The sequence below is a fragment of the Ochotona curzoniae genome, unplaced genomic scaffold (genome assembly GCF_017591425.1).
Source record: "Ochotona curzoniae isolate NIBS_2020 unplaced genomic scaffold, NIBS_Ocur_1.0 scaffold_3835, whole genome shotgun sequence".
Classification (NCBI taxonomy): domain Eukaryota; kingdom Metazoa; phylum Chordata; class Mammalia; order Lagomorpha; family Ochotonidae; genus Ochotona; species Ochotona curzoniae.
In genome coordinates, this window is record NW_024467114.1 from 25354674 (window position 1) to 25931389 (window position 576716).

Sequence of the window (576716 nt, forward strand, 5' to 3'; positions counted from 1 at the left end):
AAAGGACCAGTCTGGATCTGATGGAATCAACAGGGAGCCAACTTCCAAAATTCCTGCATCCAGTCAGAAGTCAGGACGAGATGTGCATCCAGGTGCTGGTTGGAAACTTCATCCTTTTTTTCTGGAATGAGGGAGGCATGGGCACCTTGGCCCTAGAGTCCCTGAACTTGCTGAGTCATACTATTCAGGCAAGGCCTTTTGATCTGGACTTTTCTGTGTGGGTTTCATCAGGGACTCCCTTCAGACCTAGGACCTGGACAGTGGTAGCAGAGACAGGGGGCATGCCTCCTGTAGTGCCATTCCTGGTGGTAGATTTTGTCCTTCTGTCCTTTCAGGTGTGAGAGCGTTCTTCTGATCCTCACCATCTATGCCAGGTTATTGTCATTCACATCTATCCATCCTCCAGGAAGCCCCCCGATTCTTTTTACCCAGCAGTTGGCTCCTTGTGTGTGGCATTTCCAACTTTATTTTTTTAAGTGTACGTTTTAGTGAGTTTTTTTTAGAACATCTATAAAGTTGTGCAACCATCACTGCTAACTATTTCCAGAACATGTTTATCATCCCCAGAGGATCCCTTTGCTCTCTGGCAGTCGTTCCCATCATCGCCTCCCCTAGGCAACCATTAACCTACTTTCTGTCTCCATAGACTGGCTATATCTGCATGTTTTGCTCAATGGAAACACATGGTATGTGGCCATTTGCGACTTAATTTCATTCGCTGAGTGTGATGTTTTCAAGATTCACCCATGTCGTAGTGTATATTAGGATTGCATTCTTTTTTACTCTTGAATACTATTCCATTCTTTGCATATATTTAGTCCATTCACAATTGAAAGGCATTTCTGTCATGGGCTTTTTTTATTTGTTATGAATAATACTGCTATGGTCATATGCGATTTCATCTACATTTCTCATGTTTCAACTCAATACCTGGAAGTGGAGCTAATGGGTCATTATAAACCTAAATTTGAGGGAACTCCAAACTTTTTTCCAAAGTAGCTGAGCCATTCCATATTCCCAACAGCAATCAATGCATATTTCAGTCTTAGTATATCCTTCCCAACATTTATTATTGCCAATTTTTTGTTTTTTAAATCATGCCATTTTGGGATCTGATTTTCACTTAAGTGATTTTTGTCTATTCCCCTGTAACTAATGATGTTTAAATATTCTAGCCATCTTCTGTGGAAATATGTCTATCCAAATCCTTCACTCCTTTTAAAATTGAATTGCCTTCCTATTGTCAAAGTTATTACGTTCCTAACAGAAGTTGATTATAAGACACATGCTTTGTAAACAAATAGTCTTTTGCAGATTTCTTATCATTTTCTTCTTAAGATATATCTATTTGAAAAGAGAGTTACAGAGAGACAGGGAAAGACAGAGAGAAGGATCTTCCATACACTAGTTCATTCCCCCAAGTGACTGCACTAGCTGGGGATGGGCCCAGCTGCAACCGGGAGCCTGGAGCTTCTGGGTCTCTCATATGAGTGGCAGGACCGCAAGCATTTGCATCATCTTCTGCTGCTTTCCCAAGCACAATAGCAGGGAACTGGATCGGAAATGGAGCAGCCAGGACCCCAACAGGTGCGCATATGAGATGTTCTCATCATGGGTGGTTTAACCTACCATAGCACAAAACCTGTCCAGTCTTTATTTTCTTGTTGATGACCAATCGGAGCTCAAAATTATTTTAGCTTTGATGATGTCCAATAGATTTTTGTTGTGTTACTTGTGCCTTTGGAGTAAGCTTAGAAATCAATGCCTAATCCAAGATCGCAGAGATTTACTTCTATGCTGCATAATATGTGTGGGAGGATATATTTATTTGAAAGGCAGAGTAACAGAGAGAGAAGGAAAGACAGAGATTCCTTCCACCTGCTGGTTCACACCCGAAAAGGTGTGTCTAATACAGGCCACATCAGGAGCTTGGAACTCCAGCCACATCTCTCATGTAGAGAGCGGGGTCCCAAGCATGGGTAGTGTCTTCCACTGTTTTCCCAAATACATTAGCAAGGAGCTGGTTCGCAAGTTGGAGCAGATGGGACTGAAACCAGCACTCTGGGAGAGCATTTCCATATCAAATGCGGTGATTCAACCTGCTGCAGGGCCATACCAGCTCCAGTTGTGTTTATGAGCTTTGTGTTCTTTGTACAGTGTGACGTTGGGGGAGAAGTTCAATTTCAGTGTTTTACATGTGAAAATCAAATTGTCCCCAGATACTTGTTGAAAAGATGATCATTGTCTGGGCACCATTGTTAAATATCACTTGGCTGTGAGTGTAAGGATGTATGCCTGGATTCTCAATTCCACTTCATTGATCCATATGCCTTCCCTTTCCCAGACCACACTGGCTTAGTGATTTTAATTTTTTTAACGTCAGTTTATTTATTTGGAAGCACAGTGAGAGAGAGGAGAGAAGAAGAGAAGAGAGAGAGCGAGCAAGAGAGACAGATCTGATCTATCTGCTGGTTCTCTAAATGGTCACAGCAATTAGGAGCCAGAAGCTTCATTTGGGTCTCTCAAGTGGGTAGTAGGGACTCCAGTACTTGCGTCATCTTCTGCTGCTTTCTCAAGCTCATTAGCAAGGAAGAGGATCAGAAGTTGCACAGCCAGAACACAAATCCATGCTCATATGGAATGCCAGTGTCGCAAGTGGCAGCTTAACTCACTGAACCATAACACCAGCCCCTAATTATTATAATTTGGTAGTAAATTTTAACATTGGAAAATTTAAGTTATCCAACTTTGTTTTCTTTCAAGAGCACTTTGACTATTCTGGGTCCTTTGTTCAGAGAAGGGACAGCCTCTAGAAGCAGGAAGAGCATGAAGACAGCTTCCCTCTGGGAGTCTCTGCCAGATCCCAGCCCTGGGGAGGCCTCACTTCTTAGCCCAGTGAAGCCTGTTTGGGGCATCTGATCGTTAAAATTGTAAGACAACACATCGGTGTTGTTTAGAGCCGTGGCGTTCATTGCAACTTGCTACAGCAGTAATAGGACACCCATACGGGTGCTTTCCTATGTGTTAGAATACTGTGTCCCTACTGAAAAGAAAGGAGAGCTGCTAGGAAGCTTCACGTGGAAATATCTCCAAGCTGTGTTACTGAATGAAAAAAAAACAGTTTCAGGATAAGTATATCGTGGCAACCCTGAGGAAGCTCCCCTCTCCCTCCTTGGGGTCCATTCTTGTAGCCGTATGGAAAGCCAAATAGGAGAAAGCAGCTGCGTTTGCGGAAGGGTTCCCAGGGAAAAGGGAGTCTTGTCAAAAGATAGACTGACTTTCCCACAACCTAATACATTTTGAGAACATTGAATCACACAACAGAAAACCAGCTTCCGCAGCGAATTCTTTGGGGGATAAGATGCAGACTGCATAGACTAGAGGTCTGTTGCCATCTTGCAGGTGTGTGGGGCTGAGTGTCAAGGGAGAAAAGAGACAACTTTCCCTGACAGCTGCAATGAACCACTGGATGTGAGAATTGCGAGTGCAAGCCTGGAGCAGACAGACTTGAAGGTCACAATAAAAGCCCAAGGTCACTGTCTAGAAAGCAGACAGGAACTTCAGGCTCTGAATCCAACCATCCAAAGAGAAGAAAAACAGGTTGTTTCTTTCCCAGAAGAACACAAGGAAGGCCGTTCAGAGGGGTCTTGTGTTGGGAGACGGAGGCCTAGAACAGGTGTTCAGGTAAGGCTAAAGAAGAAGGTGGGGGCTGTGGAGGGGCAGTCTACACCAGGGTGCACAGTGGGTGCAGCTGTCACCCAGGGCCAGTGGCTGTGTCTCCAGGCCTGAAGGCCTTGCCCTTCTCAGCAGTGATGGCCTCACCATCTGCACGGTGAGGCCACCAGGAACCCTGAGAGGAGCCTGGTAGTCAGGGAACTTAGAGGTTATTGTGGAGAATGAGGATGTATCTTTTGCATTCAGATTTCAGGAATGGTAAAACCACTTCTAAAGCCAACATCCATGCAGGATGTAGGAATGGTGGCCCCTGAGCTGTGGGATGCAGGGCTTTTCAAAGCAAAAGGGCAAAGGAGCCAAACCTAGGTTACTCATAAGCCTGGCTGCTTAACCTCAGGACACTGAGTCCTTCTAAGCCTCAGTTGATGTATCTGTGAAATGGGAGTCAATGACAAAGGATGCCTCTGTGGTGAGGGTGAGCAGGGCTTGGTACTCATTCTCTGACTTGCTATTGGCCTCTCTATGTTCTGCCTCTTTATGAGCTCTTGATCTCTGTGATAGCCGCATGAGGTGGATTTGCTGTTGTTCCCACTTTACAAATGGAGAAATGGAGGTACTCACCATTCCAGCAGGCTGCCAGCCTGATGCAGAGATCTAGTAGCAGAGGCAGGACTTGACCCCAAACCAGTGGGCATTATGGGCTTTATGTTTAAAAACTAAGTTCTACACTTTTTGTAGTAAATGGGGAGGTGAAGGGAGCTGTGCATGCTAATGATTACTACACTGTAAAGACACCATTATTTATCTCCTTAAAAGAAATAACCTGGAGAATCAAGTCAGCGGAATAGGGTAAGAACATGTTTAAACAGAGAAACATTAGCTAGTGTGAAGCAGAGAGGGCACATTCTAGGAAATAGGAAAGGACAGAATGACAGCAGAGGGGTACCTGAAGACTGACAGACACAGGAAAGCAGCAGACACAATGGTGAAATGTTGCAGTGACTGATACTCCAGCGGCATTCAGTAAGGGGGGTTTGGAACTGCACCAGCAGCTGGAAGTCTACCATCAACAATCTATATAAGACTCCTGGTGTCTCCTTAACCTGGGACCTGCTCCAACTGGAAGTGGGAGAAAGATTGTACAGACAATGGTGCAGCCTCAGCATGGTATCACAGAAGGTGGAGAGTTGTGAGCCAGGAGCTGGGGTTACAGAGGCCATGGTGGAAATCTAACATAAGAACTCAGACCTGGAACTCACTGGAGGGAGTGGCACAAGTGAATGCAAACAAAGAGCCATATACCAACCACAAAAAGTAAAATTGAACTGTAGACCTGTGGGTGGCACAGTTTAGAAACCTGCCCCAAGGAGAAGAATCTGATAACCAGAAGAACAATGACCAAGAGCAAAAAAAGAAACAAAGGCACAATGAATATTACTGAAGACTCCCCTGCAAAGGAGCAAAAGCCTTTGCCAATCTCAGAGTTCACTGGGGAAGACATCAAGAAAATGAGGGACACAGAATTTGAAACACTTGTTATAAAGCTTCTTATCAACAACAAGAAGCATGTAATAAAGTAGTTCAAGGAATTTAAGTAATATGTCACAAGGAATTTAAAGAAATTAGTCAAATGAAAGTTGACATATCAGAAATTAAGAATACAATGGAACAAATTAAAAGTACAGTGGAGAGTGTCCAAAATAGAATGAAGTAAGCAGAAGAAAAACAATCTCAGAATTGGAAGATATTTCCTGTCACCAGGAGGAAACAAACAAAAAGCTGGAAGTAGAGCTGGATCAGGCTTAAAAAAAAGTATTCAAGAATTGAAAGACACTATTAAGAGGCCAAATACAAGAGTTATGGGAGTCTCAGAAAGTGCACAAAGAGAAATTTAGTTTAAAAATGTATATAATGAAATAATCAGAGAAAATTTACCTAATATAGAGAAAGAATTGGGAAATAAGATCCAGGAGGGGCACAGAACTCTCAACAGGGTTGACCAAAAGCAATCTTCACCAAGACACATGATAATCAAGCTCTCTTCAATTGAATATAAGGAAAAGATCCTTAAATGTGCATGTGAAAAAATCAATTGACATATAAAGGAATGCCAGTTAAACTCACAGGAAACTCTACAGGCCATAAGAGAATGGAGCAACATATTTCAGATTCTAAATGTGAAAAATTGTTGGCCCAGAATAATGTACCCAGCAAAAATTTCCTTTGTCTTTGAAAATGAAATAAAATTCTTCCACAATAAAGAAAAGTTAAAAGAATATGCCTCTTTCAAACCTTCCCTACAAAGTGTGGGGTCTCCCCCACAGATTCTTCTAGTACCCCATTGCTGGAACAGGTAAGCCTGCTGCCCACCACCCAGCCTCCCAGCGGGCGAGAGACAAACAGACAGATGGGTTCTGTCTAAGAAGTTCCAATTTATTTGGGAAGTACAAATTCTTATATAGGGTAGTGAATATCAGGCCAGGAATCCCAGGAATCCCAGGAGGGGAGAACTAGGAGTCAGTTGTCACCTGCATGACTGCAGAAGCCACCTCCCATAGGTCAGGGGCAGGTGAGCGACATGGCCCTGGCCAATCAGTCTGGCTCTGCCCTTGGCCAGCCATCTTGCTCGCCATACGTAACCCAGTGACCTTGACTGTTACGTCGCCATCTTGTTGACTTAGTGATCTCTTTGTCTCTGAGCCCCATGCAAAGGATACTTTAAAATGTTCTCTTGACAGAGAAGAGGAATAGCACCCACCAAAACCAAAGCATATACGAAGAGCTTCCCAGTAAAATAACAACAGAAGAAAAAATCAATGAACAACTCATTGCGAAAATGACAGGACCAAATTACCACCTATTCATATTAACCCTGAATGTAAATGGCTTAAACTCAGCAATCAAACATCATAGATTAGTAGACTGGATTAAAAAAACAAAACCCATCTATTTGTTGCCTAAAGGAGACATATCTCACCAACAAAGATCAATGGAAAGTATATCTTATGGATTTTGATCTTTTTTTTAGTTTCGGCTCTTCAAAACACTTTCCCATTAAATTCTTCACTGACTTGTAGATCATACAGTAGCATCATTTTTAAGAAGGTTCTTGATTTTTTTTTTTTCGTTTCTTCAGTGACGCATTAGTCATTCAGTAGAATGTTGTTTAATTTCATGGCATTTTTAATTTCTTTTTTCTTCCTGTTGTTGATTATGTTTTGTGGCCTTTCATTTAAGGGGATGTACAGTAACTGTGTAATGGAGACTATCATATCCAGATGTGAGGATACAATGCAGTATGCATCTCTACTTCCAGACCAAAGAAGGAGGACTCCCAATGAAATTGTTAACTATATCTTGACAATAGGATGCTGGACTCTCTGCCATTGTCCATGCATGCAATGACGTACACAAGACTTTATGAAGAAGTATACAATAATAATAATACAGGGGAACTCACGGCGGGGCGGGGGGCGACATGGGGAAGGGAGTAAGGGAAATCCCAGGGCAATAATAATAAATAAATTGAGGTTCAGACTCAAATACGATATCACTGCATTTGTGACCCAATGAGTAGGGTGTCCCCATTCAAATGTCATAGGCTACCTGTCAACCACTGCTCCTGCGTGGCTACTGAAAGACAGAAAAAAGGGACCACTCAAGCATGTCTAAGAAGACAAGTCCAGCAGCTGCCAGGGGTGCCCTGTGCTGCTGGAACTCCCCTCCTCAAGTGCCCATGGTGGAGAAGGCATCGATCAGCCCCCAGGAAATGATACCCCGAAAGCATGGAGACTCCCTAAGAGCCCCAGATTCTCCAGGTGGGGCTGCCAGGGGCAGGCAGTGATGCCGGAAGGCATGATCAGGTCCCCGGCAACACCCAGGTCCTGTCTTGTTTGGATCAGAGAAGGAAGGCACAGAATCAGAGTTTCATCCCTGCAGCCAGGAAAAACCCCCCACTGAAGTCTGCAGCTCACTAAGGCAGAACTTTAAGTCCATGCTGGTTCAAAAAGCTGATTTCAGCTCAGCCTCTGAAACCACGGAAAAGTTAAAAGTTTGCCAAGCTGGGGGCCGGTGCCATAATCTAGCGCCTAAAATCCTCACTTCACATGCGCTTGTGATCACATATGGGTGCCAGTTCATGTCCTGGCTGCTCTGCTTCCATCCAGCTCCCTGCTTGTGTCCTGGGAGAGCAGTAAAAGATGGCCCAAAAAGCTGTGGGACCCTGCACCCGTGTGCAAGAACTGGAAGAAGCTCCTGGCTTCAGTTTGGCTCAGCTCTGGCCATTGTGGCCACTTGGAAAGTGAACCAGTGGAACTTGGGAAGTGAACCAACAGATGTAAGATCTTTCTCTGTGTCTCTCCTCTCTGTAAATCTGACTTTCCAATCAAAAAAACTGCAAACTACACTGTCACTGAAACATAATGTTAAGGGATATTAACAACTGGTAGCACACAGGAAATGTCCTTGTTTGGAAATGGGCTCATTGATTGACCAAGCAGACCTGCTGACCTTTGAACTCATTTCTTCCTTTTGCTGTTTTCTCTGTCCCCTCCCCACCCAGAATCCTCGTCCCAGCTATCTTCCCTTCTTCATGTTGAGTTTGCTTGGTTTTGTGCACTTATTTTAAAAGGATGCATGAATGTGCAGTATAGAAACCCTGTGTGGGTTTCCATACCCATTTTCTATTGGAAGATACTTTCCTGGGACTAACCAAGGGAAGGGAACAAACTAACAAAGGAGGAGATGGAGCAGAGGACAGAGATGGGGTGGGGATGAGGTGTGTCACCATGTGCGTATTTGTTGAGGCTCTCTCGAGTGCAGAGGTATTTACCTGGAGGGGGTGTAAGAGTCAGGGTAGGAGCCTGGAAGAATCTCTTGCCCAAGGCCACATGAAAAAAAGGCAAGGGACAGCAAGTATCCATGGGGGTGATGATAGGATACTGTACACCTGCCAAAAGATCTTGACTTTTTTTTGACCCTTGGGAAGGGTCGAGGATGGGGATAGTGGGTAAGACCCTTGTTTGTACATTTTTTTTCTTCTTCTTCCCATATATAGGGGAGAGGGAAATGCTAGAGGAGAAACCAAGCCCAGCTTCCCAGCTGCCGCATTACCCTGGAGACTGGGGAACTGCCACTCAATGTCATCCCAAGATCCCCATTGTGGAGCATTTTCTGAGGGTTCTGTTCATGTGTTTCAATACTTCTGAGATACTGCTAATATTGCTGCTCCACAGATAGGGAAATCTTTCCAAGGTTAATTGATAGGCTAACATAGTCCACCTCTGAGTCTTCTTTGGCTCAGAAATTTGCTGTCAGATTTCACTGGGGTAGTTGATCAATTTGTTCTGCCCTCCATCCTGAGCAAACCAATGGGTACTTGTAGCTCAGCTCAGCCCTGCCCAATACTTGCTGGGCCCTTATGTAACACAGGGGGAGCTGCAGCCCACTCAGAGTGACAAGACCTTGACATTTAACCCCACAGGGAGGCCCACAAGATGCCAGTGGAGAAGGCCTGGAAGTCCCCCATTTGTTCCAATGTGCTGTCATGAATTGCTCCCTCCTCCTCCTCGCATTGTCCTCGCATGACAATGACCATGAGCACAGAGCTTACCCCCCTCTGTGGGTTTCCTGATCCCACCCAGGACATGCCTTGCCACCCAGCCCTAGCTCATTCCATTTGGTGGAACTTTTCAAGTTTAACCTCTCTTGATCCAGGTCAGGGAGCTTGAATGAGTCAACAAATGCATCTCGCAGCTGATGCTTCTGTTCAAGCACAATGGTAAAATGTTGAACAAACTCAGTGGAGGATTACACTGAATGAATGTTCAGAATGCCAGAACTGCATTGGACTATGAGTAATAGAAACCTGAGAGGCAACGGTTTAAATAAACAGGAACCTATTTTTCTCACCTAGAATATGCAGCCCAGAGATGATCTGGCCACTGTCGTTATGTTCATAAAAGAGCTACTATAGCTCTCACATCATGCTCTTGGAGCCTGAAAGGAAAAGGGCCAATTAGAGACAGTGCCCAGCAGGGGCTGGTGTTGTGCTATAGATGGTAAGGCTACCACCAGTGACACCAACGTCCCATATGCATGCCAGTGCACATCCCACTGGGTTCACTTTCTAGCCAGCACTTTGCTGATGGCCTGGGAAAGAGGGCAGAAGATGAGTTGAGTGTTTGAGTCCTTGCCACACACATGGGAGACCTGCATGGGGCTTCTGGCTCCTGGCTTTGGTTTGGCCAAGCCCTGGCCATTGTACCATGTAAGGAGTGAACTGGCAGATAAAGGATCTTTCTTTCTTCTCTCTCCATAGCTCTGACTTCCAAAACAAATAAACAAATATTATCTTTTTAAAAAAGGAAAACTTTGATGCCCAGCAGTCTAAATCAGTACGGTTTTAAAGAAACTTTCCTAGGAGATCTGTCCAATCATGTTTTACTCATACAGCAATGAACAGACCTTATGCCTTTTGCTATCCTATGCTGCTCTCAAAGGAAGGCTGGGACATGTGAAGGTTCCTTGGGCTCCTCAACATAATGTGTCACAAAGGAGCACAGTGAGAATGGATATTGGAGTGGCCTAGGGGCCTCAGCCACAAGCGCTCTGTGAATGGATGACAATGATCAACAGTAAGGGTGACTGGATGTAGGATGGCAGGAAGAAGGCCATGGAAGAACCCACTGCTCTCTGAGCTCAATGTGTTCATTAGTTCCCGGAGGTGAGAAGATAACCCAGGCTCAGAGTCCCACCCAGCTAGCCAGTTGGACAAGCCTGCACAGCAAGAAGAGATGAACCCTGCTGTTGGCAATTCAGAAGCCAGTTCATACGGTTGCCACTCCCCATTCCCAGGATGAAAAGCAATATAGATATATAGATAGAAGGCCAAGTGATTGAAAAGGCATGATTTTTCCAGGTTGAAAATTTTGCTATTGAATAAGCAACATATTTAAATGAGAATGTTATATCAACTAAATTTCCATTAACTCACTCCTCCACCTTCAAGTCAGTTCTTTATGCTTAACAAGTTGGCATCACTAGTTAACTCAGCACAAAGCACATGGGTTTTTAAGATCACTGAAACATTTCTCTTAAGCAATAATGAACAAGAAAATTAACCAGTCGTTGTGTAAAACAACACTACACTTGCCATCTGTTTTTTTAATACATACTGAGTAACTTAACATGATGGCGTGTTCTTGACTGGCTGCTCTTTGTGTTGCAAACAACCTTTCTTTGCATGTCCCACTCCTCCACTGTCTGCCACACACTCTCCTCCATCTTTCTGACTTAAGCACTGTATAAGGAATGGAAACATTGACAAGGAGCTGAGGTCTTCTTATTTCATAGTAAACAGCTTAGTTTTTACCAGGTACTCAGACACTGGGGTTTTTTAAGTTCCTTTTTTAAATAACTTAATTAAAGTCATTGAATTTTCTTGTCTATATCATCAGCATTCTATATTGCTATCCAACTTGAACTCCTGTGAATATGCATGAGTGTGTGTGTGTGTGTGTGTGCGCACACACACTACCTTTCTTTGGTATGTCTTATTTTAGCAGTAGCATTTTCAACCACTGTTTATAAACTGATGTACTCTGGTAAAACCCAAACCCCTCATTTATTAACCTGTGGGCAAAGGAAAGTGGGAGCTGTCAAACCCTGGTGGTGGATATGTAAATTGGTAAAGTCATTTTGGAAAATGGTTTGGCAGCTTCTACTAAGACTAAACATAGCCTTATTCATGGGCCACACTCACACCCACCAACTCAAAGACTCCCGTTCCCAGGCTAGGCCCTACCCCACATCCCTTCCTCGTCATGGCTCATGATTTTGCAGGTTCAAGTCTGGGATCAGGTGGCCTCATTGGTTTGGCTCCTGGAGGAGGGCAGATGGCAATGGTAGAGGAAGGATCCCATCCGGAGACGGGAAGCAGAGGCAGAACTGGATCCAACTCCAGGTTTTTGGCACAACCTTCTCTCATGAGAATTACCTTTTAAGGGTCCATCTCTGGACCCTTCCTAAGGGTCTCTTCCTAGAGCCCACTAAGAGTATCACCACCCTCCCTAGAGCACTGTCACCTGCCTGCACCCAACAGCATCATCGCAGGACCACACTTTCAACAAATGAGTCTGGAGACAATCAACATTTGAACTAATATTCCAGCCCTAGCAACCAGCGCTAACTGGGCTATGTGCTCCCAAGTCCTGGTAAGAACAGAGCAGGTAACTACTTAGTGAAGGTTCTGAACTCACCTCTCAGCACAGTGTCTGGTCACAGGACTACATCCCAAACCAATCACATTGGCAGCAGAACTACATCTGCCTGCATCCAACAGGCTTAGGCCCCAGGCAAGCCAAAACAGCTCCTGTTACACTTCTCCATGCCACCCTTGTACAACTAAAACATTTACTGAACAGCTTAGAACTAGCAATCCTGGGCAATTTTAACTGCCAATGTCCCTCCTAAAACTTACAGAAAGCTGAGTTAGAAAATATGATGCGTCACAGCATATGTAACACTGGCTTCAGAGAAAATAATAGTGTTTCTATTTTTTTAGATTCATTATATGAAAGCCATAAAACAGAGAGAGAGAGATCTTCCATCTGTTGGTTTATTCCATAAATGCCCATGTCCCATCATCGCTGAGCCAGGCCCATGCCAGGAGCTGGGACTCCATCCATGGGTAACAGAAGCCCAGTTACATGGTCCATCTTCTGCTTTCTCAGGCTTTCAGCAGGAAGCTGGATGGGAAGTGTGTAGTAGCTGGGACTTGAACCGGGCATTCCAATAGGAGATGCAGGTGTCACAGGCAGCAGCTTATTCCTCTGAACCACAGTGCCTACCCTCAGAATCTCATCTTTGGTAAACTCTTCAAGTAGTTTCCTGAGAATCTGAGCAGCATCACACAGCATCTCATTTCATCCTTGGATGCAGGTCAGATCTGTGTTATATTCAATTCACAGATAAGAAGATCTGAGAGAGAGTGACAGACTTAGCCAAGATCAATAGCTTATAAGTACCACAGCTGGCACCAGAAGCTAGGCCTTTGTGACGCTGAACTTGTGGGAAGATTTTTCCCCTGATGGGTCTTTTGGGCCAAGGTATAGAATATAAATGGTTAGGTGCAAATCTGATTGTGGGTCAGAGGGATGAGGACTGAGAGAAGCAGAACTCGGGCTTCTTCATGCAGCAGGAAGACCTCAATGCTGAAAGACCTTGAGGTCCAGCACAGGCAAGACAGAAGGAAATTTCCCCAGTTCTGCCTCTGCTCTCTCTCTCTTTTTTTTTTTTTTCCTTTCCCAATTCCCTTTTTACTAACTTTCCCAAATGCTCTTCCCTGGTGTGCCACTTTCCCAAATACAACTCAAACACTTGTCATGCCCTAGGAGCCATGCAAGTATGAATCCTGATATTTTGTGGGTAGCAGGTAGGGGAGGAAGGGCAAAGTTAAAAAAAAAAAAAAAGCCAGGGTCAAGTGGGGGAGGGTTGGCAGAGGGTAGAGTAGGGATGAGGATGACATGATAGAATAAAGAAATGGAAGTCACAAAAGGGCTCTGACACCAAAGGGTAACTGTCGTCTAAAATGTTGGATGAGTACACATTCTTTTATAAAGATGTGATACCTTTCAGCAGTGTGATTTTCAACTGAAGATCCAAGAGATGTTGGATCTAGGCAGCCCAAACCTATCCACTGAAGGGCTGTGTTAGTTATTGCAAGATGTAGTTGGAGAGTGGTCACACGCTGTAAAACATTGCTCTTCAGAGCACTCAATTTTATTTTATTATTTTTGATGATTTTTACATAGTTGATTAGGGTGGTAAGGGTCAAGGGCTACAGGAAGGTGAATGAGACCATTATTTCAACATTCTCTGTTTTTCCTTCCTGTATTTGGGGGAAAGGGGACAGATAAGGGGAGAGAGGCCACACCCAGCTTCCCAAATGCCTTTGTAACCTGGGATAGAGGACAGCCACCTGACACCTCCCCAGGGACCCTGATGAGAAGGGCATGTTCTGAGGGTCTTGCTCAAGAGGTTTTGATAGTTCAGCAGTTCTGAATTACTGTCAATCTTGCCACTCAAAGCATGATGAAATCTTTCCAGAATCAACTGGTTGACATAGTCTACCTTAGAGTCTCTGTTTGCCCAGATATTTACTGCTAACACTTGGCTGGTGTAGTTGATCCATTTGTTCAATCCTCCGTCCTCTGTTATGGTATTAGGTGTCCTCCACAGACTCCAGTATACTGCCATACTCTCTCTCCATGTGCACCTGGACATGCTGTCCACTGCTCTAAGGCACTGAGGAGGCCCAGCTCTGACACAGCGGCATTTACTACCTCAGCTTGTTGGAAATTCGTTTTAATATAACTCTGGTATATACTGGGGAATATGGAAAGATATTGAGAACCAACACTTGGCAGAGCCTGGAAGATAGTTCTTATTGATGATTTCTTCCCTCTGCTATAAGCACTATCTGAGCAGCTCTGAGGCCATCCTAGTGATCTGCTTCAGCTGTAAAGGACCTGTTTCCACCAAGAGTTAAATAGCGTAGCATCTCATGGTAATGAGGAATGGAGGCAGAATTCTCTGGCTACTCTGGGCTGTTGTTTCAATGTGAGACATATAATTGGTCTACCCTAATAAGAAAAGAAAACGAAGGGTGGGGTCTTGGTCCATCTATGGCCACAAGTGGACCTGTTTGCCTCCCAGAGTTTGTTGCCGTTGTTGTTGAATTGAGAACTTTCAGAGAAAAATATACTTTTAAGTGCTTATTTATTTGAAAGGCAGAGCAACAGAGAAAGAGGTATCTCCTATGCATTGGTATTTACTTCCTGAACGCCTGGGTTAGGCCAGGTCAAAGCCAGGAGTTCATAACTTCATCTGGACTTCCAAGCGGGGTGGCAGGAACTCAGATACTTGAGCCATCTCCTTCTGCCTCCCAGGATACATATTAGCAGGAATCTGGTTCAGAAGCAGAGTAGCTAGGACTTGAACAGCACTCTGATCTGGGGGCTGGTGTTTCAGGGGGCAGCTTAACCCTCTGTGCCACATCGCCGGCCCCACCTTTTCCCAGTATCTCAGCACTCCTCTCCAGTCCACCCCTGGTTGCCACCATTCACATAACACATACAAGTACACCTGAACTTGTCACGTCATTTCCCCAGACTCTGAAAGGCTCCCATGTCTGAGGTTTCTTGGATAAGAACAGCCCTTCAATATATAGGGCAAAACAGAGAAGAGAGTCATTTATCTTGGCGAAGGCATAATGGGGTGGAAATGATAGGAAAGCAAACTGAGTTATAAGACCAAAGGAGAAAGTCTTACAGGGAGAAACTCTGGGGAAGAGCCTGCTTCTGAAGGCCAAAGTAGTCTCCACAAGGGTGTAGCTCTGGGAAAGAGCAGTAGAGTGGCAGAGCTCTTTTAGGTGGTGTTCAGTGGGACTGCTTGGCAACTGAGAGAGAAAACGCAAGCACACAAATCAGCTGAAAAACAACATGATTACAGTCATTACAGGACAGGAGACAAGAACAAAGAGCATGATCAAAGCAGGAGGGGTCACCTTTCTCCCCTGTAGTGATGTCTGCTCCAAAATCCACGGTAGGAAGGTACACAAAGAAGGTGACGAGGTCCAGAATTGGCTGAAGAACAAAGAAGGGCATCTTTAAAAAGATTTGTTTTTTATTTCTTTATTTATTGAAAGGCTGAGTAACAAAGAGAGAGAGAGAGATGAAGAGAGGAAGAATTTTTACCACCTGCTGGCCCAGCAGTTTAAAGCCAAGAGTCAGGAACTCCTTTCAGGTCTCCCATGTTGCATTTAGGTGATCTTCTGGTGCTTTCCCGTGTGCATCAGTAGGAAGCTGCATCAGAAGCAGAGCAGCTAGGACTGGAAGAGGTGATCATAAAGAATACTGGCATCATAGGCAAGGGCTTAATCTGCTGTATCTCCAAGGGAAGCTTTCAAAAATCTTATTCCTCTATAAATTTACTATTCTAACATATTTATTTATTGGCAAGCAGAGACAGCAGATTCATCCCTCCCTCCCCTCCCCGCTCCCCGCCCCCCCAATTCTTTCAGTACTTAGATCTGGGCTAAGGCTGAAACCAGGAGCCAAGCTCTCCATCTAGGTTTCCCAGAGAGGCAGGACCTAGGCACCTGCTGCCTCCAGGGTATGCATTCAAAAGGAGCTAGAATAGAGCCCATACCTGGGACTAAAACTTAGGCACTGCTTACGGGATGTGAGCATCCCAGACAGCAGCATTAAGTGTTGCCAATGCCTACCCCTAAAATCTAACTTTAAAACAAAGTATTTAAGGTCATGCCTCAAGCATGGATGGGAGGGTCCCCTCCATCCATGTGGGAGATCCACACAGAACTTTAGGTCTTGACTTTATGTTCATCCAGCCCTAGCCATTGTATGCATTACCTGGGTGGTGAAATTACTGGATGGGAGATCTCCCCTTCTGTTGTCTGTCTCTAACTCCACCCTTCAAATAAGCATCTCAATCTTTGAAACAATTAAAAGTGTTTAATACTAGAAAACAAGGTTGGTAACAGTGATGAGGAGACCTCCCAAAGGTGTGGGGTGGGACCCACAACGAGAGCCTTTGTAAAGATCCACGCCCTCTCCTTCACCACAAGGCTCCGCAGTGAAGTGTGCTTGGCATTATAGAATGTGTGGCCCCTCTCTCTTCGTGCCGTGACATTGTGAAAATGGCCCTGCCTATGCAAAGTACCTGCTTAACCGCCCTTCCCCCGCTACTTAGGGAGAGACAAGAAAACTGCTATGATCCACAATTTCTACTACAGTCTCTATGTTAATGTCTGTCACCCACAACTTCTAGTATAAATTCTATTTCAACATCCAGGACTCTGGAGTCACACGGACCTGGGTTCAAGTTCTAGTCCCAGCACTTACTAGCTTTAAGGATTTCAATACATTACCTTATTCCCTTGGATCTTATTTTTATCCCACCCCTGGTTGAGGTCTATGAGCATCTGTCCACCCAAGCGTATTTCAAAAACTGCTTCACGCTAAGGCAACTAGTCCAACACCTGACACACTCGGATCTCCATGAATGGTGGTAATGAACTTGAACAACTGTGAAAGGGAAAGGCCTCCCAGCCAGCCTGCAAAAGGGGAGCTGGTGTCAGATCTCATGTCATGGCTGGATGCCCGCATGCCTGCTTATCTCTGTGCAGGGAATAACTTTGTCTGCATCAACAGAGACTAGGAAGTTAGCAAGTCAGGACAAACAAGACAAACATTGTGATCGTGCCTGTTTGAGGTGCAACACAGTGACACTGTAACATCTTCAGAGAGGTCTCAACAGAGGTTGTGCTGCGGCCCTGGGAATAAATAGCTTGTCATCTCACCCATGTTAAGCAATGACTGAAGACTGCCTTTCCTTGAAGTTATGTAAATAAGGACAGGAACCAACAGTTAGGACTTGCCAGAGAATCGAAAACCAGCAATCTCAGATTCATCATAGAAGTGAGTTCAGCCCGGTCACTCGTGTGCAGGCCCAGGACCATCATCTAAGGCAGCAACCTACAAGGAGGAATAGAGTCACCTGTGCAACACCCCAGAGTGTGGCACAGAAACACTAGCTCTAATTTCTGCATTTTGTGCAGGCCCAGGACCATCATCTAAGGCAGCAACCTACAAGGAGGAATAGAGTCACCTGTGCAACACCCCAGAGTGTGGCACAGAAACACTAGCTCTAATTTCTGCATTTAAAAACTAAAAGTTGATGGTTGTTAGGAAAGATTTATTCATGCATTTGAAAGGCAGAATGCAAACGATAGAGAACAATAGGAGAAAGACTTTTCATCTCCTGGCTCACTCCCCAAATGCCAAACAATAGTCAGGCCTGGGACAGGCCAAAGCCAGGAGCCTGGAACTCCACCCCAGATTCCAGCATGGGTGGCAGGGGCCCAAGTACTTGGACCAATTTCTTCTGCCTTCCCGGGTGCATTGGTAGGTGGCCGGGTTGGAAGTAGAGCAACCAGGACTCAAACCAGAGTTCCTACGAGATGCCGGTATTGCAGGCAATGATTCAATAACCTACTTCTGCCATAGTGCCAGCCCCTCGGATCTGTTTTATCATGTGCATTGGAAAATTTGATGCCTATATAACTTATACATAAAAATGTAAATATTCTCAAGATGGAATTCAAATTCTCTTCTTTTTCAACTTTTGCATGGAAAAGGTTCAGGAAGCAGTGGTCTAGAGGAGGAAGAACAGTAAGCCAATGGTCAAAATCTTCTGTAGGGTGAACTTGGCTGGACCTGTTAGGAAAATAATACAGGGAAGGCTTCATGGAGGAGGTGACAGGGTAAGTTGCACAAGTGAGTTGGGGGGAGGGAAAGAGAAAGAAAAACTGACAATGTTTCACAGTTACACAGTGTGTGCAGAGACAAGGTGTCCTGTGCAAGAATAGGGAGTAATTTGACCTTGAACTCTCGGTACATATGAGGCAGGATTGGGAGGCTTATGCAGACAAGTGATCAGAAGTGTCACTCCCACAGAGAGGTTATTCTGATAGCAAAGATTCCTGGGGATCAAACAGAGGGAGCTGTGATCATGCTGCAAGGATCCCCACCTGAAGCTCCAGCCCTGAGTCCCAGAGATGGACTGTAACAGTGAGAGCCAGAGAGACCTCAGAGTGAGCACAAGGAAGGGGCCAGCCAGTTTGGAAGGGATTCAGATTTTCAGCAGGGTGCCTTGCTGGATGAGCATCTATTCTGCCTCCTGACCCTCCTGTGGGCTGTGAGACTCTGGGATTTGTTTATATATATATATATATAATGATGAGTGTCTTTTGGGAGCTGCATTACAGTCAGCATCAACAGGAATTAATCAACCAAATCAACTGAAGGAGCCAGAGCCAGAGAGAGTAGAGACAACAGAGCAACCAGGGTGAGCCACCCTGGCAGATTCCTAGCACCAATTCAGGGAGACCCCCCCAAGACACCTGTTCTTCCCTTCCTCCTGTGAGGACAGCAGGGCAGCAGGGCTGCATAAACCCTGGGGTCACCAACCATGCAGCTGCATACACAAACGGAGCCTTCTGGAGTTGCACAACAGGAGCCTTCTTCAATCAAGACCTGTGAAGTGAAGGCTGGTTGTCATGGCAGCCCTGAGGAACTTGATTTCAAGTCCCAGATTGGGCTGCTCTATGAAGCACTTGTTTCCGTGGGTTTTAGGTTTGGAGCTCTCAGCTAGGGTGGCAATGGGACAAGTGACAGTAAGCACGTGGACCCAGGATTCTCAACTACCATTGCACTTGCTGGCTGCATATTTTACTAAGTTAGTTCTGGAACTCTGAGTACTTCATCGAGTTGGTTGCAGAATGTCATCACCACATAACGGACGAGGGCATGCCAGAGTTTGAGGAGAATAAGATTTCCAAGGTAATGTACATTTTTTTCCATGAACTTTTTGAAGCCCCCGCATCTGTAGCCAGGATAGAAGAAGCCAGATAGAAAACCAGGCATGATGCCTAGCTGTCCAGGTTACAGGTGACTGCCAGCAAGGGAATCTCTTCCTTTATTCTAAGGCCAACCTTTAGCCTTAGTAAAAATGAGGCTGGGAGACAAAAATGAGAATTCCCCAGGGACATGTAAAGCTACTTCCTATCTGAGCTGGAATAAACTCAACAAACGTGGTCACACAATATTAAAAAAAGAAAGAAAGAAACCTCGAGTGGACATTGTTCTATCTGGACAAAGGTGGAGCCTGAAGGATGCAACAGCTGCTGTTGGAGGAAGTGGCAGCCCAGGCTGAGGCCCTGGGTTCATGATCTGTAGCAGGAGGAATGGTGCAAGCTGCTTAGAGGGTCTGTTTATATCTAGCCAACTTGAATGCCTTCACTAGAGGGACCAGGGAAGTGACCCACAAAACTGGAGAAAGCTAGAGTTGAACGCAGTAAAAGTTAGATGCAAAAGAGAACCTACTGTGCACCCAGGTCCTCTTGAAGCACTAACAGATGTCCAGCTTGGGCCATAGGAAGTATGGAGTATTGATGGTCAGAGTATCCCAACGTTAACCACATCCTGAGCGGACAGGGAGACCGGACAGTCGCCGCCTGATGCAAGATCCGTCGCTGCTGGCTTCCGTCGACTCCATAAGATTGACTAATGGGTTCACAGCTTCTGGGACACTGGGCCTTCCGGCTGTTGGGATTCTGTGGCTGCATCCCATGGAACTTGGAATGCCGAGTCTCACACTGTGGTACTCTGTCTGGGCTTATCCACTGGGGCTGGGGAGGACACCACAGCAATGCAGAGAGAAGCTGTCTAAGGGGGATGCTTCAAGCCCACGGCCACTACCAAGGCCTCCAGCTTCCTCACTGTCCCCTTTGAAACTACTGCTACTCTCTGAGCTTTTTGCTTTGCAACTCCAGAGTTTATCAGTCGTCACTTTCTCTTGCATGTGAAGCATTGACAGTATGTATTTTTATAGCTTGGATGTTGACACTACCTATAGGGACACCTTTCAAATGTAGGAACACAAAGGTAAGAATGCATGCCATTGTGGGACAATTCTGTAATGAGTCTGCCTAGGGTGTCCATATTATTGTCCTTATATTGCCTATTCATTCCCTCCTGAATGTAGAGAGAAGAATGCAGAGAGAAAATTGGCTGTGAGAAATTGCCTCTGGCCTCATGGACAAAATGGGGTTTGATAAAGCCATATACCTCACAGGATGACCAGGAATGCTTATGAATACGCAGTTAGGAAAAGGGGCCGAGGCTAGCACTGTGTGCAACTGCTTAAGCTCTGGTTGAGATGAAGATATCCATTGCTGAGTGCCAGGGCCAGTCCCATCTGCTCCATATCTGATCCACTCCCTAATGTGCCTGGGAAGGCAGGAGATGATAGTCCAAGTGCTTGGGCCCCTGCACCCACCTGGGAGACGCAGATGGAGCCCTGATGCCTGGCATCAGCCTGGTCCAGCCCTGGCTGTTGCTAACATTTTAGCGGTAAAGCAGCAAACAGAAATTATCTCTGTCTTTCTTTTTCCCCCTACCCTTGTCATTCTTTTGAGCAAATAAATCAACAAATCTTGAAAAAGGCCTATGAGCAAAATGTCACATAAGCAAAGATTTCATTATAAATTATAAACAAAAGAAGTTAGTGGGGTAGATTATTTCAGGCAAATGAGCTCATTTCCTTGCCAAAAACATTGTCCACATTAGAGAAAATAACTTTAAACCTTAACAGTAAAATTCTTGATCCACTTTCCAAGTCATTTTGACTCACTTCATTAAAAGAAAATATATTTGCTCACAGAGTTTTATTTTAGGAATAATACAACTGATACAGGATAGTGGGGGGCTCTGCTTTCTTCCCCTTCCACCTGCCCATTTCCAGCACTTTCCATGCCATGCTCTTTTTAGAGCTTATGATTCTATTCTGACGGCTTTTCCTCCCAAGGACAAGGCTGCTGCTTCTCCAAGGCTCTTGGTGCTCCCAGATGATGCCTAGCAGGGCAGCTGAGCCCCCATCTGTAGGGAGCGCTATTCTGGCACTGTTTGGGGCTGACTTCTGTTGCACTGCATTTCCATGTTAGTAAGTATGGTGTGTGCCTACTCTGTGCTGAAGGCTTTCCTAGACTGGACACCTCACAGCTGCCAACATTCTAATTCAAGATCGAGAATTCTAACTCCCAGTCTTCAGCCCCCTGTCTGGCCTTGGCCTGCAGCTCCTGCCCATTGGTTCTCTGGCTCATTATCAGGCCCACCAAGGCCCTGTCCTCACCCTCAGCTGAGATGGGAAGCCATTCTTGGCACTTCATTGAACAGAGATTCCCCAGCCCCACCCAAGGCTACTCCTAGCTCAGTCAGTTCCTCACCTTGTGAACTGGAAGTAACCCCAAATGGCCGAGTATGACTGCCCCCGGGTGAAACCTTCTGAAAGGATAGAATTGTTAATCTTTGTCTTATATGAAAAGATTTAACAAACCTTACATTTGAAACAACAGGACACATATAACAGGGCCCAGGACCAGGTGGAGGGGGTAGAGTCTTATTTTCCTAGGTGTGGATACAAAGGTGAAATTTGTTCTCAGCATGCGTGCATTCATAACAAAATGTACCTGTTGGGTCATAAAGAGCTGCTGATGTTACCTGGAGACCTGGCCAAGTGCTTGTTGGGGAATACACACTGTATGGGTAAAAATATGATGGCGTGTAGGGGAGGGGTGGAGTTCCAACATCAGCCTAGGGGCTTAAGGACTCCACAGCACAACTGGTATGCTTGCCCTATGGTGTCATTTCTACTAAAAGCAAACAGGAGGCTTCCACTCCTGGACTCAACCAATGCGCTGTCCTCTTGGTCCCTACAGCAGCCCACTAACAGGTGAATGGCCAGATTTGGGGCACGGTGGTGGGTGCACTGGGATACTGTCATTTGGGGGTAATGAAATTATTTCAGCTTGTGCTTCCCACCCCCCAAGGGGCACACAGCCCTGGGACCCAGGCAAACCCAGTCAAATACACTTGACAACCAATCACTCTATTTTGAAATTTAAATAAAGCTAAGATTTTCTTCTTCTGGCCTAGAGGGAAGGTTCATTAAAATCAATTAGTGCCTACACACCTCTAGGGAACAGGAACTTTTTTTTTTTTTTTAAAGGAAGGTTTCAAGAATAAGATGCACACAATTACCTTAGCCAGATGCTCCCCGGGTCCCCCGTGAATGTCACTCAGGGTCTTACCCAGACAGGTGGCCAGGTGTGACAACGCGTCCCGCCCCCTCCCCCCCAGCGGGGTGGGGGTGGGGGACCCGGACGCTCCTCAGTGGCCACTGTGCGTAACGAACAACCCCGCGCCTCTCTCTACCAGGAGGCGCGGTGTGTCCACGGGCCAGGAGGCTCTGGGCACAGCGCACGTAGCACGAGCCGCCGCCAAGGGCAGGCCGGGCGCGGTCAAGTTGTGGGTTGGGCGCTCCCAGGTGAGGCCGCGCTCGCGCTCGCCGAGGTCGGGGCCCCGCACAGCTGTGGCCGCGCGCCCGGCTCTCCCTCCGCCCAGCTGCGGCGGCCTCCGCACCCCTCCCCCAGGCGCTCCCGACGCCGCCGCCGCTCCCCTCCGCCTGGCCCGTGCCTCGGCGCTCGCTCTCCCTCCGTCCCGTCCTCTCCGCTCCCCTCTGCCCGCCTCTCTCCCCTTCCCCCAGCCCCTCCTCTCCTCACCCCACCCGGCCTCCTTCCCTCCCTCCCTCCTTCCCTCCCTCTCTCCGCCCGCACGCCTGCCTGCCCGCCCGCCCGCCCGCCCGGCGCTCACAGAGCCGACACCACGGGGGCTCTCGATGTAGCACCATGACAGGCATCGCCGCCGCCTCCTTCTTCTCCAATACCTGCCGCTTCGGGGGCTGCGGACTCCACTTCCCCACCCTGGCCGACCTCATCGAGCACATCGAGGACAACCACATCGGTAAATGGCCCGGGGGTGGGCGGGGGTGCAGGGCGCGCAAACTCCTGCCCGGGGTGGGGGTGGGTGGGTAGGTGGGGGCAGAAGCCCCAGCATGACCAAGGGTGGCGGGGAGGGTGTGTGTGTGTGTGTGTGTGTGTGTGTGTGTGTGCGCGCGCGCGCGCCCCGGAGGTGGGGGGGACATGGGGGGCGGCGGATGCGGAGACGCGGGGTGGGGGAGGGGGCGGGCACCCCGAGGTGCGGCGGGCCGGGCTGAGGCGGGGTGCTCGGCGGGGCGTGCGCGGTGGGGATGCGGCCGGCCGGCGGCGCCGGGCTGAGGCGCGGAGTTAGTTGGCCCGGGAGGGAGGGCGGGCGGGCGCTGCACGCCGCCTGCCGCTTCCGCCCCGGCTCGAGCTGTCAGGGCTCGGCGGCGGCGGCGGCTGCAGCCGCTGGGAGGTGGGAGCGGGACGGGGCGGGAGGGGGCGGGGGTGGCTCCACCGCGGCAGCCATTCCGCTTCCTCCTCCCACCGCCGCCGCTGCCACTGCGTCCTGTCAGCGCCCGTTGCTAGGTGTGGTGCGTCGGGAGGGGGCGGCGGGGCCGGCCGAGGACCGGCCGCTCGCCCTGGGCTGCCCGGGGTTTCCGAGTCGTGGGGCCTCCGCCGCCGCCGGGGCACGCACCCCACCCTCCTCCAGCCCCTGTCCTTGGCCTGGCGCGGACGCGGCCGGGACGCTGCGGGCTGAGGTTCCGGGTGCGCCCGCGGGCCGCGCCCAGCGCCGCCAGGCCGGGTGGCCTCGGAGGCCCCTGCGGCTGCGTCTGCGGGAGAGCCCTTTTCCCCTCCGCGGCTGAGGACCGGCTATTTAAATGCGTCCGGGCTATACGATTTGCCTTGCAAATGGTTCTAGGCCCGAGGTGCGCCGGCTGCGCCCAGGGCTAGGTGGAGGCCTGCGCGGCGTGCCCCTCCACCTCCCCTCCCCGGGCGCGGAGTGGGGGACCCGGGTGGGGGTGGGGAGGCACCGCGAGGCCCGGCTCGGGCTTTCCCTGCACACCCTGAACCCCCCTTCAGCACCCACCCACCCCCAGACCTCTCAGCAAGTTCTCAGCTTCGCTCAAGTCCCTGTTACACCTTGACACATTTGGGGAGGGGACATGGGTTGGGCTGCTGTGGCCCGGGCGAGCCAGCCACCTGCGAAGGTGTGGGCAGCATGCGGGAGCTGTGTGTGGGCTGGAAGGTGAAGGGCCGCGGCGTGCCTCATTGCGGCTGTGCCATCCTCAGAACCTGTAACCAGCCCGCATGAATCAACGCTGTGGATGCGGCTCACGTTTCTGCAAAGTTGAGAGGAAATCGCAACCGCCCGTGTATCTGTGCACGAATCAAAAGAGGCAGAACACCAGGTTCCTTGGATTCGTGTCATGCGTGCATACAGTGGGTGCCTCATAGATGCCTGCTTAGAATGGAATGAGGTGGGCCATCTGCTGTGGGAAAGAAGCAGAAATCAACGACTGTCCAAATGCCTTTTTCACAAGATCGTCTTGAGGGATTGCCCAGGTTTAGAGACTTTGAGGGGGTGAGCCCCGCCCGTTTAGTTGCTTCTTGCTTCTCTGATAAAAGTGTGAAGGAAGCAGTGTGCAGGTGCCCTGCATGGAGACACGGATGTGCTGATTCATGACGTGCTGGAGTGGTGGCAGCTGACCCGGCTTGTGGGGGCAGATCGGAGTTGCCCTGATGGTAGTTTACAATGAAGCCCCACCCCAGCAATCGCCTAAAGCTCCAGGCGAGATGGGGGGGGGGGGTCAAATTCTTCCCCTTGCGTTGTCGTAAAATAATACATATATATTATATAAATGTCTCTCAAAACCATGAGCTTCTCCTGACTTAGGGCAAGGCTGTCATTGCATCCCGCTTTCACTCTCATGAGCAGTTATTTCAGGGTAAACTATAATCTGGGGAAGTTGAGTAATAATTTTACCTCATTGCCTGCTTACTTGGACTAGCTAGTTAGAATAGAAATCAGATTTATTCAGATATTTAAAAGACAGTTATCCTTCTTGAGGATTTAGTTTATCTCCAGATGATTTAAAAGCAAATCTTGGCAAATTAACTGTAAGAGTTTTTTTTTTTTAATTTGCAGACTTAAAAAAAAACATTTATTTTTGTTTAAAAAGCAGATCTGCAGAGAGAAGCGGAGACAGTGGGAGATCTTTCACCCATTGCTTCTTTCCCCAAATGGCCAAAATTGCCAGAGCCGAGAGCTTCTTCCAGGTCTCCCACTTGGGTGCAGGTACCCAAGAACTTGAGCTGTCTACAGCTGCTTTCCCAGGTCATAAGCAGGAGCAGAATGGGAAGAACAGCTGGGTCTAGAACCGTTGCCTCTATGGGATGCCACCAGCTCTGCAGGTGGAGGACTAGTGTGCTATGCCACTGCAATATTCCCAACATTATTTTAAGAGTGTGCATTTTAAAAGAGAGTTAAGGGTTCCATAAATTTCCCGAAGCTCAACTTTTCAGTACTAATATCTCACTGCTCAAAGGTCTAGCGTTCTTTTTGGTAAGTGTGGGTATTGGAAAATGTAAATGTAGCACCCCAATAGCTATGGGTTAGGGGAACTGTGTGGCACAGCTACCCATGATTCCTTGGGACACGGTTGGAGCCAGTCAAGTTTATGACAAGTGCCTGAGGCCATGAGCAAACAGTTGAAGTTCCCAGGACGAACAGGCTCGCTTGAACTGCTGCGTGTCCCTGCAGACAAGAGGCCCCTTCCAGTCAAGGGCAGGAGGAGCCCTGCGAGCAGGAGGAGCTAAGGGCCTGGAGGGGCTGGAGGGGAGGAGCCAGGAGAAGCTGGCAGAGGGAAGGCCAGAGGCCTGATGGTGTGGGCCTCAGCTGATGTACAAGTCGTTAGAACGTATAAACCTGAAAATGTGAAATTTCCCTGTCAACAAAAAGGGGAGGGGTGGATAAGAAGAAATGAAAAGCATCCTAGTGAGGAGGTGGTGTGAGGAATATACTTCTGATGAAACGATATGAATAAAATGCATGAAGTTCTGTATAGTCTCTGAACATGAAAAAATGGAATTGAAAGTATGAGTTTATTATGATATAGGAAGCTTTTGAAATGCACACATTGTTTCTCCATCATATGCGTTTTCCACAAATTACTGAAGCAATTTTATTTATTTATTTATTTTTACCAAAAGTAGGCTTTTAATTCCATTTTCCGTGAACTTCTGAATACCCTCATGTTGTTACGGTGGTGACAGCTTGTGATTCATTTGTGCGTTGCTGCAGCTAATTGGACGGTAGTTTTTAGTGATTGCCTCTCTGGTTTCATGGGTCTTAGAGCGGCTACACTAAAAGGATTAACAATTTTTAAAAATAGGGGCCAGTATTATAGCATAGCAGGTTGAACCACTGCCTGCAATTTAGCCATCTCACCCATGTGAGCATCAGCTCCAGGTTTGGCTGCTCCGTTTCTGAGGAAGGTGGCCCACCTGCTTGGGCCTCTGTACTCACGTGGGAGACCGGGAAGAGGCTCTTGGCTTCTGTCAGAATCACTTGAGTCGTAGCCATAGAAGCTATTAGGAAAGAGCCCACTTCTCTCTCTGGCTCTGCCTTTCAGGTAAATAACTTTTTAGGGGGAAAAAAGATTGATGGAAAGTCCAGGAGATGTGCTATCTGTGCCTTTGATTTGTTCCAGGATTGCTCTTCTTAGCACCCATGAGAATGTCTACCATGGTCCCACCTTGAGGTACCATGATTTTTTACCATGTGACAGCTGGTTGGCATCCTTCAGCAGTGCTGGAGTGAAGGGTTTGGAGGACCTGGTGTGTTCTTTCTTGACAAATCTTTTCAGACCTTTAGTTTTCAGGTCCTATAGTTTTTGTTATAGTTGTAGTGTGTTTAATTCTGATTAAGTGCACTAAACTGTGTTGTCTTAATACTATACCGTATCTTTATTCTTGTGTTTTTTTTTAAGGTCTATTATTTATTTATTTATTTATTTATTTATTTATTTATATTGGAAAGGCAGATTTACAGAGGAAAGGCGAGACAGAAAAAGATGTTTCAATCTTCTGGTTTACTCCTCAGGTAGCTGCAATAGCCAGAGCTGAGCTGATCTGAAGCCAAGAGCCAGGAGCCTCTTCCGGGTCTCCCATGTAGGTACAGGGTCCCAGGCTTTGGGCCATCCTCTACTGCTTTCCCAGCCCACAGTCATGGAGCTGGAAGAGAAGTGGAACAGCTGGGACACATACTGGCACCCATATGGGATCCTGAGTGTGCAAGGCAAGGATTTAGCCACTGAGCCACCACCCTGGGCCCAGCTATTGTTTTTAACCTTTTTTCCCTTGCTATAAGGAAAGGGGAATTAGGATTTCAGATTCAAGGGAAGTATAATTTTCTCCCCATTATTTTACTCCTTGCCCTGGGTGGAGGGAGCATGCCATGTTCCTATGTGCATTTCCCTGTTCAAAAGCAGGACTCCCTGGGCTCCCGCATGTCCAGCTGAGTCCCGGCCCTCTCCCTCACTTGCCTACAAGCTCTACAGCTCTGTGAAGCACATCTCTGTGGCTTTGCTGCCATTTCATTCAGAACCCTGGTGCTGCTTCCTGTGAGTAAACTCTTGAGCTTGCAGAAGGAGTGTTGAGAGGTGACGTTAAACAGGTGTCCGGGGCTCCTGGAACACCAAGGGCACTATATTTAGCACCGAAGGTCATGTTCCTCCGACATGCCTGGCTAGACCCTGCATCCTGGTGCTGTGGAGTCTTGGCCATGCAGTTTCAGAGACAGCCATTGAAGCATTCTTACCTGGCATGACTGCTGGGGATGTTTGCACAAGGACCTCTGCACTTGGAATGGATTCCTGCACCTGGTGTCTGTGAGCACCTGCTGTGTGCCAAGCCCAGTTCCAGACCCTTGATGCATTTTGGGAAAGGAAATGAAGTGCCCGGCCTTTGGGGAGCTGATGTTCCCCTGGAAACCAATAATGTAAAACGAAGGGGGTTGGTGATGCTGAAAAGTAAGAGCAGAGTAAGGTGGCCTGGGAGGAAGAGGGGCTGGGATGCTATCGGTGTCAGGATAGACCTCACTGGGAAGCTGCTAGGGGTGCCAGGATCTGCCAGGAGGTGAGAGAATTCCCTGTGAGTCCATTTGGTCCCAGCCAGGAAAGCAGGTGCAAAGACCCCCAGCAGGAGTGTGCCACTTGAGTTGGAGCACAGGTGTGTGATGGCATGATCACTAGATCCTGGGAAGCTACTGAAGCTACAGGTCATTTGGCATCTTTCCCAGGTGGTAGGGGTCTCAGTTTGGCTGTCCATGCAGATTTCCTGCAGGGCCCTGAGAGGGGCCACATGTGGCTTGTGTTCTGCCCTGGAATGCCAGCACTTTTCTTGCAGCTGCTAGTCTTTTTGTGGTTTTCATTTCTAAAACTCAGGTGGTGAATTGATAACACTTCATCTTATAGATCAGGTTCATAATGATCAAAGTTTCTGGAAAGGTGAGTTAGAGTAAGGCAAATTTGATTCCAACGCTGATTGAGCACACGTTCGGGTATCTTCTCAAAGACCAGCATAATGTAGTAAATACAGGTATACTTATGCACCCCATATGATGGATTCTTCGATCCATGACGCACTTCATGTAAGGTGCTGGTGCCTTAAGGTTATATTGCCTGGTGACATTGGGGCCGCTTGACTTGTGTGAGTACATTCTGTGATGTTTGCATAGCAATGAAATCTCCTGGTAGTGAAGCAACACCTGACCACAGTGAGCTGTGCAGTATTCAGTAGTCCCTCACTATTCCCACTTTAGAGGCAAGCACACTGGGACACAGGAGAGGGCTGTAACCCCTTGGTCCCTGTGACTGCTGACATTGGAGTTGCAGACAGGTGTGCAGAGCCAAGCCCGTATCTGATGGCCCACTAAGGTGGAGAGCCTGGGGATGCCCTCCTTATCATGCAGTTTGCCTGTGTGTCTTCTTTGGAAATGAACTGAACCCTTTTTTGGAAACACATTTTTAAAAGCTTACTTAAAAGGTGAGATGAGCACAGGTGCATGTGGGCATGTTTGGGGGCGGAGAGGATCAGGAGGGGAAGGGTGAGAGAAGGGGAGATGCTTCTGCCTTCTGTGTCTGCAGGAAGAGATCCTCCTCTCCCTCCGCATTACCAGTCTGCATGGGCTTAGCAAGAGCAGCAGGTTCACAACGTCAGCACAGGAGTCAGCACTGTAGATGATGTCATCATGCAGTGTGCGCACTGAGGCCAGACCACACACCCAGAGGCCCTGGTCCCTGAGATCGGAGATTCTCAGATGGTTGAGGCCATCACGAGATGAAAAGACTTGCTGCTTGCCCATGCCAAAAGCCACTGGTGGGCCATCTCCATAGTGGGTGCCGCTGCCTGGCTCTGGGAGTCCCAGCACTGGCTCTCCTGGTTCTTCAACCATCTCATCCCCAGCTCCAGCTCTCGCACACCAGCAGGTGCTTTGGTCTGGCCCAGGAAAGCCCACAGCTGCAGCTCTTCCCACGTCAAAAGCCCTAGGTGCCCCCCTGACCTTAGCCCGTGAAGCCAATAAGTGAGTGGCAGCAGTCTACTCATTGCCACCTCCCCTCCTCCCCTGCAGATCTAACATTAAAGAACAGGGTACTGTAACACCAAGGTAGCATGAACCATGCTCACACTGCCCACCAGGTATTGGCTTCTGTTCTCCCAGCAGTGTAACACTTACCCAGACACAAGGGTGTCTCCACTGAACTCTTGCAGGGTGCGTCAGCTGAGAAGCCGTGCAGGGAGCCCCTCCTGCTTGGGGGTGGGCATGAGCTTCTGCTTCCCTCCAGTCAGCCATCTGGTGGGCAACCTCTGTAAAATGAGCATGCTCCCAGCCCCCACCTCGGCGGGTGGTGAAGGAGGGCTAAGTGAGCTCTGTCAAATGCTCGTCTACAACATGACATCATGCAATTCCCTGACATTGGCATGCTTGCTAAACAAGTATGCTTGTCATCCTGCTGTGACAATCTGTACTGGAAGTTGACAGAATCTGAGCTGTGTTCTACTCTTCGAAAGGCTGTTCCTGTGCATTCAACTGCCTTGTGAACTCATTGGCCCTCCCTGGGAGAGACTGAGAAGAGCCAGTATGCATGGCCTTGGTATTGCAGCTTCTGTCTACTTTCTGTGTGGCCACAGGCACTTCAGATGCCCACCAAACCCCGGCCGCGGTGGATTGGGAAAGTGGTGTCCAGACCAGCACCTCCCAACGTGGTCTTTCCCTGTGACCTGGATTTATTTGAATAAGTCAGGATTAGAAAGAGGCACTGTGCCTGGAATGTGTGGGCACAATTGCTCAAGGCTCCTGGCCACGGGAAGAAGGAATGACTGAATGAGTAAACGAATGAATGAAAGGCTTGCCACTGTCTGCCCTGCTCTCTGTCCTCACCCTGTGACTTGGCGGCACCTTTTCCGCTACTCCCTTCCATGGCGGCCAGAAAGGCCCCGGACACAGAGGCAGGCGAGGTTGAGAGCGTGCACAGCATACAGAGGTAGCCAGCGTGGGCAGCTGAAGGAAACCCTCTGCCTGAAGCCTCCAGACTGGGGCTTCCCACCACCCTTTAGGGACCATCCCTGTTGGTTGCACACACTTCTGCTTGCCTTCCCTAGATGTGCCCCCTCCCGTTGCGGACACATACCTGAAATGTGCAGACAGGCAATCCTGCGTAAAGTCGCAGTGCTGACAAGTGCCTCCACGTTCTGTAAAAGATGGTTTCCAGTAGACGTCATATACTTTGAAAACGTCTCCCGTCTTGACGGTTGTAGAAACGCGTGCTGACGGTTTCCCAGCCTGGTGGCTCCCATGGGTGGTAGTGGCGATGCCTCCGGACTGGAACAGGCTGAGGACACTTGGTGAAAGAGGCTTGCCTGGGACCGTTGGAGGCCAGTATCCTTGTGTTGTAGACTGGAATCTGAGAGGGGACAATGCTACTAAGACCCTTACCACCCTTGCTGCTTCTGGTTTTGCCTCACACTCTGCATGAATGTGCTTTCTCTCTCTCCTGCGTGTTTGACCCTGCCTTTAAATCTTCACATTCCCTGGATACTGAAGAAATGCCTTTTGTTTTGTGATATGTTGTAGATTTGTTTTGTGCTGACGTGGTTAACGTGTTCAATTGCAAATGTATATTAAGGATCTGAATGTCAGAAGACAGAAGTGTTAGAAATGCATTACAGTGTTGTGCTTTCAGAATGTCTTTCATTTTAAATGCTAAATCAGCTAAAGAAAATTCTACTTTTCCCATGTAGTTAAGCACTGGAATGTTGTGGTAATTTTCATCTGCATTAAAAAAAATTATTTGGAGCCCAGCAGTGTGGCCTAGTGGCTAAAGTCCTTGCCTTGAACGCTCCGGGATCCCATATGGGCACCGGTTCTAATCCTGGCAGATCCACTTCCCATCCAGCTCCCTGCTTGTGGCCTGGGAAAGCAGTAGAGGACGGCCCAAAGCTTTGGAACCCTGCACCCGTGTGGGAGACCCGGAAGAGGTTTCTGGTTCCCGGCTTTGGATCGGCGCAGTACCCGCCGTTGCGCTCACTTGGGGAGTGAATCATCGGACAGAAGATCTTCCTGTCTGTCTCTCCTCCTCTCTGTGTATCTGACTTTGTAATAAAAATAAATAAATCTTTTTAAAAAATTATTTGAAAGACCGAGAAAAACAGAGAACTTTCATCCCCAAGTGCCCATATCAGCAAGGGCAAGATCAAGCCAACGCCAGAAGACCAAAACTCCATCCAGGTGTCCCAGGTGGGTAGCAGGGATACAGGTACTCAAGCTGTTAATACGTACGCTAGCAGGAAGCTGGATCAGAAGTGGAGTACCTGGGACTCAAACCAGGTTCTTCAGTGTGGGGTGCAGGTGCCAAACACATTCCAGTACTTTTTTTTTTAAATGAGCTGCCAGTAGGGAAAAGATGAATGGCCATTCACTTGAAGGCTCAGTCTTGCACTAATGAGTATTCACTTGAAGGATAATTCTTCATATCTCCATTTTGGCAGGAGTCAGTGAGTTTTCTTGGGTCACAAAGAATAGATAGTCAGTCCTTACTTAACTTTCCTTCTTGGTCTTCTAAAGAAAACCCTGTTCGTTGTCATGCATTTATTTATAAAGCATAAGCATATGTGGATATTTATACTTAAAAACCTCAGGTATAAAAATTTATATATATATATCTACATATGGGATTTTTTTTCCCATTGTTACCAATGGGAACATCTTTTCTCTGTTTATTAAGCGGTACATTTAACAGCTTTTTCACCTGGATGAACACTTACTATCATAGTTTGACCGCAAAGTTAGAAGCTGAGGTGCCTGCCATAGGCAAGCCAGCATGAGTAATGCTATGCTGAATGCATCTTCTCATGGGAGCTTTCTGATACCAGACATCTGGAGTTTGGTGCCAGCTCAGCTTGATGGCCGAGATGTGTCATATAAACTCCTGTGGCTTTAGTGCGTGTCCTTCCTGGATTGGAAACTCCCTGTTACTCACCAGACTCCCACGTGCCCTTCCGGGGCCATATGCAGGTGTCAGACCAACGGTTGGCTCCGGTGATGTGGAGTTACACTTCCCTTTGTGTGTTAGAATCAAGGGAACTGCACTTTGTCGGTCCCTGGAAAGATGGAGATGTCTTCGTTGTTACCTGAAGCACAGGGTAACAGAATGAGATTGATTCTTTTCCTTGGCTTGTGGAAGTCAGCCTTTCTGAGTTGTAAGTTGTTATGCCAGTAGAGCTCACATCAGTGGTTTTCTACAAGGCTTGCTTGGATGAACCTGCAGAAATTCAAGGCGCTGGGGCTGTGCCCCAGAGCTTCTGTTTCAGGTACCATCAGGGCTGCGATCTGACAGTGCACAGGTGGGCCTCAGCAACAATGGGTTGGACACCCATTGTTCATAGTAGCATTATGATGAGGATCATAGAGTTTCCCCAAACCCATGGAAGTTTTCATCTTCCTGGGGGAATACTAAGAACGGGCTTAAAGATACACTCCCATCCCAGTCCTGGATTTAGAGAAGAAGCCAAGAAACCATTAGCCTCAAGTCTCAACCTCAGATGTCTCCAAGATACAATGTGGGAGCCACTTGGTCAAGTTCAATGTAACTGGGAGCAGCTGGCAAACTGGCGAGTCCCAGCTTCACCGGAAAAGGGTGGCTATTTCTCTGTTCCCGCCCAGTGTTGCCAGAGGGCACCTGGGCGGTTTGCCAAGATACTTTCCTCCTCCTGGTATGATGGGAACAAACTGGGAATGATTATTTTCATGTGAAATCTGTCTTTGTGCCATTGAATATCAATGTGTTTAAAACATGCAGTGCTCCGGCCAGCGGAGCCAGTAAGGTGAACAGGGAGAGGCTCTGGGGTTGAAGCACCGACAGGAGACCGGTGATGGTGGCAGTCTCTGCCAAGTCTCTATTATTCCTTTTACACTCTTCCCCTCAAGTCCTTTAGCCAAACAATAGGATGCCAATGAGTCCCGTTAGTCCAGGTGCTTTTAGCAAGCCCGTTTCCTGTTACTGCTCAGCTTACTAAATGCTAACAAACTCCTCAGCCCACAACAATACACAACCAAATACTCCACCCAGTCACTAACAAGAGATATTAATGGTAGGCCATGTGTTTCGATGATGTGCGGGTGAATGATGGCATGCAGAACAAACCCTGAAGACCTTCCTCCTAGCAAGGAAGCTGCAGAATCATCAGCTCTGCATTGTTTTTTTTTTTTTTTTTCTAACATTTGATTACTTTTATTGGCAAGTCAGATTTACAGAGAGGAGAGACAGAAAAATCTCCCATCCAATGATTCACTCCCCAAGTGGCCACAATGGCCAGAACTGAGCATATCCAAAACTAGAAGTCAGGAGCTTCTTCCAGATCTTCCATACAGCTGCAGGGTCCCAAGGCTTTGGGCCATCCTCTGCTGCTTTCCCAGGACATTCAGGGAGCTGGATGGGAAGTAGACCGGCGCCCATATGGGATCCTGGGGTGTGCAAGGCAAGGACTTTAGCCACTAGGCTATTGCACCAGACCCATTGCCTTTTTTTTAAAAGAGGTATGTTTTATGAAATCATGTTACTTATTAAAAAATTTTTTGCTACATTTTAAAAAGATGAACCTTAATCCCAAAAGTGTCCAGCTGGCTTCTGACTTGCATGTCGCACTAGTCTTAACTTTACAGTATACAACAAAAGCCATGTGCACTCCATAGGCTATCTTTGGCATTTTGAATTTTTAGTGTTTTCTTGGGCTGATTCTGTGAGATACAGTCCTCCTGCTGGATCCTGGGGAGCAGTCCCCAGGTTTACCCCGTGGTAACTACAGCCACAGCTAGTCCTCTTCATTGTGTAATGTGGCCGCGCCCTGGTGTCCGGCAGGTGAGGTGAAGTCAGTGGACTTGCCCCTGGGAGACGTTCAGCATAAGGGCCACGCACTTTCCCACTATGTTGCCATCTTGGAAAACAACCCCCCTTTTTTTTTGTGAATGAATGAAGCATGATGCCACTGATCTAGTCCAGGTCGTTAGCTCTCAGAAGAATCTTCAGTGATAATACTGCCAAGATGCTGAGCTGGAGCACTGAGCAGTGGATTAGCTTGTGGCTCCTGGAGTTCTGGCTCTGCTTCTCAAGTTCTAGAACTTGTCTGGGTCTCATTTTCTGCACCTCTAAATGGTGTGGTAGCACCCACATCCCTCAGAGCTTCGTGAGTGCTGTACATGTTCCATGAGTTCGCTGGTCAGTTCTCTCTTGGTCATCTTTGGCTGGAGGCTTGGCCACGGGGGGTTATGTACGCAACTCTGCCTGCCATCTTACTGGCTACATGATGCGAATGCATTTCTCTGGGTCGCACAGGTCTGGGAATAGGACTGTTTCAGAATGTTGATATAAGGGTTGATTAAAAATGTTCATATCTGGACACACCCCATGAATGTTGGCATCAACGGGGCTGGACCATTTATTTTGGCATCTGTGACAACTTTCCCAGTGCCACAGAATCCTCAGATTCTTCTGTCCTCCTCATGTTTCCCTAAGATGGCAGAAGAAAAATAATCCAAACAGCCTTATATGTTTCTGGTTTTCGTTAAACATTTCTACTTGGAGATATTTGATAAACTCAGCAGAGGCTTGGGTTCTGTTTGTGTAAGTCATTCTGAGTGGTCCCAGGAACCCAGAGGATGTTAAAATATTACACACACAAATTCTCACTGTCTCAAAATATACCAGCCTTAATTTAATGTTATTTATGTGGAGTTATATTTTTGAGATTTTAGGTCATGTCATTAGAAAAGTGGCTCCCACATTTAATCAATAAGATTTTCTGTTTAGGAGAAAATACATTTTAGGTGTCTAGACAGTTACTGGCTACATGTTTGTTTGTTTGTTTGTTTTAACTGTATAAAAAGTGGTTTGTTTGTGATGCAGCTGTAACTTGAGACACTGTATCCTGTCTTGGAGTGCTGGTTTAGGTTTCAGCTCCTTGGCTTTCCATCCAGCTTCCTGCCAGGTGCCTAGAAAGGCAGTGGGTGATGGTGCAATACTTGGGTCCCTGCCACCCACGTGGGAAACCTTGATGGAATTCCTGGCTCCTAACTTTGGCCTGGGCCAACTCTGACTCCTGAGATCGTTTGGGAAGTGAACCAGACACAGAGGGAAGGTCTTTGTCTCTGCACTCTACCCTTCAAATAAATGAACCTGTTAAACACACGCACAAGGGGACAGTTTGGTTTTGGATTACAACAACTGAACAATGGAAAACTAGGAAAAAGTGTATGTATGTGGCTATATGTGTGTGTGTGTGTGTGAGGCCAAGAGCCTGGAATTCCACCTGGGTCTCCCACGTGTGTGGTGTGGCCTCAGTATTTGGGCCTTCTGCATCCTGGGTGCGTTAGCAGAGAGCTGGAGTGGAAGCAGGGCCAGGGCACATGACTTGTAGCTCTCACATGGAAAGCTGGTGGCACAGGCTATGGCTTAACCTGTGCCACCACAGTGCCAGCTCGGTGTGTTGTTTTTCAGTCCAGAAAGCAAAGTGCGCTTCATCCTTTGAAATGTGTATTGAAATACAATTTTTTGACCAACACAATTATTCGTGTGATTGCAATTAAATTTAGGGTGGGCTCTTTTACTGCAAACCAGAAGTGATAAGTAAGGATTATTGATAATCACAACATTTTCAGGCTAAGATTTATTTATCTTCATTGAAAAATCAGATTTACAGAGATACAGAGAAATAGAAAGATCTTCCATCCACTGGTTTACTCCCCTGCAACAGTCAGAGCCAAGTTGAGCTGAAGCCAGGAGCCAAGAGCTTCTTCCAGGTCTCCCATGCAGGTGCAGAGTCCCAGGGCTTTTTGGGCCACCCTCCGCTGTCTTCCCAGGCCACAGCAGGGAGCTGGACTGCAAATGGAATAGCTGGGGAACGAACCGGTGCCTATATGAGATGCCAAGGGGAGAATTAACCAATCAAGCCATCATGTCAGGCCCAATCACAACATTTTTAAACAAACGTGCAGTTCAGTTTTAAACTCGGGGATCTTCATTTTTCTTTCAGAGATTTCTCCAGTGTTGTGAAAGCCTGCCTGGATTTTGGGGGCAGTGAGCGTTGGCGGAAGTGGGAGCAGGTGGGAGCAGAGAAGGGAGATGAGTGGCTTAGAGGGGGGAGAAGAGTGACTGCCATGCAGCCTGAAGATACTGTTTCCCCCTCATAGTACATTTTTAAATTGAGAGGTAGCATTTAATAGAACTCTTCATGAAAGCAAACCAGAGTTTTCCTCACAAGAGCTTTCTAGAGAGATGTTAGCCTGAATGTTGCACTGTTGAAAGGAGCCCGTGCTCTCCTGAGGCGGTGTAAGCCTGTTCTTTGCATTTTACACCTCTAGCCTTTACTCCCGTAGGCATCTTTGTTCAGATACGTCACAAATGGCATGTGGCCCTTGAAATTCGAGAGAAAAAGAGCATGAGATCTGCTAAAATACATGTTCGCACCTGTAATTTACCCCTTTAGTTCACCTAAAGTGATGAGCTGCTTGCCAGCAGCTGTCAGGATGACAGCATTGGCAGCTGTCCCTGACTTGGTGGCGTCTGGTTTGCAGAGTGACTGTGGTTTGGCAAGTGGAGGCCTGGTGCATCAGTGTGGTTTGGCTCTAGCCTGCCCATCATCGGCTGTGGGTTGGGCCCACGGGTGCCCCCTCCACCCTGTGTTCATTGTAGGGCCTGGCCGGAAAAGGGCAGTAGCTGCAAGGGGTGTGTTTGTCCCACAGGCAACCACTGGGATTCACTTCAGTTCTCCATTTGCATTGTGCCCCAACCAGGCCTTTGGCCAGTTGGAGTCACACGGGCGATGCTAGAGCTGCAAGTGGTGAGGTGTGGGTATGCACAGCCGTGGTCCAGTCCTGCATGATACCTTTGCATTGGACGTGGGAAAAATCTGAAAGGATTTGCTGTTGACGTACAGAGATCTAGAACAGCCACTGTGTGTGTAAACTGGAGGTTGCTGACCCCGCAGCACTCCTCTTGAGAGCCAGGGAGAGGCACACTTGCGTTTCAGTCAGGAGATTTGAGACTTGGTACTTGCCTGATTTCTGCTTGGCCACACAGAACAGGGACACCTGCTTCTCTGGTTAGGGGTGACTGACTCCCCCCACCCTCTTCAGAGATTCCTTAAGTGTCCAACGCCTTCCAGTACGGTTGCTAAGAGCTCCAGGCTGGTACTCTACATTCCTGAGCTGCTTGGCGAAGCTGAGAGCTGGGCACACACTCCCTATCTGGCTCAGAGAGCATCGGGAGAGCAAGGGATTGGTTGGCTTTGGTGCTGGGTTCTGTGGCTAGAGCTGGTGTCACAGAGCAAGGTAGAGGACTTCCCAGTCCTTCGGGACCTCCCCGTGGTACTGGCCCAGCTCCTGGTGATTGTCACTGGTGTCGCATGTCCATCTTACTTGTGGATGATTTTCAAGGAGTATGAGATCCACTCTAGAGACAGGCCCATGTGAGTTTGAGTTAACATGTAGTAAGTCCCGCCGGTGCCGGGCATGTATTCAATACTGAGTGAACGCGGGCTGCCAGTGCCTTTGCTATAACGCAGCATCACTGATGCAGTGGGGAGCATTCAGTGAGTGCCAGGCCAGTGTGTGTGTGTTTCTTCTCCCTGGTGCCTCTCTGTTGTGTCTCCACTCTGCACGAGTGCATAAGAACTGAAGCCAGTAGCCCCTGGAAGGTGTGTGTCCTCCACTGTGAAGCCTTTGGCTCCAAGGACCAGATTAGATTGCTCCTGAAGACAGAGTCAGTCTTTTTATTTTGACTCTCACATTGTACTTGACACAGAGACTCTTGAAGCTGTAGCAGTTTCAAGGCTTTGAGACAGCCTGTGCTTGGCCTTGGAGGAAACTCTTTCACACACAAAGGGGCAGAGGGTGTGGGGGGCAGAGGGTGTGGGGGGCATAGCTCTTTGTGCTACATCAGAAGAGTCAAAAGAAGTATGGAGGGTAATTTTCATAAAGAGTGTTTAAGGGATGTTCCGTCCCTAACATCGAATGTCCTTTCAGGTTATGGCTGTAATCTTACCATTCAGCTTGTGAAAGATTATTGTTCAATTTTCAGCTGCATCACGCTTGCCAAGGCATAGCCACCCTAGGAGAAAACTCTCAGCTGTTGTAACAACAGCAACGAAGACTCAACCTTACATGGATTCATGGGCATGAGTTGTCTTTTCTGTGAGGATCCAGGGTGAGCAGCAGCAGCAGGTTCATCTCCACAGAGTCTGCCTGAACTCCAGCTGCCTCCTGTCTCATTTCTCTGCCCTCCCTGGCTGTGTGCTGGAGACTGGGATTCCCAAGTTTGATCCCTAAGATGAACCACAAGTGTTCATCTTGTGGTAAGAAAGAGGGCATGGAGGAGTGTACCTGTACCAGGCTGGGGCCTGGGCCTTCATCCTCACGGGCAGCGATCACTTCTGCTGACGTTCTGTCAGTGAGAACCTGGCACTTGAGTGCCTGCAACAGCAAAGGTGCCAGCCCAAGTAGCCCTGCACAGGCCCCCAGGCAGTTCTGCGGAGAAAGCAGGTCCTGCACTGAGTGGAGAGCGAGCAGGTTCCTGGTCTGGTCCAGCCCCTGAGAACTTTGCCTTTGAATCGAATAGCTCACACGTATCTGAGTGGTTTGATGGAGAGTGTGGGTGGTTCTAGTCATGATGAGTGACCATTATTACTGTTGGGCTCTGGCCATGCGTTCAGGACCACTTAGCATGACTGGAACACATTGTCTGCCAGACATTCTCAGAAGGGCTGCTGCCCAGGGGGCTTGGTCTGGTGTCACTTGCATTTCGCAGACCAAGACAGCCTTATGGAGAGATCTCTGCGTGATACCTCCAGGCCTGCTGGACTCTGGAGCTATCTCAGGATTCAAAGATAGCTGTATACTGCTTATGCCTCTGGCTTTTGTAACCTGTCGGCAGGCCCCAGGCTGTCAGGAAAAGCAGCCGGCCTTATGGGAAGAGTCAGAGTGGAGGCTCTGGACCCTGCTGTCAGGGAGGCCACGCAGGGTGCCTGCTTGACACTGCGGCCACTGTGTCCTCTCTGGTTCTCTGAGATCACGTGCTCTGACTGCTCTGTGCTTCCCAGCATTGAATGCCGTTTATGACCCCTCATTCTTGTGACAGCAGGGGAGCCCCATGAGCACGCACAGTCTCTACCAGGGTATTTCAAAACTGGAATTGAAAAGTGAATTTGTTTTGGTGCAACAAAAAAAAAAATTGAAATCCATGTATAGGATTCATGCTGTGTGTGTTCCATGAACTTTTTGGCAGTTGTTTCCGCTTGCTTGGTCAGGAAGAGGCACCTGCAGAGTTGGTGGTTAAGGCTGGAGCTTTCTCCGTGACCTAAATGGTCACTTGGACCTGTGGCCTCCCTCTCCGTGCAAATACAGGTGCATTCGCAGGCCCCATCACAGGTCATCCAGAGGCTCTTTCACCCCCAGTGGAGTTTTCGAATGCAAAAAGGAGTAAAACCACATGACTGGTGACAACAGCGGTGACAGCCAGATAGTGTTGTGGGATCTGCAGTGTGCTCAGCAGTGTCAAGGATCTGACTGCTGATTGCCTTTTGGGAGTGAATTCAGCCCCGGGCTGAGTCACATAGGAGTCCCAGGGTGTGGAAGCTGAGCCTTGGAGAGCCAGCGCAGCTCCCTAAATGTCACCGGAATCCACGCCTGGGCCCGAAAGACCCACAGTTGGTGTCAGATTTCCCCAGATCCAGAAAATACTGTGCGACTATTCTACCTGTGACCGTGGTTAAGTGATCTCAGTGACTGCCTTTTTTTTCCTTTTTTCAGAAACACGAACCAAAGCAACACACAACTCACTCCCTCGTACCCAACAGTTGGCACTGCGTACAAGTTAGAAAGGTCTCCCACTGGTGGTTTTAGAAGGCCTGCCATCTTTTCTCTGTCACCTGATGCAGCACAAAGCTCTTATCTTTCTGGCATTTTTTGGCTACGGAGTTAGCTGCTTTGATAAGTATGCTGAGGTCTTCCTAAAACACAGCCGGCCATGGAGGGGGTGGGGGGTCATTGTCATGAGCAGGGGGCTGCCTTCAGGGGAGATGCTCTTGGTATGCAAGGAATGGCCTACTGGGTAGATCTCAAAGGCTGCACGGTGCCAACAGTGCTTCAAGGACAACACACAGAGTCATAGAACTTCATAGCACAAGGAGGCTTTGAAGACAGCTGTTCTAACTGCAGCTTCTCATCCCACAAGCCTCACCTCCCATGGATCAGCATGGATCAGGCAGTGTTTTGGGTGCTGGGGTACAGCAGTAAATGGAGTCTCTACCCTTTTTTTTTTTTTTAAGATTTATTTATTTTATATTGGAAAGGTGGATATACAGAGAGGAAGATTTTTCATCCAATGGTTCACTCCCCAAGCTACTGCAACAGCTGGAGCTGAGCCAATCAGAAGGCAGGAGCCTAAGTGGGTGCATGGTTCCAAAGCTTTGGGCTGTCCTTGACTGCATTCCCAGGCCACAGGCAGGGAGCTGGATGGGAAGCGGGGCCTCCGGGATTAGAACCGTGGAGCCTCTACTCATGGGGGTAAGTCCTGCTTGGCACAGTGTCTGCTATGTCTGAGGGCTTGGGTTCCAGAGCCAACTCCACTTGTGATCCAGTTCCTGCTGATGCATCCTGGGCGGCAGCAGGTGACAGCTCAAGTACTTTGGGCTTCTGACACCCATGTGGGAGACCCAGGTGGAGGACTTGGCTCCTGGCTTTGGCCTGACTCATACCCCGCTACTATTATAAACATTTGGGGAGTGAACCCACTGCACGGAAGACGTCTCAAATCACAAAGCAAGTTAGAATAATAATGATAAGAATCTTAAGAAACCCCTTATACTCATGGAGCCCAGGTTCTAGATGGGAAATGATGGGGCATAGAATATGTAAGAGCAAAAGCCAAAAAAAAAAAAAAAAACAGTAAAGTTGGGCAGTGGAAAGTACCAGAAAAAGCAAAAACAAAGAAGCAAAAACCAGAAAGCATAGAGAATGGCAGTGGGGTTATAGATGTATAAATATTCACATTACACATGTTAACATGGGCCATTTATGCACATCAGCCTTTCTCTAACCTGTTTTCCAGTATGCCTCCCTCCTTGAGGCTCTTGTAAGGTTTTTCCCATTCCAAACCTTCCCATGATTTAGATGCCATAAATAAACCATGTATCTGTTCAGGTACTACAGTAATGAACAGTACTACTGTTAATGTAGGACTGCTACTATTGCGACTACTCTGCTAGTGCTACTGCTGTGCTAACAGTAGAGATCTGAATGCTTTTCATTCCATTTTCCATGAGCTTTTTCTGTTTTTTTTTTTTTTTTCTGTGAAATGAGGGTTTGGGAATTCTTTTTTTTTTCCCTTTTAAAAAAAATTTTAACTTAGCAGTTTATAGTATTCAAGCAAAATTTTACAGAATTTCGTGTATTGTGAGGCAATCAAAACAGTCTTATTAACTCTGACAAGCCATATATTAACAATTGAAGAGAACAGTCTTAGGTGGGTGCACAGAGAAATCCCTAATAACTTAGCAAGTGAGGAATAACTCTACATCTTCCCTAGTGAGGTCTAGGAAAAACCAAGTCAGGAGCCTGACCAGCAGGGTACAGCTGAGCAGTTACAGGCCAGCTGACTTCTTCCTGTCTGTTCAAAACTTTCTACATTAGTTTTTCTCTATGTGAGCTAATTTTGGAGCTCTTGAGCGACCCTGATGGTCAGTGCAAGAGAGGATGGGGAGCCAAAGCTGGAACTACGTAAAGACTGGAGAAAGCTCCTCTCCTCAGTCCAGAAGGAAATTTACAATTCTTCTATCTCTGAGGACCACCCAGGGCTCCTGGTTGTTGTTCAGATGTCATTAGACCGTATGAGGAGGTTTCTGGGCTGCTTTAACCCCATGTAGGAAATGCATTAGGAAATGACTGACCTCGGAGTTCTCAGCCTACACGGACACTCAAATTCCGTGTGATCTCCTTGGCAGTCGGGACACGGTCTTTGGTGCCCATACTGACAACCTTTGATAAAGTATCCACTGCTTTTCTGGCGAAAGCACTTGGGAGGCTTCCGGGGGTCTCCGGGACTAGGATACAGACCTCCTCTTATCTTCCTGCTCCGCTCTGGGCTCCCCTCCTGCTCTGTGCATATGACCTTCTGTTAAGAGGCTGTCAGAGTTGTTCTTGGATCCCGCTGTAAGTCTATAGTTTTTGCTTACGTCTAATGCAGTTAAAAATCTGTTCTCTATAAGCCACCTGTTACAATCTTAGTAGACTATAATTAAAATCTTCCTAGCACATTTTAAGAAGGTGGAAGATTTTTCTGCCCTCCCAACCTATTGTGGAACAGAAGGGATATTAAAAGCATATCAGGTTTTTCAGTTCTTTGATGCAGTTCCTCTGGGGATTTCATCTCCAGGGGCAGCGCTGTATTGGAGAGAGTTGTACCTCTGGGATCAGAGGAGCCATAGGGAAACGCAGAGTTTTTCAGAGGATCCATCAGGAAATTCTAGAGACAAGTACATAACCTTTGCCAAGGGTTATTAGTGTTCCAGGATACCAATCATGTAGTTGTTTTATCTACACAGGAATTTGCAAAGCCCTATCAGAGAATGTAGAAAAATGTTTATCATCGGGAGTGTTAATGTCTCCTTGAGACCAATTTTTAAAATTGTTAAAAGGCAAAAAGAGATTCTCTACCCCAGAATCTGTTCTCAACACCTCTAGGGCAAGATCACCCTGTCATTCTGTTACGTTCTGTTTCTTGCTGCTGGGAACAAAATGAAATCCACGAAGTCGCTGCTTTGGAAACACTCCCATCAGGGCCAACCTTGTGGCCCCGCAGCAGGTCAAGCCACCTTTTTACAGCTCCTGCATCCAATGTCTGAGTGCCAGTTTGAGTCCCAGTGATTCCATTCTGATCCTGTTCCCTTCTAAAGCTCCAGGAAGCAACAGACAGTGAGCTAAGTACCCTGCCACCTACATGGGAGACTCTGATGGATTTCCTGGCCTCTCTGGCTTTGGGCCAGGAATGTTCCCATTGGGGGAATGAATCAGCTGATAGAAGAGTTCTCTCTCCACTCCATCTCAGACACTGTGCCTTTGAAATAAACAAGACTTAAAAGACTTCCTGTAAGCAGTGAGGCCCACCTAAGACAGGCTGGTGCTGTGGCCGCTGGCTGTTCTCCCTGCCTCCATTTCGTCCTTCCCTGGCAGCAGGTGTAATTCTTTTGAGGGGCTGTTCTGTTCTGCCACTCTGCTGGCAGGCCTGTCCCTCTCGAGAGAAGAGCCTCCTTGTTTGGGCCTCACCACGGCTTAGGCGGCTCGTCGCCTGGCACCACTGCTGCCTTCCAGACCTTACCCGCCTCCTGGACCCTGTGCTGCAGCCACACTCACCATCCTCCTGCTGGAACCTGCCAGTGTGAACTCATGTGTTAAGGTCTCTGTTTTGGAACCTCTTCTTGGATTTCTCTTCTTTTGGTTTATTTTTCAATTTGGAAAACTTTCTGTTCCTTTGCAAGGCAGACACACACAACACGTAAAGAGAGAAAGAGATCTCCTGTTTGCTGGCACACTCCCTGAATACCCTTAACGGCTGGGGATGGACCAGGGCAAAGCCAGGATCCGGGAACTCAATCCAGGTTTCCCAAATGATTGGCAGGAAGCCATCACCACTGCCTCCCGGCGCCTGTGTTGGCAGGAAGCTGGAGTCGAGGGCTGGGCCTCTAGCCCAGGCACTCCCACATGAGATGTAGCCTAACCCACATTTTACCTGCCAGTCCAAATGCCCTCCCCAGTCTACGTTAGTTCTCAGGGTGATTTCACATTTACAGATAGCACGAGGAGTTTTCATCCTCCTGTCACCCCTCCCTCAGGAGAGGCTGTGGGTTGTCCCGTGATATTTCCCTGTCACCCAAGTCTCTCCGGGGATTTTTCTCCCTTCAGCTGCATTGCTGCAGGTGCCCGGCCCTGCCTGGCCCTGCCCTGCTCGTTCTGCCTCTTTGCCCAGCTAGGTCTTTTCCTAGAACTCACCACTACCGAAATCACTGTATTCATGCATCTGTTCACTTGGTGTCTGTTGGCCACACCAAAAAGAAATTCCTCTTTTTAGTCAGAGAAGTCTCCCCACTTCTGAGCTGTGTGCTGTGTGGATGTGAGTGTTAGCATAATTGTGCAAACAGGGTGGATTTGGGAACCTTGGTGAGTTGGCATTGCATCCGCTGCTAGCCAGAGACACCCAACGCCACCACTGGGGTGAAAGAATTCTGGATTTAGGCCACCGCTCTTCTGCAGCAGCCCCCAGGATATTTGCAGCAGCCAGCAGAGGTCTCTACAATTGACCGTGTCTTCACTTCCTCATCCCAAGAGCCTGAGTTCATGCTTTTGTTTTCCAGGATTCCAGAGCAAGAGGGCAGGAAGACTTTCCTAACAGCTATTACATGTGTTCCATTGGCGTCCCATGTTGGAATAGGAACCCACTTTACCCTCTCCCAGTCTCTTCCAGGCTCTGGTTTTGAGATGCAGCATGAGGGCATGGTGTGTGCGCGCGCATGCATGTGTGTGTGCATGCACCACCACACACATGCGCCTGTGCATGTTTTCATGTGCGCTCAGATCCCTAGGCCTAGAGAACCTTCTCCTACCTGAACTACTTCTGCTGGGCGTGTCTTCCTGGGCTCTGTTATGAGGGGCTGGGAAAGAAGGGAAGCTGGACAGCATTTAAGAGGGCAGGAAAGATGAGCATTGACTCCCATAAGTCCTGTCACCAGACAAGGTTCTGAGAGCATGTGAAGTTTAAGTCAAGCTTTTTTTTTAAGGCAATTCTTCCTTTCAGTGTTTATTTTGAACAGCACTGGTATCCCAAGACCATCTTCCACCAAAATGTGTGTTTATGTATACAGGTGCATGGGCAATAGTTAAATGCTAAGCTTCACCTGTAGGGACAGCGCAGCTGCTTAGAGAAGGAAGAAACCCCTTGCTTGGTGGCTGGTGGTAGGGAAGCGTGGTCAGGGTGAGTAGTACCTCTGCCACCTCCACCCCTGTTGCTTCATTACTCCCTCTCCCCCAGAGCAGAAGGTGGGAACTTAACAGCCCGTGGACCACTTTGGGCCTATCCCTGACTCCTGGGTGGCTCGTATACTAAGAATGGCTTATATGGAGTAAGTATTTAGCCTAGGGAGCAGGTAAGATGCCAGTTAGGCTGTCCCAATCCCACACCAGGTAGCTGGGTTTGGCATACATCTCTGGCTGCTGACTCCAGCCTCCTGCAGGTGCAGACCCAGGGAGTCAGCAGTGGTGGCTCCAGTGATTGGAACCCTGTCACCGAAGGGCAAGGCCTGGATTCAGTTCTCAGCTTTCACCCAGATCTGACTGTTGTCTGGGCATTTGGGTGGTTGGCATCCCCTCTCGCCCCCACTCCCATCTGTTTTCTCTCTATCTGAAATAGATAAGCAAATGAATGAATGAATTTATATATAAAAAAAGATTGTTACATTGTTCAAGGACTGAGGAAAGGTTTCTAATGGGAGCATGTAATGCAGCTCAGACTGGGTGTCCATAAGGGAAGGCTTGTTAAAGCACAGCCGTGCTCATTTTGTGTCCTGCCATCTGCGGCTGATGGGGACCTGATGTGGCCGAGCTGGAACAATTGCCCTAGAGACAATGAGGGCCGCAGAGCCAGGAACTGCCGCTGCCCGGTCCCTGATGTAGGACACTCTCCAGTCCCTGCTGCAAGATGGGGTTCTTTGCCGGGTAGTATGCTGAGTTCTGGGATTGGAACTCAGTTTGTGTCTACCAAACAAACATTGGTTCTTAAAGTGTGGGCCCCGTGTCTCGTGATGCTGATTACAAGTGCAAATTGCTATTTCTGCAGACCACCAAATCTTAAATTACTTGTGTTTTCACAGGCTCCCAGATAATGCTGACACACCCTGGGGAACCACTATTATGGAAGACATAGCCCAGATATGTAATTAAAATAATGGTCCCTTCTCTTTACTCAGTGGACATTTCTGTGCTAGCAGGAAATCAACAAGCATTTGCTCCTCTTACCTAAACTCCTTATCAGTAGTCTCGTGCTTAGAAAACAGGCACAAGCCCAAGTCAGCAAATCCTCCTGGGGCTCCAGATTTCTCCCAATAGACAGTGGTGGTCTCTGCCAGCGCCACAAGGTGATGGCCCATGAAACCAGCCAGGCCACCACCAGTCACCATACAGGGGCGCTCAGTCACTGCTGGCCTCCTCTGTTGGAAAACAGGCCCTGACCTCCTGGACTGAATGACTTCCAGTTTCTTAGGCTAATATGCTCTTTGCCCACCCAAACCAAACAGAGCCATTGAGAACCTCTTACAGGCAAGACCTCGGCCATGGACCCACACTCCAGCCGAGCGACTTAGGGGTTGCGATGCTACAGCACCTAGCACCACAGCACTCTTGGAGACCATAAATCGCAGTCCGTGGGGATCTGGATAGGATGAATTCTGTATCTGTCAAATTTAAATCCATGTGGACGAGAGCCACTGTGTTTCGGACATCCCTCAGGACATCTGTGAAATGTAATGGCCACTCGATGAGTTATTTTGCAAGAAGTGGAGGCAGTAGTACAGGTAATTTGTACAAGATCCTATACCCAGGAAGAGGTAGGGTGAATACTTGAACCCAAGTATTCGGTTTTATAGTTCCTTGCACACACACACATGTACACATGTGCCAGGGCCATCACAAACAAGGTGATTGTTTTGGGGGTCACTTCTCAGTGTGGTAATCCAGCCTGTAGGCTGAGCTTCTACTGGCTGCACTGCCCCTTTTGGCCAGGCCCCGTTCTGTGTGTGTGTGTGTGTGTGTGTGTGTGTGTGTGTGTGTGTCCTGCACCTTTGCTGACCAACTCTGAAAGGAGAAGTGAGGACTGTTGATTCCAGGCCAGATTTGGCGTGTGCGTCAGCTGGCGGCTGTGGCATCCCAGAGCTCGCTCCGCTCAGCAAGTTACGTGAAAGGACTTGCTCGGGCTTGACTGACAGAGGCAGCTCACCACTGTGTGATGTTCAAAGCTGTGCTAAAATGTCTCTGTTCTGCCCAGCTGCCCCATCTTTTAAGAGGCCTGAAATTCGGTGCCAGGAGATGGTGCTGAAGGAGTTGAAGAAGTGAAATATTGTGTTTCATCGTACATTCCAGAAAACCTGCAGTCTTCACTCCTCACCCCTCCCAGTCACCTTTGTATTAGTGATTGATGTGATTGCGGAGTAGTTTGGTGGGGAAAACACTTGCATCCAAATTTAGTAAACCACAGGCCAGTTTTATTTTTAGTTTTAGTGAATTAGAGCAGATAGCAGTCACAAAGAGATTACTATGGCCACTTTTTATTGTTGTTATTATTTTTTTTTTTTTACAGTGCTTTGCCTTATACTTTCTCCACTGTGTTTGTCTCTGCTTAGGGCATAATCACTTCAAGGCTAGATAAATATTTCCCGGTCATAGGATTCCTGGTCTGGTCAGTGTGTGGGCTTCTCCGTAATAAAAGTCTATGCACATTTATAGTTTTATTCTTGAAATCTTGAAGCTGAGAAATTAGCGCCACAATTAATAAATGATAGATAGGAATGAGAATCGTAAATACTGGTTTCCTATTTATTGCCATCAACATCTTAAAATTGTTCCATGAGGCAAACAGGATGACAGAGGATCCTGTTGGACACGTGCTGTGATTGGACACTGAATCCCGAGTGCAGTCATCGTGGTGGGGTGGAACTGTAAGAGGTGATAATCTCGTGAGAATACCCCCATGGATGGGTCCATCTCATTAAATCAAGAGAGCATATTTGCTAGAGGCAAGAAGTGGGTGTGACCCCTTCTTGCTGTCTTGTGTTTGGCCCTTCTACGCTCTGCTGTGGGATGAAACATGAAAGCCCTTGCAAATGTAACCGCTGGATCATGGGCTCCCCCAAAGCTGTATTAAGTGAGCTTTTCCCCTTTGTAAACCATCCTGGCCTGCAGCATTCTTTTACAGCTGCACAAAACTGGTTAAGACAACAGAGATCGTAAAGGGGACCCATGTTCCACTTGAGACCCTGAGTACGTGTGGTTCAGTTTTTCCACAGGAGGTGGTTCATTGTCAAGCAGGTGTTTGAGTCTTGTGTGTTCTCCAGCGCCCTGGAATATGCAAAAGGAGGTATGGTTGGTCCAGAGGATCTGAGGGAGCTGTCTAATGAAGTGTCACCAAGACGCCCTCCATGAAGATGCTGGGCAAGGGCCCATGGCCAGGCTTTAATATCGTCCTGACCAAGGGCACACCACCTCTTTGCAGGCCCCTGCTGTTTTTGGAAAGCTGTGCTTGTAGGTCGCCTATGGCCTCATAGCACACTCTCAGCTCAGTTTGGTGGGTTCTCCCTTCTGTGTGGCAGTCACCCCAGGCCAGGCAGGGGAGCCTGGGGAGCCTGAAGAGTCGGGGATGGGGGCTCTCATTCATGATGCCCTTCATCTCAGGATAAGAATTCCTGCCAAGCCCCAATATTCTTTCCCTGGAGCTCCCACTGTGAAGTTTAGATGAGGACTTTTGGATTGAGGTTCTAATGATCGCATTTATGGGGTGCGGGCAGAGGAGGGGGAATGAGGTTTGCCAAAGTTCTGGGCTGTCAGTTCCTCACAGGCTTCCTGTTGTTCCCTTAATTGACACCTCAGGTCCGGGCTGTGGGAGACTGCAACCGCACCGTGGTCAGTGCTAAGCCACCTCAGTTCCAGTTGTTAACATTAAGCAGAATGAGTCTGTGTAGACCGTAGGATGTTGAGAAAAGACAATTTGGGGAGCCATGAACAAGGCAGAGATGAGACCAGGAGTGCAACTCAATGATGAGAGCCCAGCTGCAGATACAAGGCGGCCCATTGAGTCGAGGGGCCTAGGTTCCATCATGTGGCTGCCAGGGGTGCGGATGGGTTGGGGTGAAGGGTACAACAGGCCATCTTCTGTCTCCCTCTAGAATTCACTGCTCACTTATGCACATGTATGTATGCAGATTGCCTTTTCATAATTAATTTTAAAGATGCTTCCATCTGCGTATTAATAATGAAAGTTTCCCCAGTAGAAAAGTTAGTCATTTTTAAAAAATTTTCTTTATGTGTGTGTATAAGTAATGCTTTTCGTTGTTTGTAAGCAGACAAATTTTTACATGTAATTAATTTTATTTCGGCAAACATTCTCTAAGGGCCTTCTTCTTGCCTGGCAATGTCTCCAAGATGAGCCTGGTTTGTTGTCTCTGGAGAGTGCTGAGGGCCCCCGACTCTGCCTACAGGGATGCAGTAGACACAGGTGGAAAGATGGCCCCTGGGTAAGGTCGGGGGTGGTGGGGGGAGCTGAATGTGAAGGTAGCAGAGGGGACATTGCCAGCACTGGTGACTGTGTGTGCAGAAGCTAGGGCATATGGTAAGGGCAGGGCATCTGGGAGAGAGCCTAGCAGGTGCACATGCTGGGAGAAAGAGGGAAACTGAGGCTGGCCTGTGGACAGTCCTCTTTCACTTGTGCTGGGTGCCTGGGCCAGCTTGGCAGTGGCCTGCTGAGCAGTCTGATTGGAAGTACCCTGTTCCCTGCCCACGCAGTTTTCTCCTTATTTGCTCCAGAACCAAAGGGAAAGGTTGTGCTGACCTGGAAATTGGCTTCTGGAATTTGGAAATTACCCAGACAGTTCCACCAGCCCTTTACATGATTTATAAATTTGCAAAGCTCTTCCTAGAAAGGACGTAACACTGTTCTATGCCCATTCTTGTAAAAATGCAAGAGCTTTAGAAATGCCATTGTAACGGTAACGAAAAGTGTTCTTTCTTCAGCTAGGCCTGTGTGTATCTGTATCTGTTCCCTTTTTATATCTTTTGATGGCTTTTCCACTCTGCCGCTGTTCTTATACCCCTGCCATTTTGGAAGAAGATTTGGTATTTATTTGAAAGGAAGAATTACAGGGATGGAGGGACACAGAACATCTGTCTGCTCATTCACTCCCCAGGTGGTTCCAACAGTCAAGGTTGGATCAAGCAGGAGACAGGAACCTGGAATTGTATCTAGATCTTCCCCATGGGTGGCAGGGACCCAAATATTTGGGTCTTCCCAGATACCTTAGCAGGGCACTGGGGTTGTGTCCTGGCTGCTCCATTTCCAATTCAACTCCCTCCTGTTGGCCTAAGACGGCAGCGGAGGATGGCTCAAGTTGTTGGGCCCCTACACTCAATGTGGAAGACTCTAGGAAACTCCCAGATGCTGGCTTCTAATAGGCCCAGCTGCGATCATTACAGCTATTTTGGAAGTGAACCAACAGATGGAAGAGCTGCCGTTTCCTTCTCTCTGTAACTCTACCTTTCAAATAAAAAGAAAATGAATCTTTAAAAATTTGCTTGTTTGAAAGGTAGAGTTACAGAGTGAGAGAGAGACAGAGAGACCAAGATCTTCCATGTACTGGTTCACTCTCCCAAATGGCTACAAAGGCTGAGTTTAGTCCAGGCTGAAGCCGGGAGCCTCAAACTCCTTCCAGGTACTTGGGACGTCTATTGCTGCTTTCCCAGGCACAGTAGCCAGGGGCTAAATTGAAAACAGAGCAGCGAGCCTTGAACTGGCACTCTGAAATGGGATACTAGAAGCAGCTCAACTTGCTGCACCACAATACTGGCCCTTAACACAATGTCTTATGTACAGGAAGCGTTTAATGAGTGTTAGGAGAAATATGGTAAGGCTGGGGAAAGAAAGGATATACTAACAGGTGGTTACTGTGGTAGAATGGCTGGTGGATAGAGTGTAGTGGATTCAAAGGACCAACTTTCTTATCCTGGGAAGTAGAATCAGGATTTCACAAGCAACAGATTGAGACTAAGCTATTTTTTTTTTTTTTAAGGATGAAGGTATTTCTGCTGTTACGACTTTATTCTAAATATTGGACTTTTAGGTTTTCAGATGAGTTTTTATGAGATTGTTGGAGGGATGCAGGCAACTACGGGAAGATCCTGTGCAGGCACAGTTTAGCAACCCTGTCATCGTCAACCCAGTTCATCTTCTAAACCTGTCTGTGTCATCAGCAGACTTGTAGCTTTTGTTGTTGAGATCCTGCAGACATTTCTGCCTGCCTGTTGATGTCTTGATTTTCCAGTAAAGCGGGAACAGCTGCACTGCTGCCCTTCCTTTCTCTACTACCATCTTTCTTGACTCCTGAGGCAAACTTCCTTGGCACTTGTTCAAACCTGACAGACATAAAGGGGGGGAAAAAAAGAGTCTTTTCACATGTTTGTTGACACAGTGGGAAGTATCGTGGCTTTGTGGTTCAGGTGCTAAGTGGAAGAACCCAGGCCATTCGAAGGGAGGGTAGTTCCTGGCAGTGCAGGCAGCTAAGCTGTGCGTGTTCCCTGGGCTCAAGAGAATGGGAATCAGTATTCTAGAGTCCCTTTGCTGACAGTGACAGCCCTCCTGACCAACAAAGAAAAGGCTACCGATTTTGCTATACTGAGCTAGGGACTAGGAAGAAGATTTGGGTAACATCTCTTGGTTAATGTCATGGCAGTGTAATAGGTAGAAACAGGCCATGGAAGTGGGCAGCTTAACACCCACCCAGCTCTGCATAAGCCACGGAATTGCTTGTGTTGCCAGTGCAATGTGTCTTAGCAGTGGAACAGCAGGACTGGCCCTGTTCTGTTGGGACAGCCAGTTCACCTCCGTGTCTACTTGGTGTGTTCATTCAGGACAGGCACCACGCTTTGCTCTTTTTCATTTGTTCACCTTAAAAAAAAATATCTTAGGTATGTAAGTTAGAGTTGAGTGAATGTTTTGAGTGAATGAGGGATGGACGAGTGAATGAACGAACTAAACCCATTCCTAGACCTCACCCTTAGTGTGCTGGGGAGTCACTGTCCTTGGTAAAGAGAAAACACATACCTTGTTCAGTAGGTTCAAAGGCAGGAAAATGAAGTCTGTACAGAAGGACTCTGACTTCATCCAGGAGCAAAGACTGGAAATATCCTGCAAAAGTAGCAGTGAGAGTGGTTAGATGGGTAATCGGAGCACTTACTTTTTCCACTCTGAGAAGCACATGGAAAATTTGGTAAAAGTGGTGTTCCAGATTACCCATGGTGCCCATGAAGCTCTGGGAATCCAAGTAGTGTGGAATGAGAGAAAAGAAAGAAATTCACAAAACACCTATAAAGGTTATGGGTGATTTCTTCTCTCTTCCCAGTGACCTGAGAAAGTGACTAAACTCCTTTTATAAATGCAGTCATTCTTAGCAATAAGGAAAAAAAAAATCTGAAACAGACATGTCAAATTTGCATGTCTCTCAACTGCAGCCTGTCATTTTGCATACCTGTTCTTTTAATTTTTCTGTATCAGGACAATATTTCAAAATCATATATTTGTTTTTTTTCCTGCAAGGGAAACTAGTAGTAGGTTGTGAGCAGGGATGTGTAACAGTATTACAGAAAGAAGGTGAGATCACACTTTTTAAAGCAAGTGTTAAGAAAGTGCTAATAGGCTGGGCTAGTGTTGCGGTGCAGGGGGTTAAGCTGCCTGCTGCAACACCTGCATCCCGTAGGAGTGCCAATTTGAGTCCTGCCTGTTCCATTTCCAGTCGAGTTCCTTTCCTGGGAAGGCAAGAGCAGATGGACCAAGTGTTTTAGTACCTGCCATCCATGTGGGAGACCTGATAGAATGACAGCCTCCTGGTTTTCACCTGGCCTCGTCCCAGCCATTGTGGCCATTTGGGACATGAGCCAGCAGATGGAAGACCTCTCTCTGTTCTCTCAGTCTCTCTGTCACCCTGCCTTTGGGATAAATAAATCTTAAAAAATAAAAATGACAGGAGAAAGCTGTTGTAAATAAGGAGATGCCGATCTGAAAAACCTAAGGAACCCGGAGGCATCTCTGGAGGAGCACAGTGGGAGTCAGACTGTTAACACCAATTCTGATCACCAAATGGTTCATTATGTTCAGCGGACGCTGTCCGATAAGGCACGGGATCAGCTCCTTTTTAGTACTGATTGGAACTCACAACTCTCACTAAGGCACATTGAAGTTTCCTGAAAACCCGCACGAAACAGATCCAAGGATTCTGTGTCATCAGCTGCTGCAGTGGCTCGTGCAGACCAAGGGTAGACAGGTGTTAATCTGTCAGGTGGGTCGCCATGGCCCTTAGCGGAAATATTTGCCAATCAGTCAGTAAGTGGTGAAATAAATAGTTTAACTTAGCATTTAATTTTTTATAGTTGAGTTGTGTCTTCAAGACACTGGCCTCTCTCGTCCGCTGACATAGCTTCCCCCTCGGGATGTCTAGTCGGTTCCAACTCTCCGTGTAGGTTCTGGTCAGCTGCCCTAGGCCGTTAGTCCTTGCATTTGTTCTTGTTGTTGTTGTTGCTTCTGATACCAGACAGTTGACTGACATTTTCTCAGAGGGCAAAATCAAAGAAAGTCAGAAATAGAATTTAAGATGCTAGCACAGATCTTGTCTTAGGGCTCCATGATATTGATGCCAATACATAGACTACAACTCAGCAACAAAAATGAGAAAATCTGATGTGTACAGCATGTGTGTGACTCACAAAAACATCATGCTAAGTGGAAGCAGGTAGGCTCAGAGGCTGTGCACAGTGCAATTTTATTCTTATAAAATTCTAGAAAAGGTAGGATGGCTGTGACTGAGAACAGAACTATGCTTGTCAGGGTCCTGGGAGGCACAAGGGAACTTCTAGGGACACTGTCCACGCTCTGGTTTTTCATAATCCACATACATTTAAAAAGAGATGAGTTTTATATAAATGCTTAGCAAAGCTACGTGAATGGGAGGGAAGTTCCCAGGCACCTTTTATGCTTCTTTTGAAGATGAATTAGTTACCAAGCCACGTTTTGTCTTGTCATTTGTGGATTCCCTGCCAAAAACCTGCCACGTTAAGTATTTCCAAGGCTTCACTGGCTATGGCTGTGAGCTCAGATTTGAGCTATTAGTGATAAAGTGGCCAGATCAGGGTATAAACCCAACCCAGTGTGAATGTGAGCCCTAATCCTAAATTTTCCTGCCCCTGTGTCCCTGTGTGGCTAGCTGTGTTTTCATACCAACCCCTGCCATCCCGGCAGCATGACCTCCCAGTAACAAGCCCCTGAGTAGCCAGAGAGTCAGGCTGTCCCACACAGCTTGGTCTGACTTGCCCATTCTGGTTATACCCTTTGCCTTGATCCTTCCTCTTCCGGTCTCCAAAAGAATCAAGGACAGACGCTCACCAGAATTCTTCATTCACTGGACAGGCATGCAAACTCACCGTGACCTCCATCCCTGCTGTATCGAATGTTTATTAATATTTTAGTAGAAAGGAACTTTTAAAACAGAAGAAGATAGGGGTGCAATCTCATTTGTCAAACTAAGTAACAAGTACTTTGAAGAAGATCAACATGGATTTCTTAAGTTCCATCAGCATCTATGTTTTACTCTCCCACCTTAAATGATGAGTAATAATGCAAGGAAAATCAAGTGCCATTTGTCAGAAGTTCTAATTCTGGTTTTTAGAAGCCTGAGATTTAAAAAAAAAAAAAAAGGAATCGGGCCCGGCATGGTAGTGTAGTGGCTTGCCTTGAACGTGCTGTGATCCCATATGGGTGCCAGTTCTAATCCCGGCAGCCCTGCTTCCCATCCAGCTCCCTGCTTGTGGCCTGGAAAAGCAGTTGAGGATGGCCCAAAGCCTTGGGACCCTGCACCCATGTGGGCCTGGGAAAGCAGCTGAGGACAACCCAAAGCCTTGAGACCCTGCACCCATGTGGGAGACCCGGAAGAGGCTCAGGGATCCTAGCTTCAGATCAGCTCATCTCTAGCCGTTGTAGCCGCTTGGGGAGTGAATTAACGGATAGATCTTTCTCTCCGTCTCTCCTCCTTTCTGTATATCTACCTTTCCAATAAAAAGTAAAAATAAATCTTTAAAAAAAAATTATGAATCTTAATTCTGTCCATTTGCCATCTTTAAAAAAAATTGTAGTTTAAGTGAGCATTTTGCCACCACATAATTATATTGTGATTGATAAAATGATGATTTATTTGATTTGTCTTGAAGTTAGCACTTTGTGCTTTTTTTCTGCCACCCTTATCTCCCAGTGTCTCTCCAGATAGTCTGCAGGGATCCAGGCCATGAAGGAGCCCCTCCTTTGATGCCAGGGTGGTATCACTGCTGATTGGCAGGCAAGATGGAGATGCTAGAAGGAGATTACAGCGCTCCTCATTTCCTGCCAATGTGTGCCTTCTGAGCATCTGGAAAGTTGATGTCTGAGTCATGTGGCATACACACACTGGAGAAATCAGGGTTCCAGACTGTAGCAGTTGGCTTGTCTCTGGGTGCGGTGTGTTGAGAGTATGTGAATGCCTTGTTACTCCAATGCCTTCAGCTCTCATTTCCTGTCCAATGTCAACCTTCGGGGAAACACCTCCAGTGTGTTTCATCTTACTACCAGTCAGAGCCCCAGTGCTGCATCGTAAATGGAGGGGCTTGAGTCCCTTTATCTTAATATTGGGAGAATAGCACCTCCTGCCTCGGAAGCCATTTGGTTTTTAAAAGTTTACCGGTGATTGTAAAGCAGTTAATAAACATGCTTATCAAGGCAAAACCCACCTCAAGTTATTTCCCTTCCCAGCAGTGTTACTCCTCAAAGGTCTTTTTATTAGTTTGTAGGTTGTGTCATTCAGCCCATGCTGCTACAGCACTCCTGTAGGTGATGTGGATTGAGCAGTGAAGGGCATGGCTGCTGTCCTGGAGCTTATGTTGTAGCAGGTGAGAGAAAATAAATGAACAGGAGTGGACGTGGCCTTTGCAGTCATTTGGGGAGTCAACCAGCCATTGGGAATGTTCTCTGTCTTGCTTCTCACAAGGAAATAGAAACTTTCAGAAAAGTATAGAATAATCCATGTGTTTTTAAAGGTCAGTTGGACTGCACTAGTGGGAACAAATTCCTTTGCTAGTGCCACGATTTCTTCTGCCTAAAGGCTCTGTGTAGTGCTGAAGATGGACGTAAGCAAAAATTCCTCCTTCCTGGCCACCCAGCCTGACCCTGCAGTGGCCGTTAGAGGATACAGACACCGTTCTGCCACTTGCCAATTCCGGCAATACACCCCATGCATGGCATGCACCGAGTGCAGAGTGGCCTGTAGAACATAATTTCTGAAAGCTTGGGAACTTAGATGTTGTCAGGAGGCAGATGCCACAGCCAAGATCTGCAGTAGTGCATGACACTGCTTGCAGGAGGGAGAGGGGGAGGGCTGTGTTCCAGCTGTGCTGGTCGGAAGTGGTGCCTGAGGGAGTCAGGGCAGGCTTAGCTGGGAAGCAATCACCTTGAACTGAAACTTAAAGGACAGGGAGAGTTAGCGAGATACACAAGTTTCCAGAGGGGCTTTCCAAGCTGGAGACCGCCCTGTGAGACCGGAAGTGTGGTGGAGAAGATCTGCTGACCTCTGAAAGTGGAAGTGTTTTAGCTGGCCTGGGGAGTGGCAAAGGAGAGCAGAGTTGTTGAAGCTGAGGCTAGACACTGGAGTGGAGACCATGGGTTAGCACTGTTTTGTCTCTCGAAAGACTAAAGGCGAGAGGGACCCATGACTGTCCCTGCAACTGGCTGGAGACTTGACAGCTTGTCTGACAACCATTACCGTGCTCCTAAACACAGTGCCTGTGATATTGGTCCCCGAAACATGGCCAACTTTAGACCCCGGGCTGACCAGTGCGATGAATTTGGTTGCAACAGGTCTGGTTCTGTCTGGTTCTTTGTGATTGGGGGCACGGAAGGGGCTGAAGGTGCTGGCCATGCCTTACATTTGATGCTGGGTTGCAATACCCAGCACAAGAGCTGTGTCTTCCAAAGGCCCCCACCTGGCTGCATGGGCTCCCAAGGCCCTGGACAGCCTACTGGGGTACACCCTGCCTTGGTCCAGCGACACAGCCAGTGGCTGTGCTTCATCTAACACACAGCCCCCTGTGCCAAAGTGCTGACATGGAAGGACATGAGCAAGACCCAACACGGAGAAGCCCTGCCTACCTGGGAAGCTCTGGTGGAGTTCCTGCCTCGGCCACGCTCAGAACTTCTTCCTGCTGACAGCTTAGTGGTGCCCAGAGCAGCTTCGTTTTCTTAGGGGATCCCCTGTGAGCCTGGGGAGCCAGCTTTCACCTACCTGGCTCTTGAAACCCGTAGTGGTGCCGTTCCAGGTGGGCAGGTGGGTATTGCTGCATACGTAGGGTTGCCTGCACCTGTGTGGCAGTGATGTGGTCATTGCACACTCCCTGACTACTCGTTTCTTTGCATCTTTGTTGGGGAGTAGGGGCAGATTGTGAGGAATGGAGGGGTGCAGATGAAACAGTGGTTTTCTGAGTGTTGCTTTAAACCACCTGTTGAGGCAGCATTCATGGGGACAGGACCAGGAGTGTGTCCAAGCTTCCCATGTAACATTCATGGTCAAAACATTTATGATACCCTGTTTTCATGATTTTTCATGTCCCATTGACAATGAAGAAGGAGAAATGTCAGCAAGTCATTAGGAAGATAACCTTAGTGTTACAGAATGAACCTTTCTGCATTGAAAGTCCTTTCCTACCTTGAGCAGTAGAGCTGCCGCATCCTTTGGATGACTACATGGTATTTCACACCACAGTTTTCTATAACTTGATAAATTAGTATTTTTTGGACTTCATGTATTTCCAACTATAAGCAGCTGTAGGTTCTAAATCAATTTGAAATAAGTATTGGTTTTTCAGCATTATTGTTATGAAGATGTATTTATGAGGTTTAAAGGCAAAGTTACAGAAACAGAGAGGAAGAGAAAGAGAGAAAGATTCTCTCTGCTGTTTCACACCTCATGTGATTCCAATGGCCAGAGCTGGACCAGGTCAATGCCAGGAGCTACACATTCTACCCAGGTCACCCACGTGGGTGGCAGAGCCCCACACATTTGGGCCATCTTCTGCTTTCCTGGATGTGTTAGAAGGGAACTGGATCAAAACTGTACTCAGTACTCAGAATGCTGGCATTGCAGGTGCAACACCAGGTCCCCTCAATAATAAAGTATGTTTCTTAAAGCTCCCTCCCACCTCCCCCATTTTATACAGGGAGGCACGCTGATTTGGGTAGTAACCAGATTTGTTTTTATTGCAGTCTGTGGTCAGACATGTGAAAGCCATACACTGAGAAACTAAGTATGGATGGTGTGTGTCAAGCACCTCACACTAGAACCTTGGGTCACCTTTGCTAGACTGGAGGTGTGCTCCCTGGTGGCGTCACTGTACCAGCAGCCAGGATTGCAAAACACACCTTCCTCCAGGTTTCCCTGTGCCTCTCTAATAATGCAGGCTTCTCATTCGTCAGGAATGCTTTACCATCAAAGTCTAGCCAGGTCTTAGGACTGTAGGTAGCCTAGGACTAGGAAAGCTTTCTCCGCTATCTTGTTGGTGTCAGCTTGCCTTGCTGCTCCACTTGCAGCCTTTTGCCAGAGGAAGCTGGCTGGGGCGAGGAGCGTGGCTTCCCACCAGCACCTTACAGGAATTCTCTGGCATCTCTCTGCGTACCTGGGGAACCCAGAGTGAGTTCTGGGACCCCACCTCTTGGGCTAAGGCAGCTCTTTGTCAGGCTGCGAAGATCTGTCTGTTGGAGTTGCCTGTTTGTTAACTTCAGCTTCCCCAAAGTCACAAGCCCATAACATGTGTGCTGCTCCACTGGCTATGTAACGTAGGCTTGGGATCTCTGTGGGACGAAACGCAGGAACGAAGCTGCAGGCTGCAGCTGCCTCTTGGGAGTCTGTGAATGGTTCCTGTACCTCAGGTTAGAAGCTGGAATAACCTGACACAAACAAGAGCTTCCTAAATGACCTGCCATGAACGAGTTTCACATGTATCATCACGTATTGGTAGCTGTGAATTTTTTTTCTGCATTAAAACATTGACTTTTTTCCTTACAGCCATTTGAAAAGCTGCAATGTTCAGATTAGATTTGGGCATCCTTTGTATGGCCCCTGTGGTAGACTTCTTGAATTCATTGATTTCAAAACATTCTCCTTGAGATATTTATACAGATTCCTTGTGGAATATCTTTCCTAGTTTTGTTTGTTTCTTTACATTAATGTGATACAAAGAATGAAAATTGCTTTTTTAATTTTTGACCACCAATCCCCACATGGATGCAGTCAAATTACCCTGACTTTAGCGTGCTGTGCACTGTGTGCATGTTGTCTCTCTATGTGAGGAATATTAGTAAGCATTGGTAAGTTGGGAGTACTGGGGGTGTAACTCTCCTGTGGCTCATGTAAAGGTGTTCTATGGATCATGTGTTATCTGCTCACCCCAGATCTGAATCTCAGTACCCCTGGGGTTTGGGGTTGCAGGCCCATGTCTTCTAGGCATGCTGTAACGGATCTTATTTTGTCTCTGTTTGCTCTCCACATGTGTGTGATGCCTCCCTCACCTTGCTCCTCCCTGTTTTCTGGGCAACTAGGGCTTGCAACTTCATCCAGCCTTCCTAGAACTGGAGTCCCTGAAGGATTCACCTGGTCTGAGGAAGCCCTTCTGGCTGCAGGCTTTTCTCATCTCCCTGACCCAGCTCTTTTCTTTTCCATAAGGAGCCAAGTATACTGCACACTACATACCCCACTCCCCGCCACCACCACCCAGCCCTGGTAGGCATCCCCTGACTGTGCCAGGGCTCAACTCCATGCTGCTAGTGTTAGGGCCCACTTATATAGTGGATGCTCAGTGGGCATGGTGAAGAAGAACCATTGAGTGCCTTGCGACAGAAAATGCCAAGGCTACCTGTACGGTTTCCCAGGGCTGCCCTGGTAAGGGGTCACACGGGGAGTGGTTTCCAGCAACCAGAGGTGCATGGCTCTGAGGACTCAAGTGTAGGCGTCATGTGTGGAGGGGTCATCTACACTCACCCTGCGGGGGCTAGCTAGGCAATATCAATTCCAGGTCACTCCCTTGCTTCTGCCAGTCCTTTTCCTTGTGACTCCATAATTGCAGTCCTCCTGTGGCACTGTCCTCATCCTTGTGCCCAGATGCCTGCTTTCCATATGGACAGGAGGTGTACTGGATCTCTGTGAGGACCCGAAACTAACTAGCTGCATGCTGCTGGCCGTGCTTCCAGGGGCAGGGCATCCTGGGCGGAAAAGGGGTTAAGGCCATGGTATAGAATTCAGTGGGGACACAGTCTGTATCAGGAAACTGACTCTTCTCCCCACCCCGACTGCTGCAGGGGCAGGAGTGGACCCCTGCTAAGTTTCTTCAAGTCTTTTCATCCAAAGCTTCAGCCATTTGGTGGTTGGCAAAGGTCAGAGGTCCTTCAGGTCCTCGGGCATTTGAAACCAGTGTTTTGCTGCAGAATATAGACGGGCTCAGGAAATCCATGAAGCCAGAGGCCCTGGGTGTCTGGTCCCGGAGAGGGCAGTCGAGCTGGGTAGTGGGGTAGCCTCCTGGCCTTTGTGCTTCAGGTCAGAGGACCCAGCTCATTGAGTCAGTTCCCCTTTCGTTTACCTCTCCACAACAGTGTTCGTGAGTCTTGGGCAACTCCAAGGAGCGTCTGCTTGGGACCCCAAGGGCAGGATCCCAGCCACCAGCTCTCCCACTGATATCCAGTACAAGTTTTGATGGCTGACTGCTTAATCTCAGTAGGGCTGTCAGGGCTCAGAGGTGCATGCCCAGGCACTCTGGGGAGCCCAGGAGGAAGGCACCCCCTCTGAGACTGAGCTCAGATCAGAAGCCAGCCAGGATTTACAAATCAGATTTCCTTTTCCCTTTGAAAAGGGTCTTTAGTCTCATCTGAAAAGCTTGTCATGCCTGTCAAGACGCTAGCGACAGGTGAATGGCACAGCTTTCTGAGAACAAGAATAAAGGGTTTTCTATTGTAGAAGGAAGGCACAGCAACTTAATAATTACTGTTGAAATAGTCACAGCAATGCTGATGCGGCTCCGTAATTTAATCTAACTTTAAGACTGACTGCCTCCTCCCCGGTGGCAATACATAAATTAATTAATGGTAGGTTGGATTTGAAGCTCTGTCTGTGTTTAGACCATTGCAAGTGCGTTCTGCGCGCCTCCCTTCCTTGGCTGGGTTTGGTGTGGAGTTGTAGCATTGAGGCTGCCTTCTGGCTCCTGTTGCTGTCACCACGTGTGCCCATGTCAGGATTTTGAAAACAGCTGCTGTTTTATCTGCATTGTCCCTTTCTGTACTAAACACCCGTGTCCCGCAGACAGGTCACACCCACTTGTTCTGTAGCAGGTGGTCAGAATGGCTATAGATCAGGCATCTCTCCTTCTTTGGGTTGTGTTGTTCTGTAGTCCTGAGACACACTTTAGCAAAGGGTAGTTGTTAAGACCGTGGGCTCCAAGAGGTCGTGTGTGTGTGTGGATCTTGACTCTGCCACTTATCTTCTCCTGTATGCCCAGTGCAAGGTGCATCACCTGCTGGTGCCTCAGTCTCTACATCAGGAAAATGGGTAATTGTAGAACCCATCTACACAGTTGTCATGACAGTTAAACGCATTCATAGGTTGCCAAGGTCTTAGAGGAGTGTAGGGATGTTCTGAGTACAAACAAAAATGAACATAATGAGAGTATCCCTTGCTGGGAGGCTTCTGCCCCTTCCTCTCATGGTGACATAACATTCTCTTGCTTGTTGCCAAGCCACTGCTACCTGCCGGTTAGTCTCTGTGGATGCAGGTGGGCTGTCCTGGCTACACAGCCGATACTCCTTGGGAGCCTGTGACCACAGAGAAGCAGCACCTGCCGCGGGTAGGGATGGGGCACACAGGAGATGCTGCCATTTGTGTCCCTGATGTGCAGGATGGAGCTGGGCACTGCTCTTGCCAGAGGCCACTACCCAGGGGAAGAGAATGAGCTGCAGGGCAGCCCTCCAGAGGCCTGTGGTCCATGCTGCTCAGGACACTGGAGGAGCAGTGGGGAAGGACTCTGCTGTGTCCCAGGACATGCTGCCCTGGCAGCAAGAGCAAGGAGCTGACCACATGGCCACACACTGATGTGTTTCAGCAATCAGTATGCTGCCAGGCCCAAGCCCACAGCTCCTGCTGGCTGCTCAGAGAGCTGCTGGAGATGTAGGCTTTCACTAGCTCACATCACTGTCCTGCTTAAAACCCTACAGGGAGGGTTGCTGCTTGCCCTTTGGGCTGCCTGAACCCACCAGGCCCCACATCATAGGGGCTCACAGGCTGTGGAGTGGGATGTCCCAGGCCTCCAGCCCAACCCTGCTGACTGCTCAGCGACTTCACACACCCACGCCTGCCCTTGTGCCAAAGCTATGCCTTGTGCCACAGCTATGCCAAAGCTGTGCCAAAGCATTTCTGCGCAGTGCCTGGCTCAGAGTTAGAACCAGATTCGAGGGCTCAATATTGTGGTACAGGGGCTAAAGCTGCCCCATTTAAGCACCTGTTCAAGTTCTGGCTGCTTCACTTTCGATCTAGCACCCTGCTGATGCACCTGGAAAGGCGGCAGAAGATGGCCCCAATACCTGGCCCATGCGTCCTTGACTGGAGTTCCAGGCTCCAAGCTTCAGCCTGGCCCATGCTAGCCATTGGGCCCATTTGGGAAGTGAACCAACAGAAGGAAGATCCTTTCTGTTTCTCTCTTTCTCCTTCCCTCTCTCTGTCTCTCTTTGTTCCTTTTCCTCCTCTAACTCTGCCTTTCAAATTGTGAATAAATAAATCAGTCTTAAAAGAAAAATCCAGATTTAAATCTCAGGCTTACCGCTTGTTTGTAGCATGCTTTCTGCTACAACTAGGTCAAACTCTGTGTCTTGGGTTTTTCATCTGGAGAGCAAAGGAGCTCTGCCTGCTCTATACAGAGTGGCGAGGCTCCTGTGGGCAAACGCATGCGGTGAGCCCCAGCAGCCAGTGCTTGTGGCCATGTTGCTGCCTCTTGGCTATGCCCGCTTTGCTTTCCTTAGAAGCTCTGTGGATGCACAGCACCATCACGTGTTTTGAAAGAATGATGTTTTCTCCTGAGCTGAGATGAGGGAGAATGGAACACAATGTCTGTGCAGTTGCAAACCTCAGCAACTTGCGGCCGCTTGAGGACACGGAGCTGCCTAGGAGAGCCAGCGCACCGACCCAGGACGGGAATCCAGGAAAGAGGACTGGATGGAAATGCATGCTCCGATGACAACCTCTCTTCCTGGATAGGCAGCTCCAGCCTGAGAATTTGATGTTGGTACTACCTGCTTAGCGAGAGTGCCACAGACTATTTCTGAATGTTTTGTTCTTGCTTGTTGCTGTAAATGTCACCACACCTCAGCCTGATGAGATTTTAAGAGGCATTTTATAGCTCACATTTATTGTGACTGATCAGACTTAAAAAGTAACTGCCTTCTTTTGAAGATCTCTCTCTCGCTCTTGACAACCTCCCCTCTGTGTTCTGGCAAAAACAGTGCCTGCCATGCCATCCCCAGATGTCCACCTGTGGGGGGAGCGCTTATCAGATAAGACTTTGGCAGGAAGGCCTGAGCAAAGTTATTTTGCTATAAATCCAGGCCACTTTTTATGAAAATAGCCAAGGAACATGTGGTTATGAGCACGTGGCAGGATGCTGTTGGTTCTTAGAAGCAATTAACTGACATCAGAACAATTGTAAAACATGTAAAAAAAAAAAAGCCCTGTAACATGTAGCAGTCCTGCAAGATAAACCAGTGGATTCTGTGGTGCAGCAAATAGTGTAGCAAATAGCTCGGTGTCCTGCTTGCCTTCTCACTGATGTTTGTGAAGGCAGTGTGGTTCTCCTGGGCAGTTTGTAGCCTTCAAGCAAAAACAAGTAGGCTCCTGGTTTCAGGGAACACAACCTTTAGGAGTGGGACTTTGCACGTCTGAAGGTCTGTGCTTAGTTCTCACTGAAACCTCCATATCCGTACAGGTGCAGCTTCATGTTGGGAAGTTGAGGTTTCGGATGGTCTGTGTACATCCCAGGAATTCACACTGTCGCCATACAAGGACAATGTTGCTTCTAGGCTCTGCTTAGTCATCACTTGGGGAAATTGCTGCTCGCAGATAAGGTAGCGGGTGGCCTGAGTCCAGCCAAGAACCAATGGGTGTCATTGCCGGTTTCCCACGTGGGTGCAGGGTCCCAAGGCTTTGGGCAGTCCTCTACTGTTTCCCAGGCTACAAGCAGGGAGCTGGATGGGAAGCAGGGTTGCTGGGTTTAGAACTTGTGCCCATATGGGATCCTGGCATGTTCAAGGCGAGGACTTCAACTGCTAGGCTATTGCTCTGGGCCCTCATAATATACTTTCTATCAGGTTCTATAAAATGAGCTCATCTGAGAATTTTTTTAAAAAGTGACTTAACTAGGCACCCATGGGTGATTCAGAAACAAGATCGTAGCGAATTGCATGGAAGAGAAACAGAGGTAAACCAAAATAGGAGCCCCAGCTCTGACTATTAAAACGACATAGGTAACAATTTTTACTGGCCATGACTTAGATGCTTTTCATAACAAAGAAACCCCAGGACTTGGAAAGGGAGGTGAATTCCCCTGGCTGGGAGAATTCTCTCTGCAGTGACCCACACTCACTTCCAGGTTCTGATGGTAAGTTGCTGCTAGATAAGGAAGAGGAGGAGTCAAGACATTTTCATTCCTGGATCCTTCCGGCAGAAGAGAAACCCGGCCTCTCTTTATGTCCACCATTTATCTAGGCAGTGGGTAGGCTGAGGTTTCTTAATTTCCTTTCTCTGTTGTGGCAGTCTTTCCCTGCCACATCCCTGTAGCACCCCAGTTTCTAAATGTTAAGTTTTTACATTTCTTCCTTCTGCTCTTCATCACTGTCCATCAAAATCCTTTATTTCTTCAAGGCAGGCACATGTGGCTGATGGTAACAGGAGGGCTCACGGTGTGCACGGGTGACATAGGCTGGTCCACTCTGAAAGTGATTTGCATTTTGAAAGGCGTCTCTTCAGCCAGACGAACCTTCCATTTTGATGATAAACTGGTAAAGTACCAAAGAGGAGACCTTGGGAGAGGCCGGGCAAGTGGACCTTTATGGGGAAGGGAGAAGCAACTTCACACTTGGAGTTGGAGCAGGCCTGTACTTCTGGCTCCACTCCCTCCTGTCTCTCCTCCCTTTCCTCCTCTGGTTCCCCAGGAAGGCTCCTCAGCAGGCCTGGAGTTCCAGAAGGAGGGTCAGGCGTGCAGGGAGGGTCGGAGGCAGCACTGATTCTCCCAACTCATCGACTGTAAATTGAATATCCATCTCCACGCTAAGAGCATCTAATCTGGAAAATTCCACCTGCAGCTGGAGAATGAACAAGCTGATTATGGCTGCCCTTTCTCCTGTGCCTGGGTTTAATCCCCCCCTCCTCCCGTCGTCCTGTCCCTACCCCGACCGCCATGATTGTGCGTGTGGACGCAGGGGACCTCTGGATAGTGGTTGTGATGAAGGATCGCCATTCCATAGACCACTCCGTGCTAATTACAATTACAGCTGGAAATTGCTTCCTTATGTGCAGCTCAAATCACCTCTGCAGTAATTTTACTGTATAACTTGGAGTTAATCCTCTCCTCACCACCCTTAAGAATCCCCTCCCTGTCCTTTGAAATCTTGACAGGCAGTCCTGGTCTCCCTTCAGCTGTGGGTATCTTAAGACTTTGCTCCCACAAGTCTTTAAGCTTCTAACCAAAACCATGCTTGCTGTCTTCTTTCCCACTGCACTTTTTAATGAGTTCTCGTTCTGGAACACGAATTGATTTCATGCTGCGGTCAGTATGACCATGTAGCTGAGCTCTGCCTAATGAATTTGTCGCTCACTCTTTTGGGCCAAGATCATCACATATCGCTTAGCCTAATTAGTGTTCTCTAACAGTACTAAGCAATAACTTGCATGTTTCCAAAGTGAGCACTTGTTACATTTCATTTCATCAGCTTTTGCAAGAAAATGACATATAATGGTATTCCCTGAAGGACTGCAAATAAGAAATATTTTGGCCAATAAGCATGTGACCATGGGGGCAGTATGATCAAAGAGTGTTTTTGTTTTTTTTAAATCAACACTGTATATGGTCAGTCTGTGTCCCATATGCACGTATGTTCCAGGTGAGCTTGCCTGCCACAGTTAATTTGGAAGATTGGTGCGTTGGCTTTCTCCAGCCCATGCAATTTCAAGAATTGCATCCAGCAATACATTGAGGAAAACATCCTGTTGATTTTCCCATGAGTAGAGGAAACTTTTGGTAAAAGAATGCCCATGACAAAAATTCAGCCCAGCTTTCCAACCCCAGGGGGCTAGAAAAACTAGACAATCTTCCACCCTGTAAATGAGAGTGGTCACAGAACTCTGTGCAAATTGTAGGATCCGGGGTAAGCCCTGAAGGTTTGTGGTTGTGTTGAGAAATGCTGATTTTGGTCACTGATTGACTGAATAGAAGAGTTTTGCATGCAAGGGCTCGTCCATATGTTCAAAGTTCAGGTTGTAGGGGCCGACTATGTTCTTTGCTGCTCATAGTTAAAAGGATAGATCTATAATTCTTGGTGTATTTTGAGGGCTGCTAACCATCCAGCACACATTATGGTTTTACCTAGACAAGAGGAAAAGGTGTTTAGGAAAAGGGATTCGACACCCTTTGTAATTTCGCCAACCTCAGGCAGCAGAAAGAAGGGCCCCTGGGCGTGGGGGTGTTGGTGCTGCAGGCTAGAGAGCCTGTCCTTTGAGGGCATTCTGTGTTTGTGAACAAACGGTCCCAACGTGGTCCCAACGTGCAGCCACGCCGTGTGATGCTGAGCCTTGCCGATCTGAAACCAAGAAACAATTTTCATGTCAAGATTCATCTGGCTTAGAAACTGCGCCAATAGGTTCAGGCATCTTACAGTATCCTTTGTGGTTCAGTTAGAAACTTATCCAGAGTGGCCGACACAAGGCCTGGGAATCCCTGTTTCCCCAGAGCTCCCCAGGTTCATGGTGGGGATGAGCCCGGGTTAAGGCCATGCTCTGTTGTTTTCCACAGGAACTTTCCAGAATGGCTAACTTGCCTTTCCTTGGCAACGGGGAGGGAATCTGTGTGTCCAGTTCTGTTGTCAAGTGATTCTCAGGCCAAATTGCTGGCATTGGCTTAGTCTGTCTTCTTTGGCCTACCATGTATACATTTGTATTCCATCCAACCTCTTGTTGCGTTGAGGGAAGTGAAAGGTGGTACTGTGATGGATGATAGACTGAGAAATGGCGAGTAAGGGGAGGGGGGCTCCATTTTGAGAGAGAATCTGTTAGTTCCTGACAACCCTGCAGGGCCTGGCTCGCATATATCAGCATGGATAGGTAGTGGTTGGTAGCCCCCTCTTGTTCCAGATGAGGAAATGCAAGCAGAAGTGTAAGGATGGCTTGGTTACCTCCACTTGCTTCTGTATGTTGGGGCTGTTGCAGGCTTCCTGAACTGGCCTTGTGGAGGGCGTGATGTGGATAATGGAGTTCCTCATTCCTTTTGTTTTCATTCCCTTTTGTTGTGCATTATTATTATTATTATTATTTTGTATTTGAAAGTTTATTTTTTATTAGGAAAGCAGATTTGCTGAGGAGAAACAGATCTTCCCCTGAGTGTCTGCAGTGACCAGAGCTGAGCCGATCCGGGTCTCCCACATAAGTGCAGGGTCCCAAGGCCTTGGGCCGTCCTCTGCTGCTTTCCCAGGCCACAAGCAGGGAGCCAGATTGGAAGTGGAACAGCCAGGACTTGAACTATAGTGTCTATATGGGATGTTGACACTACAGACAGGGGTGTGGCCTGCACCAGGGCTGTGCCACAGGGGGAAGGCTGGCAGGTGGTACCCAGTGCCAGCCCTGACTCCACTTAGATCTGACACGAGTGTCCCCACTGCCACCAGTCTTCTCAGCAGGACTGGTCAGGTGGAGGCCTGGGCAGTCCTCTCATCTGTCTTTTGGCTTCTGTGCATTCTTTTAAAAGACTTGAGCCAATGATTGGAAAATTCTTGGTCTAAAAGCAGGCAGCCCCATTGGTTGAGGCATCCAGTGATGCCGGCAGAGGGCCAGGCCTGTGGTGAGCCAGGAGGCAGAGGGACGCAAGGAGCATACTCTTCATCTGTGGGCCGTGGTCTGCCCTGGGGAAGCCAGCCTGGCTTGGCCACGGTGCTCCGCACTGGCAGTCTAATCCAATAAGACACTTCCCCTGCGTTGGATCAAGTCCCTGCCCTTAATCCATTACCCGTTAGCGTAGGACTTAGGACATGAGTCTGGGGAACCAAGTCCTGTTCGAGCCTTGGTGGGTAGTCAGATAAGCTCAGCATTCCTTGTGCCTCGCTTTTGCACATGCCAGAATTTAGCTCTCAGGCTATCAGGAATGTATTCTGTGAAATGTACTGATTTTTTTTTTTTTTTAAAAAAACCACTTTCTGGTTCAATAGAGTTAGTTTATAGACTCTCAGAGCATGTTTGGGAGAAAAATGTTTTTAATCTCAGTTTTGTTCCAGTAGGGTCCTTGGGCTGTCTTTGAAGTTAATGAGAAAAGCCTTGGTCTAATAGGTTTCATTAGCATGAATACTTGTGGTAGTTATATACATATATATTGTGTGTGCTATGTGTGATGACCCAAGTGGTATGCACGCATTCACTAAAATGAGCTAATGACCCAGTAAAAGTTACTAATAAACTGTACAGCAACGCTAAATCACTGTAATAAAAACAGTAAGATTTTTAGCATCCATGTACAAATGCTACAAACTTTTGCATTTATGTGCTAGCTACAGAAATGGAATTTTAATTGCTTTAAAACAAAACAAAAAACGAAAAAAATAAAAGACCTCTTTCCCAAGCACGTTAGCAAGGAGCTTGTTTGGAAACTGCGCAGCTGGGACTCAAACCAGCGTTCTTAGAGTTGCTGACATCAACAACAGCAGCTCAAGTGTTGGCCCCAGGAGCGAACTCGCCCTGGACTCCCAGGCCTTTGGAGGCTCATGGGCAAGGAGCTTTGGCTAATGAAGTCACCCCACCTTCCTCCCTCAGGGGAAATCGGTAACCTACTCTCCAACTGGGTGGTTCGCTTCATAGAGCTGTAGCTGGTAGGGGTTTGGGGTAGGGGGTATCTGGAAGAATTGTTGGGGTCCAGGCCCTGACCTGCTCCTTGTTCCCTGTGTGTGGCCAGCTTTGCTCCCTCCTGAAGTCCAGTGGACTCCTCTTCAGATGGTGCTGCACACACAGGTGACTGAAATGCCCTGAGGCAGGGCTCAGGGTGTGGTCTTGCTGGAAGCTGGCTAGAACTTGACTCTGCTCGCATCATCACCGCTTCTTGCTCTTCTCCTCCTCCTCTCCCTTCTGCTTGACATCTTTCCTGCCTGCCTTCTCCTGGGTAGGCATTGCCTCTTTTCCCTTGGGTCCATGCATGGGATACCCCTAAGAACCTGATCTGATACGTTCCCCAGCCCTGCCCCACCCCTTTTTCTCCTCTTAGGGTTTATTTATATGGAAAATCAGTTACCAAGAGAGAAACAGTGAAAAAGAGAGAAATCTTCCATCTGCTGGCTCACTCCCTGCATGGCCACAACAGCCAGGGCTGGGCCAGGCTGGCTTTCCATCCACATCTGCAGCACGTGGACCATCCTCTGCTGCTTTTCCAGATGCCTGAGCAGAGAGCGGGGTCACAGGCAGAGTAGCACAGGACCTGAACTGGCGTTCGTATGGGATGTTAGCACTGTTGGCAGCAGCTTAGCCACTGGGCCACAAAGCCAGCATCCCTTAGGTTAACTTCCTGCTTTCTTGACCTCATCTCTCCCCGAAATGCTGTTGTTTCTCTGGTTTCCTGCACCAGGAAAGGTAAACACAAAGACCATCTTCCTCGCTGCTGTCTCTAGCTCCTGAACCATTGCTGGCACAAGGAGCCCATGCCGTGGATGGGTGTGTGTGGCCCGAGCGTAGGCAGCCATGGCAGGTGTGTGGCCTCCTCCCGGAGCCCCTGCGTGCTGCGTGGGTGACTTTAGGGACTAACAGTTGCTTGGGAAGGATTTGGACTTCCCACTGCCACCTTCTGTCCCCTTGTTGGTGCCTTCTTACCCTGTGGCACCTGTTATTCTTGGACCAGGGGACATAGCCAAAACAAAGCTGATCAGGCCTGCCTTATTTGGCAGTCTGTAAGGGCCGTGGTCCCCTCTGGTATAGCAGCCCCAGGTCTGAGCCTACACAGACACACTGGGGGCTCCCGACCTGAGCATACTGCAGGCTGAAGGCGTCCTCGGCCAGGCGCTGAGCACTGATGGGAAGCCCCCACTGCCTGGCCAGCACTATGACTGTGTCAGCGCCTTCCAATGCCCACCGTAGGAGTGCAGCAGGTGGACAGGTGGGGCTAGGGACACAGGTAAAGGAAGGTGGCATTAGAGGGGCAGGCCAGGCAGCCCTCAGCAACAGCTCTCAGGGAAGATGGGCAATTGGTACTCTGAACACTTTAGAATGATGTTAATCAGGGGATTTTTGTATCAGCATTGTCAACATTTACATTCAGAGTACACACTGGATTTGCATCTGAAAAGACCAGCCATAATCAACATTTAAGGGATAACACTCAGATTTGCATCTGATTGAGCAGACACGTTAAGTAATTTTAGCCTAGCTGTTGCTAGGAAACCAATTAATAATGCTCCACATTTCATTAAAAATTGGATGCTAACTCTGCTTTCATTGAACTTCACAGTTCAGCTGCTTGTATTGCACTTTTTCCTCTCTTGGTAAATTGTGACAGATAAATTATCGTTTTACTGAATTTATTTCTGTGATTACAATTGCTAGTCATATCTGTCAATACAACTTCAAAGCTTTTTTTTTTTTAAAGATGCTTTCTGGGAGGAAAACTGAATTTTAACCGTTAATTGTTTTTCCTTTGTAGTTTATAAGGACTTTGAATCATATTTTTGTGAAGGCCTTCTAAATTGTAGTTAACAACAGCAACAGCAACAAAAAAATTAAAGCAGTCCTCCGTGCTCCATAATTGCACCTTTTCAGAGCAGTGACTAATAATTAGAATATTAGGCACCATTCAGAGAGTGACAGGCAGCCCAGCAGGCATTCAGCTGCCTTTCGCCTGTCTGTCTGCCTGTGTGGGGTAGGCTTGGCCATGTTCTGTCCTTTATGGGGCACAATTAAAATTTTTTATGACTTTACTGTTTTTTTTTTTTAACACAATATACTCCACTGCTTGTGAAGAGAAAATCCATTTTGGCCACTCTTTTATAGTAGCTACAGCAAGTGGCTGGTGGTGCATAACGAGCAATGGCATTGCACAGTGTAGCCTTTCACAATATTGATGTGGTCACATGGTGCGTTCCAAAGTGGGATCAATTCCTTGATCACTTTGGTCTTGCAGCCGGTCTGTGCCTTTATTGGGGAGATAGGGACAAACACATCTGATTCTTCAACTCCATCTGCCCTGATGACCTCACCTGTTCCCCAAAGGTGAGAAAACTCCTGCTGTCCCCCGTTGGATGGCCTGGGTCCCCAGATGCAGTGTCTGAAGCGGAGTCCTGCACTCCGGCCCTGGCTGGCCCCTCTGTGACTGTGTTCCTCCTGGTCCTTATTTGTCAACTAAAGGAGAAAGGACAGCCTTGAGGGGCAGAGTCCTCACTGTCCCCTGTCCCCCAATATGGTGAGGAGCTGCTTGTGCACCCCTCTCAGGACTATGGAGCCCCTTGGGTAGCCCGCAAGTGTGGTCAGAACACATTGCCCATGCTCTGGGCTGAGGAAGTCAGAGGGTGTTTCCTCACGGACAGCACGTCGGGGTCCTGGTGCCGGCAGGGCTGGTTCCCTCCAAGGCTGCCGCTGTCCCTGGCTTACAGAATGCTGCCTTCTGCACCTGTCCTCTGCAGGCCTGTGTGTGACACACACACACACACCCCTGCTCTCTGTGAGTTAGGATAGCTGGGATAGGTTCTGCTCCTCTTGTAAATCAGGTGGGAGCAGACCTGCCCTCGTGACCTCTGTTTTTCAGACTGGCCATCTGTAGTCTTTGTCTTCAGTCTCACACAGAGCTCTCGGGCCAGGACTCCCTCCTGCGAATGGCAGGGGACCAAGTCAGCCTTCACCGAGCCCACACGGGAAGCCACTCGTCACCCGTCGCCCACTTCCCATCGGTTTGCTTCTTCCTCTGGTCCAAGCAGCTGAAGCGGCAGCATCACCAAGGGTGGCAGGAAGTGGAGTTCTTTGGTTCTAACTTTCCTGGTTGATCAGAAACACTGAAAACAACTCCTCGATTGGGTCGTCTGAGCTTTCGGTGACCGTTTCAGTTTTTCTTGAGTTGAGTTGAAAGCCACTTTTCCTGACCTTGGTGATGAAGGAGGGCCACCAGTCTTCAGATCTTCAGATCCTGCTTCTTACCCTTGGTTACTGCCAGACACAGCTGTCCCACAGATAGGCAGCAGAGGTGCTCATTTATGTTTCCCTTTTTAGATGAATGGTGGGCAGGGGCCAGTCAACAAGTGAGCAGTTAGATGCAGGCACATAGAACACCATAGGGAGTATCACCCTATGCTTGCTGTGTGCCCACTGTCGGCCACTGTGCTACCAGCGCCTCAGTATGGTAGTCATGGCCCCTGCTCACTGGGAGTCCACAGTGGTGAAACAGACTTCGGTCACGTAGCAGGGTTCTGTCAGTGCAGGGGGACGATGAGGCTGAGTGACAGCCAGGACCAGGGAAGTAGAGCTATGACTGGAGGAAGTGAGACTTCCTTCCACAGAAGGGGTGGACAGCTGAGGCTGTGGAGCTAGAGAGCAGGCTGCAGCATTTCATGAGAGCCAGCTTTGTGTGCAGTCGCCCTGAAACAGAGAGAAACAGGATGTAGAAGCAACCAGGGCAGGCTTGCTAGGCAAGAATGTAGGGTTGGGGCGGGGGGCAGGCAGATGCAGAGGGCTCCTGGAGCAGATGGGGGAGTCGGAAAGGGCTTCCCAGGGATGTGGCATCTGTGCTTTAAGGATGCAGACAGCTGATTTCTTCCAGGAGGGCCCAGCAGCTTGGAGTGTTCAGGAGGAGCGAGAGGCTGAGGGTAGCTGCAGTGTCCCTTGCATGAAGGAGGCCATCGTTCATTGTTCCAGTCAGCAAGTTTTGATTGGGTCCTCGCTGGATAGTTTACTAAGGTTGGCAGATCAAGCTGTACATACTTAGCACCCATGCAAGGACTCATTACCTAATGCGGGAACAAATGAGCAAACAAATGGGTGCTCTGGTGGTGTCAGGCTTGGTGCCCAGGCCAGACCTGGGCCTGGAAGCCCTGGTGGGTCAGTGTTCATAGTGTTCAGATCTGGGGCACGGGTGCAAGGGCAGGCTGCAGAGGCATCAGAGGCCCAAACGCGTATCCAGGAGGGATGGCAAGGCAGGGCGGGATGGGGGAAGATGCTTAAATCCCGCTCCTTGGCCCAGCCCCATCTGAAAGGGCTCCAGCCCCATGTGAGGCTGACCTAGGTCACGGTGGCCAATCTGTGGGGGAGCCAGGTTCTGATGACCCTGTGAGCCGAGCTGCAGGACGTGTTCCCGACATGGTGGGCAGCCCAGACTGGAGCCAGAGATCCAGTGTGCAGCAGAGCGGGGAGGGAAAACAGCTGGAGCTGGGAGCAGACAGCACGTGGGAGAGGCTCTGGCAACTTTCTCTCTCCAATGGCAGGACACAGATGTCATTTGTTCCTGGCCTAAGTACACTACCTTCTTTCCCCAAAGCAGCTCACCCTAGTTCATCATCAGTTAGAAGATTTAAAACCAAGATTAGGATGATGGTGTTTTTTTTCAATCCCCTCCTGCTTTCAACGATTCATTTTATTGGAAACGATGCAAGGGCACTTGCTGGCTGCTGACCACGTGTTGCAGGGTGGCAGGGTGGTGAGGACAAGCACAGGAGAAGACGGTCATGGCAGGGAGGGACCGTGGGGACTACATGTGTCTTGCTCACTGATGGATCCAGCGCACGATAGCGCCTCATAGGCACCACTGGATACACAGTCCCAGAGCGTGACTGCATGTACATAGATGCGTGCAGAGGCCATCCTGCAGTTAGGTGGGCTGACGACAGCAGGTAACGAGGTTCCGCAGGGGCGTCAGTTCAACCCTGAGGTTTAATGTCCGTCCCCCGACCCCGGCAATATTACAGATCAGAGATGGACAGATGAGAAACAAGGAAAGCAGGTAAGGGGGTGTGCAAGAGGCCCAGGGTTGCTCACAGGCTCTGATAGAGATGAGAACGGCATTAGGAACAGTAGCAGGGCGTGGCAAGATGGAGGACGACAGATCCAGGGTTGGCTGTGCATCTGTCTACCTGGGCGGGGGGGAGAGAGAACCCTTACATACCAAAATATTGATGATAATGTAGTGGGTGCAGGGAACTGAATAGCACACCTTGCATTGACCTCTGTAATGTTTTACAGATTTAGAAGCACAAGTTTATAAAAATCCATGTTGTTAAATGCACAAATAAAGTAATATATAAAAATATGTTTCCAGTGGGAGAAACATTTTTAGTGCACCATGGTAGGTCCATCAGATAGCTATCTAGAGAAATATGGAGTTGGTTCCCTATCTCAGACTAACTCCACGTGAAGAGCAGTGTGGTTGTTGAAGGGACTATGGCAAGGAAGAAAGGATGGGACCTGAGGAGGGCGACTTTGAACATGCCTGGTCTGTCTCAGTTGGAAAAAGTGAAAAATTATCCCTTTAAAAGATGTTTTACTATTTTCATTTATTTGAAGGGAGAAAGACAGAGAAAAGCATCTTCCATCCTCCGACTTACTCTCCAAATGCCGGTAACACCCAAGACTGGATTGCCAAGGTCAGGGGCCAGCAGTTCAACTCCCGCTTCCATGGAGTGGTAGGGACCTCAGATACTTCAGCAGTCGCCTGCTGTGGGGCTCAGGGGTGAATGGGTCACTCACTAATTGGACAAGATGGCAACTAGCAGTCAAGGTCACTGGTGAACAAGATGGCAGTCAAGAGCAGAGCCCTAGGTGAATCAGGGCAGGGTTGGCCAGGGCCATTTCGCTCACCTGCCCCTGACCTATGGGAGGTGGCTTCCACAGTCTGACTATAGGCTACTGTTTCTCCCCCCCTGGAATTCCTGGGATTCCTGGCCTGAGGTTATTCGCTACCCTATATAAGAAATTGAAATTCCCAATTAAATTGGAACTGCTTAGACGGGAATTCTTGCATGCTGGGGGAGTCTGGAAGGCAGGCAGCAGGCTCACCACCTCCTGCAGCGGGGTGCTAGAAGAATCTGGGGGGGAGACCACGCAGCCTGCTGCTTCACAGGGTAAACCCAAGACTCAGGCACAGGCTCTAGGCCACGGGCTGTGGCCATTCCCAGCATCATCTCAACTACTGGGCCAAGCGCCTCGAAAAGATTTGTTTCCACTTAGAAGAAAACGTAACCTCAAAGCAAGAAGAACTCTTATAACTCAAATCCAAAAGCCATTACAAGAAAACAAAAAAGATTGTTTAATTAGACGAAATTCAAATAAAGCATTTTCACATGACACAAGCACCATCAGCAAATTAGAAACACAAATCACAGGGGTCAACTATTTACAATGGACCAAGGGTCAGTCTCTGTTAAAAAAAAGAAAAAAGCTACAGACAAATAATGGAAAGACTCAGTGAAAAAGTAGTTAAAATACATGTGCAGATTATTCACAGAGTAAAAATTGCCTGTGTGTGCTTAAACCCAAGACAAGGTCTTCATCTTTCACATAATGAGAGAAACGCACATTTAAACCACGTTGAAGTACGGCATTTGGCTTGATCAGATTGGCAAATTTCCTCAAGTGTGAGAATTGGACACTGTTGGCCCAGTGCACATAAATCGGTGCTGTGCTTCCTGTGAGAGTACGGACCATTGGCACCTTCAGCAAGGCCAAGTGGGCCATGTGCAGCAGGCTCATGCCTGTGGTCCTGTTCTGACCCAGTGGCCAGACCCTAGCAGGCTCTACTGCCAACATGTCGGAGCACATGGGAAATGGGTTTTCCATTAGGCCCTTGTGTGTAATGGAAACGCCTGGAAACAACTCAAGTATCCATTAGCACAAGCCGGGTTAAACACACAGAGGCCTCCATACAGTGGAACATTGTGTAGTGTTTTGAAAGATAGTGTGGAAGCTTCCTTATACAGTGATGCTGGCAGTCTCCCCAAGCTAAGGTAGTAAATGAAGAAAGCCAAGGGTGGCACAGAGCACATAGCATGCTACCTTTGGTGTAGGGTGGAGGTGGGATGCCAGAGTTCACATTCCTCTCTGCTTGTGTCAGTATGAAGAAACATGGGAAGGCAAAACAAGCCAAAGGAAGCCCTCAGCAGTGGTTTTGTCTGGTGGGTGCGTGGAGAGAGGCAGGCACGGGCCAGGAATGGGCAGACACAGGGTGGTGGAGATACTTGTCTATGGTGTTTTGGGTTTCAAACCATGTGACCTATCATCTATCCAAAATTAAAAATCATATATGTTTCCCAAAATGGCAAAATTCAGTGGCAATGTAAGCGTGCGTTCAGTGATGAGGGTTACCTGTGCATGGCTTGGCTCTCTCTTGAGCCAAGCCTCTCTTGACTGCCTACCCCCTCCCAAGTGGGCCTTGCATCTAGTTTATGTGCAGCTGTGCTCTGAAATGTGGAAACCTCTAGCCACATCTGACTTTCACTCACTTGAAAGTGGCTGATCCAAACTAAGGTATACGGTAGGCATGTCTGATTTAGAAGAGCTGGTACTCAATGTAGATGTGTGTGTTAATGTGAACCACCTCATTCATACTTTTTAAAATATTTATTAAATATCGAGTCAAGATGCTGGGGGAGTTAAAAATATTGTTTGGAGCTGGTGTTGTGTATAGTAGGCAAAGCTGCTGTCTGTGACACTACCATCCCATAAGGGCACTGGTTCACATCCCTGCTCTTTCTCTTCTGGTCCAGCCTGGGAAAGCAATGGAAGGTGGCCTGAGTGCTTAGGCTCCAGGACCCATGTGGGAGATGCAGAAGGAGTTCTGGCCTCTAGCTTCAGTCCAGCCTAGCCCTGGCTGTTACAGCCACAGGGACAGTGAAGCAGCAGATGGGAGATCTCTCTGTTTCTCAGTACCTCTTTCAAATGTATACATGTATACGTACATATCAATTACTTACTCTTTGCTTACGTAAATGTGGCTACTAGGAAGTGTAGACTCAGGTACATTGCTTGGCTCTGTGGCTCAGATTTTGTTTCTTTTCCATGGTCCTGGCATGGCCTCGGGTCCTTGGCTAGTGTGTCTGCCAGCATTACCTTGCAGGAAAAAAATAGCTCCACATGTTGCTTCTCTGCTCTGGAACCACCTGCGACCCCAAGATGGTCCTCTAGACCCTTTGTAATGTCAAAGACTCTTGCTCTGCCGTCTCTGCTCCCTCCCATCACTGCACACAGTGCCCGTTTTCCCTCCCAAGAATTTTACAGAGAAGGAGATGCTGAGAGAAAGATCTTCTGCCCGCTGATTCACTCCCCAAGTGGCCACAATGACTGGAGCTGAGGTGGTCTGAAGCCAGGAGCCAGGAACTTCTTCCAGGTCTCCCATGTAGGTGCAGGGTCCCTAGGCTTTGGGCCATTCTCTACTGCTTTTCCAAGCCACAAGCAGGAAGCTGGATATGAAGTGGAACAACTGGGACATGAACCAGTGCCCATATGGGATCTTGACACCTGCAAGGCGAGGATTTAGCCACTGGGCCATCGTGCCGGGCCCTCCCAATCATATTTTAAGTCGATCACGTGGCCACGTATATGCCACCAGGAAGGGAAGCGCCGAGTGAACATGAGTGTCCTTCTCTACCAGTCAGCTCTGAAACAGGAGCAAAGTGGAAGATGAGCTCTGTTAAGTGGGATGGTGCTGTGGGGTCGCGATACCTGCCCAGTTCAGGGTCAGGCATCCAGGCAGCTGTCCCTCTCTGCTGACAGAGTTGTGTGTGGCCAAGCACATGGGCACTTCCTATGTTGGAGCAGAAAGCATACCTTGTTAGCCCAGCTCTGCCAGCCTGCTCGAGAACCTTGGAGTCCTCAGTCTCTCGTTTCTGTACCCTCTGATTAAGCTTTTTTTTTTTTTTCAGTTGACTTTTCTCCTGTTAGCCACACTGCTTCTTAAGTGCTGACTCAACAGGAACCAAAGGGATGTTTCCTGTTTTACTGACAGATGTGTGCAAGTGCTCTTAACCATGACAAAACCTCTCCTACCGCAGCTTCAAGTTAAGTCCTTGCAGCTCCAACTAGGTTATCTCCTGATGATGACTCATCAGGCTCTACTCTGAAGTTCACCTCAGTCCATCAAAGGCCCCAGGCCCACCAGCCCTGTCCCTCCTGGCTTAGCTGCTTCTCTCCCCTCTTTGGGGCCCAGGTTAGTTTTCAGCAGATCAAGGGAAGCAAGATTTGATCCATTCCACCTTCCCTGTTTCTCACAGCCCATGCCTGGTGTCAGGGGTTGATCCTTGCTTAGCTAACTGCTAGCTAGCTGCGTTGTCCAGGACACGCCAGTTAATTTGTGCAGATGTTCATTTCTTGTGTGTGAAGTAAATGACGTAATGGCTGTTTGACCACGCTGAGGACTGGTGGAAGAGCTTTATTTAGGAGTATGTCATAGGGCTTGAATGCTTTTACTGCAGACACTTGGCCAAGGGAAGGTGGCTGATGCCCATAGAAGGGATGCTGCAATTAATGCCAAATGAAAGAAGTAGGAACCATGCGCTCTCAGAGCTGCCTGGATGAGGGAGGAGGCTGCTGGTCTTTTTAAACATTTCTTTAAAATTATTAAAGTTTCCCCAGCTTGAAGAAAGCATAATGATAAATGAAAATTTAATCTTTTCATTATGTACAACATGATATTTTGATGTATGCATTCATGTGAATGTGATTGCCATAATAAGCTTGTTGCCCTGCCCATCACCTCATGTAGTTATCTTTGTACATGTGTATGTGTGTTTGTGGTGAACATGTTTCAGATCAGCTCTTTAAGCACATTTCAAGAGCACAGTACAGTTTTGTTCCATACAGTCATTTACCATGCTACACATTAAAGTCACCAGCGTTACTCATAACTGAGAATTTATATACTTTTTTTTTTTCAATTCATTGAAAGAGAGAAAAGTATCTTCCGTCTGTTGATTCACTCTCCAGCCGGGCTGAACCAGGCAAAAGCCATGTACCTGGAATGCCACTCAGGCTTCCCCTGTGGGTCCAAGTGTCCAAGTGCGTGAGCCTTCATCACTGCTGCTTTCCCAGGCACATTAGTAGAGAGCTGGATTGGAACTGGAGCAGCTGAGCCCAGGACCAGTGTTCATAGAGAATGTCAGCACCACAGGCCGCAGCTTAACCCACCACACCACAGCATTGGCTGCAGGAATTCTTGATCACGTTGCCTCGTGGGGTGATCAGAGCGATGAGGCTTGAGTCAGTGAATGTTGAGGGAACTGAGCGCCTTGGTAGAGAGGAGTGAGGACCGAGGACCTGGGCAATTTGATTCTGTGGTAAAATGAGCCTGGAGACTCAGGGTGAGAGTTCTCCTGCCATGAGAATCAGCCGAAAACAAAGCATCGTGAGGGTGCTCCAGGTTTGGAGTTAGGACGCGATGCCTTGAGGACTGCATGAATTTGACAACACTGGAGAGTGTTGTCACATTATCTGCAGACACATTATGTGCACAGTCTAGAAATGACCTTGGCCTGAGGAGGTCTGGGTCTCCTAGGAAGAAGCAGAGCCAGGCACAGAGTTCATTGCTGCTTGTTGAATGCACAACTGTGTGCCTTGAAGCTGTTCTAAGAGGGTACAAGCTGAGCTTAGTGGTTAAGCCCCCCACATCAGAGCATCTGCTTACGACACCCAGCTCTCTGGCTCCTGGGATCATATCCACAGATTTCTTTCTTTCTTTCTTTCTTTCTTTCTTTTTTTTTTTTTTTCTTGGTAACATGCATTTTCCTTGAACTTACTGAAGACCCACCCTGCACAGCTCATTTCAGAAATACACAAAGTGCTCACTGAGAACATTGTGGAACTCTGCCCAGGCTAAGGGCCACGAGATGCTTCCTGGGGCCGGAAGCTTAGTGTAGCACAGGTGCGTGGCGTGGCGGGTGTTTGAGCAACAGATGAAAAAGCGCCTCCCGTGAGTCCCGGGTTTTGTGGCACGAGTTGTTCGGAACTGCGCAGATTATATTTTTGAGCTGCAGGTACAAGTGTGTAGTCACCCTGCTTCGCTCCTCAAGGCATGCTCCCCCGTAAACTCTCTGGCACCTGCAGACACCTCCACTAGCAGAGGAAGTCCTCTCGCCACTCGGGTGCCTGCAGGCCCAGCCAGCTGCCGGCCCAGGTGACCGCGGGGCCTGTGTGGAACATGAGGTGTCAGCTCACCACCCTGTAGTTCCCCACGGCAGTGGCGTGCTACGCCTCTTGCTCATATATAGTGCGGTGTTTCCTGCCAGCACACACAGAGCCCTGAGCTGAAAGGAGTATTTATACATAGCCCATTGGAGGAATGCATGGTATGAAAGCCATAAGTGATCTGTCTCACCGGTTTGTTTAACATTCTCAGGCTCCTCCGTAGGAGCACAGCTTGCCTTCACAGCAGATCCCGTGCAGCACGGGCAGATGACCATGGAAGAAATGCTCTAGGCTCTATTCTGCTGGTGAGAGACACCTGCAGTGCTTATACTGAAGGGCCATCCCGGGCTGCTGCTCCTGCCTGGCAGAGGCCTGGGCGTGCAGACTGGAATGAGCACGTGACAGGGCCTCTGTCTCCCCCAGCGTTGCCATGGAACCTGTGAGTTCCATTGACTGATGTGATGCCAGATTGGAGTCAGCAGGCCAGGTGTGCATGTTCGGGACAGGTTGTGGGAAGAGGAGCTGTGCAAAATGAACTCCAGATTTCTTTATGTGCGTGTGATGGAAATATCAGACCCAGTTGGAGGTAATGCCAGGCACCAGAAGGGATGAAGATGGCCAGATAAGCCGCCAGCATTGCTTTGCAGAGGAAAGCATGTTAGCTGGGTTAGGGGTTTTTTTCGCTCGTCAACCTGTTCCCCCATATGGAGTGAAGTATGTCCCATGCAGAGGGTAAACTGCAAGGCAGCATCCACAGCCAACATGATCGCTGCCTCCTCCGAAGACCAAGTATGTGCTCAGAGTGGGCCCTTGCACAACCCCTGTTGAGCTTGCCTGTGTGTGTGTGTGTGTGTGTGCCGGTTGGGCGTCCTTGCTCAGCCTCCCATTGCATCTGCTTTCTCCCAGAACACACTGCTCCTCTCTGGCTGGAGACCCTGTGTGTTTGCTCTGGTTTCAATGCAGAAGAGGAAGTCAGGACCGATGAAGGCGAGAGCTGTACTCACATCCCCCAGCTTACCGAGGCGACACCGAAAGCCTTATCTGCACAGACTTGTGTCACCTTTCCAAGTCCGCCTCGCTGAGACTGTATGGACTCAAGAGCAACAGAACTCTTAGAGTCAAGCTGACCACGTCTCCCCTCGGTCTTTAACAGGTCAGAACTTTGTGACAGAGCGAGAGGCTGTGTTAAAGGCCATCCCAGCCCAGGAGTGCAGCAGGCCTGGCTGCAGGGCTCAGGGGTCCCGGGAAGCAGCTGTTTCACTGGGATGCACAGTGCATTGTAGTTTATCTGCAGTAATCACATGTTCATTCCACGAGTTAACAGATAGTGTCGTTGGTCTCTGGAAGGGCACTGTGGTTTCCTTTGCTCTCGTGGAGTGGCTTCTGCCCATCCCAGCTTCTGCCAAGGCTGGGATAGGAGTCAGTAAAGACTTGTCCTCCGGATGTGGATCCCACAGGCTATGACAGTCAGACATTTAGAAGATGGACCTCCTTTTTCTTCTCCATCTCTTTCTGTTGGAGTTTTTGTATCTGCTAGAGTTAATCGTTTGTTTTTTTAAATGATTTAGTTATGTGAAAGAATTAAAGAATGAGAGGGGGAGGGAGCTAGAAAGAGAGAGAGAATGAGAGATCTTCCAAACACTGCTTCATACCCCAGATGACCACAAAACCCAAAGCTGGGCCAGGCCAAGGCCAGGACCAGGATCTTCTTCCAGGTCTCCCGTGTGGGAACAGGGGCTCAAGGACCTGGACCGTCCTCCTCTGCTTTCCCTGAGCATCAGAGAGGGCTGGGTCAGGAGTGGGTTAACTGGGACAGGAACTGCCACCCATATGGGATGCCCATGTCATGGGCAGTGGCTTTCTCCTCTGCACTATGAAAGCCTACTAGCCAGGTGTTGTGTACGCTCTTGGATTCCAGATGCGGCCACTGAGCTGCACCCAGGCTGCTGTGTGTGGAAAGTCTGCACTGGAATCTGCCCTGGATGAGACCCAGCTATGCCAAGCCAAAGCTGGAGGCAGAGTCCCTCCCCAGGGGGCCTGAGGGTGGAGTGGGACTTGCGATGCACAGCAAAGGAAGACCCAGCACTCTGCACTCTCACAAGCCTCCACAATCTTTTAAACCCCTCTCCCCCTCACCTCACCCCTCCCCACGGGAAGACAAAGAAAACCCAGCTTGTGATGGAGTTAATTACCGACAGGGCTAGATACACCCTCTGCGGCCACACGTGATGTGGTACTTTCCAGAACCCTGGGGCTGCAGAAACTCTGCTAACAACGTTTGCACTGAAATGAAGTGAGAGGGACGTGAGGAGCCAGGGTCCCAACATCGTCCTTCAGGCCACCTATGGCACGAGGCATACAGATCTTCAGTGTACTAGCCACGACGATACCCATGCACTGTCCACTCAATGTCGGATCTTCCGGTAGTGAGTTGAACAGTTTTTGTTCCATGTATCCCGTATGTTATGACTCTGAGAAAGGCAAGGCAGATTGTTAAAGCCTGTTTATTCACCCAGTATGTTATGTATTCAGTGCCCAGCATCTGCCAGGCTCTGTTCTAGGCACCAGGGATTGAGTTGGGAAAAATAATAATTGAAAAAACAAATTCTGCTTTGATGGCATTTACCTATTAGCTGGGAGGAAACAGACCACAGACAAAGGAAGTGGGTGAAGTGCAAGTTACATTGTGAAATGAGTCTGCTGTGGGGAAAAGTAAGACAAGAAAAAAGGAGAAGGGTTGAGGGTTTGGGGCGGAAGAGGGCCATGAATCCTACTGCTCTAGCTCCTGTGTTTGGAGTAGATCAGAAGGGACCAAGATAGAAGCAGGGGCACTGGCTCACAGGTTATTTCCATAATCCTGGAATGTGGCCCAGGGCGGTGGCTGTTGAAGGTGGTAGGAGTGGTTACATGTGGGGCATATTTTAGGGTCCACATGTCTGGGGGTGGAGGGAGAACTTGATTATCGTTAATGGTGCTGAGAGCAAATAGCAGAAATAGGCGCTATGAGGGTGGAAGTGGGGTCTCAACTGGCATCCACGAGACATTTGGGGTGTCTGTTACATTCGAGATTGTTCTGTCCAGCAGGCAGTGGCAGATGCTTAAGTGCACAGGAAATGGTCACAACTGAAAACCACATTTGGGAATAGGTGGAATGGGTGTAAGTGGCAACAAGGGAATAGACCGGGCAGGATCTATTAGACCTAGGGCACAGGAACCCTAGGAAGAGGAGTGGGGCAAGCTGGAGGAATGACCAGTGGATGCTGCTAGCTGGTCAGGAGTGCTGCTGTCACAGGCTGAGGCAGCAGGGGGCAAGTGACTTGCCAAGCTCCCTGGCTGGGAAAGAGGCAGGCTTGGGCTCAGCCAAGTTCTCTTTCTGTCTGCCAGAAAAGTTCCCCGAAGACACTGTGCCGTGTTATAAGTTGTCTTGCACTCCTTAAAGCCAAAGGTGTTTGTTTCTCTGCATGTTGGTCCTTGCTTTATTTTGACAACAGTTTTCTATGCCTTTATTCGTTTATTTATTTTTAGCTTGTATAAAGTTGAGCTTTTCTCTCTGCTTTATGTGCTAGAGGGTGTATATTATGAAAAAATTTTGTGGGGGAAAAAAAAACCAGCCCAGTAAAACACTCATAACTGTCACACCATTCAGAAACCAGCATGCGCATAAATCGACCCATCGCCTTCCAGACTTGGTTCCAACCACATACGCGAGTGGAGAATTGTTTTTCCAGCACCAAAAAAGAGTCTGTACTATTTTATAATCTTTTCCAGCAATCATGTGCTGTGACCATTTGTTGTGGTGGTATATTGCTGTACCTCGGAGAAGAGAGCCCGGTTCCTGGCTATCTAGAATGCTTTTTGCCTAGGGCTCGAATTAAGAGAGAATCCAGGGATTGCAATGAGAACTGTCCCAGGAGCAGGGTGGGAACGGTCTGTGTTCACCCGGCTGTGCTCTGCACTGGGCAGGGTGTTGAGCATTTTCTCTGCTTTGGGTCGTCGGTGTTCTCACTGCTGTCCTGTTGGCCGGCTCTCCTCTCCACACTGCGGCTAAGACGCCCCTCCCGCCGCCCCCCCCCCCCAGAAGAAGGCGGTGCTGTGACTAGGAGATAGCCACGTGGGACCTGGCCCCAGGGCTGCCAGTGTTCTTCCTCCATGGTCCATCTCCCACCTCTTACTGTGTCAGCCAATGGAACCACAGGCCATGCTGTGCCTGCCCATCCACCTTGTAGCAGGGACCAGGTGGGTGGGGTGGTGGCCCATGCTGGCAGCTCTGTTCCACAAGGCAGTGCTATGAGGCTGTGCATCTCTGGCGGTGGTTAGCCATCCTCCCAGATGCTGACAGCTTGCAGTGAACTACTGCCACAGTGGTACCTTTGTCCAGAAGGCAGGCAGATGCTGCTGCTGAAGGTTAGGGTCCATGCTCCCCAGCTGTTAACCCATCGCCAGACGTGGTGCTCTGACCCTGCCTGTATAGCATTCGGCACCACTTCCGGCCATCGTCCTGGCTCTTCTCTCTTGTACAGCCCTCTGCATCCCAGGATGGTTCCAGGCTGCGCGCAGGGGTTAAGGATCTCATGGATCTGTCTTCTTCCTGCCCTTTCATGTCTAGGACAGTCAGCGTGTGGAGGCACTTCTCCTCTGGGTGAAATTTAACTGGACCCTTTCTCAGAATGCAACGATTCTGCTTAGAGGGCCTTCCCTCGTGGGGACAGTAAATCCAGTTTGTGGAGTTGTCATCCCTAATAGTCACTGAGAAGTTATCCATGAACCACTGTTCCTGCCCGGTGGTGGAAACCTCCTTGTTCAGTTGAATTCTGTCTGGTTAGCCCTGCGCACTTGAGTCTTCAGCAATCAATAGAACTTTTAGGAATTAAGGCATTCTTTTTTTTTTTTTTTTTTGGTAGTGGATTTAGAGTGGTTTACTTTACAGAAGATTCCAGAAGCAAGCTCAGAGATGCTAACCCCCAGGCCCAGGATTCCCGCAAGGGACCATGGTTCATAAGCATGCTCCTTGGTGGTGTTTCAGAAATCCAAGTTGATGGTGTGTTTTGTCCTTGGTTTCTGAGCTGGAGAAGCACCCCCATTTATGAGGCCAGATGGGTTTCTCCCGTCATCCTCTCTTCAGAACTTGCCTCTCTCCCCTTTTTAATGCGTCGGGAGGTTGGAACATACTGTCCACCTCTTCCTCCTCCCAATCTTGGCTTTGAGGCGAATTAACAAAATGCAGCAGGCATCGCTCAAGAGCTTGACTTCCAGGACTCTGAGATGGATCATCAGGGTCATTAAAAAGAACACGATGTTTGCTGCATCTCCTCTCAGCAAGCGAGCAAGCACACGAGCTTCTTTTGGCTGATGCCCGTGCCGAACCCGGCCAAGCGCAGCTCCAAGCCCTGACATGTCAGAGAATCAAAGGCCGTATCTCTTTGTGGGAGTCAGAAGGCCTTCTTCGTGTTCTCCAGTGCTGTTTTTGTCCTTGAGCAGCTTTTAAAAATACAGAAAAAAGCTGTTCCGTGTCGCATACTCCCTCTCCCTGATTCTGTTGAGCTGAACTTGCAGAGGCTAAGAGATTGAAACTTTTTAAACTGGAATTTATTAGCTGTTAAAAAAAAAAAAGGCTTTTTTTAGTCTTGCTGGAAGTTATGAATAGACAGTGAAAACTTCATAGAATTATTTGCAGCCAACCTGAGTATAAGTTAATGCTCTCTCCTCTCCTCCCCGCCCCCAAACAAAGCAGGCCCCAAACTGTTAGTATTGACCTTGACAGGGGAGGGAGAGAGGATGGCTTACTTACAGGGAGAGACAAGCACTTGGCGTCTGGACAAAGTGCTTGGAGAAGAAGAGGGAAGTTTCCATCCCACGGGACTAATGGCTACCACTTGACTGTAAGTCACACTGGCCCACCTGATAGACTTGCCAGAAGGTTCCAGGGTGGAGGAGCTGATAGCTCTCAGCCCTTCTCCCTGCATCTGCCTGAGCACACAGCAGGAAGTAGCTTGAGGCCATCTTCTGTGGCCCCAGAGAGAGAGAGAGAGAGAGAGAGAGAGAGAGAGAGAGAGAACATGTAGTTAAAGGAACAATTTGCCTTGTTTTGTGAGTAATTCTGAAGCAGGAATTTGCATTCCTGGCCAGTGGACTTTGCCGTTCCCTGGAGTACAGTCCCCAACTCAGAGTACCGGATGGTCAGGTGAAGGGCTGCCTGTGACATGCTCAGTGCTGACCCAAGTGTCATCAGAGTGCCCGTGTTGGCGGTCACTGGTACCCTCGGTCACAGTCCCCTGTGACATCAGCCAGTTCTCTCCTCCCCGAAGCGTCTCAGAGGTCAGAGAACTGCAGCGAGGGTGTGAGTTGCTTACAAGGTGTTATGAAATGCAGTGACCACTGTTGCCTCGGAAAAGAGAACAGATGTTCCATCCGGGAGGTGCTAAGCAGCATCTGTTTACTGACGTCACTTGGGAGGTGCCTAGCACAGTGAGCAGGCACCTGACGGGGCGTGGGTATGCAGGGCTGCAGAAGACAAGCCCAGAGCCTGAACGCAGGGGCAGCCTCGCCCAAGGCTGGTGTACTCAGTCCCCTGACCTGGGGGACTTCTATAGCCTTGGACCACACAATTCCGCTAAGGCTGTTACTTCAAAATATCTGAACCAGAACTGGGCTGGTCTGAAGCCAGGATCCAGGAGCTGGAAACTTCTTCTCGGTCTCCCATGTGGGTGCAAGGCCTTGGGCTGTTTTCTGCTGCTTTCCCCTGCCCCCAGCAGGGAGCTGGATGGGAAGTGGAGCGGCCATTACTGGAACCAGCGCCTATATGGGATGCTGGTCCTGCAGATGGAGGTTTAATCTGATGCGTGGTGGTACCGGCCCATGTCTTTTTTATTTTAAAATTTGCTTCTTTGAGAGGCTGGTGCTGAGGCATGGTAAGTTAGACTTCCATCTTAAGAGCCAGCATCCCATATGGGATGCCAGTTTGTGTATCCACTACTCCAACTTGTGACCGAACTTCCTGCCTGTATCCTGGGAAGGATGGGCCCAAGTAAAGACTTTACTGCCTTCAAGACGCATGTTGCTTTTCATGCTGTGCCTGTTTCTTGGCCACCTGCCATCGCAGCCGCTGTGCCCCTGTGCCCCTGTGTTGCTGACTGCTGTTCTCAGGGTGGGTGTATTTGTGGATGTCCCCAGGCCATTGGGAATGAATGAGGTCCACCCGCATGGATGTCTGGTACCGTGCCCACTGTCGTTGCAAGGGCAGGAAGCAGCTAGGTGCACCTGTACCCCTCAGGTGCTCAGCAGGTGCAGTGCTGGTCAGAGTGGGCACAGTGGCCTGTGTGGCGAGTTGCTCTGAGTTTCTGTCCTCCCTCTCTCTTGAACGCAATGAGAGCCCACGCCCTATGCCCTGGCCAGTGGCAGCTTCCAAATGATTGGATCAAGAGGGCTCGGTCCATGCGATTGGTTCTGGCCAGTGGACGTGTGCCCCTCTTGGAGGTCCCTGTGGTCTCGTTGTCCCATTGATCTGGTGGCTGACTCTGATCCTGGCTCTTCATCTAAATGGTGGCAGCGGATAAGCTCTGGGCTGCCACAAGAGCTCCAAGGGCAGGTGGCATGAGCAAGAACTAAGCTGGGGCTGTTGGTGTGCTCAGCAGAACGCAGCCTGCCTGCCTGTATGGAAGTGTGGCTTATGCTTAGCGATCATGATTGTGCTCTACTCTGCGCGTGGCCTGGTTGTTCGGAGACCAGCTGCCCAGGGCTGCAGGAAGTGTTAGCCGATTGAGACTGAGCAGTGGACAGACAAGCCGTGGGAGAGCTTTCAGGCCTCGCCGTCTCTCCAGGCAGGTGAGTGGTGACCGCCAGCTGGGGCTTGGTGCTGACTCCCCTTCTGCATGTGAAAGTCCTGCTGCCCACGTGTGTGCAAACGCTCAGGTTAGCCAGGGCTCAACCCAAGGAGAGCTGCCGTGAGGGCGCTGCAAGTGCTCTGGTTTCTCACCTCGCTGTCCCTCGACACACGTGTGGGTGTGCAAGTGACCTGCGGGTTCACTCGGTTCCCTGGAACCCTCTTCCCTTGGCACTCAGCTGGTGACTCCTGGCTGGCTCTCTCAGCCACCCAGCTCACAGACTACGCCCACTGCAACCTGGGGCCGAGGTGCGGGAGTGCTCCCTGCCGTTCACGTTCCACCATCATGGGCTCTGTCGTGGGCTTGTCGGTGGCGTTGCTTCGTCTGTTTTAAGAAACAGGCTCCGAGGCAAGATCCAGCTCCACTCACCCCTACGGCACCTAGTACAACGCTGTGGTGGAATTAGAGACACCTAATAAACGCCGTTGGCTTTTTGAATGATGCTGTAATCGTGTTAGTGGAGGCTGATGTTGTGTGTGTGTGTGTGTGTGTGCTTAAGCAAACGGCTTGTTTTTCTAGCAACATTCTGGCAAATTAGCAGCTTCTAAATTAAAACAGAAAAGAAAGATGGATTTCGTAAACTGCAGTAACTCAGGCACAGTTATTTAGTACTGAGCTGGCTTGTGTGGAGGCTAAAATGCAAGGAAGGAAGCCAAGATTTAAGTTTTCTATGTACCAGTCTGTTTTCTGAGAAGGTGGCTGGCGTGGCAGGGACTGGGGGGCAAGCGGGGCCCATCTAAAGGCGCTGTTGTGAGGTTAAGGCATATTTCGAACAGTCAGTGAAGCCCTCCGCGTCATGTTAGCAGGTGAGACTTGGCACCGTGTGTGCCCTTCTCATTAGATATGTGTGCCTGATGTGGTGCAGATGGCACTTCAGCCAGTTGGTAATATTTTCCACAACCTGTTTTTAGTAATTAGGCTCGAATTCGCTGGTGCAAAAAGAGTCAACTCTGTTGTAGCAAATTAGTCAGCCCAAGAACCTGACATGTGTCCTGTGCACCAGCAGAGGGCAGTGTAAGCCAGCATTTTGTTCCCAGCCTCCTGGTGCTTTTAGTAGAAAGGGCCACATAATTAGCTTCCTGAAGGTGCGATTTGAGGATATATAACAATAATTGGAAAATGGCAGAGTTTTTAAAAACAGTTTTATAACCATCCATGTTTTTGTAAGAATCAATTTTTTTTCTGGAGCAGATCTGACTGTAGTTTTATCTTATGAAGTGATGTTTTCTTGAGTCTGTTGTCTGCTTAAGCAGTGCTCACACACGGCTCTGGCCTCTGAGCAGGCAGAGCTCTGACTTGTTGGCGTGGCTGGTTTCAGGCGTGAGCAGGTTGCATAGCCTCACCACGGTCCAACCAAGCACGCTTCTCCCTGTCTGTTATCCCCATGTTTACGCAGCAGCTCCTCTGTCTGCTCAGGCCACACAAGAGTGAGAGTTCCTCTGGCTCAGGTCCTCAGTAGGTCTCACACTGGATGCCATGCTGGCATCTGGCGAGTCTGTAGGAATGTGTGTCCTCCCCTCGTTGGGGCCAGCTGCCCACACCCTTCGGAGTGGTCAGGCTGCTTTCCAGGAGACACGCCTGTGGGCATGCATGACCACAGGGGGGCGCTGTGGCATCTGGAAAGGAGAGCGACTTGGGTTGAATCCGCAGGCTGGCACCTGTGTGGTGGAAGCGCTCCTGGCAGCTGTCGCCTCTGTGGCTCCCTGGACGGGCTGGCTCCTGCTGTCTTAGTGCACGCTCTACCTGGTAAAGCCAGCTGTTTTTTTAATAGCTGAAGTTCATTAACAGCACCAGACTTTTTTTTCCCCAAAGATTTATTTATTTTTATTGGAAAGGTAGATATACAGAGAGAAGGAGAGACAGAGAGGAAGATCTTCCGTCCGATGATTCACTCCCCAAGTGAGCGCAACGGCCGATGCTATGACGATCCGAAGCCAGGATCCAGGAACTTCTTCCAGGTCTCCCACGTGAGTGTAGGGTCCCAAGGCTTTGGGCCGTCCTCGACTGCCTTCCCAGGCCACAAGCAGGGAGCTGGATGGGAAGTGGAGCTGCTGGGATTAGAACCGGCACCCATATGGGATCCCGGGCGCATTCAAGGCGAGGACCCTAGCCGCTAGGCCACGCTACCGGGCCCACAGTAGTGACTTTTTAAAAGCCGCATGGAGCCAGAAGGCGGCTCTGGGGGTGAGACGGCCATGCCCCCTCCTCGTCCTCCCCTGCCGTGGGTCAGTGGGATTCGAGCTGGGATGTCAGGCTGTAAGTCCTCGCTGCCAGGCTTTTCAGACATGGAGAGACTAGAACCAGTGTTTGAAACTTCCAGCCCCTGAGAGCTTTCCCTCCATTCCCCGTGTGTGTGTGTGATAGAGAGTCCAGCGTTTCTGCATATATACAGTCATTTACAATACCCAGACTTGCACTCAGTGAGGAAAAAAAATCTAAGATTCCCTAAATTGAACCTCTCCCACCTGCAAGTTGGTGTGTAGCTGTGTAATTAAGCTATCATAGCTAGAAAGAAAAATAAAGAAGAAGAAAGAAAAGAAGGCAAAAACAAAAGCCTCACGGTAGCATCCACTGGGACTGCACGAAATGTTACTGGCAAGTGGACTTCACAAAGTTGGACCATGCGGCGTGCTGTGTGCCCCTGCCCACCGGGAGCCAGGGGGCCGTTGCTCAGAGTACCTCCCTCCCACAAGTGGCATGTCCCCTTTGATCTCTCTGTATACATTTATTTAAACTCAGCGTTAGTATCTCTGGTCAGGATTTTTTTTTTCAGATTAGTATTAAGTTGATTTTAAGAGCACATGAACAAGTAAAACGCAAATCCCCTTTCTCCGAAAGTGGGTTTAATGGGAATCGTACCTAAATAAAAACACCCAAACTATGTTAGGAATGTTCTCAGGGGTGAAAATTGCTAAGGCAGCACATCACGGGAAAGGGAAAATGCCTCATAAATACCTCATTTAACAACTGTGGCTTTTCATAATCTTGAAAAATAACATGCCTGTTGGGCGGAAGCTTTACATATTCATGAAGACACAGAGGTCAATTTGAGACACAATGAAAAATGAAAGTTCGGGTGGAAGTACACGCTGTATACAATTATTTATATCTTCTCTAAGAAGGGAGGCACTTGCCATCTCGCCCCATAAGATCCCTTCCTGGGGACGGCGGCCCTTCTGCGTAAGTCCTGTGCCAGCTGCAGAGCTGCCTTCCGTGTTCCTGTTGGGGTGCCTGGGAAGCAGCCTCGAGCGTCTCAGCCCCTGGTTCTAGAGCAGCCGGGCCTGTTTGGTGGCGCACACACTCTCCCCACTGTGGAGGTTGAGAAGTCCTGGTTTTGGGGCGCCGCTGAGCATGCTCTCCCTGACCTGTTGGGTCCTCCTGAGCTGCAGCGGGTAGGCAGGAAGCAAGGAGCCCCAACATAGGACCCGCTGTGGCTGGTCCTCTCCCAACGCCCTGGCGCTCCTGGCCTCCCGAAGACACAGACACTCTGGCCCCCTGCCAGCTTGGCCCTTGGGGTTGGGTGAGGGTGGTCCGAGCAAGCTGTGAGGTGTGTGTCAGGTGGACGTTGTATTTGCCAAAAAGGACGTTGTTTCTTACTGTCACTGTCATCGCTCTGTTTTGCATTCTCTGATTTCCTTCCTGCAGTCTTGTCCCCTGACCTGGGGTGCAATGCCCCCTTTCTCAGCAAGTCATTTGTGAGTGGCTGTGGAGTGCCCCAAGGCGCCGGTGTGCCCAGTCCTGGCCTAGGCACGATGTGAACAGAGGTGGTTCAACCACAGGCAGGAAGGGGATTCCTCGGGAGCGGGCCTGTGCCTGGGGCCCTGTGTCCAGCCCTGTGTCCAGCGCCTGCGTTTCCCGTGGGAGAGGAAGTGGGAGCAGTTAGAGAACAGGAGAGAGCCAGGATTGGGCCGTGCTTTAGAATTGGACATTTCAGACATCAGAGTGGTCACTGGTCCAGAAATGCAAATGGACAACAACAGAGCCTGTGGACCTAGCTCCTCGCCAGGGGGAATGGCCCTGCCTCCCAGCCTCCTTCTCTGGGTTGTAGCTCTGGGCAAGCAGGAGCCCAGCGGCTGCGCCCACAGGCCAAGCATCCCAGGGAAGCCTTGGATGAGGTTTACTCGGCTTAGAAGCAGAAGGTGGTCCACTGTCTGCAAGGAGCTGTGCAGGCCGGGGCAGGCTGGTACTTCCTGCAGAGCTCCAGTTCTCAGAGCCCACCCCGCCTGGCTCTTCCTGAGCTGGTGCCTGTCAGCTTCCCCCCAAGAAGAAAAAGAAAGTCCTCAGGCTGCTGAGAGAGAAATTTAGGGGCCACCAGTGGCACCTGCTCACCTCCAGATGTCATCACATTTGTTCTACCTATAGAGGCCCTGTGACCTGGCCATTCCCAAGGTCTACCTGCCAGGACAGGGCTGGCGGCTGCCACGTTGAAAATCCCAGCAAACAGCTCAAAGTCGCACGGGCGGCCGGGCGCCGTGTCTGAATCCTGCGGGCCCTGTCCATCCTCACATGAGCAGCGTCTGCAGGATCAAACCTGCACCAGATATCCGTACAGCCTGTTGGAAATCAAAGTGGTCCCAGTAAATCTGTCCCTTGCTTTCATAAAGCTGATTACTGGGAATGCTCGCCGATTATTATTATTTTTTTTTACAAGGTGAGTGAAACCCACTTGAGTAGAGTAGTGTGAGGCGCAGTGTGAGGAGGAGAAAAGCACAGAGCAAGCCAAGGAAGGGGGTCCGTGCTTCCTGGGGGGGGGCTGGGAGGACTCCCCCGCAGGCACATCGTCCTGCACGCGCTGCCGTGCCAGCTCTCCAGCAGCCCGCTCCCAAGGGCATTTGTCACCACCAGCGGCCACCCTCTCTCTCGCTCAGGCTCGGTCAGTCTTTGCACGGATTGTTTCATGCAGCGTTTGTAGTTTGTAGAAGGGAATGAATTGCCCTCTAACGGGAAAGTCGTCACTGTTCTTATGACCTATAACTTCCTTGTCTCCTCCGCAGCCCCAGGCTGAATAGAGAAAGGAGAAACAAGTGTTAGCAAAGTGTGTGAAGTTCTTCCTTTCCTAAAATCCGTTTTACTACCCAGAAGGAAGTCCCCAGTGAAGGTGCCTGTTCTGTCACCTGGTGACTGTGTGTGTGTGTGTGTGTGTGTGTGTGTGTGTGTGTGTGTGTGTGTCTGTCTCTGGGGCGACCCCAGGGATGGGCTGTGACATGCAGATACCCCTACTGAAACCCGAGCTCATCAGATCCCTGGCATCTCAGGGGTGGAGAAATAAGAAAGGGATTTATCAGTGTGGCTGGAGCCCACGGTGGCTGAAAACATAGGCCCAGCCACTTCCTCCTGGATTTGGGCACATTGGAACGCCCAAATCGAACGGAAACAGTAACATCTAAAAACTTTTATGAGTGCCGCGTTCAGCTGCACATGGCGGCCTACTTGTCTCACACGGAGTGGTTACTGGGAGGCAAGGTGTTTAGCCACCGACGGCCCTCGTGTATGTGTCACAGGAATTTCCCGGATCCTCGGGATGGCATGATGTCATGAAGACAGGGTGCACGCTGGAGGCGATGCGGCCCTGTGATTAAGGAGCGGAGTGGTCCTTGGGTAGCTCCGTGAGGGTGCGTGGGCAGCGGCGGAAGCACGTCATTCTTGTGCGTTCTCTGTGGGGAGGAAGGCGGCCCACCTGTGGCTAGCACACCTGCGCCCGGTGACCACAGCAGGTGCACGCACACCTCCCTGCTCTCTGTCTAAAGGGAGGAGCCTGGCGATGCCGAGGACGCCTGCACACCTTCCCTCCAGGTGTCAGTGACGCTAGAGATGGGGATCGTTAGTGTGGCTGGACTTTAAACCCACAAGCTGTGCCCGTGTCCGGGTGGCGAGTGGGCACGGTCTCCCTGCCTCCCCGTGCTGTGGGCCTTGGTCATGGAGCCACGCGGCAGCCAGCGCGATGGCACTGCCTTGAGTCAGGCCCGCCTGTGGAGGAGTTTCCAGGTTGGTCATAGAAGCCGTATGAATGTGTTTATTCTGGGGGAGTCGGGCTACTTTGAGCAATAGATGGAAGGGTGCCGCTGACCTCATTCTACATTTGTGAAGACCTAAGCGGTAAATAAAAATTTATTTTATATTCACTAAAGAGCAAGATTGTAAATAATAAATAGGTTTGCTTATCATTCATTTTGGCTCACTTATTTTCCTAAGGAAATATGGTATAGTTACATTTAGATTCACTCCTTTTAAGACAGTAAAGGAACATTTTTTTTTAAATATTTATTTATTTTTGTTGGAAAGGCAAGTTCACAGAGAGAAGGAAAGAGACACACACACACTCACACACACACACACACACACACACACACACAGGTTTTCCATCCACTGGTTCACTCCCCAAATGGCTGCAGCAGCCAGAGCTGAGCCAGTCTGAAACTGGAAGCTTCTGCCATGTCTCCCACATGGGTGCAGGGTCCCAAGGCCTTGGACCATTGTCCACTGCTTTCCCTGGCCTTAACAAGGAGCTGGATCCGAAGTGAAGCAGCTGGGATATGAACTGCCACCCCCATGGGATGCCAACACTGCAAGGTGGAGGTTTAACTAGTTGAGCTATCACACCAGCCCCATAGAAAGGGAACACTTTAAACCTGGTTATGGTACAACGGTACATGTCAGGAGAAATGTTAAAAGCCCTTCAGGGGCCCGGCGGTGTAGCCTAGTGGCTAAAATCCTTGCCTTGAACGCCCGGGATTCCATATGGGCACCGGTTCTAATCCCAGCAGCTCCACTTCCCATCCAGCTCCCTGCTTGTGGCCTGGGAAGGCAGTCGAGGACAGCCCAAAGCCTTGGGACCCTACACTCACGTGAGAGACCTGGAAGAAGTTTCTGGATCCTGGCTTCAGATAGTCATAGCATTGGCCGTTGCGCTCACTTGGGGAGTGAATCATTGGACAGAAGATCTTCCTCTCTGTCTCTCCTCCTCTCTATATATCTGACTTTCCAATAAATAAATACATCTTTCAAAAAAAAAAGCCCTTCAGTATTAAGGGCTTTGGGATTTTATGCCAGTTAGTGACATAAAATCACACATTTTGGGTCCTGATCAGTAAGGACCTAAGATATTCAGGACAACAGGTCCCACCACCACTTGCAGTGCCCACATGCCACATCCAAGTGCAGGTTTGGGTTGTGGGCTATGCCACATCCTATTTGGCTCCCTACGAATGCATACTGGGAGACAGCAGATGACTGACAGCTCAGCTGACTGACCCCTGCCACCCCTGCAGGAGACCTGGATGAAGTACCAGGCTCCCATGGACCCTTACGGCATCCCCCTGGCTGTTGCAGCCATTAGGGAATGAAACAATAGATGGAAAATCTCTTTCTCTCTCTCTCTCTCGATCAGTGTCACCTTTCAAGTGAAAATAATTAAAAATATTTTAAAAAATTCAAGTATCGCAGGCCCAGGCTTGAATTTAAGCCTCGGAAGTATCGTGTGACTCGCCTTGGATAAGAGGACCAGTGTCTCTGAGTTTGAATATAGACTGCCCAGTGAAGTGCGAGTGAGTGTGCCCAGACCTGCCCATCTCCCAAGGAGGTGGGGTGCAGGATGAGCTTGCCCTGGCTGGGGGTGTCACCCTGAGAAGGCAGGGGTTTCTGGATCTTTCTGATCATGAGTTAGGGTTTCGTGTCTCCCACCTCCCTCCTTCAGCTTCTCTAGTTGCCTTCTCTCTCCTGCTTTCCCCCCCTTGCCAGTGGAAGGCCAGTGCACATGGCAGACAATATGCAGGTGCTGGAACATCAGCAAATGGCACTTGTGGCAGTTTTCTGCTTTCCTTCAGTAGCCTTGGGTCAGAACAAGCTAGACTGGTAGACTCCGTGTCAGCCAGCAGCAAGCCCCTGCCTGCCTGCTTCTTTCCAGAGCTCCAGGACACCTCTGATGGCCTGAAGGCGAAGGCGGCCGCAGTGCTGACCACTGTGGGAGAGTAGGTCAGCTTGTAGCCCTGAGTGGTGAAACGCCCTTCCCTGGCAGGTGTATTTGCATTTCCATGGCAACCCTGTGCATGCCTGCAGCAGGGACAGGGAGCTTCCAGCCCACGGGCCTGCCCAGGCAACTGCAGGCAGGATTAAGTGGGGAGGTGTGAAGAGTGCCCAGGGAGTGAGGGGATGCCCAATCTAGATTCCTGGGTGCAGGCAAAACTTCCGAAAGCAAGAAAGTGGGAGACGGACTGGCCCCAGGCAGGTACAGAGGATACAAGAGGGATGGTGGCCAGTGAGCAAATCTTTGTCGGGATGGCTGGTCCTCGGAAGTGGTCAAGACCAGAAGGGTCGCGTGGACAGAGTTGGAGGAGTTTCCACTCTGAGGGCTGTGTGGGCTGGCATGGGAGGGTTTGGAGCAGGTGCTGGCCTCCCTATGGAGTATGCAGTAGGAATGGGGAAGCCACGGGCAAAAGCTGCAGGTGCAATTGTGTGACTGTGACCAGGAACCAGCCCGGCTATGTTCCACAAAAGCACATCCATGGTAAACCAGGGAACCTGAGGACCAGGAGCTGAAGAGGAGCCAAGGATGGCTGACAGGTGTCTAGGTGGGCATGCACACCCCCAACCCCCAGGACAGGATTCCAGGCGGGGACCAGGTGCCTGGCAGATTGGAACATCCCAGATCCAGGGAGTGAGTGTAGTGTGACAGGAAAGACAATGTGGTGTGGAATCCGAGGAGCCAGCAGGAAGACCTCCAAGGCCAAGGACACTCTAAGGCTGGCCGAGTAAATGGGACTTGCACCAGAACAAAGCGTGTCACTCTCCCTGCCTACTTGGTCCCCCAGGATTTTTCTATATTTGCTTATGCCCAAGGGGGAGCAGGATTGAGGGTGTATTCCAAGCTGTGAAGTGGAGCTGGGCTGCTGCGTGGGTGCTGGTGGGTTCTGGGGTCCACGTGAGGCAAGGCTTAGCTTGTCAGATTCCAGATTTCCCAGCTCTAAAAGACAGAGGTGGACAGCGTGGCATCCCAGGTCCCTGCCCGTTCTGTGGTCTGTTGTTGGCTTTGTTCCTGCAGTTCATGAACAAGTTTAACTGCTTTTAAAGTGCAGGCAGGATGAGATTTTCACCCGTTAGCTCATCCAAGCTTCTGCTTCTTTTTTTTTTGTCCAGTTCTTCCCACTTGCCTAAAATTTCTTGTCTTTGCCTAGCAATACAAGAAAATAGGCAGAAGTAGAGCATCTTGATGCATCGCTCAGAAACTCCAGATTAAACATATTCTCTATTCTGATCCCGAAATTCAGACTCCTGTACGGCACTGGGGAAACACAAGCCACATAAATCCTTTGCGTTGTACGTACGTTTCATGTCACGTGGGCTTCTAGTTGGTGCCAGGGCAGCTACGGAACTCAGGTTCACAAAATGGTTTTCTTTGCCTTTTGAGTGGCAGTGTAGCTTGCTTGCCACCAGAGGGCAGCACATGGCACTGCAGGAGTTTGCGGCTTGTAAGCGCTTCCGTGCAGGAGTGTGGTGGTCTCGGCGGTTCTCTGGAACGGGTGAAGCAGACACTCGTATGCCCATGTGACAGTGGGAGACTTGTGTAGTACGGCTAGTAAATGACGTGTGGTGTTTGAATCCAGGTCTCCTTCCACCGTGCCATGTCACACATAAACCGTACATTGTCATCGTCCCAGCAGCCAAAAGCCAAGGCAACCGTGTTGTGTGGCAGCAGTTTCCGAACTCTTCACCGAACACAACATCCTGGGAAAGTTTTGAGAGCTAAGTGCTTTCTCCTGTTCTAGGCTGACAGTTGCCTGTCCAGTGAGCACCACCAGGCATGGTGGCCGTGACTGAAGCTGCCATTGAATTAAGGTAGATTTCATAGTTGAGAGGGAAGAGGGGAGATGCAGGCGAGCAACCAGGAAACCATCCCATCTCCAGGATGAACTAGGGAACCCCCGCCTGGGCTTCTGCAGCCCCAGGCTCAGAGGCTGCTGTGAGTCACCATAGAGTCCATAGCAAGGCTGAGTCAGAACTGAACTTGGAAACCCAGCTCAAGCGCTTCCCAGCTCCCAACCCTGCATGGTCACTCCACCGGGCTACCTGCACCTGGAATTTATGCTATTGAGATCTTTGCCACTCGGTCCATTCAAGGTAGCTCCTACGAGGTAATTAATCTTAAGTTGTTGGTGTGTTGAAGAAAAGAACAAAGGTTCTTGCAGCAGCCGCCCAGGGCCATGCCGGTGGCCTGTTGATGCTTCAGGAATTCAGATCTGAGAACTGGAAGAGGCACAATCAATATGTGAAAAATAGGTGCCGCCTAATTGCCTTTTAAAACCAGTGAAATAATTAAAGCTTGTACAGTCTGGCCAATTAACGCCTTGCACATCCGGATGGTCGGCTTAATAAGGAAAATGCTTGGGAAAGATAAAAATCGCCCAACCAAAGGCAGCTAACAGCTGAGAAAACTTCCCGTGCTGTGGATTGATCGTCCCCCTTTTTCTTGTAAGAGCCTGAACAGTTGGTGGCTCCTCGAGGCTGCAGGGTCCCCACGTAATCAGCATTCCTCACTAGAAAGTGCCACACTTTAGGATTTTGCATTCATTGTCTTCTTAGGCTACAGAGTCCGGCGTCATTGCTGCATTTAGCACAAGCAGACAATATTCGTTTTCTTTAAACGAATTCCTGGTGGAGGACGGGGCATGCTAATGTGCTGCTGCTGCTGGGTGCAGGGCCTTAAATCTGGGTGTAGTCGGCACCCACAGCCACCGGCAGACTCTCCTTCCCCCTCGATCAGCAAACCACCTCCCCAACTCCCAGGATTGATATGACGCGTCCTTCCGGGCACACCATGATCTACCTGGGACACCGATGGCCCCATTGCACGTATCTGAGAAAAGGTCTGAGATGCACATTTGCACCGGATTTGCCTCTGAAAACATCTGTGTTAGCAACTTTCTTTACCCAGTTGCGTGCACAGCCAGTGCGGGGGTCTGGAGGCGCCTGTTTGGAACCGTGCACTCAGGATGCTGGCAGGGTTTCGCTGGCCTCTCTGCTGCTCCCGGCCAGCTCCGGAGCCTGCCCGTCAGCCTGCCTTTCCCGCGACAGTGTGTGAATGGCTTCCGTCCTCCCAGCTAAGCCTGCCGGCTGCATTTTGGCTTCTTCTTTTCCTTGCTGGTTTAGCCTGCCTTGAACCTTTGGCCTTCCCCCAAGTGTATGGGTGGTATATGTTTTTAAATTGATATATTCATGTTGAATTTTTATTGTCACAGTTTTCTGTTCATGCTCCTTTCAAACCTTTCATTTATTTGTTCCCGAGCCTTGGATAGCTCGTAAAAATGTCACCATTGTGGTTGAACATTAAGCACCTTCCCATTTTGCTCCGGGGCCGTTGAAATAAATTTGGACCAGGTGCTCAGCTCCTAATGGGGCGCCTTGAAGTGCCCCCGATAATGAGCTGGGAGCGGAAACTGTCAGCCTTCAGCTGGCTCGGAGAATGCAATTAGAGCTGCCTTAATACTGTAGACGGACTACGTCCAATCAAAGCCGTCTCAGCTCAGCCGGACCTGGAATCCCAAACATGGATGGTTCTCAAGCGTGTCAGCCTCATGTCTGCACCGAGAGCAGGAAGGAGGCGTTCTTACCTGGCAGATCCGTTCTGAGTCCACAAAGAGGGGGGAAAAATGCTGCGAGTGCCGGCGCAGGCCCCGCACCATCTCTCTTGTGATGGTGTCGCTGTAACCTCATTCATGAGCCGAGGACGCCGTGACCAAGAACACCAGTGTCAAGCCCTCTGTACAGAAAGAGTAGCACAGCCTTCATGCATGTGTGAATTCCTTTCTAAATAACAAAAATGGACCCCCCTTGATGCCCGTGAAGATATTGGGGGTTGGTGTGCTTGCCCAACGCGTGTTCTCCACAGGCAACGCTGTGCAGCTGCTGATCAGAGCGTGCTGTCCACTTGGGGTTGTTAAGTGCAGCAAGTCACTTTCAGGATCGTTTGCCCCCTCAGTGTGTGTCTCGGGGGACGAAACCTCCAAAGCACCGCTTAAGCACGAAGCGACAGAGGAGCCGTCCCAGCTGGTTCGTGACGATTGTGGGACAAGTGCAGCCGTGGGAAGGCTCTCTCCTCTGCCGTTTCTACACATATTTCCCAATGATGTTGTTACATCGATCCAGCCTATAATTTGTACATTCCTAACATGTTGTCTGTTCTCCCTGACCTGCCATGGGGAAGTTAATGAGCCCTCTGGGCCAGGGTAGGACGTTCCTGTAGGGAGTGGGAAGGTGGCCGCTGAGGGCCGTCTGACCTGCCTGCTGCCCACCGCCAAGCATGCAGCTAGGGAGCCGCAGGGTCGTCAGTACGAAGAACAGCGTCGGGCTGTGAACCCAGGCCAGGCTGGCCACACAGGCTGTGTCCTCCCTCCTCTCTGCTTGGTTCTCTAGCAGAGTTTGCAGTTCCAGGGGGTGCGACAGTACCCCCCATCCTCCATTTTCCCTCCAGAATCCCAGGCGTGATTTAGGAGCCAGCACACTGAGTCTCCGTGGTTGTCGTGTCTGTAATCAGTGCTCGGAGACTCACGTACCTCCGGGGATCGGGGTGGCAGGGGGAGGGGGTGTCTCCAGGAGGGAACGGTGGGTCCTAGCCTGAGGCCACACGGAGGAATGCCTGCCCATCTGCAGTGCAGCTGAGGAGTGAGCGGGCCATATCAGGTCATGAGAAATCCCGTGCAAAGTTCAAAGATCAGAATAATTTTAAAATGTGTTCTTTTGTAAATTCCTGAGTGCGAAACAGCAGCTTGCTCATATAGCTTGCTTCTTCCAATGTGTGTCTTTTCCATCGGTAAAAGTATGAAGCTCAGCCCGCAGAACAGAAATCAGATACTCTGTGGGTTCTGTGTGTGGGCGCATCTGTCTGGGCTCGCTTATGTATCTGTCACATGTTTCTTAAAAATCCATGCAGATGCTGTGGCTGGCCCAGCCTTCTTGGCCTTGCGTTTCTGTGTCCTGTGGGCTGCCGCCTCTCTTGTTATGGAAGTCCCACTTCCACCCTACAGCTCAAACTCTGGAGCTGATCCCTGTGAAAGATGGAATCAGTGACTGTCGGAGTTCCCCGAGCCAACATTTCCAGGCCTGTCCTTCTGACACCGGACACTGACCTGTTTAGTGTTTAAGGCAAATAATGTAAACCTCCTTGCCCAGAGCCCTGGAGAGAGAGCAGTGCACAGGGCAGCCCGCGGCACTGGGGAACTTCAGCGCTGAGTCCTCTTGTTTATCTGCGGTTTCTCATACAGTGTAAGAGTGAGGTGGAACACCTTGCGGGGAAAAGCTTCAGTTTGGGGTTTGTTTGTTGTTATTATTGTTGTTTTGTTTTCAGAAGCCAAACTCTTTTCAAGCTTCTACTGCAGGGTGAATAAACTTAATCTGGCACTGGGCTCCTTTCTCTTACATAGTTTCTTTGCAATTCTGGCGGCTTTGCTAGGCAGGACTTCTCTTCCTCCCCTTTGTGCAAGCCTGAGACTCCCTTGGTGCGTGCTGTCTCAGAAGTCACACGGCCGGCGCCCTCTGTACCCAGGGGTTGGGGGGTGTCTGAGCCAGTCACGCAGTGTGGTCGTCCCTCTTTCCTCCCCAGGGTGGGAAAATAATGCAGAGATTTGGCCTGAAAAGACAGCTATATCCTGCTTGCCAGCTTTGGGCGCGCGGCCCTCCCTCTGCAGGGTTTTCTGTGCACCTGTCTGAACACCAAGCACCTGAGACCGAATCATCCAGAGGCTGAGTCTGGCAGGCTGCTTCGGCCGGAAGTGAAAGTGGAGCGCGATGCAGATTGATCAGGAAAGAGAAACTGCAAATTACTGCATCCTGATGGGGATTCACCTACCTTGAGCGCTCCCTGGCCTGCACATGGGGCTGGGGGCAGCCGGGGAGGCAGCCTGCAGCCCTGGAGTCCCCATCTGTTCCTGAGTGACGCTGCAGGCAGGAAAGAGCCCGCAAAATCACATGACCCCTTTCTGTGTGCAGCACTGAGGGATGTGCAGAAGGCAGTGGGAGTGGGCTTGGTGGACAAGAAAGGGCATGGGGCCAGTCTCCGCTGCCCACAGCTGCTGAGCAGAGCCTGTGCCCCGGGCACGCTCTGTGTCTCCCTCTGAAAGCATGTCAGGGTTTGTTTTTCCTGAGATTGTGTGGAGAGCAGTGTGCTAAGGGAGCCAGTCTTGGTGTTTTTTGTTACATAAAATTTTTTGGCATCGTTCACACCAGGCAATCACAATTGAAATTTTGTTTTAAAAATGTATACCTAGAGGCAAGTGTGCTTGTGTATGCAAACTAGCTTTGAAAGAAATTAAATTGTAATACATGCACATAATTAAGAAAACAAAAACGTGTAAGTTGTACAAATACAGTTACCCTCCTCATCCCCCCGGCCCTATTCCAGATTCTTGAACCACCTGTCAAGTGCTGTGTGTTTCTGTTTAAAATGTTAGCCGTAGCGGACTGTTTTCATAGTGGAGGAGGGGTAGAAGGGGGGCTGAATATGCATATTAGAAAGAAAAGAAGGGAGAGTGAAACTGGAAGAGTTTGAACGGATGCTTGTTTTTGTCTTGTTCTGTGGGTGGTTGAGGTAAGACTTTTCAGGACAGTGTGTCCTTAGCCATTCAGTGGTAGATCTTTCTGATGTCCTCGTTGATAGATGTGGTCCCTCGCATCTTTATCCTGCTTGGTAAAAATGGAGAAGAAATATGTGGTTTGACCTATTTCCATAACTCTCTGAGGTCTGGCCTGTGACTTGTGACCCTCTTAAATGTTGATTTTGGTGTCAAACCCTCACTGTGCACTCCTTTGGGAGTCACATGGAGCCAGGTGCTTGGTGACACACCACTGGCTGCCCCGCATGGACCTTTGCCACACCTGCAGACGCTGGCACCCCAGACCTGGTTCCGTGTGAAGCAGCCACCTTGACCACAGGCGGTGGTCTGTTTATCTTGCCTTCTGAACGGCCCATGCTAGCGAGGCTCAGTTCTCATAAGCAGATTCATAGCTCTCTTTCCAGTTAATCCGATTGATGGAGTGCAGGCTGTGTGTGCAGGAAGCTCATGCTGAGAAACCAACACAGATGAAGGCCCTGCCTCAACACCCTCAACAGAGTCACATTTTCAGAAGGGAGCTTTGGATGGCCCTAATGCTTCAGGGTGTACTAAGAAGCAAGCCTTGTGCCTTCAAAATTTTGGGTTCAGTGGGTGGAGATTGTGGAGACAACTTGGTACCTTTCTGCTGCCTTTCCATTTTGCCCTGCTTAACTCTAGACCTTCCTGCTGGGCCTGGCCTTCCTGCTAGGTTGCCCACCCTGGGAACATGGGCACAGAAATCATTCTGAAGTCTAAGAGGAGCTGAGTGTTTGGAGGAGCTGCCTTCAGATCAGTCATCACCCACAGCCTGCCCTGAGCACTGGGCACCATCATGCAAGGCTTTGTAGAGACTAATGGCTGAAAACTTATTGTAAAAGCATCTGTTCTCTCTGGATGGTTCAGATATCCTCAGAAACAATTGCTTTGACAAAGCCCATATTTCATTAAAAAAAAACCCTTTGCAACAATCTGGAAGTTTTTTTTCTTCTTTATCACGTGGGTAAAGAAGCCAAAGAGAGGAAAACACGGCCACGTGGGCATTTTCACCTTCTTGTTTCTAGGTGTTTGGCCTCACGGGCACGCAAACCCATCAGGTCCCTCTGGGGAGGTGTGCCCTGGCCCCGGGCTGTGCAGAACCCTGGAGACACATGCACTTCATCTTAACGAACAAACCCCAGATGCACAGGCTGGAGAGAGCCTAAGCCGGAGCTGTAACTGCTGGTGAGCAGCAAGCAGGGGTGCAGGATGGAGAACGCTCGGGCCCTCCGGGGTGGCTTCCAGGGCTCACCCCTCCACACCCAAAGATACCCAAAATGACGGAGAGAGAGGAGAGACATACAGAGAAAGTTCCATCTGCTGATTCACTCCCCAAATGACCACAGCAACCAGGCTGGGCCAGGTTGAAGCCAGGAGCCAAGAGCTCTGTTTGGGTCTTCTGCCTGGGTGGCGGGACCCCCGAGCACTTGAGCCATCCCCTTCTGCTCTCCAGGGTGCGTTAGTTTAGGGAGCTAATTCTGAAATGAAGCAGCCAGAACGCAGCATCCACATGGAGGTTGACATCACAGGTGGCTGTTTAACTTGTGTCACAGTGCAGCTCATGCCAGCAGGGACTTCTTGAGTTTGGTTGAGGTGGGACCAGATGGAATTTTGAGAAGACTGCCCTAAACTCAGTGTGGTGAGTGCCTGAACTGAGCACAGGGTGTGCCTGGAGGAAGGAGTCACAAGCCCGCTGCTGGGCCAAGGCCCCAGGGTTTAGAGTAGACATTCACCTTAGAAGCTTGTCACTTTGCTTCCTGCCCACTGGTGTGGGTACAGATGTGAGCCCGACCCGTCACTGGCAGTGTCGGCCAAGAGCATTGGGTGGTCTTCCAGGGGACACATGATGGTCCACTCTCTGAGCAGGAATTCCCAGAGCTGTGGGAGCATTAGAGCAAGACAGCAAATTCCATGGGGATTCCACACTGAAGGCCCCACTCCCCTTGAGCGTGACATCCACCCTAGGATTCAGGTGAATTGTACCCAGGCTGTCTTCACCAGTAACCTAGGCCATCTGTATGGTCAGAGCCCAGTTTTTGCAAATAAGAGGAAATATGGACAACTCTTCATGCCCCAGAACACTTTCTGTGGTTTAGAAACCATATTGTCAGTAGATTGTTTATCAGTCATGGTTTCCTTTTTCTCTTGTTGTTGCTTTTTTTTTTTTTCTCGAAGATTGGTAAAAATACCATAGCCCAAGCCTGTGACTTCTGGAGTATCTATTGAGTGTAGGAAGAAGTAGCCAGAAACTCAAGACTTGAGCCTCTGCATTTTCTGTACTTACCTGGCACATGGAACTTCCATGTGAGCTGGCTTACAATTTGAGCTCATGGGTAGGTCCAGTCCTACTAGCATTCCGGCACCTGGGCACTGGGACCCAGTGGCAGACTCTGCAAGCCAGCTGGCCTGTGCACAGTTCAGGGAGGATTTTTATTTGATGACTTCTTTCATGAATATGCTGATGGGAATGCATCACTTGCTTCTAGTCAGCCCTGAGATGGAGCAGGGAGAGGTTTTCCACAAGGATTGCATTGATCCCGACGACATCTGTGTTCAAGCCCACATTTTCCTGTCTCCATTGGCCGTGGACCTAGAAAAATGACCAGCTCCTCCTAGTTCACTGGCGAGGACACACCGTCTCCTGCAGGATCCTTCCTGGTTTCCACCCAGCTGCTGTGGTGGCCAAAGATGGAGAGCAGCAGCTTTGTCAAGAGACTCAAATTCAAGGGCAAAGGCAGGTGCTGTACCAAGCTGACATGATCATCAGTGTGGAGTAGGGCCAAGGGTCCACAGGTTCCCCAGGCTCCCGTTTGGTTCCGGGTGAGCAGAGGCCATCCTTGGGAGTGGATTTCATTGTTCTGTTAAAGACCAGCCATCTCTTCCAAACTCAAAATCACAAATCAGTCTTCTTAAGCCCAGGCCTCGAAGCAGTGAAGGCACGCACCATCACTTGAAGTGTGGTGCCAGGCTGCCAGGCAGCCACAGTGAACCACACACAAACACGGGTCTTGAATTCCCAACGAGACCCCAGCTGCCAACGTCGGTCCAATCCAGCCAGTGTCCTGGAGCCTTCCCACTGCCGTTTCCCACAGCATCCAGCAATTTGTGAACAACCTGACCTACCATGAAATTCTGGAGCCTCGGGTGTTTGTTCTGATAATTGTGCGGATTCAGATTCAGCACCATCTGAGCCGTTAAGGCTCTGGGAATGTCAGCTGCCTGGAGGGGTGTGATTGCCTTAGTGTCTGCAAAGACATGCTGTGGTGCTGCTTGTGCTGTGGTGGACTCGCAACACGACGAGCGAGCACCGTGATCACGTTAACCATCCACCAGGAGTGCTTAACTGCGCTCTTAAAGCCGACTTCATGGAGCTCAATATGGTTCCCATCCCTCCCCGCCTGTCCTTTTTCTGTCCCATCTAGAAGGATCCTGGGTGGGGAAGAAAGGGCAAGGAAAAATAACCCCAGGCTATAGAGCTAAGACGCAAATAAAACATTCCTGAGCTGTAGTTTGTCTGCTCTTTCCCAAATATGGGACCTGCCTAGCTTGTCACATCCTGGGAAAGAGAAGACAAAAGCAGGGGATGGTTTGGGGGTGGTTTTTCCTTCGCTAGCTGTCACATGAATCCTAGTAAGTTCATTATCTGGCTAAAATGATTTTAAGAATAAAAGCATCTTTGGTCATTTCTCAGGAGAGCTGCAGAGTTTCTGCCCTGAGTTAAGGGCATTTACAGCTGCCACTGGCAGGACAGGGTCTTCCACTCCCTTCCCCCTGCTCCCCTCCTCAGCCTCACCTTCTAGAATGTTCTTATATGCGGCACCTCCCTCCTTCTCACACCCTCTGCTCCACCCATGCTTCCGTCTGTTTGTCCATGTGCCCGCCCCAACTCTTCGGCTTCTCCTTCTAGCCAGCCCTTTACTTTTGTTGTGAGTTTAGCGCTTCACCCCCCAGCACTGGGAGTGTTCCTGTGTGTCCCCTCTGGGGGACTGTGAGCCCAAGGGTGGCCCCAGTCAGTTTCCCACAGGAACTTGACTGAAGTGCAACTCTGACGCGTTCCTTCCAGGAATTTGGGCTGCTGTCTGTGGGTTTTCGTCCAACTTTCAGGTGCAACTCTCAATCAGCCAAGTGGAATAAATCTCTCATGGTGGAATATGAGGTTTCCTTTTAGCCTGGTCAAGACACGTTAATGGCACCATCATCCTCTAGTGCATCTAACCTGGGACCCTGTTTGTTCTGCCTGCGCTGGAGCGCAGTACTAGAGCGGTAGCAAGAAAGAAACTTCCTTGGTCTCTAATTTAATAATCTGGAAAAGGAGCCTGAGTTGTGCAACCAGCTTTCTGTCTACTCGACCCTGTGTTAGTGCTACTTAGCTTGGTAAAATCAAATTTAGGGAAGTTTCCCACAGTGTGGGTAAAAACTTCTTTTCTCAACTGTCATTAGATGAAGCTGAAAATGCTTAGAGTTTTGTGTTGTTGTTGTTTTTTCCTCCAGTTACATTCTAGAATGCATTGCTTAAACTCGGTTGTCCAGCAGTTCTGAGGCCGGTTGGGATGCCTGTGTGCTGTATCGGAGAGTACAGCTAGAATCCCGGCCGCACTCCAGGTTCTAGCTCCCTTGCTCACGCATGCCTGGCAGGCTGCAGGTGTTGACCCATCTTGCCCTGAGTCCCGAGCTCCTGCCTCCTGGCTTCAGCCCCGGCTAAGCCCTGGCTGCTGCTGGCGCTTCAGAGGTGAACCAGCAGATGGATAGTCACTTTCTCCCTCCTTCCTCTCTCTCTCTCTCTCTCTCTATCATATAAAAATAAAATAAATAAACTGTAGATCTCCGGATGGACAATCAGCAGGACCGTGTCTGTCATGTTCTTTTCCAGCTGATAAGCAATTTCCAGAAATACTGCCTTCTGCTCCCGTGGTGAGATGAGACTTGAAAAGCCATTTAGTTATATAAGATTTGTACATAGTTTTTTTTTTTTTTTCTTTTCTTTTGAAGTCAGTGTTGGTTTCCTGCTGGCTGATTAAAGTAGAAAATGCTGAGGTTTGAAATGTATTTCTATTCTTGTGAGAAATTAACATACTTTACGTTGAAAGATAGCAGGAGCTAAACCCATGGCCAGTTCCCGGGTCTTGTCGCTTACACATCATTGACTTGTCTCAATGCACATAAATTTTGCCTACCTCAGTCGTTTATATTTTAAAATTTATAAGATGCCTGCTTTTTATAACTCTTAGCAGTTACTTATCATCGCTAGACTGGTATGACCTTTTCGATACTTTGGAGGAAGGAAGAAGAGAATATTGTCTTGTGGTTCCATTGGCGCTCTCTGCTTGGCTGTGACATGCAACTCATTGGAAATTCCACTGTGATAACTTTTCAGACTCTGGCATTTCTTGAAGTCTCTCTCACACGTCAAAGACATGCACCTAGACTGGGAACTATTTACTCGGGAAATCTCAAATGTTACCGAAAGTACAGTTGTAAAATGTCACGTTATTTGCATGCTGGTGAATTGGATGGTCTTAAAAAAAATTGTAATCTGATAGTCTGCTTATTTCCATCACTATGGGAAAATATGACAAAAGAAGCTAACTGGGTATTCCTTTACCCCCAGTTTTTTATACAGTAACTGGTATGTTTCAAGTGATTTTTTTTATAAAAAGTTATTTGTTAGGCAGAGAGAGAGAGAGAAACAGAAATTTCATTCTCTTGTTTGCTCCCCAAATAGCTATAACAACTAGAGCTGGGCCAGTCCAAAGCCAGGAGCCAGGTACTTCTGAGTCCCCCACAAGGGAGCAGGGGTCCGAGTGTTAGGGCCATTTTCTACTGCTTTTCCATGTCATTCACAGGGAGCCGGATCAGAAGTGGAATAACCCAGATTGGATGCCAGCAACCATATGGGATGCCGGTGCTGTCAGTGGATGCTGTACCTACTATGCCACAATATCAGTTATATAAAGAGATTTTCTTCCCTTTTTTACAAGATTTATTAATTTTTATTGGAAAGTCAGCTATACAGAGAGGAGGAGAGACAGAGAGGAAGATCTCCCGTCTGCTGACTCACTCCCCAAGCAGCCACAACAGCTGGAGCTGAGCCAATCCAGGAGCCTCTTCCAGATCTCCCACGCAGGTGCAGGTCCCAAGGCTTGGGCCGTCCTTGACTACTTTCACAGGCCACAAACAGGGAGCTGGATGGGAAGTGGAGCTGCCAGGATACGAACCAGTGCCCAGATGGGATACTGGCCATGCGAGGACTTTAGTCTCTAGGCTACCACACAGGGCCCTGATCAATGATTTTATGGATGATTCATTTGAAGAACATTTTTTTTTTTTGCTACAAAATTTCTTTTTCAGCTATGCTCTGATGTCATCTTGCTGATAAAAGGGAGGCTGCCTTACTCGTCTTCACATGTTGCACCTGCATCATCCAGGAGCATCCAAATACAGGGTCTCCAAAAACAGCTCAGTCACTGGACAGAACAACCCCAAGGTTTCATGTGCACTTTGTTAGAGTCTGCAGATTCCTGTAGCATCAAGCAGTTTAGAAATAGTCCTGGTGAAATCTTGCGTTTGTTTTTCTAACGTTAGGAGCAAAAAGACCAGCCTTTCTTTGTGGAAGGAAGAAAGAAGGAGGTATAAAATCAGCATGAAACAATTCATCTGACTCTGAATTCCCAGACAGATAACAGTGTTGACCTTGGAATTCTCTCATACGCTGTAAGAATACCACGTGCTTAGTAAGTAAGCTGTGGCATCACTCAGTTTTTCAAAGCATATGAGGGGTGTGGTCACTGCCACGTTCACACTGGACTAGCTAAAACAAATAAGAAAAGAGCATTGACAAAAATAGAAAGAAGTAGGGAGGAAGAAAGAGATCTTCCAGGCCCGGCACGTTAGCTAAAGTCCTCACCTTGTACACGCCAGGATCCCATATGGGCACTGGTTCTAATCCTGGCAGCACCGCTTCCCATCCAGCTCCCTGCTTGTGGCCTGGGAAAGCAGTCGAGATGGCCCAAAATCTTGGGACCCTGCACCTGTGTGGGATACTGGACGTGGCTCCTGGCTTCAGATCGGCTCAGCTCTGGCTGTTGTGGCCGCTTGGGGAGTGAAGCATCAGACGGAAGAGCTTTCTCTCTCTCCTCCTCTCTTTATATCTGACTCTGCCATAAAAATAAAATAAGTCTTTAAAGGAAAGGAAGAGTGATCTTCCATCTGCTGGTTCACTCACCACCTGAAACTGGCTCATGCTAAGCCAGAAGCCTGGACCTTAATCCTGGCCTCCCACGTGAGTGACAGGAGCCCACATACGTGGACCTTCATCTACTCCCTCCTCAGTTGCACTTCAGCAGGAAGCTGCTCTCACAGCAAATCCAGGACTTCAATTCAAGCATCTGATGAGGGAGGCAGACATTCCAGTGTACAGCATCTTCACTGCTGTGCTCAGCACCCACCCCAGGGTTCCAGGTTGTTGAACCAGTTGAGTAATTGGCACGTGATGAAGAGTACATGCCTGTGTGAATCGAGAAATAAAGAGTTGACCACCATCTTAGTCTGGGGAAACCAGGAGACAGAAACCACACAGGAAGCTGAGCAAGGGGCATCGGTAGAGCTAAGCTCAGATAGTGAGAGCATGGACAAAGGTGTCAGGGCACTGACTGCAGGGGGCGCCCGAGGGCTGAAGAGGAGAACGCACGGAAGGATGGACTGGGCGCCCACCCTATGCAGAGGCTGTGGGTGTAGCCCATGGGTGACGTCAGGGAAGTTTACCTGGGTCAAAGCTTGGCTGCACTGGCAGGGAACAGTGCCACAGGCAAGCTGAGGCTGGCAGGGAGCTAGGATGCTTCAGTGGGCACAGACCCATGCCCTCACGCACTGGCAGTTTGAAGCTGCAGCAAGGAAACATGAAAGCAGCAGGGAGGCAGCTGCTTGTACCCTGGGAGGCAGCAGGTGCTCGGGCAGCTTAGGCTCTTGGCTCCCTGCTGCCTAAGGGAGAGCCTGGTGTGTGATTCAGAGCTTGTCATATGCCCTAGGCAAGCGGGAAGTAAGCCAGCCATGGAAGATCTATGTTTGTCTCTATGCCTTTCTTTAAAAAAAAAAAAAAAAAGATTTAATTATTTTTATTGAAAAGGCAGAAGAGAGGAAAGACAGAAAGATCTTCCGTCCTCTAGTTCACTCCCTAAGTGGTCACCAGCGTCAGAGCTGAGCCGATCTGAAGCCAGGATCTTCTTCTGGGTTTCCAAGGCCATCTTCCACTGCCTTCCCAGCCACAAGCAGGGAGCTGGATAGAAAGGAGAGCAGCAGGGACACGAACCTGTGCCCACATGGTATCCAGCACATGGGCAAGGATTTAGCTACTGCATCACCACGCTGGACCCTCTATGCCTTTCAAGTTATCAAAAATAAAGTAAAACCATTTTTTGTTGTTGAAAGCAGCCAGTGTGGTGTCGCTGCTGCGCCCTCTACTGACAAAACCTGATAGTGCATGCACAGTACAGAAAATGTGAACTATCCATTTCCCTGTTGTAGAGCAGCTGTTAAAGGGGTGGTTTGGAGTTGACAGTGATAATCGATGGAAAGCAGCACAGCCCCAAATGCAAATTCAGCCAAAGATGTACCAGTGGGGGCTCATCTCTTGCAGGCTCCCCATCTGCCACAGAAGTGAGGAATCCATTAATTTTGGCAAATTTACACTGAGTACTTAATAAAAAAAAGTTGTGTTCATGCTTGATTTTGATACTGTATTTTTTAAAGTATACAGAATTAGCATCAAGAGATACCTAACCTGGCTTACTAAAGCCAGCTCTGCTTTAATCCTGGTTTTTTTTTTTTCCCTCAATTTCATGGAAAGTATGTATTACGAAAAGCATTGCTTCGGTTTTGAAAATGCCTGTGCCAGCATACTCTGAGGTTTAAATTCTCTTTACCTACATCCTTTCTTGAAGTATCCACATTATGGATAGTATATGTTTGTGTAATTATCTGTGATTTATTGCCTCTTGATGTCTCTGAATAATGTCCCTCTGTACCCACACAATGTCCGGCCTCTTTTTCGTGTAGCTGCATCCCGTAGGCTTAGCAACAACAAACCCAGACCCCGAGTGCACAGATGCTGCCTGCTGGACTCCCGATCCACTCATTGAAATGCTCATTGTGCTGCCCATGGGTCCTGGTCGGGAGGGTTCCCTGAAGGGTGACTGTCATTCGCAGTTGTACATTTATCTGCGCATCTTCCGCACTTTCTTAGAGACTGCCTGAAAAGGAATCAGCAGAAATGTTAAGCCAAGTTGGATTTGTCTGAGCGGCATTTTTATTTTGTTTTATTTTACTTTTAGAAATATACTTTTTTGCGGTTGTATTTTTCCTTTAAAGATTTAGTTATTTTTATTGGAAAGTCAGATATAAAGAGAGGAGGAGAGACAGAGAGGAAGATCTTCCATCTGATGATTCACTCCCCAAGTGACTGCAACTGCCGGTGCTGCGCCGATCCAAAGCCAGGAGCCAGGAATTTCTTCCAGGTCTCCCACATGGGTACAGGGTCCCAAGGTTTTGGACCATCCTTGACTGCTTTCCCTGGCCACTAGCAGGGAGCTGGGTGGGAAGCAGGGCTGCCGGGATTAGAACCAGCACCCATATGGGATCCCAGAGCATGTAAGGTGAGGACTTTAGCTGCCTTAGAGTGGCATTTTATAGATGGTGGAATTCGAGGACAGTTTTGGAGTGGAAAGTCAGCATGGCTGGTTCCTGTCTTAACACCATAGTCTAAGGCTTTTGCCTTTGTTTTGTTTTGGCACATTGAGTATGGTCAGACATCTTCTAAGTGCTCTACATGTATGTTTATTCTCACAATGTGGAGTGCTGTTTTGGGGGGCAAGTGCAATCCTCACCTCACAGTTCACAATACTGAATTAGAGCTATCTCGCCCAAGGCTGCCTGGCTGGTTAGGTGCTGGGCTTGGATTTTTAAACCTGGGCCATTGGGCTTCATAGCTGTCAGTCTGAGATCTTGCAGGATCTACAGAGCGCACACTCTGTTTCAGGGCAGCAGCCAGCCAACCAGATGTGGAAGGTTCAGGCCGGAATGCAAGAGAGACAGGAAAACCCAGAGAGATAACGCTGCACACCGAGGCCAACTTTGCTCGCTCCCATTCGGCTTTAACAACTTTCAGAGCCCAGTGAGGCACAAACCCTGAGCCCACCCAGGTTGATCTTGTGCAATTAGCTCTGCCCGCCTACCCTGAAACCAGTACCCATAGGCTGTGTTGTCCCCATAAAGGGCAAACACGAAGCTCTTCCAAGGAAAATTTTGTCTTAATCCTTAGAGCAACGCAGAGGAGCAAAGACGAAATCTCAGCAAATGTGGAACCTTGAAGCAGCTCGTGGATTTGCAGCTAGAATTCACACCAGCCAACTGGCTAGAAAAACATTCCACCGAGACTGTAATTAAGGTTGGCACAGAGCGGCAGCAAATGCAGCCTCTCGGTGGGAGAAGCCACCTTCCCTGGATCATAAAGAGCCATTGCATGGAGCTCCTGAGCTGCGTTAACTTGTGCTTCAAAATCTCTGAGCCCGAGCAAACAAGTCATCACGGAAGAGTTGGCACAAGGAGACTGCAGACGCATCCCATCATGCATTTATCAGACGTCACGTGCAAAATATGTCTGCTTGTTATGTCTGAAAAGTGGAAAAGGTTAAAAAATATGTGTAAGGAACAAGACTGTTAAAATGACCAAAAAGAGAGATGAGTATAGTACCAATCAAGTAGCAAAGCTGATAGGTAGTTAGTGAAATAGTATACAGATGTTCAGCAAGGATAAACTGGAAGACAAAACTGAATAATGTAATTAGAGTGTAGCACTATCAAGCCAACTTCTTGGGATGTGTGGAGGACTAGGTGACAGAATGATAGTGAATTTTCTAGAAATAGTGGAAAGTGACAGCCAACAAATTCAGGATACCTAATAAACCCCAAATTAAATGTGTAAAAGACATGAATGCCTAGGAATAGAGCACCTTGACCATGGGGAATTTTTGTTTGTTTGTTTGTTTTTAGATACATTTGTTTGAAAGATAGCATTACGAGGCAGGAGGCATAGATCTTCCATCTGCTGGTTTATTCTGCAGATGGTCGAAACTAGACACTTCCATCAGGCTTCACCACTTGGTGGCAGGTGCCCAAGCGCTTGGACTGTCTTCCGCTGCTTTTCCAGGGCGTTAGCAGGGTAGCAGGTTGGAAGGGAGAAGCTAGGACTGGAACCAGTGCTCATGTGCTTTGCCAGCTTAACTCACTTGTGCCATCATTCTGACCCTGCAATGGAGTGATTTTAAGCAGGAAGGGAAAAAGGAAAAAGCTCTCTAGGAAAGAGATAACAATGACAAGTAGAAAGTAGTGGGAAAACATCTCCTGTTTGCTGAGAGAAAATCAGTCAGCTTGCAATCATGTGCCCAGCTAAATTGGTCTTTCTGAAAATAACCTGATTAAAGAAATTTCCAGAACTGGGCAAAGATCAGTAGAACCTCACAAGAGAATATTCCAAAGTAGGTACTTTGGAAAGAAAGAATGAGATCTCAAAGAAGTCAGAGTGCCAGCATTCACTCTCTGGTAAGCTCAAGGAAACCAAGCATATAGTTAACAACCATAGCAGGTCCCTGTAAACTTGGGAGTTTCTAGGATTCTACGAAGAAGGGGCGCTAGCCAGTTAAAACAGAAAAGACTTTTGTGGTGCGGAATACAGCAGAGAGGAGTTAGGGATAGGACGCCAGGCCACTGCGAGAGCCCAGGGGAGAGCGAAAGGAATGCTCAGCGTTGCACAGTAGGCTGTGCCCTGTCCAAGTTGCTCCCTGGCAGGCGTCTTGTGAACGTGCAGAAAGGCTCACTGCTAAAGGCAATGATTGACAGGATTGTCTTAGCAGTTTAGAATGTCCCGTCTGGGAGTCATCAGCTACCCTTGTCTCAGTGGCCTAACAAGCAATAATAATTATATAGGAAGTAAATTAGTCTAATATATTATTTGGGAGCAAGGTAAAAATATGCAAAATTGAAACTTTTCATGCATTATATATTTCCACATCTCTAGAAAAGTCACCACATTAAATGTAAAAGGCCAACTCTTCCAGTAAAAAAGGCAAAGATCATTAATGGATTTTTTTTTTAATTTTAGCAATGTGCTGGTTATAACTACAACATAAACATAGAAAAGACTTAAAAGCACTTAAAATTCTATAAGAGTTCATTCGAAGAAACCTGGTGCAATTTATAATGAAATTTAAGATTGAGAGTATTATTGCTGATAAAGAATATTGGACAGTTCTGTTTACCAAAAACATAATAAGACTCCGTGTAATTTACCCTAATACCATGACCTCAAGCTGCATAAGATAGAAATTACTAAAATCGTAGGAGGAGTAAAAGAATGTATTATCATGAGGTTTTATATACACCACTGCTCCCTTTGGTAAGTGATAGGTCAGTCAGAAAAAAAATGTAACACAGTGCATTAATGTCAAGCTTGATGCAAACGACACACATAAATAACCTTTTAAAGAATACATACTTTCGGGCCCCGGCGCGGTGGCGCAAGTGGTTAAGGTCCTCGCCTAGCACGCCCAGGATCCCATATGGGCGCCGGTTCTAATCCCGGCAGCCCCGCTTCCCTTCCAGCTCCCTGCCTGTGGCCCAGGAAAGCAGTCGAGGACAGCCCAAAGCTTTGGGACCCTGCACCCACGCGGGAGACCCGGAAGAGGCTCCTGGCTTCGGATCGGCATAGTATCGGCCCGTTGCGCTCACTTGGGGAGTGAATCATCAGACGGAAGATCTTCCTCTCTGTCTCTCCTCTCTGTATATCCGCCTTTCCAATAAAAAAAAAAAAAAAAACTTTATAAAAAAAAAAAAGAATACATACTTTAAAAGAACACGTAAAATCTTTAGGAAAAATTGTATTGTAAAGGAGTTTCAAACAAATCTGAAAGCATTGGTCTTACACACACACCAGATTCCCTTGGTATCATTCAATTGAGTAACAAAACTAGGGGGAAAAACTCAACCCTGGAAACAATGAAGCATGTGTTTAAGTAAATCCTGGGACATAAGAGACATCATGGGAATTATAAGATACTTATAAATAAGAACATTATTGAAAATCAAAGCTTATGGGGCACAGCCAATTGGCAAACGTGTGATTGTAGGGCTTATTTTACTGTTGAAGAAACACTGAAAAATGCAATGAAAATACATCTGTGCTAGATGGTTCTCTTGTCAGTTACATTCATTAAACTGGGATTGAATTGCCCAGACACCTGCCTTGCATAGTTCTGGGTTAGAGTTTGCCCAGAGATGAACTGTGAAGTTTTGTGAGGCAAGGGCCTCTTTTTTTTTTTTTTAAATCGTTTTTTTAAAGATTTATTTTTATTGCAAAGTCAGATTTACAGAGAGGAGGAGAGACAGAAAGAAAGATGTCCTGTCTACTGGTTCACTCCCCAAGTAGCCACAATGGTTGGTGCTGAGCCAATCCGAACCCAGGATCCAAGAGCCTCTTCCAGGTGTCCTGTGTGGATACAGGTCCCAAGGTTTTGGGCTGTCCTTGACTGCTTTCACAGGCCACAAATAGGGAGCTGGTAGGGAAATGGACCAGCCAGGACACGAATTGAATTGGCACCCATATGGGATACTGGCCGCGCAAAGACTTTAGCCACTAGGCTGCCATGCTGTTAGGCTTTTAAAAAGCTTCCCCTCCCCGCCCCCCAGGGCAGTGTTACAGAGAGAGAGGAATGTTTTCTATCTACTCGTTCACTCTAAATGACCACAATGGCCAGGGTAGGGTCAAGATTGGTCTCCCTTTGCCAGGTGCACTAACAGGGAGCTGGATCAGAGGTGGAGTAGCCAGGACTCAAACCAGCACCAATATGTGCCGCTGGCACCACAAGCAGCAGCTTAACCCCACTATGTAACCAGTCCCTGCACAGGCCTCTTTTTCTGAGAAGGCTTCAGGAGTGACAGTGATGGACAAAAGCAGAGACAGGCGCTGGCAGGTGCAATGTTGTGTTCATTTTTTTCCTCCTGTTGACATCCAATTCTTCGCCCTGGCTGACCACCTACGTACTCTGCTGTGGACCCATGATGGGTAAAGCTTTCCATTGGCCTCCCCTCGTGGGTCCACCGTGGTGCCCTGAAAACCTGGCTTCTGACTTGCCTGCAGGCAGACCTGTCCTCCGCTCCAAGGCTCAGGAGGGATGGCCATGCCCCAGGTTCCCTTCAACTCATCACAGTAAGGTCTGACCTCTAGGAGTGCGTCTTGTTCCTTGTCTCATTCTCACCCACACTCACCCTGCCTCCCCAGCCAACACAGCATCCAACCTGAGTCAGAAAAAGAATTGTGTAGAAACTCTGCCAAATTGCAGGAGAGGCAATAGTGAGAAATAAGAGTTGGAATTAACGAGTGGGATTAAATTATTCCCATAATGAGGGCCAAGAAAAATAATAATTTAAAAAAACCTGGGTTTTGGTGAAGCTTGCTAGAGTTGACACAACTCTCTTACGGTGGACCCAGGCAAGCCCAAAGAGAAGAGTAAAGAGTGCTAACAAACCAAATTTGCATATCTACAACCACAGCAGATTCAAGCTTGATAGAAGACTGTTTTGAACAAACTTAAAGGCAGTTCGTTTTAAATCTTAGCTGAAATGGACAAATCCTAAATTATTGAAACTGACTCAACCTTGGCTGGGTTCGGTCACTAAATGTTTTGTTTGTTGAGCTCTTTGCTTATTAAAGCCATTAAACCTTGGACTGTAATGTAAATTTTAAAAAAGGTTAGCTCAAAAAATAATACATATTATGTTGAAAAAAAGAAAGTGAAAGTGACTCAAGGAGCTGCAAAAGCCTGAAGGAGTCTAATTATAGACAGGGTCAGGGAAGCAGGCGCTGCCGGTGCCCCAACCACACGGGATGGCGGAAGACCGAGTGAGACCACACATGTCCAGGTCAGACTTTGTCCTTGGTGCTGCAGTCGGCGCTCGCAAAACGTTAGCTGGGTCACTGTTGCTCCTTAGCTTTGCTCACAGGCTCCCTGCTTCCTCGGAGGTGTAAAGGTGGATCCTTAATGTTGAAAATGATCTCATAAAGGCTCCTGGAGATAGAAACCTAGGTCAAGGGCAGGAGAACACTTTTCTTGGCGTGCCTTTTACAGCCGTTGGTTTGCAAGCTTCCTCCCACCACCACCAGTGCACGAATTGCTCATTTATTATAACCTAGACAGAGGCAGAAGTCAGAAATTCTCACCCCTTATTAAGTAGAAAACCCTCATTATTGTGCCGTAATCACTGGACCTTCACGTGACAAGGTGACAAGGGTTCCATTATGATGGCTTCCGGGGGATTTTGCACAGTCTCTGTTCCCACAGTTGAGAAAGTGAGCAAAATAGCCAAATCCATATCATCTTTCAGGTGTTCGAGAACAAATGTAGTACGTAAACATGTTAGCATATTCTACAATAGCTCCAAATCTTATTCCTTAAAATTAAAAAAAAAAAAAATAACAACTACCTTTGTTGAGTTATTTCTAAGGGAAGGGTGCGGGCATCCCCTAGCCTGGAGGTGGGAGCCTTCTGAAATGCAGCTTAGTGTTTTGTTTTTTGTTTGTTTGTTTTTGACAACCTGGAGGCGACAAGCTACAGATTTGGGCAAAAACTGTAGGCTCAGGAGGACTAGAATGTGGCCTCGAGTTGCAGGGAAGCGCCAGGCAAGGAAGGACAGTGCTCCAGCCTCCGTGCCCGCCAGCCCACTGCTGCCAAGCAGTAACGCGAGCCCCTTGTGACGACCAAGTGGAGAAGTCTGATTTCCTGAGTAACTTTTGCTTCTCATTTAATCCACTAGGTTGGCAACTTGCAATACAGAGGACTTCATTTTTTTGAAGGGGAAAAAATATATGTGGGATGGTTTCTTCTTTGGAATTTCAGAGAACATGTTCAATTCTCCAGCTTTTTTCTCCCCCACCCCCCAAAATTGTTCCCAAAATGAAACTCCCTTTGCATCTGCAATTCGTTTTTCTTTGTTTGAGGTTTGGTCTCCTAGGAGGTCCCACCTGACTGAGCCTTCTCCACTGTCACGTGCATGCCGCCTTGGGCTAATGAATTCACCTCCTTTTATTAATGAGCACTCAGTGGCTGCTTTAGTTTCTTGCACCATCCAGGTTTCCTTTTAAGAGAGACACTCTGCCTCCTATCTCCTACCATCCCCCTCCTCATTATTGCCCACCCTTCAGTGACTGACCGGCCGAGTGCCTGTAAGGACGCTGTGTTGAGCAGGACACCGTCTCTGTTCACCATGCGGAGAGCAGGCAGCCAAACCTCCCAGGCAGAACATAAGCAGCGCAGTGCGGAGTCTCCTGGGAATGCAAAGGAAGGGGTGGCTGGAGGCTGACTGTCTCGAGCTGTGAGGCCGTAAGCCAGCGGCTTAGCATCTCTGAGCCTCGCTTTGCTCCTCTGCCACGTGCGGCTTTATAGTATACCAGGGAACTTCTAACTGCGCGTGAGAAAGTGGAATGGAAAAAATCTGTTTATATTGGTGCAAGAATTATTTAAGTCTGTGCATTTGAAGACCCTACAGATATTCATGGCATGGTTTTAACAATTTTGCTGGGGCTGACTTCATAGCGCTGAGGGTTACACCGCACCCTCTGATAGAGCTATCCTGTACATGCGCCCCGTTTGAGTCCTAACTGCTGTACTCCCAGTCCAGCTCCCTGCTATTGCACCTGGCAAAGTGGTGGAACGTGGCCCAAGTATTTGGTTCTCTATACTCACACGGAGACATGTTTGAGGCTCCTGGCTCCTGGGTTCAGCCTGGCTTATCCTCAGCTGTTGTGGCCATCTGAGGGAGGAGGGAAAGTTCTTTCTGTCATTCCTTCTAACTCTGCCTTTCAAATAAATAAAATCTTTACAAAAATTTGTTTACATTAAAATAACTTACTTTAATTTTCTTTTTTTCCTGAAATTTCTCAAATATCCTTCCATATAGTGCCCCAGCATCGTGAAGATTAGAAATGATTTGTGGTGGGCCCGGCGCGGTGGCGCAAGTGGTTAAAGGTCCTCGCCTTGCACGCCCGGGATCCCATATGGGCGCCGGTTCTAATCCCGGCAGCCCCGCTTCCCTTCCAGCTCCCTGCCTGTGGCCTGGGAGAGCAGTCGAGGACGGCCCAAAGCTTTGGGACCCTGCACCCGCGTGGGAGACCCGGAAGAGGCTCCTGGCTTCGGATCGGCATAGTATCGGCCCGTTGCGCTCACTTGGGGAGTGAATCATCGGATGGAAGATCTTCCTCTCTGTCTCTCCTCTCTGTATATCCGCCTTTCCAATGAAAAAATAATAAAAATAAATCTTTAAAAAAAAAATAAAAAAAAAAAAAAGAAATGATTTGTGGAAAGCAGTTTGTGAAAAATAGGTCATGGGGCCCCAGCATGGTAGCCTAGTGGCTGAGGTCCTTGCCTTGCATGTGCCAGGATCCCATGAGGGTGCCGGTTCGTGTCCCAGCGGCCCCACTTCCCATCCAGCTCCCTGCTTGTGGCCTGGGAAAGCAGTAGAGAATGATCCAAAGCCTTGGGACCCTGCATCTGTGTGGGAGACCCGGAAGAAGTTCCTGGCTCCTGGCTTCGGATCAGCTCAGCTCTGGCCATTGTGGCCACTAGGGGAGTGAATACCAGATGGAAGATCTTTCTGTCTCTCCTCCTCTCTGTATATCTGACTTTCCAATTAAAAAATAAGTAAATCTTTAAAAAAAGGTCATGAAAATGATTATCAGCATGCAACTCGTATGCCCCTACTTTGTACCAGGCTCCATTCCGTAAATTAAACAAAGAGCCCCGCCTAGGAGGCTGACCTCTTGCATAATAAATAGTACTGACACGTGAGGAGCCAACCACAATAAACATGACTGCTGCCCACATGACCCATCTGGACGACTCTGGGGAAAGATGGATAGATTTTGAGGACCCAAGATGGAGAGGTAGGGGAGTAGGGTGGGCCCTGGCAACAGCTGCTGGTGTGTGAGGCCACGTGATCCATGTGTGGGGAGTTTGTGCATAGTGACGCCCCATGTGGAGCCATCAAGATGACCCTCTGGATGAGGTCTGCCACCCTCCCTGCCCCCCCCCCCCGGGAGGGGGTTACTGTCCGAGTTATGCCAACGACAGTCGGAGCACCCAGGTCATCTTGTAGGGAAGAAAAGTCTCCAAAAGGAGCGAACCGGAACCATATCTGTTGTTTCCAAGTCTGGATTAAAAACATTCACCGTTTCATTATTCCCATATAAGACACAAGTTCTTGGGGTATTCAAATACTGCAACAGTGGTGGGATTCACACTCAGCCTGTTTCATGCCATCAGGAGGGGCGCAGAACATGGGCAGTGCCTATATGGAGATGTTTAGTTTCCAGGGCAACGGGAGCTGCATTCACTGTGGTTAGTGCTAGGCCGGGACGGGGACCAGTCTGCAGGGGTTGGGGTGGAATACCGCCCCCTCCTCCTGGGGACCCCTGCCCCTTGCTTCCGGAGCACCAGGTGCTACATTAACCAGACCGCAGGAAGAAAGGCAGACTGTAGAAGGAGTCTGTGCCTCTTCCTGCCTGGGCTTTCAAGTGGGATACACCCAGCCCAGTTACCCTAATGGCCCCCAGCATGAGCGAATCACATTTACACAGCGCTCTGGGTTTCCTAGAGAGAAATGGGAAGAATATTTACAATGCTTCAGTGTGGCCAAAACAGACCCAAACCCACCACAGAGGGGTCCTGGCAGCTGAGGGAGGAGCTGTTGGGGCGGGGGAGGGGGGAAGGAATGTTGCTGGACCTCAGGGGCCACCGGAAAGCAGGGAAGCAGCTTGTGTTCCATTGCCAACAGTCTCATTGCCATGCACTCATTAGATGTGTTCCTACAGTTACAGGGACTACGGGGATTGGTCCGATTTCCTGTATCTCTTCAGTTTCTGTTTTTCAAATTTCTGTTTTCATTGTATCCATTCATTTCTCCCCTCGCACCACCGAATACCCTCAGCAGCTGGGACGGGGCCAGCTCAAAGCCAAGAATCTTCAAATTTAACCCAGGTCTCCCACGTGAGTGACAAGCACCCCAGGCACTTGAGCTGTCACCTGCTATTTCTGGGGTATGCATCAGAAACAGAGCTGCAGCTTGAACCCGGACCCTCCAGAGGGAGAGGGCGCTATCACACGCCCACCCTCCTTCAACATCTTCAACTCCCGTGGGGTCGGTTTTATTCTAGAACAGACAAGAAAGGCATTCTAGAAAAACAGCACAGATAGAGCAAGACAGGTGACCGGAAGTGTCTGGAAAGGACCTGTGCTTACCTTGCCATGGCTCTTAAAAAGCATTCACGTATAATAAAACAATGCAAGATATTTTGCATCAAAGTCTGCTTATCTTTTAATTTCATTGTTCTGCAGTATTGCTGTATGTGGCAGTGCTCAAACACATACTCTGTGGAAAACAGAGCTTTTTTTCTCCTGAAGTAGTTTGTGACTCGTTTACTTTCCAAAAGAAAGTCAGGCACTGTATGGGGAGGCATTGGAGCACAGTTAGAAGCAATTACACTTCTGTCTACCCTGATTGAGAAAAGTTGGATTTTTTTTTTTTTGAGTTTATTTATTTTTTTTTATTACATTGCATCATGAGACACAGTTTTACAGGCACTGGGATTCCCCCCTCCCCTCCCCAAAACCCGCTCCCCCCCCCCATGGTGGATTCTTCCATCTTGTTTAGAGCCTTACAATTTTACAATTCTTTGATGTAGATCAGAAGCAGTCTACTCATATCGATTATTGATTCCTTGATTACTTCACAATATCTTATTGCATGAGATACAGGTTGTTTGGGGTTGAAATAATATTACTGTTTCAGATTGACATCAATTTATAACAACCACATCAACACCAACACTAACAACATCGACAACAAAGTATATCACCCTGAAAAAAAGTAACACCACTGAATAGCCAACACATGCATGAGAAAAGTTGGATTTTAATTTAGAGAGGAGTTACAGGCTAAGAGTTTTCTTTTCCTCTTTATTCTTCATTCAACAGAATAGTAAGAAGTGGAGAGCGTGCATGGTGCAGGATGGGATGGGACTGGATGGGATGGGGTGGGGAGGTGAGGACAGAGAGGTCCCATAGGCCTTGTAGCATCTTCCAAGAGTGAAGGAATCCAACCCGTGTCTTCTCAACCCGTTTTAGTATTTCCGTCTATCCTTTTGCTTAGAAGTCAATTGAGGGGGGTAGTAAAAGTTAAAAACGCAGTTTCATGTGGCCCTCTTGTGGGTTTTTGTTGTTTGCTTTCTGTTTTAAAAAGCAGAGGTCTTCCATCTGCTTGCTCGCTCCCTAAATGCCCTCAAAGACCAGGGCTGGGGATTCCAAAGTCAAGAGCCTGGAAGTAAATTCAGGTCTCCTACATGGGTGGCGGAGATCCAGCTGCTGGAGCCGCCATCTCTGCCTACAAGGTGCACCTTAGCAGGTAGCTGGAATCGATGTAGAACTGGGACCTGAGTGAGGCACCATGGTACAGGATGTCACTGCTGTGCCACATGCTTATTCCTGTTCGCGTGCAGGGAAGGATGGCACCGAAGCTATAGATACGTGCAGTTACCGTTAGCTTAGACAACTGTTTAAAAAAGACAATGCAGAATGATGGTATTTCATGCAACACACTGAAACCTGCGGGAACATTCTGTAAAAAGAAATGTCACTCACGGGACAGCTCCTGTCTGACGACTGACTGCGCATGTGTTAGTACCTGCAGTTGTCAGAGTCAGCAAAGCAGGAGCGTGAAGGTTGTCACCCTGGGCTCGTGGAGGGAATTACCATTTGATGGACATGGAATTTTAGTTTTGCAAGATGGAAAATGCCAGAGGCTGTATTGTACAGCAATATAATCATATGGAACAGATAAGAAGGTTTAAAAAAACATGTTATTTTAAAAGAAGGTAAAGACTGTAATTTTAGAAAGACCCCACTGATCTCCCCTGGTCTTTGAGGGCGTTTAGGCAGTGAACACTGTTTCGGGGGTGAGGGCAGTCCCTTCTCTTGGTGAGTGTCCTGCGTTCTGACTGTGTTCTTAGAATGCTTGTGTTACTGTCCAGGTTAATCAGCACCATCCAGCAGTTAGACTCCAGAAAGTCGGGGGGCGGCTGTGTCGGCTGGCTCACCAGCTCGTGACCTGCCACCACAGTTGCCATAGGCCTCTCGGCTTCATCCGTGGTGTACCAGCCCACTTGCAGGGAGGACTTGAGGCATACATTACAGATCTGGGTGTAACGGCCACTCCTCCTTTGCATTGACATAAAAATCACAGTATCAGTAGGGGATTGCCTTCTTCCAGAATTTTCTGTGGATAGATTTATAATATCCGAATGTCAATGATCATATTACAAAATCGATTCTAGGAACTGAAAATAAAGTGTGGGTGCCAGCAGACAGAAAGCTGTGTTGTCTGCCTGATGCCATTCAGCTTAGAACAGGAGCACCCCGTTTTTATAATACGAGCAGTTTACAGCCACTCACGGTTAAATGGTTTATGGGATTCTTGGGTAACAAAAGGTGGTCTAATTACCAGAGAGGAAAGAATCATGCAGCCAGGTTATTTACAACGTGTGATTCTGTTAAATTAGGATCCTGTTAACTCTACAGAAATGATGGAAAGCAGAAACATCAGAGCAAATTAAACATTTTGGCTTTTCATTAATGATCTTGAATATAGGAGGTGTGCACAAGGTTAATTTTTTCCCCCTTTAAACATCACATGAGGCCTGCCCTCAGAGTGAACCTTTCAAAGATTCAGTGCATCGGCTCCAACACAGGGAGAAAGGAAAAAAAAAAAAAAAAAAACCCTGCCGGACAGTATTTTGTCTTTCCTACTGGGCCACACGAGAGTGTTTAGCTTCTGTCCGTGAGTCACGTGGTCTGGCTCCAAAGGCCCGTCTAAATCAATTTTAGGAGAGATTGTTTTTCCCCGTGACTTACTGTTCTACCCCGAGTCACTCGTTGATCTTAATTGTTGTTATTTGCAGGCTTTAAATCTTGATGGACTGTGTCATTTACAGCACTCCTCAGCAGCACTCACCCTTCTGGGGGGATCTGCACAGGGGCAGGGGCGGGGAGACCCGGGCCGACGCCTGGTGAACAGCAAAGGGGATAGGAAAAAATAAATTCCAAGACCAGTGCATAGGAGAACATACAGGGTTTTACTAAATTACAAATACAATTTATAATAAAGATAAAATATTCATTGGAAAACTGTATAGCAGGTTTTTTTTAAGCCGTCTTTGTGATAAACTTTAATATGTAGCTTGCATGCGTTGACGGCAGAATCAATACTGAAAGAAAGCATGTCGAAAAATACCAAGAACTCATTAGAAGCGGGGCTTCATGGCAGCATTTGAATGTTTTTTTAAACCCAGTGATGCATATTCTTTTCAAATTTCACACACACACACACACACACACACACACACACACACACACACACACGAGATGATGGGCCAGGCCACAACAAAAGTTCTGTGCGTGTAAGAGGTTAGATGCCAGGCACAGCCAGGCTTCCGGGCTCACAAGCCGCACCAAGGCCGGACGTTAGCCGCAGGAGACCGTAGCCTTCCTGAAGTCTAACTCAGAGATTGTAAAGTACCCCCCTTCATAACTGTTGGCGGTGTTTGAGCTCGGGTTTGTAAAATACAGAGTGGATGTGTTTGAAGTGTATTATTCAAGCGCATGATTGTTCCCTGTGTTAGGAACCCTATCATGGTCTGTATCTGGAGAATTATGTTCCGTGATGGTTCTGTATATTCTGAATTCTACAGCTGTCAACATCAAAAGAAACTCTAGACCCATCAGCAGTCACGGCCCCACGGCTCCCTCTCCGTGGCAATGACAGGCCTCTGCTCTGCCTCTCTGCATTCTACCTTACGATATCTGTGCACGCACACACACACGTACACACACACACAGATGTGCCCGCAAACTCACATGTATGCACACAGACACCCATATACATACAATTCCATGTATACTTCCATCCCCTCATAAGTTCCTGAGCGCAAGGGGTGCTGGGAGCATCTGTGTCTTGTATTTGGTCCTTGACCCCGATTGTTCACAAAGACCTCCTCAGTGTCTTAGAATTTTTTTCTTTAAAAACAAAAAAAGCCTCGAAAGGTTATTTCTGAAATTCAGGTAATGGAATAAATAAAGCGAAAGTGGTGAAGAAATATTTTTAAGGACAGAAATGGCAGATTTGCTTCACCAAATTTTAAAAACGTGCTACAGAGACTGTGTAAATAGATCCATGTGTACATGGAAATTGAATCCGTGATGAAGGTGTCTCTCAGATCAGTAGGAAGGATGCACTCTTTATATTGTTAAGTCAACTTGTAATCTTTTCAGGAGAAAATATACTAGGGTCCCTAATTCATACCACACACTGTATTTCAAAACTATAAAATTCTGGAAGAAAATAAAGCAATATATTTTTATAGTCATGGAGAAGGCCTTTTAAAAGGATGACAAGAAACCCCGAAGTCTTAAATTGTTCAACAAATTCATGGCGTTACGGTGAAAGAAAACTATAAACAAAATTGTTAAAGTACTGTTGGCCGACTGGAAGGAAATATGTGAAACATATGTAACAGTTAAAGGGTTAATATTCAGAATCCAAAGAGTGCCCACAAATCAATAAGGAAAAGATGAAGGAGTGGAGGGGGAACATGTGAAAAGGATATGAACCACCACAGCAGAAATACAAAAAGCTAATAAACATATCAAAATACTTCAACTTCAGTTATAGTCAGGGAACATAACTGTTGAATCGAACTTTCATCTAGGGCCAAAAAATTAAAATGATTGATAACGTCACGTGCTTAGGAACATGTAGCTGACAAGGCAGCCTCACACTTGGCTGCTGGAGGTTCTGTTTACACAAGCCGGTAGGGAGGGGAGCGTCCATCCAAATTTGAAACATACTACCGGCCGTCAGGATGAGGCTGCGTCCCCTCTCCGAGTGCCAGGATTCAAGCCTCAGCTCTGGCTCCTGTTTCCAGCTTCTTGGGAGGGAGGGGGTCCTGCCACCACCCGCAAAGGGAGACCTGGCTGGAGTGCCTGTTTCTGGTTTGGGGCTACACCTGGCAGGTGTGGGTATTTGGAGGGGTGAACCATCAGGTGGGACTTGACCATACTGACTAATCAGACTATTTTAACCTAATAATTGTGCTGTAGTGTGGAAATTCATCATAGTCATTTTGCAGCAGAGAGCAGCAGGGACCAGACTTGTCGTCTGCAAGCTAGATGACCCTGAGTACCTTATTTAACTTCTGTAAGCCTCAGTTTGCCTGTATGTCAAAATGGGACTCTCCTAAGGGCCTTACAGAAAAATCCCTGCACGGTGCTAGAATCCCTGCTCTAGGAAGTGCTCCGGGAAACGGAGCTGTGTAGTCCACAGCAGCCTTGCGTTGCTTGTGTACGGGGGCACCTGTCCCAGGCTGGGGGTCCGAAGCCTAAGAGTGGCAGTGCAAGGTCAGGGTGCTCAACTTTTAACTTCGTGCTTCTTGATGCCCCTGTGAACTTCTCAAAAACTGTTTTCCACTTACTAAAAATTACCAAATGCTATTTTTTGAATATTTTAAAATAACAAAATGCTTAGCTCGAAATGTTTCTAACAGCTTCTTCCTCGTCCACCACCATGCTTGCAGCTTGCTCAGCTCAGCTGTTCTGCCTGCAGTGGAGGCAGCAAACCAGCTGTCTGTTTCTTAGGCTGGCCCAGCAGCTCTGAGTGCAGACCGCAGGAAGCATAGGTCCAGAAAGAATTTAGTCTCCATTCAGCAGAGGTTTTCCCACAGCGTTCCTTAGAGGTCTGTCCCCTTCACTTTCGGTGGTGCCCAGTGAAGCTTACCTGTTCCAGCAAGGCAGGAAGCAGCCCAGGTGCTTTGAAGGTGTGCTAAGGGATTTTAGGGGCTGTGGGCTTGGAGACACTGGGATATTTCCTGCTGCCCCCACTTCACCCCCATCCCCTTACCTTGGTCTCCTTTGAGGAAGCAAAGCCAATGAATTTGTTTTACGTGTCGCCAATTTCCACCTTCCTCCCAGCCTTTGCTCTCTTTTCTTCCATCCCTCCTGCACCTTGGGCTAGGCACTGGTCTCACCTCATCACGAGGCTGGTGTCAAAGTTTCATCTCTTGCCGTGTTAAAAACCTTCGCACGGGCGTTTCCGGCTGGTGTGGGCCTTAAAGGGAACACTAAGGACGGCTGGATTCCCAGGAGCTCCACTCCCGGTGGCTTGAGCGCTCCACTCCCGGTGGCTCTCAGTACAGTTGGGTGGGTTCCAGCTCAGGCAGGATTGCCCTGTGTGCCCTGCCTCACCTGCAGGGGGCGGGGTGGAGACCTCACGTCATTACCATCACCAGCAGTGACCTAATTTCCCATTCCCTCCAGCCACCGCTTCAGAAAGATCAGCTTTAATTGAAAACTAAAGAAAAATACATTGTGTGGAGGGGTTTTTGTTTTTAAGTAGAGTAGTTTAGTAGCTTTATTTGTGACTCTGTTTCTGGTAGAACTTTGAGAGCAGGAGGCTTGACTTGTCACCTTGGGCAAAACCTTGTTCACATCCCACCTCCAGAAGGTAGGCAGGCAGGCAAACCCTCGTGCCTGGCCCCCCTCTCTGCCACAGGCCTCCTGACACGCACCTGCCTCCTCTCAGCACAGCTCCCTTTTGCCACTGCAGCATTTGCTTGGGTTTCCCAGGGGTCCCTAGAAGGTGGGAATGGAGAAAGAAGGGAGAACCAGGGGCCGTGGGGGGAGAAGAAGGAAGGACAGCCCAGCACTCACGCTGGCTAAGGCCTGCTTACCCTGTCTGCAGTGAGGCTGAAATAAATGATGAAGCTGTGGTTTGTAATTGATGTAACATCACACAGTACTCACCATGCTACCCTCTTGAAAGTGTGCTACAGTTCAGTGGTTCTTGGCATAGGCAGCCGTCACCATTATGTAACTCCCAAACGCCTCCAGCACCCCAAAGGCAACCCTCATCAGCAGAAAGAAGCCGCTCTTACACCAGCTTCTGGCAACCGCCAATCAGCTGTCTGTCGTTGTGGCCCACGCACTTTGGGATGTTTCGGCAGTGATGGCCATAGGGTGACCTTCCACATCTGGGCTGTTGCAGGTAATGCTCCTTGCAGTGTTTGTAGGCAAGTCCTCAAACAGCTTTCTTTTTGTTCTCCTGGGTCTGTTCGTCTAAAGGCAATAACTGTCCATAACAGTTCTGCATGTGGCTGTATCCTACAGTGGCTTTGACATATTTTTTAAGCCGTATGTCCTCACAGTGTCTCTTAAACACCAAGTTTTGTGCCAGGTACTTTGGGTTGGGTTGTGAGAACCAGAAGGCAAATAGAAAGCAATCCTGGTTCCCGGGCTAAAAAAAAAAAAAGTGTTGTGATCTCGGTTGGAGATCCAGCTGGAGCAAGACACAGGGGGCAGCAGAGCACACTCGGGCTCTTGCAGGAGGGGCAGGAAGTGGAGGTGGGCCTTGAGCCCACACAGGGAGCTGGTGGTCAACTAAGCAAGAGACAGCTTCTCGGGGGAATGCTGCCTCCCGGAGTCCAGAGGACCGGCAAGTTCCAGAAACAGGCAGGTGTCTTTAAAGCCATCAGCCGGTCAGTTTCCTCCTTCACCACCCATTAGCTTCGCTGCTGACCTCACACCCCACCCAACCCTCCCCCGTTGATGGGACCCCTCAGCCAGTACCACCATAGGAAATCCCTTGGCTCTTTGACATCTTCAGCAGTTGGACATCCAGCAGGATGCTGGTAGTGCTGGTAGCCCAGAACCCCTTGGCAGATATGCAAAGTGTGTGTGTGTGTGTATTGTCATGCTTAGGAAACAGCCAGGCCGTCGGTGCTCAATAAGCAACTCCTCCTCCCAACCAGCATGTTCTGTTTCTAACATAAATTGCTGTAATTTTGTATGTAGATTGCAGTAACTGCACCGCACCATTCTCAGGGCTGTGTTTCAAAGGCACATGTGGTCACCTTGGAGTCCCACCCACCCCCACCTCCCAACCCAGACTCAGAATTCTGCATTTCTCTCTTTTCCTTCTGGGCGATTGTCATACCCCTTAGTGCCAACTCCCAGCCCTTCTACACAGAGCTGAAAGCTGTCCCACCCCTGTCAGATTCTGCCTTGCTTCCCATGCCATGTAGTGGGGCCCTTCTCTGGAGTGCCATCTCCCTCTCACAGCCTGACATCCTTCAGGACCCACGTTCTTCCTCTTGGCTGTGTCTAAGAGCCACACTTGCTCCCCTAAGTAGAGTGGCCCTTTCAGTCCCTTGGCTTGCACTCAGCTGCAGTGAGCCTGCCCACCTTGGACTGGCCCAGGGAGCCACTTTGGGGGCAGAACGTCAGGGGTAGCACCCCCTGTGGGTGCCCAGTCCCCTAGCTTTTACTGTGTGTCATTCCTGGACCAGCAGACAGTATGCAAAAGGCCTGTGTACAGGGCTCCCCAGAGGACATGCGGACTGTCTGTGAGACACTCCAACCGCGAGCGAGGCCGTGGCTGGGGCCAGACATGTGCATCCCGAGGGGGTTCTCTCTCAGGATCCGTGATGTCTGCACAGGAAGGCCAGCGTTTCCCACGTGCTGGCTGACTCCGACTGCAGTGCCCAGGTCCTGGTATGTGCTGTAGTCATTATCTATAAACGCAAATCATCTCAAGTATGGACGGCCTGCCCCCAGGGCCCCGGCGGCTCAGACGCAAGAATGTGCTGGAAAGCAAAGAGGCCCCACACATCAGGGTGTCTTTTTGGCTTCTGGAAGGTTGGGGCTCGGGAAGTTGGCAAGATCGCCATGGGATTCTAGACTGCCTCAGAATGTCGTGCCTGAACAGGAGGCCTGCTTACATTTCTCATGTCCGTGTCACCTGTTTTTAAGTAGTTCATTCCCTGGTCCATCTGAATTCCGGCTAAAGGAGACCCACAGCAGGGAGTTTAAATCATAGAGAGCAGTGTGCTCCACTGTCAGCTGCTGTAGGTGTCAGGGGCTCACACACACATGCATACACACTCAGGCACACATGCTCACACACACGTTCACACGCGCACATGTTCACACTGACTCAGAGAGGCAATCGAGACACACACAGACAAGTGTACTCAGACACACACTGGGACTTTTTGCAGGCCAGAGTTCTTTGTTCCCTCAGTTTAAACCACAAAGTAGGTTTTTGCCACAAACATTGAGGTTACTCATTGGTTTACATGCTGCGAAAGAACTTGTGTCTCTCTGAGAGTGTGCTGTTAACTATACAATAGAAAATCCATTGGTATGGCTTCTAGAAGGATGGGCCCTCCCTGATAGACATCTGACTATACTGAGTTGTGGACATTAAATATGTCATGCTGAGACAGAGCATGTATGGAGGCCCATGACCTACAACCTGCCCGGTCGGCTGCCTGGTGTGCTGCAGTCACCACGTCACACCTAAGCTTCACAGGGAACTCTCCTCGCCGACTCTGGTTTGTGATGTCATTGCTGTGATTCATTGTCTTACTGCACCACTGTTGGGTGAGGACCCAAAACTCCATTTATCCAAAACATGACTGGCGCCCGATCACGTCTCTTGCCTCGTCCTCTGATTACATCATTCTCCTTTCATTCTCATCACTCTTGGCTTATTGTTGGTTATTGTCCCACAAGGACAGGCCCTTACTCAGAACAGCACCTGCGTGACATGCAGTTGACAATAGATACTTGAATGAATGAACAAACTTGCTGGTGGTTCTCAGGTGAACTCCAAAAAGCCTAAGTATTAAATGCAACTGAAGTCTTCCTAACAGTTGAATTCATCTGTAATGAAATTAGGAGGGTTTTTTTTTTTTCATGTGTAAGGAATACCCTTTTAATAATACTTTAGTTTGCATTATCTGGACTCTCAGCATTTTTCTTAATGTGTTGGAGTCTTCAGTTCGAGGACTTTCTGAAAGGCTAACTTTAATAACATCAGACCTGCCATTTCCACGGGGCTTAGAATAGATTCAAAAATGCCAAAGAAAATTAAATGCAAAAAAGGCTCCAGCTAATTAATGTTTTAGACTTAATTAATGCTTTAGAAAAACTTTTACTGACAAGGATAGTGAGTTTCAAAGTCAAAACTGCCACCTCCTCCCATGGCTGTATTTTGTGCTGTGTTCAGTTATTCCACTTACTTATTTCTTTGGCTTGGGGGCTGGGGAAGGAGATAGACACACACTGGATTTTAAAGTGAAATGAAAAACATAAATATTATTATGGGCAACGAAATGATCCTCTTAGCTGTTTTTGTTATATAATTCCCACATTTTTAGAGCTGAGGCTGATCCTAAATGTGGTTGTCCATCCCTGGGATGCTGTGATGTATTCCGAAGTCAGGAAGCTGCTGTATGTCCCGTATTCAGGAGCTGTCTGGGCTGACTGTGCATAGCTCAGGAAATCAGTGCTCGTCTGTCCGTATGTGCTTTGCAGTGGGAATGGGGAGGCACGTAGTTATTTCTTGATTATCCTTGGCTCATAAACTGTAGAAATGAATGGATGGAAAAAACAAAGCTGTTTTTTTCTCTTTCCTTGTGTCCTTGCTGTCACTTTCTGATCTCACCATCCCCAGTTACAGAATCGGCATGTTTATCCCAGAGGATGTTGGGAGGGAATGAGTATGACAGTGTGTGTTCCCAGTACTCACCTGATATCCACACAATGTCGAAAGCATTATAATGTTCCTAAAGGGTCTTGTGCCTAAAAATATGGACAAATCTCTACGGTCCCTAAAGTTGAAGCTGCTGAGATCCAATATCCCGTAGACTGAATAACCCCAAGTCTCTTAAGGTTTACAATGTCCCATATCATTTTCCACAACTCATTGACTTGTTCACACAAAAACATGTATCAGCTAAGCAGTAGAGCCAGAGAGAAGAAAGATAATTATTTATTCTGCATTTTTTTTCACCAGGAGCATTTGAAGGAGAAAGAAGAGCTTTAGTCCTCCGCCCTCATCATAAGCTTTGTGTGTGTGTCCCTTAACTGTACCAAGCACAGACAGTTGAATGAGTATGTAAGAACCTTATCGTAGGAATGTTGAGCAAGTCTTTTGCTTTATTAAGTGCTTGTCTTTTGTGTAAGTTCCTGCTTTTGTAAGGCAGTCGTGTGGGAAAGCCAAGCTCCAGGTTAGCGTGGAATTTGGTTTGCTTGGGTTCTGGCTTGCAGTCAATCAGGATTTACTGGAGTTATGGGGTGTGTGTGAGTGTGTGTATGTTTCTGTTTTGGAATTCTAGTTATGTGATATTTGCAAGTAATTCTTGGGAATAAGAGTTTCAATCCCTGAGCATTCTCAAGAAATAACAATATTATAGAAAGCAGATGTTAAGCATTAGAAAAAAATATGATCTCCGTTATTTATAAATGCTGAAAACATATCCAATAGTAGCGGGGTTTTTTCTCCCCTCTCATTCTGTTTTATATACTCCAGTTATGTAAACAAAATTGTCTGAGATGTCTGCTCAGTAAGTCCACGTCTGTGTGACACCTCTGTGAGACCCAATGATGAGACATTTGGAAGGACACTTGGACAAAAACTCTTGGGTGAGCCTGTTTTGAGCTGGGTGAGTAAACCAGGCATACAGACAGCCTTGGCGTGGTCAGTTGTGCCAAGATCACTGCATGTAAACTTGCTAGGACTGGGACGTGGTGACCTCACAGGATGTCAGTAGAAGGTCTCCACATGGAAACTCCCCATTCCCTCCTGTTCTGTGGGTGATGTTGAATGAACATCATGAGTTCTGTTTTTACTTCCCTCCTTCTGTCCAGTACGCTTGGTAAGGATTATCAACTGGGTTTCACATTGTTTGTACTGGAAGAAGCAAAGCTTTTCCATTTTTCCCATCTAAGATGGTGATGTCAGAGATGAAAATCCCCACATCTTTTTGTGCATTCCTCTTAAATCCGCCCTCCTTCCCTGGGCATTCCCAGGACAATTCATAGGAATCACAAAATTCATCCAGGCTCAAGTGGAGCCCCTGAGCTCTAGCAATAACAGAAAGATCAACCACAATGGGACTGCCTGAAAATTTATTTAGATAGCCTTGGGATTTTAGTATTAACCTGAAAACAGGGATCATTGCCCCAGAATTGAAAACTGAGAAGCAAAGCAAAGTCCCTGGTCCTTCTGACTGTGAGATCCCTAGGCTGAGGCCTTTGCTCTCTGCTGTTTCTGCTGCTCTGCCCTGGCTGTGCAAGAACACATTCATGGCTGTTGCATGTGAGGACGTCTGCTCACTGCTCTTTTTATCTCCTGCCACCATTACTGAGTTCTTGGCCAGAGGTAGACAACAGCTAACAAACTGCATGTCCCCAAGTTATCTCCCAACCAGTTCATGGTGTCTGGAGCCTGGTGAGGATTTGAACACCTGCGTGCCCTGGACCGGCAGGTATAACATCTTGTGCAGCAACCTGGGCCATTGACCTGCACCTGCTAGAGAGCCCGAAAGTAGCCGCATTGTGTCTGTGGGTACCTGTTGTCCCTGATGGAATTTGGTTCTGTAGGAGCAGGTGTACTCGTCCTCTGTCCAGCTTTGGATGCTTTTCTGCATCCCTGCCCCAGTCCCCCACATCCGTGGCCCAAAGTGCCCAGGAAAGGTTAGAAATCTGTATGTGTTTAATAGAAGAGGTTAAAGCTTCCCTCCCACACTGGGAAGGTGAGTACAGAGTAGCCCAGGGGCCATTGGGAAGCCTCAGAGCCTTCCTTCCACAGGTGTCCCTGCCTTTCTAACAGCACAGAGCCTCACCAGGATGCCCTTCGTCCCCCCACTTGCAGCATCTGCAGCAGGGGGAGTTGCTCATATACCCCTTATTTTTATTATTTTTCCCAAACTGATAGTTCTCCTCTAAATGAGAAGGGACTGTGACACTGAGCTCAGAACGAGAGCTGTGTGTTAGTTATCTGTAGTCTTGAGTGATATGAACAACCCCTGTAACAGCTTGAACATAAGCAAGAACTCACTGTGGAGTCAGGCAGGTGGAAGTTTACTGTGTGGGTGGCTTGCTGAGTGTTTATCAGGCCGAAAACTCATTCTGGCCAGGCCAGCTGTCCTGGTGGACCTGAGTATATTGTGGAGTCATAATTATTACAGAGTCACATGTGAAAACGACTGGTTTGGGAAAGTTGTTATTCACTTTTACTCGCCCTCACACTGGTATTTTCACAAAAGTATGCCAAAAAGACAAAGAAACAGTCGTAATTTGCCACTACTCTGATGGCGTGACAGTGGGTCCTCAGTGGTCACCTCACCGTACAATTACTCAGACTGCCCTTGCTACCCTGTGAAACACAAGGATCGCTTTCCTGCAGAACTACCACATGGGTACCCTCTCCCAGTGCGGGGTTCCATGGCCAACAGCACATTCAATGTTCCGTGTTTGCTTAATGTTCATTTGTCATCATACATGTCTGTGTCCTACCCTTAGAGTTCAGTTACCATTGCCTTAGATTGGGAACTGAGAATTATTTGGGAAGCATAGTTTAAGCTTTGAGTTCTGAAAATCCAGGAAGAATATTTACCTGGAATGCATTTTTCTGGTTGACACCTGTCATTCCGTGTCCTCACTCACCTGCAGGCACCTGATGACAACTAGTGAACACTGTCACAGCTTCTCTGTCTTTGGGCTCCATCCTCCAGCTTGTACCCTCTGTCCCTTCCTTCCCCCGCAAGAGAAAGCAAGGCACAAAAGCCAAGCCTGTAAGCAGGGGGAGGAAGGACGCGGCACCCTGTTGGTGTCGCCCAGGGCTTAAGGCTTTGTGATCTTTTTGGAACATCCTTCCTCAGCAAGTTCCTTGCCACGATACGCTTTTCAATCTCTTCCGTGTCTCAAGGCTTTCGTGCCACTCTGCTGTTTTACTGACTTGAGGTTTGTACCTCTCTCATTGTCTGTGACTCAGCATTGACCCCATCTCATTGGTACGTGGGGAGGCTTCCAAAAGTTCACGGAAAATGAAATTAAAAGTTCAGTGTGGTTTGGTGAAAAAGGAAAAAAATCCATGCATAGCTTTTTCCTAACAGGCATTTTCCATGAAAATGGTGAAGACTATATATTTGGTGTGTAGACTACTTCCCCAGGCATAGCCCCACCCCCGACACACACATAAGGGGTCTTCAGAACAATCCTGCAGTCAGAGAGCAGTCATTGCTGAGCCTTCCCGTCCTCAGCTTCTTGTTGCAAGTTCCCTACGTTGCCAGCTGAGATGATATTTCACTAATACACAAGCCAGTAAAGAAATCACACACTGTTTGCAAAGGCCCTGGCATGTTTACCTTTTATTCAATAACAAATTCCTTTCTGAGCCTGTAGGGAAGCAAGATCTTGCTCCTGATAGTTCATCAGAAGTCCCATGTTGGTCTTACAGAAGATGATGGTCCCGTTAGCGTGTTTTCCAGAAAGATTGCGGCATTTGAATCTCAAAAGCCTAGGATTCAACATGCCCACACATCCCTGGGCTTGGGAGCAATCCCTCCTTTGTGCTTTGGCCCCTGTGTTCTCATCCGTGGGTTTGAGACAAGCCCATGTCTCCTGAAAATCCTGTCCATGAGGAGGCAGGGCTAGGTGTAACGAGAGCATCTTCCACACAGGGAGGCTGTGACTATGAAATGCGACATTATATAAATTGTAAATCAATCTGTATGTGTGTGTGTGAGCGTGAGAGAGAGAGAGAGAGAGAGAGAGAGAGAGAGAGTTATCCTTGCAGAGTTCACATTTCAGTCGCAGATGAGCATCCGCAATGGCTGACTGCTAACACCCGAAATAGCAAGGGCCGGGATGCACTTACTTGGTCATACAGAAGTGGGGAGGACTTGAGTGTGTGTCAGATTATTTCTCCCCTCTTGTTGGTCTTGCAGGCAGTGGGACTCCCAATGGACAGCCTTCTAAGTCTTGGTGGAAGGGAACAAACCACCTCCCTCCGGAACATGGTGCATTCTATTTCCTTGAATCAGTCTACTTAAATAAGGTTCTGTGTAGACATGTGTGTAGGGGTGTGTGTGTGTGTGTGTGTGTGTGTGTGTGTGTGTGTTGGAATGGTAGAATATAAAATCATTTGAAATTTAAATTGTGATGATCTTCTTTCAAGTAAATGTCAAGTAAAAGAATCTTTTTTTTTTTTTTGAAAAAGATTTCTTTTTTAATTTGAAAGAGTTAGAAGGTGAGACAGAGAAATCTTCCATCCACTGGCTTACCTCCTAAATGGCTCATAACTGGCCATATCTGGGCTGGTCTGAAGCTGGGAGCCAGGAGCTTCTGCCTGGTTGCAGAGGCCCAAGCGTGTTGGGCCATCTTCCACTACTTTTCCCAGGCAAGTTAGCAGGGAGCTGGATCAGAAATGGAGCAGCCAGGATTTAAGCCCATGCTCAAATAGGATGCCAGCACTGCAGGCAGAGGCCTTGCTCTGCCACAGCACCAGCCCCAAGAGAGTCCTTTTTGTTGTAGAGATGTTGGTCTCCCACTGCTCTGTTATGATCCATGATCTGTGCCCGTCACTGAACAGCCTCCTCGGGTTCCCGGGAGTCAGCACCTGATACCGCACTGCGCCCTGGGGGTCACAATGGAAAGGGGGACTTCAGCGTCCCTCTTGCTCAGGTGATGTCACCCACACTGAGGTCCTCTATGAGAGGCACGTGCTGGGTTCTCTGGGAGCACTTTTAGGACGGAAAGACACTGTCCAGGACCAGGAGGAAATGCTTGGTCACATACTGGTGCTTAAATGTGGAAGATTAGCCTGTTGAGTCACAGCAGCAGCCTATTCCAATATTCCATGCTTCTTAAAAATGCCCATGAGTGCAATGACTCAGTCAGCTAAACCTCCACCTTCAAGTGCTGGGATTCCATGCAGATTCCAGTTCGTTCCCAGCTGCTCCATTTCCAACCCAGCTCCTGGCGAGTGGCCTGGGAAAGAAGTAGGTGATGACCTGAGTCTGAGACCCTGTACCCATGTGCTTCTGGCTCCTGGCTTCATCAGCTCAGCTCCAGCTGCTGCAGCCATCTGGGGAGTGAGCCAGTGGATGGAAGATCTTTCTCTCTGTAAATCTGTCTTTCCAATTCAAAAATGAAATTAAAAAAAAAAAGAAAAAAATGCCCATGGTCTTGGTTTTGTTTTTAATCATTAATTTTCTAATCACAGCCTGTTTACTTTTTGCTTTATTCTTCTCAGAGAATAGTCATTTCCTTTCCTTTGGTTTTTATCCCCAATACAGAGAATCGGCACCAATTCTTCGCACACATACACTCAGAGCCCGTTGGCAGGTTGAGTGGAGGGCAAGGAAGCCAGACAGGCAGCAGGGGCAAGCTGTGCCATGAACCAGGCGTTGGGGTTGTATTGACATAAGCAGGCTGAACCAAAGCTAGCACCGTCTGTCTCCAGCCCTCAGGGACGGGAGCCCTCCCAGGTGTGCTCGCACAGGCCCAGGATCCCAAGTCTGGGAAAGCAAACCGCCTTGCCACCCATTGCAGGCTCCGCCATGGCCAGGCCGGGGTGCCTTGGCCTCACCAGAGTCCTGAATGGTGGGAAGTGGCCCGTTCTGTAAGCGAGAGGCCACCTCTGCACCAGTGCACACAGGGGGACTGCGTCAGACGTCACTGTGTGATGTTTGTCCAGCTTTCCAATTTCCTAGCTTTAAGACTCCATCTGGGGCTCAGGTGTCGGGCATGGGGAGCTGGCATCTGCAGAGCACAGACCTCCCTCTGGCCCCATCATGTGGTGTTTGCTGTTTGTCACCCACAGGCAGAGGGGCTGTAGGAGCATCTGTGATAATTCAAGACAGATAAGACTTCACACAGAGCTGGCGTGATTTGCTGAGACAATGAATGAGGGGCCTATGAACTTTGGTTGTATTGTTCTTAAAATTTATTTATTTTAATTGGAAAGTCAGATATACAGAGAGGAGAAACAGAGAAGATCTTCTGTCAGATGATTCACTCCCCGAGTGGCTGCAAAGGCTGGAGTTGAGCTGATCTGAAGCCAGGAGCTTCTTCTGGGTCTCCCACGTGGGTGCAGGGTCCCAAGGCTTTGGGTCATCCTCGACTGTTTTCCCAGGCCACAAGCAGGGAGCTGGATGGGAAGCAGGGCCACTGGGATATGAACCTGTGCCCATACGGAATCCAGGCGCTTGCGAGGTGAGGACTTTGGCTACTAGGCTGCCACCCACGCCAGACCCACTTTGGTTGTTTTTAATGACTACTGCATCCCTGCTGCGTGACTCGCAACACAGGAGCAAGCCTGAGGAATATATCCCTAGGAATAACAGGCTCCAGGTCTTCATCATAGAGGCCCTTGGTTAGGCTTGACAGTCTTCTGCCTTCAATGTTTAGGAAATACTTTTGGTCAAGACCAAAATAGAAATCAAAACTTTTATTATCCTTTCTCCCTAAACCAAAAGAGGGAGAGAGATTATTTTAAGTTTTAAGCCAGCACGCAAAGATACATATAAACTATTTTAAAGTCAAGATAGTAACTGATGACCTGGACTTTACATTCTAAATAGTAAGACGGTTCCTAGTAACTCATGCCCTCTTTTTTTCTTCAGGGGCGCTAGTCTCAACCTGACAAATAGATGTAGCAAAGTTTATAAGATCTTCCCCACTCCCTCCAGAAGGAGTGGAGCCAGGGGCGGGCAGTGCACACAGCCCTCCCTCCGGTGGCGTTCTGTAAGAACCCACGTCACAGGTTCACCTGCCCCGCTGTGTTGTTGCCCTTCTTCGGCAGGGCTCTGCGTGACCTGTGTGGGTTTCCCAAAGCCTAAGTAAGAGAGAGATTTTCCGATTCTGCCTTCTTGGCAGCATCCCTGGCCACAGAAACATTTCAATTTATCTGACACTGTTTATCTCTCACTCCCGACCTCGCTGACGTGTTTGTATTCCATGCCTGCCTTCCACGGGCCTATAAAACATCCCTGTGCCCACGGTGTGAGCCCAGGCCGCGCTCTGCGTCCATGTGTTTAAGCGGAGAGCTCTTTTGCAGTTCTTTAAGCACGTTTTCTGCCCTGCCTCTTGTTGCTTCTGGCTTGCTTGGAAGCTGCTTTCTGAATCACCCCAGGAGCAGGTTCCTGTCCTTCGCCAGGGCGTCTCATTGGCTCACCTGCTTCTGCACTCTGGTTTAATGCAGTCAAGCTGCATCGTTGATTCCTGCGGTTGTTTTTGTATTGCAAGGACAGGTGTTTTAAGCCAGCTGGACCTGCGGCCAGTGGTGCCGCTGTTCAGTGTCCCATTCAGCTCAGGCACCTGCCTTTCAGTAAATGGGCCCCCGTTCCTCCCAATCTCAACGTCCCACCCTGCTCCTCCTGTTAATCTGCTTTGCTCCCCATCTCCCGGCAACCCCCTTGCCTGTGCCCAGGTCCTGAGCACGGTCATTTTCTCCTGACCAGCAAGTTGGGTTCCGACAATTTCAAATGAAGACATTCAACAGAACATTGCACTTTTTTTTTTTCTTGAAACTTTTTATAATCAGCTCCTAAAATTTAAGAAAAGATCTAAACTAGTTTTAAAAAGTGTTTACATCGTAGTTACCGCGACTATCCAAGACAGTCCTGGTTTAGCAGAGTGCACTGTCTCCTCGGGGACTGCACAGATGTTACCGCTGTAACCTCGCATTCTCCGCTTGGGTCCCTCACTATGTTCTGCAGCCATTTTTATCACTTGTACATCTGTTCGAGACAATGAAAGCTTGCAGTTGCTTTGTAGTAACTTCCTGTATGACTCCAGTGTGCTGCGTGCCATGTGTCTGAGAACTGATCAGCAGGGATTTTTAGCTGACCGGCTTGTCATCTGTTAGCAATCCCTTCTGACAGATGAAGTGTGATATATCCAAGACGCACCCTCAGTTCCATTCTGTCATCCTCACTCTTTTTCATTCTTTAGACATTTCAAAAGCTCCCGCCCAGGCTCTCTTAATAGAATAGTACACTCTTACTTAATGATGCAAAATGAAAATCAGTTCCTTTTTATTTTTTTTAAGGAAGTGACTTTGACTTGGCAGAGTAGGACAGCCGTGAGACTTGACCTGGCACCCTCACTCCTTGCTGGGCCATCTCGAAAAGGATTAGGTGGGTGTCAGTCACAGCAGTTAAGGTGCCCCATGGGATGTCCGTGTCCCATAGGAGAGAGTCCAGGTTTGAGTTCTGGCTCTTGGCTACAAGCTAATGCAGACCTCGGGAGGCACAGGTGGTGGCTCCATGGCCTGCATCCCTGCCGCCTTTGGGAGGCTGTCAGGCTCCCGCTGGCTTTGGTCAGACTCAGTTCTGGCTGCTGTCGGCACTTCAGAAGTGAAACAGGTGAGATCTCTCCTCTCTCTCTCTCTCTGCCTTTACAAGACAAATAAGAATAAGCTGAGAGAACTTATTTTTTTTAAGAATTTGACATAGCCACTCGAAAAGTTTGTGGTGTCATATCTTGCAAACTCGCTTTTTTTTTTCTCTAATAATTATAAAGAAATAAAGAATTTTGAGAAATTGGTATAGGTTTCTGCCTACCATGAAAAAATGCCCAGGAGTGAAATTATTCTTTATAAATTTAAATTTTCCATTTTCATCTTCATAAATACGCTTTTTCTGCTGTGGGAGAGCCCGTCGTAGTCCGCAGGGGTTTGTGTCTGGTTCCAAGTCACTTTGTGGTCTCTGTCACCCTGAACACTAGGCTGGCATCCCGTGGTCACCTAGTGCAAATGAACAGTTACCCACCAGCACTCCACGGAATACTTAAGGCAGAGGTGCCCAAGCAGGCTTCATTCAACGACAGTCCCAGACGCTAATGTCTGTGTTCTAGAGTCTTCGTTTGGGTGTCTTCACAAGCAGCTGCATTGCTTTTACCTGCCAAGGAGGGCGTGGCTGGCTTTGCATCCAAAAGTTGGAATGAGGCAATGAAAGAATGCTAGAGAAGAATTTTTTTTCTTCTGACACCTGTTAATTCTGTGGATACAAGAGGCCAGATTTGCTACTGAGGCCAAAGAGATTGCCATTTAGCTTCACAAATCAGTTTCCACCTCCCATACCACAGTCTTTGGGCTTAACTCCCCACTCTAGCTAGCATGGAACCTTGGGGGAGGGCAGGAATGGCAGCTCTAGTGGCTGGCTTCCTGCTACCCACATGGAAGTTCCAGAGAGCATGCCTGGCTCCCAGCTTCAATCTTGACCTAGCCCTGTCTGTTTCAGGTGTTTTAAGAGATGGTCAGTGGGTGGAAGCAAATTCTTTCTGTCTCTCAAGAAAATACATGAAGGTCATCTCACTGCCCTCCCCTTGACCTGTGTCACCTGTCCCCAAGGACGGTCGGAGATCAAGGCAGCCCTCGGCATCCTAATGGGGGCTGCAAAGCAGTGAGACTACCCTCTCTCCACGCCGGGAGCAAGAGCAGCCTCCCCCGAGTGAGCCCTCTCTGGGGAGGGAACCCGTGCCTTCAGGCTGCATCTCCGGGGACTGGAGGAGGGGGCCTCACCCCTCCCACCCAGCCGGCTCAGCTGTTACCATTTAGGGGCCTGAGTCTGTGGTGAGCCCAGAGCTCGGAGACTTTCACCAGCCCTAAATGCCCATAAATTAAAGAGTCTGTTTTTAAACATGGGTAATGGAAAAAGACACGCTGGCCAACAGGATTGGGAAGGTGTGGCGCCCACTCAGGGCAAAAATGAAATCAGTTCCTGACCTGGTACAGTGGAAAACCTGGGGAAGGGGCACCCTGAGTGCTGTGGCTTCAGCCACGCTGCAGGCCGGGGGCGGGGCGGTGTTGGTTTTTTTATTTTATTGGTTCAGAGGAGCACAGAGGGAGCCACCATCCATGCCGGATGCCCACAATGGCTGAAGCTGGACCAGTGAGTTCAACAGTCACCTTTGCCTCCTAGGGTCTGCATTAGCACAAAGTGGAACCCAAGCTGGGCCTTCAACCTTGGTACTCCAGTATGGGACATTGGCATGTTAACTGCTAGACGAACATGCTTGATGTTTGGAACAGTGGTTAAAATGCCTTGTGGGATGACCACATTCCATATCAGTGCTTGAGTTTGAGTCCTAGCTGCACTAGGATGACCACATTCCATATGATATGGATGACCACATTCTATATCAGTGCTGGAGTTTGAGTCCTAGCTGCACTCCTCATTCCAGCTTCCTGCTAATGTGCACCGTGGGAGGCAGCACATGATGGCTGCAAGTGCTTGGGGCCCTGCCAGCCATGGGAGAGACCTACATCAAGTGCCCAGGTCCAGCTTCAGCCAGGCCCAGCCCTGGCGTTGCAGGCATTTGGGAAGTAAGCCAGCAGACAAGATCTTTCTCTTTCTCTCACCCATTCGAAAAATACCTACATGTCAGCTCCTTGGTGGGTACCTCTTAACCACTTTCCTCTGCAGGGGCCATTTGTTTACTTCTCCAGTGTGGCAGATATGAAGAATACTTAATTTGGCTCTCTTTGGTTGAGTGAGCATTTGGTAAGTGACTCTAGGTACAGGAATCTAGGTTTTGGACACACTATTGGGAATCTTTAAACTCAACCGTTCTGTATGCAAATCCTTCTTTGTATCAGTACACGAAGTACAAAGGATATTGATGTTGATAAGCTTAACAAAGACAGCACCTACACGGTGCTTGAAGCTCTTACGATAATGTCTCCCTGAGGAGCAAATGTGCACAGGGTCTCTCAGACCAGTGCATTCTAAGGCTACCTTAACCACCTGCTACCTTAATCACCTGCCTCCCAGGCACCATGAAAGGGGCTGCCTCTGGGCTGGAGGCGGGAAGGGAGCAGGTACAAGTTCAAAATCAAGGTCATTATTGTGCCTTAAATGCTAGGGATCTTTAGCCTGGTGCCCAAAAGGCTGAAGACTCCTAAATGTACCCACACATCCTCCTCTTCTCTTTGTGTTCCTCTCTGGGGAAGGAGATTTTCTTGGCACAGCCCAACAACCCACCTCGCCCCAAGAGTTAGAGCTCTGGCCTGTAAAAAGAAAAAAATTTTTTGGCAGTTTTTCTTTCCTTGGAGCACTTTCCCTTAAATTCATCTTTTAGAGGCCACTTAGGGCTGTCTGCAACTGGAGGAGGTTGTCATCAGCTTCAGAGCCAGCATCTGCTAGAACTTGGCCTTTCAGGGTCAGGGGACTCCTTATGACCACAGTGGTGACAGTTGTGATGATAACCATCTGGCCCAGTGTGTAAGACGCCACTTGAGATGCTTTGTCCCACACTGAATGCTTGGGTTTGGTGCCTGGCAGTGACTCCTGAACCCAGCCTCCTGCTGTTGCAGACCCTGGGATGCAGCAATGATGGCTCAAGCAATGGAGACACCCGGATGGAGATCTTAGCCCCTGGCTTCAGCCCACTCCAGTCCCAGAGCCTGCAGCATTTGGGAAGTGAACCACCCAATAGAAGTTATTTCTGTGTCCATTGACCAATACCCCGCTCTCTTCTCTCTCTCCTTTCCTCCTCCCTCCCTCCCTCTCAAATAAAGTTTCAAATGGCTGTGTTTGACACAGATGGTTAAGTTGTTTGTTCCCACTGTCATTAATCCAATCAACCCTTTACTCCTTTCCTCAAAAGTATGAGTGAGGAAGAGAAATGAAGCTTGGTTCTGGTCCTGCTTACTCCACTTCTAGTTCCTGCTGCCTCCCAGGCGATCGCTCCAGGGTGTGGGGCCTTGTCGCCCATGTGAGAAACCCAGACTGAGTTTGAGGTTGTTGCAGGGAAGTGAAACAGTGCATATTTCTCCCTTTGTCTCTTCTTTCAAACAGAACCAAAAAAAAAGAAAGAAAAGCAATAAAGAAATAAAAAGAACAAACAAGCCTCTTTAAAAAAAAATACCATGGTGACACTTTTTTCAGCTGTGCCCCAGGAAGTAAGGAGCGGGGTGAGGCCAGAACCTCCACACTGCCTCGGGTGTGCACCCCTGGGCAGTGGTGATAGAAAGGGGACGACTCCATTGTGGTCCTGTATTTGTCCAGTGAAGGGGCATGCTGGGTCAGGTTGCAGCATTCTGCTCCTGGGAGCTGAGCAGTGCTCCAGCAGGGGGAGCCCCAGCCTCTGCATTGGCAGGATCTGCTGCCCTCACTCCTGGAGGTGATGTTCCCATGAGATCTCTGTCCCGCCCTGGCAGGCCTGAAACTCCTCAATGACAATGGAGACCCCGTCTTCCACGCCACAAGCTTGGGGCCTCTGCGTATCAGGTGAATGTCAGGGATCCCTTTAGCCTCTCTAGGAAGCTGGGTAAAGATGTTATCATCACTTAACTCCCACGCTGGGCCCTCTCTGTGCACCCTGCACCTGCTGTTCATGTTCCTCTCCTGCTGTTCCAGATCCTTTGCTTCCTGTTTGTCACCAGCTGCTCTTCTCCTGTGCCTCCCCCTTTTCTGAGACAAGGCTGGTCATGGCAGGGCAGTTGAGAGACCTAAATAAACGTGTTGCTTTTTTGTACACACACACACCCCACTCCCCCCTTTCCCACTCTCCACCTGGCTGCTCATCCACTAGAACTTGAAGCGGCATCTTCTAATCCCCTGCCCCCAGCCATCTGCTCCTCTTCCCTCACCTTACATAGCCTGCGCTGAGAAGCTCTGCCTGGCTCCCCAGGCTTCCAGGATGTGTCATGCCCCTTCCGCATGCTCATTCCATAATGCCAGTTTTAACTTGCCCCAGCGTTTATCTGTCATGTTTACTCTGCAGCCTTTGTTCTCCTCGCCTGCCTGACCCACGGGGGTGGAAACGCCGCCCCCCACCCCAGCTCACATCACCTCTATGATCTTGGCACCTAGCCGGTACTACACATAACCTGGCGTACATGTTTTATCTGTTTTCTGAATCCACGATGGGAAGTCTATCCCAGGAACTGTGCTCAGTGAGTTCCAAGTTTCAAATGGGATGAGGGATACGAGGTCCTTGCTTGCAATATGGGAATCTGGACTTTTGATCCCACTCTTCATGTGTTTCTCATTCATCCAAACGTTCCTGGACCATGGCTGTGACAGACTTGTAGGTTCTTCCCAGACGTTCTAAAAGTAACTTTGGAGGAGCTTCAGGCTTGCCCGCAACAGCACAGTGCAGGGCCTGGCAGTGGACAGGAGTGCAGCAAAGTTGTCATCCTGTGGAGTGGGGGAAGGCAGGTGCGTGACACATTGGCTGTGCATCATTGTCCATGGAGTGTTCATACTCAGTGGTTGGAGTAGGGAACCATTTCCTTCATGAAGCCCTCCCAGGGCCATCCTAGATCCCGATCGCTTCGTCCTGACCCTGTAGTTGTTTTCTTAGTAGCATTGCTTACTTGTTTGTCATGGATCTTCTGTTAAGGCAGACTTTAGCAAACAGGGAATTCAGACTCTCACAGACTTTTTGGTTTCTTTTGGCATCCAATTTGGGTATTTAAAAAGCATTTATTTATTTATTGGAATATCAGAGTGAGAGAAAAAGAGACTTTCTGCTGATCTACCCTCCCAAATGCCCACTGCAGCTGAGGCTGAGTCAGGCCAAAGCTGGGCGTCAGGAACCCCGGGACCTGAGCCATCACCTGTTGACTCCGTGTACATGAGTGATCAGGAGGCTGGACGGAAAGCAGAGGCGGGGCTCAGCCGCAGGCATCCCAAGCAGCAGCCCAGCCTGCTGTGTCCCAGCATGCTTCCCCAAGAGGTGGAGAGGTTTAAACAGATAGTCAGGGGTTTTATGAATAGGGGAGTATTGAAATCTTCAGCTTATAAGAAGCAGAAAGAACTATTTAAAAGCGTACGCAAGGAAAGCTAGAAGGAAACTCAGCAAAGTACACACGGGAAGCTGTTTAGATAGTTGGTTATGCATGACCTGTTTTTCCGTAACATTCTAGGTTTCTTACTTTTTCAATATTTAATCTTTTTTAAAATTATGATCAAATCAATAAGCAGGTTTTTTTTTTTTTTTTTTTTTTTTTTTGGAGCAGAGGATATCTCAGGGGCCCTGGTTGATGGCAGGACCCGTGGTTTGCCTTGTTGGCAGGCTGGGACTGATGCTGGGTGGAACCATCTGTGTGTAGCGTCCTGCATCCGTTTGTCCGTAAGATTGGGACAAGACAATGCTGACTGCATTCAGAGAGAGAAGTCTGAACGAACTTCATCTGACAAAGAAATTGAGGGCAGCTCAGCCATGGCAGTTTCTGGAAGCTGAGCTTAAGAACTGGGTGCTTCTTTGGTATTGAGAGATTAGAATGTTAATCTAATTTTCTTGATGAATCTCTTGGGAAAGCATGTTTGTGGCAGTATTGTGCAAGGCTCTCTGATTTGTCCCAAGCGTGTGCTTTGGTCTTTAAGACTGGACTTCATTGCACAGATTCCCTGGGGTCTTTGAAGTTGGCCACGGAGAAGGTGAGCAGGTGCAGCATTGGCGGCAGGCATCCTCTATTGAGTTATCTCCCGTCATATGTCACTATTCTTGCCTTCATCTTCTGTCATGTTCTCAGCAACCAAAGGAATGAAGAGTAATCATGTAGACTGCAAAATCAGCACCCATGGTGGCTGGGCAAGGCCCTATGGAGCTAGGAGCCTGAGACCACGGAGAAGAAGGGCTGAGCTTTCTGCATGCTGTGCAAGAAGGGCTGAGCTTTCTGCATGCTATGCGTTTGTATGCGCGTGGATGGGCGCCAGTCGGTGGCGACGCTCACGGCCACAAGGTGTCAGTGCAGCCCCAGCCCTGGCGCGGCATGGAGCTGGACCCGGGCTGACCCTGTCTTCGCCTCGGTTTTGCCCTGGTCCGTTTTCCGTGGAGCCTCCCGCCTCATTAGAGGGCTCTCTCAAAAATTCTTACCTGGGAGAATCCACCACCCACTAAACACCTTGGGATGGGACCTCATGGGGCCATGTTAAAAATGAGCAAAACTAGGCCATGATTCCCTCTCTTCTCTGAGGAAGTTGGTACTGTTATGGCTTTTTTTTCTTTTATCTTAGTTTACTGTTTGGTTTTTTTTTTTTTTTTAATTTTTGGTAAAAGCTTAACCAGTAGGGGGGGAAAACCCCTAGAACTCGTGTAAGCTGGACAAAGTTAGCACAAGATGCTAGCTGGCGCCCCCAGGAAGGCCTAGATGGGCTCAAGGTGGGTGTGGGTGCACTCACTTGTCTGATGTGGGAGGAGAAGGCACCTCTCCCACAGGCCCTCACCAGGGAGCCCAAGTTTGAACTTGAATCTGTCTCCAGAGCCTGAGACCTCATCCCCCAAAGCCTGGTTAGGGTCACTCTTGCTTGAATATCAGGTATCCTTCATGAAACAAAGCCTCGTGGAGCCTCAGGACCCTCGTGGCTCTGTGAAAGATACCCTGTGTGTGTGTGTATATGTATATATATATATACAGGCTAAAAAGAGGAGGGGGATGGAGTTAGGGATGCGGCTATGGACCAGTGGGAAGTGCTCAGAGGCTGCTGCATTGTCTTGGGGAGTATGGAGGGGGAGAGCTGCTAGGCTGCAGTAAATCTGAATGTGAAGAGCACTGCCAAGGTCAGCTCTGTCCTAACACTGATTCCAAGATGGAATATGAGAAGGGGGTTATAATCCAGGCCCACAGAGGTGCCACCCTGGTGCCTTTGTAGGCCAGATGCAGTTAAAACCGTGCCTAATCCTCTCCTTAGGTGGTCTGGCCAGGGGCTTGGGGAGGGGGAGTACAGGTGGAAGCAAAACCCCTGGAGGCAGAGCAGGGCCTGTCCGTCCCGTTTCCAGTTTCTCAGTCAGCTAGGAGCAGAGCAGACCTGAAGGTTGTGGGAAGACTTGGCAGGTTCAAGAGCAGCAAAGTTACTGAGTCTGTGTGAAGTCCTTGGCGAGGCTCGATGGAGGAGCCACCAGGATGACTGAACCTTTGAGAAAGGAGACCTGAGAGACGAGGTTAGAGCAACAGGGTAGTTATGTAACCTGGAGCACATCCCAGGCGACTTTGGCCGGCCCTGGCGGGATCCCGGCCTGGCCAGCAGGGACTGGCCCTTCTCTGCCAGCCTCAGGAGAACACAGCCTCCTACCGTACCATGAGGCTTTGCAGTTTGGTCTGCAGGCAAGGTCACCCCCTCTGGAGAACAAAGCAGTGGAACCTTTTGACACTCCTGATGCTTGAGAACGCATGCTCCGTGGACAGCCGAGGTGCTGTATTTGGTTCAGGGTGTCACTGGCAGGCTTGCTCCCAGGCCTGGCAGGTGTCACAGAACAGTGAGTCATGCTCGTTACGAGGATGGACTCTATCTGGGGTGACTGCGTTTTTCTCTGTTTAAGCTGCAACGCTTTGGAGAGTGAAATGGGGTGCACTTGCCTTTTGTGCTAGGACAGCTGTTGCAAAATCCCCAATATGTCAGACCTATGGGTACCCTTCCTCTGTGGCTGTCTTACCAGGCTGATCTCAATGTAGAAACTTCTTGTTCTTTCCTGCTCAGATACTTCTGAAGCCTCCCTTTCACTGAGAACAAAGGCCACACTCCTGACAGAGGCCAATGAAGGGCCCCAAGAGTTGACCTACCCCCCCCCTTGGCCCAGCCTGCCTCATGCCCACGCCCAGTAGGCTCCCACCTCCAGGGACCAGCAACCTCACTCTCACTGGCCCAGCCCACTCCTTCTTGGCCCCCAGCACTGGATATTTCTCCCCCTGGAGATCTCAGAAGTGTCTTCCCCACCTACCTGTTGTTATTCCCTTCACAGGAACAGTCGCCGGTGGCCTTTTGACCCAAAGTGTACACATGCCGGGAGAGGGTGCAGGACTTCCCCGGCTGATCCCATTCACCCACTGGTGACTCAGCAGGGCTCAGACACAGCTGCTTGGCCAGTAGACCCCGAATGCATGACCTGTGGCCCGTGGCTCTGTGTAGACTCATCCATGTCTTGACTTCTGCACCCAAGAGGTCTTAGGCTCTAAAACAAGAGAGAACCACATAATGTAAATTCTTCAGTTTGACAGAAGTGTTGAACAGCTGCTGTGGAAGTGACAGTCCATGCCCAGACAGCCGTCATTCTCCCCCTCTGCTCTGATTTTCCTTCCCAGGTGTTTCCAGCATGACATACATCACAGGGAAGGCTCACTTGTGTCTCCATTGGCCCTTTCCTGCCCCTTCCAGAATGTCAACCCCGCAACAGAAGGGATTTATCTCTGCTTTGTTCACTGCTTTTGTCATATTTCTAGTGTCTGGTATAGTAAGTATTCCATAAGCAATATTTTTGCATGACAGAATGATGCAAAATACCCTGATGCAGAGATACCCTGAGCGGTGTGGAGGACTTGAACGGGCGCTGTAAGAGGAAGGATTGGGTTCAATTCCACTGAGAGGTGGAAAGACAGTAGGGATGAAGTGAAGGACAGAGGGGAACCTCCTGGCTCCTAGCCTCCGAATGGCTCCACCCTGGGCATTGCAGCCATTTGGGGAACGAACCAGCGGGTGCAAGATCTCTCCCTCTGTCTCTCCTTCTCTTTAATTTTGCGTTTCAAATAAAAATAAAATATTTTAACCACAGTGCCTTGGAGTACTTGCTGTGTGTCTAGCATCTTTCTCTGACAAGTGTCTTAGGACACTGGTGCCTGAACTTCCTCTTTCAGAATAGATTTATAGTTATAGAAGAATAACAGTTATTCTGATTATTAATATTTTAATATTAGTGTGGTTTAGTCATTATAATTGACTTACACGATTGATATGTTAATTCAAGTTCCCCCTATATTCAGATTCCCTTAATTTTCACCTGAAATCCTGCTGCTCTGGGATCTCCAGCTGTATGTCTCTGTCAGTGTCTCTTTGCTCTCTCAGTTCAGCTCTCTAATGTAACTGGGATGATACTGCCTTCCCCTAGGGCTGCCTAAGAATTGCCTGAGAAAAGATGGGCCAAGATTTGTGGACTCCACAGCTCTCAAACTTCGGCGGCACTAGGGTTTTAAAGAGGCAGCTTGTTAAAACGAAGGTTGCAATACCTCCCAAGACACACACACTCCCACACTCTGTCACGTACACACTTGCACACACACACTTCACACTCATGCATACACACGTACACCTACTCACACACACATACACACCCTCACTCACTCCACATTGATGGGTGTGCCATTGATGGGTGTGGGGGATACAGGGACGAGCAGCTCCGGGCTCCCAGGGGATGCTCTGCTGCCCTTCTGGGGCCACACCTTCCTCTTCCTGGTCTGTGGACAGATGAGGGTTTTCACAGTGAGCTGGGTCAGTGGCGATCCCTAGGCCACTCTGCTCTCAGAGCAGGACAGCTTCCTTTTTACTTCTGCCTCAGAAAGCCCTCAAGATGACCTGTCTCACCACTCGGGGGTATTCTGTACTTGTAGCTGGGGTCCATGTGACAGATCACTGGAAATGAGTGGACCCTGCCTCGGTAACTGTCATGGCTCCCTTTATGTGCTGGAACCAGTGTCCAGTGCCCTGTGGCATGAACCTGAATTACAAGACATTGTTCTTATTTCTCTTCCTCTTTCCTCCATGGATGGAATTGCTGAAAGTTAACATTTCCTCCCCAGGAATTGCGCACAGCGTCTCTGGGTAGCTGTCAAAGCCCTGTATTTGCACAGCTGTAGATCTGGTGCGGAGCTGAGGTAATAGGCTGTCATGTGCTGGTTTTCTGGCCCAGGGCGGCCACTGACTTGGGCCAGTTTCTAAGAAAGTGCACTGCAAGATGACAGCGGTCTGTCGTTCCTGCTGGCCACACCCTCACCGGCATGGCTACAGACACATGACACATGATTCAGATGCTAGTTAGGGACCAGATGAGAGGTTTCCTTGACCCTGGTCTCTGTGGTTGGCAGTCATGTCGGATTAAAGACCCGCAGTGCTCCCATGTGATGAACCTGACCGCCTCTCCGTCAGCGGTGCCTGCAGCCCCAAAGTTGTCAAGTGCAAGACCTGTGCCAGCTGATCCGAAGCAACCAGGCCACGGCGGTTCTGGGAAGGTGGCCTTGAGATCAGCACCTCCAGCTGGAGTCTTGTTGGAGGCGCACAGCCTCAGGCCCCTCCCCAGGGCCGCCCAATCGGCAGCGTTGTAGGTGAGCTCGGCCAGGTGATTCTCGTACAGACCCCACGAGTGCGAAGCTCTTGCAGGAGCGCTGCGTGCCACCCCCTCCCGCGTTCTCGTGCAAACACAGGGCCGGTCTCCGTCTTTCCAGTTAGTGCTGGGGTGGTGGTAGTAGAGGTGGTGGCTGGGTGATTGGGGAGGTGCGGGGTGCATCATGGGAATGGCGTTACACGGCAGCTCGCTCTCCAGCTGCGCCTTAGGATCTCTGATGGGGCGGTACCGGAGCCTCGCCCTTTCATCAAAGGCCTGTTGATTCCAAATGGCCAGGGCTGTGCTGAGGCTTAATTGCTTTATAAGGCACCCCAGAGTGGGGCGCGCTGGCCTGTGGGAGCACACAGCGGTCAGTCGGGCAGCATGGACGCACAGGTAAGTGTGGTGAAGCCAGCCAGTGGTAGAACTGGAGGGCGCCCTTGGACCCCCACCTCCACCGACGTTCCCTAGGATTGCTGGGTGGGGCGGAGGTGACTGAGAGAAGTTTGTAGAGCACTTTTACTCGAAGTTGGATTTCAAGAAAAACAAAAGGCAGATTAAAACACAGGGTACTCCTGGAGTCCGGGGATGGTTTGTAAGCAGGGGGAAGCATTTTCGGGTCCTGGTGTGGGAGTGTGTGTGTCAAGGAAGGATGGGTACCGCCCTCCATGCTCAGGGAAGGGAAGTGCTTTTGTGGCTTTGTCCTAAGCACCGTGGAGCCCCCAGAGCTCCCCCTTCGTAGTGAGGGTGCAGGGGTGCTCAGAAGCGGCGCCTGTGCCCCTCGGTGGCCATGCTGTCAGCACTGCCTTTGCTTCCTCTGCAACGCCAGGCCTTAATTTCTCTCTCTGCTTCGACTAAGAGGGTTTTAGTTTTGTTTTTTTTTTTAAAGAACAGGGAGTGTTTCCATAATAATTCCTTATTCGTGAGTCCATGTCTGATGCAGGAGGGTCAGGTGGGGAGATTTAATGTGAAATATTAGCTGTCTCTGCCAATTGTGGTGCCCCGTTACCCTGCCATAAGCCAGGAATAGAAGTAACCTGTTTGCAGTGACAGATCAAAATTTAGTGCCATGCTGATGGTTCAGAATGAAGATTTTTTTGACACAGTCAGGGAAATACATACCGGTGCGTTTCTGGTTGGGATTTAGCTGACCAAGTAGTTCAGTTATAATTATATTATTTTTACTCCTGGAGAGCATTACTCTAGATGAAAAATGCCTCAGCATTCAGACTGTTAGGATGGGGATGGTGAATGTTATTTATTGCAAAATTATTTTTTCTGCATTATTCAATGGCCTTATGGGTAAGGAGAGGCTAGAATATGGTTGTTAGCGTTTAAAATTCCAATAAAATTGTGGAAGTAAATTTTTTTTTTTGGTTGAAAAAACAAACTCTGCTGTCAATCATTGTATACTGTCTCCTGTGACCATCCCTTGTCCCTGAAACCCCTCACACTGCAGCGAGGGACTTTGTATAGCAGATGGACAGCGTATCTGATGCATGACTTTATTAAAGGACATGGAGGGAAGGGCTGTGGGATCTGTCATCTTGCTATTGTGGATTAAAATACCTTTTTTTTTTAAGTTCATTTATTTGCGAGTCAGGTTAGAGAAAGACTGCCTCCACTGGTTCAGTCCCTCAAATGGCTGCTGTGGCCCGGGCTGGGCCAGGCTGAAGCCTGGGGTCTGGAACTCCCTCTGGGTGTCTGATGTGGATGATGGGACGGCCCAAGCACTTGGGTCATCAGCAGAAAGATGGGTCAGAAGTGGAGCATCTGGGACACCAGCTGGCACCCATAGAGCATGTCGATGTCACAGGTGGCATCTTCAACCAGGACACCAGCTCCTAAAATATCTTTTAATAGTAGGTGTAGGTTTGATCTGATTTCAGGTTCACTGCATTTGGGGGTGGAGGAGTGGGCCACGTCTTCCTGATCTCTGATTACTGGAATGTTGGAAGGATTTAAATACAGTGTCGCCTGCAGATTTGAAAGGCTGAGTATTTACAAGGCACAGAGATGACAAAAATGGCCACATTTGCATTACAGCAGTTTCTCTCTCCATCTGTACAGAACGGGACCTGGATGCTCATGGTGCTCATGAGGACGGTGTCAGAGCAAGCTTGTGTGAGGTGCCATGTCTTCCTCTGACCACCACGACCCTTTTGGGCTGTAAATGAGAAGACCATTGTGCTGCACAATGCGTTTCAGGACCCAGAAGTTGAAGCCCAGGCTTCACGGGGAGGCAATGGTCTGAACCTGAAATGCAAACTTCAAAGGGACTGTAATTGAATAGCTTTAACCTGTGTTTATGAAAAGCCAAAAGCTCCAGGTGATCTTTTTTTTTTTCTCCCCAACTCTCTGAAGATCTTTTTCCTAAACTCTGCAGGCCTCCTCTATATTGACTTGATTAATGGATATTTTACCTGCTAAAATTGGCCATTAATTATTTCCTTGGGTTGCAATAATTGCATCTTTCAAGTAAGCTCTAATTAGCATAATAAGCAGGTGATGTGGCTGGTTACTCGTGCCCTGTCCAACGCGCAGTGAGCAGCAGCAGCCCTCTGTGTTTCAGCAGCCAAAAATGAACTAGATGACTACCGGATGTGAATTCAGATGAAATAGCTCTGTTAGAAAATACTGCCTAGTGTCCTATAGCTGTGATGTCATTTAATCATTAAGAGTGCTGTCGCCTTCCAGCCAGTTTTTGGTCCTTTGAATGTTCATAATTACTTTCCAGCCAAGTACCAGGACAGGGGAGAGACAGGAGACCAATGATGCAGAGGTCAAGTCTGCTTGGAATGTAAGCACGTTGATGGCTCAAGGTAGACTGGAAAACCAAGTCAGGGTCTACCAGGCAGATCCGGGAAAACTCTGAAGAGGAGATAAGCTTCGTGATCGGCTGTGGGTAAGGAAGCTGACATTCCAGAAATTGTGTACGTTACCAAACGTGGCAGCCCAGAGCCAGAAAATATAGCAGGAAGTTGCAACCAGGGACTGTAGCAGAGTTAAGGGATGTTGAGACTCCCTGGAACTAACCAAAGCAGCTGCACAACCTGGAGTTAGGGATAACTGAGGGGTCACTGCTCAGAGCTGCAGCCCCCACCTTGCCAAGGCCTGCCTACCTGGGAAGGAACAGAGAAAGCCTAACCTGCAGCCGCCTCCCTCTGAGTTCCCAGTGGCAAGCAGAAGTCGGAGTGCTGGGGAAGAGCCCTGGTGTTTGGAGGAGGTCAGAGAGAGATGAACAGAACTGATGATGAAATAAACCCAGGACAGGTATAAGCCGAGGCCAGGAGTGCAGGGGCTGTGTAAAGAACTGGAGGGAAAGGAGTTTGGAGAATTTGGTTGATGAAATCAGGTTGCAAATGATCTGTATTTTACCTAAGCTTTTGTCCTGTAAGTTGAGTAGAAAGTCTTCACTCAAAGTATGACACTATGGGCTTGTAATTTGACACAGCTTGCAGTTTTTTTTTTTATTGCCGTTTGGGATTCAATGGATCGTAATGCCCACATGCCCTTTGGAGTACCCGATGAATTGCAGTTACTTTCTGCTTCTGCTGAAGCCCCGTGTGAAGTGTAGCCTAGACAGCAGTGGACAGTGGCCCAAGTGCTTAGGTTTTGGCCGTCTGTGTGGGACTCAAGTGGAGTTCTGGCCTCAGCCTGGCCCAGCCTCTGCTGTTGTGGGTGTTTGGGGAGTGAATCAGTAGATAGATTCTTCCCCCTATCGTCTCACTGATCTCCAACCCCACTCCTAACACTAGGCCATTGTTTCTGTTTTGTTTTTAGGCCTTTACTTTTTATTTATGATTATTTATATTTTGCATGACAGTTTTGTAGGTATAGGGATCCCTCTTTCCTCATCTCCTCTCCCCTCCCTGTTTTGCCCTCCTGCCCTTTCTCTGCTGTCACAATAGGATAGACCTTTAGGAATGGTTACAAGTTTAACTCTTTTCTGTGTGTCTCATTGCATTATAGGTATAGACAGAGGTAGAACACTTAGTATCATACTGCCAAGGCTTAGTCAGCTGTTTCTGAGTCCACCTTTTATGTGGTTGTAGTAACACCTACTGTAATGTATCTTCTCAATATGGTAGTCTCCATTATACAGTTCATTTATGAGAATATATGTGTACATTCAATTTCCTATATATTTTGTGCTTTTGATGAAGGCTGTCTAATCAAAAACATTTGTCCTTTTGGGACTGGCTTATTTCACTAAGCATAATCTCCATTTGGGACCATTCTGTTTTATTCCTTTTTATGGCTGTCTAATAGTTCACAGTCTATTTATCCAATCATCTGTTGATGGGCTTCTAGGTTGTTTCCATGTCTTCATTACTGCGGATTGTGGGTCGCGGGTCGCATTCTTGTATGCAGACTTCACTTCATTTGGGTATGTTCCCAGGAGTGGTATAGCTGGTTCATTTAGTAGATCAAGTTTTAGTTTTCTGAAGATTCTCCACACTGACTTCCATAGTGGTTACAACTAGTCTACACTTCTGCCAACAGTGGATTAGGGTACCTTAGCCCCACGTCCTCACCAGCAGTTGTTAGTTGACCTCTATGTAGACCATTGTCATTGGAGTTAGGTAGAAACCTCAATGTGGTTTTTATTTGCATTTTCCTAATAGCTAGGGAGCCTGAGCATCTTTTCACGCCTGTTAGCCATTTGAATTTATTCTTTTGACAAATGCCTGCTTATTTCTTTTGCCAATTTCTTTTTTTTTTAAGATTTATTTTTATTTGAAAGTCAAATACACAGAGAAGAGGAGAGACAGGAAGATCTTCCATCTGATGATTCATTCCCCAAACAGCCGCAATGGCTGGAGCTGAGCTGGTCCGAAGCCAGGAACCTCCTTCTGGGTCTCCCACGTGGGTGCAGGGTCCCAAGGCTTTGGGCCGTCCTCGACTGCTTTCCCAGGTCACAAGCAGAGAACTGAATGGGAAGCGGGGCTGCCGAGTTTAGAACCAACGCACATATAGGAGCCCTGAACATGCAAGGCGAGGACTTCAGCCACTAGGCTACCATGCTGGATCCTCGTTTGACAGTTTCTTAATGGGTTTGTTCTGCTGTTGTTCTGGGGCTCTTTGTAAATCCTGGATATTAGTCCCTTATCATTTTCTCCCATTCTGTTTGCTTCTTCGTTATGTTGACTGTTTCTTTTGCTGTGTAGGAGCTTCTTAGTTTGGTGTAGTCCCATTTATTTATTTTGGCTTTGACTGCCTGTGCTTTTGCTGACTCTTCTAGAAGCCTTTGCCTACATCTGTATCTTGTGGAGTGCTTCCTATGTTTTCCTTTAGTAGTTTTGATGGTTTCTGGGATTTAGTTCCTTGATCTAAGAAATAAGAATATCTTCAAGAAGGAAGGCAAGTGATGCAGCGTTATTGGTGGGAGCCATGAGTCACAGGGATAGGCCTCCAGCGAGGAGGGCTCTCGTCTCAGCCTGGGGACAGGGATCTGCCCCTTTGGGGCTGTCCAGGCAGCTCCCTCTGTAGCATCCCTGCCACCACTCTGAGCTCCCAGATCGGAGCGGCGTTGTAGCACAGTGGGTAAAGTCGCTAGCTGCAATGCTGACACTGCAGAAAGGCACCGCTGCATGTCCCACGTGTTACCGGGGTCCAGCTCCCTGCTAAGGCACCTGGGAAAGGTAGCAGAAGATAAGCCCATGTTCCTGAGCCCCTGCACTCACGCTGAACTGGCATGAGCTCCTGGCTTTGACCTGCTGCAGCCCTGGCCATTCCAGCCATTTGGAAAGTCACCCAGTAGGTGGAAGGTCCCCCCGCCTCTCTCTCGTCTTTCTCCCTCCCCCACTCCTGCCCACCTCCCCTCTTTCTTTTCCTTCCCTTCCACTGTGGAACTTTGACTTTCAAGTAAATACATCTTGCAAGTTCACGCAGGTGCTTCAGTCCCAGAACAGGCACATACATGTCAGCAGCAGATAGGTGGCATCCTTCGTACAGACCGGGGTAAGTCCACATCCTCGGATCGGCTGGAGCCTGGGAACCTTGCAGGGGCGCGGGGGAGCACATCGGTGTTTGGCCCTCGGTCCAGGACATACACAGAGATGCCTGAGGATGAGCACAGTTCTTACGGAGCATAAACACCATTTAGTGATTCCGTCTTGACGATGCTTTGGCCTTCTCCTCTGTCCATTTTTGCCCCTCTAAAATTCCTTGTTTTATCTTAGAGTCAGGGGAAGGGAGAGATGTCACTGGATGTACAGGCTTCAAGTAAAATGACTCTTCAGGCAGGTGGGGGTGGGATGGGTTGGAGGAACAAATGGGAACAGATCTATACTAATAAATATTCAGGGAGGACCCCACTTCTGCGTTGCTGTTGGTAGGTGGCAGTATAGCATGAGATGCTGGGGTGATGAAGTTGTGTGCACTCTAATTTTTCACTTTAATTGCCTGCTTGAAGAGATCCTGGCAGCCTCAAAGGTTACCGCTGGCTACATTGTTCACAACTAGAAGTAATCTGCATGTGTGATTTGCTTCATTATTGCCCACTAATAAACAACTTTCTCTGGAGAAAGTTTTACAGCAACCCCCTCTTTATCCTGTTCTCTGACGATCCTGGTGTAGAGTTTGCCACAGGTGCCTTGTTCATGCTGGAGTGATTGCATGGCACATCTCATAAACATGGAATGATTCATATTAAAAGAATATTTGTTTTCAGAAACGTTAAGAAATAATCAGTCAAAGCATGAAACATGAGAGTTTTGAGCCTAACCAAATGAATGTTCTGGTTATTCTATCTACGATTCAACTTGATTTTGTGTGACCTAGAATCTTCCGGTAACAGTGGCTACCTCCCTCACAGCATGTCTGCAGGTGGGTACTCCAACAGTTGTCTAGGGCTTCATGAGGACATTTCCCCAAAGCCTTCTCCTCCAGGACCAGGTCACATGGTTGCACCTGGCTCAAGGTGTGCTGGCAAAAGTATTCTCTGTGCCAGGCAGCCGTGTTCCTGAGCAATCTAGAGGGACCAGGAGACCGTGCTTGCTAGACAGCACCCAGCAGCCCCTGCTGTGCTCACGTGAGCAAATTGAGTTATTAGCTTTTCCATGCATCGTTATTCCACTGACTGTAAGATGGAGATGGTCCTTATGGTGTGGATGTCAATTTCCAGACACTATAGGGATGAAAAACCTAAACAGCAACTACACCCAACCCATTTCTGATTCAATCCTCCTTGCAACCCAAGGATGGAAGATTGTCGCCACGAACATCTTACAGATGAAAAGCATGGAGACTGTGAGAACTCACACAGCTTGGGTGGACCAAGGCTGGCACATATGTGTGTGCAGGAAGTGGGAATGGACGCCACCGAGAGGGACGGTTACATGGACTCTGGCTCTTTTCTTCCCCTGTTCCCAGTCAATATGTCTTTCGTACTCACACTCTCATGCATCTCGCCACTGGTTTCATTTCAAATGCAGTGTGTCCTCTGACTCGCCTGTACCACTGCCAGGATCCTCGAGATGCGGTTCTCGGCAGGTGCATGACTGAGTGATAGAATGACCAGATGTTTAGGGAGTTCTCCTGTCAAGTGCTGTTGTGCTATTGTGAGCTGCATGATGTCAGATGGGACCCTTCTGCTCTACTTGTCCTATCTGGGTCGTGGGTCTGTCACCTATCCCTTCTGTGGGCCCACCCTTCTCAAACCTGCAAAACGTCTTCTCGCGTGTCAGGAGCAGAGCTCGTATTCAGGTACAAAACCCCTGTGCTTTCTTGTTACATCTTTGGATTGAGTGAGACTCTTGGCTGCATCATGTGGGAAGTGTCTTGTATTTCCATATCTACTTTTTCCAAAGCCTAAGTTTCCATAACCCGGTTTCTCCCCTGTGATATTTTTTTTCTAAAGCATCATCCTCACCAGTGTCTACCTTCTGTGTCTCTGCATTCCCTGTAGGGTTAAGCCAGAGTTCCTAGAGTGCATGCCAAGCCTGTTGGGGAAAGCAGCATTCCATCTGCACAGGACCAATTGCCAGGTCCTGTTCTTTGATGCTCACCTGCTCAGTCCCTGTGTCCTTCACACTCACCTCTTGCTTGCTACTACAGAGTGCTTAAGCCTCTCGCCAGTGTTCCTATAGAGCAGTTGCCCTGACTTTCTGGTTTTGTCTCGGAGCAGGTTGTGTGTTCTGTATTGCCACATGTTGTGTTTCTCACTCTTACTCCCATGTGAATTTCTGCCTTCATTTCTTCTGAGCGACAGGCACACAGTGAGTATTTAGGATATTCTGATTTCTGCTTTTGAAAGGAACTCAGTTTCTCCATCTTCGTTATGAAAGCCAGGCTTTTCTCTAGACCCAAATAGGCTGTAGTGCTTTTGCTGCTTCCTGCAGCCAGCCTTCTGGCCTCCTGATTGAGAACACACACACACAGCAAAAACAGTCATCTAGGAGTCACATCTCATGACAGCCCTGCAGGTCTAAGACCTTGGCACATGAGTGTTGCAGACCAGATAATCTGGGTGCCACCTTCCTGTGTGTGTATGGCGAGACGCTCAGCAGCCTTCTTACAGGTGGCACAGCCTCCTCCCTCCAGCTCTCCAGACATTGCCACATGTCCTTAGAGGCTGGCCAAGAACCACTCTCCCAAAGCCTCCTTGTTGAGTGCTGGCAGAAGATACCTGACCTCTGTCCTGGCTGCCTCAAACCTAACTGTACAAGAGGAGTTTCTGCCTGTCCCCCAGGTGACTGTTCATACTTAGTCCCTCCAGCATCTGGCACAGCTCCCACATCCTCCGTGAAGCCTTCCCTAGTTTCCACTCCCCAGTTGTTGAGATGTTTGCTCCCCCAGTTCAGAGCAGGTGCATTGGACCGAATGCTCTCATGTATGCATTTCTTGATGCTGTCAGCCATGGGAATGTCATTTATTCCCAGTCTGTTCTCTTCTGTCCTCCAGCTCTCCTACATGGCACTGCCCAAGCCAGGTGCTTGCCTCGATGAGACTGTTGTCACCACACATCCTGGGTGTGTCCTCGGTCACTCCGGATTATTGACAGCAGTTATTGACAGAGCCCTGACCTTGAGGACTTGTTGCCTCTGTGACTGGATTCCCTAAGGAGCTTCCATGACAGTGGGAGTGGCAAGATAGGTTTACAAAGGTCCACTGTGAGGTGTTGAAGTAGCCATGGCTGAAGCCTGGAGGACAGCTGGCATGTTCTAGGACAGCATAAGGCTGAAGAGGAAGAAGGTCTCCTTTCCATAAATTCAGAAGAAATCAGGACCCTTGTGTCGTCTTGCCTTTAATCTTGCCACTTAGCCTCACTCAGCAGCAGCCATTTTACAGCCAGACACCTGCCTGTAGCCTCCAGCCCCAGGCAGGGGTGACAAAGATGCCACTCTATGGCCAGTTGTCATGTTTCCTGCTAACCCATCATGAGGTTCATTTTGGGGGAAAGCTAACTTTGTGTGTTTGTGTATTTGCACACATGGGGGTGGGTTTGAAAGGAATTGTTCAAAGTCCAGATTGGCCTTTGGTCCAGCACCCCATGATACCAGATGCTGTATTCCCAAGCACACCTGGCAGCCATGAAGGTCTGTAACAAGCTCTTTTTATCATGAATGACACCTCCTCACCACTGAGGATGACTGACTGATAGGGTCATTGTTACACAGGATACTCAAAAACCTCCATGGAAAGAGGAATTTAAAGATTTCGGTACCCAAGTATTTTGAAAACAAAAAATGAGTTAGCAACAAACATGGACATTTGATGGATGGGTAAAAAATGAGAAAGTATGCAAGCCAGACCAATGTATTTCTGATGACTGTAACCCTTTAGCCTTGCCAGCCACATGACCCCAGCGTGCTGTGTTAGCTAATCAATTGTTGCTTGAATAATATTTGCTCATTCACTTGTGGCTACCAATGTGAACAGATTTTTTTTTTTCCTTAGTAAATGGCGTTCCTGCCACACAGTGTCCCTGACTTTATGAGGTAAATATGTAAAAGTTTATGGCAGCACTTAACTGCATCTGGATTTCACATTGAACTTGGGAAGGCAAGAATCTCACCGCTCTACCCTGACTTCCCTGGTTTGGAAATTAGGACTTGGGAAAGTTTCAAATAAAGTATCTATAAACTCAGGAAAAGCCAATCTATTCAGAAAGCTGGTTTGCATGCAATTATAGGGCACCCCTTTTTTTTTTTTAGAAAAAAAAGCCTTTGTCAACTAGAAATACTTATTTCAGCAGCTGAAGTCAATTAGCCATGAAGAAAAATTTCATCTTTGTAAATTGTTGCTTCAATCAGTTCAGTCTACAAAGTGGAGTGGGAGTTTTAACAGAAGGGTACTGGCCCTTAGTAGGTGGAATGAAGATGGCCTGTGGGCTGTCAGTTCTGAGTTCCAGCTGTGTAATGCCTGTGAGGTGGCTCAGGTGGCTAAGCATGTCAGCAGCCCAGCCACTGGTGAGAACGCTGGCTCTGCCCAAGTGAAGATTTGGACCTAGCCCTGCCAGGAATGAGTTTGCACAAAGAACTGATTTATTGGTGCTTTGCTCCTGTCTGACTGCCTTCTCCCTGCCTCCGTCCCTCCATCGTTTGGAGATTTGTGTTCAAATCTTTCCCTGCACCATCCAGCCATCATCCTTGGCTGTCCTCAACTCGTATTGAAGTCCAGGACAATGAAAAGCTCACAGGAGGCTGTGGATAGAGGCACAGATGAAGCTTGTGGACCAGGAGACAACTGGAAGAACAGCGCTGCATTAGGGAACTGCCAGATGTCAGCATCTGGCAGCTTTTTCTCTGTATCCACTCAATTGCATTAGAATCCTCCCAACTGACTGCCAGAGTTCCTGGGACCCATGCAGCGGGCATATGTCCAGTTCATTCCTCTGGTTTTCAACTCTGAGCCCTGCCCTTTCACCACTAGGCCACTTCACAGGGGCCTTGGATGTTGAAGGAAACAAATGCCTTACCACCTATAACCAAAAGGCTTCTCTGCTCAACATAAAGTCAGTTTGTGTGTGTAATCCTCTACATGGCAGGCACTGGGCAAGTGCTGAGGAGAGGAAGTGAACTTGAGGCACGTCCTCCCATCTGGAAAGCTTGGAAAGGAAGAGGCTGTGCCCAGGCAATGGCTCTTGGGCACAGGCATCCCACGGCATTGTGGATAGCAGGGTTGGTGTTGTGGCAAGTTAAACCTCTACCTGCAACACTAGTTCAACACTCACCTGCTTGACTTCTGATCCAGCTCGCTGCAGGCGGTGGAGGCTGGCTCAAGTAGTTAGGCTCTTGCGGCCATGTGGAAGACCCAAACAAAGCCCTGGCTTTTGTCTGGCCCAAGCCATCTGGAGGAGTGACCAAGTGGGTGTAAGATATTCTTTCTCTGCCTCTCTTCTCCTCTCTCTGTAACTTTGCCTTTCAAATAAATGAAAAACAAATCTTACAGGGAAAAAAAAGTTGGGTGGCTTTACAGATTGCACCCATTAATTATTGCTCAGTGATTCCAAAGAGAAGTGGTGAACCCAGCCTGGATTTTCCAATCACTCCTCCAGCCAAGAGGCTGTTGGCTTCTCATTGGTCTCTCAGGACTACAGATCTTCCAGTGCCGCCCCCCAACACCACACTCCCTCGGGCCTCCCACTGGTGGCTACACTCTGAGAAAAGACCCTGGCATTCAGGGAAGAGTTTGAAAACCGCCTTGCCGAGCTGCTTTCCAACCAGTAAATAGGTCGTCACCATAGAAGCCTCACTAGGGTGGCTGCCAGGCAGTGCTGTTGGGCTTCTGACTCGAAGTCCTGAGAAGTTCCAAGGACATCAGCTCGGCAGGGTAGAGGAGCACAAAAAGAGCATGGTCTGTGCTCATGAGCTTATTCATCCTCAGCTGACCTAGCCAACAACCCTGCGTTTTCAGATAGGCCCAAAGATGGCACCACGGAAGTCTCTTTGTTAGCACTGTCCCAAATAGCAGACAGTTTGAGGGTTGGCTCCAGTGCCAGAGACGGAAAAGCAGGTGAACATAGATCCTAGGGATCCAGCGGGTGGGGGGGGGGGGGTCTGTGGTGTGGGCTGTGCCTTGTTTATGTTGCACTTGCAGTTCCCGGTGAGGACAGCCCACGTGCTCTCTCGTCCTTGTGGCTGCCTTCTGCCTTGCATTTTTCCTGTCACTTGAGAAGCATGGGAAACTATGCTGTGACAAGCCCCTTGCAGCTCTGTTGAGGCTATAAAATCCAGACAGCACCTGAACGCCTGAGCTGCAGGTGGCTTCTACTCTGCCCGTGTCTGGGGCTGTGTGGTAAGTCCTTTTACAGAGCCCTTGCAGGCTGCTCTGAGGGTGCTGTGCTCTGAGAGACTGTGGTGTGAGCTAATTAGAGAATCTTCTAGTACCTTTTGGTACTGGACGCTTCTCCCTTCTTGCTCAGCTTCAGGTCTGTGAGTGTGCAAACGATGACCTGAGGCAGGTGGCAGTGACCTCATCCCTGGTGTGCCCAGGTTTGGCTCTCCCCAGGCCTCCTGCAGCACCTGAGGTTAACCTTGCTGTCCCTGTTGAATGGTATACAAATGGTGGAGTGTTGGTAGATGTGGCTGACAAGCCAGTTTCCAGAAATGGTCCAACTGCCAGCTCCTAGAGCGTCCTGCAGCTTTGAGACTCATGGAGGTTTCTGTCCCACAAAACATGCGCTCAAGGAGGTTATACTTTGGAGCGTTTGCACTTCTTTGTTGAAGTCTCAGACGAACAAGCCCAGCGTTTACCTGGGAACGGCTGCCCATTTCGTCTCCTAGGCCTTGCGGCAGCAACTCCTACATATGCAAGCATTCCGGGGGGTAGTGTTCACTCACCTGGCCCCTCATGTTGTCATCCTGCAGAGGAGTGCACCACTCAGCAGTGCCTGGGGAAAGCCAGAGAGCCCGGCTGCAGCCCCCAGCCTCATCCTTTGGGTCTCTAACCCGTTTCCTTTCAAGAGGTTTTGGCATCAGCTGCTTGTCTCAGAGAGGGGGCAGCTATCAAAGCAACTGTGGATATGTCACACTGAAAGCTCAGCAGTGTCGTGAGGTCTGATGCGGCGAGTCACACTGAGCACAGGCAGCTAGCCAGGCAGCGGATGATAGTTGGTTGGTCCTTGCTCGCACTCAGCAGCTGATGCTATGCCCTGCTGTGCGGGCCTCCCCCTATCTGCAGACATCACATAGCGTACCTCATTTGGAGTACAAAACGCCAAGAGGTATTTGAAGGGTTGCCTGAGAAAACATTTAACTGGGAAAAAAAGGACAGGGTTAGGCTGATACATGCCCAGCAGCCTTGCTGTCTTGGTGGTTACCAGAGTGCTTGTTCTAGGAAAAGCAAAATCCCCCCCCCAAGTTGCAGTGAAATGATTTCTGGGCTTGTTTTATGTTTTGTTTGGGCATGGACGAGGGGCATTAAGAAGTCCATTTGTAAGATATGTGAGCGTTCATCCAGCATCTATCATGAGGCAAAATAAGAACTGCATAAGCCTCACCTTGCAGAAGCTGAGCACCCGTGAGCCTTGGAGACGTAAGGTGACAAGATGTGGTTGGTGTGAATGCCGTGGGCCAGGCCTTCAGGACAGGCACTAGACGGCTGTGGGACTTGGTATAAGGCGCTTCTTCCCCTCTTCCCACAGAGACTGCGAGCCTAATGAAGAACGTGGTAGACATTTGTGTGTGCAGGGAGGGTAGTGTATATGTGCACAAGTGCATATAATAGCAAAGGAAGAGTAAGATGCAAAACAGCCTGGAGAAGTCCTTCCTTGTGGGATTTTATTATGTAACTTGAGAACAAAGGTAGCCTTTGGAAGGCAGTTGGTGGGAATGGTATGAGGTTTTCCAGTAGGTTTCAGGAATAAAGAAAACAGACAAAAGTGGGAGATGATATCGAGATATCCGCGGGCCTCTTAACTCTTGCCGCTCTTATGTGCTCCCTTACTCTGTCTCTTGTTTTAATATTTGGCTTTCCTGGACCCGCGGTGATAGAGGCCCAGGAAGCAGAATGTCCAAATGGTGTGTCCCTGGAGTGAATGTTCACAATACACAGAACGTGAGATTCGTGAACGCTGAGCGGCAGGCCGATGCTGCTGTCCAGTTGGAGTCTGGGAGTTGAGAGCTTTGGAAAACAGCTTTCAGGCGGCCCTGCTTGCCACCCAGGTGTCTCTGCCCGCTGTGTCGCTCCCCTTCCCCCGACACCTGTTAATGTACTCAGGAGTTAGTGCGTGTCTCCTACATGTCCTGTGTGCTGTAAACGCTTCCTGTGCCGAGGTGCTTGGAACCTGCACCTGTCACTACATCAAAGAAGGGGAGTGAGTCTCCAAGTGCAGCTGGGAGACTTCTCGTAATGAAATGCTTTTAAACAAGGCAGGAACGAAAAGGGATCTGTGTGAAATGACTGAACGTGCACTCCCTCTCCTGCCCTTGAGTTCTTAAAAGTTTTGGGGCTTTTTTTGTTTCTGAACACACTCGGTCATTTCTGCGAGCACCTTGAAGCCTGTGTGGAGGCTGGGAAAAGGATTGTGTGGCACTGTGCCAGGGGACTCGCTATTCCAGAGCGTTGTTGTAGCATTGGGGTGAGTCCCTTAGAGGAGGACAGTCTCTCTTACAAATGTGGGCCTTGTTGACTCCTGACGGGTTGTAGGGAGAGTCTAGAGGAGGTATAATGGACTCATTCTCCACTGAAGGAGACAGGAGGCTGCCCTGCAGAATATGAATCGGAGCGCTGCAAAGTGTTCAGTGGACAGGAACAATACTCAGTAGATTTCCAGATTGATGGAGCCTTCCAATGGAAACTAATTTGTTCCAGCATTGAAGTGAGCATAATTAAGACTTTCTTTCTTAGGCCGATTAACCACCGAAAACCATGCCAACATTGTAACCGCAAGCAGTGAAAACCAATATTTACGAGGGGGATTGTGCAGGAGTTTGTGTGACAGATGGGCATTTTATCACTGTTGATGTTTGGAATGCCCTTAAAACGTAACGCAATATCTTGTTCTCTGTGAATGAATGAACAAATGATTGTGCTGTGCTGTGCTGGCCGGGTTTTCTCTGAAAAAGAGGCACATGAAATTCATCTCTTTCTCTCTTTAGCCTCTGCCACTTGATATCAGATAGTCCTGTATATTCTGAAACAAAACCTGGGGGGAAAAAAAATTCTTGATTTTTGTTTTTCTTGCAGATACCGATCCACGTGTTTTAGAAAAACAAGAACTACAGCAGCCAACCTATGTCGCCCTCAGTTACATTAATAGGTAAGCCATTTTCGGAACTGGTTTGCTGCCTCACCTACCTGTCCTGTTGCTTTGTTTTGTTGTTGTTTGTTGTTGTTGTTTGGATACTCTCTTTTGAACTTAGTGGAAAAACAAGCTGACTTTTCAAACTCAGGGGAGCTGGCTTGCATGAGATGATTTCCAAGCAGCCTCTGTGTGGAATTTTCTGGTTTCCCTGCCAGGGAGATGTGGAATTGCCGTTCTCTGCGCACGTGGCTGAAACACGACTGATTTATAAGCTCGTTCTGGAAGTGTTTTGTATGTAGAGGTGGAATATGCTCTTGCGACTTCATAGGGCAGTTTGGAAAATTAATGGCTTTAGGTGGTAGTGAGCCTTTTAAATCCTGGGGTGAAGAGGTGCTTTATGAGCCCAGAACATGGTTGGAATATCAGAATGTAGCAAATTGAAATAATTTAATATCAGAAAGTTATTTCGCGGCAGCTCATCTTTTAGTGCAAACCTTCTCAGCAGTGGGCCCCGCTGGTGTAGCGTGAACATGAGTTTTCACTTAAAATGAACCGTGTGAGCCCAACCCTGGAGCAGTTGATCTATCGGGTCTAAAAGAGGACTTAGTGTTTCAGCCAGCCCTGCTCATTAAGGAGACAGTAATTTTTGGAGAGAACCTGAAATCGACTTGGGTTAAGAAAACACATGCCCTGAATGTGAAGGGGGGAAAAAAAAAGACAAAGTGAAAGCAAACCTGGTTTTTAATGAGAAGGAAAAACACTCCGGTCATAATTCAAGGGGTGAATTTCCCCGACTGTCCCTCTCATGGTGGGCGAGGAGTGATGGGGGTCCCCTGGTACCCGAGGGCGCGTTCGGAGTCTGAAGTGGAAAGCTGGGAATAAATTATCTGTCCTGTTTTCGAGCCTTGTTAGAACACCCAGTTAATTCTCGCCCAGATAGGGTTGTGAATGGAGTCGCCTGTGCTCGGTTTCAAGCCCTTACGTGAAACATGTTCATACAAGGATTTAATAGCATAAACGTCGATTCAGGTATCTCCCTGGACTTCCTGCCCATCAGCCCTTCCCAAAAAGCATGAGAAAACTCTGCGTTTCTGCTCCCTGTGATATTTAACATACGTTAGAAAGGGTGCATTCAGACTCCCATCGACTGCAAACACAAATGTGTGCTTACCTGGATCTCCCACAGAACTTGAGCTGTGTGCAGCAGTTGGCCACGGTTAAGAAAAATCTTCAGAGTTCTGTGAATGAATCTTTGTAGCTTACTATGTTGGAGAATGACATAAATAGTCTTATAGAGTTAGTCGTATTATTGGACTTTGAATAATATGACAGTTCTGTTTTGGATAAAATGTGTCCTCCATATATTGACTGACCTATAGAACACTAAAGCTTGTTCTAATTGGAGTCTCGGAAGCTTTTGGGCTTTACATTGCTGGTCAAGGTGGATGCTGGGCACAGGCCCACACTCTCATATCGAAGTGCCTGGAATCTAGTCCCAGTCCTGGTTCCAATCAAGCTGCTTGCTACTATATAACCTTGGAGGCAGCAGAGACTGGCATAATTGGTTTCCTGCCACCCACACAGGAGACCAGCTTGAGTTCATGGTCCTCAGCTTTGAGCCTGCCCAGCACTGGCTAGTGTGGGCATTTGGAGAGTGACCTAGTAGCTGAAAGTTTGATATCTCTTTCTCTCTCTCTCTCTCTGCCTTTACAAATAGATAAATACAAATGAGTAAAATTTAAAATAGACGACAGTTACGTTAGGAGCAAGTGTGTGTCTGTGACACTTGCTGTAGTCACAAGTCCATTCTGTTTGGCTTGGCTCAGGGCTGTTAGAGAAGTGTCAAGGCCCTCCACCCACCCACCCATACACACGCAGAAAAGTCCACCAGAGAACCTGTAGCAAGTTGAGCATAAAATCTGCGGTGATATGTGCTGGAACCCCGTGGAGTCAGAGTGTGAGCCGTGGGCAGGGAATTTCTTGGAGGAGTCTTCAGGGAGTGAGTGAGTCATGTTTAAAGCAAGCATTTATTATTACAGCTGTATACCAGCATTGTAGAAAATTAGAATATACAGTCAGACGAAAATGTGGGAAAAAAAATTAAAACAACATGGTCCCGCCACCCAGATATCACTGCTGGTAACACTTCAACACATATTCTCAAATCATTTTGTAAAAATATGTGTGCATAATGTTTACCCCAGAACTGGGCAAAGCTTTTCACGGCTGCCCTTACGCAGTCATGGATCCTGACTTTTTCATTTCGATGCATATGGAACTTGGTTTCTTTAGCCCCCTGTTGTGTGTATAAGTGAACCTAGATCCCTCCCCGTGAACACACCCTCCCCGTGTGTACCCTAACTGGGGATGAGAAGAGCCGTGTAAAGCCATGGCCAGCTCCACTGGGAGGCAAGGCAAAGGCCCAGGCCCCTGTGTTTTCAGGGATCTCGTGAGTGGAATGATGGGATGGCTCGTGTGGAAGAATGAAAACCCTAAGCAGCTCCTTAGAACCCTTTGGTGTCTGATGCAGTGTGCAAGGGGCTAAGACGTGGTTCCTTGCTCTGCAGATCATCTGCCCCTGGTGTCTGAACTTGGAGCTTGGGCTTCTTCCGCTGCCCGGGATCTTCCAGCATCTCTTCTGTGGATGCTCTCCCAGGGACTCTGTCACTCTGCTTAAGCAAGTCCAGGCTGACCCAGTGCTTCATGTCCACATCTCAGACTGCAGATGCCGAGTATGTCGGAGCTGAGCTAAGGCTGTAACTGACAGGGGTCATGAGCCATTGCATGCGATTCCTCCCTCTTCTGTAGTCACTGCCCCAGCTGGACTGGGACACAAATCCCACTGGACTTACCCCTATTCCCTGGCTGAAACATCTTCAGTACATTGGAATATAAATAAATATTCATATCAGAGTCACATCCCCATACACGCTGCCCTGATGGTCCAAATGTGTGCTTCATAGCTGCTGCCTCTATGCCAGTGTCCAGGCCAGACCTCTCTGTGGGCACCTGGATGACCTGTCTCTTGGATCTCCTTTAGTCTGGCACAGTTTGTCATTGAAAGTGACTCAGGTGAGAGAGAGGCTAGCTGTGTCACAAATTGCACCTCATTTTGCATTTTTTTCGGTTACCAACTCAAACTGTTTTCTACTGTGTACTTGCTCTGAACTGGAAGTTGGATCAAGAACCAGACACCTCAGTGCATTTAGAGGCCTGTGCAGGTGGAGAATTCACCTGAGCACGTCTTACTGCTAGGATCCCTAATGGTTTTTACATGAAGAACTGTGTATGGAAGGCTGCGTGCATTCCTTATAGCACAGGTCACATGTGGGACTGCTAAGCAGGGCCTCACGCACAATGTCACTGTACTCAGAATACAGCATGTGTGAGAGGGAGGTAAATAGATACCTAGTAAACGGAGGGGGTCAAGCAAGGGAGCCCTGCAAGCGGAAGGCAGCCTTAGGGGACCATCATGCATTTTCCAAGTTAGGGTGAAGCCAGTATAGGCGCAAGGAAAGAGTCCTAGGATTAGGGAATACCACAAAGTTAACTTGAGAGCAGGCTGCCAGATAGAGTAGAAAAGGGCACTATTTTTGAAAACAGAAATTTGAACAAAAAATTTTTTTTCCCTTAAACCTCAGAAGAAAATAAGCTCTGATTCTGCTGAGCAGCAGAATCAGGAAAATAAAGAATATTCTGCTCACGATCTGTCCAGATCCAGTGGCTGGATGTGGGCCTCGCCACTGAGATGTAGCATTGTTTGTAAGAAGCCCGCTTACCCCAGGGAGAGGGCTTCAGTCCTTGCAGTGGAACCATCCTTTAGGTGATTTCTTTTCTAAGAAAGAAAAAAAATTACTGAGAAAAAATTGATGCCTTTATTTTGTTCATTTTCTGTTACTCTACACTGTTGTAGACGTGCATGTTCAACATATTGAGTATTTTCAAGTATCAAAGATTTTTTTGATTTCCTTTAAAGCAAGTCTAGCTAAGGACAGGTTTGATGGAAGTCAGCTGGATCTTGTCTTCAGTCAGCTACAATAGTGCGTGCCATACAACCTCGGAGAGCCCCACCGAGCCATTGGGAAGGAGTGAGAGTGAGAACGAGTGAATGATACAGTATAGGAAGGCCCTGGCTTCAAATCCCCCTCCAGTCTCAGGACCCAGAATCTAAGCACAGGATGGCCTGATTGACTGGAGTGTTAGGGCGCATTCTTTGTTGGAAAAAATAAGAGGAGGACTTGGAAGACTAATACTGGAAAATAGCATAGGACGGCTAGGCAGAGGAGACATACATACACACGAAACACAGAATTGGTTGCTGTGCCCTGAATAGCTGGAGGTTAGCAGGCTGCTAGGATGAACTGGTGGGAGCCGGCAGAAAGTGAATATGCTGAGGCAGACCTAACCAGCAGAGCATGTATGCAACACTCTGCTCCTGTGGAATGGGAGGGTCCGCTGGTATAGCAGGCCTGTCACGGGGAAGGCCCCTCGGCACGTCCATAGGACAGGGCAAGCAGGGTCTCCTTGGAAAGGTGTTTGGGCAGAAACCTCAGAGTGTTTCTGTGTTCTAGATTCTCATGTGAATGGTTAAGGAACCTGTCTTATGAATAGCTTATAAATAGCTTGTGTCCTCAGAATCAGGTCACTGAGATAACTTGAGGACATGCTAATGCACATGTCCTCTAAACTACACTCTAAAGTACACTGTATTGTCTACAGAATATGTTTTTAAATAGTTTATAAGTTAACTTCAGTTATAGATGGCATTTGGTGAGGGATTTAAAGACTGCCCATGCCTAGGCATAAGCTTTAACCTTCTTACGTTAAAATCTTGTTATTTATTAATGAGCATTTAATATTTTCCTGAAGCTAAACTACTAGTCTCCACAGTACTTAGTGTAGTAGCTGTGGGCTTGACCTCGAAAATTGATTTTTATTTAGGTTAGTAATTGTTCTGAAACAGCAAATTTAAGTGTATTTTGTAGAACAGTAATTCCAAGGGCCTTCACCATTCTCTTGCACTTACTCACACAACACTTTATCCACAGTAGGAGTACTGCAGCCATTAAGTCTGGGTGATTGTGAGTTAAATAAAATAGGATTTTTCACTGTGGGACGTATCTGACCCTCCTGTACACTAACGTGCATTTGACATCTCCAAGCGGGAGACTGTGTACCTGGCCCCAGGGTGTTTCTTCAGGAAGAATCCACAGGACCCATGCTCTACAAGTACCAGCTAAGGGCCGCTGGAGCAGGGTCACTTCCACTCACCTCCTCAACCTGTCCCTCTCTCCCAGCCAGGGACCCTCAAGTCCTTTAATGAGAACAGCTTTCCGTTCTCGCTGATTCCAAATGCAAAATGTGGTGGTCTTATCAAATGGGAGAGAAGAGCAAAGCCCCCAACAGGCTCAGCTGGCCACCTTCTCCGCTGCCACTCATCCAGCCACCTCCAGTCACCTGCTCAGACACAGACCTGTCGTGAATGACCAGTGCACGTCTGTTTCTCTCCTCTTTGGGCTTGAGAAACAAGACAGTGTGATGGGTGAGAGGGTGGCGCAGGACTTATTTGGGTCTGGACCATGCCTGCCACTCATGAACCGGGTGAGTGGGTCGGCAAGGCTGTGCCTCCATCTCCTTGTAATATTGCCTGCCTTATTGTGGGGATTTAAAGACTAAGTGTATACCAGGGAACTCCTCAACTTTGAGGGGGGAAGATGAAATTAAAATGGAAATGTAGCTTGTTACAAGATTTTTGAAATCCATGTATAGCTTTTTCAAGACGCACATTTTCCTGTGAAGTTTTGAAGACACTCTATAGAGTACGAGTAACAATCCCTGTGGCGTAGTGTGATGTGAGTGGAAGGTCAGTCTTTGATGTCCTTCCCTGAGAGGCCCATATTGCTCTATCTGGCCAGTAGAGGAGAACCAGAACTTCAAGGAGAACCAGAGCGGTTCTCCACAGGAAGTAAGTGCTACGGTTTTCTGGTTCCCCAGCTCTACCTGCCAGAGTCTGGCATGTCAGGCGCTCAGTGTCTATTGAGTAAATGGGTGCATTTGGTTATGAGTGAATTAGAAAATGAATGGATGATTCCAGAAACTTGAGTGACAAGGGGCATGATTGAGAAACCAGGAGCCTCTCCCTCCCAGAGGCACTGAGAGAGCTTTCAAAGATGGTTGTACACTTACGTTCAACATCCATGTGGCTGGCAGTTTAAAAACTTATGAAATAGTGGGCTGGCACTACCCTATTGAACTGGCGAGAGGTATGGGATAGTAGCGTTCAGGCTCTCAATAGGTAGTCCCTGAGAGAAAGGATGCTTGGATGATAAGCCCCGTGGTCACATAGCCATCACTGCCTGTTAGTGGCATCCTTCCTGGGGGGCAGAAGGCTGGATCCCAAGCAGAGTCCAGCAGCTTCACCAGACTGAGCAGGGAAACTTAAACAAATGTCTTCCAGAAAGGGGTGCGGAATGGGGGCACAGGGTAGAAGGACAGATACAGAGAAAAAAAAAAAGAGCTGATGGTCAGGAAGGAAAGACTGGAAAGGAAAGAACTATGAGAATCTTCCAGAAGTGTCTGAGAGAGTCCTCCATGCGTTCATGGCTGTGAGTGGGCAGCACGTTTTCAGGGTGGGACTGTGAGTCTTGGAGAGCTGTACAGGGATGGGAAAGGGATGCAGACCACGTTGCCTTAAAACCCAGCCAACGTGAAACGACCTTTCAGCTCAGGCTTCCAGCCAAGATCCCAGGAAGTGCTCAATGAAATAGAAATGAGTACTTTGCAGCCACTCCAGCACACCTCAGAGGAGATGCTGTGGAGGTGAGTCCCAGCAAGGCACATGCTCTTAGAAGGCAACGTTTGGCTTCCAAAGAATCACCCTCATAAAGAACAAATCTGGGCCTCCGCTGCCTTGCCTGATTCTGATAACACAATGTGTAATATATACCAAAACATGATCAGACAGGAAACAAGGAAGCTTTCGTTAGGCAAGGGGAAGAGGCAATCAGGGAGGCCCTCTTTGAGATGCCCAGATGTTGGATTGAAGACACTAAGACTTGGAGGCAATCTTTCTAACTTTTTTTTTATTATTTAGTTTTTTATTGTAAAGACAGATCATATTTGCCAAGAGGAGAATGGACAAAAAGATCTTCCATCCACTGAATCACTCCCCAAATGGTGACAAGGGCTGGAGCTAAGCCGATCCAAAACCAGGAGCCAGGAGCCTCTTCTGGGTCTCCCATGCTAGTGCAGAGTCCCAAGGTTTTGTGCCATCCTCGAGTGCTTTCCCAGGCCACAAGCAGGGAGCTAGACAGGAAATAGGGCAGCTGGGTCATGAACCAGCACCCATATGTTATCCCAGCGCCTACAAAGTGAGGATCTAGCCATTGAGCCATTGCGCCAGGCCGCCATTCTAAATATCTTTCAGCACTTAATGTAAAAATCTACTAAATGAGGTCATTCTCAATGGAAGTTAAGTCTGGGTGCTTTTCTTCTACCTGAATGGGAACTGCTTCGCAAAAAACTTTCTAACGCCTTACTGCTACCCACTCCAGATCACCACCTGATGCCCCCAAGCTCTCACATGGGCTGTTTCAGTTGGACTGACTTTTGCCAAGTTACAGTCATTCATTGCTGCAGTTAGCTGAATGTGCCTGACCTTCTGTTTATTTTCTGCAAGTAATTCTGAAGCATTTGAATTTTTTTTTTCATGGAACCGCCTTTTATGGCCTTCTAAAAGTAGTCCTCTTTATTACAGAACAAGACATCCTCTTCCATTCCCATCTTTGTCTACCAGATCAAGGTTCTGCTTGGTTCCCCCTTCGCAGACTGAACGCTGTGGCCTGATGAATGCCATAAACGTAGTGCACACGGTGCAGTCTCAAACGGCAGAGACCTTGCCACCGTTTCCTCAGCCTGTGTTTTTATGGGTGTTGGTAAAAACGAAGCCGCAATGGCTTGCATGACCTGGAAGATCTGTAACCTGATTTGGCCTGCCCCTGCAGTTCTACAGAGACCGTATCCCCACGACAGACAGCAGGAAGCTAGAACGAGAGCCTGTATGTGACATTTTGTCTGATTTCCGCAGAATCGGGTCCCATTGCCATCACAAGGCTCACGGTGTAAGCCTTGGACACAGACTGCATGTCCAAGTCAGATGACCTTGCGCCTTCTTGTGTGTCTTTATTAGGTGCACTTAGTATTTCTTTTTTCTAAAGATTTATTTATTTTCATTGCAAAGTCAGATATGCGGAGAGGAAGATCTTCTGTCCACTGATTCACTTCTCGAGTAACCTCAATGGCCAGTGCTGTGCCAATCCGAAGTCAGGAGATAGAAACCTCCTCCAGGTCTCCCACGCGGGTGCAGGGTCCCAAGGCTTTGGGCCGTCCTCGACTGCTTTCCCAGGCCACAGGCAGGGAGCTGGATGGGAAGTGGAGCAGCTGGGATTAGAACTGGTGCCCATGTGGGATCCTGGTGTATTCAAGGCGAGGACTTTCACCGCTGGGCCACCACACTGGGCCCCTGCACTTAGTATTTATGACTGATCTTTTTATTTTATTTTTTGCATCATAGTCCAAGTCAAAGCTGTTACTGAACTAGATACAAAATCAGCAAACTTATTACAGAACATTTTGAGAGACACCAAAATCAACCAGAGAAAGACTTGGGTTCCTTGTTCCCCTCTGTGGAGACCCATTTCCTGGGCTTTGTTTTCAGCAGGACCTGCTGCATTTTACCTGTCTCTGGTTTTCCCGTTGGCTGGAGCTTACAGAGCTGTCTCTGCGTATGACCCCACCTTGGTGTGCCACTTGGACCTCTAAGTTCCCAGCCATTCCTGCCTGGACTGACCTCTGGTTGTGGCAGATCAGTTTCAGATTTCCCAGGCAGCTTGATTCTTGTCCTCCTGATCCTGCCCGCTCATCATCTCCCATCCTTAGCCTGGGTTAAATCTGCCAGGTGCGTCTCTGCCTAGCACCTGCTGAGAGGTGACCTGCTCCCCCACCCCGAAGCTTGCAGAGCAAGGAACATTTGTCCCAACCCAAGCACAACCTTGCCAACCTCAGCCAGATCCTCCACATCGTTCCCTAATTGTTCCCCATCCAATAGAACCCTTGATAAATCGATCCCAGTCCAGTTTCAAATGTTCTCACTATACCCGGGTTCCTGCAGGAATTTCCACCCCCTTGTTAGCAGATGCACTCAGTTCTCAAACGGAAGCTGTTCCCGTGTCTGGTCTCAACCTCCCTCTTTGACGTCCCCAAGTTCATCTGTGCTCTCCTCACTCTGAGCTCTCCTTCTTTCATAGCCTGCACGCACCTTCGCGTTTCAACTGTGCAGCCTGAAACCTCCGGCCCCTGGGTTGTTCAAGTTGTGCCCTGGATGCCATTGGCTTCTCTGTCCTTGGACCTAGGATGCCCCAGACGTTGCCTTTCTCTTGGCCAGTGCTCTGTCCTGCCACCTTACCCTACCTACCTGCATTTGCTGCCCTTGAATGTCCTGTTAAATCCCTGGCTTTCCCTGAAGCCATTTTCTTGCTCTGTTGTGGCTCCTCTCCTACTAGACAAATAGCTTTGCTAGACAAATAGTGGCTTCTCTCTGTTTTGTCCTTTGCCATCTGTAGCACTTTTGTCCCGTGACCCTAGTCCTCCATTCTGTGTCTCCCTGAGTCCCCATCCTGACTGCCCCCACCCCACCTGTGGACACACAAATGCTTAGTGCTTGCTCGACCGTCGTATGGCACATTCCCTCCCTGATGGCTCCTTTTGGGGTGCCCACCCATTCATTAGACAAGGAAACTTGGACTTGGCTCTCTTCAGTTTGTTTGATCTCCATTTCTGAATAATGGGGCACCCAGTCTGGAACAGCAACACTCTTCCACCCCTCAATGGCTTCCCTTCTGTCCTCATTTGAGGCTCTCAACTCTTACTGTGGATCATCTCAGTAGCTTGCTGATCTCCCTCCTGGCCTTGCTCTCCGTGCCCACCCCTGCTTCGTGATTCCGCATAGCACTTACCACTGTCTGAAATCACACAGGCTCCCACTCCAGTGGTTATGCTCCGTAGGGCCAGTGACTCGAGGACAGTGTCTGGGTTGTCATTGTTTGGGAGACAGACATGAGTAATAGTCTGTTTTGTGTACCTAAGCATTGTGTTGCCTTCCTATTACATATTGTAGTCATCTGTCTACTTCCTGCCTTTCCACACCTGACTGCAGGACAAGTACTTCCTGCACAGGGTATGAAATTAAATCACGAAGTGGCAAATTACAACACAAGAGATGACCTTGGAGATCTCCCCTCTGCCCCCACAACACACATTTACCAAATGACTCCAGGCGCTACACCTCTCTTATTTCATTTGGAAATTCAGATCGCTGGCAGTAATCTACTTGATTTATCGTTTTCCCCTTATGTGCAGCACCTCCGAGTTAATTAAGAAGACCATGAATCTTTCCTCTGTAGCCCTCGTGAGTTCCCATTTGCAGAATATTCTCATATTGCTGAGACTGTTGATTTGGGACTCAAGTTGAAACATGACTTAATTTTCTCACATTGGAGTTCATTATGCTCAGCCTAAAGACTAGACCCGCCTTTGAAAACCTTCTCCCTGGCAAGCTGTGAAACAGCTCCGTGTTCCCTGTGTCTAAATAACTCATTCTCATTTCCTCCACCATGGCCAAAACCTTGGTCACTGGCTCACAGCAGTGCAACGGAGTCAGCTGTGGGCAGGCAGTGAGACTTCCCGGAGCCCCTCGCTGCTGGCCTGCGCCTAAACCGGTGCTAAACATAGCCATCGGCACTTGCAAGGAAAGGACAGCCAAGCAGCCACAGTGTCCCAAGCAACACCCGAGGCCCTCCAGCAAATGAAGGCAGTCAAGTCAGAAAAGACTATCAAGCTGAAATCCTTGAGAGACAAACACTATAGTCAAGATTGTCCTGTTAAGGGAGAACGAGATGCATAATGCAAATTAAAGCAAGGCTTCCCCCTTTCAGTAGAGCTGAGCTTGTTCTGGGAACAGCTGGTGGGAGTTTCAGGTCACCCGGGCATGCACGTGATGTGTCCTTGGAACGTGGCTGTTACATCATAGCTCCCTCTGCCTTTTCCACCTAAAGAAATGAATGTCCAAGGAGATTGAGGGCTTTGGGGTGAACGTAAAGTCTGTGGCAGGCCTGGCAGCGTGACTTAGTAGCCAAAGTCCTCACCTTGAAAACCCCAGGATCCCACTTGGGCACTGGTTCTAATCCCAGCAGCTCCACTTCCTATCCAGCTCCGTGCTTGTGGCCTGGAAAAGCAGTCGAGGATGGCCCAAAACCTCGGGCTCCTGCACCCCCTTGGGAGACCTAGAAGAAGCTCCTGGCTCCCAGCTTCGGATTGGCGCAGCACTGGCCATTGAGATCACTTGGGAAGTAAATCAGTAGATGAAAGATCTTCCTCTCTCTCTGTCTCTCCTCCTCTCTGTACATCTGGCTTTACAATAAAAATAAATAAATCTTTTTTTTTTTTTAAAGAAAAGTCTGTGGCTTCCTGCCCAAAAGTTACATCTTAAAAATCATGAACCCAAGTATGCGAGATTGTAAAACCAGCCAGTTGCATGAAAATGCAGTTGTCGGAATAGCTCAATGGGCAATTCCGTGACACGTGCTGCTAGTCGAAAGCCTTCAGGATGAAGGCTTGGCCTGGGGTCAAGTAATATGTGGGAGCAGTTAGAGAGACCTGCAGCAGCCAGATCGGTGCTGCCAGGATGCTGGTGACTGCTACAGGTGCACGCGGGTGCTGAGAAAAGCACGATATTGGTGCTCATAACTGGGAGTTGTAAGTTAGGAACATCTGAGTTATGAGGTCACACTTTTCAAAGTGGCCAGGCTCGTAGAGATGGGGTCTGACCCCAAATTCCGGTGGTTCCAAAGCCCTTGCTTCTACCCAGAGGTTGCTGTGCTGCACCCCACCCCCTAGGTGCCTTGCTGTGTCTACAGGTTCTCATGTTTCGCACGTGTCGTCTCACTGCCCCAGAAGCAAGGATTTGAAAGGCTGAACCATGTCTAAATCTGTATTTTACAGAGGACTTTGCACGGACACGTCCATGTGTCTGGTTACTCAAGAAATCCAGTGTTTTGCCCATGAGGGCTGTGATTCTACTTGAAGAGATTGCTCTCACCCCATTTCTCAAAAGGATCAGAAACATTCGGAGCCTTGCCCACATTCATGCCACTAGTGAATCACAGGCTTGGGATTTAAAGTCTCACATCTCTTGTGTGTTTCTGCTCCCCTCGTTGTGGGTCACCCAGATACTCAGGTCAAAAAACACCTTCTCATTCCTCTCGCCACCACATGGAATTGAGGCACGAGCAGAGCAAGGCCCACATGTGCTCATCTCCCAGCCCCATTGTCTGGCCTCATACAGATTGGCCTGTCCAGGCAGGCAGCTCAGCGTACTTACACACATGTAGTTCTATAAGAGAATGTGCAGACCATGTGGAATTACTAGACATGAATAATTTAAGTGTTAGGTTGTATTTTATGCCGTTGCCTCCACTTGCTGATCTAACCGAATGATAGGATAGGAGGAGTGTTTTTGACTCCATTCTAAGCAGGTGGTAATTTAGTCGCTGGTCATTTCACTCACATCAGCCTTGTCGGGGGGGGGGGGGCTCTTCTCCCCTGGCATGATTCAAGAAAGTGCATTTTCCTTGATGACCAATCTGCTCTGCTCTGTGCTGAAGCCCTCAACGTGCTGTTCCACAAGCAGAAGGGCTCACAGAGAAGCCTTCCTAACGACTCCCACCTCCCACGATAGCTGGAAATTTCCCCGCAGATTTCGGTGAGAACATAATTTACAGATGCCAGGGCAGGAAAGCATTCAATCCCTACCAGCATTCCCTCTATTCCCTAATGAGATGGGGATCTGGAAACCTGATCTGATTTGGGGGAGCTGTCACCTCCTTGCCTGGGGTGTCAGTGTCCATCTTGACTGTGCCAAAGCTCGGCTGCTTCCAGAGGGAACAGCAGCAGTCAACACCATTCCTCTCCAGAATGACTGGGTCACTCCAGCAGGTTGTGTGTGTCACCTCTGGGCCTTGTGTACTGTGCGAGGGTACCTCTTTCCCTGACTGAGGCTGACAGGCAAGGGGCCGAATGGTATTGTTCTAGGAGAAAGAGAGCTGGAAATGGCTGAGCCACATTCAGATGCTCAGTGATGTCGGCAGCCGGAAAGTGTAGAGTCCATTGTTGCTGTAAACTTGATTGGGTTTTTGTCCTGCCCGCTGTGGGGATAGAGCATTTTAGAGTACATTAGCGAAGCAGTTGCTTAGACTTGCTTCTCGGTCTGCCCATGTTTACACGCCTGCTTGCTTTCATTGCCCATTTTATCATTGCGTTCTGCACCAACCAGAGTTGGTGATGTGCAGTCCTCCTGGGCCATATAAGCATGATGAAAAGCCAGCTTCTGCATGGCGTTAATCTTTGTTAGACAGCAGACATATTTTTAAAATCTAAGCCGGAATGCTTTTAATAGCAAAGGCACGTGATGATCTTAGCTCATCTACTTTTTCTTGAAATGGCTTTCTGATCTTTGGCACAGATTCATCTCAAAAGGCTAACGCGTGAAAGCCTTATTTTTCTAGAGTCTGAAAGGGGCCCTACATAATTGTGTGCAGTATCAAAGGCGAAGAAATCTATTTCAAATCGAGAAAGTGTTACAAGCCCTGCAACATCTAAGTCCCTAAGCACAACACATCCTTGTGTGCACTGGAAGGTGTAAATTCCCAAACCGCCTGCTTTTGGCTCTGGCATTTTTTTGTGTGTGATTTTTTTTTCCTATCTCAGAGTAGCAGCACCTTGCATACTGCTGCCTATCTATTTATTATAGGAACTGTAAGTTATGGGACTGATCCCAATTTATGTAGGATTACAGCAGTTCTGGAAAAACCGGAATTAAGCTGAAAGTTGAGGTAGTACCATTTAACTGTCAGGTTTCTTTTGCTCAAAGTATGTTTTGAAGAGTTGTCCTTAGTGCGTGTTTTGATTTTGCTTGTTATAAAGTATAACATTATGTGAATTGCAGTAATGTATCCATTCCCTGATGTACGTCTTTGGCCACTACTGCTGGAATGACCACCAGGTATTTATGCCAGTCCTCTTGTGGACATGCCGCTCATTTCTCATATAACACTACAAGCGGAATTCCTGGGACTTCGTACAGATGTGTGCTTAACAATGAGAAACAGCTATGCGGCTTTGTCAGGTGCTTCAGCACTCCCACACTCCCAGTAGCAAGGACCAGGACTTTGTGCTGCGCACTCACCAAGGATTCATGTTGGCAGTCATTTCATTTCTAGCCATTCTGGTGGCTCTGTAGTGGCATATATGTAGCAATTTCCTTTGATACATTTTACCTATTTTTTTAATATAAAAGTGCTAAAATGACAGGAATAAAATTTTAAGGAAGCAGCATCCAGATTCCATCAACAAATGTTGCTACAAGCTTTTGTCCACACAGGTGTAAGAAATTTCAATAAACTTAAAAATTGTTGCTCTTCCATTTGTTTTCTTATACTGTTGCAATGCAACATGTAGTTTTTTTAAAAAAAATATTTTTATTGAAATGTCAGATATACAGAGAGGAAGATCTTTCATCCATTGATTTACTTCCCAAGTGGCTGCCAGTGGCTGGGGCTGTGTTGATCCAAAGCCAGAAACCCGGAGCCTCTTCTGGGTCTCCCACGCAGGTACAGAGACCCAACGTTTTGGGCCGTCCTCGACTGCTTTCTCAGGACACAAGCAGGGAGCTGGATGAGAAGTGGGGCCTCTGGGATTAGAATCAGTGTCCATATGTGACCCCTGGCACATGCAAGGCAAGAACTTTAGCTATTAAACAACTGCGCTGGACCCTACGTGTTGCTTTTAATAACCGGACTCATGGCTGACAGCAGAACTTTGGGCTCCTTCCCTTCCTCACCCCAAGAAGGGGCAGGCAGCAAGCTGTGGGTCACCTCTGTGTACTTTTGTCGTCATTGTCCTCCGTCCAACCAGAGGGTCCCACACCCCACAAGTGTCCCTGAAAGCATCCCCATCTATGTACCCAGTGTCAGATGGAGTGCAGGTGGGCCAGTAGCACTGCCTCCATGGCTGACAGGTGCCCTTAGTAAGCATCCTGGTTTGCTGGTGGCCTTGGACCACTGCCCAAAGCCAGCGTAGGAACAGTGCAACTGAATCAGATGGTAGTTTCCAAAAAGCCAGTAAATAAAGCAGCTTTATTTTTTCATAATAATAAAAGCCATGTAGATACATAGATATACCATAGTGATATGAAGGAGTTGGAGGAGTGTGGGATGGAGCATGGTCAAAGCCAGGGGCTGGTGATCCCTGGAGCAGAAGCAGCTGCAGAAGAGGTACAGGAGGGGCTTGCCTGTGTTAGCAGTGCTTTGTCCCTCCAACTGCTCACAAGCTTACAAGTTTATGTTGCAGCAACCTTTAAAGCATCTTGAAAATCTTAAATGTTGCAGAGAGTTTGTTCTTGTTATTAATGATGCAAGTATCAATGAAAGATAAAAGAGAAATGAAAATCACTTACATTTCCAGTCCTTTGTGCAGGAAATACCACTGTTAGCATTTTGGAGTGTGTGTGTGTGTGTGTGTAAAAGGAACATGTTCTGTAGTCCATTTCTTTAATCCTGCCCTTTTAAAATATCATTGTAGAAGTATTTATGTATAACTAAATATAGCTATATGATGAAATTATAACAGGTAGTCACCTACATGTAGATTTACTGAAAATTTATGTGACTCAAACCTTTCTGGGTGAACATTTTAGATAGTTACTGTTTTCTTAACCATTAGTGTATAAACAGTATAACCCTTGGGGTTGGCATCGTGGCACAGCAAGTAAAACCTACCACCTGTAATGCCAGTATCCCATATGGGCACCGGATCCTATCTCAGCTGCTCCATTTCAGACCCAGCTCCCTGCTAATGGCCTGGGAAAGCAGTGGAGGATGGCCCAAGTGTTTGGGCCCCTGTACTCATGTAGAGACCCAGAAGAAGCTCCTGGTCTTAGCCTGGCCCAGCACTAGCCATTTGTCCATATGTGGAATAAAACAGTGGAGAGAATAGCCTGTCCCTCTCTGTCTCTGTCTCTCTGTCTCTCTCCCTACCTCCCTCCCTCTGTCCCTTTCCCTCTTTACTTTCCCCCACCTCCCTCTTATCTCTAACTCTGACTTTCAAAATGAAATGAATCTCCAAAAGTGAAATAGCAACCACCAGCGAACCACTGCTGATGTCTTTTGCACCCTTGGCCAGTTCTTCCCTTGGGGTGAATTTCCATGAGGCCGATTCGCTGCATCTGCGGACACGTGCAACCGCACCGACTCCAGAAAGGGTCCTCATGTCGGGGAAGAGGGGGTCTTCGTCCCCTCCTCCCCCTCACTGGGAACTCAAAATTGCCAGTTTGGCAAACTGTACAATCATAGTTCTATTCCATCGGTGTAATTTTTGTCTGATCCAATATCTCATTGAAATAACTTTTCTCTCATTATGAAGACTGCGTCTCCATATGAAAATACTTGAATCCTTCTATCCAGGTTGCTGATATTTCTGGCTATTTCCTCATTTTTTTCTCCTGTGCATGTTTTCCCGTCAAATGAGAATGGGTACAGGGAATCTTGGTCATCTGCTTTACTCGATTAGGTTGTAAGTGTTTTTCTGTCTACATTTTTGAAAAATCATTTTGGCAGCGTGAACATCCATAATATGTTAAGCTGTTTCCTGTTTCCTGTTTCTCAAGAAAAAGGAAAAAAAAAAAACTTCAAGAACATGAACATTTTACACTACACTATTGCATTTTCATAAAGAAGGTAGCCATTTTGATGCTTAGCAGTAGAGATTAAGTAAAGTTGCATTTCCTTGTCAACTCTGAGGATTCTTGTTAAAACTTTCTTTTTTGTGCCAAGTTAGTGTTAAGGGCATCAGTTCATTGCATCTGTGAAGAACTGGTAACACCTGGTGTGCTAGACCCCGGTTTGTGCACAGTGGGACCATGACATTGTCGGAAAGGGCCAAGGTCTTCTCAGCTGCCTGGTGGAATTCTTTCCACAGGGTACTGACTCTGAGTCCAGGTCACAGCCAGCCCCCTTTTCCTTGGCAGGTGGATCAGTCAGTCTTAGCAAACTATGGAGGTCCTTGTTGGAAAGATTAGATCCATGTTCCCATGGCTCTTGAAGAACAAATAACTTGCGTATTCATCTCTGTCCTTCTGTTTCACTGGTTTTGATCCATTGTTGAAAATCAGGGCCCTGCAAGGGTAGGGAGCCAGATGGAAAAGGAGAGAGAAAAATGTGCTGGCTAATGTCTTCTCCATGCCCCTCTTACCAGGGCTTTGCTTCCCTTCCCCTGCTTTCAAAAGGAGCAGAATCTAAGGTAGGAGACCCTGAGATGTGGCACCTGGGCCTCTTCAATCTCGCGGGTTGGGACTGACATCTGCCTCCAGTAGAGTGTGGTTCCTTAGACCTGGGAGATCTACACCGTCTTACCGGTTTACCTGAACTCTCCCAGCTTTCTCTCCTGGAAGGCTCAGATGCCAACTTAATCTTTGTTGCTTGCACCACCTCATTGCAAGATTATGGGATCAGAATCCCCAGTCTCTTTAAAGGAATTTATTAAAGAGCTAGAAAGCACTTGCAGAGAGGGGGGAACGACAGGAAGGTCAGACGGATAGGATCATCCGCTGTGAGTTTCCTAAGAGTGTTTGTTCAGAAGCTCCCAGCACAGACCACAGCGGAACAACCAAGCTGCCTTTCCCACCAGGGAGACCAGGCCCCGGGAGCGCTGGCTGAACACTGCCGGGCTCCCTCTGCTCTCATGGGGGCCTACATAGAAAGGAGTGCAGTCCACAAATGCTACCGCCTCAGCACGATGTGGCCACTTAGACCAACAGTGCCCTTCCTTCCGGGAGTACCTGGGAAGCCTGCCCACAGCCGGGGAGCAATTGTGGTTTTCCCACCTGCGACAGGAATGCAGTTTTTCCTCTGGCTCTCTACTCTCCATTGCCTGCCAAACCACCCCCCAGTTCCCTCAACACCGCAGCAATATGCACGGTGAGGCTTCATTACCACATTTGTAATTAAAATGCTGTAATTCACATCGGGCTGGTGTCTGACACAGTGGGTGGAGGCAAAAGGAGAATGGCACTCCCTTCTCAGGTCCAACACAGATTCCAGCCCCTGGGCAAAGGGGCCTTTCTGGAGAGTCTGCTGCCCAGGCTAGAGCTGCCGAATGCATGGCACGGTGTTAATGTGTCTGATGCTTGTTCTTTCAACGAATCTTCTAGAACTGAGAAGCGAGGCCAGCATGCTGCTCGGTGAGCATTTACCAGGTTTTGCAACAGCCATGGAAGAAAAATGTGAATACCACCAGTAGCTTTCAGACTGTCCAATTGTGACAAAACACAGACACATGTGTCCCCAAGCGACACTTGCCAGTTAATATCTTCCCACCCACCCTGCCTTGGTGTGCACATCAGTCACACATTTCTGTTCCTGTAGTCGAACCTCTAGGCCCTGCCGCCCAGCTTGAGCTAGAGATGGAATAAGACAGACCTCAGAAATCAAATGCAAACAAGATGTGTGCAGATGAATTTCTTTCAGGGATAAAGAAGGAATGCTTTCTGGTCAGGAAAAATTTATGCCTTTTTTTTTTTTTTGGCTTTGTATTTCTCTTTCATTTTTTCATTAGTCTTTAACAAACTCCAACACGCACAAGATGTATAAAATACAAAGATCTTTCATTTCTTGTTAAGAGGAAATGCCAAGAAGGATTAACTAGCATTTTAACAAGCACATTGAAAATGTTCCTAAAAGATGGGGCCCAGATACAGGACGTTTTTTAAAACAGAGGCAATCACCGGTTTGCTTGATGCGGTCAGTTTTGGGGACATTTCAGGATGTTAGGATCCATAGCCCTGTTCATTTCTGGAGCAGCGAGTGGAAGATGTTTGCAGGCTTGAGTGACAGACATTTATGTGTATATTAGCTGTCAGAAAAATATATATATATATGTATCTGTACTTCATAAGACAGTTTGTGAAAATAACCATGTCCAGGTCTTCTGTGAACACTTGTCCACCTTAGCCTCTGCATATAGAACAGATTCTTATTTGTTAGATGCCTGGTTTATTTTTATTATTTTTTCACTTGCTTTTGTGTGTATCTGCTATAAAAGATATCAAGGAGCAAAAGTTACGCTGGCTGTACAATGAGCTGAAAGATGAGAAATGCAGTGTTTCAGGGCCATCAAGAGCTTCAGCATGTTTGGTCGGATCTCACACCGAAGAACAGAATGAACATACCTTAACCTTTGTGTGTGATATGTACTGCAGCGTGCAGCATCTGCGTCTGGAAATGAAGCCCTGTTTCTGTCGCAGCTGTCTTAACTTCTGGAAAATCTACAGCACCTCACCAGTGGTTCTCATGCTGATAGCGTTAGAAAAAAAGAAACACATCAACACACACACACTCGCAGACGCCATGATAAAGTCCAGACCGCAAGATAGGCTGGGAACGCCTGTCTGTCCATCTCTCTCTTCCCCCGCCCCTCTCTTTTAATGGCCATTCTTGCCAGAATGTTTAAGGACTCAGATTCATGCGTCCCCCAACCAACCTTTGATAACAGTTGCAACTACGCCATGTACCTCGGTTGGTTCCTTTTCCATTGATTTCCATACCCATCTACTGCTTGGCTCCCCTTAATAAACATTTATAGGTTGTTAGTTTAAAAAAAGAAGTTTCCAACTTACTAGGGGCACTGTTAAGTAAGATCTGAAAGATGACATAGCCATGGATCGTTCACACTGTGCCATTCTCTCTACATGGTAGAATGCGTGTCTCATCCAAGCTTGGCAGTCCTCTTCAGATTGAAAGGCATTTGTGTAAGCTTATCAACAGGACTTCCCTTTGATAGTTTCATGGAACTTTTCCATGTGTCACGCCCTCAAAGCTGTTAAGCCTGGCCAGTCACATAGTGTTCTATTAGGGTTCAACGCTATGCTGTCCGCCTCATCATATCAGCTTCAGTTGCTCTGAAGCAAGCACCTTTCACTTGCCAGGAGTGCTCGCCATGTAGGACCATTTCTCGGAAGTAGCTGAGGACAAAGGACATGGTTGCATATTAATTCTGTTCACGGGAAGAGCCACATTTCTGCTGCTGTCATGTGCACTTGCATGGTCATATTCCTTGCACACTCCCTAAGAGTGTGAAGTGAATCTCAGGATGTCTGAAAAGGAGCGTGGAGGGGAGATCCCGGAGAAATTCAGAGTTGCTCTCCCTGTTACAGGTGCGTCCTAGGTAACAGGGTCAGGGGTTTGTCATTCTTAAACAATAGGATGAAGTCAGAGAGGAAATATGCTCAGGTATACTTAACCTGCTGTCCAGCTCAATCTTAAAAAAAAAAAAGCCCTGAAGCATTTCCACACTGTCACTTGTGCCATTGCTTGTCACAGCACCAGGGCATGCAAGACTGGAACCAGCAACTGTCCCTACTTCTGTCAGGAGCTGGTGGTTATCTGTGGTGCTCCAAATGGGGTGGCCATAGAAAATGAATTCGCAGAGTACCTTGAGCTATACTACCCTGAGCATACAGAAGAACAGATCCCCGGCAAAGCCTGTTGTTCCCTACCTGGGCTCACATCCACCCATGCAGGGACATTTTCAAAAGAAAAAGAGTATGCAGACTAGGTCTTGTTAACCTATGGAGGCATGACTCCAGCCTCCTGAGCCATTGGAGGGGGACAGAAAAGGCTGGCTGGGCTGTTGGTCTCAGATAGGCATGGGAAGGATTACTCCACAGCAAGGGCCAAAGTTCACATTCCCCAGACTCTGAATCGGGAAATGTGCCCATCAGCATGTGACTGTTTTTAAAACAACTGCCTTCCTTGCTGATTAGAAGCGATTTTAGCTGCAGTGCTAAATACCAAAATGAAAGCAGCAGATAGGGGAGTGCTTGTCTGTCTACTTGCTTTTCCCCTAAGCCTGACCATTAAAGGTAATTAATTTATGGCCAGGCAAAGCCTGCTGCCTTTCCTCTGTGGCTCCATCAGTTCTGCATTCAGTAAAGGATTCCAAGTTATCACTGATGTCCATTCCACCATTTAATAAATACAAGGATCTGATCCTTTTGGCTTCCCCAGGTCCCTCAAAGATTGCAGGATTATCTCAAAAGCCTTCTGTTTGTAGAAGAGCAAATCTGGCCCCTGGGTGGACAGGGGAAGACTGTGAATCACACAGTCATTGGAGCCAGTGGGGGTAAACGTGTCCTAAGTGATTTATAGGAAAGCGAGGCTAAGCTGTCCTAAGCCTGAAGGCTGCGGACTTGGGGTCCGTTTCCAAATACGACTGGGATCACTTGGATCCTTTTCTAGAGTAAGGTCAACGAGTTAGGCACATTACACCCAGAAAACATTGTCAGGAATAGCAATTTAGTACTCAGTGTTTGCTTCACTGTACAGCTTAGTCTTGGAGCTGGTAAATTCCTGGGATGTTGAGTGAGCCCATCCATCTTGGGGGGGAACTTGTATGACTGCATATGGTGATAACTGTTGGCAATTCATAGCAGCCAAGAAGTTGTCACGTAAAAAGCAGGAGGGTTTACGGTTGCTCGTGCAATAGTCTGTCATTGGGGACGGGATGCCATCACTCATTTAGGAGATGAGGCAACTGAAGTTAAAACAAGTCATTCCGCTGTTGGGGAGCTGGGATTTGAACTAGTCTTTGGGGTTCCAAAGCCCTGGGCCATGATAGCTTCCTGTGACTCAGTGACAGCTCTGACACTAATGCCAGAATGGTGCTGAGAGCATGTCCTCTACGGTGCTCTGGGCCTAGCATCACCCCCGCATCCCCACCTTAATGCAGTACTCCCCTGGCTAGCACCTGCTGCCTTATACAGAAGATGCAGCCAGCAGTCTCAGCAACAGCACGCACAGCCTTCCGCTCATTACAGAAACCCGAGTCCTTTGATCTGGCAGGACTTGTCACTCTTTTCCTTCGGTGCTCGCTCATGTGGTCAAGTTTCTCTGGGGAGAATGTGTTTCTCAAAACTCAGCTCTTTAACGTGTCCAGCAGAGGTACAGGGCAGGTGTGTGGCGACCAACAGAGAACAGCTATCCCTGGAAGTGATGTGGCCCGCAGCCGGCAGTGGGACTGAGTTAACACCTGAGCTGTTCCCCTACACGTGCCAGCATCACAGCGAATCAGGGTTAGTACTCCTGGTTCAGTGATTATGTGTCCTTTATACCCTGTCAGTTATAATCACACACTAAGCAGGGGTCTGCGGGAGACAGCAGGCAGCATAGCTGTGGAATGAGTCTACTACCCTTGGGTTCAAATCTCATCTCTCCCTCTGACAAGCTGCTGGATGGCTCTGTGTGCCTTAGTTTTGACATCCAGAAAATGAGTATGATAGTTACGCCTGGTAGACCACTGGAAGTACTAAGGTACTGATAGCTGTGAGGCATTTAGAACAGTGCCTGGCATATGCAACTGGCAACTGCTGTTGTCCTGGGGGTATCTGGAGAAGGAAGCTCTTAACATTGAGTCCTCAAAGCCACCGCTCTGTGGTTGATTCAAGAGAGAAAGCAGGAGTCAGTACTCCCCTGTGCTATTTCACTGCTCCAAAAGGCTGTAACAGTTGGGGCTGGGCCTAGCAAAGCTGGGAGCTGAAAAGTCAAGCCAGGCGTCCCACTGGAGTTAGCAGGAACCCAGGCCCTTGAGCCTTCATTGCCTTTTCTGGGGAGTCTGCATGAGGGGGAAGCTGGTATAGAGGCCAGTTTCTTCAAGCACATGGGCATCTTTACTGCCGAACTAAATGCCACACCTGAGTCTCCCTTCTGACGTAGTTTGGTCTGCCATCTTGAACCTGCCCTGCTTCCTGGCACCTTTGCCTGTCAGGTGCTGTGTCTTGTCTTCTGTTCCAGCCACCCTTAAAGTCTCCTCTTAGCTTCTGCACTGCAGTTTCATCCTTGTATGCCACCTGGCTTGGCTGCCAGGCCCCACGCAGCAGGAGCTGTCAGAGAGGCCACCCCAGCCTCTCGAGTGGTAAAGGAAGCCCAGCTTTCTGCCTGCAGATCTGCCTTAGTGTGGCTTCCCTTTTTGCCGGACCCTTCCCGTGGGTGGATCACCCAAGTGATCAGCCAACCCCAGCATTGTCAGAGCAACCACAGCAGCCCCTACGTGCTCTGCTGTCCCAAGTACGACCCCAACCTCGCTTCTACAGGGCACTGTGCTGGAGGTCACAGAGAGCACCTACGAGGATAGACCAAGGTGGATGGAGCTGATCCACGGTTGCCCCACCTTTACCCCACATCTCAAGTCTTCCTGCAAGGTTCCTGTAGCATGGACACATCCCCAGATGAATGTAACCTAAACACATATCATACTTGAGGTAAAAAGGCAGTGTCCCCAGATAGACAGATACACAGGTTAAAAGATGGCATTGAGAATCCAAGCATTTTCTCCCCCAAGGGAGTAAGTTCTCACCAGGGGATGCTTTGGGTCCTTTCAGCCGTTCAAAGTGGAGAGGCCCGTAATTTGGTCAACTCTGTAAGTTTTCCAATGAAAAGATTGTCCTGTTACATAAGCACGAGAAATCTGATAAAGCAGGGAGAGTTCTTATTTCAAATTCAGCCTTCTGTGAAGAGCAATTGTCAGACTTTTCCCAAAGAGATGCCTTTGAGGGAGTTAGATGCATTTATTTGCAGAATGAAGCAGGTGGTAGGTTTCTGTGTCTGCTGCCTCACGGTGGACTGTCTGCGTGGTGCTGCAGTGATCAATGGAAGCTGGCCTTGCTGTGTGTGCCCACGAGATATACAAATGCATTCATCCATTTAGAGCTTGCTTTGAGATACTATGCTTCATTCTCTGTCTAGAGAGGGGCCCCTCTTGACGCACAGGAATTTGGGAAGACACAAGGGACTGGACAAAGTGAACCAGATACTCAAGAAAGATTACACACAGGGGAACTTGAAATAATAGTTCAAAGAGTGTCACAAGGCCACAGATGTGTTCCTGTGCCAAGTTAGGGGCCCAAGGACCACTGCTGTGACTTCAGAGGAGTTGAAGTTGTCAGAAGAGCTTCCCCTTAGGATTGGGCTTTGTGGTAGAAAGAGCACGTCAACTGTCTAGAGGGGAAAGAGGGTGATGTTTCCTGTGAAGGGAGCGGCCTGCAGATGCTTACGAGATGTGTCCAGTGGACCCTGAGAGTGACCTAGCAGGACCCAGAGCATCTGATTTCAAATCTCAGGCATGCTGTTTACATTCTGTGTGCCCTTGGGCAGATTGTTCAGAGCTAGTTTTCTTGCCTGTAATGTGATGATAATGAAGAAAAATTGATGTGCTTGCTGTTCCTTTTCTGCAGTGCCTGCTGCTAGCCGTGGTCCGACCTATTGTCCACGTTCCACTACCAGCACCATTACCGATCTTTTCATTACTACTGTACCCCTGCTGCATCTGCTATTGCAACCACTATTACCATTAACAGCACTGCCCTGGTTCATATTAGTGAGTCAATCCCAGTTCTTACCTTGGCCACTCCCCTTTCCCCTAATTCCTCACTGATCCACTGTTACCCCCATTGTTTGTCCCACAAATGCTTTGTGAGGAGACCTGTGTCTTGGGCATAATAGGGTGGGATGGCTGCAGCCTGGACTGAAAGGCTGCACTGGAAGTTACAATTCCCATGGATGACTCAAAGAACCTGAACTGCACTTAAGATACCCATAGATTCATTTTGGATTTGGTTTTTTTGTTTGTTTATTTGTTTGGAGTGTTTGTTTGTTAGGATTTATTTCTTTGGAAATCAAAGTGACTTTGTCACTTCTCAGATGGCCAAAACAGCCAGTGCTCAATCAGGCCAAAGCCTGAAATCAGAAGCTTGCACCTGTTTGCCAGCATAGGGGGCATAAGCTCAACTACTTGGGCCATATTCTGTTGTTTTTCCCAAGGTCATTAGCAGGGAGCTGGATCAGAAGTGGACCAACTGGGACAAGAACCCAGTTGGTGTGCATATGGGATATCAGTTTTAGAGGAAGTGGCTTTACCCATTATGCCACACCACTGGCTCCCGAAGAATCATTTGGCGTAGCTCTGGGGATGTGCCAGGGGAGCTATAATAATCTGGCCTGCCTGTGGAACAGTAGCTGTGTGCCCAGCACACAGTGACCAGATGGGCCCAGTGAGAGCCACTGACCCCTATGACTCCATTAAAGTGACTAGAGCTTTCCTCTTGCAAGTGACTGGTAGGACTTTTTTTTTTTCATGTTTTACGTGCATACTTTAGAAGGCATTCCTTTGCTTACAATATCAAGTCTGCTTTTCGTAGAAATATACATCACCAACATTATTGGTGCATATTTTGAGTGTTTCCTTGATCTACCCTGAACGTCAAGTGCATCCGTTAAAAGCAAAAAATGTATAAAACTGGGTCTCACTCCCGATGTATTAGATCATTCCCAAGGTTTTTTCAGAATGACCTGTTCTCCAATTTCACTCACCAAGATTTCTGCTTGCACAGATTTAGCAAGCATGTCTGGTGGGCACGTTAAGATAGGTGTTTTATTACTGTATCTGGCGATCTGAAATTTTTTTACAGGCTATTCTTAGAATTTTCAATTAGCAAATTTTAATGAACTAATTGAAATTTCTTATTAAGAAGGTTTTATGATTTGTCATAGTGGGCTAGCTGCGTATGCACCCCATTCTATTAAGAAGCCATTAAATCCTTAGAACCAGCCTAGAAATTCATTAATCTCCCAGTGTAATTGCAGCAGTCATGGTGTAAAGCAGGGGTGTTTGTAAGGAGTTAAAATATAAGGTTCCTCAATCTGATAAAATACAGCAGCTGTGGAGCTGAGCTTGGAGGTGGGCCTGGTGTGTGAGGCAGGTTGGCCCCACTATATTCCTGCTATCCTCTTGGGACATGGGGTGGCTCTCCTGGTGTCCACTGGCCTTGTGTTCTGCAGCTTCCATAAATGTCCCTCCTCTTAAAAAGTGGCCTGGGGAGTCCTGCTTGGGGGCAGTACCTGGTGGAGGGGGAACAATGAGTGGAGATTGAGAAGATGGGATGTATGGAGAGACGGCATATCACTCATAAGGTTCAAGGGCAGTGACTGACCACAGCCTGTGACATTTCCTTCCCTGACAACATAGCTTGGTATCTGAAATCTGGATGGCCTGGACTTAAACTCCAAAGACTAGAGTCTTTGGATACATGGTGAGTCCAGTAAGAGAAACATGGGGTCCCCAAAACCCTAGTTTCACAGGACCAAGTGAAAGGATGAGGGATAATTGAGGGTCCAACCTCAGGCCCCATTTTCATCCATACAGCACGCTCTACCTGTCCGCTGTGGCAGCTCTCAGCCAAGTAAATGTTCTCGTCCCTGTGAAATACCTCTGTGACACACTGCACCCATCAAGGACACAACAAGGTCACCCACTGCTTCCTCCAACTCCAGTCAGTGAATGAAAGCCAGCGTCTTCCTCCCAACGTGGGCTTCTTCAGTCTCTTTGCTACCTAAGAGAGTGACGGGGTCAGTGCTGTGAACAGAAGGTTAAGCTTCACACTCTGTACTGGATTGCCAGTTCTAGTCCATCCGCTCAACTTGCAGTTCACATCCCTGCTGGTGCTTCTGGGAGGCCAAGATAATGAATTCCAGTTCTTGAATTCTTGCCCCTGATGTGAGAGTTCCAGCTGAAGTTCCTGAGTTCCACCTGACCCAATTCTGGCTCTTACAGGTTATGTGGGAAATAAGCCAGGGGAAGGAAGATCTCTCCCTTTCCCATCCCACCCCCTTTCAAATAAATAAAAACTGGAAAACACATTGACAATGCCCATCCAACCCTCACAGACTTTTCTCCCCTAAAGATAATCCCAGTAACTTTGTTTGCCTTTGGGACTCCCACACGAGTGCCAGAGTGTTTTCCCAGAGTCCTTTAGAGGGTGTGCTATGGTGAGTCAAGATCAAGTCTAATTGTGATCTCCTATATTGTTTGCATTCCCAGCTGACAATTTTTGGTAAAACCCACCTTTTAGGGACAGCCTGCCTATAGCTGCCGAGTGACAAATATAGTGAGATTGTGCAGTGAGAGAAGGACAGGTGTTCCCTGATTCCTGGCAAGCCTGGTTTCATGGAATGGCTCTTTGTCTTGGAGCCTCCCAATAGACTGGGAGGGCCCATCCAAGGCAGCAAGCTTACTTTCCCCTATTTGGTTTGAGTAGCATCCTTGGCCTTCATGTAATCTTAGACCGTGACTTGTAACAGGTGGACATTTTACAGATCTGTGGCTTGATTCATCAAGAGATATAAGGTTTGATTTTAGTCTATGTACTTTCCAGTTGTTCCAGTGAAATTTGTCTTTACTTTTTTCACCACCAAGGCTCCTCCCCGCAACACACACCCTACCCCACCTCCTCTATCCCTCCACACCCCACAGACTGCATGTGTGTGGCAGCCAGGGACTGCCAGGACCTGGGTCTCTCTGAGTAGGTCACCTGTGAGGTCAGGCCCCCCAGACAAGCCAGAAGATCTGGGGAGAGGCTCCCCCCGCCACCCTAATCCCAAAGCTGAGCTTGCCATAAACTGCAGGCACTTTAGTGAAGCGCATCAAAGGGTTTGATTTGTCATTTGTCATGGTGACTAAAACAGCACATTTTGGGTTCAGCAGTAAGTCTACAAATCCTTTTTATACACATAAATTCTCATCTGAAATGTTAGCCTTCTGAGTGAACACCAGAATTGGGTTTGGGTATCTTTTAACTTCTTGGGTATGCTTAAAAAAATAATAACAAATTAAAAAGCCCACACATTAAAATGTTACTGATCAAGCTTAAAATTGATCCACATACACATAGGATCAGAGCAGCTTTTGAACAATTATCCATTGAAACCATAGAGCCCAATGCATCTTAACCGCTCAACCTGTGGCCTGCCAGCTGCAAAAATTTGACTTTGGTAGAACTGGAGGCATCTTGCAATATTTGTTCCATGCCTCTAAAATAAAGTCAGCTTGGTGTTATGCTAGCATCCTAAGCAACATCTCATGCTACTGCCTGTGGGGCGACGGGAGCAAACGACACTCCCCTCTTTTTGTGCTAAAGATGATTTTGTTTAGGATTACAAAGCTGTTTGTTAAGCAGGATATGGTTCCATTTGGTACCATTTAAGGGATCAAACAGGTAAGGTTTTTTATATTGATTATGGGTAGCAGGTGACTTCAGATTCCTACCATGCTTGTACCCTCATAGGAAGAGAAAGATCTTAATGTGTTTTTTCCTGTACATGTTTTAAACATGCCTTAAATGCAGTTCCACATCTGTGCTTGCAAAAAGAAGACAACAGCCCAAAGCTGGTAACATGTGATTTTAATCGAAAAGGAACACGCTTGTTGTCAGTTCTTCTAGCCCCAGAGCTGGTTACACTGCTCCAGTCCCATTTCACTCCATGATTCATAGCCCAGAGCAACAGCTCCACTCCCTGCTAAAGCTCCACCACTTGGGAATGGCCCAAAGGGATTTGCTGCTTTTGACTGGGATCTGTATTTCAGCTGTCAGAGCTCTCTCGGCAGCCTCAGGAAGAATATCCAAGTGAATCGGTGGATTAGAAGGTAATATTGTCCTCCTGCACTGTGTCTGCCTTTGGCAAAACTTCTCATGGAATGTGAGGAAGGGCCCCCTCTTGGGGCTGGTGGCACAGGCAGAGGGCGGGAACAGGCTAGTGGTGCCAGGATCAGTCCCCAAGCACCTTTTCTGGCTGGTAAATGCCTTCAGCACCTACCCCCTCCAAAAAGACTTCCTGACCCTCCCACACCTTACAGAGCATTACCACTGCTGTGCTGAGTAGCTGCTCCACCTTGTGCAGGGTGGTTGAGGCTCCATAGATGTCAACAAAGCCTGCCTTCTACCCAGCTCTGGTCTCCTCGGGCGAGAAGGAGCTGTCGCTTACTCGGATTTAAGTCCCCAGAACCCAACTAAATATCAGCTCACTGTTCTGTTGACTTGAATTGCTGGTAACACAGCTCCTCTGAGTGCCCAGCCCACCTGCCTAGTCATGCACCAGTGTTTCATGCTGTATTTACTGAGCCCCTATTACATGTAAGGAACACTGGGTGTAGCAAGTCTGTTCTCCTGCCGAGGAATCGTTTTTTCGTCCCTCTAGCAGAAGTAAGGGAATAAATGTGGAAGGAGGCAGTATGGCTGAGTTCAGTGACTCCGTCTGAGAAAGAACAGAAAAGGAGCTGGTTCAGAATGCCAGTAGTGTGCACCACAAACCTTGCGTCTCCTCCCCACCAAGGGTCTTTCACTGTTTCATTTCTTCCTCTGGTAGTGTGTGGCCCATGTTCTGCCCTCTTTTTTTTTTAAGATTTATTTTATTGGAAAATCAGATTTATTTATTTATTTTATTGGAAAATCAGTAGAAAGGAGAGGCACAGAGAAAGAATTTCTGTCTGCCTATTCACCCCCCAAATGGCTACAATGGCTGGAGCTGACCTGATCTGAAGCCGGGGTCCAGGAACAACTTCTGCGTCTCCCATGCAAGTGCAGGGTCCCAAGACTTTGACCCATCTTCTACTATTTCCAAAGCCATAAGCAAGGAGCTGAGTGAGAAATGGAGCAGCCAGGACATGGACTGGTGCCCTTGTGAGATCTCAGTGCTTGCAAGGTGAGGATTTAGCCACTGAGCCATCGCACTGGGCCCCTGCCCTCTTACATTGACTTTCTACCTTTTGGAAGACTTGTTGGGTGTAGGCAGCAGCATCAGGATTTTAGGACTCTTAATAATGAACTTGTGAAAGGATTCCAAACCCTGAATATTTGCAGAAAGGACTCCTTTGTTGTGTAAAGTGTGTGAGCACAGCTAGATCTTTGCAATTATAAAGAAAATAGATTCCCCAGGAAAGATGGCCGGAGTCAGTAAAGGGAGCACAGGCTCCCAGATAAATGCTCTTGCTTCTGCTTGGTCCAATAAATGTGGCAACAAGTGACTTAACACCAGGTGACACATTGCTTTATTATGTAGAAACTGTACGTTGTTAAGGTAAGCGCAGTCTCTTTGGCTTAGGATAAGGACTATTATACATCAAGGAACCATAGTGGGAGAGTAGCATTCCTTCAGGAAGTTAGAACACCCTGGTCGAAGTGAAAAGAACTACTGAATTTGGGTAGATGGGACTGAACTGCTGTGCATTGAGTTTTTACTGCGCTAGACCCTGAGCTAAGCCTGTTTGAGCTGGGGGAATGAAAGTTATTAAATCTGGGTTAGGTGGCTTTACAGTGAGAACAGAGTGAGCAAAGTCATGGAATACATACCCACATCTGTTTAAATACTTCAAATAGAAAAATGTAGTTGCCTCATTTTGCATTTACAGAAAACTGTTCGGGAAGGATAAATCATCTTGTGAGGGTTGTGGGAGATTTTCCCTTTTTTTTGTCATTGACAGATTGCTTGCACCATCGTACATTTCTAACAGAAGCTATTGTACTGATTTATCATAATTTTTGTCCTCTGGTTGGCCTTAGGGTAGCCATTAACTTATGGATGCTTTGACTAGCTGCTTGATATAGTTACATACAGCACAATTCAAGCAACGTATTGAGTTTAATAAAATATTCAGTTCATAGCATGTAATGGATATTCACTCCAATAAGTTCTGTGGCCAATACAGAATTCAGATATCATCAACCATGTTTGGTTTGGGGTTGAAAGGGCTTTATAAGTACCAGCCCAGCCTGTAGTTTTCCACATACTGTAGGCTGAAGATTGTCAGGGCTATGGACAACAGAAGCCCAATTCTTTTTTTTTTTTTTTTTTTAATTGGAAAGGCGGATATACAGAGAAGAGAGACAGAGAGGAAGATCTTCCATCTGATGATTCACTCCCCAAGTGAGCGCAACAGCCGATACTATGCCGATCCAAAGCCAGGAGCCTCTTCTGGGTCTCCCACGCGGGTGCAGGGTCCCAAAGCTTTGGGCCGTCCTTGACTGCTTTCCCAGGCCACAGGCAGGGAGCTGGAAGGGAAGCGGGGCTGCCGGGATAGAACCAGCACCCATATGGGATCCCGGGCATGCAAGGCGAGGACCTTAACCACTGCGCCACCGTGCCGGGCCCAACACAGCATGATTTGAGTCTGTGCAAGGAAGCTTCAAAACCCAGTCACTACCGTCAAGGACGAAGATGCATCAGAAAGGGTTTAGAGAGATGGAATTTAAATGGTTGGTACTGTGATGTAGCAGCTAAAGCTGTCCCCTGCAACCCTAGCATCACCTAGGGGTGCCAATTCAAGTCCCAGCTGTTCCACTTCCAATTCAGCTCTCTACTAATGGCCTGCAAAAGCGGTGGAGGACAGCCCAAGTACTTGGCCCCTGTATCCTTAAAGGAGACCTGGAAGAAGCTCCTGGCATCGGATGAGCCCAGCTCCATCTGTCTACCCCTTTGGGAATGAATCAGCAGACGGAAGATATTCTCTTTCTCTCTTTGTAACTGCCTTTTTGGTAGAAAAAAATTTTTTAAAGATGGGAGAAAAAGGCATGCACAAGCCTGAGTCACCCCATCAAAGTAATTAGAGGCTGTTAGCAAGGTCTGCTATGATTTTTTTTTTCCATAGGCAGTGTGGTATAGTGGGGAAAGGTCATCATGGACAAGAAATGCCTCCTTTGGACCTTAAAGTCTGTCATATTTATGGCCAGATTGATTTGATTAGAGGAGATGCAACTGGGGTGAGGGGATCAAACCGCTGCCCCTCTTTGTCAGTTTTACCAAAGAGCAGCCTGGAGTTCATATGTGGCTCTGATGGTGGCCATGAGCTGAGCAGAGACCTAGGCACCCCTGGGTTATAAATAAACCGTCCAAGATAGGGCCCCTCTTTCTGCCTGTCCTCTGTCAGCTGCTTGGGGTCCCGTCAGTGGGCAGCCACCTCTGTGAGTGACCCAGGGGTCAGCAGCCACATGGCACCAGGGGTCCTGGTTTGGCACAGAAGACTTGTGCAGTATGCTATTCCCTGGGGCCCCAGAAGCTGACCAGAGAGCTGAGTGAGACAGCAAAGGGAAAGGCACAAGGCCCACCCTGGAAGCTAGAGGCACAGTTATGGCAGGTCTTGCCTGTCCAGTGGTAGGCCTTGTCCAGCGGCCTCGGGCAGGATGAGAAGCAAGCAACAGATCCAGCCTAACACATTTCCAACAAGCGTACAAAGCCTTCTTCTACACCGCGGAGTGGATGGTGATGGTATTTATTTATTTTTTAATCTTGTGTCACTAGAGATGTAAATAAATAAATAGAAGGAAAAGGGGTGGTAAAAGAGTCAACTTGCCACATTTAGAACTGGCTAGTTTTTACTTTGGTTGGCGTGCACCTCATCATGCACCTCATCGTGGATCACAGGGAAAAGTTAAGGTGCATTGATGAAAACTATGTAAAAATGCCAAGAGCTGAGTGCTGTGTAACAGCAGATTTGTTTGAAAAAAATTGCAGAAGCTCTCATGAGCCACAGATCCCAAAACCAGAAAGTACAGTGTGTGCGAGTGGTAGGTTCTTGGTAAACTAATCGTTCCTATTATGTCATTCTTCATGGGTAGCTACTATCACGCAGTGGTTACAAATCCAGGAAAGAAAGAGGACCCCCGGCGTCTATGTGAAAATGAACTATCAGCTCCCACAAAATTAACTCAAGTTGGTCATCCTAATCTCAAAGGCATTGGGAAGCATTTGAAACTATTTTGTGAGCATGATATTTTAGGCATCTTTGGATAGAATAATCCGCGCTCTTAGCAACAGAAACGGATTCTTTGAAGCTCATCAATGCATGGTTAACACCTGCTTTGTTAGGTAATGTGGCATATGCAGCAGCCCATACTCTGATTTTCCACAGGGAGGAAACATAAACTGCTACGTGATTCTATGCCAAAGGTGCAGAACTGAGTCAGAAGACAGAACCATCTCTGATCAGAGGCAGTGGCCCTAGCATAGCGGTCCCAAACGTTTCACAGCTGTTTACGTCCTTAGGGCCTGGGCTTTTGGTTGGTAGCACTTTTTTTGAATTAAAGTGGCATTCTGTCCTCAGCTTACAGAGGTAATGAGTAAGACCCACGTCATCCTCAGACACAGACGACAAACCCGTCTTCACATATGACTGCGTGGTCGGAGCTGGGCCAGTCTGAAGCCGGGAGCTTCTTCTGGGTTTCTCACGTGAATGCAGGATCCCAAGAACTTGCACCATCCTGTGCTACTTTCCCAAACCAAAAGTTGGGAGCTGGATTGGAAGTGGAGTACCTGGGACACAAACTGGTGCCTGTATGGGATATTAGCATTTTTAGAGGATTAGCCTGTTAACCCACCATACCAGTCCAACCGCCACCCCCATACACACTCGTTCAGATAAACCTCAAAAATCTATATCCAGGGTCCGACATGGTAACCTAGCGGCTAAAGTCCTTGCCTTGCGCACATTCTGGGATCCCATACATGCACCGGTTCTAATCCCACTTCCCATCCAGCTCCTTGTCTATGGCCTGGGAAAGCAGTCAAGGATGACTGAAAGCTTTGGGACCCTGTACCCACGTGGGAGACCTGGAAGAGGCTTCTGGCTCCTGGTTTCAGATCAGCTCAGCTCTGATCATTGTGGCCACTTGGGGAGTGAATCGTCGGACAGATCTTCCTCTGTCTCCTCCTCCTCTCTGTATATCTGTCTTTTCAATAAAAATAAATCTTTAAAAAAATCTATATCCAACTGTGTTCATTATCACTGCTAACCATTCAGTTTTAAGGAATGGTGATCACATGGAGTTGTTACATTTAGATAGCATCTCCTGGTGTTGAGCCCTCCACAGCCTGGAGGAGACTTGGCTGGTCACTTGGGTGTCATGGAGATTTCTGGACGCCTACACAAACGGGACCTGTCCCTAGCCCTGTCGGCTAGTGCTGACCGCAAGGTGCCGCGAGGTCTCCGATATCTTTGGGGTTGTATGTTAGGAAGGTCTTTATCTTCTTATTGACACATAAAGCATGTGTCTTCATTGTGATCAGTGTGATATTGTGAAATGCACAACCATCGTGGACTGGCTCAGCTGTTCTAATTAACATGTATTTTGCCTCATGCAGTTTGTGGTAAGAGCAGTAAACTCAGTGACTTTCGAAATATAATGACAATGCTGAACAATAAATAACCAGGACTTAGTCATGCTAATGGACGTTTTGTGTCCGTTGACCAACATCTCCCATGCCCTACTCTCCCAACTCCTTTTTTGTTTTCTTTTTTTGTTTTTTTGTTTAATTTTTATTTTCTCTCCCAGCTCTTGATGAGCACGCTTGTACTGTCTGCCATTTGAGTTCTGTGCGATCAAGTGACATCTGGTTTCTTATGCCTAGCTTAGGGCACTTAACACGATATATTCCAGGTTCACCCATGCTGTCGCCAGTAATGTGAATTCCTTCATTTTTAGGATTGAATGGTGTTCGATCAATAGCATCTTTAATAGATGTGAATTCTTGCCATTCTGGAGCTCCCTGAGAGGCTGTCTTGGAGATTCACCAACTAGGCATTGTTCGTTAGGATGTGCATCGGATTACAGGCTGCTGTGTTCATCCAGTGGTTTTTTTCCCACAGTTCCTTCTGCAGGAATTGCAGAGATGGGAAAGATTAGCCCTCCATAGTTTTCTCTGGCATTGCATCTCTTTCGAATAAAGCATAGATACCTTGAGGATTGTGGAGTTGATCATTCAGGTCACGTGGTGTAGCTTGTGCATCTGGCACATCCATCTTATGAATGGCCAGGAGTGTTTTGTCTGATGTTCCTCTTCGTAAACAGGGTTGCGGTTTCAGTGGCAGGTCTGTGTTGTTTGAAAAGAAAGCGGAAATCCAAGTGTGATCCTTGAAAGCAGGTGTTTCGGCGTTGGTGGCCCATTCTTCTGTTCACATGTGCTTCTTCTGTCCCACCCAGATCAGCGCTGATTCCTGTGTGAAATCACCATACATAATCTTTGAGGGCTGAGGCTTTAAAGTTGTGAGTGTATAAATCCACAGCAACAGGTTTCATGATAACCCCAACTTAAAGGATTTTCCATCATTTAAGAGTTTTAGTTATGCTCTGAGTTTTAAGTTCAAGGTGAATTACTCAGTTTGGGCCTTCCAAGGGTAAGAAAGTTGTAAGTGACTTACCACCCACACCTCTTTCAGTCACCACAATTCAGTCCTGCCCTTGATTGAGCTCTCCCATAAGTCACTTTCATCGGCCCCTGAAGCCCCAACCGGTACACGAATATCATTCTGTTCCTTGAGAGCCCTTGGGTGCCCAGAACCCAACTGATCCTCTTTATGGGGGAGCACCCACTCCCTCTCCCTTTCCTCCAAAGTATGCATAACCTATTGCATCACTTCCTCCCCTGGTGCAGAATCTTCTGTTACCACTGAACTTTCTGCACTGACCAAGCAGCAAGAAACCATAGAGCACTGACCATGACTGCAGTGGCCTGGGGGTCACTCTCGCCAAAACTGCACAAACTGAAGTCAGATAGATGCCTCTCCAAGTTAATTCTTTGAAAATCCACGTGCATGGTAATGGGAATATTTACTTTGCCTCCTAAACAAGTTCACTCCACTTGCAATTCCAGATTGTGACTTGGATGACTGCTCCCCTATGAGATGCTGGAGGGCAGCTGCAGTTCTCCATATTCCCAGGGCTGTCTCAGTTCCCCAATCACTCCTGAACTCTGACATCAGCTGCTTTCCAGAAAGGCCTTATCTGTGCCCAACCAGCTGCTAAAACAACACGCACAAGACCCTGCAGGTCTGGCTGGAGTGCCAGCAAGTGTTCAGTCAGGGCTGATGTGGCCAGTTCCTGGCCCCATGGAAATTGAATAACCATGAAAGGTGACCAGGTGCACCCAGCCCTGGGCAGGCGCCATAGTAAAAACCAGAGACAGAGAAGGAAGTGAGAAGGAAACCCCATAATGCCAGTGGATGAGAGAGGCGGGTGCAGAGGAGCCCTGCCTAGAGGCTGAGAGCCAGGAACTGCAGGGCAGGCCCTCAGGATGACCACGATCAGTGTCTGGCATGGCTCTCCCTACTCCAGGGTCCCCAGGGGCTTCAGGGACATATCACGCTCAGTCGCTCTTCAAGTCTGCACAGAGCCAACACCCGTCCAGCCCTCAGTTGTGTTTGAAATGGTTTCAATATGTTGTCTAACAGTGTGCCCCACAGCTGTATGTTCATGTTCTGGCCCCAAGACAAGATTTTTCAAGAAACTTTTTCCCCATTTAGCATCCCAAGAAACACCCAGTGGTCCTCACTCCCTTTTTCTGAGACCCCACAAGGGCGGGGCAGTTTCCCATAAGAACTTGAACATGAGTTTTCGAGATGCCTTTGGACCCTCAGGAGGCAACACGGGCTATTTTTTCAAAATCTAAATGGCGTCAGGGGTCTCACCATGGCTGATGATGCGAGTTCCAAAAAGGGTGGGGTCTAGAAAAACAAATTAAGCCAGGAGTTTCCTATCAGAGCCAAATGAGGTAGATTCTTAGTCCCTTGGAAAGCAGTGAGGCCCCAAAATAGAAGCAGACTGGCCAGTGCTGGCCGTCTCCATCCTGCTGGAGCAGTGACTGGTGACATGTGTTTTTACGAACCTCGTTGCTAATGGAAACAGCTTCAGGCAAATGGCAGCACCCCAGATTCTCATGTGGGCCGGCCCCACACCATTTTTAGAAGAACGTGACTTTACCCCAAAAACGCAAAATGAAATCCCACATCCATATGTTGCAGTCAAGTTCGAGGAGTCGAGGAGTGCGTCTCTTGGCCTAAGACCAGGACTGTGAAATAAATAGCAGGCATCATTAGCGCTGAAGATGTGGTCGACATTACAAGATGGAGAGCAGAGCGAAGCCGTTCAAATCTGGCTTCCACAGACCAAATCACAGGTCCAAAGTCAACCATTTGTGCTTCAGATTGATTGATTTTTTTTTTTTTAGTAGAAATGTGTCCACAAGCATATTCTTCAAAATTCCAAGCCACTTTTGGTTGCACTGGACTCGTACATGGAACAGCTTGGCACACAGGGAAACATGAATATATAAATCACGCAGCACACCAGGCACACAGGTGGCATTCCTTGCAGCTTAGGTGTGGGGAAAGATCAAATCCCCTCAATGGCACTCAGAGTTAAGTAGTGTCAGACCATGAGACTCTGCCCAGTGGGGCACTGACATTGGCACTGAACTCATCTGCAGAGGAAGTCTTTCTGTGACTCCTCCCACAGAACCTTGTGAGGAATCTAATTGAATGTCAAAGGACACGCCAAGGCAGGGGAGAGGTACAAAGTATTTCCCACATCAACAGCTTGTTGACTGCACAAATCACGGTAGATGTGAGACTCAGGAGGCTAAGATTCTGGAGGTTCACTTTGACCTTGACACACAGCAAGGTGCTAGGAAGCTCCAGAATGTTGGAAATGAGGGGCGGAGGGCGGGGAGCACATCTTTCTGTGTCTCACGTTCACTCTCTGATCCTGCACTGCGGGAGGAGCTTGGTCCCTCAACCTGGAGGATGCAGGCCCACGAGGGACACATGATTTGTGAATCCACCCCTTTACAACACGGGGGAGAGCTGCTTCCTGAATTGAGGTGACCCCGAGCGGCAGAGAAGGAGGCAGGCGTGTAAGATCAAATGGAAGCGATGGACTTCCTTTCTTATGTTTTCCCCAAACTGCTGCCCAGGGACCTGGCTTTGGGCTCCCTTAGCCACCCAGCTCTGCAGCCTTCAGTTAACATAGGCAGGGCCTGCACCACATCATTTCCCACCATGTGGGTGCAGTAGGCCAACTTTGGTGCTGTAACAGTTCACCAATGGTCATGTTGCAAGGGGCAAAGCTGGCCTCTCTGGGCTCTTTGAAGCCCAACATCCCTACCAAAGGTTCAGGGCACATGGAGCCCTGGATGCTGAGGGTTGAGGATGTATGAAACCTTGTGGCTGAAGAACTGAGGTTCAAGCCCAAGACTTGCTTCCTATGTGCTGCTGTGGTTTTGCCATAACCAAGAGCCGAAAGACTTAACTGTATTGTCCTCAGTCCCAAGAGAGCCACAGAGCAGTGTGGCAGGGCAGTGACGGTCTCAGGCCAGGATCCCCTCCCACCCCCGCCCTAGCCCATCAACTCTCCTTGGTCCCCTGCTGCCCAACAGGGACCCTGGATGAGCTCCTAGCCCAGCCCCAGTCTTCACAGCCATCTGAGAAGTGAACCAGTTGATAGAAGATTGGTACATTTTTTTATGTATGTATGCATGTGTTAACTGTCCTTCAAATACATCTTTTTCTTTTTAATTTACCATTGTGGGTGTTGCTAAAACATTTGACTTGAATACTCCTTTAAGAATAGAGTCAGGGGACCCTAGTAACAAATTAAGCTGCTGCCTGCTGTGCTGACCCCCCATGTGGGTGCTGGTTCAAGCCCCAGCTGCTCCACTTCAGATCCAGCATGCCACTAATGTGTCTGGGAAAACAGCAGCAGGTGGCCCAAATCCTTGCCCCCTCTTCGCCTCCCCACTGCCCTGCGCCTACATGGGAGACCAAGAGGAAAATTCTGTCTCTGTCCTGATCCAGCCACAACTATTTGGATGAAGATTTCTCTCTCTCTGCCCAGCTCCCCTGCCACTGCCATATCTCTGACTTTCAAATAAATAATTTTTCTTCTTTCTTAAAGATTTTTTTTTATTATTAGAAAGGCAGAGAGGAGGAGAGACAAAACAAGAGTTGGATAGAAAGTGGGATGCACTCAATGGGATCCCAGCATGTGCAAGGCAAGGACTTTAGCCAGTAGGTTACTGTACTGGGCCTCAAATAAATAAAGGTTAAAAACAAAAACAAACACAACAGTAAAGCATTTGTACTTACAGAAAGAGACTGTGCTGAATTTCCAGCTCAGCTGTTCTGCTCTCAGACCATGGTGGAGGAGGACGGCTGGATGGTGGCTGTGTGTGCAGGGCCCGCAACGGAGTGTGGTAAATGATGCCAGCGATACTGCCTGGCAAGGGGCAGACAGGAGACACAAAGCAGCTGCTCGGTGCCTGCTGGATGCTGGCACCTTGCTTGTTGCCTCTTGGACCCCCCACCCCCCACCGACACACCACTAGCTGGTATGGGCTTTGAGTTTCAGATGAAGTGAATGTATCCAAAGCCCAGGCTAAACTCGTGCCCAATCCCAGACTCCCTGAAAAGGGGTAGGAATCTGAAGTTGCTTGCGTCTGCTCCCCCTAGCTCCTGCCCCCAACCCCTGCCCCTTTCCCTTCCCCAACCCTGTTTTCTTATAGCTTTCCTCCTGTGGGCTGTGCTTAAGCTGGCATAAATTTCAAAGCTAGCTAATTCCTCCTGCTGGCTGGGTCATAAGTAAGATGCATCATAATTAGCTGTGTCTGATTGCCCTCCCGTTGTCCTGAGCTTGAGCCCCTAATTGTCTGGCAGGGCGGGGGGTGAGTTTGGCTGTGGCTAGTTTTATCATTTTGACAGTTTGCTAATAAAAGGTCAGGAGAGGTACAGGAGCTCTCTGATTTACATATGGCCAGCAAGAGGGCATTCTGGGAAGTGGGCATCGGAGGTAGGTCTGGGCATGTGTTGCTGTTGATACCCATGCTGAGATTCCATAATTGACAAGAAACGCTATTATTAAACAGGTCTGTTGAGATAATTAGCACTCAGGGTTGCATTTTTAATCTGACTTGAGTCAGATAATTTATCACAGCAGTAGCAAGCTGTCAGGGTCACAATAAATACTCATTAAGGCTGAATAAAGATTAACGGCGGGCTGAAAGAAAATTAGGCCAACTAGTAACATTTGATTTCAATATTTACAGGGCTAATTTGGACTGATATTGGCAAAAAGATCAGATCCCCAAATTGAACTCGTTCAGGAAGGAAGAAGAGGGAGCAAGGTGCCAAGATGCTCAAGGCGGCATCTCCGGAAAACTGGAAGTCCGGCTTCTAATTGATTGCCAGAAATATTAATTTTGAAAGGCTCGTTTGGCAAGGCCGTGCTAGGAAAACCCGGGCTCCTCTGCCGTTAATAAGATGCCAACTCGAAACGGAGAAACGGTGCATCTTGAAGGCATGCCTAATTTGTTAACATTAGCCAGATACTGCACTTTTAATTTAATGCAACTCGCTTGTCTTTGGTTCATACATGGGCAGTTTATGGCACTTCAAGTTAATTAAAAACACCTACCATTAAAACAGGCAGCATCTTGAGAGGAAAGGGGAAGTTACTGCAGGTCACTATATTACCAGGCCAAGACATTTATGTACTTGCTGATAATTTACAGTATACTAAAGATAGGGAGCCAAATGAGAACATTAGTATTTATGAATACAGTAAATTTTGTTGACAAAAACCAGTGTAAAAGGTCAGATACAGAATCCACAGTGGAAGTGCAGTTTGTTTATCAGAATGAGAGGCTTGGATTTTAACAGAAAATTAATTTCAAGAGCTGCTGCATTGCTATGAAACCTTCTGGAAAACCCAGAGCCCCAGGTTCCCATGCCTGTAAGTCCCCAGAGCACCCCAGGGTCCAGCAGCTCTCACAGACTGGTCTCGGCCCGTTGGTGCTGTCGTCAAACTGGTGGGATTTCAGCCAAACCGCCGCCATCCCCAGAAAAGCTTTTGTTAGCAGCCTGGCTGTGCTTGTGCAGCACAGGCTCCGGGGTACGCGTGTGCCATGCAGTGGAGAGGAAGTGAGTTATGGTGAAGCAGCAGGAGGTTTGGAGCCCAGAGGGGCATGTCAAGGCACCGGGACTAGCCAAGAGGTTTTCGATGGCGGAAGGTCAGGAGACAGGAGGCAGAGCGTGCACCCTGCACATGGCAGATGCCCTTTGCCACTAGTCTGTCCAGGAAAGGACCATGCCGCACCCTTTGTGCTGCAGGCTCACTATGAATGGCACGGAACAGAGCAGACTGACTCAGGGGAGGAGGTGGGAGGACCCTTGCCACCCCTGCAGCACAGGGCTCCTGGCTCATAGACGCCAGCCTCACTGCTCACCACTGATGCTGCTTAGGTGCCACGTGCCTTCAAATGCAGTCAGGGAACAGCAAGTTTGTTAGGTCCATTTCTAAAGCATTTATCCTGGTGACTTGTAGATGGAAACCCCAGCTTTCCAAGCTGAGTCCTCAAGGGAATCCTTTGGAAGCTGGGAGATAGAGCCCATCCCCACCCTCTGCAGTGAGGGCCTTGTGCAGACCAGTAAGTCAGAGCTAAGGACAGCAAGGCGGGGCCTGTGGCCTCAGGCGCTGCATCACTCACTCCCCAAGAGGCCATGGTTACGTCTTGATACTGAAGCTTAATACCAGGGACATTCAGGAGGAATCAAGTCCTGGGCTGTGAAACTCTGGCACTCAAGGTCATCTCACTCCAGCAGTACCCGGCCCCTCCAAGTCCCTTGGCACTTACGGACCACTGGACCTGTCAGGGTGATGGGAGTTCAGGCAGAACCTAGGGACATTTCCTTCCACTGCGTCACCTCTCCTCACCCCTCGTCCCACCCTATCCCAGCGCTATTTCCCACCGTGGGTATCCGTCCCTACCTCCCTAAGCCCCCTATCAACTCACCTTCACCAGGCTGTAAACTGAGAGCTAAAGCACTTTCTCTCTGGCAACCTCAGTGTTTTTAAGCAGTACATTCCTGGCAACTGTAGTTCCCAAGGCCCTAGCCAGTGTGTGGCTCATGGAAGCTTTACATGAGCATGACATGGAGGGGGAAAGGTCTGCCTTGTGGCCCCCATGTTGCATCATCACATGGCTGTGCAGCACAGGCCTTCGGAGAGATGTGGCCCTAGCCACCAGTGTCTATTAAAGAATGATGGCAGCCAAGCAGGTGGAAGGCGTTAGGGAAGCACGGCTGAGAGCCTCTCTCTATGTACAAAGCCAGTAAATTTTCTTTTTTGCCTTCTAGTATCTTAATGATCTTTTTCTTTCTAAAATCTTTATTACTATAGAGAACAGGCTTTATTTATTTCAAAGATGCAGTGCTAAGAACATAACTGTATTCCCATGTCTCCCTCAAACCAATTTATTCTTTCCTTTTTAAAAAAATTTTTTGCAAAACCATAGTTTTAATCCACTCTCCAATCACAGGCTTAATGCACCTCTAACCATAATATTCAACAAGTAAAAAGTAGAAAGGCCACAATTCTACAGAAGCAGAAACAAGAGCTAAAATCAGTGATCAAATTACAAGGTCTCTGTTTCATTCTCATTCTATGTTCATCGCTACAAATAGGATAATACATGGTATTTGTGTTTTGGGGATTGGCTTATTTCACTTAACACAGTGGTTTCCAGTTGCATGGATTTTGTTACAAAAGACGATATACTTCATTCTTTTTATGGTTGGGTAGTACTCCTTCATGCACATTTTCTTGAAGTAGATAGGCCTCTGGGATGATTGCACAGCTCAACTGTTGTGAACTGAGCTGCAGTAAACATGGGATACAGATAACTCTCCATTCTGATTGCGTTTCAGCTGGGTACATTCCCAGGGTTGGAATGGCTGAATCACATGGCACATCTGTCCTCATATTTCTAAGGAATCTCCAGACTGCCCTCTATAATGTTTGCACTAGTGTACAATCCCACCAAAAATATATTAGGATACCTTCCCCCTGACCAATCCTTGACAACATTTTTTTTTCCCTAATTTTGGGTGATAGCCATTCTAGATGGGTTAGGTGAAAGTTTGTTGTAGTTTTTTTTTTTCCATTATATTTTCCTGATGGCCAGTGATCCTGGACATTTTTCACATACCTATTTGCAGTTTGTATTTTTCATGATTTGAAAACTGCCTGCCCGTGTCCTTTTCCCATTTATTAACCGGATTGTTTGGGTGGAGTTTCTTGTAGACCCTAGATGCTGGCCCTTTATCCATCGCCTAGTTTGCAGATATTTTCTCCCCTTCTGTCAGTTGCGTCTCCACACTGTGTTTCCTTGGCTGTGCAGAGCTTCCTAGTTTGATGGAATCCCATTTGGCTATTTTTGCTTTTATTGTCTGTGCTTCAGGGGAGTTTTCCAAGAAGTCTTTGCCCTGTGCCAATGTCCTGCAAAGCTCTCCCAGCGCATTCTTCTAGTAATTGGTGGAATCAGGTCATATTTAGATCCACGATCTATTATGAGTTTATTTTGAGTAAAATGTAAAGTGGAGCGCCTTATTTTGTATTTCTAACAGGTGTAGGTCCATTTTTCCCAACACCATTTGTTGAAGAGACTTTCATTTCCCCAGGGACTAGTTTTACTTCATTTGTAAAGACTTAGTGGTTTCTTTTTTTTTTTTTAAGATTTTATTTATTTTTATTGGAAAGTGAAATAAACAGAGAGGTGGAAAGACAGAAGATCTTCCATCCACTGATTCACTTCCCAAGTGGCCACAACAGCTGGAGCTGAGCTGATCTGCAGCCAGGAGCTTCTTCCGGGTCTCCCACGTGGGTATAGGTTCCCAAGGCTTTGGGCTGTCCTCAGCTGCTTTCCCAGGCCACAGGCAGGGGAGCTGGATGGGAAGTGGGGAAATGAAGGGGCATAAACCATACCCATATGGGATCCTGGCATATGTCAGGCGAGGACTTTAGCCCCTAGGCTACCATGGCGGGCCCTAGATTAGAGTTTTTCAGGTAAATTTTTTAAAGGTTTATTTATTTGGAAGGTAGAATTAGAGGTGGGCCTGATTCAGGTTTGACTTTGCCAGTGTTAGTATTTGTGAAGGAGAAAAATCCAGAAATATGTAAATGATCTTCAGATTGGAATTGGTTCAGAAAATTGAGCATATCCATCCTGTTTAAGTTTTGCAGGTGGTCAATGTGTGCATACCAACCTGGGGCCTTTGACCCAGTGGTATTGGGTGGGATGCCGTATTGGATGTGGAGTCCTTCCTCGGGTCCTGAGTCTAGCTCCCTGTTATTCAGACCCTGGGAGGCAGCAGTGGGGTCTGGCAGCAGACCCTGGGTGACTCAAGCAGTGGGGTCTCTAGCATCCATGGAGGAGACCCACGTTGAGTTCCCTGCCTCCTGCCTTTCCACCTGCCCCAAGCCCACCTGTTGTAGACATTAGGGGCGTGAGCCATTATGGAGATGTCTGTGTGTGTCTCTATATTTCTCTGCCTTTCCAATAAATAACATTTTCTCAAGTTATATTGCTAAATTTAAGATGACCTCCCCCCCAAAAGCAATTTAAAAAGTTGGAGAAGAAAATACACAAAAATGCAAACTGTAGTTTTCTACACTGAATGATGGCAATTGGGAGGAGATTGTCAGAGCCTTGTCTTGTATATAATGAATAGTTCTATAGTGCTTGGATTGTTATGGATGGATGGGTTACTTTCAAATTCCAAAGCAAAGAGACAGAAAACAGGTTTTAACAGACGGTCCTATTCAGTGAGGTATAAGGAGTTTCCCAATGGAGCATAAAGCTTTTTCATGGCATATTCTATTACTACACATCCATAAAAACAAGAACTACACTGAATGGCTTGTTTTTTTTTTCTTGTTTACAAGCAATAAACCTGTTCTACAGGTCTGTACATAGTCTATATTTTCTAGTTGTTGCTTATGCTTTGAGAGCAAATGAATCGGACTTTGGTTATCTGTGAGCAAATCGGAATGGGAAAAGTTCTTGAGAACAGCCCAAAGGCCAAAGGCTCAATGGAAAAATGACAGCCAGGACCTCTCCCTAGACACTCGGGCCTTTCTGGACCCCTCGGGACAGCCGGGAGGAGGAAGCGATGCACCGGCCCCCCTTTTTCAGTTAGGGATGATGGCAGAACAGGAGTCAGAAACACATGCAGAACCTCGCAAGTGGCGGTGGGTTGCAGACCTGGGGATGGTAGGGATGGATTTCTGGTTAACCCCATGCTTGACTGCTTCCCTGTGCAGGCAAGAGCTTTCCTCGTGTTACCCAGTTCTCTCTCTCAGGGGCATGCCCAGAAAATAAACTTGGCAAAACCTGGGCAACTCTAGCTGACACCCCAGCCGTACAAATGCAGAGACTATCTAAGCCCTGACAGGACAACTCCTGAAGATTCAGGGGTGAGCAAAACCAGCCGACCAGACCTGATCACCAGCACCCTTAAGCCCCGGCCCCTGTTTAACTCGCTGTGTGAAATAACATACTGAAAGTACAAGTTGCCAAGCAGGTCCACAATGTCAAATATTTGACTGAGATTAAAGCAGGAAATGGTTATGACAATATGTGGTACCCATTCTGCAGGGGATAATAAACAGAACCCTTGACAACGGCAAGGAAATGAGAATATGGAAATAGAAAGAGCTGGCCTTTTCTATTTCCGGTTTGCACCGTGAACAAGGCAGAAATTGGCAATCGGGACAGGTGTGGGAGGGCATCTTTTTCCTCTCATCCACCATCATCTGCTATCAGAAACTAGACAGAAGTGAACTCGCTGACAAAGTGAAAGCAAAAACCAACAGGCTCCTTTGGCGAGGACTCTGTGCCCCGGACAGCTTAAGGCAGAGGGAATCTGTGCTGCATTTACCTTAGCCTGCGTAGAGGTGTCCATAGAAAATAGAGGCGGTTGCACGCAAGTACTGCAGCCGTTGCACTGTGTGCACTGTGCTTTCAACAAAGCTTGCCAGTGCCTGTAAAGCATGTTGCTTAGACACATGGGAGGAGCAGGACTGGCAGGCCCTGCCGGAGCTGAAGGTCATGGTACACATGTTGTCAGAGACCACGTTCAACTCGACAGTCACCGTGAGCAGTGTTGATGTTTCTGGTCGCCTGAGGAGACACATCCTCTTGGCAAGCATGTAGTTTTTCTCACTTGGCTTTCTTTCCAAGCTCTGTGTAACCCCTCATTCCTCGGGTCATCTCTTTTCCCTAAAGGCAAATGGAAGGAACAACAGACCTTTTCTACAGTAACACCATGTTTCTGTAGGAAGTACAGATGATGACGGATTGCTGAAACCTGAGCGATGGATCCGATTCTCACCACGAATGTTCTGAGTTTCCTGGAGAGCTAGTGTGGATGCAGGGAGCGGGGCTGGGGCCCCAAAACCCACAGGGGCCCAGCAGTGAGCACCCTCTCTGCCGGTGCTCCCCCCGGGTGCCTGTCCTGCCTCACCCTAACCCCGGCCCTAATGGAGCTGGGGGTGTGTATGACCTCACCGAGTGTTGGCCGTTGGCCCTGCTGGACCTTGGCATCTGTCGCAAGCTCCCTGGCCCTTTGCATGGCTTCCTTGGAGAAATGGCTGTGGAATTTCTCTGCTCAGTGCTGAATTGTCTTTTATCGAGTCTTGAGAGTTCTTTCTAGGTTCTGGACACAAGTGCCTTTACATACCAGCAGGCCTCATCTTCACTACATCACTGTCCCTCGCTCAAATTTGAGGTGACTTGGAACGCCAGGGTCTCGGTTTTAGCAACAGTTATCTGGTTTTTGTACCTTGGGGCTCTTATCTAAAGAATCATCGGGAACCCAAGCTCGGGAGGACTTAAGCTGTGTTTCCTTCTAAGTGTTTTCATACTTTTAGCTCGTCCATTTAAGTCTGTAGTAGCTTTAATGGTGATGGGAGTTTATTCAACTCAGTTTTCAACTTGGCAAAGTGACCTCTTTTTTGTGGATTGACACTGTTAGATTTGTTTTTTTTTTCTTGGTTGCACATAGAGAGGCTCCAGAGACTTCCACACCCTCTATCAAGCTTTGCTTATCCTAACGATGTAAGCGATTGTTGCTTGAGTCCTATTTATTCATGTGTAGTGTTTGCACATGTGGTGTGTATGTGTGTGTGTCAAAACACAAGATCCTCCTGGACTTTTTAAACTCCATTTGGTTTTTGTTGCTGTTGCAAATACCCTCTAGGTGTTGCTGTTGCGTTCTTCCCCCACCCCCACTTTTGTTCTATCCTTTGGCTTTAAAACTTAGAGGGCTTCTATCCTGCTTTGGTTAAACTGCATAATTTATTGAAAGCGTTGCACCATAGAAGAAATGAAATCAGTTCATTTCAGTGACTTTTTCCTGATACACCTTATCCAGTCAGAGTCCTCAGTCCTTATCCAGTGACCATACAAGGGCCTTCGGAAAGTTCCCTGCATAGGCAAGTGACCCATGCGGGGAAGTCTGTCCTCCTCCACCTTGCCCCTGGTGACTGTGTGCCCTGCTGTCCAACGAGCACGCCCGGCGAGCTGTCCAGGTGGAATTAACTACAGTCTTTCAGCTCATTCTCTTTCAACTGGGTGTGCACCTAATTAAACAGGGACACTTTCAAGTGTTTAACTTCCCTCAGAGAAATGCGTTCTTTATGTCCGCTGTTTGGAAAATACCACCTGTCTCCAGGTTTTACATCTCATTTCCTGGGTTGTCCTTCCTGTGCCAGCTCACAGTGTGGGGCATTAAGAGCCAGCCAGGATGCGGAATGCTTTTTTTTTTTTTTGGTAACCACTTCTTGAAAAAAAAATTCCCAGGAAGCTTTTCTCCTCCAGCTGCCTTCCCATTATGTTCTGCCGTCTGCCAAGCCACGCAGCAGGTAGTCCGCATGGTATGCATGTCTGTGTGAGAACACGCCACTGATGTGGACAAGATGTTGGCTGCAAAGCGAAGCCCACATCTTGTCCACAAGTGTGTGGAACAACAGTGCATCCGCAAGCGTCTAGGCCGCTTAGACCATTTAGCCAAATATAGCTCGTGAAAACGACTCTGTTGTCCGTGTGCTTCAGGCGGCCAAGCTCCTCTGAGCTTCTAACACTGAGGCAGCAGGTCTATAGCCAGACTAGACGCGTTCTTGTTCTGCCTTTTCTCCCAAATGCAAAACTTCAGAATGTGTGTGTGTGTGTGTGTGTGTGTGTGTGTGTGTGTGTGAGACAGAGAGAGAGAGAGAGAGATGGCAATGATTTGCTGCACGTTACCCGGATCTGCTCACTTCCCAGAGCTGACGCTTCAGCTGGCTCTGGACATGCCCCTGCTTGGTGTAGCTTTGGGGGAGCGTATGTCTGCTTGGTGGTTACTGCTCAGCCGCTGACTGTTGATAGTCCCATTCTTTGTGCACACAGTTACCATGTTATTAAACATCAGCCTTTGACCAGGAGCATTTTGGGCCACATGTGAAGACAAACCTACACAGTGAGAAGTCAACTATTTCTTTTAAAAAAGCTTAAGACATTTCAGAAGCGGAAGTGTTGGAGAGAACAGTCAAGCCTTACTCTGTGTATGTCTGACTTCAGTTGCACTCAGTTTTGCACGTCTTTCTCTCCCTCGTTGGACTGTAAGTCTCTGAGTTGAGAGGCTCCCAGTTACTGACAGGGTATCCGCTGTGATGAACCCCAGAACCAGCCAGCCCCAAGAAGTGTGCCGTTTCCATGGTTTCTAAAACAGAAACTACCACTAAGGGCAAATAGGCCAGAAAAGAATGGTGACGCTCCATCCGGGCACACAGGCACTTACGCCATGATGCGTTTCACTGAATTTCTTCTCCGAGCTCAGGGTCCTCTGTGGGATTACACACAGATCATCAACAGCCATTCCCAGACAGTGCACACAAAGACGCGCCATGAAAGAAGGAAGGTAGAGTTGGAGGGCTGGAGAATGCTGTTTCTGTGTTCCTGGTTTCTGCCGACTTCAGTGGTAATATGGATTTCCCTTGACCGGTTAGCTACACCTCAGACCTTCCTCTCTGCCTGGGAATGCACATTCTGGTCCTGGGAACCCCAGCATTAGGAGAAGCGCCCCCGAGCATGTGGGAACCGTGCCAGGACTGCACTTCTGACTTGCCCATGGCCTTGTACAAAGTCTTCCACAATAAGACAGCGTGGAATAAGACAGCTAACCCAGTTGATAACACCACCTTCCTCTTAACACACTTCCAACTCACCAGTGGGCTCATTTCCAAAAGACTGCTGGTGAATTCATTGGGAAATAATGAACTTTCCAAAGCAACAGTGTCACCCATGGTGGCGTGCAGGGTGCAGATGACTCCCACGGAGTCATCTCAGCAGAGTGCAGCCAGGGTTTTGTCCTCATACATAAACAAATGAGCAAAGCGATGAGCTGGACTTTAAGTGGGAGCAGTTTCATGTTGGTCCAAAACCGTTGAATTTGGAAAGGACTGAGAAGTAAGGAGAGATGTTGGCAGAGATGTTTAACAGTAGCTGTGGGAATTTTCAGGTAAGGGAGAAGGGGGAAAAGTAACCCAACCTGGGCAAAGAGGAAAAGCGTAAGCAAGGACAGAGAGATCCTTGGGAAGTTTGGCCAGCTTTGAGGAATGAGAGATCGCTCAGTGAATAGCGGTTGAACCCTGGTGATAAGTGAATCAAGACATTTTCTTCCTCGATGTTGTAATCTACCGTCCGTGTTCTTCAGTTGAGTGTAAAGGCCTCTGAAAGCCCCCGTGTGAGAGCAAGACAAATAAGAAGGAATAAGCTTGTTGCTGGAATCAGGCTGGAGGCTGATGCTGTCCCTGTGTGTGCAGTTGATTTCACACACATTAGGTGTGTTTGTATTTGCAACAAGAGGTGGTGCAGCTCCGTGGATTTCAGTGTCAGGCCTTAGGTCACTGTGGACTTACTGGCATCACCAAGTCCACTTTCCTTTTTGATAACCCCCCCGTGTCGCTGAGTTGTTGATAGGGCCCTCCTGATAACATTTGTTAAGCACATTCTGGCCTGCCTGGTATTGTCACTGAGCAGCAGCTGTCCTATCTTAGGCAGCTAGATTAGATTTGCATGTGGTAGGTGCAGCCCTTACATATGTATATACAGTATTAAACATAGCTTGCAGGAGCATGCCAATTTTTAATGCATGGAAGTGTGTAAACTTCAAAGCTACAGCAGCGAGATGATCAGCGCAGGTTTAAACAGTTCTGAGTCCATTCAGCTTATGGGTTTGCAAGAGAATGAGTACAGGAATTGTTGGTAGTCATGAAGTTCATTTTCACATCTTGAAAGACTTCATTGTTTGGCTTTGGTCTTGATTCGTTTCTCGCTGCAGTTAAAAAAAGGATGAGTGTTCAATAAATGGATCCACATGAAAATGGTTTGTTGTAGACCATGTGTAACTAAAACCTTGATTTAAAGTCTGTCCTTTTCAAGAGTCTGTATTTCATGCCAGGAATCATGCATGGGTCAGTTAGCATCTCCAGCTGATGGAGAACATCAGGTCTCCTCTCCCACCTGTACTCGTCTGATCGCTGGTAGTGCCTGTGATTGAACTTGGCAGTCACCTTGATAAAGCACCGCATTATGGTGTAGGAACACCTGTCCAATACCGGTGTTCTTCCACACTGAGTGGCTGCCAGGTCAAGACTGAGCTACTTCAGCCAACATTCTCATGACTCGTAGAACAATACGAACCGCACGTCATTTTCTCTTGGACTTAATTTGAGAACTGTTGGTTAACTAACTGCTGTGATTCCCTCTAGCTGCAAAGGGCTTTCCCAAAGCATGGGTTTCTTTTCCTTATCCCTTCTCACTGTCCATGCACTTAACACACTGCGTGTACCCACCCTCTTCTTCCTCTCTTAAAAAAAAAAAACAGGAATCACAATAGCCCAGGCTAATGGAACATCAGATGAAAAGAGTTTCTCTTCTGGACTGGGCCCAGGATGAATCAGGAATGACTCTCTCCAAGTCACATCCAGGAAGTCACACTAAGCTGATTGTCACCATCAAGTGCAAGCATGCAGACTTGGAGACTGCACTGGGCGTGCCCCCTAGATCTTACCCTCGGGATGTAGCAGCTGCACATCCATCCTCTTTAGATGACAGATTATGCAGAATGGGTTTATAATTCAGCAGTGTGGTCCTCGGTGCCAGGCACTGCCAGCTACATACTGTGCCTGTCTTTGTACTGCACATTCTGGTGCAGGCAGAGCGAAGTTACTGCAGCAGAATCCCTTTGGCCTGCAAAGCCACATAGGGGTGGAGCAGGGGCATTGTGTGGCCTCTTGCAGGTGTGTGCCTTGTCTGGCATGTACTCTGATCGTGGGCTCTGATGCCCCGACATGCAGCCCTTCAGTCTCTTTAGACCCAGTTCCCATTCTGTGCACGTGCAGTTGTTAACACCTGCTTTGCTTTCCTCGGAGCTCAGGGATGGGGGAACATCCAGCTCCCAGTTCCTGTGAGCCTGGAGGAGCCCGAGGAGCTGGTGTTGAACTGGTTGGGACTGTGTGTTTAGTGCACTTTCTTCCTTTTTTTAGATTAGGTATCAATTTGAAAGAGAAAATCTGTCATAATTATGGCAGGATGTAAGTACATTTTCTTTACAGAATAAACAGAATGTTGATTCTAAGAATTTTTCTTCAGTTCATTGGCAATTGCATGCCTATGCATGCATCTGGAATTATTTAAACCATGGCACTTTTTTTTCATGAAGGAAAGTTTGATCTTTACTTTCTGTGTAAATATATCTCAAAACCAGATTATCAAGCAGTTGAACATTGATTTGTTGGATTGGCACTTTTGTGCAGCTCTAGCTATGCCCCCCGCTCCCCAGAACCTTAGTTTGACCACTTGCAGTATTGTCTTGGGAGAAAAGAATCATCATAATAGAATGTTTCATTCCTGCCCGGGGGGCACCAGAGCACCACGTTGGGCTTAGCGTGATCTCATTTTCTTTCTCAGAGTCATTTTATTTGTATGCTCACATAAGATAGATTGTAGTGTACGCATTTAGCATAATAACTTTCTGCTCATCAAAAGGAAACGCACATTCCATATAGGAAATACTAAAATGCAGAGAAGGAAAATAGATCTCAGGTCTCACCAGGCAGTGACACCCACCATGCATGTTGGGTGTATGTGGGTATACTTCAGAAACATTGTGGAAAATAGAATTAAAAGATACAAGGGGGTTTCCAAACAACTCATAGACAGTAAGTATAATAAAAAGACTATCTGAGGGCCCACCGGGGTAGCCTAGCAGCTAAAGTCCTCGCCTCGCATGTGCCGGGATCCCATAAAGGTGCCAGTTCATGTCCTGCCGGCCCTGCTTCCCGTTCTGTTGCCTGCTTGTGACCTGGGAAAGCAGTTGAGGATGGCTCAAAGTGTTGGGACCCTGCACCCATGTGGGAGACCTGGGTGAAGCTCATGGCTCCGAGCTTCAGATTGAGAGCTCCGGCCATTGCAGCTGTTTGGGGAGTGAATCATCCGACAGAAGATCTTCCTCTCTGTCTGTCCTCCTGTCTGACATTCCAATAAAAAATAAAATCACTCTTGAAAAAAGACTATCTGATTGCAAACAATTTTGTACCAAAATTTCTATTTTTTCATGAAGTTTTGGAGATACCAGTCTTGTTTGTTATCAACTCCTTTTTATTTTCATATATAGCATATACACTTTTTTTTGAAGATTATCTTTTTATTGGAAAGATTTAAACAGAGGATAGACAGAAAGATCTTACATCCACTGGTTTATTCCTCAAGTGGCCTCACTGACTAGAGCTGAACCGAGCTAGAGCCAGGAGCCAGGAGCTTTCTCCTGGTCTCGCGTGTGGGTGCAGAATCCCAAGACTTTGGGCCATCCTCAACTACTTTTCCCAGGCCACAAGCAGGGAGCTGGATGGGAAGGAGAAGAGCTGGGACACAAACTGGTGCCCACATGGAATCCCGGTTCCTGCAAGGCAAGGACTTAACCACTAGGCTATCATGCCAGGCCCAGCATGTGCACTTTTAAAACCCATTCTGACACTTAGGAAGAGTGACAAGGCTGCCATTGACTCTGGTTTGCCTCTGTCCTCACTGCTAGCTGTGTCCACAGGAGCTGTTCTGATGTTACAGCATCTCATGTCCACGTAGTGCAAATTTAGTGCATCTAGTAGAGATTGAGGCCCAGGGGGTTAAATTTTTTGCCAGGGCTTACACCAGCTCATGCGTGACCTGACTCTTGGGCAGCATGCTCCTACCCACAAACTGGTGTTCATGGTCATGCAGCTGAAGTGTCTGAAACCAGCCCACCGAGCCACCTCTTTGTGGTCAATGCCCTGTGTACTAAAACAAGTTCTCCCACAGGGCGCCCTGGAATGTTTTCCTTGGAGATTCTAGACTGCCCACCTCGCTTCCGCAGGGAACCTGGGTCTTGCCCCAAGGGCCACTGGACAACCCCAGCTTCTCACGGTGCCCACAGCACATGGTGCCGGCCACGCCACAGGCCACTGGGCGGGCCGGCCTGGTTGTCCGATGGAGCCGCTCCACCCTGAATCAAAGGGAAATATTCTAACCACTAAGTAAATTCCGGAGCGGGCAGAGCTGACTTTGTAAGCTCTAAAGAGGACTCTGGAGAGACCCGATGCTTACAACACTTCACTTCTAGTTTTAAGGAGGTGCCATTGCTCTTGCCAGTCCCCTGGCTTGTCCCTGCCCTGCCTGGGCTGTGTTTAAAGGCTGTCACTGAAGGAAGCTGGCTGCACACCGCCCAGGCAAAGCAGCTGCTGAGAGCAAAGGGAAGGCATTAGTGTCCTTTGAAATATTCAGTTACAACTCCACAAAAGCCACCTCCTGACAGTTCTGGTTTTTCTTTGTTAGTGAGGCAATCTCCGATTGACTGCGACATCCATGAATGAGAGTCGTAAAAGACCCTGCCTGCAACTGGCATTGGAAAACTCAGAAAAATGTTTGGTTAATGCAATGCGATTCAAAATTGCTATGAAAGTTAAGAATAATAAAGCTGAATCTAAATAAAGTGCTAGTGAATGTGTTTATATCTGCATTAGGGCTTAAGCTATGCCTGACTATGAAAGGTTTTTACTTCTCATTGCTCGACAGTTCCCAGTGTAGCAGAACATGCTGGCCCAAGGTGGTTGCCTAACTGAAACCAGAGGGGGCAGACGTCCCAAAGCTTTGAGAAGCAAATAAATCTGTTGAAAACATTCTGAACATCTTAAGTACAGCAGTCCCATGCCTTCTGTCAACCCATGTTGCTTTTCAGCCCATACATAATTAAATATATACAAATGAGCTATGCAGATCATGCACAGACTTTGGTCTCCGAGTTAGATGACCTCGTGCTGCACACGCACCTCACAGATTCGACTGTTTTGTTTTTATCAGGCACCTGTAAGCTGTTCACCTGTTCCCATGTTCATGATGGGACTGGTTCTCCCCTGAAGAACCAGTCAGGGGAGGAAATCTTTGCTCCCACAATTTCTTCTCACCTTCTCCCTTAGAGTACAAGGGAATGATTTAGGGGGTGCTGACAGCCTTTCCCCCAAAAGAGTGTTCCCCAGCCTACCAGCAGCATTTCTCCTATCTATATCTCCTCTCTGCAATTTTCTTTAGGAAATATATATGTGTGTGTGTGTGTATGTGTGCATGTATATATATGTGTGTGTGGTTTTTGTGTGTGTGGTTTTATTTTATTTGGAAGGCAGAAAGAGCTCTGTTTACTAGTTGGTTTCCCGTCTGCCCACCATAGCCAGGTCTGGGCAGGCCGAAGTCAGGAACCTGGAATGGGGTGGGCTTCCCATGTGGATTGGGAGGGACCCAAGTACTGCAGAGATGACCCGCAGACTCCCAGGGAGCTGGAAAAGGGGGCAGACCCAGGACAGAACTGAGCCCTCTGGCATGGGATGTGGGCGTCTCAAGTTGTGCCTTCACTGCTGCGCCAAATGCGTCAAATGATTTATTTTTGTTGGAAAGGCAGATTTACAGAGAGAAAGAGAGAAAGATCCTCCATCCACTGGCTCATTCCCCAAATGGCCACAACAGCCTGAACTGAGGTGATCCAAAGCCAGGAGGTGTCTCCCACATGGGGTGCAGGGTCCCAAGACTTTGGGCCATCCCTCAGCTGCTTTCCCAGGCCACAAGCAGGGAGCTGGATGGGTCGATGGGACATAAACTTGTGCCCATATGGGATGCTGGGCCCTCATAATCCCTTTTTAAATACAGCTATTCTTTGGCAAGAAGCATAGATTGATGGCTCTGTGAAATCCTTGCTCATAGAGAGCTTATAGTTTGAGAGAGGGCAGTGAAAGGATGAGACCTTCACCGCCTTTGGAAGGAAGTGTGCAAACCTGTAATTACGCTCTGCACATTGGTGAACTGTGCACTAGACACTAGCTTATTTCCTTTCTTATATAATGCTGACGGCAGTGCTGCGGGACAGGTAACTCATTGCAAGGTGAAGTGTCAGGCCCATTTTACACCTGTAGCTTTGGAGGCACAGAGCAGGCCTGGGACCTGACCATGATCACACAGGGTAGAATGGTGTCTGAATCGAGACAGGAGCCCAAAGAGCAGAATGGCTCCTGAACTTGTCTTTGTACACACATCTGTACCTGAACCTCTCCCCTCCTCTGCTCCACGCCCCCCACCCCCACTCCGGGGATTATCTCTGTTCTGGTCTGTTCTGTAGGAAATTCAGGAGAAGGATCGGAACAGACACCCCACCAGGGATCCTCGGCAAAGCAGGAGGAGCCACGGTCACTGCCAGTGGCCCTCCTGCATACCCTGGAGAAGGGGGTGGTCCCTGCCTCCCCAAGACTCTGCCCCCACCCCCGGAGCATTGGAGGCAGAGAAGCTACTCCCTCCCCACCTCCTGTTCTCAGCTTCCAGAACACACACCCTGAAACAAGAAAGCCCACATTGGCAACACCATGAAGTAGGGGTCCAGAGCCTCACACATGGCCCAGAAGGCCACTCTGGGGATTGGCTGCCGGTTACCCCCACACTGCCATGCCACCATGAGGGCACTTCACCCAGCCGCCTTCAGTCCCCTGGACTTGAAGTCCCATGGATGCTTAAAGCCCCAGGTCCCCAAGTTCCTCATTGTCCTCTCCTGTAAAATGGGTCTCATAATGCCTGTCCCAGCTGCGCCCCTGACTGTGAAGTTCACGAAGGGTGCTCGTGCTGAGTATTTGTTGGAAGCATTACTGGGCTATGGGTGACAGATGGGAGATGATCACAGAGTTCCGGGTGAAGCCTGGGAGGCCGGGGCAGTGCTAGCTCTCTGCGTGTCGGATCTGTGGAGCAGTGCGTGTTCCTGGCAGGAAGCCCTCCAGTCCTCCGGGTTGTCCTGGAGCTTCAGCTCCTGTGCAGGACAGGTGCAAGACGTGAGCCAGGCCTCAACTGATCCGCTTTGTCAGATTTCCCAAAACTCGGGCTCCCCTCCCTGGCTCCCCCCCCCCCCCCCCCAGCAGCTGTAGAAAGGCGGAGGGACAATCCTCAGGGGCTCCCTCAGCCTCCTCCTCTGCTCCTCCTCATCCTCACCTCTGGTGAGGTATTTTGGAAACTATGTTTTTACGATAGTGAATCCTAACATGTTCCATTTCTGAAATATTCAATTGCTAGGCCATCTCTGAAACTGGCCGCAGAGGGGGCTTGAGCTTCCTATAGGTACAAAATGAGCCAGAATGTCCCCACTCCCAACCAACCAGAACAAGGTGAAGTGGGTGTGTCCCAAGTCCAAGCAAGAGGCCCACATGTGACACACGGGAGAAACCCAAACACTGCTCTGTCCCGTATACCTGTTTCTTTCTGTTCCTTGGTGAGTGCTGGACCAGCCCCGTCATGCCAGATGCCTTCTGTTTCACATCTCCCTCCATCTCCTGGTGCTCAAAAAGTGGTCCAGGGCTTTATGAGGTTCAAGTTTAGCCGCTGTATCATGTCACTGTGGTGTTCATTCCCTCCCACCCCCATCCTGTGCTGAGGATATGCAAATACACTGGACTTAATCCCTATGGCCCCAAGTCTGCAGTTTGTGCTGACTGGGCTGGGCACAGGCACTGCATTGGATGGGGCCGTAAAGACTGGTGGCGCCAGGCCCAGATGCAATCCCTTCGTGAGCGGGCAGTTCTATCCTGGCAGCCTCAGCTCTCCCAGTGGGAGCTAAGCCCTCTTCCAAGGAGGCCAGTCTGGCAGTCAGATTCCAGGCCTGGGGAGTTCGGGGCAGAGTCTGGCAATGAACCCACAAGGTCAGGCTGGGCTGAGGGACTGGATCCCATGTGAGCCCTTCATGGCCCCAGTTGTGACGTTGGCTGCTGACAGTTCATGCTGACAACACTTGTTTCCGAGCTCCCCAACTCTGGAAACCTCACGTTTGAATTTGAGGTTTTTCATTGAGGTGGTTGTATGACAGGAAGCGAAACCCTTGTTGGCATTACGCACATGGTCTGCTGCGTTTGTCTATACCACTGAGTAGAGAATACTCAGAAAACCCCCAACAGAGCGGCTGGTCTAGGAGGAGTGGCAAGGAGCTGGGTGCCAGGTGTGGACTGCACGGGCAATGAGCATGTCCGTAGGGAACCCTTGGCCATCCGCCCACTGCTTCCTCCCAGCTTTCTTCAAGTCTCCCGAGAGATCCCGTTGAACAAATTCACCTTCACATACACAGTGTCAGATTCTTTCTCGCATCGGGTCAGTTCCCCTTGGTCCCACGTACCCTGGCTTCCAGGCTGGTGTGGGTGAGAACACGGGGGCAGGAGCTCCCCTCAGTGAGCTGTGGGCAGCCTGCCTCTGTCCACGCCCGGAGCTCACGGCTAAAAGTCAGTAAAGGAAAGATCTTGGCCAAATGCATCCTCTTGTAAATTCATACTCCTGATTATTATGAAAAAATAAAACCCACCATTAAAAGTGTATTGGTACTTTTGCTGACTTGAAAATATTATGAAAAACCAAAAAGCTCCTGTTCAAAGCTGTTGGTTATTTTGCTGACCTTCAAAATATTTTATAACTAACATAAAATGTGGCCCAGAGAGCAGTGTGTGAATGGAAGGGAAGCCTTCTGTTTTATTCTGTTCTGTTTGTCTTCCTCCTTTTTATCCCCATGTATGGATTTCTTTCCGTGATGGTTTATATCCGTTCCATCCAGGAGGTTTAAAAACTATAAAATGCCCTATAAAAATTTACATCGAGCTCCCTAAAACACTGAGAAGCTCAAGAAGGAAAACGTGGCTGAGACAGTGGTGGAGTTTATCCATCTACTTGACCTGTTTCTTTTTACCTGTGAGAAGGAGGTGGGAGGAATTGCATGTTAAAGTGAATGCTGCAGGCTTCATGTTCTTTAGGGATAATTTTAAATTCGAGGAGACCTACAGAAATGTGACTACCAAGGCCATAGCGTCCTTAACGAATTAGGAAAGCTTTTCCTTTTTGTAGCAGGTATCATGTAAACATCATTGCCACCCATCCTCGTGATGGACAGGCTGAAGTCTGATTCACACAATTTGGTTAACTTTACTGCCAACTGCCAGTGGAAGAAAAGTCAGGTTGATGAGAGACTGTGGCCTGCAGAGGGCGCTAGAATACCGTATTTTCCTAACTGTTGGTTTAAAAAACTCAAGGGGAAAAAAAGGGGGGGGGTGGAGGGTGTACATTCTGAAGGGGGAAGCTCAGAGGTTTTATAATGCTTCCAGCAGTCAGTCTGGGCACAGTCTGGTAAACAGACTAGGAATTGTGGGCAAAGTTCTTTTCCTTGAGTCCTGCACCAAGCATGAGATCAGATGACTGTGGATTCATTACCTTAATAGCCCAGAGCCAGTTCCCATAAGCAGCAGGAGTCCACCAAAAAGCCATTTCATTACTGAAACTGAAACTGGTGCTTGTAACCACCGAGAGGTGGTAGCCCGGGTTTTTTTGTTTCTGTTTTGTGTTTTTTTGTTTGTTTGTTTGTTTTTTATTGCTTTCAGAGGATCTAAAGTAATTTATAAAGCCACCTCACAGTCCTAAATGGAAAGCTCCCCAATGCTGATATTATTCCATAAGAAGTAAATAAAGTACATTTTGGGGGCATTAGGGCTTAATGAAGCAGCATGATTTCACGTCACAAATTTAAAACGGGCAGGCGAGACTTGCCAGCATGGCAACAGCTGTGTTTCACATTAGGGGAAATTAATTAAAAATGGTCGTTGATGCTTTTTTTCCACTCGCATTCAGACGTCTCCGTGGCACGCCATGTGTTTTCCCTGCCATCATTACATAATGCGCATTCATCTTAGCCCGCCAGCTCTTAGTGCTGTTCCTGGAGAGAGGGATAGGAGATCAGGTGCAGTGTTTGTCCTGGGCCGCTCAGGCACAGCAGCTCACATGCTCCCTGCTCCGTTCCCAGCTTCGCAGAATTGGATTCTCGGTTTCACTAGGACAGAGCGGTTCTTACTGTTGAGCGAGTCTCAGGAAGGAGAATGGAAAATGGCCGGTTGTGTGACGCCTTGCCGTGTAGACGGAGCCGTTCCGTGAGGCCTTGGTTTGTGAAGCCGGCCTGCTCTTGGAGCTCAGCGGTGGGATGGGTTCACCCTCAAGCCGGTTCCCGCATGGCCACCTGGACCGCTGATAGGCGCTTTGCAACACGAAGAAATAGCGCCCTGATGTGTGTGTCTCCCAGCTCAATAGTGATTCCCTTGAGGTCCCAAGAGCAAATCGATCGCCCTGTACTTATTGGCCACGGTTATTGATGTTAACGATCACAACAAAATTATTGCTTGATGAAGTTTTAATGACGTGAGTAATTTGGCTCCCCAGGAGGCTTGTGGAACGAGGCTGGAGTTTTGCAAACAGCTAAGGTCTCAGCGTACAGTCTGTGTGGAGGGATTTACTTTACAGTAACGGGCCTGGGTTTGGTTTCCTTCAGTAACAGACATCCTCCCCTTAAGGCATCCCAATCTTGAGACCATGCCATTGACAGAGATCCCCAAGGAGGGTGCCGGGCTGCCACAGTCCCACACCTTGCAATGCCACAATTTGTGTCCTCGTCACCTACTGGAGACAAGAAAGAGTACGTTGGCCACTGCGCTCATTGTCATTGCCTGGCGTGAGTCAGCAGCTGACGGAATTGTTTCATGAAGCGCAGTGGTGACAGTGGACAGGTGGCAGGCCCGACTCCTCCTGGACCCTGTTACACCTGAGCCGAGGCCGCTTCTGCCTTCCAACACCCAAGCTCGCCGCTCTTTGCTGAGACTCCCCCTAAGCCTGTTGCTCACTTCTCAGCATATGCAGCTCACTTCAGTTCTGGTGAAGCTGACCTATTCTGCCAAGCCTGGAGACTTCACTCTGGCCACAAGGAAACGTGCCGGCCGGCACGGAAGGCCTTGTTCCATATGCCTGCGTTTTCCATTTGCCTTTGAAAACTGACGTGACAGGCTTTGGCTTTTCATTTGTTTATTTTGTAAGAGAAAGCTCTCCACTCCTCGCCTCCCCCCAACCCCCAGAGGTCTGCAGTAGCAGGGGCTGGGCCCAGCCAAAGTCAGGAACCCAGAAATGGCCTTTTGTCTCCCTTGTGGAGATCAGGGACCCAACTACTTGGGTCGTTGTCTGCTGCCTCCTGGGGTGTGCACCAGCAGGAAGCTGGATCAGAAGTGGAGCTGGGACTCAAACCCAGACGCTGTGAGATGGCTAGCAGGCATCCCCAGCAACATGCCATGCCAAATGCCTGCCTCTCGTGTTGAACTCTTTCTCATCACCGGTTTAGGGATCAGTGACTTAATCTTTACCGAACTTATCGCCCCCAGTTTTTTCCATTTCTTGCAAGTCTAAAATACGTCCCCATCCTGAGAATTCACATTGGAGTTCTGGGCAGGTGTTTGGCCCAGTGACAAGGACATCTCTTGGGACACCCATGCTCCATGTTGGAGTGCCTGGGTTTAAGTCCCAGACCCGTGTCTTAGTCCAGCTTCCTGCTGATACCCACTCTGGAAGACAGCAGCCCCCCGTGCTGAGACCCAGCTGAAGTTCTGGCTTCAGCCCGGTCCAGCTTTGGCAATAGCAGGCTTAAAGCTGGGAGATGGAAAATCTATGTGCATGTGAACGCCATCTGTTAAATAAGACTTAACATTTTTTTAAGTTGTAATTCTACGAAATAAGACTCTATTTTGTATTTGTACCAATGAGCATCTCAAGTTGCCCGTGACTAGTACCGCCATCCCTGGTCCATATCTACCGCCAGAGGCCTAGGCCAAATGATCTCACAGAGCACCTCCTTCAGGCGATGGCTTGTGATGACACCTGAACTAGGCTCAGACATTACTTTGAACAATCCATGTCGTTCGTTTTCCATACACACACACATTAACAGTGAGTTAACGTCAGCTCACCAGATTGTAGTTTAAATCCAAAAAGCTGGGTTCTTTTTCCCTCACATAACACCCCTGTTGTCCCTTCCAACGCCTTCGTTTTGGGAAAGCTGTGGAAAACACCCATAAATAGATTGTTCAGATACAGAGACCTCCAGAGGTGGCACTAACCAAGCATGCCAGCCAACGAGTGATATTTTCACTTGATCTTAGCCAAAAGGCCAAGAAGCGATGGAGCGACGTTTTCATTTTTCTCCTCACTTTGTCATGACTCTCAGGAGAGGCACCGTTCTCTTTGGGGAACACAGCCATCTGATCTATGACAAATTCAAGCTTCTCATCTGGGTCCTGCTGTGTCAAGTACATGCCATTCAAGGTGGAGCTTTGCTCATAGCCCCAAATACCCAGGCTCTGCCTGGGGCAGCCTTGGGTTTTCATAAACTAGATTTCAGTCTTCATTCGTTTGAGTCGGCTGTGAATAGCGACACCATCCCCACAGATGTTCCCCTTTGCATGGGGAGATTTCCAGGTTTGCAGGGACTCCTTATGACCTTGTAAAACACATCCTAGGGTCTCAGTATGTTTGAGAAGCAGGCAAGTCATACAGCACTGAGTCCCTCGGTGTCCACCGTTACTAAAGTGAATCCACTTCTTCCTATCCAAGTAAAGGAAAAGTTGTTTCTGTCAGCACACGCTAAAAATACCAGTTGATTTCATGACTCAGTCCCAGTACACTCAACTCCCTGAGCTGTTCTGCTGTCTTAGAGAAGAGGCTGATTTTCATTGTCCTTTGCCAACTAACATTCTCTAGGTATGTTTTATTACTTCATCCCCTCCCCCTTCGCACACTCCCCTCCACCCCCCATTGAGAAACACATTTGTTGGTTACTTTTTTCTTTGCGTTCTGGTTTTTTCATCCAATTCTCCAAACTGGGTAGGGCATCTGTTGGATTACTGCCAGGAAACCAGTGTCTGGCACACGCAGGCGTCTGAGAGATACTTGTGGGGTGAGTGTTGTTACAATTCCGTGCGTCTGGGCCAGGGACAGGTAACTCAAGTGCAGAGGAACTTCAGGCAAGTTGCGCAAATGAGCAGGTTAGGGTACTCAAGAAATCTGGAGCGAATGTAAGAGCCCCTTGCCCTGCTGTGGACAAGGGGTGGAGGAGAGGGCTTCTCTACTTTCATTTCATTGCCCCAGTGTGGGAACTTGGACCCAGGGAAAGCTTACATACCAGGCCTCCAGCGCAAACCCCAACCTTTGGCATCCTGGGTCAGCACACTGTGGGCTGTCCATCTGCGATCCCTGGGCCAGCTCCTCGTAGAATCACTGAGTAGCTTTAATTGCACTTCAGCCTTGTTGGATGGGGCGTGCCATGCACCTGTCATGAGATTGTATCATGAACATTCTTTCCACAAAGGAACACACAGCATGTCCTTCAGATCACAGATGCCATGGTTGACTTGGAGCTGTAGCAGTTACCCAAACTAGGGCATGCCTTGGTACCCCCTATGGAAATGAAACCCCTCCCCAAAAAACACAGATTAGGAAAATGATGTTTGACAGGTACTTGATGTGTCACCCCAGAGGCACATGACTGGAAGCTGCCATGGCCCTTGCAGTTCTTGGAGAAGATGGGCACTCCCAGAAACTTCACTCAGTGACTGTGTGTGTGTGTAAACCCTCACGTGCCATGAATGGCTTGGGACAGAGTCAGGTAATCTGAGAGTGGACGGAGTGAGCACAAAATGAGTGAGCACATGCAGGAAAGAAGCAGTCTGGAGACGGCAAGGCACGTGGAACAGGTGCACAGCAGTCAGGGATGGGCGTGTGCAGCCAGAGGTTCGCCCGAGGCTCCCCGCATTTCCCTAGCATCCTCTGATGGGCCATTTACATCCACTCGCATGAGTGACACCAACTGATTATAATTCTGTTAGGAGAAGAAAAAAATATGTTCACAAATCCCTTGTACATCTGAGGCATTCTTTTCTCATCAGACCTTGTGTTGATGGACTTCCTGGGATGCTGGTACTTTGGGTATTATAAACTGCTCTTGGATGGACCCTAAGCATAGTCGAGTCAGCGTGATACACAGAAACTGTCAGGTCACTAAGGTGAGGAGCGATGTAGCCCATGGCATGCCTCAACACCCCAACACACACACACACACCCCTTTCAAAGGAGCCTGCAGGATACAGGAATAAGCAGTTCAAGCTTCGCTCGCTCTAAACACAATCTGAAATTTCTCTTGAATTCCAGTTAATTTTTCAGAACCAAATCTTCTCTGAAGGATGCATCCCTGTTTGCCAGGTGATATTTCACTGTTATCTGGATCGAGTCTGTAAATCAGTCCATCATGTTTCAAATTTAATAGTCGCCTTATTAACCCAAATTGAGTATTAATAATAAAGTCAGTATATTTACTACCCCCTTTCAGCAAGATGATTTTCATTATTCATTACTCAATTACTTTTGCCATAAAAGGAAATGAGTTATGATTTGTTTTAGATGAGCATGTTATTAAATTAATGGCTTGTTTCAGATGCTGAAACCTGCATGTTGTACTCAGAAAAGCATCAGTAAAACTTCACCTTACCCATGATCATAAACTCATACTAATGAAAAACAGTGGAAACCCACTCTGTTTTTAATTAATCTACAACAACCTCAGATTGTTCTGTACCTGGAATATGAATTTTTTTTAAAAAAGTGGCTGTAATCAAATTAGGCACCTCAATTAATTAGGCAATAACCCATGGAAGATCTATTGTTACCAGCACCCGAGACAAGTGTGCTGTTTAATGACCCAAGCTGAATTCAGCCTGAAAGAAGACACTCGTTAAGCACAGGAAGGATGAATTTGGAGAATTATAATTACCATACTAAATGGAATTGGGTGCTTTATTACAGTGCCCTCCGACAACAGCAGCACTGAAAGCACTCCTCCTCCAGCAGGGCACGGAGCTAGATCCCTCCTCTGTTTGTTTTATAATTACTCAATAAAATCCAGGCAAAATTAGTTGTTACCAATAATTAACGACCAGTTTAATATTAAAAAAAAAAGGGGGAAAGGGAGTCTGGCAGTTGGTGATTATTTTTTTTTTAACAGGGCCTGCTTGAAGGAATCATTCTAAATAGTAAACTCGTATCAGTCGTTTGCAGCTGAACCGCCAGCCCTGACCATCTTCCCAGTGCTGGTGGCGGAGTCTAGTCCTTGCCAAGGCGCTCCAGCTCATTTCTCCACCAGCTGCAGTTCTTCACATAATGCCCATGGTGCTCCGTTTACTGCCACAAATGAGAGGTTCCCTTGAGGCACCAGGGCAGGCTGCCAAGGAGACAGTGGCACCCACTGGTGCACACGACACAGAATGCCAGGACTCCTTTCCTGTGGAGGGTGTTGAGCACAGTCAGGACTGGTGGATGAAGGAGCTTGCAAACTTTCCTGGAAAAGTGGGATCATTTTTTTTTTTTTTTTTTTTTTTTTTTTTTTTTTTTTGCGGTGCTGTCCCCATGGGCGCCCACAGAGCCATTCCGCCCTCACTCAGATGTGCCAGCTCAAGCTGTTCGCAGCAGTTAGGGGAGCAAAGAGCCTGCCCTGCTCTTCCTACCTCCCTTGAGCCCACAAGCAATACTCTCTCCTCAGCAGGTATATCCCAGCAAGCTTCCGGTCTTTTTTTTTTTTTTAAGATTTATTTTAGGGCCCAGCGCAGTGGCGCAGTGGTTAAGGTCCTCGCCTTGCACGCCCGGGATCCCATATGGGCGCCAGTTCTATCCCGGCAGCCCCGCTTCCCTTCCAGCTCCCTGCCTGTGGCCCGGGAAAGCAGTCGAGGACGGCCCAAAGCTTTGGGACCCTGCACCCGCGTGGGAGACCCGGAAGAGGCTCCTGGCTTCGGATCGGCATAGCATCGGCCGTTGGGCTCACTTGGGGAGTGAATCATCGGACGGAAGATCTTCCTCTCTGTCTCTCCTCTCTGTATATCCACCTTTCCAATAAAAATAATAATAAATCTTAAAAAAAAAAAGATTTATTTCATTGGAAAGTCAGATATACAGAGAGAAGGAAAGAGAGAGAGGAAGATCTTCCATTTGCTGATTGATTCCCCAAGTGGCCACAACAGCCTGAGCTAAGCCAATGCAAAGCCAGGAGCCCGGAGCCTCTTCTGGATCTCCCACATGAGTGCAGGGTCCCAAGGCCTTGGGCCGTCCTCCACTGTTTTTCCAGGCCACAAGCAGGGAGCTAGATGGGAAGTGGAGCTGCCAGGATTAGAACTGGTGCCCATATGGGATCCTGGTGCATGCAAGGCGAGGGCTTTAGCCAGGCCCTCTTGAAGCCTCTTGTCCTCTCCTACATCACTGTGGCTACATCAGGAGAGCTCCTCCCGTGTGCTCTCACCTTTCCGATTCAAAGGTATTTCCTAGAATTCTGAATTCATGTACCAAATAGAAGAGTCTGAGTCACAAAGTTGGCGGAGAAACAGAACTCCATGTCGCTCAGTGTGGCACCAGAAGGTTGGAACTCCATGCGTGCCTCTTCACCATACGCATTTTTCTTGACCATTTTGAAGACCTCACATGTGTGTGAAGTTCTAGATCTTTTTGCACTAAGACAGATTTGTGGCTCTACTTGTGGACTTTGGCAAGTCCCTGGGTGTAGCCAGTGGATTCAAGGCCATGTGGTATCAGCGCCGTGCTCATTCCCCAGCCTTGTACTCTCTGCTCCTACCCCTTCTTATCAGCCTTCCTATTTCATCTTACTTGCGGCACCCTGGGAAGCCACCACATGTCCTTTCAGAACCAGTAGAAACAAGTAAGCCTTTCAAAACTCCCATTTTGAAGATGAGAAAACTGAGGACCAGAGCAAGAGAGAAACATCGACCACATATGTAACTTGTGTCCACGAAGCCACCGGCAGTGAACTGTGTCGGGTGTTGCAAGGAATCTACCAGAGCAGAGATGTCAGGAGTGGGCAGGGGTGAACCGGTGAGGGTGCCCCCGAGGGGACAGTGTAGAGCAGGTGGCCATCATCTCCCAGCGTGGCCGCATGGATTATCATCCGGGGTGTCCAGCTGAGCCACATCATAGCTGGCAAGGGGCTAGGCATGCACCCCAGGGATTCCCTTGGGGAGCCTACTCCCTCATTTCCAGAGGGCACAGGGCCTGCTGTGAGGTTCCCCTTGGCTGTGGCACAGCCCCTGCAAAGCACTGACCTCACCAACGATGAATGAGGCCAGTGAAGGGCTGGGGTGATGGGCAGAAGAGGGTCGGTCAGCAGTGAAACAGCCACTGTATTGCCTCGCTTCAATGCAAAAGAGATGGGGCCTGGTGTGATGATGAATTTGCTTTCCATGCCATTCAACAGAGTAGCCCTTCGCGGCACGTGGCTGCGTGAATTTAATTAAAATGAAAGTACAGTTAGAAATGCTATTCCTGGTTGCAGGGGCCACATCGTGAGTGCTCATAGCCTGTGGCTATTGAACAGCACCAGTCTTCTCTTGTGGCATTTTGGTAGCTTTGAATCCTTGGGTAAACTGTCCTAGGCCTGGCATGCTCTGCTCTCCCATCCATAAACGCAGGTGACAGTAACCCCTTACAACCCTGTTGAGGGTATTAAATAAGGTGCTAGTGATTGATCCAGCACCTGTGCAATGAAAGGACCATCTTAAGACCAGACATCTTTTCTTCTTTGCTTTCTTAGTCATTTCTAAATATGTGTACATTGGGAGCTGAAGACAGGTGCACACTCTCCTGGGCCAATTTAAGGATCGCTCAGTTTGTGTGTTATAAGAGACAAATAAGAAAACTGTGGACTTCAGGGGCATCCCTTTGCAGTATGGTTATCTGGGAAGTCCTGAGTGCTTCTCTATGGCAGGGTTTATGTAAGAATGCATCCCAGGGGCCTGGGGGAGTAGCCTGGTGGCTGGAGTCCTCACCTTACATGCACCAGGATCCCATATGGGTGCCAGTTTGTGTCCCCGCTGCCCCACTTCCTATCCAGCTCCCTGCTTGTAGCCTGGGAAAGCAGTTAGGACGGCCCAAGGCCTTGGGACCCTGCACCCGTGTGGGAAGCCTAGGGAAGGCTCTTGTCTCCTGGCTTTGGATCGGCTCCACTGGTTGGGGTGTAAGCCAGCAGGCAGAGATCTTTCTACCTCCTTCTCTGTGTGAATCTGTCTTTCCAATTAATAATAATTTAAAAATCTTTAAAATATATCTTTAGATCTGCTAAGGTTCTCCAAGCACACAGTTGCTGGTAATGATTTTGGTTGGGGTGGGTGTCTAATTTCCCAGGCTGTAGCAGGCTGAACACTTTCAGGAGGCTGGTGGCTGTGAGAGGACCAGAGGGCGTGCTTGTCTAGGAATAACCATTGCTTCAGTGGACATGACAGGGGGCTGAACAGACAGCTTGGTTTGAATGTGTGAACCTCTTGGAAGAGGCTTACTGGGTAACCAGAAATTGACACCCCCTTCATGTTGGGCACAGAGGTATCCTGGACCTGCCACCGCTCACAGGAAGCCCTCTGGCTGGGACCCACTGCTCCTGGGCACTCAACTAGCAACGGATTTTAAGGGGCTTTGCATTGTTTAGATTCCATCTGCAATCCATTAAAGCTTTAATTACACTAATTAGGGATTTGAGGCAATCAGGTTGGCTGGTCTGAAGTTGGGGGGTGCCTGTCTTTCCTGTGCAGAAAAGCTTTGCTACATAAAGCAGCAGGACCAGCAGGCTTGTGGAGGCCTCAGTGGATCTGGGAGCCAGCTGATGCCCCGATTAATGTGGGCCTTTGGCATGCAAATGGAGACTGCCATTGTAAATCCAGAGGGCCCCAGGTCCCCCCTCCAAGAAACACTTCATTAGCCACTAAGTACAGTGACATTGTTGAAAAGTTGAAGCACACATCCTGGTTTTTTTTTTTTTTTTTAACCAAAAACCTGTAAACTGCTGGCTGGTCAGAGCTGCGGGTGGAGTGAAGCATGTGGGGAGAAGGTGGTGGGGGCCTTGTAAAACACAAACTCATTTCAAAGCTTCACTGAATAGGGGTTTTGTGTCTTTCCTTTGTGTGCGTTAAGTTCAAGAACACCAAGAGCCAGTGCGACAGGCAGAGCCATGCTTGGCCCTGGAGGCTGGGTCGCCAGGCCTGCCAGAGCTGGGGATCCTGCGTCAGACCTTCAGCACCCTCCATGCTGCGTGCTCGGACCCTGTGGCATTGCCATCTAGCCATCCTGGAGTCGTGCCACTCACTGTCTTCACTCAGTTTGGAATCTCCACTGGTTATGTTTCCTCTTCCTTTGTTCTCCTTGTCCTTATGTTTTCTTTTTTCTTCCAGGATTCATGTATCCAGAAGGCAGAGCAATAGAGACAGAAAAATCCTCCATCCATGGGTCCACTCACCCCAGTGCCTGTAATAGCCAGGGCTGGGCCAGGTCCAACCCAGGAGCCAGAAACTGTGTCTAGGTTTCCCATGTGAATGGCAGGGGCCCAGGCTCTTGAACCATCTTCCACTGCTTTCCCAGTGTGCCCATTAGCAGGGAGCTGGAACTGGTAACTGAGCCAGGGCTTGAACCTGGGTGCTGAGTTTCCAGATGCAAGGGGCTTCACCATGAAGCCAAATTCCTGCCTCAAAGGCCCCCTGTGACTGGTTGCTGTGATTCCTGGGTTTCTGCCCCTTTCAGAGTTCAGTTTGATTCCTTGGTGCCTGTGCATGTGGGGTCTGCCCGTGCTCGCTGCAGAAGCTTGGTCTAAATCATTAACCTCCCATGATTGGCTAGCAACATTCCTTAGTCTAGGAACAATTTGAGCTCTTGTAACAAAAAGGCAGGGGTAGAAATCACTTAAATCCACCCCCTCAAGTGCCTGAAACTGTGACCTTGAGATGCCACTTGACTTGCTATGCTCCTTCAGGAACAGCCCTTGTAAAAGAATCGATTTCTCCCCTAGAATAGTTTCACAGCCTAAGGGGATAAATCCTCTTCAGGGGAAAAATGCTCTCAACACTGATTTTCTAAACAGGTTCATCTGGTAGCCGCTATGCAAATACTTCAGTAAACGTGATCTTCCTGGACAGACACTGTTATCTGAACAGGTGACTCCCAGTGAACTTTGGGAACAGTTCCTGCTGTAAGGTGTGCTTGGATTTCTCTCTTGACGTTGTACTCTTTGGTCTCCTGTTTCTCTGAGCCTGGTAAAGCATGTACAGTGGGATTAGGACAGGGCTGTTTGTGCTTCTGTGCTGGGTGGAGGGGGAGTTGAGTAAGTCAGAGACAGCACAGACTCTGGGCTGAGGAGTCTGGGTAGGGAGGAAAGCAGCACAGGCAAAAGTACGATGCACCAAGTCAGGAAAGACTCTATGCAGCATGCGTCATATATGATACCAGGCCCACTGCGCATGACCTCCGTGACATCGGCAGGTCCACTGCGCATGACCTCCGTGACATCGGCAGGTCCACTGCGCAAGACTCCAAGGGCCCCATATTGAGCGTCATGTAGGACCCAGTGTTTCTCGACCAAGAGCTTGCCAGTAACCACCAGGACAGAGATGTCAGGGTGACCTCTGTTTGCCGTGAAGTTCCCCAAAACTAGAAAAGGATAAACCAGTGGTCCCCACTCCATCCAGGGCTCTGTCAATTAAATGAGAGTTTTTTTCCCCCCAGAGCCAGCATTCCCCACCTCCAAGGCTGTATTTTCCAGCCACAGAAGGAAACTGAAACTCCCGGAGACCCTAAATCCTATTTGTTTCTGTAGTTTTTGAGTGGCAAGCATTGCACGTCATCTCATTAGCAGTTTACACTGAAGCCTCCCTAAGTCATTGAAATTGCTCTCAGAGAAGCAAAGCAAATGCACTCCAAAGCTATTTGTAGTGTTTATGCCACAAAACCTCATCCATTGCAGCTCTTTTGTTTGTGTGGTTTTTGTTTTTTTAATATGTATGTCAGATGAGCAATGAAAACCATGTGCAGAAAGTGGCCGTAGTTACTCATAACTCAGGGAAGGCAGAGGATGGCAGACACTTGCCAAGCCAGAATTTGGCTCCCAAACCAAGAGAGGGCTGTGGTGGAAGTTTCAGAAGGTTTTTGTTTTGTTTTGTTTTGTTTTTAATTCATGGCATTGGCAATGAAAAAGACCATGGCTTTCTTGATTCAGTCAAAAATAAATCAAAACTAATTGTTTCACTGATAGTTTATGCCGACCCATGGCGTGCGAAAGAGTGATTATTGGACCCTGGGCCAGAGCTCTCACTAATGTTTAAGGTTGACTATATCATTCCACCGCTGGAAAGATGAATGTTTACTGGGAGTGTGCGAAGTGGTAGCTGAGTATTCAGAAAGGGAGTTGGCCTTGTTATTTCAGTTCCTCAGCTCAGGTGCCTAGATTGTCCTCACTGCAACAGTTCAGGAAAATTATAGTTTGTGTGTTGTTTTTTTGTGTGGTCCCCAAGTCCTGCCTGCGGAGCAGCTGCTGGGCTGGGAATGGCCTGGTTCCCCGGCCGGCTGCGTGGGTTCTCGGCACCCCCGACGGCCACGCTGTGTGTGCACTCCCTGGAGGTTTGGACTTTGGTTCAGTTTCCCGCTCCATGTTGTAAGTAAACCAAATTATCCCCGAGTCTGAGGCCAGCTGTTAGAAGCGTGGGAGTCTTTATTCACATGATCCAAATATTCGATCAGCCAAGCTTCCATCAGTGACCAATACAAATGATCCAATCACCTGCAGTGCTGTGAAATGCCAACGCTCCATCAGTTTAAGCATCATGCACTCTGTCCCATCTAGTAGCAAACGACTGAACCCGGCAAACAGGTCCTTCCAATTCTAGTACAGAAATCAATCGGGGGCAGTCAGCTCACTGCTGAGCTGTAAGAGAGAAAAAAACAAGCTCTCATCCTGGAATGGGATGTAGTCCTACGAGAAGCATTCTCCCATTCCCGGGACTTTCCAAGAACCTGAGCGAGGTCTTTCTGAGAACCTAAGGATGTGGATAGATCCCAGAAATGTTTGAGATGCTCTAGCCTTACTGTTGCCGTGTTTTGTTGTCTGGGCTGTCACACCAACTCCCGGAAAGGGGAAGCTGCCAGGTTTGAGGGCCCTAGGATTCCTCATCAGGAGATTTCACTTAAAGGTAAGCATCCCATGTGGTCACCGTTCCTTAAATGGATGTTTGGTAGCGGAGGTGAACATGGTTCGATATGGACTTTTAGGGTTTATTGGTTTGGAAGGCAGAGGGACAGGAGGGATAGCAGGAGCTATCTTCCCTTCCACCACTTCGCTCCTCACATGCCTACAACTACCTTGGCTAGACCAAGTTGAAAACCAGGAACCATGGTGTCCTTCCAGGTATGCCAGGTGGGTGGGAGGAACGCAGATCCTTGAGCTGTTAATTCAGCTTCCCAGACCCACTAGCATTAGGAGCATTGGAAGCAGGGCGGGACTCCACCACAAACCCTCCAATGTGAGGGATGCTTCCAAAAGGCAGAGTTACCGAAAAAAAAAAAAGGAAATTCAGAGATCTTCCACCACTGGTTCACTCCCTAAATGAGCGCAACAACCAGAGCTGGGGTGGTCTGAGGTTGGGATCCAAGAGCTTCTTCCAACTTCTCTGCTTGGGCACAGGGGCCCACAGACTTCAGCCATACTTCTGCTGCTTTCCCAGACATAAGCAGGGAGTCGAATTACAAGTGGAGCAGCCAGGACATAAATCGGTATCCAAATGGGATGCTGGCACCACAAGTGGAGACTTAGCCTACTATGCCACAGTACCAGCTGCTATACATAGGCATTTGTAAAGTAAATATACAAAACAACTTTGTGGTAGAGTGTCTCCGCCTCCAAATGTAGCGCAGCTGATTGTGTCATTGTTTGCAGCACGGCACCTGTATCAGAGCACCACTTCAAACCCCAGCCACTCCACTTCTGACCCAGCTCAATGCCCATGTGCCTGGGAGGGCAAGAGAAGGTGAATCCAGTTGTTTAGGCCCTTACCACTCGTGGAGGAGACTCAGTCTGCGTGCTATTGCCCGAAGTCTTGTGAGGCTCTAGAAGCCACATCTGGGGCCTCAGATCATCCTCTCAAACAGTAACACTGGTGGGGGCCAGCATTGTGGCACAGCTGGTGGACTGTACCCAAAATGCCAGCATCCTGCAGGGATACAAGTTCCTGTCCCAGCTGCTGGACTTCTGGATCTAGCTCACTGCTAATGTGCCTGGGAAAAGCAGAAGCTCCCCCAAGTATGTGGACCCCAGCTAGCCACAAGAGAAACCTGGAGGAATCCTGGCATGACTCAGTTCTGGCTCTTGTGGCTACTTGGAGAATGAACCAGAGGATGGAAGATGTGTGTTTGTGTGTAACTCTGACTTGCAAATGCATAACTAAATCTTAAAAAAAAAAAAAAACCCTCTGGGATGAAAAGTGAAACTCAAGGTTGTTTGAAGCATTGCTAGCAAGTTTTTGAAATTAGTGTCCTTTGAGGGGTCCACACTTGGTCCACTGCAAGGAAAAAAATCTGAAAGGCCAGGCACTGACATTACTCCACTGGCCACTTCAAGGTCAAGTTGCTCTGGCCAGTCACTAATTATCCCTTCAGCTCCACCATAAATCCACCATCCACCTGCTACTAAATAATGAGGAAAGCCACCCTGAATTTATTGGCAGGTGCATATGTCCTGGAAGCTATCGGTACATTGAGATCCAAAGCAGCCAGGTCCTTGCACATATGAGCCACAAGTGACCGAATGCGCAGGGTCCCCACTCCCACTGCCATTTCCTGCGGCCTCAAATAGAACCTCCTGGGGGCTGTTTTGTTCTTTATTGCCTCTGTGCGTTCCTGTCTGGGATTACCCACTTCCCCGACTCCAGGTGAGCTCGCCACTAAAGGTTGAGATGCTGGCCAAGCCACGTCACAGATCCCATTGTCTGGGGAGTTGAATTGCCGGGTTTTGGAGTTCTTGGAATCTTCCCCATCCGTCTGCTAGCTCCCTGCAGCTTTCCTTAAAGGTCTTCTGGGTTTCACAAGCTCGTTTTCTTGAAGTGGCAGTGCCCAGAGGGGTACTGAAGGAACAGAACAAAGCTATTGGACTTCAAATGTGGTGTGTGGTTGCCTGTGGGCTCTCCATGGAGGGTTTGGTGGCTGACCACGTGGGAGCCTTGCACAACTTCGCAGTCTGCTCAGAGGTCGGCAGCCTCTTGCTGGGAGGGAAAGACATCCTTTCATCACCCAGCTGCATGGAGGGTCCCCTGCGGTTTGGTTCCCCTGCAGAAATCAAGGGCAGGGAGACAAAGAGCAAGGGCGAGCTGGGTTTCGTGGAGGGCCCCCTGCCACACAGTGTGTGTCCTAAGAGGAATCTTCTCCTTGAACCTAACTGCTGTAGCTGTCTCCTGGAACATACCTGATTGTGATCGCAGTTTGCAATGTTTCATAAAATTTATTTGAAAGGCAGAGGTAGAGAGAGATCTTCGTCTGCTGGTTCACTCCCCACATGACTGCAATGGCCCAGGGCTGGGCTGGCAGAAGCCAGGGGCCTGGAGTGCTATGCAGGTCTCCCACATGGATGCCGCTGCCCAAGCACCTGGGCCTCCCCAGGTGCAGTTACAGGGAACTGGGTTCAAAGTAGAGCAACCAGGACTTGAATCGGAACTGATATCGGATATCATCAACTCGGGTGGAAGTTTAAGCCACGTTACCACAGTGCTGGGCCTGCCACAGCAGTTTGGTAAATGCCTGCTGAGTCAGGAAAGGTGATCCCTGGGTTGCAGGATGTATCCTGATACTCAACACTCAGCCCGGAAGTCGCCACCTTGCTAGGGTGGCTGTCAGGTCAGAAACACACAAATTAAGGTTTTCAGTACAACTGTTGATATCCGCAGTGGACTAGGAACTGCCATGCGTCAGCACCGAGAGTGAGGCCTCGTGCTGAGGGCCTGGTGTCTGTTCCATCCCTCTGCAGCCTCTAGAGCTGGCCCTTCTGATGAAAAAAACATAAGGCACAGAGAGAGGCAACTGGCTCCGCCTTGCCTGGCTGGAGATGACAGATCCCTCCGAGACACACTGGTGCCAGAGCCCACCCTCTTCACTGCAAAGTCCTTGCCCAGGGCCTGCAGAGAGAGTAAGAAATGAGGAGCCAGTGCTGCAGGCCAGCAGGGTAAGCCGCCACCTGTGCCGCTGGCATCCAGTGTAGGCATGCTGATCCTCAGCTCTGATCCAGTTCTGCACCCTGGGGAGGCAACCAGAAGATGGCTCAGGAACTCCAGCCACAGCCTTCCCCCATGGGACACCTGGATGGATGTGGGACCACGTCCCAGCTGTTGTGGCCATTTGGGGAGTGAAGCAGTTGGTGGATCATCTACCTCCCCACTCCATCCCCAGCATAGTTGCTTAAAACAAAGTGTTACAGAAAACACCAGAATGTGTCGTATATGGTCATGAACATTTTCAGGTATTTTATATAAAAAAATTTCTCTCCTCTTTGAGTATTCCCTGACTCTTAATTGTTCAGGTTTCATAAACTACAATATGAACTCAAACTCCCAGCAGGGTTGGGGCAGCACAGTGAGGTTTACCTGTGAAAGCACTTGAACTTTTACATTAAACACATTGAAGTAGCCTTTCCACAGTTAGGCTTCAGTTTCAGGCCCGGGTCCCGGACTGAAACATTTCCATTCTTCTAAGCTGTGTAGACTTTCCCCAAAATGTGCATGCATTGTCCTTTGCTTATTTGTGAAAACCCTGCCTGTGAATGGTTTTCACAACTTGTTGCGTCAAAATAAATTTTTTTAAGATTTATTTTATTTTCATTACAAAGGCAGATATACAGAGAGGAGGAGAGACAGGGAGGAAGATCTTCCATCCGATGATTCACTCCTCAAGTGAGTGCAACGGCCGGTGCTGTGCTGATCTGGAGCCAGGAACCAGGAACTTCCTCCAGGTCTCCCACGCGGGTACAAGATCCCAAGGCTTTGGGCTGTCCTCGACTGCTTTCTCATGCCACGGGCAGGGAGCTGGATGGGAAGTGGAGCTGCCGAGATTAGAAAAGATGCCCATATGGGATCTTGGTGTGTTCAGGGTGAGGACTTTAGCTGCTAGACCACTGCGCCAGACCCCCCAAATAAGCTCTTAATCCCATCTTCCTTGCACTTTCTGATGCATGTTCATGTGCATACATGTGAGATTCCTGCCAGACAGGGAACTCCCGGATGCTGATTTACTCCCCTGGATCTGTAGCCTTCAGGTCTGTGCCAGTCAGAAACAGGACCACAAGCCAGGTCTCCCTGTGGGTGTCAGGAACCCAGTTAGTTTGCCATCCAGACTGCCTCTCATGGCCGAAGTTAGATTCAGAGGCCTAGGCAGGATTCGAACCCTGGCACTTGAGTATTGCTCAGCCCTCCGGGCCACCCTTCATCATCCGAGTCACCCAGCAGTCAACCTGCCCCGGCTGCATCTCGGAGTTGGCTTTCCTTTCTGTTTTCTGCAGGAGAAACTGAAGTTTCAAGCGGCCGTGCCCACCTCCAATACAGGGTGGGGGGAACCCACGGGACCCCTACACCCATCCCTGGAGCCTTGACCCAGGCTGCAGTCTGTGCGATCAAGTCTCCAAGTCTGTGGTTGCTGACTTGCCCTCCCCTCCCCGCCCGATGGGACCGCTCCTGACGTTCCCACCCGCTGTTATGCCATTTCCATGTTGGACAGGTCAGCTGGAGTGAACTTTGTGGTAAAGGACTTAGAAAGATTTATAATGGAGTCTTAAAAATTTACTTAAGGAATATGTACTTCCCCTAGCCATAACAAATATTACTACAAATGACCACGTTAAATTAAAGTAACGTGGGCATTTCTGATTTGAACGAAAGTTAAAATTATTCTCACGGCAGTTTGGGTTTCACAAAATGCGGCCATGGTTGACCACAGGTGTCCAGGCTGTCAGTCAACAGAGCGAGCTCCAGGGACTGGTTGAGCTTTTTTTTTTTTTTTTTCTTTATGAAAAGCTCAGTTTTTTTCCCTCCATATGTAGAATAATAATGGTAGCAGGAAAAAGTTTGGAAAACCAGCAATAATTATATTAAGGCAGTATTTCTCTTAAGAGGTTGTCCTTCAAAACACTGCAAAAGTTGGCATGTTTTTTCCCACAGGCTGCATAGGTAGTTGCTTTTTCTTTTAAATGGTGCCTATATAATATACTCATTGGCATATAGAATACAGTTTAAAAAAATAGTTTTCATGGCCTGGCCTAGTGGCTAAATCCTCGCCTTGCATGTGCCGGGACCCGTATGGGCTGGTTTATGTCCTGGCAGCTCCACTTACCATCTAGCCCCCTGCTTGTAAGCTGGGAGTGCAGTTGAGTACGGCCCAAAGCCTTGGACCATGCACTCACATGGGAGACCTAGAAGAAGCTCCTGGCTCCTGACTTCGGATCAGCTCAGTTCTGGCCATTGCGACTACTTGGGAAATAAACCAGTGGACTGAAGATCTTTCTCTTTCTCTGTGTAACTCTGACTTTGGAATAAAAATAAATCTTTTAAAAACTTGTTTTCAAACACAAATTAATGAAAAATTCTGGTGTATTTTGGTGAGATGCATTACTGGCCATAATTTTTTTTTTTAATTGGAAAGGCAGATGTACAGAGAGGAGGAGAGACAGCAAGAAAAATCTTCCATCCGATGATTCACTCCGCAAGTGACCACAATGGCTAGTGCTGCGCCAGTCCACAGCCAGGAACCAGGAACTTCCTTCCAGGTCTCCCATGCGGGTGCAAAGTCCCAATGCTCTGGGCTGTCCTCGACTGCTTCCCCAGGCCACAGGAAGGGAGTTGGATGGGAAGTGGAGCTGCAGGGATTAAAACTGGTGCCCATATGGGATTTCAGCGTGTTCAAGACAAGGACCTCAACCAGTATGTTATTGTGCCAGGCCCTGTAATTTTTTTTTAAAGATTTATTTATTTCTATTGGAAAGTCAGATATACAGAGAGGAAGCCTAGAATTGGCACCCATATGAGTTCCCAGCATGTAGGAGATGAGGATTTTAGCTGCTAGGCTATTGTGCCGGGCCCTGGCCATAATTTTTTAAAAATCAAAGAATGCTTTTTCATCCTGCTCAGATAGGCAAGAAGACTCAGACTTTTCCTCAGCAGAAGGAAACAACTGCAGGTACCTGATGGGAACATCCTGATTTCCAGCACTTTTGAGGTGTGAGTACTTCAACCACAGCCAATTTCAAGCCATGACATCAGTAGACACAGTATTGGCACACTATGGTATGGTGGTGACCAGTGTCATTTTAGTATAAACAGCCTCAAGGAGTAGCAGTAAAGTAAGAGTTGGTGTGCTTTGAGTTGGCTACCTTTGTGACAGACTTGACTGAATTGGAGGTCCACGTTGGCTTGGTTCAGGATGTCGGAGGAGATGGTGGGGAGTGTGGGACCCCACTGCAGGTGCAGTATTTCCTAGCACTGTCCTGTGGGGCAGCCCTTAGAGCCATGAGGATGGGAAGATCTGGGCCGGAGGCCTCCCAGGATCCCTTGAGGCTGGGCAGCCATCCTGGACCATAGGCACATCAAGTGCTCCTATCAGGGACAGTTCATCTTGGTCTCCATAATTCATCTCCCAGCCCTGGGAATCGGCCAGCCTGGTGGCAGACAGCAGTGTTGGTGGGATGTTCCATAGAAACTATAGAATTCAGCGAGTCTCCAAAAATAGGAGGCATCATGATTGTCATTCAAGCTCCTTTCTTCCTTTTCAGTCATCACCATCTTGTAGCACCAAACCCAAACCCTCAAGCAAAGCATATAACTTTGTTACGGTTCAGTTCCTGTGTAAAACCCCGTGTCTATAGATTGTCTTGCAGCAGCCATTTGAGAAGTGCGCCGTTCGTGTTCCAACTATGAAAGTAGAAGTTTTCAGACACTGTAACAATACTACTTGTTGTTTCGTTGGGTGTTTGATCATCTCTAAGCTCTTACCAGATATTGTAGTACTTGTTGACTTCCAAAACCTCCAGGTTTAGTAAAGGAAGATACTAAGGAATTGCATAGGCAGAATACGGAATAGTTAGGGGAAAGACCATGTTTACACACATTGTGATTAATTTATGATACATTGTATTGGAATAGGCCAAATACAGTGGGAGGGGGGCGGTCTTGTCAATGTTCTGTGTCTTAGCCCAGGTGGTGGACACGCATGTTGGTTTCGTGACCAAAATACTTTCATGCACCTCCATGGACCGACCAAGTCCACCTGCCAATAATGCCAAAAGATGCTCATTTGTAAGAGAGACCATTTCTTGGTTTATCCTGAATCTCCTCTGACATGAGTTTATGGAACATTAGACTGCACCACAAAAAGAGAGAGAGAGAGAGAGAGAACGAGGTTAGAATATCATCACACTGAGGGAAGAGTGAGATAAGGCGCTCTGACGTTTCCAAAGCAAAACCATCAGAAAAAGTGGTTTTTCTGCTTGTGAGAATATCAGAACACAACTCCTTAGTGGTGACCTCCCTCCTTGGCCTGTGGATCCTGTCCCCACCCCTTCAATCTGCAGGCAGCCCAGGACCCTCTGCTAAGCTGGCTGAGAGGCATGCATGCTCAGGTGACTGTAGAACAAGGGGCCTTACTCTCACCACACAGAGGCACAGCCTCCATCAGCCACAATGTAGAAAAGTCACATACAGTGCTCATCAGGAGCCATGCAGAAACCCATCCGACTTTGCATGAGGTCTACCCTGAAGGAGCTAACTGGTGTGATGTATACACGCACCCAGGCCAAGGGGAAAAGAGGTGCGTGCTGTCCTTGGGTGGCGGGATGAGTGGGATCCAGCAAGAGCAGAGCTCCTGAGAGGCAGGACCTGGGCCTGCAGGCTGGCATGCTTCTGGCTCTGTGCTGTGTGTTTATGCCCCAGGGAGATAATGGATTTGATTTTGAGGAACCTTAAAAACCTCACATCTAAGGATTGCTCCATGGCCTGGCCAAAGGGGAGCTGCTGTGACTTTGGGAGATGGCACTGCCTGTTCCCGGGCTGGAACATCTGCGGGCCAGCCTATAGACCATGGTCTCTTTGTAGCCCACATGGCTCACTTTCCACACTTGTTGCAGGTTCATGACGGATGCTGCCCGCCGAGAGCAAGAGTCCCTCAAAAGGAAGATCCAGCCCAAGCTGTCGCTGACCCTGTCCAGCTCTGTGTCCCGAGGGAATGTGTCCACTCCGCCACGCCACAGCAGTGGCAGCCTTACTCCCCCTGTGACCCCGCCCATCACCCCCTCCTCTTCCTTCCGCAGCAGCACACCAACAGGTGAGTGACTTGGCCCAGCCAAGAAGGAATGGGTGGAGAGTGAGTGGAAATGCATCATGTGTGGGATGTGCCAAGGGGTGAGAAAGAGCTGGGTGCAGGTGCCAATGCTTTCTGAAGCACCGTCCTTGCCCTCTGCTTGGTTTGCAGAGTGTCCGTGTGTTCTGCTACTGGGAAGCTGCTGTTAATACGGTCATGGTCTTGTGGGTGTGTTGAAAGTCTCCACCATGTGCTGCAGTCAGGTGCAGTTCTGGGTGACACCAGGCTGCCTGTGCTGATGGCTGTGAAAGGCAAGGAAGGGGCATGTGGAGCGCCTCACTCCATCCTCCCTACTTGATCCATTTTGAGATTTGTTTTTCCCATGATGCCATGATCAAAGATAAGACCATTTAGAACCCTCCCAGGTGCCAGTCATGAAGCCACATGTGAGAACAAAGGGATATCCCTCCTCTCTTCCCCAAAGCCCGCAGTGCGTTGAGGATGTTGGCATTCTAGGGACTCTATTAGAACACTCCTTGGCTTCTCCTCACAGATGTGGAAGTGGAGATCCGGAACCACTGGGATGCTTGGTGCATCTCCCTGAACCCGGCTTACCTTCCTGACGGCCCTGCTAAGCTCACCCCAGGCGAGGGTGAGCAGCATGCAGCCTGGGCCCTGCCCCGAGCCTCCCTCTAACCCCCAGTCCGTGGCGTCACTCCCACCCACAGGCAGGAGTTTGGACAGCAGAGGAGGTACCCAGCTGAAAGAAGACCTTGTCTTTCTGAACGTTCAGTGCTAAAGCAGCCAGAGAGAAACTTGACCAAGTCCAGGCAGGCTGCCCTTGAGTGGCACATGGTAGCCAAGATGGAGAGTATTTAGAATTTGTGTGGAAAATGAAATTAGATGTTTATTTCTGTGCAGAAATAGTTTTGAAATCTATGCATAGATTTTTTTTTTTCACCATACACATTTTCCATGAGCTTTCTTGAAGATGTCACTTAACTAAATGGGAGGAGGGAGAAAGCCATGTGGAGGACAGGAAGTGGAACTTGACAAGGCTGCATGTCTCAGGGGAGCTTAGGGACCCCAAACCTTGAACATGGGCAGGTAGCCGGATGTAGAGGAGGCAGAGATGGTGGTCACTAAGAGGATTTACAACCACACCATTCATTCCCTGGCATCAGCTTGACCATGAGCAACTTTACTTTCTCATGTAGTTGGGATTTGTTACTCTCTTCTCTGTGTCACATTGGGAGAGATGGCTGCAGGGGTAAATGTCACAGTGTATTTCACAGACGTCACCTGGAGTCCTTGTGAGCCTGGGGAAGTGTGAAGGGATGAGGGAGATGGGTTCAACGGGCTCCTTTAAGACTCAGCTCTAACAGCCCTTGGTACCTACTCTGCAAGTTTCCCAAACCAAGCCGCACTTAGTAGATGATTTCTCACCCCATAGGGGCGTTTCAGGAGACCCACAGATGACACCCCGTGTGGCTTAGCCAGCCTTGGGCCTTTCTGAGTTTAATGAAGGCACGTGGATCAGAGTTGTACCTCAGCTTCTTCCCTGACCGGCTTGTTACCTTAGACACAGCACAGATGACACCGTGGTGGTGGGAGGCGCATCTCTCGGGAGAAGTCCAGCGCAGAGAGCAGGTGCATGCTCCAGCACTCGGCTCAGAGTTCCTCTCTTCGGTCTGGGGTTTCCAGAATGGAGTCGGAGCCATGCTCCAGAGGATGGATTGGCTCATCTGCGCTGGCATCTGTCCATCTCCTTAGGTTGCTGTCCCTGTGTTTCATTTTATGAAGCTTAACTTTGATCTTTGTGTAACCCACGTGATGGAAGTCCAAGGAATGGAAGGGACCGAGTATCAAAACTGTGATGTAATCCTTCCATCTTCTCTCCTGGTTGCTTCCGTTCCACTTCACTCTGATAGAATGTGACCGATGGAGGCAGTGTGCAACTTTGGGTGTGTTTTCCACCCAAGGTAGTACAAACTGACTCATGTCCCGCACCAGGTAACCACAGCTGCCCCAATTAGCAGTGGGTGCCTTGGAGCCCTTTGGAAATAGAAGCAGTTCGAAAGTGAGAGTTTATTATTTTTCATGTCGGAATGTTTGGAAGAAATGGAATCATTTCCTTTCCTTCAGACGTAAAGAAATCTTTCCAACACCTTGCCTATTTTGGCCATTTCCCACCGAGAGAATTAATTTATGTTGTGGTAAAGATGTATCATTTTCAACCTGTCGAGATCATTGGTAAGTTATTTGCTGCTTGAAGAAATTTCCATGTAAACACCAAAAAATTAACCCAGGAAATGGTTCCTTAAGCCCCCTTCCCCTGCACTGGTTAGATTGTGTGCATTTTTCAACATGGAGCGTGTTGTTTTACCTGCAATTAGATCAGATTATTTTGCTTGACAAATGTGGGTTCCGTCACTCTTGTGGCCAGGTTGTAAATCATATGCTGCTTTTCTGCCTCCCAAACCCATACCCTGTGCTCCATGTTCAAGGCGCATTCCGGGTTCAGAAGGTAGCAAATAGCCATCCTATGCAGAGCATCGCTTACAAACACCGTGCGTCCGTCCGTTAAATCCTGGCTTCTGCAGCACAGTGGGGGTGACTGCGGTTGCTGAGGCTGTGAGAGCTGAAAAAGACCAGGAGCTGGAAAGGCTGCTCGCTAGCTCCAGTCAGTTAAAGCAGTGTACCCCTGACAGCTATGCAATATAAAATATAAAATTTAAAAATAACTTTAATTTAAAAGATTGTATAAATCAATCAAAATTTCTCTTATACATCCCCCTCCCAAATCATAAAGACATACCACCTCTAGTAGACAGAACTGGAGTTCAGCTTCCATGTGTTACTTAGATATCCTTGGAATTCAGGAAGAATCTCCGATTTCCATCTTTTTCCTTTCATACCCGTATTTGCTTGTCTTCTTTGAATACATAGAGGATAAAATGGTCACTCCAAAGCTTACAGCGGTTCAGTCACAGGTGGCCAAGCTTCTGTGAAGGTTCACGTGCTAAACACCAGGGGCTTCGCTTCCCCGGGGGGCTCAGCTGCTCAGCTCTGCGGGGCTGGTGGACAGCACAGCTGATAAACCCGCAGGCACAGTGCATCCACCAGGGGTAAAGTCCATGCGGGGCGTCATTTACAACTCACTTACTCTGTGTGGTGGTGTGCTTAATCCTAACACTGGCCTCACAACACCACATTCCTTCTCTGTGTAGATACAGAAGCTTAAGAAGGCTGGCTTGGCACGTCTGTGTGTCTGTTTAATGAATGTATTCTCGCCAGGGTACCAGCGCTTTCCCTGCACCTCCTTACTGCATCAGTACTTTCCCAGAAGCCACCTGGATGTCCAGCTACTGTTAACTTGCCACCTCCAAACACAGAATGCTAGAATACGCCAGGGCCCAGCAGCTGCGGCTCACCTTCTGTCCTGCCAGTTTGTCCCGGGAGATGCTCCACCCATCAGTCAATCAAAGCGTGTCAGAATGTAAGACCTTCCGCTTTTAGTTTAGCCTGGTTTTCTCTAGAGTTAGCTGATACTGGCGAGCCATTGTTGATTATTCAGGTTAGCACGTGAATTGATAAAATTCTTACCTTGAAAGTGGCCGTGATGGGAGGATTTAGTTCAGTGCCATTGGCAAGCACCGCGTGTCGGCCTTGAGCCCTCCTCACTGTAACGATCTGCCACTGTTGAATCTCTCCTATGTTTATCAGATTATAGTCTCAGTCAGTTTGTGGTTCAGAGTGCAAGCTGGAGTTGTTTTTCTTCTTTTTTTTTTTTAAGATTTTTTTTTTTTATTGGAAAGATCAGATTTATCGAGAGGAGAGATAGAAAGTTCTTCATCCGCTAGTTCACTTTCCCAAATGGCTGTAACAGCCAGACCTGAGCCGATCCAAAGCCAGGAGCCAGGAGCCTGTTCCAGGCCTCCCACGTGGGTACAGGATCCCAAGGCCTAGGACTGTCCTCCACTGCCTTCTCTGGCCACAAGCAGGGACCTGGAAAGGAAGTAGTATAGCCAGGACATGAACTGGTGCCCAGTTGGAATAGAGATGAGATCAGAGAGGAAGTGGATTCAGGCCACGACCCTTGTGGAGTGGCAGCCTGGGGAGGACTGTGCGACCAGATCCAGGAAGGCTGAGAGACCACTGTGTGTTTCTCTGCAGTGTACTGGGTGGCCTTTAGAACTCGGGACTGAGAGGCCAAAAACCCTGACGTCAGGAGACCTGGGTTTTGTCAAAGCACTGCAGGCCATGCTCTGGCCTGGTGCAATGGCTCAGTGGCTAAATCCCCACCTTGCATGTGCTGAGATCCCATATAGATACTGGTTGGTATTCCAGCTGCTCCACTTCCCATGTAACTCCCTGCTTATGTCCTGGGAAAGCAGTCAAGGAAGGCCCAAGCCTTTGGACCCTGCAGCCGCGAGGGAGACCCAGAAGATACTCCAGGCTCTGGGCTTTAGATCAGCATAGCTCCAGCTGTTGCGACCACTTAGGGAGTGAATCAACAGATGAAGGATCTTCCTCTCTGTCACTTCTCCTCTCTGTATATCTGACTCTCCAATAAGAAATAAAATAAATATTTTTTTTAAAATGTCATCTCAATTACAACAACAATGGCCCAAGCAGAAGAAAAATGAGAACCAGGAGCTCAGAACTTCCACTGGCTGTTGGAACCAGCAAATGCCATTTCCTCTGTTGTAAACAATCCACGTAGGAACAAAGTCAATGCAGGCAGTGGTGTCAGTGGAAAGATCTCTGGAATTTCCTCTTGATTGAAAAGAGACAGTAAGCAGAGTCATCTCTGCTTAGCTTTGGAAAACCGGGGGGGGGGGGCAGTCTTGGGATCCAATCGGACTCCAGTGCGTGTTCTATCCTCAGAGAGAGGAAGAGGAGGAGAGGAAGGCCATCACCACACCCTGGTCTTGGCCATGCAGCTGAGAACTGACAGTACCTGAGAGAGTTCCTGGTAGAACATTCGAGCACCCAGGCCTGCCCGAGGCCAGAAGAGCCCTCTATTGTGTTGAGAATTTTACAAGCAGGAAAGCCAAGGCCACCTGTTTCCAGCCCGAGCGGGCACTTCCGTTGACGCCACGAGGTGGGCATAACCCCCCCACCACTCCAGTGGTAGCTCAGCCTCAGGCCCACATCCGTACAAACAGAGAAGCAGCAGCCGTCCAAGGCCCAACAGGCAGGTGTTTGAGGCTTTTCTGTATTGAAAAGCCTCACGGTGGTGCAGAACAAGGCTGCTTTCAGGTTACCTAAGCCTTCACGTCTCCACTAGTTACTGTGTTGAATTAGACTAGGTAGAAGGAACAGGTCTCCTGTTGAGACTTCCCACTAGAAACTGTGAAAAACCCTGGAAGCAGGTTCCACCTGGTGCTGCAAACACAGCCGCCGGGGGTGCTGGGGGAGCCTCTGGCCCCCGATCCTGGTTACTTTTCCTTTATTGCAGCCAGAGGAGGGTGGGGGGATGACTGTGCGAGCCAGAAAATGGCCAGGGTACATCACCAGATGCAGGTGTTCTCAAAGGCACATGCTATGATTGCCGCTCGCACCCCTAACCTCCCGCTGAAAGAACACCACCTTTTCAAGTTGAGGTCCTGAGCCCAGTCACACACCAACATCCATCAGCACTCACTTCCCAGGAATTTTCTAGACTGAAACATGACTGCAAAGGAGAGTGATGAACTGGAAGCCTTGAAGATGGTATGGGCTTTTGCCAAAGACACGGCTAAGTAAGCCAGCATTCAGCGCACCCATTTCCCCTCTAGGGTGACAGTAACACACATTCCTCCCCTGCAGAAGCCAACCCACCAAAGGGGTGTGTGTGTGTGTGTGTGTGTGTGTGTGTGTACATGCATACGTCTGAAGCACTCCTTTCTTCCCCTTCCCTCAAAGCCCTTTGATCTCTGTGGATATCAGGGTAGCATGCTGATTTTAATGTCTTTTCCATGTGGCTAGAGTTTAAACAATGAAACAACCTCTGTGCAGCACACCCAGGCACACAGCAGTAAAGAATCAGGAGGGAAAATAAAAAGACAAAGCTTCAGCCAAGTTCATGTAGTCTTGAGGACCACAGTCCAGATTCTCACTGCTGCTCGTTCCGGCCTTGGTTTGGCGCTCTTGGGAAGGCATTGAGAACAACATGGTGTCTGGCACTGGGAGGAAGCTGGGGTCACTGGGACCAGGAGCGAGAAGGCTGCTGGTTGTACACGGTTAGCACAGTGCTAGCAGACTCCTCCAACTTCTTGGAAAACCAAATGCTGGTGTTCGTGCATACCCATCAGCAGGAAGCTGGCTGGATCTCATCAGAGATGCATGTCACACTCTGCCCAGCTGATGTGTTCAAAGCAGAGCCAGTTCAGGCTTGATGTGAGAACAGACGCACACGTGGAAAATCTACCAGGAGACACTGACATTATATGAATGTGGTGTTTACTATTTGCATCATAGCTGTCAGCTACTTTGATACTTCAGTAACTCTAAGTAGTGTTTTTTTTTTTAATGATGCAATATTCCATGCGGTTATAAGGACAAGTTACATGAGAGAACAGCAGTCATTTTGAATAAAATAGCTAGCAGCTCAGACCCAGGCATCTTCGGCAAAGTGGGATGTCTACCCGCAGCCTGAGGCTGGGTGAAATTTTAGATTTCAAACTGGTTGGTTTTTTGAAATTCCAAAAAAGCAAGAAAAAAATGAAAGCAATGCAGATTGTTCTTCTGAAAGCTGATGAAAATTGTCCATGTGAAATGGAGCAGCCTAGGCCATGGAGTTAAGGCTCCTCGGGGCCAGAGATGTGTAGTGGCTTAAGCTGCTGTCTGTAACACCAGCGTCCTGGATAGATACCAGTGCTAAGTCCCACCTGCTCCTGATCAACCTTCCCACCAAAGTGCCTGGGAAAGCAGCAGGGGGTGCACTGAGTACCTGCCTGGGCCCCAAGACCCACAAGGGAGATCTGGATGAAGCTCCTGGCTTCCGGCTTTGACTGCCTGTGCCCCGGCTGTTGGGACCATTGGGGAAGTTAGTGGATGGGAGTTTTCTCTCCCCTCCCTCTCCCTCTGTGTACTTGTGCCTTTCAAATAAATAAATCTTTTAAAAGATTCTTACTAAAATGTTGGATTTGAAGCTAGGTGCAGAGGATCTTAAGCTCATTTGGGGGGCCCTTGTGTCTCCCTTGCCCTACAAGGGCTCTGTCCTTGAGGGGTTCCCTCCTCCAGGCATCACTGCCTGGGTGCTGTTGAGTACCCAGTCACCTGTAGAGACTGACTCTGTGCTGCCATGTCTTAACGACATGGTCATGACCTTACATCTTGAACTGGCTTCCACCCCATCACTATAAATGGTTCCCCCCCCAATGTTGTATGAGGTTCGAGACTGCAACTATGGAAAGTCCTCTTAAATTCACCTGATGAAGTTGGTTTTGGCAGAGCACTTGGATGCTACAAGCAACATTTTACTGCCGTGAAAAGGAAACAGTCTTTGGAGAAAAAATAATGTTTAATTAAAGCCACTTGGTTTTGCAAGTTCAGTGTGGGTAACTTAGGACATGCTACACTGTGCATGAAAGAAACACATTCTCTTAAGACTAATAGCACCTGACAAATGGTTACCATGGAAGAGCCTCAGATGACCAAGTCACAGCCTGGCCGTGAGAGTGGCCAGCCCCAGGACATTACCTACAGGGCCTTGCGAAACACCAGGTGGCTTGCCGGCACCAACGGCACACAGTTCCTCAGCCACTAGGCATCTTCCCTGGGACATGAGTAAGCTCCCTTTGCAAATGAAAACCATAAAATTCAGATGATGAAGTAACTGCAAATATAGAAACTCAGGCTCTTTTCATCAGTGAAAAATGTATTTCTGGACATTTCTGGAATAACTACATTAAATAGGCATTACAGAGGCATAAACATATGCACCAGCAACTGACAGAAGATATTTGCCAAATAAATGGCAAATTAAAAGCCCAGACACATCCCATTTAACATTTGTAAATACAGCTGGCCCTTTGTGAATCCCGATCCTATGATTCAACCGTGATCAAAAATATTCAGAGAGAAATAGTGGCCTTAGCCCTGGGCACACGCAGACGCCCGTCTTTTTCATTATCCCCTTTGCAGTGCAGTCTAACCATTGGCACTGTTTTTACATGCAGATGGCACAAAAGATGCAGCAAAGTGTGCATAGCTTCTGTTTGTGCAGAAACATCATTTCGTGTGTGGGACCTGAACAGCTGGGGAGTGTGTTGCCCACAGCGAGTCCTGGGACAGATTCCCTGCAGATAGCCAGGCATGGTGGCCGTGACCTGTAGAACTCACAGTCCCAGGAGGATGTTTCACATCAATCTCAGCAAAGCTCCGTCTCCTGGCGTGGTCAGCCAAGAGGAAGGTTTGCCTACCAAGCATAGACCAAGCCAGTCGCTGGCCATGCGGCAAGCCTTCCGCTAAAGCTGTAAATGTGGCATGCTGATGAATGCTGTCGTTGGAATCTTGTCAAACAAGAGAGGTCAGTGGGAAAATGAGTTACCCTGCCACCGCCAGTGTGAACTTGAGAAAGTCCATCACGATAGCCAGGTATCCCGAAAGCTGTGCCTGGTGGCCTCCCGGCAGCTCTGTTTACGTTGTGCCTTCTCGTCCATTGTGGCAGATTGTGGGAGAATGGCTGGCTGGACTGGGAAGTGGGTGGAGAGTTCTTCTGCTCTGTTGCTCTCTCTCTCGTCCTCCTCCAAAAGGTGATGGTAGACGGTCCCGGTGCAGTGTGTAGAGCAGGTTCTTTTCTGGAAAGTGTTGTGAGTGACCTAAATTTATGAATCTCATAAACCATAGTGTTACTTAGGTGCCCAATTAATACTTGTCAGCCATTCTTCTCATTTACAGGGACGGATGCTAAACAGGACCGGTTGTACATACAGGTTCTGGGCAGCCCTGGAATATTCACTCCTCCCCAGCCCTTCATGCTCTCTTGCCGAGCCTAACTCGACATGAGTGCCCATCAGCGTCATGTTAATAAGACTGAAGTCACAGTTTTAAATTTCACATAGGCCAGCTGACACAGCTCCATCCTGGGCTGGTGAACCGTACTCCGGTGCTGGTAAACCATCCAGCGACAGATGACGTGGCCCCTGGAAATGTCACTGTAGAGAGATGGCATCTGAGCTGGTTACACTCAGGGCAGCTGTCGCTCCCCAGTGCTTGTCTGGTCTCGGACTTGGCTTTCGAGGATCACGGTCAGGGTGGAAAATATCACGGTTTTGAAGAAAACCAGGAAGAGTTCTCTTGTATGTGCTTTGGAAACAGCTAAAAGCCGTAGGCCTCTGGTACTCTTGGGTCCTTATCTGTCAAGAACTTAGTCTGTGACAAGGAGTATGACTTTATTGCGTTTTCTGAATATATGTGTTCTCCATAAAATATTTCTAGAAAGGACAAAGATGACAAAGATTGGGACCGGCACTGTGGCATCATTCTGTGATGCCATCACCCTATATAGGCACCGGTTTGATTCCTGGCTGCTCCAATTCCAATCCCGTTCCCTCTAAAGGGCCCAGGCAAAGCACTGCTGAGAGCCGCTGGGCGCAGGCTGGTGATGCAGTGTGCCCTGCCGTTGCTGAGCTAGCAAGGTTGCCACTGCCCCAGACTCCTCCCAGCCAAAGCTGGGAGAAAAAGGAAAAGCAGGATGGCACCAACAGCATCCGTTCTACACATAGTTGGAGGTTGTTTTATTTCACTTCAGAGGTAGAGGCTTGGGGAACATCGGGGTGCAGCTTTCCTTAAGCGACTGGGGCTGGCCAGGGAAGCAAGAACTCACTCCAGGTCTCCCTCGAGTGTGGCACAAGAGCCCAGCTCCTTGGGCTCTCCCCAATGCTGGATTTAAGAGTGGGAAGCAGGAATCTAATGCAGGTGTTCCTGGGTGGCTTGTGGTTTATCTTGGCCGCTAAGCTTAAAATGCCCACCGCAAGCATTTGAACTGAGAAGCAGGAACCCCACCCCCCACCCCCGGAGGTCATCCTGGCCAGCCTTCAGACTGACAGCACCCCTCCTCGGTGGGTCATGCCACTGGCTTCTGTGTGATGCGCCACATTTCAGAAAGAAAAACAAGAAACTTAAGTGCCTTACATATTCCTTTCTGGGTACCAGACACATATATGTGTATGTGGGTGTTGTTTTTATGGTTTTCCAGGTTGCAGTAGGAGGAATATTTCTCACTGGAGCATGGTCAAACACACCGATAACTGGAAGTGGTCGTGGCTTGCCCCCTCTTACAGAGCAGTGTCTCTTCTCTAGCCCCCACACCCTGGGGCACACAGCCTCAATTCTGGAAACACAGCAGCCATGGCTAGGCCCACTGCCTCCCATTCACACCATAACTGCCACAGCCCCAGCAGGGCTGGCATCCCCCTGGTCCTCAGCCCGAGACCCCTTGGAGCCATGGTCATCTAGTTCCAACTGGGCCCAAAGGAACTAGCACTCTCCAGAGAGCTGACCCACAAAGAGGGCAAGCCTGCTGCTTGTTGACGCTTGTGGGTCCAGCTCCCCGTCAGCCATACCCAATTCCCTCCACTCCATCTAACAGCCCACAAGCTGCTGGGAGGGCCAAAGAGCTGACCATAGGAAGCACACGGCATGGGCGAGGCTGGCCCCTGGCAGCCTCACCCTCCGCAGTGTCTCTGGGGAGTAGGGGTGGAGGGCGTTGTTGCCAGGCTGGGAAGGAAGGACGCACCCAGTGCTGGTGAACGGAACCCGCACTGCTGGCTCTGTGTCCACAGCCGAGGCCTGGCACCCTCTCCCCTCGGGGACTCGCCCTTCTGGCTGTTAATTAGTGGGCTGGGGGATTTTCCCAGTCACCTCCCTGAGGAGTTATTTTACCAAAGACTGCCCCTCTTGTCTAGACCGCGTGAGCCCGTAAAGCTCTTGCTGGCTGGCGTTTCCAAGCTGCAAAGCAGCCATAGAAACAGCGCCTCATCAATAAGGCCACGCAGGTCACAGAGCGCCATTGTGGAGCCCAGCCCGCCCCGGGCACAGCTCAGACTGGCAGAGCCACAGACCCCCAGCGCCGGGAAAGGGGGGCAACATCGGCTCTGGTTTCTGTTTTTCCTGAATCTCAAACAGCCTGGCCATCTCTCACACTCTCAGCCTCAGTCCCCTCTCTGGCATTTTAATTTTAATGTGAGGTTTTCTGAGAAAGATCCACTTTCTACCTGTTACTGTCTTGCTTGCCCAAGCAGGTGCTGAGAAGGGGCTGCCTGGGTGGCCTAGTGGCCTCCTGAGGGGCAGAAACATCCGCTCCTGTGTGACACTGGGCTGTTGAAGGACTCCCCACCCCACCCCCCTGACAGGCAGGCTCATCCTGGAGGTCCCCAGAGAGTCTGGGAACTTCCTGCTGGTGTTAAAGCTGGAATGTCCCAGCACCCTGGTGTTCCAGAAGCTTGTGATGGATGGCAAGGGAGGAGGCGGTACCACTGTGAAGGACAACCCTGCCAACCCATTTCCTGAAACCTCAGACAAAACCCCATGTTCCGTTAAGGGGGTCCTCTCCCCGACTCCTTGGTCCAGCTCCTTCATGCTAGTGGATTTAAGGGTGTGGATTTAGGGGGACCACAGAGCTGGCTGGAGCCCAGAGGTGCCTCCGCGGGATGGGGTGTACCCAGCCTCCTGGCCAGTGACCTTGGACCATCAGCAGTGCAGCCCTGTCCCACACTCCTGTACGCTGTTGTAAGAGTTCTCCCAAATAAATAGTGAGCAGAAAATCAGTTCCCTCTTGGCCTAAGAGAGAAAGAGAACAAAAGGAGAAATGAAGGATGGTCCCGCCGGGTAGAAGCCCACCTGGCATGTCTGTGTGCCCGGCTGGTAGTATCTCGGGGGAGTGAACACCTCGGTGCCTGTGTTGATATGTGTCAAAGCATCAACCATTTCCTTAGCAGCAGCCACTGATCAAATCAGAGGCACAGGCAAGTTGACCAGTCCTCTGACTGTCGCTCCAAGTGCTGCAGGGGTGTGCAGGCAATTGAGGCAGGTAGGGGTGTGGCTGCAGAGAGACCCCAACCTGAAACCCTGAAGGGAGCGGTGCCCAGCCAGGTGACAGGAAGTGGTCTGGTTTTTTGCAAATGTGAAAGCAGTTAGCGGTCCCCTGGGAGGGAGACATTGCAAAGATTATTTTTTCACCCAGGATAAGTACAAGGTCAGATGGGGGCAAGGTGGGCAAGCCACCAGCTCCAGCCCCATAGCAGCACGAAGGTGCAGCGACCAGTAGCAATGGACACAGTGGACATACCCACACACTTGTGTGCATTCGAGCCACAAAACATAAGGTAGCCCCGAGAGCCCAGATGCCAGGCCGTGGGGTGGGTGTTCAGCTGAGCTGGCCACGGGGGACCAGGGAAGACCAAGTGTGTGTCTCACAGCTGTGTAGGCGGGACACTGAGGCATCACCTAGCGGAAGACATTAGAGGGCCTGGCATGTCCACTGGGGGCTGGCATCAGTCGCCAGCAGGGAAAGGATGAAGAGCCTGGAGGGGACAGATTTGGTCCCCTGTGCGTGGGAAGTAACCTTAGCTATCACGCACATCCGCGTTCTGTGAGCTTCTCCCACAACCCCCCGTCCAGTTGTTCGTAGAAGTCGACCTTGCCGACGTTGTAATGTTTATGTTCAGCCCAGAATGGCTCTGGTATTTTTTTTTTCACACAGCTGTAAAGTGCATTTAACTCCCAAGTAGAAAACACTTCTCGACTACCGTTTCATGGCTTCATAAACGAGGCACAGTGGAGAGCTGCTTGCTCTCCTATCTTTTTACACAAATCTGTTTCCTGATATTGTCTCTCCAGTAGTGGCAGCGGGGCAGGGGTGCCCAACCCAATATAAACTACCTTTTTTTTTTTTTTTTTTTTTTGCACAAGCAGGCAGGAGAATAAAGCCCCAAAGACAACTGGGAACCTCTGCAGGTTGTATTTTTAAACCCAATATTACAGATCCAGCTAGCAGGAACTCAGAATTGCTCTGATCATGAATGATTTTCATTGTGGCCGTGAGTGTAAGTCAGGAACAAATTTTTTTTTTTTTTATGCCCACTAGCTCAACTGTTTTTAATTCTCTCTCGAACGTGGAGAGAGGAAAAAAAAAATCTTTCAACATTTGCCAAAGTTCAATTAACATGCCCTGGCTGAAGGTGGAAAATGCCCCACTTTGTTTTCTCCCCGCTGTATACCTGCCTTGGCCGCCCATGCCACGGAGCGGGAGGGACCGATTCCAGCTGGCACGGGTTTTATGGCTGCAAAGTTAATTTGCAGCAAAGGCTTTTGGCGGGTGGGTCTGTGGGACCTTTTATATATTTATTTTCTTTTCCAGTTATAAATAAAATCGCACTATAAAACATTGCAGCTTAATTGCAGGAAACCCCCGTGTGCTTGGGGCGGGGCAGGGGGTGTTGTTCTGCACGTGGTTAATAGCTTGTTTTCCTTGTTGTTTTGTTTTGGCTTTTGCCAAGTTGTAGAAATCTCGTGTTAGAATACGCTTGCAGCCTAGGCAGTGTGACTCGGTTTATCATGTTTTTCCTGTGCTGTGTGCGACAGACGGTTGTTCATTATTGAAAGGCTTTTTCTGCAGAGGGCAAGGTGGTTTTTGTTTTTTTTTTTTTTCCGGCAGGGTAAGGTGGGACGGCTATTAAGAACACAGAACAACTTCCAGGGGCTCTGGCATGCTGTGGCTATAAAGTCCCCCAGCCCTGGGGACAAGGAAGATGTAACATTGACACCTCAGAGGCATTTCAGCTGCGTTTTCTGGAGAGAGTCCTGCCCGACCAGGCGCATGCAGAGGGCGGCATGGGCTGGCACTTCCTCCTGCACGTGTGAGGTCACGTGACTCTGGAAGCCCCGAACACTGGAACCACACGGCCCATTTCACTCCACAACCTCACACTCCCACCAGAAGTCGGGTTTGGCTCACTCAGCCTTCTCTTTGTAGAAAAACACTGTCAGGCAAGATACTTCTCTTAGATACTAGCACTTGGCTGGTGCGGCCCCACTCTGGCCCCTGTATGACGACTGTGGGTGCCAGCTGTGCAGGCTGTCTGCGTTTGGATGGCAGCTTCCTGCTGGCACTGCCTGTGCCCTTGTAAAAGTGCCCTCATTCAGGGGTCCTCACGTGGGTGTCTGGAAGTACCTCGCCAGTAACCTGTGACGCAAGGAGTGTGCCACCCGGAAATCCGTGGGTGACATACGACTGACAGGCACTCGTTTGTCCTGAGATTAAAAAAAAAAAGGACATTCTCCTTACAATGGGAAATCATGCAGGCCAAAATCATTGGAACCCCCGGGCAGATGGGCAATTAAGCCGCTGCTCACTGCCCGCTGGCACGCAAACCGACCTTGCCGGCCCAAGGTTGATCCAGCTAGGTCTCCGGGCCCGGAATGATGAGAAAAAATGGGCCCTTTAGATAACCTGCTGGTTGGAAATCAGCTTCAAAATGATGATTGAAGGAGAGAGTTGGGGCAGTGAACCCATTTAGCCCTGGGGCAAAGCAGTGAGCATGTCCACCTGTTTCTCTAGGGAGCCATTTTTTTTTAGGTTTATTTTTATTGGGAAGTCAGGTACACAGAGAAGAAGACAGACAGAAAGATCTTCCATGCAATGATTCACTCCCCGCAAGTGGCTGCAACAGCCAGAACTGAGCCGATCCGAAGCCAGGATCCTGGAGCCTCCTCCAGGTCTCCCATGCGGCAGACAGGGTCCCAAGGCTTCGGGCCGTCCTCCACTGCTTTCCAAGGCAACAAGCAGGGAGCTGCATGGGAAGTGGAGCAGCCAGAATTAGAACCAGTACCCATATGGGATCCTGGCACGTGCCAGGTGAGGACTTTAGCCACTGGTCTACCATGCCACTCCCGAGCTAATATTTTTTTTTAAGATTTACTTGTGTTTATTTGAAAGGTATGCTTACAGGGAAAGAGGAAAGAGAGGTCTTATAACCATGGATTCACTCTCCAAATGGCTACAGTTGCTGGAAGAAAGCCAGGAGCTTCTTCCGGGTCCCACGCATAGGAACAGCAGCCCAAGCACTAGGCTTTCCCCACTGCTTTCCCAGGAGCATTAGCAGGGAGCTGGATCGGAAGGATAAGGAGCGACTGGGACTTAAACTGTTGCCCATATGGGATTCTGGCACCATAGATGGCAGCGTTACCCGCTGTACCACAGCGTGGGCTCCAGGACCCAGCTTGGCACTATCTTGTTCCAGCAGTAAGAGAAGCCTTGAGGCCTCTCATTTCCTGTGTATGCTTTAAGCTTCAAGTCCCGGCTGCCAAATTTCCATGCATAGCTACAGCTCTCTAGGAAGTGGTGGGGAAGACTCTGTAGTGTCCACAAGACGGTGTGGTCCAGCCTGACCTGGAGAGGAAAGAAATAGCTTGTATAGAAGGAAACAGCTCACGTGCCCCAGGAGCCAACCCCAGGGACAGCAGGTTGGGCACGGCTGGCCAGCGTGTGTGACCTGGGGAGGGAGGGACTGTCGGTGAATGCACCTGGAGGGGATGGGCCTCCGGAGGGGGGATGGGCCTCCGGAGGGGGGGGTGGGCTGCATGGGAGTGAGACAGGGACATTCAGAAGGGTCTTTCCTGGCTGTGCATGGAGAAGCAGGTCTCTGGGAAAGGCCGTCTACCTAACCATCTTAGAAGAAACGCAGCAGAGTCACAGTGAGGTGGCATCTCTGTTTTTTTTTTTTTAAGATTTATTTTTATTATTTTTATTGGAAAGGCAGATATACAGAGAGGAGAGACAGAGAGGAAGGTCTTCCGTCCGATGATTCACTCCCCAAGTGAGCGCAATGGGCCGATACTATGCCGATCCAAAGCCAGGAGCCTCTTCCGGGTCTCCCACGCGGGTGCAGGGTCCCAAAGCTTTGGGCCGTCCTCGACTGCTTTCCCAGGTCACAGGCAGGGAGCTGGAAGGGAAGCGGGGCTGCCGGGATTAGAACCAGCACCCATATGGGATCCCGGGTGTGCAAGGCGAGGACCTTAACCACTGTGCCACCGCGCCGGGCCCGGCATCTCTGTTTTTTTGTGGACAAACCCCACCTCCTGCTACACCTTGGAAGGGGGCAGGCTGGCTGCCCTCCTACATGTGGCTCTGGAAAACAGGCCAGGAAACAGCCCTGGAGGCTCTGGGTGGCCCCCTTCTTAGGGAAGTGGCACGAGCAGGGACTCTTATCCTAGTCTGAACTGAAAGCAAGGGAGAGCAGGGTGAGGCTGTGGCTGTCTGCAACTCCGGATGGGGACCTCGGTCTTGAGGCTCGGAGACGCCCACTCCTCCATCAGCACTGATGTCCCAGGCACCCTGGTCCCCAGCAGTTCAGGCACAACAGGGTTTAGGCTTTCAAGGACTTGGGGTTTTTGATCTATTTTAATTTTATTTAGAAAGGTAGAGAGACAGAGATCTTCCATGCATTGGTTCACTCCCTGGATAGCAGCAATGGCCAGAGCTGGTCAAGCCAATGCCAGGGACCCAACACTCCGTCTGGGTCTCCCACATGAGGATCAGGGACTCAACCACCTGTTGTCTCCAAGAGAGCACATTAGCAGGAAGCACGGCCAGGGAGGAAATAGAGCAACCAGGCCTTGAACTAGACACTTAAGCCACCAAGCCAAACACCAGCCTCCCAGCTCATGACCCTGTATTCACACGTGGCAGCTTTGGGCAGTGTGACCTAGTGCAGGTGCGGTTTATCCGCCCCACCATTTAACGGGCTTTTGATCATGGCCACCTCATCTTGTTTCTCAACCACAGGAGCACTTTTGCTTGGCACTGTTGCTGTTCGGTCAGGTGTGCCGTGAAACCCTGACAGGTTTGCAGCCTGTGAGGGCAGGATTCCCGTCTAGCAATGCACAGATGCTGAAGGCGAATGCAGAGGGGACAGGGAAGAAGGGAAGCCTACCTGCCCTGCTCCCAGAACAGAGACGTGTGCTGGAGGAGGGTAGGACTGCTGCCCCAGGCTGACTGAGGCCCTGCTGAGCACCAAACCCGCACAAACCTCGCCCCAGCTCGCCAGTGTTAGGATTTCTTTATTATCCCTTTTGAGCAATTTATTCTCATTTTTATCTGAAAAGAAAACACAGAAGTCCCTTCATCAGTGGGACCCCTTCCTCAGATGCTCACACCAGCTAAGGCCAGGCCAGGATACATCAGGATTCTGGGACACAGTCTGGATCCCCACATGGGTGGTGAGGACCCCATCTACTTGAGCTGCACCTGCTGCCACGGAGAGTATGTGTTAGCTGGAAAGGAGATCTGAGCCGGGACTAGAACCCAGGGCACTCCAGTATGGGCTGCCTGTGTCCCAGGCCCTTAACCACTGTGCCAAATGCCCACCGCGTTGTCAGGGTGTACATTTCCCAGACGCCTCTAGAGCTGGTGCTCCCAAGCCTTGGTGTCCAGGGGCTCTGGCGACACCTGTGAACCAGCCATCCACAACCTAAAGAAGAACCCAGGCTTCAAGGAAATGGCATGACAACCTAGTCACAGGATAAATCCCAAGATGGGCCAGGGCAGGGCAGTGGAGGGAGACCTTCCCCTACCCACCAAAGGACTGACTCATTGGCATGCCGGAAGCAGGAAATGAGGCATTGACTAGCGGAAGCAGATTCTGCCCCCAGAAACTCAGTGCGCCTCCTCCCTGCCATATAGAGGTCCTGTCTTTCAGTTTCTCACTGTTTGAGCAATTTGGGAGGCACAAGCTTAAACTCCACATGGTGCTTAGGCCAGTGCACTGAGCAAATGTAGGCCAGGGGAAGGGGCGTTGGCGGCAAAGCCCACACAATTCCAGGAACTGAGGGACCAGGGGCATTTTATAGCAAGCATCCGGAGGTCACAGGTGGCAGGCTTGGAGAAGGTTACCAAGATAACAAGGGGTGCAGGGTTTGCAAAGCAAGCTCAGCCCTTGGCCTGGAGTCTTTGCAATGCCCTGTCCTCCCTGCAGCTGCGGTCCAGCATCGTGGCCACGCTACAGCGAAACTAGGGCTTCCGTGAAAATCCACTGTGCTCATCCTCCCATCTGTGGAGCGGGGCGCTCAGCCTCCATGCTGCTGGATCAGTAGCCTGCAGCTGTACAAAGGAGCCTGTTGTTTCTGTGTGAAACCCCACGACTCCTGGGATCCTGTCACAGATCCCAGAGCTTCCAAAAAGTGCTCTTTGATGGGTTCCTTGGAGTGGCAAAATCTCACCCTGGCACTGTCTCCCAGTCATTCTGACAGAAATGTGCCCCATTTGGGTAGATTGCAGCAGGGCACCAAAGGCAAGCCCTCTGGGGGCGTGGGGGGCAGCTGTCTTTGCTGTGTCAGAGCTGGATAGAAGCGGAATTTGGAGGGAGCTGGGTTTGCCTGCAGACCTTAATTGCATCTCATCCTGGTAGTTGCCACATTTTCCCTTCTGGGATTCCATTCCCAACCCTCCTCCTGAGATAACCTGGGCTTAAAAACCCTTCTCCCCCATCTGCCAATAGAGCACCTGCTGCTTTAGGACAATTTAGAGCCTTGGCAAGCATCTGGACATGACCAAGAGACCACATCATCCTCCAGCCAACACGGTCCGAGACGTATTTCTCATCCCCAGAAATCTTATCACTGTAAAAGCAGAGCATGTGCTAAGGTCAAGGCCACATCTGGCTTCCTCTCCCTTCATGGCCATGGCATGGTAATGGCTGCCTGGGAACCCAGGAGCTGGAGATGACGCTTGTTCGGCTCACCCACAGGTCCCCAGGATTGGGAGTGAGTGACACTGATCTCCATGGTGTATTCCTGAATTGGTGTCCCCGTTCGCTCATCATCAATAGGAATCAGTGCCTGGAACCTCAGTGTCTGAAATGTAAACTGTAGGGCTGGCGAGGTGGCCCCAGTTAAGCTGCTGCAATGCCAGCATCCTATATGAGCACCAGTTCAAGTCTCAGCTGCTCCACTTCCAATTTATAACTCCCTGATTGTTCCCTTGCCACTTACACGGAAGAACAAATTGGAGTTCTAGGCTCCTGGCGTCAGCTGTTGAGGTCATTTGGGGAGTGAACCAGCAGATGGAAGACCTTGGTGGATGGGTTTCGCCACCCGGTGCCCCCTTCACGCTCTGGCTAGAGTGATGATGTTGTGTTGGGAGGAGGGAAGTCCAAGGGGAGGCCTTCTCACCTTCCCTGGGAGCCATCAGCAGATGTCAAAAGCTGAACGTGTCAGAGCTAGCTGACTTTATACCATGTGTAGTTAGAACTGGGATCAAAGAGTTGAATGTGAAAACGAACAAAAAAGACCAAAGGAAGCTGCCCATAGAGGCCCAGCTGGGATCATGAGAGGGTCCAAGAGGAAGCAGTAACCAATCGGTTAACCAACCAGCTCCATTCAAAATCAGCAGGTGCAAAATGGGGATGGCAACGTGCCGTGTGTCCCGCAGTAGCTGTACTATAAGAACCCTGGAAACTTGGCTGCATGGGGCTGTTGGCATAGGCGGGGAGTAGTTGGGTCTGTAAAATGCAGGTGCTAATTTCTGCATCTCTTTTAGCCAGATAGGGAACCATGAGTGAGTTCCAGGAAGGGGAGGCCCTGGGCCAAGAGCTCTGGAGAGAGCCAGCCCCGTCGGTCACAACAGGTGGAGAAGGAGGTCCAAGAGCGGGCTGCGCTGGGCAGAGCCCCCGTCCCCGGGCAGATGAGATCTTGAATGACCCTGGCAATCACACTGAAAACATCAGGGCAGTGAGAACAAAAGGCATAGCCTTCAGAAGTGCTCTTTGTGGAGCCAGTGAACCCTGACAACATGGGGTCCAGCCCAGCAGGTGCAGGCATCCCGCCCGGATCCCCAGCAGGAAGCAGCCATGCTGTCACACCCACATCTCCACTGCCCGAGACCAGCTGCTCCCCGCTGCAGGTCCCCGAGGGTTCTGGAATCCCAGGGAGGGCAAAGCCAGGGCTGGGGACAGTGCAGAAGTTAATCGGACTTCCTAGAGCCATCCTGCGCCTGCCGCGCTAAATAGAGGTTTTGCAGTGGTCCCGATCGCTGATCGCTGGTGTATGACATGCATGTTTTGTCTTTAACATTGTAACAGAAGGACAGAGCTGCCATCTGCTACTTCACGCCTCAAAGTTCAGCAGGGCGAGGCCAAAGCCAGGATCCAGAGAGTCGGGACAGGTCTTTGTCCCACCTGGGTGGCAGGGAGCTAAGTATTTGAATCTTCACAGTTGCCTGGCAGTATCCACATTTGCAGGAAGCTGGAGGTGGGAGTCAGAGCTGGGTGCCGAGGCCAAGTACTCAGATGCAGCACTCCTCGCTCCTAGGCTAAACACCTGACCCTGGTTTGTCATTAAAATATTTTCCTAAACAAATGTTTTAAAGCGTAAATGCTTGAATAGTAAAGTTCATCACAAAGTGGAGGAGCTGAGTTTTTAATCAGCACGGAAATATTTTGGTTTATTAAGATTTCATTTTGGTTTATTAATTAATGGTGACTGAATATTTTTAAATTTCTTAAAATATTGATCTAATCCTGCATTAGATCAAGAACAAATGGTGATTTCGAGTCCTTCAAGGATAAGCATTTGGCTTAGCATGTAAGTCGCCAGTTGAGCTGCCCCCATTGTCCATCTGACCGGGTACAAGCCCTGACGGCAGCTTCCTGTTAGCAGCAAACCACGGGGGTGCAGGGGCAGAGGTTGCTGGCTCAGGTGCCTGGCTCGCTGCCACTCCCTGCCACTCCCTGCGGGAGTCAGGCCTGGCCATGGCACACATCTGGGGAGTGAGCCATTGCCTGGGATTGAGCTTCCTCTGCCTCTCAAATACAGAACTATAGTATTTGCATTCTCCAGCTATTCAAAGATTCTAGTGCCTACAACTGGAGCATGGCTTCCATAAAGCCCTGGTGTGCTCCTTGCTTAGGAAATCGCTGGATGGTTTGAAGGAGGCAAATGGACATCGCAGAGAGGGGGGTGGATATTGTATCATTTTAAATCCGCTCTCACATGTCAAGTCTATGATATGAATTTACTCATTCGACAAACACAATGTCACTGACTTCCTGTGTGCAGGCACTTACGAGGTCATCAAAAATGATGACCAAGAGCTTGCCAGGACCTTGGGTGAAATCCCCACGGGGTCCGGAGATGTGTTAGAAAGTGTCAGTTCCCACGTGGGTGCTTGGTCAGGCACTTGGCCATTGCCTGGGAGACCGGCAGCCCCTATCAGACTGCTCAGCCTCCTAGTCGCACACACCGTGGGTACTTGGTGGACACTGCAAGACCCAGCCCCTGCTGCTGTGGGAATGTGGGCTTGAACCAGCTGATGGAGGATCCCACCCCCTCTCCCTTTCACTCTCCTTCCCTCTCTTTCAAATACATTAGAATATATATGAGCATTTTAAAAACGTTGCAAACATGGCACGTGACCCTCAGAGCTGCTTAAGTGTCTTCGCAGTTGCGGTCCACTGCTTCTCGGTCCTTCGGCCCCAGGCAGGTGGCCCTGCGCCAGCTGGTGGGAACTGATCATGACACATCTGTAAGGCAGGAAGGCCGCTCTCTGCTAACATATCCCCAGGACTCGGCACGCAGAGGGTGGATCTGCTGTCACTGGAAGTATGTTTATACAAATCAAATAGTGTGCTTTAGGAGCACAAGGTAGTGTGCCGTGTTGGAGTTCTGGCCAGGGTGACCTGGTTCGGTATGCCTGTGTTTCTGCCCCAGGCATGTGATCACAGAGCGTAAGTCAATGGGCAGGCCCCACCCAGAGGAAGGGGCTAGCCCAGAGGGTGGCGGAAACGCGAGGCTGGAGGGTAGAGACAGAGGCAGGGATGGGAGGCAGGTGTGAGCGCCAGCCTGGCAGAGGCAAGCACCGGAGCCTGTGGGCATGGTGTGTCGGTGTGGCCGTGTACACAGGGGGCCACACCTCTTTACTCACGGGGCTTCTCTGCCAGCAGCCAGTGGACGCAGCCGTGTTAGCACAGTTGCACTGAGGCTGTTGGTACAGGCTCTGCTGATGTGAGCCATCGGGATAGCCCACAGGTGCCCTCTATCAGACCTCTTCTGTCTGGCTTCCCCATAGGGGATGGTACCACTCACTGTGGAGCAGGGAAAAGAAAAAAATGCAAATCAAGAAATGCAAGTGACAGCTCTGTGTGTGTGTGTGTGTGAGAGAGAGAGAGAGAGAAAGAATGCCAAGTAAATGACATTTTCTGGTAGAAACTCTGCTATTAGTGAATTGGTGAGGCCGTTAAGGCCACCCTTGGGTCATCTGTGCCCCACATTGCAGTGCCTGGTGCTGTGAGCTAATCTGTGCTTCCACTCCAGCTCCCTGCTAATGCACCGGGTGCTTGGGCTCCTGACACCTGCATGGAGACCCGGATGGAGTTCTGTTTCTGACCTAAAAGAGCTGAGTCATTGTTCTTTGAAGGACAAGACTGTTGCCTCGCCCAGGTCAGCAGGGCTCCAGCCCTTGGCCAGCACATGTCCCATCGCCTCCGGTGAACGGTCACGCCGTACTATGTGTGGTTTTGAGCAAGTCCACACCTGCCCCTTTTCCACTTTTCGTGGAGTCTCCAGGTCATGTGTTTTCTAGCCCCCAGCACAAAGGATGTGCAGCCTGAGAGTAAATCCAAGGACCCAAGGGGTCCCTGTAGCCTCCTCCTGACCACATGACCCCAGCACATCCCTCTCCTGGTCAGGTGACCCCAGCACGTCCCTCCCTCCTGTACCCCAGAGTTCTCCTCTGTTGCATTGGAACAATGGAGGTTGATAGTGGGGAATGTATCTCTCCCAGTGTCAAGGTCACAGGTAGCCCCCCAGACTAAGGGCCATGGCATCTCTCAGCCCCTCTGCTTCCAGATGCCCATTGCAAAGCTGGGCGTGCTCATCCTAAGGCGGCTGTCAGGTTTACTGAAAACAAAGCAGAGCAGCCCAAGGAGGCTCAGACAAAGCTCAGGATAGAAACCAGTGCAGAGATTGAAGGAGCAGATGACTTAAGACAGAGGCCAAAGCAGAAAGCGAGAATGTTGGCTCTGAGGCATACACATCTCCTAACGTCTTTGCCTTCTGCCCATTGGTGCACTGAAAAATAACGGGATGTGTGGGTGAACTGGAAGAGACCCACAAAACTGTGGAGTTTTGTAACCAAGCATCGGCAAAAATAAGAAGCATCCTACACAAACCTTTGCTGAATAAAATCTCTACTACCTTGTTCAGCCAGCATTGCATATGGAAGACCTTTGGTGTGTCAAACCTGGGGTGTGGGGGCTCTTTTTTTTAATTCAAATGTAGATCTTAGGGGGCATTCTCTGATAACAGAGCTCATCTCATCAACTTCTAAAGTTCTGATCCATTTGGCCAAAATTCCAGTGGCAATCTTTACAGAAATAGCGAAGGGAAAAAAATTCTAAAAGAAATTCAGAGATGGACATGTGACCTGTTTGGATTTAAAGTATATCACAGGGGCTTGGCACAGTAGTCTAGCAGCTAAAGGTCTGACCTTGCTTGTGCCAGGATCCCATATGGCTGCCAGTTCTAGTCCCAGCTGCTCCACTTCCCATCCAGTTCCATGCCTATGGCTTGGGAAGGCATTCAAGGATGGCCCCAACGCCTTGGTGCCCTACTGTCGCTTGGGAGACTTGGAGGAGACTCTTGGATCCTGGCTTTGGATCAGCTCAGCTCCGGCCATTGTGGCTACCTGGGAGTGAGCCAACAGATGGAAAATCTTCTTTTCTGTATCTCCTTCTCTCTGTACATCTGCCTTCCCCCACAAAAAAAAAATTTTTTTTTTAAGTATATTACAAAGCCATAATGATCAAAACTATATTGCCTAAGCCAGTGAGACAGCGTCCAGGAATAATCCAACATACACTGTGAACTGATTTTTCTACAAGAACACCAAGAGGACACCGCTTTTCTGCAATACATGGTACTTGAAAACCTGCATTTTTTTTAAAAAGATTTATTTCTTTTTATTGGAAAGTCAGATATACAGAGAGGCGGAGAGACATAGAGGAAGATATTGCATCCACTGATTCACTCCCCAAGTGACCCCAATGGCTGGAGTTGAGCCAATCTAAAGCCAAGAGGAGCCTGGAGCTCTTCCGGGTCTCCCACATGGATGCAGGGTTCCAAGGCTTTGGGCCGTCCTCCACTGCTTTCCCAGGCCACAGGCAGGGAGCTGGATGGGAAGCAGGGCTGCCGGGATTAGAACTGGTGACCATATGGGATCCTGGCACGTGCAAGGTGAAGACTTTAACCACTACGCTATTGCTCCCGGCCTGAAAACCTGCATTTTTGCCTGGGAAAGAACGAAATTTGGGGACTGGGACTGTGGCATGACGGATAAAGCCACCACTTGCAACACCAGCATCCCAGATGCTCTGCTTCCAGTCCAGCTCTCTGTTAATGCCCTCAGCTCCTTGGGCCCCGGTTATCCACATGGGATATGGGGAAAGCTGCTGAATAGGTAGATGTTTGTTCTTGCCATACTCCCAAAAATGAGTTAACTGTGAGAGAACAGGTGTGTGAATTTGCTTTACAAAAGCACCCATTTTAATATCTAAGAGAATCCTAAATATACCTTTAAAATCAATAAGTTGAGTCATCCAGTAAATGAAGTAACAGGGTGGGCTAGGTTCTGCTGTCAGCTTGCCCAGTGGCATGACCCACACCCACCACAGGGTGGCGCATCTGAAAGCCACCAGGCCTTGGCTCCCAGGGCTGCTTTGTGTTTGAAAACTGCTGCCTCTTCCTCCTCCAGCTGGTGTTTGGAAGGACTGTTGGATGAGGCAGGTTTTTCTTCCTGCCTGCTGGTGCTCCCCAGGACTTGGGCACACAGGAGGGTGGGGGCAGGGAGAAGATGGAGATGGGTGGGTCCATGTCATCTTGTCCTGCTGAGCTGGGTGGTCCTGGAGAGAGAAGTCCCCCTCCCCGCCAGAAATGTGCTGTGCCGTACATGAGGGCAAGGCCCTCACCAACTCCTAACACGCCAAGAGGAGTTGGGCTCTGAGTTCCATGCACCTGCCAAGTTCTGACACCGCAGCCCAGCAGTACCCAGCAGAGCTTGAGAAATGGGTGGCCTTGGAGGCCACCTGCCACCTGTCCCCAGAGGCCACTCAGGTCCCCAGAAAGATGGAGCCTCCTGGTGACTCACACCCTCCAGAGGCCTTCCTTGTAACTACTCCATAGAGCGGTAGGGTCTTCTTTTTTTAAAAAGGATTTAGTGAGAGTCAGACACTTCAAGTTCTTCCATCTGCTGGGTCACTCCCCAAATGCTAAGGCCGGATCTGACCCAAGCCAGGACCCTAAGCCTTCATGTGGCTCTCCCCAGTGGTGGCAGGAGCCCAAGCATTGTGGGTACACCACAGCAGGCGGCCACACCCAGGTCCTCTGAAGGCGCTGCAGCTTCCCAGATGGCACCCTAACCACTGTGCCAGTCACCCCACCCACCCCTTGTCTCATCTTTAACAGAGGAAACACTTTGCAGGATTTGAGCAAGGATGGAAGGGCGTGTTGTGGCAAGGGTTGTAGGACAAGAACCCTACCTCATCCCTCCTTGTCTGTCCATCTCCAGACCTGGAGCCCAGCACCCCACTGCACAGATGGGGAGTGTACAGGGAGGAGATCTAGGGTGCTGTGTTGCACCCCGCTCGGCTACCCCAGTAGGCCCGGAGGACAGTGGACTTCGGGTAGGCACAGGGAGGAGAGGGTGCAGTCCTGCTCTTACGCACAGAATGAGTGGTAATTGCGCATATGTATTCCAGCCTCACTCTTTTTCACTTGCTCATGTTTGTGTCTTATAGAACAAGCTGTTCCACGTCATGTATGCCTCATGTATAATCTGCCCACACATGTTGAAATGTTAGAACAGGCAGGTGCTTGTGGCTGCTTTGGATGCCTTCATCTTGTAACAGTGCCTGGGAGGCAGCAGGTGGGGTCTGAGTCCTTGGTCCCTGCCACCCACATGGGAGATCTCAGTGGGGTCTTCTGGTTCCTGACAGTGGCCTGGCCCAGCCCTGGCTGCTGTGAGCATTTGGGAGAGTGCACCAGTAAACGGGGGGAAAAAATTTGTGCTTATCTCTCTCTTTCTCTCTCTCTTTCTGTCTCTCTCTCTCTCTCTCTCTCTCTTTGTGTCCCTGTCTCTTCTATTTCTTTGCCTTCCATTCTCCAGCAGAGGCCTGGAGACCACTGGGCAGACGTTTAGCTGAACAAGCCATTGGGGTTTCCATTTCACCTTTACAAGGTGGGAAGAAATGAGCGAGGCAGGCAGTGGGGGACACGGCCTCTCCACCTCTGGCTGCTGAAGCCCTGGGGCTCCTGGCCATGTGTGTTTCATGAGAGGGCCACCTCTGGGGCAACCATGAGGCAGGCTGATGGATGTGGTCGCTCCGTCCTCTGGCCTGTAAAAGCCAGGTGCCTCGCGGGGTGCGATGGAAGAGTGGGTGAGACAACCACGCGGCACCCATGGCATTGTTTTTGCTCTTTGCTGTGTTTGAAAGGTAGAGGAGCAGAGAAAGAAGGACAGAGAGAGGTCTCCTATCCGCTGGCTCACTCTCTGAAATGGCTACAACAGCCCCAGGGCTGGGCCAGACTAGGCCGTGGTCAGGAGCCTGGAATTCAGTTAGGTCGCCCACATGGATGGCAGGGACCCAAGTCCTCGAGCCATCCTCTGCTGCCTCCCAGGGTACACATTAGCAGGAAGTGGGACTGCAAGTGGAGTAGCCAGGACTTGAAACAGGAGCTTCCCTATGGTGTACAGGTGTTCCACGTAGTGCCTCAACCTCTACATGGAAGCTGCCTTCCTCTCGTAGCATTTTATCTGCTTCCCTGCCATGTGCCTCCTGGGTGCTTACCATGCGCATGCGTTCCTGGTTCTGCAGGTGGGACCCAGTTACTCTTCACTGCAACTTTGAGGGCTGAACGCTGCTAGCAGCCCTTTCTGCTGATGCTGCTGGAGCTCAGAGAGATGCTGTCCCCTATCCTGGGTTGCACAGCCTCCCCATGGCTTACATGCAATGTAAAGAGGGCCATCTTGAATCCCATCTATGGGAGATGCCGAGTCACCCAGGACCATTGTGATGGACAGGCGTTAAGGGGGGTGAACCTGTGGCTTAGTGTGGCTGATTCATGTCTGTGTCCCAGCATCGTCGCCCCCCACTCATAGGCAACGGTCTGTGGTCCCTGCTGCCCACCTGGAGCTGGACGCCATGTGGTTTCCAGGTGACTTGACGCAGCGTGCAGCCCAGGGCTGTTCCTTTTGATCCTGGGTTTTGAAGTTTTATCTTCTCCTGGACTTTGTTAAACTCTCAGCCAGCCGGAAGATCACAGCTGCCCCCACCACCCCTCGTGCTGTAACTGCTGCCTGGCTCCTGGTCTCCAGGTTAGCAAATTAGCCCAATTAGATGGGTAAATGAGTCATCCTCGGCGCTGGAGCCCTGCTGATGGACTTATGGAGCAGTAGTTACCATTTTCTAAGCAACAGTCTGCCAGAGAGTGGCGTACAGCATCCTCCGCTGAGTGGATATCGCTGGCAATGCCCTGCTGAACAGACCCCAAGGTCTGCCCACAGGCAGGGTCCTGGCCGGGCACCATCCCACGCCAGGGCCCCTGGAGTGCACCTTCTGCGGGAGCCTTAGCCAAGAACGGTGGGGTTTACCAGAAGCCATATTAAAAACTGCTTTTTTTTCCCCGACAACCAGCCTCAGACTTCCCCTAGCGTGGGAAACAGAAAATGGGGCATAGGACACCCCACAGAGGTTCCCGGAGAGCCCTGGGGCAGCTTGGAGCCAGTGGCATCCCCTAGGCATTGAGGATGTGCATGTGTTTTGCACTCCCAGCCCCTGCACCAGGGCCCACCCTCCTCTGTGTACGCACGGGACAGTGATCCTCCCGAGCTCGGGTTAGCTGACTCGGGCAGCCCTCGGCACCCGTCCTTCCTCCCTGGATCCTCTCAACTCCCAGCCTCCAATGCCAGCATCCATGTCCCCCAGCTCAGCTAGTGTGCTTCAAACAATCTTATAAATGCCCATTAAAACGAAACCCAATAAAAGTGTCAATATCTGGTGTTGAAATAATTGATGTGGCCGGACTGAGCCCGCAGGGCACCCCGGCGGGCCCCTGGGGCCATTTCAGCCTCACACCTGGGGGATGAATTTCACAACTGTAATTGCCACCATATAATTCTTATTAATGTCGTGCCATAATTCGTATTTATTCCACAGGGCTTGTAAATGCATTAGACTTGTCAACATATTATTTTACACCGTTTATGATCTGTGGAATTATGTCCTTCAGGCCCATGCCGTATCGATGGCTTTGGGCCTCGTTAAGGGAAGGCTGAGAGGGGCTGCTGGCCAGCAGGTGCCCGTCCCCAGCGCAGCCCTTGGTCCTCAAGAATAGATGACAGTGGACAGTGTTCCCTCCCCCCCGCCCCGGCCCACACATACATACCCATCCTGCTGTGTGACTGGAGGAACCGTGGCAGTGCAGACCCCACGCGGGCTGGGTGGGCAGCAGTGGCTCTCTCACCCAGAAAGCAGCCCTGCACCTGCCTGTGCCAACCACTTACACCTCCTTTGTGGCGCTTGGCACTTGTGCCCCCTCCCCACGCCTTGTTTCCTTTGAATTACAAATTCCTCTAGAACCTTCCTGGGGGAATCTTGTAAAACTATGAAGCGCCACTGAAATCTAAGAACAAAGTATTCAAAGTACTCGGCTCTCATGCACTTGGCTCTGTGAAGCAGGACCAGGGCAGGGGCGGGGGCACTGCGATTGCCAGCTTGTGTGGGGGCGACAGGGGGCTCAGCCATTGTTTCTGCGTTTAGGGTTGAGCTCAGAGCCTTCCCGGTGCCCGTGTGGACGGATGTCCAGGTTCATCAAGAGCCCGGCTCAGGGTCTTGCTCAGCCAGGTCCTAGCTGTGCGTCTGTGGGAAGCTGGCCAGCTGGTCTCCCTCGGGCCTGTCCCTACAAATCCCGGTGCCTTGGGTCCCACGGCACCTCCTAGGGGGGCCAGAGCGGCCGCGCCCCTGTCCTGCACAGCCTGGCCGGCCTGACCCCTCCGGGGCTGTCTTGTGTCCCCACAGGCAGTGAATACGACGAGGAGGAGGTGGACTACGAGGAGTCGGACAGCGACGAGTCCTGGACCACCGAGAGCGCCATCAGCTCGGAAGCCATCCTCAGCTCCATGTGCATGAATGGGGGCGAAGAGAAGCCTTTCGCTTGCCCGGTGCCAGGGTGCAAGAAAAGATATAAGGTAAATGGGGTACCTCACCCAGCACCCCCATGAGCAAAAGGGCACACCTCCCAGGAAGGGGCAGGCATGTGCCGCTTGCTCCGCATGTGCGCTGGGCTTGGCCTTAACGCAGCTTAACGCTCAAGGTGCTGACCGCATTGGCAGGACGTTAGAGAACATCAGTGAGGGACCAACTGCAGGTTCTCTTCAGTTTAAAGATGAGATAAGGCACTGGGATATCAAGGGTATCAGCCATCTGCCCAGGAGGCCGCGCTGTGGGATGTCTGTGTGTGTGTCTGGGAACGGCAGCTAGGAAGGCCCCAGGGAGGCCAGCTGGTTTAAAGAGAACCCGACTTTGGTATTTCCTTATCCCATTCAGCTTTAGCCTGGGCTCTTGCAGGTCTACTGGCTCAAGAGGGTGGTCAGCTCAGGGCACAAGGCCCATCCATGAATAAAACTCACGGGGGAAGGGACAGCGGGAGATACCCTGGCATGCAGCAGGGGAACCGAGGGCATTTCATGAGGCAGAGTTGCAGACTGCCCCAGGCCCCAAGGCCTTGGCACTGTGAGGGGTGGGGGTGGGGGACACACTGTTATCTGTTCCATGTCTCAGAGCGGGGCTGGCAAGTGCCACCTGGCTCAGAACCTGGGAGAGCAGCTCAGGTCCCACCGGGCAGTGCAGCGTTGCCGAGAGCCATCCTTCTCTCATCAGTGCTAGTGAAAGCTAGAGGCAGCTCTGGGCTGTGGGTGCCAGCTCTGCGTGTCCCCTTGTAATCGTCTTTCATCAGCGGTGGTAAAAGATGGGAGGGGGTAGGTTAACACAAGCCATGCTCCCTCTGGTGCAGGGCAGGCATTCTCTCGCCCCTTCCTCCAGCTTTGTTCTTGTACCTGCTCACAGCCTTTCCTCTGGTCATTTCTAGTTCCTTTTTCCTGGATCCCCAGCAGTTTCCACCTTCATGTCACTGTATCAGGTTGGATGGGCATCTTTCTCAATGTCCTCTCTCCATCCAACAGCTGCTGGCTTTCGTGTACCGCTAATCAGCAGGTGACACGAGCGGCCACTGGTGGTCATAATCGCTGTGCTCCAGGCCAGGATGCCCAGTGAGGACCCACAGGAAAGGCCAGCCATGCACCTGCTGCTTGGACCAAGGCCTTGTGATGGTCTACTGGAGTTCCCTGAGCTTTTAGTTTGACCATCGATTTGACTGAAATTAAGTTATTTACAATTTGTATTTTTTTTTTTTTTTTGAGACAGAAGGTTCCCATTCACTTGGTTGACTCCACAAATGCCTTCCATGGCTGAAATTGGCCCACGATGAATCCTGGAGCCAAGAACCCAATCCAAGTCTCCCATGAGTGGCAGGGACCCAAGTACTTGACCCAGGTGCCTGCAGCATCCCAAGTTGCACGTTGATAGCAAGCTGGATTGGAAGTGGAAGAGCCAGGGTTCGTCAGGCACTCTGACACAGGTTGCAAGCTATCCCAGGTAGAATCTTAATTCCCATGCCAACACTGGCCCCTCTTATTGTCTTGCCTTACCTCATGGTTGTCAGCTGTACTGCTAGAGCAGAGGGTGGTCGCAAGCAGGTGTGTTGGGGGTCAGGCAGAATCTGGAAGTGTCGCCATCTTGTGTATCCCAAGGCAGTCAGACTTTGCTTACTCCTGTTGTAGAACCTCCTCTCTCCCCAGCACACAAGTTGGGAGGTGCTGCTCAGAGCTCCAAACCCAGGTCCACTTGCCCAATGCATAGCCACTCATTGACCTTGGGGTGGTAGAAGTAAGTTGGTGTTTATTGCAAAGCATAGAGCAAGGAGCCAGACAGCTATTGCGTAATTCCTGGACTCCCTGAGGAGTTTAGGGGTGAAAGTTCTTGTTGGGGCAGAGAGGTTGTGATCAGCTTGTGTCCAAGCCCCCGGCTGCTCAGTGGTACTCTGGCCTCCTTTGGTTCATGATGGCCCATGAGGTCGTGCTCTTTGCGGAATTTCGGTGGCAGGTGGGATCCAGTCAGCCTGAGCAGTGACAGCCATGCAGTCATCATGCTTTGCCCTGGGTCTAGAATTACCTTGCGGGGCCTGGAGTTATCCTTCACAAACCCCTTCGGACAGTACTGGCCAACAAGGTGGTATCTATGGGAAGCAAATGACTAGAAGCTTGCAGGGTCAGCCACACAACTCCCTCAGTTCCTTGAATTCCTTTTTATTAAGGAGAAGGACACCCTGAACCAAGGGAGACGATGGGAGCCTGTGCCTCACCTCTGTTGTGGAACAGCCTCGCCACCCCCTCCCCGGCAGCAGGGTCTCTAACCAGAGGTCTTGACTCAGAATGAGCTGTTCCCACCGCTGCACTGGTGATCAGGAAGCAGAGAGAAGATGAAGTGCAGCTTCCCAGACGTCCCACTGGGAGAACAGGATGGGGCCGTAGCGGTACGACTAACCTCCACATTGCCCTCACACCAGTTCCTTCATCTAGGATGCCCTCTTCCCTAGGGAGGGCAGGACTTTGTTCTCAACCACCATCAGTTCTCAGCAAACGACAGTGACAAGTCCACAAGCAAGCGGACTGTGTGTGCATGAGACACAACCACAGATGAGGAGCTCTCAAGGCTGCCCTAGCTCAGGTGGCATCTTCAACACAGGCCAGCCAGATGGCAGGCAAAGGTTGGCTGCTCCCACACTACCAGTGCTGCCCCCCGGGAACCCTGAGTTCTCCCTGGGGCTGTGGGCACAGCTTTTGTGCCTTTGCATCTATGCCATCTTTAGGCTCCAGAGGGTTCTTTACCTCCCCGATTCCCAGTTGCCTTGCACTTACCAGGTCTCATCAGACACCATGCGGTCCCTAACCTCCTCCCCATCCCCCTTCAATGCCACCTGCTCTGAGAACCCCACACCCCTTCCCTGACTGCAGGCTAAACTCACACTGTGACATGTTACCTGTCCCCAGACCTCACGGCTCCCAGTATTGTCCTCACCTGTGGGACGTGGTAGGCATTCTGAGGACAGAGGTGTGGAGAGAGAGAGCGAGCCAGGGAAGGGGCTCCCAGCCTTGGGACTCTGGGTGGCAACCCACTCCTTCCTCCTTTGGGACCCCAGGACCACCCAGCCCCTGCCTCCCAGGAGGCACCTGGCGTTTTGTTCCCTTCAGGGACAGTGAGCATAGACCCAGTGCCCTTTCTAATCCTGACTAGGCCTCACACCCCAGTACAGGTGCTTCGAGGGTTTCTATGTTAGAGTTCTAAGACCTTCCATGAAGCAGAACCGACACCCGCCCTACACAAGGGAGCAGCAGTGGGACACACGGCCCTCCCAGACCTGCAGCCTGTATGTGGAGCCCAGCAGAGCCCCTGCTGGGGCCACAGGTGTGTCCTTTCTGGACAGCCAGGGCTTTTTTTAAAAAGATTTGTTATTATTTTTTTATTGGAAAGGCGGATATTCAGAGAGGAGAGACAGAGAGGAAGATCCTCCTTCCAATGATTCACTCCCCAAGTGAGCGCAACAGCCGATGCTATGCCGATCTGAAGCCAGGAGCCTCTTCTGGGTCTCCCACGCGGGTGCAGGGTCCCAAAGCCTTGGGCTGTCCTCGACTGCCTTCCCGGGCCACAGGCAGGGAGCTAGAAGGGAAGCGGGGCTGCCGGGATAGAACCGGCGCCCATATGGGATCCCGGGTGTGCAAGGCGAGGACTTAACCACTTGTGCCACCGCGCCAAGCCCCAGCCAGGGCTTGCAGGACTCCCAGCAAGGCGCCTGGCCTGGCAGTGAAGACTCTGCTTAGGATACCCGTGTTCCCACATGACAGTTCCCAGGCGCGAGCCCTGGCTCGTTATCCCAGCTTCTCACTAGCGTGCATCCCGGAGAGAACAGTGGGCTCAGCTAACTGGGCTCCAGCCCCCGCTGGGTGTCGGGGGAGACCTGGACTGAGTCCCCAGCTCCTGGCCCTCATGGGACTTGGCTGGGCACTGTCTCCCCCCCACTGATTCACTCTTGGCTGACTGTGAATCAGCCAGCAGAGGGAGGGGCTGAGGTGCGCAGGTTCCCTGGCCAGCCCTGGCCGCGTTTGCCTGTCCCCAAGCTGCGCACACAGCACCGGCCTGCCAGCCAGACCCGCGGCAGGACCTGCTGCGCTGCCTAGGCTCCAGCTCGTCCTTCCCCTGGGGAGTTCTGCACCCGATCTCACACTGGCCTCACTTCCTGTAGCCGTTGTGGAATCTGGTTCCAAACTCGCCCTAATGAGTTATAAAAACTAATTAGTTAGCCTAGAATGGGGGTCTAGCTTGGCTGCTGCCGGAGTTGCCTTTAATGTTTAGTTTCCTCTTTATTCCAACAAGGTGCGCATGCTGCTGGGTCCTGTAACAGGATGGCTGCCCAAACAGCCATGTGTGAAATGTCCTGGGAACCCCTCATGCCCAGAAAAAGGCCCTGCTGGGTGCTCAGTATGTGTAGGGCTACAAAGTAGGGGATTTGCAAGGCCGCTAAGAAACGTGCATTTCTAGCTTTTCAGTCTTATTACTCGGCCTGATTTTCTCTCTCTCTCTCACACACACACACACCCCTACCTACCTTAAACACAGCCTTCTTCCCTGGTTCTGTGTGTTGACTGGCTCTCGTGGGTGGTCTTACCTGCACCTGGCATTTAGGGTTGCGGTCATGGGGAGGAGCTTCCCGGCAGACAGAGGTACACTGGTCTCTTCACCAAGGTCCCGGGCCTTTCTCCTGGCAGACACAGGTCAGAGATGGTGGGTCTGGTCCTGCCCAGTAAGACTGGTAGGGTGGCAGGGGAACGAGGCCCGGGCCAGGCATTTGGCACAAAGGGTGTCAGTTAAGCAGGCAGCTAGAAGACTGAGCACAACCACGTGAGGCTCCCGGGGGGGGGATCTCTGTGTTTGACATTGTCGGTGTATCCTGAAATACTAACCTCCAAATGCTTAGTTTTAATAGCAACCTTCCCAGCTGCTTCGAGCATACAGGCATGGGGTTGCAAAAACACTCAAGCTAGTCAGTAAACAGACCCTGTTTTCTGGGAGCTGGCTACAGGCATCCTGTGCAAAGCGGGCGGCTTGGAATCCCTGAGAGAGACATGGGTCTGGCCCCAGCAGGAGGAAACACTGTTTGGTAGAGGGAACTCAACATCAAGTCCTGGGCCCCCTGCTCTGTTCCTGTAACTTGTCTAGCAGTAGCTGAGACTTGGACATCTCAATTGGACAAGCAGTAGAAACTGAAACTTGCAGAGGATGAATCCAGGAGGGAGTTAGACTATCCCAGTGAGCTAGCAAAAGCAACAAACCCAGCAAGCATCTTAGTGGCCTAATTTGTAACATCTGGATGTTTAAGAAATTCAGTGTTAGCACTTTGTTGCCTGGACTAACTAAGCCGTAAGGAGCCTAAACTGTTAAGGTGTATGTCTGACAGATGCAGTAAAGGCCAGGTGAGGTGCTGGTGCAGGACTGAGGAGCTGCAAGTGGCACAAGACGCAGCGCTTCAACCTCGGACCAGGCGGGGAACTGTTGTCAGTGGTCTGGAACTATTTCCAAATCAGTAATCTATGCAAACCCTAGGTGGTTTTTGTTTTTAAATGTTGAGAGATCTCCCATCTGCTAGTTCACTCCCTAAATGCCCGCAACAGCCAGAGCTGGGCCAGAGTGAAGGCAGGAGATGTCACGTGCCGGGCAGTGACCCAAGCACGTACCAGATGATGGTTCAACAAGAGGGTGGATCAGAAGCAGAGTAGCCGAGACTGAACCGGCAACCTGATCTGGGTGGACCACCGCACCCGTTTTCTTCCCAGCGGTGTGCTGGTCACATCATCGCCCACTGCTGACTGTAGAGGCTGCACACTTGCTGCTGGAGGCAACGAACTGCGCTTACTCTCCTCCCTAGAGTCTCCCATGTGTGTTGTGTGTGAAGAAACAAACACTTGCATTCTCAGGGTGATTAAGGTATACGTGAAACTTCGCAGTTAGCCATGGGACCCATCTACCCCGTGCACAGTACGCATGCTGGACTGCCCGGGGAGGGTCACAGCTGGACTGCCCGGGGAGGGTCACAGCTGGACTGCCCGGGGAGGGTCACAGCTGGACTGCAGGCCAGCGCCCAGTGACAGCCGGCCTGTGACTGCATCCATCTAACAGGTACTACTACTTTCTTCCCCCCAGAATGTGAATGGCATCAAGTACCATGCTAAGAATGGTCACAGAACACAGATTCGTGTCCGCAAACCATTCAAATGTCGGTGTGGGAAGAGTTACAAGACAGCTCAGGGCCTGCGGCACCACACAATCAACTTCCACCCCCCGGTGTCGGCCGAGATCATCAGGAAGATGCAGCAATAACCCGCTGGTTGTAACTGTGCCAAGAAATCCTCACCAGCAGTTGCTGATTTTGAAAACAGCCACCTTTTTTTCAGGGTAAGCACTCAGCAACCCTTTAAAGAATTAAATGCATGCTTTAAACCTTTTCTGTAATTTTGGAATGATGTATCTTTGTAGCGTTAATGATTTTGTACATTTGCACATGGAATCATCTACCCACTTTCATTACTTTGATGTAAGGTGCTAAACAAACAAGCTCCAGGTTCTTCAGCACATTTCCCCCAAAACAAACCCGAGGGAGGGCGGGTGGCAGAGCGCTCGGCTGCCCTGCAGTGGTAGCGGCTGGGGGAGGAAGGGCCGGCACGTAGGTATTTTTCCCAAGATTGTAACGTGATTGAAGTTGTTCAACACATCAATTCACATGTGTTCAAAACCAAAACAATACCTTCATTATCAAGCTGTTACCATGCCTTACATGACGCAGTTAGCATTTGTGAGTAGAAAGACTTTAGGTAATGGAACTATAAATAAGAATGTTTAACAATATGCTAAAAATATTTTCATATTTAAATAACATACATAAAAAGGTGTGCTTTCTGTGTTTTATATTATCTTGCAAAATCCTTTTTGCCCTTTCAAAAGCTGAAAATCTTGCCATCTGACTTACCAATAATGTTAGTGTTACAAACTGCATTTTTGTATGAGTCTGTCCAGTTCCCTCATTAACAGTTGAGTGCCTGCTGGGTGCGAGAGGTTCTTCTGACGCCTACTGTGATCTGCGGACCAAGATACCAGTGGAGTGCAATCCTTTCCCTGAAATGTTAGCAAACGCTTTGAAGTACTGAAGTGCAAATTTGGTGTGTGAAGTTTATTACATCTTCATCTCCAGCTGAAGCTGAAAGCACTTTGTAGTTCTCTATTGCCAACTGCTTATGTGTTGCCAATTCTTGCAAGCACTACCCCTAACCAATCTGTGCGTTGCAAATCCAAGTTGGAAGCATGCTGCAAAGAGGCACATTTTCGTTAAGACCCCAACTGCCGCCTCTTCCCACTTACTGTGTTGGAGACTTCTTAAAGGCACTTTTCCCATCACACTGTACATGTCTGCATCCTCCTTGGAAATGTCTGTTTAGCTTTATAAACATTTTTGCTGAAATATGAAAATGAGCCTTATTGACAATTAAGTGCTTCTTGCAGCAGGTGGTCAAAGAAAAGTGACTAATATGACCCATAAGAGTAACTAACATCTGGACCATTCCTGAAGTTTTTCTCACCGACAGTACCATCATGCCTTGAGTGTTTTCTCCCAAGTGCTATTCCTTACATGAAAGAGTTTACCAGTTGCCTAATTATGCAATAAAAAAAACTGCTTGAGACAGCTAAGCCCCCCACAAAACAAACTGAAGAAACGCAAAAGCAAACTGCATACCACTTTCTTCCCATGTTCCCATTTGACAAAATTTACACAAGAGCTGGGAAACAGGGGTCCCTCCGAAGAGATGACAACTCTGCTAGCCAGATGGGTAGCTCCTGTGTCCCTAAGCTGCGAATCCCTCATGAAAGCAATGATAGACACTGCCCTCTAAAACTTTCCTCAGATTTCTACTAGTGGTCATGGTCCCAAATATAGTGTTATCCTCCATGTTTAAAAGGGTGATCCAGACAGGAGAAACAGCTAGTTGGCGCAGCAGAAGGCCCTACTTGGCTAGTTCATATCTACCTATAGTTGACCAAAAAAGTTTATAGGCCAGCAATTTTCTTTTAGCTTTGCTCCTTCTAGTGCAAAAAAACAAAAACAAAAACAACTGCAGGCTGGATCAATAGTTCAAACAGCTAAACAGTCATCAAATAGTCATTGTGCATGTTCAATTTCTTTCAACGATAAAACAAATTTCAATTTGTATTTACTTATTCATTGTGACAGTATTAACAGGTAAGGATGGGAATATTTTGTTATACCGTGTATAGTGAATGTATTGTACCGTGTCTGTGAAAACTGTGCTTTAAATTATATTTTCATATGTTTTGTTGGGGACAGAGCACATTAAGTCTGAAAGCAACAGAGGTTTGTTTTAGAACTGAAGGCAACTTAAATCAAAATTCCTGTCAAGAAAAGCTGCTGCTAAGTGTAAACAAAAATCACATTTAAAATAAACTGCCTCTGACCCAACATCTGCGTGGTTCTGTTTTTGTCTCTGGTCATCATGCAGACAGTGACCGGGTGCCTGGAGGAGCTGCCCCCCACATGCAGTGCCCCACCCATGCTCTCCACAGCCCTGGCATCCTTCAGGTGACACATGGATTTGGTTTTCTTGCACACTACACTGCACTGCTTTTCTATCAGCAACAAGTTACTTATCAAAAACTTAGAGCCAACAAGGATTTTAAAATAAGTTCTAGGCTCTAACATGCATACACTTGAAACCCCAGACCTCCAGAAATGTGTGGTGAAGGTGATGAAAGTACTATACAGCAAAGGCATAACTAAAGAAACAAACAGTTTATCCATTATGGTTTTAATTATTTTCTAAATACTATTTCAAACATATATTCTCACCAGAAAAAAGTGAAAATACACATTGTGATGTTTGTGCCACCAACACCAATGTTGTGTAATATGAAAATAATTGTACTTACACATCTTGTTCCATTATCCTGTTAGGTAGAAATACAACTTTAAGCTTGCTTAAAAATAATCACTCAGGTCATCTGCCATAAAGTTAGTAAAATATGCTTTCCAGTAATGCCTGAAACTGACATTTCTAAAAAGATTTATTTGCAAGTATGTGATCTCACAGAACATGTAGCTTCACTTAAAACTATCATTTCATAGCATTCAAAGGACTACTTTGTAAAGCTTATCAATGCTCTTTATTACATATTTAGTAGTCATGCTCAATCAACAAAGTCAACAGAAACATGTAAATATTCTGCTAAATAATCTAGCACACTAATAACATTTTTCAGTGCAATGACATTAAAATAATTCCTGTATTTTCTTCATACAATTTTGCAAACAGGAGAATAAATATATAAACACACAAGAACTTATTTTCTTAAGCAGGTAGGAAGAACAGAGGTTAAGATTCGGTTTATTGGTAAGCCAAACACTGCCCCTGCCTCTAGTATCACCAAACTGGAAGTAGCTCTTGGTCAGAAAGCAGAGGGTACAGGAACGGGATACCTTGGGCTCTCCTTAGTGGTCTATTATTTGAGGTGATTTTTACTTCTAACTTCTAAATGTGATTAACTCATAACAAAAAGTACCTAGTCAAAATTCAGAACATTCTGATCAAAATGGGTCTGGACGTGCCTTTCAAAGCCCTGCTGGTCGTAGTCAGGCGGGAACTGCTCGCTGCACATGGGACACACTTTCCAGTGGCTTTCAACGTGTTCTTCAAATTTGCTCTGATCGTAGTTGGGAGGGAACATTAACTCGCAGAGGGGGCACTTCTTGTGAACATCAAAGCTTGAATGAAAGGAAACGAAAATTTCTAATTTAATAATTCCAAACAAGTGTCAATACAAGGTTATATTTATTTAGCTAGCAAATACATACCAGACAACCTGACATAAAGTATCTTTTAGAATTTTTTTGCTTCTGAATGCTATAAAAACTCTAATTTTACTAGATTAACAAAATCCATTAATTAAAAAAAAATCCAATTGCATTATATGAAAGGAGTCTTAGTGCTAAAAATTCAATCCCTAATTATAAGAAGAGCTTCTTGTAAAACTGGAAAGACTCTAATTCCCAATTTCCCAACAGTGCTTCCGTGGTCTGGCAGCTGGAAGGGTTTGGGGCACTGGGAGAATCAGTCAGCGAGCTCTTACATGCTGGACCTTAAAGTTCAGTTGACTGGGCTCCAAGATTTCGTATTTTGTGACAAGAAGAGGGAACCACACTTTGACAACCACTGGACTACGTAAGCTAAATTTTACAAAGGAAAAATAAAAATTCACCTGGAATCAAAGCAGAAGCCTGTTCCATGCCCGCGTCCACGCTGACTTGAAGGGTCGGGAGCACTAGGCATAGCCTCGTCCTCCTAGGCAAAAAAGCATTTCCAACTTTTGAGAAAAGTGAAACCAAACTCAAATTCCTTAAGTCAACCCCTTTAGAAAGATTACACATGAGGAAATTCTACCATTTAACTTTCCCTTAAACATGTTTGAAAGTAAGCTTTGCAGTTATTTCTCTAGGCCACCCTAAAATACTGGAACCCTTTTTATGGAGATATTCAGAAGATTTAATTCCTAAGTCAGTCACGTAAGAGATTAACTATTCTTAATCATTAAACAGAACAATTCAATAAAATACTATAAAAGAAAGTTCTATATTTGTGTCTCTTATTGTCTCTCTCAAAGTGACTTGTCGCCATCACCGTTTCACTTCAGGAGGTACATCCCAGCTTGTCCTGCCCGAGACCTGAGCTGCCCTGATCCCCACCTCAGCAATTCAGGACCGTCACTCCACACCAAGTTACTGTAGACACAGACACTACATCACTGTGACACTGGGGGGGGGGGGGGGGGGCAGGCTATTTCATCACACTATTTAGAACACACCAGTTAAAACCCAGGAATCATTCCCCTCTGCAATTGGCAATATTTTCAAACTTTGGCTACCTGAGAGTTACAAAATTTTGGAAAGCAAAACGTGGACAAGGACAGATGACTAAATGGCAGTACTGAGTGTACTGCTCTTCAGACTATCTGTAAGCAACTGAGTTTTTACCATTCTGTACACGTGGGGACTACTCCCAGAGATCTCTTACGGCTGCAGTTACTCCAATTATCCTCAACCATTAAGCTCTTTTGTAGAATAAAGCTCAAAATTTTCGATAAGCAGGTTGTCCAGTGAATCGTACAAAGCTGGAGCATGAACCAGTGACTTAGCATCCCTTGTGTGTCCAAGTGGGCAGTTCCCTAAAGAGATCTATGCAGGCGACATCCACAGCCAAGCACAGAAACCTGCTCCACACCAAAAGCAGCCACCTCACCAAAGCTGGTCATGAGCTCTCTTCCTCTAAGCGGTTTCCAGCCACTCTATGGTCGTGTAGTAGCAGCATGCAACAGCAGGCAGTGAGAAAGCCTCGACAATGAGGGTTACTCAGGCTTGCCAGAGCTGCCAGGAATGGAATAATCAACTGTGTCACGGGCAGAGATACCACAAATGTATGTGAAGTGAACTAAGAAATCTAGGTGGATTTGGCTTTTGTTCCGGGAGTGTGTGCATGCGTGTGTCTATCACCGACAGTTTTCTCTTAAAGAAAGGCTCTTTCTTATAATGTTCATCACATGAAAAATGACTTTGTTTACATATATCATTTACATGGGATGTAACTGGACAAAAGGAAAATAGGACTCAAAACCTAGAAACACTGTACATGCTCCCACACGCAGTTTTCAGGTAAATGAAATCCAGAGTCTTTCTGAGAGGACGAGACAGTGTTCACGCCCGAGTGTGCAGAGCTCAGCAAGGGGTGTAACCCACGGCAGACCTTCCAGCAACACCACTGCAAACACCAAAAATGACAAGATACATTGCAGTGATGGGAAACAAAATTATCTTAAAGAAAAAGCTCTAATTTTTGAAATGGTGAAGAAAATGAGAAAAAAATGAAAAGGAAAGATCTTGATATCCTTGTTTAGGAAAAAAGTCTCCCAGTTTCCTCTCCCTGTTTGCTAGCAGCTTCCACCAGCTTCCACTGCCATGAACTGCTATGAATCCGTGCACAGACAGCTGTGGGCTGAAGCGCCAGACCTCGTAGCTGAAGGGTGGAGGGGGAGTAGAAGCTCACACTTGCTAAGCCCTATCTCATTCGGCAATGACAACCTGACTCATCTTCCACCACCTATTATTATGCAGTACAAGGGGGAAAGGAACCTTAGTCGCCTCACATATGGCATCATAGAAACACCTTCAAACAGTTCACCACCAGTCAATCCCTTCAGTAGCCCATCTGCAACAGCCTCTCATGATGCTACATGTCAGATGATCCAGCAGATCTTCACTCAAGAAGACACTCACTTTTAGTTAATTAGCTTCCAAAACCACAGATTTAAAACAACAGAGACTTTGAAGTGAGGCTATTAAGAAAAACAGGACAAGAACTCAAACACCTATGAGGTATTCAGCAGTGGATCACAGTTACACATCTTAAAAGAACACGATGACATTGCATGTTATTTTTACTAAAGTTATTTTAAGTACTTCAAAGATCCAAACCCCGGGACTAGCACCGTGGTGTAGCACACTAATTGGCCACCTGTAGTACTAGCATCCCATAGAGATGCCAGATTGAGTCTGGCTGCTCCACTTCTGATCTAGCTCCCTTCTAATGGAATGGGAAAGCAGCAGAAGATGGCTCAATGCCTTGAGCTCCTGCTCCCATGTGGGAGACCCAGAAGCAATTCCTGGCTCCCCGAGCTTTAGGCTGGTCCACCTCTGGCCATTTGGGGAGTGAACCAGTGGATGGAAGATCTCCCTCCCTCACTCACACACACACACACACTTTCTCTTTCTCTCTGCCTCTTCTCTAATTCTTTCATGTAAAGCAAATCTATCTTGTGGTGAGAAGTGTTTTTATACCTTCAGGCCTACAGGTTTAGTACTGTTTTTATTACAGAATGATGTACAGCAATGATGGAAGCAATCCATGGTAAAGGCCTACCTGAAACTTGAAACCTTATGATGTACCCAGCTCAAAATATACTACATGCAAAATCATGCTTACATAAGCATATATAGCCAGCCTGGATAGTAGATACGCTATGGAAATAGGTTAAATTGCCAGATAATAACATAGGGCTAGATCACACTAGTGCATACATGAATAAAATGGAATACATATATCCATACAATGGACTATTTTTTAACCTATTCAAAAGGATGGAAATTCTAGCACATGGATAACTCCTGAAGATATTTTGAGAGAGAAAACCATTCACCAAAAAAGGCAATCAGTGTGACCTCACTCAGATGAGGTTACTCAGGAATCAGAGAAACTGAGAGGAAACAGCTGTGGGGACAGGGAAGCGGCAACACCATCAGGATGGAATTCTGGCACTAAGCACAAGGGTTGACGACACCATCTGAATCATCAGTACACAGACTAGGAGAACATTTACTCAAAATTTCCCAAACTTTGTAATTATTCGTTTGCTCGGAATTGGTAAAATAGTGTAGGACTATTCAGAAATCAATAACAATTATCAAGGAAGAAAACGGTTTATCACTTAAAACTCACTAAATTAGAAATTATTTTCCTTCAAAAGCATTTAGTGTCTGCAAAGGCGAAAGCCAACAAGGAAAAGCGCCCCTTGGTTCCGCCTCACCGTGTGACTCTTCTGTCAGCCTCGGAGGCCGAGCTCAGTTCCCAGGTTGTTGGGCTTCACAGTCAGACTCGACTACAGCACTGGCTCACCTGGGTCTGCAGCTCACAGAGCAGGTTACACACCACCACCACACTTGCCCTGGAGCAAAGAGCACGGTCCACGGTTTACCCTCCCCTACTCAGGCCTTGCTCCTGGCGGCCATTTTGAGAACCTGCCTCGTGAAGTTTTCTCAAGCTGCTGAGATGGTCTAAGTGCGTGGGCCCCTGCCACCCACATGGGACACTGGGTGGAGCTCCTGACTTTTGCAACCTTCTGGGAAGTGAACCAGTGGTTGCAAGATCTCTCTTTGATTTTCAAAGTAAATAAGTAAATCTTAGGGAAAAAAAAGACCCTAGTAGTTTCCACAGACTGTTGTAATAATGAAAAATTTCATTCATTCTAGAATTTTCAAATGAATATTCTCTATTTAAAAATCAGAAAAAAAATTTTAAGAACTAAGAAAATGTTTGAGCTTTAAGGGACACCATTAAGTGAGCAAACATTTACATTCTAAGTGTTCAAGGGGAACAGGAAAAAGACATTAAAATACTAAGAAAAGCAGGGAAAAAGTGTCAAGTCATGAGTTGAGAAACTTAATCAAACTTGTGAGCAGAAATCTTACGTCCGCAGAGAATGGAATGATATAGTAAGTCTCCACAAGACTACAACCAGCAAAATTATCCTCCAAAAATGTCACTTGCCATGATAAGTACAACCTGAGGGAGTTAATCACCAACAGGGCCATGCCGCCGGGCCCTAAAAATGATTTTCTTTAAAAAATGACCTGACCCAGGGATGATAGGTCAGCTCCTTACTTATGGCCTGGGAGAGCAGCAGAGTATGGCCCAGAGCCTTGGGACCTACGTGGGAGACGCACAAGAAGCTCCTGGCTCTTGGCATTGGATTGGCTCAGCTCCAGCCATTATGTCCATTTGGAGAGTGAATCAGTGAATAAAACATCTCTGTCTCTACTCCCGGTAAAAATCTGCCTTTCCAATAAAAATAGATAAATCTTAAATATATATGTATGTATGTGTGTGTGTGTGTGTGTGTATATGTATCAAAAATTGAAGAGGATGCAGAGAAAGAACTCATACATTGTTGATGAAACTGAAAATTAGTATAATCATTATGAAAACAAAATGGCTAGACAAATGTATGCATCTTTAAGAGTGTCCATTTAAAAACAGAATTAAAATATAATTTTTAGTGCAAAATATTTTTCTAAATCCAGTTTTTCATAATATGTATTTTTATTAACTAAAGATTTCTCACAGAGATGTAATTCTTTATAAATACATACAATTGCTATGTGTCAAACCCCCTTTTTAAAAATAAGCTAAAAAAAGAGTGCCAATGCCTGAGTAACAGTTATTTGAAATGGCGCATTACTGCTCTTTATCTTTAAAATCTATATTCTGGGTAGTATTAGTCAACATTTCCTCTTTTTAGAAGATGTTAATGTTTTAAGCTTTGCCAGATATTTACTTCTAGTAGTTTATCAATCAGTGAAGGAATAGTATTGAAAATTACTAACTTGCAAACATTATATTAAATAAAGGCAATCTGTCACCCAAGTCCACACATTCTGTCATTTGATTTACACGACTGAATGTAAAAAAAGGAGATTTGGGGTATTGTGGGCTGGAGGGAATAAAAAAGGTGAGGTGAATGCTAAAGGGCATTTTTTCTTCCTGTAGTTAGAAAAGCATCCTGAAGTGGGCTGCAGAGGCGGTTACACCAGCCCGTGATTATAACAAAGAACCCTGCATTGTAGACTTCACATCGCTAACTGTACAGCACACGAGTTACATCTTAATAAAACTATCAACAAAAGTTAACTACTTTTCTAAGATGACCTAAATTTTTAAATGGTTTAGTAGGCAAAAAATAGAAGCAAAGCATTTCTTTAAGCTAAAATCATTAATCATGTTCATTTAAATACCCCTTCTATATGAAAAGCTTATGTTATAGACAAGGGAAAATTCTGCATTAAGAGATGCCAACTAGACATACAGCACTAATTAGAAATAATTATACAAAAATACCTTGAAAGAAATAGCACAGAATTCCTCTAATCCTTTTGATGTTGCTCAATTATCTTCTTTCCCTTGCTGTATATTATGGTTTTAGTTTAATAACAAACAAATCTCTAGTAAAGATTTATCTCAATCTTTCTCTGAGTTTTACAGTTTTAGCTCTTGCACTGAGGTTCAATTTCTGTTGACTTACACGGTGGTGGGGACGTAGGGTTTTGCAGCCTAACTTTGTTCTCTCATCAAAATAGATGTAAAGTTTTCCAAGCACCATTTATTGCAAGAACTATTCTTTTTTCATTGAATTTTACCGGCATTCTCCATTAAAATGAATTAACCTTGGGCAGAGACTATTCTCATAAACAGGAAGCACATTAAAATTAAACTTCTGGGGTCAGCGCCATGGCACAGTGCGCTGGACTTCTGCCTCTGGTGCTGGAATGCCATGAAGACACCAGTTTGACTCCAGCTGCTCCATTTCTGATCCAGCTCCCTAGTAAAGCAGGCCTAGGAAAGCAACAGAGAAAATGTCCCAATCCTTGTGTGTCCCTCCCTGCACACACATGGGAGACCTGGAAGAAGCTCCTGGCTTCCGATTGGCTCAGCTCTGGCCATTGCGGCCACAGGGGGAGTGAATCATTGAATGGAAGATCTTTATCTCTCCTCTGTAAATCTGCCTTTCCACTAAAAATAAACCTTAAAAAAGAAAACACTCATGAGAAAAAATGTCCATGAACAAAAACTGTCTTTGGTTTGAGGAAACCTAGTACTGGAATCATGAAGAAAGCTACAAACTGTGCTGCCACAGAACATGTGAGCCTTGCACATCCAGGGAGAGAAAGGATCAGAAGGGGACAAAAAACACTGAAGAAATGCATAAGGCCAAGTGGAGTCACTTGTCCTAGAGCAACACAGTTAGATGTTTAGACCAGTGAATTCCAAACTGAACAAAATAAGGATTTTGTTTAACAGTCTATTCTCAGTTGATAGACTTGCAGGACATTCTGCACTTCCAACAAAACCCTAAAGATCACATTACTGCCCATATAAAAATACCACTTTCTGAGTAGCAAGGATTAGACCCCTGGTTCTAAAAATCAGACCTGAAAGTGTCTAAGACACCAGAGTAAGTTTACAGAGCTATGAGATTAGTTTTAATTTTCAAGGAATAGTAAGTATTCAGAAATACTCAATGGTTGTCAGAGACTGCAGGACTCACTAGTTCATGACACCTGACAATTTTAAGTTTAGATACCAGCACCTTCCTTTTAATGATATCTCATCTTTGAGAAGCTAGAGTTTTTGGCAGTTGCTGTGATATATGAGAGGGCTCTGAAATGTTCAAAGAAAAACGAAATGAAAACGCGCACAGTCCATGAATATCTGAAGCCATCTGAACTATCTAAGCTGACTCCATGGCCTGAGAAATTGTACAGTGGCCAGACAGTCTTACACATCAGTGACCATGGTGATTTAAGAATAAAAATGCTTTTCTATTTCAAACAGTTGCTGTGTTAGGCATTCCTTCTGGCCTAGGAGGTGCTATAAGCACAACTTCTGAGATGCTAGAGTATCTTGAGCTGAAGAGAGCATACAAGCCTCTGGTTTCTAGTCTGCCAGGCAGTTGTGACCAGCGCTTTCACATCCAAAAATAAAAGGTTCAAATGCTGCCTTGACCATTCCCAGCTGCATGACCAGGGGCAAGCCCTTTAACCTCTTGTTTTCCTCAACTATTAACATTTCTTACCTCAGAGGGTTGCTACCACACAGAAATGCTGCTATATCTAAAGTACTTAGCATTAACCTACAAATGTAACCTAAAACATACAAATAAAACCTAAAACATGTTTACTATCGTCACCACAATTATGATTTACAGAATTGATAGAAGTTTTTGATCTCACCGATGCTGGCCGCAGTTTCCAAGGCGGAAGAGAGGCCATGTAGTAGGTACAGTATTGGGACAGGGTGAGAGAGGTTTGCTTAAACCCTGACTCTCAAGTACCAGCACTTGAGACTGTTAATCTCTCCCAAGGCAGAGAAACAGAGATAAGAAACAAATCAACCCAAATTTGCTTCCCTCTAATACCACTACTATGGCATAGGTACTAAAGCCACCACAGGGCTTCAGCATCCCATATGGGAGCGGTTCTAGTCCAGGCTGCTCCACTCCCCAGCCAGCTCCCTGCTAATGGCCTGGGAAAGCAGTGGAGAACACCCTGAGCACTTGGCCCCTGCACACAGGTAGGAGACCCAGAAGCACCCCAGAAGCAGCTCTGGGCTCCTGGCCTCAAACTAGCCTGGCTCCAGGTCTTGCAGCTATTTGGCGAATCAACCAGTGGATGGAAAATGTGCTTGTCTCTCACACTATATAGATCTTGCAAATAAAAATCTTGGGGCCAGTTCTATGACACAGTGAGTTTAGCTGTTGCCTGCAGGACCAGCATCCCAAATGGCCCCTGGTTCAAGCTGCAGCTGCTTTTGATCCAACTATGTGCTAAAACACCTTGAGAAAGCAGAAGATGGCCAGTGTGGACATTGCGGAGTGAACCAATGGATGGGTGGTGAACCAATGGATTGAAGATGTCTCTCTGTATCTCTGCCTTTCATATAAATAATGTTTAAAAAAAATCTTTAAAATTTGTTTCCCCTTTATAACTGTAACCACTTTCCAAAACCACTTCATTTGTAAATGAATTTTGTTATTGTAATATTTAAAAATTTTTTCAATGTACATAAACCTTCTAATGTTAAAAATCTGAATGCAAAATCTAATGACTTAAGGTGTGCACATTAAGGGTCCTCCTGTCCGACTCATTACCAAATCGAAGCATGTCAGCAAATGAGCACAAGACTGTAACACTGCTCCTCAGGAGTCTGCAGGAGGGCAAAGCACACAGATCAGAAAGAACATTCTGCTAATTAAACTGAAGCAGATGAGTACAAAAAAGCAGGGCTCATCACACATAACATCTGTGCCAAGAATGATCAGATTAAATATGCAGAACGTGAAGTAAAGGTGTGAAAGAGCAGTACGATGATACTCCAGACCTCAAATAGGCTGCACAAGTTCTGACAGTTGTCCTAATTATCCCCCGCTAATGGACGCAGGAGGCCAAAAGGCAGGAGGGAGAAATACAATTTTCTCCATTATGGGTGTTGAACACTAGGCTAAAATCATGCCTGTCTGAACACTGATCAGTTTCCGCAAAGGTTAATAGCAATTAAATGCAGCAAACTAGATGAAATGAGAAACAGGTCATGATACCACTGCACTTGCAAAGAGCACCATGCAGCACTTCTTTCAAATTCATCTGAATGTACGGGAAATCCAAAAAGAGCTCCTTGAAGAAGAGAACCTAGTTTCCCAAAAAGGTGCTCTGAAGGAATCATTCTACTTACTAAATGGCAAAGAAATCTCTTAAATGAAATTCAAAACTAGTAACAGGATACACAAACTAATTCAATTTTCACTAGTATTACTCTTTAGTATTATAATGCTTCCAATGTACATAAACACCAAAAATGCCTAAGAGTCTTCCTCCAAGAATGAAAACCACTATACATTTTCTCATTTTTCTGGTTTAAAGATGATAAAGGATCTGCCTTAAGGTTTTAATGTGGGATAGAAATGCTAAAATGAAGACACACCGAGCATCCTATTCCATTAACACTGTTTCTTCCAGCTTCCTACAAAGACTGTAGCAAGCTACAAAGTGATGACTAAGAGTGACTATCTGACCCATACCAAAATCACTCTCTGAACTTAATCTTTTTCTTTACTATGTAAATTCTAGTGTGAAAGTCTGAAATTCTTTGTGTTGCCCAAAAAAATCACAAGCACATAACAGCACACTCTCTTCCTGCATGCACACAGACATATATCCATCCTTAACTCTCCACGCAACAAAAAAAATCAAAGTGACATGCTCAGACAGTGAGAACTGAATTTACTCTGCTATCCTCGGGGTCTTCTAAACCATCAGGCCGACTCAGGTTTCGAGCAGGCTGGCTACAGACCACACTGTCCTCCAGGCCCCACGCGGGGACTCTCACAGGTGGCCTCTGGATTTCCTCTGGATAGAAAGCACCATCTGCTCCATCTGCAGTAAGAATTTCAGAGGGTAGAGGAAAGCAGCTATTAAAAGTAGCCTAATATGATGAAAGTTAAAAATAATTATTCTGGCATAGCAAAATATGCATGTTTTACTTTTAATCTATGAAAATAAAATTTAATAAACTAATAAACTACTCTTTCACGATACATCACCTCTAGAAGTGGCTGGTAATCATCTTAAACATTAAAATTGTCAAATATTCAAGTAAGACAATATTTTTGAGTCCTGGAAGTTCTATAATCTCAGTAATATATGTGCAAAAAACTCTCCACATTTCAGTTGCCCACAAAAGAAAAGTACTGTAGTAACCTCTTATTTCTTGGGTGCTGTAAGGGTTACCATACTGCAGAACTGGCTGTGCACTGGACAGTGCAGGAACATGACCATTTTGTTCTGAGGATGTGGGGAGACACTGTGAAACCCGCGCAGAACTCTGAGAATTCTGACCTTCCATTTTCCTTTCTGTTTTATTGTCCAGCTTCCTTTTAAATTCCTAAAATTAACAAAAATAAATAGGCAAAGCATCGAATATGAGAAGGGTAGATTTAATACATAGGTACAACACAACCTCTTCCTCATTTGCTACCCTACAATAACTATGTCAATGGCACAGGCTTGTGGTAATAAAACTTTACAAAAACAGTCTACAAGGAGCCAGCACCATGGCATAGTTCAGGCCTCCACCCTGCAGGGCCAGCATCTTGTATTGGCATCAGTTCAAGTCCCAGATACTCCATTTCAGATCTATCTCCCTGCTAATGCACCTGGGAAAGTAGTGAACGACACCCAAGTCACTGGGCCCTTGTCCTCGTGGCAGACGAGGAGGAAGCTCCAGGCTTTGGAGCCCAGCTGGGGAGTTGCAGCAGATGAAGATCCCGGCCTCCTCCTCCGCCTGTGAAATTATCTTACAAATAAAAATATATGTAAAACAACCCACAAGGCACAGTTTGCTCAAACCGTAATTTTGGCCTAGCCCAGAGCTCAGCCATCTGGGGAGTCAATCAGCTAATGGAAGATGTCTCTGCCTCATTCCAAATAAATATATAAATCTTTTTAAAAGGAAAAATGACACTCCTACCTTAGAATAGCTCTTAATTTCACTAGTCATAGTGAAATTTCAGGGAGAAAAATCAAGAAATGCTCAAAGCACAATTCTGATGGTTGCTTTTTCACTTTTTTCATTACTTCATTTTAGTAAATGGTGTTTCTTTAAAAACAATCATTTTTTTATTTATAAATTTTAGTTTTTATAATGATTACATGGTTGATCAGGGTGGGAAGGATCAAGGTTTAGGGAAAATTGGGTTTTGCTTTCACATTTGCTATTTCTTCTTGTTGTTCCTGGTGAAAGGGAGGAGACAAAGGGGGTAAAAGGCAGAGTAAAAAAGATAAAGATGTTCCACGCAGTGGTTCAGTTCCCAAGTGCTGCAAGATTCAAGACCTGGACCAGGCTGTTGCGTGTTTAGTAAAAGCACAGAACAGGGGAAGCAAATAATCATCAGTAATCTCGACATTTGTATGAGCTTACGTTAGGGTCTGCCATTTCTTGACCAAGTAACACACTTGTCACAAGAAAAATCCATGCTGCAGAACTTAGTGCTGCCCTGAACACCCTCCATAATGACCTTGAATCTTCTAAATACAACTTCATCATCCCGCAGGCCAACAAGACTCACAGGTGTTGTACATCTTACCAATCTTAGTAAATGAATAAGCCTCTTGAATCTTGGCTCCCTTTCTACTACCATTTTTATTGTCATTGTTCATGCCAACCACCTTGGTGGTGTTCTCAGAGAGCCAAAAGAAAATTACATGTTTTAAAAATGCTCATTTTTAGTTACTGATTAAAACTAATGCCTAATGGTCACACGCTACATTCAGTGAACTGTCGTTGTATCTAGGTTTCAGAACTGAACCAAAGGTCCTAATCCTAATCTTGTGGATGACTGGGATGGGCGTCTTGGTTCATGACAGAACAGAAAAACAGTAAGAGACAAGATAGCAAAAAACAAAGGCAAAAAAAAAAAATCACAAATATTATGAGTCAAAATGATATGAAACTAGGCTCACATCATGGAAAATCAAGATTAATTAAAAAGGACAGGGAGTAAAGAGCAACTAGCTTACACTGCATTCCTGACATGGCAAGAAATATTAAATAACAAAACTGCTGACCCAGTATATTTCTTTTACCAAATGTTTTTATAAGCAAACACTATAAAATTGTATGCCTCATTAATTTGTTTATTTAGCCCACAAATATTTTTATTTATTTATTTCCATTTTATTTGAAAAGTCTCAGGAGGAGATGGAAAATTTTTAAGCTGCTTGTTCATTCACCAAATAGCTATGTAGGCCAAGTTGAAGCCAGGAGTTTCATCTAGGTCTCCTAGGTGGAGGCAGGGGACAAGGACTTGGGCCCTCACCCAATGCTTTTCCAGAGAGCTTGCTAGAATTTGAGCAGCCACTGCAGGAGGACAGCACTTTAACCCATGCACCGCAACATCAATCCCACGCCCTTTTTTCTTCACTGGACTTGCACGGTGGTGCTTAGCACAATTACTACTAATGCAACTGGTGCTACTGGCCTTACTCCACGTCACACAAGCAATACCCTACCAAGGTTTTTAAACCTGTAACACAAATTCAACACAGTGGGGGACAACACAGCAGTATCATTGTGAAAGCATGTTTATCTTTGCAGAATGTTGACAGGAGACTACAGAATCCACATTTTGAGAAATGCTGCACTACAGCATCTTTTACATTTGAATGTATAGCTCTGAAAGTCAGATGATGCTATAAGTCACTTCATCACTGCAAAAAAATCCCCTTTTACAAAAGAAAACTAGATAAACACATTATACGCAACCTTAAAGTATTAAAAACTGTAAAATGTTCATTGCTAAATACAAAACATGCAACACTGAACTTTCAATACTGTGTCATCATTCTCATACTCCAAAGAGTTTAATAAGAGTAAACAAAACCACTTTTACACAGCAGTCTTAACATCTGCTTGTCATTTCTTAAAGACTTCTTCCAAATGAATTATCAAGTTCATTAAGTTCCATTAACATTCATGTCACTTTATTTTTAAGCAAATTATTCAATACCTTTTCTCTGGAGAAGTTTTCCAAATACGAAGTCAGAGTATTTATTTCCTTATCTTTCTCAGCCAACTGCAGCTTAATGAAGAAAAAAAAAATCATGAATATTTTCATTATTTACTCATTTTTTTTATCCTAAGGAAAAAGTCTTTGAAATCTTTCTTTTCTGAGTCAATGTCCTATCTATTGGTAGGTGATAAAGGAAGGCACTCACATAAAGACGGCCTTTACCGAGTCAGTCCTAGAGTATCTGTCAGCTATTCTTGCGTTCAAACCCTTCCCACCCATGAATCCTAATGATTTTCATGAAACACTGATTGCATATGAAGAAAAAAGAAAAAAAAGCAGAGATACTGTTTATACTGATTCTATGGGGGTGATTTGTTGCAGTCTCTTCCATGTTGGTTACACAAGCAACCTGACCTTTCACAGTAAAAATGTGAGTGCATTTCACTTATGTTAATAAAAGAAATAAAGATTTTTTTTTTTATCCTAAGGAAAAGGTCTTTGAAATCTTTCTTTTCTGAGTCAATGTCCTATCTATTGGTAGGTGATAAGGGAAGGCACTCATAGAGACGGCCTTTACCAAGTCAGTCCTAGAGTATCTGTCAGCTGTTCTTGCGTTCAAACCCTTCCCACCCATGAATCCTAATGATTTTCAAAAGAAATACTACTTGGGTTCCCCTTCCTCTTAACAAGCTCAGAATAACGAAAACCCAAATTTCATTTAAGTCATTCACTATCTGTTTTATCAATCAAGTCCAATATACTCTATCATAGATATTAAACTTTTATTCCTCAAGCCTGTTTACACTACCCTTACTATGCTCTAAAAAAATTTTAAAGATTTATTTGTCTGGAATGCAAAGTTGGGGGGCAGGGAGGGACAGTGGAAACAGATCTTCCATTCACTGGATCACTCCTCAAATGCCCAAGGTGATCCAGAAGCCAAGTGCTTCATCCAGGACTCCTACACGGGTACAGAAGCCAAAGCACCTGAGCCATACTCCACTGTTTCCCCAGGCACGTTAGCAGGGAGGTGGATCAAAAGTGGGAAAACCAGGACCCAAAAAGACACCCATTTGGGATTCCAGTATTGCAGGTAGTGGCAAAACGCGTTATACTACAATGCCAGCTTCTCCTACATTCTTAGAATCTCACTTGTCCCTTTTCTGAGCTTTGTTTCTGCTGTCCTTAAATTAGGTTTCTCAAAGGTCTAGGCTTTAGTTAATGCCTTCCTACCAAACATTCTATTACAAACAACCTTAAGGTACTTGAACTTGTCTACACAGAGCTTTATCATTTTCTGGATGTTTCTGGTGTTAGTTTTAGTTGTGTCAAAACAGGAAGAAGGAAAATTTTTAAAAAATAAGCACTTTTACCAAGTACATACTCGTAAGCATGCTTAAGGCTCAATGTTCACTTTTATTATCAGTGAAATAAAAGTATCATCTATTTAGCTCCTCACAGGTTTGACTCATAAGTAACTGAGTGGCAAATGTGAAAATTCTATGAATATTACTATGATGTCTTTAGCAATCCTTAATAGATTATATACTCATGAAATGTAACACTATACCTCAGAACATTACCCATGTAACAGATAACATGGCATTTTATGCATTATAGCCTTCACAAAACATTTTTTTTAATCACAAAGTCATATATACAGAGGAGGAGACAGAAAGATCTTCCGTCCGATGATTCACTCCCGAAGTGACCTCAACGGCCGTGCTCCACTGCTTTCCCAAGGCACAATTAGGGAGCTAGATGGGAAGTGGAGCTGCTGGAATTAGAACCGGTGCCCATATGGGATCCCGGTGCATTCAAGGCAAGAACTTTAGCCGCTAGGCCACCACGCTGGGCCCTCAACAAACATTTAATAAATCATTTTTCTAGTCATTATCCCCAAAATTTTCTATACTCATTATTGATATTTTACGTAAGGAAAATTGCCAACCATTAAAAACATTCATGGAGGATCCAAAAAATTAGCTAATAAAAATTCTTTCTGGACCAGCACTGTGGTCTAGCAGCTAAACTCCTTTCCTTGAACGTGCAAAGATCCCATATGGGCGCCAGTTCTAATCCCAGCAGCCCTGCTTCCCATCCAGCTCCCTGCTTGTGGCCTGGGAAAGCAGTGGAGGACGGCCCAAAGCCTTGGGCCCTGTACCCGGATGGGAGACCTGGGGCAAGTTCCAGGGTCATGGCTTCAGATCAGCTTGGCTCTGGCCATTGCAGCTGCTTGGGGACTGATCAGCAGATGGAAGATCGTCTCTCCTCCTTTCTGTGTATCTGGCTTCCCAGTAAAAATAGATAATTCTTAGAAAAAAAAATAAAAGCCAAAACTGTAAAATAACTTTACCTACATACTCATGTTTAACAAAAACATAAATTGACTGTTTTATAACATAGTTTGGAATCATAGCCTCAACTTCAATCTGCAGTTCTGGCATGCCTTATGGGCATGGTTCGTGTCCTGGCTGTTCCACTTCTGATCCAGCTCCCTGTTTATGGCCTAGAGATGGCTCAAGTCCTCAGGCCCCTGAGCTTATGTGGGTAACCAGGAGACTCCTAACTCTTAGCTTCAGATTGGCTTACCTGTAGCCTTTGGGGAGGAACCAGTAGATGGAAGCTCTCTCTTCATCTCTTTCTCTCTGTAACACTGGGTACTTTTATTTCTTTCAAATAAAAATAAATAGAGGCTGGGGCAGTGGCATGGGTGCCAGATTGTATCCTGGCTAGTTCTAATCTGGCTCCCTCCATGGGGCCTGTAAAGCAGTAGAGGATGGGTCAGGTCCTCGGGCCACTGTACTGATGTGGGAGGCCCGGAAGAAGCTTCAGATCAGCTCAGCTCCTGCCACTGCAGCCATTTGCAGAGTAAACCAGTGGATAGAAGACCTCTCTTTCTCCATCCCTTCTCCCTCTGTAAGATCTTTTAAATAAAAACAACTATTCAAAAATAAATCAATAAATATTTTTTAAAAATAAACAAAATTAGAAAAATTTGAATCGACATGGCACTCTGCAGAACTAAAGCCACAAGAGTTCAATCTTCAGCTTATATTTTCAGAACATAATAAAAATAAAATACACAGTAAACTAAGTACCAGGCACAGTACTATATTTCAAGTTTATACAAGCTGTGAACTTACTTCATAATTGTCCTTCACTTCAGCCAGTTCAACTTTTACACTTTCAGCAATTTTTACTTGTTCTTTCCATTTCAGCTCCATTTTCGCAAGTTCATCAGCATACTTACTGCATTTTGTTTTCTCATCCTACATGAAATTAGTACAAATATGATAATATTTTAAATCCATACAGGGTAAATATCCACACAAAAGTACTTAGGGATGTGCTACACTACACTACAGCAGTTATCGCAACATAAAAACAGAAAAAACCAGATGTCTCCACTAGAAGACTGCATAGCCACACACCACAATAGTGTGTACCTTTCTAAAAACCTTGACCTGGAAACACATTATAATAAGGAAAAACTGTCAGGATTCATTAACGGAAAAATCAAGCTGGACTATGAAAAATATAATATAACACCATTTTCATTTGTGAATTATTTTACACAATTACACGTTTTTTTGTGTCTGTGTATTCTAGAAAAATATAATCCATAATAGTAGTAGCCCTCATATCTGGAAATTGGTATCATCAAGGTGCCTTCTAACATCTCTATTCTTTATTCCTATAACACCATAACCTTTTACTTTAAGTATATATAACTTTTGCAAAAAGCAGAAATAAAAATCAGCCATTTATAATGCTGCAGTTTCCAGGCACTGATAAACACAACTCCAGACATTCTTGATGAAAGCAACTTCAAGGCTTACTTGTAATACATTTCTCTTTGAATCAAGGTATCGCAAAGAGTTAGAAATCTTGACAAAGGCCTGAAACAGTGGCCTGGACTCGCCTTACATGCTCTGGGATCCCATATGGGCACTGGATCTAACCCTGGCAGCCCCACTTCCCATCCAGCTCCCTGCCTGTGGCCTGGGAAAGCAGTCGAGGACAGCACAAAGCCTTGGGACCCTGCACCTGTGTGGGAGACCTGGAGGAAGTTCCTGGCTCCTGGCTTCGGAACAGCACAGCACCAGCCGTTGGGGTCACTTGGGGAGTGAATCATCAGATGGAAGACCTTCCTCTCTGTCTTTCCTCCTCTCTGTATATCTGACTTTGTAATAAAAATAAACAAAAAAACAAAACAAAAAAACTTGACAAAAAGGTAAAAGGGCAACTTTATAGGTATGCTCTGAGCAAGTGGAGAAAAACTATATAAGACTAGAATAACTGAATACCCATGGCATAGATTCCATATTTCATACAATACACAAAAATTAACTAAAAAATGGTTCATAGAGCTCAATGAAAAACCTGATTACAAAACTTCTTCAAAACAATGTAAAAGAAAAATGTTATCATCCTAGATCAGGTAACAAAAATAAAATAAAATAATAAATTTATACACTGTACTTTATCAAGTTTAAACTTTTACTTTTCTAAAAATGCCTTTAAGGAAAAAAGGCAGTAAGCCACAGATTTGGAGAAAATATTCATCACATACATATAAAGCAAAAGACTTGCATCCTCAATTGTCTTTACAAAAGACTCACCACTCAATTTTCACATTTTGTAACAAAAACCAGTTTTTGAAGGGTTGAAACATCTTATGGCTAATAATGGTTTCACAACTACAGGTAAACTCAGCCTCTTTGAATACTGCAAACAAACTTTTTGCTGTATGGCCATGATCACATTAAGAGGAATAAACCTGTCTGATCTCCAGGTTAGATCATTAGAGAATGCTATACTCGATATAGGTCCTTCTCAAGGTTTGGTAGTCCTGTTGCCTTAAAATCTGGGGAACTGGGCTCCACATAGTAGCCTAGTAGCTTAAGACCTCACCTTGCATGTGCCAAGATCCCTTACAGGCGCAGTTCTAATCCTAGCTGCTTCACTTCTAATTCAGCTCCTTGACTGGGGCCTGGAAAAGCAGTAGAGGGCAGCCCAAAGCCATGGGACCCTGCACCTGCATGGGAGACCCAAGGAGGCTCCTGATTCGTGGCTTCAGATTGGCTCAGCTCCAGCCGTTACAGCTACTTGGGGAGTGAACCAACGGACGAAAGACCTTGTCTCTCCTCTCTGAGAAAATCTGCCTTTCATTGAAAATAGATAAGTTTTAAAAAGTGGAACTGTGGGGCCAGCAATGTGGCACAGTAGGTAAAACCATCCCGTCATACCAGTATCCCATATTGGTACCTACTACTCCCATAACTTTATTGGAAACAGTGAAGCAGCGGAAGGTCCTTCAAGTCAGAGTCGCTGCACTCACATGGGAGACCTGGAGGAGGTTCCTGGCTTCAACCTGGCACAGCCATAACTGTTTAGTCACCGGGGAATAAACTGGCAGATGGAAGTGCTCTCCTCTTCCATGTGACTGTGTATATTCTCTATCTCTAGCTGTGCCTTTCATTTTTGTTGATGATGGTGGTGGTGGTTTTTTTTTTTCCCTAAGATCTACTTATTTTTATTTGAAAGGCAGACCTACAGAAAGAAAAAGTAACAAAGATTTTCCATCTGCTGACACACTCCTCAAATGGCCACAATGGTCAAAGCTGAGCCAAACTGAAGGAAGGAGACAGGAGCTTTTTCCAGGACTCCCGTATAGGTACAGAGTCCCCAGAGTTTGGGCCATCCTGTACTGCTTTTCCAGGCCATGAGTAGGGAATTTGGATTGTGAGAATAGAGCAGCCAGGACATGAACCAGCACCCATATGGGATGCCACAATGGCTTCCAGTTGTGCCATTCAAATCAATAATATATACATTTGGGCCCGGCGAGGTGGCACAAGTGGTTAAGGTCCTCGCCTTGCACACCCGGGATCCCATATGGGCGCCGGTTCTATCCCAGCAGCCCTGCTTCCCCTCCAGCTCCCTGCTTGTGGCCTAGGAAAGCAGTGGATGATGGCCCAAAGCTTTGGGACCCTGCACCCGCGTGGGAGACCCGGAAGAGGCTCCTGGCTTCGGATCGGCATAGTATCGGCCTTTGCGCTCACTTGGGGAGTGAATTAGAAGATCTTCTTGTCTCTCCTCTCTGTATATCTGCCTTTCCAATAAAAAAAATAATAAAAATAAATCTTTAAAAAAATAAGAATATATACATTTTATAAAACAACAGAGGTGGGAGGGAAGCCAGCATTTTGGCACAGCAGGCTACTCCCTCATCCCTGCAGCACTGGCCTCCCATATTAGCACTAGTTCAGTCCCAGCTGCTCCACTTCTGATACTGATCTCTTTATGGCCTGGGAAAGCAGTCGAGGAGAGCCCAAGGCCTTGGAACCCTGCACCCATGTGGGAGATGCAGAAGAAGCTCCTGGCTCCCAGCTTCAAACTGGCTCAGCTCTGACTTTGCAGCCATTGGGAAAATAAATCAACAGATGGGAAGACCTTCTCTCTATCTCTACTTCTCTCTGTAAAATTTGCCTTTCAAATAAAAATAAACAAAACTGTAAATAAAAGCAAAAAAACCCAGGGAATCTTTACTCTGCCAAGGCCCATTTAGATGTTTATAACATAACTTGAGGGTCATATGAATGATCAACTTACAAATCAGTTTGCTATGTGTAAGTACTGTGGCAATCCTGGCATACCATAGGAGTGCCAGTTTGAGTCCCACCTAGCTCCATGCCAATGTACCTGAGAAATAGCAGGGGCCCCTGCCACCCACTGGGGAAAACTGGGTGGAGCTCTGGGATCCTGGCTCTGGCATGGCCTAGCTCCAGCCAACTGCTGCCATTTGGGGAGTAAAGCAGCAACAGGTAGGTATTACTGCTCTGTGTTCCCCTCTCTAACTCTGCCTTTCAAACTATATAGATCATTACCCACAGGCCCTACATTTCCTATCCCATTATCAAAGCAGATCCTTTAATAGTTCTCATGGTTTGCTCATGTCTGAAAGGTCAGCTGTGGTAGCATGGGACATGTAACTGGTAAGCAACCACCACCTGATTTTCCACCTTTGTAATAGTTAATCACCTTCAGTCTAGTTTCCAGGTCAATCACTAAGGCCATGCTGAACAAGTTAGTGTTAGATTAAATCAACAAGGGGAAGGTAGAAATCAAGAGAATGCACATTACAAGATGCATAAGGCTGCTACTGATATAATGGGGCACGCTGTTCTAAAGCAAACTTCCTGTTGCTAAGTGAAAGGAACAATGTTTCTTTTATTTTTATAAAAAGCACAGTATAGTAATAATACAAAGCAGTATTACAACTGTTATTATGTATCGTATACACAGGGTACTCAAAAAATGGACAGGAAACAGAATTAGAAGGTATATATTGGCACAAAAAATTGTGACACTTAAGCAGATTTATTTGCTAATACATATTTTTCCCTAAATTTCTCAAGACCATTCATAACTGTGTCACACTTTTATTTGGCAGCAAAGGTCTAGATACACCAGACTCACGGCAAACGCCTGTGTAACACAAAGGTCTAGATGCACCAGACTCACGGCAAACGCCTGCGTAACAAATGCCCTCTGCTGCGACATCACTAGGCCATGTTTCGGCTCCTTCACAGCCTTAGGGAAGGGTCATGTGTACAGGCAGTCCATTCTTGACTAGACTATCCTTACACAGCACATGACTGCAATCCTGAGTCTCAGAAAAATCCTCAAGCAACCAGTTCAGTTCAATGTTTCACTAAGATTTCATTATATGTATAAAAACATTTTAAGTCAATTACTACAGCAAAATTGAGCTAACCTGTGAATTGTTGCTCTGAACTGTACCCTCTTCATAAATACAGCAAAATGCCCATTAAGTAAACAATAAATACACAAATGTAAGACATTTCTTCTTAACTTTCCTTTCTACTCCCAAACAGGTATAAAAGCATTGTTCCTTGTCCCTTAGATTCCAGGAAAGTACACAATGCTGCAAAATGAAGTGTGAATGATCATACTTAACATAATCAAAACAAGAAAAATCTCATTTAATTAACATGTCCTTTTTTAAATGTGCAAATAGGGACCCGGCACAGTGGCCTAGCGGCTAAAACTCCTCGCTTTGTACACGCTGGGATCCCATATGAATGTGCCCATTCTGATCCTGGCCATAACGCTTCCCTTCCTGCTCCCTGCTTGTGGCCTGGGAAAGCAGTGCAGGACGGCCCAAGGCCCTGGGACCATGCATCCTCAGGGGGAAACCTGGAGGTGGCTCTGGGCTCCTAGCTTTGGACTGGCTCAGCTCCGGCCACTTGGGGAGTGAATCAGTGGGCAGAAGATCTTCCTGTCTCTCCTCTCTGTACAGCTGACTTTCCAATAAAAATAAATAAGTCTTTCTTTTTTAATGTGCAAATACAGCACTTTAAAGCTGTAGTAACATTATTTGCTATTACTACAACAAATTTAAAGAGTACTTCCTTTTATAAAGATCATTTTCCACATGTCTGAATGTATTACTTGCCCATTACCCTAATGTGAACATTATATCACATCAACTGAAAATAATGACTTCAGGATTGTGATTTTATGTATAGCCCTTTATCAACAGGGACACAAAAATCCTCAACATTCCCCAAATCATAAATAACAGAGTATGAGGATGAATATAAAAAATTAACCACCCCCCCAAAAAAAATTTAACCCAGTATACAAACACTTAAAATAGTAAAGGTAAAGCCAGCCACTTATATTTGGTAAACTTTTCATGTTAAGAGCTAACTCACCTGCAAGAGTTGTTTACATTTATTGTATTTTTCTGTTTTGTCAGCAATTTCTTTGTTCATTTCACAGACTTGTCCCTTGGTCAGCACATCAAAATCTGCCTCTGTTGTAACAAAGCAGAAAATAAAAATGTTAAAAGTATTTTACTACTTCTCTTTCCTTCCAAAATAATTTATGGGTAAGTAACAAATACTGATAGAAAGAAATTTATTCATACTAAAATATAAACTAAAAAATTTTAAATGTCAGTTTGATCAAAGACAAGTTCATATTCAATAGTTCTTATATAATTGGATATGGAAAGGAAAAAAGCAACACTCCAAAACCACATTTTAAAATCATTCCTCTAAGTTCTTTACTGCCACTCACTAAACAGTCTACAAAGGTACAGAGTAGAATATTTATATTTTAAAGATTAAAACATTGGGACCACACTGGCCTAATGGGTTAAGCTACCACCTGCAGGACCAGCATCCCATGTATGTCTGCTTTGAGTCCTAGACACTCCCACTCCAGCAAAGGCATCTGGGAAGGCAGCAGGGCACGGCCCAGGTGCTTGGGCCCTGTACCCACCTGGGTGATGCGGAGGAAGATCTGGGCTCGTGACTTGGGCTTGGCACAGCCCTGGCCGGTATGCCCGTAGGCTTTAAAATTCCGTAATAGTACAAGGAATTTAAAATACAAATTCAAGTTTTCATCTGTCCTATATGTTGTCCAAGGAGGATTTTTAAAGCACCAACTAATTTTTTTTAACAGAGCATTTGTATGAAATAGTTTACTGTTTATTTTAACACAGGACATCATCTTACATTTACCCTTACTGTTCCTTCACTGATAACACAGTATTTCATACTTACACGTGGAAGGCAGCAACACACAGGGCTCTTCAAAGCAAGACACCCTTTACAAGCAGTCTACCAGGTTTTTACCTGCAGCTAGGGCTGGGTTTACGTCTGCAGTGGCAGCAGCACTGGCTGTCTCAGTGTTGATGGAAGCATCGTTCACTTTCTGCTGATTGCCCATTTTCTTTGTGAAGCTATTATTATTATTGGCCTATTAAAAATGTTAACAAAAAATTGTTAAATGGGTTATTGGTTGCATCATATTACCTTTCTTCAGTGACTATATAACAGAACTGTGGAACCACTCAAATTTTAAGTATGTTTCTTCTATACTTCCAGCATTATGTCACATGGCAAACTTTATGCTCAAATAAATATAGTCTAAGAACCCAAATTTAAAAAAACACACTTCAGGCCTGGTGGCATAGCCTAGTGGCTGAAGTTCTCACCTTGCATATGCCCAGATCGCATATGGAAACCAGTTCACACAGAGACTACTATACTTCCCATCCAGCTCCGTGCTTGGGGCCTGGACAGGATAAAGCCTTGGGATCCTGCACTCATGTGGGAAACCCAGAAGAAGCTCCTGGCTATGGATCAGCTCAGCTCTGGCCACTGTGGAAACTTGAAGAGTGAACCACCAGGCAGAAGATCTGTCTGTTTCTCCTCTCTGTAAATCTGCCTTTCCAATGAGAATTAATAAATCTTTCTAAACACACACACTTCATTTCTAGGACTTGGTCACATGGAAAGCCTTGTACTCAAATATCAGTTTAAGAACCCACATTAAAACACACACTTTGGGCCTAGTGTGGTAGCTTAGTGGCTAAAGTTCGTGCCTTGCATGTCCCAGGATATATGGACACCAGTCCACATACTGACTGCTCCACATCCCACCCAGCTCCCTGCAAGAATGGGACAAAACCTTGGGACCTTGCACCCACGTGCTTTGGATCAGCTCAGCTGTGGCCACTGTGGCCACGTGGGGAGCAAACCACCAGATCTTCGTCTCTCCTCCCTATAAAACTGCCTTTCTAATAAAATAAATCTTTAAAAACACACACAAAAACAAAAACATTCTGCTTTACTGAATATATCACTACTTGTTCCCAAAGAGAATACTTTAAAAAGGGGGGCCCGACACAACAGCCTAGCAGTTAGTCTTCGCCTTCCATGAGCCAGGATCCATGCATATGGGCGCAGGTTCTAATCCCAGCTGCTCTGCTTCCCATTCAGTTCCCTGCCTGTGGCCTGGGAAAGCAGTCAAGGACGGCCCAAAGCCTTGGGCCCTGCACCCGCATGGGAGACCTGGAGGAAGCTCCAGCCTCCTGGCTTTGGATTGGCTCAGCTCCAGCAATTGAAGCGGCTTGGGAGTGAACCATTAGACAAAAGATCTTCCTCTCTGTCTCTCCTCCTCTCTGTATATCTGACTTTCCAATAAAAATAAATAAATCTTAAAAAAAACAAGGGGTAACACTCTTACTACTTTGTCAACATGGAAGAACTTAAGCAATGACAGCTGAGAAGTCATCTGAGACCCCAGAAGATGATCAACAGCGAATTCCAATAAAGACAGGCTGCACTGTCTCAATAGAGACGCAATAATATGAACTGGGTTTCAAGCAACAAAGATATCCACGAACTAAGCAGGACATATTCTAGAAGAATGTGCTCTCCTGTTTTGCCGTTACCCTGGTTGCTTTAGTTGGTTCTCCAGAAAATTAGAATTTCATATTTTAAGAGTTACCATTAGAATACATAGAGTGGTAACTTAAAATCTGTAAAAGATGAGTTAAACTAAATGGCTGATGTTCAGAAAATTACAAATTTAATTTGCAAACAAAAACAGATAAAGAAGATACTTTACTATGGATGAATCAAATACTTACTGATTGGTCTGAAAGTTTGTTTATTTGTTTTTGAAGCCTCTGACATTCCTTAAATTTTTCTTTGTAATGATCTGCAGCCATTTGGAGACGAAGTTTCAGATCTTCAACTTCTCTTCTCAGTTCATGTTCCACTGTGTCACTCTTTTCCTAGGAAGTAAACACACATTTCCCTTAAGAAAGGTAACAGTAAATCTCAACTTTACTTTCCATTTTTTTCTTTCTGAGTCTTAATTTCTGTTTGTTGGATTTTGGCTACAGAGTCATATTAGCTCATGCAATAAATTCAGTTTTCTGTCTTAGGACTAGATTCAATTTACAGTTAGAGAAAAAAAAAAACCCACCTACTGAGGAGCAATTACTTCTCATAGCATTTTATGAAGTTGCTACTCAAGTCCACACAAAACACAACACCAAACTACTTTAACAGAGCAGCTTCTACTCAGCACTACAAATTAGTTATGGAAGTTTTCTTAAACATACATTTCAACCTAAGAGGTTAAAATGACTAGAATGAATGAAAACCTAAAATTTTCTAATAAAATATCTGACTTAGTTTAATTCATTCTTTTGTGTTAATGGTTTTTCTATCAACAAGGAAATTCAAAAATTTTTTTCAAAACTAATTTGTTTTACCTGATCTTTTTTAACTGCGTTCAGTTTAAGTTCTGCCATTGCATCAGCTAAGCGCTGTTTCACTTTCTCATTCTCCAAGCGTGCAGTATGTAGATCTGCTATGGTTTTATCTCGCACATTCACAGCATCACTAAGTTCTTTAGCCAAAAAGGCAACCTCCTGTCGAGTTGCTTGAGCCTGTTCTTCTGCTTTACGAAGTTGCTCTTTTAAGAGAAATGTATCTTCCTGAAGGCAAATAAATGTATTTGTAAATCAGCCATTCAAATAAAAGCAGAAACACACACTTTTTACACATATTAAATCAGACCCATCTCTGCATGACTTCAATGACACATGTCTAGAAAGCCGAAGCTCCAACCTCACTCCAGATTCTTCCTGCAAACAACCCTGCCCAGTGTCCTGGCTACTACTCTGTACGTCAGAAACTCAAGTGTGTCAGGAACTGAAGCCCTGACTAATGGTGAGACCCACAGGAAAACTCCTGTTCCCCAAGATCTCTCCAACTTCAACTACTTCATTTTTATGATTACCAACAACAATTTCAAAAACTTCTTTGTAACACCAAAAAGTTTAATTAAAACCCATCTCCTACTTTCTAATCCAGCAGACATCAATATAAACCTACCATTTCATATCATTAATGAACACACAAAATAGGTTTACAATCTAGTTTTTTAAAGTTATACAAATAATGCTGATAAATTACCAAATATTTCAAGAATTAAAACTATCAGATATGAAATTGTTATTAATGAAATATTATAAATACAACAAATCTGATTTTTAAATCTCTACTAAAATATCATAAATATCAAGGGGAAAAATGCAAACCAATGTTGTTTTTTAAATCGTAAGTTCCTTAAAATGATACACAAATAATTACTTGCAAAGTATTTGTAGAGGCAACACTAATACATACTTTCAATTTCCATAAGAGAAAAAAAACCTAATGAAAATTTGTCAACTATTCACAAATAAGTAATAATATTCTGATCTAAACAACTTTTCTAATTAATAGGGGGAAAACCCAAATAAAAATTGATAAAAGCATCAACACAAAAATTTAACATAAGTGGATACAATGCATTAAAAAACTCATAATAAGCAAGTAAGTTACACTGAATACCACTAAGCATGGCAGGGCCATGACACTAACCAACACTCAAGAAAACCAGGTCCGGGGGTAAATTCTGTTGGGGATGTGTGGGCCCAACCCTGTGGAAATACATGTCCCACTAGTTAACTCAAGGGTTGGGGTGGTGAGCTAGCTATCACTCACAGGTACAGGGAACGACAACGTTCTGGGCAGAGCCAGGCTGCAACACCCGCATGTGTATTCTAAAACAGGGTGAAGGGTGGGCCAGGCTACAATGTTCACCTGCTCATACGATGCCAAGATAGAAGGGCAGACTATGCCGGGCACTGGCCTAACACCCACTGGCATCTATGAGATCTGGGTCTGGGAGTAGCCCAAGTGAGGGAACTTGGGAAATTCCCCTAATGGGTCATAACTCTGATGATCACATGCTTCAGGACTGGAGGTTAGGCAAGCTGGGCAAAGTAGCTCCAACTATTGGCTAATGTGTGGGTTGGTTATGGAAGGGGACAGACCAGGCAGGGCCGAGCAAACCTTAGCTCACTAGCAAGAACAGAAATCCAGCTGGAGAACAGGTCATGCCGAGCTAGGCTCTTACACCTACTGGTTGGCATGAGCCAGGGATGGAAATACACTGAGCAGGGCCAGATTCCAGCACGTGCCAGTGAGAATAGGGATGGGGGCAGGCCAGGTCACGGCAGACTACAGCATTTAGGTTAAGGCCAAGACAGGTGAGTGGCTATGCCAACCTGGATCAGAGCAACTACTGGCACATGCGCAATCTATGGCTAGGAAGAAGCCTGGTTAGGGAGCAAAGGGGACACCCTGGCTGGGTTGGGGTTCCCACTGGTGAGTGTGAAGGCCAGAGTGGGAGCTGCATTCCGGACTGCACATAGCTGCAGTGTCCCTTGGCACAAGTGTGGACAGGGGCTGGGTGCACCAGGCTGGGCTGGACTCCAGCACCCACTGGTGCTCGTGAGGACCAGGACAGGTGTAGGATGGGCTTAGCTAGGTCTCTGTCCATACTGAGCCAAGTGTGAGCTGTGTCTGGGTGTGGGCCAGGCTTGGCTGGGCTGAAATTTTATAGCCATCTGGGGAAAGAAACAGTGAATGGGAGCTCATGTTTGCTATCGTGTTCTGTCTCAGCTTTTCAAACAAAATGAACAAAAAAAATGCTGAATGTAATCAATTAAAAAAAATACTGAGAAGAATTAAAAATCAAAGTAAGCAAATCATATATAGTTAATAGAGATATATCTTATCTCCATCAATCTCAAATACATATTGTGAAAGTACTTACCTTATTTGAGGCTGTTAGCAGGAAAGTTCTTTGCAGATTTTCCTTTTCAGCCAAACACATCTGCAGTCTTCCAATTTCTTCTTTGAAATGAGTAATAGCACTTTCCTTGTTCCCATCTAAATTCTTTAAAGTCTGGACCTCTGACACAAGCTTGGTATTTTCAATTTCTGTGTTCTTCAGATGTACCTGGTAACAACATTTGAAAATGAAGAGGATAGTCTAACTTCATGAACTAAGTTAAATAAAACTAAGATGCTGTTATTTCTCTTCAGCCCACAATGATCAAAGGAAGGGACCAGGAGTGAGGAGATTCAAGGAACAGACACAGCTTTGCTAAGCTTTCTTTCTTCCCACAGAGGTTAATTCTATGCTCTCACCTCAATACCGGACATCCAATGTCTATTCCTCTGACATAATGATTTTAGGTTCTATTTTTTAAAAAATGTTCACTGGGGCCCGGCGCGGTGGCGCAAGTGGTTAAGTCCTCGCCTTGCATGCCCGGGATCCCATATGGGCGCCGGTTCTAATCCCGGCAGCCCCGCTTCCCTTCCAGCTCCCTGCCTGTGGCCCGGGAAAGCAGTCGAGGACGGCCCAAGGCTTTGGGACCCTGCACCCGCGTGGGAGACCCGGAAGAGGCTCCTGGCTTCGGATCGGCATAGTATCGGCCCGTTGCGCTCACTTGGGGAGTGAATCATCGGACGGAAGATCTTCCTCTCTGTCTCTCCTCTCTGTATGTCCGCCTTTCCAATAAAAAATAATAAAAATAAATCTTTAAAAAAAAAAAAAATGCTCACTGGAGTAGGCTGCTCTCTTGAGGAAATAGATGTTACAGGCACACTCAGATACGAGAACAGGACCAAATTCTGGAAAACTGTAGGAGGACATTGTGACCCTCAGTCAGCAGGCACAGGATTACAGTTGATTGGACAATATTTGTATGATAAACAACTGAATCGGTGCCTTTTGTGTGCCTTTCTTGAGAACAACCAAAAGACTACCTTTTGTACACCTGATGGGATATCATTTGTGTAAGAACAGTTGAGTGAAAAGTATGTGTATGAGAACACCTGGTGGAATATACAAGACAAAAGGAGTTCCAAACAAAAGCACAGAAACAGTTGATGGGTTTGTTGATGAGCTAAAAACCTCCACCCTAGTACTATAGACCCTCAGTGTATAAAGTCTGTTGCCCCTAATAAATTTTGGCTATTGATCATTAGTCAGTAGTCCATGCTATCGGCTCCAGAACCAAGTCCATCGCTGCAGGACAGAGACAGAAAATCAGAAGGGGCACATTCAAAACCAGTATCTCGAGCAATTTTTTTTTTGACCAATAAAAAGTACACCAGTTTCCATTCTTAACATTTATATGAATCAGTTTCCACAACTGTAATTATAGAGTAAACACATCTGTGTGTTATCACGAATATCGTGCTTTGGTTAATAGTGGGGGAAAAAATTACTCCTTGTAATTTACTCTTTAAATACATAAAATGCTGAAGGATTAATTCCTGTTCATCTTCTACAAACATGCCAAAATGCAACATCCTTGCAACATTACTTTTAAAAACTATCAAATTTCATAGTCATCATCTCATGAAAGTGACTTAACTAGAAGCTGACAACTCAGTATTACTAAATCCCTTGTCTGGCATTGTTTCCAGGAAAACGCTAATCAACCAGTTTTAAAAAATTATCTCCATGCCCTCCTACTAACACTTTCAGCAGTCAGGATATTTCTGTAATTCTTAAGATTATTTAAAAAACAAAAAACTGAAACTCAAACACAATTAGCAATTTGATAGACTACTGCTCTCACTAAGGCATATATATTCTTTTTTTTTTTTAAAAGATTTATTTTTATTATTTTTTGTTGGAAAAAATAAACAGATATACAGAGAGGAGATACAGAGAGGAAGATCTTCCGTCCGATGATTCACTCCCCAAGTGAGCGCAACGGGCTGATACTATGCCGATCCGAAGCCAGGAGCCTCTTCCGGGTCTCCCACACGGGTGCAGGGTCCCAAAGCTTTGGGCCGTCCTCGACTGCCTTCCCAGGCCACAGGCAGGGAGCTGGAAGGGAAGCAGGGCTGCCGGGATTAGAACCGGCGCCCATATGGGATCCCGGGCATGCAAGGCGAGGACTTAACCACTTGCGCCACCGCGCCGGGCCCGGCATATATATTCTTAAAAAGAAAGGGGAAATACTCCTTTACATATGAACAAGTGTTTCGCGTCACTCCACCTCTCTGATTTAATCACAGCACCTGCCAGCCATCTTCAATACCAGCAGGTTAATTCCCTGCAAACTGACTTCTACAAGCAACGTGACTTGTTTCTTTCTCTCTCAGATGTGCAGAGAAGTTAGCTACCCGCACTGTGAGGACATTCAAGCAGCTTACACAGAGGCCAGGACAACAAGAGCTCTGTTGCCCTCCCCCTGCTGGAAACCCAGTGATGGAGTCATCAGAGAAGAGATCCTCCAGGCCCAATCACAGCCAAATAGACTGCAGTCCCAGCCAACATTGTGCCAGCAATCGTGTCAAAGACAGGTAGCAAGAACCCCCTCAGCCAAGCAACTCCCAATTCCTAACCCACAGCCCCCAAGCCTGGTGTGATTCCTCACAAAGCTATAGCAAGCAGAAATAGAATAAATTACCTTATAAAGTTCCTTCTCGTCCTTTTCTGTCTTCAACTGACTTTCAAGTTGTTCTCTTTCATGCTGTGCCTTCCTGAGTTTGTCCTTTAAACTGAAAGAAGAAAATATGATGTTAAAATAAACCAGAAAAGCTATTAAAATACTTTTCTGGGCCCAGCGCAATACCCTAGTGCCTAAAGTTCTAGTCTTGCATGTGCCTGGATCCCATATGGGGGCCAGTTCTAATTCCAGCAACACCACTTTCCATCCAGCTCCCTGCTTGTGGCCTGGGAAAGCAGTCGAGAACGGCCCAAAGCCTTGGGACCCTGAACCCGTGTGGGAGACCCGGAAGAAGCTCCTGGCTGCAGATCAGCGCAGCTCTGGCCATTGTGGCCACTTGGGGAGTGAATCAGTGGACGGATGACTTTTTCTCTATATATCTGACTTTTCAACCTAATAAAAAAAAAAAAAATAAAGGCATCAAAAATACCTGTCCAGTTCGGTTTCTTTCTCAATTGTTTTGTGTGTCACTGACACAATGTCTTCTTCAAGCTGGAGGGCTTTGGCTTTTGCATCGCTGTATTTCTTCTTAAACTCCTCATTCTCCAATTTTAAACTTTGTGACACTTCCATAAAACCCTTAAAAGACAACACAAAATGTTTTCAGAAACAGAAACAAAATCAGCAACATCGGACAGAAGATCTTCCTCTCTGTCTCTCCTCTCTGTATATCCGCCTTTCCAATTAAAAAATAATAAAAAATAAATCTTTAAAAAAAAAAACCAAACAAACAAACCAAAAAAAGTAAAGACTAGCTTCCAATTCTGTAAGTAACAAAGTTCTATACTGGGGAAACAGTAGTCTTTAAAAATACATAAGGAAGAGTTAGAACGCAAAACATGAACTGCTTTCTCCCAGTCAGTTCATTCTTATGGTAACTTGGTAGTCAAAGAATCATAATGTGACCTGATAGCATTTTGGCATCTAATGCTATCTCTAAAAGTTGTAAATTGATAAAGTAGGAAGTAATTCCTGGCCTATAGTTTTATTGCACTAAAATATTCTTAAGCATATTCATAGTAGCTAACCCTTCCTTAAAATGAAAATAGCAAAGTACTAATCTAATAATCCTGTTTTTTTCCAAGACTTTAATTATTATTATTTATTATTATTGGAAGGTCAGATATACAGAGAGGAGACACACAGAAGAAGATTTTCCATCCACTGACTTACCCCTCAAGTGGCCACAAGGGGAGGAACTGAGCCAATCCGAAGCCAGGAGCCTTTCCTGGGTCTCCCACGTGGGCACAGGGTCCCAAGGTTTTGGGCTGTCCTCTACTGCTTTCTCAGGACACAGGTAGGGAAATGGGGCTGCCAGGATATGAACCAGCACAAACATGGGATCCTGGTGTGTACAAGGCGAGGACTTTAGCTGCTAAGCTACCAAGCCGGGCCCTAAAGTTACTTTTTCACACGAAAATATGAAGGAAGGCCTAGCACGGTAGCCTAATGGTTAAAGTCCTGCCTTGAACACGCCGGGATCCCATATGGGCACTGGTTCTAATCACGGACTGTGCCGGACCCTTAACTGGCAAGCACACACAAGAATCAGGTCTGGGATCAATTCAGACAAAGTTTCAATGGGGATTCCCCTGACTGAATTACTCAACTCAGAACCTCAACCCTGAAGAGAAGTGCAGGTATCATGGTCTGACCTCAGAGCAGTGAACAGCATATCCAGGTTCACATGGTAGGCAACTGGAGCCTACAGAGAACAGTTGGTACCACAGCAAAGGTTGGAGGACAGAACAAATCAATCATCTACCCCAGCCAAGTGATGGCAGTGAAAATCTGGGCAAGCAGAGATGCTAAGGTGGACTGTGTCAGCCAGTGGATTCTGGAGAGATTTCATCATGCTTGGAATGGCGAGATGGGCAGCAATCCAGAACTGTTGAACTATCAAAACCATCTGAGCAGTGCCCTCGGAGCATGCCCTACACTGGGGACCATGGGATGGTTTGGAGCTGGGTGAGACTTCTTTCTTTATCTCCCCTCTTCCCCCAGATAAAGAAAAAAAAAAGGTGGAAACAATGGTCTTGTCCACTTTCCTGTAGCCGTTGACTCTTTGCAGCCTAATTAACTATGTGAAGATCACAAAAATAAAAGAATTTTTAAAAAGTAACAATAAAATCTGAAAGTCCGGTACGATGGCTCAATTGTCTAATCCTCCCCTTCCAAGTGCCAAGATTCTATATGGTGGGCACCAGTTTGTACCCCAACTGCTCCATTTCCCATGCAGCCCTTGCTTACTGCCTGAGAAAGCAGTATAGGATGGCCCAATGCCTTGGCACCCTGCACCGACATAGGAGACCTAGAAGAAGCTCCTGGCTCCTGGCCTTGGATCAGCTCAGCTCTGGCCACTGCAGTCACTTGAGGAATAAGCCAGCAGGTGGAAGATCTTTCTCTCTCCATCTTTTTGTAAATCTGCCTTTCCAATAAAAATAAGACTAGAAATAAAAAAGAATAAAATCTAGGGCCAGTGCTGTAGTGTATCAAATAAAGCTGACACCTGTAGTACTAGCACCCCTTGTGAACACTGGTTCAACTCCCAGCAGCGCCACTTCCAATGTGGCTCCCTACTAACATTCATGGGAAAGTGCCAAAGAGGGCCACAGTGCTTGGCCTCCGTACTCAAATGGAAAACCCAAAAGAAGCTCTTGGTTCTTGGCTTCAAGCTAGCAGTCAACGCCACTGTGGCCATTTGAAGACTGAACCAGAAGATGGAAGATCTCTGTCTCTCTTCCTCTAATTATGCCTTTCAAAAATAAAAATAGGAGCCAGTACCATGGATTAACAACAGGCTAATCCTCCCACCGTGAGGTGCCAGCATCCTATATGGGTGCTGATTCATGACCTGGCTGCTCCACTTCAAATGCAGCTCCCTGCTTATGGTCTGGGAAAGTATAGGACACCCAAAGCCTTGGGACCCTGCATCCGTGTGAGAGACCAGGAAGTAGTTCCTGGCTTCTGGCCCTGGATCAGCTCAACTCTTGTCATTGCAGCCATTTAGAAAACCAGGAACAGAAGACTTTCTCTATTTCTCTTCCTCTGTCTAAATCTTTCAGATAAAAATAGTTTTAAAAAAAAACTTTTTTTTGTTTTTTTTTTTAAAAAAAAGCTTAAATCTACAGCTTTTGAAAAACATTTGATAGGTGGCAAATATTCATTTGGTCACCATTTATAAATCATGACAAAGCATACCACAATTCCAACAATACAAAAGACAAAGTTAATTCTGATTATCAGTGGGCCAGCACTGTGGCAAAGTCAGTTAAGCTACCATTTACAACAGCGGCATTCCATCTAGAAGCAATGGTCAAGACCTGGCTGTTTCACTTCCAATCAGGCTCCCCACTAACATGTCTAGGAAGGGGCTCCGTTTTTCTTCCTGCCACTCACAGAGACGAAAGCAGAGTTCCTGGCAACTGAGCTGACTTCAGCCTGCCCCATCATGGCTGCTGCAGGTACTTGGGGAGTGAACCAGCAGATGGATGACCTCTGTCCCTCATTCTCTACTCCTCTGTCTTCTGAATAAATGAATCTTAAATGTAAAAATTAGGTCTGACTATAAATGTATATATATATATGTGTGTGTATGCATATATATATCAGCACATATACATATATTTGATATATATGTCAAAAGAACTGAGATGCACTATTATCTGAAAAAAAAAACAGTTCTGGAATCATAAAGCACATCGAGAAAAAAATAAATTAGGTTCTAAATATTTTAGATAATCAATTGCCTGCAAATAATTTTCTTATTTACAAAAATTTCTAGTCAGACTTCAAATTAAATCTTACTCATCTGAATGCAGCTTTACTCAAAAACCTCACGTCTCTAAAGTAACTGAAAACAAGCCATGCAACCAATTACACACGATATAAACATGCCTCCTCTGGTTTCTAGAAAACCACACAAAAATTTGAGAACACAATAATCTATCTTCATGGTATCAACAGACAAACACATGCTAAAAAAATGAAAATAATAATTAGGCAATTACATGTTTCATGAACAGTATCCCTTACAAACACAACCTCTTTAAGTTGCTGTTGCATGCTTTATTTATTCAAACTATCTTAGGGATCCCATATGGGTCCGGTTGGTATCCGGCTGCTCTACTTCCAACTCCCTGCTTCTGTCCTAGGAAAGCAACAGAGAATGGCCCAAAGTCTTGCAACCCTAAAGCCACATGGCAGACCCTGAAGAAGCTGCTGGCTCCTGGCTCCTGGCTTCGGATCGTTCCGCTCTGAGCGTCCAGGACACTTGGGGAGTGAACTATCAGATGCAGGAATCATCCTCTATATCTCCTCCTCTCTGTATATCTGACTTTCCAATTAAAGGAAATAAATCTTTAAAAAAAAGAAAAGATCCTGAGGTGTAGCTGCCTAACAAGCTTGTAACTATAATTTCTCCTCCAGGTAAGTATAGTATTTTACCCCATAAAAGTTCTGTTTTTTACATTATAAATGTATTATGCTTTTATAATCTAGGGGAAATACTACGCACCTCCATTCCTGTTAGATTACAGCTATTATTTTAATCTTTCTCATGGTTATATAGCTCACAAGCATAAAAGGCAGTAAAGTAACAGTGACTCAGGTCAGAGAAAGATCCAAAATTTTCTATAATTCACAATATCACTAAAAAAAAGAGAAAGAAATCACTTGCAAATGTTTTCCAGAGTATGCCCCAATGCATCCTCTCCTCCAATATTACAAACTATCATAAAGATTTAAGAGGTGCCATAAAAGCTTCTGTCAAAGACCCTTCCTGGGTACCAAGGCAACAGCCTTCTATTAAGATCAATTATATCCTGATCTCAGTCTGTTAGAACAAGCTGTGGACACGTACCAAGTCCTTAGCACCTTACCACCTGGCACAGCACAGAGAACCTGTGATGCTTTAAGTCGCACAATCCTCAACTGGACTAGACACATGGCCTCTAGTTCATGAGAAAATTCACACAAATGAAGGCCTGCCATTCTGCCACTTGTATTATGAACACCCATTCTTTTCTTGGACTTCAAGGTGATCAGAATCAAACCATAAAAGGCCACATTTCAGCATATTTTGGAATAAAGGATTTAGGACACACTAAATTGGGCTTTTACATAAATCATCTACCTAATCTCGATTCCTCTGGCTTTTGATACAGTCAAACAAACAAAAAAAGACTTTCAGGAAATGTCAAACCCAGGTACAACCGCTGAGAAGCATGTGAAAGAATGGAGAAAAAACAGTGATAACTATACAGTACAATTATGCAACCAAGTAAAAACTCAGCTGAATGTCCTAAAAGTAAACATGTACCTCATGAATTTTTACTGATTTTTAATACTTTGTACTTCTGGTTTAAAAAGTGTGAAAGAAAATAGTCCTTAAACAAACAGAAAACTCTACCTCTATAGTCTACTGCAGAATACTAAATGTTTCCAAGAACAAATTGGGGAAATGCCTGAATATTTTTAACAGGTAATTAGAAGTTAAGATGCTTCAGACACTCATAAAGAAATTTACAAATGCTCATATGACTTGACATTACATTTACTCTCTAATCCAAAAGAATGATCCTCAAACAAATACAACAAAGAGAAGTCATCCCAGCTTGGTAAGCCCTACTTATGTACCATTTCTGCTTATGTATGCAACATGTAAGCGCTCTACTGCAAAGTAAAACTGGTGAGAATCACGGCAATGAGTAACTGGTAAGCAACTGCTCTAGGTCCTTGTTTGGTAAAAGAACCAAACAGACCCACCATCCGGGAACAAGTTAATCCTTTCAACAGACATAAATATATCCAACCAGGTTTGAGACTTCAAAACTCACCATCACAATCTGTACATACTTTGTCAGAACACATTATTTTTCTTATGAAAATACTGAGCCAATGCAAGGCTGACTAGTGTTTTCCCAATGCTTTTGGTTTCTCACTTAAACCTATTTGTATCTCTAATGAAATAACAGTTTTCTGCTTATATTTTTTTCTGTGCTCAAAAAATGGCACCAACTCGAAGTAGGTGTTTCTTAGGTAATTTGTAGCATTTCTCACATCAGAAAAATCTTAAAATGTTGTCTAATACCACATATTGCCTGAGTTCTGCCTTTTTTTTTAGGACAAATTTATTTTATTGCCCTTTTACTACTTATCACCTCAGCTTTTATCATTTCTATTTTCAAACAAACAAAAAAAAGTCTAATGAGTAATCTACAATTCTTTGTAAAACATCTGGGAATAGTTGTCAGGACTAGCTTATCAAGCCTGGTACCAATAATATAAAAGTATTTTAACCATCTTAAAACAAAAAAAGACTGTGGCAGAAGGTTAATAGGAACTGACCTATTCAAGCATAAATGTTTACTTAAAAACTACTATTTTTTCAATATCTCATATTCTCTAACTTCATTGGTTCAGGTCGTCGAAAAGGTGGCTTTTAGATAACTACCAATTCCAACCAGTTACACAGCACAGAACGAACCTGCTGCTCTGCCTGGAGCTGCTCACATCTTTCTTTCTCATGGTTAAGTTCTTTTTCCGTTCTTCCAATCTGTTCTCGAAGTTGTGCAGTTTCTTTTTCCAAAACAGCAATTAACTTTAACAGTTCTTCTTTTTCCTTCATGATTTTTTCAATTTTCAACTGCAAAACAAAAACTAAAGTCAATTTTAAGTCCAAACTACATCCCTGCAAATTGACTTTTTATATTCCAAAACAAAAGAGGAAATCAGATACAGATTTTTTCATATCAGTTCCATACAATATTTTGTTAGAAAAATTCATGAATCGCAAACTTACATCATCTTTTGGTTACAGCAGAAAATATTATAAGGAGGCATAAGTGTAGCCAAATGAGAAATTACCCATGTGTTTCCTTTTCAAATCAGCACTTCAAATATGGCACACTAAGGTGCACCAATGACTGACCCACTGGGCTTTCTTATCTGGAATAAGCACACACATCACAGAATTACACTGCTTCTTTGTGAAGACAATCCTGTAGGAAATCTTTGAACTGCCACATTGAAGTGTTCGTCTGTAAGATTTTGACAAGTTTTGGGTCTTTACCTAAGGTACCAAGGAATAAATAGCTTCTATGCAGAACACTTTAAAAAGGTCATGGAAAATGAAAAAGGAAATATACACAATTCTGAAATCCATGCATACAAGGGGACCTCAAAGGGTTAATGTCAAGTTAAAATTATGGGGAAAAAAAACTATGCATTGTTTTAAAAGTTTTGATACAAAAATAAACTTATGTTTTAATTCTGATTTTTTTGGATGCACCCTTACATGTAATGGCCTCTACGTGGCTTAGTGAAAACAACTGTGTAAATAAAAATGCAAATTTGAAAACAAAAATGTAGACTATAGTAATTTAGTAACAATATAAATGATCCTTAGAGAATACTAACAGGTCAGGATAATATACCAACGCACTAGACATCATTAGGATCTACATCAGCAGTAAACAAAAGCAATATTTCTATTACAGAAAAACTCTTTGATTCTAACCAGAAAAAAAAAAAAGAGATTCAGAGGGTGATTCTGTCACTGAAGCTAAAAATTGTAAATTTTAGCTGGAAAAATAAAATATTTCTGTGCAGTCACACTAAATTAGTTTCCCAAGCTTATAAAATCAAACTGGTTGAACTCATTAAAATGGCTGAAAACTTTGAGAATCATGCTTTTATCTTTTCCAATATAACAAATCAAATGATTAGGAGTAAACACCCTGAAAACAGAGCTTTTTTAAACACCTTATCTATTTTTTAAAGTTTATTTCTGTAATTTTTGTGTTAATTTTTTTTCCCGCTAAATCATCTGAAATGAAATCAGCCATTTCACCCGTAATCATTTCAGAAAAATCACTAATAAAGACAATCTCCTTTTTAACCACTACTGTCATTACAGCTAAGAAAATTAAGCATAATTTGTATTATCCAGTAGATAAGCCACAAACATCCCCACTATCCTCAAAAAACTTCCTCTTTTCTAAATCTGCTATCTAATCGAGGCTCACACACTGCAGGACTAAGTCTCACTAACCACTTTTAACATCAACAAGGACTCAGATAATATCTACGATTTCTATTAATTTTGTGTTAGATATTAAAGAGTTTAATGAATGTAAAACATAAAAGACTTGTCCAAAAAAAAAGGTTAATAAATAAAAAAGATTACATCTCAGAAACAGTTACCCAAGAAACAGCATCTTAAATTTTCTTCATAAAGAACCCTTTCTGGAGTAGGAAGGAATGAAATAGATTGTGAAAATCTATTTGGAGAAAACACAAGATAAACCCATCTTTTGTCTGTGGGAGGCCCTGAAATCAGGGTGGTCTACTAAGTATTCCAAAAGCTGTCCTGTAAATGCTAACTACATTCCTCTAAAGAGCTGGGCCTGTTCCTGCATCTCTACCATTCAAATATCTGACTAAAAACCTTGATCAGCTGGCAGTTGTCACCACAAAATGTTTTAGTCACCCTATAAAAGATACATTTTTGTATTAGTGATAAGAGAGGAATTTCTGAAAAGACAAAGATAGGGAAGAATTCACAATACAATAATGACTAGTTCCTTCTAACCTTCCAGTGTCTAATAAAAATACTTGTAACTTTATGTCTTTTTTCTTATAATCTTTCTTCAAGGTAAATAAAGTAAAATCAAAGGCATAAAACAACCTATTAAAAATTATCCATTGTCTGTTTCTCCTCTCTGTAAATTTGACTTTCCAATAAAATTAAATCTTTAAAAAAAAATCACCCACCTGACTATACACAGAAAGCAATGTCCTATAGACAAAATATGAACAGAATTACCCAAAATATTCAATTTTAAAAGCAAGTTTTCTGATTATAAGCACATTAAACACTAATTGCTGCCTTAACTGAACATAATAGTTTATTAATATAGTAGTTTATAAAGATGGGAAACATCTTGAAATGATATTTTAAAATGGTTCTATTTTCTCTTTTAATGACTAATAAAAATAAAATGATTATATCATCTATCTACATAGTAAACTCATGCTGGAGCCAGCATCATAACTCCACAACTCATTTATTTAAAAAACTGAAAAGCTTTTCACCTTTGCTTTGTAAATTACGGCTAATCTAGGCTTATTATTTGACAGTATGAACAAGGAAAAGTATCACTGTAAAAATGTCCAACCTAAATGAAAATTAAGTATGCTCCCCGATTCACTAAACATGCGGGCATGAGAAACAGCATGCCCACAGCTCATAAAACGAAGCTCACACCCAGACACACTGCCTTCCGCTCTCTCCCAACCAGCTTTAGGTCCCAAGTTTACTCTGTTCTCCCATCAATGAATCAGGCTACCAAAAAAGCAGACAGACAGGATTAAGGGAACATAAAGAAGTGTTCCAGTGGCTATTTTCTGCATCATTCACTATGCATAAAATACTGACGGGCTCTGAGGACATAGTCTCTGCGAGTGTGGAACCAATATGTAATTATAACCAAAGATTTGTATCTTTTTCAAAAGAGACACTGTGCATGCATTTATTACTTCAGTTAAAAAGCATTTGATTTTTCATGGATACTCTTGCATAATCTGAAAATTCTTAAAATGCCAGCCAGTATGAGCTCTGCCTCACTATGAACACCAACCTCCAGAAGGCCGGCTTTCGTCGTTACCACCAGCATGTCAGAATTCCCTTCATCTTCCATAGTAAGCAGCTCTTCAACAGGGGAAGCAGCTCGGAACTGGAAAGGTGTACTAGCCCCACGAATTTCACCCTTATGGGTAACATAACAGAACTGGTAAAATTCGCCGTCGTCATTCGGAAGGTAATACCCTAAGAGGTGATAAATAAAAAAGATCAACTTTCCAATATAAGATGACTCTTCCTTCCTTCTCAAACAAACCCAAACTTCCCATCTGTTAGTTCTAAAATTATTCTATCATAATATCTTTTCCATTTCTATCTCCACTAGGGCAAGATCAGCTCATCTGGAAGAAAAAAGTATGTATTTTACAATGGAAAAAGTGCTGCACTAACTGGGGAACACCAAGTATAAAAATCTGAGGACTGCAAAAAGAGGTGAGACTGTCATTTCCAGAAATGCTTTTCTGATATAAAATTCAGTATTTTTAAAAGGGAATTATTAATCCCAGTGCCTATAAAACTGTGTCACATAGTACAATGTTATTAATAATAATAAAAGGGAATTATTCTCTAAAAGAATATGCTATGTATGTAAATTAGATTAAAGCAAAAACAGTGTAGGACCTGTTGGTACAATAAAAAAATAATAAGCACAACAAGCTTTGGAATCACACAGACCTATTCTGGAATTCCAATTTTATACTTTTATGTACTTAACCTGAGCTGTATGTTCTTTTCTGTAAAGAAGAAATCTGGTTATCTATCACAGTTACTAATTTTCTCCCAATTGACAAAATAGCTATTATGTAACCACTGATGTATTCAATATTGGTATACTCTTCCTCAATTTTTGTTAAAGATTTGTTTTTATTGGAAAGGCAAATTTACAGAGAAAGTGACAAAAGATCCTCCGTTTGCTAGTTCACTCTCCAAATGCTACAACAGCTGGAGCCGAGACAATCCGAAGCCAGGAGCCAGGAGCCTCCTCCGGGTCTCCCACACAGGTACAGGGTCCCAAGGATTTAAGCCGTGCTCAACTGCTTTCCAGGGCCACAAGCAGGGAGGTGAATGGGAAGCAGGGCTACCAGGATTAGAACCAACACCCATGTGGGATCTCGGCAGGTGCAAGGGGAGGACTTTAGCCACTGGGCTACCGCACCAGACCCTCCATTTTTAAAGGCCCCTTAAAAAGGTAAGGTACATCTTGTGATACTTGAAGCTAAGATCTAAGTACTCAATCTCTCATTCTGCTTTTCAAGAAAACAAACCTTTAAAAAAAATAAATCTTATCAAAAATACTTTCCAAATAAGTACAACTAGAAATGTTCATCCCAAAACTAAACTGTTTTCTGATTTCTCTTGGGTAAGTATCTGTATGCTAAGCATTTACATTAAATAACTTTCAGTACAGATTTTTTTTCTACTTGAAAGAAAGAGGGAGGGAGGGAGGAGAAAAGGTGGAAAGGAAGCCAGGGCTTGGTTGGGCTTCAGGCTATACTGCACTTAAAACAGAAGGATGCCAGGGGCTCAGAATTTGCCCAGATCTGCCAAGTAAGTGGCAGGGCCTATGCACTCCAGCGATCACCTGCATCTCCCAGGACACATTAACAAGAAGCTGAATCCAAAGCAGGGCAGCTCGGACTGAACTCAGCACTCAAAGATGGCAGTGAGCACAACAGGAAGCAGCTAGGGGCCAGCGCCCTGGCCTAGCCGGCTAAGGCTTTGCCTGAGGCTTCAGCATTCCACATGGGTGCCTGTTCTAGTCCCAGCTGCTCCACTTCCAATCCAACTCCTTATTTACAGACTGGGAAAGCAGCAGATGACCCAAATCCTTGGCCCACACACTCATGTGGGGGACCTGGAGGAGTTTCATGACTCCTGGTTTCTGATTGGGCCAGCAGCTATTGTGGCCATTTGGGGAGTTTACCTGTGCATGGAAGATCTCTGTCACTCTTTCTCTCTGCCTTTCAAATAAAGATAAATCTTTTAAAAAAAAAAAAAAGAAAAGAAATAGTATGGTCCAGGCCCAGTAGCCTAGTGGCTAAAGTCCTTGCCTTGCACTTGCCAGGATCCCACATGAGCTCTGGGTCTAATCCCAGCAGCCCCACTTCCCATCCAGCTCCCTGCCTGTAGCCTGGGAAAGCAGTCAAGGATAGCCCATGTGGGAGACCCAGAAGAGCTCCTGGATCCTGGCTTTTGATTGGCTTGGCTCCAGCTGTTGCAGCTGCTTGTGGAGTGGGTCAAGGGACGGAGGATTTTTCTGTCTCTCCTCTCTGTATATATGATTTTCCAATAGAAATCTTAAAAAAACAAAAAAAAAGGAAGAAAAAATAATATGGAACTAGCAGCTAAAGTCTTAGGTTTACACACGCCAGGATCCCATTTGGGCGCTGGTTTTAATCCTGGCGGCCCCGCTTCCCATCCAGCTCCCTGCTTGTGGCCTGGGAAAGCAGTCAAAGATGGCCCAAAGCCTTGGGACTCTGCACCCATGTGGGAGACCGGGAAGGGCCTTTAGACTCCTGGCTTCAGATCAGTGCAGCTCCAGCCATTGCTGCTACTTGGGGAGTGAAACAGTGGAATAGAAAACCTTTTTGTCACTCTTTTTCTCTGTAAATCTGACTTTCCAATGGAAAAATAAATAAATCTTTAAAATAAAATACAGATTTAAAGTATATATTAATATGTAACAAATTTTCACTGCAATAATTTATGACTAAATTCAGTGAGTTTTCTTGGCAATTTCATACATTTTATTTTCTATACATTATGCTGATGTAAAGCCCATTAATTTCACCAGAACAAAAACAATTTGTAGTATATCCAAAGATAAGAACTTGACTGAATACAATCTAGTGAAATTATATACTTGCAATATGAAATCACTGTACCAATCTGACAGATTTCCAAGAGCATTTTTCCGATTAATTATAAAAAAATAACAAGTTACAAGCTTAACCATTGTAAACATACAACCACCCCTACCATTCATTTCTAAAATGCTTTCCATAATATAGTCCTATACTCACTAAACAGTAATTCCTCTAGATCTGCTTGGCCAGGACTCCACTCCTAGAGAGGAGTTTGCCTTCTCTAAGCACCTGGATGTAAGCCAGTTCATTCCCATTATCTTTGGCCCAGGTGACTTAGCATCATATCCTCAAATTCACTCACACGGCAGATACACCAGAATTAGCTGAGTAATAATTGTTAATACATGTGCAACATCAAGGCTAGCAGTAGCTTTTGATTACTCACTTCAGTCCACCTAGTAAGAACTTCCATCTGTTAGAATCATGTAACTGCTCTATAAAACTGTCAATCATCCTCATGGTTTCCAGCTACAATACGTTCCTCACCTCTAGCCTGTTACAGTGCTCTAACATCAGAAATGCCATTTTCTTATTCAAAGAAAAAAACATCACCCCAGGGAAAGATGTGCAAAGAAATCCACTATTTCAGCAAAAGATAATAATGAAATTTTAATTTCCACATAATATTATTTTATGGCCCACAGCAAATATACCAAGTATAATTAAGACTAATACACATTCCCACACACTTTTCTAAACAAAGAAACTATTTCAACTTTGGCACCCTGGATATGTCTAACAGATCATTAAAATGGGGTATAACTTTTTTTTTTAAAGATTTATTTTTATTATTATTTTTTATTGGAAAGGCGGATATACAGAGAGGAGAGACAGAGAGGAAGATCTTCCGTCTGATGATTCACTCCCCAAGTGAGCGCAATGCCGGATACTATGCCGATCCGAAGCCAGGAGCCTCTTCCGGGTCTCCCACGCGGGTGCAGGGTCCCAAAGCTTTGGGCCGTCCTCTGCTGCTTTCCCGGGCGTGCAAGGCGAGGACCTTAACCACCTTGCACCACCGCGCCGGGCCCGGGGTATAACATTTTTTAAGGCAATGAAGCATCCAGATTGATTGAATTCTATAGTTTTTTGTAGTTTTGCTCTTACCTTGAAATGCTAGTACACAATTGACTGTTGATCCTTCTACATACTGTTCAGGCATAGGCGACCATAAAAAAGTGTAATAATCCCGAGCAGTACTCCATCCAACCTGTAGGAAAATAACCAGGATAGGGGAGTAGCTGTGAGATTAATAGCATCTAATATAAGCCTGATACTCTATGCTATACTATTTGATACTACAACCTAATGTTAAAACATATACTTCATATCTACAAATCAGTATTTTACCAAAATATCAAATTACAATGTACCTTAAGCAATAGCCTACAGTATAAAAACCTACATACTAAATATCGGATTACTCACAGGTAAGGACACACAGATTATTGTGTTTAAAATCTGACTTCCCCAAACCTATGTTTAGTGACAAACGTTGAAGACTTTTGGTTTTGCTTAGGCATCTCTTTGCACTAAATTCACTTACCTTTCATTTTTGTAGTCTCACAATAAGCAATCTATATAAATTCACACAAAGACCTTCAGCACAAAAATTTTCATACATACAAGCCACCTATGTCTCACCTATCGCTAAACCATTTTCAACTCGTATTACCTTACATAGCTAAACCTGTATTTTCTAGATAAACTATAGCACATTATATAACTCAAGAGTAGAGTTATTTAAAACAGATACTAGCTATCCATTTGCTAGTAAAATTACGAGAAAGCATGCATCAGCCACAGAGTTAGATCACACATATTCTATGATTACAACTTGGCTTTTATCTCTAAAGGATAGCTGAGCGATTACAACCCAGCAGGACTGGTGCAATCACCCCAGCAATCCTTGATCAACATGCACTGCACTAATTATATACAGCATTCTTTCATGAAACTTTTAATGTATGAGCGCATGCAACTTCTCTGGGACAAATCATAGACTTCATTTCTGGGTGGCATGGTCAAAAATATTTGACACTTGTCATTTTCTACAGATGAGAAGCTTGAAAGAAACCAGTTACCAGTGACTTACGGCATCTGTCTGAGCCTCTGGTTTTACTCTCAAAGTTGGTGAATGCCTATGGCACTTAGCTAAGTGCCCCACCCACTGCACAAATGGAAGTTACTTCAAGTGCAGTGCAATGTACTGATTAAGAACATTGTGTGCAGGGTCACATGACTAGTAAAGGCCATTCACTGGCACTACCACTTCAGACAGGTTGCTCATTTCTAGTTCTTCCTCTTTAAAATAAAGATAATGGTAATCATCTCAAAATGTTGCTCCGTGTCAAATGAAATCATTCCTGTCAAGTTTCTGGTACAGAGCTTATTAAATATTATTTAGTGTTTATTAAATATTGCCACTCACTGGGGCCAGCAATGTGGTACAGTGCGTTTAACTACCTCTTGCAACCCAGGCATCTCCTAAAAGTCCCACTGCATTCAAATCCCAATTCCTCCATTTCTGCTCCAGATCCCTGCTCATGGCACCTGACTGCTTGGGCTCCTGCCACTCACATGGGAGACAGAGTTCCATGCTCTCGGCTTGGGCCTGGCCCAGTCCCAGCTGCTGTGGGGCAAACATGCAGATGGCAGCTCTCTCATCTCGCTTTAACTCTGACTTGCAAATATCCTCTAAGTTTCTCCAGTTCTTCCAACAAGACATACTTCTGGTACAAACAGTATTTTGCATTCTTTGTTCCTGTCCATATACTGATACTGGGCGGGAAAGAGTGGCAAGAAAACCTCCTTAGAACTATATTTTCTTGGGAAAGGAATCTAAATGAACAGACGCTACTCAAACCTGGTGGCTAATAAGGCAACTGAGGCATGTGGGCTTGGTCTAGCTGATAAGGTGTGTGTGGAGCCTTAGAGGAGCAGCAGACGACGAATTTCAGTCCCTGCCACCCATATAAGGTTGAACTCAGGCTCCTGGTTTCAACATGACCCAGTCCCAGCTATTGTGGGCATTCAAAAAACCAGCAGATGAAAGATTAGCCTGCCACTTGCAAAAAAAAAAAAAAAAAAAAAATTAGAAGGAAAAGGAAAAATATGCCAGATACAATGGTTGCATGCCATATTCCAAGTGCCTGAAATCCAGTCCTAGCTCTGCTCCCAATTTCAGCTGTTGACTAATAGACATCCCAGGAGGGAAATATGAGCTCAAACAGCTTGGTCCCTGATTCCCACATGGAACACCAGATCACAATCTCACTATCAACTCCACGCTGGCCCAGGCCAAACGACTGCAGGCACCTGGGGAGTATACCCGTGAATGGGAATGATCATACTCTCTCCCCCTTCTGAACAAATACAAACACATTTTTAAGAAAACAGCAAAAAGCTGACAGTGCCATTTACTTGTAAAACTAACTCACAAAACCTCTAACATGCTAACATCACAGGTATAAAACAATATGATTCAAGTTAGCACTAGGAAGAACAACCAAAGATACTGTTTTGATTTACTATACAAATTAGGAAATGTATGGAAGCCAAAATTTAAACCCCAAATCTAAGCTTTTCTGCTACCCACACACTACTCAGTATTCTCCCTAATAAAACTTCCTCCTTCCCTTCCAACACTAGCTCTATACTACCTAATTCCTAAGGTACAGATGACAAAAGACAGGATATGTCTTACATCTTTGCTTCCACATTAAAATACATCAGAGTGCATCACACTGGGAGAAACAGGCAAGAAAGGTATCTGGAAATTATGTATGAACCCTCTGTAATCATGAGGAAATCTGAGAATCAACAAATCAGGGTGTTCAAATTAACAGGTTTTTTCCCTACATTTTATTTTCCTGGTCATCTGACTAAAACGCTGACTACAAGGCTGCAAGATACATCACAATGCAAGGGCAGGTGCCTTTCAGTCCTCGGATAGTATGTGCAAAGAAGATCACTACCAGACCCGGCGGCGGGGCCCTAGCAGCTAAAGTCCTCGCCTCGAATGCCAGGGATCCCATATGGGCGCCAGTTCTAATCCCGGCAGCTCCACTTCCCATCCAGCTCCCTGCTTGTGGCCTGGGAAGGCAGTCGAGGATGGCCCAAAGCCTTGGGACCCTGCACCCGCATGGGAGACCCGGAAGGTTTTCCTGGATCCTGGCTTCAGATAGGCATAGCATTAGCCGTTGTGGTCACTTAGGCAGTGAATCATCGGACAGAAGATCTTCCTCTGTCTCTCCTCTCTGTATATCTGACTTCCCAATAAATAAATAAATCTTAAAAAAAAATCACTACCTCTAGATTTGAAAACTTTAGAACACTAAAAACTACCAAAGATCATGCCAACAAAACCCAACACGTCTGTGATTCCTGACTTTATTTGTAAACTAATTTAATTTCTGCTAAGAATATAACCCCTCATACTTTGCACTTGCATAACTCAGACCAAATCAAATTCATATACACAAATAAAATAAAACTCAGAGCAAATATACACATATACACAGTCAAGCGACGGAGCCACGGGCTGGGTTGCTCATCTCCCATATGGGTTTTGAACTTCTCACTCTACTTGCTGCATCAAATTTCCTAACTCACACCTAAGAAGGTAGCAAGTGATGGTTTTTGTTGTCTTTGACACCCATAAATCCAGTTCCTGTGGTCCAGACCACCAGGGGCATTTAATAAGTAAACCAGCAGGTGAGAGCTCTCTCATCTTTGCTTCTCAATTTAAAACCAAACAAATCAATGGAACAAATATAATGCATTTTACTGCAATTAACATTGGATTTAATAATAAAGATATGGCATCAGATGCAGTTCTAAATCATTTTTTGCAAGCTGAACTGATGAGCAACTCCACTGCCCATTTTGTATATTCCTATCTCCCTAACTGAACAGGGTAGAGGATCGTGCTCAAACACCTGTTCACATGAGGCTCTAAATCACTTTTATCTCTGGACCTCAGTTACTTCATCTGTAAAATGGAACGTATAGCAGCTAGATTTAAAAAATCTTTATGAAATATAAATACAAAAAAAAAAGGTATAAAAACTACTAGGAAAGAAATTTAAAACTGACAACCAGTCTTAAGACCCTTCTCAGGCTTCACTCATTTTCCCAAGCAACTTGAACTTCCCAGTCAGTTATCACTTCAATAATGCACACAAAACCACAGGAGTGTCCTTTATCCCTTCAACTTCCCTTCCCATCACGGTCTGAATGAAACCCGCTTTTGGCACTCTTCACATACAAATCTGGGTGGTGATCCTCTCTGAAGAAAGTCATAAAACCGCTGCTTAGCAATCTCCTACTTACCTACTCCAATTTCCTTTAACATTCTTCCAACTGTGGCAAGACCAAACCTGTTCCACATTTAAGCCCTTCCAAATTTTTAGCATATGGCCTTCCTAACCAAGGTGCTATAGAATGAGTTGCAGTTCCAACCCAGCTAACTGCTGACATATCCAATGAAATCTACTTATGGAAAAGTACCTGAAATTGATTCCTTTCTCCATTTCAGACCTTCATTATCTCACACAGAGAATTAGCACAGTCTAAATGTTTCCTGTACTTTCATTCTCTTCAAAGTCCAGTTTATCTTACACTGCATTATAAGATCCAAGTTCACTTCTAACCTTAATTACTCCTTATTGAAAACCTATTCCTTAAACATTAAGACAACCCACAATGTAATCCAAGCTACCCTTCCCCATTCATCCTCTAAACCGAGCATCTGACCCAGGCAAATCAAACTCCTTCACACTTTCTCAAGCATATCACACATGTTCCTGTTTTCACTCCTTCACCCTTAAAATTACTACCAGGGCATTCTCTTCGGACCTAATGGTCACAGTAATGAGTCCGGAGGGCAACCTGCAGTATAAAGTGTTCTAAAATTTTCACGTACAGAACTTAATCAATACAGTCAGTAAGCAATGAAAAAAATAAATACAGATCTTACTAAGCATTATTTATGGTAAACACTTAGCATAAATGTCCACTAGTAAAGAATTAGCTCAATGAATTGACTGAACTGATGAAATGTGTGTGTCCACTGAAGTGTACCAGGGGATGGTTCCGGTGCGTGGGTCCTTCCCACCCAAGGGGGAAAACTCTGCAAGCTTCTGGCTCCTGGCTTCAGCCTGGCTCAGCCCCAGCTGCTGCTGGCATTTGGTGAGCGAACCAGAGGATATCCCCGCCAATCTCCTGATCACAGACTGTCCACTCCTCATCCTTTGAAGTGTCTCACCACTGCCTTTGCTCGTGCCGTTTTCCTGCTGGGATGGCCTTCCTGTGCTCAACGCCATTTCCCTCCTCCTCCTCCATTTCATGCCCATTCTCACAGTTCTCCCAGTTCTATTATCTTTAACTTGATCTCAGTATTTCACATAAAAACCAAACTAATACAATAAATATGCCCACAACTTATAATGTGACAAGCCCAAACCTCATACGAAGTGTTAACAGGACCTTAACCACTTGCGCCACCGCGCCGGGCCCTTCTTTTTTTTTTTTTTTTTTTTTTATTGGAAAGGCGAAGTGTTAACAGGAATTCATCTATTAAGGAGTATCAAATAATAATTCAAAAAAGAGGAACTGGAGCCCGGCGCAGTAGCCTAGTAGTTATATCCTTGCTTTGTATGTACCAGAATACCAATATGGGTGCCAGCTGGTGTCCTGACTGCTTCACTTTCCATCCAGCTCCCCGCTTGTGGCCTGGGAAAGAAAGAACAGTCCAAAGCCCTGGGACCCTGCACCCACAAGGGAGACCTGAAAGAAGCTTCTGGCTTCAGATCAGCTAAGTTTCAGGGAATCAATCAGCGGTCACGTGGACAGATCTTTCTGTCTCTCCTCTTTAAAAAAATATGGCTTTCCAATAAAAATAAACTGAGCAAGGCATAGTAGCCTAATTACTAAAGTCCTCACCTTGCATTTGCCAGGATCCCATATGGGCACCAGTTCATATCCCAGATGCTCCACTTCCTTTCCAGCTCCCTGTTTGTGCCCTGGGAAAGCAGTAGAGGACAACCCAAAGGTTTGGAACCCCGCACCCACGTGGGAGACCTGGAGGAAGGTACTGGCTCCTGGCTTCTGACTGGCTCAGCTGCAGCCACTGCACTCACTTGGGGAGTGAACCAGAAGATCTTTCTCTGTGTATCTCCTCCCTCTCTGTACATCTGCCTTCCAATAACAAGCAAACCTTTAAAAAATAAATAAATAAATAGAATCAAAGAGGAACTGAAATGTTATTACAAATCATTGTTAAGCCCTAATATAGTTTTCTGCGCTATTATCAGATTAGACTTTTCACTTGCAAATACTTTCAATGTGTCCAACTCTAGAAGCAATCTTTCTACTGTGTTTTTTAAGTTATACAGACCAGACAAAATTTTAATCCTACTAAAATCACATCTAAAGTAAAATGGATTCTGATAGAGATTTTAGAGTGATCCAGGAGGAAGACAATAGCTTAGAAACTCACGACATTAGTTTAACTGCTTAAAGGATGCTTACCCACCACCCTCACTTCATTAGGAAGAGGTAATATCACTAGAAAATGCTCTGCAAGGTGAGGCACCACTACTTACTACCCAACACAACTTTGAAGCAAACAGCATACAAAACAATTGGTAGAAATATAAGGACTGGGACTCTAGGTTTACCATCCAGCCATGTAAAATACACTTCTACAACAGGCTGAGAAAATATGAGCAGTACTTCAGCAATGCAAAATGAAAGATAACACTACTACAACAGTATACACAATGAATAACAAATTACTGCAAAATGTATTGTTCTAAGAGGTAAAGAATAGAAAAGAAAAAGATTCTGAAAAAAAAAAAAACAAAAACCTTTAATAAACATGAACCTTTTAATCTGAGGAAATTTTGATAAAATATCCCCAATATTTCTTTTACACTACTGTGTGCTGCTAATTTTTTGTTGTTTACAAAAATAACCCTTAGAGGCCGACGCTGTGGCATGAAGGGTAAAACCACCGCCTGTGACACGAGTACCCCATGTGTGAAGCAGTCTCTCCACTCTCCATGCACCTTCCTGCTTATACACTGGAGAAGCAGCTGAGACTGGCCCAAGTGCTTGAGCCCCTGCACCCCCACTGGAGACCTGGAAGATGCTCCTGGATTCAGATCAGTCCAATTCTATATGTTGTGGACATTTGGGGAATGAACCAGTAGATGGGAAGACCTTAATATTCTTTTGCTCTCTTTCTCCAAATCTGCTTTTCGAAAAAATACTTAGAAAACAACAAAACACCTTTCTTAACATGGAGTCGAAACAAGGCCAGTAAAAAGCTACTTACCAATCCATTTTAAAAGAAAATTAAAAATAAATCGCCTACATAGAAGATAATTCAAAAGGTTTCTTACCTTGAATATACCAACCCAATCTTTTGGATGTGGATGGATGTATGGAGTTAAGGTGTAATGACATTCCAGGTGTGCATTAGGAAGATAACTCTTGGCCACATTTTGAAAGATGACATGTGCAAAGTTGGAAGTCTGCAATGGGACTTCTTGAAAGGATGTCATTGTGACTCTGAAACAAGTAATTCATACAAGTTAAATGACACCAACCAAGGATAAACTTATGCTCTTAAAAAATACATTTAACACAACTTTCATGGATATTTGTGTAACTAGTTACTGAAAAGACACAACTTTTTAAATATTGAAACTTTTTAAATATAGAAGATAAAAAAAGACAAATTAAAAATCAGTCAATATGGCTTAGAAAGTTATATGATTGTGATAAGATTAAATCAAAAGCTCCAGCTCTTCCTGGCAAGTGTTACCCTCTGCTTCTACTAAAACCAAAGCAAGGTACTTCACGTTGCAAGTACACACCTGGTGGCCCCTAGCAATACACACTAAAAACAGAAACAAGGACAGCTGAAAGTCAAGGACTTACTGGCTACTGCTCAACTAACTTTTCCCTTCAAAACACCTCTGAGCTTTCTACTTTCCTCCACATCCAGCTCAGTCCATCCTTCCCCTCTCTTCATGACTCAGGGTCCTGTAACTTCTTGATGCTTGCATTCCTGCCCCATCCTGACCCTCAATCTTGATTACCTATTGGAATCCTAAGCGGCTTTAAGAAAAAAAACCACAAACCTTCTGGAAGTGGGGCCTGAGAACACTTCATATACATACACAAGATTATATCAAGAATCTTGTCACAAAAGGTTGTATTGAAAGATATTTAGTCATACAAAATTTTAAAACCATGTATTCTAGAGGTCTTCAAACAGATTATAGAAAATGACTATTACGTGAACTTTAAGCATCATTATACATTCTGTTGAAAAATCTTTCATAAAAAAATGTTTTTTTATCTATTAGTGACTCAGTGGGTTCTCACAGGCTTAGTAAATATCAAGCACTGAACAGCAGATGAATGGTTAAAGTGGATTACAAAAACTAAGACTCAGATGTTACATATTTTGTGCTCTACTTCTGAAAAAATAAAACTAAGATTTTATTTTTTAAAAATGTTGGACTCAGTACAATTCCTGCATCTATAGTACATGCAAAAAACTATGACTAAATGTACAGCACCTGCTTCTGAGTCATTAAGGCAGGAATCCCTGTCACAAAGGGAAGAAGTAGGGTAAGAGTTTTGCTAACCAAACTAATTAAATTTACTTCAAAAATCAATGAACTTTCTACACCGCAAGCACAACAATAAGACTCAACTCACATCTCAACAACGACTAAGAAGCTTTACTGCTAAAACCAAAAATAGTTTACTTTCAGAACTGCTGCTTTTGCCGATTTGAAATATTAAAAGAATTTTTAAATTTTAAAGAAATACACTCTAGAAATGTATCCCTACTGCTTCTCTCATGACCACTGTACTGCTTTAGTGATCACAGTGTCATCCTGAACCTGAGAGCCATGACGCCTGCTGCCAGGAGGTCTGCAGGGTGCCGGCAGGAGGGGTGCTCCTCCTTCAGCTCTAACACTGGGGCTTTACTTTTTACAAGGCTGCCTCACAAAGGGACTCCAGGGAACACTCCCTGCCTCAGGGGAACCGAAAGGTAGCACTTAAACACCGGGGTAACTCTGCTTAACACAACTGCACACTCCTCTTGCTTTGTTTGAGATATGTGTACTAATCCTGACCTCCCTCCTCTTCCCAAAAATTGTGTGGAGGACCCAGCACAGAAACCTAGTGGCTAAACTCCTCGCCTTGCACGTGCTGGGATCTCATAAGTGTGCTGTTTCTAATCCCGGCAGCTCCACTTCCTCTCTGCTCCCTGCTTGTGGCCTGGGGAAGCAGTCGAGGACGGCCCAAAGCCTGGGTACCCTGCATTGACATGGGAGACATGGAAGAAGCTCTGGGCTCCTGGCTGCAGACCAGCTCAGCTCCAGCCATTGTGGCCGCTTGGGGAGTGAATCACTGGATGGAAGATCTTCCTCTCTGTCTCTCCTCCTCTCTGTATATCTGATTTGCAATAAATCTTTAAAAATGATTTTAAAAAATTGTGTATGGGGGAGAATTCACCTACTCCAGTTCTTTTAAGAATACTCCCTGCTAGTTAATAAAGCAGTAACTCTCTTAGCCAGTACTATCAACCTCTATTAGATAAAACTACCAAGACTGCATTAAATGGACTAATATTTTTCCATGAAGAATGTGATTAGGTGGAAAATTAACAAAGTTGTATTTATTTGCTTATAAAACAAGACAGTGAAATTTAAGCTTTCATTTATCAATTGAAAGCATCCAAAAAAATCCAATTATATGTAGATGTATTAGTAAATGTTTTGCATGTTTATAAATGCATCCAAGGGGACTCAAATTACATACCAGTTGTGAGGAGTGACTCAAACCCTGGCCCTAAAGAGCCTCACCATTTTGGACTCATGTAACATTTTAAATATCTGCTTCCCCTAGGTCTCCACTTCCTTAAGATTCACTGGCCAAAAAGAAGAAAAAAAGATTGATATGCCCTGTAAGTACAAATTTTATTGTAGCCAATCTGCTGTTAACTTCCTAAGTGTGTTCACACCAATCCCCTGTAACCTCATGGTGCAGTACCCGATTGCTCCATCCACCAATCCCCCGGGGCACCTCGAGCCCACTCCCCCACCCCACCACAAGAAGGCACACTTGGGCATGCCTCCCTCTCCTTCCTCTTGCTGCCCCTCTCTCTCTTCCATCGGAGTCCCTTCCTGCCACTCTTTCTCCCTCTCTGCATCCACTCCCACCCCCGCAGCCATCTTGCCTGCTGGAATAAAACCTCCTGTGTGGCGAATAACCCAAAAGAGCTAACGCCAATCTTTACTTAATAAAGGACAGGTGTAAAAACAGAGGAGAATTCTAAGGAGAATTTTTAATTTTTTTAACTCAAATTTACTGTTTGAAGTTTCTACAAGTGTATGCTTTCAATGAATTAAATGATTGCACGGACATGAAATCTCATTTTTGTGACTGTCCTAACAATGGCCCTCAATTTCACAGCTACTTTATCTAAATACTTGTAAAACTCACCTATCATTTTATTGTGTGCTTTATTAAGTTGCAAGATAGTTTCAAGCTATTTAAAATGTTAACACAAATGAACATAATCTATGACACATCATTATCAATCCATTTTGAACTGAAAAGTAAAATTTCTAATTCCCACACAGTTTCTCTAGCTCACTGCTCCCACCAATAAGAAACACAAAGGAAGAACCGAGCAAGCTTATGGAAATGCTGGAATTCACAAAGAATGGCCCTCTGGGCCCCCAGGAGAACTCACTGCAAAGTCACTGCATCACCTTGTGGTAAGGTCTGAGAAGTGTAGCTTCAACACATTAGAAAACAAAAAATGCTAACCGGGCCGCTGTTGGAGAGGACACAGCGGCTCCTACACACAGAGAAGCAAAAAGCAAACTCCACCAAGCCACCTCCTACTTGCTGTGCTCTGAAGCACCTCTCCAGGGAAAGGAGCACAGGGACGGCCAACTACGAACTCTGGTCCACTCTATCGCTGGGAAACTATGTCAAACATAATGCACGCACGCCAACCACAGCGCCCCCTCTTCTAAGTGACCTCCACACTCTCTAAACCTCCAAGCCTCTCCTTCGTGTATATTATTCTTGTGTTGTAACTACACATTATGAGGACCTGGTGCAATGCCTAAATCCCCACCCCCCATCCTGACCTCACACCCACCTCCCACAAGCACCAGGATCCCATACAGGCACTGGTTCATGTCCAGGCTGCTCCACTTCCCACGCAGCTTCCTGCTTGTGGCCTGGAAAAGCAGTTGAGGACAGGCCAAAGCCTTGGGACCCTGCAAGCTCATAGGAGACCTGGAGGAAGCTCCTGGCTCCAGGTTTGCTGAGCTCTGATCACTGAAGCCACTTGGTGAGTGAACAAGCAAATGGAAGATCTCTGTCTCTCCCCCTCTCTGTAAATCTGCCTTGCCAATAAAAATAATTTTCAAAAATACAACTACAAAGGTATTTTAATACCTTTAGTTCCTCCTTGTGAAACTTTTCAAGCCCTAAAGAGATCTGTTTTGGTAATGTTTGTTCAGTGCTTCCTGATACTCACCCTACTTAACCAACCCAAAAAATGTAAGCCTTAGCCAGCTTAGTAAGAGACACCATAAGAAAAACTTCAGCACACTTAATAAGGTCAAATTAACCTTTTTAATTATAATTACTTTAGTTCTAACAATTGAAATCAAATAAGAAGCAACTTTGCTTTATGTGCTAACATGACTATGGTGACTCTTTATTAAGTGTCCTAATGAGTTAGCATACACTACACTATTAAGTGAAATATCTTAATATCTGGGACTTGGATTAAAAATTCCAAGGGAGGGCCCGGCGCGGTGGCGCAAGTGGTTAAGTCCTCGCCTTGCATGCCTGGGATCCCATATGGGCGCCGGTTCTAATCCCGGCAGCCCTGCTTCCCTTCCAGCTCCCTGCCTGTGGCCTGGGAAGGCAGTCGAGGACGGCCCAAAGCTTTGGGACCCTGCACCCGCGTGGGAGACCCGGAAGAGGCTCCTGGCTTCGGATCGGCATAGTATCGGCCCACTGCGCTCACTTGGGGAGTAAATCATCGGACGGAAGACCTTCCTCTCTGTATCTCCTCTCTGTATATCAGCCTTTCCAATAAAAAATAATAAAAATAAATCTTTATTAAAAAAAAAAAATTCCAAGGGAGCGGCATGCATTTGGGGGCACAACTGAAGCGCCAATGATTTTCAGTCTGATTCCATTCTCCATCCAGCTTCCTGCTGTTGAGTAAAGAGGAAGGTAATGGCTCAAATACTTCGGTGCCTGCCTCCCACATGGAAAACCTGTATTGGGCCCGGCGCGGTGGCGCAAGTGGTTAAAGGTTCTCGCCTTGCACGCCCGGGATCCCATATGGGCACTGGTTCTAATCCCGGCAGCCCCGCTTCCCTTCCAGCTCCCTGCCTGTGGCCCGGGAAGGCGGTCGAGGACGGCCCAAAGCTTTGGGAACCTGCACCCGCGTGGGAGACCCGGAAGAGGCTCCTGGCTTCGGATCGGCATAGTGTCGGCCCGTTGCGCTCACTTGGGGACTGAATCATCGGACGGAAGATCTTCCTCTCTGTCTCTCCTCTCTGTATATCCGCCTTTCCAATGAAAAAATAATAAAAATAAATCTTTAAAAAAAAAAAAAGAAAACCTGTATTGAGTTCCTGGCTCCGGACTTGCACCTGGCCCAGCAGTGACTGCTGCAGGCACTTGGAGACTCCCAGATTCAGCCTTCACAGTGAAAGGGAAAGATGACAGAGGACAAAACAAAGGAGTTGGAGCAGGCTATTCATTTTACTGCTCCTACTCCTTGCAAATGTCCATAATAACATTAGTAAAATCAAAGCAAATAAGCAAATGAAAAAGACCAGTAATAAATTTTCCACATATACTCGACAGCAATACACTTCATTTTAGAATATAAACATTTTGTGCCTTAAAAATGTTGGGGAACAGATCTGGCGCGGTCCAATAAACAAGCCCTTTTCTAAAAATGTTGGAATTCAGTTAGTGGTTGACAGAATTACTAAAAGCTTTCAAATCTCTCACTTTAAAAAAAAAGATGAGCCTTTAAAATCATCTCCACATTTCAGTCCTACAGAACGCACACCTGAACAGACACAAATACCCGGCCTTGAAAGCATCTCCAATCACCCTCACCTAAGGACTACCGACTGGCTGTAGATAATCAGAAACGCTATGTCAGCAACCTGTGATGCAGGCAAGGCCCGCGCCTGCTCCTCTGTTCTGCAAGGATCATCTCTCCGAATCACGACAGCTGAGGGCACAGGGTCCTGCCCAGCTCTCACCCACACCACTCTGGCTTCTTTTTAATAAAGTGATTGCTAAAATGCAGTTATCTTTACCTAAGATATTAGAAGAGAAAAATTTTTTAATCTTCATCTAAAGGTTTACACGGGCTAAATTCTAAACAGCTGGAAGTATATAAAGTCCAAACTATACGCAATATCCATTCCAAAACAATGCAATCTAAAATAAATGAAATAATTCCTCCAAAGGGGTATACGAACATAATTACAATCGTTCATCAATATTTAAGCTTCTGTTAAAAGGCTTAAAATTCCAGAACTTTCTGGTATGAAAAATGTAATTACTGGCTAACTATACGCACCTGTTATTACCCCAACTGTAAACTACAGTCTAAGAATGCGACAATCAGGAAACATTAACCGCAACAGGATGTTCTTTGACGTGTAAAAGTCAAGTCGCAAAAACAAAAACAAAGAAACCCCTAAAGAGTAGTAAGAGATCGTTCCTAGCAAAAAAGGACCCTTTAGAAACCCGAAAGGAGAGCGCCTACCTCAGCCTCGCACGGGAGAGGGGCGCCTGAAGGACGGACGCGTTATTCAAGTGACCTTTTTAATGAAGCTGCTTTTGGGAACCGAACGCCACCGCGATCACGAGCAATGGTCCCTGCACAGCGCACAGGAATTTCTCTCAGAGCTGAAAAATGACGATGTATTTTCCCCATCTACCTTCCTGAGAGAACAGCAATCCTAAACTACTTCAGGAACTCTATGTCCAATGGCTCAGCCTTTTCTCCAAACAACTTTATCGGGCAGGTGCATGCCCACACACGCGCGCGCACACACCACACACAGGTTCACGAACGCCCGTCGGGACTTGTCCACACGACCTGCGAGCCTGCCGGGTGGCAACGGGCGAGACTAAGTTGACGCAGCAGAAGCCGCACGCCAATTCTCCTCAGCTGAGTCCTTGAGGCGTTAATGGGGAGGGATGGGGGGCTTTCTAGAAACAGGTGCGGGGAGGGCCCACTCCGCAGCCCAGGTGAACCGCACGACCGGCCTGGGCAGCGGACTCGGGGCCGGCCCGCAGCAGTAGGCGGCGCCCCGAGTCTTCTCCTCCTCCTCCTCCTCCAGGAGCAACTCAAACCAAAACAGCTGGCTTTCTCTCCGCAGTGGCGAAACCCGGGCGTCCTTTCCGGACACGTCCTATTAGCACTTCCCTAGCCGACCTACGCCGCCAGCACACACAGGACCCCCTCAAGACCCTCGCCCTGGGGTGGCACTCGCACACAGGAGCCTCTCCCCACCCACCCACCCAGCCAGCACGGCCCCCCGAGGCCTGCCCGCCGTGGGCGGGGGCCCCTCCCCGAAGCCCACGGCCGACCCCACACCCGCACACACCCGTCACAATCGCAGTCTGAGAGGAAAGGAAACGCCAGGTCCTTGGGGCGGCAGCGTCTCCACGGAGACCCTCAGCCGACGGCGGCAAGGGACGCCCCCCCCCCCCCGGCTCCTCCCAGGCTGAGGAGCGTAGCACGAGCTCCCCGAGCCTCCCCCTCAAAAACGCTCCACGCGCCTCACGCAGTGCAAGGACGGACCCGGGGGAAGACGCCTAACCTGGCGCAGGCCTCCGCACCGAGGGAGAACGTCAGACAGGCTCCCGAAGCCGAGCCGCCATCAGCCGCCGAACCCCTTCCGCCAACACCGCCTCCTTCCCCACACCGGCTACGCCTCCCCTCAGAGCCCAGAGCCGGCCTCACGTCACTTCCGCCCACGGGCCGTTCTCTTCCGCCGCCGCGTAGGTTAGGCCCGCCCCCTGCGCGTCACCCCGCTGCCGCACGGTCCCCACCCGCCGAGCTTTTGCGCTGTCTGGGTTTTGTGCCTGAGGGTGTTTCACCCCAGTCCTTGGTCGCAAACAAGGGCATTTTTCACTTTGTAGGGGCCACGTTAAACGGTGAAGCACATTACAAATGCGTAGTACGTTAGTACGTTTCATCTTTGCTTCCGCATGCTTAACAGGCATGAACTTCCCTAGGTAGTACATTAAATATTTGCTAACTTGTTCCCTTACCTATTTGAAATCCTTGAATTTGATTTTGTGCTGTACGTGATCATAGAATTTCAGAAAAATCAAAACAAGTCATTTGGTCCCAACTTGGGCATTTTATGAATAAAAAAGGAGTTATCACGCTCAATATAAGTAGTCAGTGCGGTTATAAGCAGTGGAAATAACCGTGTGCCTCAAGAAACGTAAACATAGCTGTGTACTTTATAAGTACAATTTTTCAGAGATATCACTGTACTTTTAAATCGCATATGTTACGTACTTGTAATAAATTTTTAATTACCACCAACTTAATGAAATCAGAAAAACAACATGCTTTACAAAAGCAAGTGATAGTGTTGCAGGATTTTTGATTCCGAGTATGGCGGCAACCTCAAATTCTTGTCTCGCAGGAAAGAAGAATTTTCGTGTGGACACAGTTTAGTTTTAAAGCAAGATTTATTAGAAAAGCTGGGAAGAGACCGTCCTAGCGACGGGAGGGGGTTTTGAGATAGAAAGGACCCTTACCCCCTGCCATAATGGCAGGAGGAAAAGTAAAAAGACCCTAGTGCTCTGCCATAGTGGCAGGAGGAAAAATAAGAACCCTAGTGCTCTGCCATAGAGGCAGAAGGACAAGAACCCAAACCCGTATTAATGGCTGGGAATGCACCTTTTAAAGGTTTCCCTGAAAGATGTTTCTCCATGAACAAAGAAAATTCCTGGTTTCCATGGCACCTGGCCTTGGGACAAAAGGCCACAGAGGTACCAGACATAGGATATTCCAGGCCTTGGGCAAATGTGTATTACTTCTTCCTGCTCTCCTTTCAATGATAAAGAGATCAGCCTGAGGCCCTCCCAAAATGGCTGGAGGTGATGGCTGATACTTCAGGTGGGGAATTGTTATGCTAATAGCACCCCTGTCCCTTGGAAGAAAGGTGCCCTGGTGAATCCAAGACATGGTGGGGAAATTCTCTTTTACTCGGGGACTCAGAATACCCTAACTGCCTACTACCCACTCTAACTCCTCTCTCAATAGGAAGACACTGTGTATAGGTGATTTTTAAATTCTTACTAGTTTCTTGGAACTTTTAGAACTATTTCCCAATCATGAAGATATTAATTTCAGAATTTTAGCTTACTTTATTCCTTTTAATGATGATGCCCTAAATTTCTAATTTCTATCATTCATCTGTTTTTGAGAGGCAGAGAGACTGAAAGAAGTCTCCCATCTGCCTATTGACTTGCCAAATGCTGGCAACAGCCAGTGCAAGGCCAGGCCGAAGCCAGAAGCCCGAAGCCAGGAGTTCAACCCAGCACTCCCATGTGGGGACTGTAAGGACTTATTCGAATATCCCACCCTGAACCCTGCACCATTTCTTCTTCCTCACAGTTCACGAAATTCGTGCCAGTCCAGCCATCCACCAATCAGATATAACCTGGCATTCCACCTGAGAATCCCACCCCTAATCTCCCAGCCCCTTCCCCAAACCCGCCCACTCACCAATCATCCCCAGGCATTCACCTGCAGGCACCAATCCCCTGGGGCCTTGACCTCAATCCCTCCGAATTCCCGCCCCCCCACACCTAGCAGACAAAAAAGGCTCCCAGGTGCAGCTCGTGCTCTTCTTCTTGGCCTCCTCGTCCTTGCTCTTCCCCTCTCTCCTTCTGGCCTCCCTTCCCCTCCTCCCCTTCCCCTTTCCCTTCTCCTGTTTCTGCCCCGCTGGAATAAACTTCCCAAGATATGTCGTTGCATCTGGTGTTTTCAGCTCATGGTAAAGAACCAGGTTGCAGGAATTAGCTGCGCGTAAGATATCGTAATGTCCTATGAACTAGAACTTAACTCTTTTTAAATAACTAACAGGTGGCAGGGACGCAAATCCTTGAGCCATCCGTGTTGTCTCCCAGGGTACACATTTAACAGGATGCCAGGATTGGGACTGAAATATGGAATATAGGTGTCCCACGGGACATCTTAACAAGTTGCCCAAATGCTCATCCATATTTTTTAGGCCATGTCTCTCCCAGCAAGGGCAAGATACATCTTCTCTGTATTTCGTTGATTTTTTTTTAAATAGCCTATGATATGTGAGGCGGCCTGCTTTGTCTATAAGAAATACAAGTCTATAATCAATTATATGAAACCGTGCTGTTAGCTGAGCTTCAGAATTCAAAACTTTTCAGCTTTTAATTCTTGTGAATTGACCAGATCTATCCCAGAAATGAGTCAGAGGCAGACTCTTAGAAGCTGAGGAGTCTTTATTCACCACCCGGCAATAACCAGTGACTGTCCCATTCCACCACACTTAGAAGAGGGGAGCAGCCCCGTTAGCCATGTTCAGGGGTTCTTAAACAATGGGTTCTTAAACCCAGGCAGCTAAGAGAGCACTGGTACACGATACAAATCATTCAGTCAACCAAGCTTACATCAGTGCACAATACAAGTGATCCAATCAACTGTAAGCGTTTGGAACACAGATAACCAGTTTAACCATCAGGCATTTAGGTTTTCTAATCAGTAAGAGTCCCATCCCACCTAGTAACAAACAACAAAACAGGTAAACAGGTGCTTCCAATTCTATTTACAGGAAACAATTTGGGTCAATCAGCTCACTGAGCTGTAAAAGAAAAGCAAGATCTCATACTGTAATGAGATGCTGCCTTGTGATGATCCCTCTCACTCCCCTTTCAAGAACTTCCAAGAACCCAAGGTTATGACAAAGGTCAGCTTGTGAACATGTCCCAGAAATGTTTCAGAAGACCCAGCCTTACTCTCGTCATTGTCCATCGTCTAGGCTGTCATAAGTAAGTCGTCCTGTATCTTATGGAACATCATCCCAAAGCATCAGCAGCAGCACCTGGCAGTCATTTTTTTAAATCAGGAAACATAAATATCATGCTAAGTAGGATAAACAAACTGTAGGAATAGTCTGGCTTAATCTGCTGTCTGGTATTTCAGGTCAGGTCTTGCCACTTTGCCAAAAGCTCAGGAGAGAGCACGTTATCCTGCCAAATGGTGAATAAAGGATCATCAGCCTACTTATTGTTACTTACTTATTGAAAATTAAGTCATTGGGCTCACAAGTTTTCTGAATAATTACAATTTCAAGTAGTTTCTAAACAGTTGTCCTGACCTGCCACCTGTCATCTGTCTTGTGTTTTGATAGGAAACATATGCCATGCCTAAGAGGCACTGTACCCTTAGTAGAACATGGGAGAGCAAAGGAAGGAGAAACACGAGTCCATGATAATTTAAGTATGTAAAGTATTAGACAAGCAACCAAATGGCAAAGCTCAGGATAGGCTGGGATTAAGGCTGTACTGTAATTCTTCCCTCATTACCCAACTCAAGAATCCATGGACTGTCATTTGCATTAACATTACTTCTAGTACCCCATGGACCCTTGACTTTCCATCTTGCAATATCCTGTAACATGTTACAGACTCCCTGTCATCCAACTTGACCACTGAAGAGTATGTCGTAGACCAAAAAAAAAAAAAAAAAAAAAAAAAAACCCACTTTGGAGCTGAAATTCAGAGTCTTGGGAAGTTTCATGAGTTATCAATGGGAGAAACTATAATTTATGATATTCAGAAACAGACCCTAGAGAAGTTTATGCTTCAGTAAGACCTTTGCCCCATCTGGCTCCTAAAAGTGTTCTTTGTTTCTTGTGCAACTGAAAGGTCACCAGAATGTAAATATCCTCTAACCTCTCTTCCTTATCTTTCCGAGAAGAGTAATAGCTCACATAGGTACTTGGAATTCTTAAGGTACTTAAGTCAACATGTTTCTTCCCTCTCAGTGTTTCTTATTAAATGTCTTTGTTTTGTGAGTCACTTGCATACTAACCATAATTAAAGTTAGTTAAAAGTAGCTGAAGAAAATGTTATTACAATCATCTTCTAAAGGCTTAACAAAGCTTGAATCCTAGTTTTAGACTGAAATGGGTATGGATCCCAGGCTGCTGCATCTTCTCAAGAACCCTACATGGTTTCTCTAGTCCTCAAGCCTTCTACCTCCGTTGTCTTCTACAAGTACTCAAGTCTCTTTCATTGTTCAAAAAGTTCCCTAGCTTCATATTTCCCTTCAGGTGCTACTCTTTTCCCACCTTCACTTAGGTGACTAAACATCTCACTTGTAGAAAGAATAGCCTAGATTGCAATCCATCACTTCCCATCCACTTCCCATACATGCTGGATGCTGCCCTGCTCACACCAAAACTCTGTGCATGAGGGTCATAAGATGCTCTAGACAGGCACACTTCCTGCAGATGTTAGCCAGGGTCTGACCACACATCATCATTTGCTGGGATTTAAGGGATCCTTGACAAGGAATTTGAATTTCATCCATGATCGGAGAGCTCTGCCATTTCCCTGATGGACAGCTGGTCTACTTCAAAATGGATCCTTGAGGGACTTGGCAATTGAGAGGTGCCAGGGATTTGGGGTGAGGGGGAGGGCAGTGACTGCCATACCATTGATCAGTGCTGCAGTGTCTCTGGATTTTAAATTCACCCTTTTGCCTGCTCTGTAAAAATCTTGGATCCATTATAGATTTTTTTCCTTTCAAAAAAAAAAAAGTTTTGTTTTTTTTTTAAAACCAAGAAAGTCATCTGACACTTGAGCAAACCTTTTTCTTTTGAACAAACCTTTTTCTTTTATCAGCTGTGACCCAACATTAAACTTTGTCAATAGAAAGAGCTGGAGAGACATGGAAAGAGGAAACTATTGCGCTTCCTGCCTGCTGCGTAGTCACTCCACAGGCTCCTATGAGCACGTGTGCTCTCCACGTGTAGCTCCTGTGACTCACTCAGCCTTCCCAGGGTCCAGCTCCAGCAGCAGGGGGCTTCTTCAGTTGCAATCCTTGGGTTACACAACATCTCACTCCCACTAGGTCTGTCTTCCCTAACACAGCCCCAGCCTACGCTCCCCTTGGGACGGTTGTGGGGTAGAATTCCTTCAGGGAGATGTCATTGCACAAACTACTTTTCCCGGGAGCCAAGGCGTATTTCCAGCAAGATGCTGCCCGCAGACTTCTAGCTAGTGGCACTTATTCCCCAGTCAGTTCCAGAAGGTGGGTTTCCAGGAAGTTCTGTTCAGGAGCCCACCACAGTGACCTGAGCCGGGAGCAACTTTTCCTTGAGCAGTCTGTCACAAAACCCTCCTGGGAGTATCTCTTCCTCCACCTGCCAGGCTCATATTCTTCCGATTTTCTTGCATTCCTCCCAGCCCACAACTCCAGTCCCCTGCCGTAGTTAATAATTCTTTTCAATAAACTCTCCTTTACAAACCACCACTGTGTGACTTCTCTTTAATCTTCAACACATTGATACACCACTCTAGCCTTCTCATAGCTTCATAGATAAAATCGGCTTTGTTTGTTTTTCTTTCTTCACCTGAAGTGATTGCTCAGTGAATTAATTGAGTTCTGATCAGCTAGGATGATTGCCATGTAGTTCTTGTTGGACTGCAATTTTGTACTGCTGCCTGATGTTAATGATGATGCATTGGGTTACAGTTTCATTGGTAGCATATCCTTTACTTTGTAGATTTCAGTGAATGATGATTTATTGCCATTCAGCGTTAGGTTTAGTGGATGAAAGAAATGCTTAAATTCCCAGCAGAGCTGTAGATGAAGGCAAAGCAAACATGAGGATGCCTAGTGCTTGTGTTTAGCATCCTTAGAAAGTGTTTTATGATCTATTTTTTTACCTAGTTGTAAAAGTGATGTGTAAAATGTTGAAGAGGGTCACTGTGATGTAGCAAATTTCCTCCTTTTTTAAATCTTATTTTTATTTTTATTGTAAAAGCAGATGTGCAGAGAGGAGAGACAGAGAGAAAGATCTTCCATCCTCTGGTTCACCCCCCAAGGGACCACAGCAACCAGAGCTGAGTCAATCTGAAGCCAAGAGCTTCTTTTTTTTTTAAAAGATTTATTTTTATTATTTTTTTATTGGAAAGGCGGATGTACAGACAGGAGAGACAGAGAGGAAGGCCATATGGGATCTCGGGCGTGCAAGGCGAGGACCTTAACCACTTGCGCCACCCTGAAACCACTTGTGCCGGGCCCTGAAACCAGGAGCTTCTTTTGGGTCTCCTACACAGGTGCAGAGTCCCAAGGCTTTGGGCTGTCCTCTACAGCTCTCCCAGGTTGCAAGCAGGGAGCTGGATGGAAAGTGGAGCAGCAGGGACATGAACCGGCACCCATATAGGATCCCTGTGGTTACAAGGTGAGGATTTAGCCACTAGATCATTGTTCTGGACCCAATGTATCAGTTTCTAAGAGGAGGTATGAAGATACAAAATCCCTTTCTTAAATATTTTTCATCCTATAGTTTTCCCTGTGCTTTAGGTGTGTTTTCCTATTCTCAACAGCCTCTAGTCCTCAGACGCTAACAAACTAAACAGAGCAATGGTAACACCGGTAATGTCAGTAGATATTGTAATGATGCAGCTACAGGCCCAGGAATACCGAGGCTTGATGGAAACCGCTAGAAGCTGGGGCAGAGGTAGAGAAAGATCCTCCTCTGGATCCTACAGAGCGAGCAGGACCCTGCCAGCACAGTGATTTTGGACATCTGGGTCTTAGATGCCTCACCTCCAGAGCCCTGAGCAGGTGAATTTCTGTGTCCAGTTACCCAGTTTGTGATCATTTATGACAACAGCCCTAGAAAATAAATGCAGCAGCTTTTTCAATGCAAATAGTTTATTATATGACAGTATCAAAGCAGGGAAATTGATAGCATTGACCTGATAAAGAGACTTCAGGATTTGTTCAAATATAACCCAGATAAAATCTTAAAATAACAAATACTAGCATGCATACACATGCAGTATTTCCATAACTATCCCCTCCCTACACAGAGTATTTGTCTCAAGAAGCTGTTCTTTAGCCCTCATATTCATGTTTCATAGTTCAGGAACACAGATCAGTGAAAAAATTATAAAATTCTCAAGCTAAAGGGATTCTTTACTTCCACAAATCACACTCTAAAAGATACCAGCCTGTTTCCTCTCCTTCAAGGTTTCACGGAGTTGTAAATTAGGTAGAAATCCACAAGTACCTTTTTTCTTGGTTCAATCACAGGAAAGTTACTTAAAGCTGCAAACCCCAAACAGACAACAAACACTCCATCAATAAGGTTGTAGGCCGGAAGAACTCACATCGGAGGTTTTGTCAAAACACTAAAAGCCATGCTCTGGCCTGGTGCAATGGCTTAATGGCTAAATCCTCACCTTGCATGTGCTGAGATTTCATGTGCAAGCTGATTAGTATCCCAGCTGCTCCACTTCACATTCAGCTCTCTGCTTGTGGCCTGGGAAATCAATAGAGGACAGACTTGGGACCCTGGACCTACATAGGCGTCCCGGCTGAAGCTGCAGGCCCCTGGTTTCAGATTGGCTCAGTTCTGGCTGTTGCGGCCACTTGGGGAATGAACCAGATGGATGGAAGATCTTTCTGTATCTCCTTCTCTCTGTAAATCTTTCCAATGAAAATAAAATAAATCTTTGAAAAATGGAAGTTAAAAAAAGAACTAATTGGGCCCGATAGCCTAGCGGCTAAAGTCCTCGCCTTGCATGGACTGGGATCCCATATGGACACTGGTTCTGGTCCCAGCGGCCCCACTTCCCACCCAGCTCAATTGTGGCCTGGGAAAGCAGTCAAGGACAGCCCAAAGGCTTGGGACCCTGCACCCACGTGGGTGACCTGGAAGATGCTCCTGGATCCTGGCTTCAGATCAGATCAGCTCTGGCCATTGAGACTGCTTGGGTTGTGAATCAACGGATGAAGGATCTTTCTCTCTCCTCTGGATTTCTTTCCAATAAAAATAAAATAAATCTTTCAAAAAAAAAAAAAACCTAGTTGAATCCTTAAATAATAAATTTTTTAAAAAAGCAAGCCATGGTCATGGTGTCCTCAACACCAATACCCTCTCCTTTGCTGTGCAAAGGAGGGCTCACATCAATTTCAATCATAAAATCTACATAAGATCAAGGTTTATAATCTGAAAAATAGCATCAAATCAACACAAAGACTACCCAGTAGAAAAAAATAAAATAAATGTAAGTAGGAGAGTCCTGGCAAAATAGAAAATCCAATGAACACATGAGAAGATATTCAACTAAATTAAAGATCGGAGAAATATAAGTTGAAATCACAAGGAGCAAGGTTTGGGCTGAGAGGTTAAGGCACCCACTTGGGATGCCAGCACCCCACCTCAGAGTGCCTGGATTTGAGTCTTGGTACTGTTCCTGACTTAGTTTCCTGCTAATGTGCATCCTGGGGGGCGGCAGGTGGCGGCTCAGGTAGTTGGGTCCCTGCTACCATGTGGGGGACCCAGCTTGACTTCCCAGCTGCTAGCTTCAGTCTGACCCAGTTTCTGATGTTACAAGGTTTTGGAGGTACAAACCAGCACATGGGAACTTTCTTTTGCTCCTTCTTTGCTTTTCTGCCTCTCAGGCAAATAATAAAATTTGAAAACATCTCAAAAATCCTTTTATTCTTGAGCTAATGTACAAACGTAGAGACGGATTAGAGAGAGAAAAATTCATTCTGCCTTGGAGAAGCAGAACATAGACTGGTACAGAATTTTCAGAAGATGATTCAGTGATATACACAAAATCAAAGAGGTCTGTACCACCTGACACAGCAAGTGCTCTTCTAGGAGACTTGGATTCAATTACACATATAGAGAAAAATGATGTCTGAGAGAATGAACTGCTTCGAGAAGGGGAAAATTGTCAAATAAGGTATTGAGTGACAAGGTATTAGTTAATTGTGATAAGCCCATATTAGGCAGCCATTAAAGTAATGTGTTGGATAATCATACTTCATTGTGAATTATCATATTAGTAGGAATTATATGTTATTATGAATAAAAACCAAAATAAAACGATAGGTATTAAGCTGTATTCCAAGAACATAGTTTCTACCTGGATGTATTATCAGCCTCCATCATTTTAGCCCTGGGAACTTGGAGAGTTGAAATATTTACTTATACCTTGGAACATCAGTTTCATCATAAGAAGATGAAACTGGCGATATTGGTATCTACCTCCAAGGGTTGTCATAAACTCACTAAGAGTTTATTCATGTGGAGCCCAGCGGCATGGCCTAGCAGCTAAAGTCCTCACCTTGAACACAAAAGGTTCTCATATGGATGCCAGTTCTAAACCAGCAGCTCCACTTCCCATCCAGCTCCCTGATTGTGGCCTGGGAAAGCAGTCGAGGACAGCCCAAAGCTTTGGGACCCTGCACCCATGTGGGAGACCTGGAAGAAGTTCCTGGATCCTGGCTTCGGATCGACATAGCATTGGCCATTGCACTCACTTGGGGAGTGAATCATCGGATGGAAGATCTTCCTCTCTGTCTCTCCTCCTCTCTATATATCTGACTTTCCAATAAAGAAATAAATCTTTAAAAAAAAGAGTTTATTCATGTAAGAATATTTCGAAGCAGTATCTCATACACAGCGATATCTAACAAATACTAGCTACTCTCACTATTATTGCTTATGTAAAAACTACATGTTTGGGGCTGGTGTGAAGGCGCAACTGGTTAATCCTCCTCTTCCAGGTGTAGCATCCCTGAGAGACACCAGTTAGTGCCCCAGCTGTCCATTATGAACCAGCTTGCTGTTTACGGACTAGGAAAATAGTGGAGGATGACCCAAAGCCTTGAGACCTGGAAGAACTCCTTGGATCCTGGCTTCAGGTAGGCTCAGCTCTGGCTGCTGCGCCCTATTGGGGAGTGAACCAGCACAGGGAAGATCTTTCTGTCTCTCCTTCTCTGTAAATCTGCCTTTCCAATGCAAAATAAATATATCCTTAAGAAAAATACATGCTCCTGTGCATTGAGGGAATATTTGGCCTTTGTTACTACTTTTGTCTAATCAATATCTGAACTTACTGCCTAATGAAGCAGATCATACATTCCACCATAGAAACTGAAAATGCAAGGTATGTGTTTTCACATATTCACATGTATCATCAGGGCATGGGCTCTGATAGTCTAATTCTTCCAGAACCCATTCTGACTCATGGAAGCCAGGGAGAGACACAGCTGTAATTATAGTGTCAGTAGTCTCAGCATATCCAATTGTGTGATCAGTGGGAGCAGGCTGAGCAAATAATTCTTCAGTGAACTCTTCCCGTACAATGACTTGCAAGCGAGTTCCATTTTGTTTTTGTATTTGAGAAAGGAGGATGGGGGAGAGCCTTCCCACCTGCTGTTTCACTGCCAGAATGCGCACAAGGGCTGATACTAAGCCAGGACTGATGCTGCAGCTGGGTATTCCATCTGGGTCTCTAACATGGGTGGCAGAAACTTAACTACTTGAGCCATCACCATCTGCTGCCTTCCACTGCTCCCAGGGTGAGCACTAGGACATTAGAACCAGGAGCCAGGGCCAGAAGTTGAAAATAGGTAAGTGTTTTCCGTGTCTTTTCTAGACATACGCCCATGCCATCCACTATTTTTTTAATGAAGGCCTTTATCCTCAATTAAGAAGATACGAGTAACCTAGTGGCTGAAGTCTTTACCTTGCATGTCCCGGGATCCCATATGAGCACCGGTTTGTGTCCCAGCTGCTCCACTTCCCATCCAGCTTCCTGTTTGTAGCCTGGGAGAGCAGTAGAAGAGGGCCCAAATCCTTCGGACCCTGCACCTGCGTGGGAGACCCAGATTAAGCTCCTGACTTCAGATTGGCTCAGCTCCAGCTGTTGCAGCCACTTGGGGAGTGAGCTACCAGATGAAAGATCTTTTTGTGTCACCTCTGTAAATTTGCTGTCTTCTTTTCTCTTAAGTCTAACTTTTTCAATCAAAATAAATGAATCTTATAAAAATAAATAAACAGTAGATTTATAAATGAAAATCCTCTCCAGTTTTTTTATTATGAACAATGTCAAACAGAGAAAATTAAGAGTAATACAAATGAATGCCTGCCATCCAATAATTAGTTGTGTTTTGATGTTTGCTTTACTTTTACACACATGCTCATATTTTCCCTGCATTTTTAAAGCCAATGGCATTTTAGAAAATATATGATAATTCCAAAATAGTTTCATACATCCTGACCATTTTCAAATTTCCTCCAGCATTCCAAAAATACCTTTTGAACTTATTCATTTGATTATTAGGTGTAATAAAACACATGTGTTGGGCTATTTCTGCCCTTCGACTTTTTAACTTGAAAAAATTATTTTGTAAGGGAAGCTATGGGCTTTGGAACTTCTATTGACTTGCATCTAATGATTGAGAAGATAAATATGGAAACTAGCATTTACCAAGCATGTATGAAGTATGGGGCCTATCAATAGGAGCAGGGTAACTTCCCTGACTTCCAGCAGGCAGACACTGTGACTTTGCGAATGCACACAATAGGCTGGTCTTACTGCTACCTAAAAAGGGCTGTAGGAACAGGGGAAGCTAGAGGGACTTATTTCCTTTGCTTGGAGCCCTCTGACTGGGATAGCTGAGCAGGGTTGTCTTCATGGACCTAAGAACTCATCCTCCACTGCTTTCAGAAGCAGATGTCTCAGCACAGTGGTCAAAGACTCTTACAGCCTGATTCCTCTCTAACCATTCAGCCTGATCCCTTACCACCTATGTTCTCTTTATGTATTTTTTCCAAAGATTTATTTATTCATTATTAAAAAGGCAGATTCATAGATAGAAGGAGAGACAGACAGAGATCTTCCATCAACTGCTTCATTCCCCAGATGGCCACAATGGCCCCAATGACCGCAGCTGAGTTGATTCATAGCCAGGAACCAAAAATTCCTTTTAGTTTTTCAACATGGGTGTAGGGACACATGGACATGAGTCATCATCTGCCATTTTACCAGGCCATAAGCAGGGAGCTGGATTGCAAGTGGAGCAGCCAGGACTAGAACTAGCTCCCACATGGTATACCAGCGCTTACAGGCAGAGGATTAGTATGTTGAGCCACCGCAACCATCCTTAAAATTTTTTTTCAGGCATTGCAATCACACAATAGTCATTCATGTATTCATCCAGCTGTTTAAGAAATGTATAAAATGGACCAGAAGCCAAGCAGCAGGGACTCAAGTTAACAAGCGCTTGAGTGCTTGTTCCAAGTGGTGGCTTAATCTGAGGTGCCATAACACCTGCCCTAAGCAGTGTTCTTTCTTTTTTCTTTTTCTTTTTCATTTTTATTGGAAAGTCAGGTTTACAGAGAGATAGGGAGATAGGGAGAAAGATTTTCAGTAAGCTGGCTTACTCCCCAAGTAACTGCAATGGCCAATGCTGAGACAATCCGAAACCAAGAACCAGGAGCCTATTCCGGTTCTCCCATGTGGATGCAGGGTCTAAAGTCTTTGGGCTGTCCTAAACTGCTTTCTCAGGCCACAAGGAGGGAACTAGAAAGGAAGTGGAACAGCCAGAATACTAACCAACATCTATACGGGATCCTGGCACATGCAAGGCAAGGACTTTAGCCACTAGACTACCGTGTCGGACCCAGGCAGTATTCTAAAAATATGTTTTTCTGTATATGTGTTCATATGGTACATCCAGCTGGGTTTAGTTACGTTTCCAAAAATCCATGGTGCTTTGCAAGCAAATTACCTCGTAGCCTCAGTCAACAATTGGTACTATGATCAGATTCACCTAATTAGCTCATTCAGTTGACAGTAGACACCAAGAACTGTGCTTCTCTACCTTGATTGCATCTTCTGACAGGTTTCTGCGTTTCCAGGAGCAAGCAGAGATTTTTGTTGCCTAAAACATATCATCCAAAGAACAGTTCCTCCTTGAGGGCCTTTGAACACTTTCTAAAGCAGCCCAACACCTCGGACTCTGGAACGAGTAGACACTGCCCTTGACACACAAAGATCATATATGGCAACCCACCCATGGCAGGAAAGAAAGCCTCTCTTAGGGTCTTCCATGTTTGTTTTGGACACTAAATGAAGATGAGTGAAGTGCCCCAATTCTCAGGTTACATGAGCTGTCAGATCTGAACCAATGGACATTCTGGAGAAATGGGTGGAACTTGTGACTCTTTTCCTTGGTGCTGGCAAGATCACACATTTGCGCGTTACATGCATGGTGCAGGATGTGCCTCTTTGTGTACAGAAAGGGAGACAAAGTGAACCCAAGAGGTGGTCTTGGCAGCTTTATGCATCAAGATGGGCATGCAGGAAGATGTTTATAGAAGAACACATTCAGATCCCTGGTACCTCTCGGTGGGATCACAACATTGTCAAACAGTACAGGGATGTTTAAATACAAATAAATTATGCTTTCCCTGAATGGAGTCTAGGCTCCAGTGTGCAATTACTGGATGTGTACATGGGGGTTTCAAGGTTGAGTGAGTGTTTCATTTCTCACTGACGAGATTCAGTTCACCTCTTGGCACCCACGATGCCGTAAACAACAGCTCCCAGATGCCAAAGGACGTGCCTGCCAGCAGTCAGCAGATGGCTGTGCCGACGGCCGACCTCATACCTTCCCACGCAGCTCTATCCTGGCCTGTCTGGCTTGTTTCATCGACTAATTTGATGTTTGAGATACACAAAGAAGCCGTATCATTTATATCTGTGCTCTCAAACATAATAAAGTAAACAGCCAGGAACACCCCACTTAAACTTTCAGGGAGTTAGAACATTGTCAATATCTTTGTGTTTGCCTATGTATTTCCACTCACACCTCAGTCTTTTGTTGTGCTTCAGTGCTAACTGAATATGCAATCCTACATATTTTGTGTTTACTATTCCTGTGCTTCCAAAAAAACCAACTGTAGCATATTTTGACATTTAAAAAGTTTTAGCAATGCACATACACCTTTTATCTTTCTGTGCTCTGTCTTCTTTGTTTTACGCTTTACACAAATGATATCATGCTTAATGTTGTCTTCTGCAACTTCATGGCTTTTTTCATCCAAGGTAAATTTCTTAAGATTCAGGCCTGGCGCGATAGCATAGTGGTTTAAGTCCTCACCTTGAATGCGCCGGGATCCCATATGGGCACCGGTTTTAATCCCTGCAGTCCCATTTCTCATCCAGCTCCCTACTTGTGACCTGGGAAAGCAATGGAGGGCCGCCCTTAAGACCCTGCACCTGTGTGGGAGATCAGGAAGAGGCTCCTGGCTCCTGGCTTCAGATCAGCTCAGCTGCAGCTATTGCAGCCACTTGGAGAGTGATCCAGTGGACAGAAGATCTTTCTGTCTCTCCTTTTCTCTGTAAATCTGCCTTTCCAATAAAAATAAAGTGCAGTAAAGTAAAATAAAAATATAGGCTTCATTGGCACAGGGACTTTGCTTCATTCATTGCAAAAGCCCTCATACCTTGAACAGTGCCTGAAACTTAGGAAAAGCTCAAAAACCTTGACGAAATGAATGAATGTGTGTATTCTATCAAAGCCAGATCAGCAATCTTAGCATATTGAGCTCTTTTACCTACCACCCATGATTCCCTGTCCAGAGTTCTACCTGAGTGTTGAAGGATGGGAGAACGTACTCTATAGAATGTAGTGTAGCTTAGTATTGTAGCTTTTGAGAGTAAAACAGAAGTGTCGAGTCCACTCACTACTAAGAGAAGTCACCAGGACTTTGATATTTTAGAAAAGCTTTCATTTTAGACTCAGCTCCTTGAAGGCCACTTCCTAGAAGTCTAATCCCTTGGAAATGGAGACCTTCAGGATACTCCACAGTTGAATACCATCTTCTCCTTTTCACGACATAATGGAACAGTTCTATTCTTTGAAGAACATAATTTTGGATCACTCTTCCGATAGCAATGAATTCTTGCTGGTCCTGAACGCTGTAGGTGGATCCTTCTCTGGACCAACCACTTACCTTCTCATGAAATGGAGCAGGTTTCTGCCCACAGAACCAAGAAAATCAGGGTCATGGCTACATTCGTGGAACCACAGTGCCCTGAAGGACACATGCTCCTTCTCTTCCTAACTTTCCCTTCGTGTAAGAATAAGAGGGAAATTGATTAGCAGGCTTGGCTCACCCAATTGTGGCATCTGAGAAGTCTCATGACAAGTTATCTGCAAGCTGGAGACCTCGGGATACTGGCTACACGGCTCAGGCCAAGTTCAGGGATATCCATCCCAAAAAAGTGAAAGACATGTCTGGATTGGAGTGGAAAGCTCGGAGAATCAGCCACAGTGCTATGGGTGCAGTCCTAGAACCCAAAGGCCAGAAATTGACATCCAAGAAAGAAACAGGATAGGATGGACCCCAGCTCTCTCTCAGCTACAGCCTCAAATCCCCTTCCCATTTTCTCTCCCAGAGCTCCAAGCCCACCATGCCATTCCAGGTCTTCCCTATCTGGCACACTCAATTTCATATGCATGTCACTTGGTAGCACCCACTCACAACAGCCAAAATCATGCTTTTCCAAGTATGTAGACCCTCCTTAATCCAGTCGTGCTGACACCATAACATTAATTATCTGCCCTTCTTGGTTTCATCTAAGGTGACAACAGTGAGTTCCAGACATTGTAGTCAGACCATGGCCTCCAGCACCTTGATTCTCTTCTCAGTGTTGCTCACGCCTATTCTAGGAACTTTACTGTGGAGTCACAGGCTAAGCCAAAGGGCCCTAGAGCAAGCTGCCCCTCCCCCAATAACTGTATCATGGGTAGAGTGTAAATAACTCCACAAAGCATTCAGTGTTCTCTTTAAGAAGCTACTCAGGTGAAAATCACAAGTTCCTTTGGGATTCCAAATTTAGCCTATTTTACTTCCAGGAGAGGAACATATTTCTCCAAGATTCTATGATCAGTTATGCATCACACTTCATCATACAGAATATGTGTACATGATAACAAAGGCCCTTCCTATCTATCTGAACTGGTTTTAGAATGGAAGGTACTGTGATGACTGCCATGATATCTAGAAGGAAGGCAAAATTGTAATAAGAACTTGTTCGATGTACCAAAGTTTGTGTCAACAGTGTTAAGAAATCCTTTTCATTCTCTTTGCTGTCACATGGGCCTTCCAGGAGATTTTCCTGCCTAGAGGAAAGTCTAAATAGACTCATGATTGGGTTCCCACATCTTGTAAAGTCTGATTCATGTGGATGGACTCTGGATCTTTCCACATATAAATTTTTACTGGAAAAGAGGTTGAGATTCTGGAAGGACCACTTCCATGCTGTAATGGTATCCTATTTTCCCTAATGCCCTCAAGAAAGGAAGTACAGAACAACGGCAGCAAAACAGCAAATAGCAAAAAGCAAAGAAGCTGACTCGCTTCTTGCAAAGGTGAGACTAGGAGTGGACATACTGGTGATGACTGAGGTGACAGGAACATTAACCACTGTGGCCAAGGGGGTGGGGGAAGGTCAGCAATTCCCACAGTGCTTTCAAATGCCTTTTACAACTAAAATGTTGGCATTCTTTCCTTTTGCCTCATCTTCCCTAGCCATGAGTATGTTGAGGTTTCAGAAGAGGCTTGCCTCTAGTGTCCTCCGTACAGCAGGAAGAAGGACTGGTTGGACCCCAATGAGACTAACAAAATTGCCAATGCCATCTCCTGCCAACAGATCCAGAAGCTGATCATGGATGGGCTGATTATCTGCAAGCCAATGACTGTCCACTCCCGGGCTCGGTGCCGGAAGAACACCCTGTCATGCCAGAAGGGCAGGCACTCGGGCATAGGGAAGTGCAAGGGTACAGCCAATGCTCACATGCTGGAGAAGATGAATTGGATGAGGAAGATGTGGATCCTGCGCTGCCTGTTCAGGACCTGGAGTCCAAAAAGATTGACCACCACATGTACCGCAGGCTGTACCTGAAGGTGAAGGGAAACATGTTCAAAAAGAAGCAGATGCTGATGGAGCACATCCACAAGCTGAAGTCTGACAAAGCCGGCAAGAAGCTCCGTGTTCACCAGGCCATGGCATGCAGGTCTAAGACCAAGGGAGCCCACAAGCACTGGGAGAGCGCCTGCAGGCCAAGAAGGAGATCATCAAGACCCTGTCCGAGCAGGCAGAGACCAAGAAGTAAAGCTCCCTCTCGTGTGGGTGTACATAGTAACCTTGGAGATGGCTGTGGGTCAGCCATCAAAATAAAGCATGTTCCTGTCCAATAATAATAATAAGAAGAAGAAGATAATAAGATGCCACATGTCACTTTACAACAAAACTACCATTCACAGAGTACATGCAGCAAAGATCTTTACTTTGATGACTAATTCCTTCAAAGAATTCTAAGCATGGGAAGCAGCCACTGCTCAACAAATGTTGAAGGATACAAGGAGCCAGCGGATGGGAGCCAACTGATTAGAAAACAGTTGACCCTCATCAAAATACAAGATTTAAGGGCAGTGCTGTGGTGCAATGGATTAAACCACCAGCAGCATCCTTTATAGGCTCAGGTTCAAGTTCTGGCTGCTCCACTTCCTAACCTTCTCCCTGTTAGTACACCTGGGAAAACAGTGGAAGACAGCTCAAGTGCTTGGGCCACTGCACCCCATGGCATACTTGGATGAAGCTCCTAGTTTTGCATGAAGCCCAGACCCAATCATTGAGAGTATCTGGGGAGCAAACCCCCAGATGAAAGACCTCTCTCTTTCTCTAACTTCACCTTGAAATAAAGAAATAAACCTTTTTTTAAAAAAAGGAAATAGGCTACAAAACTGTGTTCTGTGCTTCACTTGCCCTATCCTATTTCTGGAAATCACATAAGAGAATACTCCAAAATGTTCATTACACCCCCAAAAATGGGATTAAAAGATAAATTTAAATGATTGAGCATTTACTCTAGTGAAAAACACATTAACCCCCACACCTTGACCCCCTCCAATCTGGGTGTAACTGGATTCCCTTCCCAGCTCCTCACTCTGCTCCTGCTAATGTGGACCCTGGGAGGCAGTAGAGATGACTAAAGTATTTGAGTCCCTGCAACCCACTTAGGAGATGCAGAGAGCCATTTATGTCCTGGCAACCCCCATCACTGTAGGCATTTGGGAAATGAACCAGCAAATGAGAGCTCAAACTTTCCACTTTTCAAATAAATACATTAAACATTTTTTTAAAGTATCATCTTCTTTTGTTGCCCAAGATGTTGAAATCCTTGCACAAGACAGAAATTTTCTAAGAACTTTTAAAGGTTCTCAAAAATTTTTGTAATAAAATAAACCTAACCTTTTACTTCTGTTTTCCACAAATTTTCTAAAGTATCTTCATATTCATGTCATGAAATATTTTTGAATTCAAAAAGCATGAAATATAATAAATGAGGATAAATGAAAAAGAATGTCTTTTAACTTGATTAAAGAGTGAAACTTTATCAATATAATTGAAATCTTCTGTGTACCCACCAGAGATTGTATTTCCTTCCATTTAGAGGTAACTATTATTATTAAATTGAGTTTTTATCATCCCCTGTGTGTTTCTTGAAAATTATACTTCATACCAACACCACGGAAGTTCTGAACACATTCTTTCCATTCTAAAGCATTGGGGTACTTTTTAAAGGATGCTAAGAATATCTCATTTTATTACACTAATATGTTAATATTAAAAATATTTTTAGCATACCAACAAACTTTCTATAGTACATTATTTTAAATGAGTCAACTAATTGGTGGTAAATACTCCCAGCTAAGTAGTAATTGCTAGTGATCTGGGAACTCTGTGGGTTAAATTTATGGTTTTTACTCTACCTTTTTTTTTTCTTCTTCTTCTTACACTGAAAAGAAACAAGTCAGCAGTTGAAAAGTGGAAGGGATTTGGAGCTCAGCCAGTGCCTGTGGCATAGATAATCAACCAACAGTAGCCAGAGTGCAACACTCTAGGGGGAGGGGCGCTAATGACTGAGGAGTATACTCTGGGCCCTTTAGGGTGGACAGAAATCCCAGCAAGCTGAGCCTTGTGGCTGACCCTCCCGGGTTATAATTTAGGCATGTTTCAGGGTTGTGTGAATGCTTATTAACCAGCAGGGCACCGCTTAATCACTCTCTATGCAGTCATCTAAGAGGCCTTATCTGCTCCAACCAACTCCTTTTGCCAGAGTGGCAACAACTGATGCACTTAGAAAGGGCATTGTACTAGGCTGCCACAGGAAAGCATGAAAGAGTTGAACGAAGAACAGTTGAGCTTGAGAAGGAGATCAAGGCAGCATTGATGGAGACTGGCAGTGAGGATGGCAATCATCCAGTGACTTGGTTAGTTGGCATGTAGCTCCTGGGACAAAGATCTTGTGTTACTAGCACAAGTCCAGAATCTTTTCTGTGAAATGCAAAGAATGACTATAAGTATTGACAACTTGCTCACAACTCCTTTGATACCAAACCTTGCACTGGTCTGAGCACATTTTGAGGTAAATCATTACTTGAACTGAAGTTGGGTTATTTAAAATCCATTTAAACCACATTTGGGGGACAGGTGTTGTGGCACAATGGGTCAAGCTGCCTCTTGGGACATTAATATCCTGTATCGAAATGCCTGGGAAATCTCTGTCTCTCTGTTGCTCTGCCTTTCAATTAAAGAAATAAACTTTAAAGAAAATCACTTGTTGTGACCTCAGTGTGTTTTTCTGCAGACATAGTACTGTAATTGATTAGAGGGCTTCACTCCAGACTCCCTAGGGGATATAAAAGGCAGAATTACCACTCTGGAATACAAAAAAAAGTTCCGATTTCTAGAATGGGATCTATCCTCCAGATTTCACATTAAGGATTATGGAACCACATGGATACCACTGGTTTGTGATACCAAGGTTAGGGCTGTTAGCCCTTGCAGCATTCCATTTCACTCTAATCAGCCTACTGATTGACATAAATCAATTTCTGCACTTTTGTTCTTGCATTAATTTCCATATAATGTTGAATGATATTGTTCCTGTCATCTCTGAATTGCCAGGAGAACCCCAATGCTGATCACAGGAAGCGTTAAAGCAGAAAAACAAGTGTCTACTTTTACCTTCCCTTCTCAAGGAAGCCTTTAGTTAACAGCCCTTGCACTTACTTAAAAGCAAAACCAGTTTTTCCTCACTCAACCATCACCCTTCTCCAGCAACTTATATACAAGAGCCAAATATGCTAAAACAAACACCAGGGTTGGAACTGACGTTGTGGGGCACAAAGAATTATGCCAATACCAACATCCCATATAGCACCAATGCGTCCCAGGAAGTCCAAGCTACTCTGTTTCCCATCCAACTCCCTGTAAACGCACCTGAGTAGACAGCAGAAAATGGCCAGGTTGTAGGGAACCTGCCACAGCATGGGAGATCAGATGGAGTTTTGGGTTCCAATCTGCAGCCTTTTCCACCCTGGTCATTGTGAACATTTGCTGTATGAACTAGTGGATAGAAGATTTCTCCCTCTCTTCTTTCTCTCACCCTGCATTTTGACTATATAAAACTAATCTTTTTTCCCCTTCTTTTTCTCCCCTCTATCCCTATCCTAAGCCAAGCGAAGGAAGACACTCGGAACACTCCAGGAGATAGCACAGTTTTAGGTTTTGCTGATAAAGCATACATGTTTCCATCCAAACGCAATTCTGTGTTTCAATTTTGCCTTTATGTCATTGGTCAGATCTTACTGCTGTGCATGGCCAAGTTCTGAAGTTCTTTTTTAAGCAAACGGAAACTGGGAATAATGACAGGTTGGAACTTTCTTGGGGACACTGCTCCCCAACTAGAGGTTGGCTTTTGGGGCAAGAGGACTCAAGACGAGGAGCTTCAAGACAGTAGGAAAGCAAGGTAGTGGGTGGATTGTAAAAGTTGTCCAGTTACTTCTTTAGCCAGAGGACTAAACTGTGGACTTCCATTAGTAGTCTCTGCATGATGTGCGTGTACCCCAAACAGGATCTGTTTCAAAGACAGTGTCCAGGGTCAAGAAAGGACAGCCAAACATGGCAAGGAAAATGTGCTTCTCTATTTCCTGCCTTCCTTGTCACAATCCATAATGGAGAAAAGGAGGCAGTAGTGTGTGTGTGTGTGTGTGTGTGTGTGTGTGTGTGTGTGTGTGTGTGTGTGTGTCTCCCTTATAGGCCTCTCACTGGTATTCTAGTTTTCACCCCCGACCTCATGCCACCCTTTCCTCCGCCTTGGACATAGAAATTGTTGTTCCTCTCTGGCTTAAGCATGAACAAAAGGGCATTATTTCCCTCAGCAAAGCAAAGCAAGCTGGAATTTTCCATGGGAGTCTGCTGGAGAACAAAGGGACACACACACAGAAAGACAGACACACACACCAGAGTTCCTGAGTACAGGAAAAGGAACAGTGTGCAGGTTCCCCTACTGACCAGAACCAAACACAGAAGGCTCTCAGCCATGGAGTCCATACCATTCCTGAAAATCCACAAACTTTACTCTCCATTTCTTTCTTTTTTAAAAAAATTTTATTTATTTATTTTTATTGCAAAGTCAGATGTATGTATAGAGGAGGAGAGACAGAAAGAAATATCTTCTGTCTGATGATTCACTTCCCAAGTCACTGCAATGGCCAAAGCTGTGCCGATCCGAAGCCAGGAGCCTCTTCTGGGTCTTCCACGCGGGTGCAGGTTCCCAAAGCTTTGGGCTGTCCTCGACTGCTTTCCCGGGCCTCAGGCAGGGAGCTGGAAGGGAAGTGGGGCTGCCGGTTTAGAACTGGCATCCATATGAGAACCTTTTGTGTTCAAGGTGAGGACTTTAGCCGGTAGGCCATGGCATTGGGTCCCATTTCTTTCCTTTTACCCAGGGACCCTGCACCCATGTGGGAGACCCTAAGAAGTTCCTGACTTTAGATCAGCTTAGTTCCAGCTATTGAGGCCACTTGGGGAGTGAATCAGTGGATGGAAGATCTTTCTGTCTATATCTTCTTCTCTATGTATATCTGCATTTCCAATAAAAATAAAATTAACTTTAAAAAACATGAAAAAAAGGATTGTTTTCTGAGAAGCATTAGGTGGATAATTTATATCAAAAGGAAAAAAGACTTCTAAAATTTCTCACTCACATTAGATATTTTTTAGTAAATCTCAACTTCAGTGTTCACAAGCATCACCTGTTCATTGCTGGGTATTGATCAATGCCCTCCTGCCCTAAAATAGCAGCACCAGCTGCCACTAGGTACCATTGGTTTACTATTCACAGTCTGCATTGCCTATGCCCCTGTATTTATGCGTTATTTCTGGAAGCTAGTTGGATGTAGATAAAGAATCTGGCCATAAATGTGCTTCTTTTCACACTCACATTTCCTAGCTTGGGCCTCGTGCCCTAGTTGCATTTGGTTTCTGCCCAAAGTCCCCATTGCCAAGTGCAACCACTTCTACTCCATAGTAGCAGCTAAAATGTTCATTAAATGAATGAATCCACAGGCAGAGAGTTGCTAAAGACAGCTCGTGTTTTTTTAAAAACAGATTTATTTTACTTTTATGGAAAAGTCAGATATACAGAGAGGAGGAGAGACAGACAGGAAGATCCTCTGTCCACTGATTCACTCCCAAAGTGGCCAAAGCCAGGAGCCTCTTCCTGGTCTCCTACACAGTCGCAGGGTCCCAAAAGTTTGGGCCATCCTCGACTGACCTCCCAGGCCACAAACAGGGAGTTGGATGGGAAGCGGGGCCGCTGGGACCAGAACCAGTGCCCATATGAGATCCCAGCATGTGAAAGGCAAAGACTTTAGTCACTAGGCTATTGCCCCAGGCCCTTGTGTTATCATCTTGAGTGAACAATGAGTGGCTCAGGGGTGGGAGACATGACATACGTTCTTCAAAATACGTTAGTGAGAGGTCACACAACGAGCTTTTGAGTCACACACAGCACGACTGGAGGTCTGATGCTACATGGGAAGATCAACTAACATCTCTGGTCCCCGTACAGACGGAGCTAATGACAACACCTACCTGGTGGGTAGTCCAAAGGATTAAATGAGTCAATCAATGAGACATGCACAGCTTTTAGGATTCCCACGTCTCATCAGACTCTTCATTCACCTTCCAATTCCTGACCAAGGACCTGCACTGGCCACATCACATCTGGAGAATCATAGCTGTATTTGGGCAATTAAAGAAGGTTTTAACTAGAATCATAAATGTCAGAAAACAGTCTAGTGAACGATAGAATTTTAGGAAAAAAAAAAACCCATAATCTGAATGAAGTACGGATCAGTTAATTATGCCTGTTCATAAGCTGTAACAAATATAGCATAATAATTTAAATAACAGGAGAAACGATGTGAGATATGTGGCAATGCCAATGTTAATACATTTTTTTCTACCGATGTAATTTTATTCTAAAATGTGAGAATTGATTAATCTGTCAAAAGTCTTTCTCTTGATGAGCATCTGTGAGCGTTTGGTGCGACAATTAAGTTGCCATTTGCGGTGACTGCATCCCTTGCCTCAGTGCCTTGTTGGGGTCCTCGAAACTCCAGCAGGTGGTGACTCATGTGCTTGGGTTCTGCCACCCATGCAGGAGGCCTAGGTGCAGCTCCTGACTCCTAGCTTAGGTCCAGCCCAGCCCTCGCTGTTAGAGGCGTTTGGGGGCGTGAGATAGTAAACAGAAGTCTCCCTGGACCTCTCTTTCAATTTCTGTTCTCTAACTAAAATATTAAGTAAACAACTTTTAGCTAAAATATAAATATCAAACACAGTAAGTCAAAAATTGTACATATACATATTTCTATAGGTGCAAAATAATAAGTTAACAGGAAAAAATTAATTTTTTCTTAAGCCTTTTACACATTTATTTAGACACAGAGAAAATGAAAAAGATTTATTATTCAAAGAAAGGAGGGGGCGCTCCCATCTGCTGGTTCTCTTCCCAAATGCCTACGATAGCCAGGCCTAATGCCAGGAGCCAGGAATCTAACCTTGATTGCCTACATGGAACCCTATAATTCAGGTGTGCATTAGCAGGAAGATGGAATTAGGAGCTAGGTTCTCCCAGCTCCAGACATGAATCACTGCCCTGCGCCTGGGGCTCCCCTGTAACCTCAGGAAATGCTGTTACGGAACACTTAGAACTTGGGCCATGAGTCACATCTCTATACAACTGCACAAATGGATCTTAGAAGTGAAATACGACAGCAACTTGAAAAATGCATTCTGACTCCCAAGACAGAAACTACACCCAACTCTACTGTATCACAGACGTTATCTGAGATCCAAGTCCTCGGGGCATCTTGTGATGTTTTCACGGGAATGTTAGCAAGGGGCTGGATCTGAAACAGCAGCAGGACTCGAAAAAGCTGCTGATCCTGAGGGATACTGGCATCTCAAGCAGTGGCTTAACTCACTGCAGCACTACTATGCCAACCTCCAGAGCACAGAATTTAGGCAAGGGGCAGGGGCAGGAATACAGGGGCTCAGAGAATCCCAGTCAAGAATCTGAAGCAGTTTATCAGAGAATATCCTAGGAATGCTTGTCTTGCAATGCTGCCCTCAGAGGGGGCTGGACTACCACAAACAAGAAACCAGGCTGTCAGAGTTTCAAAGGTGCTGTGTGAAGATGGGGGTCCCCGGGGTGGGAGAAGTCCATCTGTCCTCCCTGTTTCTACCATCCTCTTCTCTGAGAGGCAGTTTCTTTAGGAAACATGGTTTCCTCTGAGCAGCTCCCATTGAGTCTGACTCTTGGCAGCATCCTAAGTAAACCACCCTCTGTTGTTAACTGAGAAGAGGCTGCATCACCATGTATGAGGTGCTCAAGGTTGCCCTTGGAGCACACAATCCAGTGACCCAGAGGATGCACGTGGCAAATATTGCTCACCATTCTGTCTTGCAAAGAGGAAAGCTCCCAGATCTAGATTAGATGCCTGTTGTGGCCTTGTGGAGGGTGAGTCAGCCGGTGGGAGTATTCTCTCTATCTCAGTCTCTATTTGCCTTGCAAATGTATCAATCTTTCAAAAAAGAGAAAAATTAGTCCCATTAAGCATTTTCACTTAACAATGAGTTTAATTAGTAAAACAACAAGTAGAGACTTCAGTTTTTTAAGAAACGGATTCAGAATGTAAGTCTACTTTTTTGTAAAAAATTCCAAAGTTCACGCTTTTTCCATAACATGCATTTCCCACAAACTTTTTGGAGATTTCTGGTACCTGATTTAAAAAAAAAATATTTGTGGACCCGGCGCGGTGGCGCAAGTGGTTAAGGTCCTCGCCTTGCACGCCTGGGATCCCATATGGGCGCCGGTTCTAATCCCGGCAGCCCTGCTTCCCTTCCAGCTCCCTGCCTGTGGCCCGGGAAAGCAGTCGAGGACGGCCCAAAGCTTTGGGACCCTGCACCCACATGGGAGACCCAGAAGAGGCTCCTGGCTTCGGATCATAGCATCAGCTGTTGCGCTCACTTGGGGAGTGAATCATTGGACGGAAGATCTTCCTCTCTGTCTCTCCTCTCTGTATATCCGCCTTTCCCATAAAAATAAAATAAATCTTTAAAAAAAAATTTGTAAGACATCTAGATGATAGGTCAAGTTAAAGTTTTCTTAGAAGCCTGACTCCCTGCTGACCCCAGCACTACTGGTCAAAGGCATTCACCTGAACTAGTTAACAAAGCAACCTTTAAGATTATCTTCATGCATTTACATACACAGGTTAAAGGAAATATAGTATTATTCTGCATATGTGTTTAATAGAAATGTAATCATCAGTACATGTTCATAAATACAAAAGGTCTGCATATGCATACCAATAGCAAAAACTATATAGAAATTCCTTGACCTGACTCTTAACAACTTGTGTCTAAGAAAAAGTTCAGCATACATTGCATATTATGTATTTAATATACAAATACTTTAATTAATATATATATATATTACACAAACCTGTGATTCCCAAATATTATAATTAATTCTCAATTTAGTTCAGGATAGTGTTGTAAAGAGTAATGAGATAATTCATTCAGCTATTTCACCTTGTTAGAATGCAGATGCTAAAAATACACCATGAGCCTGCAAGTAATCAAAAACACCTAGATGCCAAAAGCCATATACTTTCTTAAGTGGAAAAATAATTATCACCTATATTCGTAGGCCTGTATACAGGAGTCTCCCTTATCCACAGTTTGGCTTTCTGTGGTTTTGGTTGCCCACGGTCAACCACAGTCTGAAAATATAAAATGGAAAATTCCAAAAATAACAACTCCATGCCTTTTAAATTATATATTATTCTAAGTAGCACGGTGAAATTTCTTACCATCCCCCTCTGTCCCGCCCACATGCTGAATCATCCCCTTATCCAGTGCACATATTTCATCTGCTCATTAGTCATTTAGTGCTTGTCTCATTTATCAGATGCACTGTGATGACCTCAATTCTATTTACAGTGGCCGCAACCACAAGAGGGGCGAGGATCGTAAGCGAAAACGAAAATGAACACTCAGTTATTTCTTTTGAGAGACACACACGTTCAAATAAATTATATCAAAGTATACTGTTGTGATTATTTTGAGTTTTTGTGAATTTCTGACTGTGTCTAATTTATAAATTAAATTATAAGTAGCCACATATGGGAAAAAGAGTTTCTATAGGGTTGAGTACTACCCACAGGCATCCTCTGGGGAATCCTGGAAAGTACCAGTAAGGAGACTTCAGCAAAGTCACAAAGTTCTTCCTAAACACCCCAGAAATCCTAAATGCAGGTGTCACCTCTCTCTGGGTTGTTCACCAAAAATGCTATTATATCTGTGTAAGTGGGTCATCATTCCACCCCAGAATTTAATATTTTATAATAGGAAAACCATATTCATGTGCAATAATTAGTTTTTAGTGCCAAATTGAAGTCTTTCCAATCAAACATGGAGAATGACCTTTTGAAATACATGATGAAAAAACATCAAGGAATGATGAATTGATGCATTCACAGTTGGCAGGTAGCAAGCGTTTGTGGTTTTGGAGTATACTTGCTAGTAAATTGTGTTTTAAAAGCTGAAAAGGATTTTGGAAATGCAATTAATATGCACATTCATGAGCATGCCTGGAAATCACCAGCTCAATATAGAAAAGCAATATGAATAAAGCACATAGTCATCATAATTCTATATAGCACCTGCCTTCTGTATGAAAGTGTTGTCTGTTATAAGCATGACTGGGATAGGCAATGCCCATTTATACCCAGCTAAAAGCTAATTCCTTCTCCACTTAACCACCTAACAGAAGCTCACTATAGCTCATCTTTTGCTAACGGGTCATTAGCCAGTGCACCTAAGATATAGTGAGGTTTTAATGAAGCATCTTAAAAGATGCCTGTTTTTGCCAGCAGATGAGAGACTGGGTGAGGGGCTTTAGTGAAGCCAGTCCCTTAGGATTTCTGCCAGAGAACATATTAGTCAGAAATTTTTAGAGACACATACTCAAATAGGAGATACAAGTCTACACGTACACTTACGTATGAAGATATGCATGGTATATATGCAAGAGGAGAGAACAGAGACTTAATTTAAGGAATTGGCTCAAGTCATCAATAGAGACCAGCAGTTCAAGTCCAAAGACCAATGGAAAAAGCCAATGCTGCAGTTCAAATCAGAAGCCTATCTCTGCCACCAGAACTCACTGTTGTTCCAGGGAAGCCAACTTTTGTTCTGTCCAGGCCTTGCATAGATTGGATGAGGCCCAACAACCTGTTTCACTCAAAGGCCACTCATTCAAATGTTACTCTCATCCAAAAGCACCTTCACAGAAGAAGGGTGGCTGAGACACAGCTTAGGACACCTATACCCCAGACAAGAGGGCCTGGGTTCCAGTCCCACCACCACTTCCCATTCTGTACTCCAGCTTATGCACATCCTAGGAGACAGCCTGGATGGTTCAAGTACTTGGATCCTTGCTATCCACATGGAAGGCCCGACCTGGGTGCTGTAGACTGCATATTTGACCTTACAGCCCAGCCAAGGTGATGGCTAAACTTCACCTTTGTGGAGAACTGACCACTATGGCAGAAGAGGTTGTGGGGTGCCCTGGAAGGAAGCAAAGCACCTGCTGGCCCTGATGGCAGCTGTGCATCAGCAGGTCATTCTGAGATTCCTGAGGATCAACAGGCTTTTGCATTTAGTGCGAGGGCAGCTTCCTTCCCTACCCCTCCCACTCCCAACAGTCTGTTCCAACATGTGACCTGTTCCAACCCTGCATCATCTCTTTAAATTTACTTCTCATCAGATAAACTGTAACATAGCCCCCAGTCATTGTCTCATGGAATCTTTAGAGCAAACTTGGCCAGGCACACTTTATTTTCTCCAGTTATTCAAGAGAAAATTAGGGCAGCTTGCCAGAGGCCACGTAGCAGAGGGCCTATCAAACCCATGTGGCAGACAGACATCACATTACCTGTCCCGGCTCCCTAGATCAACAGCTCTGCTGCCTGCTCCTGCTTCCTCTCTATTTTCCTGACTGTGGGGAGTTTGGCTGGAAAACTGTGGCCAATTGCTTATTGCCTCCCCTGTCTCCCTTATTACTTTCACAGCAGAATCAGCATTTGATACAGGCAGCAGCGTGAAAACTTCAATTTCCCACGAGTTCTGTTCCATCAGACATAAAGCAGGAGCTGTTAAATGGCCCATGAGTCCCTTTTTGGGGGTGGGGAGATGTATTTATTTTTATTGGAAAGGCAGATCAGATTATACAGAAGAGAGACAAAGATTTTCCATCCGCTTGTTCACTCCCCAAATGGCTATAATGGCCATAGTTGAGCCAGTTTGGAGCCAGGAGCCAGGAGCTTCTTCTGGTTCTGCCATGTGGTTGTAGGGTCCCAAGACTTTGGGCCGTATTCTGTTGCTTTCCCAGGCTACATGCAGGGAACTGGGGGCCGGGGGGATGTGGAATCGGAGCAACTGGAATATGAACCAGCACTCACATAGGATCTCTGTGCTTGCAAGGTAAGAATTCAGCCATTGAGCCATCACCCCAGGCTCCCATGGGTCTTTCAATCCAGAAAGACCAGATGTCTTCTATAAAAAATAGTTTTCAATGAGAGAGAGAATCCATCTGCTGATCACTGCCCAAATACTAGTAACAGCCAGGGATATGGTGCAGGGAAACAGACCCAGGAACTCAGGTCTTCCAAGTGGGCAACAGGAAGCCAGTTACCTGAGACTTGGCTACTGTCCTGCAGGATCTGCATTGGCAGGGAGCTGGAGTCAGAACCTGGAGCTTAACCAGCGTTAAGCATCAGCCTCAAGGTACTTCAATGCAGGATATAAGCATCTTAATTGTTATGTCAAATACCTGTCCCTCCTAAAGTGTTTTGTTTTTATTTTTAAACTTTTTATTTTGAAATAATTGTCAATATTCAAAAAGTTACAAAGAGGGTGCCGAGAGTTTCTAAACTTTGATAGCATGTTAAACAAACAAAAAAAGTCACAAAAGAATACATGTTCAAGGGCCCGGCACGATGGCCTAGCGGCTAAAGTCCTCATCTTGAATGCAACAGGATACCATATGGACGCCAGTTCTAATCCCAGCAGCCCCGCTTCCCATCCAGCTCCCTGCATGTGGCCTGGGAAAGCAGTGGAGGATGGCCCAAAGCCTTGGGACCCTGCACTCACGTGGGAGACCGGGAAAAGCGCCTGGCTCCAGCCTTCGGATAGGCATAGCACCAGCCATTGCAGTCGCTTGGGGAGTGAACCAGTGGACAGAAGATATTTCTCTCTGTCTCTCCTCCCCTCTGTATATATCTGACTTTGTAATAAAAATAAATAAATCTAAGGAAAAAAAAAATACATATTCTATCTTCCTATGTAAATTGTAACATGCTAATAAGAGTTCCCATGTTCCTTTTAGCCAGCTTCCCCTAAAGTTAATATCTTAACTAATCATGGTACATTTGTCAAAACTAAGAAATCAGCCTTGGAACAACAATGGTAACTAAGTGGTCTCTTCCCTGCTGTTCATTTCATACTCTCTTCCTGAAAGGTGTTGGATTGCAGTTCCCTCAGCTGTTGTATTCTGTAGGGTGCGTTGGGAGCAGATAATTTGCTCTTTACTTTCTGTGCTTTTTACTTTCTTAATTTTACGTAAAAAGCACACAGATATCTCCCATGTACTGGTTCACTTCACAAATGCCTTACACCAGCCAAGGCTGGGTTGATGAGGCTCCGTTGCCAACAGCTCAAGCTATCGTGATCATTGACTACTTGGGGTTAACCCCAAACGTGCATGGGGGGAAATTTTCCAAGTTAGCAGGAGAGATTTAACAACGTTCAATAATGTAATTAGGCTCAGCGTGATAGACCAGCAGCTAAAGTCCTCGCCTTGCTCGCTCCAGGACCAGTTACTGTCCTGGAAGCCCCACTTCCCATCTAGCTCCCTAACTGTGACCTGGGAAAGCAGTTGAGGATGGCCCAACACCTTGGGACGCTGCACCCACATGGGAGACCTAAAGGAGGCTCCAGGCTCCTGGCTTCAGATTGGCTCAGCTCTGGCTGGTGTGGCCACTTGGGGAGTGAATCAATGGAGGGAAGATCTTCCTTTCTGTCTCTCCTCCTCTTTGTATATCTGACTTTCCAATAAAAATAAAATAAAATCTTTTTATTAGTTTTATTTATTTTTGATGATAGTTGGTTAGGATGATAAGGGTCAAGGGCTACAGGAAGGTGGGTGAGATCACCATTTCCACATCCTCTCTCTCTCTTTTTTTTTTTCCTTCCTGTATCTGGGAGGAAGAGGGAGATAAGCAGAGAAGCCACACCCAGGCTCCCAAAGGCCTTTGCACAGTGGGATGGAGGACAGCCACCCGACCCCACCCCAAGGTCCTCGATGTGGGGCATGCTCTGAGGGTTCTGCTCATGAGGTTTCAATACTTCAACATTTTCGAATTACTGCTGATCTCACCACTCCAAGCATGATGAAACTGCTCCAGAATCCACTGGTTGACATAATCTACCTTAGAGTCTCCATTTGTTCAGATATTCACTGCCACAGTTGGCTAGGGCAATAGATCAATTTGTTCTGTCCTCTGTCATGGTACCAGCTGTCCTCTGCAGACTCCAATGTACTGCCATATCCTCCATGGGCACCTGAATGTAGTTGCCATCTTAGAGCACAGGCTATAAAGGGAGGGAGTGTCAGAATGAGGTGATTCAGTCCAGATTCTATATTTGAGTCCCATTTAATCAGTGATAGCTTTAAGACAGACAGATTTGACTCTAAAGCCAATTTTCAAATGTACCTAATATATTTTACATACTTTTTTCTCTCAACCAATTTTGCCTTCAGGTGCCAATCAAATGACAGGAAACTTTAAAAATAGCTCATCTTAATCATGTAATAGAAGTCCAGACAGCAGTAAACTGACATTTCTGCAATTTCTTCACCTCTGTCTTCATTGTCACAAAAATGGCCTCCTAGGCTCCAAGCATCATATCTGCACATAATCACAATTTTTGAAAGTCTGGGAGTGGAGGGCTAGGGAAAAGCTTTTTGTCTTTTCTAGAAATTTCCAACAGACTTCCCCTTTACACACTAGGCCAAAACTGGGGTCACCAGGGAGGCAAATGGAAATGGGAGTGCGGGCTGCTTTCTGACTCCAGTGTGGAATACAGCTAGCCCAGCCACAGCATGGAAGAGGGGGATCCAGGGAAGGCAGCCAACAGTGTATGCCATGGGGTTCTTGCAGCTGCATCCACTGCGTGTGCCTTGCATGTGTTTTGTGACTGATGAGATAAAATGTGGAGGCTGCAGGTTTCATGTGGGTGGAAAGTGGAGGAGAGGTAGAAATCAAACTGCCACTGTAGAATCGTGATCTAGGGAAGCTGCAAGCTGCCAGAGTCGGAAAGGTTGGTAATTACACCAGCACACAAACCATCAAGTCAGTAGCTTACCTGTGCCACATTAATGAGCCCAGTATTGAATGCTGAATTCTCCAAAGGTCTACATCACACTCTCAGAAATCTCGAATACATCGAATGTAGGGGTTTTCCTTTTATTTGTTTATTGAAAGGCAAAAAAAGAGACTGAGAGAAAGAGCGAGAGAGAGATCTTCAATCTGCTGTTCACTCTTTAAATGCTTTCAAACACTAAGTCTGGGTCAGCCCAAAGCCGGGAGCCTGAAGCTCACTGGGGATCTCCCACACGGTGGTGGGGTGGCAGGCAGCTGCTGGAGGCATCACTGCTGCCTTTCAGAGTGCCCATTAGCTGGAAGCTGAAAGCAAAAGCAGAGATGGGCCTTGAATCAAGGCCGTCTGACGTGGGATGGGGAGGGAGGGGAAGCACAGGCCCATCCTGGATTTTCCTTCTGAATGATGTGAGTGCCCATCTAGTTGGTATTTCCGTTCATGGGTGTTATTTCAAGCCCTCTCCTGCTAGGATCAGGTTCATTGGGAAACTGGGCTCTCACGGCGAGCAAAACGGAAGCCGATGGACACAGGATGATGTATTCTGCTTATTAAAATGATATGGTCTCTGGGTATATTTGTGACCGAGGATGTCCTTCCTTCTTACAGAATCCCAGGGAGCCGGCCAGGCTGGACTTCTTGATTCATTCAGAAGATTTCTGGTTTCATTCAGGAGCCTTGTAAGAGCTAGGCTCAGTCAACACACAGCACAGCAAGCCAGGGATTGACTGGTCATTGTCTATTGTGAAGCACAAACATCTTTTGCTATTGTTGTTCTTCATATAAACATGATCATAGTCATTGTGATCTGATTTAAAAGGTGGGTGTTTGGATACTTTTAATTAGAAGGACTAGGGCATAGCACCACATTTAGTCAAATTCAAGAGTTCCTAATTCAGGCTTCAATCATAAATGTGGGCATTATTGCCCTTTACAATACACCATTGATAGAACACCAACTTTAAAGCCAATTAAAGTTGGCAATCTTCCTACCATTGGCAAAGTAACACTTGTTAACAGTTCCCCTTGTGACACGTCCCAGTATAATCACTGATTTCTGGAAACCTTATTTAGCACTTACGGATATTTTGAAATCTCTAATGAATTTCTTTTTATAGGCATTTTTACGTTTTGCTCTAATTTTTTAAAGGTGTTCAGGTAGTTTAATTTTATACACTCAGATGGTGCATGTACTCAGGTATTTATATGTAAAAGACAAAATGTTAGCGTATGTAGAATTATACTCCATAAATAATAACTAGCTTGCTCGTAAGACTCAGATTTTAATGGGCCCATTTCTGAAATCTAATTCATTGAGAAAAATTGCACTTTAGAATAAGAATATACAGATATTGTTCTGGTTAATACATTAAAAGTATCTGCAGCTTAAAAACTAGTTAGAAAAAAAATCTGGTTAGAATAAGTAAATTCTTTCACAGTTATTTACTTCAAATAAAAATGTTTGGGAGGCAAAGAAAGCCTTTTTTCATTTCATATGGAAATAATTTGATAATATTGGCAAATATGTGAGCAACACAAAAATAAATTAAGAGCATTCAAGTTATTTTAGTCTTGAGTTACAGCAAACAGAGAACTAGTTTTCACCAAATTCAAGAATAAATAACTTGATTATAAGCTATGCAAAATGCTAATGTAGGAACTTAAGAGGCCAAATTGTCCCCCAGGCTTTGTACTGTGACATGCCTCAGGATACGTTCATTTAGGATGAGACAACACATCTAGATACTCAACATGAGGAATCCGGTAACAGTAAATCAAGCTTACGGAAAGCAGTCAGATATTCAACATGAAAAAGAGATAATATAAGTATGAGATAATACAACCTATCTGAGGAATGGCAGTAAGTTGATTCAGGCGGAGAGAAGGGCTCTTCAAATGATCAGCAACCTTCAGAAGCGACTTTCATAATGTTTGCTTTAGATAGTCCAGTCACAAGTGAATTAGCAGGGACAGGCCTTGGGCACAGCAGTTGGCTCGCCTGTGCCTCACATCGGAATGCCCGGGGTTCAAGGCCCGTCTCCGCTTTGAATCCAGCCTTTGGCCTGGCCCAGGCCTGGCTGTTGTGGGCATCTGGGGAGAAAGCCAGTGAATGGAAGACCTCTACTAGTCTCTCTGCCTTTCCAAGTAAAAACAAAGCAAAGCAAACAAGTAAAAACTTAAAATAGAAATTCATACTTTTCAGGATCAGAGAAGCACAAACAGCCACCTAATTTAATATACTTTCCTCTTTATTTGTTTATTCCATGACCCATACAATGTTTACATCAGGACAAAATATCAATATGAATATTGAATTATATCCTTTGAAAGCTTTGTCATTATCATTACAAACTGATTAAATGGGGCCCGGCGCGGTGGTGCGGTGGTTAAGGTCCTCACCTTGCACGCCCGGGATCCCATATGGGCGTCGGTTCTAATCCCAGCGGCCCCGCTTCCCATCCAGCTCCCTGCCTGTGGCCCGGAAAAGCAGTCGAGGACGGCCCAAAGCTTTGGGACCCTGCACCCGCGTGGGAGACCCAGAAGAGGCTCCTGGCTTCGGATCGGCATAGCATGGGCCGTTGCGCTCACTTGGGGAGTGAATCATCGGACGGAAGATCTTCCTCTCTGTATATCCGCCTTTCCAATAAAAATAAAATAAATCTTTAAAAAAAAAACTGATTAAATGTACGTTACTTGGCTTGAATTAGTAAACAGAAAAACCTCTTTCCAAAAAAGTGTATGTACAATGTTTTAGGATGCATTTTTTAAAGATTTATTTAATTATGTGACAGGCAGAGTGATGGAGAGAGGGGAGGAGAGAGAGAGATCTCTACCGGTTCATTCTGTAAGGGCAGCAATGGCCAGGGCTGGTCCCCGCAGATGCCAGGAGCCTGGAACTCCTGCTAGGTCTCCTACGTGGATGTCAGGGATCAAGTATTTGTGTCATCACCTGTTGCCTTCTCAGGAGCATTATCAGGGAACTGGAGTGGAAATAGAATTTTTGGTGTTATTTATTATTTTTGGTATTTTTCAATCTACCAATTTTCAAATTAGAAAGCATTTAGAAAATTTACAAAAGAATCCTGAGTCAGCATGACATCTATTATTGAAACTTGAAACTGGGTTTCACGTAAATTTTTTTTAACAGTTTCCTTAAAATTGTAAAGACATGTATTTAACAGACACATAACACAGAGAGGTAAAGACAGAAATCTGTTTGCTGGTTGACTTCCCATTTGGCCCCAACCACCAGGTCTGGGCCAAGCCAAAATCAGCATCTGGAACTCCATCTGGGTCTCCCACATGGGTGGCAGGAACCCAAGAATTTGAGCCCTCATCTGCTGCCTTTCCAGGTATAAGAGCAGGGAGCTAGACCAGTCCTGGGGCAGCTGGAATTGAACTGGTGGCCATGTGGCATACCAGTGTCATAGGTAGCAGTTTAACCTGCTGTATCACAATGCTGGCTCCACAGATCATATGTTAATGAAATCAAACTCATGCATCATTCATCATATGCACACACATGCACGCAGATGAAAGAGAGAGAGAGAGAGAAATGGGCTTTTTAGATTTACCTTCATTTGTAAAACATATCCTATTACATGCCTTATAACTTCTTTCGCTTCTATGTCATGAAATTTCTCTGCAAGACAAAATAAATTTATCAATTTTCCTATATCCCTTTGTTATATAGAGACCAAAATGTTTTATACTTCATTTCAGACATCTCATTTTGGGAATTAGAATTGTCTTTTTTTTTTTAATTCCTAAAAATGTGATTTATTTATGTGTTTGAAAAGCAGGGTTGCAGAAAAAGAGAAAGAGAGAGAGAGAGAGAGAGAGAGAGAGAGAGAGATTCTCTATCTGCTGGTTAATCCCTGAAATGGCTACAATGGCCAGGGCGGGTCCAGGCTGAAATCAGAACCTTGAATCACTGAGATTCTCATGTAAGTGGCAGGGGCCCCAGTAATTGGACCATTTTCTGCTTCTTTCCTACATATATTAGCAGGGAGCTGGTCAAAAGTGGAGCAGCCAGGATAGGACCTAGTCCTCATCTGGAGAGCCAGTGTTGGGTGGCAGCTTAACCCACTGCACGCAGTACCAGCTTTTGGAGTTGTATTTTGAAGATTCTTTGCTTGACCAGAGTTCAGTCAAACTCCAGAAGCAATTCCTGAACCCATTTATCCACTTCCTTGTAAAATCCACTTTTAGCAAAACAAAAACAAAACCCAAAACCAACCAACCAAACAAACAAAAAAACCCTGCTGGATTAGCTTAGAAGGAGCCCCCTGCCCCGCTCTGCTGCTGAGAACCCTGGCCTATCTGCAGCAAGAATCTTGTGAGATCAGTTACAATCCACCTGACACTTGAACTCTCCTCTTTGTAAGTTTTGGTCCATTAACCTCTGTCCAACCTGTGCCTAGGCTATCAATGCCCACTTGCCCAGACTATGTTCAGAGTTGAATCCAATCTTGCTCTCCTACTGCAAAATCCCGTTGCTAGACTCCCTGTTTGTTTGTTTTGTTTTGTTTTAAGATTTATTTATTTTTCTTGGAAAGGCAAATATACAGAACGGAGGTGAGACAGAGAGGAAGATCTTCCTTCCGATGATTCACTCCCCAAGCAGCCTCAACGGCTGGAGATGAGCCAATCCAAAGCCAGGAGCTTCTTCTGGATCTCCCTTGCAGCTGCAGGGTTCCAAAGCTTTGGGCCGCCCTTGACTTTCTTCGCAGACCACAAGCAGGGAGCTGGAGGGGAAGCGGGGCCGCTGGGATAAGAACCGGTGCCCGTATGGGATCCGGGGTGTGTTCAAGGCAAGGACTTTAGCCGTTGTGCCATCGCACCGGGCCCTAGGTTGCCTGTTTTTAATTCAGTGGTCTTGCCTGTCTTCCGCAGTTGGCATTAGCAAACAACATTAACTAGGTTTTATTCCTTAATAAATGCTTTAAAGTATGCATGAATCAAACACTAAGTCTTTTATGCTTTCGTTTCTCCATCTTGCTCAGAGTACATGCAAGGAAATGCTTTGTTTCTAGACACAATTTGTCCCCACTTGTTTGATTTTAGCTTGCCTCAACTTTGCCCATGCTTCATGTGGCATCATCCTGAAATGCCTTATTGGTCCTCTAATCTAAAGTTTACTTTTGATGTGTCATCCTCCAACTCTCTGGAAGGCAATTAGATTTGGTGTCTGGAAAAAGTAAGCCAGTATATAATTTAATATTGTGAGTTTATCCTCAAAAGGCTTGGAAAAACAGAAACTTTTCCTATGACAATACCTGCTAGGGGAAGGTAGAGACTTAATTGCATAAGTTATCAAAGAGACCATGTTGATAGCATAAAATTATGATTACTTCTCCGTGATACCCAAAGCAAAGTTAGAAGGTGTTGTCTCAAAGTGAATCAGTTGTGGAGTTTATCTAGACAAAGTCTCAGAAAATCCCTCAGTGACTTGTGTGTTCTTATTAGGAGACACTTGGCAAGAAGACAGTGTCTGCCCTGTGCATGTGTGTGCACTTGACTGTGTTTAAATCTTCATTTAATTGAACTAGTGAAGAGTTATGCGACAATTTTTTTTAATAATTAAAAAATATATTACACAAGTAATTAAGTTCTCTTTTCTCCCAACCAATCCACCATTGAATCATCTATTCATAATAAATCATACCTTAATTTTGCTTATCTGTGCCATTATTTTCATTATCAATTTTTTTTTGTGCATTTATTATACCCTAAAGTCTCTGCTGATGAGATTGGAAAATGTCCCTCTCACCACAGGGAACATACAATTATCCAATTGGGAATATCTTCTTGAAAAAAAAATTGATACAGCCAGCTTTTTTATTTCCCAAATGAGTCATCAGAAAAAGCCTGCAGAGAATACAAAGGCAAAATATAAATGAAACATCCTTGACATTGAAACTATTGAGAAGAGAATGTAGCAAAAACTTCCAAATTTTTCAAAGCTTGATTTTTTTTTTTTAATATCTAAAGGTGTATTTGGGGCCCAACTTGATACTTGAAGAGCTTTGTGCATAACACAAATAGAAAATTAAAATTGAACAAAGCACAGAGACACTCTAATAGAATTAACCCTCAATTCCAAATATCCATCTCCCCAGACCCAGGCCCTCACAGGTTAAGATTGCTGGTCTTTTGTCTTGAAGATCAGCCAGGCCAGACCAGAGGCAAACATGTGTCATGGGAAGCTTGTCCCTGACACCCATGGGCCTTCAGGCAATTTTCTTTTGTTTCCTGTCATTACCTTCCCTTCCCCATTCCTCCAACTCTCAGGGGTCTCCCTGTGTCTGGCTAAATTTTGCTCTCAGCTGGCAGCCAATTAATGGGTAAGAGGATGGTGTGTACGAAGCAAGCTGCTCTGCCGAGTGTTTACAATGCCTCTGCATGTTCCAACATCTTTCAGTCATTAGAAACAAGGAGAGAAACGCCTGGTAGTAGAAAAACCAGTTAGCTCTGGACTGGTCCGCTCAGCTGGCAATTTAATACAATCAAACCTTAGTCACTAATTTTGCTTTATATCATGTCCAATGATCCTATGCTGCCCCAGCAGCAGAGGTAGAAGAGAAAATGTCAAAATGAGTAGTAGTGAGCCTGGCACGATGGCTCCATACCTAAATCCTCGCCTTACATGCGCCAGGATCCCATATGGGCACTGGTTCATATCCTGGACACTCCACTTCCTGCCCAACTCCCTGCTTGTAGCCTGGGAAGGTCCAAAAGTTTGAGACTCTGCAACTGCATGGGAGACCTAGAAGGAGCTCCTGGCTGCTGACTTTGGATCAGCTTAGCCCTGGCCACTGCAGCCATTTGGAGAGTGAACCAGCAGATGGAAAATCTTTCTGTCTTTTTCTCTCTGTAATCTGCCTTTCCAATAAAAAGGAATAAACATTTTAAAAAAAAAGTGGTTCTTTTTAATTTTCTTTTTCGTAGAGGTACAAAGTCCTCAGAGCTATCAGCCTAGAAAAATTACTACTTTCTTTTTGGAAATTCAGTACAAGAGGACTAAAAACAAACAAACAAACAAACAACAACAACAAAACACACCACAAGCAGAACCGTAATCAGAAAGTTTTGCTTTGGCATGGCGTTCAAATATACGCTTACTTGGCTTCAATACTGAGAAAAGAGAATTTAAATACCAGTCAGTTTCCACCTGCAGCATAAACAGACTGAACGATGATGAAACTGAAAGCTATCAAGAGCCTGTTAGCCAGTCTATATTTAACAGGGAGAAATTCACACTTGATTAGAACCAAGGTTAAAAAAAAAAAAAGCTAAGGAAACATAAGAAAAATATTAGCTTACTCATACATGCATTTTTAAAAAAGATTTTTTTATTTTTTATTGCATGAAAAGGTTGTGCTCCTGGGCTCTACCTTCAGACCAGAGAGGGTCTCCCCAAAAAGCCATTGAACTTATCTGGACAATAAGATGCTGGTGGTTTCTATGCTTGGTATATGCTTGCAATGAAGGAATCTCAACTGAACTTAAACTGTGGTCACGCAACAAGGTGGAGGAATCCACCATGGGGTAGGGTTATGGGAGGGGTGGTGGGAATCCCAGTACCTATAAAACTGTGACACATAATACAATGCCATTAAAAAAATTAATTAATTAAAAGAAATAACAATTCTGGACTTGGCACAATAGCCTAGTAGTTAAAGTCCTCACCTTGCGTGCACCAGGATCCCATATGGATGCCAGTTCATGTCCTGGCTGCTCCACTTCCCATCTTGCTCCCTGTTTGTGGCCTGGGAGAGCAACTGGAAACTGCCCAAAGCTTTGGGTTCCTGCACCTTTGTGCAAGACCCAAAAGAAGTTTCTGGCTGCTGGCTTCAGATTGGCTCAGTTCTGGCCATTGTGGCCGGTTTTTTTTTTTTTTTTTTTTTTTTTTTTTTTAAGACAGAATAAGGGAATGCTGGTTCACTTCCCAAATGACCAGGTCAAAACCAAGGGTCAGGAACTCCATCTGGATCTCCCATGTGGGTGGAAGGGACCCACTCAAGAGGCCATCTAGAGTATGCATCAAAAGCAAGCTGGATCAGAAGCCAAGCCAAGACTGCAGCACTGGCATTATGAAATGCAATGCAGGAGTTCCAGCAAGCACTTAGCCTGGTGTGGCACAACAGCCATTCCCACACAGTATTTCATACATTTGTATATGGTGTGCAATTTTCTACTTGTGGCAACATATCGGTGCCTAAAATGTCTTTGCTTTTGGAACTGAATTCAGACTTTTGGTTTAGGGATTGTCAACCTATACTTCAAAGGAATCCTTCAAAGAACATCCTTCAGCATTACTTTATGTTAAATATGTTTTCATTTTATAATTTTTTTCCCACAAGGCATATGGTTCCCTGTTTTCCCCAGGAACTATAAAACATCTGCAACGAGACGTCTAGCCATGAAGAAGTCAACTGTCTCCCAGTCATGGCCGTTGATTTCTTTGTTCTTTCAGTGTGAATATCCTACCTCTTCGGGTGATATTGACTTGGGTATTTTTCCTACCTTCCTCCGTGTAGTTCTGGGCTCCCATTCATACTCCATCCATCAGAGAAGTTGACATGGGAGTCTCATGTAAGTACCTCCTACTGACCACCCATTGATCAATGGTTGGCATATGAGCCAAGCAGGCCAATTGCAGTCCCTCCCTGCAGTATTTCTATGGAATTGGGAGTGCTTTAATGATTTTGCCAGAACACAAACATGCCAAGTTTTGTTGGGTTTCCCATGAAAGTTGGTCAATAATAAATTTTTGGAGCAGAACCCAGCAGGTCATGTTGATAGAATGGACAATGAGAGATGGAAAGACGCAAATGAACAAGAACACATTTTAGGATCTGCCCACATCACTAAAGGACACGGAAGTCGCTGGAGACTTATGAGTGACTTAGCCTAAAAAGCAGATGTCAGAAAATAGAAGCTGCCTGGCCAGATGTAACAGGAAGATCTTTTTATATAACTTCTCTTAACTTCTCTGACAGGCATACCTGGGCCCACCCTTTTTTTTTTTTTTCCACTCCTGGACTTTCCCGTACTGAAAGGCACTCTGTGTGAAGAGGAGTCAGATGCCAGATTGGTAGATTTGTAAAGGAGATGCAATAGAGTTCACTGTAAAGTTCTGTAAGGTTGAGGCCAACTGGAGCTGAAGGTGGCGGGGTACTGAGGCAGCTATAATACCCATGTTTCAATAGTGCCACCCTGTGGCTGTGACACTAGCAACAGCCTAGTCCTAGCCCAATATGTCACTTGGATAGACTGAGCCAACTTCTGGTTTTCTCCCTTGGAGGTGATAATAGGCAGAGCTGACTGCCCAGTCCCTGTGATGCATAGATTTCTGAAGTTGGGAAATGGAGAACAATTAGAAGGAGAGGACTATAGAGAAGAAAGGGATTGTCATGGTATTAGGAAAGTATGATTGAAATAACAAATATAGATCGATTGTTGTTTGTCCTTCCAGAAGAAGTGGAGTTTATAGGTAATTGTGTGCTAGAGTTGGCTTACACCAGTCTGCAAGAGCCTATTGTTAAATTTTCAGCAATTTTGCAGGCTGTGGCTAAACAAAACCATCATGAAAAATAAAATACACATGTCAGATTTAATGACAATAGATTTATTAGGAAAAGAGTTAGCAGATTGGGATGCAACTTTATTTGTCAAATCATAGTTAAATTGCAAACATATGTTGGGCCACAGAACAAGAGTTTGGCAAAAGTCAGCAAACACATTCTGTAAGAGTCCATCGGCTATATGGAAATAACAATAAAAGTGTTGCACATTTTATTACTTAAAACTTATATGACGCACATACTTTATCTCATAAAAATTATAATAAACATATACACACATATGTGTATGAAATTTCCCTGAGCATTCGTTGTTGGACATTTACTAGCGTACCACTTCTAGGTTATATGTTTTTAATGAATTGCTAATAATAACAAAATATTTATAAAGCATCATTTCATTTCCCTAACACCCACTTACTTAGTTGCAGACTGGTATGACTCCACCCTGAGTCACACTCCAGCACTACTACAAAGAGCTCAGCTGTTACCGGTGCTGCAAAGGGATTCCCATTCAAATACTTCCTGAAATAATTTGGTAAAAAGTGGACACATGAACTCCTGTGAGGACTGTGGTGATACTTTAAAACCTTCCAGAAGTGCTAAGTGCCCAATGGTGCTGGAATGTGCCATTTTATTTCTGTCCACACAGTTCAATTCTTGGATAGGGGACAAGAACTCACGGTGACTCACTCTTTTGATGGAGTGCACAGGCGAATTCATGTGCATGATGCCAATGGATGCAATCTTCTGAGGCTCTAAAAAATTAAGAAGGTTGTGGGAGAGGCTGTTCCTTTGAGTGGCAAATTGAACACATGTGTTTGATCTGGATGCCATTAGAAGGACAGTCAAGGAAGAAAAATCGAAAAGGCGATAAAATCACAAGAATGAAGAGAATCGAGTGAGAATCACCAGCAGATGAAGTCGTTTTTAAAATTTATGGAAGTCAGAAAAGACATGGAACTCCATAATGGATTACACAGAAGGAAAGCAGCCACCACTCCAACCAGGAAGCACTACAGTGGCAGCGGGAGTTACCCCATCTGGAAGGAGCTCTGATGTTGGACAACTGGGAAACAAACCCTGTGTAGTAAGTGCAAGAACAGGATAAAGGTATCTGAGAATTCAGAAACTCCTTTTCTGACAAAGTTACTCAATGTGCTCAAGGAAAATAAAAACACAAGAAGTTGGGAAATCAGAAAAAAAAATGATCTGGGGTATAGAAAACATGGAATTAACCAGGGTTTCAATGAAGAGGAATTCCAAATGCCTGCTGCTTTTTCTCGAGTAAAATGAGTTAGCTATGAGAGATGAAGTGTTGGAAGAGGTCCAGACATGGTGAAGTAGGGTTTATGCTTTCTCCTGGCACAGGAAGCAGAAAGCAGGGAGAAGTGACTGGGAACTCTAGGAAAACAAAGGAAAAACGGAAAGAAAATTGTGCTCCAAACATCAGTCAAGTTAAGAGTACAAGGAAATAACCAAACGAAAAAGGTAGTAACTAAGAAACAGCACTCTATTTGACTATGGTGTTAGACTCCTTGACGGGATATGGGAATCCTACATTGGATCTATAAATCTATAAAAAAGTAATACAAAAAGTTTTCTTTTTTATATTAAACAATTACTTCACTGTCTAAATAATAAATATGCTATTGATTATAACTTGAATTTTAAAACCAGTATAAAGATTATATATAGAAGACTTAATTAAAGCCACATAATAGAATATAAATCATCTTCTAAAAATATAAGAAATAGAAATTTAGTCCTGACAGTTCTGGAGTCTGGGAATGCAAAGATGAAGGTACCAGCAGTCCTTTAAAATCACTGACTTTATCTTTTGGCCAAGAGTGCCCTCCTCACTGGCCTGACTAATGAAGCAAGTTATGTTACGTGCGGGACCAGTAGAGTCCCTCATGAGTCAAATTAGTTTTCTTGAAGCGTCGCTGGTAGGCCCCAGGATTGCCTCCTGGTGCAGCAGAAAATCCAGGATGCAGGCCTCATCTCCTAGGACACGTAACATGTAGTTGTCTGGGAGGATTTCCTCACCCCCACTCCACATGGCTCACTGTCAGAGCGTGCCTGGAGTCTTGAGACCATGAGCAGTGTGGAAATTCTGCTTTGGTGTTACTGGGCTCGATTCGCCAGTGTTTTTGAGGTGGGACAATAGAAGTTTTTGAATGGATGATCTGGGATACAAGTAGCCCTCTGATTTCATAGTCTCAAACATGTAAACTCCAAAGATTAATCATTGAGAGAATGTTTAATGAAGACTCTGGCTTGGGCAGGTGCTGTGGTACAGCACGCTAATCTTCGGTGTATGGCACTGGCCTCTGATGTGGGCACCAGTTCTGGTCCTGACTGCTCCACTTCTGATCCAATTCCCTGCTGATGGACTGGGAAAGCAGTGGAAATGGGCTCCAGGCCTTGGGACCCTGCACCCACACAGGAGGCATGGATGAAGTTCCTGGGTCCCAGCTTCAGACTGGCCCAGCTCTCGCTCTTGTAGCCATTTGAAGAGTGAGCCAGGAGATGGAAAATCTCTGTTTTCCCTTTTCTCTGTGTAACCCTGCCTTTCAAATTAAGTGAGACAGGGCCCGGCACGATGGCCCAGTGGCTAAATCATCGCCTTGCTTACACTGTGATCCTGTATGGGTGCTGGTGCATGTCCTGGTTACTCCTCTTCCCATCCATCTCCCTGCTTGTGGCCTGGGAAAGTAATAGAGGATGGCCCAAGGCCTTGGGACCCTGTACCTGTGTGGGAGATCCAGAAGGGGCTTTGGGCTCCTGGTATGTGGCTTTGGATTGACTCAGTTCTGGGTGTTGCAGCTTCTTAGAGAGTGAACCAGTGGGCAAAAGATCTCTTTATCTCTGCTTCTCTTTGTAAATCTGTCTTTCCAATAGAAACAAATAAATCTTAAACAAAGAAACAAGCAATCAAGAGAGACAGAGATAGGGATACATGAGGTGGGGAGGAGTCTCTTGCCTTGATTTTTTTTTTTTAAAGATTTATTTTTATTATTTTTTCATTGGAAAGGCGGATATACAGAGAGGAGAGACAGAGAGGAAGATCTTCCGTCCGAAGTGAGCGCAACGGGCCGATACTATGCCGATCCGAAGCCAGGAGCCTCTTCCGGGTCTCCCACGCGGGTGCAGGTTCCCAAAGCTTTGGGCCGTCCTCTGCTGCTCTCCCAGGCCACAGGCAGGGAGCTGGAAGGGAAGCGGGGCTGCCGGGATTAGAACCGGCGCCCATATGGGATCCCGGGCATGCTAGACGAGGACCTTAACCACTTGCGCCACCGCGCCGGGCCCTTGCCTTGATTTTTAAGAACCTGTATGTGCTTGGGGCCTGAGTTTGAACTAAGAGTGAGCCTTTTTTTTTTTTTTTTCAGCTTTTTTCTCCCAAGACTTATTTATTTGGAAGGCAGAGTTGCAGAGAGAGAGGGGGGGAAAGAGAGCGAGCACATGTGCGAGAGAGAAAGCGCTAGAGAGTGCTAGAGAGAGAGAAGGAGAGAGAGAGCTAGTCAGTCTTTCATCTGTTCATTCGCTCACCGAATAATCTCAATGAGCACAGCCGGGTCAGGGCCAAGGCACTTGTGTGGTCTTTCCAAGTACATTAACAGGAAGCTGAATGGAAAGCAGAGCAGCTGGGACATGAATTGGCACTTGTATGGGATGCTGGTGTGACAGGCAGTGGCTTAACCTGCACACCAGGCCCAGAGTAGGGATCTTCAGTAGTGGGAGGTGACTAAGATGTTTTACTTCTCTGGTAGTTAAGTTCCTCTGGCCTCTAGCTCTGTGTACCTACTGAAAAGATGTCAGGGCAAATATTAGTCTGGTATTTCCTGAGGTCAGTGGCATTCCAGATGTCAGTCTCTTAAAAATGAAGGCAAGGTATAGGGTACATGACAGTCTCCAATGTCCTGACTGCTATAGCAGTGGTTGGGTTCTGATGAATCTCTTGGCCTTTCCCTAGATGTGGACTTTAACTATGTTTATATTCACCCGTGGGAATGGGAAGCTAAATGCTCAGGCTAAGGGACTCCAGCTTTAAAGAAAGATGTACAAGTCATTCACATGACTTCTGCTTTTTCTCTGTTGATGCAGATGTCTGCTCACTGTCCTTCCCTGGGACTAGGAGTATAGCAAACACCTGGATTCTTTTGAATGACCTGTCCAGACTTGTGAAAGATTCATGGGAAATGTGTCCTAACCTTCTCCCTGTGGACAGAATAATATACCGGCCTCTCCTTCTTCCCAACCAGAGATAAACTATATATTAAAATACGACTTAATTCTTCTTTTGCTTTAAGGAAATAGTTTAACAATATGTATACATGCTCATAAAACACTTTTTGTTCTGCTTATTTGGAGCACCATATAATTACATTTATTCTTTCATGGCTTGCTAAGCCTGGTTTTTGAGAATCATCTATGTTGATGGATACAACTATATTGTTTTTGTACTCCGTATTATTATGAGATTCCATTTTACGCATGTGTGAGTGCTACAAGGGACTTACCTATGCTTTGGATAAATTTTGTTTTCAGTTTTTTGGCAGCTGGAATAATAGTGTTTTGATCTTTCCTGCACAGGTTCCTGATGAACATATTCATTTATTTCCCTGAGCTAATATTAAAGAGTAGAACTATTCAGCCTCTGCCACCTTACCAGGTAATGCCCAACAATTTTGCAGTTGCTGACCCAACTGCATTCCTCCCAGCCATGGAAGACATTCCCATTTTTCACTGCATTAAAGACAAAAGCACAACTATGGAAAGACTTTTTAAAATTTGCTTTATTTTCAATTCTAAAATTTGACACTACTTCATCCCATAAAACAAAGCAAGCGTTCTGATAAGCCAAGCAGAAGAGACTGCCATTAGACAGAAAAGGACTTGAAGAATGAAGACGGAAAATGTGAAAGTGGATTGCTCATTTAAAAGTTATGTTACTTATAAGGTGAGGACAGGAAAATCACTAACTTTGGCTGCTTTAAAAAAAAGATTTATTTACTTTTATTAGAAAGTTAGATTTACAGAGAGAAGGAGAGACAAAGATCATCCATCCACTGGTTCACTCCCCAAGTGGCTGCAATGGCTGGAACTGAGCCAATCCAAAGCCAGGAGTCAGGAGCTTCTTCTGGGTCTCCCACGAGTGCAAGGTCCCAAGGCTTTGAGCCACCCTTGACTGCTTTCCCAGGCCACAAGCAGGGAGCTGGAAAGGAAGCGGAGTAGCTGGGAGATGAACCGGGGCACATATGGGATTCTGGTGCATGTAAGGCAAGGATTTAGCTGCTAGGCCAGCACAAAAAGCCCAGGTTGCTTGTTTTGGTGGAAAGATTATAGAGGAATTTCATTACTATGTCAACTGAAACTGGCATATCTATAAAATTAGGCTGAAATTTCTTTAATTCTGATTTCTTAGAGGGTTATACAAACAAATTTTTTCTTGGTGCCATTGGAATTCAATATGAATGATGCCAACTTTTAATCAAATCTGTCGGGGTCCAGTGTGGGAGCGTAGTCTAAAGCAATGACGTCCTGGACTTTGCATGTAGCAATTTTGACATGGGTCAGTATTTCAGTATGGACTACTCTCACAGTATAGTGGACTGGGTGATACTAAACAACAGAGACTTATTTTTACAGTTCCAGAGATAGGACCCCTAGGACCCTGGCGCCATCATCTGATTTCCTGGTTTGCAGGTGGTCATCTTCCAGTATTCTCATGTGGTTGAGAACAGAAAGGAAAATAGTAAGCTCACCTGTGTCTTCTGATAGGAAAGTCAATATCATTCACAAGCCCTTTCTTTTTATGGCCTAATTACCTCCCCAAAGACCCTCTTCTTCCCAATCACTTGGTGTTAGGATATCCACATAGGATTCCTTGGGGAGGGATACAAAATTCACTGCACCGAAGTCCTGCCTTGACATCTCCAAGCTCACATCCCTATCCCAGATGAAATACATTTATTCCCTTGCAATTGCCACCAAAGACTTAATTAATTCAACACAACTTTAGTTTTTCTGAAGTATTTTGTTAAGTGGGAAGTTAGATGTCAGCTAATAAATATGATGAATAGGAGAACAAAAAAAAAGGGGGGGTGGGAATTTTGGGGCCCAGCGCAGTGGCCTAGTGGCTAAAGTCTTCACCTTGAATGTGCCAGGATCTCATATGCGCACCGGTTCTAATCCCGGCAGCCCCACTTCCCATCCAGCTCCCTGCTTGTGGCCTGGGAAAGCAGTCGAGGACAGCCCAAAGCTTTGGGATCCTGCACCCTCATGGGAGGCCCGGAAAGAAGCTTCTGGCTCCTGGCTTTGGATTGGCACAGCATTAGTCATTGCGGCCACTTGCGGAGTGAATCATGTGATAGAACGTCTTCCTCTGTTTCTCCTCCTCTCTGTGTATCTGACTTTGCAATAAAAATAAATAACTCTTCAAAAAATATGGGAATTTTGTGTGCTTGGATGTGGAAAGAAGTTTATAAAAGCATGCCTCGGAAGCAGATCAGTCTAGTCCAGGAATTGGTTTGGGGACATAGCTAGAAAAGCCACTGCCTGAGAAACTGGATCTGGTGCATCGTGATGGCTAGGGAAAAGTCGCAGCAGACGTAGCAAGTGTATTGCCTAAGCCTCCACCTACATGGGAGACTCCAACATGCTCCACCTACATGGGAGACTCCAACATGCTCCTGCCTTCAGCCCGGCTCAGCCCTGGCCGTTGGGGCCATCTGGGAAATGAATTAATAGATTGGAAATTTTCTTGCTTGCGTATGCTCTTTCTCTCTCCCTCCTTCTGTAAAAAAAGCTCACCCAGGCTTTCCACATGGGTGGCAGGAACCCCAGTAGTTGAGCCATTGTGTTTGGCTCTTAGGATGTACATTAGCAGGTACTCGATGAGGAAGAGGAAGCTTTAGGCTCTCTGAGATCGTATGTCAGTGCCCCAAGGGAAATCCACTATTCTGTGACGCATGCCCGCCTTCTGGGATTCTGAGAACTGGAATGCTGCTTCTATTGTGGAGGTCGTGCCACGATTCCCTCTACTATCTTTTGTCTGGTCTTTAATCGCAGTCTGTTTTCTCTTTGCTGTTGGGTTACGTGATTTCTACCATTCCATCTTCCACTTCACAGATTCTTTCCTCATTCAAGCCGCTGAACGCATTCATTGAATTTTAAAATATTGCTCATTGTATTTTCAGTTTTTTTTTTAAGTTAGTATTGGTGGTTAGTTTTGGGTTTTTTTTAAGATTTATTTATTTTTATTTGAAAGGCAGATATACAGAGAGGAGGAGAGACAGAGAGGAAGATCTTCCATCCGATGATTCACTCCCCAAGTGACTGCAATGGCCGGTGCTGTGCTGATCCGAAGCCAGGAGCCAGGAACCTCTTCCGGGTCTCCCACGCAGTGTGCAGGGTCCCAAGGCTTTGGGCCATCCTCCACTGCTTTCCCAGGCCACAAGCAGGGAGCTGGGTGGGAAGTGGAGCTGCTGGAATTAGAACCGGCGCCCATATGGGATCCTGGTGCATTCAAGGCAAGCACTTTAGCCACTAGGCCACACCACCGCGCTCTATTTTCAGTTTTAAATTTTCTATTTTTTCTTTCTTTTGTCTTCTACTTGCTTGCTGAAATTATTTATCTATATAGTCTAAATATGTTTTTATTGCCCATGGAAATATTTTCTGATGGCTGCTCTCAAATACAGGTAATTTTAAACTGTTAATCATTTTGGTGTTGAAGGTGACTTTTCCATTCCTGGTTTTAGTATTATGTGTGATTTTTTTTACTGAAATCTGGATGTTCAGATATCATGACACTCGGGATATTATTCCTTTAAAAAAAGTTCTTATCTATTTGAAAGGTTGAGTTAAAGAAAAGAGAGAGAGAGATAGGCAATCTTCCATGTTTCATCTGCTGATTTCCTGCCTAAATGATTGCACTAGCTAAGGCTGGGACAGGTCAAAGCCAGGAACTTGTGACTCCATTCAGATCTATCATGCAGGTGGTTGGGCCATCTACTTCTTTCCTGGGTACATTAGCAGGCAGCAGGTGCAGAATCAGCATAGCCAAACCTAGAACTGCTGTTCTTAGGGAATGCCATTGTCACAGTTAGCCAGCTGTGTATTTAGACCTTCTATTAGAGGCTGGTGGGTTGTGGCCCAGCAGGTTAAGATGACCCTTGCATTTGGACCCCGCAGGGTAAGCTAGTGGCTAAAGTCCTCACCTTGCATGCACTGGGAACTCATAAGGACACTGGTTCATATCCTGGCAGCTCCACTTTCCATCCAGCTCCCTGCTTGTGGCCTGGGAAAGCAGTGGAGGATGGCCCAAAGCCTTGGGGCCCTGCGCCTGCGTGGAAGACCAGGAAGAAACTTTTGACTCCTTGCTTTGGATTGGCTCAGCTTTGGCCATTGGTGGCCCCTTGGGAAGTAAATCAGCAGATGGAAGATTTTTCTGTCTCTCCTTCTCTCTGTAAATTTGTTTTTTTCAATAAAAATAAATAAATCTTTAAAAAAAAAAAAAAGGATGATCCTTGTCTCTCCTGCATTCTGTATTGATGTCTTGGTGGCTGTTTTGCTGACACCATGGATACCTGTTACCGCGTGGTGTTAGGATCAAAGTCCCAGCTCTACAACTTGGCTTATAGGACACCACTGTGGTGGTTCAAATATTAGGATGCTGGGTGTCTCATTGTGGCTTGAAGAGGCTGCAAGTCTAAGCCCTCCACTCAACCTTTGCGAGTATGGGAGCTGTAATGTGTGCGTGTGTGTGTGTGTTCGAAAAAGAGAGAGTTGCTTTGTTAATAATAATGTGCCATATTCTACATGTTTTCTGTCTTTCTATGCTGTCTTTCTTTCCACCTTTGGCTAGAGAGCAGACTATATAATTGAAACTTTTTTGGTCCGCTCCTCTCAGCATTTCCAGGGTTCCGGTTTTCAGCTTTTCTAGCACCCAGTGTGGGATATAAAAGTTTCAGTGAAAACCCAGGACTGGCCACTGTGTTCCTTTTTTTTTTTTTTTTAAGATTTATTTTTATTATTTTTTTATTGGAAAGGCGGATATACAGAGAGGAGAGACAGAGAGGAAGATCTTCCGTCCGATGATTCACTCCCCAAGTGAGTGCAACAGCCGATGCTATGCCGATCCGAAGCCAGGAGCCTCTTCTGGGTCTCCCATGTGGGTGCAGGGTCCCAAAGCTTTGGGCCGTCCTCGACTGCTTTCCCAGGCCACAGGCAGGGAGCTGGATGGGAAGCGGGGCTGCCGGGATAGAACCGGCGCCCATATGGGATCCCGGGCGTGCAAGGCAAGGACTTTAACCACTTGCGCCACCGCGCCGGGCCCCACTGTGTTCCTTTTTGGGTACTGAAGCTCCCAACTGGTATGACTGATTTCCATCTTTCATCATTTTTTTAAAAAAAGATTTATTTATGTAAGAAAAAGGAGAGAGAGAGAGAGAGAGAGGGGAGAGAGAGATCTTTCATCACTGGTTGATTCCTCAAATGGCCACAGTGGCAGAAGCTAGGAATCTGGAACTCCACTGAAGTCTCCCAAGGGGCTCAAGCCCTTGAATCACCTTCTATTACATTCTCAAGTACATCAACATGAACCAGATTATAAGGGAAGCAAGAACCAGCTTCCCTCTGATGATGACTCATCTTTTGCTTCCAGTTGAGCTGAGAGAAACCACCACCACCTCACAGAGGGCCCAAGGCACAACACAATAAAACAAAAGCAAACGAAGAAGACCTTCCAACCGGCATGAGTCCTCCTGCTTCCTTCCTTTCTTTTTTTTTCTTTTAATGATTTATTTTATTTTTTATTGGAAAGTGAGATATACAGAGAGGAGGAGAGACAGAGGAAAAGATCTTCCATCCAGTGATTCACTCCCCAAGTGGCCACAATGGCCAGAGCTGAACCAATCCAAAGAAGGGAGCACAGAGCCTCCTCCAGGTCTCCTTCACAGGTACAGAGTTCCAAGACTTTGGGCCACCCTTGACTGCCTTCCCAGGCCATAAGCAGGGAGCTGGATGGGAAGTGGAGTGGCTGGGATTAGAACTGGCACCTATATGGAATCCCTGTGCGTTCAAGGCAAGGACTTTAGCTGCTAGGCTATCGTACCAGGCCCCCTGCTTCCTTTCTATCCTAGTCTCAGGACATGGTATTTATGGGAGTCAGCCTTTTGCAAAGAAATGTTCCATTGCAGGGGAAGAGTGCCATACACAACCCACAGAAACAAAAGAAACAGCAGTTCAGTGTAAAAATAACAACAGCAATCTGATTTTAGATACACACTCTGTGAGCCTGGGAGATCACTGATGCCCTGTCCTGCACCCTAAAAAGCTCCACCGCACAATAAGGCTGACATAGTTGGGAAGCCTGGGGCCCGTCAGCAGCTAATTACGGAAACATGCTGGGTTGCATTTATGGGTTGTAGACAGGTAGGGAATGCTCCAGAAACCAAGGGTTGTCCAGCAGCCAGGTTTCAATTCCAGGAAACTGTACAACACGTGAAATTAGTCTTTGCTGTTTTCCTTCTCCACTTTCTCGGCTTTATGTAGGTGGGTATGGAGTAAAGGGTTAAGGCAGAGAGACCGCCAAAAAGGGGAATTCTTTTACTGCCAGTTCCAGATGGTGACCTTGCACTCTGTACCAGTTCCTGGAAGCACTGCTGGCACGCACAGCGTCAGGAGAGCCTGCTTGGAAACTACCCGGTATGTTTGGTTTCCCTTTAGTTGCTTCCAACTGCATGGGTGACTGGGAGGAGAAACTGAACACAAGGTCAAAGTCACATCTGTTGATTCTGCTGCTTACATTAAAAGGCTGGGCGAGTCCCCCGCTGAGCAAACGAGCAGGTGTAATGGGTCTGGGGCTGGGTGGTGGGCACCCCGTGATCCCAGCTACTCACTGTCTCTTCCTCTTGTGCCGCCTTCCTCCAGAAGTTGCCTGTTTTGCAGTGGAGTGCTCTTGGTGTCCTTTGTTGGTGCAAGAGGAGGCACCTGCAGCTATCTGAAGGGGTTTCAGCGGGCACGGAAGAATGAATAATGTCTAACAGACGTGAATACCTATAAACAACTTTTGTGAATTTGCCTTACCGCTGGTTTTTGCTGACAACATGGAATGCAGAATGTAAGCGTTTTCAAAATAGAGAAAAATGTTTTGGAAGAAAAAGTGTAAAGTCTGTTACTTAAGTGTACTCCGATACTGTTCAGAGAACATTCTTTTCTATTTTTTTTTTTTTTTTTTTTTTTACATTTGCTGGGAAAGTAGTTTGGCAGATACAATCAAATGTCATGAAAAGCTCTTGGTAGACTTCTGTGATCATTTTCTAAAGAGCATATACTAAAGATACAAATGCTAACTTTACGAGATTTGTGTATCATTGAAGGTAAAAATGTGCCCCTATCCCGGGCAGTCCAGCGCTTTGCTGAACATTTGCTTCAGTTGGCTGTGTTCCTTGGGGTTCGAGAACCACAGACAGGGGGCGGGTCTGGAGAAGCAGGTGCTCTTGGAGTGAGCGACAGCCACCGCCTCCCACACACCCTCCTCCTCTTCGTAAACAAGGACGCTCCCGCCCACAGTCAACGAAGTGGAAACTAGGGGGTGGGACCAACGCGGCTCCTATTGGCGTGACTCAAATCCGCAGAGCATTTGCGAATTCTGATTGGCTAGCATGTGTGTCCGTTAAGGGGAATGACGGGCCCTGTCCCGCCTGGCCTCACTCGCCTCCGGGAGAAGCGAGAGCGCGTGCGCGCGGCCCCACGCTGTGGCCGCGTCCGCCGGTGCCGCCGCGGCGCTCCCTCGCAGTCTGTCAGCGGGTCCCTCCGGGAGGAGGCCGTGGTGACCGCGGGAGGCGGGGCTGGGGGGCAGCATGGCAGCCTCCTTACGGCTCCGAGGGGCGGCCTCCGGCCTGCGGTGCTGGAGCCAGCGGCCGCGGCCAGCAGCTGCCAGCCTTGCAGCGGGTAAGGACTTGCCTGCCTCCTCGCGTCTCCTCCGGCCCTGTTCCGGCCGCCGGACAGCCCGGGGAGGTCTGTTCACGGGTCGCGTGCTGCGGTTGGGTTGGGGTGTTCAAAACCCACACTGGGGCGGGTCCCGAAGGCCTGTCCCGCTTCTGCGGCCACTGCTAGTTACCTCACGTCCTGCCTTTCCCCCACGTCTCCCGACCAGGTGGACAGGGGTCGGCGCCCTTTTGCGGGTCTTCGGGAAGGGCCGGGGGAGGTCGTGGGGGTAAAGAAAAGAGTAGTTAGGTCCAGGTCCGCGGCGCCCCCTCCTTTTTTTTAGTTAAAGGCTCCGAGGACGTTTGAAGGGCCCGGCTTGAGGGGTGACCCTGGCCCTCCCAGACTGGACGCTCAGCCTGCGGGGCCTGACTTTGGGGTGAACTCCCCGGACAGGGTGGGACGGCGCACGCCGCGGTGCCTGTGCCACGCGGGGCCCTAAGGCATCTCATCGGCAAGTTTAGCGTCAGCCTGGGGAGACCAGACGGGCCTTCCCGCCCCTGGAAAGTGTGGATCTGCCAAATTGTCCAGCAGGGCACGCTTACCGGCCTCAGGATTGTGCCAGCCCTGCGTCTGTGCGCTGCACACCTTCTTACAATTTAGGACCCTCCACTCCCAAGATCGAAACCAGCTATTTTTTTTCTCCCCACGGGAGAAACTTGAAAAGCAATTAGGATAGCCCCAACAGGGTCTAGAATATAGTTCTGATTCTTTCTTGTTCTAAAAATACTAAAATTAAAAAAAAAAATAACCGGTTGGGAATTGAGTTCTCCACAGTCAGACCTGTTGAGAAGAGCAGGTAACACGCGTTGCAGGCAAACGGATAGCTAATCCTTAATCACAGTACAAAGATACACACTCCACGGACTGGCCAACTCTTCGAGTTTGAAAAAAAAATGCCTCCCACTTTGGAGACACTTAAAATTCTCTGTGAATTTCCTCTCAAGGTGCGCTAGTGAAGGTGGAAGTGGTGTGGATTTGCCCCAGAAGGGCTGTGTGCTGCGGGCCCGGTCGCAGCAGGTGGAGAGTCAGCTGGAGGGCTCTGTTCCCGAGGCTGACCCTTGCCCCTCTGGACTGGGACCGCCTCCCTCCCACCCCTCCTCCAGGTGTCTGGCAGAGGACCTCGCTGTTTGAGTGCTTTCTTCCAAAGATGTTGTAAGAGTGGAGATTTAGGATAAATGTGAGATTAGCTCCTCGGTGATAAAGTGTTTCAAACACTGGAACAATTTTTTTTTTCTCTGTGAGGTTGTTTTTCATGTTTGTGTTCACTTTTTCGATGTTGGAATTTTAATGAATAGCAAAAAAAAAAAAAATCCACCTGGGAGTTTGGAGGTTAGCCCCCCCCCACCCCCGAGAAAAAGAACCCCATTGAAAAAGCAACATTGCTTAGTGTTCTGAGGCTTGTGAGGTAATTGTTTCTGTTATATCTTGTGGTGGTTATATAAGGATGTAGATAATTTATTTTTTAAAAATGAGACTTGAAGGTTGTCGGTCAGCAGCAGCATATCATAGTTTCAAGACTTGAAACATCGAAAAGGAAATAGAAAAGCAAGAAATACTAAATTGTATGTATGTTACTATTTGATCACTCCACGCAGTTTTTAATGTTAAAATGTAATTAGTTTTAGATAAAAGAGATAATAGATTTAAGCCAGCTGCAATTGTTGTGAAAGGAAGTTTGTTTCAAGTCCTGTTAAAGTGGTCACCTGACAAGAGTAGAATGAAAAAATTAACCAGCACCAAATATGGAAATAGGTACAGATTTTAAAAGTATTGGCCCTTTTATATGTATGAAATCTCCTTTCAAAGCAGCGTAACTTGTAGTGTAGTCAAATGTATATTGGCGTATTTTTTAACCAGTTTCTGGTTTCTAGGGTCGTGCATGAAGTTCTAAAAAGATGTATATGTTTCTGGGACTAACGATTGATCTTAAATTTAGGAAATTACATAAAGAGAATATTGATAATTACAGTAACTTGACCTAAACCATAAAGGTCTTTGTTGTATAAGTCAGTACCTTAGCTTAGTAACTCAGCGTTTAAAGCACCGTGCTTAAGGTAACGCTGTCAGGAGGACGTGATCTCATGGTGTAATGGGAAAATGCATTCGGAGGCCGGAGGACCTGTGCACAGTGCTAACCGCTCATTTTTGTGTAGTGAGGTTAATGTTTTATGATTTTGTGCTTTATCAGACTTTCCAATTTTCTCCTGAACATACTTGGATTAGGAAAAGCTTTGGAAATGTATTACTACCAATATTTGCTCTTTGAAACTTTGATTTTTGGCAGTATTTCAGGTTCCTAAAACCTGACCCTATCTGCAAACCAAACTTTGTACATTCAGGAACTAATGTTGCTGTGTTCTCTAGCTTGTCTACCCATCAACTGGTATTACCTGTGTGTTGTGTTGACCAATTTCTTCCAGCTTGATTGTATCTGTTCCAACTCTATTTCCACATACTACTATAAGGACTTTTCTTAAAGGAAGATGTATACTTTAGGTTTCAAAGATTTTAGAGTAATAGTGATTCCTTACATTGTATTTCTGCTCCTGTGGGATCAGATTCTGTGCTGGCCACACATTGCCAATGCCTCTCTTCAACTAAAAGCTGTCTTCCCAGATAACAGGGCATCTGCTATAGGCATTCATGCCTTCTGACTGACTGAGTCGTTCTTATAACCTACCAGGCAAAGGGGGGCAGTTGGCATAGGACTTGTCCTGGAGTGTTACTGATTTACTGTGATCAGTATAAGTAGCTAGTCTAGGGCCTGGCACGATGGCCTAATGGCTAAATCCTCACCTTGTACACACTGGGATCCCATACTTGTGCCAGTTCATGTTCCAGCTGCTTCACTTCCCATCCACCTCCCTGGGGAAAGCAGCAGAGGATGGCCCAAAGCCTTGGGACCCTGCACTCACATGGGAGACCTGTAAGAAGCTCCTGGTTTCGGATCAGCTCGGCTCTGGCTGTTGTGGCCACTTGGGGAGTGAACCAGTGGATGGAAGATCTTTCTGTCCTTTCTTCTCTTTGTAAATGTGACTCCAATAAAAGTTTAAGAATCTAAAAACTAGCTATTCTTTGTTGATGGTCCTGAGACAGGCACTTTTTTTGAACAGTTGATATGTGTTATCTCAAGTAACCTTGACAGTACTTTCTGAAAGTGGTTATTCTTGTTGCTAGAATTTAACAGGTATGGAAATTGTTACCTCAAGCTGTTTCATCTAAGAAGTGACTATGGAACAGGAACCTCACTACAGCTCCTTAACTCAAGAAAAGAGTTTAAATATTACCACCTTTATTCCTTTAATACTTCTCTTTTGATCATCTGATTCTATCACTTTCTCTAACTTTGCCACAACAGAGTTGAAATGAAGAGCACTGAGCCCATGGTTGTAACAAGTGGTGTTGGCCTAGTGAGCATTGGCTCTCATTGTTCTTGGAATGGTCTCGTCAACCACGACTTGTTTTGCTGCTGAGGTTTGACACACTCTGGTGTGGCCATCCCCCACCACTATGACTTTTGTTTTGGTTTATGTGGTATTTCTCTCATCATTCTGGGCAGTCCTTTCATTCTCTTTAACACATGGACATATCGCTGATTTGCTCATTCTATTGGGTTCTGTGTATCTAGCCTCAAATCAGGGATTTCACTGGTGCCTGATAGTGTCCTAATGCTGCTTGTTCTCAGCCTCCTGCCTTGATAATGAGAATGCATTGCCATCTGTGTCTTTCCCCCAGCTGCCACTTGGGTAGTGATGTTGGCAGTCACAGAAGTTTGTTGATTGCACACAATGCTTACATTAATCTCTTATCCATCCCCTGTTGCATTTTTAGATTTTCTATAGCTTTCCCAGATCTTTGACTTGGGACTGGAAACTCCTGAGCCAGTCATTTGATAGAGAGATAGGGCGTTGTCATGTGCGAGTTTAGACACTTTAGGAAACCTGATCCTAAACTTTGGAGGAAAGGATATTGAAGATTCATCCTACAGTGTGTAGTGCTTCTGACATCATTATCTTGGCTGGGTCCACTTTTTAGCCTTGTTACTCTGCGATTCCCTTACAACTGGCATTTGTTCCCATCTGCCCGTTTGATGAACCCTCTCTAGTTAGCAGTTATTCACTCACGTAACACTTCTTAAACACTCACTGTGTGCCAATTCATGTATTTCATTGTATTGTAAAAGTTCTTATAAAAGTTGCATGCACATGGTAAAAATTCAAAAGGTTATAAAATAAAAAGTGAAACTGTTTGCTTCAAATCTTACCCATTAATTCAAGTGCCCAGCTGTAGCTACTGTTTCATACGTGTCCATACAGAGAATCTGAACAATCTGTGTGTATTTTCCTTATTTTCTCCACTAGGTGTATTTTATCCTAGTGTCCTCCTGCTTACATTTTTTTTAGCTAGTAACTGATCCTCAAGATTTTCCCCTACGTTTAGATAGGTGTGTCATCTCTTTTAAGCATCTGAGTAACATTTTGTTGTGTTGACTTACTGTGAATTATAAGCTGCCTTATTAGAGTTTGGTTGTTGTAAATTAAGTGTCCTGTCAACATATGCTTGGCTTGGTGCAGTTTGTCTGTAATTGATATCCCTGTGCTATAGTAAACCAAAGTATATCACCCAAAAGCTCATAGAAAAATGTATTATGAAAAGATCGTGTATATTTAAAAAAAAATTTGTGCCCGCTCAAATTTTTTTTAAGAAAGGATTTATTTATTTTTAAAGATTTATTTTATTTTTATTACAAAGTCAGATATACTGAGAGGAGGAGAGACAGAGAGGAAGATCTTCCGTCCGATGATTCACTCCCCAAGTGACTGCGACGGCCGGTGCTGTGCTGATCTGAAGCCAGGAGCCAGGAACTTTCTCCAGGTCTCCCACGAGGGTGCAGGGTCCCAATGCTTTGGGCCGTCCTCAACTGCTTTCCCAAGCCACAAGCAGGGAGCTGGATGGGAAGTGGAGCTGCCAGGATTAGAACCGGCGCCCATATGAGCTCCTGATGTGTTCAGGGCGAGGACTTTAGCCACTAGGCCATGCTGCTGGGCCCTATTTGTTTATTTTTATCAGAAAGGCAGATATATAGAGAAGAGGAGAGACAAAGAAAAATCTTCTGTCTGATGGTTCACTCCCCAAGTGACTGCAGTGGCTGGAGCTGAGCTGATCCAAAGCGAGGAGCCTGGAGCTTCCTCCAGGTCCCCCATGTGAGTGCAGGGTCCAAAGGCTCTGGGTCATCCACAGCTGCTTTCCCAGGCCACAAGCAGGGAGCTGGATGGGAAGCAGGGCCTCTGGGATTAGAATCGGCGCCCATACAGGATCCTGGTGCATGTAAGATGAAGACTTTAGCCGTTGGGCTATCGCGCAAGACCCATGCTTTAAACCTTAAAAAATTCAAGTAAGTAGGGCCTGGCGCGATAGCGTAATGGTTAAGGTCCTTTCTTTGAAATGCCAGGATCCCATATGGGTGCTGGTTCTAATCCCAGCAGCTCCACCTCCCATCCAGCTCCCTGCTTGTGGCCTGGGAAAGCAGTGGAAGGATGGTCCAATGCCTTGGAACCCTGCACCTGCGTGGGAGACCCGGAAAGAAGTTCCTGGATCCTGGCTTCAGATTGGCGCAGCACTGGCAGTTGCGGTCGCTTGGGGAATGGATCATTGGACGGAAGATCTTCCTCTCTTTCTCTCCTCCTCTCTATACATCTGCATTTACAATAAAATAAATAAATCTTAAAAAAAAATGACATCACATTGCTTGGGTTTTCATTTCTATAAACTGTGATAAGTTGAATATGTTTTCAGTTTTTTGGAGGGATCAATTTACATATTTTTGTTGTCATTTTGTGTGATTTTTGCAACTTTTGTTACATTCATGTTTGCTAGATCATTAAGTTATTTGCGCATAAAAAATACTGATTATTTGTATCATGGTTGGAAACATTTTTCTGATTTATTTGTATCTTGTTATCTGTAATTTTTAAAAAAACATTATTTGATTGCTGGAGACAGGGATCTTCCTTCTGCTGGGTCACTCCCCGCAGAGCAGTAGTACCTGCTTCTGCGCTGGGTGGAACCAATAGCTTGTGCTGCGTTTTTTTTTTTTCCCCATACATTTATTTTCCCTTTTTGCTTATGAAAAATATCAGAGTACTGAAAAAATGCTACAGAGAGCATTCATGTATTCTTCCCTTAGAGGCAACAGTGGTTAATATTTTGCCATATTTGGTTTACATATCCTACATACATTTCCTATCTGTATTATTTGAAAGTAAATTGCAGACATCATGACATTTGAGCCCTAATTATTCAGCATTAATCTGAATTTAAGAATCTTTTCTAATAGGACTACCATCATCCCACCTCAGATAGTTATCAGTAATTCTACAATATCATTTATATGTTTATATATATGTAATATAGTTCGCATTTTTGTATTTTCATAATTTTCTGTTGCTAGATTTCATTTTGGGAAATTTGATTTATAGTTAAAATATCTTCCATATTCCTGGTTTCAGGATATGTGGACTTCAGTTAAGACACTTTTTCTTTTTTTTTTTTTTTTTGAAGATTTATTTATTTTTATTGGAAAGGCAGATATGTAGAGAAAAGGAGAGACAGAGAGGAAGATCTTCCATCTGAGGGTTCACTCCCCAAGCGGCCGCAACCGCTGGGGCTGCACTATCTGAAGCCAGGAGCCAGGAGCCTCTTCTGAGTCTCCTGTGCTGGTGCAGGGTCCCAAGACTGGGTCATCCTCGACTACTTTCCCAGGCCACAAGCAGGGAGCTGGATTGGAAGCAAAGCTGCCAGGATTAAAACCTGTGCCTTTATGGGATCCCAGGGCATTCAAGGTGAGGACATTAGCTGCTAGGCCACTGTGCTGGGCCCAATTTTTTTTTTTTTTTAAGATTTGTTTATTTTTATTGGAAAGGCAGATCTATAGAGAGAAGGAGAGACAGAGAAAGATCGTCTATTTTTTGTTTGAAAGACAGAGTTGAGAGAGGGAGATCTTCATTTGTTGGCTCACTTCCAAATGGCTGCAACAGGCAGGACTAGGCCAGGGCCAGAGCCAGGAGCCTCTTCTGGATTTCCCATATGAATGCAGGGCTCCAAGCATGTGGGCCATCTTCTGTCGCTTTCCGAGGCTGTTAGAGGAAGCTGGGTGGGAAGTGGAGCAGCTGCAACCTGAACCAGTGCCACTTTGGGGTATCAGCTAAATTTGCTGATGTCTGCCACTTGTTCCCTGTTTGTGTGGAATTTCCTTTTTTTTTGGTCTGTTTGTTTTACGCCCCCTATTCATCTTACATCTTACCAGTCCTAGAATGCTTGGGTCAGATGTCACCTTCAAGTTCCTAATCCATGAATGCTTCTGCTATAAGAGCATTGTTTTTTTATATACCCACAAGTGTCAAGTGTGTTTGCATGCATAATTTCTGTCCTTTTGGATTTGTTGTAAAGTGCTTGTCCCATTTGTGTTCATGGCATCTTGATGTGGTAGTACTGTTCAGTGTGTGTATTTTGGTTTCATCATGACATATTTATTAGGTGTTCAACTCATGGTTGGTTGTCCATTGAATTCACTGCCTTTAAAATATGGTCTTTCTAGTTTCTAATGTTTTTAAGGTTGCTAAATTATGCATTTCTAATCTTAACCCAGTTGTCTGGCATGGTAACGCTATGTTTCTCATACTGTTACTATTCATTTGCTTATGAGCACATATGAGAATTCTTTCACAAAGCATGTGAGCACTTCTCAGTTTTTTTACTGCCAAAGTAAAATTCCAATTAGGTGTCTCTGCTGTCAGTGAGCCTGTCATGTGCCAGAAGGCCAGACAAAGGACCCGTGTGGTACCCAGGGCTAGACTTAGCCTAGGTAAGGCGATCCTGCCCGGTAACAACATTCGCAGGCAACAGCAGTGTTAGAGCTGGTCATCAAGTTGAGATCTGTGTACTTTCAGTTCAGGAAAACCGCCAGTGCTTCAGCAATAAAGTATCAGGTCTTTTGCTTATAGGAAAACTTAGTACAATTGGATTGAGTTTAAGGAAGAGCAGGCGTCAGTAGAGGACTTGAAACGTAAAAGGGAGACGATGATGAACTATTGTGTTAAACAACTTTCAAACTGGAGTCCTTGAAAAAAAAAAAGAAAAGTAAATCCAGAAAATGAAAGGACTTTTCCTGTTTGACGAGACTGTGAGTTTTTGGAGGGCCAGGCTCATATCTTACTTGTATTTCTCTCTGAAGTCTGATATAGCACCTCAGCCTGTGGCTGAGTGTGCGGGAGCATTCTAAATTGAAAAATTACACCCATTATTATTTTCCTGGTGATACAAAGGATCTTTACTCTTGAAAGCGTTATTTTGAATTGTGTGTCCCAATGTGATTTAAAAAAATTTGTTTTTATTGGAAAGGCAGATCTACAGAGAGGAGAGACAGATCTTCTGCCTGTTGGTTTTCTTCCCAAATGGCCACAACAACCAGAGCTGAGCCAATCCCACACCAGGATGTGGAGCGTCTTCAAGGTCTCCCATGCGGGTACAGGGTCCTAAAGCTTTGGGCCATCCTCTACTGCTCTTCCAGGCCACAAGCAGGGAGCTGAAGGTGGAGCAGCTGGGACACTTACCAGTGTCCATATGGGGTTCTGGCACTTGCAGGCAGAGGATTAGCCAATGGAGTCACATAGTCCTCCCCTCTTCACCACCCTCCCCTGACACCAGTGATTTTTAAAAAGATTTATTTATTTGAAAGACAGAGTTACAGAGAAAGGAGAAAAGTCTTTGGTCTACTGGTTCACTCCCCATATGGCCTCAAAAATGGACTGGGCCCAGCTGAAGCCAGAATGCAGGAGTTCCTTCTGGTTTGCCACATAGGTGGGAGGGTTCCAAGTGCTTGAATCGTCCTCCACTGCTTTCTAGACACATGAGCTAGGAGCTGGATGGGAAGTGGGAAAGCTAGGACTTGAACTGGTGTGCTGTATACACTGCAGGCTGTGGCTTAAGCTTCTGTGCCACAGCGCTGACCGCCTCAGTGTGATTTTGAAAAACCTTCTGTGAAGAACGCAATAGATAAGAGAGATGAATTAATTTTGTTTGGGTGAATGGAAGTTCCTCTTTTCTGAAGACACAGCGTTGATAGACCATGATGCTTATACTGTTGCCCTTTGTACCTCAAACCGCTGGAAGCTTTGCCTACCCTTCTCCCAAATCTGCATTTATTAGCTGGTGACTTCTGGTTGGAATTTGGTCTCCAGGGTTTAATATTAGGTACTGGCTTCGTGACGTAACAGGTAAGGCATTCCGTAAGGGCACTGGTCTGAGTCCTGGCTGCCCAACTTGTGACCTGGCTTGGGAATTATAGCAGCTGTGATCCTAGCGCCTGGGCCTCCGCACCCACGTCTTGGAGACCTGGAAAAAGCTCCTGGCTTCTGCCTGGCCCCGCCTTATCTGTTGTGGCCAGCTAAGTGGCCAGTGGATGAAAGATCTTCCTGTCTGTCTCTCCCTCTTTCTAATTCTATCTTTCAAATCAATGAATAAAGATTTGAAAAAAAAAATTCTAAACCTTTTTTTAATATCACTGGAGAGGATGGTGACTGTAATTGTAGGAGTGGGAAGGAAAAGTTTCCCTTTCTCAGACCCAATCAAAGTATGAAGTAACTTCAAAAAGTTTGTGGAAAATGGAATTTAAAGATAATACAAACTTTTAAAAGATAAATGTAAAAGAAAATTGAAATGCATCCAAGAAAGAGTCTTCAAAAAATTCATGAAAATGTGTGTTATGGAGCCAAGCACTGTGGTGCAGTGGGTTAAGCCGCCATCTCCAACTCTACCAGTCCCCTGTGAGGGCTGGCCCAAGTGTTGGCCATTCTCCTGGGAAAGCACTGGAAGATGGCTCAAAGGCTTGGGGCCTGCACTCACGTGGGTGACCCAGATAAAGCTCCCAGTTCCAGCTGACCCAGCGCTGGCTGCTGTGCATCAGGGGAGTGAACTGGTGGATGGGACATCTCTTTGTTTTTGTTTTTCTGACTCTGCCTCTCTCTTTCTGTAACTCTGAAATACATAAACCTTAAAAAAAGAAATGATACAATATGGGAAAATTATGTATGATTTTTAAAAAACTTTTTGTACCAATATAAACTTTAGTTCTATTTTCCCATAAACTTTTATAATACCTGCTTATAGATCTCATTGTTTTCAGCCTTCTGTATACATTGGTAAAGGGAATAATAGAGCTTAAGAGTATAGGATGTTTCATGTAATAGGTAAAAAGTGCGTAAGAGATTTTGTAAATAACATTGAGTTTATTGTTGAAAATGTTAGAGATGTTGAATAGGTGTAAAATAGGAGAACTTGCTTAAAATTTTATGTTTCCTAAAGAATTAAATTATTAGACTTCAATTGGCTTGCCCGTTGATGATATTTTTAAGTGTGATTAGGCCATTTGTTTCAAACTAACATATTAAAACCTTTTGTGAAAACTAACAATTGACTTCCTGATACTAAATGATTATTTACAATAAAAACATGTTCTCTGCACTTGTGAAAAATAATGTATTGAAATCAGTATGTTCCAGGTCAATGGCTTCTAAGACTCCAGTTGGATTTATCGGCGTGGGCAACATGGGGAACCCAATGGCCAAGAATCTGATGAAACATGGTTATCCACTCGTTGTCTATGACGTCTTCCCTGATGCATGTAAGGACTTTCAAGAAGCAGGAGAACAGGTAAGGCCTTTTCTTCAGAATGTTTTTTGGATTTTGATGTATAAAAATGATTATATGGGGCCTGATATGATGGCTCAGTGGCTAAATCCTTACATTGCAAGCCCCGGGATCCCGCATGGGTGCTGGTTCATATCTTGGCTGCTCCGCTTTGCTCCCTGCTCCCTGCTTGTGATCTGGGAAAGCAGTCAAGGACCGCCCAAGGCCTTGGGACCCTGCATGTGCTTGAGTTCAGCTTTGGCCATTGCAGCTGTTTGGGGAGTGAACCAGCCAAATGGAAGATCCTTCTCTCTGTCTCTCCTCTCTGTAAATCTTTCTGAAAAAATTCATAAATCTTAAAAAAAGATTATATGGCTAAATATGTGTCAGCTTAGAATAACTAGTGGAATTATAAGCATAATCCATTGTAAATTTTGTTTTGTATGTGTATATTTAACATCCAACTAACACACAGATGTGTAGCAATGGGGAACTCTTGTTTGATCATCAGGGACTCTGTTTGATGGGTGGCTTGGAGTGTTTCCCAAGTTTGGTCACAGGGTTCTTCTGCTTTGACACCCTGTGGATTTTTCTGGGCTAACAGCTTTGTTGACCATGCTGGTAGGGTAGGTTATCGGGAAGAGCTTTCTGTGTTGAAAGACAACAATTCTTAGAACAAGAGTAGATTCAGAGATAAAAAGCTTAGCATGAGTCTCAGTTCAGATAATTACATGCTGTTGTACTACTGGGGACAAATTACTTTGCTTAAGCTGGTTTCCTCACCTAAAACGTGAGCAGTGACAGCCTGTTATTAAATTGAGAAACTCAAATGAGGTAGGGTAAGTGAAAAGTGCTTTGCAAAGCACTTTGTAAACACATTAGTTATTGGCCATAACCTGGGACATAACCCCAGAACACTGTATACACTGTATACCCTAAGGAAAAATTTAGTTATAGGGAGTTTCTAGTCTTTTATTTATTTATTTTTTAGGCCTTCATTTGTGTTTCTGTGATTTTAGGACAGTATTATGTAGGATGATATTATCTCTAGTTAAATCTTATTGTTTGGATTTGTTAAATTTTAAAAAATTATTTATGTGAAAGGCAGAGTGACAGAAGGAGAGAGACACTGGCCTCTTGGTTTGTAAAACTTTCTTAGCAACTCATGTGACAGGAGAGCCTGTGTTAGTGCCCGAATGAGAGTATTTGGTTTTTCTCATTATCAGGGAAATTTTGTGCAAGTTTTTGAGTGGTAACTGAAGGTGGAATATCATTCCAGAACTAGGAGAATACTAAAATATTCTTGAGAAATATAGAAAAAAATGAGGGGAAAATAAAATCAAATAGTTGATTTCTGGATAATAGACTTGAAAACGAGTGCTGAGAAGTGCAGTGCTCAGTGAAGAGTAGGCTTGGCCGGGCCCAGTGCAGTAGGCTAGTGGCTAAAGTCCTCACCTTGCATGTGCCAGGATCCCATACGGGTGCCGCTTCTAATCCCAGCTGCCCCACTTCCCATCCAGCTCCCTGCTTCTGCCTGGGAAAGCAGTAAAGGTGGGTCCAAAGCCTTGGGACCCTGCACCTGCGTGGGAGACGCAGGAGAAACTCCTGGCTTTGGATCAGCTCAGCTCCAACTGTTGTAGCCACTTGGGGAATGAACCAGTAAATGGAAGATCTTCCTCTCTTTCTTTCTTTCTGTAAATTTACCTTTCTGATAAAAATTAATAGATCTTTGTAAAAAACAAAAAGTAGGCTTGGTTAATTTGGAAGAGGCTATTTGTAGGATTTAGCATTTAAAAAATTTTTTTGTTTATTTATTTATTTGAAAGCTGGAGTTAGAAGAAACAAAGAGAAGCATATCTGCTGGCTCACTGCCCAGATTGCTGCAGTGGGTAGGGATAGGCCAGGCCCAAGCCAGAAAGCAGGAGCTTTATCCAGGTCTCTCACTGGTTACAGGAGTCCAAGCATTAGCATTTGACTCATCCTCTGCTGCTTTTGCAGGTACATCAGGGAGCTAGATTGGAAGCCGAATAGCTGGAAATTGAACTGGCACCCAAATGAAATGCCAGCTCTTCAGGCAGTGGCAACCCCATATGCCACAATGATGTTGCCCGTGGACTCAGGATCTTCTGTCGCCTCTCCCCCCATGGTTGGAAGGCTATGTGGAGATGGCAGCAATGTTGTATGAGACTGTGTCAACTCCCCTGGGTGTTCACAGGGCAGTTGGGGGGATGCTTAATGCTTGCTCACTCTCCTCAGACTGACATTGCTCTCAGTTTAGTGGACTTATAGGTTGTCCCCAAGTGATTTAGTTGCTCTGTTGGGGAGATTTGATTGTTTGTTTTGTAGAGAATCTGGGAAAGATGGCCTCTTACCTCTGGAGTTGTGAACAATTTATGGTACTAGTCATGCTGGCATAAATCAGTTAGTAATTATTTTGAAGATATGGATGTTAACTTTTTGGGATAACACGTCCATTTGGTGTAGGCATTTTCCAATGGTTTGTGTGTTTGTTAGGAGCAGTGGTACTTGCTGTCTAAATGGAGGAAGTAGTAGGAGTTTGATGGAGACTGTTTGCCCTGAACTGGCAAAGCAGATTCTGTCCTTTTCAAATCATTGATGGGCATTAATGAACTTTTCTCTTTGTACCTGTAGCATTTACCTCTTCCAGCTCCAACATAAAAACAAATAGTTCAAGTGGGAATAGCATCTGAATAGACACTTTTCAAGGAATATATGCAGGTGGCCAGTAAATACAAGATGTCCAGCATCATTAGTCTGTCCAGTAGAATGTCTTGATTGAAAAGTTGGACAACAGCAAGTATTGCTGAGGAGTGATAGTAGTTGCATTTAGGGCTTCTTCTTGAAAGGCTTTTCACATGGATTCTTTTTTTTTTTTTTTCAAAGATTTATTTATTTTTATTGGAAAGGCAGATATACAGAGACAGAAAGGAAGATCTTCCATCTGCTGATTCACTCCCCCAGTGGCTGCAATAGTTGGAGCTGATCCAGTCTGAAAGCAGGAACCCGGAGCCTCTTCCGGGCCTCCCATATGGGATAGGGTCCCAAGGTCTTGGGCTGTCCTCAGCTGCTTTCCAAGGCCACAAGCAGGGAGCTGGATGGGAAGTAGGGCAGCTGGGACATGAACCGGTGCCCATATGGGATCCCGGCGCATTCAAGGCGAGGATTTTAGCCAGTGTCCTATCACACTGGACTCCTTCACACAGTAGGCATTTTAAGTGGACATACTGTATGTATGGCATATGAATGACATAATTCTCATTGGGGCAGTTAAAAAAAGTACTTGTGAATGGGACCTTTATGGAAATGTGCTGAAGATGTAAGTCAATGAAGAATCTAGAGAGGAAGGCATCCTGGCTTTAGGGTGGTGCTGACTCCAAGGACAAGTGTCCTTAGAAGAGGAGAGGCCGCGGCCACATCTAGGAAGGCTGGCAGAAGTGGGAGGCTGACCTGAGAGCTGTGAGGCCCCGACAGCTGGAAGCAGCCAGGAAGGCTCTTCAGGGCCTTTCCCAGAGGGAGGCCCTGCTGTCCAGCCTGATGGCGGGCCTCTGACATGCTGCACAGCTGCTGGCTTAAGCCACAGTGTTGGCAAGTGACTTGTTGCAGTAGCCGTGGGGAACTGCTCCGAGATCAGCAAGCATCGGGACTCTTGAGGGCGTCTTTCAGTTTTTGGTGTTTCTCTTCCTGTTCTCCTCAATTGAAATGATGATGATAGTCATGCTTTACTCAGAGTTGTTTTGAGAATTAAAATGTTAATATATGTAGAGCTTAAATAAAAGCTTATGTTTGCCTTGTACTAAGTACTGCATGTCAGCATTAGTATGAATTAGCTCTATTAGCCTTGTTTTCCCTTCTTCCTGTTTGAATTCCGCTTAAATGCTCTGTGAGGGTTGGCCCCCTTCTTTGTGAAGAATAGTGTTTATGGCTGTGCTTATTATGAGTTAAGGCTATTACATGTAGACTATGATACAAAACAGGTAGTAGAACTTTCTAAAGTCTAATTTTTATTTTCAAAAGTATACTTGTTTATTTCCTCTTGTTCCTCATCTCCTTTATTTTCCTTCTTCTTTTCTAATTAGAAAGCCAGAGAGAGATACAGAGAGGTGTTCCATTTGCTGTTTCACTCCCTAGTGCCTACCACAGCCTGGGGTGGGCCAGACTGAGGCCTGGAGCCTGAACTCTATACGGGTCTCCCATGTGAGTGATAGGGATGCACAGACTTGAGCTATCACCTGCTACCTCCCAGGTAGCGCGTTGTGGGAAGCTGGCTGGGAAGTAGAGGAGCTGGGACTTGAGCCAGTATTCTTCATGGTGTGCAGGCAATGTGCAATGAGAGCATCCCCCATGGTACATACCCGCCCCCAGACACTAACTCAGCAGATATTTCCTAAGTGCGTTCTGCATGCCAGGCACTGGGAATACAGCCCAGAACAAAAGTGCTCATAGACTGCCTTTGGGGACCAATCCAGGGAGTTAGGTTATCAAATCATACAAATGAGTGATTCACAGCTGAGGTGAATCACAAGAAAATGTGAGGATATTTTGTTTTTAGCAAAATATGTGTGACATTAGGTGAGAGGGCAGTTCTGTCTAAAACTTGATGTTAAGGTGAAGAGCAAAAGAGTAAGTAGAATTTGTTGAGACTAAGGATGAGGACAAAGGGTTAGTTTCTTTTTATGATGATTACATCATTAAGAAGGATGCATGCCCGTGTGGACCACTGCTTAGGGTGGTGAGGTCAAGGAATGGGGGAAAGTCAATGACAAAACTGTTTCCAATCTGCTTTTTTCTTCCTGTGTCTAGGGAAAGTGGGAAGGGAAGGGGAGAGGGCTGCTCCCAGTAGCCCAACCGCATCAGTACCTGGGGATGGCTGCCCAATGTCATCACAGGGTCCCCGATGTGAAGCATGCTCTGAGGGTCTTGCTCAAGTGGTTTTGATAGTTCAACAGTGTATGCTGTTGATTTTGTTGCTCCAAGGTTGAACAACGTCTGTTGGTTGACATAGTCCACCTTAGAGTTTCCACTCATCCAGATGCTGGCTGTCAAATCTTGGCCAGGAGAGCTGTCCAATTTGTTCTGCCCTCCACGGAACTAGACGTCCTCTGCTGGCCTCAAATAACTGATTGTCATGTCCCCTATGTGCATGCCACCTGCTGCATAGGCTTCAACAAACAAGGAGACCCAGTTCTGACACATGTACTCCACGCTCAGTCCACAGATCTTGCAGTTCATGGTTTGATTTCTGAGTCTATCAGTTCAGTTGGGGGGAATCCCCAAAGAAAGCTTTTCTGAGGTGATCCCAGACCTGACTCTTGGGTGTGCTTGGCAGTACGGGGTCTGGCTCAGTCCATCACCCATATTAGCCCACACACATACTGGTGGTTGTAGTTGACTGGTCAGTTCTGTCCATCTTATATGCAAACCAGTGGATGCTGTAGCCCAGTCCAACCCTGCCCACCACACACTTGGCCCTCATGTACAATAGTGAGAACTGCAGCCTAGTTGGGATGATCCCCTGTAACACCCAGCAGACCCACCCTCAGCCCCATTTTTGCACATGCTGGTGTGTGCAGCAAACTGGTCTAGATTGTCCCACATCCCGTTTGGTTCTGGCATATGTCAGTGGATGTTGGAACCTAGCTCAGCCCAGCTGACCCAATTGTCCAGCTCACACTCATGCTATTGCCTATCCAGGTGCTACTGCCTATCCAGCCAGGCCTTCCTCCAGCGCTTGTTCCCATGCTCACTGGTGGGAGCTGTAGCCCATCACAAGGGTGCCCACCGTTTTGCTACTAGTCCCATTCCTAGTCCTGGATCTTGCACTCTCCAGGTCGTTCTGTGGTCTAACTTGACAGGACTTGCCCCCAGTCCTAGCACTTACTAGCCAATGGTGCAGTAAAGTCCAACCAGCCTGTGAGGCCATCTAATATTGAAAGAAGTTCATATAAAAATGTAGTTTGACTGTAATGAAGTCTAAGGCAATTTCCCAGGAAGAAAAACTAAGTTAATTTTTTTTGTTGTTGTTAGTAGGTTCTTTTTGTTTTTAAAGATTTGTTTATTTGAAATCCAGAGTTACAAGAAGGGAGAAAGAGTGAGAGAGAGAGAGAGGGTGATTTTGTTTTGTTTTTTATGTGCTATTTCACAGCCCAGGTCCCAGGAGCTAGTGCTTTAGAGTAATTTTCTAACACAAATAGAATTTGTAGTCTTGCTTCTCCACAAACAGAAATGATATAGTGTGAAAGTCATGAGGACAGACTCTCCAAGATTCCGGGATGAAATGAGAGGATTCTGGGACACGGACTCAGTTGCCTGTTCATGGTGTGTACATGCAGCTAGGGGAAAGCAGGGTCATGGGCAGCCTGGTGAAGAGTGAGGACTGGCCTCCCACTGCGAGGACAGCTGCCTCCCTGAGTTCTCGTGGCCCATATTGGGGCAGGAAAGTCTGATCCTTGTGCCATCTTCCCATCTTTGGTTCTCTTCCTGTGCATGTCTTACTCTGAGCCCCTATGAATGTTGGTTCTGTCAGCCATCGTGGGCAGGACAGTGTGACAGGAGGAGGATAAAGGGTGATGAGGCTTCAGGCCCAAGGGGAATGTCTGTCATAACTGAGCGAAAATATTTGCTGGTAAGTGGTTTGCCTTGGCAGCTTTAGCAAATGTTTGGAAACATGCTGTGCTATTTGAACAAGTGTGATTTCCTCAGAGCTGTATTTTAAGAGGTAATAGCAATTTGGGTGAATAAGTTTGGGTACATAAAAGTAGCAATTTTTATTATTTTATAGCCCGTATCTAATGTTTAAGAATCTTAGGTAAAAGGAAAAATTAGTTTCATTTTTCTGTAAGGCATAAGTAAGATTTGAGATGAGTTGAAAAAATACTTACGGGAAAAATACACTTGGAAAAACCTTGACACTTCCAAGGCTGCCCTCCCAACTCCTATAATAATGCCTTTTAGGGATTAAAGGTGAAAAATTTAGGATCTGTTTGTGTTATGTGCATTTGAAGTCTGCTACCACTGCCCCGCCTCCCCCTGACTACAGTCAGTGAAGTCAGTGAGGTGAGAGGCAAAGAGAACAGAAGGTTATGTTTTTTTTCCTCCTGAAAAAAAGGCTGGCAAGGCTGGCAAACTGATCGCAGATTGTGCCTGTGCCTTTAGGGGGAGATTTGCAGGGAGGAAATGAATAAAAGGCAGTCGGCTGCTTCCAAGGCTCCTCAGACATTTCCCTAAATATACTTATTTTTAAAGGAAGCACTCTGGAATTTATTATTTCACGTATGAGTTGTTTCCTGGAAGAGCTGAACTTTGAGGTTCACATGTTAAATTCCTTTCTTTCTGCCTCTTGAATCTGTTTTTTTCCTAGTAGGCGGCTACTTTGCCTACCTGTAGTTCCAGGTGAAAAGGGGCTTTCTTTTATCCATTTAAAAGTTCGTTCATTCATTCAAAAGGCAGAGTAATGAGTGGAGGTGGGGAGTGTGGAGGGAGGAAAGCCAGAAAGAGAAGTCTTTTGGGACAGTCAAGTGGAGTAACAGGCTAATCCTGTGCCCTGTGGTGCCAAATCCCACCTAGGCACCAGTTCATGTTGTGGTTGCTCCATTTCCAGCCCATCTCTCTGCTTATGACAGGCTAAAACAGTGGAGGATGGCCAGGTCCTTGGGCTCCTGCTCCATGTGGGAGAACCAGAAGCTCCTGATCTCAAGCTTTGGATCAGCTCAGCTCTGGCTGTTGTAGCCATTTGGGGAGTGAACCAGCAGGTGGAAGACCTTCTGTCTCTCCTTTCTCTGTAAAATCTGCTTTCCAATGAAAAGAATCTTAAAAAAAAAAAGAGGTCTTTCATCTGCTGCTTCATCTCCTCCCCCCACCCCCTGTTTTTTTTCTGTTTAAAGAAAACCATTACTTATTTCTTAGCATATAAGTATTTTTAATAGATTCATTTTTTACAAATTTTTTTTATGTAAAATGAGCAATACAGATTTCGGACCATGCCGATTCCTCCCGCTCTAATTTCCCTCCTGCCCATGTTCTCCACCCACTCTCCTACTCCTTATTTCTTGTTCTTTAAAAAAATTTTTTTTTCAATGACGTATTTTTGTTTTACTTCACAATCATAGGCTAAACATTCCATTGGGGTAAAGATTTCAAGAAATTAGGAAAAAATACTATTCCTCAAGAATGTGAATGCTGGCTGCAAACCATAATCGACTCTCCAGAGGCCTCTGCCATTCATAGAGCTTACTTTTTGTATGTTCTCTGTATTCATTACCACAGATCAGGGAAAATGTGTGATATCTGCCTTTTCACAGTTGCCTTATTTCACTATGCAAATGGTTTCCAGTTGCATCCATTTTATTGCTAAAGACACGATTTCATTCTTTTATGGTTGAGTATTATTCTATAGTGTATATTGCATGACATTTTCTTTATCTGATCATGTGTTGATGGACATCTGGGTTAATTCCATATCTTGGCTCTTGTTAATTGAGCTGCAGTAAACAGAGGTGTATAAACATCTCTCTTGTATGCTTTTTTCCTTAAATGCCTGCAACTGCTAGGGCAGGGCTAGGCTAATACCAGAAGCCCAATGTGGTTAGCAGGGGCTAATGGCTGGAGACATTGGTTGCTGCTTTCCCAGGCGTGTTAGCAGTACGTTGGATTGGAAGCAGAACAAACTGGGACTGCTGTGATATGGGGATGGCATTCTGCAAGTAATAGCTTAATTTACTATACCACAATGTTAACTCCAAATTTCCTCACCTTACAAAGTGAGGTAATAATAGTGCCTTCTTGAGTCTAGAGAACCTCGGCCTGAGGCCACAGCAGTTACTGAAATTGTTGTTGTCTCTGTGCCAAGTTTCTCTACACTCTTTATTCCCCGGCACTGCACCCGCAAACTTGTGAGTCACCAAGTGCTTTGGAGGAGAATTGCAGATGCATTTCTGAAAGAATGATGATACAGTTGAAACTAACAGGGGTGTGGATGATCTGACAAGTGTCCCTGCATGAGTCTGCTCTGTACTGTCACTTCTGTCCCATGATTATTTCATGGAAGACTCTGGTTTCCCTTTATGACTTAAGCTATAGTATCAAATACTTGTGACTTGGGCTTCGTTTATAGTGTCTGGGATTTTCCTGGAGATGCTGACCCATGCCAGAAGTCTGGGACATGTGCACCATTTCTGCATGTTTTCTGGTTGAACTAGGCTTAATTAGGTTCTGTCTTTCGTTTTCTCTTTAAAAACTTGGAAGCTATTTTGTTGTTCCTGGGTTGTAAGGCTGAATATGTTTGGTGAAGTCAGTCTCTTGGGACCTAATCTGGCACCCGCTCAGGTCTTGTTAAAATGAGAACTTGAAAAGCCTCTTGCTGAGTGGGCTCCATCATTGTTGCCCAAATACTTCAAGATGTAAGCACAAGCCATTTTGTCCATTTTTAAAGTGTACTGTAATTTTTAAGTAACAGTATGTAGAAAACTTTGAACGATTTAAAAACACAGGAATGGCAAGTTTAATAAGATCACTTTCATGTTGTTTCGTTGCAAGTTTCTGTTATGCATCTGGCTTCCTAGGAAGTAATGCTGAACTTAAGTGGCTGCTTTGTCTAGGGACAGCCAGATTTTTCTCTTCAAATATTGCAGCTTGGCAGCAGTTGTTTCCTTCCAGTGGACATGTAAACGGGAGGTGTGTGTGGTTCCTTCAGATTAGTCATGCTCCTTTTCCCTCCACTCCCTCCAGCAAAACAGATTTGGTCATTTTATCTTTATTCTGTTTTCTGCTTATAGTACATACTTGTCATTAGTGCATACTAACATACAATAGATCAAAGTTAAAAACATACGAGTTGGCTGTACGAATTCTTAAACTGTGTGTGTTGTGATAGCCACAGGAATTGTAGTTTTTCTGCAATCAAAATTGCAATCGTAGAAAAGTAGAGTCATTTTGTTTCATAAGACTACACAAATCAGCGACTTGGAATTAGCAGGAGATGTTTCTGGGACAGCCTTCGTGACCAGAATAAACTCATGGTGCAGAGGCAGCCGGGCCAGTGACCACCCACAGGGGTGGAGATGTTGAGGACCCGCATGATGCCAGTGCTATTTGGACTGGGCCATTCCAGGTACTTGTGGTTTTAGCCGTTTGTCACAGGCTGTAGCTTCATAGAACTAGTTCCCTTTTCTGCAGATAGCACTCAGTGGTAACCAAAATCCCTATTGTTTTATAGATTTGGAAGCTGAAAGCAGAGAGGTTAAGAGGTTTGCACAAAATTGTGCATGACTTCTTGGCTGAGCTGCAGGTGAAGCTGGGTCCCGGGCACCCCAAATTAGTGTCCTTTCACTGATCCATGCTGTCTTTGCTCATCCATCCAATTAGCAAATGTAATCAAAGGGGCTATAATTAGTTTAGCTCCTACAGGCTTTTGTGGTTAGTGTTAGATTGGCAACTAGGTTGGCTCCCCTTACTCCCCATTTTGAGTCATTGCCAAATTTTGTTAGTCACGTATTGTGTCTTCACACCAGTGGCCAGATTATTTGAATATATATGTCTAATAAGTGTGCATGTGTAGTGCAAACTAGAGATCTTTGATAGTGTACCAGATGTGTACAGTCATTAGTTGTAGAAGCGCTGTGGCCACTATGGTAGTGATGTTCTGACTCTCACTAGCATTGTGTGTCTTTCCAGGCCTGTAAGCTTTGGTATTGCTTTCTTATGTAACCAAGGGTTGGCAGAACTCTGGCAACCTGAGCATCCCAAGAAGCAGATGCAAGGGATGCAGGGGGCTAATTGGCCACCCCATGTACTTGGCAGTTGCAGCAATTGGCACTGCCAGTTCGTGGGTATGAGAAACTTGGAGGTGTGAAGCACCCTTCCATCTGAGACAATTATGAATGCCCTATTGAGTACACCTCCCAGGGAGTCTTCTAGGTGGAATTGATTTTCTGCCAGTGGAACTTTGTCCATTTTTTAAGAGGAACTCTGAAGTAGACAGACTTTTGGGCTTACTGATATCCCTGAAAGATGAGAGGGGGAGCTGCAGTAGAAGAAAGGAAGGTGAAAGGATACATCAGTTTGCACTCATTCCAGTTGGGCCGACCCAGTGGGATTCTTTAAGTAACCTCTATTGACACAGTCTAGAAGTAGAGATTGTATGATGCCTGTGGCTTTTCCTTTCATCTTTCCCATTCCTGTGTTGTACTTCCACTGAGTACTTGAACTGTTTGCCAGGAAATAGTGGTATCTATGTGAGTGTAAGAAACATTTTGATGTAACTCAAGTCTGTCTTTGTAATTTGATAGAAATTTTTTTCTCAGAATTATTTGTGACAAATCCTTATTATATATCTAATTGTGGATGTCCAACGTATCTCAGTGTAGACTGAAGTACTCTGTTGTCTTTAAAATGAATCATTGAAACAAAATTTTAATTTGTGTTAGGTCTGAGATATCTTACAATACTGTTTTCTGTCCTGTTATATACCAAGTGGTAGAGCATTTGCTTATCTGAAATGTTAGAGATTGAATTGGGAAATTGTGTCATGTTAAAACTGTATATATCCAGAATTTGGTTTAGAAGCTGGTAGTTTCTTATGGAAAGTTGGAATGTAATTACTTTTAGCTTGTAATATTTAGATTACTCACTATGTTTGACTTTTATTTTTTTCACTTTCGTCAAATACACATAAAAGATAAAAGGGAATGTTATGTAACCTTCCATCACATGAAAAGCAGAGACATGCCCATTTGCTGAGACACTGAACACGTCGCATCACTACACATTTGCCAACAGAAAACAGTGTCTACATACGTACATACTGTGTGTAAAGTCGTCTCTGTTTTTACATACACCAGTTATTCTGAAGAACAGTCTTCAGTTACATGCCTTTTAGTCCACTTGTCTTTTTTAAGAGAAAAGGCATTTGTGAAAATTAGGGTGATGGAGTCTTCCATTAAAGGAATTTGAGTCAAGGAGTGTATGCCTGGCTTACTTCTGACTTTGGTTACCAGTCCCTGCCCGCTTGAGGTGTCAATGGGAGCCTGTGAGAGCTGGGGTTGGGAAGAAAAGCATGAGTGCATGTCAACCTGTATGTGGTGTATAGAAAGGATAGATAGAGCCTCTTAAAAGGATTGATTTTTGAGTTTCTTCTTTTTTAAAGTTTTATTGTTTATTTTTACTTGAAAGAGTTGCAGGGTTGACAGAGAGAGAAATTTAAAGTTTTATTATTTTACTTGGAAGAATTACGGGTGGGATGGAGGGAAAAAAGAGTGTGGGAGAGAGAGAGAGATCTTCCATCCACTGATTCACTCCTTAAATGGCTGCAATGGCTGAAGCTGGGCTTTACTGAAACTGGGAGCCAGAAGCTTGGTACAGGGACCCAAGGCCGTGGGTTGTTCTCTGCTGCCCTTCCAGGCCATCAGCAGGGAGGAATAGCCTGTTTGGATACTGTACTGGTCCTAGGATTTATTTATTTCAAAGACAGAGTTAAACAAAGCAACATAGATATTTTATTTGCTGCTTTACTCCGCAAGTGGCCTCAACCACGGGTGGCGGGGTGTGGCCCGGCTGAAGCCAAGAACCTGGACCTCCATTCAGATCTCCCACCTGGGTGGCAAGATTCCAAGCACTTGGGGCATCTTTGCTGCTTAAGCAGAGAGCCAGGTTGGGAGTGGAGCAATTGGGACTTGAGCTGTAGCCATTTGGCATGCCAAAGTCGCAGGCTGGTGGCCATTGCACCACAGTGTCAGTCCCTTTGCCTTCTAATATGTTAGTGGTCCTTATTAGGGTTGGGGTGGGAGTTAGGAAAGTATCCTGATGGCACTCCAAATCACTGCGTTAAGTACTAACATCTCATCTTGTCCTCAGTTTTTCTGTTGTGAAACACTTTTTTTTTTTTTTCCTGAAAATGTAAACTGGAAAATGGTGGCAATTGGGATTTGAGATTTTGCTGGGGATCAAATTGCGGATGAACCCTGTTGGGCTCCCAGGTTGTTGACACAAAGTTTACTGCGTAAGAATCCAAGCTGGGGGAGCTCTGCTCAGGACTGTTGGGGCTTTCCTCTTATCCCATCACCTTCCTTCATATTTCAGAAAATAAACAGTAAGTTTGAGTCCACAGAAAACCACATGTGGACATGCGTGAGGAGCAGACATCCCATTTTCTGCTGTAAGTTTTTCTTTTTGGTCATTTGGAAACTAGGGTCAGTTCTTACACACTGGGATGCAGGAAAAAGTGGATCTTGCTGTGCCGCACGGATGGCTTGTATGATCGTTTAAGTAATGTATCTTTGCCATTTTGTTTTTTAAAGGTAGTGTCTTCCCCGGCAGACGTAGCCGAAAAAGCGGACAGAATTATTACGATGCTGCCCACCAGCATCAATGCGATAGAGGCTTATTCTGGAGCAAATGGAATTCTAAAGTATGTATTTCTTAACTGCCAGTATTTTCTTGTTCCAGTAGTTCATGTATCTCACATTTGTTAGAACCATTAGCAAATGCAGTTGTGCTTTTGTTAAGCCTTTCAATATTGTTTTCTTATTTTATAAAGTGAACAGTCTGGTTTCTTTCTCATTGTAAAGGGCTTGGTTTTTCACTGAAGTCAAGTATGTGACTTTGGGGAATAAGGCTTTTGGTGTTTTTTTTTCCCCTCTAGTTTTTCTTCTTTAACTCTGGCATTAAACTTGCCCTTTCATTGGTAACATGTTTAAAAGACCTTTAAAGTATGCATTTTAAACCATACAACTGTTACGAGCATAATTTTCTTACAGCTTATAGAAATTCAGAGAAAGGTTTCTATGAAAAATAAAACAAAACATTGGAAAGAACACCATTATTTAGCATTTTATTGTATAATAAAAAGTTACTGTATGTCCTCTGGCTTAATACATGTGTAGTAAGAACTTGGGGAATTTGGAATTAAAGGTTAGCAGTAGCTCTTTAAATAAAATTATAATTTAGGTCAGCGTTTCCTAGCCAGTACTGTCTTCCCCAGCTCTAACTTTTTGATTAATTGCTGCTTATTTCCAAACCTTTGTGGTTATGTTAAGATGATTTAAGTTCTCAACTTAGTTTAGTGGTGATGTCCTTGGTTTTGTTGTTCAGTTTCAGCAGAGGTAGGATAAACTAGAAAACCTTGTAGGCACACAGAGGATAAAAGAAAGGGTTTGATTTCAAGAAGCTGTATTACATGAAACAAAAGTTTTTGGGAAATGGCATTGCTTTAGAAAACTAACAAACTTGGAAGCAATAGACACTTGGATATTAGGCAGAAAACTGATAAAACAAATGTTTAGGTTTCAGGGAAGGTTGAAAGACAGTCATTTTGGGTAGGGCCTGAAGCCCACAGTGTGTGTGGTCCCTGGCTCCTGAGCTGTCTCCTTAGCTCTTCTGTTCAGCTGTTGCCCTGCTTTTGCTCTCTGGGAACAGTTGACTGAGAACTTGTATGGGGACACAAGTGGACATTTAGGTTATTAATATCCTTTACTTAGATGTCATGGTCATGGGCTAACAGAACAGTGTTGTCTGAACAGTGCTGTAAAAGAATTTGGCCTGGGTTTGACTTAATTTTAATTTCTTCTCATGGGTGGTTCTTTATTTCCTTCTGAATCAGGATCATTTCATTACACCCAGGGCATGTAGAATTGTTGGAATTGTTTCCCATGTGTTTGAAGACTTTAGATCTTAAACACACACACACGCACATACGCACAGGGTCACAGAGGATGGAAATCTTATTTTTTTATTAAGATAAAGCCTGCACATTGACGGGTTCCCTAATAGAGGATACTGTTTTCTTTTGTGGACTATGCGCAAGCATGGCATTCAAACCACAGCAAATCCATAGGTCTACAATTTTTGTTGAAACCATTTTGTGTGCCATTTTTTTTTTTTTACCATGGAAAAATTTTGCTTTAATGCTTAGTAGTTTCTATCAATTTTTTTAAAGTTTTGTCCTTCCCTGTCTGTATTGATTCCTTTCTCGTTTCCCCATCATGTATCTGTGTCTGCTGGGTAATTCTTTGGTGAGAACTTTGGGCAGTTTGAAGTTTTTCATGCAATTAATAATTTATGTGAGAGTTTTTTAGCCAGTAAAGGTAGGTGCAGCCTTATTGATAACAAAGGAAATGGGAAGCTGTATGTTGTGCACTTAGAGTACAAGCAAATGTTTTCTTGAAAGAATGTACTTTACCTATTGAAATACAATATATTTGAAAAGACCGATTTCCTCTTTTCCAATACATGCATGTAAATTTACCATGAAGAACAGAAAGACTTTGTGGAGCTACAAATTCATTCCCATATTTTACTTCCTACCCCGTTGATATTTTATTTTGCCTCTTAAAAATTGCAGTTTTATAGACATGCTCTCCTGGAGTAAAAGCTTCAATTTCAGTTGCTCATGTTTTTGTGGAAATGATACAGATATGTCAAATCTGCAATATGGCTTGTTAAAGACAAAATAAATTACTTTTTAAGACCCAGCTACTTCACAAACAAAAATTTAAATCCTATCAAATACCCTTTAAAAGTTAATAGGTATTTTAAATTGCCTCCATCTTAGCTACTAAACTATGGTTAGTATGTGTTGCACCTGAAACCAGAATTTATATACCGTGTAGTTTATTAGATTTTTTTTTTTTTTGGATTGTTTCAAAGTTGGGTTTACTTTGAACTATAACTGATCTGGAAATGAATATGAGATTTTTTGAGCCAGTTGTAAGTAATAATATTTTTAATAGTAGATAAAAGACCTCTTTGATAAGTGACAGCTTTTTTTTTTTTGCAGATTCTGATCCTTTATGAAATGTTTATTCAGAGTTATAAACCATAAATATTTTTATTTATTTACTTAGAAAAGTGAAGAAAGGCTCATTATTAATAGATTCCAGTACTATTGATCCTGCAGTTTCAAAAGAATTGGCCAAAGAAGTTGAGAAAGTGGGAGCAGTTTTCATGGATGCCCCTGTTTCTGGTGGTAAGTGGAGACTAAAATGCACACACAGCAATTTCTGCCTGTCAGAAGCGGTAGTTAACGGTTGTGTGGAACTCAAGCTGCTTTTAGTTATTTTTGGTTCCATTATAGGGTTTGCAATCTCTCATAAAAACCCAAACTAAGATAAAACTACACTTGATCTTAGCCAAAAGGCCGAGAAGCGAATCAAACTAAGATAAAACTGACACGCTGTTCAGTACCTCTCACCTGGCATAGAAGGACATCACGATTTTGAAAAGTAGCGAAATCTTCGGTCAAGTTACTATGGATAGGCGAAGGTCAGTTTCTAGAAAATCTAACCTTTCAGAACTAACGCTAGAAGTAATTAGCTTGATTAATCCTGCAACCATTAAAAGACACTGAAGAAATGGTAAGAAAAAAATGCTGCACAAGGGAGACATTAGGCCAAGTGGTTTTGCAGGTGAATGTTATCATCACTTCTGGGAGTGGCTCATTGGTCCCCAATTTGTTCTGTAAAACCTGCTTAACTCATATTTTAAAACCAGACACATTAAAAAATTGTATGTAGTTGACTTGAGGCATGAATATAGACATAAAAATTTTAAGGTGTCCATTAGCAAACTATTTAAATGTGTAAAAGAGATCAAATACTGCAACCAAGTTTGGTTTAGTCCATAGATGTAGAGATAGCTTAATGTTAGAAAATCTGTAAATATAAGTTACCACATTAACATATTTAAATGTTGTATGATCATCTCAATAAAAGAAGGATACCCAATAATGGAATTTTAAAAGCTTTCTTGTATTAGATTTTTTTTTAAATTTATTTATTTTTATTAGATGGATATACAGAGGAGGAGAGACAGAGAGGAAGATCTTCTCTCCGATGGCCCACTCCCCAAGTGACGGCAACGGCCGGAGCTGAGCCAATCCAAAGCCAGGAGCCAGGTGCTCCTCCGGGTCCGCTGCGCAGGAGCAGGGTCCCAAGGCCCTGGGCTGTCCTTGACTGCTTTCCCAGGCCACAGTCAGGGAGCCAGATATGAAGCAGGGCCGCCGGGATTAGAACCGGCGACCACATGGGATCCTGGTGCATGCAAGGCAAGGACTTTAACCACTATGCTATCATGATGGGCCCTGTATTTGATATTAATAGCAGATAATTAAATATTTTGGAATATCAGAATTATAGATAGGATTTTTCATGATTTCCAAATTTTTCAAAGTTATTGCATAATCATTTAACTTTGTGTGTGTAGGTATGCATTCATGCCAGTATGGCAGTTAATGGAACATAATTTCTATTATATGTACATTTTGGAATTTGAAAATATAAGTCAATTTCTGTTTTTTCACAAAAAGTTTAATGATCTTATTATAAAGCTATCTTATATTTTTAACATAATTTTTAATACTGTTTATGTAGTTGAGAGGGATGCATACCCATGTGGGGTCTCCAGTTAGGGTGGGAGGGTTGACGTATGGAGGAAGGTGAGTGGGACAAATGTTTCAAAAACAAATTTTTTTTGAAGCAAACAGAGAAGGAGAGTGACCAAATTAGCAGTTTGGTCATTTGATGACACCTTAGACCCCGATGTAGGCAGGAGTGTTCTGAGGGTGTTACTTGACAGTTCTGAGACATTATTGGCTTTATTGCACCAGGGTTGAGAAAATCTTCCCAAAGTCTGTTGGCTGACCAAGTCCAACTTAGTGCATCCATAGGCCCAGGAGCATGTCGCAAAGCTTGGCCTGGAGAGTGGTCCAACTTGTTCTGCTTTCCATCTTCTGATGTGGCTCTCTGCTGGCCTAGTTGAGCTGGCTGTAATATCCTCTGTGTGCATCTGGGCATGCTGTCCACTGCACAAATATCAGCAACTGAGGAGGCCCAGTTCTGATAAATGCACTCTAAGGTCTTACCACATGTATTGTGATATTCCCTGTTGCCAGGATTTGAGTCCAGCAGTCTAGTTGGGGAGCCCCCAAGACCTCACCTGACTTGACTCTAGTGTGTGTCGGTCAGTACAGGGTCAGGTTCGGTCTGTCATCTGCACCAGTCAACATACATGCTGGTGGATGCAGCTGTCTGGTCAGTTCTGCCTTCAAACCCCATCTCTCATGAGAACTGATGGGTGCAGCAGTGTAGCCCAGCCCAGCCTGCCATAGGTCTGACTTCATGCACATCAGCAGGTGCTATAACCTAGTCAGGATGACTTACAGTAACCCCCACCAGACCCACCCCCAGCCCCAGTTTTAGCATGTGTTGGCAGGTACTGAGGCCTATCCCTGTTGGTCCCACATTCCATCTGGCTCTTATACACACATAGGTGCTACAGCTTAGCTGAGTCTACCCTGCTCCCAGACTTGGCCCACATGTATGCCAGTGGGTGCTGCTGCTTTGCCCAGCCTGGCCCACCCCCAACCCTAGCTGTCATGCTAACCAGTGGGAGCCGCAGCCCAGTCAGTAAGTGCCCACAGTTCTCCTTCCAGGCCCGCTCATAGTCCTGGATCTTGTGCGTGCTAGGGGTCCATCCTGACATGACACTTACACAGTCCTACCACTTGCCACTGTCCTGCCTGTCTTGGCCTGACCTGCTCCTACTCCCAGCTCTCAACAGTGGAAGCAGTGCCCCACTGGAGGAATCCCCAAAGTTCCCCTACCAGGCCCACTCCCAGTCCTGGGTCTTGTGTATGCCAGTAGGTGCTGCAGCCCAGTCTGAGATGGCCTGCCTGCAGTCTCTGAATTCAGTTGTGCTACAGCTTGGCTGAGTCTGGCCTGCTCCCATTCCCAGCTCTTATAGCAGGTACAGCAGCCTAGCCCAGCCAGGTCCATCCACAGCGCTTGTGTGAACTAGCAGGTGTTGTAGTCCAATCCAGCCTGGCCTGTACCCCGTCCTGACTCTTTCTCATGCCAGTGTGTGCCATGGCTTGGCCCTACCTGGTCCACTGCCAGACCCAGCTCAAACATGTGCTAATGGGTGCTGTAGCCCACCTGACCTGCCCTGCTCTTAGCCCCTGTTCTTGCACTCACCGGTGGGAGCTGTGGCCTAACAGGAATTCCTGTTTCCTCTGCCATTCCCATTCCCAGCCCCTGATCTCATGTGTGCTGGCAGGTGCTGCAGCCTGACATGGCTGTCCCCCTCATCCTGACACTCTCCAGTGGGTACTAATTACTCCCCAGATGGCTGCAACTGCCAGGGCTGCGCCAGACTGAAGCTGGGAGTTTCATTCAGGTCTCCCACTTGGGTGGCAGGAGCCCAAACATTTCTGTCATCTACTACTGCTTTTCCCAAGTCCTTAGCAGGGAGCTGGATTAGAGATTGAGGACCCATTTAGAATGGCAGCTTTACCTGTTGTTCCATGATTCCTGCCCCAAGGTTAGTTTTTTCCCAAAAAAGTGATATAGATGTTGTTGTACCTGTATGCTTCACCTTCAATATGACCTCATCCCTTGTTAAAAGTTACCCATTTGTAAACTACTAATTTCTTTGGACATTGTCCTCATAAAATTCTCATAAAACATGAATGATTTCATTATTCCTGCATACAAAGATCATCATCAGTTTGATACTGTTCTTGCTTCAATCTTTAGCAGAATTCGTGATATTACGATAAGGGCTTTTTTTTTTTTTTTTGCCCATATCCCTGCATATTGTCTGAAATGTATCTGCTGTGTGACCAGACCTTGCCTCCCCTCTGCTTGGCTGAGTGTGCCAATCTGTACTAACCTGTGGCTTCCCTGTCTCTCTCCTCCTGCTTGGCTTTGGGTATACAACACACTGAGCTTTCCCTATTAATAGCGTCTCATGTTAGCATATTTGTCAGTTTATAAAATACATGCTACTTTCCTATGTTTTTAAAATATAAACTCCTATTTTTCCTATCACTTGCAACATTTAGTAATCTGCATCCTATGTTCATATGGAGGATTTGTGTTTATTTTAACACCTATGTATGAGGGAGGGGATGGTATTTGTCTTTCTGTGTCTTAATTTCACTCAATTCGATAGTCTAAGCTTCTGTCCAATTTCCTGCAAGTGATGGGATTTTATTTTTTAAATGACTGGATAGTGGATGTGTTCTGTAGCTTGCTTTCTTACTGTATATGCTGTTCTTGAGTTTCATCTGTGTTACTGTCATGTGTAACATGACAGTGTTCCTGACTTAGTGAGTACATTTGTAAAAAACAAAACACAGAAAAAAAAAGCAAAAAACAAAACAAAACAAAAAAAACCCCTCCTTGAAACGAAATAGCTACTCAGGTGAGCACCAGGCAGCTTTGTTCCCTGTGTCAGGGCTTATAGTTTGGCAGCCCTCCTTGGTTAAATATCCATGTTCACAGCCTGCAGTGTTTGGGAATCACATAGTTGTTAGCATGTAGTACATTTGTTTTAGCTGTTCTGTGATACCCTATGTAAGAATTTCATGTTGTTATTTCTATTGTGGTGTACCTTTGGATTAAATTTTGTCTTTTTGTCTCATTTTCCCCAGCATAATGATTGGAACATAATTGCTCTCAGTAAATATTTAAAAACTTGGTTTGAGTTTGGCTAGAGAAACTAACATGTTTGTGGGAGAACCATGATAATCCCATTTTACTGAGTGTGTATCATCTAGAGCTGCTCAGCATAGTGCTGTTGGCTAGAAGAACGAAGACTGGTGGACTTGGGGACATCCATCCTCTGACTTGTTGAGGCAGAGCTAGCCTGGCTCAAGCCAGAAGCTTGAAACGTCATCTTGGTCTCATTTCTGTGTGCTTCTAAGGTCCCCAGGACTGGCCAGGGAGTGAGCATGTACTGTGCTTGAAACACCATGTTGTGTTTTACTATTTGGTGTGATTAAGAAGTGTGATTATGATTGAAGTGCTAGGCATGGTATAAGAAGTCAAGGACTATCTGTATATATTTTTAAAGTCTATTTTCATCTGCTTGAAAGGCTGATGGGCCCTGTGTTGTAGCCTAATGGCTAAAGTCCTTGCCTTGCACACATTGGGATCCTGTATGGGCACTGGTTCATGTCCCGGCTGCTCCACTTCCCATCTAGCTCCCTGCTTGTGGCCTGGGAAAGCAGTAAAGGATGGCCCAGAGCCTTGGGGTCTGCACCCTGTGTGGGAGACCTGTACAAGGCTCCGGGCTGCTGGCTTTGGATCGGCTCAGCTCTGGCCATTGTGGTCACTTGGGGAGGGAATCAGCAGATGGAAGATCTTTCTCTGTCTCTCCTCCTCTTAGTATATCCGACTTTTCAATAAAAATCAATAAATATTTTCTTTTTTTTTTTTTTAAAGGGCAGGCAAGAAGGGAGGGAGATGGAGTTCTTGTGTGTCCTGGTTTACTCCCTGAATATTCAAGAGTTTGAACCATCATCTGCAGCCTTCCACAATGCATTCATGAGAAGCTGGGACTCAAACTAGACTCTGATATGGGATGCAGATGCTCCCAAACCATGACCTAACCTGCAGTACCATAGTACCTGACCTTACAGGAGAAGGGAAGAAGTTAGGAAGGCACAGTTGAAATCGTTTGTAGAGTTATGAGATGCGCAGTAGGGCGATAGCAGCTGTATTTCCAGCACGTAACAACCAGAAGGGGAGCTCCTTGCCGACAGCTTCCCTAGTAGCTTTTTAGGCGCTGGAGAGCAACATTGTCCTTATCCCATCCAAGTTATTTTTTCATAATGACTTTGAGGGTTTTTTTTTAAAAACAATTTATTTGCTTTTATTGGAGAGGCAAATCAGGTTTACAGAGAGAAAAGAGAAAGATCTTCTGTCCACTGTTTGCTCCCTAAGTGGCCACAATGGCCAGAGCTAACTTGATAGGAAACCAGGAGCCACAGGCTTCTTTTGTGTGTCCCAATAGGGGGCAGGGTCCCAAGGCTTTGAGCCCTCCTCTGTGGCTTTGCCAGGCCAGTAGCAGGGAGCTGGATGGGAAGTGGGGAAGCAGGAACATGAACTGGTGCCCATGTGGGATCCTGGTGCTTGCAATGTGAGAATTTAGTCATTGAGCCACTGTAACTTGGCCCTACTTTGAGTTTTACTTTAGTTTGCTTTATGGTTATAGAGAATAACGCCAGAGTTGATTTTTTGTGTCTGATTTTCACTCAGCAGAATGATTTTTAGATTTGAAAATGAAAAATTCATGTTAAAGATCTTTAAGCCTCATTGTTGATTCCCAGTAGCATCTTGTGAGAGCTATTCGAGTGTTGGGATATACAAGCTTTGAGAGTTCTTAAGTAAATATTCTTTAAACTAAGAGGAAAGAGAAATGGTTAGTTTATACGGTGTTTTTTTTTTAACCACTTTCAGTTTCTTTTTGTTGTTGTTGCTTTGTCCTTCTGCTGAGGGATAAAAGATCCCTTGGGGTGACCGAGAAGGCCTGGAACTAATTTTTAGAAGGAAAGGGTAATCTTAAAAATGAAGGTCTGGTGCCCAGCACAATGGCTTAATTGGCTAATCCTCCCCTTGGAAGTGCCGGGATTCCATATAGGTGCCTGTTCATGTCACAATTACTCCATTTCCCATCCAGCTCTCTGCTTGTGACCTGGGAAAGCAACAAGGCTGGTCCAAGGCCTTGGCACCCTGCACCTGCATGGGAGACCTAGGAGAAGCTCCTGGCTCTTAGTTTTAGATTAGCTCAGCTTCAGGTACGGACAGTGAAATAGTGGATGGAAGCGCTTGTTCTCAGCCTCTCCTTCTCTATGTACATCTGCCTTTTCAATAAAAAAAATGTAACAACAACAACAAAAAAAGGTGTGGGCACTGGCTTGTGTCACAATGGGTTATGGCACCATTTTTTATTTAGCTGGCGTCCCATATCATAACACTGTTTCATCTTGGCTTTGTTGCTTCTCTTCCAGTTGCCTTCTAATGTGCCTGGGAAGGCAGGAGAAGATGGTCCAAGTATTTGTGTCCTTGCCGCTTATGTGAGAGACCTAGGTAGAGTGGGCTGCTGGCTGCAGGTTGGCCTGGCTTTGGCTTTTAAGTGCATTTGGAGAGTGAACCAGAAGGTTGAAGATCTCTGCCTTCAATCTGCCAGTTGAGTAAATCAGTCTTAAAAGCAGAAATTAAAACACCGAGTGCTTCCTGTGTGCTGGGTGTGTATTGAGCACTTGGATTTCAGTTTTTGTCTCTTCCAACTTGTAAGATTTAGTAGGACTTGAGAGCAGACAAACCAAAAAGAACTTAAATGGTTAGCGCTGTAGCATTAAGTAGAAAAATAGAAAGCCGAGTTAACAGGGTGGCTGGAAAGGACTTTACATAAAAGTGAATAGACTGAAGGGTGGGTGGGATGCCCTTCCAAGTAGTGTTGTTGAAGTAAAGGCTGAATTTCATAGTGGGGGACGCTGAACATTTCTGTTGATGTTAGCAGGACTCAACAGGCAGTTTCATCAGAGTTTGTTGCATTGAATGACCTATCCTCAATCCCATTTGTCTAACACCGTGCCTTTGTTGATCAGGAAAACACAGCTATGTTCATTAACTCATGACACCAGTGTAATAAATATGCCCTAACCTATTTATCCAGTGCAAATAACAGGTTCATGAAATGTGTCCCTTAGTTAATGTCAAATGTTGTAAATAAATGCCTTTGTTTTGTGTGGAGTGGGCATGCAACCACTCAGCTGATTCCGGTTTGATCAGTTCTCTTCTATAATGAATCACAGACACAAGTGCAGATTAAAAACTTATTTGAGGCTAATGACCAAATGCTGTTAAGTCTGCTCCAAGGGTATCATTAAAGCACTAGCCTGGGCTTGAATAATTAAATGAATGCACTGATTATCTAATATGTCTGTGGGTTTGCTCAGAGCCCTGGCGTTGAAGTGACTGCGAGGGAGCACCTGGTAGCCCAGGTACTGTGTGCTGACGGCCTCACAGAATGGCTCAGCTGTACTGTTGCAGGTGGAGTCAGTGTCCGAATTACACAAGTGAAGGAGTGTGTGTTTATGTAACAGTTCTCTACCAGGAAACTTTTGTACTCTGCTTGGCTGGCTTCAGATTTAGTGATTTGAAGTATTCTTAGAATATGGAATAGTATACACAAAGCCTCTGAAAGAATTTCTTTTAGAGTGCTAGACAGACTTGCTGAATCTTGTGGAAAATTCCACATAGATTTTGGTGTAGTTTTTTTTTAAAGCCAAATGTGCAATCTTGGCCTTTCCTTTGCTGAACTGGATCCCAACTGTGTTACCACTAGATCTGTGTCTAATTTATGGTAAAGAGACCACAAAAACAAAAATGACTTCTCTTTTGGCACCTAACACAATTATAGTTAAGGGTCTGTTGGCATTTCCATTAAAATGTTTTCTTGCAGAGGTTTGTAACTTGTCAGTTTTACTTGGCTTTGGGCTGAAACACTGCTATTCCTGTCCAAATGTGGAATCTTTTATCAGATTTTGTATAATTGAATTTGCCTTGGTTTATAGGATATCGATGGGAAGCGCTGTCACAGGAGGTCTTTCTTTGATGCTCTCCCAAAACGTTGGGTCACAGGCGTGTTGTGTGTGTGATGTTTATTCTCCCGCTTTATTTCTAACCTCAATAACGGCTTGTTGCTGTGTGCAGTGTGAGTGTGTGTTAGAGTTCTGCTGGGGCTTGCCAGTACCTCTCCTTAACGAGACTGTATTGTGCACTTAAAATGTTGTGGAGAGAGAAGATTCATATGAATGAGTATTCTTGCCCACTACCACCACCAGAACAGCAGTAACAATAATAGCAGGTTTGAGATGAGGAAACTTTTGGAAGTGATAGAAATGCTTTTGACTTTGTGGTGATAGTTTTACAGTGTGTACCTGTGTCCGCGTTCGTCAGTTTATATGTCAGATTTGTGCAGGTTGTTGAGTATCAGCTATACCTGAAAGAGGCCGTTAAGAAGAACATCAGAAAATAAGTTGATAAAATAATTCATTTTTATCACTTCCTCCTGTTAGAATTGTACTACTACTAGGACAGTTTTTATAGTTTTGATTATTTAGTACAAAATTGAAAAGCACTTTTCAAGCTACAGCACTGACTTTAGTATGAGAGATTTCAGTTATTCTGTCTTGAAAAATACTAAACAAGACCTGTTGGTTTGATTTGGTACTATTTAAAGTTTTAGTAGCTGTGTGATGGACAGACGCATTTCCTTACAATGGCCTCGGGCTGATCAGTGCTGATCCCTATGCGGTGTCAGTTATGTGAAGCCACTTACATTTATTTCCCTATGATTTTAAGTAACGCCCCATAGCAAGGAAGGCTGTGCAGGATTTCTTCTTGCCTGGAATTTTCTTCAATTTGTACAAATAGCTCAGAACTATTTAGTAAATTAACTTAAAGGATTAATTTAAGGTTAGCCTAGAAGTAAAAAAACCCGTGAAAATCTTGACCTTTTCTGCTGTACTGAAGACTTCCTTTAAGTAGTGGTCGCAGGTGAATGTGCCTGGATAGGATGTTAATGCGTTGCTAACACAGTGAGAAAGGACTGCTGTGTGAGACAGTGTAGCTGAGACAGCTCTGGATAGGTTGTCTTGTAGGAAAATTGTAGGATAAATCAGAGAAGGTGAAACGATGACCACTTCACTCAGGATTTCGCTATTACTATCTTTGTTGATGATAATCATTATTGCCAACAACTACCTATCTTATTTCTAAAAGTTTACTCTTGCACATTGCATTTCCTTCATTTCAAAGTCTGAAGGTGAAATTGGAGTTGTGTTGTGATTGTTAATCAAATACCCACTCCCTGAGTGCCCTTGCCAGGCCCTGTCCTGGGGTGAAGGGATGCTGTGTTCCTGTGTGTGGAAAGTGTGTGGATGAGGTAGGGGTCCTGTCTGAAGTAATCCCAGGCTATTTTTTAATGTCCTTTAATTGCCATTCAGGATGTAAGACAGACCAGACACACTAGGTCTGGTCACGTAGTTCAGGACTGCCTCACAGTGTTTATACAAAGGTGAGGCAGAGTTAGCAAATAAACCTGAAGCTGTTACTGGTGCCTTACACCATCTATTGAATTTCCTAAGCAGTGTGGGGTTACTTTCAGTATGCTTTATGTATTATATGTTTTTTTGTTTTTTTTTTTGTTTTTTTTTTTTAATCTTGGAGTGTGTTCGGTGAGTGGGAGAAGGAGACAGATTTGATGAGGGCCTTGTTCCCAACTTTTAGCATTTATTTGCAGTTTTGTAGATGTCTAGTTTTCTTAGAGAAAGGTTTGATGGTGATAACAGATGAAAATTGTATAAAATTATATTTAGATTTGTCTCTGTGTATTTGCCACACAGCTCTGTTTTGTTTTGCGTTTCTTTAGGGGTTTTCATTGTGTGAATCAGTAGGTGGAATGTATCTCTGTCACTCTTTCATTTCAAATAAAAATGTGTGTCTTAAATGTATGAGCAAATTTTGTAGCAGTCATCTTTCCATTGCTCGGGAAAAGGTGGCAGCCTCCTCACTTCTGACCTGGAGGGATTTCGGTGTGCCCTGGAAAGAGAAGATGCTGGTGCTTTTGTATTTAGTTTTGTCCAGGGATATGAGAGATGCAGATTGTTTTTAGGAGACCAGAAAGAATTTAAGATTTGGACTTGCGCTCTTGTTTTATTAAGCCATTGGCATAGTTTGGGTCATCATATTTGTTTACCCATCGCAACCTCTGGACAATGTTGTTTCCAGAAGTTTTTCTTAAATGAAACTTAACATGAGGCCAGGCATACAAACAATTTTATCATTAATTACATTTCATCCTCCCTAATTATTCTTACATGTGAGAGTAATACTTGTTCCCAAGTGGCCAACGTGTTTAATGTACTATGTCCATATATTTAGAGTAGAAAAATAGTCTTGGCAGACATTGAAATAGTTAATTGGCTTTTCTAGCCAAGATAGGTTTATAAAACTTCTGCAAATTTAAGAAATGGGAGGAAAAGAACTTTGCTGTGCACTAATGACATATTTTATTAACTCCTTGCCTTGGGCTGTAAAGTTTCTGTTGCAGCATTCTTTCATCCTTTTACTAGATAAGCAGCTGGAGAAAGGGATCATGGGTGTACTGTAACTGCAGACAATTCGATAGTTACAAGAATCATTTTGGTATGAAATCCCAAGTAGAGACGAGGTTTTTCTAAAAGCAAATGATGATTTTGAGAAAGGAATAAGAGCAACACATAATTCTGACTTGAAGGCTTGTGATCCTTAATAGGGAACTTTTGATAACAGCATCCAGAAAGATTTGATGGTTATTTCGTGGTCTTTAATTGGGCTAAACTTTTACATTCTTATTGGGGCGCATATAAAATCAACAGCTTTTCACTATCGGGCATTTCCATCTTAAATCTTGCACTCTGTTGGGAAATAGGCTGAGCAGCACTCACCGTTGTGAGGTTAATAGACGTCTTAATTGGAATAACAGGCAAGAGCTAGGAAGCATGTGGGCAAGAGAGAGATGCCTTGTTGCTTTCTGTTGTAGTGGTAGTCTACTGAAAACTGTGAAGTTCAACTTTTTGGAATTGTTACTACTCCAAGAGGGAATATAAAGTATATTGAACAAAATTTATTTAGCCTGTTAAAAAGTCAAGCTGAAACTGTAGTGAATTAGTTTGTTATTACATCACTTCGAGTAGAGACGCAAACTAGTTGGTTGTAAAGAGTTGCATCAGGTGAGCGACTGCTGCCCATATGGGGCTTTAAGATAATGATGAGTTTAAATTTCCTCTTAGGGCTAAGTGAGAATAAAACTGGAGGCAGTAAATACTCTTGGCCGAAGCCATTAAATGAAAAAGCTGGGAATTCTCCAGCTCTTGACTTAAATTGTTTGTTTATCAGCTGGCGCCTAGTCTGGAGTCAAGAGCTGGAGATTTCTATCTGTGACAGAACTTTGAAACTCTTGCAGGACACTTTCATTTCAACTTAAGGTAACTTGAGTTTATAGCTTTGGCTTTAAAGATTACTAATGATTTACTCATTTCCTTACCATTTAACCAGAGTGGACTTTTTCCCAGGAAGGGATCTGTGTTTATTTAGGGCCTTTGTCTGCGGAGGGATTAAAAGGCAGCCCACCAGCATTGTGAACTTGATGGTAATAAAAGGTCACCAAAACACACCATAAAAACATTCTTACCATGGAATTAATTATACAGTGTAATTTTACAAAGCAACTCAGGGACTCCGTCCCTATCACCTCCCTCTAAAACACTGCATCTTTCAAAAATTAAAGCTTTGGAATAGTTGTGTCGAAATATTTTGCTTCTTTTTATTTAAACACTGAGAAAATTGCCGCGTACATTCATGCCATTAATTGCTTTAGAGAATCTTTGCATTTTAAATGAAAAACTATTTATTGTTGAGCCACAGGATGAACGACGTTTGGGAGGAAGGTAGAGTAATCAGGAGTGGTTGATTCTTCTAATCGTGATTTCTAAACTGTTAGAAGTTTATTTGCACCACCAGGTGGCATTGCATCCAAACCTGCTTCTGATAAAAGACTTTTAAAATACATTTTTTTTTTTTTTTGGTTTTGTTATGTTTTGCTTTGTTTAGGAGAGGACATAATTCTTCTAGATTCTGCTTTTGAAGTTGGATTAAAAATATACCAGATAAGAGTTGGTTAAATATCTCTGAAGAATTGAAGAGATTTCTGTTTTTAGGTTGTTGATAGTGAGATGGAGATTAAATTGAAATGCAACATTTGCAGGGGATTACCTTTTGTTTTTAAACAATTAAAAATGAATATTTAACAGTGGTCTTTTTGCTTGCTTACGTAAGCCCTGGAAGAGAGGATGCAGTCTTATAAAAATCTTGACAAATATTTCACAACAGCTGTCCCCATCCCCAGTACCTTGGATGCCCCTCCTACTCAGCACCCACTCTGTTGTAAGAAAAGAAGAAGAAGAAAGTGCCAATAGGCTTTACTGTATGGGAATTTTTTTTTAAAAAAATGGAGAGACTTTGAAAGGTGCAAGTCAGTCGTTTTTACAAGCCTAACTCTGAGATTCATTAGACAGTTCCCATTCCTGTCTTAAAAGCTGATTTTGGGAAAGTAAATTCTTGAATTTCCTGGACTGGTTTTCAGGGAGTCTTTATAAATTTTTGAATCAGCTGGTTTTAAAACAGTGATCATATAAAAGCTTAAAAAAATAAAAATAAAAATAAAAAACAACAGCAAAAAACCCCACATAAGGCTCATTGTAAATTTTAACAAAGACTTTAAAAACTAAAATGCATATTCTTACTCTGTTTTTATGAACCAACAAATATATGTTAATAAATTGTAGCAGAAACAGTTAAATTATTTAATGTAACTTTCAAGTGCTATGATATATTGTCAGAATAAATAGGATTCTGTGTATATTATATTGATTTTTGTTCTTAAAAATGTATTCACCAAGCAGAGAGATGTTTAATGCTTAGCTTTGATCATTTATCAAAAAGCTTTCTGGTGCTCATTTTAATCTCTTGCCTCTTCGTGGAGGCTTCTTAACAGTGCACAGCCTGTTTTAAGAATTGAATATTTTTCAAAGTAAGTATATGACCTCCCTCCTTGATGTTTCCACTTAAAAACAAGTCTCTCCTTTCCGTTATATTTTGAATAACCTGATTGGTATGTGTGGTCTAGTAAAATTAAATATATAGACCAGACAGTATCACAGGAGAATCTTTTCTGTTTTAAAAATTCGGAGGGTTTCACATTTGAAAGTAGTCTAGACAAAAGTACTCATGATACTTGACCCTGAATATTCATCTTTTAAACTTGATATAACAGCCTGTTTCTTAGCTTTGTTGTGTGCTAATATTTCTACTTATTTAACATCAAAAAGCTGTGGTGCTTTCTCTTTATGGATTATGCCTGTGTTCTGGAATTGCCTCCTGCCGTCCATGAATTGTTTCTTGGCTTGCTGTGTTAAGACTTCCTCATCAAGTTTTTGTGAGCTGTGGAGCTGACATTTAAAAAATAAAATTTAATACAGTAAGCTTGGCTAGTAAAAATTATACTTCTTATTCATAATTATAATTGAAATAAGCTTTTTGGACAGACATCAATTTTATGTCCTAAGAGTAAACATATGCAAATCTCATGTAATGATATGTATATATAAAAATGCCTGCAATGACTATGTTTTCTAAGTTTTTTAAAATGGCTTTTGGCTAAATATTTAGGAATCTCCTTTTTTATTAAGAAATAATAGCCATTAAGAAAAAGAAGTCGTTATTTATTAGGATGTCTATTCTTTGGTAAAGAAGCATTGAAATTTTGACTTCTCTCATTCCAGTTGGAAATAGTACTAGTGTGAGTGCATGTTGCCATGGGAACCTCCCCATAGACATAAAAGGCACGACTGTCTAAGTGGAGGAGGAGGAGGGCGATGCACTAACATATGCCTCAGTATGCTCTGCTTTATGTATGTGTAGGTAGGGGTGTAGAAAAGGCAGCTCGGATAACGGGAGAGAAGGCGGAGAGCCAGTGTTAAGTGTTAGAATCATTCACTCATATTTTTGGAAGTGTTTTAAAATTCAAAATATGGTTCTTAACTCTTTGTATCATTTACATAAGTTGAGGAGCCTTTGCATGTTTTGCTTTATTTTTAAAGGTCATTCTTGGAATGTATTTAACATGTTTTGAGTTTTAGGTGAAGTATATATAACTTACCTGACTTTAGATAAAAATATTTAGTAAAATTTGTTTGAAAGGATTTGGGGAAATTACTTTAATTATGAATTTTCTTAGCAAAGGTTATACTTAATTGATTTTCAGATGTCCGAAATTAAAAATACAACTAGATAGACTAGGAGGTAGTTAATGTGTCTTTAAATGAAGAGCTGGCACTTGACTTTATATTGTTTTCAATATTAGATTTTTAAACTATGCATTTTTAGTAACTTTCTATAGATATTTAGGCAAGGAACACAACTTACTGTATGTGCATGAGTAACACGTATGTATTAATATTGTATTGGCATGAATAATTCTGTGTGAATCAAAGTAAAGAGTGAGAGCTGTGTACAAAGTTCTGTGTCTGCAAGTTTAAGTTAAGAGAGGCAGTGAGATTGCCAGTGAGATTGCCGGCAGCAGGAATCCCCACTGTGGAATGCCGTGTCACCCCCGCCTCAACACTGCAGGTTCTGCTTGCCAGATAACATGTGTTTAAAAAAAGAAAAATTAACCTGACAAATTGTTTAAACTTACCTTTTTAATTAATCCAGCAAAAAAAAAAGTTTAAACTGCTAGGATGTTAAGACGTCTAGAAGTTTTTTAAATTAAAAAAAAAAGTCATTTAAATGAAAAGAGGTGAGGAGGTTTGTTAGGGAGAAGAAGGAACAGGGGAAAAGAACAGCACAGCGCTTCCCCGGGCCTGGCAGGAGCTGATGGAAATTACAGCAGGGCAGCGGGAAAGGCATTGTTTGCAAGTCCACAGAAACAGTGCAGGGGTTCTCCTTGGAGGTGTTTTGGCACCCACAGGGCTTATTGAAAAATGAACTGCCTCAAGGAGAGTTGAGTCCTGAGCAGATTTTCTGACATGAAAAACAAAACAAAACAAAAACAAAGTAGAAAGGAGGGCAACAGATGAGAATATCCGTTTGCACAGAACACTGTTCATGTTGAAACCTCCAACTCCTGTAGTTCATAATTGTTAAGGAGTGTGTGGTTGGCAGTGATTGCTGTAGGAGAGCTGAGGCCTCAGAGTGTAGAACTTTGAACAACCCTTCAGTCTTCCTTGGGAGAATCTCTGACAATCTTATGATTCGAAAGCATAAAAATGCACATAGCCTAGATTCAAAACATTTCTGTAATTCCCTTAGAAAAGGTTTCATAATGCACAATTTTTTATAAGCAGGCAACTGATTGTATTAGTGCTGTTGGGAGGCTGCGGCTGTACTGCTCGGTGGATTGTGTATTGGATCACATGAATTCTTACAGCATCCCTGTGAAATATGAATTGTTCTCATTTTCCTTGGAGGAAGATGAAGCTCATTTGGAAAAGGACAGTATGGCACTGTGCAGTCACGTTAGCCTGACTTAGCAAAAGGATATCTGATAGAAGGTCGAGGAATTTCCAGGTATTATAGTAGCACCTTTAAGTTTAGAATTGGTTTTGGTTGCTAGGATAAAGAAAAGGCTTTGGGCTGTTTTAAGCACACATTCAACAGAGAGACTTTTCCATGCGCCATTGGTATTATCATCCAGTGACATACCTATCCATGTAAAAATACGGGAAGAGTTAATTAATCAATTAAAAATGCATAAGTAATTTAAAAGTTTTATTTTTGGTTTTAAGTGCTTGAATCCAGTCAAGTAGAGGAGTACACAGGACAAGAAAATGTGGAAAAGTAAGTGAGAACCAGAAGTTTTAGCCTGGTAAAGTACTTCTATGTAGATCGTTTATCAGCTCTGCTATGAAGAATGACCGGAGTGTCTTGCTCAGCTGTCTAGTGATAAAATAAGTACATCAGACAGTTTCACATGTTTTCTCTTTTGCATGTAAAATTTTTTCCAAAATTAGTTAAATATGGCCTATAGCTTATCATATACCAAAGATGGGTTTTTAAAAGACATTCAGCTTGCACGATTATTAGTGGTAGGTGTGATTTTTCCTAGCTTAAATGAATAGTATTCCACATTAAGACTCACAGTCAACAGTAAATATTTCAAGCTTGTTGTTGAACAGTAACAGTAGCTTGGTTCTAATCTTATGTATTATTAAGAGGAATTTATATTGAGAATTGGAAATTGATGATTTTCATCTTGTTGGCAGCCCTTCTAAATATGTATAATCCTGCTGTGGTAGTGTTAAAACTATTCCCACCACTTTTAACATAAAACCTTTGGGAGTAGTGTGTGTGTGGGGGGGGGGGCGGTGTATGTTTTAATAGTTTTATCCCAAAGAAGATGCTGTGAGAAATTTTCTGTACTTAAGTTTAAAAAAAAAAAGAATTATCCTATATTCAACATTGTTGGTTCATAAAACAGGTTTGATTAAAGAGTCACAAGAAAATCTAAACTTTGTGACATTTTGCTTTATTAATATTACTCCAAATTTTAGAAAGATAAAATGTGAAATCCTGGTGCATATTTGGAAAACAAGCCAAATTTCACCCTACTTCCTATTTCACATATTTTGAGAATGAGCATTCCAGTGTTTAAATAGCCTGGTGTTCCTTGTTTCTTGGCTGTTAACATTTCTAGCTCCAAACATGATTGACAGCAGTTTGTGAAGAGGAATACAAAGGAAGTCTGTCTTTTCCTTAGATAAGTATGTTCAAAGAAAAAAAAAACAAACCATTTTTCTTGGTACTGTAGTTCAGCGTACTAAAAGCCTTCCACTGACTCCCAAGTTATTTTGGAAGTCATGTATGGAACCTGTTGAATTGCAATTTGTTCTCAGTTCTCAAGATTCACAACTTGTTATGTATCAGATTATTTCCAGAAATGTTTTATAGTTGGATTGATTTGAAAGGAAAGGTTAATAAAGAGTGAGTAGAGAAGGATAAGAAATTTCTGCTAAATTAAAAATATATTCTGATCCTGACCCTTTATGGATTCAGTTTCCAAGGAATATGATTATTGCTGGTCAGAAAGTTCCCCAGAGAATAGTGTTGAAAACTGGAGTTTAGCCAGATTTTATTTTTGAGTGGTTTTCCTATTTCTTTCCTGTTGTTGATTAGATGGAAGGAACCTTTCTTTTGTGGGTCATCTGATTATGTCAAGACCAAGGTCAAGTTTAGCTTTAGCTAACTTCAGTGATGTTATCTCTTCTAACCCAAATGCTCTGTGATGAGATGAGGAAAAACTGAGAAATTCTTGATTTTTATCTTTGTATCAGCTTTAAATGATGTGGTTTTTGGAGATAAAGTTTGTGACTTTTAAAAGGGTGAATTGTGATATTCCAGGAAGCGTGCTAATGTGAGCATGTTTTCATGAAGGACAAATGATGTGGGGCAAACTGTAGCAGCAAAGGTGGAAAGAGTAAGGAACCTCAAGAATGTTTCTTCCATTTTTTATTGTTTAAGGAAAAGAACCAAAGAATATCCATTAAATAGAAATGAGAATCTTTTTTTTTAAGGATTTATTGTATTTTTATTGGAAAGTCAAATATACAGAGAGGATAAAAGACAGAGAGGAAGATATCTGATGATTCACTCCCCAAGTGGCCCCAATGGCTGGAGCTGCACCTGTCTGAAGCCAGGAGTCAGGAGCCTCTTCCAGATCTCCCATGTGGGTGCAAGGTGCCAAGGCTTTAAACTGTGTTAGACTGCTTTCCCAGGCCACAAGCAGGGAGTGGAGATTCTGAGATCAGAGCCAGTGTCCATATGGGATCCTGGTGCATTTGAGGCTCTGAGGACTTGAGCTGCTAGACTCAAGTGTGCAGGCCTGATAAACCTTTTTAAATGAAAAAAATCCTTGCTTTAGAATTCCACTTTAAAAAAACAAACAAACATTTGTTTATTTTTATTGGAAATACAGAGAAAGAGAAGGAGATCTGCCATGCACTGGTTCACTTCCCGAATGGCCACAATGGCTAGAGCTGGACCAGTCTGAAGCTAGGAGCTTCTTCTAGGTCTCCCACATGGGTGCAGGGGCCTAAGAACTTGGCCCAGCCTCTACTTCCTTCCCAGGCCATCAACAGGGAGCTGGATTGGAAGTGGAGTAGCTGGGACTGGAACTAGTGCCCAATGGGATGCCTGTGCCTCAGGTGGAGGCTAGACTGCTATACCACAGTGCCAACTCCAAAATTCCACTTTTGATCTTTGGTCTGGGCATCCCAACCCCCTTTCTGAAAAAAAAAAAAAATATTGATGTGTTGGCCCAGTGTGATGGCTCAATGCCTGAATCATCAACATTGCAAGTTCCATGATCCCATATGTGTGCTGCTTCGTGTCCTGGATGGCCCAACTCTGTGCCCACATGGGAGACCCAAAAGAAGCTCCTGGTTTCTGCCTTCTGATTGGCTCAATTCCATCTGTTATACATCTGTTTGTGGAATGAAACAGCGGATAGAATATCTTTATCTCTGTCTCTCCTTGTCTCCCTAAATCTGATCTAGTGTTCTAATAAAAATAAGTAAATCCTTTAAAAATTATGTGAAATGCAGAATGTTAGAGAGACAATGCAGTCTCGCATCCACTGGTTCACTCCTTAAGTGGCCCTAGCTCTCAGGCTGTCTTTTGCTGTCTTACCAGGCACTTTAGCAGGAAGGTGGTGTAGAAGTGGAGCTGCCTTCTGGCCCACTGATAATGGACACAGACCTCACAGGTGGCAGTCTAACCTACTAGAACTTCAGCATCAGGACCTGGACTGAATGCCTCTTGTTCAGTATCTGCGATACAATTGAATTACAAAGCAAACTTCTAAGGAATTGTTGATGCTGATGTTTTAATTTGCATTAATTGTGTGGATATCAAGGCTCCAGCTTGAAATGAATTGGAGCAAAGATCCTGCAGAATGGCTTTTTTGTGTTTTCATGGCCTTTTTATTATTTCCTCCTCACAGCCCACTGAAAAGTTACAGATGGACATCCCTGGGTTTGCATCTTCACTTGGCTTTCCTTCCTATTCAGTCAGTGTGATTTTAGTGTCTGATGAACTAAGCCCTCTCAGCTATCCTCCTGCCGCAGTAACTTAAACCAGCATTTAAGTTACATTTAAGTTATATTTTTTTTCCATCAGCAGTAAAATTGAAGGTAATATCCTTGATTTACTTATGTTTGAATTTTAAAAGTTCTCAAGTTTTTTTGTAGGATGGAACTGCAACATACATAATTATAAAGGAGCAACAAATATGTATTTTCTATGCAGACTTAAGGAAAAGTAGAAACCTTTCCTTATCTTCCGAATAATTGTTATTTAATTTTACTTGTATTATTCTACTTCTCAGTTTTCGTTCATTTTAAAATTTATTTAAAAAGTAAAGGTAAAGGAGTAAATACAAGTTTAGGGTGAAAAATGTATCCAGTTGATTTTTTTTTTTACTGAAAAATTTTAAGTAAATGATAATTTCTTTCAGCTTTCCTTAAATGAGACCCAATTTGGGCATTTAGTAAACGTTTTCAAGCGGATTCCAGATGCCTGATTTTAAGTGATTGTTAACAAGAATGTTCCTATTGAGTAATGATCCGGAATGGATGGGTGGGATCACTCGCATAATCCTCGTGGGGTGTTGTCCCCTGACCTGTTTTCTCAGAGATGATTGTGCTGTTGTATGTCTAGTTTATGTTGTGCCATTCTGTCCTGGTTAGGCCTCTGAGTGAGCATACATTTTGCTTTGCTTTTTAGTAACCACTCAGTAGGTAATTACTGAAATGAACCGGTGGGAAAGGAGTTCTTGTTTCCGGTCTTTGTTGGTATTTGTGGATTTCTAATCTCCTAGGAATCTTGGGATGTCTATCGGTACATCACGGTCCGGGGTGGGTTGTTTTTATGGTGAGGAAGAGGGAAGAAGATAGTATTGAAGCAATTCCTGTGTAGGTCTGCAGGCCGCAGATTGCGTTTCTCTTGTGGCCGGTGTTAGGTTTATGGCCCTTTTTTGGGAAAGTGCTATTAAGTGTTTGGAGACCTTTATCTTTCTCTCTGTTTTGTTGTAGCAGATGGAGTTGTTCTCTGGTGTTTTGCTAGGTCTGATGAATGTTGTGCTAAAACTGTGCTTGGTGGAAGTTTGATCTGGAAACATTACTATTTCTTGCAGTTTCCTGAAGAAAATGGACTCAGTGTTCAGACTCCTGAGCAAACAAGCCAATCAGCAGATGGGTCTTCCCTAGTGAGCTTGGTGCTTTCTTTTCCTCCCTTTAAGAAGTGGCTTTGGGAGCAAAGGCCAGCAGTGAGCAGCGCTTTTGTCTTAAACTGTGTAGATGGCAGAAATAGTGAAACCTCTTTCACAGCTTCCAGGGAGAAATGTCAAGGTAGTGAAGGATTGTCTCTATTTTATGAAAGAAGAATAAAAGCAAAGAAGTAATGCAATTCTCTTGTGTTTACAAAAAGATTATCCCAGAGACCTACCTTCCAGGCCTTCTGCCCATACTGTATAGTTATCCTCAGTTGTATTTCTAAAAAGATGACTTTGTGCATATTTTTTATATTGTAGGCTGTATTTCCCTCTTTGACCATGCCTTTCCTATTTTAATTTTGACTAATGTAAATATAGTATTTTTAGAAAATGGTGCGTTTCTAGTAGGTTGTATGAGTTCTGTGGTTCTGTCTTCCTTGGTGTTCAGTGATGTCAGCCACCATGTCATTGCTGGATTGAAATAAACATTTGGTTGATTGCTCTGTGCACATTAGCTTGTTACTGACACAAGAGAGTCTAACCAGATTCCCTTGCATTTGAAAGTACAATTAGTTTTCTTAAGTGATTCCCACTGCAAATGTCTCTGACACAGATGAAAATAATTTGTAGCCTTAACTGAGTCCATAGAGATTTACATGTTTCTGTTATCCCCACATTTCAGTTATTTGCACTGAAAATCTATTAATAGAGGGAATCGGGAGTTGGTGGCAGCCCTTGTTTCTGAAATTCCCCTTCCATGCTGCTTGTATTTTGTGTTCTCAGTTTTATCGATTCTTTTTTTACCTGTACAAGTTGTGTCTCACTAAATCCAGTGCATCAGTGTTGGGAGTTGTTGGGAGGGCTCTGCTTCTGTAAAAGGACTCGAAGGATGGACACTGGTTTCTTACATCCTTTTTGTCTGTATTTTCTGCCTCATGAGGGCACAACATTCAAGGCCGTCATCATGGAAACAGACAGAAACTTGACGGACAGGAATCTACTGGTACCTTGATCTTATACTTTCAGCCCCAGAAGTGTAAGAAATACACTCATACTCTTTTTTCTTTTAAGATATATTTTTATTTGAAAGGCAGAGTTACTAAGAGGGAGAAATGGATTTTCCATCCTTTGGTTCACTCCTCAAATGGCAACAACTATCAGATTAGGGTCAGTATGAAGCCAGGAACCTGGAACTCCATCTTAGTCTCCCATGTGGGGGTCAGGTGCCCAAGGACTTGTGCCATCTTGCTTCATCTCCCAGGTATTAACAAGAAGCAGGGCAACCAGGTAATGAACTAGTGTTCATTTGGGGTGCTAGTATTGCAGGTGGTGGCTTAACTTGCTACACCACAACACTGGCCCCAATTTATTCTTCATAAATTACCTGGTTTCAGGTATTTTATTGTAACAGCACAAATAGAATAAGGAAGTATTATATTTCGCTTGTAGTAACTTTGTGTTTCTCTTCTAGTCTAATAGGCAAAATTTGCTAGGATGTGGTTTTGATTTCTTTTTGCTTTAAGTTAGGGATTTATTTAAGCACTGTAGGGCATCAGCCCTTCTTTTTTTAGTAATTGATTGTTTTCCTGTCCTTTGGACATGTTTTGTTAGATTTTTTTTTCACTCAGTAACTATTTGTTAAGACATTGTACTCTGCTCTCCATTGTGCAAGGCATTGATCTTTCTAATGTGTGTCAGATGCTCATTTATGTTCAACAAGTAAATACTGAGTGTCTGCCATGTAGGAAGTACTACTCCAGGCCTGGGACTGCAGCACTGCACACACATACCCACGCACACACTCACTCCTTCCCTTGACCTATGGAGGTTAGATTTTAATGAGTGTGCATATGTGTGGGGTATAATATTTTATATGTGTGTTGAAAATATTTTCTGCCGGTTGATCTTTTTCTTCAGTTTGTTACTTTTGGAAGTGCAGAAGTATAGCATTATTATGTAGTTGAATTTATCAGTCTTACCTTATAAGTCTTCTGAGTTTTATGTCCTATTTGCCAAGCACTTACCATCTCATTTCTCAGTTTGCAAAATTTTTAAAAATATCTAAATATTTATTTCAGTTACTTTTTAGCTTTATTTTTAGAAATTTAAAGTTTTTCATTTGTGGTTTATTTTGGAAGAAATGAGGATAAAAATCTGTTACTTTAAAAATCTATTTAATGAGAAATATGGCTTTTCTGCATTAGTTTTACATACTCTATTAATTTCATATGTTCAATTTCTATATAAGTGTTTGAATTTACTTCTGAGCTCTTTCCACTGTTCTGAGACACATTGTTGATTTTTTTTCATAAAAGGAAACTTTGACTTTGTGTTGCTTCATTTTGCTGTCTGAAAGCACACTAATCTTTTGTTATCAAATGGAATAATGGCTTTGGATATGAAGGAAATTTAAAAACATACACATAATATTAAGGAGGAGTCCATTCACCCTTTAATTTTTTTTTTAATGTTTATTTTCCTGTTACTTGAAAGGCAGAGATGGAGGTAGGGGAGAGAGAATTCTCTACCATGTGCTGGTTCATTTTCCTATGTCCATGATAGCCAGAGCTAGGCCACTCTGAAGGCAGGAACCATACATAACTCTTCCAGTTGGAGGAACCCAGGCACTTGAACTAAATTTTGCTGCCTCTTGGGATGTATTAATAGGAAGCTGGATTGAAAGCAGTGCAGCCAGGACTTGAACTGGCACTCTGATGTGGATTGTGGGCGTTCCAAACAGATACCCACTCCCATCCTTATTTTAATGTTTACATTATTCATTCCTTCAAATACTGTATCAACTGGGTCAGGCACTATAATAACCCTGCCAAGTAAGCAATCAGAATAAGTTTGTTCCATATGCTCATGAAACTTAGTCTACTTGGGGGAGACTGATAACCCGCATATGGTCATGAAAAAAATGTATGCTATTTTTTATAAGCATGATGCAGGAAGAGTTTGTTGGGCTATATGAAAAGGAGTATTTTCTTGGAGGTCCAGAAAGACTTAATGAAAGTAACCACTGATGGTGACATTAAAGGATAGTGTGTATTCATTCAGTACAGTAAAGGAGCCTGGTAGGCAGAGTGGGTAGCCCACTTGGAGGGGCTGAGGTGTTGGATGAGCTCTAGGAGAGAGGCCAGGATGGGATGTCATGTTTTTAGTCATTTACTCATTTCTTTCTTCATGCTAAGATAACTGAGAAGCCATTGAATGTTGGAAGCAGAGTGGTAGCAGAGTGGTACCAGGTTCAGCACAACTTTTTTTTTAAGATTTATTTTTATTGGAAAGTCAGATCAGATTTATGGAGAGAAGAAAGAAAGGTCTTCCATCTATTGGTTCATGCCCCAGGTGACTGCAGTTGCCAGAGCTGAGCTGATCCAAAGTCAGGATCCTCTTCCATTTCTCTCACGTGGGTACAGGAACCCAAGGCTTTGGGCTACCCCTCTAGTGCTTTCCCAGGCCGCAAACAGGCAACTAGATGGGAAGTGGAGCAGCTAGGACTTAAACTGGTACCAACAAGCATTCACCAGCTAATACGAGGCCAAGATGGAGGAGCAGACCTTGCCAGGCAAGGGTCTAATACCCACTGGCATGTGTGAGATATGGATCTGGGAGTAGCTCAAGTGGGGGAACATGGAAAACTCTCCCTAGTGGGTCATAGCTCCTGCCGTGAGCACATGGTCCAGGCCTGGGAGTCGGACCAGCTGAGCAAGATAGCTCCAGTTGTTGGTTAATATGTGGGTTGGTTTTGGAAGGGGGTAGACTGGTAGGACTGAACAAACCTTAGTTCACCAGCAAGTACAGAAACCAGGCTGGGTTAAGCTATCACACCTACTAGTTTTCATGGGCCAGGGATGGGAGCAGACTGAACAGGGCCATGTTCCAGCACCTGCTAGTGAAAGTCGGGACTGGGGGCAGGCCCAGTTAGACCAGGCTGCAGCATCTAAGGGAAAGCCAAGACAGGTGAGGGGCTATGCCAATCTGGGTCAGAGCAACCACTGGCACATGCAAGGTCTGTGACTGGGAACAGGCCTGGCTGGGTTGGGGTTCCCACTGGTGAGTGCGAAGGCCAGAATGGGGGCTGCTGTCTAGCCTGGATATGGCTGCAGTGTCCCTCAGCACCAGTGTGAGCTGGATCTGGGGTGCACCAGGCTGGGCTAGACTCCAGCACTCACTGTTGCTTGTGAGAACCAGGGCAGGTGTAGGACAGGCTAGGCTAGGTCTCTGTCCCTACTGAGCTATGTGTGAGCTGTGGGTGTGGACCAGGCTTGGTTGGGCTGAAACATCCAACAGTAAAAACTGGAATGGATGAAGGCCAGTGAGGAAAGGCCACTGTTCCTGCCAGGACAGGAGATGGACTAACTAGGGCTGACCCATGGACCCACTGGTGTGCACAAGATCTGACAATGGGAGAGGTTATGATGGAGGAGCTTGGGAAACTCCTCTGTCAGGACACAGTCTCTGCATGTGAATGCAAGAAATCACAATAGGGAGCAACCCAGACCAGGCCAGGGAATGGTACTCACCGGCATATATTTGGCATAGGTCAGGGGTGAACCAAGCTGGGCTAGTTCATTTTACCCGCTGACAAATCCGAATGCCAGAATGGAGTTGTGGGTTGTGTCGGGTCATGGCACAACCTGGTTCACATGAGGGCCAGGACTGGGTGCTGGGTAGGCTGGGCTAGGCTCTAATCCCCACCAATGTATATTGGAATTGGAGGTGGGCCAGGCTGGGCCAGGCTACAGCACTCACAGGCAAATGTTGAGGAGATGCAGGCCGTACCAGACTGGATGGCAGCACCTAACCTGCAGACGTAAGAACCGGGTCCGGGGCTGGGGGAGGTGGAGGGGACAAAGCCGGTAGGGGGAATGTGGAGGGCTTCCATGCTGGACCATCGCTTCCACTCGAGAGTGTGAGTTGGGATGGGGACAGACTGGGCAAAGCTACAACACCTGTTGGCCTCATGTGGGCTGGATCAGGGGAATGTCAGACTGGGTTGACTGTTCCTACTGGTGCATGCATAAATCAGAGAGAGGATGGGTTGGTTGGGCTTTGCTGTAACATCAGCTGGCAGATGCTGGCACAGGGGAGCAAACTCTGTCAAGTTGAACTGCAGAACCACCTGGAGAGTGCATATTCTGGGAGTAGGAGTGGGCCCAGTAGGGAAATACAGGTATCCCCATCTTGAGTTGCAACTCTAACCATTGAGAATAAGAACCAGGACTGGGGCAGGTATGGCCAGATAGGGAGTGGCACTGCTGACAGCTGTGTGGGCTGGATAGTGGGGCTGGTTGTGTTGAACTAGGCTTCAGTGCCCATTGACATGTATGAGAGCAGAATGGGATGTGGGACAGTGCTCCGGCCAGCAGAGCCAGTAAAGTGGACACGAAGAGGGTCTAGGGATGAAGCACCGACAGGAGACCAGTGATGGTGGAAGTCTCTCCGAAGCCTCTCTTTATTACTCTTTAAATAGTCTTTCCCCCAAGCCCTTTAACAGAATAATAGGATGCCAATGAGTCTGGTTAGACCAGGTGCTTTTAGCCTCAAGCCCATTTCCTGTAGTGCTCAGCTTAACCAGTGCTAATCAACTCCTTGGCCCACAACAGGACAGACTGGACCAGTTGGCCGTACATACTGGCAAGCATGGGAACCAGGGCAGGAGGCGGCCTGGTGAGGGTTATTGTGGGTCACTCCAACTAGGCTGCAGCTCCCACTAGTGTCCCTGAAGGCTGAGTGTGTGGTGTACTCAGAACCCCAACCATGGAGAGAATTGGAGGTTATGGGTCAGAGCTAGGCCTCCTCAGTGGCTTAGAGCAGTGGACAGCATATCCAGGTGCACTTGGAGGATATGGCAATACATTGGAGTCTGCAGAGGATACCTGGTACCATAAATAGGGCAAAGCAAAGAACAAATCGATCAACTACCCCAGAAAAATGTGGACAGTGGATTTTGCTCTGGGCAAAAAGAGACTCTAGGGTGGACTATGTCAATCAGTGGATTTTGGAGCGATTTCATCATGCTTGGAGTGGTGAGATCGAAAGTAATTTGGAACTGTTGAATTGTCGAAGCCTCATGAGCGGGACCCTCAGAGCATGCCCCACATTGGGGACCCTGGAGTGGTGTCGGGTGGCTGCCCTCCATCCAAGGGTGCAGAGGCATTTGGGAGGCTGGATATGGCTTTTCTCCTTGTCTCCCCTCTTCCCCCAGATACAGGAAGAAAAAGGAGAATATGGAAATGGTGATCTCATCTATTTTCATGTTGCCCTTGACCCTTATCATCCTGATCAACTATGTAAAAACCATCAAAAATTTAAAAAAAATCTTTCTAAGTGCCTTACAGTGTGTGTGTGTGTGTTTATGTAAACACTTCTGGAAGAAAAACCTGCCTGACTGGTTTACTGGAAGCAGTTAGAGCTTACAGTGGCCTTGGTGATGGTTCAAGTTGACTGACAGGGCTCTTCTCCAAACTTAGAATTTACTTTGAGGGAGATTTGATTTGTGAAGGATTTTTTGAAATGATAATTATGGTTCGACTCATTAATTGTTTTTTATGTTGAGCCTCCCTTTAGAATTTGATATCAATACATGGTGCATGTTATTTTAAAAAAGAAAAAGAGAAGATTGCTCCTTGCCATATTAGCGTTTTTCTTGAACAATTTTTTTCGTCTCACTGACCACTTCTGAGTTCTTGGTGAATTTCAGTGATCAAAGCATGCGGTGCTTTATTGAGAGGCTGGAGAGAGATAATTTCACTCCACGATAACCTGGTAGTATCTGCTTAAATGCAATACAAAGTGATTTTCTAATTTCAGGTGCTAATATTAGGACCAGGCTTTAAAAGCAGTCGTTTATAGAATTAAATCTGGTTTACAGAATTAAGTGAGGTCCTTATCTGAGACTGTAGAGAAGTTAATAGGTACCTTCAGAGTGCTCTACAGCTGAGGTGGAGCTAGAGGTGGAACTCTGTCAGGATTGGTTGGGTTGTGTTAAGTAATGGGCAGATTGTCCTTTTCAAATCTGCAAACCCAAGATCCATAAAGTACAGCATTTGTTTTTGTTTTTTTTTCCGCTCGACTCAGTAGGGAATTTTTGTCTTTGGCAAATTTTGGAAGAATTAGGAAGAAGCTATTAAAATGGCTTGGAATTTGGAAATTGCTGTTTTTGCTTTGTAAAGTGGCACAGCATGCTGATGCAGTCATTGGCAGCACTGTATTCATGTTAAAGGACTCTGAAGACAGGTTCAAGTTCCATTGTTTGCACGTGTGTTCCATGACTTTGGCCAGTTGCTTGACAGCTCTTCTATGTGTAATCAAAATGAGTGAGAGTGATAGTATTGGGTTTGCATTTATTGATTATTTTGAGGCTTAAACTAATGTATAAGATAAGAGAGCATCTTCATTTCTGTAATGCCATCGTTTGGACCTGTGCTTTTTGTGAAAATTGGATGAGATTTCCTTCTTTCCTTTTTTTAATCATTAAAAATGTAACTTGAGGACCTGACTTCACTGGAACATCCTAACACGATCAGAGTGGAAAGATACACAAGACTGCTTCCTTGTGATGGTGGGACCCAAATGAGGAGGACCCTGATTCACATACAAAAAAAAGAGCTTGCAGGGCCTGGAGAGGAGGTTGCCTGGTGTGAGAGAAATGTCATGGAATTCAGATTCAGGACTCAGGTTTAGATCACTTACTTAGACACATTGCTTTGGGCATGTTCAGATCATTCTTGGAAGCCTTGTCATAGGGATAATTGGAGAACAAGAGTGTCATTTAAATGCAGGCTGTTTCCTCAGATTGTGTTTGCAACGCCTGTGTTGCTCCAGGTGGTTAGTTTTTCTTTGTGTCTTAGCTTCACAACATTTAGAGGCCCTGAAGTTCCAAGTCAGTTTCTGTGCTGCATCCTGAGCATGTGACTTTGAGCAAGACATGTAGCATCTCTGTGCCCTGGTTTCTCCCTCTGTAAAATGGGTGTTAGTACCTATCTCATAGGGCTCCTTTCAGAAGACGTTTTCCAACTTAAAACACATGCTCAACAGTATTAGTTAATGCTATTTTTCTTCTTTTTTTTTTTAATCACTGTAATTATTAAGGGAGCAAAAAGTTTTGACTTAGCCAGTATGAACTTGAGAACCCAGCAGAGTAGTTTAAGGATGAATTCTGGTTACAGATTTTCTACTTAATCGTTCCCTCAAATCTTTATAGATTATCATGAAGGTGAAAACAATTTTAAGACATGTAGGTTTTTGTCAGAGTATAAGCATCTTAGGACCTTATGGATGTAGAAGTATACTGCTTCCTTTTTAAGAAAATTTTTTTATTAATTTATTTGATTGAGCTCCCATCTGCTGGCTTACTCTGCAAATGCCTGCAGCTGCCCCTGGATGGACAGCTGAAGCTGGAAGTGAGGGACTCAATCCAGAGCTGCCACACCGGTGGTGGGAGTTCACTTCCCCGAGCCACCCCACTGCCTTCCAGTCTGCGTTAGCAGGAAGCTGAGGTCAGGGGTGGAGCCAGCATGGGGCCAGACAGCTGATGCTACTTACAGATTTATTCATCTGAATTTGTAAGTGCAAATACATAACATGCTGATGAAACCACCTTATTAGGTAAGAAATGAACGTTTTCAGAATATGTTTTGCTTAATGTACCATTTCCACCTTTTAAAAAATAGCGTTGCAGGGGTGGGTTGCCTGTGTACAGTATTTGAGTGTCAGGATTATGTGCTGCCTCTGCTTCTGATCCAACTTCCTACTAACATACACCCTGCAGAGCAGCAGATGATGGCTCAAGTAGTGAGGTCCTTGCCCCTCACATGGGAGACCCGAATAGAGTCATGATCACCTTGCTTTGGCCCTGCCCAGCTCCACCTGTTGTGAACATTTGGAAAGTGAATGATGAGATGGAAGCTTGTGCTCTGTCACACAAACACACATACACATTCTGTCAAATAATTAAAAATAGCTAAAACTGAGGTCATACTTGCTTCTTTACTGTTTGTTCCTACAAATACAAGTGGTTCCTAATTTTTATACATAATATATTTATACTTTCATCTATGTGAGTGAAATATTTTACTGCTATTTAGAAGATATTTATTTTTATTTGAAAGGCAGACTTATATAGAGAGATGGAGATACACAGAAGAATATCTTGCATTGCATGATTTGTTCCCAGTGTTCTCGACAGCTGTACCTGGGCTGGGCTGAGAGCCTGGGGCTGCTTCCAGGTCTCCTGCGTAGGTGCAGAGGCCCTCCAAGGACCAAGGTCGTCATCTGCTGTCTTCCCAAGTGCATTAGCTGGAACAGAAATGGGGTAGTTGGACTAGAGTTAGCATTACCCAGCTCTACAGGCTGCAGCTTTCCTAGGCATAGGAGCAGGGAGCTGCATCAGAAGTGGGATTTGAACCAGCACCCATCTGGCACAAGTGGAGGCTTAACCTATTATTATGCTTTGGCTCTAGCCCCTCCTAGTCGTTTTAAGTTGTGTAATGTTTTAGAAGCTTGTGGAGCTCAAAACTTAAAAGATATTTAAAAGATTTAAAAGATATTTTAAAAGCACGTTTAACAATTTGGTGCTAAAGCTGAAAGGCTGAGCATGTGGGCATCATGTTCTTGCAGTATGATGAAGAACTAGGTAAAGCATTAAAATCAGTTGTCGGGTATGATGTCTTGTGTTCCAGAATATTGATTTTCCAGGTACGGGCCTAATTTTCCAAGGCCTCCCCGGGTTGTTCACCTTACCTGAAACAGCCAGCAAACCAACCTGAAATAGGTTTAAACTTGGCTTGGACCTGGCAAGCAGTCTTTCTTTCAGTTTGGCAGTCAACAGTGAGTTGTTACTTTTGTAGTGAAGATCCTAAACATTCCTGTGGCAGAACATGGGGGGAGGGGCGCATATCATCAGAGAATGCTTGTTTTAGCTGAATTTCTTTTGGCATTTTTGTATTTGTATAACTCATAAAAGGATATTAATAATGATATCCCCTGACTGAGAAACATTGGATTATGACTTGACCTTGGTGGTGTCTTCTCTCGATTGTCTCCTGATTGCTTGGAAATAGTTAAATGCCCTTGAATACTCATATCCCAAATAAAGCTCAACGACAGGTTGGGTAAAAGGAGTTACTGAAAAAAAAAACATCTAGTCATTGTAGTGAGGAGGTGAGGGCAGTATAGACAGAGGGAAGGGATTGCACAGAGGGGTTCAGGGCCCTGGAGAAAGAGCAGGAGAGAGGAATTTAGACAAGGCTGTGAGCCATCAGTGTGAACTTCACCTGGAGAAATCTCTTGTCAGTTATTTCCATTTCGTTAACAGTAGAGAGTTAGTAAGAGGACTGCTACAGCATTTTTTTTCTGCTAATTTTTTTTTTTTGGTTCAATGTAACTTGTTATACCAGATTTTCCTTTCATTGGGTAAGATTTAAATTTCATATTTCTGATGATAAAATCATCTCTGTCAAACGTAGGAAATCTGCAGCCTTAACAGCACTTCATGTCTGATCAGAAGGTTTTTCTTTGTAATTAATTCTCCTCTGAGCTCTTGGTGGAGCCCAGTAGCCCACTGCAGAAAGGTTAGAATCCTGGTGACTTTGGCTGTTCAGCTTTAATGATACAAGCGGATAGCAAAGCAAGGATAAATGAGGTACTTTTGGGTGAGCAAAACATGTGAACCTACTGTCAGTGTGAGACCGGTTCTAGGAGCTCTCCAGCAGCAGTAATAGGGCACACTTGAGTAATTGAATTTGCATAACAAGGCTTGCTGAAGAGCTCTGACAGGCACGGAGATTTGTCTAGCTGCAGAGCTCCAGATGGATGTGACCACGCAGCAGCTGGGCGGCACGCTGCTCAGCGTGGACAGCACCGGCCAGACTGGCAGCTGGACCCTGGCGACTGCAGGGCTGTGGCAGGCCAGCTGGTGGCTTGTGACAGCCACTGACCCTGATAGAGAGCCTTTTCATAATGGCTTGTCAGGATGTTGGACCTGCAGGGACTGGCAGGAGAATGTCACAAGCTGCCAGTGAGGGTCATTAAGCTGAGGAGATCTGTCGAAGGCCAGTGGAGGTGGTCACTGTGGCAGCCATGAAGCTAGCACATCCCAGAGTGACCCTTGCGCCCCCGTCCTTCTTAAGCCTGTTTGCACTGGACTGGGGTTGTTCTTGACGGTCATCCTCTGTAATCCTGGAGACCCAGGGTTCAGCCTTCCTGGGAGCCCTCGTGGACCATCAGTTGGAATGAAAGAGAGTATTGCTTTCTGAGTTTTCCCTGTCTCTTGCTTATTTGCAGTGAAGGCATGTTTACTTATTTTAGAAATTTAAAAATATTTAATAATTTTTCTTGGTTGTATTGTTAATAGAAAATGGCACTTTCAAAGTCTAAACTGGAGAGTACAGGCAAACTGGTACGAAGAGTTTGTTCAGGTAACTCGTCCTGCCTTCAGATCCAGGTGAACTGCGTTTATGTGGAGGACTTGTGCAGCCTGCTCTTCTCAGACTGGAATAAGCATGGATGAAGATAATCTTGGTGCCTTGCATTATGTTTTCCCTGTATGTGTAACTCTTGCAAGTCAGTACATGATCTTTAAAAGAAAAAAACAAAGTGAGCCTGTTAACTTCAAGGAAAGCAATAGACCATTATGTCTTGCCAGTGATAAAACTGGATCGTAAGTAAGAAATTTGAATTTTAGACAACTTATTTCTTTTGGAAGAGCTTCCCATATTTAAAGGCAGGACTACATTGGTGCTGCTATTATAGAATATGAATATTCTATATAGAATATCAGTTTCTAAGATTGTACATTGTGAATTTGTGAAGATATGCTTAACGCACTGCACCAGTATTATGGCCAATGGCCAAGCTGTACCAGTCTGAAGTCAGGAGCCAGGAGCCTGGAGCCTCCCCCAGATCTCCCACTCGGGTACAGGGTCCCAAGCCTTTGGACTGTCCTCAACTGCTTTCCCAGCCAACAAGCAGGAAGCTGGATGGGAAACAGGGTGGCCAGGATTAGAACTGGCGCCCATATGGGATCCCGGAGTGTGCAAGGCAAGGACTTTAGCCACTAGGCCAGTGCGCCAGGCCCTCTTTATTAATTTTTAAAATAATTATTTATTTTTATTGCAAAGTCAAATACACAGAGAGGAGGGGAGACAGAGAAGAAGATCTTCCGTCCATTGATTCACTCCCCAACTGACCGCACTGGCCGGTGCTATGCCAATCCAAAACCAGGAGCCAGCAACTTCCTCCAGGTCTCTCACATGGTTGCAGGGTCCCAAGGCTTTGGGCTGTCCTTGACTGCTTTCCCAGGCCACAAGCAGGGAGCTGGAAGGGAAGTGGAGCTGCCAGGATTAGAACCGACACCCATATAGGATCTTGGCGTGTTCAAGGCAAGGACTTTAGCTGCTACGCCACCACACCAGACCCTGTTAATTTTTTTTAAGACTTATTTTTTATTTTTATTTGAAAAAAGTGGGAAGGTGGAAGGAGTGAGGATGAGAGTGAATGAATGTATCCACTGGGTCACACCACAAATAGCCAGAATGGAAGTCAGGACCTTCCTCCAGGACTCTCATGTTGGCACAGAGGTCTATGGACTTGAGCCATCCTCTGCTGCCTTCCCAGATCATAGTAGGGAGCTGGATCAAAAGTAGAGCAGCTGGGACACAAACTGGTGCCAATATAAGATGCTGGTGCCGCAGATGGAGGCTTAGCCTGCTATGACCCAGCACTGACCTCATCTTTAGTTTTCTGGCATAGGTCATGTTATGTAACCTGAATTCTTTTTCTCTTCATTTTAAAAATTAAAACAATAACTCTCTTGGGCTTGCTGGAAGAAGTGAGGTAATACATCTTACAGTAACTCTTCAATATATTTTGCTTCTGTGTAATCTCTTGCTCATCTCTAGAATTCTGGGTGATTGTAGGGTATATGTGACATCCAGTGGCTAATTAAGCTTCCTAAAGTCAAAGGAGTTTTGAAAACAAGAGGACATATCTTGTTGAAAATTGTCTTATTTCTGTGCAAAAAGGTTTTGTGGGATAGTAACCCTTGGGCAAGGAAATACATATGCCTGGCTTTCGGTCAGGGTAGATAAGAGCAGCTAACGCGCGAGGAGGTGTAGTTGCACAGGAAGTCCTAGGCCAGGTGTCCTTAAACTGATAGGTGCTTTACTTACATTAGCATTGAATCTTCAGGTCAGTCCCACGCGGGAAGTGCCCCGTAAGTCCGTTTTACTGATGTGGGAAATGGTTTTGTGAAGAGACTCAGACCCCCCTCTTCACTGTTTGTAAAGCTGGAGCAAATTCAAGCGCGAGTCTGACTTCAGACTGGTGCTTTTATCCATATGAGGTGCTGGTTCTAATTAAATGAAAGCCCCCAGAGGAACCTGGAGTGCTGCATTCCTCACTGGGGAAGCCTCCTGGATTCGGAGGTGAGGAAGAGCCTGGAGTAAGGTTCGTATATTTCAAGAGTCTAGGTATAAAGATTCATTCTACAGCATTCAAGATCTGTGAAAGCCAAGTCTGGCATATCGTAGTAGTTTAGTGAGTGGAAGAAAATTATAATTGTAAGGCCAAGCCAGAAATCTGGGATGGTGTTCATAACACAGGGAAAGGAAAATGTAATCCCAGTAGGTTCACTGCCTCCCACTTGAAGCTTTAGGAACTGTGTGCATTTTGTTTTAGAATTGCAGGAAGACAGCGTGTATGTGTATTCTGTATGTTCTGTAACTGCCTCTGCAGAGCCTAGGACCGGCCTCTTCGGTCACACACACCAGTCACTTCTGCAGGGATAAACCTAGGCTACGTGTTCTGCAGACTAAAGGAAGGCGGAAGCTTCGCAGCATTTCAGATAAAGTTTTGATGCTGGTGAATGAAGAAAGCATTTATTCTTTTTTTAAAGATTTATTTTTATTGGAAAGTCAGATATACAGAGAGGAAGAGAGACAGAGAGGAAGATCTTCCATCCATTGATTCACTTCCCAAGCAGCTGCAGCGTTCAGAGCCAAGCCAATCCAAAGCCAGGAGCCAGGAGTTTCTTCTAGATCTCCCATGCAGGTGCAGGGTCCCATCCTCGACTGCTTTCCTGGGTCGCAGGCAGGGAGCTGGATGGGAAGCATGGCCATCGGGATTAGAACCGGAGCATATATGGGATCCCGGCGCGTTCAAGGCGAGGACTTTAGCCATTAGGCTACCATACCAGGCCCTGAAGAAAAAAATTCTAACAAAGTTCTAGTAGAGAAACCATGGATTTATAAAGCATCCAGCAGTCCTTCGAGGGGAATCCAGAAACATTGGATTCCTCACCACTTGAGGCAATCAAGTGACAGCTTTATTTTAGTTCCTATTCTCAAATACTAACAATTAAATCCATGGACAGAAAATATCTACCCTTTCTTATATCTTCTGTTAAATAAATATCCTTAATGTAAAGCTGGGAGCTAACATCAAGTACCGTATTCTAATCAGAAGAAACTAAGAAGCTAAATCCACCTGAATTGGCTCCTGGCAAACTTCCTTTTCATAATAGGCTGTCCTTTTTCGGTAAGAATAGAAAAATGACCTTCTGTGTCATTTTAATAGCTCTACGCATTCTAAATTTTCCTGAGCTGTGGAAGAGACTAAAATTGTAAGTTGTGTTTGGTTGCCTTTGAGTGGAAGTAATGAAGGAAAGGTGAATTGATGGCTATATGAATCATTTCATGTTGTATACATGAATCAAAATGTTACACTGTATACCATAAATACATAGAACTGTTTATCAGTTAAAGAAGTTGGAAGGAAAAGGAAATTACCATCCATAGAAGAAAAAGGCAGAGAATTTCGTATATTAGGAGAATAAGCCATTAAAGTTAGCGTAGTGCCTGTTGGTGCTCTACGGGCAGTACCTCACCAGCCCCTCGCTGTGCTCATGTCCACCTGCCTTCGCTAGCGGTGAGTATTTCACTTGCATGATCACACATCCTGCATCCTCGGCTCCTTTGTTGTTTCCCGGTCAGATCCAACACTTCATGCGCCCTGTGATTGCTGAACAGGATTGCAGTCACAGGATAACCCTGTTGGCTTGGTTTCACCTTTAAATTGGTGGTTCCTAATTTCAAATGAGCCGTTGGGGCTGCTTGAAGGTTCTCTGTTTCCTGGCTACATCAATTCCCTCTGCTAATCTTACTGTTTTCACTTATCTTCTGTCTTCAGACCTCCCCTGCTCTCAGCCAGTGTCAGCCGATCACTTTCCTGCTTTGCTGAAAAGGTAGATACAGCCACGAGAGGCCTTAGGCTTGACCCCACCAGGGCTGCTAGCTTGCATGTCTTAGCATGCATACACTTGTTCCTTCTCTCAGTGTGTGCACTGTTGTGGCCTCGAGGGAGTCGGTGTCTCTGTTTCTGCTCAAAGCTCTGCTGTTCTAGCTGTCCTCCAGTGAAATCAGAACCTCCAGGAGTTGTTAATGTGCATTCAAAGCTGAGAACCATCCTGCTGGAATGTGAGCTGTGCCAGCACACAAACCCTTGTTCTGTTTTTCTCACGACCGTGCTCTCGTTGCCTGTAGTAATACCCAGTACATACTAGCCTTCAGGCTGTTGAATGAATGCATGAGAGGAGAATAAATGGGTGAATAAATGAATTAATCTTCCTTTAAAGATACAGATTACAGTTCAACTTTCAAAGAGCATAAAGCATTTTAAATAAACTATGTTCTGTAGTGTTTTATGATCCAATTGGAATCTGAAATCTGTTCATCTAAGAATATTAGCTTGAGTTTTCTACTGAGTTATTACAAATATCCTCATTTGAAAAATTTTTCTGTGATTTTAATGTAGAAAATCTTAGTTACATTGGAAACAGGCAGCTATTTGCTTTCTAAATGGTTGAGTTTTTCTTTTGAAGTGGGTGTCACTGGTGGCAGTTTTCACAGGTACGTGTTTGGGATGCGACCAGAGCATCTGCTCTTTTTAGTCCTTGCTGCTGCTCACAAGACGTGGGCTCCGTGGCCTGCCCCGTCTCTTTCTGCACCTTGAAGTGAGGCAGGCGTGATGCCTCTCTGACATGGAGAACTGCCAGTTACAGGCTCAGTGTAATGGATTGCATTTCTTTAATTAAAATCAGGGGAGGCATGTTTGTTTTCTTGACACCTGTGTTTCCTGAAAAATTAGAAACAGCCGCATGTATGTACGATTAATTCTGTCTTTGCTCCCAGTCCTAATTTGTAGAAATGTGTGACTAATCCAACATCCTGCTGTGTGTTCTGAAGACGGCTGTGTGTGGTGTGCACAAGGGCAGTGTTAGTGTGGCCTAGGCATTATGGATTTTTAGGACTGTAACTCAGTAGTGTGTTGACATCTTCCAGAACCAATTCATGAATCCCATTCTTACTAATGAGAGCGAATCAATATTAGGATAAAGAGTTGCCGTTTTGTTTGTAAAACTATGCTAAAGTAGAGCTCAGTCAGGTTCCAGCTACTCATGCTGTGATAGTCCCCAAGAACCAACACTCTAAGTGGGCTTAGTCATTCCCTGGGATGCCATGGCCAGAGCGCACTTGTGCTGTCGATGGAGAATGCACACGTGCACGCACCCAGCCCCTGGCTGTTGAGTGACAGTCTGGAGTAACTCCACAGCGTACATTAACTGGCAGTTATTCATTCCATAGACATTTGACTGAGGTATTTCAAGAACCATCTCTTTTGCAAATCAGGAGACAACTATTCTGTTGGTCTTTGAGTCAGAATTTTTTTTCTTTCACTTCCTACCCTCTTAGAAGACATCGTGGAGAGAGAATTTATAAAACACTTCTCAATAGTGAATGTGCAGCGATTGCATTTTTATGTGTCTCAGTGCCCTGCTGTCTGTTTAATTTCAATGTTTGTGCTCTCTCCTCTTCTGCTCTTTTTCTTGTTGGCTGAACCATTCATCCTGAAATATTTTTAGTACCTAACTTGTAAGAATATTTATATATATTCATCTGTATAGTTGCAAGACTGCTGTCACACCCTAGAAAGTTGACATTGATTCAGTATCATCTAATATATAGTCTATATTGAGATTTTCTCAGTTGTCCTGCAACTACTTTGGATTTTACCGATTGTCTATGATCTGGTGTTGAGTAAAGCTTCTGTGTTTCATTGGCTGGTCTGTGCCTTCCCATCTTACCCAGAGCACTGTACATGCCCCCCTCTCCTGAGGCAGGAGATCTCTCATGGTTGGACATTTTTAGGTCGAGAATCTTCCTTATTCTGGATTTGTTTATTCCCAGAGTAGTTTGAGGTGAAATCTTTTTGGTGACAGTATATAATATGAGAATTCGTTGTACTTTTTTTTTTTTAACAGTCATTCAACCTGAGTACAAGGAAGCAGAAGTTGAATTCATGTCTTTGTACATTCTGAAAGCTTGGCTTGTAACAGTGAAGGGAGCTTGGTTTTGTTTGCAGTAAGCTTCAAGTAGGAGACCAGTGTGTTTTCAGAGAGCTGTTTGATCCTGATTGCATGCTTTTTGGTTACCTCGTAGGAATCCTTTTTTAAAAAAAGGCCTCGTGCATGGGTTTTTTTTTTGTTGTTGTTGTTGTTGTTGTTAATTTTTATTTTGTTTGAGAGGCTGAGAAACAGAGATGTTCTGTCTGCTGGACTGTTCCCCCTAAATGTGAGAGTTGGGCCAGGCTGGGGCCTGACTGCTGCTGCATTATGGGGTGCTCCTGGGCTGCACATGAGCAGCAGGCAGCTGCATCAGCAGCACGGTAGCCTGAACTGGAACCAGGCACCCAGCCTGCTGCCCTCCCACCCCCATGAGATTCAGATGTCCCAAGAAGTGACTTAACCAGTGACCCACACAGGAATCTTGAAATGGCAGCATGAAATAATCCCTTGTGAAATGCCAGGCTTTCAGATTTATGTCCCATCAGCAGTGGCCCGTCATGTAAAACAGAAACAGGCCAAGCTATATCAGGCTATAAACTGATTGCCCCGAGAAACGATTTCATACTAACACTGTTAGAGCTGTGCTCATGGAAAGAATAGGTGAGATATTAAAATCTGTGTTTTGGGGTGTTTATCTGATTATGTCTGAGACCTGTATATAAGAAATAAGTTCAACAACTTTATAGCCAAAATTGTATCTTTCCATAACCCTCATTAAAAATGTTTAAGACAATGTGTATTTTTAATGACATACTAAAAAAGCACGAGCTTTCAAAAAAGCCCATTTTTCTTAGTTGTGACACATATTCATGCTAAGTGATGTGTTTGGCTCTATCCTCTCAGAACCTCATTAAACTCTCCAACTTAATAAAATTAGCATACATAACTCTGAAATAGTTTTTATTTAGTAATTTGGTTTGTATTTTTACCTTAAGGAATGGTACACATTAGCACCATTCATTCTGTTGTGAGTAGTGAGGGTTTTTTTTTTTTTTTTTTGAGGTCAGCAGTGTTTAGATTAATCAGGTTGACATTCCTTGCTGGTGGGTCGTGAACTGTTGATAATAGCATTAAATGGTGATTCAGTTGTTGCAGAAGGTACAACTCATTATCCAGCTACTCTATTAAATCATCTCGGGAAATGGCTGGCACTCCACACCCATGCGTTTGCAGCAGTGGTCTGCGAGAGGAGTACATGGGTTTCTTTTGTTTACATCTTAAATTTATTGGAGGCTTGGTTACATTCTCTAAGGAGGCCATTGCATTAATACTACTTTGCAGAACCAGGATCAATATCATGACTGATTGGAAGGATGAAGAAATGTATAGTCCTTTTAATAATGTACCCACAGCCCTCTCTTCTTACTGTGAGTCTTTCTAAAGCCTTGTTTTAATAATGAGTGTACCTGGGTTGCAAGTAATAAAAGCTGACTGTATTTATGGATTTGTAAATTGGGTTTAATTTTAAATTATTACTATAGACATTTGGCTCCTTTTGAAAAATATGTGTTCGTTTTAAGGGCAAAACAAAGCTGGGAAAGTTCACACGTTACGAAAGTCAGTTTCTTGCAAAGAGTCATTATAAAATCCTTTTTTAAAAAAAACAATCTGAGAAGTAAACTTTCCTTTTGTATGCTGTTGCTAATCAGTTACTTTTTTTTATGTATATAATGTCAGCAGGCAGTGAATCAAAAATCCTGATAGGTTTGAATTTTAGGTTGTATGTGTTTTGTAGGTCCTGTCAAGATCGTATGTAGAAAATGAAGAGTAGGCTTCCAGCTGTGTGAGTGTGGGCTTTGCTTTGGACTGGGTAGTAAAGGACTGGTCAAGTTAGAGTCTAGGTATTAATAAAATACCCACAAGCGCCTAGACTCGGATGTGGTAGATTATTGCTGCCAATATTCGTTCATCAGTAGGTGACACTTGTGCAGTAACACCAGAGTACTTTGTTTTTTTCCCAAGGAACGTCATTTTCGAGGAGGAAAGAGTAGGAGCAAAATGGGATGTTTCTCTTGGCAGGGAAAAGCGCTTTCCTCCGGAGGGAAAGTGGGTCCTTGTGCCTCTGCCATTGCTTGAGGAACAATGCCGAAGTAGAGGTGACAGGCCACTAGAGGTCACTGTTTAGTAATCAACTTTTAATGACCCAGAACAGTCATGAAAGCCAATAAATTACGGTGTGGATTTTTCTAATTATAAATTCGTATTTAATCATTCAATGACAGGTTAACTGTGGAAATGGTTCCATGTACTTTGCATATGTGGTTATGCTAATACACTGTTATATCTCTCAGATGTTGGTTCTCCATCATTAGAGCAGTACATTGCCACAGGCTTTGTTATCTAATCTTAATGACTAATTATGAGCACAATTAACTTTGTTACCACCTCCACCTCTTTTGTGGACCACAGGTAACTTTCTCTAGAAATGGAAGTTAGATTTAAGTGTGGTTACAGTGTATTCCTTTCCTCTTGCCCTTCTGTCTTCAGGCTTAGCTCCTGGTTTCTCTTGCGCCCATCTCTGTTCTGCTCTGATCTCAAGTGCTATCTTTCCTCCCTCCTTTGAATTCCTTTTCCACTTTAAAATGGATCAACCACTTCATTTCATCGGACAGCACGGTGTTCCTGCTTGGATATTTGCAGCTTTGATTCCGCCAACTGTGGGATGTGTTTGTACCACACAGGTTAGGGGACTCCTTGGCTGGGCAACTTGAGCTGAGCACATGGCTGAGGGCAGGCAGTGTGAACGTGAGCAGGTTTGTGGTCACGGTGGCTACTGGGAGCAGATGGCTTGCTTAACCCATCCAGCAAAGTCCACTCAGGAAAAAGCAAATCTCCCTACTTGGGTGATAAAAACTGTTTTCTTCCTTGCAACTGCGCTGGGCGCTCAGGTGGGGAAGCTGAACATGTGCTCCTGTGGCTCCTTGACTTGAAAACAGGCCCGTGCATCCTGGCCCAGAACGCAGGGACGGCAGGAGCTGTTCACACTTCATCTGCTCCTGGCTGCTGTGCCATTGGCACCCTGGGTCTGAGGTTTGCTGCTGTCTGTCCAGGATACCCACTTGGCACGTTATTCAGAAGCCTTTCCTGGCTCCTGATGCACACTCACCCTGGCCGTCTCCTCAGTCTGTTCATTCAAGGCTCTCCTCCTGCTACTTGTCTCTGCATACCTTAAATCCTAGCCGGACTGGAGCATTCACTCTCTCTCTCTTGAGGATCTGGCTAGGATTTTCTCTCTCTGGAGAGAGAGAGAGCGAGAATCTATTAATTTACTTCAAAATCAGAGTTACAAAGAGATCTTGTGGCCACTGGTGTATTCTCTAAATGGCCATCTTCTGTCAGCGTTAAGTTCAGTGCGTGCCAGGAAGTTTATAGGCTTTTTGTATTTCTTTTTCTCCCACACTTCCTGCACTCCTGTTCTCAGAAGGGTTTGTAAACTGGCTCCGTCACTAGAAGGGGTCACAGCCCTTGACCCTGAGGTGCTCTTGTTGTAGGCAGTGGAGACCCTGCAGTATAGGTTGGCACTTGCCATGACTCAGGTGTCACTAGTCCTCCATACCCGCCAGGTCTAACTGGTAGGCCAGTTGCTTTCCTGAAGGACAGACAGATAGTTACCATTTGTTACAGAGTTGGTGAGGATGCTCCTGGAAGGAGAGGTGCTCTCCGAGGTTTGGCCTTGGAAATACTCCAACGTGATTGGGAGTCAGCATATGGAGTTTACTTTGTTCCAAATGTAACTACTTATTGTTTTCTGAACAAATTCCGTATGTCCCTACCTTCAAGGATTTGCTTTTGCAGTTCATTTCACCTAGAGTTTCCCTCTGTCCCACACGTCATTCCCTGCCCGCGTATCATAACGTTATTGTCTTGGTGGTCCATATTGATCTGACCTTTTGGGGGCAGTTGCTTGTATTCCTTCCTTCTAGTGGGTTTCTTTGAGTTAGGAGCATTGAAACTTTTTCTTTCAAATAGAGTGCTTTGTACTAAAAATTCTACAGTACAGTAGTTAGTCTTCTCTGGATCATAGGAGTAGGAATTAAGCCTTAATCATTTCTGTAAAGATGTATTTACTTATTTATTTGAAAGTCAAATTTACAAAGAGAGAAGGAGAGAGAGGGAGAGATCTTGCATCCGATGATTCACTCTCCAGGCAGTTGCAATGGCGGGTTGAGGAAGTGTTGGGGCTAGCCTGAAGTCAGGAGCTGCTTCTGCATCTCCCACACGGGTGGCAGGGATCCAAGTGCTTAGACCATCTTCTGCTGCTTTCCCAGGCTATTACTAGGGAGCTGGATTACAAGTGGAACAGCCTGGACTCAAATGGGTGCATGTATGGGATGCCACTGTCACTGGCAGTGACTTTACCCACTATGCCACCTTACTAACCTCAAATTATTTTTCATATAATAGTTTATTATTATACACAAGATGGCCAGTTTATTATATACAAGATAGCCAGTAAATATCTGTTGTGGATAGGGTTTTCAGGAGATATTAAAAGCAAAACCAAAATGCAAATTTGAAGTGTTTTGGGGATTCCAAGTTCCTAATGCTTTTTAGATTATTGTTTGAAGACATTTTCATTAACTTGATTGACTGCATTATTTCTGAAATTTCTTGATTTCACTTGTTAAAAGCAGATGACATTAAAACAACATTCTGTCATACATTTTTAGTATTTGCAGCTGTTAACAGTAAAGATAAGACCTGTTTTATTATCAGAAAAAAAATGTAATAGTAGTGAAACCCATAAAATCCATGAAAATAGTGTGGAACCCAGTCTTTCCTTTGTCACTGAAGATCCAGGTTTGTTTCTTCACACAGCCATATTCTGCTTGATAGTTTGGAGAAGTGAAGTACCCTGGAGCTATAAAATACCAGCTGCTGAATAAATTCCTGTTGGCATAGTTTGAACTGTATTTCAAAGTCCTCAGAAGATAAGGCTGGTCTTTAGTGATTTCATGATTGAGTAGTCATCTGAAATAAGAATGACAGATGGACCTAGAAATTCTGGCTGCCCTGGGGACAGGAACCAGGGGCTTTGGGGGGACCCAAGGCCCTGTGAGGGTGCTGACCCTGATCCTTACTTAAATAAAGCTGTACTGCCCCGAATGGAGCCTTGTCTTTAGGGTTCAAGGGTAGCCGTGGATAATCTGCCACTTGGAGAGCGAATCAATGATGGAAGATCTTCCTCTCTGTCTCTTCTTCTCTCTGTATATTTGACTTTGCAATAAAAAAAAAATAAATCTTTTAGAAATTTACATAGTAAAGAATCTTGGAGTAAGGATGCCTTTTTCCTGACAAAACTTTTATTCTTTCTTTGAGTTTCAGGCCCTATTAGCCCTATCAATCTAGAACTTATTGGTTGAGTATTTTCCTAATTGAGTGACTTAAATGAACTCCACATCCATGAATTCAGAGCCACTGTAACATATCAGGAGACGATCTATTTTACTTTTTACCCATAGGTACTCTGTTACCCATAGGACAGAGATAAACAGATTCCATAAATTGTCTTTACCAGCACAATTAAGATACAAAATGTTTTTATCACCCCAGAAACTACCCTTTGTTAGCTACCTCCTTTCCCAGCCCTATATAAATATGGGTTTTCCTTGTACCAATATTTTTGCCTTCTCTAAAATATGTTACAAAAGTATAATGTATAATGTATAATGCATGTAAGTTTCCTGTAGTATGTAGTCTTTGGTGGTAATAACAGACTTCAGTGAAAGCCAGAGAATGGCAGAATAGTAAAAATCATGGCAGAGAATTAGGTATTGTGGACTCCCAAATCCCATATTTTACTGCCTGGAATCAAATCCCACATCCACTTCCAGTCCAACATCCTGCTACTGCACACGCTGGGAGGCAAGAGATAATGGCTCCACTGTTTAGGTCCCTGTTAGCCATGTAGGAGATCCAGATGGAGTTTCTGACTTCTGGGTTTAGCCTGGCTCAGCCCTGCCTGCTGCAGGCATTTGGGGAGTGAATCAGCAGATGAAAGATCTCTCTCTCTCTCCCCCTTTTGTTCTACTTTTCAAATAATAGATAAATATACATAACTGCCAATTTTTATAATTTATAAATTTTAACTGATATAAAAACTGTATACACTCATGATGTACCATGTGATATTTTGATACATTGTATATTGTCCAGTTAGAGTAAATTATCTCTCTCCTCGTTATTTCTTTATGGTGAAAAGCATTAAAAATTCTACCTTCAGGTTTCTCAAACAAATAGGAAAATATACGGTGCATTAACCTTAGCTGTAGTCACCCTACTGTGCAGTAGAACCTTGGAACTTCTTACTTGTTTCTGGTTACAGCTTTTATGTATTAGTCTTTCTCTGTACCCCCTAGCCTGTGGTAATGAGCATTCTGCCTCAGCCTGTTTCTCTGGCTTCCACCTGTGAGTGAGATCATGCTGTCCTTTTCTTACTGAGTATGGTTTATTTCACTTTACGTATGACCTCTGATTCTGTCCATGGAGCGCACACACTTGATTTTAAAGAAGCCCATTTTCTTTCCTCCTTCTCTTTCCCTTCCTGTCACTCTGCCTTTCAAATAAATAAATATTTTAAAATGGGTAAAATTTGAACATAAATATTTTAAAATAAGAAATCCATTCTCCAGCGGGTAGAGATCAGATTGTTTCCATTTCTTGGCTGTGAATGATGCTCCAGTGATCCAATGATGCTCCAATTGAAAGTAAACTTTCAATTTTTTTTTTATTTCTTGTGTTTTTGCAGTCTGATGATTTGAAAAATTGCCTCAGCCATTCCAATGTCCTGAAGCATTTCCCTGATGTTTTCTTCTAATACTTTCACAATTTCAGTTAATACATTTAGTTCTTCAGTCCATTTCTAGTTGAATTTTGTGCATCATGAGAGATTGGGGATGGAGTGGAGTGGGAGGATCTAGTTTCATTCTAGTCCTTTCTCCAATGTTACTTTCTTAGTACTTCTGTCAAAAGATCAGTTGGCCATTGCTGTATGGGAGATAACTGTCAACTTAAGAATTTGCATCCAGTAAAGCTTCTCTTCCAGAATGATGGCTAAGTTTCAGTTCTGGCTAACTGAAGTTCTGGAGTTTCAGTCTGGATGTGACTACAAACCTTAGACAGCCAGCTGTCTGAGTATGCTGAGAAGTGAATGGGAACAAATAGATTGTAGAAGGGAAGGAATGCTTCAAGTACGATATGGTGGCAACAGGTCCTGGATTTCCCTCTTGCGCTCTACTGTTTTTTATCTCCCAGCCTGAATTCAGAGGCAGCACAAATCCGGAAGCTGGCAGGCATCAAGAGAGCTCCACCTTCAGACTGGCCTGGGGCAGGGTGTTTGGAGAGGGAGCTAATGGATGGTTGATTCATATTCTCTGTCTCTCCATCCCCTCACTGCCTCTCCCCGTTCCCTCTCTCCCTTCTTTGCCTCTCCCGTTGGCAACTGAATACAGAAAAAGAGGCTATGTTTCATTATAACAAGAGGGGTCCTACCAGATAGAGAAAACACACATTTTTTTTTCTATATTTTTTTCCCTTCTTTCCCAGCTTTGCCACAGAGCCTCTCTTCTAAAGCAACAGTTGTGTAGTAGTAATGGATGCTGTGCGGACACTCTGGCAGTCTAAGAGAGGGGAATCCTTCTCTGGATCTGAGGAGCTGTGGACACAGTATGGGCACAGCTGTGAGGGCATCTCTGTGGCTTTTTTTCTTTCCTGTTCTCCTGCTAGGTCTCAGGGGCAGATTTAGTTGCAGGAAGTGCAGGATTTTCTAGGGGAAAGACCAAAGGGAGTGTTGGAGATGGGGAGGGAAGGAGAAACCTGCCACCCGCCAGTTTACTCTTGAGATGGCCTGCAGGAACCTGGGCCTGGATTAGGATGAAGCTGGGATCCAGGAAATCAGTTTGGGTCTCCCTTGTAGGTGGCAGGAAACTAAGCATTTTAACCCATCACCTTCTGCTTCCCTGGGTACACATAAGCCTAAAGCTGGAATTTGAAACAGTATAAACCCAGGCACTATAATACAGGATATAGGTGCCTCAGGTGGCATCTTAAGCACCGTGCCAAAAGCCTGCACTGAAATTTGTAAGTGCTGAAACAATCTATACGTGGGGCAAAAATATACTTCAGGGACGAAGGTAAAATAGAGATATTCACAGTGAAAATGAAACTGAGAAAATTGATCTCTAACTGATCTGTGCAGAAAATGATAAAGGAATTTCTCCCAGAAAAAGGAAAATATCAATAGAGGGGAGAGTAGAACTCAAGGAATGAAGAAAGAACAGCAGGAATGGTCAGCAGCTGTCTGAGTATAGTAGCTGTTCTCACATTTCTTATATATACACAATGGTTGTGAGAATTTTCTGTGTCTGCAAAACAGGTGACAACTGCAACACTGTTGAGACAGGAATGGTGAATTTTTTATATTGTACCTGAAATGCTGATTCTCAGGTAAGCATGAATATTGTATTCACTAGAAACAAAACGAAACCTAGATGAAGGTATGTAGATACATTAAAATGGAATGGTAAAAATGATATTCAATTATTCAGAAGAAGACAGGGAAGATAAAACAGAAACTAAAAACAGAGTGGAAGAGAACAAACCAAATGCTAAACCTCAACCAGACCTGTCGGTAACTACAGTACAGGCTGTAGTGACTTAAACCTACAGAGGGAAAGGCATGATATCAGAATGAATTCTACAAAACAGATCCAGTTCTGTTTTTAAGAAACTTTATTTTTTAAAAAGATTGATGATTTTTAAAAATCTAATAGGCAGATTTATAAAGAGAGGAGAGACAGAAGTCTTTCATTAGCTGGTTCACTCTGCAAATGGCTGCGGCTACCAGAACTGAACTGCTCCAAAGCCAAGAGCCGGGAGTTTTTTTCTGGTCTCCCGTATGAGTTCAGAGGCCCAAGGATTTGGGCCATATTTTTGCTGCTTTCTCAGAGACATTAGAAAGGAGCTGGATTGAAAGTGGAGCAGCTGGTACTCAAGGAAAGGGCCATTTGGGATGCCAGCACCAAAAGTGGAAGCTTATCGTGCTCATCTATCTTGCTGGTCTAAAAAGTCATTTTAATATAATGATATGGATATATTAAAAAGTGAAAGGATGGAAAAAGGTATGCTATATATAGGAAGTTAGCAAAAGTAAAGTATGATGTAAGCTCACCAAAAAGATGTAACAATCCAAATGTGTGTGTAGGTAACAACAGATTCAAACCACAGCTTACAGAAATAAAAGGAGAAAATAGGTAAATATGCAGTTATTAATGGGGAGTTCAACGCATGTTTTTCCGTGATGGATATAACAAATGCACAAAAAGATCCACAAGGAAATAGAAGAACTAAGCAATGCCCTCATTTAGCTGAATCTAATTAATAATTAATCCAAATCCAGTAAAAAACACATAGCAGGATCAAAACCAACCTTAAACTCTTAGAACTAGAATTATACATGACCATAATGAATTTAGACCAGAAGTCAATAAAAAATATATGGAAAATTAACTCTAAATATTTGAAGATTAAATAAGACAGTCTGTACATCTAAGAGCTCAGTGGAATATTGGAAAATATTTTAACTGAACGAAAGTGTAAATACAATACAAAGCAGTCTATGTGATGTTTCTAAAGGAGTATTGAGAGGGCAATGTAAAACACTAATTGCTTGTATTAAAAAATCTCATATCAGAAACTCAAGTTCTATCTAAGAACTCGGGGGGAAGAAAAGTAAGATAAAACCAAGGAGAATAAAGGAAACAGAACAGAAATGAATAGTTGAAAACAAAAAACACTTCAGGAAATCAAACAGCAAACAGAAGTCTTTGAAAAGAAAGCAGGTCAAAAAAAATTTAGGAAGAACCTGACCCAAGTGACCAGTGTTACAAACAAGAGAGGATAAGGAAGTATAAACAGCTCTGTTCACATGCTTTTTGCAGTGGAAATGAAAAAGGCACATTTGTTTGGGAATGTAAACTGCTCAACAACTTTTAAACTGAAGAACGGGATCTACATCTTAAAAAGTTTGTGGAAAGAAAATCTGTAGGCCCAGAATTGTATTCTTGGCAAATGCTACCAGATCTCTTTTAAAGAAGAATTAATACTGATTCTACCCAATTTTGTCTAGACAAGTGGAAGAGAAGGCAGTCCTTTCCAGAGTTACACAGAAAGGGTGAGACAGAGAGATCTTCCATCTTTTGGTTCATTTCTTGGATGGCTGCAATGTCCAGGCTGAGCCAGACTAAAACTTGGAGCCAGAAGCTCCATCTGGGTCTCCCACATGGGAGACATGGGCCCAAATCCTTGGGCCATCTTCCTCTGTTTATCCCAGGTCATAAGCGGAGAACAGGATTCGAAGTGGAGCATTTATGTAATGAATTCCCATAAGGGATGCCAGTGTCACAGGTGGTAGCTGTACCCATTATGCAACAGTGCTGGCTTTGCTCACACAGTTCTGATGGGAATGCAGTCAATTTTGGAAAGCAGGTGGCTTTTTATTCATAAAGTTAAAATATAGCTTATGTAATGACTCAATGTGTGTATACTCAAAGGTCTATACTTGAATTCTTGATCTGCCAAAGCTGAAAGCAGCCTAAAAATACTCCAGAGAGTGAACGGATAAGCTGTGCAGGGTCCTTTTAGCGGGAGTGTGCTGCTAATACACGTAATTGTGTAAGTCAGACATCACACTGACTGAGAGAAGCCAGTGAAGCAGTTACACTTGTATGATTGTGTTTCGGTAACTCTCTGGAAAAGCAAAGACAAGAGAAATGCAACAGTGGAGTAATTTCAGATATTGCAGGGGACAAGAGAGTTTGGCTACAGAAAGGCAGCATAAGAGATTTTTTTAGGGCAATAGAGTTCTGTATCCTAATTGTTAATGATGGTTGTGTGTTAAAATTGTAGGAATGCTCACATGCAGTATTTAATTTTGCAGGATGTTAATTGCAAAATAAAGGAGCAACTGACTGTAGACTAAATATAAGCACTGACTAAATTTAACACTAAGAAACATACATTGAAAGTACGTCTGAAAGAAAAGATGTCTTTTGATTCTAAAGGAGAGTGAGGTTGTTATAAAAGAAGAAAAGTAAGAAAGAAATATAAGTATAGGATTTAAATGGCTAATGTTGGGTAACTTAATTTGGATAAATCTAAAAATAAAGAATAATGATATATCATTCATAAGGTTGAAGAAAACTGAGATACTGAACGAGAATATGTAAGCCAGTAGAGCTGGAGGATCTTGTATTTTTTGAAAGGGTAGATGAAAATGCTAACTAAAGATGCTCAATTTAAACGCATCTGGGGATATTTCTAAACAAAATAAATGTTACTTCCAAACCAGTAAATGGGAAAAATGAAAACAAAACAGAGCCAAAGCCTGAGACTATTTAAAAATACAAGAAGTGATTGGGGAGGAGAAAAGAAAAACACCCTGGGAAAAATACAAAATAAAATATAGGGGGAAGGGATAAAACATGAAAACTAAGGACAGATTCTCTCACCATTTGGTCTTTTCAGAATTCTAGACGAGTGTTTTCTATGAGACACCATTAAAAGATTAAAATGCAGGACATCCAAGTAACTTTTAGATACACCAGCTAAATTCCTGTTAAGAGAAGTGGGTGTACTACCATCTAGTAAATGGGCTAATTAATTATCTGTAATAGTCCTTGAGACTCAAAAATGCTGTTAGGAATAAAAGAAATCATTGCTAGTGATAAAAAGGTTTAGTTCAAGAGGATGATACCGTGTAAATTTGCATGGACTGTATCTAATAAAATAATCTTAAAAATGTTTTAAGCAAAAACATGTAGACCCATAGGAGAAATCGATAAATGTCCATCATCGTAGTGGGATGTTTCCGTACACTTCTCTCAAGCAATTGATGATCAAACTCTGAAAAAAAAAAATGATGAGGCTGTAGGAAATTATGCAGCTAATAAGTTGGGCCAGGCACATTTATAGGACATACAAGGTGTATTCTCAGGTCAGGTGGGAAACTGATGGCAGTGGGGAGGGTGGCTGGCACATTGAGAAGAACCAGAATTTTGTGACATGGGGACTTAGCACTGTCTCATTATCTCTTAGTGCCATGCTTTGTTTGTCTGCCTTGCTATCTTTTTCTGAAGACACTCTCCAAGGGAGTCTTAAACCTCGTTAGGGAAGTTTAGGGCTGATCTTAGTTTTGTTGGGTTTGCCCCCGTCCCAGTTGTTGGTGTAACAGTGGGGTACCATTACTGTCCTTTAGGACAGTCTTCGGCCGGGGGAGGGGTGTCAAGATTTGTGATCCCAAGACAAAGGATGCCAAACCTCACTGGTCAGAACCAAGACACAGCTGTAAATTCACATCACTGGAAATAGCCATCAACCTCCTATAGAACCAGTGTTCTGAAAAACTGACCTTTGGACCCAGCTGTGGGGTTTTTGATACACATGGATAGTGGAAATGTCCTGAGGATAGACATTCAGGAAGAACATGTGTTGGTCAGCGTGGTGGGGGTGGGATGTTGGCTGGCAGTATGAGCTAGCCAGTAGGGAGTTGAAATGTTCGTGGTAAAGTTGAACTGACAACTTGACTGCCGTCTTTATACTCAATGTGCTGCACAAGTTGTAGCCATTGGCTGTACATGCAGTCACGAGGTAGGTTTATGAAGGGGTGAGGAAGGAGGAGGATACATCTATATCATATATACATGGAATAAAGCTGAGCAGGAAATACACCTTTCTACTGTGATGAATTCTTACAAAGGCATTTGAAAAGTTTTTAAATTATCAACATCCAGCAAATGGTTGCCTTTATTGTATGTGGTCCTGCAGCATTCTATAAACGTTTTATTCCAAGGTTGTGGTGCTTAAAGTTTATGGGAAATAATACTCTTTATTACTTTACACAGTGTTTTCTTAACTCCACAGGGAAGTAGCCAAGTAGCATCCAATCCCTATGTAAACAGCGGTGAATCCTTCATACACACACTGAACTGTTTAGTTACCTTCTCAGCGTTGTGTGCACACCATCAGAAATGGCTGTAGTAAGATGCAGTGGTAAGGGAGCCTGCTAGAGCAGAGGTGAGCGGGTCTGACGCACGTGGAAGCGCATTCTCTATTCATAGCTAATGCCTTCCACCTCGAAGTTTGATAGCTGAGGTGCTCGGGAGATTCTAGCGGGTGCTGATTCTGGTTGACCACTTGCAGCGTGTTAATTATTAAGCACAAGGCTTAGCCAAAATCTTGGGTTTCCTGCTGTTCCCAGTGTCCTCTTCTGGATGTCAAGCTATTACATGGCCCTCTGCTTGTTCTTCCTCCCTTTTTACCTTCTTGGGAGCGTTAGCAGAGCTCATGGGCACGGTTTTCTGTACAGGACAGCCGGTTATTACAGTTAGTTTCTTAAGCAGGTTGGAGGGGTTGTGGAATATGGCAGTATTTGAATTACGCAGTTTGGCTGTTAGCGTTGTTTTACTTTGTGATAATTCTGCATGAAAGGAATTCTGTGGAATTTATAGAAGAAAATCCAGCTCTGTTACTGAATGTTTCAAATTAGATAACTGCTACAGAAAGCAAAATGAGAGGACATTAAAATAACCAGCCATTTAATGAGATATTTGTTATTTGGCTTTAAAAAATGATTTTGAAAACCGAAATATAGCATTTGTTTATAGATAGGAATTTACTTAAACATCACTTTCTCCAAAGGTACTCCAGATACGGCACTTTGTCGATGTGGGTGACTGTCAGGAAACTGCCTTTTAAAATTGATTTTCAAAATGAAAGCAAACCATGTCATCCCATCCTTTAAAAATCACCCCCTGCATTTTCTGTCTGCTGTCTCTGAACTGCAGTAGTCCTTCTCAAGCCAGCCCCTCCCCATGCGGAACATTCTGTTGCTCTTTCAGCGTAAGCAGGTCTGTTGTGATATTTATCTGAATTCAAACAAGGCTAATTAAAAGAGCTGCTGACAGTTGTTGTGATCTGACTTTGACTGCAGCTTGATGGTCATTATGGGTAAATAATGAACCAGGTCTGCAAATGTAGCAGCTGCCAACTTGGGGTAGAAGAACAGCTATTGCTTCCAATTTAAGGAACTATCGACCGCTTCTCTTCTCCCTGCAGATCTTCTGGAGAAAACAAATGTTTTCTGCTGCTGTGTATTGTGGTTTCAGCTGTTTCAGATAGAGCCTCTAATCTCCTTCTTTAATATTTAACTTAGGACATTATTAGCTTTCAGAGTTAACAACTTTTCTATTTTTGAAGAAGTTCAGCTTTGTCCTCCTGAATGCTATAACCAGCTAACCAGCTATGGTTTATTTATATACATCTAATTTGCATATTGTGCAGGAAATAGTTTGAAAGAGGCAAGATAGAGCTTTATGAAGATGTTTCAAAATCTTATGTAGATAACATAGCCTTTTTTCTACCTATGACATAGATGTGTGTCTCTTGTTTTGTGAGACACATCCTGACAAACTTTAATTTTGGCTTTTGTTCACCTCATCATTGCCTTATGAGATATTTTGATGTGATACTGTATCAATTCAGGAGGATGGCAGTGAGTTTCATTAACATGCAATATCGAAGCACTGTCGCTCCACCATGAGCTTTTCCTTGTCCTGTTAGTAAGCAGGAACAAGTGCATTGACGGTAAGGAGGTAAATTGCATCCCTGGGTTACTGTACTTCCTTGCAGATTTCCAACACTTATAGCACACAGATTCTAGACTTAAAAAGTCATATTCTGGAATTTCACAGAAGCCAGGACTTAAAAAGTCAAATTCCAGAATCTGGTACAAACCAGTACTTAACAACACATCTCAGCATTTATCCTACTGCCATGGAGACTCGGCGCGGTGTGAATTCTGAGGATGCAGTGGTACTTTGAGCAGAATGCAGCAGGGCTTTGAGATCTTGCTGGGAGGAAGTGATCCCAAACGTGCCCCTGAGAGACAAGTTTTAGCTTTGAAAAATAATGATGAAAAATGGCTTATTTCTCCATGTATTTGTGTCTGCGTTTATTTCAAGGAAAGCCAACTAAACTTTGTTTATCTGACTCCAGCAAAGTGTGTTCTATGCTTTTGCTTTTCTGTTTCCAGCTTGGATAATGCCAGGAATAGTGTTAACAAGGGGTTATGTTCTGCTGGCTTATGTTAAACCAGATCACCCCTAACATGTGCAGAGCCATTCATCTGTGTCACCAGAACCCAAGAGAGCATCTGACACGGACTCTGAAACAGAAACAGTGATCACTTACAAATCAAACACGGCACGCTCTAAACTGATTGTGCACGGCAATCTTTTCTAGAAAGGACAACTAATTGAACATGATAAAGTGTAAAGTTAATTAACACCCTTAAATTTGTTGATTACTTTCACGGGATTATATTGTTCGTTGAGTAGCAGCTTTCTGTCCCAGCTGTCGTCTTTTTCAGCGAATGTGGCTGGTAAACAATAGAGACACCATAACGAGTCGTAAATGGTCCCTGTGACAGCAGCCCCTTGTGAGGCTGCATCTGTAGAAAATGATTACAACAATTGCATTTTAAAGACGGCTCACATTGCAGCCCAGGTCCCATTGGCCCTCTTCTTGATCTCTTTTGATGGCAGACTGGTTAAAACATTTAAGTTCTTTGGAGTAAATTAAGTGATTTACTATGTTTTGCTATATATCAAGGGGAGTGCTTTGGCAGCCAGGCTTGTACAGTATTAAAGATAAATATCATTTAATTGTGCGTTTTCTCTTCCTGTCTTTTCATTCTCTGAATTTGAAGACTTTTTCCCAATAGTCACTGTACTGACAATGATCTCCTCATCTGTGATTCCTGAGTGATTATTCTGGTTTATCAGCCTTGCGTTATGGTTTATCCATCACATGGTTCAGCTTTTCACTAGGCTAAATCCCAAATTTTAGCCCTTTGCTGCTGTTAGGACATAGACTTTGACATGTTTAAGCTGAGTAGATTGACTTCCTGTTGTATTTATGTTTTTTATGGTATTTGTGTAACTGCGTTAAGTGTCTTTTCATTATATTCTTTCATTTGGGCTTCAGTATAAGTGTGGCAAGTGGCTTTATCACCGTTTTCAGAGGAGAGGCCAAAATTGACAGATGTTATCATTTGACCAAGTGGTGTGACCTTGAATTGTGATTTCAGCCCAGGTCTCTTAACTCAAAGCACATGTTTTCCATTTTAAAACTCTTTATAATGTCTTTATACACGCTTGCTTGTGATTACATGGCAGTAAGTAAAAATGGTACTACTACATGCAGAAAGTCATGCTAATCCAAAGCTGAGATTTTTTTAAAAATTGATAAAGCGGTCTATATTAATACGATTGTAAATGGTTGCATTTATATAATATACTGTTTCAGAATACATATACAATATAGAATGGCTAAATCAAGCCAATTAGCACAGGCATTACCTCACATACTTACCTTCTTTTTCCCTGTGACAACACAAATCAACTTGGAGTAGTTTTCAAGAATTCATTATTAAAAAGCTAAGCTTTTCTAAGATGAGAAAACATTAAATCTTTTTTTAAAAAACATTAAATCTTAATTAGTCCTCTTGGTCATTTTATTAATCATTGATTTCTACCTAATTTTTAAGGAGAAAATGAACATTTATCAGTATGTACTTGTTTGGGTGCTAAGATTCAAATAGTTTATGCCCCTAACTATCTTAACAAGGCATACCAGAAGAATCACGGATTATGAGAGCACACATGTTTTATTAGCAAGATCCTCAAGCATTTTGTAAAAATGGACATGAGGTCACCATCACAAAGTGCTTTTCAGAGTTAACTGGAGTTGCGTGTTCTAAAAAATATTTGTATTTTATTCTGAATTAACTAAAAATTAATTGTATGTATTTCTTGATACTGTGGAATATTTCAGTACATGTATAAAATGTGTAACACTCAGGTTATAGTAATTACCCAGCACCTCAAACATTGGTTATTTATTTGTGTTAGTAATTTTCAGAATCCTCTCAATGAGCTGTTTTTTAGTTCATAATGAATTGTTCTCAAGCAATTACCTTCCTGTGGCATAGAATTAGGAGTTATTCCTTCTATCCAGCTGCAATCCTGTACCTGCTAACCAACCTCTCTCTGTACCCTCCCCTTTTCTCCCCGTTACAGTCTTATGATCACTTTGTTACTCCTCACTTCTAGCAGATGATGAGGCTTTGTAGCTTTTACATGTAAGCAAGAACATGCAGCAGTTATCTTTCTGTGCCTGGCTTGCTTAACATAATGTCCTGCAGGCTCATCTGTGCTGCCGTGTTGCCCAAGCACTTCAGTAATATGTTCAATGAGAGTGGTAAAAGTGATCCATTAACGGGACAGCAGCATATGGTTTAATTTCCATGTGGTTGTCCAGTATCCATGGTTTCTTTTTGTTGATTATTACTTTTATCCCATTGTATTCAGAAAAAATATATGCTTGATTGTTAAAAAGAAATTGTCCATTCTTGGTTTGTTGCCTAATGTATGATCTGTTCCAGAGAATGCCCCAAGTGCTGATGAGAAGAAAGTATATTCTATAGCTGTTGATTGAAGCATTCCCAGAGTGTTAAGTCAGTTTGAGCTGTGGCATAGTGTACCTACAGTGACTCATTGTTGATTTTCTCTAGGAATGATCTGTCCACTGAGAGGTCCACGGTTGAAGTTTGTCTCTCTTGTACTAATAGTGTCTGCTTTATATATTTGGGGGTGCTTCATTTTTGAGTGTATGTTTATTTATAGTTGCTGTGATCTCTTTCTGAATTGATCCTTTTATCATTAATGGCCTTCTTTTTTTCCCAACAGTCTTTTAGATATATATATTTTTATTATTATCATTTTATGATACAGTACCATAGGCTCCTGATATTTCCCTTATCCCAACCCTAATTTCTGCCCCCCACCTAGTTCCTGTATCTTATTACTAAAATATAGTTTTTCGTACACAGTCATAGGTCCATCATTGCGGGCATGGACAATGGCAGAGAGTCCAGCATCCTATTGTCAAGATATAGTAAACAGTTTCATTGTAAGTCCATCTTTTTCTGGAAGTAGAAATGCATACTACATTGTATCCTCACATCTAGATATGTTAGTCTCCATTTCACAGCTACTATACATCCCCTCAAATGAAAAGTCATAATACAAAATCAAATAGAAAGAAAACTAGAAATTTACAATGCCATGAAGTTAAATAACATGTTACTAGATATGACAGTCTCCCTTATATAGCTACTGTACATCCCCTTAAATGAAAAACCACAAAACAAAGTCAATATCAGGAAGAAAAAAGAAAGTAACAACACCATGAAGTCAAATAACATGCTACGAAGTGACTAACGTGTAGCTGATGAAATGAAAATTAAGAACCATCTTGCAGAAAATGGCCTATGAGTCATTGAAGAATTTAACCAGAAGAAAGTGTTTTGAAGAGATGAAGCAAACAGAAAACATCAAAACCCATGTGACATAGTTTCTGTTGCTTTTTGTTGGTGAAATGTGTCTCTTCTAGACAACAAATAGATGGGTTCTGTTTATTAATCCAGTCTACTTGCACTTCCAGTTCGACTTCTTGTTAATGCGTCCTAGGAGGCAGCAGATGGCCCAAGTTCTCAGGTTCTTGCTACCCCTGTGGGACACTGGAGTGGAGCTCTTTGCTCATGGGTTTGGCCTGGCTTAATGCCAGTTATTTCAGGCATTTAGCAAGTGAGCCAGGGAGTGGAAAATTGATGAGTCTTTCTGTCTCTCTCTCCCCTTCAAAAAATGTATATACAAAATCACTTCCTCCACTCATGTTTGTTCATACTGTTCAAAAGCAGATTCTTGGATGGATTTAGAATGTCCACACTCTGCTCACAAGCTTTGGCAAGCCTTCCCGGAGTTGCCAGTAAGGCCTTTTCTCTGAGAATGCTATCTTATTCTGTTTTCACCCTTTCTCATTGTGAGAATTCATCATTCTTTCATTGATAGCAGTTGTAAGTGGGCCTGCTTCATTCGAAACTTGGTGTCTGCTGCTACCTTTCAGCATTTGCTTCTGGGTATATTTCTGTTTTCCCTATTTGTACTCTAAACTTTTCAGGGTCAAAGCTATGTTGTATCTCTTCTATGACCTTACATTTTAAACTTCCTAAAGAGCCATATTTCAAGTATTCTCCTAATAAACTAGAAAACAGTCCTGCTTCTTCATGCAGTCTTTGGTGCACTTGTGTCAAGATCTAGCAAGCTGTTGGAGGCTGTGGAAAGGTACTTGCCAACGGAATTTCTCTTCTGTGAAAGTCTGCGTGACTACATTGTATAATTACGAGTTGGCCATGTATCTGACTCTTTTAGTGCTGTATGCATTTTGCTTCTCCCTCCATTCCCTTCCACATACCCCAAAGCACCCAGTTTCATACCTCAGAGGACAAGGACTGTGTTTTCATGATCTCAGGATTGAGGCATTGAAGAATGGGTCTCTAGTGGTCATATTTCATATCCATTACAAATATGAGTGGAAGGAAATGAAGAAGATGGTGAGCCACTGGAAACCTCCGTGTTAACCTTTTTTGTTTTGTTTTGGAGAGAGAGAGAAAGGTTGACTTAGAGACGTTATTAGATACAAGGGTGCTTCTCCATCATGAGACTGATTGAAATCTAGACAGACTACCAAGATAACTGACAGGTGTCTGCCATTTTAAAAGTAGAACCATCAGCTCCACTGTTTTAAATGGATTCGGCATTTAACTTTCATTTATTCCTGTAACTAGGCTCCAATCTTCTGATTGTGTGACCAAGGAAGTTACATGAGAGGTTTGGCCTTCTAACTCGTTTTCCTCATTTAGAACTTTTTGTATATTGTACACAGTGAAATATGGCATGTCCTGTGTATTAATGTGGTAAGATGTGGCAAAGTGGATGTATGTGATTTTGAAGACTCCAGATTATTATGACATTTTAAAAGCTTGAGTGTAACTAAGTGATAATTTGTCTCACTACGCCACTTCCCAGATGGACAGACTTATGGTGAACAGTGTGTAATGACTTGCCGTGCTGGCATCCCTACTTTGTGGTTGTTGGTTCATCTCTAGGAGAGCAGTTACCATGTGGACCTGCCGTCATGCAGTTTCTTCCCATGTGCCTCCTGCTGCTGCGACAGAACACCTGAGGGCTGGCAGGAGGGCAGGGTTCCAGAGGTGACCATGCTTGCCCTACAATAAAGAGCCCCAACCTTCAGTGATGGGACTATGTCCTGTGGCCAGGCCCTACTGCCCAACACTGTTGTACTTGAGATTGGGTTTCTAAGATCTTCCCATCTCTCTAAAAAAAATTTAAAAAAGAAAAAAAGAAAGACAGCTTAACTGAGCATCTCTATGTATGTGATTGACTGTATGGTACGAATGATCCAGTTGTCACTCCCTTTATGGAGTTTTTGTTCATGTGCGAAGAAAACAGAGATGTTAATTATTACCTAATAGAGATGTTAAAGTAATCAGGTGATAATATGAGTAAAATTAAAATGGGAAAATGAGATGGTTGCAGCAAGAAGGCAGCGTAGATTGTGACCTGATTCATCAGGGAAGCATCTCGGAAGAGGTGAGTTTTGAACAGAAACATGATTGGAATAAGGAATATAAGTCATGAATGTCTTAGGAAGAATATTACAGGCCAGAGGAATAGCAGGTGCCAGGCTTTGAGGTGGGAAGGTGTTTGACCTGTTTGAGAAGTAACAAGGAGGTCAAAGTGGCTGGAAAACAGTGCATGATGGAGAGGATGGGACCCACGTGAGGGAAAAGGTATGCCAGTACCACATACGTAGGGCTGTGCAGAACTTTGGGTCTTAGACTAGGAATGATGGGGAGCCAAGGAAGGCAGAAAGTGAGGCATAAAAATGAACTTGATTTATTTGTGTGTGGAGGGGGTTTCAAGATTTGCTTTATTTGGAAGAGACAGAGAATGTTGGTTCACTTCCCAGATGACCACAGTAGCCAGGGTTGAGCCAGACCAAAGTCAGGAGCCTCTTTTGGGTCTCCCATGTGGGTACAGGGATCCAAAGACTTGAGCTGTCCTCCATCACTTTCCCAGGTCATTTGCAGAGAGCTGGATCATAAGTGGATCCACTGGGTCTTGAACTGGTACTCACAGTGGCCTTATGTGCTGTGCCATAGTACTGATCCCAAGCTATATGCGTTTCAAGAGAACTTTGGCTGCCATACGGAGGATAGACTGTGAATTGAGTAGAGGGAGAATGAGTAGATTGCTATGATAATAACCCAGGCAAGAGTTGACAGTGGCTCAGACCACTGGAGGAGTGATAGACAAGGAGAAAGGAGATAAGTGACTGAATCACATGTGCATAACTTCTTGGGAGCAGACACGGAATCAACCTTCACCCTGGAGCTTCCCTAGTTGTGTCTTAAATGAATAAAACAAGTACAGTCCTTTGTACTTGTTCTTGTCCCGTGTACTAGGCTGCCATTGAGAGATATTGCACGGAGTGTTCACAGTGATGTAACCTCTGGCCAAAGTCCTCTGTACTAATTCTTAACCCTGGGCTAGCCTGCTTCAAATGTTGATAGGTTCAGCCCAAAGCAGCTTGTATTTCACAAGGGAGGCTAAAATTATCCTGGGGGAAACAGTGGCTCAGCTAACAAAATGGACAAATGCCTGTTTCACAAATTTGGCTACACAGTGGCAAGCCCTTACATTTAAATAGCATTTTAGTTCTACTGTGTGTGTTGAGATATTTACAACCACTCTACAAAGAAATTATTAATGCTTTTCCCACTCTAGACCCCAAGACTCAAAAGTTAAATAATTTGTTTATGATCACACAGCAAGTCGTTGGCACATTCCCCAAACCACATAAGATCCTTTACTCTTTCTACCAAGATTATAAAATGAATTTACCAAACAATCATCTTTTGAATGTATCATGCACTGTGGTGGAGAACATGATGCTGCCCATAAACAAGACTCTATTGCTAGCATTGTAGAGGCTGTGGTCTAATGGAGCAGTTAGGTAAGAAAACAAAGATTTTAATAAGATGGGCACTCTATAAAAAAATTAAGCACAGGGTATATTTAATTCGTAGAGGTGAAAATAAAATGAATACTTCTCCCAGTTTACTAACAGCTACTTGAGTGTGCATTCCATGTTTTTGTATTTTGACAAATGGGCTTGAGTTAAAGCGGCGCGACACTGTAATAAATGTATTGCTTATTATTAAGAGACATAAAAATCTGTAGAAAATCCTCTGAACTTCATGGGCTGTCTCACAGCTTCGAGTTCCAACTTTCTACATATTCTTTTTAAAATTCAAAATGGTTATATTCATTTTTGAATAATGTAGAACTTAATTTTTTGCAGTTAATTCTGGTTGCCATGGAACTAGGCTTGACAGCATTGTACAATTAACAGAATGTCCATGGAAAGATAGGACTTAATTCCAAGAAATGCCCAAACTTCAGAATTACCCAGTTTAGTCAACTCTTAAACTGGAATCTTGGTTGGGGTAAGGGTGGTAATCATTGCCATCGTGCTTTGACAGGAGGAAGCAGTGGAGTTCCACGGACCTCTGAATCAAAAGATAAATTATTCCTCCTGCTGTGGTCTTCTGTTGCTTAAGTAACTTATTTCTTCTTTTTGAAATATGTGTTTGAACAAGTGAGAAAGTGTACCTGTCAAAAGATTAACCAGCTGAGAACTATTGTCAGCATTAATTTTCCTTTAATAAATGACTCTCTGAAGCTATTTAGCAGTCTGTAATCTAGATACAAAGCTACTGACCTATGATGGATAGCGCTGGATTTGTTTGTAAGCTTTGGCTTAAATTGTTTATTTAATATCTCTAGGTCAGAGCAACAGGAGTAGGGGAAAGTGTGATATGGTTTGAATAAAAATGGCTTAAGAAATTAAGCAGAATAATTGTGAAACGTCAGTGGATCTTGATTAAGTAAATTGGAAACTAACAAAGTGACAGTCACTTTACTGTCAACATTATTGAAATGCCCCATGATGTAGACCAACTAATTGAAGACTTTTTTTTTTGCAATTGAGTTTTTGTGCATAATCTGTTACAAAGTGTATGTGAAGACATTGGGAAATAATGTCACTAAACCATTTGTGAGCTGCAGGCTCTCTTCCAAGGCAGCTTAGTAACTCACTGCAGACTGCTCTGCTTTTAACAATTTGTTAAAAACAGCACAAGCCATAAAACAAAAAGTTGCTTTATTTGGCAATAGCAAAATCTTCATAATTTGAATAAAATATGGAGTTTTCTACTTGAGGTTTTTTTTTTTTAAGTGTTAAACTAAACTATGTTTCATTGAATAAATGAAATTCAGAACAGTCCATTACTTGTAGCTGTCATTATTATCATGGCCAGGTGTGACACCTTCTTTATCCTAGCTGTGTGGTATAGAATTTGTAAAGACAAAAATTGAACAAGCTTAGCTCTGTCACATGCTCATACTTTATTGTGTTTGAACAACAACAACAACAACAACAAAAATCCCTTGAAAATTATGAATTAAGATTTCTTCCTATACTAAACAGTAATCAGAGACAAGCGAACCCTTCTCCCTTTAGGCCATGTTTTCTCTTCTGAGTGAGAAGTTGTTTCTTGAATCACTTCTATCAATAAGCAGGCATAAAGCCTTTGTTAAAAGACATTGAGGACTGCCTGTCTTTGTGTATAAGTTATATATATATATAATATGCATTTTCCCCTCAACATTTTGAATATTCCTCATATTGTGCCGTGATTGTGCCAAAATGTTTAAGATGAATTGAGAATAAGACTGTTGTTAAGCCCATGATTCCTTTTGGGTTTCTGATTAACTTACATAGTGTATGGACTGAAATATTCTTACTGTTCAAGCTTATTTGTTCTTCCTGCTCATATCAATAAGAATGAGTTGCCCATATATTGTATAAAAAGGAAAAAAATTTCAACTAATACTGAAGTTGTAAGTGCATATGAGAATAATCAGTCTACAGAAATTTTATTCCCTTTAAAAAAGGATCTAAACATCTCAAAAGCTTATTTGTTCATGAGACAGTGAGCCAGGTCTCTTTCCTTCTAGATCTCATCTGCAGGTAATAGTCACTGAGTCAGCAAATGAGCCAGATCTCCAACCCAAATTTTTTTTTTAAAGATTTATTTTTATTATTTTTTCATTGGAAAGGCGGATATACAGAGAGGAGAGACAGAGAGGAAGATCTTCCGTCCGATGATTCACTCCCCAAGTGAGCGCAACGGCCGATGCTATGCCGATCCGAAGCCAGGAGCCTCTTCCGGGTCTCCCACACGGGTGCAGGGTCCCAAAGCTTTGGGCCATCCTCGACTGCTTTCCCAGGCCACAGGCAGGGAGCTGGAAGGGAAGCGGGGCTGCCGGGATTAGAACCGGCGCCCATATGGGATCCCGGGCGTGCTAGGTGAGGACCTTAACCACTTGCACCACTGCGCCGGGCCCTCCAACCCAAATTTAAACAGCAGACCCTGTGCCTACTCCTAGGACTGTCAGGGCCCAGCTTAACTTTTTTCAGTATTTTCTAAGGAAATATTAAATATTTTAAGTATTTTGCATTAAGCAAATCTGCCAAATATATTAAGTATTTTGCAAAGGAATATTAAAATTCACATTTCAAATGTTTCTTTATACAAAGGTACATCAAATAGTTTGTGGAAAGTGAAACTGAAATATGTTTATTTGGGGAAAATTTTTTTTTGAAGTCCATGCATTTTTTTTAATCATAAAATTTTTAAAAATTTAGAACTTTCAGATTGTTTAAAGGCAGATTTACAGAGAGAGAAGGAGAAACAGATCTTCCATCCTCTGGTTCACTCCCCAAATGTGCACAATGGCCAGAACAGCCAGAGCTGGGCTGGGCCAAAGCCAGGAGCCTGCGTCTGCTGGGCCCCAAGGACTTGAGCTATTGGGCTGGAGTGATAGCCTAGTGGCTAAAGTCCTCACCTTGCATGCACCAGGATCCCATGTGGACACTAGTTCATGACCCTGCTGCTCCACTTCCCTTCCAGTTCCCTGCCTATGGCTTGGGAAAGCAGCTGAGGATGATCCAAAGCCTTGGAGCCCTGCACCCCCATGGAGACCCAGAAGAAGCTCCTGGCTCCAGATCAGCTTAGCTCCAGCCGTTGCTGCTACTTAGGGAGTGAACCAGTGGAAGGAAAATCTTTCTCCCTGTAGCTCCTCCTCTCTGCATATTATTCTCTGTATATTATTCCAATAAAGATATAAAAACAAATCTTAAAAAAAAAACTTAGGCTATCTTCTTCTGCTTTCCCAGGTACACTATCAGGGAGCTGGATTAGAAGTATAACAGCTGGGAGGTATAACTTACAATGCCATGGTGCTGGCCCCTTCCGTGAACTTTTTGAAAACCTCTCATAAAAAGGCATAACTGTACCAAAATTTTTAAAATGAGTTGCGAAGAAGTGTGACAAAGTTAGTGTGGCTGTTTTGGTTTGTGATTTACAAACCATGCATGATTATTGAAATATTCCTAGAAAGGTATATATAGGATCTCATATAGATTCTGGATCAAGACGTTTTCATTTGGTTTGAGGATTTTCTGTGATTTTAATATCTACTTAAATGTCTTAAGAAATTCATTGTTTTTCTTCTCTCTTTAACCCCAATGGTTCAGGTGTAGGAGCTGCTCGGTCTGGAAACCTCACATTTATGGTAGGAGGAGTCGAAGATGAATTTGCTGCTGCTAAAGAATTGCTGGGGTGCATGGGCTCCAATGTGGTGTACTGTGGAGCTGTTGGGACCGGGCAGGTAACATTTCCACATTCATGGCTTGGATTCAGTAACCTTGACTAATGCTCTCTTCTCTTTGCAGGCCACATTCATAGTCCTCATTTAGTTCAATCTATGGATTCTGTATTTGCTTAGAGTTTCCTAAATTAACTGGGGATAAGTTACTTTTTTGTATCAGTCATGGTTGGCAGATTTACTTAATTAAAGAAGACATCAGAAGTTACATAATCAAATCTTGAGATGTCTTCCCAGTGCCTACCAAAATCGTCCTTAAAACTGCTTCTGTCTGAAAAGCTCATGTTGTCTGAGCTGCTAGTATCCTTCAGGTAGTTTTTCTTCTATTTGTAGTACAATCAGGAATAATAGGCTGTGTCTTTTAGTCTTTTTCTTGAAATCAAATGATTTTTATTTAGGAATATTAGTACTGTTCTCTGAAGTCAAGCTAGTTGTTCCTGTGACTCCCAACACATACTCACTGATCATTCTCCCTGTTAATGCTTTTATCCTAATTTAGCTCACTCAAGATATTGATATTATCTTGGATAGATTTATTGTTCCAGTACCTGTCCAGTTCATCTCCAGGCTCTGTTGATGTTTGCCTCAGTGTCTCTCGCAATTTGCCATCTTGAGCTTCCATACATTACCTGATATGATCTTTTATCATCTCCCACCAGGTTTGCTGTTTAAAGGATCCATTGGGTCTGTGGATGCCAAAGCTACCACTTCCCCAGCACCATAAGCAAAGTGAACTCCCCCAGAATGCTTATATCATAACAGTACTTTCCTTTCTGAACTTTGAAACCTATAGAAACCCATCCCCACCACCCTATCTGCCATAGCTCACAAATAGCTACCAAGTTTCTCATCATCTTCTTTTAAAATTATTTTATTTTTATTAGAAAGTCAGATTTACAGAGAGGAGGAGCTACAGGGAGAAAGATTTTCCTTCCACTGGTTCACTCCCTAAGTAGCAGCAACGGCTGGAGCTAAGCTGATCTGGAGCCAGGAGCTTCTTCTGGGTCTCCATGGGGGTGCAGGGCTCCAAGGCTTTGGATCATCCTCAGCTGCTTTCCCAAGCCATAGGCAGGGAACTGGAAGGGAAGTGGAGCAGCAGGGTCATGAACTAGTGTCCACATGGGATCCTGGTGCATGCAAGGTGAGGACTTTAGCCACTAGGCTACAGTCCTGGTCCCGTTTCTCACCATTCTTAAGACATGCATTTGAGTCAGTTTTCTTACTGTTGCCAGGGACATATTGGGCTTTTAAATCTTTAATCCCTCTTACCACACTGACCTTTTTCCTGGTCTCCTTTCCCTCTCTGCCTTGTGAATCCTGCTTTGGCCTTTGGAGGTGTGTTTCAGGTTCCACTCCTGCCTTCTGTGCTCTTGTTGCTCTTAGCTGCTGCTGTTAAAGGCTGTGCTTCGATTTTGCCACTTGCTTCATTTGCTTTTCACGTAGTTTATTCCTTCCAATCAGACTATTTTCTGATTAGATATGGTCTTAGTCTTTAAAGAGTAGTTGTGTCACACAGATCGGTATTTTTAGTATACCTGGTCCACAGTAGGAAGTAAGGCATTACTGTGGGTTTAGTACTGAATAAAGGAGACCCTAAGTCTGCCCTGGGATAGAGTGTTAGGCTCAGAGAGCAGCATGATTGTCTACTCAGGAAAATCAACAATTGAAGGCCATTTTTGTTAGAAAGAAACCTGTAGAATGGGAATGAAAGATTTTCTGTGAATTATAAACTGAAAATAAAGCTATTTAACATATACTCAATTTACTTTCAGGCTGCAAAGATCTGCAACAACATGCTGTTAGCTATCGGCATGATTGGCACTGCTGAAGCTATGAATCTTGGAATCAGGTTTGTTAAAACATTTCATATATTGGCAATTTAAAATGTTAAAATGAAAGGTAAACAAATTGGTGCAGGGACATTTTAGAACTTCATTATTGCACTTTGCTTATTGGATGAACAGTAGCACCCTGGAGAACATGGATTCTCTTTGCCATAGTCACTAACACAATTGCACACAATTTGAAATTATATTATCTTTGTTATATAACTCCATTTCTCCTATTATGTTGAAATGCAAGAAACACTTTCTCTGTAACACTTAAACATACTTTGATAGTATCGGAGACAAATCTGTATAAAACACAGTGTTAATGTGCAGTTAATTCAAGGGTCATGCTACCATGTGACTAGTTTTATGTACCTATTTTAAATAGAGTCCCCAAATTTTTCGCTGAAAGTGCTCTCAGTGGTTCACAGGATAAAGTAGATAGCATGCATAAAACTGCAGTTCATATGCACAGCTGTAGCTTGCCTGTGGTTCAGCTGCTTTGTGGTAGGCTCTATCTTTCTGTTAAACTATGATGTCATTTGTACTTTGCTTAAAATGATGTGTTGGTTTTACTACCGGTGCTTATGTTTTAGATTGCTTAAGGTTAACATCTTAATTTTAGCTTTTGGTCTTTTGGGTTTAGGAATGATTATATTATATATGACTAATCATCTGATTATTTTAAAATAGCTTATATTTTATGAATATAATATACGTCTCTTTAGAAAATGCTTAATGAGCAAGATGTTTTAGTCATATTTTCTTCACATTCCCCAATATATCACAAAGCAAACTGATGTTTGGTCTCATAGCTTTTGATAAAAAAGCAGTGAAATGAGCCAAAGTGCCTGAGATATTTTTAAAAACATGGTAATGGATTCACATTTCCTCTTAATTACCATATCAAGATGCTGTTGTTTTATTGAATTGCCCTTGTCTCAGATGTTAAACTATCTTGACCTATTAAGTTGTCATGTTGTAATTGAGATAAAAGAGGAATTTGCTTTGCATCAGCACTAATTGGTTTATCAATATCCTGTACCATTTACATTTTAAAATTGAATGTCTATAAGATGGTAAGCTATATGTGTATGAAGCACTCATAAAGCAGTAGTGTGTAAGGAGCTCTCCAGAGGGTCAGGTGTATTCACTCATCAGAAGATACTGTGGCCAGTGTCAGATGATGGGTCATGTACAATTACAAAACTGGTTACTAGAAACTTGTTTTCATGTCCATTCTCCAATTTTATAGAAGAAAAAAGTGTACAAAATTAGTTGATATTGACAACTGGGTTCATGTACAGATAAATCTTTATAACTTTATTTTTACTCCTCTGCATGTGACTACAAGTGTTGCGAAAGGTGAGTGACCAGGTGAGCCTAGGTTGAACCTACTCAGACCCTCTCTGCCGCCCCAGCCGTCTCCATCAGCGCGTACTATACTCCGCTCCCTCTCCTGAGCAGCCTGTAGCACTGTGTGCCTTTGGTCCCATGAGGCATCTACTGACATTCTGAGAATAATTTCCCGTCAAAACTCTTACTAGATGATCGTTTGCCCTTCTACAATGAGGTTTTGTGCAGGAGAGGTGCTTGTGGAAGTTCTAATCAAAACATCAGCAAATAAATAAAGGCAAGAAAATCAGTTGAATAAAATATACATTATCAAATGAAAATGCTTGGCTCTTACAGTGGCTTATTTTCAAGGAAAAAGGAAAAGTGATAAAATTCCAAATAAAGACGTCAAGGGCAGAGACAAATAACAGTGTTTCTCATTTTTGGTTTTGACTGCATGTGACAAAAATGATAATTAGAATTAGGAAACTTAAATGTTAAACTTTTATGAAGCCACGTACGTACTGATATATATGTGATATGCATAAACTAAAATAAATCTTAACAGTCTGAACATAAGTCAGAAACTCACTAGTTTTATCTAACTGGTAAAATAATTTATCACTTTTAATGGTTCAAATTGTAGTAATAAATTGCTTATTTCTGTAACATTTGGATTTTATCACTTTATCTTGTAGAGGTTCAACATGGTTTGAAAGCCCTAAAATGAGGGCTTCTGGTATTGTCTTTTCTGTGTGGTTTACAGGCATGGTTTAAAATGACAGGATTGTTCTCTAATGGAGTACAGAGAGCAGCCACAATTTATGGGGCTTCGCAAGATGAAGGAGAAAATTGGCATCAGCAAGCATAAATTCCCAAGTAGTAAATTCCGGCCAAATAGTGTGGCATCACAGTGATTCAGCCACATTTACATTCTGTTCACCCTGAAGTGAAATTTTTTAAGAGCATTAATGTCAACATTTACAGATTGAGTTACCTATTCCTATGAAGTGATCAGTTCTGATTAATTTCGTTCTCATAAGACAGTTTATTTTTCCGTTTCCTCCCTTTTTTTTCTCCCTCCTTTAATTAGAAGAAAAGATCTTACAGTTTGACCTTCTTATGAACGTGTAGCTCTTTTACACTGAATTTTTATGCATGTTAGTGAACATTTAGAATGCTGTTAAATAAACAGTAAAAATATTGGTACACAGTATATTTTCAGATTCTTTCCCATTAGCCCTTTCTGCTTTGTAATTTGGCTCTTGCTTGGGACTCAGAGGTCTGGTTTTATGGCCGTGAAATTCCCCTTCTTGCAGTAGAGAGGCTTTGTTGTTTGCATCACATGGAAGTAATGTTGAGAACGTGAATTTCCTGTTGGTTTTTGCTGCTCTGTGCATTGTTGGGTTTTTTTGTGTAAATATTTGTAGTAGGTAGAGTGTGTTATTTTAGTTACCCACCAGACCCCAAGCTCCGGCTCCTCCATGCTGTCCTCTTCCATCCAGAGGCTTGAAACACTTGGACTTGTGATAGTTGGCTGAGATGAATGATCCTCCCACCTCTCCACCCCTGTGTTCCTTCAGTTCCTTGATCATTACCCATAAATACTGCCCTTTGGTTTTGTTTTCTTCTATCTTCATTGTGCCCTATTAAATATACCAAATGGCAAAATGTTATAGTTAACAACCATTTGACTAAATCTCCTACTAAGTGAATAAAATGCCGTTGCATATTGTCTGGTTGACTGTGACGTTCACTGCGTCACATGGTTTAAGTTTGGGGGTTTGCCTAAGTCTGCATCCCAACTTTGCCAGTATAGCTTTTCTCATTTATAAAATGACAAAATAAGAGTGCCTGTCCACTGGGTTGCTGTGAATATGAAATTAGCTAATGCATGTGGGAGATTCTCTGTATGTGGTAGTTATTGGTACTTGTGGTTGTGGAGAGATGATTGGTATTAGAACTAAACTGTACTTTATATTTTCTTCATAGCACTTCCCATTAGCTAGTGTTATGTATGGGTTTGTTTATTGATGACAATCTAAATGTAGGTTTCATGGTGAGTAATGGCTGTGGGTGCTCATGGTTGTGTCTTAAGAACAGCCTTAGTGGACAATAGGCGCTTAATGAAGGTTAGTCTGCCTGAAGGTGAGGAACAGGGAGGGGGTGAGTGAGTTAAAGTGAGGTGGCATTTCTTTTGCCCCCTTATATTTCTTGAAGATTTATTTAGTTAGTTTTAAATGTAGAGTGACAGAGATGGAAAGAGAGAGAAAGAGAGATCTTCTATCTGCTGGGAATACCCACAATCCCAGGGACGAACCAGGCCAAAGCCAGGAGCCAGGATCTGCAGCCACGTCACTGTGCTGTGATGCCTGACTCTGAGTGTGTCTTAATGCACCCCTTTCTGCTGGGTAGCCATAGCCTCTCTTTGCTGCTTTATTTTGTGGTCTTGGCTCCATGCAGAGCACTTGTACATGCAGATCTAAGCAAGCATTGGTAAGTGAATGATTGATTAAAATTGACTTGATCTTAGATAGTTCATTTTCATATATGTTCCTGTGATACAAACAACCCAGTTTGGTAACCTAATTTGTTCTGTTATTAGGTAAAAAGAAGGCATATAGATACTTGGAGATTATAAAGGCAAAAAAGTTTTTGGTCCTGAATACCTTGGTTATAGTTACAAAGGCAAACATTCGGGTTGTCTTCAGGCTTTTAAAAATGGTTTATGCCTCTTGTTTACTCCCAAAAGTTGATTTAAAATTCTTGTGTTTTGGAGATGAGTAGATTTGACACAGTGATGTTTATTTGAGTTGCATTATATATGCGGTCAGAGCAATGAATTCATTCTGTTTATATCAGAGAACATTCCAGCAATTGTAAAGTCGCATGCATGCATGCTCACACTCTCGAACCACATCCAATGGCAAGTTATTATGGGGACTGACAGATTGTCATCCTTTTGATGGCTTGAGCTGCATATCTCCTGAACAGCCATGGGGCTCTTATGCAGGAAGTATCATATGCTCCCAGCCAATTTACAGGGAACAGCAATAACATTTTATCATGCTTGAGAGCCCAGTAGCTGCTTCCTATTAAACTTGCCCTTTCAGATACCTGTCTTGGATTAATTTGTTGATTTCAAATGGAAACTCAGTCTTCTCCAGTGAAGCATGACGTTCTAGGATAGACTCTGAATGACAATTACTGTGTATTCTAGCTGGTTTCAGACTGTTACAAGCCTTGGGCATGGTAGAAGACAGAGGACTTCAGTAACTGATTTTAATATCATGTCTAATTTTAACTGTCAGTTATGTATGTGCCAGAGAGAATCCTCAGGAAGATGAAATGCAAAGCACTTCTAACTTGCTCTTTTTAATGATACACTTTGCTGCAGAGGAGGGGTGCACAGAGGAAAGTAGGGAGGGAAAAGCCGTCTTGGTGAGGGGTTCTGCCCCTGCGAAAGCCATGGCGCCAACATGAGTAGGAGCAGGAACGGCTGCCACCTAATTTTTGTGTGTACCCCTCAGGATGCTTCTGAATCATAATGTATTCACTAAAAAGGGTTGCCCTAAGTCAGCACCAATATATTTCCTGGTAAATTTAAGAAAGATATAGGCTGTTACAAAGTTAGAAAAATAAGTTTTACTCACCACCTGGGGAGTATTGCAGGCAGAATGGGGAAGGTTCTTGGGAAGTACGGCAGAGGGTGACCTGGGGGATTCCAAATCTGGGACAGCTCTGCCACCTTGAGCCCTAAGTTAGGACTAGTTAGGAAGTCCCTCCGCTGAGTTTCAAGTGGAGGGCAGAGTGGTATTTTGGAGCCTTTGAAATGTTCCCTCCTCATGAGAGCACGTTAGACACAAGCGATCTTGACCATTTGTACTGAGAAGATGTACTTGTGATTGCAGCGAGTAAACTACGTAATTTCAGCTATGCCCTACACACGCTGACTGTCCTTGAGTTGTGTGCCACATGTACAGCTAGCCTGATTTTAGCTGCAAGGTAAAAAGAAAGCACCAGTAGCCCACTACACAGGCAACAAACTTGGCTCTTTAGAAAAGAATGATTGAAAAGCTTGTGTTTCTGTCTGGCCCTCTCCAGCTGACAGGATATATGACAGGTGATTTAAAGGGACTCTCCCATATCTCTTAATCCTTGGGAAAACCTAGTCTTTAGAATATGAGCCTAGTCCGTAGATCCAGCTGCTGTACTAGAATGTTTTCAGTGGCGTGATACTCAGATTTTGAAATGAACAAGTATCTTAAACACAGAGTGAACAAGAACTCAAGTTGTCCCAATGCAGTTCATTTTATACTTATCTAAGATTGTCTTACAATCTCTCTTTTATTTTTCCAGAAGAAATTGGTCTTAAGGAAGGCAGAAAGCTTTTATGACAGTTATTTTATAATGGCCATTTGCATGAAAGAAACCAACAAATTGCTGGGATAGTTTCATGTGAAATTCAGTGCAGTGAAACAAAATTGGGCTTCCCAAACTGCATGACGATCCTCAAACTCAAAGTGCTAGAACATTGTGCTGCTGTTTTTCCTAGGGTCCATATTGAACAGGCGCTTGGGCTGTCAGCCCAGCAATGGAACAAATGATGTTTCCGCTTGGGCAAGCCTTGTTTTATCAGGATCAATGAGCTTATCAGCAGCTGACCCAGAACCATAATGCGTGTCTCTAAGTAGATAGCATATGTCACAGTTCTGGGCAGGCTCGCCTCATAAGCAGGATTCTCTAATGACGATTTCATAAATAAAGGAAAGTCGGCAACAAGAAGTAGCTTCTAACAGTAGCTTCTCTGAACTCTGTTTTGCCACTCAAGGCTCCTCTGTTGCATTTATTCTCAATAAAAACCAACAGAATAAGCACCCACATAAATGCACCCAGATGAATTCTCATGATGTATCGTTTGTCTTTCAACATTTCTTTCTGAAATATATCATTTGTAATTAAAATTGTGCAATTTAGATGATTATATTGGTTTAAGGTTCTTATGTGACACATAAAATGTCATAATGTCCAAAAGAAAAGAAACCTCTGAGTGTGATAAAGCATTTATATGCAGCTTTGTATTATTTCTTCTTAGTGGTAGGGTTGTGTAGAAGACTTCCCCTGAATGCAAAATGGACTAGCTCAGGAATGATCTAGTAATGCCTAGACTGTAATCAGTACTTTTTAATACCTTACAATTCAAAATTGAATTCTTCACTCATATCAGTCTGTTTTGGTTTCAGAAAACATGTAATAAATGGAGGAAGAAAATGGAACACCCTCATGCGTGGATCCATCATACTTAACTTGTACATTTTGACCTTTAACTCTTCTTTGTTTTTGACCTTTGACAGGTTAGGGCTTGACCCAAAACTATTGGCTAAAATCTTAAATATGAGCTCAGGACGGTGTTGGTCAAGTGACACTTATAATCCTGTCCCCGGGGTGATGGATGGCGTTCCCTCTGCTAATAACTATCAGGGTGGATTTGGAACATCGCTCATGGCTAAGGTACGGTAAGCACAGACTCACCAGGAGAGAGGGAGAGCATGTGTATTGGTGTTACCTCTCTCTGGCTCTGTCCTACAAACCAAAACCAGTAAAGTGATCGAGTTTTTCATTCCTTACCCTTGCTCGTTCTTACTCCTGATCTGGATAGGAAGGACAGGCAAAGAATTTTCTTTCATGCTCAGGTTTGTTTATGATGTGAGCTGCTAAAGTGTTGTTCTTCACCATAAATTTATCTCAAATTAGCAACTTAGAATGAGAGCAGTAAGGATTTTCTAATTATTCCTAATGTATCAGTGCTTCACGTCCACCTCCCTAAAGAAGAGAAGCTTGTTCTTGTGATGTGAGATTTCTTGGTACAGCTTCCTGCTTCAAGAATCTGTGTAGATTTATGTGTAAGTTAATTGTCGCTTGGAAAGCAAGTTGTTGGCCTTCATTTGAGGTCAGCTTTCCTGGGATCTCCACTGTGGAGAATCCTCCTTCAGCCAGCAGCCATCATCACACGTCTGTGTGGCGCACTCTTCTCACCAGCTGACGTTTTTTTTCCAATTATGAAAGTAAAAGTACACCTGAGGATACTCGCAAAAGTTCACATAAAAAATGAAATTAAAGGTTGATTTTTTTTTTTTTGGCACCAAAGGTTCTTACAATCTCTGCCTATTTTTTGTGTAACACACGGTTTCATTGCCTTTTTGAAGACTCTCTCTGCCCCTGAAGCTGTGCTGGCCCTGCGCTCCCTTCCCTTCCTCCTGGTGAGGTTCCTCTGCTCTTCCTGAGTGGGTCCACTTCCTCCCCCACCAGCAGTCTGGGGCTGTGGACGTCACTGCTGCTCTCCTTGCCTTTCATCCTAATGCTCTCCAGTTTGCTTTCCCCACTTTAGCAATCATAGGTTTTCTAGTGGGTAAAATCCTGCTTCAGTCTCTTCTAGTAAGTTCAGTAGTCTCCAACTCCTTGTAGGCTACGTACTTTATCTTACAAGACTGTTGCATGCCTCACCTGAGTCATGTTGGCTTTCCTGCTTCCCTGTCTGCTTCAGCCATGCTGAACTCATCGTTGCCTTTGCTTTTCTCTCACTTGCAAGTCTTCACAATTGCTCCTTCACATCCTTCCTTGGCCATGACCCTCGTGTGTTTGCCTAACACCTGCCATCCTTTCACACCTGTGCTCATCTGCCTCTTCTCTGGAGGGCGTTGCCTGTATCCCAGACTCTGCCTCCCTGGCTCCCATGGGAATGTGTCTGTAAAATTGAGTAAATGCTTATCTCGTCTTTCTGCCTCAATGGCTGAGTTTGACTGGGCTGCAGCTGTCTTGCTCCTCATTGTCTCCTAGCCTCTGGTGTATCTCCGACACACTTTATTCAATGGATATAGTCATATTTGAAACTGTTTCCTCATTTGCCATTTTGTTTCTCATCATGTTTCATTTAAGAAAGTATTTTTAATTTTGTGTCAGTCTTAAATTTTCCACAGATCTGAAAACATTGCCACCTGTATTCCCACCTGTGTAGTAACTCTTGTGGAGGGTGGGGCTGGAGGGGGCACTCAGAAGTCAGGGTTTGTCCAGAGCAGTTTCTCTGGCATGTGAACACAACAGAAATAAATATTAGAGCATTACCACAGTGCTTGTGAGTGTATTTTTTTTCAGACTTCATTTTTCACTTCTTAGAAACCTAAGTGTTGGGGACCCTAGTTCCCAAGTGAATCTTTCCTTGCAGTCTCAATGTATCCCTCCCACCTTTGTTTGACTTAGGACCTGGGATTGGCACAAGACTCTGCCACCAGCACCAAGAGCCCAATCTTTCTGGGCAGTCTGGCCCATCAGATCTACAGGCTGATGTGTGCAAAGGGCTACTCAAACAAAGACTTCTCAGCGGTGTTCCAGTTTCTACGGGAAGAGGAGACATTCTGAGGATGCCCCCAGCTGTGGACACTGTTGGCAACCAAACTCGACCCTGGAGCCTGCTCCCTAGCTCATCCCACAAGTTACATGGGTTTAATCAAAGGTCACCTGTCTGCTTTTGATTGTCTAGGTCAAAGAAACCTCTAGGATTTTTCAGCCATTTTTAACTACTTAGTCTTTTTGTCTGTTTAGCAAACATGTATTATCTTAAATCTTTTTCTTGGGCCAGCGCTGACGGCCTCTGCTAGCTAACTGAATTGACCTTTTCCAAATCTGATCCCTGAGCATCTTTGATGACACCGTTGAATACTTTGATCTGGATATTTTACTCCACTTTGCGAGTGAGACCAAATGTTGTGTCAACAGAATGAAACCCACGTTAAAGGAAAGAACAGAAATGGGTGTGAAGAAAGAAGTTAGAAAATGGAAGCATAGCAGATGACTACCTATGTCTCCGCCAAGACGTCTATCCCGTTATCAGGTGGTGGTGGTCTTGCATTGACTTTCCAGGGAGTTGATAAAGCAAGAGAATCTGTTGCTGCATGGTTTATAATTTGAACTCAGTTAAAATATACTTTGCGTGTCCTCCTGTTACAATTCTGAGTACCCAGCAGATGTTTCACTTGCTTATACGTTTTTTCCTATATATTTTTGAACTTGAAAACACTGACATCTTTAGAGGTGTTCCAGAGCCAAGGATGATACTTGTTTTAGATAATTATAACATTATTCTAAATATAATCATATTATTTTGAATTCAAATAAATTTCTATACTGATCATTTTGTGGGGGTAGTTTTTGTTTTCTTTCTAGTCATTTGTTGAACAGACAAGTGATATGACAAGTGATGTTACCAGTGGGAAAGAAGGGAGGCCAATGGGATAAGAGGTCAGTGTGGCCCTTTGGCAACCCAGCACCCTGCTGACCCCACCCTTAGTCCCTGAATTCTTAATGTGTCTGTTTGGATCTCTTACTGAAGGAATGCAGCCTGCAGTAAGCATAACATGCTCCAAAGTCACCACTTTCCCCACCTCAACCCTACAAACACAGATGAACCTAGCACTGGCAAAGGTACTGCTGCTGCCACCATCATTTTCCTGGTGATGGATGAGGCAGACAAAATTTCTGTCCTCTAGAACATCCATTCTGATGGCTTCTGATGTGATGTGTATGTGTTGAAAGGAGGATGTGACTGACAGTCAAGGAAAAAATACATTGTGCATATGCAGGTAACAGTGACTGAAAGGAAAAATCAAGTGGGGTAAAGGGGTGAGCAGGTGTTAGATGAGATTCTGTTTGAGAAGGTGGCATTTCAGCAGAGACAAGAAAGAAGGGAACAAGCCCTGCAGTTGCCTGAGGAGGGAACATTCCAGGCATGGGAACAGGGAGCACAGGGGCCCTGGGCTAGGATAGTGTTGAAGATGGTGGGAAGCAGCTAGGCTGTGACTGAAGCTTAGGGAAGTCAAGTCAAGTAGAGCCTTGTAAGCTGTGTTAGGACATTGGTTTTTACTCTGAACAAAATGGAAGGGGGTGCATTTAGTTTAGCTGTTAGGACGGGGCTACATCACATGGGAGTTCCAGCTTCCCATCCCAGCACAGATGTAGACCCTGAAGTCATTAGTTCTCTGTCATCCTTGTGGGAGACCTGGATTGAGTTTGTGGCTCCCAGTGTCAGCCTGGTCCAGTCCTGACTGTTGTGGCCATTTGAGGAGTAAGCCAGCAGATGGGAGCTTTCTTTGTCTCTTGGTTTCATCTGGGTCTCCTGGCTGGGTGACAATGACCCAATTATTTGAATCATTGTTGCCTACTTCTCAGACATGTTAGCAGGGGACTGAATCTGAGATGTAGTAGCCAGGACTTGAAATGGCTCTCCCAGGCATCACAAGAGGTGGCTTGCTTTGCTATGCCCCTATGCCTGCCCTACACAAGTGCTGTTCAAACCTCTGTTGGCTTCATGTTCATATTGTCATGTCCAAAGTAAGTCCCATAGCCAAGGTCAGAGTCAGCACCAGAGGGGGCTCCATGAAGTGGCCTCCTTCCTGAAGGGTCAGACTGCATGCTGTGTGGTGAATAGACTGATAGGGAAGGGTCAAAAGCAAGGGAACACGTTCAGAAGTGAGAGTGATAATTCAGAAGAGGAATGGCAGCTGGCACCAAAATCTTGGAGGACACAAGGCGATCAGGTTGTAAACAGAAGAGCCACTCGCTGATGGTTGGGGTCGGGAATAACTCCAAGGATGGCAGCCAGAGGACATGCGAGGAAGGAGATCCTGTTCCCCGATTGAGGAGATTGTAGGAGGTTTAAGGGGAAAATAGGAGGCTGAGATGCTTCCTGGTGAGAAGAGAAGAATAAAGGTCTACGAAGTGAGCCCCAAGTTACTTGCAGTAGTTGGCAAAATGATGCCGAACAAGCAAAGGAGACCAGTGGCCTGAAGCCAACTGATGACTTGCCTCAGAAGCTGCTGAGAAGCTGAGTGATAACAAGTGATCATTTGGGTTTGACAAACTAAAAGTCTTTGGTAAGTGTTGTGGGAGTATTGGGAATGAAAGACAGAAGAGGAATTGCAAATGGTGAGGGAAGAGACAGCCATCCCGGAGTTCCCCTGCCAAAAAAAAAGAAACAAATAGCATAGATTCTGGCAAGAAATGTGGGGCCAAAGACTACTGTTTATTACATCTTTAGGTGGGAAAGTTTACTGATGAAAGGGAAATGATCCAGTAAGTACTGTAAATGTACTGATGCATGGGAAGATCTCTGGAAATAGAAGAAACCAGCAAAAACATGTTAGACTACCAGCATATAACATGAATAGCTTCAGATTATAACTAATTCTATAGCTTTTCAATGTGGAATAATAAACAGTGCTGGAAAGGACTACTGACCTTCATTTTGGAACGTGCCCTGACCATTTGCTTTCTCATCCACTAAATTGTCATAAACAAAGTAACCTAATATTAAATGTTAATTGCTTGGAGACTTGAGAGTAAAACAAGCCCTTTTGAGAAAAGGATGATCACATACGAAGACAGCGGAACTCTATAAGATACTGCTGCTAGGACTATTGAGTGGTGCCGCCACCGTGGGAAGTAGTTGGGAATTTCTTCAACATGTGAAAAAAAAAAATCACACGACCCAGAAATCCTGCTGCTAGGTATATAGTCCCCCAAATGAAAAAGCCCCATACCGAAATGTTCATAGTGTCGTCATGTTTAAAACCAACCCAACATCCTTCAACTGATGATAGGTAAACTACACAGGAAGATTATTTGGCCAGATAAAAGAATAAGGTGCTGATACTTGCCACGATGTGGATGAACTTTGAAAGCATGCCAGTTGAAAGAAACCAGGCACAGAAAGCTATGTGCGCTGTGAATCTGTGACGTGTGTGTAATAGGTCCACAGAGTAGAAAGCGATGCCAGAGACTGGGGTAGGGTGAAAGGGCAAGTGACTGCAAAGAGGGGCTGGAGATTCTTCTAGGGCTGATGGAAATGTTCCGGGGTTAGTAGTGAGGGCTACACAACTTTGTACATGTATTTTTTAAAATCTCAGTTGTATACTTTTAAATGATGAATTATGTGCATGTGTTTAAGGAGAAAGTCATAAGTTAGGATCATTCTCTTTTTTTAAAAAAGATCTGTCTATTTTTGTTTGAAAGAGCAACAGAGGGAGAGAAATCCTGCCTGTACTGGCTCATTTCCCAAATGCCTGCAAAAGCTGGGGCTGGGCCAGGCTGAAACCAGAAGATAAGAATGCCACATGCATGGCAGGGGTTCTGGACATTGCCTGTTGTCTCCACAGGTATCCACCAGCAAGAAGATGAATTGAGAGGTGGGCATTCCAGTATGGGATGCAGACATAGCAGGTGGCAGCTGTACCTGCTGCACCCCAGCACCTGGCCTGATAACTTCTGATAACTGGTTCTCAGCTTGGGCAGTGTTGCCCTCCAGCAACTCAGGACCATGCATGGAGACGTTTTTGGTTGTCATACTCTGTGGGAATTTAACAGGTGAAAAACCAAGGAAGCTGACAGACATCCTGCAGTTTCCCTCTCAACAAGAGTTCTCCTGCCCCAAATTCTGGTAAAGGGGAGTCCAGGAAACCTTGCTCTTGTTTCTCAGGGTCCTCACACCTGTATGTCAGCCCCCAAGTCCTCCTCTTCTCCAACATACCTCCTTCTGCAGGTTCACAGGATCATCCCTCTCCTACACTCTCCAAAGCCAAATCTAAACCTCGAGTGCCTGTGTTGGCCCTTCCTGCTTCTTACTAAAGCACTTCAGTCTCTTTGTAATTGTTCTTTATTTTTTAGGTCGACAGTTCTCATCCACTGGGCTATAGCCTCTGGGGTGGGGCTGGACGGGAGCCAGGAAACCAACCCAGGTTTAACTTATCAGTTGCAGGAACCCAGTTTTTGAGTCCCCGCCCCTGCTTACCACCATGTGCATTAGCAGGAAGCTGGAGTGAGACTTCAGGTGAATGTTGCACCCTGGTACTCCAGCATAGGACAAGAACATCTTAGCCACTAGGCCTATCTGCACACAGTCTCTTTCAACAACTTTGTTGAGGTAGACTATGCACACAATGAAATTTTCTCATTTTATAAAACTCAGTGAGTTTTGGTATATTGAAAGTTACCTTCACTTCCCACAACTCAGAATGTTTCCATTGGAGCCAGTAGTTATGCACAGCAGGGTTAAGCCATGGCCTGCAGCAATAGCATCCCATATGGGCACAGGCTCCGGTCCCGTTGCTCCACTTCCAATCCAACTTCCTACTAATGTGCCTGAGAAAAGCAGCAAAAAATGATCCAAGTGCTTGGGTCCCTGCTCCCACATGGGAAACTGGATAAAGCTCATGGCTTTGGCCTGCCCCATCCATAGCCATTGTAACCATTTAGGGAAGTGAATCAGCAGATGAATGACCTCCCTCTCTGTAACTCTGACTTTCAGATTAATAAATTTCTTGAAATAATTTCTATCACCCCTTCCTTCAAATCCCTTGGCTCCATTTATGGTAACCCTCTCATTACCCCTTCACCTCAGCAGTCTCTGGATATCATACCTGCTCCTTGGCTACTAGTCAAGTTCGTGTCCAAATTCATCCTTCACACTGATTGGCTCAAAGGTGATCTTTTGAAGACTGAAATCTAATCAGTCCTTTCCTTCCTAAAGTCATTTAATCTAGGATACAATCTGACCTCCTGTGTATGATGATCAAGGTCCTTGTGTCCTGGCTCCTGTTTGGCCCCCAGTACCTGCTATTTTTCAAACTTGCCATGCTTCTCAAACCCCAACACTTTGGCACAGTGCCATTTGCTTGACTTGAACTGCCCTTTGCCTCTCATGCTGGTTGACCATCCTGGGCATCTGTCTTCTAAAGAGCCCTCCTCAGCTGTTGCAGGCTGTCATTCCTTTCCGTTTCTATGGCTCCAGGTTGATCTGTCTCGTCACAGGGCTTACTCTTTACGTTTTTGCTCCTTTGTTCATCTCTTCCATATCCATCTCTGTGCTCTCTCAGGGTTGAGAACGATCCAGCTGTTGAGTTCAGCCCCTGGCACTGAATAGGAGCTTAACAAAATGAGTAGCAGCTTGCAGAATTGCACTTAACATTTGGTGACCTACCAACTGTATACAGCTGTTTCTTCTTAAGAGCTTCTTGCTCTGAAGACCGCATATTTTACTTTGTGTTGTAAATGGACAGTTTATCACACAACTGCCCGAAAGTTCTAGCATAATGTGGATCTTTGTATTATGGGGTTATTTTGTATAAAGTGCAGCTTACACGATTAAAACTGACTGAAGAGGAGCGGGTATTTGATCTAATAGTTAAGACTCAGTTAGGACTCTTACATCCCACTTCAGAGTACCTGGGTTTGACTCCCAGGTTTTGCTTCTGACTGCAACTTCTGGCTGATGCAGATTTTGGGAGGCAGTGCTGTTGGGCTCAGCATTTGGATTCCTGCTGCCCACATGACCTGGATTGAGCTCCCAACTTCACTGTGGGCATTTGGGGAGGGAGCCAAAAGATGGGAGCTCTGTCTCTCCACCTCTCAAATAAGTAATACTTTTTTAATTATAAAAAATGGGGGCTGGAGAAACTAGAGGGGAGTACTTTAATCATCGATCTGCATACAGATTAAGTTCGCGCCTATTTCCCATTATGATGCCTAGTGATTCCCAGTATAACTCTTAGAGAACCTGCTACATAGACCTTGTGCAGAAGGTAGCTCTCATAATAGCTCAGGTGGGCTTGCTCTCCTGCTAACCTGACGCTGTTGGAATGGACAACTGGGTACAAATGGAAATGACCACTTGCTAGGCTTGCTCCTTGGAACTTCTCAGTGTACAGATTTGGATCTCAATTTGTTGTCTTTTTTTTTTTTTTTTTAAGATTTAGTCGTTTTCACCTAAGATTTACAGAGAGCAGGAGAAGCAGAGAAAAAGATCTTCCATTCACTGATTCACTACCCAAAACTGCTGCAGTGGCTGAAACTGAACCGATCCTAAGTCAGGGGCCAGGAGCTTCTTCTAAGGTCTTCCATGTGGGTGCCATGGCCCAAGGCTTTGGGTCATCCTCCACTACTTTCCCAGGCCATAAACAGGGAGCAGCATGGGAAGTGGAGCAGCTGGGACACAAACCAGCACCCATATGGGATGCTGGCAGTTGGAGGTGGAAAATTAACCAGTTGAACTAACACACCAGCCCTGCAACTTTTCTAAGTGATCAGAAATATGCAGGATCTATCTGCATTGGGTGGAGGAGAAAGGTAACTGAGCAGAGAATGTGACAACATTACTTGTGCATAGATTCCTCCCCGTCCCCCAGGCTGCTGCTCAGAACGGTGTGGGTTGTTCCCACCCTCAGCTGCAGGGATTGCACCCTTGGGCATTTTCAAATAGCCAGCTAGTGGGGCATCATTTACCTGAATGCAATTTTTTTTAAGCAGTCTTTCAGTTCAGTTGAAGAGGGAGCTTGAGGAAGGACATCGTACGGATTTGTAACATTCTGTGCAAGGTGTCAGACCCATAAACTAGCAAGTCCATCGGACCGACGGCACGTGGAATCATCTTTCAGTGGTGGCAGATAGATTGAAGATGACCTTTTAGTATATAATTGTATTCATCATTTAATAATTCAAGAATACTTAAAAGGGAGGAAGACTTCTTACCCAGACTAGAATTAGACTTTTTTTTTTTTTTGCTATTTAGGACATTCAGAGAGAGAGAGAGAAAAAAAAAAAAAACAGGAAGGTGGAAGCATTTTGCAGTCAACCTGCAGGAACTACCTGGGCTGGGAAACAGGGGACCTCAGTTCTAGTCCTAGATGGTTGCCAAGCTGTGTCAAATGTTGCAACTGTTTCCCTCGCTACAAAGCACGACACCATTGCACCTGCCTCCACGGCTTCCTGGCTTCCTGTAGCTTTAAGACCGCTTCCCACTCAGTTAAGGGCTTAGGAAAGCGTGAGGCATGTGCTACTGACAGTTTTTGGACTCTCTCTGGTTAGGGATTATTTATTGCTCATATAGCCATCTCATTTATTAGGGTTTTTTTAATAGCCAGGAATAGATTCAGAGATCAATACATTTTTATTAATGATAGTCCGTCATGCCTGGCAAGGAGATGGCAAGAGAGCTCATCTAGAATGAGCCACTTGAATAAACCTGACACACAAGCTTAGCTACGAGCTGCATTTTGGCAGGCCCCTCACTAAAATAATGACATTGGCAGGGAGAGAGACCATGGAAACCCTCCTTGCAGCCAGACCCATAAAATCAAAGGGCAGGTTTGGGGTGTGTTTTTTCAGCCTTGTCTGTATATGCAAATCCTGTGACTTTTTGAGTGTAGCATTTTATCTTCAAAAGGACAAGATGTGGCATTTGCCATCGTCATTAAAAAAATGATAAATGCCCCCCAAATACTTGAGAGTTTGGATTCTCGTAGGTTAAAACAAATAGCACTTCAACCAACACCAGATGGTATTTTAGGGTAGACAACTTCTCACTGATGTCAGATCAGAACGTTTAAAGGTTGTCATGATTTTCCCTTTAATCATACAAATTGGACATAATTGTTGCCCGTTCTCCTTGTAAAAATGAATGGTCTAAGCCTTTCAGGGCTGGACTTCTCCTAACGCCATTAGGAGATAGCCTTGGTGCTTTGCAGGAGCTAACTCATCCAGCTGGAGCCTACCAGCAGCTGCAAGCAGAGTGCAGCCAGAGCAAGTTGACTCTTCTCTTACTTTTGTTCTCTGCCTCTTGAGCTTCCTTTCTTTTCCGTTTGTGGATCGAGTTCAAGACCTCTAGAGACCTTTTTCCAGAAATTTCCCCCCGGAGTTCCAATCTCAGAGACCCCCAAAAGCATAGGCAGCTTTAATCTCTCGTCCCTTTCACTCTCTCTGTCTCTCCTCTTTATGACCTTAACCCTGACCCGAGGCCTGCTCTCTATAAGTGCCAAACATGATTCATTCTCCCTGCTTGGTTCAGCTCTGTCCCTTTAATGAGCCAAGATGACCAAGGAGACACAACAGCTTATCTGTACTAATGTAAGTATGCTCTACTAGTTAACTCCTAACTCATTTGTTTGGTCCTTTGTTTTGCTTAGAGTGGACCTTTTGTCTCAGAGATGGAAGGTCCGTATTTCAGACAGGAGAATGCAAGCAGTTAACAAGAAACACAGGACTGGGTAAGAGACCATTAGGCTGGAATGAAGGATACAGCCAACTGCTGGAGAAAGAGACAGCGTCTTTATATCCTTTATGTCAACTGCCAGATTATAAATGCAGCACAAAGGTTTGCAACCTGCATGTTTTATTGCGCAGTTACAGCCGGATGTGCTGCCACTCAGGTCATTTTCCTCTTGTGAGTTCTAGAAGGCATCACATCTTCACGTTAAGATGGTTTGTGGTTTTTGTTGGTGAATCTGTTGTCCGAATGTCTTATCTCCCAGCCTGCTGAATGTAATTTCTGATGCTGTCCACATGTGCAGGAATGCTTTCTTTGACACGGGTTTCCTGTGTAATATCTGACTTTTTTTTTTTTTTCAAAGTGGCAGCAACAGAACTGGCCATCAAGGACGCTTAGAAGGTGATAAGCAGAGGGGAACTTTTAAAGGGAGATTTACGATCAGTTTACCTTCCCTGTTGTCCAGCTTGCTGCTTCCAGACCAATTCATTTTGGATTGGTTGTGGTCTGGCTGTAGGGTCCTGACAGATGTGTTTTTATCCTTGGGAATTTATGCTTGCTTCAGTGTCTAGCATCCCTTCCAAAAAGAAAAAAAAAAAAACTATTAGAAACTGATATTGATATGGATTTGAACAGTGGCTTGATCCTGGATTATGGCCTTTCCTGGCCTCCCATTTCACCTGTGACCTAGCCATTCACTGACATTGAGAGCCGTCTGCTTCTGAGGCTCCATGTTCTCTATGTTGTACTGCACTAGTAGTAGTTCAGTCTGGCTCTTTTAATAGGTCACTGACATCCTAAAGCTCCTATGCCTGTGTTAACACAAGTCTTGCAAGATGCAATTATCTTGGCCGTTCCTTCTACCTAAGATTAATTGGACGGTGAACGTGAAGGACAGAGTTGTAATCTCAGTGTTAGGACCAGGCAAGGTGGATGCCCAGGTGTTCCTCCACCTCCAGGAAACTGCTGGCTGAGGATCTGTGGAGGAAGGACTCTGTGAGTGGCATCTGCCATGTGCTGGAATCCTTGTTTTTGTAAAGCTGTCTGCTTGGTCTCCATCTGAAAGCACCTGGTTGTTCTCTCTTAATAGCTCTGACTGCATCACTTGTCTGTGCTGTACAGCTCTACACATTCTGTTCTGAAGAAATTAAGTTACAACTTCAAATTCTTCCCAAGGAACCTCCAGAATTAGCAGATCTCCACTGCTCAAGGTTGGGGGTACTCTTTTCTTGTATGTGTTAGCCTGGTTATGCCAGATGGTTGCCTTTAAAAAAATCATCACCCATGACTTCTGCATGGCCAAGCATGGTCATCTCTTCAGGGAGTTTTCGATGCCTAATGTCCTCTCTGAGAGCTCATTCTGTGTGCTAAGATGCTGCGTAATCTCTGCCGGTGTAGACCGTGGTCCATAAAACCGCCAGTGTATTTTCAGAAACTAGTAATTCACCAAGTAAACCGAGACAGTGCTGCTAATAAACACGAATTGCAAACAAGAAGGTAGTGAGTGGAAATCGTGCACTCATTTAGGAGCCGCAAAGCCTTTGATCTCGCTTTGAAGGAAAGCGTCTAGGCTTAAACTGCCCATTCAGGGACAGCCAGATGCCCATAAAGAGCCATGCTTTGCTTTGATAGAAAATCACTGAGGCCTGTCTAGCAGGTCTGCTTTGTAAACAGATTAGTTAAGGGCTCATCAAGACTGATTTGCATAGGACTCCTTGAGCCCCAGTCACTTTTCAACCTTAATGAGCAGTGCCACTTCCAGGTTGGAAAGATCACCATTTCCTCCAGCTTCTAGCTGGAAATCTGAGACGATGACTTTGTGGGAATGTGGAACAGCATTCACCTAAAGCAAACCCTTGCTGTCCTCTGCAAGGAATACTGGGAGCCTTGCTCTCAGTTGTGAAGAAAACAGGATAAGGCAAAATTGGGCTTCCCTCAACTTCCCCCCCCCCAAAATGTCCTCCCCTTCTCCGTTGTTTTGAGAAATGAAGAAGGAGTTAGCTGGAATTGTGATTGGAAAAGCGCATGGGCCACTGATGCAGACCACAAATTCTTATCCAGGACTTGCTTGGAGCCAGGCTGGGTTCTAGTAGCCAGGGATCCCGAGGTGCTCACAGCAGATAAAACCTCTGCCCTCATAGAGGGAGCCTTTTGGAAACTACCTTCTTAGAGAAATGGCAGCAGGGGAGGAAAGGAACTGGGCCAGTTTATGAGCAGGTTGAGGAATTCCTGCCAGTTAGCAGCTGTCTGCTTGAGAGGCAACAAGAACAGTGTTTCCAGAAGAGGGAAGCCTTTGGTGCTGCCTCGTGCACTCTGATCTGTGATTGGGTGAATGCTCAGCAGGCCCACCTCACCTCAGAAAAATTAGCATCTCCTTGCCTTACAATTTGAAGTTTAGGAAAAGAAATGAAAGCTTTTGGTGATTCTGATCCCTTAGCGAATAAAAGTTGAGCAGCTCAGTAGACAGGGGAAGAAAAAGTTTCTAGAGAAACTGCAGTGCTGTCTGAAGATTTCAACCCAGGGCTTTGCCAAATGCAGTTTGTTCGTGGTGGCCACTGGTGTGCTTGTTGGGTTGCATCTACATCACTCTGCTGTTGGGAGATGTTTTTAAGTACTGTGAACATAGGCGACACTATGTTGCCAAGCGAAGAAGTTGAGTTTTAATAACCACCATTGACTTTGGTGTCCTGTGTGGTCAAGATCAAGGACCTCAGCCTTTCTGTTTTCTAGAATTGAGTACAAATCAGCACACTCCTATGAACGTCACCTTGGATGCCTTCCACTTAGACACAAACAGTGCCATCATGAAAAATGTTAGCAGAGAGGCTGTGGACTCCAGGCCCTACCCAGGTATTCAGGTAGATATGGCGTGTAAGGAGAGGTTGTGATCTTCTGCTTCTCCAAATGGGTTAGATGAGAAAGCAAGGCCTTACTAGGTTGACTGCCTTTGAAGATTGCTATAAGAGCAAGCAAAGCAGTAAGGCACCTGTACCCCTCCCAAAGAGAGCCAGGTCATGGGACTTCTCTGCCTCTCAGGGTACAGATGTGAGGGCCTTACAACACCTTGTAGTACCTCTCCGGGTACTGCCTGCCATCATTTCCCCACATCTTTCATAGCTTTCATGTTGGCATATTCCTGGCTCTTTCATCAAGGTCTGCTAGTCCAGGAAGAGGCATTGACATGAGGGTTCCAACCAACCCACCCACCTTATCAGGTGTCATCTCACATGTCAGCATCTGCATCTGCTGTCCCATGCCTGAACAGACATCCAAATGCGAGCTGTAGAAGTGCCCAGGACCATGGTCTTGTTATTAGGAAACTGCAAATAACCCTAGAGGACAGTAAACACTGCATTTATTGGCTAAATGAATGAATAAGTGATCAAATGAAAGGAAGACCAGATTTCTCTTATAAGTACTCCCCCTGACCCTGATTCTTAGTACTAATCCTCTCTACACACTCCTTCCTTTGGGCCACCAGAAAGAAAGCCAAAGCTCTATTAGCCTTTGCTTTTATGGGCCTGGAACAGGAAGAATTGGAGGAAGAGAGCCAGCTGTGGTGATGCCTATTTGCCAATTCTTCGGAAGCCTGTCCCCAATATTTGGAAGCCTTCCTTGAGTGAGAAGCAAGAACATTTAGCCTTTGTTGCTTTGGAGTCCCAGGTTGATTTCAGGGTAGTAAGATATGTCCCTGTCAACCTCTTGCTGCCCAAGCAAAGCCCTACTTGCAGAGTCATTACCCTAGAATAGAGCCCATGAATGGCCCTGTTTCCAGTGGGACCACACCACAGTGCCAGCACGTGGGTCTTTGATTAAGATTCCCAAGCCTGTTGCATTGAAATGTTCCTAACCACACCACACTGGGAGAATACAGAACCCCACCCTGCCCCTCTATACCAGGTAGGTCAGAAGCCAGAAGCCATGCTTAGTCCTGTTTTCCTGGGGTACTAGATAAGTGAGATAGGTATTTAAACCCTCATGCATCTTATAAGTCTGTAATCAGACTTTTAAAAACGATGATGAAATTCATTCTTTGCTCACTTCTTGTTTTGTTTTGAAAGGCAGAATGAGTGAACACAAGAGTGACAAGCATTCACTGTCATCAACTAGTTCACTTCTCATATATTCATCCACTACCAGCCTGAATCTGGGATCCAGGAACCCAGCCTGGACCTTCTCCATGCATAGCTAGGACCTAAACAATTGAACCATCACTTGCTGGCTCCCAGAATCTGAACCACCAAGAACTAGAACTGAGACTTGAGTATATCCAAAATGGTGCCTTAACCACTAGACCAAATGCCCACCCCACGTCCTAGATCTTTTAACACAGAAACATTGAGACAGTATTAAAAGTTGACCAGGAAGGTGTCAATCCCAGTTTTACTATTTCCTAGCAGGTAGTTCCTTGTGTCTTATATTAACATGGGAAGATGACAGTACCCACCCCAAGGGGCATTGAAAGGCTTAAGTAAGATAATGTATGTGCAGTCCACGGCGTATTGCCTGCCATGAAGTACATTTTTACTAAAACAACTAAACTCTTACGAGCCAGTGTTGACCAAGAAGCCATTTGGAAGAATCAGACTTGATGAACACAAGACATTAGCATTTTCTGCCTCAAATGATTCTGGTCCAAATGCACAAAGGTATTTTAATGGGACTTAGTAGAAAAGCCAAACTTGGTAGAAGAGAAGTCAGAGAAAGACTGGACTTCTGGCTGGCTCTGACAAAGCACATAAACATCCTGCCAGGTCATGCCTGAGAAATGGCTCTTGCTGTAGGAAACCCAACCAAAGAGCTGGGGAAGTAGCACAGACCATGGCTTTGTGTGGTCCCTGGGTGCCCAAATACCTCCTTCCCCGTTTTTGAAGTGGAAAGTGAACCCTTTCTCAATCTTACATAAAGTGCTATTCAGCTGTTTCCAGGCACATCCCCACTGCTACTCAACCAGATTCTTGTCCCTGAGTCTCCGGTTCAGAAATTGTGGAGCTGACAGTCAAGCAGACATTACCCCAAATCACACTGGGAACTTCTGGATTAGATATTTGCAAATACAGGGACTCTGCTGATGGGGGTAAATGGAAGAAACCATTTTGGAGGGAAACTAGCCAACAGATGAAATAAATCAGTGCTGCCTTATGCTTAAATAGAAGTAAAACATAGGGACCCTGTTGATGGGTTGAAAGGAAGAAACCCTTTTGGAGGGAAACTAGCCAACAGTTTAAATAAAGTGCTGCCTAATGCTTAAACAGAAGTATTTGGAGGAGCTGGCACTGTGGCCGAGTGGGTAAAGCCACCCTTTGCAACACTGACATCCTGTGTGGGCACCAGTTCATACTGCTTCACTTTTGTTCCAGTTCCCTGCTAATGGCCTTGGAAAAGCTGTAGAAGATGGCCCAAATGTTTGAGTCCTGCAACCCACATGGGAGGTCTAGGTTCCTGGCTCATCACTATAGCCTACCTCAGCACTAGGTGTTGTGGCCATCTGGAAGTGAACCAACAGATGGAAGATCTCTGTCTTTCCAATAAAAGCAAATCTTAAAGAAAGAAATGGAGAAGCAGTTTACAAAGCTACTTGGAAACTAAATCCGTGGAAGGTGCTCACAAGGACGTCTATTTTCCAAAAAGCATGTCCGGTTTTGCTTTAAGAAACCTGGGTGCTGTGTTATGTGTGCTGATGTCAGATTCAGGAAACATGATCAGTGTGCTCAGACTACTTTATGTTCTAGCTATGAATGGTCTAATTTGTGTGGTATGCATAATTTTCATTTTTAAAAAAAATTATTATTTTATCCGAACGTCAGATATACAGAGAGGAAGATCTTCCATCCGTTGAATCACTCCCCAAGTGGCTGCAATGGCCAGAGCTGTGCCAATCCGAAGCCAGGAGCCTGGAACCTCTTCTGTTTCTTCCACAGGGTGCAGGGTCCCAAATTCTTAGGCTGTCTAAAACATTGTTGATTGATTAACAAGTTGGTTGAATAATTAATTGGATCAGTAAATCTAAAAAGCTTTTAAAAGAATATGATTGCATAACATGTAGTGTTGTACCTTCTAGGGAGTAATTGTTTTTAATATGGGAGTGAATTTTATTCATATCTTTTGCATAACTAGCGATGGCTTTGAGACTTATTTAAAAGGGTGGTCAGGTAAGAGATAGGAGATGTTATTATTAAGTCTGAGTTTACTTCAGTATCCCCAAAGCTAAGCCGCAGGGCAGAGACAGAACAGGAAAATGGTCCACTAAGCTTAGGTCTTGTGATGCACTTCCCCCTATCCCAAGTAGTTGCTAAAGTAATTTACAGTTTGGAAGGCTGTGATCACCCTACCTGAAGCAGTAAAAGCTCATGTTGGGGACTCCTAATTTATCACAGGCAGTAAATGCTCACAGATTAAACTGTACTAAAAAAGCCATTGCCCAACAGTTAACCCAGAAGATACCACTGAAGGGAAGCTTGCCTTTGTTGTTTTTTCTGCCTTAAGAAGAGTGTTTAGTCTACTGGCTCTTGTTGGAGCTTGCATTTTTGGATTATACCTTTTGATTTCTTTAAACCTGATTCCAGGTTGCTTTTGGTGTTTTCAGTAATGCACCTTTTGTCTTCCCTTTATGTCCCATCGGACCTGTGGAGAGCTTTTTCAGGGTCTGAAAAGGGTGTGCAGTTTGATCTGTGTCGCAGTTACGGTGGAAAACTGTGTGCAAGGAAAGTGGTGTTAGCAGTTTGGATTAGTCAAGAGACAGCCCTCTCATTTAATAACAGAAATAACACCTATAACTTCCACAGCAGGGAGCAGGCATTTAGCCTAGAGGCTTAGTTGCTGCTGTCCCTTTTTAGAGTTTCTAAGTTCAGTTCCTGGCTCCAGCTCTTGAATGCAGCTTCACTGACTAAGACCCTAGGAGGTGGAAGTGTGGGCTCTCTCACTCACTCACACGGAGACCTGGATTGAGTCCCCAGCTCCCGGCTTTGGCCTTGGTTCCTGCCCAGCCCTGGCTGCCAGGGGCATTAGGAGAGTAAGCCATCAAATGGGAGCTCTGCCTCTCTATATTTCTCTCTGTTTTTCAAATAAATAAGTAAATGAAAAATGTTTAAATATTTTGTGTTTTGATGATTCAGCTCTTCCCCCACCTGCAAAAAAAAAAAAAAAAAATTTCAATCACTGATCTTTAAGGAAAAAATGCCTTTAACAACAGACTTCAACAGCATTCGAAAGCAACACACGTGAAAACTTCACATTAGGAAGCTTGCTGTTCAGTTTAGAATTGTTACTGGCTGTCGTCACACTATGTTCTAGTGAAATCTAACAGTTTTTTGTTAAAATCAGAAATGACTCAAAACCAGTCTGTTTAGCAGGAAAAATCCTCTGAGAAAACTGATTGATACCATAGAACAAATGTATTCAGAAATTCATCAGCTCTGCTCTACAACCAACACCTGCAGGCATTTGGCTCAAGCGTTAAGATACCACTGGGAATGCCAGTGCCTGAGTTCAATTCCTGGATACAGTTCCAATTCCAAGTTCCTGTTAATTCCCTGGAAGGTGGCAGGTGATGGCTTTGGAGGACCTAGGTGTTCTCTGCCTTTGTGATTTCTGCCTTAATTGCATGGCTGGGGGCTATGTGAACTCCAGGCCTGACAGTCTATGTGACACCCGGCAGGACACCTGGCAGGTCCCGAAGGAAGACCACTCCTCAGGAAGGAGGTCCCTTGTGTTTGATAAAATTCACTGCCCTATAGCTCATTAGTTTGTACTTCTTTGAAAGTTGCTCGCTTCAAACCCACCAATGGAAGCCTGGTAAATCATGACTGTATAATTAATAGCCTGAAATGTATAAGAACACTTTGCTGTTCGACCTTGGGCATGCTCTCTCTGGCTCTTTTTCCTGCCCTGCTGTTCCTGCAGCAGCCTTGGCTGCAGCGGCCCCTCCTCCTCCAGCCCTGCTGGTCTGGGAGGTGAGTGGCTGGGAGACCTAGGTTAACCTGAATAAATCACCTTTATACCTTAGCACTGACTTCAGACTCGATGATTTTCTGGGGACATCAAAATCCGGCACAACAGCTTAAGTACTTGGGTCCTTGTTTTTTTTTGGTGCAAAAAGGTTTTGAAAGTTTATTTTGCTTGGGCCCGGCGCGGTGGCGCAAGTGGTTAAGGTCCTCGCCTTGCACGCCCGGGATCCCATATGGGTGCTGGTTCTAATCCCGGCAGCCCCGCTTCCCTTCCAGCTCCCTGCCTGTGGCCCGGGAAAGCAGTCGAGGACGGCCCAAAGCTTTGGGAACCTGCACCCGTGTGGGAGACCCGGAAGAGGCTCCTGGCTTCGGATCAGCATAGTATCGGCCCGTTGCGGCTCACTTGGGGAGTGAATCATCGGAGGGAAGATCTTCCTCTCTGTCTCTCCTCTCTGTATATCCGCCTTTCCAATGAAAAAATAATAAAAATAAATCTTAAAAAAAAAAAAAGAAAGTTTATTTTGCTTGAAAGAGTTACAGAGAAAGACAGAGACAGAAAGAGATCTTCCATCCACTGGTTCACTCCCCAAATTGCTACAATGGTAGAGCTGGCTGGTCCAAAGCTGGGAGACAGGAGCTTTTTCTGGGTCTCCCATGTGGGTGCAGGAATCCAAGGCCTTGGGCCATCCTCTGTTGCTTTCCTAGGCCATAAGCAGGGAGCTGGGAACTAGAATCGCTGCCTGTATGGAATACCAGCACCTCAGTAAAGGATTAGCCTACTGTGCCACCATGCCAGCCCCAGTGCAAAAACTTTTTGAATTCCATCTGGCTCTCCTTCATGGGTGGCAAAAGCCCCAATACTTGGGCCATTAACTGCTACTTTCCCAGATGTATTAACAGGCAGTCGGACTGGAGGCAGAGCAGCCAGAACTTGAACCAGTCTGAGTATATAGGAAATAATAAATAAATAATTGTCACGATAATGTTCTGAGGAATGTGTAATGTCTATAGAATTAAAATGTGTGGCAATGATGTATAAGGCCAGAGTGTGGGGAAGAAGGAGAGATAAGCATCCTAGAGCATTATTAGAAGAGGTCAGTATGTTTTTATAAAGGAGGGATGGGTGTTATACCTCTAGGACAACAGTGATAAGAAATAGTAAGAGTAAGGCTAATGTTGTGGCATTGCACATTAGGCCACTTCAGGGAAATGCAAGCATCCCATATGGGCGATAGTTTTTGGCTGCTCCACTTCTGATCCAGCTCCATGCTATTGTACATGGCAAAGTAGCAAAAGATGGCCTAAGTACTTGAGTCCCTGTACCCATGTGGGAGACCTGGAAGAAGCTTCTGTCTTTACTCTGGCCCAGCCCTGACTGTTGTGGCCAGCTGGGGAGTTAATCAGCAAATAGAAGATCTTTCTCTCTCTAGCTGTCAAACAATCTTTTAAAGATTTATTTTTTTATTATGTTTTTATTGGAAAGGCGGATATACAGAGAGGAGAGACAGAGAGGAAGATCTTCCATCCGCTGATTCACTCCCCAAGTGAGTGCAACGGCCGATGCTATGCCGATCCGAAGCCAGGAGCCTCTTCCGGGTCTCCCACGCGGGTGCAGGGTCCCAAAGCTTTTGGGCCATCCTCGACTGCTTTTCCGGGCCACAGGCAGGGAGCTGGAAGGGAAGCGGGGCTGCCGGGATAGAACCGGCGCCCATATGGGATCCCGGGCGTGCAAGGTGAGGACTTAACCACTTGCGCCACCGCGCCGGGCCCCAAACAATCTTTTAAAAATAGAAATAGCAAAAGTATACACATTTGATATTCTCATACTGTGTACACATTGAAAACACCTAGGAGGGCTCCATCAGTGTTAACTGTTAGTATTATCTGTGTTTGTACCATCTGTGGCTGGCCACATATACCAATTTTTCTTTTCTTTTACTTACCTGTATTTTTTAAACTTCCCATTTGTGATGTGGAAAAGGAACCATTGCCATCCGAAGAACTTTGCTTTCTAATTTTGATTTCTTTTTCCTTTTTCAGCTCATCTGAGTTATGAATAGATTATTAGAACTGCAATTCACCGTTAGTCTGAAATTCTCTTATTTTACTTAATAATATAACTTGAATGATATGACCTGAATGTCTTTTGCTGTTGTTAATATTGTTCCATAATATTTTAATAACTGTATTGCTAGTCTATAATTTATGTAGCCATCTTCCTATTGTTGGATATTTGGACTATTTCCAATTTTTGGAAGCAATAGCTATGTCTTAATGAACATTGCTACATGCATGATTCTTTCCTGAGGAGATACTTCTGGAGGTGTAATTGCTGGATCAAAGGGCCTACAAAAAATTAAGTTTTTGATTCACATTATCAAATCGTTCCTATTAATACTATATCTGATTGTTTTTTAATCAAGCACAATGATATGATTGGTGATCTATGAGTATATATAATTAAATTATTATGCACCAGCATAAATTTATCTTATTCATTTACTTATATTTTGTAGAGAGGGAGAGGAAGCTCCCATCTGTTGGTTACTCTCCAGCTGCCCACACCAGCCAGGGCTGAGTTGGGACCTAAGACAGGGCTGGAAACTCCATCCAGGTCTGGCATATGACCAGCGGGGACCTATCTACCTGAGCCGTCAGCACTGCTTCCCAGGGTTAGAAATCACACCCAATTACTACAAGCCTTGGACATGGCATCTTTGCTACCAGGCTGAATTATCCTTTAATTTTTTTTTTGTAACTTCTTGAAATGCCCTCATATTTGTATTAGGCTCAATGGCAGATAAGGCAATCCTGAAGGTTGCTGTCTTGCAACTGCAGGATTATGCCCAGCTATACAGAATTGTGTTAATGTTCACAAGGACCCATGGGATATTCACAGAAAGGGGTGCTTTGATGCTCTTGGCTTGATCTGGGGAAGCTTTGTTCAGAAGTGAGGTTTAGGGAAGGACTTATAGGTTGATCATGGATTGTTCCAGAGCGGGAAGAAATAGCAGCGCAGACACTTGCCCACCTGGCCCAGAGTGGCTGGATAGGAGAAGGCGCTAAGGACTGCGAAGAGGAGTTGAACCAGGATGGCATCAGGCTGGTTTGGGGACAGGGCAGCCACCCTTTGCTGGACTTGGTAAAATAGGTACCAGCTGCCCACATGGGACCTGAACATGTCCAACTTTGATGAAAAGGACAAATCCTAATCCCCGTTTGATTCCCTTCAATTGAGTATTCCTCTGAAATGGGAAGAAGCTGGAACCTTCCTGCTTTTTATTATCTTAGAAAAACATAATAAACCTTGCCAATTTGCTAGATAGTGTCGCAAGGCTAATAAAAACAAAACTTTCTTCCTCTCTCAGCAGAATGGAATTACTCACCTTGTTACAAATTGGGCTGCCACCAATTAAAAGAAGGAGGGAGGGACGTTGACTGGGAGCTTCCGTACCTCCCTGCTGCTCTTAATCCTGTAGCTTCAGTCCCCAAGGACCTTAAGCTAAACCAACCACCAAATATTGAAAAATAAAAGCAAACTTAATTAGAGGGATTGTCAAGAACACCTTTTGTGTAGGAAAAGGGGGGGGAGGGGAGGTGTTGGATGAGAACCCCTTCAAAGGTGAGGAAGAGAGCTCTGAGCCCCTTTCTCCCTCTCAAGGGACTTCAAAGCAAAAATTTGTGAGTTCTCTGGGGATGCCAGGACAGCACTGGCATCCTGTTAACTCAGGTATGGGGTCTTGTTACAGGTGGAGGAAGCAGGCCCTCCCTGCTGAGAACAGCCTGAGCTGAGCCAGACAACACTCTCACTGTGGGGATGACCCCCAGTGGCCTGAGCCAAGGTGCACCCCCTCCTCCTGAGCCAGCCTAGTGACTCCTCAGGTCACCTGCACATACATCCATAGGTGGCCCAGTGGCAGCTCTGACAGGCACGAATTTCCTGCAACTGTGTCTCTCACCTCACATGAGGAACAAGGAAAAGGTGTTGTATGTCATGTGCCAGTGGATCCCCTCGGCTGCCTGGGCACGACCAGCATATTTTAATCCCATCTCTTCTACCCTGCATTGAGTGGGCTACAAAACCATGGTACTGAGTTTAAAAGCCAGGATTTAAAAGCTCAAGGAATGAAATGTTGGATAATGAAATTTTGAGGTGACAGAGATTGAGATGGTAGAGGGATGGAGTCAGACTGACTTCCCGGGTGACCTTTCCTCACCAGGCCTGTCTCCTTGGTGTAAAGGGCTAACAAATAGTGCACCAATCAGGACGCTGTGAACATGCAGGGAGGCAACACCCTTGACTCCCCAGCAGGACCCAGCATACAGGAAATGTTTGGCGCAAGTAAGGGCTCCTCCCACTCCTACGTCCAGAGAAGTGCTACTCCACTGCTGACCAGAGAGGTGTCAAAAGCACATGTTCCAGTGCTGGCATTGTGGTACAGTGGATTGAGCTGCCCCGAGTCATGTTGGCATTCCATATAGGCATCAGTTTGAATCCTGGCTGTTCTATGTCCAATGCAGCTGCCTGTGAATGGCCTGGAAAGTCAGCAGAGGATGACTCAAGTCCTTAGGAGCTGGCAGATAGAAAATTCTCTCTCTCTTCCTCCTTACCTCCCTCCCTCTCTTGTAACTCTGTCTTGTCAATAAAAAATAAATCTTTTTTAATAAGTTTTATTTTGGTGCAAATATTTTTGAAATCTGTACATTTCCACATTTTGAAAAACATTTGTTTGAAAGGCAGAGTGACAGGACTGCATCAGCAGGAATGCTGGATTGGAAGCATAGGATCCTGGGTACTGTGACACAGGATATAGGTGTCCCAGGTGCTGGTTTATCCTGTACCACGATGCCCATCTCTCCACTAATGTTTTGAAGATCCTCACATAACAAGGGCAGGCACCCTTCCTCCCAGCTCAGCCTCTGGTCCCCAGCTTTGAGGAGCAACTGTTGTTAGCAGTTGTTTCTATGTCCTTGCAGAGGTATACATACCTTTTCATGTCAGTGTGTGTGGGTGTCAACTGCAGTCTTCAAATCAGAAGACGTGGCATGCTATAAGCATCTTTTTGCTTATTATTTTTTTCCTTCAATTTCACAATGTATCTTGGAATTACTTTCCAATTATGTTGTTCCTAATCTTTTGAAATGACAAATTGCAGAGAAAATCCTTGTGCTTATTTCCTTGAATATAATACATTTGTGGGCTAAAATCCTGTCACTCTAAAATACAAAGCTATAAAACCACTTGAAGATAACATGGGAAAAAACAGATGAATTTGGATATGGCCATGACCTTTTAGATATAACACTAAAGGCATAATCTGTAAAATGAATAATTGTATTTTATTTATTTTAAAATTTTATATATTTATTTGAAAGGCACATAGAACTCATCCACCAGTTCACCCCTGAAATGCCTGCAGCAGCCAGGGCTGTGCCAGGCTGAAGCCAGGAACCGGAAGCGCAGTCTGTGGCTGGTAGGGACCCAAGTGCTTACATCATCATCTGCTGCCTCCCAGGATGTGCGTCAGCAGAAAGCTAGATGGAAAGCAGACTGATCAGGCAGTCTTCTATGGGATGTGTTTATGCTAAGGAGCAGTTTAACTCTACCGCAGCATCTTCTCCTTAGGGGCATGAAATCATCTTTAAAGGTGCATGTTAGGCAACTTCACACTGTTTTGAAAATGTAGAGAGTTTTCTTTGCTTTTTTTTTTTAGGTTTATTTATTTATTGGAAAGTCAGATATACAGAGAGGAAGAGAGACAGAGAGGAAGATCTTCTGTCCGATGATTCATTTCCCAAGTGAGCACAATGGCCGATGCTATGCCGATCCGAAGCCAGGATCCAGGAACTTCTTCCGGGTCTCCCACACGGATGCAGGGTCCCAAAGCTTTGGGCCATCCTCGACTGCCTTCCCAGGCCACAAGCAGGGAGCTGGGTAGGAAGTGGACCTGCTGGGATTAGAACCGGCGCCCATATGGGATTCCGGGCGTGTTCAAGGTGAGGACTTTAGCCGCTAGGCCATGCCGCCAGGCTCTAGAGAGTTTTCCATACGTTAGTTACCTTCTTGTACCTGATGCATAAAACAACAGTAGCGTTTACCAACCCTTACTACATAACCTCATTTCAGCTGTAGGTCACTCCACAGGATAGAATCATCATCCTTAATTTTTGCATTTGGGAACTGAAAGCACAGAGAAGTTAAATAACTCACAAAGGCCACCTAACAGTAGTGGCAGAGACAGGATTGTGCACTGACTATGTGAGTCCCAAACCTCAATCTCAGCTCACCTTGCTGCCTGAGAATTAGCATGGCATCCACAAACATATGCATTCCTGGGTCTGGCGTGGTAGCGTAGTGGTTAAAGTCCTCTCCTTGCACACCCAGGATCCCATATGGGTACCGGTTTTAATCCCAGTGACCCCGCTTCCCATCCAGCTCCCTGCTTGTGGCTTGGAAAAGCAGTGGAGGATGGCCCAAAGCCTTGGGACCCTGCACCCCCATGGAGACCCAGAAGAAGCTCCTGGCTCCTGGCTTCGGATTGGCTCAGTTCCAGCCATTGCGGCCACTTGGGGAGTGAACCAATGGACATAAGATCTTCCTCTCTGTCTCTCCTCCTCTCTGTATATCTGACTTTCCAATAAAAATAAATAAATCATTTAAAAAAATGCATTTCTAGATGTGCCCACGTTAAAATAGTTGTCATTAGCATCCTAGATAGAAATAAGTCTTAGTAACAAGACAGGAACCAAAAAGGAAAAGAAAGGAGAGGAGAGGAGAGGGAGGGAAGGAAGAAGGAAGGAAAGAAAGATAAGAAAAAAAGAAAAGAAAAGAAAAGAAAAACCACCAAACCCCAAAAAACAACACAAAGACAGTGCTTACCCCAGAGTGGCACATTTTAGACCCCCTGAATCTTGACTATAATTCCGAAGTTAAGCTTGCTTTATCTTCTGTTTAGGGCCTGTGCTCCACATTCCCCGCCCTCCCCCCCACATCCCTCTTTACCCCACTCTGCATCTCCAGCCTCTAAGGGCAGCACCAGTCAGCCTTCCTGTCCCTTGACTCTGGGTTGGCCAATGACAGTCAAATGGCAGGAGTTGAGAAATGTCCCTTCTGGGCTCTGCCTGTGATGGCTCAGTCTCAGCAACCACTGAATCTCAGAAATTGCTGATGTAACTTCTTCTTCCTTTTTTTTTTAAAGATTTATTTTTATTATTTTTTCATTGGAAAGGCGGATATACAGAGAGGAGAGACAGAGAGGAAGATCTTCCCTCCGATGATTCACTCTCCAAGTGAGCCCAAGGGCTGATACTATGCTGATCCGAAGCCAGGAGCCTCTTCCGGGTCTCCCACACGGGTGCAGGGTCCCAAAGCTTTGGGCCATCCTCGACTGCCTTCCCAGGCCACAAGCAGGGAGCTGGAAGGGAAGCGGGGCTGCCGGGATTAGAACCGGCGCCCATATGGGATCCCGGGCGTGCAAGGTGAGGACCTTTAACCACTTGCGCCACCGCGCTGGGCCCTGTAACTTCTTCTAAGAACAATCTTTCACAACAGATTTTTTTTTTGGTTGCTTTGATTTTTTTTTTTTTTTGGAGGACTCTGTTCCCCCACGCAATGCTGTGCTAAGTTCCATGTCCCTGTAAACTGAGTGGGTTTGTGTGTGTCTGTCTCCAGCCTCTCAGGAAAAGCCAGTGTCTTCCTGCACACTGTGGAGAGAGAACAGCTATTTTTGGAAAGTGCTGTTTGGCTGGCTCCCTCATGGAAGTTTCTCTCAGTTACTCTGTTTCTAGTCACTCCATGGCAGAAATGACTACTGCAAAGATGAGTGCAGCAATAATTCTTATCCCATGTGCTCCTCTCTTGGCATGATCTTCACACTCCTTTCATTGAGCGGTGGAATTTGTGTCCCCTTAGCCCCCTTGGGTTTGGTTGAGCTTCCAGTTGATTCTAACAGAAGGGTTATGAAAAGACTTCTGGGATTAGAGCATACAAAGCCAGCTTTGACTGTCTTCTGGAATGCTCAGTCCCCCAAGGCACCCTCCCAGAACCCTTGCTCTCAGAACTGATCTGTTAGACTCTGAAATGCCAAGTCATGTCAGGTGCTCTGGGTCGTGGTGCCAGTGGTGCCAGGTTTCTGTTTATCCCAGCTCAGGCACTAGACCAAAAGTAAAAAGCCGTGTGGCAAGTAGATCCTCTACTTCCAACTGTTCCAGCCCCTCCCAGTCCAAACTTTCCCAACTGAGGCCATAGACATGTTAGAACAGAGGCAGACCAGCCCCATGTACCCTTTTTAGTACTTGACCCCTGGAGCTCATGAGTATAATACGTGGTTGTTGTTTTATGCCCCAAATTTGGGGTGCCATGTTTTGCAGTCCCAATAACTAGCAAGAGCACATTTCATGCTCAGTGTGCTGTAGTTACAAGATGAAGTGTGTGCTGACTCATTTAGAAATACATAACTCTCAAGACCCCAATTTAAAATTTTCCTCAATCATCTAGTCAATGATTTGAAAATGAGTATAGGTTTTTAAAGACAAAGGATGCTGTAAACATTGAATACATTATTAAAATTCTTCCACCTTGGAATTTTATCTTTTTTATTATTAATTTGAAAGACAGAGACAACAGAGAGAGAGAGAGAGATTGCACAAGAGATAGATCTTCCATCCGCTGATTCACTCCTCAAATGCCACAGCTAGGGGAGAGCCAAGCCAAGTTCCAGGAGCCTGAAATTCAGTCTGAGTCTCCCATGTGGGTGGCAGAGGCCCAAGTACTGGAGCTATCACTGCTGCCTCCGGGGTGCACATTAGCAGGAAGTTGGATCAGAAGCAAAGGAGCCATGACTCTAACCAGGCACTTTGATATACAATGTCGCATCCCGGATGACATTTTAGTTGATGTGTTGTATACCTTCTCCTAGTGCTACTTTCATAATGTGCGTTGCAAGTTTTCTTCCTATTGCTAGGATTGCCTCTAATCTTGTAGCCATCTGTCCCTGTTTTAATGGAAACAGATCACATTATGCCTCCCAACCCTGTTCTTGCTAACACTCTTATCTAGAAGTCTTCAAAAAGTTCATGGGAAAAACTTAATTCCATTTTCCATGAAATTTTTGAAATACTCTGTATTAGTTTGAATCGCATGAATTGTTATTTCTCAGATCATAAAAGACATAATCAGCTATTTCCTGTCGTTCACCCTATAGCAATTCTTAACTCCTTAACCACATATATGTGGGGCTACATTCTTCTCTCATCATAAATGGCACTTGGTTCCCACTTTCCTTTTCTGCCCATACTCCAACAAAACTGATTTTTTTCTTGTCCTTTCCTTCATAGCACTTATCATAATTCCTGATTATAGATGTGTTTATTATTTAACGTCTGGGAGCCTAACTAGATTTATGTAAACTACAAGGGCAGCAGAGCACCATCCCAGTCCCTGACAAGGGGCCTGGCATCAAAAGCACTCAATAAATGTCAGCTGAATTAATGCATATACAATGTGGCTCTCTTCATATGCAGACAGTGTTTTCATTCTGTTGCCAGAATGTCCCATATACTCCATAGTCCTGGCCATTGTGTCTAGGTCAGAATTTGAGCTTTTAGAGAAATGAACGATTCCAAATCCAGACTGCCCATTAGAAATAACAAAATGTTTGATTGCTTACTGAAGGAAGGATCTTTCCACAGATCAATCAACTGAATATTTCAAGGAATGGAGCCCAGGCTTGGCTAAGTTGCACTGTCCTGGAGAGCAAAGACCTCTTCTACAGAGGGCTGTGTGCCCAGTACTGCCCAAAGCTCAGATGCCTTCTTGCCATTGCCCAGGGGTACAGTTTCAAAGCCTGATCAGCTCATTTCATTCCCAGTCCCAAACAGTAAACTTTTGAGAGCCAAGGCAAGTTAATTTTTTCAAGTAACTTTTCCATTATCTGTACCAAGAGATAGCTTTAGTGTTTTCACTAGTCTTGAACAATACCCCCAAATCTACCCAAATAAACATGAAATTTGAACTGAGGGTGTGCATAAAGGTAGGTTCATCAGCTTCTCCTTCCTATGGCACTGCAGTGCTTATGTCTTTCCTGTGGGAAAATACTCAGAACATCATTTAACTCTTCCTTTCCTGTCTTTCCCAGGCTTAGGGATTCCATAAGTCACACCCATCCATTATATCTATCCATTCACCCATCCATTTAGGAACTTAATCTGGGTTTTCCAAATGGATGACAAGAACTCAATTACTAGAGCCATCACAACCAGACCAGGGTCTGCACTAGCAGAAAGTTAGAATCATGATTTAAGGATGGAGCCAGATATCAAAATCATGAACTCCAATATGGGACGTGGGCATCCTAACCAGCTTCTTAACTGTGGAACAAACGTCTATCCATCTATCCACAAGAATGCTAAGTTTCTGCCCTGTAATCTTTTCTGTATGGCCATTTCTTATTGATTAGCAAGTGCAACAAACTAAGTAAGGTTTAGTCTCACATGCACTTAACCAGAAATCAAACTTGCAAAAAACATCATTAAAATACAGAGTGGGTAATGATTTGCCATTGGTAGGAGAAGTAAAAGAAGGCTTCTCAGAGGTGGTTCCAACTGGGCTTTGATAAGACAGAACCCACTGGATTAGAAGCAGGACAGGTAACAGATGAACTCACAATAAAAGAGTCAAAAAGGCTAGAATAAATCTAGTCAAAGTGAATCAGGCAGTAGACGGGTGCTTGTTGACCCCTTACCCTGAGTGTACGTTCAGCCCACCGAATTTCCTGAATCCTGAACATGTTGCTCATGTTGCTCATATTCACACACAGGTAATTCCATTTTCATAAACTTTATTGATCTCACCATGCTTTTTACAGCCACTGATTTTATATACCTTTCCCGTCAAACTGCAAGTTTATCATCTCACTTCGTACATGTTGCTTGCCTTAATGGCACGGTAAGCCTCTGCGCAGCTCACCAGTGATGTTGCTGACTTAGCACAGTTTCTCTCACTTCCCTGCATTGTTCTTATTAAAGCTTTAACAGCCAACTAAGCCATTTCCCTTGAGAACATCCTGGGAGGAGGAAAGCCTTGTTTTCATCCCACTTGGCTGTTCTCAGAGATGAGCAGAATTTCAAATTGGTCTCACTTTTTCAGTAAATACAAATCAAAAGTTATTTCAATTATATGTTGCTCTAGCAAACCACTCCGAGACATAATGGCTGGAATAACAACAGCTCTCTGTTCTCTCTCACAATCCCATAGGGTAGCTGGGCTCAGCTGGATGGTTCTTCTGCTCCATGTGGCACTGGTGGGGCAACAGTCATCTGTAGCTTCCCTGGCTGTAATTTTAAGTTGATTCACTGATTTGACTGGCTTTCAGTGCCGGCTGCTGGCTAGAAGCTCTGCTGGGGCTGTTGACCCGAGCACTTAAATTTTCCTCTCTACAGTCATTCATGGCTGTTATTTTGATTCCAAAGCAAAGCAGGTCCAGTGCACAATAGCAAAAATCACACACTTCTCATGGCTCAATATCAGATGAAATAAGCCACAGGATCATTCCAGATTCAGGGTGAAAAAATATACGATGGAGATGAAAGAGCAGTGGCAAGGAGTTTGTGGCCATCTTTAGTTCACTGCAGCATTTCCTCCTTAGAGATCAATTTCCTCCACAGAACGCAGTGTACTATGAAGTGTTTCTCTGATATTGCCCAGTTGTTTCACAAACATCCTAGTCCCTGGCTCTTCTCTCTGCTTTTGGTGTGTCTTACTGCTAGGGAGAGTAGTCAGACTGAGGGACTGTGCCCTATGTCTAATTCATTTCTACTGATGGCCACTGCTAAGTAAATAACTTTCTGTTTGCATTTATATTTTATCATTGCATTTTGGGGTGAGCAGCTTTCTACACTCTTTATCAACTCTAGACAAAGAAAAAATAGCCCTAATCAAAGCAGGAAGGCATATTTGAATAGTTTCTCTTGAGAACAAAGATGTATAAGCAAAATTTGCTAATTTTGGTCTGATGTTGAGATTAACTCTTAACTATGCTATTTACCCAAAGCAATATTTTTCTAAACATATATTTTTACAAATAATAGTTTTCCAAACACCTAGTTTGTTCTGGCTTTTTCTTTTAGACTGTTCACTCAGGAATTCATTCATTCACTATCTTTGATACATTTTACTCTAATCACTCTCTTGAATGCTGGGGTGCCAAGATGACTGAGACTTTGGTCCTCACTTCCATGACCTCACACTCAGGATCTAAACTGCACAGCTGTGCACGTGCTCTGTCAGACAGCAGAGAGGCAATAACATATAAAGCAAGCGGTGGGGGAACACAAAAAGTAGTCAGCTTGTCCCAGGTCAGTGAAGGCTTTGCAGAGTACATGAGGGAAATCCAACGGGTTTATGAAAAAAAAAATAAGATTAAAAGACAAACTTATTTCCTTGCAAAAAATGGAATACATTATATAGTTTTTTCATAACATGCATTGTCTTAAAAAATTTGTTGCCTTAATTTATTTGAAAGGTAGAGAAATATAAAGGTGAGAAAGAGGTAGAGGGAAAGAAAGCGAGAGGTTTCGTCTGCTGGTTCGTTTCCATATGGCTGTAGCATTTGGGAATGCACGGTGGAAGCTGGGTACCTAGGACTCAGTCTGGATCTTCCACATGGGAGGGAAAGACTCAAATACCTGAATTGTCACCCGCTGCCTCTCAGGGTACGCCTTAGCAAGAAGCTAGATCAGAAGTGGAGCAGGGACTTGAACTCAGGGACTTTGATATGTGATAGGGGTGTCACTGCTGAACAGAACACCAATCCCCATTACATGCATTGTTTAGGAATTTTCCTATGAAAAGACGAATGCCAGAGGAAGGACAACCAAAGTTGCTGGACCAGGCAGGTGACGGTCCTGTATAAATGACAGTGAGAGGGAAAATCTGTGTTGTTTTTAAATGTTTGTTTATTTTATTTGAAAGAGCTTCAGAGAGAACTACAGAGAGAGAGAGAGAGATATCTTCCATCTGCTGGCTCACTATACCAGATGGCTGGTCCATGAGCGTCATCCAAGTTGACAGTATGAGTGGATAAGGGCTTAAGCACTTGGGCCATCCTTTGCTGCTTTTCCTGCTGCATTAACAGGGAGCTGCATGGCAAGTGCATCAGCCAGGGTCTGAACTGGTACCCACGTGGGATGCTGAGGGTGGCTTTACCCACTGTATCACAATGCTGGCCCCAAAGGCAAAGTTTTACTAATTAGCAAGAGATGCTGTCTTGATTGACAAAGCTATACTTTTGGCAGTGTGGTGTACAGGTTTGAGGAGGATGTTTTAGGGAAAGAGCTTATAGGAGGAAAAAAAAAAAGCAGAGATTTAAGAACAAGACACGAGAGAGCACCACATTGGAGAAACTCCTGAATGGCTCAACACTGATGGACATGCACCCATGATGGCAGCCTGGGAAGGCCAGGCTGGAGCTGTGGCCGGCATGTGCCAAGGCTTCCTCCTTCTTGGTCCTCAGTTACACGTGTTCTGTCTGGACACTGGGCTCTCCAGCTTGTGTTTCTGAATGCAGCTGCATCTGTTGCCTGGGACGTCATGATGTGACTGGACAGTGTTCTCAGGCTCTCGGTGCTGCTGCGCCCACCAGGCTCCCACAGGGAATCCCATCAGGTATTTTCTCTGGAGCCTCTCCCATCCTGTGGTGAGCCCAGATCTTTGTCTTGGTGGGTGGGAGTGTCAAAGAGTTCTGTGTATCACAAGTCAAAGGGCTCCCAGGATGGAGAACTCTCAAGTGGATCAGCGGAGAGGGAGCTAGGGGCCTGCAACCTTGTTGTTGTTTGCCCTGCTGTGAGAAGTTGTTTGGCATGCCAGGATGGCACCTCCATGCTGTAATTGCTAAGCTGCCAGGGTCCCAGCAATCTCCTCAGAGCCTCTTAGGGGTGACCTGTTCATATGGTATATTGTCATTCTTCAGGTTGTTTAATCCCCTTTTCTGCCTGTTCTGCTCCATGCTCCCCCAGATCAAGAGTATCATGAATGCTTTTAAATACACTGCAGACACAATAAACAGATACAATGGAAAATATAACAAAAAAAGGAAGCCATAAAAATGATAAATGATCGCATCACAGGTAGCATTTGGAATGGATTTTGTTGTTTATTTGGGTATGTCTTTTTTCTTTGTGTATTTACATATATGATTTTTAAAAATTGTTTGAAAGGCACAAAGACAGAGAGTGAGGCAGACAGAGCTTACTCCTCAAATGCCAATGACAGGGGGTGCTGGGCCAGGCTGAAGTCAGGAGCCAGGGACTTCCTCCACATCTCACGCACAAATAGCAGGCACTCAAATACTGGAAACATTACTTGCTGCCTCCCAGGGAGGAACTAGCAGGATGTGGGTGTACAAAGCAGCAATTTAACGTGCTGTGCAAACACCCTTCCTCGCAAACCATTGAACTTTATACTGTAAGTGGGCGACTGCTATGACATATTAATTATACCTCAACAAGGTTGTCTCAAAGAAGAAATTACCAAGTAGAGAGATTTAGAAGTCCTTCAAGTTTTGCCAGTGTTCATGTGTCTTCTAGTTGTCTTTCCTCCATGAGGGGCTCCTCTGCTGTGATGGGGAAGTTGTGACACCTGCTGCCGTTCTCGCATTACCCTTGTACATGTGACATGGCTCGTCTGCATCTGCATCTTGGCCTTCCTGCCTTCTTCAGCATCCTTGGTGAACCATTCCTTGCTTCTGCAGTGCTAGCCTTGGGCCCTGAGGTGCTATGAATCACACTTTCCATTCTGCTCTCTCTCTTTAAAGTGATCTGAGATACTTTGGATAAAGGATGAGGCAGCACATAAAAATAACTGGTAGTGTACCAATTTGTCTCATCTGGTGGTTTGGGAGATGCACATTTGTAAAGTTCTAGCCACTGTAAAAAGCTACAAAAAATTGCCTCTTATCCGATGGAGGGGTGTAATTTTTTACTTTATGTTATTGATCAGCAAACTAGGTGATATTTTACTTGGTGGCTTGTCCTGCAAAAGCCACACCACCCAGCATACCACAGCTATCAGGCCAACTGAATGAGCCAGCCATCCCACAGAGGTGGAGGCAGCTGTGGAAAAGGCCAGTTTTATGAATGCATGCACAAGGCAGTCATGCTACCTCAAAGCGTCCATGAAACTTGAAGTACCCAGCTTAGGAAGGCAGCATTTCGTTACAGACAAGCTGGAAGAGACTGTTTGACAGTGAAAGTCAGACTGCTTTGATTTTTACATAAATATAGTTAAACATGGTCTTGACAGGTTTATTCTAATTTGGTAAAGGCAATAATTTTACGGGATAGGAGCTGTTTCCTTGCAGTCCTGACTCCTGCTGTTCCTTGGGTATTTTCTTCTAATTGGCAGATTGATGGGCTCCCAAGCATTCGCTTAAAAACCATTTGCACAAGAAGAAAGACGAATTGGAGGGGGGTGCTTTTTCTCCCGAAAGATTACTTCTAATAGTGTGGCTAAGAAAGGCTCCTTCTACTTCCAGCTGATAAATTACTTCTGGCATATTAATTGACGTTTTGCCTTTTTCAATTTAATTTGTATAAAGGTAATAAATATGCTTAGTTTAGAAGACAAATAATACTACAAGACTTAAAAAAAAAACAGCCATTCCTTTCCCACCAAATCTCCTCTTCCAATCCCTGCTTCCCAAAGGAAGTTCCTTTCATCTCTTTCGCTTCTCTTCCTATTTATTGACCTTCCTGTATTTCTGCATAGCATTATTATACTGCTCTTCTATGTCTTAGAGCTTTGAGTGTTACTGCTATGAAAGATGAGAGTTCAGCCATGTCATACTTCTCAACTTCATCATCCTTGGAGCTACTCGCCCTCTCTTCTGTGTAAAGTCCTCTGTTTTTGTTTGTTGCTGGCACTGCTACTAATCTCTTCTTTCTTGATTCATGAATTTATTTTGTTGGAATATATCATTAGTAAGTTCTTCAAACATGGTACATGGGAGGCACATTGTGCCTCTCTTTTCCTGTATTCATAATCGAAATCATAGCTAGGTATAAAATTCTGGTCTTCAAGAACCTGTTTGTGGTGTTGCTATAGAGCAGTATGATACTATGATTTCTGTGTATTCCATTTCTCTTCTCCTGTCTCTCTGCCATGCATCCAGCTTAAAAATTGATTTTTTTTCTTTTTGCCCAGAACACAAAGCTATTTTGATAATATGCTTTTGCTACTGGCCGTTTTCATTCATTGAGCTAGACCTTCGGTCTCAAAAGTCACATCCTTCAGGGAAAAGTTTTATATAATTTCTTTGATAAATTCCTTGACTCATTTTATCTATCTTTTCTTTCATAAAACTAAATGTCTTGAGTTGCTTCTTCAATTTTTTTCTCTGTTTCTTTGCTTATTTATTCTATTTTCTGTGATCCTCAGTCATCTTGTAATTCATCTATAACATTTCAGATTTCATTATCACACGTTTCAAGTTCCAGGAGCTTTGTTGTGTTTACGGAATACCCTTCTATCTGGTCTGTGATTTCCCTTGCTCTCCAAGTACATCAGTCACTGTTCCCTGAAGTGTGGCTCATGGCTTGCATCAAAGGAGAGATAACTCCATGTGCAGCTTGGGCCACATTAGCAACAGAAGGCACTTTGGAACTTTCTTCTGTTTAGAGACATGGTGTGTCTCCATAGTGTATTTGACTTCTCCTCCTTTCTTTCAAGGCTCTTCTCTCTCTCTCTCTCTTTTAAATCAAGAATTTACTAGTCAGATTATCACCAAAATCTGTGTATCTGTATATTAGTTCTCCAGAGAAGCAGAATCATTAGCACACACACAAACACATCCTGTCTGAACATCTCTGTATGTATGTATCTATGTAAACATCTGTCTGTCTATGTAAACACTATATCTCTGTCTGAATCCTCTATTCCTGTTCCTGGAGCTGCACTTGTAAGAAATTGGCTCACATGATTGTGGGGACTGGTAAGTCCCAAATCTGCTCTGCAGAGTGTGCTGAAAGGAAGAGCTGACGTGACCATCTTTCTTTCTTTTTTTTTTTCACTTCATTCTTTATTTATTTTTATAATCTTACTTAGTTGATTAGGGTACAAAGGGTCAAAGGCTACAGAAAAGTGGGTAAGATCATTGTTTCCACACTAATATCATCATTTTTCCCCCTGTATTCTGGGGTCAAGAGAGAAACAAAGGGAGAAGCCTTACCCAGCCTCCTGCCCATCCCAGGTCTCTGATGTGAGGCACGGTCCAAGGGATCTTCTCTTCTACGTCTTAACTCTAAAAGCAGAGAAAGGAGAAAGAGAACTGAGAGGCGGTCCTCCTTCCCACAGCCTTTACCTCTGTGTGAACCTGCTGTATCTCCATGGATGTAAAATGATAAAAATCACAACTTTCAGGCTGCCTGGGGATACCACAAAGGGAGCAGACACTATCACACAGTGAGAATCAGAAAACAGAAAATGAGAGTAAAAACATGTTTTTGAAGATGTTTTAGGATATGATAAAATGCTAAGTTAAGAGAACACGAGCATGTACTGCTTTAAGCAGATTTGCTTAAGCACTCACTTTCTAGCACATATTTTTGCTAAACTGGTGCTAAAAAATCCCTTGCTATCTGAGTTTTAAACATCCTAAACTACTTTTTTTTCACATAACCAGTTACCTAGAAACACTGGATGCATTGAACTTTTTCAGTCAATATTGTCCTTGTCTTTTTTGGTAGTGTATGATTAATTTTTTTCTCTTCTGAGCATATAAAAATATACATATATTACATGGAAAATACTGGAAAGAAATTTATCAAAATGTTAACAGTGATTATAACCTCAGGCAGCTTGCTAGAATCTGCAAAATTTATTTCTTCTGTAAGTTTTTTTTTTTAAATTTTGGTATCTTTCCAAATTTTCTACAATAAGGGTAAGTGATTTTTTACAGTCAGGATGAAAATACTTCAGAAATGCAGTGTAAGAGGCAGGTAATGTGGTACAGAAGATTAAACTGCTTTTGGGGGACATCTGCGTCCTTTATCAGAATACTCGGCTTAGGTACCACTTGTTTTTGAGGCAGATTCCCGCGGATGTGCATCCTAGCAGGCAGCAGGGGAGAGTCCAAGTACCTGACTTCCCGCCGCCCATGTGGGAGACCCAGATAGCTCTGGCCTGGCCCAGTCCATGCTGCTGCAGGCCACTGGGGAGTGAACGTGTGTGTGTGTGTGTGTGTGTGCTCACAGAAGACAACAAGGAGCAAACCGGTAGCGTGTCCTGGAAGAAGCATCACCAGCAGGAAGAACTGAAAGTGAGTCAGGTTGAGCACGGAGAGGAGAGTACGCACAGGGCTGCCCCAAGCAGGCATTTCAAGCAGAGAAAAAGAAATGTGGCACAGCCCCACGATGAGAAGAGGCGTGATCGTTAAAAAGCATGTTGAGAAACCGAGAAATAGAGAGCCCTCCGTGGTAGGAGTTGAGAGAGATGAGGCTGGAGGAGCTGAATGGGACACCTGCATGTCACTCTGTTCTAGCCAAGAAGGATCCAGAGCTGAAAAGGGGACCGATTAACGTATGCCTTTTTTGTGTGTAGAACTAACTTAGAAGTGAAAACTGATTTAGAGCGCAAAACTTCATGCCTTACAAGAACTTCCCTGGCCGGAGCAAGGAGACCTCCCTCAGGCCAAGATACTATACATGTGAACACGCTCACACTGACACACATTCACGGTCATGCACACACACACATGCTCACACACATACACACACACCCTTAAGACTCCAAAATCTGCAGTTTAAAAACACAGAAATGAGAAAAGAACCAGCCCAAGCCCATTCCTCACGTTTCCCAGTAATAACAGAGATTTGCAGGCAGCTCTAATCCAGGGGTCTGCTCTCTCGGCAGGTCGTTAACAATGCTAACTGTTAGCAGCCTGGGAACCCATTAAAAGCACATGGCCAGGCCCACGTGGCTGGGGCCAGCTGCTGGCTGCGGCAGCTCGTTGTGCTGAGCAGGTCACTCGCCTTTGCAGAGCTCAGCACCTCCGCACCATCGTCGTGTGTGCCGGCTGTGCTGGGTTTGCTGTGGACACCATCAGCTCAGCTCCATCCGGGGCATTCTACATGGCACTCAGCGTCTCCCCCTGCCCTGCCTTGGTTTTTCTCAGTGCATCTCAGGAACTAGGTAGGACTTTGGAGCACTGCTTTTTCTCTTGGACCCATCCTGCCTCCCAAGCGCTCCCAGCAGCCTGGCTGCTGGCTGGCTGAACTCCTTGCCACTTCCACCCAGCCTGCTGGGATCCATTTCCAGCTGCAGCTCTGCCCCTCTCACCTGCTTTTGCCCTGTTGTCATGTACCTCTTCATAATTTGAATGAATTCAAGGATTGCTGTTGTAGCACAGTGAGTTAAACCACTGTCTGCTGTGCTGGCATCTCATGTGTTCACCAGGTCCAGTGCCGGTTGTTCCAGTTCTGGTGCAGTTCCCTGCCTATGCACGTGGAAACACTGGAGAATGGCCCAAGTGCTAGTGCCCAGCACCTATGAGGGAGACACAAATGAAACTCCTGCCTCCTGGCTTTGAGCTGGCTCAGACTTCCTCACACTATCTTCCTGAAAAAAAAAAATTCCCATTCTTCTCTCAGTGCCTGATGAAAATCTCCATGTCAGCATCTCTTCACACGAAGATGTGAATTACAAATCACGGAACCACAACACCTGAGCTCTTGGAGGGAACAAAGGACAGGATGTCCGGGCGGCGGGCTGTGCAGAGGTGTATCACTTACCTGTTTTCATTTCTCAGAAATCTTGGCCGAGAACATAGTGCCCACCTTCTTGCTCCTGGGAAGGATGGCTGTGAGGTGCCAGCTCACTCAGATGAAGAGAGGAAGCAGTTGATACTGCAGGGGCATTTCCCGGAAGCCAGGCTTGGTCAGCCTCGCTGCAGAACTGAAATTAGGACTGTATTCATCTTCAAAAGTAACCTGGAGGCTGGTGCAATCCAACTGGTGGTAGACTGAGCTTGAAGGGGACAAATGAAGATGTCTCTGGATGAAAGCCACTTCATTGGGGTCATTCACTCAATAACTAGACACAGTATATATAAAACCGTTAAGTTTGTGAAAGTTCTCAATAAATTTTAGCTATACTACTTATGATTATAATATGAGGAGACTCCAAAAAGTTGGTGGAGAAACAATTGAAGTTTTATTTTTGGTGCAAAGAATTTTGAAATCGTGTTTTTTTCCCCCATAGTTTGCATCTTAAAAGCCTGTTTATTTAAGAGGCAAACAAAGCAGAAGGGCTGCTATCTACTGACTGACTCCCCAAAACCTGCAACACTGAGTGCTGGGCAGGCCGAAGCCAGCAGCTAGGAACTCAGTTCAGGTCTTCCACACAGATAGCAGGAATCCAGTTACTTGAGCCATCACTGCCACTTCTCAGGATACACAGCATCAGGAACCTGGAGGCAGAAGCTAGTGCCCGATACTGAGCCCAGCTATCCCAATGCGTGCCATAGACACTTTAATTGATATCCAACTGCTAGGCTAAACCCTCACCCCTTCATGGTCTTTCTGAAGAGCCTGCGTATTCTTCTCCCCCAGTGCCTGGCACATAGCAGTGTTGTTTAAGTTGTGCATGTACATCTACCCCACAGCCACGCCAGCACTCTGTACTGAATTCATTGTGGTAAGTGGAGGTTAGAGCTTGCAGCTGAAAATGGCTTCATGGCCCCCACCCCAGGGAGACATGGCGCCCGCCAAAGATGGTGGAAACTGGGACAGCTCGTGCCACAGCGGAGTGTGTTGCTTGGCTCAGACAGGCAGTGGTGCAGACATGCTGGAATGCTGGATTCTCTCCAGAATGGCTTTCAACAGGAAGCAGGAGCAACCAGATGCAGCCAAAGAGGGAGAAGGGCAGAAAAAAGATCATTTGCAGGTGGCCAACTACTTGCCAGGCAAGCTACCGAGTGCTTACACATTTGTGATGTCCTATAATGAGATCAAACAATGAACAAACTCAGTTGATGGTGTGTGTAACCCCAACAGAGCCTCATAGGACCTGGACACTGTTTTTAAGATCTGAAACTTCTTGTAATGAGAACTGCAGAACCCTTTATTCTTGCATTTTAGTTTGTGTGTGTGTGTGTGTGTGTGTGTGTGTAAACATGAAACAGCAAGAATTTCAAAATGGAGCCTTCCTTTCCTCCTCACCCCTGGCCCCAGCCTAAGGGTGAGGAAAATAATCAAAATCCTCTTATTTCTTTTCTTGCTTAAGCGGCTCCTCCCAGGAGGGTAGCAGTTGTGTTTCCTTCATTCTGTGCAACAGGGTTGCAAATTAATGTGCTTTGCCATCAAGGCAGCTCTGTGCCCCCTCTGCCTAACGCTGCTATCTCATCCAATAATAGGTGCAGCCTAAAGACACTGGAGGTTTAAACCCAGCTTTTAGACATTCTTGGCAATTAGCCACTGGCTTAAGAAAAGAGCAAAGAGAGGCAAGGCTGCAAGAAAACTAAACCCTGCAGTGCTGGCTGCTGTTCCCAGTTAGCTCTCCCTTGTGCTTCTCAACATTGCAGCCTAGCAGCAGGCACCGCTGAGTGAATGCAGGCAATCGCAGGGGAAAGGTGGTGAAGAACCAAAAGGGGCTGAAGAACAGCCAAGTCGGCCATTCGTCAGCTCACAGTGGGTCAAGGGTGTGGCTGTGAGCTGAAGACAGCCTTAACACTGACACTGGGAGGGAAATGAGAATACCTTATGAAAAATTCATAGAGAGTTAATTTTAGAGAGAATTGAAACATCAAGATGTATCTGAAACAACTCAAATGAGTGATGGCTTAGGTAACTAAAGGTATGTATGTATGATTACACACACCTAGGGAACTGAGTTATACCAATACAAAAATTAGTCTTAATTAAATAAGTGTTTTATCTCCTCATCTGATATTTATTACTCAGGGTGTATATTTCAGTTTATTAATGGTTTGTGTGTGAATTTGGATTGGGCAGGTGTTGAGGTGCAGTGAGTTAAGCAGCTGCTTGGGACACCCACATCCCATAACAGAGCTCTTGGTGTGAAATCTGGCTGCCCTCCCTCCTCTCCAGCTTCCTACAACAGACTATGGCTCAAGTACTGGGGTTGCTGTCACCCTTTGGGGAATTATTGGCCCCTGGATTCAGCCTGGCTCAGCCTTGGCTGTTGTGGCCATTTGGGGAGTGAACCAGTAGATAAATGATTCATTCTCACTCACTGTCTCTCTGGCCATGCCTTTCAAATAAAGATACAAATAAACTTAAAAAAATCAGTCTCTTCACCTATTGAAAGACTGGAGCAGAGAACAATGGGGAGGAGGGGGAAAAGGAGGAGAAACCCTCAATGCCTATTAAACTGGGTCATAGAATAAAAAATGAAAAAATACACAAAAAATCAGTTTCTTTAGGTTGTCCTCTTTAAAAAAAACTGCGAAATATAAAGCAAATATGTAAGTTATTTATTTTAATTTTATTTGGAAGAGATACTTTCATTCAACTGGATTACTCCCCATTTGCCTGCAATAGCCAAGTCTTGGCTAGAATAAAGCCGGGAGCTGGGAACTCAGTCAGGTTCTTCCATGAAGATTGCAGGACCCCATCTATTTGAGCCATCGCTTGTTGCATCCCAGGGTCTGCATTAACAGGAAGTTTGGAGTCAGGAGCAGAGCTGGACTCAAACCCAGGCACTTCAAAATTGATCGCAGGCATCTTAAGTGGTGTATTAACTGTTGTGCCAAAAACCTGCCCCTAGAACAAACATTTCTTCAAGTGAATAGTAGGAAAAAAATCTGCTTCCAGAATCCTGGCTTTAAAAATTCTGCTGGAATAGGAAGTAAATTCAACCGTAAATGCAGCTTTATGAGCTGGTCCAGCAAAAATTCCAAATTCAGCATGCTGCTCTATCTTTGACTGCTTTTGTTGAACAATACTGAAACATCACTGTCTTGTTGATAGTAGAAAAGTGGGCCTAACAACTCCTCAGTAGTTCATGCTCATGGCTCTGAAGGCAGAGGCCCTAGATTAGAGCCTCAGACTTGCCTTAGGTGACCCTGTGACTACCTCTCAAGGAAGACAAGGCTAGCTGCCCACTGGCCACAAGTCCTGGTTAAGAAATGAACCTTGGGGTGGGCGTTTGGTACACCTGGCACCCTTTATTGGAGTATGTGTTTTGAGTCCTGGCTCCTCTGGTTCTGATTCCAGCTTCCTGCTAATTTGCATACTTGCAGGCTTAAGTAATTGGGTTCTTGTCACCCACGTGGGAGACCCAGATGGAGTTGGGCTCCTTGATTTGGCCTCGACCAGTCCTGAGCTATTAAAGGCACTTGGGGTGCAAACCAGCCAATGTAAGTTATCCCTCTGTCTCTTTTTCTCTTTCAAATGAAGTGAAAATAAGTAATTACAAAATTTAAAAGCTTAAAAACAGAAGAAGTGAACCTCCTTCTTAGCCCTCATTTCAGAAGCATCGTTTTCACAGAACATCACCATGTCCAGTTCAAAATCCTTGCTTCCTCAGACTCCCTTGCAGCCAGGGCTGATAATTCATATTCTATTGTTGAATAGATCCCATTATTATTGTTAAGTAATAATGCCACCCATTGCTCACCCTTTTTGGAAACCTTGACTTGTCATGACATCAGGTGCATAATGGGAATGGGTATGTCAAACACAATAGTTTTATTTCAGTGGTCTTACAATAAGCTAGAGATCATTGTAGGAACATAGCCAATAGCCAGGTCAAGTATTTGTAGCCTGGGCTGGTTGTTGTAAGCAGCAGTTTTCCCCTGCACTGAAGGAGGGGAATGGGGATTTGGACAGTACAGGTAACCACAGCTCTTCTTTGCTAGCTACTGGGTACATCAAAAACACTTGAGCTATTACCTGTTACCTCACAGGGTACACATTAACAGAAAGCTAGAATGAGGATTAGAGTGAGGACTCAAACCTGGGTACCCCAATGTGGGATGTGGACATCCCAGCTGGTGTCTTAACCACTGGGACAAAAGCCTGCCTCAAACACTCCCAGACCTTTGAATGTCAGTTGCAGTCTGTTTCCATCCTGTGTGCATTCCCAGGATTTAACAATGTATTCTGTAAAATTCCCACTGATGTAATCATTTCGATTTTTATGGACAGGGCAGGGCAGAAAAGCCCATTATCCCCAATGTAGATTCTTGTAGAAATGGCCTCAGTCCTTGTTGCTGGAAGCAACAAGAATTGAGCAAATCCAAATAACTGCCAACTAACACTGATGTGACATTTGGTTAGGGAAGATGTCCCAAGAGAAATGTAAACTATTTGAAAACATCCTGTTACTAAAACTTGGACACAGAAAGAATTACAAATGGACTGGATGCAAAAACTTAATTCTAAGCACGCATGAGCTTGGAAACCCATGAATACATTTTTAGCACATGCTGTTTTTCATGTTCTCTTAGATGGGTAGCATCCCTACCATCCACAGAAAGATCAATTGACATTTATTACTTGCCAAAGAACAGGTTGGAAGTCATCAGCACCCCCACTCCTGGCCTGGGGTCAAGCCCAGTGAGTCACAAACTCCTTGAACCTTAATGAGTGTCTTCTTCAACCTCCCTCCCCGAGCCTGCCCCTGGGGACCAATTATAACCATCTGCTCAGAAGCTATGAATCTGCCCCCACTCCCAAAGTTAAAAGCTACAAACACTCAAACAGAAGGAACACATGGAGCAACAGAGCAAAATGACCAGATCTTAAACCATACTTGGAATCTGTAATCCCCAAACAGCTTCCAGTGCATGTGGCTGAAATCTCAGAAGCTGAAGGTCAAGGGTGGAGGGAATAACCGGCTGAGACTTTCGTTCCGTTGGAGGTGGCCCAGTTGGTATCTGGGTCCAGGAGACCCTACAGAGTAGATGTTATTGCTACATCCTCACTGCTTAGCATCCAGCTGCATTTGGGGAGAGTCTGCAGAAGGACTTTTTTGTTTGCATGGCTTCTTGATTAGCAGGTTTTGCTCTTAAGATGTGTTAAGGTAGAGGAAGTGTAATAGGAAACCTGTTGCCTATTGGGTTCTGTCTTGGAAAAGTGGAATGATTAAGTGTACACTTTGAAGCATACACTGTGTGATCGATATATTAAAAGAGAGGATTAAGATGAGGAAATCTGAACTAGAAAGAGACCAGAGGAGAGGATTTCGGTGTTCAGATCATTTAAAAGTCAAGTGTTCCTGGGCCCGGCGCGGTGGCGCAAGTGGTTAAAGGTCCTCGCCTTGCACGCCCGGGATCCCATATGGGCGCCGGTTCTAATCCCGGCAGCCCCGCTTCCCTTCCAGCTCCCTGCCTGTGGCCTGGGAAAGCAGTCGAGGACGGCCCAAAGCTTTGGGAACCTGCACCCGTGTGGGAGACCCGGAAGAGGCTCCTGGCTTCGGATCGGCATAGTATCGGCCCGTTGCGCTCACTTGGGGAGTGAATCATCGGATGGAAGATCTTCCTCTCTGTCTCTCCTCTCTGTATATCCGCCTTTCCAATGAAAAAATAATAAAAATAAATCTTTAAAAAAAAAAAAAAAAAGTCAAGTGTTCCTCTGATAATGAATGCCTGCTACAAACCACCAGGGTGAACTAAAAAGTAGAAACATGAGGGCTGTCTAGGCAATAAAAATACTAGTGGTCACATCTTATACATTCTTGTACTAGAAGACATAAAACTCTGTATTTCTTTCTTACTTTGCTGCTTTTTCATGACTAATGCCCAAGAGGTGAGAAACTGTGGAAGTTATCTGGGCCTCTTGGCCCATTCCCACATTTTTCTCATCTCCTCTATAAGATACCAAGAGTGTTGAGGGTAGAGTTTAAGCTATGTTTTCTTAATCCACCCCATCTCCAGCACTGTATTAGCCAGAGCAATCTCAATCAACAGTAAGGCAATGGAAAGGAATCATTGCAGTTTAGATTTTGTAAGGTTTTTGTTCTTCAAGTCACATGTTCTGTGATTGCTATCTAAATTCTTTGTCCTTACACTTAGCATTAATTAAGCATTTTATTAAATATACACTGTATCAAAAGTAATCTCAAGTGCTTTAAAAAATCAGATTTGGAGGAAGGTATTGAATGCAGTGGTTATGATGCTGCTTGAAACACCCTCATCCCATATGGCAGTGCCTGAGTTTGAGTTTGTCTCTTCTTCCAGTTCCAGCTTCCTGATAATTCTTACCACAGGAAGCAGTAATAATGACTGAAGTGACTGGGTCACTGCCACCCTTGAGTCCATACCCTAAATTACATGTGCTCTATCATATCATCAATTGCTACTATCAACCGTGAATATAGTTGTCATTATTGGTAGATGGGTCACAGATTAAGCAGGCATTTGCACATCGATGCCACAAGCCAACCAATGAGTAATGATTGAACACAGCTTGACCCTGATTGGAATTTTCATATGATGACACCACTTTCATTCTGACCGTGTTCAGTCCTTGGCATGCATTCTCTTGGTAAGTCTATCTTATGCCTTACATTGAGAAGATACTGCCTAATGGTAGTGTTTCATGCAAATCACAAGGTGAATTTGGCTCCCATTTGCTTTCTCTCAATGTTAGCACAAATCTCTTTTGATTCCTTCAAGGACAAATTCTTCTTCTACCGGAGTTTGAATTGGATCTCCCCTGAATTCTGGAGGTATATCCAACACATGAGTTGGTATTGTGGTAGAAAGCAGCACAGTGTTAGAGACAGTGATCGTGGTGATTTATGTTATTTTGGATAGAGGACTAAAGCTGCAAGAAAATTCTCTATCACAGTAGAGCTGTGTAAGGAATGATAAATGAGAGGTGGATACAGAAGTACCATTTGTCACATTCATCTGACATCCATGTAAAGTGAATAGTTATAGATTTTATATGTTTCCCCATGAATACATTTCTGTGTGAATCTGGACTCCAGGATACCAAAACAGTTTTTAGGGCACTGCAGCTCCTAGAGAAGTGAGAACTGCCCCTCAGTCTCTGAAGGTGTTATTTTTTTTAAGGGCAGTAATGTTGATGATTCATGTTAACATGTCTCTCATTAAAACATCTTAATAATTTTTTTAGATTCCCATGTAGGAAACCTGTCAGGTTTTTATGATCATCACTGTCCTTGGGGTGAAGCACATCCATGGCTTTCTATGACCCATGCCTGCTGGTAGACGTGCTGAGGAATATTATACAGGGTCTAAGAGTATTATTTTAGTATCATTGACTCATTGGCTCTCTGTTATTTGGTACCAACAGAGGAACCTCCCAAAAGATGGAGGAAGACTATTTCCTTCCAAAAAGATATCTCTGAATCTGAGTTTACATTCAACATTGAGACGTATGCAGTAAGCACACACCAAACAATGAAGTTAGTGAGTGCGTAGATAATTGCAAGAATGTATTTTTATTATTATAATTGAGTGTAATTACCTTATTAATCAACATTTGCAAAATACTTGGTAAAGCACTTAGCTAATCCATAGCTATATTTGCAATGTAATTCATCCAGAATATTTCTATTCAGCGTTTATATAGCACCTATTGGTTTATGATGCTAATATAGTAGATTCATGTTTCTGTTAATACTTAAATGAAAGAAGTTGAAAGCCAAGTCCATTATATTACCTTCTTTATATAGAACCTTTCATCATGAAGGATTTCAAATTGCTTTACAAAGCACCGTGAAGCCCTTTTACAAGGAATTCCTAAGGGGCAGCTACAGCTATATTAGCCAAGGTATTTCACTGTATGGGATTGATAGGGAAAAGGAAGATTTTAGAATCTTATAGCCTTTGGGAATTCAAATTAAGCTATTTGCCAAGGTTTCTACAGTCCAGCATGAAGGAAAATTAAACTTGACTGTTAATCTTTTTGATATTACAATATAAGGAAAATGTGCACAAGGAAAGATTTAATGTGAAAAAAAAATCACCTTAATATAAGAAGTGAGAAGTATATCACAAGCAAGAACCTACTAGCAAATATCAAGTACTTGATAATTAACATTTTCTCAGGACTTGATTATCTTTTTCTTTTTCCAAAGCTTGCTCAGGTGCAACATTCAGAAACATGCACAAAGTGCAATGTGACAACTTCATGGATTTCTCACCAAGAAACACACCTGCATAATGCGTAGGATTGAAGAAGTAGATCCCAGAAGTCCCCATACGACCACTGCTAGTTATTACCCAACATCCTCAAAGGGTCACTCTTCCAGCCAACATGTTAGTTTAGTTTTGCATTTGAACATATACAAATGAAATTACAGCGTATGTGCTCTTTTTAAAATAAGATTTATTTGTTTATTTGAAAAGTATAGTAACACAGAGGAAGAGATCTTCTTTCCACTTATTTGCTCCCTGGATGCTGATAACAACCAAGAGAATGAGTGAGAGTGAGTAAAACAACAAGAGATTGAGAGACAGAGAGAAGGGAGGGGGGGGGATTTGTTCTCTAAATGACTTAACAGCCAGGCCGAAGCCAGAAGCCTGGAAATCTAACTGGGTCTCCCACACGTGGGTGATAGGTCCCAAAGCCTTGAACCATCTTCCCAAGGCACATTAGAAGGGAACTGGGTCACAACTGGAACAGCTGGAAGTCAAGCTGGTGCTCCAGTCTGGGATGCTGGCATCCCAAGCTGAACCCACTATACCACATCTCAATGCAGGCCCCAGTGTGTGCTCTTTGGTAATGGCTTCTTTGACTTGACATCACGTAACTGTTTGTCAGGGAGTTCATCAACATCACTCACTGTAGTATAATTTATTTAACAAGAGACAACAGCTCCACTATAAAGAATTCATGAGAAGACAGATGAACCAATAGAGAGAGGGACTGATATATATGTAGTCACTGTGACAAAAGTGACAAGATAATCATTTTTGTTCGGTATTAGGGAAAAGGAAGCTAAAACCTAAGATCCCACCATACAAAGGTATAAGAGGGAAGAGTGGTCTTCTCAGTAGTTAGGATGATATGGTGATTGTCCTAGATTTCTGGTTAGAGTATGAAAAAGCACAACTGTTTTGAAAAACTATTTAATAGTTTCCTGTAAAGTTAAATATAGGTCTACCTCATTGTTATTCTACTCCTAGATATTTTCTCAAGAGAAATGAAATTACATGATCATATAAATATGTTTGTAAGAGTTGTTCCACAGGGACTGGTACAGTGACATAACAAGTTAATGCTCTGCTTGTGGCACCTGCATCCCATGTAGGTGCCAGTTCTTGTTCTGGCTGCTCCATTTCTGATCCAGCTTCCTGCTTGTGACCTGGGAAAGCATTTAAGGATAGCTCAAGTGCTTAGACCCCTGCACCCACATAGGAAAGTTGAAAGAAGCTCGTTACTTCAGATTGGCTCAGTTCCAGCTATTGCAGCCATTTAGGGAGTGAACTAGTTGATGTAAGACCTCTCTGTAAAATATACCTTTCAAATAGAAATAAATAATTTTTTTAAAAAAAGTGGCCCAACAGCTTCATAAATGAAAATTTCTTGGGGGAACCGGAGGTAACTCCTCCTGACTTCAGATCGGCTCTGCAGAGCTGAGCTTTTTGGGAGTGAACCATCAGATGAAAGATCTGATTCTTTCTGTTTCTCTTTTCTGTTACTCTGCCTTTCAAATAAAAAAAATAAATTTGTGCCTGATGCAGTAGCTCCTTCCTTGTGGCCTGGGAAAGCAGTTGAGGACAACCCAAGGCCTTGGGACCCTGCGCCCGCGTGGGAGACCTGGAGGAAGCTCCTGGCACCTGACTTTGGATTGGCACAGCACTGGCCATTGCAGTCACTTGGGGAGTGAATCATCGGACAGAAGAACTTCCTCTTTGTCTCTCCTCCTCTCTGTATATCTGACTTTGTAATAAAAATAAAATCTTTAAAAAAGATAAGATATTTTTTAAAATTCTAAAAGCTATGAGACACTGATGAAAAAAATTCAAGAAGACCTAAGTAAAGAGTATGGAATGACATGTTGATGCATGAGCAGATGTGATATCATTAAGAAAGCGGAAGCCTTCAAATTGATCCATAGATTCAATCATCCTTTTCAAAATCCCAGATGACTTCTTTACAGAGTTGTGAAGTGACCCTAAAATTAATACGAAAATAAAAAGAATTCAAATGACTAAAGCATCTTGAAATAGCAAGCAAAGTTGAAGCATTCACTTATTAAAACTTACTAGAAATCTGCAATAATCAAGATAGTGATATATTCTCATTACAAGGATGGACATATAGTGAATAACATTGAGAAACTGGAAAGAACCCCCTGCCTTTAGGAGCACTTGATCTTTGTTTGACAAGGTTGCTAAAACATCCAGTGCAGGGAAAATTGGATATTCACATGCAAAGAAATGAAATTGGGTTCCGACCTCATAATATATATGAAACTTCATTGTGAGTGGACCAGAGACCTAACTATAAAAGCTGAAACTATAAGACTCTTGGGAAAAAAAAAACCAGGTAAATCTTTGTGAACTTACACTAGGCAATCAGTTTTTTATATGTAAAGCAGAATCACAAGTGACAATAGAAAAAATCGATAAGCCAGACATTTTTCAACATTAAAAGCTTTTGTGTTTCAAAAGATACCATCAAGAAAACAAAAAGGCAACCGAGGGCAGGAGACAAAATAGCTCATTAGAATTATTTGGTTTCATATTATGCCATATAGTCTTGTATTGGCAAGGAGGTAGCAAAATTAGAACTGTTATATCTTGTTTGGGAATGTAAAATAGTGTTTCATTTTGGAAAACATTCTGCCATTTCCTTAAATGGTTAAATAGAGTTACCATATGATCCAGCAATTGCATTTCTAGGTATATACCTAAGAAAAATGAGATGTGTGTCTACTGAAAGAATTGCAGCTGACTGTTCATAGGATCATTATTTATAATAGCCAAACAATTGAAATAATTAAGTGTTCTTCGGCTGATGAATAGGCCAACACAAAGTGCTAAATTCATACGGCAGAATATTATCCACCAGAAAAGGACTATTGATATAAACTGAAGTATGTATTAAACTTGAAAAACCACTGTAGGATCAGTGGGGGTTTGGCTCCTGGCCACTCCCTGATACCAAAACCTGAATGTGCTCAAGTTCTTTAGAGAGATGGTATGGATTTGCATATGACCCAAGGACATCCTCTCACATCCTCTAAATCGTCTCTGGCTTACTTAACAAGCCTAATTTCATGCAAATAGTTCCTAATAGCGTGTAAGGGGAAAGGACCAAGTGTAAGTACTCCTGTACTTATCCAGGGCAGGGGCAGATTTTCTTCTCCAGAGTGTTTTCCAGCTGTGTTTGGCTGAATCCTTGGACACACAATCAGTGGGCATGGAAGGCTGACTCTCCATGGCTCCATTTGTATAAAACGTCTAGAATAAATAGAGACTGACTACAGAACTAAGAGTTAATGCAAGTGACAGGTGAGGGAGAAGCTGTTTCTTTTTAAGGCGATAAATGCGTTCTAACTTTGATGGCAGTGATGGATGCACAGCTCTAGGAACTAGTCTAAAAGCCATTGAATTGTACCCATTAAATGGGTGAATTGCACGACATGAGAATTATATCTCGATAAAGCTGTTAAAAATAACTTTGTTTCCAAATTGCAAAATCAATACACATTCTTTGTGGAAAATTTACACAAGTTTAAAAATACAAAAGGATAAAATAAAAGCACCATAACTGCGCACATACCAAGAGTTAACGTTCTGATGGACCCTGAGGACACACTTTTGCCCTTCTGCAAAGAGGAGCAAAGTCTTTACAAATCAGGGAGAACTTTATGCACTGTACCAGTCCTCCAAATCAGGCCTTGGCCTAAGGCATTGTCTGCCCAAACCCCTGACGTGGTGGAAATGTGTTCTTTCTAAGGTGGCTATGAAGTGAAGTCAGTTTTGCTGTAGTAGGTGAAGTTGAAAACAAGATTTCTGGACTGGGACATTCCAGTTTAAGTTTACATGGAAGCTAAAGGAATGGAAAAGTTTGGAGTGTATACATCTAGGATGATTTTAAAAAACAAGAAAGATAAACCCTTGTGGGGGCCAGCACCATGACTAAACATGCTAGTCCTCCACCACATGCCATCAGCATTCCATATGGATACCAGTTTATGTTCCAATTGCTACAGTTCTGATCCAGATCTCTATGTATGGTTTGGGAAAAACAGAGAAGGATCGCCCAGCACCCATGTAGGAGAAAGGGGCTCCTGGCTCCTGGCCTTGGATCAGTTATGCTCCAACCATTGCAGCCATTTGGGGAGTAAACCAATGGATGGAAGACCTTCTCTCTTTCTGCTTTTTCTTCACTCTGAAAATATGCCTTTCCAATAAAAATAAACAAATCTTTAAAAAGAAATAAAGAAAATAAGCCCTTTAATAAAGAAGAAGGAGAAGAAAAGAAACAGGGGAAAAAAGGAAGAAGAAAGACTTCTTCCACTGAAATATAAGGCTAGGGATAAGGGCACAGCTTTGCAGGCAAGCATTGTCTTTTTCATTGATTGTTGCATATGTTTGATCCACCTTCCTGTCAGCAGTCAGCATGGACCGGCAGATGTGGTAGTGAAGAGACCCAACCAGCAGCTTCCAGATCTTGGGCTTGCAGTTGGCTCCTGAGGCTCCCATCATGAGAAAAGACATCACTGCTGGCCTACTGCGGTGGTGGTGGGATGTCTCTGACCCACAGAAACTGCATGGGATAATATGTTGTGTCTCTCAATCACTAGATTTGGGAGTGATTTTGTTCTGCAGTGATAGGTAACTCAGGCAGACTGTGTTTACAGCTTAAATTTTTCATGGTCTATTAGTTCATATAACAGAGGAATGTTCTTCCATTTTATGGAGAAAAAAAGTTGCAATGCCAAAAATGATCTCAGTAATCTTCAGCTGTGTATATTCATATGCTTCTTATCAACAATGAGAAGCAGATACAGGATCAAGGAATTTAAGGAATATGTCACACAGGTAATAGCAACACTGAAACAAAATCAAGTCGATTTATTAGAAATGAAGGACACAATGGAGCAAATTAAAAATTCAGTGGAAAGTCTCCATAATAGAATGAATGAGGCAGGCAGAGTAAAGAGTCTCAGAATTGGAAGATACTTCTTGTCACAATGGGGAGACAATCAAAAAGCTGGAAGCAGAGCTGGGTCAAACTAAAAAAGTATTCAAAATTAAAAGACACTATTAAAACACTAAGTATAGGAGTGATGGGAGTTCCAGAAGGATCAGAAAGAGAAGCTGGATTTTAAAATGTATTTAATGAACTAGTAAAGGAGAGCTTCCCTAATCTGGAGAAAGAATTGGGAAACAACATCCAGGAGGGACACAGGACTTCCAACAGAGTTCAAAAGTGATCTTCACCACAGCACATGATAATTAAGCTCTCTTCAATCAAACATAAGAAAAAAATCCTTAAATATGCACTTAAAAATCATTGGACCTGTAGAGGAATGGTGATTAGATTCAACGCTGACCTCTCAGAGGAAACTCTACAGGCCAGAAGAGAATGGAGTGACATATTCCAGATTCTATAAGGAAAATATTGTTGGCCCAGATTAATGTGCTCAGCAAAGCTTCCCTTTGTCTTTGCAAATGAAATAAAATTCTTCCACAGCAAGGAAAAGCTCAAAGAATATGCCTCTTCCAGACCTGCCCTTCAAATGATACTTAAAGATGTTCTCCTGACAGAGAAAAAAAGATCACCCATCAAAACCAAAGGCAAATGTGAAGAACTTTCCAGTAAAATGACAACAGAAGACTAAATCAATGAACAACCCATTGCTAAAATAACAGGACCACGTTATCACCTATTCTTATTAACCCTGAATGTAAAAGACTTAAACCCATCCATCAAACATCATAGGATAGTAGATTTGGTTAAAAAAAAATCTATCTGTTGCCTACAGGAGACGCATCTCACCAACAAAGATCAGCGGAAACTATATTTCATGGATTTTGATGTTTTTGGTCATTTTTATGTTTTTTCTCAAGTTCTTCACTGACTCAGGTCATACAGTAGCATCACTTCAAGATTCTTGATTTTCATTTCTTCAGCAACACATTAGTCATTCAGTAGCATGTTAATTAACTTCATGGTGTGGTAAATTTCTATTTTTCTTTCTATTGTTGCTTTTGTTTTGTGGCTTTTCATTTAAGGGGATGTATAGTAACTGTGTAATGGAGCTTATCGTATCCAGATGTGATGATACAATGCAGTATGCATCTCTACTTCCAGACCAAAGATAGATTCCCAATGAACCTGTTAAATATATCTTGGCAATAGAATGCTAGACTTTCTGCCATTGTCCATGCCCACAATGATGAATTTGTGTCTGTTTATGAAGAAGTACACTATTGTATTAATACATGGAAATTCAGAGAGGGTGAGGGGAGGCAGTAAGGGAAATTTAGGGAAGGAGTAAGGGAAATCCCAGAGCCTATGGAACTGCATCATAAAATATTAATAACAAAAAATGAAAACAAAAACTTTGGTGAAATAACCTAAGTATATTTTATTAAGTAAATAAGGAGACAATCTCAGGTAACTGTTTTTTTAATTTTCAGAGCTAGAGTGACTGATCCAACTCTCTTACAGCAAAATAACAAAGATGGACTACTGATTTTCCTGCAACTGGGAGTGTTCTGGGAGCATAGAGAATCTCAGTGCTAAGATTGGAATGAGTTAGTCACCCTATAGGTTGGTTATCAGCTCCTCTGCAGGCACATAGCAGTAAATAGCTGAAATGGCACCAAACCCAAGCCTCAAGTGCCACTCACTTCCCTTTTTAAATGTCGTTTAGAATGCAGTTTTTTGAAGGCAAGAGTTCAAAAATGCATGCATCTAGGAGTTGCTGTGTATCTGTTTCTTAGCATGCTGATTAAATATTTGGCTTTCTCTTCCTGTGAGCTTCACGCAGGGAGCCATGCTTGCTTGTCTTTTCTTGGGCACACCTGTCTCCAGTGTTCCCAGCACTCCCTGAGAATGCAGCCACCATGCTCATAGCTTCCTGTGGAGACAAGGCTGAGGCTGAGCTGCTGGGGATGAGAAATGGAGCTGCTTTGTTCATTGCTCCAGGCTCTGGTCTGTTCTTTAGGGTAGAATTCAGTGCTCACATGGAACTGTGTGGAATCAAATCATCCCCTGTGGTTTGGTTTTGGTTTTCTTTTGTTGTTTTGTTTTGTTTTCAACATAGTAGCGCTCATTTTGAGTAAAGAAAACTGAAACCATCTCCTTCCCTTGCCCTTGACTTTTTACTTTCTCAGCAAGATCTGAGAACAGAAAATGACCCCTGGTGGTTTTCTGAGCAAAATAGCAGTTTTTACAACTTCCCGCGGAAGCAGATTCTGCAGAAGTTTTACAATCTCAGCTTATACCTGAAAACTTCTACTGGTTCACTTGCCTATAATTTAAACTAGTGTGAAGCAAAACTGAGCACATTTTAAAATGAAAGTCTAACATTCCTTGCACTTTGGGGGGGGGGGAGAATAAAAAGTGCGGGATTATGAGGGCCAAAATGTGTTTTTTAAACTTGTTTTATTTATGTAAAGTGAACAAATTTCTTGTGTTGAACAGCACATCTCTAGGAGCATAGTGATATTTCCCACCCTATTGTTCTCTTGCCTGAGTTCCCCATCTACCTTCCTCCTCCCTTATTTATTATTTATTTTTACATTTTTACAACGGAAAATAGTGGGTGGAAGAATGGGGTTAGGGTAGAAGAGGAAATCCCTGTGCTTATGGAACTGTATCATAAAAAGAAAAAAAGAAACAATGACATACTTTCAGTTCACTTTCACAATAGCAGTCTGAACACTCCATTACATAAAGATTTCAGCACACTCTTTATAAAAGAATTCAAGAAATAGCAAATAGGAAAAAAAATAAATACCCTACTGCTCCTCAAGAGTATGGACAAATGCTTTAAAAGATAATCAAATCTCAAAATATCATTCTCATATCGATTACAGTTGTTTGTGCTCCATATTAGTTACTACAGATCAGGGAAAGCATGAGATATCTGTCTTTTTGGACTGACTTATTTCACTAAGCATAATGATTTCCAGTTGCATTCATTAAGTTGCGTAAGATCGGATTTTACTATTTTTGTGGCAGAGTAGTGTTCCATGGTGTATACAGACCACATTTTCTTTATCCAGTCATCTGTTGAGGACATCTGGGCTGTGTACTGAGATGCAGTAGGCAGAAGTGTAGAAATAACTCTCACATGCTGATTCCATTTTGTCTGGGTAAATTCCCAGGAGTGAGATGGCTGTCATATAGCAGGCGTATTTTCAGATCTCTGAGGAATCTCCTACCTCTCCACATTATGGTTGTATTGGTTTACATTCCCACCAACAGTGGTTAGGGTACCTTTTCCTCCACATCTCACCAGTATGTGCAAAGATGGTATTTATTTTTAAGGCTTATTTTACTTATTTGAAAGATCAAGTTACAGAGAGGGAAAGTGAGAGATAAAGAGATCTTTCATCCCGTTTTACTTCCCAAATGGCCACTGCTGCCAGAGCTGGGCCAGGCTGAAACCAAGAATTAGGAGCTTCTTCTCAATCTCCCACATGAGTATAGTGGGGCCCAAGCAATTGGTCACCCTCTTTTGCTTTCCCAGTCTCATTAGCAGGGAGTTAGATCCGAAGTGGATCAGCCAGTATGGTATCCCAGCAGAACATGCAGTGGCTTAGATGGTTTAATTCCCCTGGTCTGTACCTGGACATCAAACACCATGATAACAAGTCAGAACCAATGCTGATGATTGTATAATACACTGAATATCGGTGCTTCTGGTTTCCGAGGGGGCTAGCACTGTCTGACCCTAATGTTACTGACTGCCTAACATTACTGGCTCTTTCCCATAAGGAGATGGGATAGACTGAATAGGATAATTCTCAAAAGACTCTTAATTTGCCTTCATCTTATAAGGTCCTATGCAGAAGAAAATAACTTCGTAGTCAGTCTCACGGCTTAATATTCAATCTGTCCAGTCATTTCTTACTTCTTCCTTCCCTTCCTCTCTTCATCCCCTCTCCCTTTTTTTCCTGAGGCCTTAAAATTGTGGAGGAAACCTGTGTTTTGATTTAATTAGCTCTCAATCTATTATTATTTTATTGTTCTCTTTCTCTCTTTTTTATTTGAGAAGTAGACACACATGCACACACACACACAGTGAGCTTCCCTCCACTGCTTCACTCCCTACATGCAGACAGTCACCAAAACTTTGGCTGAAATTGGGAGCCAAGAACCAAATCTTTCCTGCATGAGTGGTAAGACCTCAGCTACTTGGACTATGATCATTGCATCCAAGGATTTGTTCTAGCAGAATGTTAGAGTCAGGAGCTTATTCCAGGTATCCCATGTGGATGGCAGTGGCCCAAACCCTTGGGCCATCTTCCACTGTTTTTCAAGTACATTAGCAGGGAGCTGTACTGTAAGTGGAACAGCCATCAGCTAGTACTCATATGGGTGTTGGTGTTGTAGACAGTGTCTTACCCACTATGCCACAATGCTGGTCCCCCAGTTGACTTCTTAACCACTAGTCTAAATGCACATCACTGGTTTCTCTTTTTAGAATATATCTCCTAAAGGTTCTATATGATCACTCTTTCTAATGTTATCTTCTAATCTCAAAAGAGACCAGTGATGATCTTTTTTGGTATGATCAGTGATGGTTTTTATAGAACCTTTTTAAGATTATTTGCAAGAATCTTGGTGGAGACTTTTGACTGCCTAAGCACTTCTGTTTCTCTGGTGACACATTGGTATTCACACCATGAAGTTATGCCTGCAAGGAACTTAGTGTGTGTGTTGAAGACAAAGAAACCCAGCAGCAAAGGGAAGTGGAGTAAGTTCTAAGTGGAGGTGGAAGCAACATGCTGTACTTTTCATATTACAGTGTGCCAGTACAAATGTACACTGCAGTTAGAGAAAAGTACCTCTGATAGATTCAGGCTTTGAACCAGGACTTCATTTTCCTTTCAATCTTAGGCTTGGGCTTGAATCTCTCTGGGGGAGAAGGCATGGCTACCAGTCTGCTATGGCCTGAGAAACTCTCAAAGTCCCTCTGGCCTGAAATACCTTACCACAGGCACCTGTCATCATGCCCAAAACCCTGGGGCTGGGCTCAGTCTCTTCTGAAGGAGTTGACAGGTCAGCCGGTTGTCATGTTGGAAGGAAACATACATGGTAGTAGTATTGTACTAGGCTCCCTCAAGGAAACATGGGATCTGTTAGCAATGCGTATTAATGGTCTGGACCAGGAAGTATAGATGAAGACTAGAGCATGGATCTCATTCATGAAACACACATGATTCTGTCTGTCTTGTCACTTTTACTACGTGATGGTGGGTGTGTGTTTCTGTGTGTGTTTGGGGATAGGGTAGCATTGGTGGATAGTTTGATGGATATGAAGTCATCAGTGTGACCTTGAGAATTCAGAATGGAAGATTTAGGGCATGGAGGACCAAGCACTAGCAAAGAGTGGAACCCATACTCCTCACCATCTCTCCTAACTAAAAACTCTGTTGCTTTGCCACCCTGGGTCCATTCTCTGATCTCCTCTCTATTCCTGACAGTGTGAGGGTATCTCAAAATTTGTACGGGAAATGAAATGAAATAAGTCTGTCTTGGTACAAAACAAACAACCCTGAAATTCATGCATACAAATAATGTTCAAAAACACTTATGATAAAGAATACTTCAAAAATACAAATTTCACAACTTTTGCACCAAAATAAAATTCTTTTGCTTCCACTTTTCTACAAATGTTTTGAAGTTCCCTCAAAGTCAACCTTTTGATCTTGAAACCCCGTGCTTCCTTGGAACTTCCTTCTTTGCCTAGCTATGGGTGTGGGACCTGATGAACCTATGCTTGATTCACATATCCCATTCCTCTGACCAGTGTATGGCTCATGGTGGGCAGGGGGTGCCTGTAACCCAGGCTGGCCCAGTTAGGCTGAATCCCTAGAGCTTTGCTTGACACTCTCTCAAGTTCTATTCTCTGTGACTTGGAATTATCACAGGAGTACTGGTTAGAGCATCCTTTGGCAGCAGCTGAAGCTGTAGCCAGCAGCGCAGAGAGGTGGAAAGATTTGGGCCCCATAAGATGAGAGGTTGCCGCTGGATCAGTGAGTCTTGAAGCCCATCCCTATGCTTGTCAGTCACATGGACCATTAGATACCTATATGAATCTGTTTTCTGTTGCTACAAGAAAATACCTGAAGCTGAAGACTTAGAAAGAAGGTAGGGTTGTTTGCGATTGCCTTCTGCTCAGTTCTGGTGAGAACCTCCTATCATGGGGGAGCGTGAGTGGAAGGAATCTCATGACAAGACAGGAAACTTGAGGTTCAGGGGGTCAATCTTATTTTTTAACAACGACTTGTTCTTGAGAGAATGGCTAACTCACTTCATGAAACCAGCTTCCATCCCATCTAAGGATATCCTTTGTCCTAATTGCCTTGTGGGAGACCCTGATTACTACGGGTTCCACCATTTCCCAGCAGCACCACCCTGAGGATCAAGCTGCCAACACAGGAACCCTTGAGAAACATACTCAACCCAAGGGCAAACTCCAGCAAAATGCCCTGAGAAGTGTGACCCCAAAATCAGTAGCATTGCCATTATCTGCAAGTTGCTATGAGTGCAAAGTTGGGGGTCACACACCAGACTTCTTGAGTCACACTCTGCATTTTAATACAATCTCCAGATAATGAGTAGGCATCCTGAAGTATCAGAAACAGTGTGCAATGTAGTTTAATCCCATCGGCTGATTTTCCATGTCTTTCGATTTAACAAATCTTAACTATCACAGGCTCCCTCCACTGGTGGCTTTAGGTTTCTGATTCTGAAGTCTTGATTAGTCACTTTTTGTTTCACCAGTTAACTCTTCCCCATTTCTCCTCCCCCTTCTCCTTCCCATTGTCCATTTAGACAACTATCTGGAGATGTCTCGTTTTCTTTGCTGACCTCTTAATCTATTTCTTAAACATCCAAACATCCAACAGATACGTAAGTTGGACCAGTTCCAAATGGTTTTTAGAACAGTGAGAGGGAGTTTTGTACTGACTAGCAAAAGACAACTTTACTATTTGTTTATTACAAGGGTCAGAAGGTTAGCTCTTAACACACCACTCGACTCTTTGCAAATGGTTTCCTACTTGGGCCACCGGAGGTGTAGAGTTTCTAAAATACTTTGGAGAATGCAGACTCATTGGTGAATTTCAATGTTGTGTCTGAGCTTTAGGCCGAAGGCTAAGCAAGGAGCCCACCCCACTCTCCTCATTTATCTGTGTGTGGTGGAGCAGGGGACGGATCCTGTCTGCAAGCACTCTGAGCAGGGCAGCACCTAACAGTTGACACAAGCTCAGAAAACATCATGTCGCTGATGCCCTCTTTCATATATACATGGCATGACACCCGTTTCCGGAGGGAATAGGCTGATCATTTGAGCATCAACTAATGCTCTTCCTGGGAGAGGGGATAAATGTTATGCAATCCATTGTGTGTAAATTTAAGGACTACATTGGAATGTTTCCATTGGATTCCACTCAGCAGTAAAGTAAGAGGCTGGAAGCATTGTTGGCCTATGACTCAGAGACTTCTACTTCTTGTCTTACAACAAAATGACTTTGTGGCCTTGCACAAGTCACTCTAAATCCTCAGTCATCCCATCTGCTGGCTCATCCCCTCTCCAAATGCCCGTAAGACTCAGGGCTGTAACCTGGAGCCAGGAATCCAATCTAGGTTTCCCTCCTTCATACAGGGACCATCCAACTACTTGAGCCTTCATCTATTGCCTCCCAGTGTGTGCACTGACAGGAAGCTGGAACTGGAAGTGGAGCATAGACTCTATCCCAGGCACTCTCCTGGGAAATGCCCCATGTCTTCTCCAATAGCTTAACTGCTAGGCCAAATGCCCACTACAAATCTAATTTTTAAATAAAAGACCTAGGTTAGAATGTAGTATTCTTGGCTTAAAATGCTTTTGCTGACTTAATTTAATTGTTTACTTGGGGAGTGTCTCAATGGGTTGGTGGCAGTCCTGACAGCTCCTCCTCAGCTTCTAACATACTGCCTCAACTGACTAGGACTGTCTGAGTCTGACTTTTGCATAATAAAGCCAGTTAGCAGCCTAGGCAGTGCGTTGACTCTGGGGGGTTATTCATTAAGGTTGTAATGAAAGGAAGAGCACCTGGCAACATAGCAAAAGCAGGCTCCATTTCCCTTTGTAATTACAACTGTAAAATAACTTCCCAAACCCAAATGGTTATTGAAGACTAGATAAGCCAATTCCCAGCCTCCACCCCAGTGAGTGACAGACTCATTTCTGCTTCATTGAGCAGCAGTCAATTTCTTTTTGCAGCCAAGGTGGTAGTGTTGCTGGCTTGTCACTTGGTGAGCTGCTATCATCATAGGTGGTAGTACAATGGCCCCATCTTGGTCTTTTTGAACCTCATCTGGTGATTCTGTCTATACAGACCAAGGTGGTCAGCAGTGCTCCTTCTGGGGACCTTCACAATTGTAATCTATGCAGAAAAGCAGGAAATGATCACAGACAGTAGCTGCATTGCCCAGCGTCTGCTCTACCAGCAGTCAATTACAAACAGCAAGAGTTCTGCAAATGGTCCCTCTTCAGCTGGTATGAATAGATATTTTTTAACTTCATCTGCTGAAAAATCTCAGCATTAGGTGTAATCAATGTTAGCATATGACATGGCTAGATTAGACAATTGTTGGTCTTCACACAGACTTCAAATGCTGTCAATTACCTTCCCACATTCTCCTTCATTTAAAAAAAAGCTATTACTTACAGAAATAAGTAATTGTGGAATAAGGAACAGCAACTGTTTGATTTTTGCTTGGAATTAAAAATTCTGCTTGTATTGCCATTCCAAAAAACCAAACTCAGAGTTAATCAGACGTAGAGAATGATTTAAGTTAAAACAAATATGGATGCTATAGTTTCCATTTAGTTTTTGAGTGTCCCCTCCTCTAAGCCTGGGGTTGGGGAGATATTTGGTGCACAGGTTAGGATCTTACTTGGGCACCGACAGCCCATCCTGTAGCACATGGGTTCCAGTCCAACTCTGCTTCCTGCTAATGCACACCGAGGGAAGCAGCAATGATGACTGTAGTGGTTGGGTCCCTGCCACGCATGTGGGAGACCTAGATTGACTTCCTAGCTCCTAGCCTGGCCCAGCCCCAGTTGTTGTGGGCATTTAGGGTGTGGTAAACTAGTAGATGGAACTAACAACTTCATAAAATGGCCATTATTGTAACCAACCCATAATGGTCACGTGGTCCTCTTTCCTTCTGAGACACCACTGGTGAACTCTTCAGTTACTGGTCTTCATAAGTCAACATATGCCTCACGGGTGGGGGACCACCCCGATTTCCCTATGAATTTTATTTGGGGAGAACTAAGCTGAGAATTGATTTTCCACCTCATCCATTTGCTGGCATGGATTATTTAGCCAAAGCGAGAGGAGTCTGCTAATCAGGCAGCTCTTCCTCCACAGTAGGTTCTGTCTAACTGTTCCTGCAGTGATTTGCTGCCACTGAGACTGTGATTTAACTATGCAGCATGTGACACTGCTGAGGAAGCACATTTGTGATATAGGGAGAAGAAAAACTTTTGCATTTTGCTAAGTTTCACATCCACAATGAACACTTTTTAGTAGGTGAGAACTTAAAGTTTCAATGATTACCCTGCAGATTTACAAAGGATCCCAACTAGTTGTGAGGATGGGCTCACTGTTTCTAGTGGTGAAAAAGAAACACTGTTCTGTTATGGGTACAAGGCATGGAAATGGCTCTTCTCCCTTCAGTGTCCAGACCGTATCTACCAGCATGTCTCCTCCGCACTTCATAGAACTGCAAGGTTATCTTGACTGTCCTCATATCACCTAGGCTGATAGGTGCACACTCTGGACCTCAAGCTCCTCTGGGGATAACAGGCCAGAACTAAGCCTCTCCATACTGAGGGCTAGGAGAGCTTGGAGACAGAGTCCTCTCCCAAGGTGCCATACTGCAGTGCCAGAATGTTTGTCTTCTTCAAGTGCTTCATTCCTATGGCACCTGCATCACCTGGAGCCATGTTAGAGATGTGAAAGGCTCAGGTCCTACCTAGGACCTACTGAGGTCAAATCAGCATTTTGGTGAGATCTCCAGGGGATCACATGCTCTGTAAGTAGGAAGAGCACTGGCACAAGGAACCAGGTAGTCAAAGGTTCCTCCAGTGTATGTTCAGTGCCATTTGTGCATCTCTCAGGTCCCATGATATTAGTGGAAGCTAGGCAGTTACCCCTTGTGTTGAACTGAGTGGCTCTTATGTACCAGTGCATGTTTTATGACTGTGTTGAAGATTACAAAGAATGCAAGAGCAGGAAGGAAAACAAAGGAGTGTCATTCATTCATTCCTTCAACCCATGCTTAAGGCAATGTTTGCCACATGCCAGGTTATTGCTGTAGGCCCCAGGAGAACAGAGACAAGAAGGATACACCAATGGCTGCCTTCAATGGGCTTGCCCTTATGGGATGCCCAGCAGTAATAATTCTTCTTGGAGACAAAGGTGGATGGAGTCTGCCAGTGATTGGGTGCTGGAAATGTAAACACAACTTGCTAAAAATGAATATATCCCCTTTAGTTTTCTGTTCATCCTTTCCCCTCCCTTTCTATTTTTGCTGGTTCTCCACCTGTGAGGACGAACAAAGACCTGCTTATTGGTCATTATCCTTATTGGCAGTAATGTCACATATCATTTGTATTGAAAGTCTGCAGCACGAGTTTAGAGAGGTTCTCTCCCACTTTCACCATTTCTTCATTTTATGGCTATGCTTAATATTCATAGTCTGCCCCACAGTTATATTCTGTAGAATGTATGCCATCAAACACGATCAATTGTAGCGACTCGGATGTTGCTTCTGGAACTGTTAGATGTCTGCAGTCAGAGAAATGTGAAAGTATCCTTCCAAACCACAGGTCCTGAGATCAAGGTGGTTGAAGTGAACTAGTACCTTATTCAGGTTCAAAGTAAGTCATGTCCAGCATCACCTATTAAGGGGTCCAATCATCTGCTCAGAGGTAGGCGCTGAGGATGTAAGAAAGAAGGGATAAGTTTTCTCAAAACAGGGACATAGTGAAAACAGCCTTGGAGGTCTTAGGGGTAGGGGATTTTCAAAAGTGGAAGGTCCGTGGAATATATTTCTAAAGTAATGTCCATCATTTTATAAATTGTTTTCCTCCAGCCAGTGAAATATCATGTAGTCATTAAATTGAGGTGACTGTTAAATATGAATATGTTTAATTTAATTTTCATACTCAATAATAATATTTAACAACATGCAGGAATGATCCTGATATATAAACTTCAAAGGTTAAAAACAGTATGTATTGCATGAAGTCGTTTTTGGTTTTAAACACCTGGTTTAAAATATAGGAGCTTTCCCTAGTGGTTAAGAGGCCCGCAGCCCATAGCAGAGTGCCTGCATGCAGTGCCCAGCTCTGGGCTCCCCAATACAGCTGCCTGCTAATGCTGACTGGACAAAGCAACAGTGATGGTTCACGTGGTGAAACTTCTGCCCCTAACATGGCACACTGCGGTTCAGCCTGGCCCCAGCTTGGCCATTAGAGGGATTTGGGGAGTGAGCCACCTGAGGGGAACTCTTTTTCTGTTTGTGTGTATATGAAGATAATAAAAAGTTTTTAAAATATGGTGATACTGTCAAAATGTTCACATTATCACAACTACCACTGTAGATTAGGGTAATGGGAGTTTCTTTCATTTTTGTACTTTTCCATAGCTTTCCAGTAGTCTCAAAAGAGCATGCTCATGTTTTAAAATATTTTCTTTTTTTTTTTTTAACATTTTAACATTTTTATTGCAAGGTCAGCTATACAGAGAGAAGGAGAGACAGAGAGGAAGATCTTCCATCTGATGATGACTCACTCCCTAAGTGACTGCAATGGCTGGAGCTTCGCTGATCTGAAGCCAGAAGCCAGGAACTTCCTCCACGTCTCCCACACGGGTGCAGGGTCCCAAGACTTTGGGCCATCCTTAACTACTTTCCCAGGCCACAGGCAGGGAGCTGGATAGGAAGTGGAGGCACCAGGTTCAGAACCAGCACCCACATAGGATCCAGGCGCATTCAAGACAAGGACTTCAGCTGCTAGGCCACTGTGCCAGGCCTTTTTTTTTTTCTTTTGAAGTACATTTTGTGCCCCTGTGAGTCCTGACATCTTCACAGCCTTTGTGAGACAAGCCACAGTGAATATGTCTGGGACCCTGGGACATCCAGGCTGTGTGTGGTCAGAAGTAGGGTCTAGCATCAGGCCAGCAGGTCTGTTCACTCCCAGCTCCAACCCCTCACCTCAGTTGTGGCTGGGACAGAACAAGAATGTTAATAATTACCATAGCGGACATTTGTGCTGTCCAGCATCTTTTTTCTGTTTGGAATATTTCACATGTTGAGTATCACCTGACCCAAGGTGGCCACTTGAAGCTGTTTTTCTCACCTCACTGGTTCCTGGACTCAGGTTCTCTGCCATGGGAAGCCTCCCTGAGGCTCTGATTTGGAAAGGAGCACAGAGGTGCTGAAGGAAATGTCTAGCTTGGTGGAGCTTCCTCACAAGCTTGAATGGATTGCTTTTCTGCTTCAAATGACTGGTTGGAGGGTTTTCTGTTTGCTGTGAGAACGCTGGAAGCCACTGATTCAGACAACTTTGAATAATTTATTCCAGTTAGTCTCTGTTTGATTTCAGGATCCCTTTACCTGCCTAAAAGTTACTGGGGACTCCAAATAATTTTTTTAAAGATTTACTTATTTATTTATTTAAGAGGCAAAGTCAGAGAGAATGAGAGATGGAGAGAGAGAGGTGTTTCATCTGTTAGTTCACTACTCAAATGGCCATAGTGGACTGGGACGAACCAGACAAAAACCAGGAGCCTAACACTCCAGCCAGATCTCTCATGTGGATTGGCAGGAGCCCAAGCACTTAGACTCTCTCCTGCTGCTTTCCCAGGCACATTAGTAGGGAGCTGGATTGGAAGTGGAGTGGCTGTGATTCAAACAGGTACTCATACCAGATACTTACACTTGATAGTTTAACCCACTGCACAATGCTGGGTCAAGAAATTTTGTTAATACAGATTATACTTGTCAGCATCTACCATTCTGTATCTTAAAATTTAAAAAAAAAATTCATCTACTAATTCATTTAAAATAATAATACAAATATACTTTATAAATAGCATGAGAAATTATTATAGTTTCTGAAACAAGACTTAGAGAAATGTAACTGCTATTATTTTTCGCAAGTCTCTTAGACATCTGAGTAAATAGAAGTCAGCTTGATTTTACTACCTTCTCCATTTATCTGTTGCAACATGTTATTTTGGTTGAAGCATTTGTAGAAAATCTTGTCTTATGCAGAAATTCGTGGCTTTCCAGATAGTTTTGGATGGGAGTATTGGTTGACACTACACCAGAACTTGACAAGTAGCACTTCCTTATGTGTCAGTTGCAGTATGGGATCTTAAACTCTTGTCAGTGCACGTTTCTTATTTTGTAGCCTTAAAGAGTACTGATATTTCTTCAAGTTTTACTAGACCATTTGCCCATGCAGTGATTTTGAAAGGTTCCACACTGGCCATTTGGAAAGATGTACAATCAACATTTCTTCATATAAAATGCTATCATACCCATTACTGCTCTCCTCTCTCATCCGCCACACCCTGCCACACCTTGGCTAGAACTGTGAGACCAATCACCAGCATGTGAGCGCCCCGCCCAGGGTTACCCTGTGGTGTTGGCCTGAGCTGCTTGATGCTTTGGTCGTCATCTGGAAGTAGGCCTCAGCCACAGCCCCCCCCCCCCCCACTCAGCTGCTTCACTATACAGGAGGAATTCTCATGCTAAAACCACCTGGCTAGGTTAACCGACATCACAGGATCCGTTTAGGAACAAGAAACATAGATGTGAAAGAAGCCCAACCCAAACTGTCTTGAACTGAAAGAATAAGAATTCGGAAAGTAAAGTTCCACATGCAGGGGCTTGGGGACCCAAGGGTTTGCTTTCTTTCTGCTCTACCATCCTCAGTGATCGCGGACTACCCCACAGTGTAATGGAGACCTCCAGCATGTGAAATAGGCTGTAAGGGAAGATGTGCAGCAAGAAGGAGCAGTGCTGTCATCCGGGTGTCCCTCTCATGCACAAGAAAAGCCTTTTCCAGATTCTCAGTTTCCCTCCCTGTCTCCCATCTCACCCTTGGATCTGTGAGCTGAGCCTGGGACACACAACCAAGTCTATCCCAGTCATTGGCAGAAAGAACAAGGTCATCAGACATGCCTCCCTTCCATGCTCTAGAGACGGCTTAACCTTCTCTGATCAGTAATCCAAAGGGGTAAAAAAAGATAAAGGATTTTCTTGTTGTTACCCTCTGGCCCCTGAAGTAAAATTGTGGTCGTGCTATAATAAGCCTATAATTGTGTTATGATAAGTTTATACTCCTGGGCCCTTTGAAATGCTGGGCCGTGACTAAGGCATGACTCAAAGCACACCACCAACTGTGAGTCCAAATGGCCTCGCCCTCCTCTGAGCTGCTGCAGGAGGGTGGCAGAATCCTGGTAAGAGCTTGTTTTTGTACCTTCCAACTGGAAGCTTGGACAAGAAAGTGGAACTTTCTGATGCAGTCTGCAGTAGGTGGCCTGCCTGTGCCGTCCGTGTCACTCAGAGCCCACCATATCTGTGCACTCTCAAGAGCACGGATGGCTTCCAACCTCCAATCCCTCTCCTTAAACCCTTGGAAAGCTCTTTGCTGGGAATCAGCAACCCCTCAGCAGCCTTTCCCAAAGGATGAGGTGGGGTCTAAATACCCTGGTCCACTCTTCTGTCTGCTGGACCAGTGGTGAGGCTACACCCACAGCATTTCCCAGCTCCCACCCTGTACTAGAGGCCCTCCCTACTTCACTGCCTCCTGTCCCCTGTTGGTGTCACCTGCTCTTCCCGGTTTCCTGACATTTGAATTCTTGTCTCTTCTGTTCTGTATTATACTAATCAAAGGTGGACCTAGAGTACAGGGAACGCCCGGAGAAAGTTTCAACTGCATTCTGAACCATAAAAGATAGGAGGAATTTGAAGCAGAACCAGGCTTATGGGTGGACCACGTCTCATTGGTGCTGAAGTTAGTTTACACCTGCTATTATGAAATTATAGGATCCTTTGAGACAGGTGTCTCGCCAAGATTTTTCATTATGTAACATCACCCCCTACTTTCAGGCAGCAAGGAGCCTATTTTGAGGTGAAGATAGGGGGAGAATCCCCAGAAACAAAAACAAAATGACTTTACACTTACAATAACAAATAAACAGTGTGAACCAGAAATGTCGGCTAACTGAAAAAGAAGCAAACACAGGAGTGGTTTCATAGCCCTGTGCTTAAGAACACAGACTCTGGCTAGAGATTTTAGAGAGTATTACACTGGCTTTTGACTAATGAAGTGCAAAAGAAAAAAAAAAATCTAAAGTCAATAACAGAATGTAAATGCTAGAGGAAGAAAATCCTCAAAGCTTGTTTATATGATTTTGGTCCAATTTGCCACTTCTACCCATTGTGAGCTATATGTCAGTACAGTCATTGCTGGACTTTTTCCCAGCAGTTCTTCACTTTTTAGAATGTGTTGCTGTGATTTTTGTTTATCAAGTTTTCTTCAGAACAGTGGTAGGTTAGGTCAATATCATTTTCCCTGTTTGAGGAAGAAAAGCAAGAGGAGGGTGAGGGGAAATGCCATTAACTCAGGTCACACAGGGAGCTTCCAGGAACCCTTTCCTACCCCCGACCTGTGGGCAGGGCACCTGTGGGTCATGAGTAAGCAAGATAAAACCAGGTCAGGTACTTCCTGAAGGCAATTAAAATGCCTAAATTGGAAAATAGAAAGCTTTTAAAACATACACACACACACACACGCACACACCCTTCCACTTCACTGATAGTGTGAATTACACTGACATACCTACCACATTATAGCACAGACTGTGATGCCAAATCCGTTTTTTCCCTGAGTTTTCTCCCAGGTCAAAGCCTGCCTCCTACAGAGTTCTCCACGACTATCTCACTCTCAAATAACCTCCTTCTCATCTCTACTTTCGATACTATTTTGTCACCGCATGACGGGTGTTCAGCCATGTAGAGCCTGTGGCAAACCCATCCTTTGCAAAATCTCTGAACACAAGTCCAAAAAATGTATGAACAAGTGAATAAAATTTTGTAACAGGTACATTGTACAGGTGAATATGTGTTGGAGAAGAGGGGTCCAATCACAATCCTAAATTTAACTAACTAAAGTGCACAATGTCAAAAGAAGTGCTAAAGTGTCCCTTGGAGAAAAATTATGATGCTGTAGTCATAAAGGACTGGAAGACCACAAAGCCATGTCACTTCCTGTAAGTTTCTGATACAATTAATTCTGTCTCCGAAATGGTCATTATTCCTCACCCTCACGGCCCTTGCAAATACAACAGGTGAAGGCTCACAAATGAGCTGATCTACTCAGTGAACTGTCTAGCAGAAAGCTGTGTTAATAGCAGGGGCTATGGGAGGCATAAGCAAGACAATGGTCACACCATTGCCAACCATGACATGTGTGCTAACCCATGCATGTTTGCAGAGCTCAGGCACATGTAGCAGATTAGAACTCCTTCAGTTCCATGGTTCTTAGATTCACATTGGGTCACTAATAATTGGCCTCCCTCCCAAGTGTTTGTTGAACAGCTGTCAGGTGCTAACCCAGGAACAGGAGCAAGAGCAAGCACACAGTACCCATCGCTTCTGATGTCATCATAGTTTGGACATTCTTCAGAGTTGCTAGGTCACTGATGGTGACTTGCCTGCTCCCTGGGACTGTTCTGTAATCTTCATGATTCTTCTATGGTCATTATTATTATAGACAAGGATGCACCTGATCTAAGGCTCCCACATTAGTAGTGGTCATTCGTGCTTGCTTTAATAGAGAACAGGAAGCACTGAAAGTACCCGTTTGGTCCTCAGGTGACCTTGGCTGTCTCCTGACCAACTAGGGCATGGTCAACAAAGTCATCCCTTTTGGCAGCATGGAGTCCAGCTTCTGCTCAGTCTCAGTTCAGCTTGTTTCTCTGTCCCCTTCCAGAACCTCCCCAACAGTGAGCCTCCCCGGCCAGCCCCTCTTCGGTAAGATAAAGAAATCCTTACGCTCGCTGGCTCAGGGCTTCAGCAGCTTCATTATAACCCAACAGGACAGAAGCTTAAACCAAACAAATGCTCATTTTCCATTTTTTTCCCCATCCATTCGTCTCTGTCATCCTGATTGAGAAAATATGGTTGTTAATAGCCTGCAGTGGAACAAACATTTGCATAGCTGTTACTTCAGAGCCCATAACTCTGAGCTAATTGGCTGAGGGTGCTTAAAATGATTAAGTGATTGTAATTTATATGATTAACCAATTAAGCCATTCTCCAGCGATGGGCTCAGAGAAGACATGGAGTTGTACACTTGTCTCCCAGCGTGAAGGCCAAGGCTTTACGATGTGAAATGTTCTTTCAAACGCTGAGTTGTTCCTCTGGCCAGCAGGTAAAATGTTTTACACCGAGTGGCTGAATTTTGTCACGCCCAGCAAGTGGCTACCAAAACACTCAATGCTTGGCATTTAAGAAAGGGGATGCAATGATTCTTCTGTTTAACTCCTTTGAGCTTATGGATCCCACTTTGCTGAGATAATATCCTTACTTACTGCTCAGGATTATTATGGCGATTGGATAAGACTATGTGTATTGTATTGTCAACAACAATGAGCCATCATCATCACTACCTTTGTTGTTACTTTCTTGGTTATGTTTCAAAGGCATCCTCACTGTTTTGAGTTTCTGGAACCTGCTATCTGACAAGCACTCGAGACACTGTGACCTGTGGGATGGTAGTTCAGCTTGGTAGTTAAGACGCCTGTGTCCTGCATCAGAGTGCCTGGATTTAATTCCCTGTTCCACTCCTGACTCCAGCTTTTTGCCAGTGCAGATCCTGGGGGCAACAGTGATGACCCAAGTAACTGAATTCCTGCCACCCCTGGGCATTTGGGGAGTGAACTAGCAGATGAGAGCTTTCTCTGTCTCTTTGTTCCTCTCTTCGTTCAAAGAAACAAAAACAGAAATTTAAAAGTATGTATTGATGTTTGAATATTGCAGTATACATAGGGAACTGAACACATGCTAGGCACTGCCCTAATGTTTCACATTCATTAACACAAGGACTCTTGCAGTGCCTCCATAAGGCAGTGACATTTTATGTTCTACCTTTTATAGGTTAGGGAACCAAGGTGCCAAAGAGGTGAATTAACTCACTCAACATTCCACTGCTAGTGAAAAGTGAGCTTGAGGTTAAGGCCTACAACATGATACCTTTGTAATTAAGAGGAAACTATTCCAAAAAGTTTGTGGAGAGTGGAAATAAAAAATAACTCTGAGGTGATGTAGTGGTTTAAGTCACTTCTGGGACAACTGTATCCAATATTGGAGTATGCACTTCCCGTCCCTGGCTGCTATACCTCCAATCCTGCTTCCTGCCAATGTGCATCCCTGGAGGAGGCAGCAAGTGACAGTTCAAGCACTTGAGTGCCTCACACCCACATGGCAGACCTGCATGGAGTTGCTAGCTCCTGGCTTTGGCCTGGCTCAGGTCATGCATGGTTGTGAACTAGCAGAGAAAAGCCCTCTTTGTCTTGTTAGTGTGCTTCCCTGAGTGTGAAGCCATCTCTGGGTGGCGCTTCTCTGTGACTGCCATTTATCATTGCTACTCCTTCTCTTCCTCCAGTAGAGGGAGGGGATGCAGCCAGAGTGGCTTCCTTTTTATTTGTTGTGAAAAGCAGTTCATGAGCTCTTCAGGTTTCACTGAGTGGCTAGCTGTGCCTGTCACTGTGTTGATTTACTAAGGTTTCTGTGAATTTGAGAGAGGAGGTAGAGGGTGGGAAAGATTTTGAAATGCATGCATAGTTTGCTTGTAATACACAATATCTGTGAACTTTTGGAAGACTCCTCATAAGTAGGGGGATGTGTGGGATATTTTCCACTATCCAAATAAATGTCATTCCCAAATGGGAATAAAAAAAGAAAGAAGTTCCTTCCATTTGGAGGAAAAAGCAAATAGCTGAGTTGATTTATCCAGTGGACATAGCATTTCAGGGACCTGGTGAATTCAATGAATGCAATGAAGAGGATATATCCTGAGTTCTGAGATCCAATCAGGGAAGTAGACAGAACATATTTATTTTTATTTTTTATTTTTTTATTGTTGATAACATTGTATTATGTGATACAGTTTTATAGGCACTGGGATTCCCCCCACCCCTCCCAACACATATTATTTATTAATATGTTGTGGCGCTTCAGGTTCATGGTGATTCCTCTTCGACTTTCCCCACCCATGTGCCCACCAGCAGCAGTCACTTCCCTTCCCCTGTGCCCCAGGCTAAACACATCACCTTTTTCCCAAGGCCCTGCCCAGCTTTTTAGACAGGCAGAAATCTGCAAAGCCCAGCTGGTGGCTGACCTGCGGGCCTGTGGTTCCCAAGCTACAGCTTGTTAGAAAGTGTAAAGAGAGGCAAATAATTGGAGTTCCTAGGCTGGGAGCAGTGGCCAACATACCCAAGACAGCTACTGCGGTGTCTTTCTCCCAGGCCTCCTCTGGTTATTAAATGTCAGTGTAATAAAGATAGTGAGTGTTTTACTTCGACTTAAAGAATAACATGTAATTATGCCATGGATACTACTAAGGTGAGAGAGATTGCCCTGCTACTGCTACCGACTGTAATAAACATGGGTGTGTGAGCCAAGCTGGAATTTCCCTGTGCTAAACCCAACACTTATCAGTTCAACAGCCATCTGGCTCCATCCACCTTCTTTTTCTTTATTTTTAAAAGGGATTTTTAAAAGATGTTTTATTAATTTGCTTTTGTTTATGTGAAAGAGTGATAGAGAGAAAGAGTATGAGAGAGATCTCATCAACTTGTTCATTCCCCAAAGACCCATGATAACTTGGGATGGGTCAGACCAAAGCCAAGAGCCTGTAACTCAGTTCAGGTCTCCCTCATGGCTCCAGGGACTCAACTGCTTGAGCCATCAGCTGCTACCTCTCAGGGTGAGTAAGCCAAGAAGCTGGGACTCAGGCCAGTCACTGTGACATGGGATGCACCAAGTGATGTTTAACTACTGCACCAAATACCTGCTTCTTTTTCTGCCTCTTCATCTGCCTTTCTTTATGTTCTCTTTCTTCCTGGCCAGGACTCATCCCTCTCACATCCCTGCCTGCCCCCTCCCTTCTCTCTCCTTCCATTTCTTGAATGTGAATGTGAAGTCCGCTTATTTTCATGGGACGGATTAGCTCACTGTGATCGATAATGGCTATTCAGAAGAGAAGGATACATGTGTCTACGAAAGTTGGAATGTTTATTACTAATCTGCTACTGAGGCTGATTCCAGAGATTCTTATTGGTGTGACTTTATGTTCTGATTTTTAAGGAAAACTATTTCTTCTCACTTAATACATGCTGATATGAAATTTTATAAAATCCAGAAAGGAAAAAAATAAAAGTCACCATGGCATATCTTTGAATCTTTTTCTCTCCAAATCTTTCCCTGTTAAGAAAAGAATAAGAAGAAAAAAATCTTTTGCTGTCATGGCTCAGCACACTATTCCTCCACTTTCAAGTGTTGGCATCCCATATGGCCACCTGTTTGTATCCCGGCAGCTCCACTTCCCATCCAGCTCCCTGCCTGTGGCCCGGGAAAGCAACAGAGGTTGACCCAAGTCCTTGGGATCTGGCACCCACGTGGGAGACCTAGAAGAGACTTCTGACTTCAAAATGACTTGACTCTGGCTATTGTGGCCATTTCGGGAGTGAAGCAGCAGATGGAAAATCTCTCTATCTCTCCTTCTCTGTAAATCTGCCTTTCCAATAAAAATAAATAAATCTTAAAAAAAAAGGAAAATATTTTTGCTTTGAAAGATTGTGCTGCATGTGTATATGTGTCAATAAAAGGAAATGCAGGGATTTGGAGAAAGATGTTTGTGACAAGTTCAAATCCCATATGGGCTTCCCATAGCCCTAGCCTCTGGATCATGGATCTTACCCAGCGTGTGGGAAAGCCATCTCTAATTATCGCATGGGAGAGTGAACCAAGCTGTGGCCTTGGCAGGTCAAAGTCATTCAATTCATCTCTAAATCTTTACAAATCCAGGAATTTTCCTGAGGTCATCATTCACTGTGAATGTGTCCCTTGCTTTTTGTAAAGGAAGACAGAAAAAGAAAAACTCACTTTGGTTAAACATCGGCTCCTATGAAACCAAGCGTTGAGAGGGGGCAGAGTCCATAATTGATTTTCTGACAGGTTATAAAATATTAAAAGATGGGAAAGTTTTAAAACTAATTTTTAGGTATCCGCCTGAAGCCACAACCAGCTAGCTTACAGGATCAATGAAACAACATTACATAGAAATGCTGAACTCATACTCTCCTGGTTAATCTATATTTCAGAGATGAGATTGAGCTCTTAAATGACCTCCACACACATTGAGCTGATCCCTAGTTTAAGCCTCCCATTTGAAACCTCTGGTTACCAAGATTAACTATTTCAAGGAAACAGAAGTCATCAGATGCCTGCAGAATTGGCAGGATGGAAGGTGGGAGAGAACAGAGATGAAGTGCAGAGACACAGTTTTTATGTGGCTGTAGCATCAACTTCTTCAAATGATCTTTGGTTTGTATTGTATGTTTGCTGATGTTCCTTCCTGCACTGCACAGGGCATGCACATAACCTTCATCATCCCTGGGCATTCCCTCAAGGGCCGCGTTCCGTCCAATCAGGCTACTCTCCTAAAATACCGTAACTGGAATTTATGAGGTGCAAACCAATTGAATAAATCTCAACATCAGAGCAGATGAGTAATTTCTCACAAGTTCTGTAGATGGGAAAGCTAAGATGCAGGCAGCTGCAGTGTTTGGCGAGGGCTTGCTGGCTGTTTCATGGATGGCTCCTTCCTTTTGTGTCTTCACACAGGGCAAGGGGAAGCTCTGGCTCATCCCATCTGTGTGCGGGCACTAACCCTATTTGTGAGGACTCCACGCTAGTAACCTAATCACCCCCAAAGCTGTACCTCCTGATATCATCACATTGGAGATGAACAGACTGGTGGCCAAAAGGTCCAAGGGCAAGGCCTTACTGTATAGGTAACACAGACAGGTTGAATCTAATGTGGAGTCTCATCCTGCAACTCCTGGTTCCCAGCAGGGCTTCGTGTAGAGTAGCTGCCCATGTCACTGAGTCCTGGGGTGTCTCTACACATATGTGCAAAGTCAATTCTATGCACATCTGGGCACTGGGTCTCCACAGAGCAATTTTGTCCGCAAGGGACATTTTGTCCATCTCTGGACATTTTTGGTCATCTCCACTGGGTGAGTTTCTCTTGGGGTCCAGTGGGCAAGGACCACGAAAACTGCTAAACACCCTCCAGTGCACAGGACAGCCACATTCTTCCCCAGCACCTTCCCCGAGAGCCAGCCAGTCTAAGCTGTTCATGGTGCCAAAGGTAATACAGAGGCATTAAGAGACTAGAGGTGGAAACCCCAAAAATGTCTGGTTTGGCTTTTCTGTAGGCAAGACCATAATCAGAGTGTGATTGCTTGGGACCAGGTAAACTGTGGAAGGGGCTGGAGACTACGGGTGGCACCGCCCTGAGGCATGGCCTAAGTAAATTTGACCTTGGTTGCTATAACGTGTTGCAGTCAGGTGGCTGTCAACAGAAGAGCTATTAGAGGCAAAAGAGAACAGTACAGGTCAAGTGGCCAACATCAAGCCTTTCCCACTGGCATTTCCTGTCCTTTCTTTTTCAATAATTAGCCTCATCTTTTCTCTTGGTTCCAATCCTAGTTTTTTGTGGAAGCACATTTGTGGACATTTAACTTAGAATTTTCTCCTCTGTGGGTGCTCTCTCAGCTGTGCTATCGCAACCCAAACCCCACCCCTATCCATAATTTCCGCTCGCCCTGGGGTGCTTCCTGTCTTACTCACCATCGATGCACCCCTGTTTCACTTGTGTATTTATGCTGTGCCTCTCCCTCCTAGAACATACACCATATCAGGGCATGGATCTTTGTTTTTCTTATTGCCACATCCTCAACACCCAGAATGGAGCCAGGCACATAGCAAAACACTCAGTAAATATTTGCAGAAAGCATGAATACACGAGACAAATCCCAGTTCCCAGACGCCAGAGGACGTTGCTTTGACTTGCTGCATGCAAGTTGGCATGTTTCTATGATTGGCATCCGGAGACTATTTCCTGAACAAGCAGAAAGGGAAAATGTTGCATGAACAGCTGAGGCCAGTTTTTCTCCTGGTACCTAACAAGTGGCTGTGGCTTCACAGCCAAACTCTCCAAACTCAGCACTGCTTTGGCTTTCTCTCCCTGCACCCTCCCAGATGCCTCTGCAGGAAGGTGGCCTGTGGGTCCAGGATTTCTCTTCTATGAGCCCAGAAGGCCCTATCAGAGCTGCTAGTCTCATAAGCCAATTTTAATGAGTGTCTGCTTCCCTTCCTAGATGTTTATAGTCCTCTGCACTCTGATTAGGTTTTCGGTCCCACAAGATAGTTAAAAGCCCACAATTTGTGCTGGGAGTTTTTTTCTGAGTGAAGTGAGTGGGCGAATGTTCCTTTGATCTTCCCCCCAAGTGGATGAGGGCTGTTGGGGTTTTTAAGGCCCTCACCAATTAGATGAAATGGACACAGGGCTGGGTTTCAGGCTGGCCTTCTGGGTGGTTCAGAACTCCCTCCAAGGTTTTTATTCTTTCTCCTTCTGTCCTCCTTACACCCCAGGTGCTGGCGGAACTGAGAAAGTTAAGCCATGAGAAGCTCTGGGGAGAGCAATGAGTTGATGTGGGTGGCCAGATTTCCAAAGTGCAATGTAGGGGGTCCCCAAAATTTTTCTCTTTATAAGGTTCCCCACACTTTCGATCAGGGAGTTTCCAATGGAGAAGCACCCAGCTTGCAGTGCCATCGCCATGAAGTTGGGGAAGCAGCTCCCCAGGAAGGCCAGCCAGGAGGCAGTCCCAACATCCACTGGGCCAGATTTGCAATGAAATCAGTCCTCAGCTGATTGATGTCATTGCATTCCAGCAGTTGTGTATGCAAGAAGAATGAGGAACTGTGGACCAGAGAGAAGAGAAGGAGGATGTGGGACTTGCACACTACACTTCCGGGGCTCCCTGGTCATGTCAGGGTTGACAGATGAATGCCACACTGGCTGATGACTTCCTGGTAGCTCACATGCATTATTCCACTGGTGCCACAAGGAAGTCGCATGCACAGCACTTCATTACTTTAATGAAGCTTACTGCAAGAGTAATCATCATTGCTATCAGTATTAATCATTAATAATTTTTCTGATGATGGCTATAAGTGATGACAGTCTGAGTTGACAATAAATGATCATGCTTTGGGCTTAAATTGACACTTCCTGGGACCTTGGGAGGTTGTGTCGAACACCCTTGGGCTTGCTATGTTAAGAACTATCTATCTATGACAAATAGCAGGTCTAGCCAATATTTGGCTTTCTTTCCCAAATGGCTAAGTCTATGATATTTGCAGAAGTCATCCTTTAGTAGATGATCGCCTTGGAGGCTGAGACTCATTCGGAAAGCAGCATGTGCTCTGAGCTCAGGGCCGCTGCAGCCGGGTCATTCCCTGTTTAGTCCTCAGAATGTGTTGGTTCAGACTGCTTGCTCCGAAAGGACATGGGACATGAATTTGTTGCGATTGCAGAGTGGCTCTTGGCTGCTTCTTCTGTCTAAGTGGAAGCGAGAAGAAGGAGCTCTGAAGGCTAACAGCTCTACTTCCTTTCTGGCAGATCCTTGCTGCCATCTGACATGATTGAAATCCTTCGGCATTTCTATAAGACTTCTGAACAATCGCAACTTGGTAGCTTATTATTCTTATGCCCACATTTCCCTGTTAAAGCACTCCCTGGTCTCCACCATTTGTGCTACAAATAATTTTAATTGAGCCGAGAAACCCTTGACATTTTAGAAATTACCTTCTATTTATAAGACTTTAAGAAGGAATCTGCCGGGTAGTTCTGACCTCTGTGTGATTTGGCCTTTTATATCCTCTTTTGCTTGGAGCTTTTTTTTTTTTTCGTGGAACCTAATGACTTCCATTCCTGATTTAATTTTGCAGTAGCCAATAAAAAACCAACTTGATATGTCCATAAAATCCCACACCAGCTATGAAGTATCCCAGCTCCTGTGACTCACTCCTCAGGAACCTGCTCATCTGAAGTTCTTTGCATGAAGGTTGATGAAGTGGGCTTCACAAAGATCACCCAATAGCAGCCATGGGGAGAAAAGTCTGAAAAAAACTGTCAGCCCCTAAAATAACCGTGGCAGTTTGGGGAATGGTGAAAATCTTCATTCATATTATTTGTTTGCTCCAAATGTCACAGATTCTTCTGGTACAAGTGTTGGTGCACTGAGATAAACTTTATGTTGTTAAGAATAACAAAATCCTGTATAGTGTTTTCATATTCATTGTCTTTGCTCTTCAAAACAACTCATTGATTTATTCAGTGAATACTTCCAGACATTTTATAAATAGGAGCCAGGTAGTGGGTCAGACGCTCCTCTCAACATTTCATATACTGTGGTGATGAAACATTTCCTGGAATTTGCATTCTGCAGGGAGACAAATAATAAACACCTTAACAAGCATATGTTTGGTTGGTTGTTGGATGTTGAAAGGCATTAACTATAGGGCAGTATAAAATCAAAGTTAAGAAAGGAGTGCCAGGATTGGAAGAATTTGATGGGAAGGATGACATTTGAAGAGTGAAAAGCAGGAGGAAGCTTTCAGGTTGCAAGAATGAGAAATGCAAACTGAGGCAGAAGCTGGAAGGAGACCAGCAGCCCAGGAGTGAGGTTGGCAAATGGACTTGAGGGACAAGATGAAATCAAAGCCATGGCAGGGCCTTCAAGGCCACGTGGCACCTTGAGGGCAAGTGGAAAGACTTTGCTTTCACCTTGAGGAAGAGGAGGGCTCTGGGGATGGGCGATGGGGTTTGAGCAGGGCAGCAATGTGGTCTGAGCTGCGCTGGAAAGGGCTGATCTCACGGCAGCAGTGGGGAGCCAGGCCATTGCGCTTCTCAATGACAACTAACAGCAGACCAGGATCGTGGTAAGCCAGGTGTTGCAACGCACTCAGTTTCTGGGTATTGAAATTCATTAAGGAAGTTATGTAGTCCCCACAGTAAGGTGAAAAAATCCAGGCCCAGGAGAGCTGACTTGCTGGGTAATACAGATCGAGTTGGGGACAAAGCTGGGTTCGCCAACCAGACTTCTTCAGCACAGTGTGCATCCTCACCCACTGCCCTTCAACACAGCCCAGAGCTTCCAACCTTGCTCAGACTCTCATCAACGTAATAAATAAGGAAGAGCGAGGGAGCTCCAGTCCCCTGGATGCCAGTGCAACTAATGCTACCTGACAAGTTGCAGGTTGGAACCAAATGAATGGCTGGGAGGAGAGACACTCATTAGTGGCCTGCGCACCGAGCTGACTTGGGTTCATGTTTCAAGCAGCCCCTGGCACTGCTTGGCATCTTTCTGGAAGCAAACAACCCTGGCATGGCATCGGAGCCTTGTGGCTTCTAGTTTTTTCCAACAAAAAATTCATATAACATACAATCAATCACTCTGAAGTGAAGCATTCAGGAATATTTAATATCTTCAAAATATTGTACCACTGCCATCTAGAAGACATTTTTGTCAACACTAAAAGAAACCTATGCACATTAAGCATTTCTGCTTTGCTCCCTTCAGTGTCTGGCACCATCTACCCACTCTCTGTCTCTAAGGATTTTCCTGTTCTGGATAATTCACACACATGTTCCTTTTTGTGTCTGACTTCCGTCACTTAGCATGGCATTTCCAAGGTCACCTGTATTGTGTTATTCCTTTTCCTTGCTGAGTCGTATTCCATTACTTATGTGAATCATTGTGTGTTTATCCATTCACCCACTGATGGACATTTTCATTGTTTCTGTCTTTTGACTATTGTAAATGTGTGTATTTGCACCAGTACTTGTTTTCAGTTCTTTCAGGTATATGTCTAGTTGTGAAAATGCTGGGTCTTTGGACAATGCCATGGCTAAGTTTCTGAGGACCTACTGAACTGTTTTCACAGCAGCTGAGTCACTTTTTTTTCCCAAGTCATCAGTGCATAATGCCAGTTTCTCCACATTATAGCCAACGCTTGCCGTTTTCTATTTTTCAAAATGTTTTATCTATTTGAAAAGCAGACTTACAGAGAGAGAGAGAAAGAAAGAGAGAGAGAGAGAGAATTATCTTTCACTCACTGATTTATTCCCCAGATGACTACAAGGGCTGAAGCTTAGGCCAGACTGGAGCCAGGAGCTTCATTTTCATCTGGGTCTCCCACATGGTTAGCAGCGACACTAATATTTGCATCATTTTCTGCTGCTCATATGCTCATCGTGACAACCTCCTG

At 45.4% G+C, this 576716-nt stretch overlaps 3 protein-coding genes and 1 pseudogene across 14 annotated transcripts; 3 read left to right on the plus strand and 1 right to left on the minus strand.

The window, feature by feature from the left end:
- Positions 1–22987: 22987 nt before the first annotated feature.
- JAZF1 (JAZF zinc finger 1) lies at positions 22988–284524 on the plus strand. The gene is made up of 5 exons (XM_040964605.1): positions 22988–23117; positions 167582–167654; positions 246675–246871; positions 275905–276074; positions 282199–284524. Exons 1-5 carry the CDS (start codon positions 23003–23005, stop codon positions 282373–282375), a joined length of 732 nt encoding a protein of 243 aa, XP_040820539.1. The 5' UTR covers positions 22988–23002; the 3' UTR covers positions 282376–284524.
- Positions 284525–284854: 330 nt separating this feature from the next.
- TAX1BP1 (Tax1 binding protein 1) lies at positions 284855–344759 on the minus strand. Of its 12 annotated transcripts, XM_040964594.1 has the most exons (18): positions 344641–344759; positions 337123–337291; positions 329822–329924; positions 325849–326036; positions 322695–322853; positions 316638–316786; positions 316169–316259; positions 313510–313695; positions 311114–311338; positions 310481–310627; positions 308679–308802; positions 307752–307855; positions 302151–302276; positions 299002–299073; positions 296195–296378; positions 295722–295870; positions 286318–286400; positions 284855–285823 (listed from the first exon to the last, which is right to left on the minus strand). In XM_040964594.1, exons 2-18 carry the CDS (start codon positions 337282–337284, stop codon positions 285622–285624), a joined length of 2454 nt encoding a protein of 817 aa, XP_040820528.1. In that variant the 5' UTR covers positions 337285–337291; positions 344641–344759; the 3' UTR covers positions 284855–285621. The 12 variants fall into 12 exon arrangements, with proteins under 12 accessions (XP_040820528.1, XP_040820531.1, XP_040820525.1 ...); XM_040964597.1 differs by lacking the exon at positions 344641–344759 and having other exon boundaries at positions 296333–296378; positions 307752–307852; XM_040964591.1 differs by lacking the exon at positions 344641–344759 and having other exon boundaries at positions 307752–307852.
- Positions 344760–361466: 16707 nt separating this feature from the next.
- Positions 361467–362048, plus strand: LOC121145830 (annotated as a pseudogene).
- Positions 362049–398149: 36101 nt separating this feature from the next.
- HIBADH (3-hydroxyisobutyrate dehydrogenase) lies at positions 398150–500262 on the plus strand. The gene is made up of 8 exons (XM_040965049.1): positions 398150–398340; positions 408926–409086; positions 422373–422482; positions 424917–425038; positions 488783–488916; positions 490686–490762; positions 497432–497588; positions 499335–500262. Exons 1-8 carry the CDS (start codon positions 398250–398252, stop codon positions 499491–499493), a joined length of 1011 nt encoding a protein of 336 aa, XP_040820983.1. The 5' UTR covers positions 398150–398249; the 3' UTR covers positions 499494–500262.
- The last annotated feature ends 76454 nt before the right edge of the window (positions 500263–576716 follow it).

Coding starts and splice junctions, on each gene's coding strand:
- JAZF1 (XM_040964605.1), top strand. CDS start 23,003: ATGACAGGCATCGCCGCCGCCTCCTTCTTCTCCAATACCTGCCGCTTC. Junction 246,872..275,904: donor CCGCAGCAGCACACCAACAG/GTGAGTGACTTG, acceptor GTGTCCCCACAG/GCAGTGAATACGACGAGGAG. Junction 276,075..282,198: donor GGTGCAAGAAAAGATATAAG/GTAAATGGGGTA, acceptor TCTTCCCCCCAG/AATGTGAATGGCATCAAGTA.
- HIBADH (XM_040965049.1), top strand. CDS start 398,250: ATGGCAGCCTCCTTACGGCTCCGAGGGGCGGCCTCCGGCCTGCGGTGC. Junction 425,039..488,782: donor GGATGCCCCTGTTTCTGGTG/GTAAGTGGAGAC, acceptor CCAATGGTTCAG/GTGTAGGAGCTGCTCGGTCT. Junction 490,763..497,431: donor GCTATGAATCTTGGAATCAG/GTTTGTTAAAAC, acceptor GACCTTTGACAG/GTTAGGGCTTGACCCAAAAC.
- TAX1BP1 (XM_040964594.1), bottom strand. CDS start 337,284: ATGACATCCTTTCAAGAAGTCCCATTGCAGACTTCCAACTTTGCACAT. Junction 299,074..302,150: donor AAGTGAAGGACAATTATGAA/GTAAGTTCACAG, acceptor TTCTTCATTAAG/CTGCAGTTGGCTGAGAAAGA. Junction 295,871..296,194: donor CAGCACCCAAGAAATAAGAG/GTTACTACAGTA, acceptor TTCTTACTGCAG/ATGGAGCAGATGGTGCTTTC.